At 47.2% G+C, this 514,625-nt stretch overlaps 2 protein-coding genes across 2 annotated transcripts; one reads left to right on the top strand and one right to left on the bottom strand.

Moving 5' to 3' along the window:
* The first annotated feature begins 31,274 nt into the window (after window positions 1-31,274).
* On the top strand, window positions 31,275-387,504 carry Itpr2 (inositol 1,4,5-trisphosphate receptor type 2). Its single transcript, XM_051173394.1, has 57 exons — window positions 31,275-31,474; window positions 54,847-54,917; window positions 94,631-94,746; window positions 95,633-95,719; window positions 98,283-98,441; window positions 103,098-103,196; window positions 103,641-103,724; window positions 103,898-104,044; window positions 104,936-105,031; window positions 115,309-115,353; window positions 121,323-121,474; window positions 126,715-126,814; window positions 127,197-127,357; window positions 128,441-128,582; window positions 131,679-131,840; window positions 137,339-137,511; window positions 139,382-139,501; window positions 139,588-139,773; window positions 140,478-140,729; window positions 142,082-142,226; window positions 144,286-144,436; window positions 159,596-159,789; window positions 162,870-162,999; window positions 171,637-171,694; window positions 174,227-174,392; window positions 175,971-176,144; window positions 186,716-186,805; window positions 186,923-187,048; window positions 187,974-188,096; window positions 189,514-189,714; window positions 191,991-192,242; window positions 193,441-193,566; window positions 206,159-206,287; window positions 206,876-206,996; window positions 221,750-221,940; window positions 225,308-225,450; window positions 226,989-227,097; window positions 268,146-268,254; window positions 268,871-269,058; window positions 270,893-271,076; window positions 272,545-272,801; window positions 275,087-275,287; window positions 277,169-277,279; window positions 278,341-278,436; window positions 281,132-281,254; window positions 303,626-303,733; window positions 307,329-307,521; window positions 309,719-309,844; window positions 315,046-315,221; window positions 323,203-323,367; window positions 325,663-325,858; window positions 327,222-327,314; window positions 331,866-331,996; window positions 333,538-333,703; window positions 346,606-346,766; window positions 383,684-383,845; window positions 384,375-387,504. Exons 1-57 carry the CDS (start codon window positions 31,383-31,385, stop codon window positions 384,459-384,461), a joined length of 8,106 nt encoding a protein of 2,701 aa, XP_051029351.1. The 5' UTR covers window positions 31,275-31,382; the 3' UTR covers window positions 384,462-387,504.
* A 78,556-nt stretch (window positions 387,505-466,060) lies between these two features.
* On the bottom strand, window positions 466,061-493,282 carry Sspn (sarcospan). The gene is made up of 3 exons (XM_051173315.1): window positions 493,078-493,282; window positions 472,897-472,983; window positions 466,061-467,128 (listed from the first exon to the last, which is right to left on the bottom strand). Exons 1-3 carry the CDS (start codon window positions 493,276-493,278, stop codon window positions 466,763-466,765), a joined length of 654 nt encoding a protein of 217 aa, XP_051029272.1. The 5' UTR covers window positions 493,279-493,282; the 3' UTR covers window positions 466,061-466,762.
* Window positions 493,283-514,625: the final 21,343 nt, after the last annotated feature.

Genomic DNA, 514,625 nt, shown 5'->3' with positions numbered 1-514,625 from the left:
TGGCTACATGAGAGTGAATCAGTCTAAAAGATAACCAGCTCACACCTTTGATCCCAGCCCTAGAGAGAATGTAAGGAGCTCAGTGCGCTCAGGAGCAGTCTGAGACTTGGTGAGGAGCAGGGCAGTCTGGAGACGCAGTCTGAGGTTGGGGGATCACCCCTTCCGTCTGAGCATTGGTAGAGGTGAGAGCTCTCTGGAGGCTTGGCCGCTTTACTCCTCTGATCATCAGCTTGAACCCCAATATCTGTCTCTGCGTTTTTGTTGTTTGTGCGACAGCCTGGGAAACAAGGCAGTACCCTCCCCACCCCCACCCCCATAGCCCTGCAGGAGGAGGGGCCTCGTCATTAGAAGCTAATGGGTACCAGTGACATCCACGGATCTCAGTGAGTAACTCCAGAGGGGTTGTAGATTCTTTTGTCCCTAAACAAGGAACTGGACAGAGGGGCAAGCAAAATGAGAGGATGTTTTGGCAATTGTTAGAAATTACATAAAAACAAGTAAATAAGTAAAATGAAAAATACATTAAAACATCAGAAAGGTAATACATTTAAGAAAAGAAAGAAAATGTCAAAGCATTTATCTACAGTTTCCTAACTTGGGTGGAGAGAAACTTGTTTGGCAGGGGGTTAATGGGCTGGCAGGAACTGTTTTGTTTGTATTCAAATAAGCGTGGAAACTGGCTGAGGGCCACACAGGCATAACTGTTGCACACCTCACGACCTTTAGATAATCATGTAACACTGGGTTTGCAAATGAGAATGGGCCCTTGAGTTGCTGACCTCATACACATGTGCATGTACACACACACTCACGTACACACTCACACAACACTGTCTTTCAAACACACATACTCTCTCACACGCACACACACGCACATGCACACACACATACACTCTTACACACGCTTTCTCATACATGCACAAACACTCTCACAGTCTCTCTCTCTCTCTCTCTCACACACACACACACACACACACACACACACACACACACACACCATCTCCTTTCTGATGTGACTTATCCCAAGCCAACTGGACGTGGGTAGAGCCTGGCACCTGGGATTCTTCCTCTTGCAGTTTGCTAACTCTTCTTTCTCAGATTAGTTCGTCTCTCTCTCCCTCCCTCCTCCCTCCCTCCCTCCCTCCCTCCCTCTTCCCTTCCTTTCTTTTTCTCTTCCTCTGTTCTCCCCCAAATCCCACCCTCCTGCTTTTCTCCCCATCCCTCCTTTGCCAAGGGTCAGATCTAAGATGCCCTACAGGCTAAACAAAGGCCTAACCCGAACCACATCCCCGCAGCCCACCCTGAGCCACACCCCCAGCCCTCCCCGAGCCACACCCCCAGCCCTCCCACCCCTTATTTCTGGATCAGGCTTTCCTGTTGTCTTCTTGTCTATTTGACCTCATTGCTTAAAATGTAGCAAGGAGGAGGAGCAACCACTGTTGTCCCCAAATGCTTCAGGTTACAACACTTCGTCAAAGAGATCGGCTTCAGGGTTGCCCTAACCCAGCCTGAGCTTGCTGCTCTCTGCGGTGGACACAGCCTGGGATACACAGGGGCCTCTGTGGGCATGGTGCATGCAGAGGAGCTAGGACAAAAGTACCCTGAGCAGTGATCACCACTGAGCAATACCCGGCCTCATACACTGTTGATCGGTTCTCTGGCTGAAGTCGTTGGGGTGGCATTTGAGAACAACATCTAAATTTTTTTCCATGCTTGTTAAATCCACACTGGGGATTGAACCTATGGCTACATGCATGGTAGGCAAGCACCCTCCCAGTCTAGCATGAAAGCTACACCCCAGTCCCTGTCTTACTTTTCATTTTGAAACAGTCACACTCAGCTACTTAGGCTATCCTGAACTCACTCTGTAGCCCAGACAAGCCTCGAGCTTGTGATTATCCATCCTCCTGCCTCAGCCTTCTGAGACCTATGGGTTTCAGGCCGGCACAGCAGACCTTGCTGGGGACGAACCTGAAGCAGTGATCAGGGACGGGGCCGGAGCATCCATTTGTCTACTCAGCCTGCGTCTTCCCTTCCCCAGGCAGGGCCCCTCTGTGGCAAGGCGATAGCCGAAGCTGACTTGGCTCTGGCATGGTGTCACTCACCGGTGGACCCACCCCAAATAAGATCAGCGTAGACACGCCCTGGGTTCACAATTCCCAGAGTGCTGATGAAACAGTACTCATGCCCAGAGCCTCCTTGGGCCACAATTAGCTTTGGGGGAAGGAGCTTTGAGCAGAAGCAGAGAGAGCCTTCATTCATGTATGTCCATGACGAGAACACCACCTCCCACTTCTGAACGTGTCTCTCCTGATGCTGTCCAGGCCTCATCCAAAGAGTATACTTCCACTGTAAGATGAGACCTCCAAGCTCTGTAAGACGAGACCTCCAAGCTCTGTAAGACGAGACCTCCAAGCTCTGTAAGACGAGACCTCCAAGCTCTATTTTAGTTTCTTTTGGAACTCTTGGGTCAGTTTGATCCGTGAGTTCAGGAGATGGACAGAGGGAATGGACTGGTTTGGTTTGCCCTCTGAACTCTACAAGTGAGGTGTGAAATGTATGCCCACCTATGTCCCAATTCATAGATAAATAAATGCAAAAAATAGTAAGATTTACTTTTATTTTATGTGTATGTGTGGTGGTTGAAAGAAAATGGCCCTCCAAGGGAGTAGCACTGTTTGGAGGAGGTGTGGCCTTGGAGGAGGTGTGGCCTTGGAGGAGGTGTGGCTTTGTTGGAGGGGTGTGGCCTTGGAGGGGGTGTGGCTTTGTTGGAGGAGGTGTGTCACTGTGGAGGAGGGCTTTGAGGTCTCATAAAGTCTCAGACCACTTCTTGATGCCTGTGAGTGAAGGACTCTGAGCTCCAGCACCGCGTCTGCCTGCAGGCTGCCCTGCATCCCGCCAGATGATAATGGACTGAACCTCTGAAGCTGTAATCAAATGTTTTTCCTTTATAAAAGTTGCCATGGTCATGGTGTCTCTTACGGCAATAGAAACGCTAAGACTGTCTGGATGTTTTATTTTGTATATATGTATGTATATGTAATATGTTTGTCCAGATCCCACAGAAGCCAGAAAAGGGCATCAAGTCCCCTGGAATTCCAGTTAAAGAGGGTTGTGAGCCACCAAGCAGGTGAGAATTAAACCCAGGTCCTCTGCAAGAGCAACCGGTGTGTTTAACCACAGAGCCATCTCTCCAGAAGAAACTCTCACACCTCTATTGGATGTACACCAATAAGGAGAACTGACAGTTGATAGATTTTTCAGGTGACCTCACTTAACATCCATGACTGTCTACGAGGGATTGCCAGTGCTTTACAGGTGAATACGAAGGCGCTTAAGACAATAAGGCCACCCTGTGCCCAAAGGGCTCTGGACTGGAAATGCTGGAGTTGGGACCCTCTTCCTCTCATCTCAGAATTTGATTACTGATTGACTGAGTGAGACAGGGTCTGGTGTAGCCAGAAATAAAATCTTCAGATAGGCTGTTTTCATGTCAAAGACATGAAGTTCTAATGGTGGACACTCAGGGCTCGTGACTTACGATGTTAAGCATTGCTTGCTATAATTGGTGTAATTACTCGTCATGCTGAGTACCCTTAAATGTTAACAGCTCCCACAAAGGGCAAGTATGAGGCTGAGGGGAAGAGGGAAGCCCCAGCAAGACAAACCAAGACGAAGGAAGGGAAGCGCCTCAGTTTCCATGTGGTCCAGCGGTAAAAACCAAATAATGTATCAGGCTACCAGATGATGACTGAGGGGCCCAGCAGCCCCAGCTTCCAAGGCTCAGTGAGTGGTCAGCTCTGCCACGCCGTGCACTGGGCCTGGGCAAGGCTCCTTCCCGCTGTGTCTTCATTTCCTCTTCCAAATTCTGTTATCGGGAATAACGTTTATTTGTCACAGATACAGGGCACAACCGCCCGAATGAAACATTTTTTTTTATATATCAGTAGTAGTGTTTAGGCTTTTATTAATAACATTTATTGTAGCCTAGAGTAATCTAGGCACTGAGGCAATGGAGATAGTAGGTTTGGGAGGCCACAGTACCTAGTGAATTCCAGGCTAGCCTGGGCTACACGAGACCTTGACTCAGAAACATAAATAGCACGTCGGTGGTGGCAGACTCAAGTGAATCTCTGTGACCTTGAGGCCAGCCTGGTCTTCAGAGTGAGTTCCAGGACAGCCAGAGCTACACAGAGAAACCCTGTCTTGTAAAACCACAAAGTAAATTACTAATTTAAAAAAATAAATAAAAATAGCCATATGGCCCCAGGGAAATGACTCAGTTGGTACAGTGCTGCTGTATAAGCACGAGGGCCTAGAACCCATGTAGAAACATCAGGCGTTGGTGGCGCAGGGTTGTAATTCCAGTGCCACGGAGGCAGACGCAGGCAGGTCCCTGGGCTTGCTGGCCAGCTGTCCCTAGCTTCATCAGCAAGTTCCAGACTCATGAGAGACATTGTCCCAGAAAACCATAGATGGTGACTAGAGAGTGACATGAGAGGTTGACTCTGGCTCACAAACTTCCCAAATGCACACACATGCACCTACAGATAAACTATAGATACATCCACGAAAAGTGTGTTTGTTCTCTATCTTCCTATGTGTTGCCAGCAGATCTGAAGTCCTTCTCTCTAACTGCGTCTGTACTCCCTGCCTGCCCACCCTCTTATCCCTCACACCCTTCCAGGTGTGATAACTGCTGTCCTGTGTTACGAGCACTCTTTCCCTCCAGCCTGGATCCGCAGCCACCTTGCCCCCAAATGAACACCCAGATGCTATATTAATTATGAAACAGTTGGCCGGTAACTAGGGCTTCTATTGGCTAGCTCTGTCGTAATTATTAACCCATAACTACTAACCTGTGTATTTCCACATGGTCTTGGCTTGCCGGAGAAAGCTGGACCTGCAAACCCTTTGCCTGCTGCATCACGACTGTCCTGGCAGGCTCCCTTGCTCACCTGTCCCAGACTTCTGCTCCACTCCTAGTCCTGACTATCTTACTACCTCATTGGCCATTGGCCCAACAGCGTTTTATTCATCAGCCAATAAGAGAAACGTATAAAAGAAGGACATCCCCATCTACTCTATTTCAATGATATCAGTCTTTAGCACCGTCGTATGAGCACTCAGCTTTTGGCCCTGACTTAGCTCACTTGCTGTTAATAACCCTCCTCTTCTACCTCTGGAGCTCTGGGCCCATAAAGAGGGGTCCACTTCATCTTGCTTCAAGATCAGAGAGTTCAAAACTACCCTTATACCTATAACGCTATAGCTTGGCTGCTACAGGATGCCTTTATTTAAATAACAACAGACTTGGGCTCAGGTGTGTTTACTCTTGACCCTGAAGGTCGGATGGCAGTTATGGCTACCAAATACCTGGAGGATTAAGGGAAGTAAGTCTGTTTGCCTCATACACATGATAATAGAAGTCTCTGCCCTTGTCTCCACTTTTGGTTGGGTACTTAAGAAGGTTTAAGAATAAACTCCGGGCGGTCAGTAAGGACTGGATTTTAGCTGTCCCGATAAGATCCTGTGTCTCCCTCCATCTTTTATCTCCTTTAGCTAGCCTTTCTGAATCCACACTCCACCGTGGGCTGGCTCTGACTGGAAAACAGCTTCCCACATCACTCTGACTGACAGAGTCTCATTTCCTTCATAGCTTGGTATCATTCCATTGTACACATACACCACGACTTCTCTGTGGACAGGCTTTGTGTTGATTCCGTGTCTCTGCCGTTGTGTTCAGGGGGCAATAGACCTGGAAGCACACATTTCCCTGGCATTCTGTTTGTGTCTTCTTCGGATTGCAGGAGCACGTGCGGGTTGTTTCCTCGAGTGTGTTTTGAGGAGATTGCCACTAACAGTGTATGTGAGTTCATCACGCCATCACCAGGAAGAGAAACAGACTTGTCTTGCAACTGATAACATATCCACATTCATGTGTGAGTGGAGGTCTTGGTCAGCTAGAGACGGTGTACAGGATGGTGGTCCATGATTGTAGCTGTGTCTTGCTGCTGAACCTGCAACGGTGGCCACACCCCTTTGGTCGTGGCTTCAGGTGGATGGAAGTGGGAAGAGGGAATCGTAAGGCCGGGTCTTTCTTGTGCAGTCTTTCTCTTGGCTCAGCTGATCTGATTGGAAGGGCAGAGAAATGTTCCCACGGGTCTTTACTCTTATCTGTGTAAGTGTTCCCTAAACACCCGTTTATGATGTATGTTGGGTCTAGTGAAATCATTACACATGATAGCACATCACACACAGAATGGACGCAGCCTCACACAGGAGTCCTTGCCTTTGCTGTGCGGTGGGCATTGAAAGTCTACTCTTCATTTTCTTAGTGATGTTGGCCCAGCGTCAGGAAACTGACTTTATAATCTACAAATGGAGAGACTAAGAGATTTTTCTCACCTTCAAAAAAGTGGTTTCCAACTTAGCGAAAGTGATGTTTCCGTTGATAAGATTTAGAAGAAAATACGGTTAATTCTTTCTTGACCAATGATATCTTTGTCAAATTATCGGTCGTTTTCGATGCTCCATGTTTTTCTGGGTGTCAAAATGCCTCTAAGGGGACAAACTGAAGAAGTTGTTAAGATTACAAATGAATGTCATAGTTGTCATAGTTGTGTTGGATTAAAAATGGAGGAGAGGACCTTTCCTGAACATGTTCTTCTACCTAATATTTTTGTGAGCATATATGTGTGTGTGTGTGTGTGTGTACATATTTACATATTGTTAACATTGTTTTTCTTTAACTGTAGTAGTGTCCAGCCTAGTTCAAGGCTGCCTGGACCTGGACAAGCCATCAGTGTTCCCAGAGAGAGTGAGCCTTGAGAAGCCTCTGGTTGGGGCATGGCTACCGGAAGCAGGTAAGATAGCACACTGACATATCCATGGAGAAGAAGCTGTGTCGGTTAGCTTTACAGAAACTCAGCGCTTAGCCTGGGAAGATGACGTGGGGTAAAAGCGCTTGACACTAAGCCTAATTATCTAAGTTTGATCTCCAGGATCCACACATGGAAAGAGAGAACAGACTCTTGAAAGTTGTCCCCTGGCTTCTACATGTTTGCCAGGACCTGCCTCCCAACACACAATAAATGCATAGTATTTTGAAGACCTTCAGTGAATGGGAATGGTGCTAATATAATGCATTGGTAATGCATGCCTGAATTTTCAGTACTTTGGGAGGCTGAGACATGAGGATCACTGTTTGAGCACCCGCTGGATTATAAAGCAAAAATCCTCTCTCAAAAGTCATAAAGGCCCAAATCACTAAAGCTTGAAACATTTGCTCCATGAAAAATATTACAAGGAGAAATGAAAAGCTGAATAAGAAAGTACCTTAGACACTATCTTGGTGGTGGCTGCTGTCTTCATCATGTGTCTGTGTACTAACCTCTAAAAGCATCTTCAGGAGAAGATGGTGAGAGTGAGTTTACTTTTAATGTAATTTTAAAAGTTAGCACACAGTCCTTGCTGTATCCTTTTAGCGTTAGCAATCATTCTGGGTTTTTTGTTTGTTTTGTTTTGTTTTTGGTGTGTGTGTGTGTGTGTGTGTGTGTGTGTGTTTTGTTTTTGAGACAAGGTTTCTCTGTAGCTTTGGAGCCTGTCCTGGAACTCATTCTATAGACCAGGCTGGCCTGGAACTCACAGAGCTCTGCCTTCCTCTGTCTCTTGAGTGCTAGGATTAAAGGTGTGCCACCATACCCAGTTTTTTGAAATAAGGTTTTCTGTTTAGCCCAGGCTGGCTTTATATTTGCAGTCACATACATACATCCTCCACTGGGATTGTAATCGTGCCTGACTTTTACACACATTTCCTCCTTCCTTCCTTCCTTCTTTCCTTCCTCCCTCCCTCCCTCATTCTGTCCTTCCTTCCTTTCTTAATAGCTTGACAAGTTATTGGTAGGACGTGCAGAGGCAAAGGGCAGACTGTATGTATCATTGGGGTTCAGCTATGATATACATGAACAAGATGTTTGCCAAACTAAATATGAGTAACTTGTTCTGTTTTTGTTCTAACAAATGGTCAGAATTGCAGTGACTTAAAAGGCCACAATGATGTGTCTAACATAAATAATTCTGTTATCAATAAAAACTCGGGAGTCAGATACTGGAATGCAAACCTGATAGATGGAGAAAGCCTCAGAGAAGCCGTGGGCTGACTTTTTCTCTTCTCCTTCCCAGATTTTGGGGGGGAAACCCCTCAAAAATCTTCCTAAGCCTCTCCTTATCTCTTCCTCTACCTCTCCATCTGGACCTTCAAAATCTCTATGGCTAATTCTGGTCTGCCAGTTGTGGACTCCACCCTGAGATTCAAGATTTAACTTTATTGTCCATCCTTTATTGTCAGTGAAAACCAATATCCCACAACACACACATTTATTCTTTTCCACTTTTGGATGTCTAAAGGCTAAATGAAATGCCAGGGCTATGGTAACTTCTGGAAAAATACATTTCAGCTTCTAGAAGCTCCTCCCAGTCCTTGCCCTGGTTCCTGAGCTCTGCTTTTGCTGTCAGATCTGACTGTGGACTGGATGCCTGTTATAAGGAGCTGGCAGAAGGAGGTTACTGCCAAGGGTGAAGCCGTCATTGGTACTAACGACGTGAATGAAAGATTGCTTTGATAGTACCTACTAAATACATCAATTTTACATCAACAGTAAGTATAGTTACCAAAATACACTAGTCCAAACGGTGGTTGCCCGGGTGTCCTCTTAAGATTCCCAAATAGCTGTGTCACGTCTTTGGAGCATCACTTTCCAATGTAATCAGGTGTGTATGCAATCGGATATGTTGTAAGGACCTCGGAGGGAGGAAATACCGCATGGAGCTGGAGATGTTTGCTGCAGAAAACTGTGGGGAGGCAGATGTTAACTTTCTTTCCTCACTAACTCTGAGGAAGGAAGCTCTCTCTATCCACTGCATGGCGCCAGAGCTACTGAATTTGCTGTCACCAGAGACTCTGGCACGTGGAGTTCCTATGGCTTATGTGAGATCACCACAGCCGGAAGGAAGCCACGCCCACCTCCCCTCACACTCTCGCCCCGAGGTTCTAGCCAGGCACCTGAGGAAGCAGGGAGGAGGGACACAGCACAGCAGATAACCTTGGCAACGGCAGGGATGGGCTACCCCTGGCTGGCAGATTTATGGAGGGTTCGTTTCCTCTGTTTGTCTCCTAACTGGCTTGTGTACTTTGGGTCTGCACAGACCTCCTTGCCCTGTGATCACATCCAGGCGGATTTCAGAGAAAGGAAACGGCGTCACTGAAGTGACAATTAGCAGAATTCCTGCTGATTAAGTTTTTTTCCTTATTGTTTCCACCAAAGGCAATAGGTACTCATTTATTTCAGGGCAATAAATCTCATCTTGTCATTTCAAGATATAAAGGTTTACATTTAGTTTATAGTTACACGGTGTATGATTTCTGTAACACCTACACTACGCAGATTCTTTTATTCTCAGTGAAAATGAGCATAGAATCGGATGCTCGTCACCAGTTATTGCCCCCCTCTCCCCCAGCACATTGCCTTTCTGGAGAAAGTGCTTGGTCCATTAGTGTCTGTGTACAAAAGAAGGTTTTCTCCTGTGCTCAGCCCTCCTCAGTCTCCCCGTTACTTTGCATATTTCCTCTATTTAGCCTTTCTCTTCTTCCTCCTTTCTGTGGCCCTGGGGATTAAACTCAGGGCCTCAGTCCACTGCCACTGGCCTGTGCCCCACCCCGTTCTGTATTTTTACTTAGGAGCAGGATCTCACTAAGCTGCCTAGGTGGCCCCAAACGCACCTTGTAGCCCGTGTGGGTCTTGACCTTTTATCCTCAGTCCGCTATGTAATTGCTATCTTCTGTCTGCTCCTCTGTCTCTCCCTCATCTTGGTTTATGGAGATTAAAAAGGGCAGGAGCCTGTGTCCCCTCTTCTCCCCATAGAGCCCCATGGACATGCCTGTGTCTGTATCCAATGTTTCTCTTCAGTTTCAGCGGAAGAGGTAGTCTACTCTGATGGTTGGTCTTTACTGTCAGCTTGCCTAGATTTCCAATCACCGAGGTTAGGAGACTTATCCATGAGTGTTTCCAGGGTTAGTCTAACTGAGGAGTGAAGGCCACCCTGCAAAGTGCAGGTCTGGGGCGGAGGATTGAACAAAAGAGAAATCAAGATGTGTGCCAGCTTCCATCTCTCTCGGCTTGCTGGCTGTGTGATGGGACCAGCTGCCACGTGCTCCCCCGACATAGTGGGCCACATCCCCTCAAGCCCTGAGCCCAAATACATTCGCTGTAAGCTGGTCAGCAACGAGAAGAGTAACTCCATTGTTGGGCGCCAGTCCGTCATTTGTTTTCTGGATACTTTAGCCCTCTCCTGGACCTCGGCAAAACTACTCTTGTGAAACACATCAGCAACATCGAAATGCCTCATTTCAAGTCACTTTTTAGAGCTGAGGTGCGACTCACTGGTAATGTCATCGTGAAACTCGGGGCTCACACTGCCCATCTGCCTCTCTCCCTGCTCCTAGCCAGTGATCACAGTCCTGTGTCCACATGACTGCCATCTCCAGTGTTCACAACACTGCTGCTTCTTACCTACACCACAGTAGTTCACACACCACTATTTTTTTTTCCTCTAAATAGCCAATCACATTTACTTAAGGTTGTCATGTTGGGAAGATGTATTCTGATGTCTCATTCTGAAGTCTGTTTGGGGATGGCCCTGGGAGTCCTCTTCGAGCTGTATCATAAGATCATCATGCCATTTCTGAAATCAGGTGTGGTTTAAACTGGAGACTGTAAGTGGACTTCTTAATTGGTCTAAATAATAAGAACCCAAAGTCAGATACAGAGGAAGATGCTGAGAGATCAGGGAGAAGAAGAAGCAAGCCACAGCCCCTTTAATTCATTGGCTCTGCATATGTGTTGCTCTTATTGGTTGTCGGCCAATGAACAGGCAGGATTTAGCCAGGCAGCAAATCTGAACAGGGACGGAGAAAGGCAGAGTCGGGGAGACACCATGTAGCTACCGGGAAGGTAGCACATTCTCCAGTAAGAAAAGGTCATGTGGAGATACACAGATTAATCATTATAGGTGAATAATTAAAAGAGAGCTAGCCAATAAGAAGCCCGAGCCAATGGCCAAACAATTATAAGATTATAAATAGAAACTAAGTCTCAGAGTGGTTATTTCCCAGTGGCTGCAGGGGCCCGATTGGGTGGAGAAAAACTGATCCAATGGGACCCAGACAAATGGGGAAAATCTCCTTACCACAAGACATGATTTCGAATGTATTGTCTTCAAGAGTTAAGACCCATACTCTGAATTCTGTAGCTCTGAACAGAGAGGGTGACCGGTCAGTGTGGTTCCCCCATTCCCTCCTGTAAGACTGGTCAGGGATGCAGTTGTGGCGGTTTGAGTTTCCTACATGAGTAACAGAGACAGAACAAAGACTGTGGTGATGGGTTCCAGTCTCACTGAAGAAGAAGGGAGACAGGACGTGGGGAAGGCAGACACCTTGCAACACGACGTCAGTCAGTGGGATTATGGGAGTGGAAAGCAGAATTAGAACGCACAAATAGAAAGAGACAGTAGTAGGTGGCAGGCAGAAAGTTTAAGGGAATGCTGGGTCTCAGCACCAAAATGTAATAAGTGTGAGTGTTACAGCTCTGGAGCTGCAAAAGCTGGCCTGATTTATTGTCCTGATTTATCTAGAGCCATAATAGGACAGCTCTGTCCTGAAGAGAAATGTGTCCTGACTTGCCTGGAAGCCCGTCTACCTAGAGTCACTCTGGAGGCTGGAGCTGCAACAGGACAGCTCAGTCCTGGAGGGAAAGGTGTCCCTCCCATCAGGAAGCCAGGCTACCTGAAGCTGGGGTGCAGTGGGGGATGGTCTCCCTGTAGGATATAGCAATCCTGCTCCTGTCCTAGAGACGGCCATTATAGCTGAGCTCTGCTCGGCTCCCTTAGGGGAATGTCCTCCAGAGTTGAAAGCTTCCTCTTCAGCTCCTCTTCGGCTACAGTCTGCTAAAGAAGCTGCTGCAGAAATGTAATCTCCTCTGCCTCCTAGGAAAAGTTGTTACTTTCCTGCTACAGACTTGCTCAGCCTGCTAAGGGAACATCCCAGCAAGATCTTCTATTCTGTGCCATGGGAATGAATATCTTCACCCAAGACTCTTTTGAGAAAGAGATTTATTTGGGAAGGAGGAATCCAGGGGAGTGGCTGCCTCTGCCAGAGTAGAAAGGACAGCGGATAGCTGAACATACAGATGAGCTCCTTGGGGGCGGAGTTTTCCCAGGGAGAGGTTTTTCTGCTCAGAGATTGGTTAGTTCAGTGGGTCAGATCAGGGATCAGGTGTGAGCCCGTTTCTTTGGTTGGCCCCTTTACCCTACACCAAGGAAGCTGTGGGAAGCTGACAGGAGGGGCTGTGCTCAGGGTGAGAGCCAGAAGGAGGAAGGGGGAAATGGCATTGAGTGAGGGGATGGAACACGAGGAATATTCCTTACATACGGGTATTGGAAGTGTCATAACTCGCCAGAAAGTACTGAAAGGGTAGTGGTGAGCCACGAGGCCAAGCCACAGGGATGAGAGGGGTGTACATCAGGGACACATCTGTGACATGGAACAGTCCAGATGTGTGACAGCAACTCAAGCTATAATGTTGGGATGAAATAGACCACTGGGCATGGTGGTGCGCACCTTTGATCCCAGCACTTGGGAGGCAGAAGCAGGTGGATCTATGAGTTCGAGGCCAGCCTGGTCTACGGAGTGAGTTCCAGGACAGCCAGGCTACACAGAGAAACCATGTCTCAAAAACAACAACAAAAACAAACAAACAAACAAAACCCCCCCCCCAAAAAAAAACAAAATAAAAACCAACCAAACAAACAAATAAAAGAAACAATTTTGAGAGCTCACATACTGAGAAAATTCACAAGAGGAAGTGATTGCTTCCTGGAGAGAATCAGGGAGGGCCGCTGGAGAATAAGATACTAGCAGTACATGCTGAGTCAGCAGGGAAGATGCCCCTCCCCCTCTTAGGTCGCTCATACCTTTATTGTCTCGGTTTCTCTTCCTGTTGCTGTAATAAAATATCCTGACTACAACACCATCAGGGGAACGGGTGTACTCTGCTTACAGTTCCCTGTTACAATCCACCACACTGGGGAAATTCTAGCCACAGGTGCCGAAGGGAGCTGATGGTGTCACATGCACGCCAGTGAGCCCTGAGGACTTCCTCCACTCCCGTGCGTCCCAGGGTCCCCGCTCAGGGAAAGGTGCTGCTCGCAATTAATACGAGTCTTCCCACATGAAGTAACACAACCAGGAAGCCCCCCCCCTCACGCATTTCAACCTAAAGCTGGACAACTCCTCACAGGTGTGCTGGATGGTTCTGTCTACCAGGAGCCCAGCTGACAGTCCTAACCACCCGCACTAAGACAGCGGCGCAGAGGAGACGTAGGCCCCTGGACTGTCTAAAACAACTCTGCTTTTCATGAGGTTCCGTCTTCCGTCACGCTGGAAGCAGGTGAGTTGAGTTCGTTCCAGGTAGGAATTGGGTGGGTTACCAGATTTTAATCACTGAGCCGTTTGGGGTGAGATGTTTGCCCATTTAGGTTGCACCTGACGGATGTGGTTTTGTGATCTGGTGGCTTTGAGAGGAAGTGTTTCTCAGTCCCATGTGGGGGCTGTTCTCTGCTCTGTCTTGGTCCTCTGTGGCTTGCCTGCCAGGCTGCTGTTGCCTCCATTGACTCTTCTGGTATGGCTTGACATCTAGTGACTTCTGCAGACTGAGCTGAGCCTGGTGGTTGTCCCCGGCTGACTTGAGAGAGCCTGGCCTGCTCAGGTCCCTTGGACTTTCTCCTCTGTTCTCTGCTTGGTCCCTGGCTTAGCGGGTGATGAGGTCACTGTACCCTTCATTGTGAGTGGAGAAGATCTGCTCATTGGGAACAGTGGTGGCCACCGTGGTCTCCGTCCATGGCTTTCACAGTCTTACCCACGTCACCAGCACTCTGTCCCTGTCTAGACAACAACGGCAAAGATGCACGAGGCACTAGGCGTATGCACTCTTACTCTAGGTCACCCCATTTCCTTTCCACTGTCTCTCAAGCATGGGATTGCTGGAGAGGTTACCTCCTCTACAAACGCTAAAACCGCATCTGGAGGCAAGGCTTCCAGCTTCCCCCAGATCGGCTTCAGTACTCTCTGGAGGCAGGCAGAGACTCCCTCCGGTTGCTTCCCTGGACTCCTGTCCAGCCTCACCCTTACTGTGATCCATGCCAACATGCACAATCCTGCATCCAGGTCATGCAGCAATCTCTCAAACTGAGACTTGCAATCCATGTCGCAGGGGATGGAGAGACGGCTTAGCGGGTCAAATACATACTGCTTGCGGAGGACGCAAATTCAGTTCCCAGCATCCACATCATACGCCTGAGACCAGTTCCAGGGGTTTTATATGACACTACTCCTGAGGAAACAGAACGGATTACTTTAAATAGGACACCAGTTATAGTTCAAGTCAAGGACATCACTAGGTATAACTCAGTGAATCAAGGAGTTCACTAGGGTTCCATATAGGGGTAAGAGTAAGGAATTACAGGAGCAGAAATGACTCCAAGACAACTCCATCACCAAAGTCCATCCCATCGTGGGGGTGACAGCTCACAAAAGCTGGAAACCTGGAGTGCTCTGCACAGCCCGAAGGCAGCTCAGTAGCTGGAGAGTTTTTTTATAGGCAGCTCAGTTTTGGCATGTGGCTCTTCCAGGAAGGCGAACTGGTCTAAGAATATCTCTCAGGAGTTCTTACTGCTCAAACACATTTGGGGAGGAAGGGCTTAGTAAATCTGGTCAGTTTTAGGAACTTCTTGAAGCTTCTGAATTGTTTGCTTTCTAAACTTAATGAATTTCCCTGAAGGATACAATGTTTCACTTTCCTTTAGCACATCCAGTGTCTTAGCAAGTTTTGCACTAAGATGGAAGGTTCCACCTAGGACAACTGGGGGATCTGATACCCTCTTCCAGACTTTGCAGACACATGTACAACCCCACAATAATACACACACACACACACATAAAAAAAAAAAAGCTTTTCAAAAGGAGAGTTGGAGTTGCATTAATTAGTAGATCGTTTCCTTTCTTATTGGTCATCTTAGTCCATTTCTATTGCAATTATAACACTTGAAACTTCGTAAACCTACAGAAAACAAAGGCTGTTAAGGTCAAGGTTCCAGAGGCACAAAGCTAAGGTTGGGTGGCAGCTGCTTCAGGCACAGTGATGCAGATATACTGCAAATTAGGGAATGAAGGAGATCAGGTGTCCGTTACTACTCTTGGAGACAACCAATCCACATCTGTGGGAACTACATAGATCTTTGGAGGGCGAAGTCTCCAAGACCAAAACCTCATGTGGGAGTGCTTCCTTCCTGGGCATGACACTACGAAACAAGTCCACTGGGGACAAACCATGTGCAAACTGCAGTGTTGGTGTTAGGAAGTATGTTATAGCCAGGGATGGCATTTCCAGGCTGGCGACATGGCTCAGCGTGCGAAGGTGATTGTCAGCAAGCCTAGTGACCTGAGTTCAGCCCCTGGATCCCCCGTGGTGTGTGTGTTCGGGTAGTCATTATTGTGAACTCGACACACACTGGTCACTTGGGGAAAAGGAATATCAATGGAGCGATCGCCTCAATCAGGTTGCCTGTAGGTATGTTTGTAAGAACTTATTTTGATTGCTGGCTAATGTAGGGAGGGCCCAGCCCACTGTGGGTGTTACCATTCCTAAGCAGACAGCCTGGCCTATTGGAGGAAGCTAATTAACCGAGCATGAGCAAGTGATGAGAGAGGAAGGGAGGCAGTGGTCTGTGTTCCTGGATGATTTCTGCTTCAGTTCTGGGGCGAGCGCCCCTTTGACTACTCTGCAGGATGGGTTATTGCGCTCTGGAAGTCAGAGCCAAAGAGACCCTTTCCTCCCAAGATGCTTTTCACAACCACAAAGAACAAATTAGGACGTGATGGAAGGTGAGGACAGACTGCCCCAAGCCTGCTAACCTCCACACGTGTGTCATGGCATGAGCCTGCCCCCACATGTAATGCAGGAAACACATAAATAAACACCAGTATTTCTGTGTGTCTACTGTACCACAGTCTTATACCTCAGCCTTGAGACTATGCTAATAACATGTTGTTTAGAGAGAAAAGTTGGTTTCTACAGACTTCAGAGAGGATTTAAACTTTTCTTTGACAAATATGTTATCTCTGTAAATATGTATGAGTAGGAATGCTAAAAGGATACATCAGAATGATGGGAACACATACTCTGTAAGGATGATGGTGTGTTTTTCTGAGGTAAGTCATCATTTTCTATTGCAATATGTTTTTTTGTACATTATCAGAAATTGGGTAGAGTTATTACAAACTGGGTTTATGTAGCCCCTCTTTATTGAGGGGGGATGTGGTCCAAAGTCCCTGAAACTGTGAATACTGCAAAACCCAATGGCAACTGTGTTGTGTTTTCTTACGCATATGCACCCATGGCAAAGTGTACGTTGTAAGCTAGGCAGAGGAGAGATTAATTAACGACAAAATAAGAGCATTTCACAGTGGGCTGCAATAGACGACCCCATTTATCATTTTCAGACACTGATGAACTTTGGTAACTGGCCCTGCCCCAAACAAAATCTCTGCTACAGGAAGATTACTACGCTCAGCAATAGATTGACATCTGATGCAATAGAGAGGCGAGGGTGGGAAGGTTAGGATTTATGAATGAGTCACCTCATTTAGATTGCTCTTTCTTTTTCTATTTGTCAAAAATGGAAAAAAAATTATATTCATCTAGGAGTGGAGATGTTATCCAGGCTGGGAGTGTTCCATTTGCAAAGTCAGTAGGAAAACTGGGTCCAAAACAAAACAGCAAAACAGAAACAGAAAAAGAGATCGCAAAGCTTAAACTCAGGAGTGTGGCTATTTCAGTATGTCATGAGTCATCCAGAAAGAGGCTCCCATTTTTCAACTCATTTGCATTTTGGTAAACATAAAGAGAAGCATATACATGATTATAGGTTCTACTTCCTTTATCTTAGTTGGAAATTATGTATAGAAACAAACACCATATTGTTGCTTTGGTGCAGGCATTCTGCTGAGTGAGCCATTTCTTAAACAGAATTGAGTTTTACAAAGTTCACAATCAGCACTTTCCTTCCTCTGACTCAGTCAGCTTTCCTTCCTTCCTTCCTTCCTTCCTTCCTTCCTCCCTCTCTTCCTTCTTTCCTTCCTTCCTTCTCTCCCTTCCTCCCTCCCTCCTTCCTTCCTTCCTTCCTTCCTTCCTTCCTCTCTTTCTTCCTTCTTTCCTTCCTTCCTTCTCTCCCTTCCTCCCTCCCTCCTTCCTTCCTTCCTTCCTCTCTTCTTATTTGAGACATGGTCTGATGTAGTTGAACTGTTTTCAAACTATATAGATTTTGGCCTTGAACTCATGATCCACCCCCACACACACACACACACAGTGTAATAAATAGTAAGCTTGTTCATATGTGTGTTTTGGGGGGCAGGAATCTTTATATGTACAGCCATGAGGTAGTATAAAAAACATTCAGTTTACACCTTACTTGTGATTGTGGAACTCAGTCCTCATGTGGGCTGCAGTGGCATTGTGTTGCATTAGCCACAATACACACGATAACTTTCCTCAACCTTAATGCTCGATTGTGCATGGCTTCCAAAAATGACTGTTTTTCCTAGGGGTTACTTAGGCCAAGCTCCTTGTAAGCTCATAGAGTTTCATCTCCACTCTTGTGTAAATGTCCTTTAGGGTGCTTGGCACATCCCAAATGTCCAGTAAATATTTGCTGAGTGAGCCCAGTGACCACAAGGCATCTCATTTCTTAAATAAGCAGCTGCGGCTTAGAACATTTAACCACTCCTGATTCCTCACTTTACAAGAGCCATTGGATAGATGACAGCATCTTTAGTTTTGTTTCTAGGTCAGGCATCCATTGGCTACAAATTGATTCAGTTGTGGCTGAAAAAAGAGTAACGTCAGGGAGGCTCTGCATGGCGGTGGTTTTTTTCCTCACACAACAGAGAAATGAGCAAAGATGACTTAATCGGGGGAGGGCCGTTTGGTTCGTTGTTTTCAAGCTTGTAATCCATCTTGGAGGAGAAGGCTTGCCAGAACATAGGGCTATGTTCTTGATGGACCAGAAGTCAGAAAGGAGATAGGAAACGCACCGGTCGATAAACGGCAAGGCTGGCCCCCAGATACCCACTGCTATTGCTAGACCCACACTTCCATTCTGAAACATCAGCTGCTGGGACCTACATGTTCAAACACACGGGATGGGGGGGCATTTCACACCCAAACTGTAACACTTAGTTGGGGGCTTGGGTACAAAGAAAGCTGACACTTCCATTATTTGGAGGGAAGAAACGAGTGGATATTTAAAAGCGGAACATATCTCACGCAGCTGTGACTGACCCAAGCCACACTAGACAGAATCATGAGGGAGGGAGGCACAGTAGGGAGGAATGTGTGGCAAGCAGGGGTGATGGGTAGAGGGTCACATCCCTGAGATATCCTGAAAGACCCCCACTATGCTTATTGCCTGTTTGAGCTGCTCTCGCTAATTGCCAAGGTCAACTTATGAGAAAAGTACAGGAGGGAACCAGGTGCTGCTCTCATCCAACGCCAACCAGATATCTGTGGTCTGCAGCTTGGACCAAAGCAAGGTCAGCAGGGCAGTATCCAGGATGCTGAGATAGTCATAACTGAATTCTTTGTATTCTTTGTGCCCAACCCGAATAACCAACTGTCCTTGGTTAACTACAACTGCTACATTTAGATGAAACAATGAAATCCCTGTAACCATGCTTCTGCTTCTGTAAGCCTGCTTCTTGCCACACCAACCCTATATAAACTGCATATACTTTAACGATGCATGCTCACTCAGTCTCCTGAAAGACTGAAGCGTCTACAGGTACCTGTGTGTAAACAATAAATAACCTCTTGCACTTGCATCCAGTGGTCCGGTCTCGTCTCTTGGGGACAAGGGCCTCCCCCCCCCCCCCCCCCCCGACAGGCTCCAAACTCTTGGGGTCTGCTGGGGTCTTTCAATCCCTTCCTGTTTTTGCCTCAGAATTGATTGATAAGAGTACAGTAAAGGGACAAAACTTAGCTCAACATTGTTAGAAGAAAATACTAATAACTTAAAACCAGATGATTTTGAACAGCGAGAATACCAGGAAACCTTAATGTAGGTTGGTGATATGGTTTCCAAAGAAACCAACATGGTGGGTCTTTGCAGAAATGTGTTTGTCTATATGTGGAGGGGATGGTAAATTCGAATGCTTCTTTTGTTTTTATAAACATGACACTGACACATTTTAGTGAACTTGAAATTCCATTGCATTTGCTTATTTGCATGTTGCATGCCATGGTGTGCATGTGGAGTTCAGAGGACAACTTGTGAGAGTCACTTCTCTCCACCACGTGGGGCCTGGGCATTGAACTCAGGTCACAGGCTTCCTGGCAAGCACGTTCCCCACTGAGCCATCTTACTGGTCCCTCAATAATTCTTTGTGTCTGAAGGAAGAGGAAATTATAGAATGTTGTAGAAATTATAGAACCTTAGGAGGTTGTGTGGTTGATTTGGATTGTCACCTTGACAGGACCTAGGGTCACCAGTGATTCAAAGCTCTGGACGTCTGTGGAGGAGTTTCTACGTCAGGTTAACCAAGATGGAAGACCCATCCTGAATGTAGGCAACACCATTCCACAGACTGGGGTCCCCAGCTGCATAAGGAGGAGAGAGAAAGCTGAGAAGGAGAATTCACTCCACTCTGCTTAATGACCTCCCCCATGCTCCCTGACTTCTCTGCCACCGCACCCTCCAACTCTGAACCCAACCGGACCCTTCCTTCCTCAAATTACATTTGTCAGGTATTTTGTCAGCAACGAGACGCCTAACTGACAGAGAGGAAAGATTTCCATGGAGCAGTAGGGACGGCATGCTTTTCTGGAGAAGCTTGTGCAATCTCCTTCACCCACCCATCCCCTTGGTCCGGTCCTTACCATGTGGTTTTCACAGTGTCTCAGCGGCTCTGCCGCACAAAGGCAGGCTAGGCCCCTCAGTGGTCCAGGAGGACATGAGTGTGTATTCAAAACCTGGTGCCCTATTGTCTCTGGGTACAGACAGCTCTGAGTGGAAGTGACTTCTGAGGCAGGTGTCTTTCCCTTTGGGGAAATGAAAGTCTGGGTGAAGCAGCTGTGAAGACCAGACTTTTTAAGTACAATTTTTCTTTCTCCACCGTTGGACCTTTTATTTCCCAGGAAAAATACTAGGTCTTGAGGCATTCATTGTTGAGAGTAGATGGGTGGATTTGGGAGCATTCGGGAAGCTGAGTCGAAGCCCACAAATTTGCCTATCATCTCTAGACAATTCCTATTTAAAAAGAGGTCAACATTTCATTTGTCAGCATCCTGTCTTTTATTGATAGGATTGTTCAATACAATACCTGCTCTGGTTTGATAAACTGAGATTATAATATGAAGAAAGCCAAATCTCTGCTTAATCTGACACCGTAACTAAGGCCACAACCATGGTTCAGTGGCAGCCCTGTCCTGGAACGTGGGACGTAGAAACAAGCAGGCCCCAAACCCTGATAAGGTTGTCACGAAGGGCTGCATTCCAACCTTACTCAACCTCTGCCAAGATGGGTAGATGCCAGGTCTAACAGGCTTCACGAATTTCCATATATACTTTTCCCATAGAGATGTCCTGAAAGAGGAGATACTGGCTATGCTGGTTGGTTTGTGTGTCAGCTTGACACAGAGTTATCAGAGGAAGGAGCCTTAGCTGTAAGGCATTTTCTCATTTAGTGATCAATGCAGGAGGGCCCAGCCCATGGTGGGTGGTGCCATCCCTGGGCTGGTGGTCCTAAGTTCTGTAAGAAAGCCGGCTGAACAAGCCATGATAAGCAAGCTAGTAAGCAGCTCCCTCCATGTCTCTGCATCAGCTCCTGCCTCTGGGTTCCTGCCCTGTTTGAGTTCCTGTCCTGACTTCCTTCAGTGATGAAGAGCAATGCTGAAGAGTAAGCCAAATAAACCCTTCCTCCCCAACTTGCTCTTTGGTCATGGTGTTTTGTTGCAGCAACAGAAACCCTAGCTGAGACACTGGCCTGGGAGGTGAGTGGCTGAGATGCTGTGGGTACAGGTTCTGCTATGTCTCGCTGTGGAGAACATGAGAGCCTCTCCTCTCCTCCTTTGCCCGTGTTCTTTGTTGAGACAGGTTCTCCATAACTAAGGCTGACCTTGAACTTTCTCTGTAGCTGAGGGTCACCTTGAACTTCTAATCCCCCTGCTTCTACTTCCCAAGTGCTGGGAGTGCAGACGTGCACCATTGCACCCGGTTTTATGCAGCACTGTGGGCTGAACCCAGAGATTGGCACATTGGGCAAGCACTCTACCAACCGAGCCGGCAATTTTTTACAGTATGAATCAGTAGGAAAGGAGCGGTGGAGACAGGAGAGGCCACGCCCAGCCTCTGGCCGTGCTCTGCTCAGCTGCACCTGCTCTCTCCTCTGCCTGCTTCGGTCTCTCTTAGGTCTTGTTTGAAAAAGCCTTTTGCATAATTTCCACTTTGATACATTTTCCCAAGAGCAAATATCATTACCATATGATTCCATTTTTTTTTTTTCATTTAAAATAATGCTCTCTCGGATAAGAAAGCAGAAAAAAAAAAAAAAAAAAAAAAAAAAACCCAAAGATTTGATCTCTTGAGTCTCCTTTTCCATTTGTTGTTTGCACCTATGGCTAGTCTCAGTCTGTGATTCGCCAGCCTCAGCCTCCTGAGTGCTGGGGTTAGAGGTGTGTGTGATTCTGCCTAACTAACCCATCAAAGCAAGTACATAAAGCATCAGAGAAATATCATTTTTCTTTTTTACTTTATTCATTATTTTGTTTTTTTGTTTTTTGAGACAGTGTTTCTCTTTGTAGCTCTGCCTACCTTGGAGCTCACTATGTAGACCAGGCTGGTCTTGAACTCACGGAGATCCACTTGCCTTTCTCGTGAGTGCCGGGATTAAAGGTGTGCACCATCACACCTGGTTGTTATCTTGCCTTTCAATGACACCATATACATAATTTACATTATTCCATCTTCTTTTGAGAATAACTGTGTATATATGTATGTCTGTGTGGGACCACGTGCTCATAAGTGCAGCAGTTGGTAGTGATCATAAGGGGGCCAGGGTACCCTGGAGCTGGAGTTAATTAGGTGGTCGTGGGCTGCCTGGGCACTGGGAATGGGACTTGGGTCTTCAGCAAGTGCAGCGTGCACCCTCACTGCTCAGCAACCCTCCAGCCCTTATTTCACTCCGCAAGAGTCACTGGCTAAGGTCCATGCCACCACTAAGCTGCTGTTGTCCAACACTCACTGTATTAGCAACACTGTGTAACAACGAATACAGTATTTTCTTCGACACATGAGCTTACTTCCTCAGGACACACCTTCACATGCCCATGCGACATTTAAAATGGTTAAGTAACATGTCATGCTGTTTACTTGACTATTGGCCCTGAAGTCTTCCTGTCAGGTGTCACGGTCATAGTGGCATCGGGTCCTCCGCCTGTAAGAGTGGCTGTTCATCGGACTGTCCCATGAGTAGGTTGAGTATGAAGTTCACCAGGCTCAGAGAACAGATGTAAACTGTGGTGAGGTAACCCTTTCATACACTGTGAAGGCGTGTCTTTGCCAAGGTGCCTTCTGATTGGTTTAATAAAGAGCGGAAATGGTCAATAGCTAGGCAGGAGAGGACAGGTGGGATTTCTGGACAGAGAGAGGAGGAGGAGAAGGAATCCATGTGTGCAGATTTCACCAGCAGATCTGGAGCAAGTCAGATGTTCCGTACCGAGTTAAACAGCCATGTGGCACAAGGTAGATTCAAAAGTATGGGTTAGTTAAGCTATAAGAGCTAGTTTGAAACAAGCCTAAGATAAAGGACAAGCTTTCATACTTACTAATGAGTTTCCGCGTCATGATTTGGGGGCTGGAGATCCAAAGGCACTCTGACAAGACATCACACACGGAGACACTCCAGTTTATTCCCTGCAGCACATGGGTTTCAGCTCTGAAGTCTGTCACTCCATGTTAGCTTTCGCCAGCCGGCAAGGAGCTTCTGGACGTCAGGCCAGGGCTCAAATCCTGGAAGAACCAACTGAGTGCAGTGCAGGGACCCCCAGTGGCCTTGGAAATGGGATCATGCTTTGCAGACCTCTCTTGGTATTTTAGAACCTTCACTGGGCAAGCGACACTCTTGGTGGGCACTGACGTCCACGTTACAGAGTTTGTAGGTCTGTCCGACCTCCTCCTGGCACACAGGCACAGCAGTGACGTTTCTCTGGGGTTTTATCTGCTCCATTCTGAGAAAAGACCAGAAGCCTTGGCTTGTGGAAGTTAGTGTTCTCACTTGACATCTGTAGGTGGCTATTTAGCTGCTGTTTTTCAATTTAATTAATTAAATTTGTTGTCACAACAGTCCTTTGTTATGTCTGCCATTTACCTATTAAGAAACTGATTTATTTTGCATTTATTAAAAGGTCAGATGTGCCGGAAAGAAGCCACATGTCAACAATTAGCAAGTGCTTGCCAGTGTTCACAGACGGTCCGCCGTGCGTATGGAAGAGCTGTTGAGGAAGTCTATGGAGATGGTCCTGGCAGGGGCTCAGGCACAAGTGGCATTTTGCTCTGCTGGTGACATCTGACTGGGTTTTCTGTGATGCCCTCTGATGCTTGTCTCATCATCTTAATACCTAATACTTAATACTTGCCTGGCGCCAGGCTCTGCCACATAGAGGCCACTACACATATTTTCTAATCTAGACCACATGCTATAGGCATCATTATCGTGCCCATTCTACAGATAAGGAAACTGAGGTCCCAGGGTTCACTATCTGTATAAACATCGGCAAAGAGTTAATTGGTGAGCTGATATCCTTTTCTTTAATATTTTGATGAATCTTAATTCTAATTTATTCCTTTTCCCTTCCCCCTCCCTCCTCTTCCTTCTCTGCCTTCTCCTGTGCTGCAGCTCGAAACCGATCCTCCTGCATGCTCTGCAAATGCTCTACTGTTGAGCTATCCAGACCCCTGATTGTGAGTCTTTAAAACATTTCAAAAGTAGGTAGCTCGTGTTACTCCTTAGCATACTGCTGCTGATTGGTGTCCTTCCTCACTAGGCCTTGAGGGCTAAATAATTTATATGTATTAGAGAATCAACCACAGAGCTAATCATGCAGATATAAATTAATTACCATGCATTCGTGAAACGGCATCTTTAGTCAATGCTGAGATAAAATCTAGAGCATCATACTTTAGTCAAGCAATTCTATAACTGAGCCACGTACCCAGCCCAAGGAGGGTTAGAGCCTTTCCCTCTCTTCATGGAGGAGGGACCCTGATAGAGCAGTAATGCCAGCAAGCTAATGGAAAGAGCCCGGGTGTGGGTGTTCATTGTCCTAGTCAGGTGACTTGGGGCACCAGCCTGGGAGGGGTCAGTCTGTCTGTCTCCAGGTCCCCTAACATTTGAGCCCCCCCCCCCCCCGGCTGGTAGCCATGGATGCTTTTCCCATTGGCCATGTGGGCAGAGGTCAAAGAGGATTTAAATCTCCTGCCTGGCTCTTGGTCCTTCTGGTTCAATTTCCCATCACAACGGCCATCCATTGCAATGGCCCAGCACTAACATGTGAAGAGTCTGTCCCCAGTGTCTGCGGTGTGAGGTGATACTTTGTTTCTGATCTAACAAATCAAGCTTGCCTGAAGATCAGTGTGCACAGCTAGCCATAGGAGTCAGCCATACTAGCCAGGCAGTGGTGGCACACACCTTTAATCCCAGAGATAATAGCAAATATCCCAAAAGCAAGAGAATTGAATTTATAAACAGCTGGATCTGTCCTCGTATTGTACAGGAAGCACCAATGTCTGGGGTCCCTACATTCTATGCTGATGCAAATAAACCAAGAAAGGCAGGGTACAAATCAGAAAAGTTAAGTACTCTAAGTCCTTATAACTCTGTCCCAAAGTCAGAATTCTATGCGATTCCCATGGTGTTAATGGATTGTGTGGAACTTACAACACAGTTATTGATTCGAAATATGCAGAAAGAGTTGTCTTGTATATTGAAACTGTTAAACTTATACAAGTTAATTCAGAATTGACTATTATTTATTGTTACAAGACATGGTAGGAACAGGAGTCATCCCATATACATAACCACACAGCTCTGTCAGGCCCTCTATCACAAGGTAATGCAGTTATTGACTGGAAATGTGCTGGAGGCCTCAGAGTTTCATAGAAAACATCATGTCGATAGCAAAGGTTTAAAAAAACACGTTTCCACCACCTGGCAACAAGCCAAAAAATTTATAAGGAAATGTCCTATTTGTCCCTTATATAACCAAACTCCACTACCAGCGGGAGGTAACCCAAAGGGTACTCAGAGGAATGGACTCTGGCAGAGGGATGTGTTTCATTTTGTAGAATTTGGAAAATTAAAATATGTACACCACATCATTGATACTTATTCAGGTTTTCAATGGGCAACTTCTTTGAGTTCGGAAAAGTCTGATTTGGTAATCACACATTTGTTAGAAGTTATGGCCATCATGGATATCCTTGCACAAATAAAGACAGACAATACTCCAGCATATGTTTCTAAGAAAAATAAAGTTTTTGCTTATTATAATATAAAGCATATTACAGGTATACCATACAGGCAGTTTTGGAAGGCCAAACTGAACTCTAAAGAATATGTTAAATAAACAGGAAGAGGTGATAAAGACCCCCAGAAAGAGATTGCATAGTGCGTTATTAACTTTGGGTTTTCTCAATGCTAAGGAGAAAGGAATGACAGCTGCAGAGAGACATTGGATGATAGGTAAAAAAAAAAAAAAAAAAAAAAAAAAAAAAAAAACTACGGAATTAAATCAGCCTGTCTACTTTAAAGATGTGTCGGCCTAAGAATGGAAATCAGGACGTATGTTACGTTGGGAAAGGGCTTTGCTTTTGTTTCCACAGGAGAGGAAAAATCTATGGATACCATCAAAATTGATAAAGATTCGATTTGAACAAGACACCTCTTAACCAGAAGAGATGATTGCTCATCATGCAGCATGGCTGTTAGATATAAACTCACCTGTAAAACTAACAAATGCTTTTCCTTTGATCAGATGTAACTTTCCAAAGAAGAACTCCCCCAAAATTAAGGTTGGGGAAGAGTCTTGATTTTGGTTTTTTTTCAGGAGAATGAAAGCATCCAGCTAATAATCCAAAGACTACTAATCAAATGAGACATCTGAAGAAAAAAAAAGGACAAATCATCCAGAGAAAATGCCCTAAGAAAAAGAATTGGCCTATTGGTATATCACATTCACAACAGGATAAAATTTCACAAATCTCCCCAAATGTTTGCTTCTACTGTTATCTACAGACTATAATATAAATGATCCTTTGTGGTCCAATTAAACAGTAAGACTGGCTTTCGAGTTGGAGCATGGCTCTCTCCTTCTGTAAACTCAAGCATGCTTGTTAAAGTAAACTCCAAAATCTCTGCCTCATGTCAGAAGAGCCACCTGGTATGGAACAGAAGTCTGTAATAGAAAGCATAGATAACGGACTATTTTCTCTGAATTTGTCAAATGCAAATGGACTAGGCATTGTTGATGTATTTATCCTCTGTATATATTGTATATAGTTATTGTACTTATTGTTTAAATTTCTTCTTATATCAGTTATAACCTTTTTTTTAATAGTAGACCGAAAAAGGGGAAATATGGTGATTTGTTTATGATCTAATAAAGCTTGTCTGAAGATCAGAGTGCAAAGCTAGCCACAGCCATAGAGGCCAGGCAGTGGTGGCACACACCTTTATTCCCAGCACTCAGGAGACAGAGGCAGATGGATCTCTGTGAGTTCAAGGCCACCCTGGACTACCTGAGAGTGAATCAGTCTAAAAGAGAAACAGCTCATGCCTTTGATCCCAGCACTAGGGAGGTGGAGACAGGAGTGATGTGGCTGGGTAGAGAGAGGATTATAAGGCTGGAGGAGACAGGAACTCAGTGTAGTCTGTGTGTCTGAAGAGGTCAGTGGGGAACATTCTGAGGTTCTGTGGATCGCCCCTTTGGTCTGAGCATTGGTAGAGGTGAGAACTCTCTAGTGGCTGGCTGCTTTGCTTCTCTGATTTTCAGTTTTAACCCCAATATCCCTCTGGTTTTTTATTTTATTTGTGCTACATTGGTGCTTAGTACTGGGTATAATGTGCATGGTTAGCAGGACAGAATACGGAATACAAACATCTGGGCATGCCTCACAGAAGTTTTTAGATGAGGTGATTGAGGAGGGAATGTGGACAGCACATTCTCAGGGCCAGACTCTTGGGCCAGAGCAAGCAAGAGGACTGACATTCATCTCTCTCCGTTTTCTGACTGCAAGTGCCTTGTGGCCAGCCACCTTGTGCTTCTGCTACCACGACTTTCCCGGCCATTGTGGTCTGTTCTCCCACACGTCAGTCTCAGAGGCAACATTGATGGACACAAGCTACACCATCAAATCTACGTCATGTGGGTGCCGGGGATCCGAACTCATTTCCTTATGCTTGCCTAGCAGTCTGTTTACCAGCTGAGCCATAGCCTCAGCTCCTAGCGTGCATCTTAAAGAGACGAAACCAGAAGCCCAAAGGCTGTCCTTGACACTTTATTAAGCAGCAAAATGTGTAGATTTGTTACAGCATTGTTGAAGGGGAATGACTTTTTAATCCTATACTTTATATGTTTCCCATAAATCAGACTGTCCAGTAAGCCAGCTGTATTTCCCAAGTTATGTTCACTGCAAGGGAGAGAAGAGAAGAAAACAATTTATAACATTCAGTGACAGGGGAGAGTTTACAAACCCTCATGAACTCTGTCCAGCTGATCACTGAATCTGGACTCTTTCCCGGAAGTTTGTTTAAATACATTCAATCCCCGAGGATAAATGTCTCAGATAGTACACCCTGATTTATTGCCTCTATAGGTTTTTAGGGGTGGTAACTGTCACTTCTGCTGAAGTCAGTGATTCATGGTCTCAGTGGCACAGGAAACTGATTGTTATTTGGTTAACTTGGTGTTCTCAACATCTGGCCTTCTTTCGGGATAATAATCATAAAATATTTATTAGTTGGGCAGTGGTGGCACATGCCTTTAATCCCATCACTCGGGAGGGAGAGGCAGGTGGATCTCTGTGAGTTTGAGGCCAGTCTGGTATACAGAGCGAGTTCTAGGCCAGCCAGGGCTACACAGAGAAACCCTGTCTGGAAAATCCAAATAAATAAATGAAAATAATAAATAAATAAATAAAGCATAAACCCCACAAAATATTATTTTAGCAATCCATTGTGTATATTGTTTTGCAGTGCTGGGGAAGGAACCCAGGGCCTTGTGCAGGCCTGGCCTGAGCCACAGGCCAGCCCTCAGGACCCCTGAAGGCAGAAACAAGTCAGACGCTGATCACTCTCAGGACATTCCTAGTGCGGTGAGTCAGCCTGGAGTGTCGTGATCGTGGCTCTGTGGTTGAAGCGCTGGCTGTGGTGGCAATGAGGAACTGAGTTCCAGGCCCAGGACCCACGTAAAAGCTGGCGTGATGGCAGGCACATCTAACCCCAATGCTGGGGCTTGGACATGTACTGTCTGGGCAGCTAGCTGCCTGATGCTAAGCTTCAGGCTCAGTGAGAGACCCTGCTTCAAAACAAACAAAGAAATGAAGAAACAAACGCCCCTCAAGCTTCCCACACAACAGCAACTGAATAACAAGGTAGGGAAGTGACTGACGGTGACATCCCCATGCCAAATGCTGGCCTCTGTTGTTGTGAACACATGTCAGTGTATCTGCACACAGCAGTGTAACACACACACACACATACACACAGACACATACACACATACACACATATGCACACACATACACACATAAACACATACACACATACATACACACATGCACACATACACACACATACACATACACACATATGCACACACATACACACATAAACACACATACACACATGCACACACATACACACATACACACATGCACACACATATATACACATACACACATGCACACACACATGCAAACACATATACACACAGGCACACATGCACACACATACACATATACACACAGACACACACACATACATATACAAACACATTCACACATACACACATACACAGGGTACAGAGATTACAAAAGTCAGAAACATCCTTGTAACACATAAACACACACATACACACACACACACATACGGTGCTGAACTAACAAAAGTGGAAGGTGTTGAGAGGTACCTCAGGATGATGGACCCCTGCCCTGGGCCTCTTGGCCCTACTCTGGGTCAAGGCTGTCACTAGGAGCCAGCCTGATGCTTCATCTGTTTGTCAGCATAAATATTCACACACTAATTTGTTCGAGTTGCCCTGACTTTGGGTAGGAAGCCTTTGGAATTTAGGGCAGCACTGTTGAGCACTGGCTTGATGTTAGGGAGGATCATCGAAGAACGCTGCTTGCAAGACCCCTGGATAATGGATGCCTCCATTCCAGGGAGGGCCATTGGCGAGACTTTAGGACTCAGGGGCCATCTTTTGGAGGTTCCCAACACTAATATCATGAACATAGACAGGATGACTCCTAGCACATACCGGGTGCCTCTAACTTACTAAATTCCTGTTTTCTGTGGACAATACAGAAGCCAGGCCTGTGGGCTCAGGTGGTGGTGGTGGGGAGTGAGGGAATGAGTAGCTGACAGCTTCATGCTGAGTCCAGGAGAGGTTGGGTTTGTCCCACGCTGAGACTGTGCCCGGATGTTTCCTGTCTATTCTTTGCTACTTGGCAAGCTTTTAAGCACCTTTCAGCCCCAACCATCTTTGAATTGTAAGGCAAAATGACACCACTAAACTACATTTGGTCAGCTGCAGTTTGGCTTATGCCCTGTCCATCCTCTCTCTGCCTCTGTGCATCCCTCGCTCTATGCGGATTGTTTGGGCAACATTTTTTTATTTATTTTTTCATTGAGTGACTAGTGTCACAACCATCACGGTGTTCGCCTCTTCCGTTGTCTTCCACAGGTTAGGACCAAACACTTCTAAAACCGTGCTGTAAGAGGTCGTCTGACAAGCGACAGAGAGGGCACCCACGACTCCATCTCCCGGGCTACAAGGGCTGTCACCAGCTCCTGGAGATGGAGTCTAAGGTTACCCTCCCTCGGAGTTACAAAGCTCAGTCCTGCTGAGCTCTCTCACTCCCAATGGAGACCCAGCTGTGGCTGCTGGGTCCGTTTACCTAGCCATAAGCTTGAGAAAACCGGGACCCAAGAACACACTCCACAGGAGCGCTCCGTGCCTCCCTTTAGCACCTCAACCCCTTCCTTCCCTCAGTCAACCACGTCCCCACCCAAACAAGAACCGTGTGTGTGTGTGTGTGTGGGGTCTCCAGGTCGCCGCTTCTGCACCACGGACAGGCTCGTGCTCTCAGCCGGACTGTCCCTGCGCGACCCAGGGCCCGCCCCATGCAGAGGGGCTGCTCCTCGCGCTCCTCCCGGCCGGTGTCCCTCAAGGCCGTTTCCACCCGAGCCCTCGGGTTGACAATTCTCCTCTAACCCCCTCCAAGCCCCTTACCTTTCGCAAACCCGGCTGTCGCTGCGCGCTCTGGGTTTTACGCTGGCTGCACCGCACGCCTTCCCAGCCGGGCTGGGCCCCTCCCTAGTCCTGGGGATCGTCTCCCTCCGTTGCTGCTGCGCACCCCGGGGCCGCCCCTCCAAGATCGCCGGAGCCCAGAGCCTCGGTCCCGGGCGGGGTCCCGGGCGCCCCCGCAGCGCCGCCCAGCGTGGTTCCCGAGTCTCAGTCCCGGCAGCTTGAGAGCGGCCCGTCCCACCCGGGAGCTGGCCCCGCCCCGGCCCCGCCCCGGCCCCGCCCCGGCCCGGCCCCGCCCCCGGCCGCCTAGGCTTGATTGGCCGCGCGCCCCCCTCCCGGGCTCCTCCCCGCCCCCTCGGCCCGTGGGCACCGCCACCTGGTCCAGAGAGTCCCCCGAGGGGACCTCGAGGCTCCGCTCGGGCCGGGCGCGCACGGTGGGGACGCGGAGGGAGCGCGGGCCAGGGAGGAGGAGCGAAGGTGTCGGACAGAGCTTGGCCAGGAACAGGAAACCTAGGGCGGCAGGGCAGGGGCGGCGACGGCGGCGCGGGGCCATCGCGGTGTCCCCAGCAGTGGCCTCGCTGCCGCGCGCGCGCCGTGGCCGAGCCGTTCGGACTCCCCGGACCCCAGGGGCCTTGTCTCACCCCTGCGCGCAGCGGAGGCAGCGGGGAGGCCACAGGAGCGTGAGGCAGCATGTCTGACAAAATGTCCAGCTTCCTCTACATTGGGGACATCGTGTCTCTGTACGCGGAGGGCTCAGTCAACGGCTTCATCAGCACCCTGGGGTAAGTAGGACGCGCCCTGGGCAGCGCCAGCCGGTCCGGGTCTCTGTGTCTCCCGCGCGGCGTGTCCGGGGTCTGCGCCAGGGACAGCCCCGGGTCCCCTAGGTCCCCGCGCTCAGGAAGCCGCGAGCGCTTCTCAGCAACTTCGTAATCTCCAGCCCGAGAAGAGGAAGTGGTTCGCACGCCCCAGACAGGCCCCGCGAGGCTGCCTTGCCTGGCGTCTCCTGTCCTGTCTTGTTTTGATTAAAAAGCGTGTTTTCTCTTCGTCTTCCCCGCGGCCCTTTTCAGCGCCCAGCTGGGAAGAGTGGTGGGTGGGTTGAGGTCCCTCCCTGGCTTTGGCCACGAAAGTAGGTGATGTTGCACAGGGCAAATGTGGCATTGTCCGGCTCCAGGAGATCACCAGCCCCTCTTCGCTGAAGTAATTTCCTTTTGGCCTTGCCAAGGGAAGACTCACCCCTTTGGCTTTGCCAAAACTGGCCTCGTGGGCAGCCGAGGTTTCTAGAGCTCGGATCTTCCTTTACCCTTTCCATCCCCTCGGCCCAGTGAAGTGAACGGCAAGGCTCCCGGAGATTCCAGTTAGTGTACGCACTGGGGAAATACGTATTTGTATCCTACAGAAAACCAGCGTGCTACTTACTTAAGTAGGGCCGTTCCTGATTTTTAGACAGTTCCTACATGGCGTCCATGCTGATGCACAGTTAATCGTGCCTTGCGATATATTTTAGTGCACAGGTAGGTTTTGGTTACTTCACGGGCCCTGGCTCTTTCTTTGGACTCTAATCTGGGAGACTGGTGACTGTTAAGTTTTGGAGTCCTGCCTCCTTCCTGGGAGTCACCAGTGGCTACACCGTTCCTGTTCTTTGTGCATGTCCCCACAGGCTTTGGGGAGGAACGTAGATTTGATGGCATAGCTCGTGTCCATCAGTGTTGCTCCTGAGATTGAAGTGTGGGAGAATTTAATGCAAGTGCCCAGCTGGTCCTGAGAGAATTCATACTCCAAGTCCTGTTTGGGTCCAGGGAAGTGCCTTGCCGGTGAATTCTGTCGGACTTGCACTTGAGCCTCGGCAGACCTGGAGGGTTATCTGCCATTTGGTAGCTAAAAGGAGGGGCTCCGGAAACAGCAGGGTTGGGCTTGATTGGATTCCCACCCTTTGACTTGCAAACCCGGGCAGGTTATGAAATGTATGTATCTGGGCTTCCAACTCCTCAGTCTAAAAAAGTGGTTTCTTCACAGGGGTGTGGGGAGCAAGGAGGCAAAGTGCTTAGCATGGCAAGGCTGTAATGAGTACATTCGCAAGTTAATTAGCTGATGCAGTAATTATCACCGCAAAGACTAGGCAAGAGTTCAAGGGTTAGGATGGACTCTGCTTCTGTAGGGTCACTCAGCAGGCTCAGACATGGGTAACGCATGAAGCAAATACTAGGATGGCTGAGGTGGTCAGCTTCCACGGTCCTGGAGCTGTCTGTCTCTAGGTATTGCTGAGACGAGGCTTGAACAACGCAAGAAGCCGAGGGCATTTGTAGCCAAAGCCAGAACTCTACTCCTGCCTTGCCAAGGGTGTGCTACTCTGCTTTCACGTGATTTCAGACAGAAGCATCGGCATGCATGCTCAGTGGTGTCACAGGCGATTGCTGTGCTCGGGGTTTCTTGCTGGTGGGTTTGAAAGTAGAGTTTCTTCAAAAAGTGTCCCCAGACAGCATCACTCTGTTCATGAAATAATAGGGTTGAGATGACTGGCAAGGCGGAGTCCAAGCTGAAGAGTCTTGAACAAGCTGCCCTGGGCAGAGCTTGCTGCTTTGACGGGGTATCTGTCTTTGAAGTCGACTGCTTGGAGGCTCAGGTAGCTCATAGAACTGCAGAGGTCAGACATTAGTGTGATCGCTGACACTCCTGCTCTCCAGTATCAACAGGTTTCCAAAGGGCGGTTACAGAAGTCATTGCTGATGTCCCCTCATAGAATTTTCTGGCTCTTGGTGAGTGATGTTCAAAGGGCACTCCAGGGCAGCCCGGAGACATGAACTTCAGGGGGCTCTTCATGCGTTTAAATTGTATGAAGTAAGGCAGAACATAAAGGCCCTGTGGCATCTTACTTGACAAATACTGACATCCTTATAACTGCGACAGTAATTTCTGTCTGGAAAGCATGCCCTATCTTTCACATTTGGGAAATATCTAATAGTGTTCAACCTGAAAGTATTAATTATCGTATCGATACAAACAACATTGTATGTGAGATAGGCAAGTAATGTAGAAACTTCAAAGATACTTCAGGAAGATGCCTGCCACATCTGATGGGGATTAAGTTCTAAGACAAATCACCTCATTGATTTTTTTTTTATTAATATGTAGTTTCAAAACTAGAGGTTCTTTCTTACAATTTTATTTTTCAAAATTCAGGAGTGAAAATTTCAATGATTGAGAAATAATTACATTTAATTTTGTAGTGGCTTGACTAAGGTCCTGGGATATATGGTCAGATTCCAACTGTTATTTCAAAATACCTAAGATTATCAGTTTACAAGGAGGAGACATTTTTGTCCGCACAGTTTGGGCTGCAGTCTATGGATTCTGTTGCTTTGGAACTATAGTGGTATAGACGGCAGTTGTCTGTGAGCAGGGGGGCAGGGTTGACTCATCCCCCAACCCCGGTATATGTGGTGGGTGTGTGTGTGGGGTGTGTATGTGTATGGTGTGTGTGCTGTATGTGTGATGTGATGTGTGTGTGTATGTGTGGTGTGGTGTGTGTGTGTGGGGGTATGTATGTGTGTGTGTATGTGGTGTGTGTGGGGTGTGTGTGTGTGGTATGGTGGTGTGTGTATGTGTGTGTGGTGTGTGTGTGTGCGCGTGGTGTGTGTGTGGTGTGGTGGGGTGTGTGTGTGTATGTGTGGTGGTGTGTGTGTGTGTGTAGGGTGTGTGTATGTGTGGTGTGGTGGGGTGTGTGTGGGTGTGTGTGTAGGGTGTGTGTGTGTGGTGTGGTGGGGTATGTGTGTGTGTGTGTGTGGTATGTGTGTGTGTTGCACATGTGGAGGTCAGAGGCTCTGCTGGAGATTTTTTCAACGTAGGGCAAACTACAGTCACCTGGCAAGAGGCAATGTCAGTTGAGGAATTGATTGCCTCTGTCTGATTGGTCAGTTGAGGGAATTGATTGCCTCTGTCTGATTGGTCAGTTGAGGAATCGATTGCCTCTGTCTGATTGGTCTGTGGACATGTCTGTAGGGAATTTTCTTGATTAATGATTTATGTGGGAAAGTCCAGTCCACTGTGGGTGGAGTCAACTGCACAGGTGGTCCTGGGGCACCTCAGAAAGCAGGTCAGGCATGCCCGAGAGCGCAGGACAGTAAAGAGTCTTTCTGTCTGAGGCCTCTGCTTTAGCTCCTGCCTCCAGGCTTTTGCCTTGAGCTCTTGTCTTGACTTCCCTCGAGGATGGACAGTAACCTGTGAGCCACATAACCCAAGTAGCTCTTTGATTAGCGTTTTATCACAATATCAGAAAAGCAAGCTAAGACATCGGCCTTCCACCTTGGCCCCCTGCCCAGTAGCGACAGGAGCTAAGGACTACACCCGTACGAAACACGTGGGCCTTTAGGGGACAAACTGAAATGATTATTATTTTGCAGGTTCTTTTTATTGTTTGTTGGTGGCTATGCATGGTTAAATTTTTACAAGCTTTTAAAAATTAGCTCTAAATAATTAGGCTTCATTATGGTATTTTCCAAACAGTTTTGTTTGTTTCTTTCTCTTCTCATTCTTCCCCTCCCTCCCTTGTGCTCTTCCACCCCTTCATGCCACACGTGATCTTTTCATGCATGATTTCAACGTGTGGGGCGTTATTTAGCTTGGGGAACCAGAGGGGTATATGCCTAAGCCAAATAAAATATTTTTAACATCTTTTGTCTTATTATTTTATGTGTATGGGTGCGTTGCCTGTGTGTGTGTGTGTCTGCGTGTCACATGTGTGCAGTGCTTGTGGATTCAGAAGGGGACGTTGGGTCCCTAGAACTGGAGTCACGGACGGCTGTGAGCTGCCATATAGCTGCTGGGAAACAAACCCCAGTCTCCTGCAAGAGCAGGCCTTGTCCCTGGAGCCTCACAAGTGAAATCTCAGCGAGGTGATTGTTGGAGAGTCCCTTCCTTGTCACAGTAATTGCTACAGGTGTTAGGGTTGTGAGGCCGGAGCAGAACGTATGTTACTGATCGTCACTCACAGCCCTTTGCAGCAAACAGAGTAGAGACTTCTCCACGAGTTTCCTGGCTCTTCTGCTCCCTGCGTCTGTTGTCTCAGGCCGGCTGCTAGCTGGCACATGACCTTGGTCATATCAGGTATCTCTTTGCAAGTCGGCCTCAGTGTTCTTGTCTTGGAGAGGCGGGACAGTAGATCCTGTCCTCCCTACTCTCGAAAGTGTGGTACTATCGAGCTCAAGAGACAAACGGAGATTTTGTGAAACGAAAATGTATAGGAAAAAGCTGTATTTCCATACATGCAATTACAAGTTATCTTCAAAGGTTAAGGAGCTGCTGGAGTGAATTAGACCAGAGTTCAAGTTCAGCAACCACGATGGTTACATGTGTTCAGCCAAACTCGTTTGTTCCAGTATAATGTTACAGATTCCAGAGAGTCACTAAAAGTGAGACCTGGATGCCTCTGCTTTCCACTTTACCTCTTCATCTCTCTGGAGTGCTGTGGATACTTCGGAGATGGGGGTTTCTCTGTGTAACAGCCCTGGCTGTCCTGGAACTCACTCTGTAGACCAGGCTGGCCTCTAACTCAGAGATCTGCCTCTTCTGCCTTCTGAGTGGTGGGATTAAAGGCGTGCACCACCAACGCCCACTCCAGCTACATTTCTTAATGTAGACCTGAGATCTGTATTGTATACCCGTGTATTGACTTACGGAAAAACCGCCTCACATCCTAGACGGTGTATATATTTTGAATGAGCTGATTTTTTTTTTTTTAAATGACGTGTCTTAGAGTTACAGTTTTCTCCTTTCTGTTTCTTTTCATTTTCTTAATTAATTAATTAATTTGACAGGAAGGGATTGAGAATATACTGTGTAGTTTCCATTGCAGGTTAGTTAATTGGTTCTCTGGTTTCCTTTCTTTTTCTTTTCCTTTGTAAGCCCTGCTCTCCCCATGTTGATGCCACAGTTCCTAGAAGATACCCATGTTTCTGATGGAATCCATAGTCAGGGGCTTTGAAGGCGTGGGCTGAGTTGCGTGGAGTGGCGGGGTAGTGGTGTAGTGGATTGGTGGGGTGGGGGGGGGTGGGGTAGGGGGGTGGGGTAGGGGGGTGGTGGGAGGGTAGGGGGGTGGGAGTTGGTAGAACCAGCTGCAGGTTGTCCTTTCTTCCTGATTAGGAAGTGAAAAGGTGTGTGTGTGTGTGTGTGTGTGTGTGTGTGTGATTGCGTTTGTATGTGTGCATTTCAGCCATCACTATCCTAATGAGAGCCTGAAGTACATGGCCAGTTATGTACATAGTTGGTAGCCACACATTAAGGGCTTAGAAAACTACCTGATGACCAGCGGTTGGCACTCTGACCTCAGCCAACCCTAGTGGTCTCTTAGGATGACAAACAAACAAACAAACAAAACAAACCAGTTCAACTAACATTTCTATTCACTTGTTTCGTCTTCAGTGGGCATGAGACGGGTCACAGCAGCTCCAATTCTGACGATATTCTACCAAGAGTGGGCTTGAAAATGCAGACGTGTTATTCCAACCAGGGCCCCCTTGCATTTCTGTTTCTTGGTTTAACTTTTCTCTATTGTTGTTTTGCGTGTAATGCTGTAGAGATAGGGTCTCACTGTGCGGTCTCAGGCTGGCCCCTAATCAACAGTGATTCTGCCCACGTGGTAGGCATTGTTCTTTGCTACAAACATGCAGGTAGCCTGGCTTTTCTCAATACACCTTTAAAGTCGAAAACAATGTTTGTCTACTTTACATGTATGTATGAGCACCTATATGTGTGTCTGCGCGCAGTGTGCATGCCTGATGCCAGTGGAGACCAGAACTGGAGTTTCAGATGGGTGTGAGCCGCTATGTGGGCGCTGGGAGCTGAACTTGGGTCCTCTGGAAGAGCGGCCAGTGCTCTAACCACTGGGAAATCTCTGCAGCCCTGGATGCTGTCTCAAACACAGCGGTCCCTTCACGACTCACACGCAGCGTCCAGACTCTTGCTTGCATCAACATCTCAGCGGGTAAACGGCCATGCCTTCTCGCGTGTCCAGCACCTGGTGGAGAGAGACGGGATCAGCGGCTTCTTATCGGGGCCGCATAGTTCACACAGTTGCTTGCTTTGGACTGTTCCTGTGTGAACAACAGACAGAAGACTGCGGGCCTAAACCACACGCGTGTCACCATGGGCAGATGCAAAGACACGACCATGAGTTTATATGACAGGGTTACAGGGCAAACAATAACTGTACCTTTTACTTAGATAATTAATAACTAATACATTTGTTGAGACAGGGTCTGTATAGAATCTAAGGATTCTTTAGCTTCTTATTACTCTTGATGAAAAATATAAATGAAACATTTTCCCCAGTCATAGGCAACACAGCCATGGTTGTTATTTAAGCTTGGATCCTAGTTGCTATTAATGTTTTAAAGTGTAGCACGGAAAATGTTTGTCTGAAGAAGTGCCTTCTTCTCTTTTTGTTTTTATTAGTTTTCTTTTCTTTGGTTTTTCGAGACAGAGTTTCTCTGTATGGCTTTGGAGCCTGTCCTAGAACTCACTCTGTAAACCAGGCTGGCCTCGAACTCACAGAGACCCACCTGCCTCTGCCTCCCGAGTGCTGGTCCTAACGGCATGCGCCACCAACACCCAGCTGCAATCTGCCTGGTTTTCGATGTCTGTTTCTGCGGACATGTGGGTGTGGATCATGGGTTGTGCCAGTAACCAGACTGCTGCTGATGGGACCAGTGTCTACAGCTTCCGTTGGTGACAGCGCTCTGTTGGCGCGAGAGTGAAATAAACCAGGGGTGTTTTAGTTCAGTTTTCCAAGTGGCAGAGTGAGCGCTCTCCAAACTGTAATTAATAAATGGTTAAGAATAGCTGTTACACAGAGCATTACGTAAGCACAGTCTTCAGTCTTAAAATTGAGGGTGAGTTAAGATAACAGGCTGTTGAGAATAAAAAATGTTTAATGATAAAGGTGGAAGCATGCTGTCAGGAACCAAGTTCGTGTGAATGCCCTCATAAAGTGTCCTGTGGATGGGTTGATTGGTTACATTCATGTACTCCTCCATTCCTTGCCATTGAGCCCTTACGACAGGGGTCAGGCTTTCATACCGAAGAGAGGGTGTAAACCCTTATCTAAAAGCTGGCTTCCCTGTGAGAACTTGCACTTTGACATTTGGTGGGGAATCTGTGGGGACGAACACATCCAACACCTTTGCTCTCAGGACTAGAAGCCAACAGGTTCTTCTGTGACTTTTGGATCCTTTTGCTTGAAGTACCAAACAATTTCTGAGACGGAGTGAGGTCTCTAGGAAGCTAAGCGGGGTGTTGCATGAATAGCTGTGCATGAATTTAGTAATGGGCAGGGGACATAGGATATGAAGAGCCCTGTCAAACGCCGTGTGAAGGTTAGAAGCCATGCCTCAGGGGCTTGGAAGACCCCCATTTCTTCATGTCCACAGGGTCTGACCTGGTTGAGGGGGCTTCAAGGAGGAGATGCACTGTGAGCACAGCTTCCCAGGCTTCGAAGCACGGATAGACATCTGTGCTGTTGTCACACTCACGGTCGATGGCATATTCTCGACATCGTCTTGTTTCACTTTTCAAATGTCAGTGAAAATTCGCTATTCCTTTTCATAGCTCTCAAAGTCCCAAAGTGAATATTTTGATGTTGTTGAGGCAAACAAAGATTGAGGAATAACCTGAAAACATTTTTCATGCTTCGCCTTGGTTCAGAGCCCCTGTGACTGTCATGACATCTTCCAGACATTGAAGTGTTTGCTGGGTTTACGGAGATCTATGGCAATGACCCTGGGACCTGGGAGCCTGGTCAGGGAGGAAGGAATGATCTGGGGTTCCGTCAGACCTCAGGTCTCCAACTCCAGGGTTGGATAGCTGTTCTTTCCCCTATAAATTGCCTCCTATGAAATGTCTCTAGCTTCTCTGGAAGCTTTGGAAAGGAGAATTTTCATCTAAAATGATGTTTTTTTTTTTGTTGTTGTTTTTGTTTATTTTTTTTTATTTTTTTATTTTTTAAGGTAGAGTTTCATACTGTATAGTCCAGGCTGTCTGGGAACACAATACATAGTGCAGGCTGGCCTTAAACTTGGAACCATCCTCCTGAGTGCTGGGATTATAGGTATCCACCACCACACCTGACTTAAAGTCCCCCTGCACCTCTCCTTTCTGCTTGATTTTGCTATTTTAAAGGGCGACGAAGGTCGCAGATTCACATGAACATGGGGAGGGGGAGGGAAGTCGACACGGTGTAATCTAAACTCATTATCTAAATTCTTAGAATTCAGACACACGTTACTTACTGAGGTCCTATCTGAAGTAAGATGTTTGCCACTGATAAAATATCACCAGGAAAAAAAAAAAATCTCTCTGTGCTTCTTATCCAAGCACAGAACTTTTTTTAGATACAGTCATTGTTAATCTACAGTGGGACCCCAGAGAAGTCTCGCTGACACCTTGTGGCTGCTTGCACAGGTCACCAAGAGCTTTCTCTGCACAGCATCTCCTGCTGAAAAGGGGGCTGAACCCTGTGCACAGAGTGCACATGCATCCCCAGAGCTCAATACCAAGAGGCCAAAGGACCAAATGATAAACAAGTCTAACAAAAGACTGAAACCTTAAACGATCCTGAAGGGTGTCGGTTGCCTGCATAAACTGGCAGATTGAAGCGTCTCATTCCCAAGGTTTTGGACCGTGAGGTGCCTTCCAGTTCCTGTTCGGTCCATTTGTGAACCTTGCAGTGAGTTGTCTTGATAACCCTGTGTGACAGTTTATAGGAATCCCTTGCTTTCACTGTCTGAGCTTAAAAACCCCGAAGGACCTTGTCTGTCATTCTGCTCTCACTGTGGCTCACTGGATGAAGCTGGAACACTGAATGGCTGGCTCGAGTTAGGCTCTTTGTTGGTAATAAACAGAAGCCATCCCTGGCCAGCTCAGGAGCAGGAAATACCTCCAAGGACATTTAAGAAACTCAAGGCAATTGAAAGGAGGATTCCCAGCAAGCCCTAGAGAGGTGGCTCTGAGCAGGGGGACCTTCTCGCTGAATAGCATCATGAGCCTGCATGGGGTCCAGCAGTTACTGTAGTCATTGTCTATCATGTTTATTTTTCAGGTTATAGACTAGTAGAATTATTTGGATTAGGTAGGAGCCTTTACTTGTGGTGGCTAATCTTGGTCGTCAACTTGACATGCCTGAGAAGATTAGTTAAAGAATTGCCACCATCAGATTGGCTTGTGGGCATGAAAATAGGGGCTTAAAAAAAAAATTAACGGTAGATATAAGAATGCCCAGCCCGCTGTGGGCTAAGCCATCTCTAGGCAGGTGGGCTTGGCCTGTATGTGAATGAAGCTGAACCATGAGCCTGGTTGAGTCCCTGCCCCAACTTCCCTCCATGGTGGGCTGCAACCTGTAAACTCAAGGGAACGCTTCCCTCCCCAGGCTAATTTTGGTTCATGGCATTACAAAAACAGAAAAAGCTGGCTGGAACATTACATGCCCAGAAAGGCAAGTGGCACTGCCCAGATCTGGCTAGCATCAGCGAGCTAAGCTAGGCTCTCTGCTACTTCTGGGGCAGTGTGGCGAGGGCCGTGGCAGCAAAGGAACTTCGCCTGAGTGAAATGCCACAACTTGTAGGCAATGGAAAGCTGTAGTAAACATGCAGGGCCTTTTGAAGTACATTATGACATAGCACGTATACTATATTGTTTAATATCTTGGCTGCCTTAAGTATGTAATCAACTCAGGGGCTGCGCGCACATCCTCAGTGTAGAAAGCCAGGACTTCCGCATGTCAGAAACTGTCCTGTTCGGACACAAGTCTACATCCTCTTTGCCATTCTTGGCAACTTCTGAACTCCTCTCTACCTCTAGGAATTTGCCTATTCCAGGTTCCTCATGGAGGCAGATTATGTAGTAATCCTTTGGTGACTGGCTTATTTTATTTCATAATGTCACTAATGAACCAATGTGTGTCACATTGGGATGTATGTATTTTAAGGCAGCTAAGTGGCTACCAAGACCAACTTCTTCCTGGGGAAAAACCATCTGTGTAATTGTTCATATGAAATCTTCGAGATCCACAGACAGTCTTAGAAGTAGAGGAGCCCTCACAATAACTGGAGCCATCCCATCTTTTAAAAGGCAGCACATGACAAGCTTACATCAAAAAAAAAAAAAAAAAAAAAAAAAAAATCACACGTGTGAACGTTATTTGGTGGTTTGTATGCTGTGGCCGCATTAAATGAAAGTTGATACCTTGCAAGTTCAGGTTTGTCTCTACAGGCTTGCAGAGTGAATTTGTAAGACTGTTTCTTAGCAGAGATTAGCCCTTTGTCTTAGTGGATAATGAGGAATTCTCCCAGGGACAGATTGCTCTAACTCGTCCAGGAAGAATTTCCTGATACCAATCCCAGAGAACAGTTCAGGTGTTAACATGCTTAGAAAACAAAAAAATAGTACGGTGTGTTTCACTTTGTAACCTCCATTTTTAAGATTCAAGAATAATATTTAAATTTAAAGAGATGAATAGCTAGTATTTTTTTTTACTAATTTTTAATATCTTTTGATGTGTTTGGCCCATGTGTAAGAATTTGAAATTCCCTAGCATTGTATTGACTTATGTTCTTGAAGCCTCTTAAGTTCAGTACACACACTAGTTATTACATATATGTAAAAGAGGGATGACAGGAAGAAAATTAGATATGTACAAACTACAAAACAATTTGAAAACTAAAGCAGTATTATTTAGTTGCCTAGTTCTAGCATGCTATAATCCTCTATGAGAGGTGTTTAAAAATGTCTTAATATTAGAAATATAAGTTTAGCTGGGCAGTGGTGGTGCACGCCTTTAATCCCAGCACTTGAGAGGCAGAGGTAGGTGGATCTCTGTGAGTTCCAGACCAGCCTGATCTGTAAGAGCTAGTTCCAGGACAGCCAGGTTTACACAGAGAAATCCTGTCTTGAAAAACCAAACTCCAAAACCAAAAAACAAACAGACAAAAAACCCAACGACAGAAAAGAATGTTGTACGTTGTAAAGACAACTTTAAAACAAAACAAAACAACAACAAAAAAAAAAAAATCAGCTGCCCAGGTCCAGATCCCCAGGTCCCCATCACAAAGCAGTAATCCGAGGTAAGTTAATGATTTAGAGAGTGTTCAAGGTCATGGCTAATATCAGGGACATGACCGCTTAAAAACATTTGTACTGCAGGCTGTTTTTTTTTGTTTTGGCTTTGGCTGTGTTTTCTAAGAGCAGCAAGTGGAGAAAGTCGTGGAAGGGATTAGATTCTCAGGAAGCTGGGCAGTGTCTTAGAGTGACAGACACTCCAAGGCACTCATTTTAATCAAGCCAAGAGTCAAAGCTCTCTCATGAAAATGTCAGTAAGTGTATCCAGTCTAATGAGCAAGGGCTTTTATTTGCCTGCTCCTTCTGTTTACCAGCCAGTCATGCCTAGGACAGCCTCTTCCCTGGTCACATGTGAGCCCTTGTTATCTGTTGGGGAGAAGCGAAGAGCTTGCCTCCAGCTTCGGTGGGGGATCTAGCGATGGGCTCAGGGTCTTTAAAGTTCCATGTGTTGGAAGCGCAGAGAGTTAGTTTTCTGCTCATTAGAGGCTTGTTATCAGCAGCTGTTTAGGTCAAGTGTCCTAGAGGAATTTTGACAGGTGGTAATTTCTTTGGCAGCGAACACCCATAAGGTTGGTTCATAACCACGTTCTGAAGAATGGATCATGTCCTAGGCTTGATCCTCAGCACTGGAAAAAATAAGACAAGAAGAGCTCAGCACCTCTTTGAGATACAGGGTTATAATAGGCATCTTTATTTTCGTTAAAGTATTTGTGTGTGCCCCCCTACACACATGTGTTGGTGTGGAGACCAGAGGTGACCCTCAAGTGTGCTGCTCACCCTGTCTCTGGCACCTAGGACAATTAAATAATACTGCTTTAGTTTTCAAATTGTTTTGTAGTTTGTATATATCCATATTTTCTTCCTGGCTGACTTTGAACTCAGGTCCTGATGCTTGTGTGACAAGAACTTTGCCCACGGAGCTATTTCTCCAGCCGTATTCTAAGAAATTCTAAAGAAATACCAACAGCATCGTGTAATTTGAAACATATGTAACAAAATGCGTGTTAATATCAGACCCATCTGGTTATTCCTACAAATTATTCTTCCACTCCTTTCTTACTAGCAGAGGACTTAGATTTGTGTGTGGGTGGTCAGGATAAAGACCACACCCCCCCCCATCTACTCCCCTTCCCCCTCCCCCCACTCTCCCCCCACCTACCCTCTGCTCCCCTTTCCCTGCACAGCTGGCCATGGCCACAGACTGCAATAGAGAGGAAGAAGATGCCTTTAAGGAAGGTCTAGCGCCTCACTCTGAACGGGTGTTTGCTGCAGGAGCGTGGGAAGAAAGCACCTTGGGCCACAGAGATGAGGCCACTGTAGAAACTAGAAACGTTGCCAAGGTTCCAGGAAAGGAACCTGCTCTCCAGATGGCTTTAAAGTCTGTCTCTCCCTGTACTAACCTAAGAAAAGGTGGCACACGATGGGTGGTCAAGGGCCAGAGTTTTTTCCTAGATCAGCTGTAGACAGGTTTGTAAGCAGGAGAGGGGAACAGTTTCCTTTAGAACAGTCAGGGATTGCTCTAGAACAGTTGGGTTTGGCCCAGTGGCCAAGAAGAAGGCTGAGATATGGGGAGAGGAGGAAATAGTGTGAAATAGTGTGTGTGCATGCATGAGGGTATGATTTTGCATTGAGGCCAAAGGTAGATGTCAGGTGTATTTCCTCAGTGGCTTTCCATCTCTGTTTTTGAGTTGGAGTCTCTCACTGTGTCTGGAGCTTAGTGATTGGCTGATAGACCGGCTGCCCAGTGCATTCCAGGCATCCTCCTGCCTCCACCTGGGATTACTGGCACTTGCTGCCCCCCCCCCCCCGTTTTTTATATGGCTTCCAGATATTTAGACTCAGGTCCTCAAGTTTGCATGGCAAGTACTTTACCTGCTGAGGGGTCTTCCCAGCCCTTGATTCTATTTCTGTGAGTATTGGGTTGTCCTTATTTCTCCTTTTAGATTTAAACAAAAGGGCCGAGTCTACTTTGGTTTGTTTGTAATTATGTTGCCAGATTCGGATAGAACACATCCAAGAAATACATTGTATCACTGCCCTGTAGCTGTAGCATAAGATGGAGACTTCTGCCTTAGACAAGTCTAGTTTCAAATTGTGCCTCTACTTGTTCTCACAGTGTGATCCTCAGATGCTATTTAACCCTGACACCTAGATGTTCTTATCTGTAAAACCGGGTGCTAGTCCTGTCAGGAGGGTCAGTATCTCGTTTTGCTATGAGATCAGCCATGATCAACATGTGTAAAACAGGCCTATAGCACCATGCACCTGAACAATAATAAGTGCACTTGTCTTTTAGTCTTTGTAAGATCACGCGCAGAGTCCCCAGGAACCTCTCTGCAGCTGCTGAACTGAGTTCACTGTCCAGGGGTGCCTGGAAGTAGTACCGTGTCTCGAGCTGGTGTTTACTTAGCTGTTCAAAGTCACGCTGCCTTATCAATTATTTGTTTTGGTTTTGATCTTTTTTCTTCCTTGTGCCGCCAGTGTACATTTTTAAATTGCCCGTGCTTGGGTTTATGTTTCTGTTCTGGTTTGATGCATGTTGTCCTCTGATGTACTGGGAGACACCTGGATGTGTGAGTGTGAATGGTAACTTCACTTGCCATGTGCACACATGCTCACATCCGCACCCCATATTTCCTAGAACTTTCAAGTTTTGTTACGTTTTAACGCTAATGCTTTTTTACTTGCTAATATTTTCTCTCTACCAAAATATGGTAACAAATGGAAACATTTTAAATATTTATCGATTTATCCTTTTATTGTGTGTCTGAGTGTGTGACATAGCACATGTGTAGAAGTCAGAGGACACGTTTGTGGATTCATTTTCCTTTTTCTACCTTTGTGTGGGTTTTAGGCTTGATTTCTGGCAGGCAGGCTTTTACAACAAGAGGTTTTCCTCACCAAACCATCTGGCTTGCCCCTGTTTTGTTTTATTTATTGAGACAAATTGCACTTGTCTGCAGTCAAATCCCCCCTCCCCATCTCTGTGAGCTTTCAGCTTGGCCAAGAATTGAGAATTCTCATCAAACTTCTGCTACTGTTAAGGATGAGCAAAAGCATTTATCTACATGAGATAATAAGATAATTAGCCAGTTTACAAACAGATATATTTACTTAGGAAAAAGTGTGTCAAATTTTTAACTAGCAACAAATCAAATTATAATACTTCTCTTGGAAACACTAATGAATTTCAAGCAAAATCATGGGGGTTTGAGAGGATCTTACTCTTGTCTCTTAGAGCTACCCAATGAGCAAATGTCAGTCAGGCTTTGGCAGTGGCTGGGGAAATGCTTTAAAGGGGCCAGAGGATGTAGCTAGTCTGTGTGTATGCATGAAGGCCTGAGGTTGGTCCCCAGCAAGATGCAAACCAGGAGTGGTGCGTGTTTGTCACTCAGGAGGCTCAGGCAGGAGGATCAGATGGTCAAAGTCACGATTTCACCGAGTCTCAAATAGCCCAGGCTATGTAGGGAGTTTGAGGCTAGTCTGAGCTACTTGAGACCCTGTGAAAACATTTTGTAAAGTCTTGCTCATAAACTTCTCTGTGCGCAGCATTTTCTATCGGCTCAAGTCATTTCCTTCCGGAGCCCCGAAGCAGGAGGGCTGCTGGTAGTCGAGTCCCAGATTAATTGGTGATAGAATTGGGCTTGAAAACTGCCACACTCTCAGGCATGGCAAAGGATGAATATGTCTGAAGACGATAATTTTACTAGTCACATATGATTTGGGTCACAAGAATAAGAAAATCCAAGCCAAAAAGATTTTGTGGCCAGAGTAACAGAAAGTATGCATCCAAACTCAGGGCGGCTGGCCACTGCACCGCAGGTGTTAGCCTCCATCATTCCAGTCAGGTGCTCAGGCTATCATCACCCTGGGGCTGCTGGTAGCTTCCTCCTTCTTCCTGTCCTTCCTCCCAGAAGTGATGAGTGCCTGAAGCCCTAAAATCAGTGCAGACACAGCACAGTCACACAGTGACCTCTGCTGCAGTGGCTTTGGCAGAGGTGACATTTTTAGCCTGACATTGAGGCCAGAGGATGAGCTGCTGGGGCTACAGCCTGGGTGTGGTCAAAGGGAGAGGGAGAGGAGCTCTTCTCCATCCTGCCGTCAGGTGGCTGTGGCGGTCAGGAGGGACCCCAATGTAGAGCCAGCAGTGGGAACACCGCCCCCACTGTGGCCAGAGCCTTAGCCCCCAGCCCCCAGAAGGCTGAGTTCTCTAGATCCTTAGGAAACTTTGCAGCCACCAATTACTACCCAGGTCCTAGAGTTCTCTTTCAGGTCACTGCCCTGGGCTCTGCCCTGGACCTGCTTCCGGGGCCACCTCCTGATGGGAGGGGGAGGGGCTTCTCAGACCCTGGGAAACCCAGGTCCCCTGAGCTCTGCTTCACCTTCAGCCAGGGAGGAAATGTTTTTCAGGGACTCTGCTGCTGAGGGTGCAGAGGATTCCCAGGGGTTTGCTGTGGTCAGTGATGCTGATGCCTCACTGTTGAAGTGGAAAGAGTTCAGAAACTCTTGTGTGTGTGTGTGTGTGTGTGTGTGTGTGTGTGTGTGTGTGAGCGCGCGCACACGAGCGCGCCATGAAGCAGGGACTGGCCACTTTGCCTAGTCTTTCTTCCCTTTCTCTGCAGCTCATCATAGTGGGAAAGCTCTTCCCTGCCTGTCTAAAATCTAAATTCCACCAGTGTGGCAGTGTGCTTCCCATGGCCAGCGACCAGGCAGAAGCCTAAGTGTTGACAGAAACCTTGCTAAATAGTCTAAGTTTTCTTTAGCAGATTTGGAACTTAAAAACAATTAAATTATCTATTTTTTTGAAACTTTCATACAAGAGTGCAATATTTACATAATTTTTACCCTTCCCTCTCCTGACTTCCATGTCCCTCTCAAGGTCATGACCTCTTCTTTTTTTTAATTAGTCTTGGAACTTTGAGACAGTGACCGGAAGCTTCTGCAGGAAACGCCCCTTGTCCCCTCACTTGAGGTTGCATTCCCTGGATTTCTGGGTGTCTAGATTTAGACACAGTGTGATTTTCTTTTTGGTCTTCTCTGACTCCTGGCCTTTGAAGACACAGCTGGACCAATTTCTGTTTTGGTTTAGTATTTATTTATTTTATTTTATTTTTAAAAGCCAGTGAAGTTTAAGGCTGTACTTCCTCTCTTTATTTCCTGCTTTAAATGGGGACATAAAGGAGACTTGAGTGATGCTCCACGCGCTGTGGCTATTTCATTTGAAAATAAAATAGCTATTTAATTTTGTAGCTAGAGCGTGGAGAGATGGTTCAGCGGTTAAGAGCTCAGGCTGTGTTTTTTTTTTTTTTTTTTTTTTTTCCCAGAGAACCTGGGTTCATTTTGCAGCCCCCATGTGGCAGCTTGCAACCACCTGTAATTCCAGTGCAGGTATCCAATGCCTTCTTCTGGCCTTCCGGCACATACGTGCTGCATGTACATGTATGCAGGCAAGCAATCCTACACCTAAAATAAAAATAAGTAAATTTTTGACTTTTACATAGCCAATTATTTCTGCTTTCCGAATAGCAATAAACACAGTATAAAATCAAGGATTTAAGGGCTGAAGAGATGGCTCAGCGGGAGCTGGGCAGTGGTGGCACAGGCATGCCTGTAATCCCAGCGCTCGGGAGGCAGAGGCAGAGGCAGAGGCAGAGGCAGGCAGATGTCTGTGAGTTTGAGGTCAGCCTGGTCTACAAAGTGAGCTCCAGGAGCTCCAGGAAAGCTAGGGCTGTTGCCCCTATCTCAAACAGCTAAAAAGTTAAAAAAAAAAAAAAAAAGTGCTCGTTACTCAATCATCTGTAACTCCAGTCCCAGGGGATCTGATGCCCCCTGTGGCCTCCACAAGACTGAAGGCTCATGGTGCATATTCCAAGCAAAGACACACATCTCACACATCTGCATAAAAACCTACTTAGAAAACTAAAAAGAGAAAATGTGGGGTGGCCAGGTGTAGTGGATCATACTTAGAGCATTAAACTGGGGACATGCTGTGCCACTAACTTAACTCTGAATGGTGCGGTGCTAGGAGAGAAGAAGATACAGGTCTCTCCTAACTGTTCCTGGACTGCTCCACGGGAAACTAGTAAAGGACAGGGGCTTCTGCTGGCAACACAGAGCCCAGAGTGAGCTTCGGCACCATGCCCCCTCACAGGCCTCCTTCAGTCAGAAGCAGAGTGAAGATGTGAAAGCTTCTTATCCTTCATGCTAATCTTGTGCCTCCTGGCAGGAGAGGCCACCAGCTCCCACGGTTGTGGCCTTTCAGTGACAATGTCCTAGTGTGCAATTTACTGACCCCTGGTTGAAGGCTTGCCTGCCTCCTACTGCATGCATTTTCTCATCTAATTTATGATGACGGGTGGCACTGTGACTTAATGCCCACAGGAAGGCTGGAAGTATTGGCTTAGCAGAGAGGTTGACTCTATCATGGATTTGCTTGTCCCCGGTGAGTGAGTGCCTGTGAGACGTGGTGAATGTGGAAGGCTGTCCCTTTTTAAATTAGAATTTTGGTGGGAAATCGTCACGGTGATAAGGCCAATGAACCTTAAAAGCAGCATTTAAATTAAAATCTAAAAATGAATCAATTGAAAGGAAGGGAATTCGAGGGGTCGGGGAGATGGCTCAGTGATAAAGTGCCTACTACGCAGGCATGAGGGCCCTTGTTGGAGCTGGGTGTGGCGAGTGCCTGTAAGCGTAGCATTGGTCTGAGTGGACGAAGCAGATGGAGACAGGAGCATCCTGGGGCTTGATGGCCAGCCAATCTAAGCTAATCAATGAACGTCAGCTTTAGTGAGAGACCCTATCTCAAAAACAAAGTGGAGAGCCATCGGAGGAAGACATGTGATGGGAGATGTCATTCTGTAAATGTGCTTCTCTTATTGGTTAATGAATAAAGTCTTGTTGGCCAGATACGCCAAGCAAGATAGGTGGGACTAGGAGACTAGGAAGAGAGAGGAAGTAGGTAGGAGGAGTTTCAAGATGTAGGACAGGGATAGCAGAATGCCGGCCCCTCTCTCCTCTAAGATAAGACCACGTGGAAATTCATAGATTAATAGAAATGGGTTGATATTTAAGATAGATCTAGCCGATGAGAAACTAGTAACAGGCCAACAGCTTTATATCTGATACAGCATCTCTGTGTGTTATTTGGGGCTGGCGCGGCTCTGGGACCTGGCCGGCAGGAAAACCTGCTCATAACAGACATGTGTTTGGCTTCTACACTTGCAGGTGTAAGCCGTATGCACGTGTAATTCCACCCCACCTTCAGGAAATATGAAAGGCCAGTAAAGTGATAGACACATATATTACAAGATTTAGTTAGTTTTGGAGCACAAATGGTCTCCAGGGAAGCTGCTTTCTGCTCATATCTCCAGTGGGTAGAAGATTATTCTATCTTGGAGAGAATTAGGAAAACCCTTCTGCTGTGGGCTGGTGGTCCTGGGTTCTATAAGAAAGCAGACTGCTGAATAAGCCAAGGGGAGCAAGCCAGTGAGCAGCACCCCTCCATGGCCTCTGCATCAACCCCTGCCTCCAGGATCCTGCTGTGTGTGTGTGTGTGTGTGTGTGTGTGTGTACATGTGTGTTCCTGTCCTGACTTCCTTCAGTGACAATCAGTGATGTGGAAATGTATGGTAAACAAACCCCTTCCTCCCCAGGTGGCTTTGGTCTTGGTGTTTTCATCACAGCAATGGGGACCCTAACTAAGATACTTACCAAATTCGAATGCTGTTATTCCTAGGGAGACAGACTCCTCATAAGGAAGAGTGGAGGTCTGTTGCTTGCGGGTATCGTCGAGTTAACTGTGTAAGGCTGGAAGTAGTTATCCTGTACCGCAGGTTCCTGGAACCTCACTTTCAGGTGGCTGAGGAATCAGTTGGCTCTGAAAGTGAATTTGCCTTTAGAAGCTTAGAAGGAGGAAGCGGTAAGGAAGAGCGTCGGAACCCGCGTTTCCCCGAGGCTGTGTGGAAAAGAAGGCAGCGTGGTGCTTCCTGTTTGCTTTCTTAAGCAGAGGAACCTGCTTGGTGTCAGCATGGGAGGAAAGCACCTTAGAGACGAAAGGGACACGTGTAGCAGAGAGGCTGCTCCCTCCAGGGATAGGACAGGGTTAGGGCTCTCGGGCCCTTCCCTTCACCTTGTCATCCGAAAACTCTTCCTCAGATGCGACATTCTAAAAGTGATGTGTACAACTTCCAAAACAACTTTATCACAGCCAGTCCCGGGCCCCCGGAGTTCTTAACTCGCTCCTTGACGCGCCTTGGCTCTTAAATTGTATTACATTATAACGAGAAGCTGGGGTTGGCAGTGAGCCTGTAATCCCAGCCCTTGGGAAGTGGATGCAGGAGGATCAGGAGTTCAAGGCCAACCTAGCCTGAGCTGCATAAGACCTGTCTCGACTTCCCTCCCCACATAAACAAAAACTAAGACATACGCATGTTTGTATATATTGTGTGGGGTGTGGAGACTTTGAGATAAAGAGAAAGAAAAGCATACGTAAGTCTATCTACAGATGGTCCCAAGCCTTCAGACCACATAAAGTATTCTTTGAGGAAGGCAATGGTGCAGCTCCTCCATCCCTCCGTCTTTACACACCCACGTGTGCTTGCAAGGGTTTCTGCTTTGTCTTCTCCGTACCCTCTCCCGAAGAGCTAATATTATTCATTTGAGAAACTCTTCCATTCACAAAGGGTTAAGGCAGCCAGCCCGCTCTGAGCTGTTAGTTTTATTTCCAGAGGAAAAACCCAATGGAAGTAGCCAGCTCTGCAATGTGCTGTAACAGAATGGTGTTGCGGTACCGTGCCTGAGGAATGGCGGAGGCCCCTCTTTGCCCTTCCCTTCACTGAGGTCAAAAGGTTAAATTTGTGTTAAGGATTGCAAAACTTTAAAAAAAAAAAAAGTCAAGGCCTCTTGACCTCAAGGTATGTTCTCGATCATGACCGTGGCCCCAGAAGCCAGGACAGGGCGTGGCTCATAAGCAGCACTTGAGATAATTTTTGTTTTGTTTTGAGACGGTGTCTAATGTAAGTATGGAAGCTCAGATTGCCGTAGGTTGGCCTCCTTATGCACATTGGCCTTGAACTCCTCATCTTTCTGCCTTCACCTCCTGGGATTAGCGGCCCGTCCCACTAAGCTTGGCTTTAGGGAAGTTTTAGTGGCTTTTGATTCCTCTCATGCCATCGGAGGGGTGTCTTTGGGACGACGACATTTTATTTTCGAGCACCTGTGCTTACATTTAGCTGTTGGAAAATGCTGGAAGCTTGGCGTCTGCATGAGTTAGGTGAGGATGGGGAGTGTCTTGATTCTCAGCTCATCCCTTAGACACACCCTGGCCTTGGGCTGGCTCGGAAGCAGTCACCTGCTTTAGCTTTAACGAGGCAGCTTCCACTCATCCAGCTTTCTGGAAACACACGCAGCTTCTGGAGCCGTAATGACTGTGGGTATCACTCTGCAGCTGCCAGAGGTTTTTCAGGCCAGGGGACTTCTCTTGCCAACTATTTCCTCCAAGAATATCTCCCTTTTATGTCTGCTCAGTCAGGAAGTGATAGCTACGTCTCATGTTCTTGGCCGTTTTGAAGAAGGCAGCGAGCGTGGTTAAGGGAACGGAAGGAGTAGGTGCTTAGCTCCAGACCAGCCACAGCGCTCTGAAGGCTTCATAGGATGGAAAGTGCCCGGTTACTTGACGCCCTGCCCTGTTCTGTCCTGGCATTCTCCCTCCTGGGTGATTCTGCAGACCCCTTAAGTCGTCCCTGGGTAGAATATATGGTTTTCTCAGGGGTGAGTCAGTGTGAATCTTTTTGTCGTTGGTCTCTTGCATTTCCTTTCTTCATGTGGTATCATCAACCACACTTTATCTTCTGCATTTTGTTTTCTTTGCCTTTGTGAGCTGTCGGTCCCTGAACTCCTTCTGCTGTCCCGAGGGACCCACTGTTGTGGGAGACACAAAGTGAGAGGTTCAGAGCAATAAGGTAGCAGCTTACAGAGTGCCACAGCTGGACAGCGGTGTGTCAGGTGTGGTGGGGTCATCTGTTAAGTCTTATAGAGACTTATGCATTGCAATGTTTTATAAGGCAAGTCATTCTAATGTAAGTTACATATGGGGATTGGTGTTCAAAACTTTATAGGTTAGCATACATGCTGGCTGGTTTTATGTTACCTTGACATAAGCTAGATTCATTGGAGAGGAGGGACCTTCAACGGAGGAAATGCTTCCGTAAGATTAGGTTGTGGGCAAGCCTGTAGGGAAATGTCAGCAAGTCATCACAACGGCTTGCTCGCTCTTGACACAATCCAGCATCCCATTGCTAAGAAAGCACCGTCTAAGACCACGCAGGCGTTCTGCGTGCTTGTGTCAGCCATGGCAGCAGCTAGCATGAATGATGTGCATAGATATGTATATACAATCAGTTATGTGGATCATGTCTCTGCATATGCGTGGACTGGCTGATAACCCCCACCATGGGAATCTGACCTCATGGAAGAAAACGTCTGAGGGCTTAAGAAGCAGAATCTTTTGTTAACTAAATACACCAGGAACCAGAGTTTCACGTTGTTTGGGCTTCTATTCAAAGTGAATGGGGTCCATGCATTCGGGAGATTCTGGTTAATTCCAGAACGAAAAAGGATGACAAGGATGTCCGCCACTGGCACACCTCCTTTTGGGAGAGTTACCGTGTGTGAATCTAACTCGCACACCCTCATAGTGTTTGTGGCAGCCAGCCAGAGCCCTTATAGCTCTGCCCTGGCAGGTCAGGTCCTGACTCTGAGTTAGATTTTCCCCCTGTGAGCAGAGAGGGTGTACAGCCTTTCCCTCTCGGAATTGTCCTAGAAACACTCATTAAACATGTTCATAGGCGCAATATGTATTTTTGTAACTCATTAATTTATTATTATTATTATTATTATTATTATTATTATTATTATTCAAGACAGCATTTCTCTGTGTATCCCTGGCTGTCCTGGAACTCACTCTGTAGACCAGGCTGGCCTCAAACTCTCATAGATGCACCTGCCTCTGCCTCCTAAGTGCTGGAATTAAAGGTGTGCGCCATCACACCTAGCTGGCCCCTGACCACTCTTAATAATTTGCTGTGTCCCGTTAAAACATTTCATTTTATGTGTATGTGTAATGTTCCAGAGTGTGCTTGTGTGCATGTGTGCAGGAGCCTGAGTGTTCCAGAAGAAGCATCAGGTTAGCCATAACTGGAGCCGTAGTCACAGTTGTGAGCCACTGTGAGGGTCCTGGGAATCAAACCTGGGTCCTCTTTAAGGGCAGTCAGTGTTTTTAACCACTGGGCCATCTCTCCAGCCCTCTGTCTCTGTGCATATCTAGAAGTGTGTGCACATGCACACGTACTATTAAATTATGTATTCTTTGACACTTTCATACTCAAATGCAATGTATTTATCATATCCAGCCCTAGCTTCCCCCTCACCTGATGTCACCTCTCCACCCTCCTATTACCCACGGAGTCCGTTAGTGCTGCCCACTAATTGTGCAAGAGTGTGGGGCCATCTACTCCAGCGTGGGCAGCCACTAGGGCCACACCTCTGAGGAAGAGTGACTGTCTCCCAGCAGCTGTCACCTGCTAAAGGTCTGCAGTTACGGGTGCGGCCTCGTGAGCCCCTCCCCTCTCCATACTTGGAGGAATAGTGGCTGGCTTGATCTCAGGAGTGTTATTTAAAAAAGAAAAAAAATATATATGTACATACACACACACACACACACACGCACGCACGCACGCACGCACGCACGCACGCACGCACGCAAGCTTGCTGGTTGGTCAGTGCTTATTCCTACAACATCCTAGAGGTCAGGGCATTTCCCTTGATGGGCTTTAGGTAGCTCAGCTGCTGTTGGTGGCTGTCAAGGTCAAAGCTGATCTAACAGGTTTCCCACCACTTAATGTTCCCTGTTCTTCCCACAGCCAGATCATTTCATGAATGTAGGACTCTCAAAGTTTCTGAGTGTTCCTACTGTAAATATTTACCCGATGTCCTTGTGCGGAGCGTGGCTTCTGAGTGTGATGACGCTAACCGTGTAAACATTCTTTCCCTCTAGGCTGGTGGATGACCGCTGTGTGGTACACCCAGAGGCAGGGAACCTTGCCAATCCCCCCAAGAAGTTCAGAGGTAAGGAGGGAATTGCAATAGGGTGACTTAAGAGGGAGCATTGTTCTGTGTCTGAAGGTACGTCATGTTAAAATGGAACCCGGTCATTTCCAGTTCCCCCACACGGTTTTGCTGCTGTTGAACTTTGAGGGATCGATGGTCAATAGTTATCTGAGCTTTGTTTTGCAGTGTCACATCTACACACTGATAAGAAACATTGGCAATTAATCATGAAAGATGACTTTTCAAGCCAGTTAATAAGAGCTAAATGCTACCTATTTAGGATTTCTGTGGTCCTCATATCACAAACGTTACAGTGTTTCACTGGCCGCTTGTTAATTATCTTTACAAAAGTCCCATGTTGCATGAATGTGGCTTTTAGGGTCGCACCTTGATGACGCGTGGTAACTAACGGTTGTCTTAGAGCTTCATTCCAAGTGAGCTCTTAGAAGTAGCTTCATGGTCTCCTTGGCTGAGAAATGAGTTGCAGCATCAGGTCGATTATACCTCGGCTGCTGCAAAAGAATTAATGGGACCTGTAGAACATTCTAGAAAACAGGAAGTAGTAATTGAAAAATTACAACAACATACAAACATTAAAAGCTAGGATCTGTATATAAGAGACATCATGTGATATTGATCTTTCTGAGCTGGAGTGCCTCACTTAATATATGTCTTAATTAGGTTTTCCTTCCTCCCTCCCTCCCTCCCTCCGTTCCTCCCTCTCTTTTCAGGACAGGGTTTCTCTGGGGAACCACCCTGGCTGTCCTGGCACTCACTCTGTAGACCAGGCTGGGCCTTGCATCACCACCTGCCAGGCTTTGGGGGAGGAAAGGATCTATTTTAGCTGACAACTCAATCTGTGCACTCAGTCACTGAAGGAATTCAGGGGTGGGATTCAAAGCAGGAGCTTGTGCAGCAGCCATGGAGGGAGCTGCTTGCTCCCCATGGCTTGCTCAGCCGGCTCTCTCTTATACAATCCAGGCCCACCTGCCCAGGGTTGGCACTGCTCAGTGGGCTGGACCCTCCCACACCAACTGCAGATGAAGGTAATGCTCTGGAGACTTCTTTACCGGCCAGTCTGCTGGAGCATTCCCTCAATTGTTGTTTTCTCTTCCCAGATAACTCTAGTTTGTGTCAAGTTTTCAAAGAATGAAACAAAAACCCTGGAAAACCCAACCAGGAGACTATAACAACAACAACAATAATAATATCTACATCCATCCATTCCCCTACAAGTTTCATGATTTCATTTTGTTTACGACCGAGTGAAATTCCTCTGTGTGTATATGCCACATCTCATCGTCCATTCGACTGTTGATGGGTACCGGGACCGCTCCATTTCCTGGCTGTTGTGAACACAGCGGCAATGAAATGGATGCGCGTGTGTCTCTGCTGTAGACTGTAGGGTCCTCGGACACAAACTCGGGAGTGGACAGCTGCACCACATGGCTGTTTCCCAATCTTTTTGTATGACACTTATTTTGTCATGTGAATTCAGGAGCACACGCGTGTGTGCTGCACCCACGGAGACCAGAAGAGGTGTTAGATCTGTGGTTACAGGTCCCTGATGTGGGTGCTGGGAACTGAACCTATGTCCTTTGCAGGAATGGTAAATGCTCTTAACCATTGAGCCATCTCTCTAGCTTTGTCATTTTATTTTTCCTTAGTTTGTTTGATCATGGCCATTCTGACTTCGGTGAGATAGAATTGCAAAGTTTACATTTGCATTTTCCAGATTGAACGTAAAATTCTTATTTATATAATGATAGTCTGTGTTTCTTCCTTTGGGAACTATTTATTTCATCAGCCCATTTATTGATGGACAGTTTTGTTTAGTTCTCTGCTGTGGTGATATATTATTTATAATTATTTATTAAAGCTTGCATGAGGAGTCAGAAAGCAAAGTCAGCTAGAAGCTATAGAGATCAGGTGGTGGTTATACACACCTTTAATCCCAGCAGCCAGGAGCTAGGAGGTGGTGGTACACACCTTTAATCCTAGGACTCAGGGTTAAGAGGTAGATGGATCTCTGAGTCCAAGGCCGCCCAGATCTACACAAGATTGATTCAGTCCTAAAGAGAAACAGCTTACTCAAAGATGATCTCAGCACCTGGGACCATGCACTTTTAATCCCAGCACTAGAGGGGTATAAAAAAATAGGTGTGTAGTGCCTATTGGGTTTCCTTAACTGCAAAAGCAGAAGGTTTTTATTTTTATTGCTAAGAACTGAACCGGCCGGGACCTCACTCTATCAGAAGAGTGAGGTGCCCGCTTACAATTGCGAAGGAAGCGTTTTTAAAGGGAAAGGGAGGTTTGAGATTGCTAGTCTCAGCCCATAAGCTTTCCAAGGTTACAGAGATTTCACAGAGAACAAAGCTTTTACAAGGCGGGATTGTTTAGTGCACCTGCAAGATTTGGGGGTTTTCTTTCTCTAGGACCAGCGGGCTCAGTGGCCTTGTCCTTAAGATAATGGGGGGGGGGGAGGCAGGGAGAATGTCCTCTCCAGCCCGGGAGTTATCTGTATCTACGGGCAGAAGCACTTGCTCTTTCTGGCTTTCCTTTCTTGCCATGAGACCCGTATCTTTTAGTTATTAATTTTCCCTCACAAGGAGCAGGGTCTTCAGTAGTCAGTATCAGGCATCCAGTCTCCAGCAACACTGAGGATAGGAAGACACTGAGGTCTCAGGATTCTCCAGCCACACTGAGGCTGAGGAGAGGCAGCGGTCTGAGGTTTGGTGGAGCCAGGACCGCCTTTCAGTCGGAGGTAGAGAGAGAGAGAGCTAGTGGCTGGCTGCTCTGCTTCTCTGATACTCAGCCTGAAGTTGGAACTCCAATTTCTGCCTCTGGGTCTTTTACTTTTTGTGCTATAATCTGTGTGATTGTTTCAGCTTATCTTAGTTAGGGTTACTATTGCTGTGAAGAAACACCATGGCCAAAAGCAAGCTGGGGATGATACTAGCTTGTATCAAGTCGACATAAAGCTAGCCGACACGCAGTTGTTTATATATTCTAAACTTTAACTTCCCTGTCTGAGGAGTGGCTGTTTCCGATTGTGCTCCATCCTGACGATGTTGCCTGTGCTGGGTGGAAACTTTAACCTTTCTCGTTCCATTTCTCCGCTCTTACACAGTGCTGTTTGCTGTTCAAAGAGAATAGTCTGCAAGGCAGACAGGGACAAGCCGTGCTTCCAATGGGGAGAGGCACGGACTTCAGGGCTTAGCTGTTTTGTTTGAGGTCTGAGTCATCTGAAGTGAGTCACCTGTCAGGAGCCTCAGAGGGCATCTGCCACTGTCCCATGAGAGCTGGGCTGCATAGCGAGAATAGAATGAACAGTGCCCACTGGTGAGGGGTTGCAAGCATTTCAGCCTTCCCAGGGACAGCTGTTGCTGATGAATTTATGTCACCATACAAATGTATTTAAGTTATGATAAAAAGGCACAATGCATTTCCATGTTTAATGGCGTGTTTGGCTCAATCCCTTCACACCCTACCTTCTTCTGGGTCAGAATTTTCTTTCATTTTATTTTCATTCCTCAGTCATTGAATTTTACCCGTAGAGGACCCTTCCCCCCCCCCCCCCCCCCCCGCCCCCCGACGACAGCCGTTGGATACTGTGGGCTGAGGTATCTATCCGAGCTCTCTCTGGGATCGTGTGAGCAAACTTCCGGAGGGGGGGGTGTTCACAGTCTTTGTGCTGTGAGTTTCAGCGGCCGGATTCTCCCTTCTCAGGGGGATTTCCCCTTTCTGTAGAGCAGGTTGGGTGCAATTGCAGGTTACCCTGGAGAACGTAAAAGGTCGAAGCTAACAGCTCTGTGCCCAAGATGCAGATAGATTCAGATGCCAGGCCCCTGTTACCCAGTAGGCAGGGCTTCAAGCTGTCAGTCAACCTGAGCTTTCCGGTAATTAGACTCTGGCTCACTACCCTGCTGGCTGGCTCTCAGTTCCTGCTTCCACTTTAAAACTAATCTGTGTGTCTCTCCCGTTATCATCAGAGAAGGGTGTCCTGTCCTGCTGGGACCCGGAGATCCCCTTGTGTGGAAGCCCAGCTTTTCTCTGTGATTTATGGACTCTCACCCTGGCAGGCAGAGCCCAGGGCAAAAGCCTCCTAGACTGGCTTGCTTCTGTCCTGGTTTCCCCATCGGCCAGGAGCAAACTCTCAAACGCCACAGTCCAGCCTGGGGCAGCTTGTTGCTGCGGCTGGGCCCATACTCCTCTCCTCTGCAGCCCCTGCAGCCATTGCAGCCTCCCGGAGCGGACTCTCCCGGAGCCCAGCACATCCAGACTGCTTTGCCGTGTTCCTAGAACCGCATTGTTTCTTTCTTAGAAGCTGTGAAGGGACCGTAGCCATCACCACCTTGGTTTCTTCCTCAGCCGGGCACGTGGTATTTCCAAGTTAATCTGAACACTTTCCATTGTTCGGCAATGAAATGTGACTTTAGCTCAATTCCTTCAATTTCTTGAGAAATTAACTTTTTGGAACCGAAGTTCCAAATTGGCTAAAGTTATGATTTTTTTTCTCCAATTGTGCATAATTGTGAAGTTTCCTGTGGATGTGTCATGAGAAGTTTTACCTTTGGAGAGGACGTAGACAAAGTCTACCCACTTCCTTCTAAAGAGCAGGGCATGGGGGAGGGTTTACTAGTAGGAGTGTGGGTGACTTGGAGTACTGCATCAAGCATGATGACTCCTCTGTGTCTGCGTAGATGGGGTCCCCTGCCTTCATTGTTCCCTAGCCTATGTACTCAACCCCTCCCCGAGCCCCTGAGGCCATGCCCCATTAGGGCAGAAGCATGCACCACGAGCTGGCTGCTCGCGCAGGGGTTCAATGGCCCTCCCATCTGCTCCTTCTCTGAAGGAGTGTCTTGCAGTCTGTCAGCCTTGGGTCAGTCAGCCCTACTGGGATGATCTGCAAACAGGCACACGTGTTCAGAAAAGGAAGGTAGCAGTTTGGCTCGGAGGATGACGACATCACAGTTGCCTTGCCAGGAGAGAAAACCAAGTTGCAACCAAACAAATTTCCAGGGGTCCTTAAAGCCTAGTGTCCAGTTAGCTTCAGTAGGAATCACACCAAGCGAACGCTGTGAAAGGCGGCAGGGTGCCTTTGTATTACGTGAGCTAAGATCCTCTGGTAACCAGATTCTTTATTTATTCAGCTTACTTGATTTTGCTTTTTTTTTTTTTTTTTAAAATTTAGGGTCTTGTGTAGAGCAGCGTGTCCTTGAATTTGCTATGTAGCTCAGGATGGCTTTGAACTTTGATACCCCTGCCTCTACCTCCCAAGTGTTGGGATAGATACTTGACACCGTGCCTGGCTTTCTCTGTTTTTTAAAAAACAATCTTGAAACTCTGAGATAAAAGTTCTGTACAGGAGAGAGGTGCAGAGAAGCCTGCTGTGTTCTGCTTCCCCAAATACTTGTGTATAAGCCTCGATTCTCATTGTCGTGGCCGAATGCCCGGGAAGAAACTGACCCGAGGGAGGAAGAGTTGACTTGGGCTCATGGTTTGTTGAGTCAGGGAGGCCGTGATGGAAGAAACAGCTTTGAACCATGACGGTAGGGGTGGGAGGGTGCTTGTTGACACCCGGGCAGGGAAAAAAAGGGAATTGTTGGGCACTGGGGAGGGCTGTCTCTCCTTCTCAGTCTTATTATTCTGGGGTGAGCCACATTTGGGTTGGGTCTCCCTCTGAAGTTTCTCCTCCTCAGTTAGGCCCTCACAGGCATGCCCAGATGTGTGTCTCCTAGGTGGTTCCAAACCCAGCCAGGCCGCCGACAGTGACTGGGAAGTATGCTGGCTTGGGTTTCACGTGCTGTTTGTCCACAGTAAGAAGTTTGCTGTGTGTTGCTAATTACTGAATCCCAGATCTCATTAGAATCGTACTGGTTTTTCTACTCTTCCATTTTTTAGCAAAAGAACTCATGCTGCATTGGGTCACCTGGACTGGTTATTTGATCAGGGTTGCAGTGCTCCAGCCCTTGATACTTCTGGAGATTACAGCCAAACCTCTTAGTGACTCTTTTTGTTTTTTTGGTTTGGCTCTTTGTGCTGTTTTGGTTAGAGTTCACTCAGCTGGGGGTTAAAGGTTGGAGACTTACAGCACAGAGGTTATGTGTGCTTCGGTGTATCACTCCGGTCATAATGTCAACACGATTTGTTACTAGTCTTGTTTTTTGATGTATAATTTCACATTTCTTGTGCTAAATGAAGACATTTACCTTCATTTATGTTATGTTGACTCTACGTTGTTTTCCTTCCTATTTCCCTCTGGTATTTCTCCCTTTTCTGGAAAACCCTCTTGTGGAGTTGCACAAAAGCCTGTGTGTGCCAGTGTAAAGTCCTTATCCGTCGGGAGAAGCAGACTTCCATGAGAGCAAGAGGTTTGCATGTCCTTCTGTGACCGTATGGGGGAGGAAACAAGCCAGGAGCCTGTTCCCAGGAGGGTCAAGAGCAGAAGAGACTGCCCTGGCTGATCAGGTTCTCTGCAATGTTTCCTTTTAGAACTAGAATCTTCCAGCTCTTGAGATTCTGCAATTGTTGACCCATGCCTATTTCATAACCCACCAAGTCTGTCACAGGGTCACTCCTGGCACGCAACAGATGTTTAGAGGTCATATGTCATGGTCCTTCGGGAGCTGGAATTCCAAGGATGAATTTCTGTTCTGTGCAATGAAAAAAAAGCAGGTAGCAAAAAAAAAAAAAAAAAAAAAAAGGCTTGGGTGTGACCAGGGAGAAAGTTAACCTGCTTCCTTTCCTGATGACTACAACGGGCATTTTAAAGGCATGGCCTCACTTTTGCCCCCCGGTTGTGGAGGTTACACACTCAGGCACATGAATGGAGACTTCTTAGTGTATGCATTCATGCTTGTGTGTGTGTGAGGCACGCATGTGTATGTGTGTGTGTTGTGTGTAAGGCATGTGTGCATGTGTGTGCGTGCATGTGTGTGTGGTGTGTGTGTAAGGCATACACGTGCATGAGTGTGTATGTGTGTGCGTGCATGTGTGTGGTGTGTGAGTATGTGTGTATGTAAGGCATGCACGTGCACGAGTGTGTGTGTGAGTGTGTGTGGTGTGTGTGTAAGGCATACACGTGCACGAGTGTGTGTGTGCATGTGTGTGTGCGTGTGTGTGGTGTGAGTGTGTATGTATGTGTGTGCATGTGTGAGTGTGTGTGTGTGTGTGGTGTGTGTGTGTGTATGTATGTGTGTGCATGTGTGAGTGTGTGTGTGTGTGTGTTGTGTGTGTGTATGTATGTGTGTGTGTGCATGTGTGTGTGAGTGTGTGGTGTGTGTATGTGTGTGTGTGCATGTGTGAGTGTGTGCATGTGTGAGTGTGTGAGTGTGTAGGCCTGAAGTCAACATCAAGTGTCTTCTTGTGTCTATCTCCACCATATTTCTTGAGACAGGGTCTCTCTATGAGCCTCAAGCCTCGCTCTTCAGACGCCCAGTTGACCTTTATCCCTGAGGCCAACTGTCCACAGTCATAGATGTACATTGTCACCCCAGCGTTTTACATGGGCACTGGGGATCTGAACTCTGCTCCTCAAGCTCGTGTGGCAGGTACAGAGTCATCTCCTCAGGTCCCAGGTGGTTGACTTTTTATGTAGCTGGACACGCCAGTCTTTTCTAGAACTGTTGTGTTAGAAAAGCCAGTTATGCTTACCACCTCCAGCACACCAACAGTTCCTTTGTGGGGTTCCTTCAGATTTGGCATTCATGTAATTTTTTTTAATTTTTATTTTGAGACAGGGTCTCAGGTTGCCAAGGCTGCTCTCAAACTTGCTGTGTAGCTGGGGCTGGACTTGAACTCTTCTGACCTCCATGGCCTCCGCGGCCTCCAGGCCCCGGGGTGAGGTTGAGGGATTATCAGAGAGTCCAGCATGCTGAGCTCATTGCCATGTCTTTTTCTCTTTGTACACAAAGACAAACTGTTTCAAGTTTGAAATCGGCTAACCTAATTGATTGGGCATTTGAAACTTTCACGAAGCATCCTGAGTCAGGCTCCCCAGGCTCCTTTATCTTGTTGTCAGAGGGTGTTGCCATCCAGATTTGGGGTTCTGAAATATGAGGGCGGTGAGATCATGCAGCCATCTTAAGGTCACTGACCTTTGAAACAGGGCTGGGACCAGAGCCGTGGCTCAAAACCCTCCCAGGCTTTGAACTTTGCTTGCCTGGAAATTCTACCTCTCATTCACAGCCGCCCGAGAGAGTCTGAACCTCTTCCCACATTGCTTGCCTCAAGTGATTTCCTGCAGCTCCTGTCTTCTATGGTCTTGATATGTTTTAATTCTTTTTTATATGTTTATTGTTTTTCTTATTTTATATATTGATCCAAGTTCCCTCTCCCCCTCCATACCATTCCCCCTCCCCATCCAGGAGGGATCATTAAAATCTGTCAAGTCATTTGGAGTAGGGTCTAGGCCCTCCATGGAGAAGTGCTCCCAAAGTCCTTTCGTGCACCAGAGATACATCCTGGTTCCACTGTCCAAGGTCCCTTAGGCTGAGACCCATGTTCAGGGGGCCTGAGTCAGTCCCATGCTGGTTTCCCAGCTATCAGTCTGGGGGGGGGCACGAGCTCCCCCTTGTTCAGGTCAGCTGTCTCTGTGGGTTTCTCCAGCCTGGTCTTGACCCCATTTTCTTATCACTCCTCCCTCTCTGCAACTGGATTCCAGGAGTTCGGCTCAGTGTTTAGCTGTGGGTCTCTGCTTCTGCTTCCATCGGCTACTGGATGAAGGCTCTAGGATGGCATATAAGGTAGTCATCAGTCTCATTATCAGGGAAGGACATTTAAGGTAGCCTCTCCACTGTTGCTCAGATTGTTAGTTGTGGTCGTCCTCTAGACGTTTCTCTAGAGTCATGTTTTAATTCTTTTACGTGCTGCCAACTCCAAGTTCCTCAGGGATTGTTCTGGCCATCATATGGTCTTGTTTGTCTTCTACCGAGGTCCCTGTTGGTTGGTTTGACCCTTAGAATGCACCAAGGACTAAACAAAGTTGAGTTTATTCAGGGAAGAAGTGTAGATGGAAGTTTCTGTCCCATCTGGTCCCCAGGTTCTTTAGTCCCAGGTAAACACACAGAGGCTTATATTAATTACAAACTGTTTGGCTCATGGCTCAGGCTTCTTATTGGCTAGCTCTCTCTTAATTATTAGCCCATTCCTATTAATCTGTGTATCTCCACACATTTCTCGAGGTTTACCGGTGATGCCCAGACCTCTTGCTCCCTTGGCAGCTACATGGCGTCTTGCTGGCGACTGTCCCTCTCTGCTCTTCTTCCCAGAATTCCCCTGGCCTAATACCCCGCCTATCCTTCTGCCTGGCTACAGGCTGACTGTCCATGGCTGGAAACAGCTTTATTCATCAACCAATAAGAGAAACATGTATTCACAGCACACGGGACATCCCCCATCCGAGAAGCCATCTCGGACTACTACATTTGCAGCTCAAGGGATTTTCTCCCTTCGATCGATTTTTCAGTGAACCTGAGCTCTGGTATAATGATTTGCTGCTCAGACTGACAGCTGCCTGGATCTGCATTAGGACCTTCTTCATAGGGTGTTACTTTGACTGTAGATACTGGGCATTTGTGGAAGTCACCCTCATAACTGCCATCTACGGCTGTTCCTCAATCACTAAACTCCCGACTAGGGTAATAATGAGTCTATTTTCCTTAATGAGTTTAGTTTCTTCAGTGAGATTTCGGAGAAGAGCTGAAGGGCGAGGAGAGGTGGATTCCGGCGCCTGTTTGATCCTCCCATTGGAGCTACTTAGGGTTACGGAAATCATGCATTTTCAAATGCTGGAGAGATGGCCCAGCTCCTGCACCCACATGGTTCCTCACAAACATCTGTAACTCCAGTTCTAGGGATCCAATGCCCTTTCCTGACCTTGGCTACCAGGTACATAGGTGGTGCACAGGTGCATGTAGGCAACACACCCACTCAAATAAAATAAAACAGAATAAATAAATTTAAAGCACTCAGTGTTCATTAAAAGGAGAGTCATGTGATTTTAAGTGATAAGGAAAGGGCTGATTTTAGAAGTCTCATGAATTGTTGAAAACCTTGCAGTGAGTTAGTTATGTGTATAAAAAATGAATATTGCATGAACTTTGATTAATTTGTAGATTTACTTGGGAAGTTCCATTACCTCTCTCTGAGTAAGAAGTGAGGGGCTAGTAAGATGGCTCCATGAGTGAAGGTGCTTGTTGACCAGGCTTACAAGCTTATTTTGATCCCCAGGACCCATAACAATCTAGCCATGGCTGGGTGATGGTGGCTCACGCCTTTAATCCCAGCACTCTGGAGTCAGGGGCAGGTGGATCTCTGTGTGTTCAAGGCCAGCCTGATCTACAAAGTGAGTTCAAGGACAGCCGGAGCTACACGGAGAAAGCGAGTCTCAAAAAACAAAATGAATGAAAACAAAACCCTCTGGAGGAGCTGGCTCACTCCTGCAGTCCACCAGGGCGTGGGAGACAAGACAGAATCATCTGGAAGCACGAAGGCCGGCTGCCTGGAGCATACTATCATAAAAATGGGAGATCCTGCCTCAGCAAGGCTGAAGGCAAGAACCAACTCCCAAAAGCTGTCCTCTGACCTCCACATGTGTGCCGTGGAATGCACAACTGCACCGCACAAAGACGTATCATGCACACATATGCAATTGACAATAAGTTAAAAAAAAAAAAAAACTTGTGTTATAAGTTCACATGTCACAGTCTCCCTTCAAATTGCATGTGAAGTTACCGGTCTAAAGTCCTACTGAGTAATGATGGATGTCATGATCTGAGAATTCTAACAGCCAGCACTGCAAGTAGATAAAACTGTGACGGAGAGTCCTGAGGATTTTAGCAGCTAACTCTACAGACAGACCAGATGGAGACGCAGGTTCTGGGGGCTGCTCAGCAGGTTAAGCACACCTGTGGAAGACCTGAATTTGATTCCCAGCACCCACATGGGTGCCTGTAACTCCACCTCCAGGGGATCTGAAGCATTCTTTTGACCTCCCTGGACCACACAAATGTGCATAATTAAAATAAATCTTTTTCATTTTTAAAGATTTATTTTGTATATGTGAGCGTTTGCCTGCATGTGTGTGTATGTTTGTGTGCAGTGCCCGCATAGGCCAGGAGAGAGTGTTGACTCTCTGGGAACTGGAGTTAACAGGCATTTGTGAGTCACTCAAGGAGGGTTCTGGGAATTGATTCTGGATCCTCTGTAGGAGGAGCCAGTGCTCTTAGGTGGCACTGAGATCTCCAGCTTAAAACACATCTTTTAAAAGAAGGTGTTAATGTGGAGATTCTTAGCCTTGAGTGCTTAAAATGGTCACTTAAGTGTGACTTCATGTGATCTACTGTCATTCTGTTTCACCAAGGTGCATGCCATGCTTTAGGATGGGAATTTCATGCTACAGCCATGCAATCAGTTAAGTAATGAGATGGGCTTATGCTAGACTGTCTCGGAGACAGTCAACAGAGATCGTGGACTGTAGTCTACATAGTGTACAACACGAACTCTTTGCTGTACTCCAGACAAGCTGAAGATAAACATAGTTCTCAAGGAGTTTATAATCTAATGAGGGAGATAAGAGGTGTATACCAATAATTATAAGTCAAGGTAGGAAGAGATAAGGGCTAAATAAAGAGCTATGGCGGAGGTATTGAGTGAGAACGGAGATTTGAACTTCCTGCTTTAAGTGCAGCCCATGCTTCTTAATTAGGTTGGATTTTTCTTGGAAGGATTGGACCCGAGGGAGAGACACCTGAGATTTCAGGCCGATGATGCAATTTTCATGAACGTCATTGAGAAACTATTATCACTGCCTAGCTCAGAGGACAGCTCCCGGGAGTGAGTTCTCTGCTTCCTACAGTTACTGTGTAGTGGTGACGATGGGTGTGTATGGCAGCATCTTCATGCCTCCTTGATGCCTCCTTGAACTGCGATGGGTTTGGCAAGCCCGGCCGTACTGGTTAGCGTACCAGAGATGGAGGTACCAGGCTGCCCCCGATGCAGATGTGGTCCGGTGAGACGGGGGATTAAGGAGTTCACCAGACCCAAGATAAAGATAAATAGGTGTTTATTGGAGAGCAACATACACAGATAAGAGTAAACAACCGCCCAGGCATTGCTGCTCCAAAAGATGCAGTCTCTGCCCTTCAGATGGTCCCCGTGACCCACCCTCCCCCCACACACTTCAGTCATGTCAGCACTGAAACCTCGTCCAAAAGGGTGTGGCCGCTGCTACAATTTTTACTGGCAAGGCAAGATGCCACTATGGTCGAGAGCAGGTCATTGTAAGTGAATCAACAATTGATGACGATAGAAAAGGCCTATCAACAAATATTTGTCAAGTCTTTACTATGTGCCAATCGATTGCTTTATATCATTAAATTATTCAATCCTATCTAATGAACCATATTTTAATAAAATTTTATTATCTGTTGTAACAGAAATCCAAATGCTTCCCCTTTCAAAACAAACCCAAAAAACGGTTCCAGTGGTTGTGCAACAGGCTTTTCCTGCAGAGACAACAGCAGGCATGTCTACTCACTCCAGAAAGGGAACCCACAACAGGCAAAAGTAACAATTGCACCAGTGTCCAATATGGTGAACCAGTGGGTTTTTATTGGGGTTACTAACAGGAGTATGAGTGAAAGGTTACTTCCAAGGAGTACGAAAACTCAAAAGTGGCTACATCTCCAGAAAGCCCGTCCTGGTACAGGTGACCATCGAGAGCATTGTTTAATCCCTTTTATAATATTGGGATCACCTTAAAGAATCTTCCAGGCTCTAATTCTCTTCAGGCATCTGGACTTTAGTTTACGTCCTGTTTACTACCGGGGACTCCTGAGACAAATGTTTCAATTTGGAGAGAGTGTTGCAATTTGGACAAACAGGGCATAAGAAACCAATGACTTAAATAGGTCAAAGGTTTATTTGTCTTTCCTTTAATAGTTGCTAGATGACTGAGCTGGGGCAAATTAAATTAAACATTTTGCATAGCCTCTCTAAACTTACCATATTGTAGGCGTCTTTAAAAAGACTTGTTTTGGAGCTGGAGAGATAGCTCAGTGATTAAGGACATAGGATGCTCTCCCGGAGGACCAGGCTAGATTCTCAGCGCCCACAAGCACCTCACGATCATCTGTAACTCCAGTTCCAGGGGAATCCAACTTCTCTTGGCCTCTGAGGATGATAGGCGCTCACATGGTACACAGACATACATGTGAGCAACACACCCATTCCTATAAAATAATAAGATAATTTTAAAAATGTAAAGATTTGTGTTTTTTTGTGAGTGCCGGTGGAAGCAGGAAAAGGGGTTGGAGCTTCTGGAGCTGGGGCTACAGGTGGTTGTGAGCCACTCAGGTGCTAGAAACCGAAACCAGATTTTCTGCAAGAGCAGCAAGCGTTTAACAGCGGAGCCATCTCTCCAACTCCACGACAGTTATATTATGAAATGTTGAATTAGCTCAGTTCTTATATCCTTCTTAGATACATAACACTATGTCCGGGTGTGTGTGTGTGTGTGTGTTACATACCTGTTTATTGTTATCTTAAAACTAAATTATTTTTGAGTACTGTATTTACATTTTTTTCAACCTTCTCTCTTCCTGCTTCAAGGTCTGTCGTGTCCTCACTCACGAATTCACGGTCTCTTTTCCTTTAATATTGTGGCACGCCCTTCTCCCTCATATATTTGCCCACTGAGTGTCACTTGGGATTGCAGGACCTGTCAGAGATTTATCTTAAAGAAAGGGTTTCTCCCTTTCTCAGCAGCCGCGTTAATTGCCTGCAGCTCTCTTTCTGGGAGTGGCCTTGTGGTATTTCCTTGCATTTCAGCTCGGATGGAAAGGTGTCCTGGCAGCCAGGAGACAAGGAGTAACAGCAAATCTCACACAGACAGGGTTTCTCTGTATTGCTTTGGAGGCTGTCCTGGAACTCGCTCTGTAGACCAAGACCAGGCTGGCCTCGAACTCACAGAGATCCTCCTGCCTCTGCCTCCCAGGTGCTGGGATTAAAGGCGTGCGCCACCATACAATGGATTTATCGGGAGGGGAAAAAACCCAGGAGGGTGACTGCTTCTGACCAGGCAAGAAACAGCAGCAAACTGAACAGGATACGGGGCTCATGAAGAATTTCTTGGGAACGGGGTTGGGACTTCTCAGAGTAGAGCTTCCCATGGTGGAGACTGATGGGATTTCGTGTCCAGACATTGGTTTTTTAACTCTGCGGGATAGGGGCAGGGTCCAGCAGTTACAGCCCTTAGAGTGTCCTGTGGGTGGAAACCGGCAGTTAGAGGCCTTGGGGGAGAGGCTTACAGACATTTCATCTGGGGTTATCGTTATGTGGTCTTGATTAGCCAAACATATCGTTGAGAGTTGGGGTGGTGGTGGGAGTCTTCCCTGCTGTGTCTAGAAGGTATTACCCAGCAGCAGGTGTCCTGGTCCAGGGCTCTTGTGATCTTTCTGCCTCTTGCTCTTTTTCCTGGACTTAGGTGTAGCGGCTGCGTTGTAGATGTATCAGTCGGGTTAGGTTTATCACTTCTCTGCAGTTTGAACTGTTGTGGTTTTCTGTGATGGTCTTTGTCTTCTGGAAAAAAAAAAAAGAAGCTTCCTTGATGAGGGGTGAGAGCTACACTTAACTGTGAGTTTAAGGACAAGAATACAGTTAGAAATTACACGGTTATAAGGATTCAGGCATCATGCTGGCCCGCCCCTGTCACCTGGTAGAATGCACTCAGGCAGTGCCCTGGTCAGCCTAGGTTTCCATGGAGTCTGCAGCCAGGTGCAAAGGACCCCTTTAAGAGAAAGACCCCACCCACTTAATCATTTTTCTTCTCTATTCTCCCCCCCCCCCCCCCCATTTCCAGCTCTTCCCCTGGGGCAGACTGGACTTTTCCTGTCTCCTCTCTCTCTCTCTCTCTCTCTCTCTCTCTCTCTCTCTCTCTCTCTCTCACACACACACACACACACACACACACACACACACACACACACATCTCTGTTCTTGGTTGCCCGATACCTGCCCTCCCTCTGCTCCCTTTCCCAATAAACTCCACGTGGGTTTGTTGAGTTCTATGGTCTTGTTTCATGGCCCCCACAGCCGCAGCAAAAACAATTGTGGTAGTGGGTTTCCCTCTAGGGTCTGTGGCCTCTCCAGCCATTGGTAGTGGGCTAGGTTTAGAGTATCAGACGTGAGTTCTCTCTTACCGAACAGGACTAAAGTCAAATTTGACAGGTGTTGGTTACCCCCAAGATAGCAAAGCCACTATTGCACTACCTGGGGAGATCTTACCCGGACAGGTTTGTAGGCTCTGCAGCTAGGTGGGATTATTGGTTCCTTTTCCTCCCTTGGCAGATTGCACAGCACTTTCGATACCATGAGAGCTCGTCCTTGAGGAGGAGGCTTCCGAGTCAGTTGTGTGTGGAAGAGTATGGTGTCTTCAGTAACGGGGTCTTCCCTTTAAATTCTGAGAGGCAACCAGGGCAATGCCAATAGCCCGTGTTGTTTGGGGAGCCTCTTGGACACTCCCCCTCCGGAGAAAGTAGTGGAAATACGCACAGGCTAGGCTGGTGTTCCTATGGTTTGAGGTTGGCGTATCTCAGGTCTCCCCCACCTGAGTATTAAAAGTCCTGTTTTGTGTGTGAAGTATATATGCATGGACTCTTTGAAACTGTATAATCCTTAACTTTTTTTTTTTTCCGAGTTAGTAAGGCATTTTAGGTGAGAGATTGATTTCTGATTTGTGTGTCCCAGACAGAAGTCGACTGCCTTCCTCCTTAGGAGTTGACTCAGTGACCCAGTGGTTTCAAGGTCTCCTCTGATCATGCGCTCTTGTTTATAGTCTGTGGTTTTCATGGTAAATACAGCAATTTCAGAAGAAAGCAAACAGTGCTGGTGGGTGGTGATGTTTGTTTTGCAAACGCTTGGAAGTGGTTTGGAAGCTGTCTTCCAAAGAATAAGGTGTACAATAACCTCACAAAGCCTCTCTCTTCAGCCCCTGAAATCCAGTCTCAGCTGGTTCTCGCCACCGGAGGTGGTTACACTTTTGCTTGCAGAGGCTCAAGAGTAGTTCAAGACTAGAACACTGGAAGAAGATAAGCCGGCTTGGGGAATGTCCATCCTGGAATCACAGATGGGCTGAAAATGACGTCTCAGGGTAGCATTTGGGTCACCGTGTCTAGTGACATGGCCGTGGACAGCTGTCCTGCTTTTTGTTGGTGTCCTTTGTGAAGTCTGGCTTCTGCAAAGAAGCCTCCTGTTAAGCAATTCGAACTCTGATTGTATCTTCACAATTAGATGCCCAGATGTGGGAAAATTTTGGAAGAGAATAGTTGGAGAGAGTTGGTTGTATGGCTAGTTCTGAAGTGTGGTTGTAGACCAAGACTTGGAAAGTCACACACACACACACACACACTCACACTCACACCCAGCTGTTGTGGCTGTCCCAGCTCGGAAACCACAAGGTAAAACAGCATTGGGATGGAGCTGATGTCTTAGTGCAAAACAGTAACAAAAAGGATTTTCATATCTGTTGCTGTTGTATTTTTGTGTATATGGTTGTGTATAATGTGGGCATATGTGTGTTAATTTGTGTGTACTGGCGACTGTGTGGGAGTGTGTACAATGGGTGTCACAGCCAGGGGCAACACTGAGTATCTTTCTCCTTCACCTTATATTTGAAATAATTTAAATTTAATTTTACTTGATATTTATTTGTGTGTTCATGTGTGTGCTCACACGTGAGTGCACCGTGGCACATGTGTGGAGGTCAGAGGACAATTCTGAAGTTGTTTTTCTGGGGATCTAACTCAGGTTATCTGGTTTGAATCTTAGGGCAGCAAGCACCTCTATGGGAACCTGGAGCTTGCTATTCAGCTTGGCTGGCTGGCCACTGAGCCCCACCAATCTCTGCTCCCTCAGCCCTGGGGTTTTAAGTGTGTGCCCTTTGTTCCTAGCTTTCTGTTCTTTTTCTCTCTGTCTATTCTTAAAAAAAAAAAAAAAAGCTGAAAATCTGACCTCAGGTTCTTAATGCTTGTAAGGTAGGTTTTAACTAGTGGAACCATCGCCTAACTCCTAATTCCTATTCCCAATCACAGCTCTGTCCAGTATTATGAAAGTTAAAGATACCACCAACTGATGGTGGCACATGCCTATAATCCCAATAGATCTCTGAGTTCGAGGCTAGCCTGGTCTACAGGGTGAGTTCCAGGACAGCCAGGGCAACCCAGAGAAAACCTGTCTCAAGAAACAAATAAAATAAAGCAAAAGGCTTGTAGGTACTTGAGCCAACAGAGTAAGGTGACGTCCTACTTTTACCCTCACGTGGAGGATGGCCAGCTGCGCCTACCTGGCTTTTCCTAATATCCTTCATGTCTACTCTTTGCCCTTCTCAGTAAGTTTATCAAACAGCCCAGGATCCGAGTAGCCTAGAAATGCTGGCTTTGCTAACCCAGACTTTGGTGCTTAGAAAGAGGTGAAAACATTGGCAAGCAAGAGAACGTACTGCATATGCCCTGTGTGTTTGCTGCCATAGTGTGCTGCAGTCAAGCAGCAAGCTATGGTCTGAACTAGGTGACAGGAAGAGGCGTGAGCTGGCTACCCCTATGCGCCTCTGGGTCTTTTGAGGGGAAGACATGTAATGTCCAACTATATTCATAACGGTTCTAAGACATTATTGGCTTTCTTGGGTCTTATTCTTTCCTGTTCGTACAGTGTCTTCAGGAGCTACGTGCCATTGCTTTGTCTGGTGGTTGAAACTTCAATAACCCTCTTCATGGAGGAGAGGAAGGTGGGGATGTAGGCACCCTTTCCGTGGAATCCGTGATTCTCAGAAGGGTTGATCAGGGACGAAGCCCACACAGCATTCCTTGGTTTAGTTTTAATTCTCATCCTCTCTGACAGAGTTAGATTTTTCTTGGATAATGGCATTTCAGCCAGAGGACTAAAGGCAGTTATAGTCCCCTGGTCCCCTGTTCTGTCCCTGAGGGAATGTGATAGAAGCCTCTTCCTGTGCTTAGGGAGAGAAGGGATGGAGGAGGACTGAGAGACTAAGAAAAGGGGAGGGCTGGGGTCTAGTCTGCTATGCCTGCCTGCTTTGCTCAGCACACCACAGGACCACATCTGGGGGCATCGTTATCTGAGCCCTGACTCGCTTCCCGAAGCGCTGAGCTGGGCTTTAGTTTATCTGTATCACTTATGTGAAACTCCGATAGGTTCTCTCAGTGGATACATTGTTTGCCTTCTTTACTCAGAGTTGGCTTGGCTTCACTGGAAGTGATTGGCAGGAGGTTGCAGGCCTTGCTCTGCCCAGAGTACTCTGTGAGCTTCCTTATGCATCCCCTGTAGTCCCCAGGCCGCCGCTGGCTGCTCTTCAGTCTTCACAGGAATGCTGTCACCTGCTAGCTGTGGGCACCAGCTCACAGTGTCAGCTTGTCTGTGTTCTGTGTTTCCTTTGTCTAAATTTGCCTGTTGTTTGTGAAACCACTTTTAATTTTCCTAGGCAAGATACAGTCTTACAATAGAATCCGGCTTCGGTCTTTAAACCGCAGCTGTGGAGGCAAAGCCAACAGTTACAAATGGCTCTGTGCCTTCCCTTGAAAGGGAGCCTTTCTGTGCACAAATGCCCTGCCTTGCCACCCTGGGCTAATTTACATGGAAAAAGGGAAACACAGGACTCATTTGAATCTGGTGCATAAATTATATCCTTGCCAGACAAATGTGAAGGGATAAACTTCAGCATTTCTCACACAGGACATCCTTACCACAAGTTTGTTAATATAATGGATATGGCCCTGTCACCTCCATCTGGCCAGAAGTGGATTCCTCTCTCTCTCTCTCTCTCTCTCTCTCTCTCTCCCTCTCTCTCTCTCTCTCTCTCTCTCTCTCCCTCCCTCCCTTCCTTTCCTTTCCTTCCTTCCTTTTCTTTTTTTCTATAGCATTTATCGACCGTTTTACTTGTGACTCACTTGGATAGACACTGGGTTAGTTGGAGGTGGGTGGCCCTCCTGTTGTAAATCAGCAGGAGAATCCACACTTGTCTGGACCTTAATCCTGGAGGAGACCTTGTCAGTTTGTATTCTTCACCAAGGCAACATGAACTGCTGTTTGAAAGACTATTTATTTACCCTTTACAATGACGTTCCTATTGATACCAAGTAGAAAATAAGAGCAAATGCATGATTTTCTGCTGTGCTCATGTCTGGGGTCTCTGTTCTGTGCAGCCTCCTCTTCCAACTAAGGAACAATTTGTTTCTTTTCCATGAGGAGCAGCTCCGTGTTGCGTGGGCTGGCTTGACCCTGAGTTCTGCATCTTGGGAGAGAATCTACCTCTAAGTCTCAAGGTTCAGCATTACTCCACACTTTTTTTGGGCCACCCTGCCACTGTTTGGGGTGCACACCCCCTGACTCCACCCTCACAGTGAGCGCCGCAGCCACACACGGTGCTTCCTTACAGTGACATCTTTCAGACACTTGGAGACTTTCCACGAGTGTCTGAGGCCTGGAGAGTTTCACAGGTGTTCTTAGCAAGGACATTTGACTCTGTTGATTTGCATGGTTTTATAGGTCAGGAGAACAGGGACCCATTTTTACAGGTTGCCTCAGGCCTCTTACAGGACAGGAAATGCTAACTTTATTTGAACTTAGGAGAACACAGAACTGTCTTTGCTAGCTCAGGTACCCTGCTCCAGCCGGGACCACTGAGCAAAGCCATGGGTGTGCAGGCTGCTGCAGGTGAAGAGACCTCAGAGAAACTGCTGGGTCTGTAGCTCTGCCCTGCCTGGCGCCTCCTTCCAGGGGCCAGTCTGGGAAGACTTGAGCTGCCCCTCCTCCCTTCCTCCCTCCCCTTTCCCTCTCCTCTCTTTCTCCCTCCCTCCCTCCCCTCCCCTGTCTTCTTCCCTCTCTCTGTCTCTCCCTCCCCTCCCCTCCTTCCTTTCTTCTTCTTCTTTTTTTTTCACTCCGTAGATCAGACTGCTTATAACATCAATTCCTATTAAATTCTTAACATGTACTTGTATGTTCAGCGTCTGGTGAAGGCAGAAAGATTAGAAGTGGGAACAGAGCTGGGAGGAGACAACCTTAGAACAGGGCAGGGTCCCGGCCAAGGAGCAGCTGCAGGACAAGGAGCCTGGAAAGAGGGTCTCTTTTCTTAGAACTCATACTTTAGTGAATATCTCTATCCCTGGGATTACAATGAATAGAAGCAGTTATTCCTAACGCTCTCAGAACTGCGTCTGAGCTTCCAGACCACCTTAGCCAGGAGAGTCTGAGCAGCCAGCCACCCATTCTGGCTTTCATGTGGCCGGTATTACCCAGAGGTTGTTGTCATACGGTCTCTGCCTAGAACGTTACCACAGCACCAGGTGCTTCCGATGAATTTTATCAGATAGGCAGAGAGAGGAGCAACTGGGCTAAGCATACGTGTTCTGGATTCAAAGACTTACGTGACTTAAGAGAATCAGCTAAGCGTTCCCCAAACGGGCACGGTACAGCTGAGATGACCCTGGCTCAAGCTTTGTGGCGGTTTTATTAACTGAGAGGGCTCTTCAAATTAAGATGGGTTAAAATTGTATTTATTTTTTGAGATAGGTCTCCTTATGTGTTTCTGACTGGCCTGGAGCTTTTCTATGAAGACTAAGCAATACTCAAACTCACAGAGATCTGCCTGCCTCTGCCTCCCCAGTGTTGGGATTAAATGTGCACCACCACACCTGCCTTAGGAGATTTTAGATGCCTACTATGAAATTTTAAAATGCTAAAAAAATTTAAATTACGTTTATTTATTTTGTGCATGTGCTTGCACATGCCATGACACGTGTGGATGTCAAGAGGACAGTTTAGAACATTCAGCTCTCTCCGACCGTGTGGGGTCAATAAATTGAACTCAGATCCTCAGGCTTGGAATCCAGTGTCTTCCCCTACTGACCTATCTCTACAGCTCCTAATTGCTTTTCTAAAGGAGTCTGGGTTAACCCACTGGGGATCCTCTGTGTTGCAACAAGCCGTTATTCTACTCCCTCATAAAACCTTGCTTTCCTTCACTGCAAAAGGCCCTGCCTACCCATAGAGTGTGTTATTATTACCACACATGCTTGGATCCTCAGCTAGACACCCTGCTCTGTAATATTGTGAGGGATTCTCCTTGTGCTTCTGATAATGTTATGTCTGGCTTTTTTGGACATTTGAAACGTTTACTATGAGGTGACATTTCAAGGCTGGTTGCCCTGAGTTGATGGAAGTTTACTGTGAAAACACAGAAAGGCAAGGGGAGGAAGCTAGAAGCCAGCTTTGGTCACACTGCCTGGGCCTCATGGCTACAGCACTGTGTGTGAGTACTGAGACCGGTCCTGTGGATGCCATGGCAACCAAACTGTTCCTGCAGAGACGACTCTCCTCCGCTTTGAACTCTGACACAGTCACCTCTCGACCTTTTTGAGTTGATGTCCTATCACAAGAAACTCGAGTGTTAACTTTTCATGGGGGAGGCGTGACCAAATATCTATTCACACCAGATGGTGCGCCAAAGATAGACAAGGAATGATCCCACCCAAGCCCGGCATGGCTAACCGATGAGTTAGTTCAGTAGGCTTGCTACTAGGAGCATGGCTGACCTCCAGACATCTGCACCACCACAGAGTTCCCTTCTAGCATTCGTGATGAGATGATGAGTTCTGCCTGCCTGGCTGCATCTGCATAGACGCTTCTCCCCTGCAGCTACCCTTCTCCCCTGCTCGCACCTCCCAACACCACAGCTGCAGAGACAGAGGTTCCCACAGTGAGGATGCAGCAGGGAGTTCTGGAATCTCAGCCGAGGGTCCTGCTCTGATCCACAAGGGGACATCAGCCACCCACAGTACTGTCTCGTCGCAGGATTCTCGTAGGCCATCACGGCAGCTGTGACTAAGATGGCAAAGGCTGCCATTCTTAGATGATGGTGCGCCTCAGTCGAACTGAACACATTTTAACATACACAAAAGAATTAAGAGTGGAGAAGTAAACATAGTATAATTTTTTTTCTAGAATTTTCGTCCACATTCCCCTAGAATGCACACCTTTTTGAGAGCCTTCTGTCACGGTGTTTGCTGTCATTACGGCTCAGCTGTGTCTGCTGCTTGGATGAAGTCAGCTGGCTGCGTGATCACGGGCAGAGAGCCTCATTTACCTCACTTCTAAAGTGAGGCAATTATGTGTGTTTTGTAGAATTGCTTCGGAGGTTAAACTCATAAAGATGCTTAAAGCTTTAAGGGTAATGGCCGGTCTGTTGGCCATCCCACTTCACGCGTGAGTTGCTTTCTGTTCTCCTCAGCCTCCCTCCTGTTCATTTACGGTGTCCACTCTCTGCTGCTCTGCCCAGGGGCTTGGCTTACTGCTCCGTTTCTGCTGGCTGTCGTCTGAGCTCTGCTGTGTAGACAGAGGATCCGGTTAAGTTTATCGGTGTGACTGTTGGTCCCATTGCCCTGGAATGATCCTGACTTTGACCGTGACCACAGTGTAGCTGGTGTCTCTGTTCTATGTTGTCAAGGATGTAGTTTTGGAAATAAAGGGCTTGATTATCCCTCACAAGACCACCAGGCAGTTGGGCCCATGTGAGAAGGTGGGTTCCTTGTGTGAAGGCTCCATCACTGGCAGTGCATGCTAGGGTGATCCTCTGCAGATGACGTGTTAATGGACACATGACTATAAGAGATGATGGGAAGACAGGGCTGGTGAGCATGGTGAGCATGAGACAGTAGCCATACTTTAGACGAGGCATGGGCAATTGGAGGCCATAGCCAGGGTAACTATCTATCCAGATGCAAGAGTAGAAGTCAAGAATGTTCTGGATGTCGAACTTGGAAATTTAAGTCTCTGACCTGAAGCTCAAATTCATGATGAAGTTTTTCCTGAGTTGAGGAAGTCCTGTCTTGGTCTGGGTAGTGCTGCCACATGAAACCCTACCCAGGGTCCTCAACAGTAGTTAGAGATAGGTCTTGCTCTATACGAGGCTGTGGGACAGCGGTTCTCACTCTTCCTAATGCTGTGACCCTCTAACACAGTTCCTCATGTTGCAGTGACTCCCAATCATAAAATTATCTTCATTGCCACTTTATAACTGTAATGTTGCTACTGTTCTGCGTCATAGTGTGTATATATATATATATATATATATATATATATATATATGAGATAGAAGTTTGCCAAAGGGGTTTCAACCCACAGTTAGAGAACAACTCTGTGCATGTGTGTATTTGTGTGTGTGTGTTGTTCTCTTGATGTTTTATCTAAGACTATTGATTGTTCCTCGTGTTGTGATTTTCTGTTTCCCCTTTTCTTCCCATTGTGCACCAAGTCAATACTGAATAGCAGAGTAGCAGATGTAAAGATCCTGTGTCAGTGTTGGGGAAATTCCATGTGGCTCATGAGTCATGACATCATCCTGAGGCAGATAACTTAAAATCACTATTTTCTTTATGAAGTCCTAGAAGACACAGGCTGTAATTAAAAATAGAGCATTAATGTTGTTGGAGTTTCTTATCCTGCTGGGTCCTGCTGCCACTTAAGCCCCAAATAAGCACACAAAGACTTACTTATATTAATTATAAAACTGTGCTGATGGCTGGGGCTTCTCATTGGCTAGCTATGTCTTAATTATTAACCCATTTCTACTAATCTAAGTATTTCCACATGGTCTTATCTTACCAGAGAATGGTCTGGACCTGTTACTTCTTCCTCCCCTACATGACATCTCCCCTGGTGTCTCTCTGTCTGCCTACATTTCCCAGAATTCTCCTCGTCTCCTTGCCCCGCCTGTCTCCCTGCCTCTACTGGCCAAACAGCATTTTATTCATCAGCCAATAAGAGAAACACGTATACAGAAGGACATCCCTATCACATTAATGCATTTGATGTTTTCCTGAAAATATTTATTATTGTTTGTGCATGATATGTGTGGGGCACATGCATGCCGCTGCATGGCTGTGCGAGTTGGTTCTCTGTAGCTTCTGGAGATCAAATGCAAGCCATCAGGTTGGAGTTGCAAGCTCCTTTACCCACTGTACCACCTCACTGGCTCTGCTCTGCTCTTTTTCTATAAATTAATTTTTAGTTAACACTCAGCATGATGACTTCCAGTTTTATGGGTGAATATCATACTTTGCTTATATCCAGCCCCTCTCATATTTACTTTGACTTTTGAGATGGTCTCCCAGTGTAGCAGGCTGACCTCAAACCGAGGATCCTCCTGCACCAGCCTTCTGAGTGCTGGGGTTATAGGTGTGTGCCACCGTACCTGGCAGGTGTTTGGTTACTTTCTTGACATTAGCCAGATTCTTTTTTTTTTTTTTTTTTTTTTTTTGGTTTTTGGACACAGGGTTTCTCTGTGGCTGTGAAGCCTGTCCTGGAACTAGCTCTTGTAGATCAGGCTGGTCTCGAACTCACAGAGATCTGCCTGCCTCTGCCTCCCGAGTGTTGGGATTAAAGGTGTGTGCCACCAATGCCTGGCCTCATTAGCCAGATTCTTAGCATTGAAAAAAAAAATCCAAACTAATAGATGTTAATTCTAGCATTATTATTATTATTATTATTATTATTATTATTATTATTATTATTATTGAGGTAGCAAGACTTTGATTTCTATTGTGCTGTCCATACCCAAAATGCTCTATAACACAGGGAAAGCAAGAGTTCCAGTCCTCAAGATTCAGGAGCAGATCTGAGGCTGTGCTTGTAGCTCAGTGGTAGAGAGCTTGCCCAACACTCGCAAGGTCCTGGGTTCACTTCCCAGCACTGAAGGAAAAGAATGACAAGCAGGGGAGAGATGCTCTATAATGTCTTAGTGTCCCTTTGCTTGCTAGGAAGGAAACACAGAGATGGGAACTCATTAGTGGAGTTTGAGGATCTGGAATGAAAAGACACCGCATTTGGGTTCTTCAGCAGCGCCTGGCATCTTACGCCGTGGACTGAGCAGCGACTTTCCCCTAGGCTCTCACGGTCCATTTCCAACTCTCATTTGAGCAGTTAAAGTCAATGCTAAGGAGTCGTAGGTTCGCTTTTTGTGGCTTCCTTTTGGATGTCACTTTCATACTGACATTTAATAGAGGCCACAGCTGCTCAGGAGGCCACACCTGCTTTCTGCCAGTGTTTGTTCAGGGATAAAAGGGCAGAAGCCCAGAGGCTCCTGTGTTTTCATCCGGCAGCCTAGTGCAGCGGCCTGCGGTTTCTCATTCTCCACGACATGATCGAGCCTGCTAGTGGAGGCAAAGCTGTTGCTAACCAGTGGGCAGGACAGGCCTCTGTGACCTGGAGAAGATTCACACTGCTGCTGCCTGGGGCGTCTCTCCACTGCAGAGCCATTTTCTGTGAAGAAAGTTACACCCACTGCTGCTGGCATAGCTAAAAGTTAAATGTAATTAGTGTGTGTGTGTGTGTGTGTGTGTGAGAGAGAGAGAGAGAGAGAGAGGGGGGGGCATGCCTCAGCGTTTGTGGGGAAATCAGAGGACAATTTTCAGGAGGTCACACTCAGGTGGCAAGCCCTTTACCCACAAGCCATCTCACTGGCCCAGCTGGCCCAACTTTTAACAATAAACTTGTGATGATCTACAAGTAAGTAATCGCCCGTAGAATCATTTTCCTCTGTATTTCCCAGTTTTGTCTGTTGTATTTTTACCTTTTTTGGAGACCGGTTCTCAAGTAGCCTAGGTTGGCTTTAAACTCACTGTGTAGCTGAGGCTGTCCTTGAACTCTTGACCCTCCTGCCTTTGCCTCCCATGTGCTAGAGTCACAGGAGTGTAACATCAGGCCTAGCCACAGTTTTTCTTTGCGAAGCTCATGACACCCACCTTCAAACGGCAAGGCATTCATCATCACCATCATCCACAGCAAAGCGTGCTTCTCTGGGGGAACCGAGCATTGCTGTTGTTGCATAGAGTGGTGTCCAGTTTGCAGTGCGTCTGTCCTGTGAGGCTCTGCCATCCCTCTTGTGCCCAGGGTTTCCATCTGTGGCCTCTGTCTCTTACACCTCGTTCAAAACTGATAAAACCCCTATAGGTTTTCCCTTTAAACTGTACATAGTGTTTTCTGTCCAGCGATTCTGAGCTCTGATGTGGCTCTGTGACCGATGCTGCCTCCCTTCCGACATAGCCCGGCCTTGACTGTTCTCACTCCACAGTCAGTGGAGTGAGCCCGTTAGAACAGAAGCTGGGGCACACCAGCAGTGTCTCCGTCTCACCATGGGTGACGTCCAGAGTCCCCCTCGGCCCCCATGACCCTGCCTAAGCTGGCTGGGCCTCTGGTGTGCTGCCTGTCTGCCACTACCTGGCCACTCAGGGCCTACCAGCCATGCTGGCTCTCCCTCTGCTGCTGGTCACACGGGAGACAGGGAGACCTCTTCAGGGGCCTCTGTTCAGATATTCCCATCCCTGCCCCTGCATTCTCCCCCTGCTTGGACCCTGCTTACTCTGCTTTATCTTCCTGTGTAGCATCCTTCATGCTGGCTGACAAATGCTCACGACGTACTTGGTGATCAGTGATGGTTTTGAGTCTCTCCTCCCTCCCTCCCTCCCTCCCTCCCTCCCTCCCTCCCTCCCTCCCTCCTTCTCTCCTCCCTCCCTCCCTTTTTTCTTTTTTTTCTTTTTTTGGTTTTATGAGATAGTAGCCTTGCTGTCTTGGAACTCACTAGTTCTGTAGACCAGGCTGGACTTGAACTCAGAGATCCTGCCGGCTGCTCTGATTAAAGGCACGCACCACCATGCCCAGCTAGAGTGTCCATGAACAACCGAAGGAAGATTGAAAGCTAGTCACACATGAATATAGAGTGAAATGTCTCAGTCTTCAGTCCAATTTAAAGGTTTAATCATAAACATGAATTACATTTATCATAATCAGGAAGTAGAGAATATGCTCGTAGTATTTGGTGCTGCAACTAGATTCTACTCACATTTGCCTGCAATAAACGAAAACAATAAAACATGGTGCTATGTATGCAGGCTTGGTCTGGTGGTGTGCACTTGTAACCCAGCACGGAGGAGGTGGGAACAGGGTTCCTGTGAGTTTGAGGCCAGACTGATCTACAGTTTACACACACACACACATGCACGCACGCACACGCACACACAGACACACACAGAGACACATGCACAGACACTCATACACGCACACACACACAGGCATACACACACAGACACACACACCATACACACACACACACACGCACGCACGCACACGCACACACAGACACAGACACACACACAGAGACACATGCACACACACACTCGCACAGACACTCACACACGCACACACACACAGACACACACACCATACACACACACACACACACACACACTACAGTACAATAGAATGATAGTGCTGTGAATCAAAGTTTCTTTTTCTAATGGAAATTCAGTGAGGGCCAGGGAGATGACTCTGGATAAATTGCACAAGGCCCAAAGGGAGAGACCTGAGTTCAGATCCCAGAGCCCGGGTAAAAAGCCAGGCAGTCCACTGTGGGTGGCGCCATTCCCTGGACAGGCGGTCCTGCTCTATAAGGAAACAGCTAAGCATCATTTCCTCATGGTCCCTGGACTGCAACCTGTGGGCTAAAATAAACCCTGTCCCTCCCTAAGTTGCTTTTGGTGACGGTGTTTGTCTCAATCAGAGAAAGGAACTCCGGGTGTTCCAGGCTGTTCTCCAGCTTCAAATTTATTTCATGCAGTGTTTAGGAAAATTTATCTCAGGAAGCTTAGCCAGATTTACCTGCTGCACCCAGGGTGTGTCTTATCAGCCAGTCATCAAATACTTTGGAAAGCTACCATGGACAGGGAGGTTTCTAGATCCTGCCAGGCAGCAGGCAACTACCCCAGCCTTCCCAGCCCGCTTGCCAGGCAACCACAAGCAAAACGGGCAGAGAAAAGCCATGAGGCTTTAAAAGCATGGCTTCTGTCTTAGGAGCATTTATGAGAAGCCGCTGATCCACAGAGAGCAGGCACCCAAGGGCCGGGTACAAATGTGGCCAATAAAATATCGAAAACAAAGAGACAAACAGTAATTTATTTACTATTCTCTCATTTTAAGTGTTTGCTCCCTGGAGTGTTGGTGGGTACCTCGGCACAGTGAGCGCTGCGGCCACTCTCCCATCATGCAGAGTCCCTAGGTGCCTTTGTGGTCCATGCTTGAGCCTGCCCCTCCTTCCCACCCCGTGCCAGTGCCATTCCCCTCAAACAAGCAGAGCAGCACAGCTGGCTGCGTTCTTTGCATCTCTAGCTCAGGAAGACACAGCTGGGAGGCTGCTTGTTTGGGTTCGAGTCCCAGCTGCGACACTTCCTGGCTCTGGGCCAGACTCTGACTTTAAACAGGGCCTCACGATGTGTGACAGGGACAGACAGCAGCGTTGGTATCTGCTAAGGAAATTTCCATGGTTAATCAATCTACCCAGCGCTTAGTCATGCACTATGTAGAAGCTGCTGGGTGTCGGGGGAGGGCAGTCTTGACCATCCCTCCCACCCTCCAGAGCTGTCATTCATTTTAATTCTGATGTGGCTTCAGTCACATTTCTCTAAAGACCAGGAGTATTGACTACCTCAGAGTTCCTTATTACATTTATCGTGTGTGTGTGTGTGTGTGTGTGAGTATGTGAGTGTGTGTGAGTGTGTGAGTGTGTATGTGTGTGCCAGTGTGTGAGTGTGAGTGTGGTGAGTGTGTGAGTGTGTTTGTGTGTGAGTGTGTTTGTGTGTGCGTGTGCATGTGTTTGTGTGTGAGTGTGTGTTTGTGTGTGAATATGAGTGTGGTGAGTGTGTGTGTGTTTGTGTGAGTGTGTGTGTGTTTGTGCTGAAAGGGTGTGTCAATGCACAGCATGTGTTTGAAGCTCAGAAGACAGCTGGTTCTCCCTTTCTACCAAGTGGGCCCAGGGATCTCACCCAAAAACCCAAGTCATCAGGCCTGACAAGTCGTCCCTGAGCAGCTTCCTTTTTGATATTTGTTTGTCTTCTTTTTAATTATTTATAGGTGTGTATGTCTGCGTGTGGGGATGTACATGTGAGTACTGTTGTGAGGCCAGATGTGTTGGATAACATGAAACCGGTGTTACAGATGGTTGTGATGCCAAACCTGGTTATTGCTTCGTCTCTTCTGGATGTTTTAAAAATCCCTTAAACATGTTTTAAACATCTTTTAAAATGCTTCCTGGCTTTCCTTCTTTTGTGAGTGTGGGATGCAGTCTCATGGCACCCTGCTTTAGAAATCCCAGGGCACAAACACAACTGTATTTGTTCATTTGCAAGGCAAGTTGCCTGGACTGATGATAATGAGTATTGACGTATTGACATTGCCCGAACTGTGAGCGTTTTAACCTCACACCAACGCATACTCTGTAGTAGGAAATGCAAGAGGGTCCAGCACTGGCTTCCTGGGTCCCGAGTGACTACAACAGACAGGTGAGTGGTCAGGACTCTGGACGAGGGGTGAGCTCTGTGCTGTTCATGTCAAGCCCCTGACAACTGGGGGGGGGGTGTTTAGACTCTTCCCGACACAGGATTCCTTCTGCTCATTCCTTGACTCAGCATGAGGAATAAGTTTACCTGCCTGTGAGTAATTCACAGATTCCGCTCCACCCCCCACCCCCAGTTGTTGGCCACTTTCCCTGACACTGAACTAAGCTTTGCTTTGATCCTAGATCAATCCCCCCATCCCTGCTGAAAACGGGTAGCTGTTCATTTCTGTGACATGCGTTTATATACCTCTCCACTTCCTACAATGCAACATTTTCTAGCTTTTACTGAAGTTCTCCAGCTACCATGGCTATCGAGCGTGTGCTCTGGTGCCTGCAGCCCCAGGTACAAGCTCCTACAATGGTGTTCCTTTCCCTTCTGTGAGATACCATTTATTCATCAACCAGCCCCAAATGGTGGGCCCAGCTTTTCAGCAACCTCAGTCTATGAGTTATTAGGGCGACTGCATACGTGTAACTCAAACTAGGTCAGCTGAGAAGGAATGGGGGCCATGATTTCCCATCAGGCCTGGGCTGCTGGAATAAATCAGTAATTTCTTAGGCTTGTCCGTGAAGTCTTGGATACACAGGGCTATGTGATCACTATGCCAGCTTTCCGTTGTTACAACAAAATACCCCAGGCTGCAAGCATATAAAGAAGGGGGAGGAGTTATTAACTCCCACTATTTGGGGTCTAAGGATGTGGGGTAAATTGTGCCTGGTTGGGTTGAGCACGCCTTCTGCTACATCATGTGGTCATGAGAGGCTCTAGGGAGACAGGCAGTAGAGGGTGGGGAGGGGTGTTCTTTTGTAGCAATCATTCCCCGAGGACTGAGCAAGGTTCCACAAGAGCTACCTTAATTTCCTTTAGAGGAAGTATTCCCAGTGACCTAATTGCCTCCCACTAAACTCCACCCCCTGAAGGTCTCACCGCCTGTGAGCCTGGCCAAGCTCCCCACACAAGTGCTAGGACCCTAGATAAGCCACCTCCAACCACAGCACAGTCACTCTGATCACCTTGGGTTTGTGTTTTAAGGACTAGTGACTTGTACCCGCCCCCTGACCCCCGTGATGTATCCGAGATCTTGGATTTTGTTTTCTCCCTTTGGTTTTTATGTTTGTGTAGAGCTTGACTGTTGGTGAGAGTACTCGAAAGTCTAGATTTTTGTATGTTAGGAACTTGACAGGCATCATGGGTGGCCTAAAGGGTGCCTCTCCGGGGTCCTCCAACCTTCTTCACCTCCTGGGTGTCAGGCTTTGGAGTTAAGATAAGAACTGAGATTCTCAAATAGTTTCACTGCTTGGCTCTAAAATGTTGCAGAAGGGTGAGGATGGCTGTCTCATGATCGCTCCTTAGGAAGCTGAGTGGCGTTCTGCTTGCAAAAGGGCTCTGACCGTCTGCACATTGCAGACAGTAGGTGCTAAATGCAGACTCAATGCAGACATGCTGATGAGCGAAGGCAGCTGATGGCCACTGCTGTGGGAAGGACAGGCAGATTGAGGGGAGGAGGGGACATTATAGAGGGTTATTTTTATCTTTATGCATATGAGTATGTGCATGTATGTACGTGTACCATGTGTGTACAGTGCCCACAGAGGTCAGAAAAGGGCTTCGAATCTTCTACAACGGGAGGTACAGATGGTTGTGAGCTGTTATACATGTGTAGGGACCTGAACCTAGGTTCTCTGCACGAGCTGCAATCACTCACTCCAGTCCCACTGAACACTTTATTACGACTTCCAGAAGTAAGTGCATTTTGTATTGTAGCCCTGTGCGCGTGCACGTGTGCACACATTACAGTGCACAAGGCATTCCTCAAAAAAGTAAGCGCTACCCCTCCCCTTCCCTATTCTCCCTGCTCCGTTCGGTTCCACTCAGTCAGATCTCTCCTATCCCACCCAGAGGGGCTAGTTAGGGTCGAATGGATTGTTTGATTTTTGCCATAGAAGACACACCACATAAACACACACACACACACCACACATACACACACACAATACCACACACACAAATACATACACACCACGCACACACATACAAACCACACACATACATACACACACATACACATGCACCATACACACATACCATACACACACACCCCCCCCACACCCCCCCCACACATACACACAAACTACACACACACACATACCACACACACCCCACACACATACACACACACACCCCACACACTCCCCACACACACCACACACATGCACACACACACATACATACACACCACACACACACGTATCATGTATGGATATATGTATATAAATTCAGTTTCCGTTCTCCTTTGGCTCTTGAATTTGTTTAATGAAACTTAGAGATGTGCATTTGATTCCTGAAATCAATTCATCCACTATACATTGTGTTTTTTTCCCCTGATAGCAAATGCTGCTTATCCATTGAAATGGCCTGTTGAATGTTAGAATCCAAACCTTAACTAGAATATAAATTATCCATAATGTGTTTAAATTCTGTTTCTCTTCTGATCCAAATAAAGCTTTTTTAAAAAAGTATTTACTCATTAACATTTGAATCAGGAAATTAATCTCAAGAAGAACAAGATTTTGTAACATTCTCATTGATGTATTTACACGTTATTTTGGTACAATACGTTAACAAAATTCCCCTAAAAGCTTTCATCAATTTCTTTTGGTGTTTTATAACTAGTGCACATATGAGTGTATCAATGTGAACATATCGCACAGATTTTATCTGAAAGTTGTTTGTGTCACGTGGCTTTAGTAGGCTGGAGGAGAATCGAGCCATTCCTTGCTGTCTGGCCAGTATTTTTCCACTGTTTGTATTTGCTGGTCACATTAGGGCTCTGTTGTTAATGGAGACAGCAGGCCTGGGTCTTGCTGTGATGACAAATCAAAGTTTAAGTGCACAACTCCAAAGGGTTCTGTTTGGGGACACAAGGTTTGTGGTGGAAGCTGGTTTCAGCCGGTTCTGAGTGACCTCGAGGTGCACGTGTAGAGTTAAGAAAGACATTTAACGTGAGACACTTTGCTTCGACACGAAGAAACACTGCTTTGACTCATAGCTGCGTATCAAGTTAGGTTTGGAGGCTCCTGGTTCAAATTCCAGATCAAGTCCCTTAGCCACTCCCTGGGTCTAAGAACTGCGCCTTCGTTTCTGAAATCCTGACTGGCTTTCAAGCATGCTCCCATGGAAGGGCAGCTGTTGCTCCAGCCCTTGCCTGCCTTGTGTTTGCTTGCTTTCTGTGAGGTAAGCGGTTTCCTCCCTCACACATTTCCACCATGGTTTAGTGTGGCACCGCAGATCCAAAGGCAGCAGGACCTGTACTTACCATTAACTGGAGTGTCTCAGGTACTCTGTCACAGTAACGGAACAGAAAGGCACCTAACACAAGCGCTCATTTGCCAGGGCACTCAGAGGTCCTGTCTGTAGTTGCTCTTGTCCGTGCATGTAACATGTTCTAATCTGGAGAGTCTTATCAGGAAGAACCTTGACAACTCAAGCTCTGAGTTTTGCTCCTTTATCTCAGACAACAGAAGGCTGGATTTTATCTGAGTCCCCTTTGAGGGTTAACACTTTAGCATTGCACAGCCCGGAGCTATGAAGACGGTTTCTTATCCCTCCTGTGGTAGCGTAGCTGGCTCTCCGGTAGAGGAAGGAGATTGCTGCCTTCTTGGGTGCTGGCCCAGGATGTGTTGTGACGAACTTTTTCTATTTCTTAATGCAGTCTGTCCATTCCTCCTGGCCTTTGCAGCCTCCCTAGGCAGGACTGAGGAGAGTTTGCTTTGATATTTTCATAAGAACATACTCTCTGATAACTTCTCAACATCGAGACTCTGATTCAGACAGTGCATTTCAAAATGAGTTCCTTAGACTGAGTAAAAGCCGAGTTACACACACACACACACACACACACAAAGCCGAGTTACACTTCTGTTGCAGACAGTCGCATGACCAGGTTAGACCATCCCATGACCAGGTCAGGACATCCCATGACCAGGTTAGACCATCCCATGACCAGGTGAGACCATCCCATGACCAGGTTAGACCATCCCGTGACCAGGTGAGACCATCCCATGACCATATCAGACCATCCCATGACCAGGTGAGACCATCCTGTGACCAGGTCTGAGATGGGTCGCTGCTGTGGACCGGCCCCTTGTCTTCCTGTCTCCTTCCCAAGGAAGAGCTCTAACATTTCATTTGTCACGGGGAAAAACATCCCCTTCCAAAGAAGAGGACATTCCCAGAACCTTACCTTACACACCCTCCTCCCCATGCATGGAGCAGGGAGTCAAGTCTCTGGCAGCAATGTCCCTTAGTCAGTATGAGGTCATTCTACAAGGCAGCATGGACGGGCTTTAGGTGGATTTAGGTGGATGTCCAACTTGTTGAGAGACAGGCTTGCTGACTTCACTTAAGTCTTAAGACATCACTAAAGATGGGACGTGAGACAGCATGTCTTCCCTTCACCCTTGGCAAGACACACTGAGAGTTACACACTGGCCTTGACTGGAGGGCTGAACGTGGTTTCTGGGAGATGGAAACAGCCTCAGGGGCAAATACTTTAGGAGTATAAAGCAAAGCACTTCAAACTTGAGTAGGTGGCTACAGGAATTGGGGGTGTTGGTTGGTTTCCTGCTGGGTTTGCAGGGCTTCGAGTGTGTGTGAGTGTGTGTGTGTGACTGTGTGTGTGAGTGTGTGTGAGTGTGTGACTGTGTGTGTGAGCGTGTGTGTGTGTGTGACTGTGTGAGTGTGAGTGTGTGTGAGTGTGTGACTGTGTGTGTGAGCGTGTGAGTGTGTGTGAGCGTGTGAGTGTGTGTGTGTGTGTGTGTGTGTTTCAGGGACTTGGTGTCATCCAGTGTGGAGTTTCTGCTACACGGCATTAAGAGGTTTCAAGGGTCATTCCTCCACACACGTTTGGCGTGAGGCTGAAGCTAGTGCCCCCCGGGGGCTTCCCTTCCTTCCAAAGCTCAACTTTGGTTCTCAACCTTCCTAGCGCTGTGATCCTACAGTACAGTTCCTTGTGTTGTGGTGACCCCCCCCCCCATCATGAATTATTTTCATTGCTACCTCATAGCTATAGTTAGGAATCATAATATAGATATCTGATATATGGCATATCTGCTGTGACCCTCCCAAAGGGGTCACAACCCACAGGTTGAAAGCTGCTCTTTCAAGGCGGTTAGAAAAGAGGTCCTGCTGTTGAGCTGTGATCCCTCTGACGCTGCCTGGTGACCACGTCACGCCTTGCTGGGTAACTGACATACCCTAATACGCTGTGCCCCTGCATATTGTTGGCCTCCCCGGTGAAGGATAACCCTGTAAAAGAATTAAACTCAAATCACTTCCTTTTACTTGTGCTTTTCATGATTATTCTGTGATGCAAACTTTTCCTTTTTTAAAAACTTAATTCATTGAGCCTTGAGATGATGAGGAGGTGGCTGTCTGGCTAAAAAGTGGCTCTGAGCTAGCTCTGAATGGAGAGACCCTTTCAAGCTGAGAGAATGAACAGATGCAGGAATTCGGGGAGCTAACGTTGGCTTTTTTTTTTTTTTTTTGAGACAGGGTCTCACACCGTAGCCTAGGCTAGCCTCAGACTCAGTCCTCTCCCTGAGAGCTTGGGTTACAGGTGTGTCAGCCTCAGCTTTCTGGAGAGCTGACTCTAACGGCAGGTTTGGAAAGGTCTGGATAGGTCTGGGTGATGAGTCTGAACTAGCTGAATTCTTTGAACAGGAAGGAGAGGGCCTGTCTGAGGTGCCACCCTTGCTGGGTGTTTGACTTACAAGGCAGCAGGAAGTGTTCCCTCTGCTCGATGCTGCTGCGTTCCGGAGACTTCCAGAATTTTATACGAACACACGCAGGGCCGTCTTCCACTGAAAGGGTGGACATGTTAATTGCACACTCTTGGGGTGTTTGCCGGCTGAACCTAAGATAGCTGCTTTTCTCGGCTGGCCGAGGGATTAGTCACTTCTGCATCTTCATGGGGCTCTGGCTGAGAGAAGGAGGCAACATTAATCATCCGGCCTTACATTAATGACAGGCCTTAACGTTCACAGGGAGATTTCACTTCGATTATCTTCTCGGTCTCAGCACCCCTGTGAATTAGGTGTGGCAGGCATTCGTAACACTTTCGATAGGCAGGTACATTCAGAGTTGGACAAAACATCTGACCCGTCCAAGCTTGGTATATATTCCTGACATGCTCTAAAGCGGTCACACCCGGGCGCTGCTCCCATAACAGCTTTTGCACAGAGGGCGTTTGACCTACGTTCTGTCAGTCCCAACCATCGTGCAGTCCGAATTCTCTGCGTATTTACTGACATAAAATGAGATGTCACCCGAGGGAGAGTCCCAGGCAGCGGTCTTATGCTCCTTCAGAGCCCCCATGGGAAGCTTTAATTCCGCAGCGAACTTCCCGAGGGTGGGGTCTGAGTCATAACACCCAAGGCATAGGCTGGGGATTCCAATAAGCATAGTCGGATGTCTGGTGTTTCCTAACCAATTCAGCCACACACTCAGGCCTCCATGCTGTCTGTAGAGATGTCCTAGCTACCCATGGGCCACAGGGCTCTGCTCTGTGTGAACATCAACTTGTGTTTTTACTGCACCAAGACAATGTAGTTTTGTTACTGGCCTCGTATTTGTCAAAATAATCCACAGCATTAACTCACAGACATCCTTTCATGCTTGCTTGTGAACAACCTTAGCATTTATGCTTCGAAAACTCTGTATAACCCTCTTTGTGATTGCCAGTATGTAGGAAATAATTTCTGAGCCTCGTAGGGTATGCTGCCAAGGACAACATGTCTCAATGGTAGCCTTTGGTCTTTACAGGCATGTGCCAGGTTCTTCTGGGTCACATTGCAGCTGTGATGGTCTTCAGGCCTGGGTTAGCATTTTGAAGGTGTTGCTTTCTGCCTCATATAAATTATTCATTGTCGGGCTTGGGTCATATCTTAGTGGATCTCTAGCTTACTGCATGCCTAGCATATGCAAGGTGGTGAGTTCAATCCTCAGCACTGCCAAGTCAAATGAACAAATGTTTATCTACATTAGTATTTTAAAAATTAACTTATTTAGTTTTGATTTTTTGAGACTTTTTTGAGATTTTTTGTTTTTATTTAGATGTATTTGTGTGTGTGTGTGTGTGTGTGTGTGTGTGTTTGTGCATGAGTGCAGTACCTGTGGAAGCCAATAGAGGGCATCAGATCACTTGGAACTGGAGGTGTAGGTGGTTGGCTGTGAGTTATCCTCTGTGGGTGCTGGGAACGAAGCTCTGGTCCTCTGGAAGAGCAGGAGGTCTTTTTACTACGAAGCCATCTCTTCAGCTTTATGTTTGTATTTTTTTTTAAGTTCTAAATTATGTGTTGCCTTTCTGGGTGTGAAAGTGGAAAACCTGATAGGATTTGTGGGGCAGACAAGATGCCTTAGTGGGTCAGGGGCTCTCTGTGCACCGTGATGACATGTGTTTGACCCCTGGACTTACAACGTGGGAGGAGAGAACCAAACTCTACAAGTTACTCTCTGGCTTCCACGGTCTGTTTTATTTTTAATTTCCTTTTTTTAACTTTTGTATGACCAAGGTTTATTTCAAGTTTGGTTCAGCATGTGTTTTCTTTCTTTTTTTTTATTTAATTTATTTTTTTACATGTTGATCCCAGATCCCAGTTCCCTCTCCCTCCCTCCCTTTATTTCTAATTTCTTAAAAATGTTAGTGACACTCCTTGTCTTAGGGCTCTATTGCTGTGAAGAGACACCATGGCCGTGGCAACTCTTAAAGAAAGCTTTTGATTGGGGCTGGTGTACAGTTCAGAGATGTAGCTTGTTATCCTCATGGTTGGAAGCAAGGTGGCATGCAGGCAGATATGGTAGCTGAGAGGTCTACATCTGGATCCACGGGCAACAGTAAGAGAGAGGGAGGGGGAGAGAGAGAGGGAGAGAGAGAGAGAGGGAGAGAGAGGGAAGAAGAGAGAGAGGGAGAGAGGGAGAGAGAGGGAGGGAGAGAGGGAGGGAGAGAGGGAGGGAGAGGAAGAGACAGGGCCCGGCTGGAGCATTTGAAACCCCAAAGCCCACCCCCTGTGACACACTTTCTCCAACAAGGCCACACCTCCTAATCTCTGCCAAGTAGCCCACTCCCTGATGCCCACACATTAAAATATAACCCTGTGGGGGTATTCCTACTCAAGCCACCACAGCCTTAGTCATTTTGTACCATTACCATTAGAACAGCTGAGAATGTTTTAGTTTATTTATTTAGGTTTTTTTTTTTTTTTTTGAGACAGAGTCTTACTCCATAGCCCAGACTGTCCTGTCCTGGAATTAACTATGTAGACCTTGAACTCACAGAGATCTGCCTGCCTGTGCCTCCCAAGTGCTGGCATTAAAGAAGGTGTGTGCCACCATGACTGCCAGAGTTTTTATCTTATGTGAGCGCTTGGCCTTTATGCATGTGTGTGTGCGCATGCCTGGTTCCCAAGGACGAGGAGGGGGTTGCAGCCCCAGAATTTGAGCCATCGCTGGCTGAGCCACTCTGACACTGAGATGTCTCTGCAGCCCGTCTCTTATTGCTTGGTCATGTGTGGTGTCAGCGTTAACTGACACTCTGACAGGCTCTAGAGGGAGTTGGACCATTGCTCATGTCGCTGGGGAAGTCTATGACTGCGTTGAGTTGGGCAGCAGGGTCCCTGGCTGGGATCCTGGACCATGTGAGTGGAGGCAGGGGGCTGGGCAGCCATCCCTCCCTTCTCCCTGACTGTGGCTGGTGTGGACAGTTGCTAGTAAGTATTTTATCACTGAAACGGGAGGAACATCCAGGGCCCACAGACCTTGGGAGTTGACCTGTGTTTTATGCTGAGATCACCTTGTGTGATACCCCAGCACAAGGAGAACAGCTGGGCCCATTAGGAAGGAATCACTGCTTAGCTCTTCTGCCTTGGAGACATCACTACCATGGTTGCCTATGGTTACGATCTCCAGCCTATAGATTTAGGTATTTGGAAATCAGACTACAGTTTTGGCTTTTGTTTTCTTTTAATTTTTCCTTCCTATTATACTGTCTCTCAGATTTCCACCACGTTCACCCTAGGTATTTGGAGCCTAGGGGACTGGATGGCTGCAATGGCCATGTGGGTATTTCTTGCATCAAATATACTGAACATGGACAAGTAATCATAATGCAAGGGCAGATAAAGCATCCTTGAGGTGAAGTAGCTCAGTCTGGCCTCGAACTCACCATCTAACCATCTCAGCCTCCTGAGTGTTGGGACTAGGGCTGCGGATGACCACATCCAGCTTCACACTGTTCATTTTCTAAGATCAAATACCTCATGACAATTAAGAAATACCTCGGCAAGTCAGGCATGGCTGTACCAGGCTTTCTTTTGGGTCACCAGTCAGCTCCCAAATCATGACATGGGGACTTATTCTTAGTTATGAGTGCTTGGCCCTATCTTAGGTCTTACTTTAATCTCTTTATCTATGTTTTGCCTCTGGGCTTTTTACCTTTCTTTCCTTCTGTATGCCTTACTTTCACTGACTCTTGTGCCTGGCTTCTGACCCCAGGGTGTCCCTCTCTTCCCCCTCCTTCTCTCCTCCTCCTCTTCTCCTTTGGTCTTCTCAAGCCTAGATTTCTCCCGTTCATTCTCTCTGCCTGCCAGCCCTGCCTATGCTTTCTCTGTCTACCTATTGGCTGTTCTGCTCTTTATTAGACCAATCAGATACCTTAGGCAGGCATGGTGAAACAGCTACACATCTTTTCATAATTAAACAAATGCAGCATAAACAAATGTAACACACCTTCACATAGTTACAGTAATATTCTACAGCATAAACAAATGTAACACATCTTTAAACAGTTAAATATTCCACAACGCTTGTTGGCTTGTGCCTGCTGCCCAAATGCTATAAGGTAAAGACAGGAAGGCCAGGGAATCAAGGCCATCTTGTCTACCTGGTAAGATGGAGGTCAGCCTGGGCTACAAGAGACCCTGTCTCAAAAATCCAAAGCTGACTAAAATAAGAATCGCCTTATACAGCCACTTCCTCGTGAATTAATTAGCTAGAATGTTTCATAAAACCCCAATAAAGAAGCATCTATTTTATTGAAATCGAAGTAGGTATTTGAAAAGGATGTTACAGAGTGCATTAAGACTTGTTCAGGGAATGGCTGTGGCATGACCTTTGAATGACTTCCCAAATGCCAGAAGATACTAATGTCTCAAACGAGGCTTACAAAGGGTGTGGAGAAAGTGGCGGGAGCCTTAGTTACATTGTTCCTTTGTTTCCCAGACTGCCTTTTCAAGGTGTGCCCTATGAATCGATACTCTGCCCAGAAGCAATACTGGAAAGCCAAGCAGGCAAAGCAAGGAAACCACTCTGAGGCGGCCCTGCTGAAGAAGCTCCAGGTAAGCGGGCGCCCTCTTCCCCTGAGGCTGCAATAACAAGCAGACCGCCTGGCTTGCTGAGGGCGCCATTGTGTAGAGATTTCAGGCACGGTGCAGAGGTATGTAGTTTTCCGTTGTAGGGCGTACCTACTTATTTCCTGGCATGTGGGCAACACATCCCCACTGTTATTTTTTAAGGTGTGCCGGGCTAATTCTGAACGACTCACCAAACTGAAAAGGCATTAAAAACCCCTGATTGTTAAATTTAATTACATTTTACTCTTTATAGTACTTAGTTTTTCTCTAACAGTCTATGAAGAAAATTATGTGTGTGTGTGTATGCATATGTATATATACACATACATGCACACACACACACACACAAACACACACATATATATATATTTAGGGTTGACTGAGTTTGAATTTGATAGCGCTAAATTTCGTATCATCCTAGGTACTCTCAGAATTGAAAACTATACCTTAAGATTTTAATTTACCTGCTTTTCTAACAGCTGCACATCACATGGTAGAAAAGTTCCTAGTTCCACAGAGCCTTCCACTTAACTGAAATTTGCACTATAGAAACAAATGGCCCAAGACAGGTTTGGCTGTATTCAGCATAGATCGAAAAGTTGTCACACTTGGGGTGGGTTGGAGTGGGGAGATCTGGGGGAGCCTAGTGTAAATGTGCCCCCAAGAACAGAAATCTTCCTTGCTAGCACTAGATGTCTGAGTTTAGTCTACAGAGTAAGTTCCAGGACAGCCGGGGCTACACAGACAAACCCTGTCCCAAATCCGGCTCCCCAGTAACACAGCCAGTCTGATTTATTCTGTTACTAAGAGTTCTTCGTAAGTCATGGTCTCAGGTTGCTTCTGCACTCAATACTTGGTGGCCTCCTTGCAGCACGCCGCTGAGCTGGAACAGAAACAGAATGAATCAGAGAACAGGAAGCTTTTGGGAGAAATCGTGAAATACAGCAATGTTATACAAGTAAGTCTCCATTTTGTCATCAAAGAGGGAAGTATTTTACGGGTCATCCGTCAAACTGCCCGCATGCCAAGCCGTATGAAACATGAGGCTTTCAGTGAACATCACGTATGTACTGAATACATCTTGTGCCAGGCCCAAACAGCGCTGGCCCGCAATCCCCAAACTTAGGCGATCCATGCAGGCATTCGGAAAACTGGTCTCAGGTGGGAAGCTAAGTTACCAAAGGCACAACTGTGCAGGAGGGTTTGCAAGGCCCAGAAGACGGTGGTTTAGTGGATGTTTTCCCTGGGGTGGAGGGGAAAGTTCTCAGATTGTACATGCGACAGGAGTCTTCTTCGGCTTTCGGTCCTCGCCGGCATGCACACCCTCATCTAGCTCAGCTGCATTCCTTTACCCTGCTTCATCTGGATCTTTTAGGCTTTTTTTTTTTTTTTGGTTTTTTGTTTGTTTGCTAGCAAGGGCCCCACCTTGTTCTGAAAATGAATGTAAGACCTTTTCCAAGAAACACAGCACCTCGGTAGATAAAGGCCCAGTCACCAAGGCCAGGTAGCTGGGTTGAAGGGAAAATAATGGGTGGCTGCACGAGGTGAGGTCAAGAGTGAGACTTGCTTAGGAAGTTTGATAAAACCTAGCCCAAGGCATTGCTGCTGCTGACCACACCCCAGGCATTGCTGCTGTCTCTGCTGACCACACCCCAGGCATTGCTGCCCTGCTTGGCCACAGGAAGGGCCCTGCTACAGTCCTGGTCATGGAGGTCTACAGCACAGTGCCCATCTGGAGTCTAGGAGCTCACTCATTCCCAGACTGAGACCAGGAAAGTGTTTCCCTTGAGAGCTCATAAAGGAGACACTGTTTAAAATGATAAGCAACAGCTCACACAGGTCCTTATAGGAACCACCACAACAACGCGCTTTATAAGGCTGCATTAAAGAATGGTGTCTCCTGGTGTGCTGTGATGGGCCAATGGCAATGTGCCAGAGGGCAGGGGAACTGTTTCACACAGGACAGGGTGCAGGGAGTGACTTCCGGCAAGGTGGGTGGTGGGACTGCACGTCCCCTAGGCAACTTCCAGGGATGTCTCCTCAATGAGTTTTGGTGACTCATTTAAGCTCTGTGTCAAACATGTCAGGTACAAATGCTTGTCTTAGTTAGGAGCTGCCCTTTGTGCTTTGAAACATGGACCCTGAGGGTACATACTCAGGCTTGAGGGTGTGTGTGCATGTGTGAGTGTGCATGTGTGTGCACATGTGTATGTATGCATGTGTATGTATGCACGTGTATACGTGTGCATGTATGTATGTGTATGCTTATGTATGTATGTATGTATGTGTGAGTATATATGTGTGTATATGTATGTATGCATGTGTATGCATGTGTATATATACATGTGTGTGAGTGTGTGTATGTGTGCATGTGTGTGTGTGTGCCTGGGTGCATGTGCATGCATGCATGTGTGCGCGCGTGTGTATGTGTATTCATTCCTGTGTTTGTGTATGTATATGTGTGCGTGCATGTGTGTGCGTGTGCATGTGTATGTATGTATGCACATGTGTGTATGCATGTGTGTGCACATGTGTATGTGTGCGCGCGTGTGTGTAAGCCTGAAGTTAGCCTCATCTCAGTTGTTGTTATTAGAGCTTCCCCATGTTGTTTTGGAGACTTGGAGGCAGCTCGGACTTGTGGGCCCAGCTAAACTGGCTGCCAGGGAGCCCAGGGATACATTTCCCCAGCGCTGGGGTTACAAGTGTGTGCCTCCTCACCCTGCTTCTGTTTTGATTTTTTTTTTTAACTTGGGGGATTGAACTCAGGCTCTCAGGCTTGTAAGGCAGCACTCAACCATTTGAGCCAGCTCTCAGACCCATGGCTTTCCATGTCTTCATTCGTATAATGAGAACCAAAAAAGAGGATTCTTTTTTCAATTAAAAATTTTATGGGTACTAAAATGTCCCTTTTTTTTTTGGACTGATTTTGAAAATAGATGGGGAATTTGTCTTTGTAGTTCTACCCATTAAGGTTATATTTTGGGAAGCCTGTCCATGGCATCCATGAAGAAGGGAGAGGCAAGGGCTGGTCCTCCTGTGTGCATCTCAGAAGTGGGAGGTCACAGTCTCCTCGCTGACTCTGTTGAAGCTGCAGAGCGAGAGTTAGTGCTGCCGATGGGCGGGGTGCTCAGTGCATGGAGTAGGCGTATACCTTCTCTCAGGCTTTGATTTTCTTTAGCAGATTCTGCCTGTGTGTCTGTAGGAGTATTGGAGATGGGTGAGATTTCAGGGACCCTCTGGGCCATTTTTTGGAAAGCCTGTTATTCCTCAGTGGATGCTGCAGGTGTCTTCAGTACCCCCTGGTGTATCTTCCTCGTACTGTCACCGTCACCCTTGAAGCAGAACTTGGGGTGGAGACGGCAGGAGACGGGCAGGCAGCGTGGGAAGCTGATGGTTGCTGAGCCTTCTTAAAATAGCTCCCGTGTTTAGTTTCCAGCGTGAGTTGTGGTGTGCGGATTTATGAATACAGCTACCCGAGGAGACCATGGATACAGGCTCTAACACACATCTTTCCTCTGCAGCTGCTGCATATAAAAAGCAACAAGTACCTGACTGTCAACAAGAGGCTGCCCGCGCTACTGGAGAAGAATGCCATGCGTGTGTCCTTGGACGCCGCAGGGAACGAAGGGTCCTGGTTCTACATCCATCCCTTCTGGAAGCTGAGAAGTGAGGGTGATAATGTGCGTGCACACAAGACCCAGAGGGAAGCAAACAACACACAGTGCTCTAGAGGCGCAGAAAGCACAGAGAAGGGAGATACAGTGTTCAGCCCCTTAACTCTAAACCGTTTAAGTTAGCATAGGGAACAATGGGTTGCATTGTGGCAATTTAGTTTTTGCCCGTACGTGTCATTGTACTTTCTGACACATTTGGCGTTAGCGTTATTTTACTAGGTTAAGTGCATTTGTTTACAATATTCGCCATGCTCAGAAATCACGGGACAGAGTTCGGGTTAAGTTAGAGTCATGTCCAGCCAGACCGTGTGAAGCCTTTTCAAAGAGGCAGGTCACTTTCCTGCTGGCAAGGAAGAGGGCCACCACGGCACCCAGCCTTGTGGATGAACAGGGGATCTTTGAGAGCCGAGACAGTGATCCATCCATTCAGTGTCTTCACAGCCAACTTCTTAGAGCGTTGTCACAGTGTGCAGGGTTTGTAGGGCTGTGACATCTACTCGTTGGGGATGATGACTATACAGTGGCTGAACCACTGCTTAGACCAGAGGTTCTCAACCTTCCTAACGCGGTGACCCTTTAACACAGTCCCTCATGTTGTGGTGACCCCAACCGTAAAATTATTTTCGCTGCTGCTTCATAACTGTAATGAATCATACATGAATCATATGGTAAACATCTGTGTTTTCCAATGGGGCGGCCTCAGGTGACCCCTATGGAAAAGTCATTTAAATCACAAAGGGTCGTGACCCACAGGCTGAGAACCACTGGCTTAGATCTCTTCCGTTACTTTGTGGAAGAGAAAATAATGTGAGATGATTTTACAGGGACCTTTGTTTCATTGTACTTATTTATCGAGATAGCGTCTGACTATATTCTTGCCTGACATCGTGGCACTTGTTATTTAGTATAGCATAGGCTGACCTCAAACTTGTATTGGCTCTCCTACCTCAGTACCAGCCCACTGACTGCTGGGATTACAGGTGTGCTTGCCACTCCAGGCTAACAATTTGATATTTTCCTGGTAGCCCTTAGCTCCTGGAAGATGCTCAATAAAGATAGGCTTATAAGCAGAATTCTGTACAAATGCCAGGTGATCAAAACTTGCCACGTGAAGAAGCTAGCGTGGATTCTGACTGACGTGAAAATGTAATTCTCCCGTCAGTTTCCACAGTCAGTGCTTGGGTTGCATCTTTAGTGTGTTTAGAGGTATTTCTTACATTAGAAATGCCTTCTTTTCTATAGAGAATCTCTTTTTCCAGTGAATTTTAAAGTACAAATTCAATTCCACAGGACATGAGCACCATGATGTAACTGGGTTAATAATTTTTCTGGTGATGTCTTCCTTAGGTAAGGGTTAGCTGCATGGCATGCAGGGATGGATTGGGTTCCTTGGGAAACCAGTTCTCCCCTCTGACGTTAATCGGTGTGTGCTGTGAGCATGGTGCATCCTTACTCTGAACGAGTAGTTAATTACACTCAACTCTCAGTCATTCAAGGGCTAAAATGCAGTCTGTGAACTATCCACTTCCCTTGTAATGCTGCCCTGCCCCCAGCTCCCATGTTACCATCTATAGGTGATCCATGAAAACTAAACGTCAACTCAAACAAATCCGAAGTACGCTCAAACTGAAAGAATATGATGCCATGGTGAAATGAGCCTCCGCCTTCGGGTTGCTGAGAATTTCATGGTTCCCTCTGCTTATCCATCCTTTGTCTGGCTCTCACCACTCGCAAGCCACTTGATAGCATCCGGAGAGAGTTGAATGTAACAACTACTTTAGACAATTAGTTTCAGCAGGACATTGGAACAAAAGGAAGCCTTTCACTCAAACCTTGTCTTTGTGGCCGCCCACGGTGCTAAGTTGTCCTTATCTGGATGCGTTCTACAAAGCCCTGTTGCAATATAGTCTTCCCGCTTCTTGCTGAAACCATCACTGTGTTTGTTCACCTCCATATAGCTTTGTGTGTGATGAAGGTTGTCGAGGCAGGCTGGCATGCCCACAGCCTTGTATCAGCTGCACGGGGACTTGTATGCAAGCTCTCATTTTCTTGGCTAGGTATAGGCAGCGCTTTGCAACATCAACCTACTGTAGTTTATTGAAGGCAGTTGCTAATGTTGTCTCCTTGAGTGGTTTAATTGTGACTGGGTTTCTGCACAAGTATCTTAAATGGAGAGGAAATTGCAGTGTTCGGAGGAATTTTAAAATTACAGTTTGCTATTTAGCAGCGAGTGAAGGAGAGACTTAGGTTGTACGTACCCAACAAGAAGTCCTTCAGGCTCAAGTGGAGGATGACGCAGATGGCAGCCTGGGGCACACACTGCTCCTTGTGCTGAGTGCATGAAGGTACACTAGGTAGGGGGTGCATGGTTTGGGGGAAACGAGGCCACAGGTCCCTCCACTCCCTGCTGCATAGAAAGCCCTTGGCTGCTCCCAAGTTACTAGAAAAACCACCGAGGACACCCGTGAGCAGAAAATACCCGTATTTCATTTCCACGTGTCCTCTTCATGTTTGAGCGGTTAAACTCTGTCACTTTCAGTCTTGACATGAGAAGACAAGGGTCCTTTGCCCTGACAGTAGATTTAGAAGCACGAAGAGGTAGACTTGTAGCAGAGGTGGGTACTAGAGTATTGGTGTTTCCTGATTCCCATTGCGAGGCTCCTCTTACTGTCCTGGGTGACACTCAAAGCAAGGACAGCCAGCTGCAGGTGGCGTTATTATCAGTGAAATCCCAGCTTGAGTGTTTCAGTGTGACAGGGCTGCTACATACATCCAACAGAAGTGCTTTGGGGTGGTGAGATGTAAAACCAAAGGGCCTCACCCTCCCGGTGTGCATCCAATAAAACTTCTTAGTGTCTAGCTGCGTGGGCAGTTAAGGCCTGAAGCCTCACTCTTCTGAGAATAATTCCAATATATCTAGTAATGTGAATTCCCCCAGATACAAATCTGGTTTTTTTTTTTTTTTCCTTAGCCCCTCTTAAGTGTTATCTAAAGTAAATGATTTACTTTATTTTCTGTAAATGAGTGTTTGCCGGCATCTGTGTTTGGAAGGTCAGGTGAGGTCTAGAGGCCTGGCCAGCAAACAGCAGGCGCTCGACCCCCAAAGCCAAGGGCGCCATCCTGTGCTTGGCTACGGGACTTGAGGCTTCTTGGGCACAGGTAGATCTCTACATACAGTGTGCAGCAACACGCCCCTCAACAGTAGCCACTTAGGGTCACGTGACACTAAAATGGTTAAGGTACATGGAGATGGTCCCAATTGTTTTCTCATTTACATATCAAAGTAATCTTTAATTGTTCTAACATGTCATTGGTATGAAATATGCAAAGGGAAGGTTTCTGATTTTGCTTCAGAATGGGGAAGTTGGAGAGATGGCTCTATAGTTAAGAGCACTGGCTGCTCTTTCGGAGGTCCTGAGTTTGACATGGTGGCTCACAACCATCAAAAGTAGGATCTGATGCCCTCTTCTGGCATGAAGGTGAACACACAGATAGAAACACACACACACACACACACACACACACACACACACACACACACAAACACACACACGTACATAAAACAAATAAATCTTTCGGAGGTCCTGAGTTTGACATGGTGGCTCACAACCATCAAAAGTAGGATCTGATGCCCTCTTCTGGCATGAAGGTGAACACACAGATAGAAACACACACACACACACACACACACACACACGTATATAAAACAAATAAATCTTAAAAAAGAAAAAAACAATCAAAAAAGAACTTAACCATCACACGTCTCTCCAGTTACTGAAATGAAACTGTTATTGCTATTAAGAAAAGGTAATTTTGCCGGGCGTTGGTGGTACACGCCGTTAGTCCCAGCACTCTTTGGGAGGCGGAGGCAGGTGGATCTCTGTGAGTTTGAGACCAGCCTGGTCTACAAGAGCTACTTCCAGGACAGGCTCCAAAGCTACAGAGAAACCCTGTCTCGAAAAACCAAAAAAGACAAAAAGAATTGAATTAGAATTCAATTCTCAAATTGAATTAGATGTAAAGATATTTGCAAGTATAATAGACATTGCTATTATCGCACAGACGGATATAAAGACAGGCTTATACTTTTTAGTGCTTTCTCCTGGAACCCTGATAATTATTGCTTTGAAAGAGACATGGGCTCCTACACTTCTGGTTTCGGATGTTTTGAGTACAAAGGAACTGAAAGCTCCAGGCCTGACAAAGTTTTACAAGGTCGTGTCCTGCCTTGTACTTCCTGAACCCAGAGGTCAGATGCTTCGTTACTCTGAGATCTGGGATAATTAGTTAAGCATACTCACAGCCTTTCAGTGGGGAGGGAGCAGGGAGGGATGTGTCCTCTGCTACCCTGATGAGATTCTGAAGCTTGGGTAGAAAAGCATCCCAGCAGCCGCCTTCACTGTTTCTACTGCAAAGGCTTTTGGGAAGAAAATCGCCCAATTCTGACCTCTGAGGAGCCCCAGATGATAGGGAGACTAATGGGGAGCAGGGTTCAGCAGGCCCGGAGGATCTGAGTGCAAGCCCGTGTGTTTGAGCACACTTCTCAGGCAGAAGAGTCCAGTCGCAGAGTGTAGAGTGACAGGACCAGGAGCCAGGCTGCTGGTGAGGACTGCCCGGCCTTTCCAGCCTCACAGAGCATCGGGGTGTGTTTCTGATTCCCAGATCGTCGTAGGAGATAAAGTTGTTCTGATGCCTGTGAACGCTGGGCAGCCCCTGCACGCGAGCAATGTGGAGCTCCTGGACAACCCGGGCTGCAAAGAGGTGAGTCCAGGCAGGGAAGGAAGGGAGGGGATGTCGATTTTCTCTGGGGGTACGGAGGAGGAGAGTAGGAAACAGGGATGAAGACAGAAAGGAAAGGGGGGGAGAGTAGGAAGAATAGAGAGGGGAAGGGAGAGGGGTCAGGAGGGAGGAGGAGAAAAAGAGGGGAGGAAGGAGGGAGGGGGAGAAAGGGAGGGAGAGGAGGAAGGAGGGAGGGAGATCATGTTGCTTCGCGATTCTCCCAAGCATCATCCTGCTGGTGTGAGCATCCTTGGGCACCTATCTGTAGGAACTGAACGGTTCTTTGGAGACGTTTTTATTGTGGCCCATACTTCCCTGTCCATAGTTGTCTTTTTTCTTCTTCTTTTCCTGTTTGAAATGGTGATTTTGGGTACAGAATGTAGAGTCTACCGTCTCACGTCTTTTAACATCTGTTCCCGTCAATAGGTGAACGCCGTCAACTGTAACACTAGCTGGAAAATCACTTTATTCATGAAATTCAGTTCCTATCGAGAGGACGTGTTGAAAGGGGTGAGTGAGCCCTCCATACAAACCTACATTCTCATGTGCCAGTAATGTGAAATGTGCTCAGAGCCATTCAAGGAAAGGCGTGGCTCTGCAGCCCAGAAGGGAACAGCCGGGCCCCCAGTTTGCTGGTCCCGGTGACTGTTGGAAGGTTAGCATTTCTTCATCTGTCTCTCCAGGGCGATGTTGTGAGACTGTTTCATGCTGAACAAGAGAAGTTTCTGACCTGTGATGATTATGAGAAAAAACAGCACATTTTCCTTCGGACGACCTTGCGCCAGTCAGCAACTTCAGCTACTAGTTCTAAAGCACTCTGGGAAATAGAGGTGTGTACTTGTTTTCCTTTTTTTTCGGGGGGAGGGTGTTACTAAATATTTAGATAAAAAAGATAAAGGTCATTAGGCTGTTGTTTGCTTTGCTGCTATGGGCAACATTGGCGTCATGTCCATAACATGGAATAATTTTTGTGAACTAACGCATATCTCTTTGTGGCTGTGACCGATTTGAAAGGAATTTGTCACAGAGGAACCCATTATAAAGCAGAACAAATAAGTTCTGCTTATTGAAAAGGGGAAAAATTCCATTGTGAATTCATCAGTGCTGATCAGACTGGAAGATATGCGTCTCTGTGGTAGAGCCTGAGCCACGGCAGGGGGATGCAGAGACAGAACCCATAGCCACCGAAAATAGCAGGTATTTTTCCTTCGAATGCCATTGAAATCAAGATACTCACAGCTAAGAATACTATCCGCCAGGTTGAGACAGGCAGCAGCCACAAGTTTGAAATCAGCCAGTTGGAAGAAACTCCTGGAAGGGGTTTCATGCAGCCCGTGGGTGCCTGGCGTGGTGCTGGTGTTTTGCCCAGATCTTCCCAATGCTGTGCCCAATAATGAGATATATTAGGTAGGATCTCGCTTTATAGTCCAGGTTGGCCTGGAACTCACAGAGCAGCACAGAGTGACCCCCCCCCCCAAATCCTGGGATTTTGTTTGTGAGCCCCTGTCCCCTGGCAGGAAACACGCCTTTTGCCGTAAGACGGTGTTTTCAGGTGTGAGGCGTGGGCCCCCTCCAGTGAGGTATGACACGTCTCTTGCTCACTGATGGGAAGTGTTGTTTTCTTCCCACATCGCGCTCTCAGGGTAGGTGTTAGATGGGTTGCACACACAGAAGGGTACCCTGGCTGCTGGCACTTGGACTGAAACCCTCCCTCCCTTTAGGTGGTTCACCACGATCCATGCCGAGGCGGCGCCGGACAATGGAACAGCCTGTTCAGATTTAAGCATCTTGCAACTGGGAACTACCTAGCTGCAGAGGTAAAACTGCTGGGCAGAATGTCGTCGAGTCCCTGCCTGGAACAACGAACCAGGCAACCCCTCTCAGGGACAACTTCTGTGATGTGATTATGGCCTGTCATGGCTGGGCTGGTGTTTTATTGTTTTATCTCCCCCCACCCCAACCCCTGTTAGGATAAAATACCCTGACAAAGATCTCAGGCGAGGAAGGAGCTATTTTGGCTCATGGCTAAACGGTACATCCACCATGATGAAGTCAGGGTAGCGGAACTTGACCCAGCCAGTTAGACCGCGAGCTACTGCCCTGTGTTTGTATATGTAATCCGTGAATGTTTGCATGTGTTCATATGTGTGTCTGTAGGATGAATGTGCATGTGAGGGACTGTGCACGGAGACTTTTTGCTCAGGATTCCACCCACCATGGATTTTGAGGGTCTCAGGATTGAAGATGAGACAATCACAGTTACAATCCTCTCATACCTTAGCTAAGACATTCTAGTACAAGACTTAGGCTCCTCAGGATAGGGCAGCTGTTGGAATAATCTCTGTTATTTGCCAATTACCTAGAGCCTGGATGTTTAGTATGCGCTTGTGTTTCTTGGTCGATGTTGTTCTTGCTGGTTGCAGTTCTAGTTTTGTGTGTGCTGAAGCCTGAATGCTGTGTTGTTGTAGGGCACCGTGGCCCGCATGAGAGACTGAACCAGGAAGCTGTCAGCTCTGTATATGCACTATACAGCCCTTTTTAAAAAAGCTTTTCTAGGTCTTAGGTACTTTGCTCTGTTTAGCCTGGTCCCTCTTGACTGGTTTCTCTCTGCTTGCTGGGTCCCCACAGCTGCTTATAAATAACCACTCAGAGACATATGTATGTATGTGTGTATGTATGTATGTATAATTGTTTGGCCAATGTCTTAGGTTTATTACTGGCCAATTGTCTCTCTTATAAAATTAACCCATATCTACTAATCTGTGTGCAGGACACCGGTGATGTCCTGGCATCTTGCCTCCTGGTGGCTACATGGCATCTCTTGACTCCACCTTCTCTTTCTACCTGGCGATACTCTGCCCAGAACAGCGTGATTAATCAGCCAGTAAAATCAACACATGTCACCCCATGTCACCAAGGTCACTCACTTTAATGGAGCTAGCTGATTAGGCCAGGCTCGTTGGCCAGAGTATAGCATGATAAATAAAAGACCCAGAGACAGATATTGGGGTCAAAGCTTCTAGCTGGAGTTCAGAGAAACAAAGCAACTAGCCACTAGCTCGCACTTTACCTCAGACTGAAATGTGATCCTGGCTCCATCAAACCTCACACTGCAATCCCAGACTGCTCTGCTCTCAACGTAGCTGGAGACTCCTGAGACTGACCACTGAAGACCCTGCTCTATCTTTTATATCTCTCTAGTGCTGGGGTTAAAGGCGTGAGCTCTGTTTCTCTTTTAGACACATTCAATCTCATGTAGCCCTGGGTGGCCTTGAACTCTGAGAGATCCATCTGCTTTTATCTCCTGAGTCCTGGGATTAAAGGTGTGCGCCACCACTGCCTGACCTCTATAGCTTGAGGCTGACTTTGCTTTCTGAATCCTCAGGCAATCTTTAATAAATCATAAATAATTTATCACCATGATTCCCCTTTTTGTGTACTTAGAAAAAGAAAAACTATTACCATAAAAAACTATATACAATAACTATAATAACTATATACAATGTTTCCAGGCAATAAATACATAAACAATACCTGGTCCATTTGCATTTGACAAATTCAGAGAAAATACTTCCCTATCTATTCTATCTTGATGAGTCCACAGTCTTGTACCTGAAACTATAGATATATGCCCCCACCCAGCTTTTTTTTTTTTTTTTTTTAAACTTCCTTTTCAGACTCAGGCCTGTGTATCTGGAAGACAAGCACTTTAGTGCTGGAATGTTCTCTCTGGCCCTGGCATGGGAACTGGTTTTTTTTTTTTTTTTTTTTTTTTTTTGTTGTTGTTGTTTGTTTTTTGAGACAGGGTTTCTCTGTGGCTTTGGAGGCTGTTCTGGAACTAGCTCTTGTAGACCAGGCTGGCCTCGGACTCACAGAGATCCACCTGCCTCTGCCTCCCGAGTGCTGGGACTAAAAGTGTGCGCCACCACCGCCCATCAGGAATTGCTTTTAAGATGAAAACATTAGCCAAATACTTAAAAATCCAAGCAGCCAACACAGGGGCTGGGAATGTAGCTCAGTGTGGAGCACCAGATTGAGGTGTGGAGCAAACCCTGGCTGTGTCCACAGCAACCAGGCACGGGGGTGGGGGGGTGGGGGGATGGGGGGGTGGTGGAGTGGTGGGGTGGTGGTGGGGTGGGGGGGTGGTGGTGGGGTGGGGGGGTGGTGTTACCTGAAAGAGGCCGCTGGTTAGCTTATGTGTGAGGTCCCACGCCGTGCCCGTTCCCACTCCTGCGGTCACAGACGTGGTTGTTCCCTTTCGAGGTGGTGTAGCTCAGGTGGGGTCAGGCTCATATTTATTGACAGTACAAACGGGAAAGCATTTCATGGACTGGATTATGCTCTTTTCTGTCGCTGTGGTAAAGTACCCTGCAGGACAGGCTGAGGGAGGGAAGGAGTTGCTCACAGCTCCAGAAAGACAGAGTCCATCGTGGCTGGGAGGCCGTGGCTACAGGATCAGGAAGTTGGCTGATCACGTTGCACTGGTATTCAGGAAGCAGAGAGTGAACAGGAAGTACAACAAAAGCTATAAAACTTCAAAGCCCGCCCCCCATGACATACTTCCTTCAGCAAGGCCTGCTGTTCCAAACAGCAGGGCCAGCTGCTGACCAAGGGTTTGAATATATGAGCAGGTAGGGGCGTTTTATATTCTCACCATAACAAGGTCCCTTTCTCTCCTAAAAGCATGTGGACAACGAGGCGTAAAGAATGGTTAGGAATAATCTCGGGGGTGGGGGTGGGGGTGGAGGGAAGGCTCAGTGGTGAAGGGTACCTGTGATCTTCCAGAGGACCAAGTTCAGGTCCCAGAATCCATATCAGCTGCCTCACAACTGTGCCTGTAACTCCAGGCATAGGGGATCTAACACCACACACACACACACACACACACTCACACACACAACACCACACACACACACACACACACACACACACTCACACACAACACACTCATACACACACAACACACACACACACTCACACACACAACACAACACACACACATACACACACACACTCACACACAACACACACACACACACTCACACACACAACACCACACACACACATACACACACACACTCACACACAACACACACACACACTCACACACACAACACCACACACTCACACACAACACACTCATACACACACAACACACACACACACTCACACACAACACAACACACACATACACACACACACTCACACACAACACACACACACAACACACACACACACTCTAAAAATACATTCTTATCTTAGAAATGATTTAAATGTATAGGTAACAGTGTATAAACACCACTCACTTTGCGCTCCTCCGTATCTTTTAATTTGGGTATTTGGGTGTATACACCCATTTCTTTGGGGTGTATACGTCAGGATGGATTTAGACTTCTTCCTGTTCTCTGGCATCTGGGTTTCGATGTGAGGAAGGGTAAAGAAGGGGAGGGTGTGGGGAACTGGTGGGTCCTACAGGTCGGGGGGGGGGGAATTGTGACCTTGGGGTGCCCTCACCTCCTCGCTAGTGGGCTATCATTTCCACAGAACCTACCGCCTGCGGGGTCGTAATTTTGTTTCAGTGACTCAGCCACCTGAAGGCACTTTCCAAGGGCAGTGTTTCCCGTCACTAGTTTCCACAGATCATAGAGCTCAGAGAGTGGAGGGCTATGCCTTGAATGAATGAATGAATGAATGAATGAATGAGCATAGAGACACTGTCCAGGTTACCGTGAGATGAGGGGCTGGGAAGATTTCAGAGCTCCTGTGGTGGCATCACTGGGGACATGTCTGGAGCAGTCGCCTCTCTGTAAACTCCCTTTCCCTACTCAGCAGATGGAGCAGAGTCGGGAACTTAGCTAACCCTCCCAACTGAACAAGTACAGTGTAGGCTCTAGGACAGTGTGGCCAGCGTTGCTGGCTTCGCCCAGGATTCGTCCTCATTGGTGTCTGACCAAAGGAAAGCTGTCTTTGAAATTCATGCCGTCCACGCTGTAAACGCTCTGGCATAACCCCTTGGAGGGACATGCCCAGTGTGCTGTATATACACGGCTGGTGTCAGTTTCGGTAGCTGAAGTGTGTGCATTCAGGTGACCAGATGATAAGTCTATGCCCATCATGAAGACCCAAAGCCTGGATATGCGGGTGGATTAATTACGAGCTGACGGACAGGAAGCAGCCCATTTCTTGCGAAGAACTGAAGACTGCCTCTCCATTCTGCCTCTAGAAAACGGCTTTTAATGCAGATGTTGTTTTGTCTGGATCTGTGAAGGCCCTTTCCTGTCACCTTTAATTCTTCCAGTAGCATCTTTTTTACAGACAAAGGAGAGAAGGAGAATGAAGCAATAACTGTGGACCATGAAGTGGGCCACGAACCGTTTTCTGTTGTCTGTAACTGACGTGTCAGAGAGGATGCATGCACGGACAGGTCTAACATGGAAGGCACGTGGCTTCTTAACCCCGATGTGCACAGCTGGGCTTTGATAATTTCTGTGTCAGCTGTGTTTGAGAGCCTGACATGCTCAGATGACAGCATGCCGGTCTTCTGGGTGTGAAAGGTATCTAGAGATATGACCTAGTCCATTATTGTCACTGTTACTGGATTAAGAAATACTTTCCATCCAGGAAATATCGACAAACAGCTTCTGTGAATCAAGGACAAACCACAGCAACCCTCTAACTACTTTATTTACTTATTTAGTTAGGTGCATGAATGCTGCTGCTTCTGCTGTGTGTGTGTGTGTGTGTGTGCTTGTGTGTGTGTGTGTGTGTGAGAGAGAGAGAGGGGGGGGAGAGAGAGAGAGAGAGAGACTACTGCATAGGTCAGGGTGTGGCCAGGAGGGGCTTCCTGCAGAGTTTTTCAGGGGGCCCACTGAAGTGAGTGCAGGCTGAGTTCTTGCTGCGTGCCCAGTGAGGATTTAAAAATCAGGCAGGGGACTGCCCTCTTTTTGCATGGAAGGAAATTGCCCAGCAGGGGACCTGGGCAACCAGGGTCTTACTCTCTTTCCCAGCTTTGGGAGATATATTTATAATTTGAAACATGGATGTGTTTTAGACAATCCTGGTCAAAATAGATTACATAATCCTTGAGCTGCTTTTGGGTTTACCGTTATTTACAGTGCCAGCTAGGCAAAGAGACTATAATAGTACAAAGAAAAGAATTGTCATGCCTGCAGCCTGCTGTGTGCCAGGTTTTAAGCAGACGCTTAGCCTCTCTCCGGACCTGCGTTCCCTTGTGTGATATCCAGAGGGTCATCTATGTTCTAAGGGTTGTGCTAGAATAAAGAAGACAGGAACATGCTCACAAAAAGTCTGGGAGACTCAAAGGACCTCCCTTCTTGTGTGAGAGAGGGCAGAGGGCAGAGAGCAGGTCCCCAGGAGCACCAATGTCCTGGTAACCAGGTATTGATCTATCTCAGTGTGTGGTTGTTTACGTGTTTGCTCATCTGTCTGCATTGTGTGTATGTCTGTCAGTGTGGGAACTGTGTCTCTGCAGTGTGCACAGGGTCTCTACAGTGTGGACAGGGTCTCTACAGTGTGGACAGGGTTCCTACAGTGTGGACAGGGTCTCTACAGTGTGGGCAGTGACTCTACAGTGTGGGCAGTGACTCTACAGTGTGGATAATGTCTCTACAGCGTGGGCAGCGACTCTACAGTGTGGGCAGGGTCTCACACTGAATTTGCACTCACCAGAGTCTATGTGGCTGACTGGATAGGAGCTATGGCTGCTGCAAATACAGTAGCTTCCTTGCACAGAGAAGGGGATCCGGTCTCTGAGAGGTTACCTTTTACTGACAGTTAAAAAAAAGCAATAAAAACCTTAGGTAAAAAATGTAACACTGTGTTCGGGCTGGATGCTGGTTTTGGACTACTGTCCTGATGTAGTTTGTCAGTGGTGTTGACACTATCTGGAGATGGTTGACCGATGTAATTGGGGAACGGGCTGGCATCTGTGGCTAGACCTCAAGGAGGGCTAATAGAGAGGGCCTTCTTCTCCTCCGCTGACAGAATTATCTGGTCCCAAACACAAAGCGTCTGGAGGCCAAGGAACCTTACTCTACATTAACCTGACAGGAAACAGTCACTTATCGAGCGCCTCTGTGTGGAAGAGCTGCTCTGATGCGGTGTTGGAGGCACAGATGTTAAGGCTCGGCTGCTAGCTGCTAAGTGCTTGCAGTCTGCGGGGGAACTTACACAGCTCATCACCGAGCCGTATATGGGCTCTTACTGTATTGATTGCTTCCAGCATCTACATCTGAGACCTCTGGCTTTAGCAGATGTTTAAATTATCAGCATCTAGGTGCACGGCGTGCTAAAACCAGCAAGCTTAAAGATGGCAACTTTAAAACTAACAGCCGAAAAGTAGCTTTATTTGTGAATGTGAAGTCCAACAGAACTCTCTTAACCAGAATTTAGCAAGGAAATTAAGTTATTTAGAGAATTGTGATGACCCTATGGGCAGAAAACAAGGGAAGCTCAGAGCAGTTAATTATGCAGTCAGCGCGCACAGTTGCAAGCCACTGACGGACAGGGTCTTTGTGAAGGATTTGCTGAATGTAGAAAACATTATGACTTAGGACAGCACTAGGGGATGTAATTGGGTCTCGCTCTGCAAGACCACAGAGTAAGCCAAGGTTTAGAAGGCCCCCGCCCCCCCCCACAGTTTTACATGGTGTGGGTTAGTTTTCAAGAAATATGCAGGTCTATAAAACTGTGGTTGTATTTAACTACAGACCAGGTAATAAAGGCATTTGGACTTCATATGGTTACACAGGCATGTCGCTAGGCTCTCTCTCTCTCTCTCTCTCTTTCAGTAGGTCCCTTTCATGACACATACAGGAGTTAGGTGGCCAAAGTGAGGGGCACACATTTGGATAGCACAGCTGTGCACTCACTGATGTTGTGACTTAGATCTATTATGCCGGTTATGGCAGGGGTCATCTTAGGAACAGGCCACCGTGGGCCTTAGAACCGTCTCCAGCACCACAGCTTCCAACCTGCCTCTCCCTACATTTTCTCACTATGGAGGTTAATCACCAAAGCAATAACTTGATAATTAATTCTTTCCAAAACAAGACAAATCAGAGAATGTAAGATAATTTCATTTGCTAAAGATTCCATGTTGCCTTTGGTTTTGCAAGACAGGGTCTCATTCTGTCTGGGCTGGAACTCACTGTTTCAGAGTCTTCAAGCTTCTGATGTCCTGCCTCCAGCTCCCAGGTGCATGCTGCCTTGCTGGCTTTGGTATCGCCTTTAGAGAAGGCATGGCTCACCTGGGGCTGGGGAGAGGGCTCCCTGGGTAAGCATGAGGCCCCGAGTTTGACCTCTGGAACCTGCCTAAAAAGAGCTAGGTGGCTTGTACTTGTAACACAGATGGAGACAGGATCCTTGGGGTGCTCTGGCCAGTCAGCTTAGACAACTAGGAAAGCTCTAAGCCAGTGAAAAGCACGGTGTCAACAATAACAACAGGCAACCAGTGCCTGAAGAATCACACACACACACACACACACACACACACACACACACACACACACACACACACACACACACACAGGACTAGCGTATTTGTTTGCAGATACACCAAGCTTCCACCAGATGGCACTAAATACTTACTTCCTAATTTCAATGCTCTGGGTACAGTTAATTAAAAACTTAATACTAGCAAAGAGGCAGGCTTGGCTTCTCACACCCGTGTCCCCGCACTCCTAGAGGGGGGCACTGGAGGATCAGAAGCTCACCCCCACTCCCTCCAGCAACTGTATAGTGATTCTCAGGCCAGCAAGAGTTTCAGGAGACACTTTCTGAAACAAAGAAACAAACACCAACCAAAGCAAACAAACCCAAACCCAAATTGGAAGCAAAAGAAAACCAGCCGGGGAAATTCAGTGGGGAGGTGGCTCAGCCCATTAAGGCGCTTGCTTCCAAACTGTGGACCTGTTTGTTGCTCCTGCTTGCTGTTGGGTCTCAGCACCCATGTCGCCAGAGGATCTGGTGCCCTCTTCTGGTCTTTACGAGAACTGCGCTTACGTGCACAAACCCCTGGGTGTGTTTCTCCCTGTTCCCGTCCCCAATTAAAAAAAAAAGAAAGCAAGAATGTGAGCATGTGTCCTGGCTTCTGTGGTTTCATGTGGATGGGAGGCTAAGGGCATCCGCAGGGGGCATTGAGGCTCGACTCTTGGCGCCAACAGGCAGTGGTGTGGTTCTTCCTCTCCACGTTGCGTCCTGTTTAACTGTCTTCAGCAGTCCGTGAAGACCACGTCTTTTGAGATTTCCAGTAATCTGTGTTCTCCTCCTCCCGCCATTCCCATGGCTCTGTGATCTTGCCTGTCTCACTGTCTCATAAATGTAGCAAATACTATTAAAGCTTGGGTTATTTCACCGTAACACAATGATTTTTTTTCCGGGCACAGGGTTAAAACTTGATAGTCAAGCCTATCTTTCTGTCTCAGTTTCTACACTCAGCGGGGACCTTGGCTTACTCTGTGGTCTTGCAGAGTGAGAAACATATAAGATTGATTTTATAGCATCCATGTAAAGGCCTCCTTTGTCTCGAGTGATCTTCCTTTTAGTTTAAAAGCCTCTTGGACCCAGGGTGATCTTCCTTTCAACATAAGAGCCTTTGCAGTGTGGAACCCTTCTGTTTTGTTTGACACCTCTCTGCTCTCTGGACGCAGGAGAGCCAGATGCAGGCCGCATTTACTCAGACTGTGTATTTCATCCCTCAGACATACGCTCTCACCCCGACACAACATGCCTGGGTGAAGTTCCTCCACTGTGAAGTGGGAAATTGTGACGTTAAATGGATGAACTCTCCAAAACATTTCTTAAAACTGTCACGAAGAGACTCTGCAAATAAGTCCCATTTTTTCCTGCCGCTGAAAATTCAGCCCACCTTCAAGGGTTACCTCAGTCCCTGTGAACAGTTCTTGAATAAATTAGCTCATCACAGACCCCTCCCTCCCGCCTCTGACCTGTATTATTCACAAATCACTCATTTCTGCCTCCTAGCTCTGGCCACATCTGCTTCATAGCATGGCTGACATTTACTTCCTAGGTCACAGGGTCAGTGGTCAGGGACAGGACTCTTGGCTGAAATGTCACTCGCCACAAATTTTGCTCCTCAGAGATTGTTCTATCAATTACAAGAGTTCTCTCTCTCCCTTCTGCCAGATTTATAATTCAGTTTTTTTTTTTTTTAACACTATGCTGTATTTTTCTTTGAAGTCTTAAAATATCCAGGAACTTCCCTAGGACATCTTTTTCTCCCTCATTTAGCAATATTCTTTTTCTGTACATCCTTGGCTGGCGACTTTGATAACTACAGCTGTTACTCTAACTGGAGAAGGGACAAGGAGGTAGAATTTGAGGCGTGTGGTGAATGCGTGTGGCTGTGAGTTTATCTCAGTGTTTTTCCTTCTCTGTAGTGACAATACTAACAAGAAACTTGAGAGAGGGGTTATATATATGCATATATGTATGTACATATGTATGTTCCATATGTATATTACTCCACATATGTGTGGAATAATGAACATAGATAATCATAAAGAGTTAAGGGTATTTCAATAAAAATCAAACACAAGTATGAAACCAAGGTTCATGTCAGCATCCATAAAAGCACCACAGATGAAAACTCATCCCTCGCCTGGTATTTAAGCATGATCACCTGTGTGTGGGCATGTGTGTGTGTGTGTGTGTGTATGAGCATGTGTGTCTATGGGCATGTGTGTGTGTGGGCATATGTGTGTGTGTGTGTGTATGAGCATGTGTGTGTGTGGGCATGTATGTGTGGGCATGTGTGTGTGGTCATGTGTGTGTATGAGCATGTGTGTATGTGGGCATTTGTGTGTGTGTATGGAGGCATGTGTGTGTGTGGTTATGTGTATGTGTGGTCTTGGGTATGTATGTGGGGATATGTGTGTGTGGGGGCATGTGTGTATATAAGTAAGTGTGTGTGCGTGTGCATGTGAGTGTGCAGGTGTATGCAGGGATCGAACTCAGGCCATCTGGGCTGCAGCAGGCACCTTTTCCCACTGAGTCATCTCACTGGCCCAGACTCTCTTTATTTATTTAACACTAGCTTTGCTTTGTTTTTCAGCTCAATCCTGACTATCGAGATGCTCAAAATGAGGGAAAGGCTGCGGTGAGTAGATGTTGCTCTCAGAGTGTCCTAAATGTTTCCTATCCTAGTTTATACGAATAAATCAAAGCCTCAGCAACAGGCTTGAAGACTATGGACCACAGGACAGACTCTCTCAATTGAAGGGATGGTCTGAGGAAGAGGAGGGCCTAGGGGATATCAGCGGGCACTAGGGGACACGCCCACCTCTTGAGAAGTACTCAAGTTGTTAAGGTAGGACAGGGAGATTCTCCTTCTTGTATTTAAAATTATTTGGGTTCTGTTTGAGGGGAGAAATTAAAAGTGCAATCCATGTGTGATGTTTCGATATTTTGAAGTGTCCTTGAGGAACGCCTCTGTCTCTCCCGCCCCCCCCCATTGGAATGCTGGGATTAAAGGTGTGCGCCACCACTGCCCAGCGAGTACCACACTCAACACCAATTTTCACAAGCGTTTTTCACGTTGCCCACTCTGCTCACCTCCTCTTTGTAGCAGGGGTGTGGCGGACAGCGGACAGTGGGGTTAGCTTTATTCAACCCAACGTTCGGAAACTAATGTGGAGGTGATGCCGACAGACCTCTGGGTTAGAGGCACACTTGGGTGAGGTGTACAAGGCGGCAGACTCAGGCGCGCAGGAAGGGGCAATGTGTCCCTTTCACACGTGCAGATGCCACCTCATTATTTAAGACTCTGTCCTTGTGGTGCACAGTGTTGGTCAGGCAGGAGGAGGACCTGTCGACGCCATCACCGCTGGTCCGTTAATAGGTCTGACTGGGCTGTCAGTGAAGACCATTTTTGCAATTGCCGTTATATACACAGTTATGACTGTAATTATGGTCATAGTCATAATTTATTAGTCAAATGAGCAAAAACAGACACTAAAGCAAAAGTAAAAAAAAAGCAAACAACTCAGTATCATCCCTCCCCCACCCCGTCTGCCTGTCTGCCGGCCTGTCCATCAGTCTGTCGTCTTTGGAGAAGTGCCTGTTTAGAATGGTTTTGGGTTGTTTATTCTTTTGCTGGGTGCTCACTCCTCATCAGGTGCACGAATTTCCCCCTTCTCTGAGGCGTCTCTGCTCTTAGCTTCATGGTTTGATGTAATCCCACGCATGTATGGCTTTTGTTCCCTGTGCTGTCTAAAACATCCTCACCCAGACAGTATCGTGTTGCATGATTTTTTTTTTTTTTTAACCATCAGGAAAATGAAAATCAAAACCACATTGTAACATCATCTCACCCCAGCTAGAATGACCATTGTCAAAAAGACAACATAACAGACTCTGACAAGCCTGTGGAGAGCGAGGCCTCCTACATAGTTGGTGGGTGGGGAGTCATTATGGATACAGTGTGCTAATTCCTCAAAAATTAAGTGCAGAATTACAGCCCAACCCAGCAGTCCCTCTATTGTGTAACAATCCCCCACAGACGAAGCTAGTGAATTGGCCCTCAGCTTTCATGCCTGACTCCCTGCAGTGTTTTTCCACGCCAGCTGAGACGTGGAACTAGCCTGTGTCCATCCACAGCTGAGTGGGTTACCCGTGTACACCACTGCACCTGCTTTAAGCAGTGTGAGGCGTGGAACCCAAGGCCTTGCACACGATAGCAAACATTCTACCAACTGAGCCTCAGCTCCAGCTCCAAGTGCCTGATTTAATGGTGGCTGGGTTTGTGTGGCTCCCCAGCTTCCTGGTCTGTTTTTGAATGGGTTAGTAGATCCAGCAAGAACATCTGAACTTGGGGGCCGAAGAGACGGCTCAGTGCTTAAGAGCATTGCCTGCTCTTCCAAAGGTCCCGAGTTCAATTCCCAGCAAAAACACTGTATGCATAATAAATAAATCTCCCTTAAAAAGAACTTCTGGGCATGACTCAATCCCATTGGACCCCCTCTTTTCATTTTATTATCAGGGGTTAAGTAACAGTGGCGCTGAGGGGTCAGGCTGCTGGTTAAGATTGACCTCTGACACACACACACAGACAGACACACGCAGACACACAGACACAGACATATATACACACATACACCCACACACAGACACATACACAGACATATACACACACACAGACACACAGACACACACATACACACACACACAGACATATACATACACACAGACACACACACATAGACAGACACACGCAGACACACAGACACAGACATATACACACACATACACCCACACACAGACACACACACAGACATATACACACACACAGACACACACAGACACACACACACACAGACATATACACACAGACACACAGACACATACACACACACACAGACACACAGACACACAGACACATACAGTCACATACAGAGACACAGACACACACACACAGACACACAGACACATACACACAGACACACACACACAGACACACAGACACATACAGAGACACAGACACACACACACAACCCTCTGCACCCACACATGGGGGCATGCACACCCACACATGTACACCTTATTTGAAGCACACCTATATGATAAGTACCCAGTGGACAGGTGACGTCCTGAGACCTGAGCTCCTAAGCTGGGCGCATCAGAGAGAGCTTGCTGGTGCTCCACTAGGTACCTGTTTAAGCTCCGAGGTTCTGAATACATTTTTTATTTTTTTTTAAATGATAAAAGGCAAACTATGCTGCTTCCAAAATCCTCCATAGAGAGCCACAGTCTCTGTCTTTTTCTTTTCTTACAAATCAGTGTGGGTTTATAAACAGAATCCACAGAGCCCATGAGCTTGAACAGAATTGTCTTAATGTTACAAAGGTACAGGATTGCCTTTCCTGTCTGTTGAAGCTACATTCGTGATAATATATGTAACTAGAGCTTTTGGGTGGCTCTGGCAGTCCTGACCAGCCAGGCTTGACATCCTAATACACCTGTTAGAGAGAGGATGGAGGGAGGAGATAGTTTTAGGGTGGCCACAGGGGAAGAGGATGAGGGGCTGGTGAGCTCATCTGTCTTCGGGATCCTCACGCAAGCTCTCGGTCTAACCAGAGTAAGACTGGGCCCCAACTGTGAGTCCTGGTCAAGCCTCTGTCTGGTTACCTCTCTCTCAGACCAGGCTCCACAGGCTGCCCGAAGTTACTATGCCACCATCATTTGACTGACTCCATGGGTTCCCCCAGAGCGATCGTTTCTGCTGAGGGCCCAGCCTCCACCCTTACTGGTGGTCACCCTCGCTGGGGGACAGTGAGCCGGTTGAGGATTTCTCTTCTTGGAATCCAAGGTGACCACAGGCTGAGGACAGTGTCATCTGGAAAAGCATTAATGTAGGGGAGGAAGACAGACACTTGTCGAGCAAGCGCCTAGTGCCTGTGTGCAGGGTCAGTCAGGCTTCTGAGCCAAAGTGAAGAAGGGTACAGAAGCCAGGTCCCATCCTGTCTTTCTCCAGCCTGTGTGGGGTCTGCTTAGAAGAGCACCTTCCAGGCTCCTGGTATGCTCATAACTCATTATCCATATTTAATTACTTAAAAATGCCAACGGGCAGGCTTAATGTTTACTTCCGAACTGTTTATGAAGCAGAGTCTGTTAAATAAATTAGAGCGTGGGAGACTCAGAGCAGGAGGCTCCCGACAGCAAGGCCCTCGTAAAGATATATAGGCACGGTGGAAGCTCCTCCACACACAGTTGTGGAATTGCTTATGTACAGGAATTTTCTTCATATTAAAACTATTTTCCAAGAACCAGTGGGAAGGGATGGAGAAATAACTGTAGCACATTCCATGTGTGCTACGTAGTTACAGCTCTCGAGTGCTATGAATAATTAGCAGTGGCTTGTTTTAATTAACCCTAATCAGTGAGTTTTTAAAAATATCTATTTTGAAAAGAGTCATTGCAGTGCAAGCATCACAGTACAGAGACGAGGAGAGCCGTGTAGGAGGCCACCCCTAGGAATCTAGACCTGAAGTCTTCTTGTAAGTCTACAAAAATCACCTCAAAGGTGGGGTGAACACAGACCACACAAATACTATCAACTTTCAGTTCCCAAGTAGATCTAAATAGCTGTACCAGTTAGCACGTTTTCACCCCAGAGTACGTGCATCCAAGGCTAAATTATAAGTGAAGGGAAGGCTCAGTCAGGAAATTAGGTGACATACTTCTTTTAGGCATGCGGTATCCTTCCAAGAATGCTGGCAACTTCTTTTGTCCTCTACACCAGACACTGTTGGAACCCTGCACCACTGGTCCTCCAGCTGTTGCTGTTGCGAACCCCTCTTCTGCCAATAAAGACTGTCTTCAAAATATGGTTCAGGTCAACTGATGGGAACTTTCTTCCCTGAGCTCAGTTGCGTTTTAATTACAATCTTCCCTATCTGCCCAAACCACTTATGCCCTGTGGTAGCTTGTGTTGCCTGCGTCCAGTGTGTTGGAAACTTGATCCTCGGGGTGGCAGAGGGATTGGGTCCCCTGGGAAGAAGTGGGCATGAGAGACCTCACTCACGGGTTCCTGGGCTGGTCTGGGATCTGTGTAGCTTGTTGCAGAGCCAGGTGGGCTGGGACTCAGTTGCTCTGGCTCATGGTGGTGTTCCCCATATCATGCAGCCCCAGGGCCCTCCACAGCTGCCCCAGACGTGTGCTTAGACCCTGGGCTTCCAGAATCAAGACCCCAGAAGCCACCTGGCTGTGGGGCTTGGGGAGAGCAGCGGGACTGAGGCTTGTGTGGATCTCACTCTCTGGGTGTCCATGAAGTCCTCTGCCTCTTTCTGCTCAGCTGTGAGCTCTGACATCCTGGTCACCTCTTTCACAGGGAGGGGCAGGCTCACCTCCTCTGTCATTCTCTTGGCACCCACAGCGTCATGGAATCCCCAAAGTTCTTCAACAGCTTGTTGCCACTGCAAATGCAACAAAGTTCCTATTCTTCCAGATTCCTCCCTCCCTCTTCTTCCCTCGCCTCTGACATACTCTCCCTCTGCTGCGTTCTTCACCATCTTTAACTTCGGAGCTCTTGTTTTCCAGAAGGAACTCCAGCTAGGAGTGTTTGTTCTTAATTCCAGCGTTTGGCAGGCAGAGGCAGGAGGATTGCTGTGAGTCGGAGGCCAGCCTGGGCTACTTAGGGAGACCCTGACATAAAAAGGAAGAAAATATTTGTAATTACACATAGTGTTCCATTGGTCCTGTACAGGAGGGTCACATGCCTCTGCTACTGGCAGTCAGGGCTGTGAGTTTACCCTTTGGAGCCTCCAGAGAAAGCTGGGCAGCATAGTCCCTGGACAGTCTCCTCATGGACCAGTGAAACGTCATCCTTCAGCTCCCTGCATCCCTCTCTCCTTTCTTTCATCCTTCCCCTTCTATTGTTTGTCGCCTGCCTTCGGCTGTTTACATGGATGACTTATTGATTAGTCCTGGAACATAGGGCTCTCTGTGAGGTAGGGACTGTGGTTTTTGCATTTGAGTGTGACCCTGCATGGCTCTCACATACTCACGCCCACAGGGAGAGTCCCTGGGTCGCGTGTTTTCATGATAATGGCACCAGTTTACATCCCATCCACAGGGTGCAAGGGTTCTCTCCCCTGGGCTGTGTCATGCTGTCCCTTAGCAGTGTGCTGTCCGCCGTGGCTTTGATTTACATTTCCCCTGTGACTGGTGGCGTTGAGCATCCTTTCCTGTACCCATTGGTCGTTTGTATGTCTTCTTGAGTCCATGGAATTTAGAGGGTTTGGGACATTGCTGCTTCTCTGTGTTTGAAGTAAATATAGAGGGCTAAATCACTGTGTTATAAACAGGTATGGAAACCTCTGGAGAAGGGGCCATAACTGTTGGGATTTAAGGACATGCTCAGATTAGGCTACCCCTCCAGGGAGCTCGGGGCATGTGACTGCCCTTAATCATTACAAAGGCGGTGTGGTGTGCCCTGACCTTCTGGGGGATGCAGCATAGACACTCCTATAGCCCAGTGAAAGAATGGCGAACCAGACCTTATCTCCTGATTAACTGGAGCAGCTAACGCCACATCTGAAGGCACCGAATAACCTTGAACCTCTTCAACAGAGGGACGGAGAGCTTCCGGCCTCAAAGAAGAAGCGCCAAGCAGGGGAGAAGATCATGTACACGCTGGTCTCAGTACCACATGGAAATGATATCGCATCCCTTTTCGAACTCGACGCCACAACTCTTCAGAGAGCTGACTGCCTGGTTCCAAGGTAAAAGAGGGATAGAAAAATAAAAGAGAAATAATTAAGTGAAAGGAATCAGGATGAACAGGTGCTCCTTTGAATAGTCTTCCCAACAGGTAGAAATAAAAATGTAACAGTAATAAAATTCTTCAGTAGAAGGGAACACAAGCGAAGACAATGCGTGCAAAGCGTCGTACCTCCCTCAGGTGAACACATTAACACAGCTTAATCAATTTGTAAAATAATTAAAACGTGTGGTACCGAAGAAGTCCTGAAAAAAATATTAATTGCGTGGACTTTGGCCACAGCAATGAAAAATAATCTAATAGCATTTTTAGTGTGAATTTTATCCTTTATCTGTCAGATTTCCTGCCTCGCTCACTCGCTTGTTTGAAGTATTTGTTGACTGTCACTCACGAGCAGACCATGGCCCGGCCATCCAGATGAGAAATGGGGTTGCCAGACCAATAAACACATGAGCGCAGGTCGCTCTCGGGCTTGTGGGTCACAGCCAGGGCCCCAAGTCGGGTCCAGCCACCTGTGCTCATTAAGCCAATTAAAAGAGCCAAATTAAAAACAGAAAGCTGAAAAAGGAGATTTATTCTGTGTGGCCTCACTGGAAAGAGGTATGCAGAGATCTGAGGCTCCCTGACGTGAGTCTGTCTCTCCCGGCTCCTTGCTCACCAATGCAGGCACCGAAGACATGCGCTCTGCTGCTTTGGCCTGGGCCAAGTGTCTGGTGTCTCAGATTCTATCCCGGTGAAGAGACACCATGAGCACAGTAACTCTTTCTTTCTTCTTCTTTTTTTAAATACATTTTTATTTAAATTAAAAAAATCTTATTCTACATACCAATCCCAGTTTCCTCTCCCTCCCATCCTCCCATGCCCCTCACCACCCCCCATCCCACCCCCCATCCACCCCCCCCCCCAGGGAGGGTGAGGTCTCCCATGGGAGATCATCAAAGTCTGTCACATCATTTGGGGCAGGACCTAGGTCTTCTCCAGTGTATCTAGGCTGAGAGAGCATCCCTCCATAGGGAATGGGCTCCCAAAGGGCAGGGATAGATACTGGTTCCCCAGCTGTCACAGCAACTCTTATAACGGAAAGTGATTCACTGGGCCTGGCTTACAGTTTCAGAGGTTTAGTCCATTATCATCATGGCGGGTGGCGTGCAGACAGACGCGGTGCTGGAGAAGGGGCTGGAGAGATCTACATCTTGATCTACAGGCAGCAGGGAGTGAACTGAGTACCACACTGGGCACAGCTTGAGCATATGAGGCCTCGAACCCAGCCTCCACAGTGACACGCCTCCTCCAACAAGGCCACGCCCCCTCCAACGAGGCCACACCCACTCCAACAAGGCCACACCCACTCCTAATAGTGCCACTCTCTGTAGGGTTCATTTTCTTTCAAGCCACAACATGTGGGGACCTTGGTTAATACTCTAACTTAACTCGTTTTAGATCTAAGTCAGCAAAAATGGGTGTCTGTTTTGAATTAAACGAAGGAGAATTTGCTTAAGGAAATGGTGAGAAGGGCTCACCGTCAGGTGCGTACGCCCACCACAAGGTTACTGAGTCTCACTTTGCACAGAGGTGTGTGTTAGCCAACGCTGTTCAGAAGGGTTGAAGTTCTTTCCGCTGTTGTGAGGGATTGTGTGTTAATGTGATCCAGCTGCCATTTACTGTTTAGCTAACAACAAACCTTTAACACTAGTCACCTGCACATCCTCATATGAAATCCTCGAATACTTTCTATGTGCCAAGCCCCATGCCAGGTCCTTCATAGCCACTATCTGGATTTACCCTGGGTAACTCTCAGAGGTCGGGGGTCAGAGGCTGAGTTGGAGCAGATCTTCTCAGACTGGCTGAGGAAGATCTGAGCACAGGTCCTGGCCCTTCTGAGAACGAAGAAGTCAGTCTTACGGTGAGGTGTGGACGCCACATCTTTTAAAAGCATCACCCAGGGGGTTCTAAGATGAAATGCAGCATTTCCTGAACCATGCTGTACAGATGGCCCCCTCTTCAGCTAACCTTTCCCTACCATGCATTCTAGAACTTGATGAGACTATACATAGTTGGGAGGGAGTGGCTTCCTCAGCTGAGGGCCTAATTACCCTCCCTCCCCTCCCCCATGAGGGAACATCAACAGGCCCAGCTCTGGGAGACCTGTCCTGATTATGTTCGGCTTTTATGTTCGGAGGACAACGTTCCACAGTGGTGCCTTAGCCTGGTGATCCCCAAGTCAGCCACAGGGAGATGATACACAGACTGAGTCCTTGGTCCTCAGTGGGGCTGGGAGAGTGATTTTCTAGCAAGCCACAGACGGCACTGTTAGGACCAAGGGCCTCGAGTTCAGCTCCCAATCTTTCCCTCCCAGTGGACACTTAGCAATCTGTGACCAGTCCTGCCTCCCACTCCAGACACCACTTTAACTGGCGTGTGTTGCAACCTAGACTTTGGGTTTATAAGAACTTTGCAGGTGACAGACAGCAGAGTTTGGGAGACAGCGACTTAGAAGGGCATGCTAACTGACCTGTCTGTGCTCACGCTGTGGCCTGTGAAAGTCTGCGCTGAGATACCGTTTCCCAGTGGCAGCCTTGTACTGTACACAACCAGACCATGTCACACACACCTGAGTACCAGCACACATCTGTGACTTGGTCCCTAAGTCCTTGAAGATCATGTCAGTCTGGGTCATCTCTTCAGTTTGCAGCCCAGTAGTGTTGTTGGTTGACTCAAGGGGCTCATCCAGGGTTAAAGCTTCCCTGATCTGAAAATCTCATCTGAAATGACCCACAAAGTGACAGTTTTTGAGAACCAATATGATGCCACAAGTGGAAAATTCTACACCTGACTTTGTGTGATAGATTATGGTTAAAATGCAGGTGTACTTAAAATATTGTATAAAAATCAGCTTTGGCCTAGGAGGCTGAGGTACACATGGAATGTAAATGAATGTCATCCCAAAAGACTTGGCTCTCATCCCAAAAGAACTCATTAAACACCTGCACTGAAATGATTAAAAAATAAAATCTGAAACCTCAGCTGCCCTGGTTCCAAGCTGCCTTTGTTGCTTTTCTATTGCTGCGAAGGGGCACCATGATCAAGGCAGTTTGGAGATTCATGGTTTCAAAGGGTCAGAATTCATGACCATCATGGTAGGGGACGTGGCCACAGGCAGGCATGTTCAGTAGCAATAGCTGAGAACTTATATGTTGAGCAATAACTACTAGACAGAGAGAGAGAGAGAGGGAGAGAGAGAGAGAGGAGACCACCAGCTAGAATGGGGTCGACTTTTGGAACCTCAAAGCTGACCCCCAGTGGCATGCTTCCTCTAACAAGGCTACCAACTGGGAATCCAGCATTCTAACATGCCAGCCCACGGAAGCCATGCAATGTTTAGACCACCACACAAGCATTTTGAAGAAGGGAAACTCACCTGTGTTGAAAAATGTAAGCGCAGAACAGAGGAGCTGGCCACCACACAGTGTGCCGTGGCGCCAGTTTCCAGAGCTTCGGGCGGCAGGGGATACAGCAGCTGTAGACAACCATCCCCTGCTTAGGCCAGTGTGGAGGATGCTGGGAGCTAACACAGGGCCATTTCTGGTTGTTTGGGCAAGGGTCAGGTGCTTGCCGTTCTAGATATTGAAGCTCACTGTGTATTTTATCTACTTTGATGAATGAGCAACACTGGTTTTTTTACTCTTATTATTCCTTGCTCTTTGACATTTTTGGGGGGCTCGCCACCCAGATGAGTCCCACACAGACTTTATCTAACTTATAACTGCCCAGCCTTACTTTGACGTGTGCATTGCCAGTTTCTCTTAACTTAAACGATCCCGTGTGCCCTTTCCCTCTGGGCTTTTATCCTGCGTCTGCACAGCTTACCTTCTTACTCCATGGCTGGCGGTGTGGCTGGGTGGCCGGGTGGCTGTCCCCTGATGTCCTCCTCTCCTTCAAGCTTGCTTCTTCTTTTCATCCTCTCTCCCTGCCTGGCAGCCACTTCTGACCTTTCCCCTGCCCCACTGCTCAGCTCTTCATTAGACCATCAGGTGCTTTCGCCAGGCTAAGAGTCACAGCTTCAGGGTTAAACAAATGCAGCATGAACAAAAGCAACACATCTTTACACCATTAAACAAGCATTGCAGAGCACAAGCAAAAGTCTCACAGCTTAAAACACTATCCCACAACAGAGCAAGAACCTTGACGACGAGTTTCCTGAGGCGTCTGGTGTCCTGTCTTCTCTTTGGTCCTAAAATGTTTACTTTAGGTTGGATGACATATTCACGTCTTAGCTTTAGGCTGAACACTAAGTGACAGGCTCTTTATTTTAACGGCGCTGTGCACTCTTGTTGAAGAAATAATTGGAACACGAGATGAGGTGGAGAAGACGCTGTCTGAGCGGAATGGAGTCCTAGGTGCCCTCTCCAGCATTCTGCCATAGTGTCTACGCAGAGGATTTTTGTTATTCATGACTCAAGGCATGGCCACATGTGTAACTGTTGCTTGCAGGGTGTGAATCCTGTGAGCTCCTGGTTGAAATGCACCTGCATGTAGGTTAGTGGCTGTCTGGGAACAGGATAAATGAGTCACTGCTGACCACACCCCCAGTGGACCAGGGAGGTCTTAGAAGTTGCATTTTGACAAAGTTCTCTGGTGACACTGATGGCCCAGGAAGTGACGCTGTCCACAGCAGTCTGGATTGTAAGACGCTTCTTATCCCAGACAGATCCTGAGGTGGTTACCAGTCTGACATTTATTGTTCATATCACACATGCGTCTGCTGAATATGCCAATACTCAAAGGGTGCTAAGTAAAAATATTATTGTCTCTGTGTGTAGGTCAGAGGACAGATCTGTAGAGTTGATTCTTGCCTTCCATCTTCAGTGGGTTCTGGGGATTGAACTCAGGTCCTCATGGCTGGGTAGCAAGCCCCTTTGTCCTCTGAGCCCTCTTACCAGCCTGCCGTGGGGAGGTCCTCCTGTATATATGTTTTTCTTACTGGTTGATGAATAAAACACCGATTGGCTGATAGCCAGGCAGAAAAGCATAGGCAGGGCTACCAGACCAGGGGAGAGGGAGGCAGAGAGGAGCCACCAGGGAGATGCCATGTAGCTCCCAAAGGACTAACAGTACTCTCCGGTAAGACAAGACCATGTAGAAATACATACATAGATTAATAGTTATGGCTTACTAATCAAGAGAGCTAGCCAAATAAATGTACAAGCGAGCTCTCATGACTTTCCTATCATTTGCTTTCAGGAACTCCTATGTGCGGCTAAGGCATTTGTGCACCAATACCTGGGTAACAAGCACCAGCATCCCCATAGACACCGAGGAAGAGAGGCCCGTCATGCTGAAAGTAAGTGTGCCAGGGCTGGCTCACCATCTGCCAGCTGCCGAGTCCATCTTTCTGGGCACTAGAACAGTTGCAGCTGGGTTGTTCGTGGGAGTGAACATCTGCCAGGTGCTTAGGCCTCTGCCCTGGGTGGCCGCAGCAGGGCCGTGCGTAGGATGGAGGAGAGGTAGGGTGCGGACATCAAAAAGGCACGGGAGGATTCCAGGGGCATCTTCTCTACTTGGAAGTATCTGGGCAGAGGTTTGGCGTGGGAAAGAAACGCTCTTCGGCGGCTCTTCAAGAACAGGGTGGGGGACGGGCATGTCCACACCCACGCAGTGTATCTTACTGCTGAGGACCATGGTCTCCTGAGGCTGCTGTCGTTTAATGGAAACGCACGTTGCAGATTGGAACTTGCCAGACTAAGGAAGACAAAGAAGCTTTTGCCATTGTGTGTGTCCCGCTGTCCGAGGTCCGAGACTTAGACTTTGCCAATGATGCCAACAAAGTTCTGGCAGGCACAGTGAGGAAGCTGGAGAATGGCAGCATCACTCAGAACGAGAGGAGGTGAGCAGACGCCAAACCTGACGTCAGATCCCCGAGAGCCATTCAGTCCGAAATAAACATGCAGAGGCTTATATTAATTATAAACTGTTCGGCTTGCTGCTCAGGCTCATTGTCCGCTAGCTCTTACAACTTAAATTCACCCATAACTCTTATCCATGTTTAGCCACGTGGTTTGGTACCTTTTCTTTTTTAGACTTTCTCTTCTTGCTTCCTCTGGGTCTGCCTTTCCTCTTCCCAGAATTCTCCTAGTCTGGTAGTGTAGCCTATACTTCCTGCCTGGCTACTGGCCAGTTAGTGTTTTATTAAAACAATACTAGTGACAAATCTTTACAGTGAACAATAACATCTGTGTATTAGGAGTAATGCACAGTGACCATCCATCAAGACTTTATGTTCTTGGGCTGGAGAGATAGCTCAGTGGTTAAAAGTATTTGCTGTTCTCCCAAAGGATGGAGGTTCAGTTCCCAGCACCCATATGGCATCTTATAACCATCCGATGCCCTCTCCTGGCCTCCTTGGGCTAAATACCCAAGGGGGGGGGGAAGAGAGAGAGAGAGAATGAGAAATATTAATATTCTACTCATGTCATTAGCTTTTTAAGAGTAACCTAGAGTCACAACACAACTGAACCTTTTGTTTTTCATGTCTAAACACCCACGTCCAGGTGTGGAGTCAACAAGACAAAGTATTTGCATTGAAGCTAAATGTTCGCCGAGCGGCATCAGTGAGATTCAGTCTCACTTTAGCCGGCTGAGGTTACCTGGTGTCAGAGGTTTGCTTTGACAATAATGTCTGGGAGACATGAAATCACACTTGTGCCCTCTTCCACGCCCATTTGCTCTTGAGACTCATGGACTTTTACTTAATAACCATTTGCAATATTTGATTAGAGTTGGGATTGGAGCGGAGGGCAGGAGGAACTGGAACTGGATGGGAAATATTGTCAAAATCAAGTAGCAGTTGCATGAGTCCTTATGCTTTGTTGATTAAGTTTTCTTAAAATTAGTCTAACGCTCTTAGTGTTTCAGTTCTCAGGCCTAGTTTCTAATAGTCCGGAATTGTCACATCTTTTCTCTGTGATAGGTTTGTGACTAAGTTGTTGGAAGACCTCATCTTCTTTGTGGCTGATGTGACTAACAACGGACAGGATGTTCTGGATGTGGTCATCACCAAGCCAAACCGGGAACGGCAGAAACTAATGAGGGAACAAAACATCCTGGCACAGGTGAGTTGCTTCGTGAACCAAATCTGCATATTTTATGTTTTGAGTTACAGTATCAGTTATGCCTTGCTGCATGACAGATGACGCCTAGACACTTACTTCAGTTTTCTGTGAGTTTTGAATGCAAGAGCAGTGTCTGTGGGCAGGTCTTGCTCAGGAGCATTCTCAGAGGGACTGTCAATGTGTTAGACAGGGCCACAGTCATCCCTAGAGTGGACTGAGAGGAGACACAGAGTTTGCTACATAAGTCTGTCTCAAGATAGAGCATTTCCTGTGGTGATGGTTAGTGTTAGCTTCCCGTGGTGATGGTTAGTGTTAGCTTCCCGTGGTGATGGTTAGTGTTAGCTTCCCGTGGTGATGGTTGTGTTAGCTTCCTGTGGTGATGGTTAGTGTTAGCTTCCCGTGGTGATGGTTAGTGTTAGCTTCCTGTGGTGATGGTTAGTGTTAGCTTCCTGTGGTGGTTGTGTTAGCTGCAGCTTGAGGGTTTGAGAGCCTATAAGGGATTGTCCTGATGACACCGGCTGATTTAGGAAGACTCATTGACTACAGGTCAGCCCAGCCCCTGGGTGGAAATCCTAGACTGCAGAAAATGAAGAAAGGTGCTCTCTGCTCTTGGCGGTGGACACGGTGAGAGCAGCTGCTGGGAGCCCCTGCTGAGCTTTCCTCTCGGTGATGAGCTTCAACCTCCAAACCAAGATGTTTCCCTTAAAAGTGAGGGGTTCCAGAGAAGAGAGGGGACACACAGACACAGCCACAGTGTAGGCGAAAGGTCAGTCAACGATACACACCCTGAGCAGAGCCAAGGAAACACACTTTGTCCCTGCAGCCAGAACCAAAGAAATGACCCTGACCCTGAAACCAGTGAAAGAAACACACTTTGTCCTGGAATCAGAGCCAGCGAAAGAAATGCACCCTGGCTAAAATTAGAGCCAAAAGGCTTTTAAAAGGGACCCGTGAAAGAAACACACTTTGTCCTGGAATCAGAGCCAAATCTGACCCTAAACCTGTGCTGAAAACCAACCAATCCCAGAGCAGGCGATCTAGCCATTCTGAGCTCAGAGACTGAAATCTGACCAATCCCCACCCTGGAAATCTCCCTGGAAAAACTCCGCCCCCTAAGGAACCCTGTATAAACCCAGTGTCTGTTCAGCTTGTGGCTGTTTGGCCTGGCCAGCTGTCCTCTGCCACCCTGGCAGAAGCGGCTACTGGATTCATCTCTCCCAGTAAATCTCTTGAAAGAGGTTTGGGTGAGATTGTAACACTCAGTTTTCCTTGGCTCCCGAGTGACAGAATACCTTTCCATCTGAGCAGTAATGCTTACACATAGAGTCTTTAAAACATTACCACAGATTCCATAGCCCCCAGTTCTGTGTGATTGGCTAGAAGCAGAGAGAGAATTCCACAGGGACATGGGTAGCAGAAGTTAGGGACCATTTGAGGCTCACTCAGAGGTACCCACCACACTTCTCCAAAATACCGGTGTGGTCGGAGCATCTTAATAAACACATTTCCAGGTGATTTTGGAACCATCCTACCTGCTTCCGTCGGGAACACTTAGCAGTCCAGTCCAGATATCTGAAGTGCATAAGATACCAGTAAGTTAATCTGTCCATTAATTAAGGGACATTCCTGCAGTTACATCTTCATTTTATTGTTTTATTTGCTACTTAAAACAGTTGGCTTCTGTATTAACCATATATGGACAACTGGAAACCTTTTATCTCATGGTATGAACATAAAATCCAACGTTTGGGGAACATAGAAGCCTTCTTTTCAAAAAGTAATTTTACTTTTAAGAACTTGACACACGGACACTGACGGCTTTTATCACATCTGCCCCTCCCTCTCCCCAACTTCTCTCTCTTCCAAATTCATGGTCTCTCCCTTATTATTGTTACATATGTACATGCATGCGTGTGCATGTGCACACACACCCTCCTGGGTCCCTTTAGCCTCGGGAGGCACACATAGAGGACATTCTCATAGCAGATGCCCTCTTCTTCTGCCACTCACAATCTTTGCGGCTCCTCCATGGCTTTCAGGACTTAGAGGTAGGGGATGTGTGCAGGTGTATTGGTTAGACGGGGGCCACTTGCAGATCTCTGTAATAGTCTCCAGCCGTTGCAAAAAGAAACTCTTTGTCAACGCCTCAAAGAGCCGCAGTGTCCTATTTCACGAACTCCGAGGGACAGCTCCTTTCAGTTTTGCGTTCTTGTTTTGAGGATCATAGTCTGGATCTCATGTTCCTCACAGGGATCTTAGCCTGCTGGCTCCTCTCCAGAAGGCAAGAATTTGGCTCCCTGGGAATGGGGGGAGGGGATGCAGGGGCGAGGGATGAGGGATGAGGGGAGGGGGACTCTCCCTGCTTAACCCTGTGGCTCCTTATTAATACTTCAGTGTCGATGCATTCATTCCCATGGCCACTTACCTGCGTTCTATGAACGGTGGATTGTTGGGACATACTCGCCTCCACACCTGTAACAGTGACCACGCCTTTTGGGCGTGGTTACAGATGCGGACGTGAATATATTGGGTGTCCCCGCACTAAGTCCAGCATCTGTGGATGAACTCTCCGAGAAAGTGTTGTGTGTTTAAAATCGCTGTTATTGGGTGCATATGTGTTTGGAGTTATTTCCTTTTGCCTACAACCAGGTAACAGTGACATTTGGAAAACGTTACCTGTTGTAAGTTTCAGGCAAAAAGTAAACATGTCTTTTATATTATGTTGATTTTGGAAAGTTACAGCAAATGTATAGCAGAATAATGAAAGCATATAGAAAACATATTTTAATTCGTCTGAATATATCCGTGTACCTTGATACAAACACCTTAGTGCTTCCCACCTTAATAAAATATGGTTTCTAAATAAAATTAATCATGCCATTCATGTAGCGGACTTGTTGACTGGGTACTCTTGTAAGCAGTGAGTTTTTGGTTCGACAGTGTTTTAGTTTTTATTCAGGACTAACCACCAATAAGTACCTTTGCACTCACATTTCTACAGTGCTTTCAAGTCCATGTTATTTGCTAAAAATGCAAACAGGTTGCAGAGCATGCCCGTGTGTGCATCAAAACTGAAGGATCTCCTTACTCTCCTAGGTGTTTGGAATCCTTAAGGCTCCTTTCAAGGAGAGGGCTGGAGAAGGCTCGATGCTGAGGCTGGAGGACCTGGGCGACCAGCGCTATGCCCCCTACAAGTACATGCTGCGCCTCTGCTACCGAGTCCTGAGGCATTCGCAGCAGGACTATAGGAAGAACCAGGTGGGTAGGGAGCCCCAGCCCTGGCCTTGGTTGCTGTTAAAGTATAGACCGAGGAGGCAGAAACTGGCCTTTGCAAGGACGGGCTTTATTTATGTGGGCAGCTCAGAGAACCATCTGTGAGGACTGCTGAGCCAGACAGGTGCTCCTTCTTAGGAGTTAGACTTGCAGGCAGGGATGCTACGGATCTGTGCATGGTCCCGGCGGCGGCTGCTGCTGAGCAGGGTACCCTGGCCTGTTCCTGGGAAGTGCATCCTTACCGTGTGTGTGCAGACCTACTAAGATACTATCTTGTAGCAAAGATTCAACATGCACCCTAGATGGGGTGGCGGCAGAGGAATGCGATGCTCCATGCTCAGGCTGGAGAGCTCTGGCGATGGTGGGGGCTGGGAGCGTCTGTAGGAGTGTGTGGAGCAGGCATTTTAGGTAGATAATCAGTTCGGTTACTTTTCTTCCCTGTGACCAAATTCCCTATATGAAGAAACTCGAGGGAGGGCTTGTTAGGATCCACGGTTGTAAGGTGTTCAGAGTGTCATGGAGGGGAAGGCACAGGGCCACCCCTGGCCTCCTGGCAGACAGGAATAGAAAACAAACAGGAAGGTGGGTTCTAAAACCGCAAGGCTTACCCCCAGTCACCCACTTCCTCCAGGAGGCTCTTCCCGAAGGCTCAGCCTCCCACAGCTCCGCCCCCTGCTGGGGACCACGTGTTCTGATGCACCAGGGTAGGATATTGGAAAAGTCGCCTCGGTCATTGGGCAGCCTGAGCTGTGGAGGACAGCGGGTGGCTTGTGTGGGTCTAGGGATGTAGCTCAAAAGCTGTAATCCGCTAGTGAAAGTTATTTCAAGTCTCACTTTGTCTGAAAAATGTGTAGTAGAGTCTGGAGAGAGGTCTGAGCGGTTACGAGCACTGGGTTTTCTTCTAGAGGACCTGGGTTCAGTTCCCAGGGCTTACGAGGCAACTCACGGCCAATGTCGCCTTCTTCTGGTCTCTGTTGGCACTGCAGGAACATGGGTGTACATACAGGCAAAGTGCATACACACAAAATACAGATAATCTTTAAAAATCTGTAATACTTGGCATTGGGTTCAATAATGCAAATGTTTGACATAAAGCTATTTACATTATTGACCACTTGGCACTGTATTCTTCATGTATTTCTTATCTAGTAGAAGGATCTATGTTTCATTGGTGTGGAAAACAGTTTTTGTTTGTTTTTGTTTTTGAGACAGGATTTCTCTGTGTAGTCTCTGGCTGTCCCGAACTCTCTCTTTTTTTTTTTGGCATTGGGAAACAGACTTGCCACCAGGCAGGCACTATAACTTAGCTCCACCTTCAGCTGCCAGGGTACAGTTTTAAGAATGGATCCAGTGTGTAAACCCAGGTTCTGAGTCATCGCTGAGAGCTTGAAAGTATTTTGGCAAGAAAGCAATTTTTTTTTTCCTTCAGGAAGAATGTGTTAAAATATGTGGGCTTTGGAATTCAGCTTTCGAGATTAAGAAAGGTCCAAAAAGAGTATGTAAAACAGATTAGCTAGACAGTAAACAAATATGCCAAGTAACGAGAACATACTGACTTTTTTTGTTTTGTTTTGTTTGTTTTTGAGACAGGGTTTCTCTGTGGCTTTGGAAGCTGTCCTGGAACTAGCTCTTGTAGACCAGGCTGGCCTTGAACTCACAGAGATCTGCCTGCCTCTGCCTCCCAAGTTCTGGAATTAAAGGCGTGTGCCACCACCGCCCGGCTTCACACTGCCAGTTTGAACAGGCCCGTAAACATATCATGTATTTAGATACATGCCGTATAATATATAATATAGCAGGCATCTCTCACACCATCCGGGTGATGAACCTACTTCTTTCTGGCTGAAATGCTGCCACTGGGGCTGTCCTTCCAGTTTCCCCGCATTCCAGTGGGGTGGCAGTGTAGACAGTGGTGTTGGTGTGTCCCCGGGAAAGGACATAGGTTCAGGATGCTGAAGCAGACTTTAGGCATTCGGGGATGTGTCACTGGAGACATCCTGCACAGCCCCTGGCTGGCTGAGCGCAGAGGGGATTCACTCCTCCCCACTTATCTCCCTGAGTCCCCTGGGCCAGTTACTTTTCCTGTAGTTGTGATCAAAGCCTGCAAAGGAGCCACGGAAGGGGGGAGTCTGAGGGCACCATGGCGAGCAAGGCCCAGGGACAGGGACTTTGCGCTGCTTTGCTCACGTCTGGCACCTGGTGTTCAGAGCGCAGGGTGGGGGTCTGCCCTGAAAACACCCATCTTCCCGTCAAGCAGACAGGGAGCATGTGTGCATACATGCACACACACAGTCACGCCTGGGGTGATATTTACACACTCTGGATTCCTTGCAGTGTGTCAGTGTGGGTGACCTCCCCTCCCCTCTCCTCCAAGAGCTAAGTCACTGATCTGACCGAGGGACAAGGACTCCTGGGTGCTAACTGAGGGTCGAGCCCCCTACCCCTCCATTCCTGCAGAATCTCATTGATTCTAAGCCATGGCTGGCTCCTCTTTTTCTGTCCTGTTGAACTGAGTATGTTTTTTATTTTCTCAGACCCCACTATCATTCCCAAAGACCAAGAGCCCATTTCAGAAGAGTCGGTGGGAGAGCTGTAAGGGCTGGAAGCCAGGGTAGGAGCCCTGTGAAATTCCGTCTTCCAGATATGACATGATGTGTACACACAGTACAGGGCTAATCGGGAGGAAGAGGAGGGGTCTGCAGGAGCGAGAGGCAAGTTAGAGAGGGCCATGGGGCGCAGAGAGGATCACACTGTCCTGTGTACACGTGTGAAACTGAAGTAAAAGCTGAGGACGCTTTGCATTAAGCCAGAAGCGGTCTGAGGATGGACCTGTGTGGGTCACCGCGGAGGTCACCCCGGGGCATGCCTGTGAGGGGATGTCCAGGTCTTTAACTGAAGATGGAAGGACCTTGAATGTGGGCAGCACCATCTCATGGGCTAGGCGGGGTCCAGGACTAAATACAATGGAGAAACTGAGCTGAGCGCCGGCACCGCACACCCACCCCACCCACCCCAAACTGAGCGCAACGTGGTCAGTGTTCCTCCCCTGCCCTGGCTTCCCACCCTCAGTGAACTGTGTCCCTTGGACTGTGAGCCACAGTTAGCCGTGGCTAACTGCTCACTACTGTAAGCCGCTTTCTGATGGTCTATGGGACAAGATTTTAAAATGTAGGCAGAACAGTTTTTCGTTTTGCTTTGATAATCTAATTTCCATTGTCTCCCGCCTGCATGTAACATACCAGGAAGGGCTCACGTGTGATTTAGAGCTGACACAGGTAGTTAATGTTGTGTTTGGGTTCTCTAAACAATAATAATAAACCCAGAGTCACCTCTAACTTCATTTAATTATTTACCAACATCTTGGAAGCCATAAACGTGTGTAAATCAATGTACAGCTCTAAAATGATACACTGCAGAGGACTTTCACTTTAGTTAATTGATTACCTACTAGCAAGGCATCATTCTGAAAGGCCACAAAAATGATGCCTATGTTATAATTAGATTTGTGTAACCAATATCATTTTCAAGGACCAGATCTGTTCCGGTAAATTTTGCCCAAGGCAAAAGCCACTTTGTAATCAATACGTTTTCTCATCGTAGACACAGAGGTGCATTCTCAAGGAGAAACCCCCAGGGATAGAAAGAAAGACATTTGGTGGTTGAAGGAGTTGCATTCCTTAGCTCTAAGGGTCTGTACACAGAATGCGAAAGTGAGTGACTGTGGTTTGGGACATAGCAGGCTGGAGAGACGGCTCAGCCGGTCAGAGCACGGCCCTTCTGGAACTGTGGGTTCAGTTCCCAGCACCCACATAGGTGCTCACAACTGCCTCTAACTCCAGTTCCAGGATATCTGACACCCCCTTCTGGCATCTTTGGATACTGCATGCATTCGGTGCACAGACATACATGTGCACACAAATAATAAATATTTAAAAAAAAAAAAGAATAGGAAACAGGCTAAATCCAGTAGTGTTCTCTCTCTCACTGTTAGAATAACATTTCCGCCTTTATCACAACTCACAAGGACTCTATTTTATTTTGTTTTTGAGACAAGGTTTCTCCGGGTAGCTTTGGACCCTGTCGCGGAACAGGCTGGCCTTGAACTCAGAGATCCTCCTGCCTCTGCCTCCCAGGTGCTGGGACTGCAGGTCTGTGCCAACACCAGCAGGCTCTATTTTTTTTTTTAAACAAAGAAATCGTCACCTAACCACGCTGGCTCTCTTTTACACAATTAGAAATTACTTATTTCATATATGTGGTGTTTCTCCCATGCGTGTGTATCGTGCGTGTGTGCGCGTGTGTGTGTGCGCGTGTGTGTGCGTGTGTGTGCATGTGTGTGTGTGTACCGTGTGCGTGTGTGCATGTGTGTGCATGTGTGTGTGTGTGTACCATGTGCATGCATGCGTGTGTGTCTGTGTGTGTGTGTGTGCGCGTGTGTGCGCATGCAGTTTTCTCTGTATCGCAGGACTCTGCCCACCGCTTGGCATGCCTCCCGTGGTGCTCCTGAGATTGCTGCCCTGACGTGTCCCTGTCTTGTCAGCCTCTCTCGCCCGCAGTTGCCTCTTGTCTCCCTTTCACTCATACTCGCGTAGAAGCCCATCCTGCCTCCTTTCCTTCTCATCTGCTCTCTGATTCGCAGCGTGGTCTCCATGGAGGCCTTTCTCGTGGACAGCCACATTCCTAGCCTCCCACAGCACCCAGAACTGCTGAAGCCATCATTAAACAGCTATTGCACGGCTGGGTCTAATTAATAACTCGAGCTACCGTGTGATCCGATTTGATTGCTTCTTATTGATAAGTGTGCTGAGGTTTTTTTTTTTTTTTTTTTTTTTAATATTACTTATCAGAGAAGATCTTGTTGGCCATTCTGAGGAAAACAGACAAACAAACAAACAACCAGAGTCCATGTAGGACATTCAAGCGGCTGCACCCATCTCAGGTCCCAGGGGTGAGGCATCAGGCAGTCACGTACTTTTAAAAAAATGTTATTATTACTTGGAGTTGGTAGTTATAACTTCTGGTGAGAGTAGAGGGCCCCTTGCAGGCTGGTGAAATTCTAAGTTACCATAGTGTAAAACCTACATTTAGATTTGCTTTTCTCACTTACAAGAGTGCCAGTACCCATTTAGAAAATAATGATTAGTAGTGACATAGCTTTTAATTAATTAATTGATTAATTGACTGATTAGTTAGTTGTTAGTTATTTGCAGCTCTGAGGATGGAACCTCACACCTTGCACATGCCAGGTAAGCGATCTCCCACAGCGTTCCATCCCAACCCTCGGTCACAGTTTGAGTTACGTGGCTGTGGATACCTTTCCTTTCCTCCTGAAGTTCTCTTTACTGTGGGCACGGTGTTATTTGCTTGCTTTTCTTCTGACAAGCTTCCACTGGGTTTTCCTGTGGCTCAGGTGATCCTAGCCGCTGACCCCCAGGGATCTGCCTCTTCCAGGCTGCAGGAGCTGATGTCTCCTCCTCTTACAGGAGTACATCGCTAAGAACTTCTGCGTTATGCAGTCCCAGATTGGCTATGATATTTTGGCAGAAGATACGATCACCGCCTTGTTACACAACAACCGCAAACTACTGGAGAAGCACATTACGGCAAAAGAAATAGAGACCTTCGTCAACCTGCTCAGGAGGAACCGGGAGCCGAGGTCTGTTGTGGGGGTTGGACGGGGGGGGGGGGGGCTCCACCCAAGCTCTGCTCTGGCAGGGATGGAAGCGTTCATTTTTTGTTTTTGTTTTTGTCGAGCATCTATTGTAACCCTGAGTCTTGATGGGCAGAGGAAGCGTTTGTCCCCCGATAGCGGTGTGTGTAAAGCAGGTCGGCTGTGCAGGTGGTCAGAGCGGTGTTTCTCCTCGGTGCTGGGGGGCTCGCCCAAGGCTCACACAGGCTAGGAAGGTGATTGGCTGCTGAACTACACCCCAGCCCTAGACTGACTTTTAAATGTCCTCATTTACTTCTGTACGGGTTTCCTTCTGTAATCCCAGCTGCTCGGGAGGCGGAGACAGGAGGGTTGCCAGGCTAGGAATCCGGTTAGGACAGTGAGCTAGGTTCACATAGACTCAGCCAGGTGCCCAGATTGCAGATGTGGGCCACGTGTCCTAGCAGAGCTATGGATGATGACTGACACGTTTCTGGGCCACGGCGCCGTGTTGTGGTGACTGGAGGTTGGGCACTCCTGGTGAGGCACTTCATTTAAATAACATACAGTGCATTCCTGTGAGCTAAGTGTTATGCATGGCTATCTAGATCTTACTACGATTATGTGAACGACTTATTAACTATTTCTGTTGTGGTGCTGGGGTTGAACCTAGGGCCTTAACTTTTGTTTTCCTTTATTTTTCCTCTCACACTTGTAGGCCAAGCTGGCCTGGGACTCACTATGTAGCCCAGGTTGACCTTCCCTTTGAGGCCATCCTCCTGCCTCAGCCTTCCATGTAACCACACATTTGGGGGCTGCCCTCACTTTAGGAAGGAGAAAATAAAAGGCAAGCAACATGCTGCTGAGCACCCCTGGCTAGGAAGGGGTGCTGGGCCCGAGGGGTTGTGTGACCTCTTTTCACTCCATGATGTCTTGAGTGGGAAGGGTGAACACAGAGCAGCCTAGAGCACCCACTGTGCGTTCTCACTGGAGAGTGCTCCCCACCCTGCATATACTCACTGGAGAGTGCTCCCCATCCTGTGTATACTCACTGGAGAGTGCTCCCCACCCTTGTATACTCGCTGGAGAGTGCTCCCCACCCTTGTATACTCACTGGAGAGTGCTCCCCACCCTGCGTATAAACTCACATTGTTTTGCTTTTCGATTGATACTTGGTTTTGTAGACACTTGAGGGAAGATGAATGATTTTCTAAACACGAGTCACTGTGCTAATAGATGAACATCACCTAAAAAATAGAAGCAAACATGCTCATTCTAAACAAGGCTAATTTGCTTTTGATGATGCCGTACATGAATGGCACGCAGGAAAACCCTGCATTGAAACCACGTTAAAACAAGCTTCTTTTATTCAATTCCATATGACACTTTTGTCGTGATGACTTTTATTAAAATGCGTTGTCGGTCTGGTGAGATGGTGTAGTATGCGGAAGCCTTTCCAGTGGACCCTGATGGCCCAAGTTCAGTCCCCAGATCTCTGGTAGAAGAGCTGGGTACACGGCTCACATCTGTGATTCCCACCGGGAGGTGGGAGGTGGAGGCAGGACAGTCAGACAGATGTGTGGGCCAGATGGACACGGTACAGCTGCAGGAGACCTTGCTTCAAGATGCAAGGACAGAATTGACTGCTGAAAGTTGACCTGTCACCTACAGGCATAGCATGGCTGGCCAGAACCCATGCCCGGACATGCACACACTTTAAAAATTAAAAAAACAAAAACAAAAACATTTAAATTGATGAGTGGCTACACTCAAGATGCTTTGTTTGCAAAAGGGAAATTGTTGAAGAATCACTAAAAGATGATCTGTTAAAATACAGAAATAAAATGCCCTTTCTTCATGTTCACTTTCCCCTTCCTAGGTTTCTGGACTATTTGTCTGATCTCTGTGTGTCCAACAGCACTGCTATCCCCGTCACTCAGGAACTCATCTGCAAGTTCATGCTGAGTCCTGGTAACGCGGACATCCTCATTCAGACAAAGTAAGCTGCCCCACGGAGGCGTCTGTAGGAACATCCCTCCATACATGCGTGCTTCTTAATAGACCTCGTGTGTCTTTGGTTTCAAGGCTGGTGTCCATGCAAGTGGAAAACCCCATGGAGAGTTCCATCCTCCCTGATGACATTGAGGATGAGGAAGTGTGGCTTTACTGGATTGACAGCAACAAGGAGCCTCATGGCAAGGCCATCAGGCACCTCGCCCAGGAAGCCAAGGAAGGCACCAAGGCTGACCTAGAAGTTCTGACCTATTACAGGTAGTGGGGACAAGCACGCTCCACGTCGATCATCCACAGGGAGCCGACTCTCTCAGCCCTCCGAGGACTAGAGATCCAGAAGAGGGCATTTGAAAACTCAGACAGAGAGGGGCTGAGATGGTCAGGACCACCTAGATCTCAAAGTGAAAGCTTACATATGTGTTTTCCGCTTGCATTCTCTGATGAGTTTGGCACTTGCCAGTAAGGCGTTTCTTCCTGTTGCCGTGGGGATGTAGGGGTGGACGAGAAGCAACAGGACCTTGACTGTGGACTGAGGGGGAGGAGGGACTGGGGTGGGACAGATGTGGCTGCAGGGCGGGGTGGGGTGGGGGCGGGTGGCTGAGGGTTGAGTTGGGACCTTGTGAGCATTGTGCTCTTTGGGGCTTGAGAGGGGCAGCTGTCTGTAGTTCTGGAAGGTCACCTGTGTTTATTGGCAAAAGCAGGAGAGGAGGTTCCCAGGGGTCAGTACGTTGGGATCAGTAACCCAGCCGGAGGGCTGAAATCCTGGCCGTGAGAGGCGCTGTAGCGGCAGGGACGGTGTTAGACCTGTGCTGCCTGCCCTTTGCTCACCGCCGAAAGAGTTTGGCTCAGTGTTGCAAGCTCATAAGCACATCTGCACGCCGGGCAGCTGGCCATTTGTGCTTTGTTGTTGATGAGGGCCTTGATGGAGGCAGAGGGGTAATGTGAAATGTCTTGTGCTTTAGGTACCAGCTAAACCTCTTCGCCAGGATGTGCTTGGACCGCCAGTATCTGGCCATCAACCAGATTTCGACACAGTTGTCGGTGGACCTGATCCTGCGCTGTGTGTCTGACGAGAGCCTGCCCTTTGACCTCCGAGCTTCTTTCTGCCGGCTCATGCTGCACATGCACGTTGACCGGGACCCCCAGGAGTCTGTGGTGCCCGTTCGCTATGCCCGGCTCTGGACCGAAATCCCCACAAAGATCACGATTCATGAGTATGTTTGCAGACTCTATGCTTTACCTAGAACTACCATTTTTTTAAAAAGTAATTTATTTATTTTATTTTATGTGCATTGGCATTTGGCATTTTGACTGCATGAATGTCAGTGTGGTAGTGTTGGGTCCCTTGGAACTGGAGTTACAGACAGTTGTGAGCTACCATGTGGGTGCTGGGAATTGAACCCGGGTCCCCTGGATGAACAGTCAGTGCTCTTATCCGCTGAGCCACCTCTCCAGCCCCAGTTAGGGTTACTGTTGATGCGATGAAACACCATGACCACAGTAACTTGGGGAGGAAAGGGTTTGTTTGGCTTTTGTTTTCACATCATCTGTACCATTGCAGGACGTCAGGACAGGACAGAAACTCAAGCAGAGCAGGATCCTGGAGGCAGGAGCTGATAAAGAGGCCGTGGAGGCTCGCTCCCCATGGCTAGTTTATAGAACCCAGGGCCTGGGCACCCAGGGTTGGCAGCACCCACAATGGCCTGCCCCTCACTCCATCTGTCACTAATAAAGAAAGCGCCCTACAGTCTTGCCTACGGATGGGTCTTAGGGAGGTATTTATTTTCTCAATCGAGGCTCCCTCCTCTCCAGTGACTCTAGCTTGTGCCAAGTTGACATAAAACTATCCAGTACATTGTATTCATTACTTTTCTCGTAGCTGACGAGCAACAGCTCATGGAGGGAAGGCTGTCTTGTGGTTCGCAGTTTGAGGGGCCAGTCCTCATGGTAGGGAACCCTTGGTGCCAGGACCTGGAGGCGGCGTCACCCTGAATCTTTTCTCAGGGGCAGAGAGCTTTCAGTTCTGGTTCTTCCCTCTTTATCCAGTAAGGGTCTCCATCCCAGGGAACGGTGCTCTCCACACTCAGAGTGGGCCTCCCCCCTTCCGTTAATTGGTTCTGGAAACATCCTCACAGGTGTGCTCAGAGGTGTGTTTTCTAGAAGATTCTAGATCCTGCCAAGTTGACAGTGACGATGGCGGGAAGGGATTTGTGCCTTTCCGTTCACACTGCTCACCCGGGAAGAGTCAGTAAGGTTCCTGAGGGCAAAAATGACAGCTCTCCCGCAGGAAACATGTTCCCGGACATGTGGACTAAACCCTAACTCTCCCAGCTGAGCGTGGAGTGATTGCACACTCCACCTTGCACGGCCCTCTCTGTTTCCAGTGGCCCCGTCAGATGGGATGTGACTCCAAGAGGTCGACTGATGTGCGCAGGGCAGTGCACTCTGGGAGTCAGAACAGAGAGCATCCCCACTGTGCGCAGGGCAGTGCACTCTGGGGGTCAGAACACAGAGCATCCTCACAATGTTTCTCATCCACCTGACTTACTCTTGTGTCTCTGCCCAGGTATGACTCCACCACAGACTCTTCCAGAAACGATATGAAGAGGAAATTTGCCCTCACAATGGAATTTGTTGAAGAATATTTGAAAGAAGTTGTAAACCAGCCATTTCCTTTTGGGGACAAAGAGAAAAATAAACTGACATTTGAGGTATTTGAAAAATTTAAATGTATTTCCCTTGTGCCTGGCATCCACAGTGGTCAGAAGAGGGCATCAGATTCCCGGCAACCAGATGATGGAGAGCCGCGTGGGTGTTGAGAACCGAACCCAGGTCCTCTGGCCCAGCAGCAGGTGCCGTCAGACACGGAGCCGTCCGTCTCTCCAGCCCCGCCCGAGGCCTTTTAAAACAGTCACTCCTGGCACTGCACGATTGAGCGCCCTTGTCAGAGATCAGATGCACTAGCGCCACAGATCCCCTCTCCTCTAACACCTACGGTATCTGGGCAGTTGAACTGTTAGGTTCAGTCAGATACAATTCTGTCTGGATGACAAAAACATAGATTTGGAATTTTAAACTCTAATTCACTAACTTACTTTTGAAACCATACCTGATGCGTAGAAATGCGGTTCACGTGTTGATTAGACCACAGTCAAGTGATGTGTTACTGTTTGAATCAGAAGAGAAAAAAGAAAAAGCTTCAGGTTACATAACAAGCCCCCCCCCCGTACAAATTTGAAAAAAAAAAAAAACCCACCTTTTCTAAGTGAGTTAGTGTGACCTATGTACTCAGTGACTAGTAATGCCTTTCCCCTATTATACTAATGGTCACTAGAATTACAAATAAAAGCCCATTTTATTTTAATTTTTATTATGCCTCGATAATGAAAAAGTGTTCTATCTCAATTGTCGATTTATTATAGCTTCCCTTGTTTTATTTTCCGTTCTTACATGTAAATTTTGTTATACGCGATAAGCAGTGACAGTTTGGGATACGTTATATTTAGGGGTCCTTGTCCCGCCATGTCACACACCACTTTTCAGCCCCAAATAAACACACAAAGACATATGTTAATTCTGAGACTGTTGGCCAATGGCTAGGGCTTCTCACTGGCGAGCTCTGTCTTAATTATTAACCCACTTCTATTAATCTGTGCATTGCCGTGAGGCTGTGGCTCGCCTGGAATCTGGCACGTTACTCCTTCGGCCTCATGGCCTCTCTGCCTCTCTTCCCAGCATTCCCCCGCCTGTCTTCCTGCCTCTATAGGCTAATCAGTGTTTTGTTCGTCAACCAATTAGAGAAGCACATATACAGAAGTCCCCTCCCCCATCTTCTCAAAAGTGACGGGGTGGCCTCACTGACCTGAATTGAAATTTGAAGATAATATAATAGAGAGAGGACTCCGTCACACCATACCTGGCGTATTAGTTACCCACTGTCATGAGACACATCGCCCCCAGTGTGGCAGCCCAAGGGAAACTTCATTTCTGTGAGTCACAGGCCTGGGTACGGTGTGGTGGTGTCTGTTCAGTCACCACTGGAAATGCTTGCCACTTCCGCCTCGCTCTGGTGGGTGTTGGTGGCCCTTCTTCCGTGCTGGCTTGTCCACACAGCTCAGCCGTTTGCCACGTGGCGTCTCTGTGGGCCGAGGGTCCTGGCTTCCCACAGAGTGAGAGCAAGTGAAGGAGAGAGGCGGAGAGTCAGGAGGGGAGAGAGAGGGGGGAGAGGGAGAGGGGGAGGGGGAGAGGGGGAAGCGGAGAGGGGGAGAGCATAAGAGAGCGCGAGGGAGAGCACTTACATGCACTGTCCCATAGTCTAACCTTGGCTAACCTTGGGTATGGCACAGCATTTCTGCTCACACATGACAGCTGACACTGGAGTCACGTCTTGGAGCTGCATCTCACCCTTATTATTTTCTGTAGTACCAAGAAGGCCACAGGCCAGGACAGGGGACATAAAATTCTGGGCCCATTTATGGCTCACATTTATTAAAGTAATTTAACCACTGATTAAGTGGTGTCTTCCTGACTTACATCTAAATAAGTAGTAGATATTGTAACATAAACTCCCTAAATCACCCTGAGGCCTCTCATGAATTGACCATATATTTGGATCAGTCACAATCTGAGCAGTAGCCTTTACAGGGATTTTAAACCCTAGGTGTTAAAGAATTAGGGACTTCGAAATACTGGAACCACTTTAGACATAAAGGTTGCAAATGTTTGTTCCGTTTTTCAATGCTGCTCTGTCCTCTGCTCTTCCTGACAAAGGTGGTCCACCTGGCTCGGAACCTGATATACTTTGGATTCTACAGCTTCAGTGAGCTGCTGCGGCTGACCAGGACGCTGCTGGCTATCCTAGACATCGTCCAGGTCCCCATGTCATCGTACTTTGAAAGATTAAGCAAATTTCAAGATGGAAGTAAGATTTTTTTTTGAGGGATGCGATGATGTTTTTGTTATTAGTTAGGGGTGAGATAAAAAACCGTGTGTGTGTGTGTGTGTGTGTGCGCGTGTGTGTGTAGTACTGTTCACATGTTTATGGGCACACAGGTACTGGTGAGCATGAATGTGTGTGTGTGTGTGTGTGTGTGTGTGTGTGTGTGTGTGTGTGCGCATGTATAGGTCTGGAGTTGACTTCAGTCAAGTATCTGTTTTGATTGCTGCCTACTTTATTAATTGAGGTAGCATTTCCTGAAGAACCCAGAGTGCACACATCCCAGCTACTCTAGGGATTGCCCTGGGGAGCCCCTTGTGTCTGCTTCCAGGAGTGCTGGGGTTACAGGCAGCTACAGTGTCTGCCTGCTTTGACAAGGCTTCTGCCCATCTGAATCATCAGACTTGCAGTAATATCCATATAATAGCCATACATTTTTTTTTTGTAATGGTGATTTGTAATGGAACGTTGTTTCTAGGACTGATAAGGATGTGTGCATGCTGGACATGCCCCTGTGGGGATGTGAGCAAAGGAGGATTGGGTAGATGAGCTGATGTGCAGTATAGTTAGAGTTGAGACCTCAGCTCAGCACATGGAGGGGCAGAGCTCGAGGGATCCTTTGGAGTTGTCACACACGGAGATAAGAGGGCAAATATGTGTTTGTGGCAGTCATCCATTAGCTAATGGCTTCATTGTGGAAGAAGATGCGTGACACAGGGGATGTGATGCCCTGCCCTGCCCTGGAGTGTGACACAGGGGATGTGGATACGCTGCCCTGAAGTGTGACACAGGGGATGTGGATACGCTGCCCTGGAGTGTGACACAGGGGATGTGGATACGCTGCCCTGGAGTGTGACACAGGGGATGTGATGCCCTGCCCTGCCCTGGAGTATGATACAGGGGATGTGGATGCCCTGCCCTGCCCTGGAGTGTGACACAGGGGATGTGGATACGCTGCCCTGGAGTGTGACACAGGGGATGTGATGCCCTGCCCTGCCCTGGAGTGTGACACAGGGGATGTGATGCCCTGCCCTGCCCTGGAGTGTGACACAGGGGATGTGGATGCCCTGCCCTGCCCTGCCTGGGAGTGTGACACAGGGGATGTGGATACACTGCCCTGGAGTGTGACACGGGATGTGGATGCCCTGCCCAGGAGTCATGTTGAGTGAGACACTGAGCTGATGCTGGTGACTGGGGGAAGCAGGGCTGGAGAAGGTCTCTGCACAGAGCTCAGGAATGGCCACTGTAGTACAGGACAGGATGGAAAAGAAAAACCAGATGTCCAAGTTCAGGCACGAAGAGGGACTCTCTGATCAGTAATTTCAAATGGGGGCTTTCCAGAAAAGCTCTAGGGATGAATTGCTGCTACGCTACCAATCTCAATGCCTTTAACACAGCACAAAAGCCATCAGAGCCCTTCACCTTCAGTGCAGCCTGAGTCCTAGCGCAGTAAAGACTTAGTCACTGCAGCAGAAACGCGCAGCGATGATGGTCTGGACGGTTATTCTGACAGCTCCAACGACTAGGACCTCTAGGGAAGATTTTGTGTAGCTTTTACTAGGGATGTGAACACATGCCTCTTTACTGTGGAAAAGGCACTGATGATAGACCAAAGGAATAATTCTATCCAAATCTAGTTTAGTGAACCAGTGAGTTACCGAGTTACTCACAGGGGTATGTGTGACTCAGAAACAACCCCATCATTGAAAAACCTACCCAGCGTGGGCAGCTCGGGCAAGCTCGGTCCCTGGAGCTCCCTTACAATTTCCTGGCAGCCAGGCAGACAGGAGCCTTTTGTCCTCAGCAATTGCTTATTGCATCTATAACCCGGATGAGGGGACTTATGGGTTTTACAAAGTGTCAGAAGCTTCCCGAGCCTGATGTGTTTCATTTATTTCCTTTGCCCTATGAGTTTCCCTCCTATCTCTAGGAGGGAGTGCTCCAGTTTGGGGGAAGCAGCCACACACGGCGAATGTCCCCGTAGAGCACTGGCTTCACAGTCGGCGTGTCACTGAATGCAACCTTCTTGGAGGAAGTGGGTTGTTAGGCGTGAACACTGATGTTTATGACCTGGCTCCACGTCCTGTCCATGGAGATGTGAGAAGTCTCCACATCGTGTTCCTACCCACAGGTCTTCTCCATGACAGGCTGTGCCTCTTCAAACTGTGAGCCAGGAAAAACAAAAAAACAAAAAAACCCTCCCTCTCTTAACGCTCTTAACTTCTCAGGTGTTCTGTAACATTGGAGCAGAAACAGAAGGGGGTTGTGTGGCAATTACCCTCAGAAAGTCGAAATGCAGAGAGAGTCCAGTAGATGAGGACACATAGAGAGACAGGGACCTGAGAGACCCCAGGCGGTGTCTTGGGAGCTTCTGGAATGAGCAAGTCTGGAAGCTTGAGACAGGAGACACACCCTTGAGTCTCGTGTGCAGAGGGAACAAAGCCTGTGTGAGTCTGAGCATCATCACGAGGGGATGACCTGTGTCTGTGCCCCCGCCAGAGCCATTTTAGAGACATGTGCCGTAGACATGTGCCGGGGGAGAGAAGCTTCCATCCCAGGCTCCGGTGCTGTTGACCCATGAAGCTTAAGCCAGACAAATCCCAGCGTGCAGAGGGCAGGTGGCCACTAGGTCACCCTCCAAGCTGAGAGGCCGTTGGTCGCCCACCGATAGCTGTTGGGAGGAGGAGAATCATTTTTCTGTGAGGGTGTGGTCCCTGCTAAGTTATTCATGCTCCAGTGGATGGCCTCACACCCAAGTGTATGGGAGCGGCACAAATTGTACTTAATGAGTTGAAAAAATAAAAAAAGGACATGAAGGCGTGTGTGTGTGTGTGTGTGTGTGTGTGTGTGTGTGTGTGTGTATCCTGGAGGAATTGTGGGAGAGGGAAGAATATGATAAAAAAATTATTATATAAAATTCTCAAAGAACTAAAAAAAACAAGCAAAAAAATCAAACCAACTAAACAACCCCCCCAACAACGACAATAAAAGCAACAAACAAGCCAGTAAAGGGAAAGACTTCTCCTGGAGACGAGGAGCTGGCCACGGTGCCCCGTCTTTTACTGTAAAGGGGACATCTGTTCCTCACACTCATCAATCTAACACGGTTTATTGGCTGTGTTATCAGTCAGGGAAAGAAATGCTCTTTTCAAGCAAGGGCATTGGCTCTTAGCCCGCTCCTTAGCCTCATACTGTCATTCACTGTCTGTGATTTAAAAGCATCGACTGTGGAATTGATCTTTTGGATTGAAGAATTATTTCAGGAGGTTTTTTTTTTTTTTTTGGTCACACATAAAAATGACAAAAAGCATGAACATAATGGCTGACAAATGGGATGTTTGGGGTATTATATTTGCAAGTAGTACATTTATTAAATTATACAATTGGCTTCTTTTCATACCAAAGGAAGTGCAGTGCAAAAATTTTGGTTCTTTCCTTGTCATGTATGTATAATGTGTGCATATGGTGTGTGTGCATGCATGTTTGTGTGTGTGTATGTGTGTGTGTGTGCATGCATATGTTTGCATGTGTGTGTACACATGTATGTGCGTGTGTGTGTATGTGTGTGCACATGTGTGTGTACATGCGTGAGTGTATGTGTGCGTACGTGCATGTGTGGTGTGTGTGGGGGTGTGCACATCTGTGGGTATGAGGAGGTCCAAGGTTGATGTTGGGAACCACCCTCCATTACTCTTCTGTCATATTCCCTGAGGCAGGGGATCTCAATCAAACCCAGAGCTAATCCGTATGGATATGGATGGTCTCACTGTGTGGCTCTGTCTGCCCTCTGAGGTGGAATTTTACATGGCCTCTAAGTGTTTGATCTCAGGTCCCCACAGTTCTGCAGAGAGCGCTGTAGCCACTGAGCTGTCTTTCCCGTCCCAGATTCTACTTTTTGCTGCCGCTAACAACGGGTTACCCTAGCTGTGACTCTCACTGTACCCTGCTCTTCCCCCCCTCATTTCTCTCCTCCTTTTAACAGAATATTTAATATTCGCACGTGCACCTGCTGTGATTAGATCAGACCCACTCCCTCATTTTATTCCTTCCAACCCTTACCTGTCTCCCCAGTTGATCTCTCCCAACTTTATGCGTTTTCTCTCTTATTTTGTTTGATCTTTTAACATTATTTTTTAATTAGATATTTTTTAATTAAACATTTAAAACTACTTCACTCTTCCCTGTCCTTCCAATCCTCTCTCCCTCACTCCCTCTCTCCTCCCCAAACGATGGCTTCTGTTTCTTCGATTATTATTATACCATGTGTAAATGCACACATTTGCGTACAGCCTGCTGAATCTGTCTAGACTGTCTTGGGTTTGTATCATTTCAGAGTTGACTGCTTGGTTGTTGGATAACCAAACAGAGGGCTCATCCCCAAGAGAAGCTAAGTTATTCCTCCCTCAGTGGCCATGAGTTGCCTGTAGTTCTTTGTTTAGGAGTTGGACCCTGTGTGATTTCCTTCTGTGTTAGCATGTCTATTGATATTGTCACTGTTCAAGTCTTGTTTAGGAAGCCATATTGTTGAGGTATCATGGGTGTAGCTTCCTTGTTATTTCTAAGAGACACAATTTCACAGTAGACTTCCTGAGCCCCTGTCTCTTAAAATCTTCCTGCTCCCTTCTTTAAGCCGAGATATATTGTAGATATGTCCATTGTAGATATGTCCATGATCAGTTGATCTTTGCAGTTTGACCGGTTGTGTTTTTCTGTAATGGCTGCTGCTTGCTGCAAAGAGAGGTTTCTAGGGTGTGGGGTGAGACCTACACTTATCTGTGGGTATAAAAAGTTTTAGAATGCAGTTCCAGTAAAATGACAGTGGTAGCGTCTCCTCTAAGATCCATGATGTCACTAGACCTGGGTAGTTGGCTAGGTTTCAGGCACCAGGCATGACTTCACTCCTATTGAGACAGCTGTTGGTTAACTCCAAGATATGAATTCCATTATTGCATCTTTAGACATCGTCTTACTTTTCTATTGCCACGACAAAACATCATGACCACCACAACTTATAAAAAGAAAGCATTTAATTTGGGGGTTTACAGTTCCAGAGGGTTAGAATCGATGACCACCATGGTCAGGGTGCATGTAACAGACAGGCAGGCAAGCCTGGGGCTAGAGCATTAGCTGAGAGCTTATGTGTGATCCACAAACACGAGGCAGAGAGAGCTGACAGGGAATGTTGTGGTCTTTTCAAACCTCAAAGCCTATACCCAGGGACACACCTCCTCCAACAAGGCCACACCTCCTAACACTACAAAACAGTTCCACCAACTGGAGACAAAACACTCAAATACATGAACCTATGGGACCGTTTTCATCCAGACCACCACAGGGTATCTCGCCTTGCTGGTCATTGTGATTTATAGGCATCACAGCTGAGTAGGAATATTGATTGTTTTACTCTTTTTTGCAGCTTGCACAACATCTTCTGGTACTTTGAAAGCTAGGCTCTAGGAGGCCTTTATGTTAGACGCAGCCTGGATCATCTGAATCCATTGTCCAATGTGTGAGGTGTCTTTGTCGATAGAGACGTACCTTCAACCTCTGAGAGGCATACAAGGGTCAAAGCAGTAGCCTGTGGTCAGTACCCTGACCAACCCTGGAATAGAATTCCTCATGCCTGGTGCTGGATTTTTGTTAGTCTGTGGTTCCCTGTGGGGTCATTGCCAGCCCAAGTGGTATAAATCCATTCAATATTTGTATGTATATATGTGCAGATATAAAATAACATGCATCCCTGAGGTGTTATCAAATACCTTGGTGTTATTTGCCCCTCCTCCCCCCCCCACTAGAGCCCCTTTGTGAGTATCCTTCATATCTGCTGCCTGGGTTCAGAGAGGAGGCTAACCCACAGCATCAGAATCTGGCTCCTGAGTGCCTTCACAGCTGTCTCCAGCCCCTGAGCCAGAATCTTTCAGGAAACTGAAAAAACAAATAGACAAATAGCTTCTTTTTTCTTTTCTTCCTTCCTTCCTTCCTTCCTTCCTTCCTTCCTTCCTTCCTTCCATTTCTCTCTCTCTTTCTCTCTTCCTTTTAACATCTGTCATCCTGTTTTTTCATAGCTCCAACTTCTTGGGGGTTTCCACAGTTCACCGACACACGGGCCTCTCCCTACCGGGATACTGGGAACGGCGCTGGAGATGGGAAACCACCATGGAGAATTCCATTCAGTTGGTTTCCTTCTCTGAGATTTCAGGTTGGCAATCGTCCTCATGCCATTCCTGTGGCTGAGATAAAATCCCCTAGAAACAAGCAGAAAGGGTCTAACCTCGCCCACAATTCCATGTCACAGTCTGTCACTGTGGGGAAGTCACAGACTTGGGACAGTGAGACAGCTGGTCATGTGACATCCACCGTGCCGTGGGGGACAGACAAATGCTTGCATACACATTTGCTCAGCTTGCCCTGTTCACGTACCCAGTTCAGGGCGCAGCCAATGAAATGGTACTGCCTAATTTCTGAGCGGTTTTCCCATCTCAGTAAACCCAATGAAGAACAATCTCTACCAGGCGTGCCGTAGGCCAACCTGAGGCGCTTACGAAGTGGTTCTAGGCTTATGTTGGGACTCATTCTCAGTCTCTACCTTACTCAGGGAGGCAGGGTCTCTCAATCAAACAGAGTTCACGACAAGGCCAGTCTCACTAGCCAGCTTGCTAACTAACTGTCAGAGACAAGCTGCCTTGGCTTGTCTGGAGAACAAGACGTGGGCAGCCACAATGCCCGCAAGGATCAGAGTTATCTGGGCTGATATGTAACCCTGTGACCCAACACAGAGCCTGGGAGAGGTCAGGAGGGAGAGTGAGAGGCCCTTTGGACACACAATGGACCAGGAGGAACCCTTGTGCCGGGCATGCTGGGAGAAAAGCCACAGCACCTGGTGGCAAAGAACGGGGCACTCCAGTCCTGTTCTCCCCTCCTCCCTTCCTCCCCTCTCCTCCCTCCCCCTCCCTCCCTCCCTCTCCCCCCTCCCCCTCCCTCCCCTCTCTCCCCCCTCCCCCTCCCTCTCCTCCCTCCCTCCCCTCTGTCCTCCCTCCCTCCCTCTCCTCCCTCCCTCCCCTCTCTCCTCCCTCCCCCTCCCTCTCCTCCCTCCCCCTCCCTCTCCTCCCTCCCTCCCCTCTCTCCTCCCTCCCCCTCCCTCTCCTCCCTCCCTCTCCCCCTCCCCCCCCCTCTCCCCCTCCCCCTCCCTCTCCTCCCTCCCTCCCCTCTCTCCTCCCTCCCCCTCCCTCTCCTCCCTCCCCCTCCCTCTCCTCCCTCCCTCCCCTCTCTCCTCCCTCCCCCTCCCTCTCCTCCCTCCCTCCCCCCCTCCCCCCCTCCCTCTCCTCCCTCCCCCTCCCTCTCCTCCCTCCCTCCCCTCTCTCCTCCCTCCCCCTCCCTCTCCTCCCTCCCTCCCCTCTCTCCTCCCTCCCCCCCTCTCCTCCCTCCCCCTCCCTCTCCTCCCTCCCTCTCCCCCCCCCCCCTCCCTCTCCTCCCTCCCTCCCCCCCCTCCCTCTCCTCCCTCCCTCCCCTCTCTCCTCCCTCCCTCCCCCTTCCATTGAGACAGGTTTTCTCTGCACAGTCCAGGCTGGCTTCAAACTCAGGGTCCTCCTGCCCCAGGGTCTCATGTTCTAGGATCCGCACACTACCTGCTGTGGAATTCCGTTTTCTATTTTCCTCACATTTCCCAAGGAAGTCAGTATAGGACAGTTTGCATCTACTAAGAATTTTTGATTTAGCTTGATGTGACTTCGTTATATTAAAAAGATGAAAACAAACAAGGCATTGTTCTGTTTCCAGTCTCAGAAGCAGTGTCGTTTCTGAATCACAGTGTTGAAGGTTCTGCTGTTTTGAAATGGATGCTCTCCTCCCCTTCTTACAGCCCCTTTGACTCTGGTTGGTACTCTGCTATCCATCAAAGGCACCCTCCTAAATTTCAGTTTCTGCCCCTTTCTGTAGCTCTTGCCATTTCCAGAGAATGACAGCTGCTTATAGTGGTGCGCAAATGCCTTCATCATGTGAGTTTTTCCTTCTTGCTGTTTCTGCAGTATCATTACACAGTCCTCTGCCATCTCCAGTGAGCTGCGTCTGTACCTCAGATAATACGGTCATGCATAGCGTGCTATGTTCGGCAAATACGTATTTATAAGAGTAGGCATGCTATTTAGCCTAGGTATACATCAGGCTGTATCATGTAGGTTTGTGTCGGTATTCTTTGTGATGGTTGTCCTCCATGCTAAGGATCATGCTGTTGTTGATAAGCCTTGATGTCCTTTCCTGTCTTGCGCATCACTAGAACAAATGCTTGTGACATTCCTTTTGTGAGAAGTGTGAATCAGAAAGACAAAACCTTTTAGAGACCCTAACTTACAAACACATATTTTTAATTTAATTAAATTTAATTTAATTAAAATATAATTTAATTAAAAATGTCTCTTTTGCTTGGAAGATTCAGGTTTATTGAGCAAAGAGAACAATAGTGAGTTGAAAAGCTGTGAGAATCAGTTCTGTTTCTGCTGGTCCGGGTCCTCTGGCAGATAGGCCTGTGGAAGGACCCATCCAGCCAGTCCCTTCCGGGGCTGAGCAGGAGTGGAGCGTGTCAAGGACCCAGACCCCTCTCCTATCACCAGAGAGAACCACACAGAGAGAATCCCACTGAGTCAGGAACCTTGTCAAAGCATGGGCTCGTTTTATTGTAGCAGGCAGGTACTTATATAGCATTGGGGCTGGGACATGACCTTAGGATGGGGTGAAGTATTGGGGCCAGTTATGATTCACCATGTCAGCAGTAGCTAGGCAGAGGCAGTTTTAGATTAGGCCTTGCTGAGTCACTCTAGTCAGGCTCAGGAAGTTACACTGAGCTTACTAGGCCTCAGGCTTGAGTCTTTTAAGGCCCAACATGTTTCTAAAGCTGGTTCTGGTTCTAAAGCTGACCTGTATCAGATCTAGTGTACTAACATATACTTATTTGTTTTATACAAATATTTATTTAGTACAGTTCACTTGACTATACATATTGTTTACTGCCCATAAATATACATATATTTGAATATTAAAATATCATTCCAAATATGACTTGTGAAAATTGTTAAATAAGAAGGTAACTTAGTAAAGTCTTTGTCATGCAAGCATGAAGGTCAGAATCCCCAGAATCCATGTGTAGCAGGGTGTAGTGTAATATGAGGTCCGAGGAAGCTGAGGTAGCTGAGTCTCTGGGGCTCACTAGCCATCTAACCCAGACTACTTGATGAAACTCCAGGCCAGTGGGAAACCCTGTCTCAAACCAACTAACCAGCCAGCCAGCCAACCAAATAAACAACCAACTAGCCAGTCAACTAATCAGACAAGCAATCAACTAACCAGCTAGCTAACCGACCAACCAACCAGCTAACTAACAAACCAAATAACTAAACAAACAACCAAACAACTAATCAACCAACCAGTCAAACAAACAACCAACTAACTAACCATCCAGCCAAATAACAACCAACCAACCAGCTAACCAGCCAACCAACCAATTAACCAACTAACCGGCTAATTAGCCAACCAACTATCTAACCAACCAAAAAAACCAGCTAACTATCCAACCACCCAAACAAACAACCACCAACAAAAGTTTGGATAGTACCCTAGAGTGACACCTGAGGTTGACCTGTGGTTTCTACAAGCACATAGATATGTAGACGTGCACACACATGTACCTTCACATCAACAGACACACTCTTACACACATGGGCACCCCTGAACACACACCCACGTGCACATACCACACACACGCACACGCACACACACGCGCACACACACGCTCAAAGGGCGTTATAGCTTTCTAACCACACGGGGAGTGGGAAACAACACGATAAACAAACAGCTCTAAACACCGCCTGGTTTTTTGTTCCTGTGATTCTGTTTGGCCACTCATGTGACATGCTTTTGGTCATTTTTGCTGTACCATGTTAACAGTGCATTTAGATGGCCACTGTTACCTGTGCCCGGCAGTACTTTTAGGAGGAATGACAGGGTGAGGTATACACAAAATTCACATTATGAGACAAAGTTACTCTGTAACATCTTATAGCTCTCTCAGGCAGGGTTTGCTCATAACCACGGTACAGAAATTGTTAATATGTTCAATCATTTTGACTCAGTAGAATTGGAAGATTTACTCAAGGTTTGTCTATGTTTCTGTGAGATGTGTCAGGAGCAAACAACATCCCCAGCTAAATTAGCCAGTACACTGTGGTGAAGCGTTTCTGCAGCCTTGAGTTTACTCCTGTCTCTGAAGCCAGGAGGAGAAGCTGATGCCTCTGGAGATGCTGGAGTGACAGGAGTGGGTCTAGGCACTGCACCACACCACACACACACACACTCACACGCGCACACACACACACTAACACTCACTCACACACATTCATACTCACACACTCACACACATATACACTCAACACTCTCACACACACCCACACACTCACACTCACACACAACACCCACACACTCACACTCACACACAGCACACACACACTCGCACACACACACTCACACACTCACACACATTCTCTCTCTTACACACACACTCTGTCTCTCTCTCTTACATACACACACACACTCACACACACACACTCTCTCTCTTACACACACACTCTCTCTCTCTCTTACACACACACACACACACACACACACACACGATCCCATGTATATACGGAACACATATCTCCTCACACCTGAAAAGTCAAACAAGAAAAAATAAATAAATGGTACCGTATGCGTGCACGAATGACTCGAGAACCCATAGGGCGGTTGCTTTGGAATCGGAGTGGGGAGAACTCTGGGGGATTGACCCTAAAGAGGGAGCAGTCTGGTGGTGGGAATGCTCAGGTCTGGACTGCATATGGCGTGCATGTGCCTGCACTTCTGGGAGAACCCTGCATACCTCCGATCCGATGCTCTAAGTTACCTCCCAATCACAGAACAGTACTGAATCCATGTGTGGGCTCATCTAGCCAGCTGGGAAGAATTAAGATCAGTTTTGCAGATTAAAAACCCTGAGTTTTGGAATAACACTGAAATGTCAGTGTTTGACAATGATGAGACATAGAGCTTGGCCATGTGCACTGCGAAATCCTTCCAGGTCTCTAGTGTAGGGGTGGGAAGTGATTTCCTCCCGAGCCCTCTGTGATACCCAGAGGCGATGGATGGTGAAGCCCTCACTTCTTCCCTGTGGCTGTGTAGAAATCACTCTGACACAAGCAAGCTCATTTCATCTATGTGACCTCCAGGTTACTGTAGTCCCTAAGGGAGTGGGGGCAGAACCATGGAGGAGTGCGGCTTGCTGGCTTGCTCAGATCGTTTTCTGATATAGCCCAGGCCCTCCGGCCTAGGACTGGTGTCACCCACGGTGGGCTGGACCCTCCCACACCAATGGACTTTAAGACAAATGCCACAGGCCAATCTGACCAGGGCAGTCCTTCCCTCGATTGAGACTCCCTCTTTAGGTGACCCTAGATAACATGCGAAGAGGACTTAAGACAAAACACAAGTTATCTGTGGGCAAGTTTCAGTCCTGTTAAGTCTTTACGAGGCAGAGAAATTAACTTTCAGTTTGTGCAGCTTCAGTGTCACACAAATTTCTCACAGCTTTCCACTGTTCTGAAACTGGTGAGAGACACTTGGCGTCTTCCCAATCGATGCTCTGATTTCAGGGTTCTCCCATGGAATTGGGGTTCCCTCTATAAGCACTTTCTCTCTCTCTCCTCTCTCCCTCCCTCCCTCCCTCCTTCCTTCCTCCCCCCTCTCTCTTTCTCTGTGTGTGTGTGTCAGAGAAAGAGAGAGGAGAGAGGAGAGAGAGAGAGAGAGAGAGAGAGAGAGAGAGAGAGAGAGAGAGAGAGGTCTCCATATACCCTGGCTGTCCTGGACTCATTATGTAGACCAGGCTAGGTTTGAACTCACAGAGACCCACCTACCTTTACCTCCCAAGACCTGGTACTAAAGTCATGTGCCACCACACCTGATTGTCTTTATTTTTTAACATAACAATGATGTTTCCCATTTCCTCAAATCTTTCAACATACTATCAGCTCAAATTCTTGATGTGGAGTTAATTATTTGTTAAAAAAATTGAAATTATAGGCTGTTGATTTTTCCAGGGAATTAAAAGAACATGTGTTAACTGCTTAGCTGAAAAGCATTGAGTTTTTTTTTTTTTTGAAGACTGGTCACCTTGGACTTGTCTTCAAAGTCTAGAATTAGAAATTTCCCTGTGGTAAATTTCTGTGGTTTGTGCAGTGGATATGCAGTGTGCCTGTGATCTGTGCAGTGGATGTGGACACACTGTGTGCCTGTGATTTTGTACAGGGTAGGCTGATGTTTTTAAGCTGTAGAAGTTCACAGCATTAGCGTTTCTCACCACAAGTGAAAAATGCAGCGTCTTTTGAGTTGGAGACCTCTGAGGTGGCCGTACATGGAAACTCTGGAGAATTCTGTGGTCCACACGCTGCAGGCATGTGAGGACGTGGGCGGATGGGAATGTACCCTCCTGTCTTCCTGATGACTACATGTGTTACACATTAGGATGCTTTCAGCATCTGGATTTTAATTTGTTGGTGACAGGATCTATATTTGGGGGAAAGAATTGTCTAGGCTAACCTTCTTTACAACAGTCATTTGATTAAGTGGTTACTCTCTAAGCACATCTAAGTGAGATGCAGACACCATGGGTGCCCCGGATTTTTGTGTGAGCCAGGGGTAAGGTTAACAAAGGAGCCTGTTCTTCATTAGTGTGAGAAGCCATCTCAGAGAGACTAGCCCGTAAACTTACTCAGCAGTGGGGTAAAGGGACTGAAGACCATCATTGCCTGTGACCATCAGCATACCTGCAACACCTTGCCAAGTGTGGGCCGTGCAGTGCTTTGGGAACGACGGTTGGGTTGTTTGAGAGACCTGGACAGTGGATCCTCTGCCTTTTGACTATTCTCATGGAAAGCATCTTCAAGCTGCATCCACCTTTACCCAGTCTTGGGAACTCCAGTTATGTAATTTTTTAACACCCGCTTTTTGTGATCCAAGTAGCCATATAACAAAAATTTCCAGGACTTGAAAATGCAAACCCAAGTTCATTTCTGCCTGGAATATGCCCGTCAGAGAAATGGTCAGTGTTCCATGAACTCTAAATCACATCGCTGGGATTTTTACCTTTATTGTCTCAGCCAGTTGCACATTTGTAGAGGGTGGTGAATTCAGAGTGGCCACCATCTTTCCACAATCTGTTTGGGTGGAGCTATTATTGCTCATTGCCGTCCAGCCCATGGACATTCTTTTAAACGTCTTTTAAATCCTTTTAAAGTTGATTATTTGCGTCTTAATCCTGTGAGCATTTCCACAGTTTGCATTCTTCTGTTTAGTTTTGTTTTTGTTTTTTCGAGATAGGGTTTCTCTGTATTGCTTTGGAGCCTGTCCTGGAACTGGCTCTGTAGACCAGGCTGGCCTCGAACATAGAGATCTGCCTGCCTCTGCCTCCTGAGTGCTGGGGTTAAAGGTGCATATGTACCTCATTATTCCTCTTCCTCTCAGCTTACGCCCTCCGAATTTCTGGAACATTTTTTTTTTTGCTAAATGCTGAGGCCTTTCCTTCAGGCATAATTTCATGAACGCCCGAGAAGCCAAAGCCCACTGTTTGCAAAGAGGAGTTGACACTTGTCAAGTCCAGTTGCTTGTTGCGGGAGCTGAGATGTAGGAGACATGATGGGTCCTAAGTCATGAGAGTGACCGGGAGTTCCCTTGGCTGGCCGACTGCAGGTGTGGGTGCAAGTTGTGCTACATAGTGTGAGTGGAGAAAAACCAACAAAAGTCAAACCCAGAGGCAGCCCCTCGCTGGACATGTTTGTGTGAGTCATCTGTTTCTGTAGTGGCCTCAGATAAGGTAATTTTTCCTGGTTCTGAATAATAGATTTCTAGTCAGAGGAGATGAGTGGACACAAGCTTCTTGGAGAATTCGGGCTCCCCACCCCATGAGAAGTTGCTTACCTTTAATCGCACATCTAAACTCTTTTCACGTTATGAAAGCCTCATAGCCCTCGGTCTGAGTATTGAGGGAAGGTGCTCCAATAGGGCATCTGACAATTTGTGCGATCTTGGTACCCAGCCACGACCAATGCCTGCAATATTGGTAATTACTAAAACCATGAGTTTTTGCAAAAGACACCTTATTCTGTGGGCATCAAGACTCCAATCCTTCTCATTAAGGATATGCTTCAAAGGTATTTATTGGACTAAAAGATAAAAAAGGTGGTTTCGCTGTAGGGAAACCACAAAGGAAGTGAAAGCATTGGTGGCCCGCATACGTGTAAACATGCTTCTGACCCTCCACGGGAGGCCTGTTTAGAAAATATCCCTTGGCTGGGTCTGCTACCCATGATGTCTTTAGGGTTCACAGCTGACCTTCAGGGGCTCAAGTGAAGAGGTCTGCTTTAGTGTTTTGATCTCTAAGGCTCTCTTAAAAACAAAACAAAAATCAACTAAAACCTTTGAGACAATCCTTGTGGGCCACACTCAGTAAGGTGTTTACAGAGCAATGGTGGCTCTGTGCAGGGTGACTTCTGTAAGCAACGATGAGAGCCAGCGGCAGTCGGAGAAACCGCAGGGTGGATTCAGGGTCTCTCTGAGCTTCCCAAGAAGGCGTGTGCTCTTTGGATTTTTAAGTCTGCTTTTCCTTTGAAGCAGGCTCCTGTCATGTTGCCCAGGCTGGCCTAGAACTTTCTCCCTGTAGCCATTCTGCTCCAGCCTCTCAGGAAGAGTGATAGGCCGTCCCCTCTCCCTGGTCCCTCTAGATCTTAAACTTTAGGGTTGAAAAAATTTATAAGAGAGATAAGAGAACCATACTGATTTGCTCATAGGTACTCTGTCACGATCTTTGTTCCCCCAGTACAAACTTGCTGTATCTTAGAGATAAGACCATTTCTTTTTGTGGTTTTTTAAACCCTTCACACTGCTACATCCTAGCTTTTATAATAATGGATGCAAACATAAAAAAAAAAAAAAAAAAAACCAAGATGCATCGAGTTACATGTCGGGGTGTGAGGAACGCAGCCAAGCTCTCATGATATGGTTAACAAGCTGTGTGGATGCTGTGGCCACTCGGGTTTTACACGCAGTGACTCTATCCCCTTCTTGTGCCAGGCAACAATGTCATGAGGACCATCCACGGGGTAGGAGAGATGATGACTCAAATGGTGCTTAGCAGAGGCTCCATCTTCCCGGTGAGTGTGCCCGACGCACAGCCCAGCGCCCACCTGAGCAAGCAGGCAAGCCCCGGTGAGCAGGAGGACGTGACGGTGATGGACACCAAGCTGAAGGTCATCGAGATTCTACAGGTGTGTCCTGCAGCTTGACGCTAGCGGTGATGCTGCGTGGTCCCTTGGTTTCACTTAAGTGTTGGTGTGTGTGTGTGTGTGTACACGTGCGTGTGTGTACGTGCGTGTGGGATGCGTGTGTGTGCACGTGCGTGCATGCATGCATGTGGGGTGTGTGTGTGTGCACGTGTGTGCGTGTGTGCACGTGCATGAGTGCGTGCGTGTGGGGTGTGTGTGCACGTGCGTGAGTGCATGCGTGTGCGTGCATGTGTGTGCACGTGCGTGCATGCGTGTGGGGTGTGTGTGTGCACGTGCGTGTGTGCATGTGTGTGTGAGCCTGCAGCACAGGCTCACGTGGAACTTGTGTCAATCCTCCTGCCTCAGCTTCCTGAGTGCTGAGTTTCCAGATGTTAGGCACTGCATCTGGTTTCACTGTGCAAATGTATTATAATGCTATTGGTGTAATGTGATTCTGGAGTGTTATTGGCCTCATTTTAACCTGAAAAGCTATTGCCCCGTTTTATTGTTACTATTTTGAAGTCAAGGACAGAGCTGGCAATGCGTCTCACACCGTTGCTTCTTCGCATACGCATCCTGTCGATTTTTTGTCCCATGAAACACACTAGTGACATCTAGCAATTGCTTTGAGGGTGATAAATTGCTTTCCTGTGTGTTTATTATCAGCTAGTATTGACCCCGATTGAATATTTTCTTCATTTAAGAGAACTTTTTAAAGCAGGCATATCTAATGATGGAATTCTAATCATTTTCTGTTTTCGGTTGCTTGAAACTTATTAGTGAATTCCATGTACTATGATTTCCTGTTGTTATAGGAAACTCAAAAGTTTTATGTCAGACACGTTGGCATACACCTATAAATCCAGCACTCAGGAGGCGGAGGCAGGAAGATTTCTGTGAGTTCAAGGCCAGCCTGAACAAAGGAAGACCCTGCTTAATGCCCCCAAATCATCATTTACCAAACTTGTTAATTGTTGATTCTATTACTATACACAATCACCTGTCTTTGTGTTTCTAAGAGGCTAAGGATTTTTTTTTTCACATTAGCAAAGTTTAACACTTACAGTTTAATGAGCTCAGTTACTTCATGCATCAGACCTTCTGTGATTTCTAGCATGTTTTTGGTGGTGGGGGCGGTAACCCTGGGAAGCTTATGGTACCCTTTGTTGTAACGTTTATCCCAGAGTCAGGGAATGGAGCCTGCAGCTTCCCAGGCCGTCTCGAGAATGTGAACAGAATTTCCCACATCTTTCATCATCATCGTCTAACGTAGGCCAAGCTACCGGAAGTGGGTCAGCAGTCCTGGAAGGCCCCGTGCATTCTCCATTCTAAGTAATTAGATTTATAATCATAAAGCATTTCCCAGTTCCTCCAGGGTTTCCAAAGGCCAGGTCCCAAGAAATGTTGGCAGGGTTTCCTGTCCTGTGTTCATGGCCTTGAAACTTGGTGTAAGGCTTTATCCTGAAGCATGATGGATGACTGCTGAGTCATGCGACTCAACAGTGGCTTCAGCAATGGCGCCTCTCGCAGTGGCGGGAAAGTGGTGCTGTGTGGCTGCAGCCTGGCTCATTTCTGCCTCCTTCCAGCTCCTGAGGAATTTTTCTGAGCCTCTTTTGCTGTCTGACTGTCTGTCCACCCAGGGTCTCCTTTTCACAGTGTGATGCTGTCAGTCTGCTGACTTCTCAGAACATCCATTCCACAGGTCCTCAGTGGCGGAGGCTGCACTGGCTCTCTGCCAGCTCCTCCTCCTGAGGTGGGGGAGGGGCTGCCCTCTTTACCTCATGGGAGAACATGGTCTCAGTGAGTGTGATTTTATTCTTGCCCTCTGACCTGACTTACTGTCTGTGCCTCTACAAGTTTTTACATTTGTTTAATTTTCTAAGACAAGGTTTGTTCTGTATCCCTGACTGGCCCAGAGCTCACTGTGTAACATAGGCTGCTCTTGAACTTAGGGGAATCCTCCTGCCTCAGTCCCCCCAGTGAGCCACCATGCCTGGTCCTTCCCCTGCCTTGTTGTTATCTGCTATTTTTTTTTTAATCTTACACTACCTGCATCTTCATAATAAGACCAGAGGGGCAAAGGTTGTGGAATTATTCTGCGAGTTTTCATCTCCAGCAGATGTAAATGCTTCATTCATGTTTCATATTGAATTCTCTCCTCGGCCTTGGGGAATCTGAGCTTTAAAAATCTCCGTGTGTATTGAGCATCCATCGCCTAGTTCTGTCTCCACCCTCCTGCTTGAGGGGTGAGCCCCAGGCCTGTTATTAGTGTCCGTCTGCTCTGCACCCTGTAAATCCCCGTTCACTGGCGTCTCTTCATTCCCTGTGTACTCACAGGTATAAAGAGACACTTTATACCCCTCAAGCGCCACATTTACAACCTGCCCACCTTAAAATAGTATGCTAAAAAGGATTTGGAACTTCTGTGTGTAAGTGTGCGTGTGTGTGCATGTGTGTGCAAGTGTGTGTACATGTATGTGCGTGTGTGAGTGTGCATGTGTGTGCCTGTGTATGCATGTGTGTGTGCGTGCATGTGCATGTTGCGTGTGTGGGTGTGTATGTGTATACATGTGTAGGTGTGTATGTGCGTGCATGTGCGCGTGTGAGTGTGCATGTGTGTGTGCATGCGTGCGTGTGTGGGTGTGTATGTGTGCATGTGTGGGTGTGTATGTGTATACGTGTGTGCATGTGTGTGCATGTGTGTATGCATGTGTGTGCGTGTGCATGTGTATACATGTGTACGCGTGCATGTGTGTACATGTATGTGCGCGTGTGAGTGTGCGTGTGTGCATAGTATGTTCACATGAATGCATGTGTCTGCAGAAGCCAGAGTGTTGGACCCCTTGGAGCTGGAGTTACAGCTGGTTGTGTGTTATCTGACATGGTGCTGGGGACCAGACTCCAGTCCCTCACCTTTACTTAAGTTCTGGGCATGGAACCCCGGAGCCCAGGATTTCCTGGCAACAGCTTTACCCTCTGAGCCGTTTCCCCAGCCCGTGACCTGTGTCCAAGCGTGGTCTTAGCAGCGAGGCGCCTTTCAGGACCAGCTCATGGGGCTGAGCTTGCCGTGTTGCTCTTTCCAGTTCATCCTGAGCGTCAGGCTGGATTACCGGATCTCGTACATGCTGTCCATATACAAGAAGGAGTTTGGGGAGAACAATGACAATGGGAACGCCTCTGCCAGCGGATCCCCAGACACATTGCTGCCGTCAGGTACCTTCGCGATGGCATTGACCGCTTGCAGTTTACGTTCTTTTTAAATGCATCTTAAACAATACTTTTCATCCCTTGGAAACTTCTTGTATTTATGCAGTTATCCAGCCATCACTATCTCCCTCCAAGTCCCTCCCCCCACCTCACCGCCCTCCACAGTTTATTTCCTTGCTTTCGTTGTTGTTATTGACAGCCCTTGACTCCACTTAGGGCTGCCCATGTGAACTTGGACGTGTGGCTATTCGCTAGGGCACGGCCAACCTACCGATAGCCATGTCTTCAAAGAACAGTGACTCTCTGACCCTCAGCAGCCACCAGTTGCCAATATCCACGTTGGAGTTTTGGCTGGCCTGGTCTTGTGGAGGTGTCCTGGGCTGCTGTGAGTTGATGTGTGTGTGTGCCAGCCACATCATGGCTGACATCGGCGTCTCAAAGCACTCCTCCTCTTACATACTTTCTGCCAAGTCTTCTACAAAGTTCCCTGCGCCTTGGATGGTGGGAGGCTGGAGGTGACCCATCCCCGGCTGAGCACTCGGGGTTATTCATACTGTGTATTTTGGCCAGCTCTCTGCATTAACCATTACCCACGAAAAAAGAAGCTTCTCTGACCAGAGCTGGGGGCAGCGCAGATCTAAGCATGTAAACATAGATGCCTAGAAAGCTTCTTGGCAGCACAGGCATTTTACAACAGCAGCAGGTTCCACACTGGGGCCTCTGCTCTCCCCAGTCATAGGCTTTTGAGTAGACATTAATCCTTGCTGTTGTGCAGGCCTCATGTCCAATCAGAACGTGACTGGTAACGCCAATAGCCACCGTGGCACATCTCGGCATGTCAGTATTGAAATATACGGGGGCCGGCACTAGGTGAGATGGAAGTATTTTCGGCTTTGGGCTCTATGTAAATTAGCCAGCAGAAAGAGAGCTTCCTGCTCTGATAGGCTTGGTTTCTCTGTCTTGAATCCAAAGTCAGTGGTGTCTTCAGCAACTGGCGCTTGCCATTTAGTTTTGGTGGGCAAAAAGAGCAAACAATAATAGTCTGTGTTGTCCTGGGTGTCTGTGATGGATCAGTAACTCACAGGGAGGTAGTCTGTGCCTTGCACTGAGATTTTCATTTAAAATAACCCATGTTTTCTAGAAGCAGCACTGTCTACCCATGCAGGGGACTTCTGTTCAAATTCCATGTGTACATGTGTGTATACTCACATATATGTGTGTACATGTACAGGTGTGAAAAAAGCTTCTTTTTTCGTGGGTAATGGTTATATACACACACATATATATACACGTGTGCTTTTCATGCATGTGTGGTGTGCCTATGTTTATGCATATGTATGTACATATACATATGTGTGTATGTGTGTATGTGGCCCTGGGGGGTGGTGCCACCCACATTCACAGGGACTTCCCACCTCTTGGGCATCATCACAGGCACCCCCAGGTTTCCTTGGTGATTCTAAATTCAGCAGGTTGACAGTGATGGCCACCACAGCCATGGAATCCCTGCGCCCCAGGCCTCTTCAGCCGCAGCGGCAGAGCCGTAGTGTTTTGCACACTCTGTTCTTGCGGTGAAAATCTGAGAGCATTGCTCAAGCCTGGATCAAAGAGCAGCGTGAAGGGCGGCTGAGAGGGCAGCGTTTGTGGGGAAGCCAAGGTCAGCCGGAGAACAAGGAGGAGGAAGAGCCCCGAGGGCTCTTTATCTTAGGAATCCCACCTCACACGTAGACATTAGACTGTCTCTGAGAGTTGGAGCAAGGCTGTACAATTTGAGGCAGTAGGAAGGGATTTGTGAAGACTAAGAAATGTTGGCTCACCTTTTTCCTGGTTAGGCTATAAACTACATCTGAGGATGCAGCCAGTTAGTAAAGCTCTTCTGAGGCCCCCAGCGTGCAGACAGGAAACCCCTGGACAGTGTTAGGAGCCACGTCCTTCTCCAGCCCTCAGGTGGCCAGACGAGAACAGGTCATTGACTGCTAGTCTAGAGAGAATGGGGACAGACCAGTTGCCCCACGACCCACCTCTGCTTTGTGGGCAGCCTTCCCTGCAGACTGGCAGCCGCCCTTCCGCCCAGGCCAGGAGCCACCCCTGCACCACAGCATTTTCCCAGAAGCGCAGAACCCCAAAGGGCTGTTTCCAGGAACGATCGGGCAGAACCAGAAAGTCGTGCTGGCAGCTGCATTGACAGAGACGTAACAGTTATTGGCTCCCAGAAGCTAGACTTCTGGAAACACGAGCTCTGAGTGTCAGTAAAGTACCCAAGCAAAGGTTCTTAAAGGCACCCCAGAAGATCCTCTCTCTGATGGAGCCCCCTCCCCCGCCCTGAAACCTTTCTGAAGAGAATAGGATTTTGTGTCTCCCGTTCTTTTCGTGTTGCAGACGTGAGAAATACACAATCTATCATTTGGGCATGTTGTCTTAGTAAAAGTTTCTTCAAAATGGTGGTGGCAGAGGAAGGTGAGGACTTGTGGTTGGGTAGCACGGGAAGTGACCCTGCCCCGCTCTACGAGGAAAGGAGAAAGGATTTCTTTGGTCTTGAACTTGTTTTTATTGAGCTATACATTTCCCCCGTCCCTTCTCTCCTTCCCTCTCCCCTGTCCCCCATTCTCCCAATTTACTCAGGGGGTTTTGTCTTTTTCCCCTTCCTAGGCGGATCCATGTATGTCTCTCTGAGGGTCCTCTTGGTTACCTAGATTCTCTGGGGTTGTGGACCTTAGGCTGGTTGTCCTTTGCTTTATGTCTAGTATCCACTTATGAGTGAGAATATATTATATTTATCTTTCTGGGTCTGGGATACCTCACTCAGGATTTTTTTTTCTAGTTCCATCCATTTGCCTGCAAATTGCAAGATATTATTATTATTATTATTATTATTATTATTATTATTTATGACTGAGAAGTACTTCATCGTGTAAATGTACCACATTTTCTTTATCCATTCTTCAGTTGAGGGGCATCTAGGTTGCTTCCAGGTCCTGGCTATTACAAATAATGCAGTTATGAATATAATTCAGCAAATATTGTGTATTGTGAGAATGCATTTGTTTGGGTAAATGCCCAAAAGTGGTATTGCTGGGTATTGTGGTAGATTGATCCCCATTTTTCTGAGAAACCACAATACTGATTTCCATGGGGGTTGTAAACGTTTGCACTCCCACCAGCAGTGGAGGAGTGTTCCCCTTTCTATCCTCTCCAGCGTAAGCTGTCACTGGCGTTTTCATCATAGCCCTTCTGACAGGTATAAGATGGTGTCTCAGTGAAGTTTTGATTGCATTTCCCTGATGGCTAAGGATGTCGAGCTTTTTCTTAAGTGTCTTTAAGCCATTTGAAATTGTTTCTGTTGGGAATTCTCTGTTTAGATCTGTACCCCATTTTGAAAATAGATTATTTGGTAGTTTGATGTCTAGTTTCTTGAGTTCTTTGTATAGTTAGGAGATCAGCCCTGTGTCAGATGTGGGGTTGGTGAAGATCTTTTCCCAGTCTGTGGGCTGCCATTTTGTCTTGTTGACTGTGTCCTTTGCCTTACAGAAGCTTCTCAGTTTCAGGAGGCCCCATTTATTTATTGTTGATCTCAGTTTCTGTGCTACTGGTTTTATTTTTAGGAAGTGGTCTCCTGTGCCAATGTGTTCTAGGGTATTTTCCACTTTCTCTTCTTTAAGGTTCAGTGTGGTTGGGTTTATGCTGAGGTCTTCAATCCATTTGAACTTGAGTTGTGTGCATGACAGTAGATATGGATCTATTTGCATTCTTTTCTATGTTTACATCCAGTTATGCCAGCACCATTTGTTGAAGATGTTTTCTTTTCTCCATTATATAATTTTAGCTTCTTTGTCAAAAATCAGCTGTTAATGAGTGTGTGGATTGATATCTGGGTCTTTGATTTGATTCCATTGGTCTACCTGTCTGTTTCTGTGCCAGTACCAAGCTGTTTTCATTACTGTAGCTCTATAGTAGAGTTCGAAGTCAGGGATGGCAATGCCTCTGGATGTTCCTTTATTGTACAGGGTTGTTTTGGGTATCCTTGGTTTTTTGTTTTTCCATATGAAGTTGAGTATTGTTCTTTTGAGGTTTGTGAATAATTGAGCTGGGATTTTGATGGGGATTGCATTGAATCTGTAGATTGCTTTTGGTAAGATTGCCATTTTTTTTTTTTAAAACTACTGTTAATCTTACCTATCGAAGAGCATGGGAAATGTTTCTATTTTCTGATGCCTTCTTACATTTCTTTTTCCAAAGATTTAAAGTTCCTGTCATACAGGTCTTTCACTTGTTTTGTTAGAGTTACAAGATATTTTATGTTATTTGTGGCTATTGGGAAGGGTGATGTTTCCCTGATTTCTCTCTTGGCCCCTTTATCATTTGTATATCATAGAGCTACTGATTTTTTTTTAGTTAATCTTGTATTCTGCCATATTACTGAATGTGTTTATCAGATGTAGGAGTTCCCTGGTAGAATTTTTGGGGTCTCTCATCTATACTATCAAATCGAAAGTTTGACTTCTTTCTTACTAGTTTGCGTCTCTGTGACTTCCTTTTGTTTTCTTACTGCTCTAGCTAGGGCATAGAGTATAATATTGAATAGATATGGAGAGAGTAGACAGCCTTGTCTTGTTTTTGATTTTAGTGGAATCACTGAGTTTTTCTACATTAATTTGATATTAGGCATTGGCTTGCTGTATGATGTTTTTATTATGTTTAGGTATGTTCCTGTTATCCTGGATCTTTCCAAGACATTAACTATGAAGGGGTGTTGGATTTTGTCAAAGGCTTTTTCAACATCTAGTCAGATGATCATATAGTTTATCTTTTTCAGTTTGTTTATATGGTGGATTACATTGATAGATTTTTATATGTTGAACCATCCCTGCTTCCCTGGAATGAAGCCTACTTGATCATGGTGGATGATTTCTCTGATGTGCTCTCGGATTCGATTTGCCAGTATTTTATTGAGTATTTTTGCATCAATGTTCATGAGGGATGTTGGTCTGTAATGCTCCTTCTTAGTTGTGTCTTTGTGTGGTTTAGATATCACCATAATTGTAGTCTTGTCAAAAGAGTTTGGCAATGTTCCTTCTGTTTGTATTGTGTGGAACAATTTGAAGAGTATTGGTACTAGCTCTTCTTTGAAATTCTTTGAAATTTCTTTGAAATTCTGTGCTGAAACCATCTGGTCTTAGTTTTTTGTTTTTGTTTTGTTTTGTGGGGGAGACTTTTGATGACTGTTTCTATTTCCTCAGAGGTTATAGTTCTATTTACATTATTTTGTTTATCTGCTCTTGATTTAATTTTGATATGTGGCACTTATCCAGAAAATTGTCCATTTCTTTAAAATTTTTGAATTTAGTGGAGTAGAGACTTTTGAAGTATGACCAGATGATTCTCTGGATTTCCTCAGTGTCTGTTTTTATGTCCCCATTTTCATTTCTGATTTTGTTAATTTTCATGTTCTTTCTCTGCCTTTTGGTTGGTTTAGATAAAGGTTTGTCTATCTTGTTGATTTTTTTCCAAAGGACCAACTTTTTGTCTCATTAATTTTTTATATTGTTTTCTTTGTTTCTATTTTATTGATTTCATCACTCAAATTGATTATTTCCAGCCATCTACTCTTCCTGGCTGAGTTTGCTTCTTTTTGTTCTAGAGCTTTTAGTTGTTCTGTTAATTCACCAGTGTGGGATTTCTCCAGCTTTTTTATGTAGTGCTATGAACTTTCCTCACTTAATTCTGGGTATGTTGTATAGTCATTTTCTTGATTTTAGGAAGCCTTTATTTTTTTTCTTCTTCTTCTTCTCCTCCTCTTCCTCCTTCTTTTTATATTTCTTCCTTGTCCCATTGGTGATTCAGTTGAGTATTGTTCAATTTCCATGAGTTTGTGTGTTTTCTGCAGTTAGTGTTGCTATTGAGTTTTAACTTTAAACCATAGTGATCTGATAAGAGGCAGGGGGTTATTCCAATTTTTAAATATCTGCTGAGATTTGTTTTGTTACTGAGTATGTGGTCAATATTAGAGAAGGTTCCTTGGGATGCTGAGAAGAGGGTGTATTCTTTTATGTTTGGGTGAAATATTTTATAGATGCCTGTTGTGGGATTATCTTTTGCTTGTGCTCTTGTGGGTATAGCTAATTTCCTTCTAGTACTTTCTGTAGGGCTGGATTTACAGGTATTGTTTAAATCTAGTTTTGTCAAGGAATATTTTGTTTTCTCCATCTATGGTGACTGAAAGCTTTGCTGGGTATAATAGTGTGGGCTGACGTCCATGGTCCCTTAGTGTCTGCATAACATCTGTCCATGACCTTGTGGCTTTCATCGTTTCCATTGAGAAAGTCATGTGTAATTCTAATAGGTCTGCCTATATATTGTAGTTAGCCGTTTTCCTTTGCAGCTCTTAATAGTCTTTCTTTATTCTGTATGTTTAGTGTTTTGAATATTATGTGGCGAGAAGACTTTCTTTTTTTTTTGGCCCAGTGTATTTTGTGTCCTGTAAGCGTCTTGTACTTTCGTAGGCATGCCCTTCTTTAGGTTGGGAAAGTTTTCTTCTATGATTTTGCCGAATGTATTTTCTGTGTCTTCAAGCTGGAATTCTGCTCCTTCTTCTATCCCTATTATTCTTAGGTTGTGTCTTCTCACGGCGTCCCAGATTTCCTGAATATTTTGTGTTAAGAATTTGTTGGATCTAACTATTTCTTTGATGAATCTATTGCCTCTTGTGTATTCAGTGCCCGAGATTCTCTCTTCCATCTCTTGTATTCTGTTGTTTATGCTTGCATCTGAGTTCCTGATCATTTTCCCAGACTTTCCATTCCCAGAATTTCCTCAGTTTGTGTTTTTTTTATAGCCTCTATTTCATTTTTTAAGTCTTGAATTGCTGCCTTTGCTTGTTTGATTGCTTTTTCTTGCTTTTATTTTAGGGATTTGTTGATTTCTTGTTTTTGTCTGTCTTTTCCTCCATATCTTTAAGGGAGTTTTCATTTCCTCTTTAAGGGCATCTATCATCTTTTTAAAGTAATTTTTAAGGTCATTGTCTTCTGCTTCCTCTGTGTTGGGACACTTAGGTCTTGCTGTTGTAGAGCCACTGGTTTCTGGAGATGCTATATTGCTCTTTATGTTATTGAGTGTGTTCTTATCTTGCTGTCTACACATCTCCTCCTCTAATTGGTACGGGTAGAGCCTGTGCTTCAGGGGGTCCCTCTTTCTCCAATTGGTGTAGCTGAGGGCTGTCACTCTGTTGATTGCTCCTCCAGGAGCAGGCAGGGCTGAGTCTGTGATAACAGCTCCTGTAGGTGCAGGTGGCTTTGATGCTCCAGAGGTCACTGATGCTGCTGGGTATCCCGTACACAGAGTGGCACTGGAGGCTGGCTGGGACACAGGTGCTCTTTCCCAGAAGACCTTCTTACTGTTGTTTCTGGCAGCCACCGCTGTCCATGCTTCTGGGCTGCCCAGCTGATGTGCCTCTTTCTGCTCCGTGGTTGGTCTTGGCCTGCCTGGTCCTGCTCACACACCTCCTTCCTCTTCCGGGTTAGTAGGGGGGAAGGAATTTCAAATGTAGAAAGGTCACACTGAAGGAGAGGATGGTGGCTCTTTACATGGATTTTAATTCTTTAAAAATTGCTTTCCCCTTGGGTCTGGAGAGATGGCTCAGCTGTTGAGAGCACTGACTGATCTTGAAGAACCCAGGTTATGTTCCCAACACCTACAGGGCGTCTCACAACAATATGCAACTCTAGTCCCAGGGCGTCTGAGATCCTTTTCTGGCCTCTGTGGACACTGCAGGCAGGTAGTATGGAGACATACATGCAGGGAAGGATCCACACAAATGAAATAAAAATAAAGGAGAAGAAAATTGTTCTTCTATGCTATTACTAGCGCAACTTGTGTATATTTTATGGAGGGACACACATATGTATTTGACATGTCAAATACAAACACACACACTTATGAATGAGCGCATCTTTTTAAAGATGCCTGTTGGTCTTTTAACACATCGGTTATACAGTAATACAAGCACAGATTATGTTAAAGTGTTGAAGAGCAAGGTAGCACATTTGCAGCCTGCATTCAGTACGTCTAAATATGCTCACACACACGCAGGAACTGCAGTTTAGATGTTCAAGTTTGATCCAGTTTTGTTTCTGTTGCTGTGACGAAATACTCCAGTGAAAAGCAGTTTCAGGGAGAAAGGTTTGTTTCAGTCTATATTTCCAGGCCATGGTCCATCATGACAGGGAAGTCACACGACACAGCCTTGGGAGAACGGGCCGTACGTATCATGTCCGCACTCACGATGAGAGAGAAGTCGATGCACACATGCTTGCTCTTGCGCTCAGCTTGACTTCTATCTAATTCAGGACGTATGGTTGGCTGGGTCTCCCCACATCAGTGAACATTAGTAGTCAAGACAGCCCCGCCCACATGCCTACAGGCTAACCCAATGTAGACAATTCCTCACTGGAAATGTCTCCCTAGGTGATTCTCCCTTGTGTCAAGTTGACAAAGCACCATCACGCTAAGTGGAACTATATTGTAACTTTCTGAACTATTAACATCCAGTGTCACAAAAAGTGTTAAAATAAAAAAAAACTGTCTTCAAGTAAGCGAATGTGAACGTGAGTTAAGATGAGATGAAGATTTCCCTGTGTGTCTTCACAGCTATTGTTCCTGATATCGATGAGATTGCAGCCCGGGCAGAAACCATGTTTGCTGGAAGGTACTGTAATGAGTCTTTATCTTACCTTGGATTTTATCTAGTTAGTTATCATTCGTCTTTTTGTACATGTTTAGGTACCCCAGTTGCTGCTAACATAATTTCTGCCAGAGGTGGAGCTTGGAATTTACAGGAAAGAACATGACTCTTGAGACACCTTAGACAATGGGAGAAGAGAGAGCCATGTATTTAACTTTCTCAGAATTCTTGGCTTTTCCTTCCTTAGATGGTGACAGCACACAGATGCCCTTTAGCTCCTCCGATAGAAACACTGTGGTAACTTGTAACGCATTGCATCTCAGAGTCTTAGATGGCTGTGGCAAGGATGTAGTGTCTTTTGATGTTACCCTTAACTTTATGCATGAGAAGCCAGGCATTTCATGGCACTTAGTGTCCTTGATGGAAGAAAATAAGGTGCCGAGGCATGACCTTTGCTGCCACATCCCTGGCATGTATACCAAGTTTATTTTTTCAGAAATTCAATACTAGCGATCAAAATGAAAAAGTAGATCTCAGCTAGAATTACTGAGATTCATTTTTATTACAGACCTTAGGTGACCCAAGGAGATAGAAATGTGCACACTGAACTCTCTACTGCCTCTTTTTTTTCCTAGAAGGGGGAAAAGAATTAAGAATTAACATAACTGTAAGATCCACAGTTTCATGCTAGCCTGGGCTGCATAGTGAGACTCTGTCTATGGGAGGAGGGAGAAAGGAGGTAGGGAGGGAGGAGGGAGGGAGGAGGGAAGGGAGGACAGAGCCCCCAGAAGATACATTGTTTAGTGCACATTTAATATTCCTTTATTTTTCCTATTGCTATGATTTCCTCTTGAAATGTCTTATCATTCTAGGACAGAAAGATAAATCCAGCCTATGATTTTATCTTAAAACACAGACCTGAGCGCCATAATGTCTATGTCCCTTTGGCCAAAGATGGCTCCAGGTGATAGATTGTTGACGATAGACTTGTGTTCTGTTAAATGGCAAGGACTGAGAAATTCCCAGAGCCTTCCGCTTGTTAGGTCACAGTGTGCTAGTGTTTGTGGAGGGGCTTGCGGAAGGCCCCGCGTAGCCAACTGTGTAGCGTGTGGCACATGCACTCACATGCAGAATGTAGTGCTTGAGAGTGATTGCTACTGGCTTATGCATTGAATATATTTTTATACATGTCTGTATGCATGTGAGTTTGTGTGTGTGCTTGTGAGTGTGTGAGACAGTGTATGTATGCATGTGTGTGAGTATGTGTGTGCACATGTATGAGTGTGTGTATGTATGCGTGTAAGTACGTGTGCATGCATGTGTGTGAGTGTGTATGTATGTGTGTATGTAAGCATGTATGTATGTGTGCATGCATATGTGTGAGTATGTGTGAGTATGTATGTGTGAGTGTGTGTATGTATGCGTGTATGTATGTATGTATGTGTATGCATGCGTGTATGTATGTATGTGTGTAAGTATGTGTGCATGCATGTGTGTGTATGTAAGCATGTATGTATGTGTGCATGCATGTGTGTGAGTATGTGTGAGTATGTATATATGTGTGAGTGTGTGTATGTATGCGTGTATGTATGTGTGTGTGTATGTATGTGTGTAAGTACATGTGCATGCATGTGTATGAGTGTGTGATCAGCAGCAGCTCCTGCCCCTTGTCTCCTGACGGCATCACTTCTCCTGTGTTTTATTTAACCTTGTGCTGCTTTGTTCATCATGATCCAAGATGCAATACATTACAATCTGTCACCTATGTATCGATCACCTATTTATATACCTACAAATACCTATCATTTAAAATTCGCCTATGTATCTGCGTATCATCTATGTATGTTCATGTATGTATCTGCGTATCATCTATGTATGTTCATGTATCTACCACCCGTCTCTTTCATCTCTCTCTCCTCCCTACCTGTGTAACCCACACGTCTATCATAACGCAGGTGTGTGATGGGCTCTGGAGGCTTGCATAATGCCCTCTGTCATGCTTGCCCAGTGCACAGCCCACCAGCAGCAGCACATGCCCTAGAGAGATCGTTCACCCCAGTGGAATCTGCTTCATTCCACTGTGCCACCAAGCACACAGACTTGCCCGTGTCTGATCTCTTGGGCTCTGGGCCATCGGTTGACATTATTGATAAATGCTTTCGGAGAAGGTGACTCTTTGAGGGATGAGGAGAGAAGGGGAAGGGCAAAGAGGACAAAGGAGAGCGGGATCCGAACCAGCAATGAACTCTGTATGAAAATGTCATGACGAAAGCCATTCTGTTATATGCGAAGAACAGTGAGTGAAAAATGGTGTAGGGATCACTCAACGCGTGTTTTCCCTGTGCTGTGTTCATTAACTCTTGAGGTTGGCTGAGGGACCCTCTTTGTCTTTGTCCCCTCATCAATTACACACGATTAAGAAGTAACAATGTCTTCCTCTCCACCTCTTATTTTGGGAAAACGGGGGTTTAAGTTTAAAAACGCAGATGTAACATAAATGACTTAAACATAGATGTCACGTGCTGTGTTAACTTAGAATTGCTTTTGGTTTTGTAGAAAGGAGAAGACTCCAGTTCAGCTCGATGACGAAGGAGGCAGGACGTTCTTACGGGTCCTCATCCACTTGATCATGCATGACTACCCTCCGCTGCTGTCGGGAGCCTTGCAGCTGCTATTCAAGCACTTTAGCCAGAGAGCGGAGGTGCTGCAAGCCTTTAAACAGGTGAGCTGGGGCTGGGCCCCTGCTTGCTGAGCACACGCGGACTCTGGGTTTAGTCTTCGGCTCTGTACCCAAGAGGACGAACACCTAAGATGGAGGGCCCAGACTTCCGACGGAGTTTGAACCCCAGCCTGATGGTAGCTGCAGATGAGGCTGTGTTCCTTGGACTCTCTCTCACTCTGGAGCACAGGCTGGCCCAGAATTCAGTTTATTGCTCGGGTTGACCTTGAACTCTTGGCAATCCCCCTGCCTCTGTCCCTGAGTGTTGAAGCTGCAGGCGTGCACTGTAATACCTGGCTTGTGACTCTGTGCTTTGAAAGGCAGATGTGGTCTTGTCTGTGCATAGACAGGACCTGCTTTAGAGTGAGCCTCCCACAGGTGATCTTCAGGCAGGTTCTTTATAAGAATGGCAGACTCTAACATTTAAGAGGTGCTGTGGAACAGTGACCTATTAGAGACTATTTGCCACTGCTTTGACTACAGAGCTTAATGAAGCCATAGCTTCAAAATAAGTATTTTGAGGTTAAAAATTTAGAACTTCCAAAGAAAGGAACTGCAATGGGGGATCCAGTTTATCTTCTGTGGTGGGATCCATCCTGTCCTATGATGGGATCCATCCTCTCCTGTGATGGGATCCATCCTGTCCCCTGTGATGGGATCCATCCTCTCCTGTGATGAGATCCATCCTCTCCTGTGATGGGATCTATCCTATCCTCCATTTAGAAGGTCTTGCCTGTCTTCCATGATGTTCAGATTACACATTAATCTCACAGTAATACCTCACTGATGTTTGGTGTTTAGAAGAGTGTGGACCTGTATTAGGAGCTTTGCAGGAAGATGCTAACAGATATGAAGGAGTTAATGCTAGCCATTTAGTTGCACATGTTTTATATGTGTGTGCCATGTATAAATTATAAAACGTGTGGTGGTCTCAAGCTCCAAAACTGCTGTTTGTACGAGCAAATGTTTATTGTAGCCATTAACATTTTCTTCCATGGGTTTTTATGATTTGACTTTTCAAACAGATCTGTCTAGAAAAACCTCAGAAAAATGAACTTGAACCATGAAATTAGAGTTAGATTATCTTGTAAAAGAATATTTGTTTACTTTTGATTTATTTACATGGGTATTTGCACTCATGTATGTGCACCTTGCGTGTACAGTACCCATGGTGTCCAGCAGAGTTTTCAGGTCTCCAGGAACTGGAGTTGCAGGAGGTTGTACCCACCATGTGGGTTCTGGGAACTGAGTTTGGACTCTTTGTAAAAGCAACAGGTGCTCCTAATCCCTGGGCCATTTCTCCACTTCCCATACTTTATGTCAAATCATTTGTCAGCATTTTGAAAGCTTTTTGAGAGCACACACCTAAGAATTCCTTTTCACATGTGAACATATCGGTTGGAGATCGTGAATGTTTGCAGGAAGGTTTTTCAGCCAACATGCACATAAATATCGGTAAGTGTTCTGTAAATGCTGAACTTCGTCTAGTGAATGTTTAAAGATGGGATTCCATGTGTGCAGGGACCAGGAATACAGCGAGCTGGGAGAGAGTTTTAAGGGGCGACATGCTTCTGTGTTTAGGTGCAGTTACTGGTGTCGAACCAAGATGTCGATAACTACAAGCAAATTAAGGCAGATCTCGACCAGCTTCGGCTGACGGTGGAAAAATCTGAGTTGTGGGTTGAGAAGAGCAGCAGCTACGAGAATGGAGAGATGGGCGAAGGCCAGGCCAAAGGAGGCGAAGAGACAAACGAGGTTTGTTTCCAAGATCGCTTTCAGGGAAAAAATCATTTATTTTTAATTGACGTATATGAGTATCTGTGAGCCACACCTGTAGTACCCATACATGCCAGAGGGGGCACCATACCCCCTGAACTGGGATACAGAGCATTGTGAACCATTGCATAGGTGTTAGGAACCAAACGTGGGTCCTGTGGAAGAGAGGCTGCTGCTCTTACCAATACGAGAAACATATTTACAGAATGACATCTCCCATCGCTGCTTTGTGGCCATGTCCGAGGCTGCGTCGTCTGCCACCATGTGTAGACTCACTCTTTGGAAGCATGGGGTGTAACAGTGTATATGAAGCTCTCAGGCAAGAGTCACATCTGCTGGAATTTTCCTTTTGGCTCCCACAATTCCTGGGAGATGTCTTCCAGTTTCCTCCTGGCATCTAGGGCGCACATGAGCTCATTTAACTGGCACGGGCTGAAATTGATTTAGAGAGGCCAGTGCTGGCTGTAGGCAGTTAAGTGAAGGAAGAAGGCCTGCATTAAATCCCAGAGCAGAGATGATACCACAGAGGCGATCAGTAGTGGGCATGGAAGGGCTGGGACCAGACACCCCAAGATCTACTGCTGCGCATATGTGCCACTCAGAGTAACTTGCTTAGAGTTTTCAAGATTTATTTTTGTCATCTACAACTCGGACAGTACAGTATACTGTAAGGAGTCAGTGAGCCAATCCGTGACAGTGTGTGTGTGTGTATGTATGTGCGCGCGCGTGCGTGCATGCGTGCACATGCGTGTGTATGCTGGTGAGGGGTGTTTGTTTGCTTATCTCCCATCCTCATTACTGTTGATTTTGTACAGCTAATGTCCTTGTTGTTATCTGGATTCCACCAGGGGACTTAGAAGATTATTATTATTACTGTTATTACTATTATTATTTTAGATTTGTCACCTTATTTCTTCCTGTTTAGGAAAAGCTGAGTTTTGTTCAGGCAGGGAATGAGTTCCTTCTTGTCCGTGTCCAGACAATGCTGCTGGACTGTGGAGGTTGCTCAGTGATTAACACTTGCTGAACAAATGTGAGAGCCAGGAGTTTGGATGTCTGTGTAAGAGCTGCAGGGCACAGCAGGTGGCCCGTAATTCCAGCATCAGAAGGCAGAGATGTAGAGTCCCCATAGTAAGCCGACGAAGTAGATTTAGCCGTTGGTTGGACGTCTTTTTGGTTGTGAGACATTCCAGCTGCTTGCTTGCAGATTCTGAGTCTGATGTTTTGATATCCGGTAGATGTAGACTTTAAGTAGAAAGAAGGTGCTTTCCTTCTTGGGGCAACTGTAGTTCTCCAGACTGTTGCCAGGGGGCGCTGCTAGTCTGAGCCCACAGACATCCCCAGCTGCTAGCCTGTCTCAAATCAGGCATCTCAGGTTTAGAGCCTAGAATGTTGACACTTGCTTAGAGCCTGGGTCCTGGGCTGCAAAGCTAACATTGGCATCTGCCTTCTGGATGGTCAGTCCACAGCCCGTAGATTGGAGCCCTCTGGTAATGGCCCTAGCTTAGGCGATGGAGGGGGCAGTTGTCCCAGAGACCAGAAATGTTGTAAATTACCTTGATATCCAGAACCTAGTTTCTTTGTAGGAAGGCTTCTCTGCAGAAGCTCTTGGGTCTCTTCAGGCTTTGAGTGTTTTTTTTTTTTTTTTTTTAATTGTTATTACGAAGGTACATTCTATGTGCAATTCCTCTGAGGTCTCAATTTAATCTCGAGAACTTCTGTTTTGTAACCTCATTAAATACAATCTTTGGGGGACTCTTTAGGAATGGGAATCCTAGCCCAGATCCTGAAGTGGGTTTCTCTTTGTGTACAGGAGCTGGAGGGGTAACCCCTTAGGCCCTGGCCAGGGCAAAAGCCAAGCGGTGTGCGTGTCCTTTGCCTGTCTTGAGGGCTGTTCCGCTGACTCACTACTGTGATACTTGTGATAGTTGATATTTGTGGCTCTGTGGCTTCTGGCCAGAATTTTCATCTTTCTTGGCAGCCAGGCTTGCCCCCGTCCTCCTCCCTCCCTGCTCCACCCTCCATATTAACACTCAGACTCTAGGTTGCCAGCGTGGGCTTTGGCCCCAAGGGGCATCAGTGAATCCTGGACTTCTTACTGCTCTGAAATTTTTTATTAGCTTTCATGGTTTCTGGCTTCCTACTGAAGAGAGGCATCTTAAATACTTTATCTGTCACCTTTGGATGCTGTCTAGAAGGGGCTCATCGTATTCTGCCCGACAGTTGTGAGCAATAGTCAGCCTTTCAGTGTTTTAAACCCCGGTATCTGTAGGTGCTGATGTTGGCTATGGACCACATGGGCCACAGCTGAACTTTTCACCCCCCTTGGCTAGTGTTTGCATTTCTCTGGAGTATCGTCTTCCTATCAAAGTCTCTGTCCAGTGTGCTATGGGCCCCTTTACCCACATGCTCACCCCCTTGGCACACACAGAATTTCTCATTTTCATTCCTAAAGTTTGAGGTCTGGACCCAATCTAACATCCCAGATATGGCTCTTGTTTCTGCAGACGTGAGCACCTATAAAACAGTGTGACAAGATTCACATGCACAGTACAGGCTTGCTTTGTATTCAAGAATAATAGGAACAGGAGTAAGCGATTCGTATTAGAAATGGCTGGGAATTGGGTGAGCCGGAAGAGTTCCAAGGAAGGACCAAGTGGATTCCAGAATGCTTCTGAAGAATCCAGACACTTCAGAAGGACTAGGATTGAGGTGGGGGCATCTGTCAGCCTTTTGCACATGACCAGATGTGAGCCTGTGAATACACAGGGGTAGGAGGGGATGGGGACGGAGGCAAACGTGTGGACGGAGAAGCCCGAGGCACCCGTGTGTAATGGAGTAATTTCAGGAGAAGAAAGAAAACGCTTACGCGGATGAATAGTCCACATTGCGGGTGAACCAGCGGCCAAGGGCAGTGGTAGCATACAGGATGAAATCCATCGCGTGTCAGTGGGAATAGCCTGTGGCAGGCAGCATGAATTCCAGCAGGCCGTGGGCACAACAGTCCTTTGTGTCTGGAGTCAGCACATCAGAGCCATCTGGCCCTCAGCTGCCTAAGTGTTAGCGGGCAAACAGAGTGACTCCTGAGCTTCATGTAGGTAATAAAAATGTCTTCAAAAACTGAAAGTTTCAATTTTTTATTTGTTTATAAGTGATGCTGATTAAAAATATTTACACTCCTATTTTAAAGCCCACAGCTTAGGTTTCTCAGCATGGGCTCTTTAAGGGCCTGGGGGAAAGACGAAACAAAAACAAATAGACCCTTATATTGGCAGATCGCCATGCCTGCCCCAAATAACACACAGACTCTGTATTAGATATGATGCTGTTGGACGGTTACTAGTTTCTTATCAGCTACCTCTGTCTTAATGATTAACCGATTTCTATTAATCTAAGTATTTCCACGGGGTCTCATCTTACCGGGGCCAGCGTCTGGTCTCCCCAGTCTCTCCATGCTGACTCCTCTTTACTACTTCCTCTAATCCTCCTTGTCTCCTAGTCCCACCTATCTTGCTTTCCTATTGGCCAGTATGAGGAACATATTTACAGAATGACATCTCCCATCATCTCCTCTTTTCTGTCTAAATAAAAAGAAGGGTTTTAACCTTAATATAGCAAAATATATCACACAATAGTTACCAAGTAAGAATCACAGTTAACAATATTTAGTCCATTAACATTTAGCAAGATTTGAAGAAAATATTTCATCATCTATCCTATCTTTGTGAGTCTAAAGTCCTATATGTAACTTATCCTAACTAAGGAAAACTATCTGTCTTTAACTCCCTCAAAAACTACAGAAGGATAATATATAAACTCTAGAAATGACAGAGACAACTCATTGCCTGGTCAGTCACCCGAAGTTCTTCTGTAATCTTCCATCTTCAGCCAATAGGCCATAGTGTGTCTGGCAGACTCTTCAGCAAAGCAGGAAATTTTAAACTGTCTTCTTGTAGTGGCAGCTTGTCCGTCATTTTTCTCTGTGTCCTGCAGACTGTCTGGCAGACTCTTCCATGAAGCAGGAACTCTGTAGTAATGTCCATCTTGAATCAGCAGTCACTTTTCTGTGGGTCCTGCATGTCCAGTTTATACAGCATAATGTCAAACAGTCCAGACAAGAGCAGTATCTTGTCCAAATGGCTAGTCTTGCCATATTGGAAGTAAACGTGTTTCTTCGATATCCATCTTCCTTTCTTACATAGATGGTGTTGCCAGGAGCATTTATGTCTCACTGTCAAGAAAAACCCTAAACTATTTTAAATGCCATATTCTGTAGGTCTTTGTGATTTATGTTGAATACATTAAATCTAAAAAGAGTTCATGCTGTTTTTTCAGTCTGGTAAAATACCAGTGCAACTTCTCATCAAAGTCAAGTTTAGCGTCGATGAAAGTGAACTTAGTTAAAAGCGAGAGATTTCAACAGAATTTAAACAAAATGGAATCGGTAGGCATCACCACAGGCAAACTGTGAAATGCCTGTCTTTGTGTCCTTGGGAACACCAAATTATCCTGTTGCTGGAGCTGATGTCCGATGATCACAGAAAAGGGGCCAGGTTCCACATCCAGTGTCTGTCAGCCATGCTCCTGCATACCCCAGCGTTTCCCTTATCCTCCCCAATGTGTCATCTGGGGGAGCGTGGGTACCACTGCCATCCAAAGGTCTATAGGCCGGAGGATGGGCTGGGGGCAGCTTTAGCAAATGGCTAACTCATCACCTTCAAATATGTGTTTTCTGAATTTAGGAGGGAGATTCAGTCAGGGAAGTGCCTCCGTGGGGTAAGCAGGGTTGTCCTTCCTGCTCACATCTCTCTATTAATCTGTGAAGCAGGCCACCGGAGCATCTCCCCGTTCCCGAGAGAAGGAGAAGGCCTCATTAGGGGTATTTTCTTGGTAATTATTTCCACCATGACTTTGTTTCTGTTTTTACATATTTCTTTCTATGCACCTATGTAGTTTCCAGGGTCTCCTTTTATTTTAAAAGTGTGTGTGAGTGTGTGTGAGTGTGCATATGAGAATGTGCGTGCATGTGTGTATATGTGTGATTGTGTATGAGTGTGTATGTGTGTCTGAATGTATACATGTGTGCATGTGTGTATATATGTATGTGAGTGTGTATATGTGTGTGAGTGTATATGTATGCATGTGTATATGTGTATGAGTGTGTGTGTATGAATGTGTAGATATATATGTGTGAGAGTATGTATATATGTGCATGAGTGTGAACATGTGTGTGAGTGTGTGTATGTGTATATGTGTGAGAGTTTTTGTATGTGTATGAGTGTGTATATATGTGTGTATATGATTGGGTATATGTGTCTGAGTGTGTGTATATGTATGAGGGTATATATGTGTCTCATGTGTGTGCATGAGTGTGTATGTCTGTGTGAGAGTGTGTATGTGTGCTGTCTCTGCTCTTCACTGCTGGGGTTACAGGCATGCTGTTGTGCCTGGCTGGCTTCCAGTTTTTTGTAAGAGAATTACCCACTCAGTGACTTATGTCTGATATTTAAGCATCTATCTTGTTCTTTAACTGGGGGCAACATTTCCTTCTTACAGGTTTCCTAGTTAGGTCTTAAGAAGCTGGGAAAATGAGAGGGACAGACACCCAAATAATTCTAGCCCCTTGTCTGGACAACCAGACTTGCGCCCTTGAGCATACTGTTCAGTTCATCCCATTCCCTGTACCACACGTCCACCAAAAGGACAAAATATTTGGAGTATAAGAACAGACAGGAACCACAATGAGTTTGCACAGAAACAAAGGTCTGTGCTTAAGCAAAGAGAGACAGAAGCATGGCTTGTCAGTAAGGGAGGGACAGACTTCTCTGCGTGTTTGACCAGGTATTTAAGGACCCTCGTATGTTGATTTTCCCAAGATTGCAAGGAAGATGTCGCCTGTAGAGCAGTGGTTCTCAACCTGTGGGTCGCAACCCCTTTGGGGTCAAATGACCCTTTCACAGGAGTTGCCTAAGACCACTGAAAACCACAGATCTTTACATTACAATTCATTACAGTAGTAAAATTGTAGTTATGAATAGCAACAAAATAACTTTATGGTTCCGGTGGTGTCACCATCATGCAAAGGTCACACGAAGAACCATATTAAAGAGTTGCAGCTTTAGGAAGGTTGAGAACCACCGATCTAGAAGTTTCCAATTTTAGAATGCAACTTAGGGTTGATGAATCCAGCTACGGTTTTCTGGAAACAGGGTGGCTCTTTATTGTGACACAGGAAATGCAACAACTTGGTGGGATAAATTCAAGGTTCATCTGCTTGAACTGCCTGTGGTGGCAGAAGCCTGCAACCCACCACTCAGGGTTGAGTCAGGGAGATCAGTTCAGGGGCATCTTTGGCTACTTAGGAGGTTTGGGCCAACCTGGGCTATACGAAATCCCATGTAAAACAAACAGAAGTCTATACATCAGACATATTCCTTGTATTTCCTGAAGCCCAAGGAAAAGGAAGCTGCCCAGGGCACACCTTTTGTGTGGGGGATGGAGAGACAGGAAATGCAGGGAAGGAGTTTGGGTCTGGGATGAAGGGAACCCGGAAGCGAGCTGTCTACTAGCAGTGTGGCACACAGCCCCATGAACTGATTGTGGGTCCTGGACCAAGCCCTTAAGTAGCCTTGCTCATCTTTCAGGGAAGCAGAAACTGTCACCCAGGATTCCATAATGGTCCAAATTAATGTTACAAGCAAGGCCAGGTGTATTTATTTGCAGATTTTACTCATTCTGTAATCTGCCAGACATCGTCCTGAGTAGCTGGCATTGTCCTTGAGGGTGGAGACAAAGTACCTCATCGCCTTGCAGGAGTTAGCATTCAGTTGTCTGAAGTGTCTGTGCAGGGGTGGTGATCAGGGGACAGTCATTCCGAGTGCCAACTAAGCTGAAATCGGCTTGACACACTAACAGAACCGGAAAGACAGGCCATTACTGTTTCCCGGATAGTCTGTAGGAATGGTGGGAGGGAAGACGGGCATTTGCCATCAGAATTAGGGGTAAGGCTGGCTGTCCAGTGGTCCTTAAAGAGGAGGCTTTGGATACGGTGGTGAGCAGGAGGCGTTGCCCACTGGACCGCTCTGCTGAGGGTCAGCTCCTGGAAGCAGTGGGGTGGGACAAGGAGCAGGCTCTCAGTGAACCATTTTCTGTCCCTCACAGCTCTACGTGGTGGGATCTGGAAAGTTCTGTTTTTAAAAGCCAGATGCCTGCTGCTTAGATTTTAGATGCTGTATCGCCATTAGTGACTGCTAATTAATTCTGTCTGTGATGAACTGTTTCAAGCAGGACTCACTGTCTCTTCCTGGAAGCCTGTTCCTGCTCTGGTTCTGAGCCCCTAGCTTACAGTATAATCACGTAGTGTTAAATTACTTAACCCCATGAGATCAGCTAGTGTTGAATGCCCACCTAGAACAAGTAAGCTTAGGTTGTGGAGCTGATGGTAAAAACAGCAGGGTACCGTATTAAGCATCATTTGGATTTGTGCTGTAAGCGTGACGCAGTCCCGAACCTGCCCAGGCCTGCTCAGCTCTGGGGTCTTGCATAAGTAGTTTTCCAATATTTTGTCATTAGAATATATTTAGGGTTTTGTGGACTTGATCACTGACCTGGGTTTAATGCTGTGTAGAATATAATGAACACCATCAATTTCTGCTGCTAGGGAGGCAAAATCTTCAAACATCTCTATTTAAAGCCTTTTAAGAATAAAAAACCAAAACCTAACTGCCCTTAGACACTGCATAAGTTTGCATATTTCTGAATCCCAATCCCTGCCTTGGAATTATCCAGATAGTCTGTGGGTTGATGTTTTTTCATTTTCATTGACTTATTTTCAGAAATTAACAAGGATTGTTTATTGAATTCTCCAGTGTTTCCAAAGTAATTATTCTTCATAATTTCTTCACAGAGATGAGCATTTTTCTGTCTCTTCCCTTGGGTTGAACCAAAGAGCATAATTATTGTAACACTGTGCCCGGTGCTACTTTTCATTGGTGCTAGGATTCGAACCCAGGACCACGTACATTCCATTGGCTCTGCCACTGGGCTGTATCCTCAGCCCAAGGCTGCGATTTTAAAAGCAAGACTTTTTATTTTTTACTGAGGTCATTGTCTGCCAGGCTTTGCCGCTCATTTTTCTTCTTTCTTTGATGTTGGCAGACTCAGCGACAAAGCTCTGCCAGCCTTTAGATTGCTCTCAGCATAAGATCCTGACAGTAGTGTATGGTTCATCGGAGCTGTTCTTCCTTGTGAGATGCCTCATGAAAACACAGGCCCCCCGCTTCTGTGATCAGAAGAGGGAGTCTGGCGTTTTGTTTTGTTTGAGACAGTGTAGCAAGTAGCCCAAGCGTGCCTCAGTCTCTGGATTCTAGTGTGCTGAAATTATAGGAGGCCCAGTTTAAAAAAAAAAGAAAAGAAACTTAGTTACGATTTCAGAATTCGCAACATTTGCTTCTCAGGTGAACGCTTTTTGATAGGGCCTGGAACTCTCCGGCTGAGTATCCGACAGAGCTGGTTGCCACTCTATCAGCCCTGCTCACCAGGGTCCCCACAAGGCAAGGCTGGTGCCAGTCTCTTCTTAGACTCCCCTTGTCCCTTCTGTACTTGGAGTTCAGGCTGTCCTGGAGTCATGGTGACAGCTGACGATGGCGCTCCCGTCCACCCTTCTAAACCCTGAAGACTTCCAGTGCCCCTGTCTCCCATCATTGGTGACCCCAGTTCTTCTGAGTCAGAGGCAGAGGCTGAAGAGGTTGAGGGAGGTTTATCGTGGGGCACGGTTGCTTCTTCGGGGGGGGGGGAGGTGTCTGGGACTCAAGTCTGCTGGGGCGAGCAGTAACTCTGAATGACCTCAACCTGCCTGCACTTTTTAGATGAGAGGTTACAGTGGGCTGAGCCTGCTCGTGTCTCAGAAGTAGGGAATGGAGGAGGGGGGATGGATCCCTGAAGCCCATGAGTCTATAGAGGTCGGTTCTTACAGGATGGAGACACAGACAGACACAGGAGAGGCGGTCCGGGTAGTGGTGATAGTGGGGATGATGTTTGCAGGGATTTTCATGCTTAGCAATGGCAGTGGGGGTTCAGACCAGGAGTTTGGGGTCTACCAGTAAAGAAGCAAAGAAGAAATGCCAAGCTGATGAGCGGTGTGGCTTCAGACTGACAGCATCGTTCTGTGGCACAGAGCCTTTCGCCCTCTTCTGTTTGACTAACAGGGAAAGCATTTGCTTTTATTTCTCAGGCTGAGTTAAGTTTTTTAATTGATCCTGGACAAAGGAAACAATGTGGATTGGCCTCATGTAACTCTATTACTTTTTCCTGAGCTTAGATTGCTGTTCCCGCTAAACAAGGGAGCCGGACACCACCAACACTGGGGAGGATAGAGTGTTTTCCACCCAACTTGAACTTGACATTAATCCCCCGTGCAGTTCCTTGCAGTCTGTAGACGGTTCTTACCACTTCCTGTGGAGTATTCTAGATGCTCTTTCTGTGGGACCTCTGACTTCCCTAGCAACACCCACCCTGCCCACCCACACAGCCCTGATGTTCAGATAATAGTGTTCGTCTCGAAGACCTTAGCTTAAGCTTGGGCTCCTCTGGTCACACCATCTGAAGGTGTGGCTGCCCTGTCCCGCCCTGGATGGATACTCCTATTCAGCTCACATCTCTGGTTTCTCATTTCACGCTTCCCTACATGGTTGCGGTTTTCTGGTCATGAGACAGGATCTTTTTATTTCTCTTAGAGGAGCTCACAGTAGGTTAGTGTGGACACATAGTGAGGCTTACAAGTGTTCTATGGGAAAGCGTTGCTAATAGGTACTTTTTATATGGCGATTCCAATAGCTGATATTTAACATGTGTACCTGCCTTGGATTTCCTTCTGAACCTGATTGTATCAGATAGTGGTTATCACAATTACTTACCTTTGGTGTCTCAGAATTGCCCATATGTCTTATGAATGCAGTAATTTAAAAAAATATTTTTAATTTAATTTCTATTTTTCTTTCTTCATTTTCCTGCACATACTTGATCTGCTCCAAGTTTGACTCTTCAGGGTGTCATGGTAACCGGGCACTGCATCCCGGGGTTAAGCTGGCCTTTTCTTCCCTGAGATGTATCTCAATGCTGTGATATGCTTGCTTTTTTGTTCATCATTTCCTTATGGCTTCTCTTTGGTGATAAAATTATCATTGGTATGCCCTTGATTTTGAGTGTTTCCCCTCATATAGAAAATAAACACCTGTGGTATGACTGCAATACACATGTATTTATACTAGCAATGTGCACAAGAGCATTTTATTTTAATTTTCACTCATTAACGCTCAGCAGTGTTACTTATCTGATTATCGAGCAACTTAGTTGTTATGAGGTTAAAACAGTATGTATGTTTCAATCAAGCTGAGAATTTCAATGCACCAAAAAAAAAAAAAAGACATCTAAGCCAGATAACTGTTTTTTTTTTTTGTTTCTTTTTAAATAAAATAACTACAAGTTATATTTTAAAACTAAGAGTGGTAAGTCCACCACAAACGTAAAACACACATCGGTGCTGTTTTCAGGAACCCAACCTCTTGAGTCCGGTGCAGGATGGCGTGAAGACGCCACAAATCGACAGCAACAAGTGTAACAACTACCGGATCGTGAAGGAGGTGAGCAGCCAGGGCCGCGTCCTCCCTGCGTCCTCCCTGCATACTCGCACGCGGGCTGATTTTGTTCCCGTGCGTGTGGCACCGCTGTGTCTAAGGCAGGGCTTCGTCTGGTTACAGATCTTGGTTAGGCTGAGCAAGCTGTGTGTGCAGAGCAAGAAGGGTCGCAACCAACACCAGCGGCTGCTGAAGAACATGGGGGCTCACTCGGTGGTGCTGGACCTCCTGCAGATCCCCTACGAAAAGGTTTGCCCCGAACCGTCTTCCTGCAGTCCTGTCTCACTCAAAGTGTGCCACCAAGTTTAAAGGAGTTTCCTCTCCTTAATCGTTGAAGATGAGCCCCCCTCCCACTGCACCCATTGCCACACACCCTTGAATTCTTTCCTGTGTTTCCTGTGCACAGGGGTGAGCCTTTACGAAGCTCACTTCCGTCTCGCAGACCAGGAAGAAACGTGGCATGTTGCCACCCAATCCGACACAGCCCTCAGGTTTCCTCCACAGTCCCAGCATGTCCTGTGCACAGAAGCACCTGTTAGAAGCTTGCCAGCTCTGGGCTTGGTCATTCTGCCTTCATATCTCTCAGTCTGAGCTCTCTTGCGGATTGACAGTTATTTTGAAGAGTGTTCCATCCCTCACTGCCTCCTGTGCTCAGGTTCCATTCCCTGTCTTCAGTTGGAACATAGGAGGGGTCTAGTTTCTGTGCCGAGCTCCTACTAGCAGGCACATGCAGCTCTGATCCGTTCCAACACCAGGGACGCGTCCACCGTAAGGACCTCCCTCTCCTTTGTAATACACAACGATTCTGCACAGCGGTTCCACTGAATACCCCATCCTGCATCCATTTTTTTTTTTAAATTCACATTTGTGCTAGCACAGGCATGGGTGGAGGATTGGAAAGTCTGCGGGAACGATAAGATTGGCAGTGTAACAAGGACAGGGTGGGAAGAATGAGACAGACAGACAGACAGACAGGAAGAATAGAGAGAAGGAGAGAAAGGTCTCGAACACGGAGCTGAAGGGGCAGGGGATGGTGGGAGGGGTACAGAGATGCAGCGGGTGTGGGGAAAGGGGAGCGTGAACGGAGCCCCGCAGGCGGGCATCCGCGGCGGAGGGATGTGGTTGTGTGTAAATCCGCTGTTCTCGGTGTCATGCGCTGCCCTTTCACCTACAGAACGACGAGAAGATGAATGGGGTGATGGAATTAGCCCACACCTTCCTGCAGAACTTCTGCCGGGGGAACCCGCAGAACCAAGTTCTCCTTCACAAACATCTCAATCTGTTTCTAACTCCTGGAGTAAGTACCGCAGTGACATTTACAGCAGAGCGCACCTAGCATTTACTGCGCTGAAAAAAAAAAAAAAATTGTTGACCTTTGCGCATCATTTTCGCCCCGAGATTCACTCCATAAAATTGAGTGTTTCCATAGAAGAAGCTCTTCAAGTAGTTTGAAAATTTAGACAAATTTTATATGCCAATGGCAGTTTCATTTATGACATAGAATTTATAATGTTAGAATAAGGACTTTAGGAAGAACTGGTCTGTTGATACCACGGTGAAGCTAAGTATGGGAGCTGGGGTATATATAGCTCAGCGATAGACAGCTGGCCTAGCATCTTCAGGAGAACGCAGCACTACAAAACCCAGACCGAAAACAAACACACAAGAGCTAAATACTGAATATTCCAAGGTTGCATTAACTATGGCCTGCTAAAAGCGTGTAGGCAGACTGGGGGTGGGGTGAATAAGAGGGTTCACTGTGGAAGTGGACTCAGATCACCAGTACCCACATAAAAGCCAGGGATGGCCCTGTGTGCCTGTAATGTCAGGGTGAACAGCAGAGACAGGAAGGCTGCAAGAGCCTGCTGGCCAATCAGTGTAATTGGGGAAAGTCCTAAGTTCAGTGGGAGACTCTGCCTCATGGGAATAAGATGGGGGGGGTGACAGAGGAGTACACCAATCCTGTTACGAGCGGTTTTCCTGCCTGCCTGGTCCCAGAGCTGCGCCAGCCCCAAGTAACACACAGAGACGCTGTATTAGATATAAAGCTGTTGGCCTGTTACTAGCGTTTCTTATTGGCTAGCTCTGTCTTAAATATTAACCCATTTCTATTAATCTAAGTATTTCCATGTGGTCTCATCTTACCGGAGAGAGGGGCCTGAGCTCTGCTCTCTCGGTCCTACATTTTGAATCTCCTCCTACCTCTTCCAGAATCCTCCTTGTCTCCTAGTCCCTCCTATCTTCCTTTCCTATTGGCCAACAGTACTTTATTCATTAACCAGTATGAGAAACATATTTACAGAATGACATCTCCCATCACAGTCCTGCTCGGGTCCCTGCATGTACATGCACACAGCACATGTATCCCTCAGCACGTGCGCGCGTGTGCACGCACACACACACACACACACACGTGCACACAGCATACATGCTCATACTATACTCTCACAAAAGGATAAAAAAAATTACTAGCAGATCTCAAGGAAGAGTCAAGTTGCTGGTAATGTGCTTGCTGACCTCCTCTGTCCAGCTGCGTCCCGCGGTGAGGCAGATGCCTTTCAGTTGTTCATGCCTCCACGTTTCACCGAGGACAGGCACTGGCCGCTCATGGTGGCTCCACAGATGACATGGGGCCCCTCGCAGTCAGGGAACATAGGCACTGTAGGACAACCCTGATGGCGTCCCAGTCACAACGGTTCGCTCCCCCTGCTCAGCTCCTTGAAGCGGAAACCATGCGACACATCTTCATGAACAACTACCATCTGTGCAAGGAGATCAGCGAGAGGGTGGTCCAGCACTTTGTACATTGTATCGAGACACACGGCCGCCACGTGGAGTACCTAAGGTTCCTGCAGACAATCGTGAAAGCGGATGGCAAATATGTGAAGAAATGCCAGGACATGGTCATGACGGAGGTAGGTGTCCAGTCTGTCTTCCATGCTAAGCCGTGCCCAGATGTGCGTCACCAGCCAGCTCGGAGCAGGGAGAGACCTCCGAGGCCACTTGGCTCTACTGTGACCAGAGAGGCACTGATAGGGTTTACACTGGTTCAGTGAAGTAACACAGGACCATCTGACCTCATGACCTTATTAAGTTTTTCTTTTTGATCTGTAATGAATTTTGGTCTGTTAAGTAATGGGTAATTTTCAGAGTTGCGATATCGTGTGTGTGTGTGTGTGTGTGTGTGTGTGTGTGTGTGCATATATGTATGTCTGTATGTGTACATGTATGCATGTGTGCACTAGTGAAAGTTTGTTTGTGCACTATGTGCATGTAGGTGCCTGTGGATACCAGCAGAGGGAGTTAGATCCCCTGGAACTGGAGTAACACATATTTATGATGTGGGTGCTGGGACTTGAACCTGGGTCCTCTGCAAGAGCAACAAGTGCTCTTAACCATTCAGCCACCCACCCCTCCAGCTCCTACAATGGGTGAAATCTTATGCAATCACAAGGTTATTCTGAATCAACACAATTTTTCTGTTTAAAAGTTTTAGTGTCGTAACAGAGAAATGGATGGTTCCTGCTGTTTCTGAATCATAGGACAGGTGTTCTCTGCCTCTGTTTGTAATGGTTTTGAGGGACAGCACATGAGTTAATAAGAAGTGATTGGCAGGTCTCTATTAGAGCAGTAGGAATTGGGTGTTTTGAATGAGGTAAGAGCTTAGGAAAATGAGCTAACTCCTTTGGAAGAGGTTGGCGTGGGTTAGCTGCTCACTGGGGACAGGAGGGTGTCCCTTTGGAGAGCTGGTGACCAGATGCGGGTTGGTGGCCTGTGAGGCACAGAAGCTCCACCCACAGCTGCAAGGCAGTTCTTACCTGGGGATGTTCCCGTCGTCGCCATATGCCTCCAGTTAGATAAGTGAGGGATGTCTCTGTGTTGATCTTATTTCTCCCAGACGTCTTAAAAAGTGATCCAGCCTAAGGCCTTGAACTTTTATGTATGAGCTGTGAATAAATAATGAAAGGAGCATTGTGTGGCTAACACAGGCCCTTCCTTTGGTACTTGTCCAAGGAAATGCTTCTGTGTGTAAGGAAATATTTGTCATATTATGCATACTCGTGTTTGGATACGCAAATTCATTCACAACAGGACTGTCAAAGTCAGCCAGGCAGTTAATTGGCTTATTCATTTAAATGTTACTGATTTAAATATAACAACTAAACCGAGATTTACATATCATTCATAACTTGAGTATTTCCTATCAGGGCTAGAAAGTTGGTATCAGTAATAGATAGTAGATGATGGCATGGTAAATAAGATTTGCTGCCTTCCTGAGCTCTAAAAGCATAAAATAAAATGTGAGGGGCACACTCACGTCCTAAGTATCTCCCTGTTTTATTCTCTGATGCTTCCCCATAAAATGAGGAATCTTCCAGATATTTATGAAGTTGTAAGTACTTGAAGCAATGTACACGTTTGCTTACTTACTAATGTGAATGCTTTTTTATGATCCGTTGCATTTTTAGTGTGTATAGAAATGTGTCTACCTGTGGGTGTGTGCGCACGTGAGTGCACTGTCTGAAGAGGCCAGAAGGGGGCGTCGGATCCTCTGGTCCTCCGCAGGAGCAGAGAGTGCTCTTAACTGTCTCTCCAGCCCTTTACACTAAAGCACTCCAGCTTTAGTGAAAACGGACTCAGGACGCCAGACGCTCGCTGTCCTGGTGCTGGGGTTACAGGTCTGCACCCCCGGGCCTGGCTCGGTGCTGTTTGAGTCTTATCCCATCCGTTACTCTCACACCTCCTGCCTGGTTTCGGCAGCAATGGTGGCTGGTCACCTGGCACTTGATTTTGACCTTTCCCTCCTGCCTGAGGAAGCTCTGCTTTTATAGTGTGTGTGCATGTGTGTGTGTGTGTGTGTGCATGCGTGCATGTATGTGTGTGCTTTTGTATATGTATGTGTGCATATGTGTGCACATACGTGTGCATGTGTGCGTGAGTTTTGTATGTATGTATGTGTACATGTATGTGCCTGAGTGTGTGTGCATGTACATGCGTGCATGTGTGTGTGTGTTTTTGTATAGTGTATGTACAGGTGTGTGTGCGTGTGTGTGTGCATGCTTGTGTGTGTGTGTGTGTGTGTGTGTGTGCTTGTTTCTGTTTGTACACAGAGATCTGTGTGCCTTCAGGTAGGTCAGGCTCTTAGAAATGTCGAAATCTGCCATGCAGTGTCTTTTCTTCATTATTTCAGTTGATTAACGGGGGTGAAGACGTGCTGATCTTTTACAACGACAGAGCGTCATTTCCCATCCTCCTTAGCATGATGTGCTCTGAGAGAGCCCGCGGGGATGAGAGCGGCCCCCTGGCCTACCATATCACCCTTGTGGAGTTGCTGGCAGCCTGTACGGAGGGAAAGAATGTCTACACGGAAATCAAGTGCAATTCTCTCTTGCCCCTGGACGACATCGTGCGGGTGGTGACCCATGAGGATTGCATCCCTGAGGTCAGCCCCACAAACGCTTACCACGTGTGCAACACCCCTGCTTTTACGGTTCACCCTGGTGTCAGGCGTCTCCCATGGCGATAGTTGCCATGACATCACATATTTAGTGGAGGGATTAACGGTTTAGCCACGTAATTTTCAAAGTGGAAAAGTGCACAGAGACTTCTAGCTTTAGTTTGCACAGAAGGAAGGCAGTTCCGCTGACTAAGAGCTACAAATGTCTCTTAAGGCCCGCTCACGGTAGTGGGCTTGCAGAGAAAGGTCCACTTGTAGTTTTGAGCGTGACCTTGGTGACTCATTGGTGACGTCAGTCACTGATGAGAGAGCCTAGGCCGGTGGTGGTGCAGCGGCTCACCTTCGACTCCATTGCTCTACCTTGACGCCTAGAATGTGCGTTCTCCCGAGAGCACACCACACCCTCCCTCAACCTCCCTTCTACTTCAGCTTTGATGACTTGGGAAATACCTCGCAGAGCGTGATTACCGGCTGAGGAAACCCGTCTGTTAGTGAGGGTTTCAGGGAACACACAGTGTAACTGTGCGTTGACTTCCGCAGGCACTAACACGTCCAGCGTCCAATTCCCACAGTTTTAAAGTGAAATAGTCGCTGCATCTGCCTAAGAGGATTAATAGAGGATTGAGTTCAATAAGAGGAGTCATGGGGAGGCCCAGGGGCTTCATGCATGGCGGACACTGAGTACATACAGCTGCTGTGGAGACGATGGTGTCTCAGCTCATCTTAGCCGATGACCATCCTCACATACCATTGAGGGTTTCTTCTAGGCTTTAGTGGAGCAGCAGGGAGCCCTACAGGCAGGAAACCTTGCTCTCTGGTTCCTCATGGTTCTGATTCAGAGTCCCGGAATCCCAAGGAGTGATTGACACGATTTGTTTCTGTATACAGCCTTCTCTTGGAGACATTTGAGTTCTTCCCAGTGTTTCAAGGATGCTAGGTTTGCTTTGAGCAAAGCTGCTATTTTCATAGCAGTCTCTGGGCATGGGGGAAAGGAATGCTAGACCACAGGCTTCCCTGGGCCAGGCTGGAGCAAGCTGTTAAAGGGAAGACGGCAGGGAGCCTGCACACGCACAAGACGAACCGTGATCTGCCGCAGGAGCCCACACAGGTGGCATTTCATGTTGTAGAACAGAAGGCGGTGGGTGGAAAACTGAACTTGCCTTTGCGTTTGAAACTTGCACAGGTCAAGATCGCGTACGTGAACTTCGTCAACCACTGTTACGTTGACACGGAAGTGGAGATGAAAGAAATCTACACAAGCAACCACATCTGGAAGTTGTTTGAAAACTTCTTGGTGGATATGGCGAGGGTAAGTTAAGCGCTCTTCATGTGGGGTAAGGTCATCGGTGTCTATTGGTATTCATTTCGATTAAGCAGTAAATATCTGGATGAAAACATGCAGTTAAACCAGCTACATTAGTCTGTTTTATCCACGAAGCTGTGAATGGGTTCCAGGAGATCGTGAGCGGCATTGTTAACGTACACAAAGCACCTACTGTGGCATGTGCAGTGACAGGTGACATGTTTAGTTTCTACCTTTGTAAATGACCACGTTTGTCTGTTACGAACTGGGATTTTAGGAGCCCCGCTACATGGGTTGGAGGAAATATTTGGCAGAGGCCATTTTCCATTTAACCTCTTGCCGTGGAGGCAATTAAAGCTGCAGATGGAGGGTGCCTCAAGTGGTCTAGGGAGGACCGTGAGCAGACTTCGCATGACCCCTGTTACATACAGCCTTCCCTGGCTCTGATAATTTGGCAGAATGTGATTTTTCACAGTTCCCCAGATCACATTCTGCCTTTGCTTTGAGTCTGTTCCTTTCTTTTTCTTTTTTTAATTGGGAGGTGTCATGTGGCACTAGGTGGCATTTTGTAGACACCGTCTGGCGTGCGTGTTTTCTCTGGGGAAATGTATAAGCAACAAGGAAAGGTTGCTGTTTACTTGTTCGTGCTTTCTCCTTTGCGTAACAAGTCAGTATTAACGCCCAGGGGACTTTTACGTTTTACTTCTTTTTCAAACAAGGCTTCATTCCCTACGTAGCCCAGGCTGGGCCTGCAGCAACCCAGGCTAGCCTCAGACTCACAGCAGTCACCCTTCTACAACCCCACAAGTGTTGGGGTTACAGGTTTGGGCCACCACGCCAAACTCTCATTGGAGTTTTAAGAGTGGCAAGGCGTGAACTCTGAGTAAGGATTTTCCTAGGAAAGGCAGTGTGTCCATAGCGCCTCAAGATTTGCACGAGTTGAGGTGAGCTGTGCAATCCCTCGGGCCTTCCTGCTCCCCCTGGTAGCTGAGGCCTCCTCCTCTAAGCGTGTGTCTCTGAGGATGGGGATTCCCCAAATCTTACAAGAATGATTGCCTCTGTGTCTGGCAGTTCGTGGCCTCCTTCCTCTCTTTCTGGAGGAGGAAAGATGAAATTCATACGCAAGCGCTCCCACTGTAAACTCGGGCGGAAAGGTGGATCCTGTTTATCTCGCTTTTGGTGTGACAGAGCGAGTGAGACTTTCACTAGGTTCAAGTGCGTGCATGCTCAGAGCCGTCCTCGTTTACATCGTTTTTCCTGTGACCAGCTAGAAGTCACCACGTCCTTTCGTGACAGCTGGTAGATTCCGCACTTAACTCACACCATTTGCGTTTGCTGCCGCTGACCTGTGGAAAGCGTGGCTCTGACCAGCTGCTCCCGAGTCCTTGAAGCAAAGGGTACTTTCAGGGGCCGTACATACAGGAAGATGTTAAGGGGTTTCCGGGCGGATGCGTATCTTCAGAGTTGTCTGGCAACAGAGATTAGCTCGTGAAAGGCCAAGGTCACATTCTCAGAGGCACCGGCTGTCTCCATAAAGTGAAGTTAATTTTCTTAAAACCAGAGAGAGCTAGCGGCGAGTGCCTGACCCGGCCACCCCTGCACCCACATGTTCTTTCCGCTCACGAATTCAGACGCTGCGCACCTTTCCTCTTACTGAGTTTGCTTAAGTGGGTGATTATGAAGTGTCGCTTATCACATGAAGGCTCCGGGAGGCTTCCTGGAATTCCTGCCTGCCAGCTCGAGTTGACCGCAGAAACCTTTGTTCCCATCAGCTTCTTCTTTGTCCTTCAAAGCAGGGCTTCTCCAGGGTGGACATGAAACCACCTGGCATTTTCCAGAAGAGGAAGCTCGGGGCAGAGGGCCCCTTCCTCCCTCTGCAGGAAGTTTCCATGTTCTAGTAACAAAACAACCCAGCTTTCCGTGCAGATGGCTGAGCCCTGCTCCCCAGAGTCTCAACACTTGGGAGACAAGACATTTTGAAACAAGTCTTACGTGGCACCACGGTTGGTCCTGGGGTACCCTAAGAGCCACTGCAGTAGGATCCGGATGGGATGTCAAAGTAATTAGTCGGACCAGGGTTCAGATCCAAACTCTACCTTTCTCTGACTGCCTTACATATACTGGGAAAGGTTCTGTAACCCGAGTTGTCTTGCAATAAATACATTTCTCCAGTGGCCCTGGGAAGAGCTGGTGATGTAACACACAATAAGCTCTTAGTGAATCCTGCTCTTTGCAAAGGGCTTGGTGGCATTATGTTATTACCAGGATTATCACAAGGCTATGAGAAGCCTTTTGGGCAGTTTCAGGAGCTTCCCCGAGACCTAAGTGGTACTGATGACATAATGACATTGAGAGAGGCAAAAACAGACTGACCATACAGGCAAGAGCCAGACCCTGTGTTCATGCAGCCAGGCGGACATTCTCTGGGCTTGCATGATACTGCACAGACATGAAGCCAGGCATGCATATAACCAGACCTGAAAGATACTAGGTATGTGTGAAGCCAGGTATGCACGAAGCTGGGAATGCATGAAGCCAGGCATGTATGAAGCCAGGCATGCATGAAGCCAGCTACACATGAGATTGGACATGAATTAAGCTGGAAGCTGAATTTGCATGAGGCCAGGTGTCTTAATTAGGGTTTCTATTGCTGTGAAGAGATGCCACGCCACAGCAACACTTATAAAGGAAAACATTTAGTTGGGGCTGGCTTATAGTTCAGAGAGTTAGTCCATTATCTTCGTGGCAGAGAGCATGGGGCGCTTGGGCAGGCGTGTTGCTGGAGAAGGAGCCACAAGTCCTTTGTCCAGATGAGCAGGCAGTAGGAAGAGAGAGTTGGGCCTGGCTTGAGCATTTGAAATCTCACTTCCTGCAGCAAGGCCACACCTCCTAACAGTGGCCCTCCCTATGACCCAGTGGAGGCCATTTTCATTCCAAGCGCGAAGCCAGGCGAGCATGGGTCCAGGCCTGTGTGAAGCCGTGGGCAGACGTGACGTCATATAAACTGCTGCGGAGGAAAGGCATCGGACTCAGGTGTGAACAGCAAACTCATAAAACCCGCGAGCAACTGATTGACGTCGGAGGGGAGGAGGGGGGTGGAGTGGTGCTGGAAGCTGGGTTGAGGGCACCCAACTTGGGAGGGGTAAAAGAGGAGAGAGCATGCAGCTGGGTGTCTAGCCTTAGTTTTCAGCGACTACCTGGACATTTCTAAACCGGTGTCGTTCCTATGTTTGGCATGCTTCGGCTTTTATTTCTGCAGAACTTACAATCTAAGGATTCTTACACTGACTCTGAGTTTTCTCTATTGTCGTTTCTTCCCTGGTTTTACTTGAGCAGCAACATGGGGCAGTCCGGTTGAGCAGAGGGATAACGTACACCGGAAGTCATGAGTTCTCCTTGCAATGCCTGCTTTGGGATTGTAAAGCTGTGAAGCTTAGGGAACTTGTAGGTGGCCCTCATAATTTTGCTCCTGGAGTCCAGATGCATAATTTGCAGCTGAGTCCCCTGCTTGTTACGGCACGGGAAGGAAGGTTTCTGCCTCCACTCCCAGCCCCAGAAGCTTCTCAGAGTTAGCCTTTGTCTCCCAGTGTTTTACCCATGACTTGTACTGGCCCTCTGTGGAGTTTTGTTCTGTTTCCGCAACGCTGGATTCCCTCCAGCCTGCCTGAGCCTACACAATTGTATTTGGGCAGAAATGTGGAGAACAGTTTGTCTGAAAGGACAGGTGAAGTCTGGAAGCCAGCAGCCAGGCCTTGGGGCTCCCGGAAAGCCCTCTGGAGCCACTGCCATTTGTATTTTCCATTTTCCTCTCCACGGGCTTTATCCTTCACGAGGGTCACGCACGCGCCCACAGGAGTGGTCCAGTGAGAGGGCTCAGTGGGTAAAGGTGCTTGCTGCCAAGCCCGATAACCTGAATTTGATCGCTGGAACATGTGTGGTGAAAGGAGAGACCAGACTCCAGCAAGTTGTTTAATAAATTTAAAAATATTTTTAAAAAGACACACAGAAAATCTTTCCCGGAAAGTAGCTTTTAATAAGCTATGTTACATTGTCTCATGTGGTCACCCTTCTGATGTCCCCACAGAGACGGGGCCCACGGAGCTGTAAAACAGCTCGCTGGGGCAGTGGCCAAGCTATTAGACCCAGGAAAAGTTGTTGCTGTCTGTGAGACCATCAATGGCGGCCCACTTTGATCCATGTTCCAGTGCAGCCGAAACCTGTGCTCATGGAGGAGAAATGGCTTTCTTCATCCTGGTAACTGCTTGTTGCTGCAGTCAGGGGACTCAGGCCGTTATCAGGAGGTTCCTGGAAGGGGCAGGCGTGATTGGTGCTAGTCTCAGACTGTAGGTGTGATTGTTTTGAGGACGTTCCCAACTCTGTCATCCCTTTCGAGACCTTACGGCGACCGTGTGTACTCTGAGTGATATTCCGGCCGAACAGAATTAGACCAGGAAACAATTTAGTGTGTGTGTCCACTGAATGCGCCATCGGTCATCGCTTAACAAGACAGATCAGATAGATGGCTTGGGCCACTCGCTCCCTTTCCTGCCGAGCAGACGTTTGGAGGTAGGTAGAACGCATATCTGCTATAAGACATGATTCCACGTGGCCTTTGTTAGATAGGGGCAAGCGGATGTCCGATTGTTTTGTTGGCTTTGTGAATAGCTGACTGCATCATTAATTAATCTTCTTTATGTGGCCCAAGAAGCTAGCATGGCGGGGGCATGTCTTCTGTGCCTTTTGTCGTCTTCGGGGCACCTCCGGCTCAGCTGTAACTTTGCAGACCTAATTTCTGTGCTGAGTTATAGGGGTGAGGCATGTTGCGACAGAGAGCTGTGGGATTGCCCCCGTGACCCGATGGACGGTCGCTCCTCGTCCTACCGTACGCTGTGTGCTTCATTCATGTGAGGTGTCCCTTCTAGTCCTTCCCAGGAGTGTGTATCTGTGCGTGTATGCACGTGTGTGTGTGTGTGTGTGTGTGTGTGAGCACATGCATGTGTAATGGCTGTGTGGAGGGTAGAGGTCGACCTGGGGTGTCATTCTTCAGCGGTACCATCCATCTTAGTTTTAGGGACAGGGTTTCTCTCTGAGTCTGTCACCAGCCAGGGAACAGGCACCTGCCTGTTTCTGCTTCCGGCACTGGAATCTCCTGTGTGTGCCGCTAATACCAAGCTGCTCCCTCTCTCTCTCCTTTTTTTTTTTTTTTTTTTTAAAGTGTATTTTGGGGCTTGAACTTGGGAAGGCAAGCACTTTACTGCCTGAGCTCCTTAAGTCCTGCATTTGTGTCCCAGGGTCACCCTGTCTGTCAGCATCTCTCCCACCTGATTGGCCACTCGACTGATCTCTCTGTATCTTCCCACTTGCAGATACTGAGGGATGGCAGACTCAAACCCAGGCCCTGGTCCCTTTACTGTCTTTGGCATTTGCTTCCTGGGATCCGCAACTCTCAAATTTTTGATCCCAGGTTGACTGACTCCCGGGCCCTTCTCTGATGCCTAGTCTTGAGTCTGGGCGTTTCCCGACGTTTCCATCTAGCAGTCCTGATTTCAAACTCTTTACTCATGGTCTGCCACAAACCCGCTCCTTGAGTTGTGGCATTTCAAAAGATGACAGTTCCAGTGTTCACGCCCTCTGCCCAGGCACACATCCTGGCATCATTTGCAAATATTACTTTGTACCCCCTACATCTGGTCCTTCATCAATGCTGCAGGTTCTAAAATGCCATGAATTGGACCAGTCCTGAACTCCTGGGCCATATGTATCACATTTAGCAGAAGAGGAGGAGGAGGGTGTGTGTGCCAGGGTTGGGTCAGGTCCCTGCTTCCGAGGACTCACTGCCTGTTCTGTGCCTTCCTTCTCCCTGTCTTCCTAGCCTCCGGTCCTCCTTGCAGCTGTCTGTCTGTCTGTCCATTCTGCTTTCCCCAGACATTTTCATTTCGGCGTTTCTGCTTTCTGAGAGGCTTGGCCCAGGACCTGCACGTCAGCCCTTTCTCCTCTGTCAGACCCCGGTTTAGTTATTTTTTGGATTTTGTCTCTATGGGCAATATCTGGCATATGAAGAACTTAGAAGAGAGTTCCTTTTTAGCTCGCAGTGTTGGAGGTTCACCCTTTACAGCTGGGAGGGCTTGTGGAGGAGGCAGCTGTCCACTCTGTGACGGATAAGTCACGGAAGCAGGGAAATAAAAACCAGAGGAGACGAGAGACAGACCCAAGTGACCTATGTCCTCCCGTTGGGTCCTACCTGCGGCCACCACCTACAACTAGAGCTTTGGATGAATATTTCATATTCAGAGTTTAATATTCCTTTCATGCCCACCCCACAACACAACATACCCTCAACCCATCTCTGAGAGTTTCCATGCCATTAATAGTCCCAGTGTTATTCATGAGTCCAAACTCAGAGTTTCCTCCGAGGCCCAGGGAAGACTCTTAGCTGTGAGCCTGTGTGCAATCAACGCTGTACACTTCAACAGTGGAACAGAGCACACACTTCCATTCCATAACATTGGAACAGGGTGAGCAGCAAGGAAGGAGCCGACCACAGCAAGACTGAAGCCTGTAGCTGTGTATCTGGTCCAGGGCATGCGGTAGCCTGCTGTGGATTCCCAGGGTGGGGAGGCCCCACCCATGTGGCTTTGCCGTGTTAGCCCGTGTGCCTGTGACCTGCTCAGTAGATGCTCCAGGTATCGCTGATGCTCTTGGCTCTCGAGAGAGTCTTAGGTTTCATCCTCATGGTTCTACACGCTGGCATTTCAGCGGCCGCCCGCAGAGACCCTCACTCTGTCCACAGTGTTGCCAGCCTTCCCAGGCTTTTCTTTGAAATCTGGGTGGAAGGCTCCGCAGCTCTGTAACATGTATATTCTTCATGTTCACAAAATCGGCACCATATGGCCGTGGTCAGGGCCTGCCACGAGCTTGAGCAATAATAGCCAGGGAATGTGGGTTGTGAGTACAGGGGCCTACTAGCGCCAGGACGTCTGGATGCGTAGAAGCTGGGTGAGCAACATAATGGGTGGCTGGCTTGAGGGAGTCGTCTTGGAAACGTGTTTACACATGTACATCCATGACCTCGTGATGGATGGGTTCTCTGTGATCTCCTGACATCCTTTACGATAGCATTGTCCCCATGCAAAGCATAGAACACTTAAAAAAAAAAAAAAACGGGCTCGTCTGCATTCCTCTCCCTGTTGCTGAGTGAAGTACTCTCACACACACACTCAGCAAACAGTGGATAGGAAGGACACAGCTATAAAGGAAGCCCCAAATCTGATCCTCTGTGACTTTCTTCCTCCATGGAATCTCTGGCTTCTAAAGGTCCCACAACCAAGAACATCACCAGCAGAGGGCCAGGTACCCTGCTCTGTGAGCTGGTGTGGATGTCTGTCTCCCATTCAAAACACACACGGCGGGTTCTCACAAACCTCATTTCTCATGACTCTCACCAAACTACATGCTTTTCAAATCTTTCGGCTGTTTTCGTCCCCACTTTTTGCTGCGAATCAACAGGGTCAGGAATAGCAGCACACGGCTCCATGCTGCTTCACGGTGACAACTAGAGGATTTTGGCTCTTGGTTTGTGGGGGCTTCAGTCCACCATGGTAGGAAGACATGCGGGCAGAGCAACTGTCATCCTGTGCTCAGGAAAACACAGAGGGAAAGCCTGAGCTTGTCTCTCCTCTCCTTCTCTATCCTTCCAGGCTCAGGCCTGGGGCAAGATGCCATCCACACTCCAGGTGGGGTTTCCTTTTAGTGACTTAGAGCAGAAGTGGAGGACATGGTCCACGCCAGAGGAGAGATTTACATGCTGAGAGACAAGGGAGCCAATATTGTAAACAAGGGCCAGCAAGAAAGCAGAGGCAGCTGTGCTGATCAATACCGCAGGGCTGGGGTAGGTAGGCTCAGCTGTGCTGATCTGATCAAAACTGCAGGGCTGGGGTAGCTAGGCTCAGCTGTGCTGATCAATACCGCTGAGCTGGGGTAGCTAGGCTCAGCTTTGCAGTGTGCTGATCTGATCAATACTGCAGGATCAGGGTAGCTAGGCTCAGCTTTGCAGTGTGCTGATCTGATCAATACTGCAGGGCTGGGGTTTGGTGGGTTTAAGTTGCTCATGCATAACAGAACACATGACTGGGATGGTTATATGAAAAATGTCCAGGCCTGTAAACAGTGTGTGTTAGTTGACACAAACCTAGATATATCTATATATCTAGGGACTCTTAATTGAGCAAATGCCTTGAGGAGATCAGCCTGTAGGCACGTGTCTGGGGCATTCTCTTATTAGTGATTGATGTAAGAGGGCCGGGCTCCTGTGGTTAGTGTCACCTGTGTTCAGCCTGGCGGTCCTGCGCTGTATAAGAACGCGGGTTGAGCAAGCCATGGAGAAAGCAGTAAGCAGCTCCCTCCTATGGCCTCTGCATCAGTCCCTGCCTTGAGTTCCGCCTGACTTCTGTTAGTAATGGGCTGTGACCCACAAGGGGACATAAACCCTGCCCTTCCCAATTGGTCATGATTTTTTATCACAGAGATCGAAAGCAAATCGAAGAGCAGTGCAAGGAATATGAAATAAAGTAATTTTAGGTCCCAGTAAATTGACAGAAATAATTATAACTTGCGGGTATAGCAGTTAACTCCAGTGGGAAACACAAGGCACATTCTAGAGGCGTCGGTGGGTCAAAAGGTGTGAGAGGGGCTAGGTGAGCACCCAGGGGGCTAGGTGAGCACGCAGGAGTGAAGAATAAGGCTGATGTGTTAACACCTCATGGCTAAAGGGAGTAGGACTCGAACCCTTGAAGCACAGCTGCAGAGGATGTGGGCCCAGGAGTGCGGGAACCTGTGCAGGAAGATGGGATGCCGGCAGAATCAAGTGGGGCTCTTCTCTCTGGAACTGGCCAGCACCTCCAGTTAGCTGAACCCAACCACACCATGAAGGCAAGAGCTAGCTGCTGTGCACAAGGGCTGTCATGAGTGTCCACAGATAATCCAGCCATTGCATTACACATTTATTCCAGAGGGTCAGCTGACATGCAGTGTGGACAGCTGACAGGCATGCAGTGTGAACAGCTGACAGGCATGCAGTGTGAACAGCTGACAGACATGCAGTGTGGACAGCTGACAGGCATGCAGTGTGGACAGCTGACAGACATGCAGTGTGGACAGCTGACAGACATGCAGTGTGAATCAGCTGACAGACATGCAGTGTGGACAGCTGACAGACATGCAGTGTGGACAGCTGACAGGCATGCAGTGTGGACAGCTGACAGGCATGCAGTGTGGACAGCTGACAGACATGCAGTGTGGACAGCTGACAGGCATGCAGTGTGGACAGCTGACAGGCATGCAGTGTGGACAGCTGACAGACATGCAGTGTGAATCAGCTGACAGACATGCAGTGTGGAGCTCTCTCCACGCCCTCATCTGACAATTTTCACTTTGAAAAACAAGCCACAGGTATGGAAGTGAAATCTGTGCTGTTGTGTAATTTTTTATAATAACCAACATGTGTGAATGAATGAAAGCAAACCACATTAAAAACTAGCAGGAAGGGATTAACTAAAAATTATTTGTAATTTTAAAAATGTGGACCTCAGACTAATTCAAAAAATAGATTCAAGCATGATGCTGCATTGAAATGACTGAAATGATACATGCTTTTCCAGTGAGAGGCCAGGCAGAGACAGCACATGAGAGTACTTTATGGAGAACAATCGTAGGTCAGTAATATATGCAAACAGACTGAAACTTTGAAAACACGTACATAAAAAAAAAATCATTTGATGCGATGTTATTTTGAGCCACTTCCAACCTTTGCTTTTAGTAAAGAGGCAATAACGGTAAATTTTAAAACTGGGTAAAGAAAACACTACTAGTCTTTTTTTTTTTCTGTTTTCTTTTGTTTCCTGATAAGCTTTTCAAGGTTTTAGCAATAAGAGAGTTGTCCTCCACTCTTGGCTGCTCTCAGTAGGACTAGTGCAGGATGTAAAGTGAGGATGTCCTTACTCAGTGTCTTGGAGAGGAATAGGTCCCCGTGGTTTGGCAACACAGACTTTTCATTGCCCAGGTTTTGAGTGGAGCCTTATCTAGGTAACTTCCATTACTCTGCTAACGGTGCTTTGCCACTGCCAGTTCCAAGCAAAACGCAGCAAAATGTACAGTAAGTCTAGCGAGAGGTCCCACACCCCACTGCCTGAGCTGTGCCTGGGCAAAGGTCCCGTGGGCTGATGTGTGCTGGTCTGCCACTTGTTTGACAAATGGGCAGATTTAGCCCATCAGAAACATTCGATGTTCGGAAGAGGCCAAAAGAAGTAAAATCCTAAGCGATGTCTGTCCCGGGGAAATCGGCTTGATATTATTAGTTCTGGGGCCATGTGAGAATTTAATCCTTAGCATGGCCCACAGATAGAGCCTAACCTAAAGTTGAGCAGATGAAAGTAAGAGTCATATACAGGAATGAAGGGGTCACACTTTTAAATTCCGGAGAGTGAAGTTGTTCCCTACCCTCTGGTCCAGGATGTGCATCATCTCTTTGTCTAGCCTCTGCAGGGTACACTGCGCACCTGTTAGTGACATCATAGGCCTCTTGCTATTAGATCAACTGTCAGAGTACTGCAGTGACTGTGTCCAGGCAATCCTTGATTTACTCAATCAGGGATCCAAAACAAGAGTGATGGGAAGCTCATGTATGCCATCAAGGATCTGTGTGGTGCCTTCTTGTCAGGAGATGAGAGAGAGAGAGAGAGAGAGAGAGAGAGAGAGAGAGAGAGGAGAAAGAAGAAAACATTAACTTATATTCATATTGTAATGTAATTTAAAAATTTATGTTATTAATCTATTTCTGTGCCACATTTGTGGATTAAATTTTGTCATAGCTGTGTGTGTGTGTGTGCATGTGTGTATGTATATGTGTATGATGAAAACATGGATATAGGATTTGGTATTTTGCAGTCACGGGTATAACCTCTGTGAATAGGAGATGGATTTCTGTGAACATCTTGTTCATGCAGTAGCTGTTACTTGCTGGGACAATGTCAAAATTCCATAATTAGACATAATTTATTCCCTTTAACTAAATCATACAATTCTCCCCAGTAGCCTGACGATGTTAGTTATACCGAAACCTGTTTTGTTCTGAGAGCGTTACATCAGTGTGTGTCGTTTATGGAGGAAGCCATGGAAAGGGGCTTAGGACTTAAACAAACCCCGCCTTCCTCCGCTGCACACATCTAAGTCTGGTGTTAACGGTCCCGCTCTCCAAGCCAGACGCTCTGAACACATGGCTTGGGAAGTTTTCTCTTCCAGGAATCTGTGTGAAACGTTTTAGAGCGCTACCAGGTTAAACCACACTCACTTGTTCTTTGATGAAGCGCCTTACCGAAAAGTCCGAAATCACGGGAAAATTTGTGTTGCCCAAGGACGTCAGGGACACATCCCTGGCTTCTCACCCTTTGTCCATGTCTGCCTTGGTTTCCAGACTTTTCTCACCCTCCCCCTCCCCCCCGGCTTTTTCCGTCCATATTTCCTGTGTGTTTTCAATCACGACTCTCGGCTTTCGCAATTTGTCAGCCTGACATTTGGAAATACAGCTTGGCAAAAGGGCCCGGCCCGGTTTAGTGGAATGTAACGACCCGGGCAAGGGCAGCAGGGCTGTTTCCGTCCGTCCCCAGCTCCAGCACCGGTCTTACCCTCAGCCTGCCCTGCGGAGGCCCCGTGGATAAGAAAGTGTGGGAAGGAGTTAGATTTATTTCTCCGTTTCCCCCGGAATTGGTTGCTTTTCTTATTGCTGTGATCAAATGCCTGGGAAGGCACTTGGGGGCAGGGCTTACTTCAGTCTGCGGGAGGGGTAGGGGTGACAGCAGATGGGCAGACCTGTGGGGCCTGGGTTCCTCCCCTCACTCCTGGACCAAACAGGAAGCAGAGATCTCAGTGCCTGAGTCACTTCTTACAGGAAGACACTGCTTCACCGACACATCAGACCCACGGCCACAATCTGTACAAGATAGCTGTGAACACACAATTCATGTTGTCAAGTTGATAGCACGGATGTGTAGGGAAAACTTTATAGATGACAGTGTCCTGCCATAGACACATAGAAATGTTGGGCGTACCTTCATGTTATTCAAAATAGCACCACCAGCCCAGATGGACACTAAGTGATTGAACCCATGGGCCCTTAGAGGACATCCCATATGCAAATCTCAACACCTCTCAGACGGCGCCTGTGGCCTCTTCACATGGGCCCAGGTGCTTTAAGGGAAAATGTCACCATGAATTCCTGTCCTCCCTTTGTACTCAGAATGGCTCTTAACTCTTGGCTTCCTCTCAGCCAGTGGAAGTGGCATCAGAATCTGGTTTATGGACCAAGGGAGAGGTCGGCATGCAAAATAAAGAAAACAGCAAGTTAACACAGGGCCTGGAGGAACTGGAAGTCTGAATTGATAGCAGGGCTTGAAGGGGAAGCTGTCACAGACTGATGTCTTTAGTGGGTTGGGTCAGAACTCTGCATCTGACGGAGCTCCACGAAGCCCCGAACTCTCGCACAGCAGCTTTGAGAAGGTTCCACTGCTAACGTATAATGCAGAGACGTGCCTTCCTTCCTCTCCAGGTCTGTAACACCACCACAGACAGGAAACACGCAGACATCTTCCTGGAGAGATGTGTGACGGAGTCAGTCATGAACATCGTGAGCGGCTTCTTCAACTCGCCCTTTTCGGATAACAGCGCCAGCCTCCAGGTAGCCACACCAGTGCCCGGGAAACTGTAGTCTGGCTGGGATGTCCTTTCTGCCACTCGGGATGACCACTGTGTCTTGTATTACTTCACACTATGCCCTTCTGCCCTGACCACATTGATTTTAGCATTAACGTATCCACAATAAAGCAGAGTAGGGGGTTTCATGGTGCCATCTTTATGTGTACAGTACAATGGTGCCATCTTTATGTGTACAGTACATTGTTATATTTCCCCACACCTCGGCACACCCCTTTTCTTTAGGTCCCATTGTTTCTTGTGCGTTTTAGTGTGTCCCTTAGCTTTGTCGATTGTGCCTGTTCTGACTCACTTTGAAACTTAACACTTATGTGTTATTTAATGAGATTGTTGGATCACATCCGCGTCCCTGGGCCCTTCCAGCCTCCCTCCCCACTAGCGGATCTCTCCCCCAACCCAAACCTCTTAGAATCTGGTTGTTTTCCTCTGCCTATGCACGACGAGGTATTTGGTGCTGTCCGATGAGGCGCAGCTCTGCTCGCTCCTCCGGCATGCTGTGACTTAGGGATAGTGGCACAGTGACCTGGAGTGACCACTTCCCTTCTGTTTGCAGACACACCAGCCAGTCTTTATCCAGCTGCTGCAATCTGCCTTCAGAATCTACAACTGTACCTGGCCCAACCCTGCCCAGAAAGCCTCTGTGGAGTCCTGTATCAGGGCGCTGGCTGAAGTGGGTACGTAGCTAAGAGCTATGCAAGCAGCTTTCCAGTCTAGAACCTCACAAAGAAATAAAACCAGGCATTTTGTTGTTGTTGTTGTTGTTGTTGAAGTTGAAGGACAGTCAGTGTTCAGCAACTGATTCTCAACATGGCAGTTTTGGAAGAAAAGTGTATTCATATTTCCAAATTTCAAAGTAGTATTATGCTTCAGAAAATGGCTTAGTAAGATTTTGTAAGAATAGTTTAACTAATTATCTTACTTTTAATTGTGGAATCATTTATTAGTAAGAGCCCAATGTTGTTAATAACTTTTTATGGCATTAGGCATTTTTGAGCTTATTTTTTTAGCATTATAGTTTGTATGAAATCTGTGTCATTCAAAGACCTATTATACACTGAAGGCGTCAACATTATAAATGAATGAAGACAGGAAATTTAAGCTAAGGGAAAGTGAGCAAAAGAAGTCTCATAGAATCTTCCCTCTGTGCAAAGTCATGCCTGTATGTAGTTTGTTTTGTTATATATTTTTATGCATAATAGTGTGTTGGTGTGTATTATGTGTGAATGCATGCAGAGGTCAACCTTAAAGCTATTCTCTATTCCTTGTCTTCAACCTAATTTAGGACAGGGTTTCTTTGTTGTTTCCCCCTGCATGCTGGCCCAGGGCTTTTTTATTCTCTGCCTCCCACCTCACTGCAGCGGTGCTGGGATCCACTCACTGCAGGAGTGCTGATGTAATCACTGCAGGAGTGCTGATGTAATCTCTGCAGCAGTGCTGATGTAATCTCTGCAGCAGTGCTGATGTAATCACTGCAGGAGTGCTGATGTAACCACTGCATCAGTGCTGGTGTAATCACTGCAGGAATGCTGGTGTAATCACTGCAGGAGTGCTGATGTAATCTCTGCAGCAGTGCTGATGTAATCACTGCAGGAGTGCTGATGTAATTGCTGCAGCAGTGCTGGTGTAATCACTGCAGCAGAGCTGGTGTAATCACTGCAGCAGTGCTGGTGTAATCACTGCAGGAGTGCTGATGTAATCACTGCATCAGTGCTGATGTAATCACTGCAGCAGAGCTGATGTAATCACTGCAGGAGTGCTGATGTAATCACTGCAGCAGAGCTGATGTAATCACTGCAGGAGTGCTGGTGTAATCACTGCAGCAGTGCTGATGTAATCACTGCAGGAGTGCTGGTGTAATCACTGCAGGAGTGCTGGTGTAATCACTGCAGCAGTGCTGATGTAATCACTGCAGGAGTGCTGGTGTAAACACTGCAGGAGTGCTGGTGTAATCACTGCAGGAGTGCTGGTGTAATCACTGCAGCAGTGCTGGTGTAATCACTGCAGGAGTGCTGATGTAATCACTGCAGGAGTGCTGGTGTAATCACTGCAGCAGTGCTGATGTAATCACTGCAGGAGTGCTGGTGTAATCACTGCAGGAGTGCTGGTGTAATCACTGCAGGAGTGCTGATGTAATCACTGCAGCAGTGCTGATGTAATCACTGCAGGAGTGCTGGTGTAATCACTGCAGGAGTGGTGATGTAATCACTGCAGCCGTGCTGATGTAATCACTGCAGGAGTGCTGATGTAATCACTGCAGCAGTGCTGATGTAATCACTGCAGGAATGCTGGTGTAATCACTGCAACAGTGGTGATGTAATCACTGCAGGAGTGCTGATGTAATCACTGCAGGAGTGCTGATGTAATCACTGCAGGAGTGCTGGTGTAATCACTGCAGGAGTGCTGGTGTAATCACTGCAGGAGTGCTGATGTAATCTCTGCAGGAGTGCTGATGTAATCACTGCATCAGTGCTGATGTAATCACTGCATCAGTGCTGATGTAATCACTGCAGGAGTGCTGATGTAATCACTGCAGGAGTGCTGATGTAATCACTGCATCAGTGCTGGTGTAATCACTGCAGGAGTGCTGGTGTAATCACTGCAGGAGTGCTGGTGTAATCACTGCAGCAGTGCTGGTGTAATCACTGCAGGAGTGGTGATGTAATCACTGCAGCAGAGCTGATGTAATCACTGCAGGAGTGCTGATGTAATCACTGCAGCAGAGCTGATGTAATCACTGCAGGAGTGCTGGTGTAATCACTGCAGCAGTGCTGGTGTAATCACTGCAGGAGTGCTGGTGTAATCACTGCAGCAGTGCTGGTGTAATCACTGCAGCAGTGCTGGTGTAATCACTGCAGGAGTGGTGATGTAATCACTGCAGCAGAGCTGATGTAATCACTGCAGGAGTGCTGATGTAATCACTGCAGCAGAGCTGATGTAATCACTGCAGGAGTGCTGGTGTAATCACTGCAGGAGTGCTGGTGTAATCACTGCAGGAGTGCTGATGTAATCACTGCAGGAGTGCTGGTGTAATCACTGCAGGAGTGCTGGTGTAATCACTGCAGCAGAGCTGGTGTAATCACTGCAGGAGTGCTGATGTAATCACTGCAGGAGTGCTGATGTAATCACTGCAGCAGTGCTGGTGTAATCACTGCAGGAGTGCTGGTGTAATCACTGCAGCAGAGCTGATGTAATCACTGCAGGAGTGCTGGTGTAATCACTGCAGGAGTGCTGATGTAATCACTGCAGCAGAGCTGATGTAATCACTGCAGCAGAGCTGGTGTAATCACTGCAGGAGTGCTGGTGTAATCACTGCAGCAGTGCTGGTGTAATCACTGCAGGAGTGCTGGGATTACAAATGCACACCCATGCACCTGGCTTTATGTGGGTTATGGTACCGTGCCTGTATGGCAGCGGGCTTGAAGGGCTAGGGTGTCAGGATTGACAACACAGGACTCTTGCTTGATGTTAAGAAGGCTTTTTTCCCCGTTTATTTTACTCCGGGGGGGGGGGCTGGCTTATTTACCCGGCACCAGATGGAGGAGGGGGAAGCAGAGGGGAGCAGTTAGTCATCTCAGGTTCCAAGGACCGGTTAGGGCACTTTCAGGGTTGTGGAAACCAAAGGAGCATTTTGCTTTAGAAAACATGTTTTTTGTTTTCCTGTGGTTACAACTGCCTGCCCTGAGGGCAGCAGGGGGAAGTGAATTCTTAGCTGAGGTCTTAATTCCTACATTATGGAGACTAAAATTCAGGTTCTCAAGCTTATACCAAAAACACTTACACATTGAGCCATCTTCCTAGCCTTCGTGAAGATTAACGATGGATGAAGTGGAGGATAGAGAAGACATGTAGGCTTGGATGGATGGAAAATAATAATAAAAAGGAAAATAGAGAGGATATGACCATTCCTGGTGTTCTATAGTTTCATTGTGATGGTCATGGTCTTCGCCACTGCTAATGTTTATTGAGCATTCACCGTAACCAAGGACAAGCTCTTTTACACTTTAGCCTTTGATAGGTCCTTTGGTTATTTATATTTCACAATTCAGGAAGCAGTTATCTTGGCCAGGCATTTAGTATGTGCCTAATAAGTATGTGATAGACAATGAATGATTCAGCTAATTATGACCATTAAAACATTTTTAATCTTTACCTAATCTGCAGTTTGGCCTAAGAAATTTTTATAGTAACAATACTTGATGAGTACTGCAGTTAATAGTGTAAGACCCGCGGAGGGCGTGGACCCTCACGCCCCGACTCAGGAAAGGCGGCCCCCCCAAATCACTCACGAGAAGCGGTCTTGATGCAGAAGCATGAGGTTTTTTTTTATATTCCAGTGCACTGGGGTCCGCAGCCATACTCCACGTGGGGTACAGGACTGGGAACCCTGGGTACAGGGTTCAGACAGCTTTTATAGGGTTACAACAAAGCCCGCGCATTACAAACCAATCATCTCAATAGCATCCGGTGTGGACCAATCAATTTGAACTATCCAAGCCCGCACTTTGCCCAGGAAGTCTGCTTTCGCTAGGGCTTCTGGGTATGGTGGCACGGCTCATTTCCTGTTCTCATTCACTCACAGGTGCTGTCTGTAAACCCACCCTGTCGTAAACAGTCAAGAATGACCTTTTGCCTACTCACTGTTAGGGGGCAGAGTCTAGGGAAAATTGGGCTAAATTTTTCCATCCTTACAATAGTAATATAGTTTGCCTAGGAAATTACTTTTAAATAAGAATTCTACTTATAAATATGTGGAATAAACTATGAATAAAATCTGTACCCTGCTTGCTTCTTTGGCACAGAGGCCCTTGGGCCTGGGCACCCCTCTGAGGTTCTGCCCTGGATTGCCCAGCACTGAAGTTCCCTTCCCCTCCTCCCTTCCCACCTGGTGTCCTGTAAGTTTCTTCCTCAGTTTGTATGTAAGCGCTCGGGTCCTCTATCCCTCTCACAGTTCTTAAGTTAATGCATAAGTGTCTGGTGTTGTTACTGGTTCAGTAAGTGACATGTTTTCCATGCCGTGTTTATGGTTTCGCTTTGATCTGATGCTCTATCCTGGGTCACTGTTGTGTGGAGACCTTCACCTCTACTCCTGTGCCTGGCTGAACCAGGCCTCTATGACCTCTTCGCTCTCAAGCTCTGACTGTCGTGTGCATCAGCCATTCTGTTCAGGCTCGTAGCTCCTTTCCAGTGCCCTGGGCCATGGCCACTTTCCACACCGCACTCACTGTGCGGGCCCCCCCCCCCCCCGAGGTGTTCAGGACTGAGAGGCTCTGCAAGGGAAGAAACACACAGGGAGGGGGTGATCCCACACATATTGTGTAAAAGATAAAGAAAGACGTAACGGTACTCTAATCTTTATTTTAAAAGATGCACATAGCACAGTGTCCAGAGGGATTTGTGTAAAATACTAACAACTCCTCATGCTAGAGTGATCAGTGAGCCTTTTTATCTGTTCATGCTTTGACATAATTTCTGAATTTTTAATAATATATTGCTTTCCAAGTTATAATAAAATAGTAAAAGTTTTTAAAAATTTTTTTGGACCAAAGTAGGAATTATATCAATCAGTAAAATACATCATCAAAATGAAAAGCAAATAGTGTTAACTTTACAGATTATATTTCTAGATTTTACTTCCCTTCTCTCCTCTCTCCCTTTTCCTCCGGCAGCAAATGCAAATGCAGTGGGAGCCCATACCACTCATAGAGAGTGCATCGCATTAAGAAATGGCAGACAAAGTCTGGCATGGGAACAGGGTACGCCTGTAATCCTAGCCCTGTAGGAGAGCTATGCAGGAGGATTGCAAACAAACTAGGTAGTGAAGGATGAGTGAATGAGAGCTGGAGAACTCCGTGAGTGCCTGCCGTCTCAATTCAAACCTAGAGGTATTCAGGGTGTGGACAGATCAGTTCCCTCGTGGCGAGACAGCAGAGCTGTGGGCTTAAAATAGTCACCCAAAATACACCAGACTACTTTTAAGATTTCATTTTGCCAGAGCCAAAGCTGAATGTTTTTCAGAAAAACTTGGTTCCTTTTTGTTTTTGTGTGTTACAAGATCGAGTGTGGTAAGGAATCTTAAACGATTCTATCAAAATCTGCAGCCGAGGAAATGATGGCAAGTGAACTCTGGCACCGTATCTGTTCTATCTCCACGAGGCTGACCTTCCTTTTCCTCTTCTGTTGACCCCTCTGTCTTACATCCTAAATTCACCGTCTGTGACAGGACACAGCTGTGATCCCATCATTTTCGAGATAGGGACAGGAGGATCAGGAGTTTAAGGCAAGCCTACACTATATAGTACGGGCTACATGAAACCCTATTTCAAACAACAAAATTATTTCTGTTGAAATTTCTTCACAGAAGCCATTTCTTTCCTTCCTCTCCAGGATGGGCTCTCCTTGCTACTCATACTCCCCTTATGGTTTCTATTTTATTCTGGCTGATGCCACCACACGTATAAAGATGGCTCAGCAGTTAGGAGTGTGCTTTGTAGAGGGCCTGGGTACTGTACCCAGCACTCATATCTGGTCACTCTCAATGGCTGGTGACTCCAGCTTCAGGGGATCAGAGTCTTCTTCTGGCCTCCATGGGCATTGCAGTAACATGTACAAACTGAGATACACACACACACACACACACACACACACACACACACACACACACACACGGTCATTAAAAATAAAACAAATCCTAAAAATAAAGATATCCATAGGAGGCTGAGGTCATATAATGTCATACACCATTCTCTCCATCATCACATGATCACACCATCAAATCATCATATCATATATATCATATCATCATGTGTCATATTATAGCATTATCACATATCTTTTGTTTATATCATCGTATCATATCACACCATCATATTGTAGCATGTCATTCAATAATATATAATACCTTCATGATTTCGTATCATATCATCATGCTGTGTCATCACATGGAACTCAATTATATCATGTGTTGTACTATTTCATATTGTTGTGTAATATCACATTATATTGTTATGTACTGTATGTTGTATCATCATCTCATACATCACCTCATCATATTGTATCATATTATATGTCATCACATCATATAATTTCATTTTGTGTCATCGTATCATATCACACCATCACATTGTAGCATGCCATTCAATAATATAAAGTCATATATTCATATTGTATCATGCCATATAATTTAATATCATATTGTTATATATGTCATTTAATTATAGATTATATCATATCATGGCATTATACGGCATACTGTTTTATACTGTCACCATATTATATCATGTATCCCACATCATACAATCATCTGTATCACCTCCTCATATCATATCATTATCATAAATCAAATCTTCCTGTCATACAGTGTCATGTCACATCTTATTATATACCATCACACCTAGTATCATATCATTATATTGTGCCATGCTATCATGTCATTTAATTATATATTTCCATGTCATCATTTTACATTATCATGCCATATCTTCATATATTTTCATATCTGTGCATGCCATATAATCCCTTATTAACATATCATCCTATACTATCATACCATCATCATTATACTATATCACTACATCACATCGTGCCTTATAGTCATAGCGTGTCTTCATCTCATATCATACATCCATATATTATATCACTTCATATTATCATAGTGGGGATGGCCTGGTGACAAGTGTGTCTCTAGCTGTGGCCGCTGGTCACCCTGCACCCACAGCCAGGAGGCAGAGAGAGATGGGCAGCCCGCTTTCTCTTTATTCAGTTGGGGACCCCAGGTACAGGCTGTGCCATCTCGTGCAGGGTGGATCAGTCTTTGGTTAAACATCTCTGGGAACACACCCAACAGCGTCTTCTAGTTTTTGTAAGTCCTGTTAACAATGAGTCGCTAGCCATCACAATAGGTGTGTGTTGACTATGGTGACATCACCTTGGCTCATAACAAAAGGCAACGTGATAACAGATTTGAGCTAAAGGTCAAATTAATCTGTGTGCCATTCTGGGATCTGGCATGTCCTCGTAAACAGAATGACTATTCCTATGACTTGAGCGAAGGTTGGAGCTTCACAGACAGCAAGGACTGTGGAAGGCAGAGGCAGGGTACAGAGTGGACTGGCTCAGAGTTCCTTTCTGTACAACAGGAAAGCAGAGGGACACCCACAGTGTGACCCATTTGCTTGCTGGGGTCTCCCATCTCTCTTGGGAACTGGCCTGTTTCTGAGCCCAGTGAACCCCTCTGGTTAGGTCAGGTTTCCTGAGGCATGGGGCAGTCTGCAAGAGTGACCTCTGTGACGTTCAGCCCAGGTGGTACCCGTGTGTGTGTGAAGCTTTACTGCTCACACACTCCATCATTTCTATTTCTGCTTCCTTCCAAAATGCACAGCAACACTGAAATTTGGCACAACGCAAACATGTGAGACACATAATAGTTAAGAGAATAGAGGATTATATATCTTTGAAATAAGGCAAGATTGGGGGGTGTTATATCTTTATAAAGCATTTGGATGCATTTGTGAATTGGTAAGCACATTTCTCGTGAGGGCAGATGTCCATTAAAGTTTACGTGTGTGAAGCATCTGTTTCTCAAGTGCTCTCTGGTACCCTTAGCTCAACCTGTCCATCATCAAAACACTCCATCGTCTTTCCCTCGTATACACTCAGTGTAAAACACACAAGAAGAAAGCAGCAGCCACACTCATTAAGTCAGTTCTTCCTTCCCTGGGAACAGTTAGTGCTTGCTGAATGTGGAGGATGTCAAGGCCAAGGGGATCTCTAGCCGGACTCGGTTAGATGCTATTCCTCAGTCTACCCATTCCTGAACAACACATGGTAGGAAGGCTTCCAGCAAACGCATCTGCTAACGACTTCCGTATTATTTCACTTAGGAAAGAATTCTGCCCATTTGTCTCATAGTTGGCATGTGACCTGGGGGGATTAACAATGGGTAGTTGGTTGGCCATACTATTGATTTCCCTCATGGAAATCGCATGAAATGCCTTTTACAAATGCTTTGCCTAATGAACAGACTTCAAGCCAGCCATTCTTAAAATGAATGCAGTGTAAAAAACATTAACCCTTTAGAAAGCCTGCATTAAATAAATGTATGTTTTAATCCCCTGGGGGTGTTGTAGTGGGACTTTAAGGAGTTTGAAGCAATGCACCCTTGTGATTATGGTTTTACATCTTCATTGTTAGCCCAGGGGTGGAGTATTCATCTCCTGTGTGCAGAACCCTGGCTTCTGCTGAACCACGCAGGTGAGAGGTCCAGAAAACCAAATGCTGGCTCAAAACAAAATCATCTTCCTGAACTTGCAACAAGTTAAAACATAGCATACTATTTTACAGACATTTTCCACGAATTGTTTAACGACTCCTCGCTATCTGGAAGGTATTATTGTAGCTGAAGTAAACGTTTTCCTGCTCTCAGTGAGTTTCTAGGGTGTTAGAGGTAGAGAGAGCACGTAAAGAAAGCAGAAACACGTGTAAGGCCAAGGGCCTTAATCTCCTAGAAAGCTCTGGAGCCTTTCATGACACCCAGAACACACAGATAGATAATCTGTGATATCTGCAACAATAAAGTTCGGAGAAACCAATGAGCACCCCTGTGGCTCAATGTCCTTTTGTACCTCATCCTATTCGTAAACATCTAATGTTTGCGGTTATCGCTAACATGAAGGAGTAGAGTTAATGCCTGTGAATGGCCCTTCTGTGTTATGAAAACCACTATCCTGTTAACCACCAGCAATGCCAGAGAATGCCTTTCTCCTTAACATCATGTTTGGAGTTTGTCAATCTTAGTAAAAATATTGTTAGTGTTTTAATGTGTTTTTCTCTTCTATGTGTGATGGAGAAAACTACTCCATACAATTGAGCCATTGGCATTTCCTTTCCTGTGAAGAGTCCCTTCCTGTGATTTGAGCTCAACCGTTACACATATTAAGAAATGAGCTCTTTGGCTGTCTGGTAACCAGTTTTCTTAAAATTGCATTGGAATTTTTATTTTATCTTCTAGGGCTTTTTAGTTCTGTGTTAAGTGTTTGCACATGTGTGAGCAGGTGTGTGTAGGTCAGAGGGTAACTTGTCTTTTAGAGAGGTTCTCCGCCAGTCTGGAACTTGCCAAGTAGGTCAGGCAGGCTGGCCAGTGGTCCTGGGGTCCTGCTGTCTCCCAGTGCTGGGGTTATGAGTGTACGCTGCCAAGCTTGACTTGTTCTGGGCGACAGAACTCAGGCATTCATGCTTGTCACGCATTAGGCTTTCCTGGCTGAGCTATTGTCCCAATCCACTTCCTTTTAGGTTAAATTTCATTTTCAGAATAGCTTCTGTGAGTCTGAGGTGCTGCTTAATTCTCAGAGGATGTTCACATTTTGATTTGTCTGCATCTTTTGGGCATTACTGTCAAAATCCTTGCGCTTTCTGGAGTGAGCATGGTGGCCTTAACCTCTGCACTTGGGAGACTGGGGACATCTTATTGTGAGTTCCTCCTGTCCCACAGAGAGGAAGATGAGGAATGGGGAATGGATGGGGGGGGCTTTGAGATACCTAGAACACACTCACAGCTTTCGTGGTGTGGACTCATCTTTGTCTAAGAAGGTGACTAGTCAGGCTTGAGTCTTATGTTTTTGGTTGTGAGCCTAGCCTTTAACGACTGAGCCATCTCTCCAGCCCCCTGAGTCTTATTCTTGAGTGATCATAAGAAGTATAGCTTTGTTCACATAGAGGACGAATGGGCATCCATGTAGTGGAGTTGCGTTCCACACAGGAAGTATGTGTCCATACATTCAACGCTCTCCCTATTTGAAACTCCAGTGGGCTGGGGAAATAGCTCAGTAAGTGAAATACTTGCCAGAGGTCCCGAGTTCAACCTTCAGTGCCATATAAAAAAAGCATTGACCCTGGCACGTGCCCATAATCCCAGTACCAGGGAGGCCGAGATTGGTGTGTCTCTGAGGCTTACTGGCCAGCCAGCCTGGCCTGCTTGCCAAATTCCAGGCTAGTGAGAGAGCCTACCTACAAAAATGAGCTGGAGTCTGAGGAAATAGAGGCAAAGCTGTCTTCTGGCCTCTGCCCATACGTGTGTGTGTGTGTGTGTGCATGCACGCACACTCACACACACATCCTTTCACAGATGAACACACACACACACACACACAATCGTGTACAGATTTCTCACAGGGACTTGGGCCTGCTGGGGAACAGATGCGGCTCCCACCCACATCTCCATCTGGCAGCTCCAGCTGCTCTGGCTCTGATGGGCTGACAGCCAGCCATATTTTTCTAATTAATTCTTACTCTTCCTGCTCTGCTCTCCTCATACCTGTCAGTGTGTATATCTAAGCATTTTCTTCCGTGGCACCTATCACAGAGTTATATGTGTTTTCAGAGGGTTTGGTCTGGCAGACACTATCAGTGACTCCAGCTAATTAAAAATATTCACACAACACACAATATCTAATGAAGTATAATTAGAAACAGATTTTGATTACATCTTAGAGCCCCTGGAAAGACTTGTCATGTCCAGGAAAGTTTTAGGATTTATAATCCTAATTAGGGGGTTAGCCATGTAATAAAAATACCTGTGAGTAAAGGTGGCTCACTTTTGAGAAGTCGTTTTCTCTAGACAGAGGTCTCCCAAAGCAAAGTGCATGGGCAGCGGCCATCTCCTCTCCCACTCATTTGTTAGGGACTTGGATGCCTACTCTCTGGTGACATGCCCTTAACACGGCAGTAGTTCTAACTCAGAGGCAAAAGAGGAACACTTCTTTATAAGAAGTTTAATATGACCCTTATTACACGCTGCAGGCATGGAGAATGGCTGGGCATAGCAGGATCATTAGCTGATTGTTAACTGTGGGGATTTACCCTGCTGTGTATACACCACAGATCCCAGAAGGTTTCTAGCTTGATGGCATTTAATCATGGTTTTGACCTGAAAATGTTGTTTTCATAGTTAATGCTCATGTAAACAAGATAAAACAAATGCTTCCCATGAGCCCTTTAAACAATCTGTGGCAATCTAACTCAGCATTGTCTGTTTGATTTCAAATTAATTGTCTCTATTATTTTGACAGAGCAGAGAACCTAATTCAGGCCACGTTTGTAGAGTCTGTTTATTCTTTAGTTTAATTTGTTGTTGTCATGAGGTACTGGGAAATGAACCAAGAGCTTTGTGCATGCTGGGAATGTGTCCTAGCACAGAGACGTGTCACCAGCCCTTAAAATGTTTGGTAACTGTTGTGTGAACACTTGGCTTGCTTTAACTCAAATACATTTTGCTCAGTTGCAGGGTTAATCTTCTTTTATAGCTTCAAGGTCATGGTTTAACCACAGGCTACAGTTTACATCTCAGCCTGGAAAGTTGTGTATTTTACCTGGAATTCATATGGTGTAGTTTGTGTAAAGATAGGACACGAGGTCAAAAACAGTGGTGTAGATTGGGGAACAGAATAATCTAACACTGTAGGATGCTGGGGTTTCTTCTGCTACCTCTCCGTGTGCCTCTGTAGAAGAGTAAGTAGGACAGCGGCTCACAGGTGGACCCTGGGTGGGCACGTGTTGCTGTGAGCGCACGCACTCACATAGGAGACAAACTCATCGTTGATGTCCCATGGGCATCATCAGGAAAGTATCCCCCTAGTGTTCCCTTGCATGCCACACCATTTAAAAACCATTTTATTATTGTTGTTTTCAATCATGTGTGTCTCCGTGTGTCTTGGTTTGTGCACATGCATGCAGACCACGCAGGCCAGAAGAGGGCAACATGGCTCTGAGACCTGAACTCAGATGCTCTGGAAATATGTACACACGACCACTCAGCCACTTCTCCAGCCCTGTCTGCCGTAACCTTACAACTATCCCTAGACGGTGGCTGCCACCTAACGCATCCGGCTCATGCCGGGGCGGTCAGTGCATGGCGTAAGCAGAGGGGAAGCTGGCTGCAGTGTGTTGTGAGGAAGGAAAGGGAAGAGCTGTAAGGTTGGTTGGGGAGTGGTCCTGAAGCAGCTCCATCCCGAGTTCAGTTGCTCGAATGTTCAAAGCAAATGCTGCCCATGTGGGAAAGAACAGAAGTCTGCGGGGTTTAGCCATGGAGGAAGATTAAGTATCTATAAAAGCATGTGTTGCTCGGCAGTGTGGAGGCTGCCCGTCCCTCAGGAGTCCCGGTGCGGTGTGGCGTGCTTCAACGGGAAATCGATGGGGCAGTAGGAGTCTGTTTTAGGATCTGGGCAGCCAGCGGTGCACTACGTCAGGAGGATTGCTCCCCGCTGCCAGCCTTCCTAAGCCTTCAGCTGGGACTTGTACTTCAGTTGGTACCAGACTCTGTGCTGGCTGCAGAAATTGCTTGTTTTAAAGAAATGTTTAATGGTGTTGTTTGGTGGGGAATTTCCAACAGTCGGGTCTAGTGTTTTCCTCATTCTGTGTAAGGAAGTCTGATCTTGTTTCTCTCCCTCTCTCTCTTCCATTACCCTTCCCCGCTCTCCCTCTCCCCTTCCTTCCTCACTCAGTTTTCTCTTCTTTTCCATCTCTCCCCCCCCCTCTCTCTTGCTCTCCTGCTCACTTCACCTCTGTCTCTCTAGCCTCCCTGTCTCCCTATTCTCTCCCTCCTCTCCTCTTTCTCCTCCCCTCCCCTTCCCTTCCCTCCCCTCTCCCCTCCCTCCCCTCTCCTGCTCTCCCTCCCCTCTCCTCCTCTCCTCATCCCTCCCCTCCAGTCCCCTCCCCTCCTCTCCTCTCCCTGCAGAAATAAGAAAGGTTGACCTGGAATTCTATGAGAAGGGCTGGGCAAATGACAGGGAACTTCCCCTTTGTGTGTATGCATATCTGTGTATGTGTGTGTGTATGTACAAGTGTGTTCATGTGTGTATATGTACAAGTGTGCATTTGTGAGACAGGCAGGGAACAGCAGTGAGTGTTAAGGGGGATTTGCTCGGTGGCTGGAATCTCCATGCATTTCCCCCTCTGCTGGACCTGCCCTGGTGTGGCCCCTCCTCGTACCCTTCATCTTATGGTCTGTCTTCACCATTGACACTCTACAGTTGGACTCCTTCTCCGAGTCTTCACTGTTGACACTCTACAGTTGGACTCCTTCTCCGAGTCTTCACCGTTGACACTCTACAGCTAGAATCTTCTCTAAGTCTTCACCATCCTCACTGTTGACACTCTACAGCTAGAATCTTCTAAGTCTTCACTGTTGACACTCTACAGTTAGAATCTTTTCTTTAAATCTTTACCATTGACACTCAACAGTTAGACTCTTCTCTCTGAGTCTCCACCGTTGACACTCTACAGTTTGAATCTTCTCTGAGTCTTCACCATTGACACTCTACAGTTAAGATCTTCTCTAGGTCTTCACTATTGACACTCTCCAGTTAGAATCTTCTCTGAGTTTTCACTGTTGACACTCTCCAGTTAGAATCTTCTAAGTCTTTACCATTGACACTCTGCGGTTAGAATCTTCTCTAAGTCTTTACCATTGACACTCTACAGTCAGAGACCCTTCTTTCTTGAGAGGATCCTTTATGTTTCTCCAACATTTTCCTCTGGGTGACAACAGCTGCATCAGACATATGAGTTTGCTAGTTAGAGGGAGGAGGAACTTCCTCTCCTATGACTCAGGTGGCTTCTTGAGTAGCTCTGATAACCCCAGTGTAGTTTCCAGTGAAGCCAGGGCCACTGGACAGACCTGTGCCAAGTCCAATCTTTCATGGGCCAATTTTTCCCCAATGGTCTAGTTACTGCTTTACTCGGTCTGGTAGAAATGCTGCAGAACTTCCATTTTCCTCATGACAAGCATCCTGATTGCCCAGAGTTATGGCTACACAAGTCTGTTACGATCCATATGTCCCTGGGTCTTAGGAAAAAAGATGGGCACTATGGACCACCTTCCAAGGAAGGTATATATATATATCCTTTAACTTTTCCACCATTCCTGCTGTCAGATGTTTGATCACATGCAGTTTTATGGGCACACACATACACATGTAAACACACACAATAACCCTCTAATTAAGTTAATAGCTTGGCAGGATTTTGCTGTGTGTTTTCTGTCTGAGTTTTTATTTTCTTTGGCGTCCAGGAAGGTAAAGATCTGTGTGCTTGTTAAGGTGCTTTTCGGTATCGATGTTGAAATGAAGTCCATCTCAAACATGAATCACCAGGAAATCAAATAGGGGTCTTGAAGGTTCAGTGATCACACATTGCTAATTGGTCTGAAGAACTGAAATAGCTTCCGTAGCTTTTAACCTGAAAGTGTGTGAAACGATCGCATGACAGAGTTTGAAGATTTAGGCCTTTCTTTCATTTGCTTTTCTTTCTTTAAAATATTTTTTTCTTCCATGTTTATTAGTGTGTTTGGCCAATGTTTAAACACTTTAACCAAATTGAGAGAGAAATTCTTCACATCTTTTTTTTTTTTTTTTTTTTTTTTCCCTTTTCATTTCAGCCAAAAATCGTGGGATTGCAATCCCAGTCGATTTGGATGGCCAGGTTAACACACTCTTCATGAAGACCCATTCAAGCACGGTGCAGAGGGCGGCCATGGGCTGGAGGCTCTCCGCTCGCTCTGGACCTCGCTTCAAGGAAGCTCTTGGAGGGCCGGCATGGGATTACAGAAACATTATCGAGAAGTTACAGGTACAATGAGAGCATGATGTGCCGTTACTCTTTTCCAGCTTCTGTATTCTTAAAATGTGCCATATAATACAATGTAGTTGGAAATATCCGACTCTTCCTGGGGCGAAGCTTTCTTCTCTAGCTTTCTGTTACCACCTGTTCTTTCGTAGTTTATGAACAGATTGTCCTGAGTTACTTCTTAATGAGTGATGTGACAATGCGTTCTGGTAGTTTCTGAGTGAGTAGTGGCCCCTTGATCGCAAGATATAATTATAATGCCAATAATAAAATCAGTAAAAATAACTTACAATTGATGATACATGTGATAAATTAAGTTTTAATGATGTTGACTCAGTTTATATTCCAGTGTTCACTTACATCCCCTGGGTCAAAATCAGCCAGCCCCTCTCTTCACCAGGCCCTTGCATGGTCCGTTTGCAAGCTTCCATCCATGCCTGTACATTTGGGCCCAGTGAGCAAATGACACGTGGCTTTAATTTTCTGGGGCTGCCATAACAAAACATCATAGGCAGGATTCTTCAAGCAGTAGAAATGTATTCTCTTGTGTCTCAGGAGGCAGGACTCTTGGATCTAGGTATCAGTAGGGGTTGGTTTCCTCTGAGACCGCTGTCCCTGACTGTGGGTGGCTGGCTTCCCATGGGTCTTTCCTCTGTGCAGATGTACACCTGTGTCCCAGTTTCTGTCTCTTGTGTGATCTTGTGTGGGGTAAACAGTGGCTCATACGAACTCACTTCACCCTCAGGCTTTCTTAGCAGGTCTTGTCTCCAGGCAGGTCAGAGGCTGACTGTATTCTGAGAGAGGGCTTGGGAGATGATCAGGTATTGTGGGTGAGCCCCACGAATGTGGCTAGTTTTCTTGTACTGTAGCCCTAAAGAGGTGTGTTTCTCTTCTCTACCGCATGGGGACACTGTGACAGGGACCCTGTATGACCCAAGAAATCGGCATAAATAAAGACTGCTAATTTCTTATTAGAGTTGGATTCCTAACTCCCAAGTTGTGAGAACCAAACTGCCATCTGTAAGCCATTCAGCTCATGGCATTTGTTGTATACCCTGGCAAGATACTGGACTCCATTGTAGGTGTGAAAGGGGCAGGGATTCCCGCAGAGCAGGACCATGCTCCTCTCCTGCTGAGGACCAGAGTCTGACTCAGCACTTAACCTTGGGTGGCTCACATCGCTTGTAACTTCAGCTGCAGGGAGCCAGCCCCTCTGGCCTCCATGGGCAGCTGCACACAGATGTGCCCACACACAGACACACATAGACACACGGTTAAAAATAAAACCTTAAGCAAATAAGGCAGCAACCGTATTGGAGAGAAGTGGATAGACTTTGGGATGTGTTTTCTGGTAGGTGGATGGATGAATTGTGGGGTGACGGGAAGAAGAGTCAAGGATCACTCCTAGTTAGACGTGACTGCCTCATTCACTAAGACAGCGGGAGAGATAAAGGTTGGGGGGAGGGCTTAGAATTGGCGGTCTTTCGGGGAATTCTAAGTTTGAGATGCCTTTTCTAATACATAAGTGGGTCTGCCAGCCAGTTAGCTGGGTGTGTGAGTCTGGAGTGGTGTGGAAAGATGTCCGTGCTGGGAATATCAATCCAGAATGTTCCAGCATGCATAAAGAGCCCACAGAATTGGGTAAGCAGTCTCTGCAGAAGACATAGCTGTAGCACGACCATGAGCAAACGGGGCTTAATGAAGGGTCGGGACATCAGTGGAAAGTTAACAATGGCGTCGCAGAAGCCAAGGGAAGGTGGCCGTGGAGAGTTGTGTCACCGTGTAGAGCAGTTAGATTGGGGTGGAAGAGAGGCCACCCGTGTGACAGGAAGGTGATACTCATGGCTCATGCACGCTCTGTATTAGTGGGGGCTGACATCTGAAGTGTGTGTCAAGGGTTGTTCTTGGAACTTGCTTTAAATCTCCGCAGCAAACCTACATGGCTGCCGGTGTCCTGATGTCAAGTGTGGCAATTCTGATTCACAGAGGGAAGGAGGACTCAACTCCTCAAATCCCTTTGAGTTTTGTTTGTCCACTAGCAGAAGTTAATAGAGAACACATCAGTCTGGTTTCACCAGATGTGGCCATCTCTGACAAGTGTTGCCTCCTTTGTGTAATACAGCATTTTCTTCCTTTTTAACTGTTATCAGATTTCCCCAGGAGGCTGATTGGAGGCCTGGAAAATGAAGCGTTAGGTCTCTCAGGAACCTGGCATTGTGTCTACCCATTTGCTAGCTCTCTGGGCAAGGCCCCTAGAGCTGAATGGATCTTGGCTTTCTACTTAGGACTTACATGTCTGCCTGGTCAGGGCTGCGTAATGTCCTCCTCAGGCAAAGTAGAGTGACCCTGGCCATCATACGCCCTCAGCCTTGATGCTGAATGGGGGAGTTCATCTCCCTGAGAATATTTTGACCTGATTCAGAAATAGCACCTGGATTCTTTTTGAGCAAGGAATGGGATGGAAAGAATCTGTCAGATGTGTGACCAATCAGACCTATCAATAAATATAATTTGAAATAGTATTGAATGTCCCTAAACCCTGTGTGGTATGCAAATATCTTCGGATAACATATCGGTGAATGTTTCCATTGGACTAAATGCTTAGCTTTGGGTGACCAGGGACACACAGGAAATGATGTTTAGTGGTTGCCCATGTGTACCTCTGATCCACTCTTACACATGTATCCTCAGAAGTTTGGCAGTTACCTACCAATCCATTATCTCATGAATTAGTTTAGAAGTATGTATAAGGAGCCGGGCAGCAGTGACACACGCCTTTAATCCCAGCACTTGGGAGGCAGCCGCAGGCAGGAGGATCTCTGTGAGTTCGAAGCCAGCCTGATCTACAGAGCGAGTTCCAGGACAGGCTCCAAAGCAATGCAGAGAAACCCTGTCTTAACTGCCCCTGCCCCCCGAAAGTATGTATAAGGCTGGAGACATAACTGAGTTCTTAAGAGCATACACTCCTCCCCAAGAAAATGTGAGTTTGTGTCCCAGAGCCTATGTCAGGCCATTCACAACCTCCTGAGAGTCCAGCTTCAGGGCATATGGCACCCTCTGGCTTCTGTGGGTACCCACAGTCATGTATATTTACCCCTCCTTCATATGTACATAATTTAAAAAACATTTAAAACTCACACACACACACACACACACACACACACACGAGAGAGAGAGAGACAGACAGACAGACAGACACAGAGACTATGAGTGAATGAAACCAGATAGTGTTGACGTGTAATCTGCAAACGTTCGGTGTTGTGGGAAGCCAGGGTTCGTTCATCTTGCACGAAACTGCCACGTGTCCTCCCTGGGTAATGTGTGCCACATCTTAGAGGCGCTCACGTGTGTCCTCTGTGCCTTGTCTCAGGACGTCGTGGCATCGCTGGAACAGCAGTTCAGCCCCATGATGCAGGCCGAGTTCTCGGTGCTCGTCGACGTGCTCTACAGTCCGGAGCTGCTGTTCCCAGAGGGAAGCGATTCCAGGATAAGGTGTGGCGCCTTTATGTCAAAGTAAGTGGAGCCGTGCTGGTGGACGAGAGAGGGAGCCAGCAGCCCGCAACACCCACTTTCTGGTCCTCTCCAGAAAACTCCATGGACAGATGAGCCACAGAGTGGTGTCCCCTGCCTATGTGTCTCTTATTGGTTGATGGATGAAACACTGTTTGGCCTATAGCCAGTAGAGGCAGGAAGATAGGCGGGGCTAGGAGACGGGGAGAATTCTGGGAAATGTAGGCAGAGGGAGCCCACCAAAACAGTCACCACGTACACCGCAAAGAAGTCTGGACCCTTCTCCAGTAAGGCGTGGCTTAGGGAATAATAAAGAGCGCGAAAGCCCACCTCTCACAGCGAGGGCAGTTTCGGGGACAGTGTGCACACAGGCGGGCACTCCCACGTCAGATCCGCACTCAAGGCTCATTAGTCCAATGCTGCGGCCCCTCCTCACTTATTTATCATTTGCAGACGTGGCTGTCAGCCTCCCACCTCCACGGTCGGTTTGTCTACACTGTCCCTGGCCAGGCTTGTCTTCCTGTCCCCATCCATACTCCCCAACACCTTCGATCTCAAGTGCTGACTCTGTGGACGCCTTCTCTAACCAGCTTTAGGAAGTTCCTGCAATAGAATAAAACTTTTTTTCTACTTATTTAATTTTTTTTTGTCTAGTTTATTGGCTTTTGCCAGCACCCCTGTTTACATCTTAGCAGTTCTCGTCACGTCAGATGGCTGTGCTCAGCCTGTTGCGTGTGGGACTCTGTCCTGAAGCCCCAGAGATTGTTTGGTGAATGGCCACACTTAGAGGGGGTTGGGCTTGGAAATCCAACGCGATTTACTTTGTTCTACGCCACGCTGTCCCTTTAGGGAGATGTGTCTCACAGGGTCAGTGAAGGGTCAGCGTCTTAACAACCCAGTCTATGGGAACTGAGTTACATATCCTAATCATTCCCCTTGTTACTGAGTCTTGGGATGGTTCCACCCGCCGCGGTACTGAATGTCTTCTAGAACCCCACTGTGTGCATCAACACGGTAGGAGAAAGAGCCGCGTCCTCGTCTGAATTACCGCAGTGGTCAAGCTGTCGTGATGCTACACTTGCTCCTTCTAATCACAGCAACTGCTGACATCTACCAAGCGATGTCGTATCACACGTGGCTTACTGAGGGGATGGGGGAAAGCCCACTAAACTGTGCTATCACCTACATCCAGGATGTCATGATTAATGCGGTAACAATGAATAGAAAATGATAAATGGCACGATGGCATATCGCATGCTTTAAACCTTTTTATACTAGCAAAGTGGAGGGAAGGAGGACATTAGTGTTTCCCTGTTTCTCAGAGTACCATAGCCCCCGAAGAACTCGCTGAGCTGATCAGCACTGAGACACATAAATACCCCAGCAGGTCTACAAGCTGAGGCATAGTTTTGAGACCTTTGGCGTTACGTGCCTGATTTACTTTGTGCCCTCAACACCATTCCCCACTCCCACGTAGCATATTGTGTGTATTTTGATGACAAATTGGTGTCCCCTTTTAAGGTTTCACGGTTTGCTTTCAGGCTGATTAACCACACAAAGAAACTAATGGAGAAAGAAGAGAAACTGTGCGTTAAAATCCTGCAGACGTTACGGGAGATGCTGGAGAAGAAGGACTCCTTCGTGGAAGAGGTATTCCTCTAACTCTCAGCACCGAAAACAGGCTTGCTTGCTTGCTTGCTTTCCCCTTTTGCATTTGAAATATGGTAGAAGGTGTAAGTCTGGATTGCAATGGGCCGTTGTACAAGCACTTCTTGATAACCGGGTGTTACTCACGTTAGCCACGTTACTCAGTCTGAGGGACACTCAGACTGAATGTTCATCTTAGCCATAGCATTACAGTCTGTCCTGGATGTACATGTCATCGCCTTTGAGTTCCGACAGACTGTTTGGCTGAAAGACTTTTTGTGGTCCTGGGAATTGAACCCTGGTCCTCTGCGTGTGGTGCTCCAACACCAAGTTCCACACCCCAATCACCAAATGACCTTGTGAGATGATGAGGGATTGGGATGCAGTGTTTAGATTTCACTTAAGGTGCAACAGCTTGTGGAGAGTGTCTGTGCATGTTGGCACGTGTTTTTGAGTCAGAATTATGCTTATGTCATTTTTGATAGTATTGTGCCAAGTATTATAACACTATTGTTCTATATAAGGGGGATAGGTGGTCTTTGTTCTTAGCTGTATTAACAGGTGTATAGTTGATATTCAGAAACATATCAACTTATAGATTGTCAGTCGGTTATTAAAATTGACAGTTTCGGGGGTGCTCATTAAATGGCAGCCAGCAGTGTTCCAATACCCACAGTGAGAGGCTTAAATATTAAATATGAATCTTGGAAAGTTTTCCCCTTCTTTTTGAAGGGTAGCCATCTACTTTTATGCTAAGCATCAAATCAATTTTCTATGGAAGCGCCTTGGTGTATTTGTGGAGCATTTCCAAACCCTGCATCAGAGTGGCTGGTGACATGGCTCTGTTGCTACAGATCCTGCCACCCGGGTATCAGCACCTGAGTTCAGCTCCCAGAACCAATGTGAAAAGCTGGGCGTGGTGGCAATCATTTGTAATCCCAGAGCTGGGGAAGCATAGGGCTTCTCGGGATCCCTGGCCGGGCAACCTGGCCTCCTGGGTGAGTGAGTTCCAGATGGGCCGGTGGAGACCCTGCTCAAAACAGAAATGGCTGGAACCAGAGGTGTGACACCTACGCGTCCTGTTAGAATCAAGTGTTTGCTAACCAAAATGCCCTCTGCTTCGGTTCTACAGTTTACACTACATTTGGACAACAAGTAATTAAGATAAATGGGTCAGTGTAATTGTAACTGATGCCTTTTGACACGAGATTGAAGAAAACCTTACACATTGGAGGATAAGTTATTGGCCTTTTAAAATCTGCAGCCATTCGCCTGCTACCCTTAGTGTGGTGCTGCCCCTTAGCCGATTTCACGAATGCACTGGGTCCCCAAGCAGAGCAATTAGGTCAACATAGTTTTCCTGACAAGCCTTCCAGTGTGACACGACAGGTCAGTACCGAGCGCTCTCAAAGAGAGGAGGGGACATGGGGATGGTAGGTGAGAGCGTTTTAGTGTCTTCCAAGCTGCTGGCTCTGAAATTAATCATCTGTTCTCCCTATGCGCTCCCTCTCCATCGACTACTGCACCCTCCCTCCCTCCCTCCTTTCATCTAGAAAACCCCAGTAGTTTACACACGGGCAAACATGCACGCACATACTTATGCCTACAGTACACATTATAAAAACAAAGCAGTGCAGAGGCTGGAGAGATGGCCCAGTGGTTAGGAGCACCGACTACTCTCCAGACACACACACGGTCACAAACACACGTATAGGCAAAACAAACACGCAATCATGAGAGAGAGGGAAAGAGAGAGAGAGAGAGAGAGAGAGAGAGAGAGAGAGAGAGAGAGAGAGAGAGGGAGGGAGAGAGAGAGAGAGAGAGAGAGAGAGAGTCCCCTAGTTTGGCACTGTGATGAAGCACCAGAAACTGACGTAGAGACCATGGAGACCATGTCTGCTTTCTGCCTTGCTCTCTCTGGCTCATGCAGCTAGCTGTCGCTCTTACACATCCTGGTCTGCTTACCTGTTGATGGTATCTGCTACAGTGGGCAGACCCTTCCACTTTATTAGCAATCAAGAAAACGCCGCAGGGACCACAGGCCAGTCAGGTGGAGGGAATTCTTCACTGAGGGCCATTTTTCCCAGGTGTGTCAAGTGGATAGCCTGGACTAGCCAACACAGCACCCTGGCAAGTAGATAACCCTCTAAGAAAGTATTAAAGGTGTGTGTGTGCATGTGTGCGCGCATGCGTGTGCGCGCGTGTGTGCGCGTGTGTGCGTGCATGCGGGTGTGTATGTGTGTGTGCATGTATGTGCGTGTACATGTGTGCATGTGTGTATGTGCGTGTGTGCGTGTGTGTGCGCGTGCGTGTGCGTGTGCGAGGTAACATTGTCAGAGGGATTAGTGAGCACCTGAGTTCTTATTTACCCTGCGAATTCCCGCATCTCCTAAGAACAGAGTAAGACAGAAGTATGAGTATAGGACTCTTTGCTTTAAGCCAGCTTCTCACTGTTTGAAGCTGCTGACACACTGCCCTGGGAGTCATAGGGGACACTGTGGAAGATTCTAGCATCTCCAGACAGCACTGGCGGCCCCTTGTCCACATACCTGATGCTTAGTGATCCTTGCTTGTGGATGGCGGTGTGAAGAGTGTGTGTGTGAACTCCTGTTGGGGGCCATGCTGGTCAGAGCGATCACTCTGCCACTCACGAGGGCTTTGCACGAGAAACCTGGGTTTTCAGTGGTAGGGCAACGGGCGGGTGTTTCGTAATTGTCTGTTCACCGGCACCTCGGTGTCTAAAAACGGCCAAATTTACCAGCTTACAGATGTGGGGGTGAAAGGCTAACATCAGATCAAGGTAGGGTATATGCCATCTGGAGGCTGATGGCCATGTTCGTTTCCTAGTCCTGTGTGTCTCCTAGAGGCCCTCCGCATGCTTTGGCTCATGGGCCCCATCTTGGTCTTAGGGATTCTGTTGCTGTGGAGACTGACACCATGACCAACCACAGCAACTCTTCCAAAGGGAAGCATTTAATCGGGGCTGGCTGTGATTACAGTTCAGAGATTCGGCCCATTGTCATCAGAGGGAAGCATGGCAGTGTGCAGGCAGACACGGTCCTGGAGAAGGAGCAGAAGCAGGAAGAGAGAGAGAGACACCGGGCCTGGCTTGAGCTTTTGAAACTGCAAAGCCCACGCCCCGTGACACTCCTACTCCTGCAGGGACCTTGTCACTCAGACCCCTGCATGCCCTTCTTCTGTCTTCAAACCAATCTCCCTACGTACTCTGTCCTCTCTCTCAGTTTCCGCCTTCTCCACGAGACCCCCGTGTTCTTCTTGGAAGACCCATGATTACACTGCAACCACCTGAAAAAAATCTGCTATAACCCTTGTTCCATATACTTAATTATATATGTAATATATACCTAACTATATATGTAAAGGGCCATGTTTATAGGTTCTTTAACCAGAGAGATCACAAGACACAGGCATGTTTGTATGGGCTTGGCAATTATCTAGCCTGACTCACAATGTGCATGTGTGCACACACACACACGTGTGTAGCTGGGGAGGGGCGTTGCACACTTTTATTTTGTGTGTTGAAGGGTTTGTAGGTTAAAATCTGATCTGAACGGAGACTTACTTGAGATAGTCAAGGCCAGAAAGAGTCCAGCAGGATGAGAGGATGGGGTGGAGTTGAAGTAACTCTCCACAGTGTCAAGTCAGGAGACAAGATGCTTAGGTTTCTTCTCTCCTTTCTCCCCAGTGCAGGAAGATGGTAATGCTATCTGTGAAGCCAGGTGGAATATTAAAACAGCACATACAGGATGAAGAAAGGGGCTGATAGATAGTAAGCTTTTAATAAATGCTACTTACAATTGCCTTTTAAAAACCAGCATTGAGAAGCAAACTATGGGTAGCATGCCACTTCAGAATGTGCTGTAGTCTGCAATTTCGTGATCTGATTTCTCAGATATGCATAGAAATGAAACCTTATTCTTGATAAAAACTCATCTAAGTGTGGGAGCATCATGCATTTCTTCAGCAAGCTGCTGAAGAAACCCTTGATGATTTCAGTCCAAGTCGAATGGGGCAGGAGGAAGACAGAGCTGAGGGGTTTTGAAGATTGAATTTTTGTAGACGTTCAGTTATGCTCAGACTTCCCTCGGCTCCTCATGTCATGGGCTGAGTTGTTTTCAGCCAGAGCACTATATGTAACAGCTCTAAATGGTTCGATGTGTGAGGCCATTGTCCATCACCCCCTGGGGCAGTGTGGCATTGGACAAACAGCCTAACAACTAACAGATAGCTGTGATCTCTACAGAGGCCCAACTGGGACAGATGGCATTTACACATTGGACCTGGATAGCAGGCAGAAGCTTCTGGATTTGACAGCTTTCTATCTCAGAGTGATTTGGGGGGAAATTCTGTAAGAATTTATGTTTTGGGTCATTTTAAAGAGGCCCCCCCTTTAACTCTCAAATTTGCTGTTACTTGAGTTAATTAATAATAATTGATTGTTTTCTTTGTCAGGGAAAAAAATCCCATAACTAACCTTTCATTTTTGATTGTGACAAGCACCAAAAAGATGTCAGAATAATACTAAACATCTGAGCTCCTACCCCCAGATGCCATGCCTGGCAGTCCCCAACAAAACCCTCCCCGTGAATTTACAACTAACTCTGCTAGTAGGAATATATTTGCCAGGTGGTGGTGGCACACGCCTTTAATCCCAGCACTTGGGAGGCAGAGGCAGGTGGATCTCTGAGTTTGAGGCCAGCCTGGTCTGCAGAGTGAGTTCCAGGACAGCCAGCCAGGGCTCCAAAGGGAAACCTGCCCCCCCCCCAAAAAAAAGAGAAAGCACTTGCAATCAGTCACGTCTGTGCGTGTCCTCGGCCTGCTTTCTAGCAGCGGGAAGATAAAATACATTTCGGAAGAAATGCAGTGGTGCATGCCCATGACTTAAAAACGTTTTCCCTATTTTGCAAAGGTGAACAAATGCCAGGTTTAGTGCAGGTTTGGGTGCACTTCTGCTCTTAGTGTGTGAGCTTACGAGATGAATATAAAGCTGTTTTGCAAATGTTCTAGTATTTTTAACCACAACAGCAGTGACCCCGCAAACCTGAACACCTGCCATGCGTGAACGTGTGTGTAGAGATACACACGCGTGTGCACTGTGCTTGTGTGTTGTGTCTGCAAGTGTGAGAGCGCCCTGCCTTCTTTGGAGCTTGACTTTAGAAACAGAGCGGGCACTGTGCTCCACCTCAGGAGTTTGTGTTTTATTTTCTCATCTGAGCAAAACGACCGCCGAACGGGCTAAAAGCGCCGGCGACTTTTACAGATGTTTTCTTTTCCATCGCTGATCTTGCTGAGCGTGGCCCGATCGCTGTGCTCTTTACGGAAAAGACTCCAAGCTCTTCACACCTTGTCCCTGTTGCTCTCCCCCGTTTCAAAATCCAAGACAGCCACATCCTTCCTTGTCTCGAGTTTCCTTGACGTATATCCGAGTCGTTAGAGACTACAGCTGCATGGTCATAACAGACATCTTGTCTGGACTCACACCGACCACCGTCATCGTCTCTGGGAGGCTGCTGGGATGGTACCCAATTAGAGAAAACTGGGGTTCTCATCAACAGACCGAACTGGGTAACTTCAGAAAGCAAAGTCAAAGCTGGGAAAAAGTCAACTGAAGGGAAAGGACAATATAATAAACAATCAAATTAAGGTAGCGACGAATTATCTCGGTAATCATTTCCACCTAAGTCTGACATGAACGCTTTTCCAGAACATGCTGCGTGGCCCCTTCAGCTACAGTTTGTCCTTCTTTTAAATTAATTAGTTGATTTGATTCAGGGGCTCACTGTGCAGCCCTGGCTGTGCTGGAACTCCTCATGTAGACTAGGCCAGCCTTGAACTCACAGACACCTGCCTGCTTCGGCCTCTGCCTTCCAAGTGCTGGCATTAAAGGCGTGTGCCACTATGGACAGCTTTGCTCCGTTGTTTTATAATCACTGTAGCATTTATGGTGTCATGTTTGCTTGACTTTGGACCTTGTGGTAGGATTCCTTGAGGGTGATCCTTTTAGCGCGTGCGCTGCCATTTTAAAGAAACTAGGGACCTGTTGAAAATGGGCCAGACTTGACACGCTAGCCAGCCGAAGCCCTGCATCTCCCCTGCTGAGCTGCGGTCCCCGAAGTTCTGCCTCCCCCCCTCCACTCCCTACCTGTCTCCACCCACATGCCACACCCTGTTTGAGGGAAGACTACTGATCTTCACCGCTGAGGTTCCAGAGTTTATCGCTTGGCCGTACACACAGCCGTTGCTCAGGGAGGGCCTGGCCACCTATAGATGCCAGTCCTTGCTTGCTCTAGCTGAGAAGTGGATGCTTCAAGCATCACTTGAAACCCTGCTTTCCTTATCTCGGTGCCCCTTCAGCACAGAAGGCGGGGGTGGGAGGGAGGTGGGGGAGGGGGAGGGGGAGGGGAGGAAGCGGGGTCACCCAAAGCGGCCTTTGGGAGGGTGTCACACCCCGGGCACTGTGCCAGGAGCAGCGGGAAGGAGTGAGGGACTGGGGCAAAGGTAGGACCTGGGTCTGAGGAGCAGCAGCCAGGAGCAGGGCTTCCATCCCAGCACGCGTTCCCAGCCTTGGGGAGAGGCCTGGAGAGAATGTGCTAGAGACCCAGTTTGGAAGAGAGAGGGTTCAGCCTGGAGGCTTTGAGCCTAGAGAAAGCCCCCTACAAAATCAGGGTGCTCGGGGCTATAGGACAGAGACACTGAGTGAAGTCAGCTGCAGCCCCGACTGCTGACCCCACACACTGTGGGAACCCTAACAGCAGGGCATGGGGCGGTCGATCTGGTGTCGCCACTGTCCGGAGGAGGAACAGAGCATCTGCAGAGTGGCCCAGGCAGCCCATGTTTCCCAGCAGATTTACTCCGTTTCAGGTGCCAAGCGGACGGCACCAAAGCCTGGTTGTCGCCTTGTTCTCCAGCTGTTACCAATGTCCACATCTGGAGGGGCTGGTCGGCTAGGCCCCATGCTGTCGGAATCCACTCAGCTCTCTGCAGTAGCTTCCAGAGGTCAGGGAGTCCCAATCTTTGTTTTATGACGAAAACAAGAGGCAGGAAGGGAAGTGTGAATACAAACCCCGGTTCCTCTTGTCCCCTCTTCTGTGTTACAGTGTGGAGCCAGGAACTAAATAATGTGGGCCAAGCAAGCAGCGCTTTAAATTTGATTTCATTTTGTCAAGTTGGGGCTGCAGACTCTTCTGCCTGTGTTTTTATTAATTATCATAAGGTTTGGGTCAATCAAAGAGAGGCATAAGGAATGGCCGTTCTGGAAGGCTGGAACCGGCCCAAGATAAAGTGGTCAGCCTCCAAACCTACGAACGGCCAGTCTCCCCACAACACTGAGGTTGTAACCAGTCCATCAGTCTCAGCAGACACAGACTCTTTCCAGGCTTTTGTTCACAGCCAGGCACAGCTTGTCAGGAATTTTCATTCACACCATAATTCATTTAACCATGTAACAATTAAATAACAGGGAAGCGACGTGTCTGAGTTTACACGGCAAAGCGTGGTAAAGCTGGGGTGAGTCCCAGCCTGTGTGACTCCAGGGTCTACAGTCAGAGTGTAGCAAATACCTAAATGGGTCCATTATAATAAAAACTCGGGAGTCAGAGACTGAGATAAAGACATGATGAGCCCAAGGACAGCAGACAGTTGATTGGCTGGCCCTCTCATCAAGGTTTTCCCAAACCATCAGCCCCAGAAATTCCCCCTACCCCCTAGGAAACCCCTTCTTCTGTCTTCCTGTCCTCTCTAGCAGACCTCCTCAGTCATCCAAGAACTCTGTGGATGCCTAATACTTCTCAGCCAGTCGCTGACTCTGTACTGTGATTCAAGGTGGCTTTATTGCCACAGTGGAATGGTGATGTTGAAAGCATACCTAGCATGATTATAAGTTTGATTGTTGCAGTTGACTAACTTCTAACTTGTATTGCTTTATTTTCCTAAATAACTTTCAAGGACTAGAACTCTAAATTTTTAAATGAGCTGCATAGGAACAATACCTTAAACAAGAAATAGAACCATACAGTACAGCATAACAAAAAATAACCTATCCTAAATAAGAGCAGAAACATATATAACAAAAATAACCTTAATTTTGTGTCATTATACAAAAATCCTTACCAATGGGAAGCATTTGAATCTAGTAGTTGCTCTTTTAGTCTGAAAGTAGATTCAGTAATCTATCCTTTTAGCCTGTCATTCCTATCTCCTCCTCCCCTTTTCTTTTCAGATTGAGATCCCTGGAATCTAATTCCCGTTGCTCAGTTTCCTCCCTGACCATGACCAGTAACAGCGGGTGGCCAACAGCTCTAAATGATGACAAACATCTATCAAATGACTAAAGTCACCCCCCCACACACACCTCTTGTCAATGTGGGTGTTGTGGCCCGACTTCCTGTCGTCTGGGGGTGGCAGTGTCTTTAGGGGACCCTGAAAAAAAGATCAAGTTTTGGGAGAGCTAGCTGTTTTCTAGCCTTGGCGTAAGGGGAGGGTGCAAGGCTCATCTGAAGTCCCGACTGAAATAGTCCATGAGGCTGGACCGTCTTAGCTAACTGCTTTGAAGTTGTCCCGAGCTGTGTATAGGACAAAGCTGATCTTTGGGTGGTGTTTGTCATTCCGTTTACAGGTGAAGCCAATCTTTGTAAAACATGAGCGAAGGTTTCTTTTAGGCCTTGTATAATTTTAGTAAAACGACCCAGTCCTCTTTCCTGATCCTTCAACCGTGTCTCAGGCATTCAAAGCCGCTGTAAGATGCAGTACCAAAGTGTAACCATCACATATAGACTATTTTTTTTTTGTAAATCAGCATTTTCTCTCTCTTGGGAAATTTCAAAACCTCTGGCTCTATTTCCCTGTGCCATGATCCTAGCTTCCCCTCTCCATCACGTTTCCCGTTGTAACCGAGGGCCAGCTTCCAACACTGCTGTAGCTAACTATTTCCAGGCTTGTGGAGTAATTCTGTTTCTAGTGGCCCATGAATTTAACATCTGCTTCACGTACCATGAGTGAATACCGTATGAAGCAACTCCCTTAAATCTCTTCAAATCTAACATTTCTACAGCATCCCAGATAGTTTCTGCATAGCCTTGATGGTAACTGTCATCTGGTGGTCATTCTTGTATGGTAACTGCATAAATTAAGGTGGATTTTCTAATAACTTTGGGCTGTTCCTCTTCAGTTTCATAATTCAATGGTGTGGTAGGCTCTGCTCTAAATTCCTCTGTGTCTGAGTATTTTTATTCTTTTCATTAGTAAGCCTAAGACTTGTGTCTTACCAGTAATAAGTCTTTGTGAAGCTTGATACATATCAATCAATAGTCTTTCTAAGGCTTGTCTCTTATCAAATTATCATATCTGCACAGTTTTCAAACCACTTTTTAAGGATAAAATATGAATTACCAACTGATAATAACTATATGTCAATCCCAGCTAAGTTATTTGTTCCCTTATTAATTTTTTTTTCATCTACAAGCCATCCATAGTATCCCTAAATAGTTCCTAACTCCCTGCATTGTGGTGTTTCTGATTCTTAACATGGGAAAGATCCTCCCCCGCAACCCCCGCCGCATCTCTTTTTAAACCTAATTCCCCATTTAAAATCCCAAGTGTCCTAACAGATCTGATGATGCTGACAGCATAGGCAGAAAAGTGTGTGGATAAGGAGCGACGAGACCGCGTCTGTCTGTGTCTCAGGCAGGGCAGGCGCTGTGGGGGCCACTGTCGCGTACGCTTACGTGTTGTGTGGGGTGGGGTGAGCTGTCTGGAGAGCTAAAGTAAGGAGATGGGGAGTCAGGGGGAGAAGTCCGCACAGCTGAGAGGCAGCACAGGACAGCACAGGACAGAACTGTCCTGCCCACTGCTGCAGAGAAAGGCAAGATGCGGCGTGGGAGAAACACCAAGCTGACTGCCCTGTGATTCAAGGTGGCTTTATTGCCACGGAGGAATGGCTTTATGAACAATTCTCCTGCATCGTTACATTCCGTGCCCCAGTGTGTCAGGCCACAGAGCTGTGGGGGCGGTGCACGAAGCTACAGAGGAAGAGTGATTGGGCAGTATAGAAGAAACAAATTTCATTTGTGTTTAATGGTTCTTGAACGTCCACCACGCCCTGTTTCCTTCGGCATCCGAATTGGCGTCGGCATCGGCAACAGTTTGTTTCCTGATCGTTCAGTCTGGTGCCTGAGACTCTCAAGACTTTCTGGGTGCTTCCTCCCTTAAGCAAAAATGGCACCAACACTTTGCGCGTTTGCAGGTTGCCCGCTGGAGTTGTGAGACTTGATCCTTTCACAGTCCTTCTTAGCGTTGGCTTGAGTTGTTAATTACACTTGAAAGTGCGGTCTCCACTGCTTACAGAAGCATAGAGAGGTGTCGTAGGAGCACAGCATGGGGCTTGGCATGAGGAGCCCAGCATACCATGTATGTATCTCATGAGGCCCAGGGACTGATTTGGATTGGAGAGGGCACTTGGGCTGGGGGTACCAACACCAAGGTGTTTTTCTTTAGAGATCTCTACCCAGAGCCTACTTCACACTCTCTTGCCCTGACAGGGTGTAGCCATTAGGCTCCGTTAGTACCTTAGGAAGCCATGTCCTCCTACTTCGCCACTGCAGGATTGATTTTAACCATCCACCATCGGGATGATGTCATCTATTACCAGGGTGTATGTAGCCGTTGATTCCTGAAGACACTGGCTGTGACCTGTGGAGAGTTGGTTGTCTTGCAGGAAGATCCAGACAAGACTTCCACCTCTTAGGCTCATTGTCCTGATTCTGGAAAGACGGTTCTGACACAGGTTCCAGGTTGCTTTTCCCTGTCGGTGGGCGAGCAAAGCTCAACCCCCCTGGGCAGCCATATTTCCCCAATTCTCTGCACCCCTCTCTCAAGCTGCTCTTCTCTCCCTCTGTAACCTGTGCCTTTTCCCTTTCCCCGAGAGGGGCCTCTTCCAAGGCCAGCCCTTCATTGAACAGGCACTTTTCTCTCTCATCCTGTGCCCGGGGCTGCCCGTGCACGAGGTTTCCCACAGTTGCCCCAAGACGGACTCCTCTCCTAGTTTCGAAATTCTTCACAACTTGATTATTTGCGGCGAAGGCCTTGTACTGCACCATCCTGACATCTGTCAACATCTGTCACATCCCTCCACCCATCCCAGACGATCCTCATGCTTATGTAGCGCCACAGGCCTGGGATCCAGCAGCAACAGGAATTTCCATCGCCACCTGCCATCCATACCCTTCGCTTTTAGCCGTGCCCGTGCTAGCCTTCCTGGGACCTAATCAGGATCTCAGGTCCCGGCAACTTCCCACGGCCTTGGCCGCAGAGTTAATGGCCACAGGCTCCACTGCCGAGCATCTGAGGCAGGAGACTCCCCGTCATCGTTCCTAAGGAAATCATGTGGACGGGAGGGAGGGCTTCTCCTTAGGAGTGGAGAATTGTTGACAGAACGTGAGGGAAGAGATGTGAGATGGGCTACAAGAACAAAAGAACACCCGGACAACTTGGGCAGATGGGCCCTTGCAGATTGCATTAGTTGCCTGGGCTTTCTGCTCACTCCCCACCTAGACCTGCACGCCACCTCCCTCCCTGAATGAACAGAAATTTGAAAGTCCTCTTTTAAGATAGCATCTGCTTCCTTGCACACGTGGGCACTGCGTGATCCCTCAGAGTGAAATGGCGGAGAGATCTGAAGGCTGAGAACATATGGCCGCCAGTGTGTTCTTCTCAGAGTCTATGCCTCCACACGAGACATCATCTGCTGGGCATTCTCGTCTTGGATCGTAAGCTGCTGTTTGCCAATTGTTTTCATAAATACTAATCTCCGGGATCTCAACTGACATACAAGTTGTTCTTTTGGATACTTTTCTTATTTTCATGCACTATCTTTAAACAATTGTGCCAAATTACAATGAAAAAGGATTTTTTAAAATAAAAAAAATATTCCTATTTTTAAAATGGGGACTATGGGATGTCTAAAGGGAAAAAATGTGACTATTTTCTTTACATTGGGATTTTCCTTCTTTTTAACCAAATGCATTGGCTATAGAATAATGCTCTCGTGTTTGTTTGTGGAAGTGGGAAATTCCCTTCAGTCTTTGCAAATACCTTGGGAAGGCATTGTGACCTTGATTGATGCAATTGTCCTGTCTTCCTCTAAAAGGTTAAATGAGTCCATCTTAGTCCGGAACTATGAACTGTAGAATTAGATCATGATTTTGGACCATGAGTAGTTCAGATGCTGTGTGTAGAGGTTTGATATCGGAACACAAGTCTGTGTGTTTGAATCAGCATTCTCCAGCAGGGGGTGCTGGTGAGCGAGGTGGCGCCTCATTGATGACTTTGATGACAGAAGTTCAAGGCAGAGGAGCTTTGCGATTTTACAGTCTGGCCCCTTCTCTTGTCTGCGCCACACCTGTGGCTGCGGACACCATGTGCCACCACGCCCTCTGGTCCCCTCCCTCTCGAGTTACTTCTTGTTAGGTCATAGCAGTAAGAAAAGTAACTAATGTACACATTTGATTAATATGGAAGTTCCAACTGAAAGGATAACTCAGTAAGCCCCCAATGTGATTAACACGCCCTCTGCCAGAGGTGTGATTTTACAGTGGTTGACGTGTGGCTCCTCACTCTCTCCGAAGATTTTCATCCACATGCTACTGCTGTGTTTTGGTTCATTTTTACTGTGTGTGGCACTCACACAGTAACTGTGTGTGTGTGTGTGTGTGTGTGTGTGTGTGTGTGTGTGTATGTTTTCTGCAGCATGTAACACTGGTTTGTTTTTCACGTTGCCCGGGATTTTGGTGGACAGGCTATGTCGAGGCACACTAGGAGAATCCATCCGGGGAGTGTTGTCATTAGTCTCAAGCACCCAGACGCAGAAGCAGACTTGTCTGGTTATTAAGTAGCTGTCTTTTATCTCACTCCTTGCTGCGTCCAGGAGAGAAATAACTTACTGTAACTGATCTAATTAGCTGAATACACTTTGCATTCACCAGCAACCCAACCCTAAGAATGCTGACTGCGGGTATTAAATATGGCTCTGACTTGAGTATTGAAAGTGCTTGACCCCAGACTTGGCCCTGGCTTTTGTCTGTCCTCGGCTCTTCTCCAACTGCACCAACAGAACTCCGACTACGACAATAAAAATAGTTCATGACAGAAACTAGCCCCACCCCCAGCTTATTGCTATGGTCACAGGTATTAATGCATGGGACATGCTGCAGAGAAGCTGTGGAAAGACAGGGGTATAAAGTAGAACCGCGAGTATGCAGCTGATGGGCGTGGTAAATCCAAGTGGCTCCTGCACCTAAGGGCGTCAAGGACACGTATAGCCCCAGCGATGTGGGAGCTTCTGCAGAGAGCAATGGTCCATGTGAGGCACGAAGGAAATCTGGTTCAATATGACTTGGTAGCTGTGTTGGTTCAAACTTCTAGAGTCTCGCACAGTGTATTCAGTCATATTTAAGCACAGCCAACTTTTGTTAAAATGTTTCCTGATGTTGATTAACTCAATCCTGTAAGTACAGCAAACTTAAAACATGTTACATTGAAGCTCTTTACAAAGTATGTGTGGTCTCTTTCCTAAAGATGGTTCTATTGACTGAGAAACAATGCTGGAGGGTCCAGGGAGCATAAAGTCTCAGGGGGTCAGGTGTGGCCTGGCCCTTCTGATAACACAGGGGTTCCTAAGCTGCTGTGAAGAGCGTGCGACCTCTCCCGTAAGCATAGGCTCTACTGACTGACAAACAGTGCTCAAGCAAAGGTCTAAGGAGGAAGAGTCTGGGATAAGCATAGCAATCTCAGGGATGTGGGTGTGGTCCTGCCCTACAGATAGCACACACCACCGGGCTGTTAACCGCATCCACTCCCAGCTTTAGAAGGATGGAAATCAGGCATGCATCTCTGCGATGGAGGAGACAACCCTGCCTGTTTAACTCTCCTGGTTCCCTAGTGTTCACCTATGGGCACGAGGACCTTTTACCCTCCACAAAGGGAAAGTCAAGAGATGGCATGTTGCAGGATTGATGGGGAAGATAGTCTTGCATGGACATGGCCACCAGCAGGCTTTTACTGTAGATAATGCTAACAATCATGCTCCCAAATAGGGGCACGGCCCAAGAGTGTGGCTCACACAATCTTAAGTGTTCTGTGGCCTCTGGGTCTTCCTGAGCACTTCAGATGCACAAGTTTCCAGGGAGTCAGGGAGAGGTTAGTTGGTTCTCATGTGAGTGAGAAAACATCTGTTCACTGCATACATACAGCTATTATGAAGGAGCTTTTCACTTCGTGTTGGTCTACACAGCCCAATAACGACATTCAGAGTAAATTTAGACAATGAAGGTTTTGCTTTGTGGCAGAGTGAATACCTGCCATGCACCAGGCCCCAGATCTAGTCCCCAAGTGTCACTCTACATTGGGGCGTGGCTGAGGACAGTGTCAGGAGCGGAGATAATGGGTCTCTGGGGAATCTCCTGTGCCTTCTTGTGCTCCTAGATTTCCACCTTGTCGTCTGTCCTTGATGCATACAACTGGGCCCAGGCCTCAAATGCAGTTCTGTGACCCCCAAAGGGAATGCTGGCACATCTGTTTCTGCTTACATGCATTTGTTAGTGTGTGGGTTTGGCAAGCACATTTCTGTCCCCTTCTCCTGGGACTTGAATCACAGGGGAAGTAGGAGATAATTCCAGTAGATGACAAGACATTGCTGACACATTTATGTGGAGCCAAGGGGTTGACAAGCATTGCCCCAGACTCAAAAGGACAGCATCCTGCAGCATGCCAGAGGAAAGCCCAGAATCCTCCCGTCCCTGTGAGGAGGGCCGTTCTGTTCTCCCAAAAGGAGTGAGAGATTGCGATTGCACTTATGTAGGACAGTCCGGCACCTGCACCCATGAGGGGAGCAGTAAGGCTCCTCCCCAGGGTTAGGGTCCCCAGTTTGTCCCTCTGATCGAGTCCATGCTGAGGTCACTGTCCTCAGAGAAGTGCTGTGTGTCCTGGTTTTGTAGGACACCATCAGTCCTAGCTGCTTTCTTCATAGATATATCTACCGCTAAGCTCCACGTGGTTTCCCGGCCGCGCGTACTGAGTCTGCTTGTTTCTCTCGAGACCGAGGCGCCCCGTGACAGACTGACTCAAACTTTCTCCGAAATGAGTACTTGAAGCTGTTTGTCCCAGGAAGTCCAGGCACGTACCTGAATGGAAAGTGACCTCATTTCTCCTCCCCTGCACGCCGGAGGTCGAGCTATTCCAGAATCTCATTGCTCAGTGGTACCTGGCTTGATAATAGTTTCAGAACTTGACACCTGCGGGCACTGCGCCTCCAACCGAATCCTAAGGCTGTCTGCAGAGCAGGCTGAGGCGGAGAGCAAGGACCCAGAGTGGGTTCACCACTGCATTGGGCAACACAGGACTCCAGCCTGGTCCAGGAATGTCAGGTTCCAGCAGCACTGTTAACTGCGTTGGCCTCAGTTAGAAGCTAGGTCCTAGAACTGGGGTCACACTCATCTAAGAGGTGGGTGAAAATTGTGTCGCATGAATGGCCTGGGACTTAATAGAGAAGGGACATTTAAAAGACTTGTGTTTATTGCCGTATGTACATAGATGTTTTGCCTGTATGTGTGTATGTGCACCACATACATGCAGTGTCTGCAGAGGCCCATCACATCCTGGGAAATGGAGTTACAGAGGGTCCTGAGCCATCATGTGGGTGTGAGGATTGATGCCCAGGACCTCTGCAAGAGCAGCAGCCCGTGCTCTTAACCCCTGAGCCATCTCTCCAGGCCCATGAAAAGGGCCATTTAAGAAGTAATCCAAGAAAAACAACCCAAAAGATCAGTAACGTTGCCTGGTGTGGAGTACACAGGGGCATTTCTGCACTTTGTTCAGGGTATAGTACCTTGTGTGGCATCTCCGTGTGCACTGCGAGGCTGTTTCTGTAGTCTCGGGATGTAAGTGTACAGACTGTGTTCCAGCTGCTTTCTGGAAGGTCTGATAGTCAAAGCTGTGGGAGTAAAATTCGTCTTGCAGGCAGTGAACTTGAACTTACTGGGCTGAGGTATTTGGTGAGAACCTGGCTCCACAAGGCTTGCCCTGCTGGGATGATTTTGATGACAGACACCCAAGTCAGAGCGGTCAGTAGACGAGGATGGTAGCTGCACAGGTCGGTGCTTCTGAGATGTGTGTGAGTCTGGTTTCTGGTGGAGGATGACTTTGTATGCCTGTCACAAAACCCAAGCTAAAAGGTATTAAATGGGAGATTTAGAATGAAGGGCACGGAGCCCTGGGCTTTGGAAACTCTTGGTGCTGCAGAGGTCACAGAGGTCACAGGGACGTGAGACCATTGCTTCCTTGCCGGCCCCTGTCTTCTTGGCTCACCTACTGGTAGCAATGCTTACACTGAGCTCTTTTAAAAATTACTTATTATTATAGCAGTGGTTCTCAGCCTTCCTAACGCTGTGACCCTTTAATACAGCCTCTCATGCTGTGCTGACCCCAACCATGAAGCGATTCCATTGCTAGTTCATGACTCTGAGTTTGCTACTGTTATGAATGATAATATAAATATGTGACACGCAGGACAGCTGATGTGCAACCCCTGTGTAATGGTCGTTTGACGCCCAGGTCCAGAGCCACTGCGGCAGAGGACAGCTATGTGAAAGTTGGGATGTGGAGATTAAACTCAGTTACCAGCCCTGGAATCATTTTTTTTTTTTTTTTTAAAGCACAGATTATTTCTACAAAACAATAGCTTTATTTTTGATATTCTCTTGCATGCATATAACACATTTCGGGGTTTTTTTTTTTGTCTTTTTAACATGTATTTATTTATTTGCTTATTTTGCATCTCGACTGCAGTCCCCTCCCTCCTCTCCGCTCAGACCCCCTCCCCCTCCGCCACCCAACCCCCATCTCCTCCTCTGTCTGTTCAGAAAAGGGCAGGCCTCACCTCCCATGTCATATCAAGTTACTGCAAGACTAAGCACCCCACCTTGTGTTAAGGCTGGCCAAGGTGACCCAGTATGAGGATATAACACATTTCCTGGTTCCACATGCCTGGTTCCACATGGCTGCCTGGACCCCCTCCTCAGATGCTAAAGAGCAGACTATAGAGCTGGGCTGCAATATCATAGCCTGCCAATAGGTGTCATTGTTCCATAGATGATGTTCGGGGTAGCTAAGTAGAGACCTCTAAGTTATGTAAATGTTTTTTATTTCCTCTCATTTACATTTTGAATTCTAACTGTGTAATCATAAACATTCAATCCAGATGAGATCGACGCTGTCTTTACCTAAATCTAGTTACACCAATGTAGTCACATTTTATTCAGAGTTCTAGTCACTGACGTTATTGCATCACTGCTTAATTTTAGCTATTGTAACATTAAATTACCTCCTTTGGTGTGGTTTTGGTATTTAGTGGAGGCATAGGTATGTCTGGGAGTGGTTTTGTGGATACTCCCTGTTTCCCCTCCACATTTACACCATCACAGATTCTGTTTTGGAAAGCAATAGGCATAGATTTGCCTCACACCCAGGGCAGGATCATTGTGTGCCGATAGATTTGTTTTAAATATTTGAGTAAATGAAACAGTAGGAGTTCATTTGGCATTCAGTGTTTTTACACTAGGGACCCGCATTAGTAATGAAATGCCAGAGAAGGCAACGGGGTGGGGGTGGGGAGTGGGGGGGTGGGGAGTGGGGGGGTGGGGAGTGGGGGGTGGGGAGTGGGGGTGGGGAGTGGGGGTGGGGAGTGGGGGTGGGGAGTGGGGGGTGGGGAGTGGGGTTGGGGAGTGGGGGGGTGGGGAGTGGGGGTGGGGAGTGGGGGTGGGGAGTGGGGGTGGGGGTGGGGGGGAAGGTGGTGAGGGTTAGGGAGTTGGGGTAGGTGTGTGGACACATATTTCACATACATGAACGCTTGCTCAGGCTTAACAAACCTAATACCATTACTTGAAGACTAGATATACTTAGCAAATCATGATGGCTCATGTTCTCTCTGAGCCCTGGGAATGAAATCATGCATAGCTGATGTTTGGAATTAGTTGTTCCCTGGGACTCACGTTGGGAGAAGCATTCGTGATTGACAGTTGTTTATACCTGATGCAGCATTTTAAATAAATTATCCCCACATAGCCCAATTTAAAGGTTTGTTTGAAAGGCCAGGGGGAGTGTTGCATAGTGTACATTTGACCCCTGCTTTCTCCGTGGCTTGTGACCTCTGTCCTGACATGATCTGTGTGCCGTGTGATCGGTTTTACTGAACTCTTCCTACCGGTAGGCAGGGAATAGTGCCTGCTTTGTTTGCTGCCATAGAAGTCCCCAAACATGTGACTGCACGTGAGGACCTGGCAGATTAGAGCTGCAGGGTGTGGCTGGAGGAGACAGGGTCGGCTGAGCCACTGATGCTGCGGCTCTGCCAACAACAGCAGGTGGTTATGTAAGGCGTGCGTGCGTGCAGTGTCTGGCACCGGGTTCACCGGAGACATGTCACGTGTGAGCGATGCTGGGGACCACCTGTGAGTCTGCGTGAGATGAGCTTTTGCTGCTCTCTGTACTAGGAAGTAGCCGCTGACCGGCTGCACATAAACCCCTGAAAGAACAGTTGCTGTCTGGCTGTCTTTTATCTGTCTGTTTATCCATCTGTATCCTAATATGTTTCTGAAGAGCAAAAATTAAGCATTATGTAACGTGGATAAGTAATGTAGTGGAAGGAAGCTACCTAGTTCTCATCAGTAGAGGAACTTACCCCACATCACTTAAAAATGATTTTTTTACACTGACTCAGCAATTATTTAAAATAAAATACATAGTATTTGGGCGTTTTTTTGGGAATTTGTGTAGACAGCTGCCAGCATTTTTCCCAATGCCATAATCTATGGAGGACAGTAAGGAAGTTTGCAATTGAAATTAGTAAGAAAGAATTTTAAATTGTGAGTTCAAGCAGACTTTTAATTTTTTTTTCGGACTTTTAATTTTTGAGATTTTTTTTACTTTAATTTTATTTATGCATGTATGTCTGTGTATGCAGGTCCCCGCAAAGGCCAGAAGAGGGCGTGAGAACCCTTAAAAGCAGCAGTGGGTCGTGACCCCTTTGGGGGCCACATGTTCCTTTCACACCGGTCACTTAAGGCCATTAGAAAACACAGATATTGACATTGTGATTTATAACAGCAGCAAAATCACAGTTACGCAGCAATGAAGAAATTTTATGGTTGGGGTCACCACAGCATGAGAAACCATATTAAAGGGTCCCAGCACAAGGAAGGTTGAGGAAGGTTGGGAACCCTGCTCTAGAGCCTTTCTCGACTACACAGCCACCTCTCAGCCCCTCAAATAGCCTTTCAGGGTTGAGCAGATTTTACCTCCTCGGTGAGCTTATGGAATTGGAACCTGTCAGAAATTAACCCTTTGTATGTGGCTGAGTCTCTAGACTGCATCTCCCGGAAGGAGATCTGGGTGGTGCCTGAAGGCATTGGTCAGTGTTGGGGGACTAAAACCTGGCAAAGAGGGTGAGGGCTCCTTCATCTGACCCAGGCCTTAAGGAGAACCAGAAGATAGCCGAACTTGAGCTTGGCTTCCCTGACTGCCTCTGGCTTCCTGCTTGGGGGGCTTCGGCGGCCAGTCCCACGCTTATGTCTGTGAGTAGAAGTCAACGGCCATAAACCGAGGTGCCCAGAGTCCTCTGTTCTGTTACATCAACGGGGATATGCTGTGCAGGTCTGTGATTTTGGGCAGATTCCTCTTAAACGATAGCAAAACCAATGTTGTCTTATTTTTCCCTCTTGCAAAGGTCTTTTGCTTTTCTCTTCTGACCTCGCCATTTGTGGATTTTGTGTGATGTTTTCTAACACACTCAGGTCTGGATCTTCTTCATCAGCTCTTTAGTAGCTGATCTCACCCGTGTGGAACACTTGACACACACACACACACACACACACACACACACACACACACACACGTGTAACTTACTCTCCCTGTCACTGGAATGCATGTTTGTGGGAGGCATGGTTAGTCCATTGAATCAAAGGGAAGCTGGGGCGGGGTCACTCTGCTAAGAGATGACAGGATGTGTAGGTTTTCCCGCCAGCCTGGTTCCAGTACTGTGCCAGCCCCAAATAACACACAGAGATGCTGTGTTAGATATAAAGCTGTTGGCCTGTTACTAGCGTTTCTTATTGGCTTCCTCTGTCTTAAATATTAACCCATTTCTATTAATCTAAATGTTTCCACATGGTCTTATCTTACCGGAGAGAGGGGCCTGAGCTCTGCTCTCTCTGTCCTCCATGTTGAATCTCCTCCCTATTTCTTCCTCTCTCTTCCTCGCCTCCTAAGTCCCGCCTCTCTTGCTTTCCTATTGGCCAGCGGTGCTTTATTCATTAACCAGTATGAGAAGCATATTTACAGAATGACATCTCCCATCACATGTGGGCTGCAAATAGACCCTGTTTCACAGGCTGTGTGAACAGTCCCCCTCCCCCCACCCCATGATTGCATTTTAGGGCAATGCTAATTACTTACACTTAGGATGTAGGTCCCAGAAGGTCTGCTTTTGGTTTAATTTATTTGTTAAATTTGTGTGTGTGTGCACGCGCGTGCGTGTGCATGTGTGGGGACATGTGGAGGCTGGAGATTGATATCAGAGGGCATCCTCAGGGACTCTTTACCTTGCTCCTGAAGCAGGGTGTGGCAGGGAGAGCCAGAGCCCTCCACACGGGGCTGCCCTCCTGGCTTGCTCTGCGCTGCTCCCCATCTGTCTTCTGAGGTGGCAATTGCAGCACATCTGTCACACTTCCTGTTATTTCCACCCTCAGGTTTGTAGGGAAAGCATTTTATCTGCTGTGCCTGGCTAACTCCAGGGGTGCTCTGTAAATAACTCCCTGGGTGGCTCTGATGTGACGCTCACGTCAGCTTCCTGTCTCAGCTTCCTGTCTGATGTTCTCTAATATTCAGAGACAGCACCGCCACACCTTCATTTATGCTGTACATCTGAAGTGCGCGGACACGGTTGACCCTCGTATCTGTGACTTTTACAGACTGGAGACAATTAGAAGGACGATTGCATGTGTCCCGAATAGTTCTTTTTTTCTTATTTTTATTCCACGAAGAGTGTAGTGTCGGGCGGGGAGATGGCTCCGTGCTCCAGATCACATTCTGCTCTTGCAGAGGACCTGAGTTCAGTTTCCAACACCCACACGAAGGCCCACGACTGCCTGTAACTCTGCTTCCAGGGGATCTGACACCTCCTCTGACTTCTTGCATCTTCCTACATGCACACAGTGTACATACATAGATACACTCAGGCACACACATATACACATAAAATAAAATAGATATTCAAAGGGAATTTTGTCTGATGTGATTTTGTGGTACAAGCCACAGTGTTAACCCAGAGACAATTTCAAGTTTCAAGGATTGTATGTGCAGGTTATATGCAAAGACCATACTGTTTGGCCTGTGGCACCCAGTGATGGTGTGTGTGTGTGTGTGTGTGTGTGTGTGTGTGTGTGTGTGTGTGTTTGAGTGTGCATGCATATGCACGTGCGCTCGGGCCATTCATCCCGTATACTTAACCAAACTCTGCATAGTTTATTGTTTGTAGTTTCTTGACAAAAGTTATCTTGTTAGGACAGTCACTGAGTATTCTACAGCTAACGCAGGGGTGCTATTCTTTAACACTGAGAGGACAGAGTGGGAAATGGCTTGTGCTATAAAAAGGCTAGCTAGCCTCCAGGTCTGAAATCGAGACTCAGTATAACTGTGTTAATGAGTGGATTCAGAGTTGGCCTTAATAAGTAGCTGATGGAAGGGTAGCTCGTTATCCTCGGCCTGTGTGGTTTTGCCCTTACATCTTTACACAGCAATAAAGGAGCTGGCTGCTCTGCCTCCTGCAACTGAGTCTGCTTCTTGTTTATTTCTTTTCCTGGCTTTGTTTAAATGATAATATATACCACGGCTGGATGGGGCCTGGGCTCTCAGCCTCTTTCATGTATTCACCCCCCCACACACACACACATTTTGTTTGCGATGATCATCGTGTTTTATGTTTCCATATTTATTCTAAAGGGGAGGGGGACTTTGGAAAAGCAATATTAAGTCTGTGCTTCAGGACCCCTCAGCACCATGGCTGAGGCCTTGTAAGTGTTGTAGAGGGCTCTGAGGACAAGGAATGAATGTGCACTTTTTTCTAAGAATATGTGTTATGAGTGGTTTTCCCACCAGCCTGGTTCCACAGCCACGCCAGCCCCAGATAACACACAGAGACGCTGTATTAGATATAATGCTGTTGGCCAGTTACTGGCATTACTTATTGGCTAGCTCTGTCTTAAATATTAACCCATTTCTATTAATCTAAGTATTTTCATGTGGTCTCATCTTACTGGAGAGAGGGGCTGGCATTCTGCTCACTCGGTCCTCCATCTTAAATCTCCTCCCTACTACTTCCTGTATCCTCCTTGTCTCCTAGTCCCACCTATCTTGCTTTCCTATTGGTCAACAGTGCTTTATTCACTAACCAATAAGAGAAACATATTTACAGAATGACATCTCCCATCAAGAATGGTCACAATGGTGCACTTGTCTGTCACACAACAGCCCAAGATATGGCTGGTAGCTGCTAAGGTTTATATTTTTTAAATTTAAAATTTAATAATTATATCACAAAGTAAGATCAATACTTGCATATCATTATTATTATTGTTGTTGTTGTTTTAACCTACTTATGGAAATCTTCTTATGACTTGTACACAAACAGTGGTAGAGGGTTTCACGGACTGCTTGGTTAGTACTGCTCATATGGCTGTGGATGCTGCTAGGTCATCTGTGAACAACATACTAGCTACCATTGCTTTCCTCTAGCAGCTATCAAACTAGCTGCCAGTAGCTCCTGAGCCTGGGTGGGGCCTCGGTAGCCCCTCCCCCTCCCACAATAGGACCGTCAAGTGTCCTTATCATGTGTTGTGGTGACTTGTGAATGCAAGACCATGTCAGCCAGAAGACAGCCCTCCGCAGAACCTCTCCCATCCTCTGGCTCAGACATTCTTTCCAAGTCTAGTGTCGCCTGGGCCTTGGGTCCTAGCATCCACCTGGAAATCTTCTTATGACTTGTTCACAAACAATGGTGGAGGGCTTCATGGGTTGTTGACACTGGGGTGAGTCAACTCTTCTTTGCAAATGAACTAAATATTTGTCAGCATTGCATAAATGTTGGAGATGCCCAAATTGTCTGCTGAATGACCGTGATGAGGGGCAAATGGAATGAGCCTTAGGGAAATTACTCGGGTGGGGTTTATTTGTATGCTTCTGTCCATAGAAAGGAAGCCGCTAGGGTAAAATCCAATTCTTTCTGGCATTTTCCAAGACCCCATAGCTGTGTTAACAGGACATCCCATCCAAAAAGACCGCGGCCAGCTTCTCCAGAGAGGGATGTATGCTCTTCCTCTGTGAACTGATTCTCTTTGGTTCTAGAGTCCTTCCACATTTTTCAAAGTTACAGCAGCTCCTTACCTCTTTGTCTTTTAAATCTCAGCACCTTATTGAGTTTTCCTACTGTTTTTATTGTCTTTGGTATTTATAGGATAAAAGGGTTTAACTACAAATACTCACAGATTAAGAAAAAAACCCTTTATGTCATTTCTCTCTGCTAATTGTTTTGGACTATACACATAGCACATGCCAAATATTTACAGTGATAGCACACATGTTTTATCATCCCAGCTTCATTGGAGGTGTCTAATATTTCCCACTAAATGTAATGCTGGCTTTTACAACATGGAAAGTATATTTTATTTGGTTAACGAATCCCTCTCTATCTGCCTATCTAGTTCTCATCTGTCTGCCTGCCTGTCTGTCGGTCTGTTTTATATACATATTGCCTGTATATGTTGTAATTAGAATGAGATTAAATCTTGCCAGATGGCTGTGGAGCTTCATTGTGGCCATGTGGCTTTTCTTTTTATAATTATCTCGTGCAATGCGTTGCCCTGAACTCCGAGTTCGGTTAACGTTTCCTAACGCTTCTGATACCGAGTGTCTTTGCAATTCCTGGCACAAACTACAGTGGGTTGTGGAATTGGGTGGCACACACATACATCTGTGTGTGCATATAGTGATGTTTGTAAATGTCTAGATAGTTTTGCTCTTGGTCAGGATTGTGAACCACCTTTTACTTCTTTCATAAGATGAGTGGGGATGGTTTTCTCATTTCCTTCTGACCTGCAACAGTTCCATAGCGCGGAAGCAAGTTCCTTGTACGCTTGTGGAACTTCCTTGTAAAACTCTCTGAGCTTGGGGTTCTGGAGTTATTCGTAGACAGTTATTTCTCCTGTAGAACTAATCCCGTTAGGCCGTTTTCTGTCTTGTTTGATTTGATTTGGGAAAGTTATGTTGTCCTTCAAAACCCACACATTTTATTCAGGCTTGTTGAGGATTAAGTTGGTCAGAGCAGATCTTACAATTACTCTTCATTTCTTTTCCTCTCCTTTTTTCCCCCATGATGTTTTATGTCGAGTCTTTTCTAAAACCAGGCTGTCTGGTGGCCAACGTCTTTCTGCTCTCAAAGAGTGCGTTTCTAGAACGTTACCGTCGCAGTTTATTTTTCCAGCACCCACACCTGCTTGGGCCCTGAGGCTGTGTTTAACCTGCCACGCCCACTGTCATGTCCACTGACCCACACGTTTCCTCTGGAGCCCACAGTCTCGGGCCCTCTGCCTTCCTCCATCTATCACGTTTTTACTCTTCCCTAGAAATTCTAAGATTTAGTTCGGGTTTACTCTGGTTTTCAACTAAGAAACAAAACAACATCAACGGCCGTCATCTTCTTCTCTCCCTTTCATGTTCTCATTTAACTTCTGGAGGAATTAATTGCTCATGTTGCTTTGTTTTTCTGTATCCCTCAGCTTTCTAACTTAGTGATTATTACTTTAATTTCCTAATATTTTACCACCCTTTCCTTAATTACGGTTGTTGTGGGATTTTTGCTTTGCTTTTGTTCCTCTAGGAGGGGTGATGACAGCATCATTTAAAAATTATTTATTTATTTTTATTTTATGTTTTGCCTTCATGTATATCTGTGCACCGTGTGCATGCAGTGCCTGTGGTGGCCAGAAGAGGGCGTCGGATTCCCTGGGACTGGAGTTAGAGACTTCTGTGAACTGCATTGTGGGTGCTGGGGCTTGAACTCTGGTCCTCTAGAAGAGAAGCCAGTGCTTTTAACCACCGAACCATCCCTCCACCTCCATTAATCATAGTTTTACCCAGTAAAATCAAAGAAAACAATTCTAATCATTTAATCAAGCCATATTCTTTTCTATGTATTGTCAATAACCACATTTAAAGAAGTTGTGGCTAAAGATTGCTTTAAAATTAATTTTCCTGTTAGAACATATAGTTGTCATCAGCAGAGAGAAACAGATGAGTTGAAACCCAAGCTCCTTTGGTTGGGCTGTACATAGTGGGTGGCTGCACACAGAGGGTGGCTACACACAGTAGGTGGGCTGTACATAGTGGGTGAGTTGCACACAGTAGGTGAGTTGCACGTAGTAGGCGAGTTGCACGTAGTAGGCGAGTTGCACACAGTAGGTGGGCTGCACACAGTAGGTGGGCTGCACACAGAGGGTGGCTCCTGAGGCTGACAGCTCTCGGATGATAGCTGTTGGTTACATGAGTCACCCAGGATGGCCCAGTGTCCTGTTATTTCCAGACAGCCCTGGAAGAAGCTCGTGCCAGGCAACAGGCCGTCAGACGAAAACATAACAGTTTACTTTCCAATAGTTATCGTTGCTTAGAGCCAGGTCGAGCTTGATTGATGCAGTACAGAAAAAGATCTTCCTGTGTAGATTTATTTCAAGACTAGAAACATGGCTGCCGCAAATATCCCTGTGAATCACTGCCGGGACATCGTCCGAGGGAGCCACTGAGAGTTCCTGGTGTGAGAGACCCTAGTGATACAAACCCTGATGCAAAGTGTCCACCGGTCCGTTTCCCTTTTGCTTTTCTGTCTTGAAAAAACGCCAGCTTTCCATGAGATCGGCTACACTAAGAACCCAAGTGGAACTTCCCTGCTAGCTGGTGAATAACAGTGAACAGGGCAGCGGGGCCCGAGGTGGAGATGCCTCCCTAGCTGTCCTGGTGAGGGGCCCTCACTCCTCCCTCAAGTCCTGTGCTGTCTGGGGCCGCTCTGTACTCCTCATGTGGGCCAGACCCAAGAAACCCCTGCTTTCTTCAGGTTACTGCATTCGAAGGTGGCGGCCCCACCTGGCGGGAAGACCGGAAATGTCCGGTTCACCCTGTCTCCTTTGGCAAGAGGCTGGTTAGCACTTGGCCTTGGCGCCTCTCCTAACAGGAAAGCTGAGAGCCGTTTTCTGTCTGGTTGGTGAAAGGTCTGGTGGTCTTTGCAATACCCATGTTGCCCTGGGTGTGTGTGGGAACCTCCCTCCTCTTCTCCCCAGAGGTTAGGCTAGGAGCATGTGGCAGCATCCTAGAGTCTCTATTCTGACTGACTAGAGTCCTTTCTGGTGCAGAGGGAAGTGACTCTCACAGCCCAGAGTCTGCCCAGAGGCTTAGAGCTAAAGTCCTCTGCCCCAGGAGGTCTGACCTGGGAAACAGGCAGGGGTCAGGGGAGGCAAAGAGGTGACCAGGGATTGATTGTTCCCGGTGTCCCAGCCCCAGCGTCTGAGCCAAGAACTACACCGACCTCATCAGAGATACAAGAACCTGTGCACAGTGCGGCTTTTCAGACGATGCAAGCAAGAAGCCGAGCCCTGGGAACAGCGTTTAAGTATGAACCCTGAAAATGGAAGCCTTCAGAAGGGCTTGGAAACGGGAAAGTTGAACGAGACACGTACACGCTTAGACAGAATGTACCGACTGTCTGCTCCTCGGTCCCAGAGACGCACTGGCAAGCAATTAATTACACCCTCAGAGTTTGTGAGAAAATAGTCATGAACCAAATATTTGGAGAGGGATTGAATACTTTAATTACTCCAGGGGAAAAGTTTAGAGTGTTAGGCTGGAAAGGGGCGTCCGGGAGACATGGCCGCGATGAGGAACAGCTGCTGCTCGGCAGGGCGGTGGCCACCCTGTGATGGTGGTGCCGTTTGGAAGTCCTCTTCCTCTGAGAGGTCGGACGCCCAGGGGAAAAGCACAGCAAGGGAAAGAATGGAGAGGTGAGCCAGCAATGATGCTGAGGGACCAGAGGGGCTCACAGCAGGGAAGGCGGCCGGCCTGGGCTTGGCGTGACGTTTGCTCTGTTAGGTGAGGTGTTCCCCAGGCTGAACTGCTTTTTGTGACCCTTTACCAGGTTCGCCCTCAGCCCTTCACGGGAGCAATCTCTGATTGCCGCCCCCAAAGCTGTCCTCATTTCATACGAAGTGAAAATAAATCTTAAAAAAAAGAAAATAAATCTTAAAAAAAGAAAAGAAAAAAATACTTGGGAAGGAGACAATACAGGGCTCAAGGGATGGCTCAGTCAGTGAAGGGCTTGGCATGTTAGCACAAGGGCCTTAGCTCCCACAATCCGCAGCAAGCACACAAACAAAATGCCAGAGGCGATGGTGCAACCTGTAATCCCAGGCTGGGAGATCAGAGACAGGCCCTGAGTCTTGCTAGTCAGTGGGGCTATCCAAGTCAGCGAGCTCCAGGGTAAGTGACTGAGGACGACACATGATGTCAGCTTCTCCCTCCACGTTGTATGCGTGTGCACTGCACATAGACGAACACAGACATGTATGCGCGCACACACACACACACACACACACACACACGCACACTGAACACAACACAGTTGGTCCTTGCTGCCAAGCAAGTTGTTGGCTTCCTGTGCGAGTCAGATGGACGGTCCCGGTACACAGGCCAGTGTTTCTTTACTTTGATTAAAACTTTAATTCTCATTTTGCTCTTGCTGGTCTCTCTATAATGCCTGGATGGAGGGGTACACAGAACCGCCCTGGCTTCCCATGCCGCTCTCTGCCTTTGCTGTTCTAGGACCTGTCTGGTAGTGGATTGGGGGACATGGATAAAGCTGATGTCATGACTTTTTTCTCCTCTAAATGTCTTTGTTGTAGTTGCTGCTACAGTGTCTTTCTATGTAGCTCAGGCTGGCCTTGAACTCTGAAGCCTAAGCTGGTCTCTAGCTAATGGTGGCTGCCCTGCCTCAGCCTCCTTAGTGCTGGCACGAGCCATCACACAGTCTTCTAAACTCCTTAAGATGTAAATCAACGGGTGTGTGGTCTCCCCAGCACAGAGGTACTGGAAATGTCTCGGTTCTCAGGGAAGCGACATGAGTTCATCTCATGCTTTGTGTGATTCTGAAACTCTTGGCGAAGAGCGCCGTTGCCCGTACGCCACATCTGGAAGACATGTAGTCCTATTTCATGGGAATGAACAGTGGGTAGTGGGCGGAGGAGCCTGGGTGTAATTACAGTGTACGTTTATTTGGAAAGACTAGCATGTTACCTTGCAGTGGGAGGATTAATTAATCGCAGCTGGAATAATTCACTGTAGTTGGTTTCAATAAAAGCTGGATATCTTTAAGCCCTTGAGGTCTGGATTAAACTTATGATGAAAGACATGTTTCCAATGTCCTCCCTTCAAGCCCCAGTCCTAAAAGGACGCACCTGACCTGAGATGGGGCTTTTCTTGCCTTCCCCAAACCTCATCTACTCATCAATGCAAGGAAGTTAGGCTTCAAGAAGATGAGGTTTTTTTTTTTTTTGTTGTTGTTGTTTTTATGCTTAAAAATAAATATTTTGCAAAGCCCAGTTTCCACAAAGTTGTGTGTGATTTTGAGTTTCTCCTCCGGCTGGCTGTGTGAGGTTTCCATGGAAACTGCCTCGCCTGTCTTCAGAGCCATGGACTGTCTTCCCACACAGGTCAGGATGTAAGCAGCGCCAGCTCCCAGATTATTGCGCTTTCACAAGAGGCCGGGTTCCTAATTGGCACATGCGATTCCATATTTAATTAGCAGCGTGAGTCTCACTTTACCAGCAGATGTGATGTGGGCCGTCCTAATGCAGCTGTTGGCCAGATGTACTGCCACAGAGCGGGGGACTCTGTCACACACCACAGTTTAGATGCTTGGCAAAAACTGGGCAGAAGCAGCATTATTTCCCTTAAGTTAAAAAAAAATAATTTTCCTTAACCAAGCTAATGGATTTATTTTCTATTTTTATAACTGCTTTATTGAGATATTCTTATGTCATAAATTTGCCCCTCTAGAATGTACGATTCAGTAGTTAGTTTTTCCCCCTCTCTCCCAGTCTCTGCAAACCCCAGCTCCCGGAAGCCAGTTATCTCCTCTGTACAAATCTTTGTGAATTCTCCTACTCTGGACATTTTTTTCCCCTAAGTTTGTGCCTGTCTTCTTGTTGTTCCTGTGCTGTGCTCAAGGCGTATCCACGGGGAGGCTTGTGCTAGTACTCTGGGCCTTGTATTGAGAAATCACACGCCACCGTATGTTATAGTGCACGCCACTTGCCTACTTGTTGACCAGTGGCCGTTTGGGGTCCTTTCTGCTCCTTGACTGTTAGGAAAGCTGCTCTGCCATGGACATTTCCACACAAGGCTTTTGTGTGGAATTCTTTTATGAGATCAGGTTTCATTAGTAGCTCAGGCTGGCCTCACAGTTCCTTTGCCTCATCCCTCTCTCAAGCACAGGAAGTACAGATGTGAGCCGTACCCTGTGTGACATTTTGTCTATGACCTAACAAAACTTTCGCGAAAATCCCAGTGCAAAGCCAACCACACTAGTCAGCCATAGAGGTCAGACAGTGGTGGCACACACCCTTAATCCCAGGACTCAGGAGACAGGCAGATAGATCTTTGTGGGTTCAATGTCACCCACAAGGGCTACGTGAGGGTGAATCAGTCTCAAAGAGAAACAGAGCTTACACAGCGGCGATCTCAGGTGATCTCAGCACTTGGGATCCCACGCCTTTAATCCCAGCTCCAGAGAGGGCTATGGGGTGCGGGAAGACAGGGGCAGACTGAGTCTGAGGACAGGATCACCCCTTAGCTCTGCTCATTGGGAGAGGTGAGAGTGGCCGGCCGCTTTGCTTCTCTGATCTTCAGGAAAGCTTTATTTGTTGGATCATAAAATGTCACCACATTACCCAGCTCCATGGGGGCACGCTTTCGTTTCTCTTGGTCATGTGCTAAGGAGTGAGGCCCCCGGGTCCAGACATAACTCTGGGTTTAATGTGTGGGAACCGTGACATAGTTTCTCAGCAGAGTTGCTCCATTTTGTATCTGACCGATGAGTATGAGGGTCGTGATTTGTCCACATCCTTGACCGTGTGTTGCATTGTTACCTTTTAAATCTTACCCATCCTAGTGGATATGGATTGACATCCGGGGCTTTTTTTTTTTTTTTTTTTTTTTTTTTTAAGAAATCAATATCTAAAATAAAGAAAAGAAAAGAGAAAAGAAATCAATATCTAGTTCACAAACTAGTTAAATGTTTCGTATTTATCTTTCCGTTACTCTGGAGAGTTGAAGTAAATGAACATATATATATCATATATATATACATATATATATATGATATATATCTATATATATATTTTTTTTCTTTTCTGATTTCAACACAAACCCAACTCAGGTGAGAGATGACATAAAAACTGGATGCTTCTGGGAGTGGGACTATTTGGTAGACACCGTAGCGTAGGAGGAGGAAAGGCTCTAAGAACTGCCTGAATGACAGGTAAAATCTTCAAGCTCCTGTATAATTTCACCGTACATTATCCAAGCGGGCCATAGCAGTGATGTCACAGAGTGCAGAGCACAGTGACCCTGGGCCAAAGGCCTTCAGACAGGGATGTAGCTAGATGGTAGAGTGCCTGCCTGGCACGTGAGAGCCCCTGAGTTCAACCCTAACACCCAGGATTGAGCAAATGACACCCATGTCTCATTCAGTAGAATATATTTTACCAGGTGTAATACCGAAACTCCAGTATCACCAAAAAAGCAAAACAAGGCTTACGGAGTCTGTGACAGACTGCCGGCTTTAATGTGACCTGTAACCACTGAATGTGAAAGTGTTGAGGGAAAGGTGTGTGCCACAGCTAGTGACATTCGGCAGCACAGCCACCCGGGCATACCAGTGTGTTCGATCGATCTTAATCCTTCACTGATTTATTTAATCACCATCCTTTACACATACATGCACTCTGGGCTCGGAGTGGGAGCGCCTGCATATCTACATGTGACATACATCCACACACACTAAACATAGAAAAGGAGGGGACAGGTGTTTGTTGACTTTTTCTTTCCTATTCTAGAAGTTTTAGCTCAGCCTCAACAGACTGAAATTATCCTCGAATTGGCTCATTCACCTCCAGGCACACTTCATCTGAGTTTCTTCTCAGCCTGGGAATAGTCTTCATGTTTCATGCATGAAACTGATTTCACACGCCTCTGGCGACCATGTGTTTGATGCAACTGCAGAGGTTGCAGCACTTGAAGCTGCGGTCCCCAACAGCATGTGTGCATTGATTGCTATTAAAGATAAATAAAGTCTCGGGGCTGGGATGTGGCTTGGTGGTTAAAGCTCTTGCCATGCAACTGTGAGGGTCTGAGTTTGGATCCCAAACCCATGACTGAGCCCGCAGTCCTGCTCCTGGGAGGTAGAATCATGGGATCCTCAGACCAGGCTGGCTAGCCAGACCACAGAAAATGCGAGCACCCACTTTAATGAGAGGCCCTGCCTCACACACAGAATGGAGAGTGAGAGTTATGGGGACATACCCAGTGTCACCTCAGTCTTTCACGCACAAGCACCCCCTCACATACACGTGAGCCCATGTATGTGTGAGCTCGCACACATACTGTATACACATACATGGAAAAGTAACAGAAGGTTTCACCTATTTTAGCACTTTGGACTTTAGCTACTGTTCTAGAAATATCTGTCATGGCGTATGTGTGACCTAGAGTCAAGATGATTTTCAGTACTGTTCGAAACCCCGGAGGTACCCAGCTCAAGTCCTGAACGAGCTCCGTCCTGAGGCAGACAGCCTGCGTGGGCATCGTTCTGTTTGTTTGAGCCGAGACCTCATTTTCTGCAGGGAGTAACTGCATTTGTGTTTTAAGATGTTGATGGGTGTGTAAGAACCCTGACTTTTATTCCTCCTAATCCTTGTCTGTGCTTTTGCTGGGGAGTTTCCCAAAAGTTATGTTTGATACACAGAACACAATTAGGAGCTCACGAGAGTATGGGGCTATTGATAGTCACAGGAAAATGTATGCTCATATGAGCAAACTGATGTAAGAAATTACTAACATTTCAGGCCTGTAGCACTCAGGCTGAGATCAGAGGAGTTTACAGGGGAGGATGGGGCTGGGTGAGTTTACAGGGGAGGATGGGGCTGGGTGAGTTTACAGGGGAGGATGGGGCTGGGTGAGTTTACAGGGGAGGATGGGGCTGGGTGAGTTTACAGGGGAGGATGGGGCTGGGTGAGTTTACAGGGGAGGATGGGGCTGGGTGAGTTTACAGGGGAGGATGGGGCTGGGTGAGTTTACAGGGGAGGATGGGGCTGGGTGAGTTTACAGGGGAGGATGGGGCTGGGTGAGTTTACAGGGGAGGATGGGGCTGGGTGAGTTTACAGGGGAGGATGGGGCTGGGTGAGTTTACAGGGGAGGATGGGGCTGGGTGAGTTTACAGGGGAGGATGGGGCTGGGTGAGTTTACAGGGGAGGATGGGGCTGGGTGAGTTTACAGGGGAGGATGGGGCTGGGTGAGTTTACAGGGGAGGATGGGGCTGGGTGAGTTTACAGGGGAGGATGGGGCTGGGTGAGTTTACAGGGGAGGATGGGGCTGGGTGAGTTTACAGGGGAGGATGGGGCTGGGTGAGTTTACAGGGGAGGATGGGGCTGGGTGAGTTTACAGGGGAGGATGGGGCTGGGTGAGTTTACAGGGGAGGATGGGGCTGGGTGAGTTTACAGGGGAGGATGGGGCTGGGTGAGTATGTGGGCATAAAGATGAGATCAAGACACAGTTAGTACTGCCTCTTATTTGCCGTCCCTTAAAAATATGTAGATGTGTAGAGTCTGTTGTAAGGAGTACGGTTTTTCTGCCCGCCGCCTGGTCTTGATTACAAAAGAACTTTGGGTGGCCAGGCAGTGAGTTGTCTCTGTCATTTCTAGAGTTTATACTATCCTTCTGTGGTCTTTGAGGGACTTGAAGACAGAGAGTTATGGTTACAGTTTTCCTTAGTATTAAAGATAAGTTACTTAGACTTTAGACACACAAAGATATGATAGATGATGGAATATTTTCTTCAAACCTTGCTAAATGTTAATGAACTAAATAGTGTTAACTGTGATTCTTATTTGATAACTGTTATGTGATATATTTTGCTATGTTAAGGTTAAAATCCTTCTTTTTATTTAGACAGAAAAGAGGAGATGATGGGAGATGTCATTCTGTATATGTTTCTCATACTGGTTAATGAATAAAGCTCTGTTGGCCAATAGGAAAGGAAGATAGGAGGGACTAGGAGACAAGGAGGAAATAGGAAGGAGGAAGCAGGAGTCAGGATGGAAAGCCTGGAGAGAATAGAACCGCCAGCCGCCTCTCCCTGGTAAGACCACGTGGAAATACATAGAAATGGGTTAATAATTAAGATAGAGCTAGCCGATAAAAAACTAGCACCTGGAAAACAGCATAATATCAAATACAGAATCTCTGTGCGTTATTTGGGGCTGGCGGCGTGGCAGCAGCACAAGACCAGGCGGCGGGCAGAAAAACCGTACTCCTTACAGTCTGTTTATGGCAGCAACTAGAACCATGCCCATATCTGTGGCCCAGGTACTCTGATGTCCATACCATCCTTGCTTCCCTGGGGAAAAGCTTATTATTATTATTAATATTAATATTATTATTTTAACCATTAAAGTGAGTGTTCAGGAGCTGTCTACTTAGAACTTAATATAGCCAAAGACACAATGCCTTTCACATATACAACCCCCAATCTTTAAATAAAGGTTGAGGTTTGGGTATTGTTATGCACAGTATCTGTAACTGAGTCTCGGGACACCAGGACAGGTCAGTAGAATTCTTGAGTCACGGTGCTAGTATGTGGCTGAACCCAGATCTGAACCTGTTGTGGTGGTTTCCACAGAGTCAGCAATTTCCATCATGTGTGTGACCCTGTAGCTCACGTGGGTCTCGCAAAATGAAGGGACTGGGCTAGACAGTGCGTGTGCGTGAGCTTCCTTTTTTCCTTTGTCAAGCATTTGCATCGATTGACAGGTATTCAACTGTTGCTTCCCTCCTGGATGCAAAGTACGGTTTGTTCTTAGTGTTGGAGTGTGAGTGTAGGCGGAGGTCTGGGGTAGAGGAGTTCTGTAGGTGTGGTCTACAACCAAGATGGGGAGGGTTGAGCATAGACGGCGTAGACGGCGGTGTAGATCAGGGTCCATTGAAGATCAGGGTCCTCAAGTCACTTAACAGGAGAGTTTGTTTGTTTTTGTTTGGTATTTTTGAGACAGGGTTTCTCTGTGTAACAGCCCTGGCTACCGCTATCGTAGAACTCACTCTGTAGACCAGGCTGGCCTTGAACTCACAGAGATTCCCTTGCCTCTGCCTCCCGAGTGTTTTAACTTGATTGACTATGATGTATGGTGGGATTGCCGTCACCATGCATCCCTGGAGAAACTCATTGGAGGGGCTGAGGACAGAGGGTTGCCTACAACTTTGGTTCCATTTCCCAGCAGCAACCAGTAGTTCCATGGCTGTCTACAGGTGTCCCCGAGGTTACAGGCGTCAGGGGCTGTGGGTCTTTGCTACATCAGGGTCACTTTATGAGCTAGTGATTCATGCTGTGTGTACCTAGTAGCTTTTCTTCGATAAGGAAATGATCTTTAAAGTTGCCTGCATGTGTAGACCTGGTGGCACATGATTGCATTCCAGCACACAAGAGGCAGAGACAGGTGGATCAGGAGTTCAAGGTCATGTTTGGCTGCGTAGCAGTTTTGAGGGCAATTTGGGCTACATAGATTCTGATTTAAAAAAAATAATAAACAAGTAAACAGAAAACCCCAAACAGACCAAACAAACAAACAAACCCCTTGCCTGCACAGCTTATATAAGGTCCTCCCAGCTTTTACCTGTTGTCCTAAAGATCAAATGAAAAGTCACCAGACACTGGAATAACAAACAGCAGCAGCAACATGTTCTCAGGGGAGGCCAGCTCCAGTCCTGAGCTCAGGAGTGGAGCAGAGCTGGGTTTAGGACTATCTATGGGGAGAGCATTCGGATTTGATGCTCCCGTAGGTCAGCTGCACAGAGCTTTCATCAATAACCCAAAGGCTATGACTACGGCCTCCTTCACACCTCACTGTTAGCCACACCTCCTCAGCTGCCCCATTGCCTGAGCTTGGGGCATTTGCTGAGCCGGGAGGGGTCGATGGAGTCACTGTAGAGCCAGCACATTCAGATGGTTTAAACACTGAAGTCCTGAAAATGGAACCAGATGGACTGGTGAGAATTATTTTTACCAAAAAGTAGTGAAGCCTCATGTCTCAGCTTTGTATATTTGGGTTTTTCTGGCTTGTTGCTGTTAGGAGCCCTTTTTGTAGACCTTGTCACATGGTAGGTTTGTAATAAATGTCCTTATGATTGATAAATAAGTAAAAAAAAAAAAAAAAAAAAACAAGGAGAGAGTAAAAGGTGTTTGGAGGCGGATTGCCGCGTATGTGAATGCATGTTTCTGTTCTAGTCCTCAGTTACTGACTTACTTGTTTTCTTAGGTATTTTATCTTCAGGCAGTCTCTACATAGCCCAGGCTGTGCTGGAACTCTGGCCATGGAGCTGAGGCTGGCCCTTACCTCTTGTCTTTCTCCTTCCTGTGCACACGTCTTCATTTTCAGTAGAACTGTTCTGGCGCCCTTTGCCTTTCAAGGTGACACTTAGCGGTCCTGGTGTGTCATGGTGCTGATGCGCTGTGGACATGGGCACTGACTCTTGGTGACTGTTGAGTTTCCCTGTCTTTATAAAGCTAAGCAAGAGAGAAGGAGGCCCGGCGAGCACAGTGTCTGGAGACCCTGCAGGTGTGTTGCGGTCTGACCTTTGCCATTTACAAAGTTCATGGTTGAGGCCTGCCCTTATATAGAAAATATATCTCATAATTTCAAATAAAGTGAAAACAATCCTGTCTTGGTTTGAAGTTTTCAGCCATAACAACCATCCCTACTTAAGAATTACTAAAAAGGAAAAAAAGGAAGTTGCCAGATGTTGCAATAAGTGTAAGGCTTTGTGTTGAATGACATTCACAGGCTGCAGGTGGGATGGGCCTGTCTGGGACTAGCGCACGCATGAGCTGGGCCACAGCTCCTCCAGGGAGCTCCCCTCAAGTGGGGACTGGTTATGACAGTGGGCCCGGTATAGCTCCACTAGATTAGAGTCAACACAGAACCGTGGCTCTTCTTTAAGGCCAGACATCCCAAGGAGAGCATCCTTCATCAGACAGTCGCTAAGGCAGAAGGCTTCAGGAACACCCATGACCCCATCCAGGGGTAGCGTTAAATGAGATAGATGGTAGCCTCTGCAGACACATGCGGTTACTGCTTCCAGATCTACCCAAGCTGAGCAGTCGCTAATGTCATCGTTAAGGGGGAACCCCACGTTAAACGTCTTTGCTAGTTGAAGGCTCGGAGTTTGAGGATGCAGACATATGGTGTTTTTTGATTCTTAAAGGCTTGATTAGATTAGATGGGGAAAACATGTTAGTCCGCTTTTTAAGGACTTGGGAACTAACCCTCAAACTGTCAACCTCACAGCTGTTCGTGTCTGAAAGGGCAAACCGTGCTCTGCTTTTCAAAGTGAATGAAAGCCTTTAGACTTTTCTATCATGATTTCTTGTTTTTCTCTGTTCTGTCCACCAAAGCCAGCCGCTCTGGGTTGCTTGATTTCTGATACCTTGGATCCAGCCTAACATATCAAAGGAACTGGGCCATCTTCCGGCGTGTCCACATACGATCTGCAAGCCTCCTCTGGACGTGGACACCACTTTTTTATGGGGATATTTTGTTGTAATTTCAGAAGGTGGTTGCAGTTTTCTTGGCTCCATTAACAGTTCGCACATCTGGAACATCTGGAATGTGTTCCTGTGAAGATGCTGGCTGGAAGCTGTGCCTTGTGGCCCGGATTTGCCTCTGACAGAGAGACAGCCACAGAGGACAGTCCTTGGGAGTGGGCCTACCCCAGAACCTTCTGAGGGAGGCCCACTGAGGGAACTTGCTGTGACTAGGCAGACCCAGCACAGAGGTCATGCATCTCAGCCCCGTGGAATTACTTTTAAAATGGCCTTTTGTGCGTTTAGTCCTGTCTTCACTTTCTGCCGTGGGAGTCGCAGCTTGGAAATAATTTAACAAGCCTGGCGCTAGACTATCTGACAGATTCTACGATTATTTTATTTGACTTAAAGGGATTTAGGGACATGTCTCGCACTGAAACTGCTGACTCCATTCCCCACACAGAGAAAATAAACCACGGATGACCCATGGCAAACTGTGACGCAGCACCTGCCTCTGGGGGACCAGACTTTGATAAACGACACCCGCGTGGTCTTGCCAGTACTATGGTGTACCTGTACTGGAGTCTACCATAATTAAGTAGGGACGACTGTCTTAGCTGAAACTGGCCTTCAAGACGGATTCCCCCCTCCCTACTTTATTTGAAATAATGGAGTGTATTTTCTATAGTGATGTATGTGTTAGTATTCAGGCATCTGTTCCGACCTGCCTTTGGGGTTCTGACAGGATACACCCTCAGCCACTGTCACTAAGAGTACTGCCTGTGCACATTCACCATGTTCCCTTTTACAGGGGCCCTGCCCACCTCCCATCCCCCTCTCTCTCCCTCTCTCTCTCTCCCTCTCTCTCTCTCCCTCTCTGTCTCTCCCTCTCTCTGTCTATTCCTCTCTTTCCTCCCTCCCACTGCTCCTGTCCCAAGAGGCTGGACTCCTCCGCCCCCTTCCCGTTTTTTTCTGATCCTTTTCCCAAAAAGACAAAAACAACCAAACAAAACCCCAAAGCCTCCTCTTGAGCTCTGTCGCCTGGTGCCTTTCTCTCTTGAGCCGCTTTCTAAAAGTTACAACAGTGTGCACATGCTTCGGGCGGACTTTTCCATACCCACTCACAGTGGTTAACAGGGGAAAGCTAGGGTTCTGAGGCAGCAGATAATCATTCCCCTCTTCTCCGTGTCTCAGATAAGCTTCTCACGTCTGTAGGATAGTTTGGTATGGACTCGGGAAATGTACAGCAGTGCAAAGCTGCGCGCTTCTCTGTGCTCGGCTGCGTTAGCACAGCAGGGATGTGCATCATTGGATCTGCTCACTTTGTGAGGCCCTTAGTGCATGCTGGGGACTGTGCCTATGGCAGACGCCCTAGGAAGGAGGGTCAACCGCTGCTTCATTTGGCAGTGGGGGCTGAGGCTCGGGGTGGTGAGGTAGCCTGTGTGAGACCCCCTGGTTAATATAGCACGCAGAGATGTTAGCACCTGGGCACTGTGGCTCCCGAGTCCAGAGGCCTAGGAGGCTGGACCCCTGTCTCCCCATTGTGAGACACTGGTCTTTGTTGGGAAATGCGTCATGGACCTTCTGAGAGCCGTGGACCCGTGAAGCATGGAGGCTTTCTTGGTGACTGGTGCTCGCTGCTGTGTGTTTTAGCTGCCTAAGAGGGTTTTACAGTGTTGGCTTCCAAGTCTCTCTGATGACCTCAGTCCCAGATGTGATTCCCAAGGCTCTTGTGACCTCACCTCCTGCCATCGGGAGCGGCAGGGAAAATCCAAACAAAAAAGAAATGTTCGTCCCTTGTTTTGGAGGATAGTTCCTCAGGAAGACAGAGCTAGTTCGACACAGAGGACCCACGCTTAAAAGAAAGGAGTAGAGGAAGTAACGCTTATTTATATGGCCTCCTCTGGCTAATAACATCCTTAGATTCCTTAGGGGTGTGTGTGTGTGTGTGTGTGTGTGTGTGTGTACACGAGTTCAGGTTTGCTCTGATGCCCTGGAGCCATGAACGATCTGACATGCTTGGGTGCTGGGAATTGAACCCAGGTCCTTCCTTTGCAAGAGCAGCCCGCCTTCTCCGTCCCTCGCTGAGCCACTGGGTGCCGTAGGTTTAATGGAGGACAGCAGAGGTTCATCCGTGGAGAAGTCAGTGTTCCCCCGGCTCCTTCTAAGCCTCATCATTACCTTCATGTACTGAGGCCTTACATGAAAAGGGTTAGCGGGAGAAAACACAAGATGAGAAGCAGTGACTCTGTGCTCCAAGAGTGAAAATCACTCAAAGGTGAGCAGCTGCAGGCACCGGGCGCCCATGAAACTCTGGGCGCCCTAACACTGAGGGCGCCCTGTTGCTCGCCGTGCACGGTCATGGGTGTGTGTGGCTTGCACAGCCTGCCGGGGCTATCCTAAGGCCTCTGGAGCCCCCAGGACACGTAACAGCGAAGGGACCCGCCTCACCGTAAACTCTTGCACACCGTTGGTTACTTTCCTCTTTGATGTGATGAAAATACTCAACAAAAGCAACTCAGGGTCGTGAAAGTCTGTTTTGGCTCACTCTGAGGGTGCAGGCAGGAACGGTGTGGTGCACGCGTGTGAGCTGTCTACTGACATCACATCTATAGGGAAGAAGCAAGGGGAGATGAATGAATGCCTTTTCCTTTTCATTAATTCTAAGACCCCAATCCATGAGATGGTTCTGTTCCCATTAAGGTAGGTCTTCCTTCTCCGGCTAAACTTTCTGCAAACACCCCCAAGGGCACACCTGCAAGTGTGTTGCCATGGTGACTCTAAGTCTAATCAAATTGGCACCCAGGAAGCTTCTACCTCTTCTCTTACAATGGTGCCTGAAGGAGTTAGTTTCCTGGGAGCGTGGAGACAGAGGAGGGAAGACAAGCCTTGTCCTAACGCAAACAGGAAGATGTGGAAAACACATCTTGGTTTGGTTTAAATATGGCTTCTAAGGCACCCAGAAGCTCCCCACGGACAGGTAGGATTCAGAAGCCCGCTGTCAGAGAGCAGCCAGGGTGATGGTGATGCTCTCTCTTACAGTGACTTGCTACAGAGAGGAAAACAGGTTCGAGAGAGAAGGAATGTTCTAGTCCGAGTTTCCTGTGCCAGGGCAAGACAAGAAATCCAAGGAGGCTTAGGCAAGCGAGGTCAGGTTGGAGGAGGCACCGTGGCTTCCAGGCCCGCGTGCAACAGAAGCCACTGCAGACGGGGGGGGGGGGGGGGGGGGGGGAGTCCAACACTGGGACCCAGGGCAAGCCCCTAGGTTCTAGGAGGCAGATGTCTCAGCACCGGGGAGGATCACGTGAGAGTCCGTGTGGCAGGGCATGTATCCGTGGGCAGACACCTGGACGTGGCTGCGGTTTACAGGCACAGGGGTGAAGCTCTTGCTTGTGAACTGTGTCTCTGCAGCCAATCGTGCAAGCTTGGGTTTCTCCCCTGCAACATGGGATACCGCGCTTCGGGTATGCATGCAAGCAAGTAATTATATTTACCTTTTCAAGTGATTTCCAGTTAGCATAGAATATAATGGGTCTCATAAGACATTTTACATGCATGTATTTTCTACCATGTTCACCCCACACACACACACTACTCTCCTCATTTCCTACTGCCCTCTCTCACAGGTCATCCCCATCCCCTAATAACCCCTCATCTATTTCCACGCCACACGTATGTGCACATGTGTGTATGTTTAATAAATGTGCGTATTTGTCTCTAGACTCCCTGTGTGAGAGAAATATGGTGTTCACTCCAGTGTTTGAGCTCAGGTCTCCAGGCTTGGCCGCAAGCTCCTTTTCCCACTGAGCCAGCTCTACGGCTCCCCAGTGAGCGTGTGTTGCATTCAGGGCTGAGGGGACAGCTCCACAGTGCATCCCCTCATGATCACTTATAAAAAGCAGACTGATTTCTTTTACTGGGACCTTTGCAGTTTTCCCTCAGGGGGAAAAAAAAAACTGATTTGGTGTAAAATTATTTTTTTTCATGTTTTTACTTCAGATACTTTTTTTTTTTTTTTTTAACGATGACATCTCTCCTCTTCCAGGGTAGCATACTCCGGAAAATCCTTTTGAACCGCTACTTCAAAGGCGACCATGGCGTTGGTGCCAACGGACCCCTGTCAGGGGCCTATGCCAAGACAGCTCAAGGGGGAGGTACGTGCCCATCCCCCCGTGTTAGGGTTTCACGGCACATCTTCACAGCAGTGCGCTCCTCTCCTCTGTCTTACTTAAGTGACACAAGGTAAAATGTCCACTTAAAACCCCTGAGACGTGTCTGTGTAGTCATGAATCCACAGGGTGAACATTATAGTGGATTTGCCTTCGACTCTGGGTAGTTGGTCACGGTTTCTTCATGCATACACTGAAGACAAAATTTGTGGAGTATTTTTATAAGGATTTATTTATTTTCATCCTGTACATATGTGTGTCTGCACACCACATGTGTGCTCGGTGACCGTTGGAGTGCCCAGAATCAGAGTTACAGATGGTTGGGAGCCACCATTCGGGTGCTGGAATCGAACCCAGGTCCTCTGCAAGCGCAGCCAGTGCTCTAACCACTGAGCCGTCTCGGCAGCTGAGTTACGTGTTGGATGTTTCCTTAAGATTTCCATGTTCGTAGATATTTTATATTTGTAACAAAACTTTGCTGTGGCTCATGTTGTTATGACTTACGAATTTGAATACACTATTTGCTGCTAAAAAAAAACCCAATGTCTGTGTGTTCTGTTTGTTTGTTTGTTTGTTTGTTGTTTTTCTTCCCTGACCACAGGAGGCTTCTCTGGACAGGACTCGGATAAAATGGGGACTTCGATGTCCGATATCCAGTGCCTGCTGGACAAAGAAGGAGCATCCGAACTCGTCATTGACGTCATAGTGAACACCAAGAACGACAGGATTTTTTCCGAAGGCATTTTGCTTGGCATCGCCTTGCTGGAAGGAGGGAACACACAAACGCAGGTCTGTGGCTGGTGGTGTTCGGGTTGTCACTTCTATTTTTTAAAGGAACAGTTTTGTTTCTGAGAATTTCACATAACATATCTCTCCACTCCCCTCTCTCACCCTTCAGTGTCCACTCTGCCCTCCCAACTCCCCCCTAACTTTGTGTCCTCCCCCCCCCCCCGCCATCTCAGTAGCGTTGGGCGACAGTTGGTGCTGCCCTCTGACACTCCTTCCTGTCCATAACTAAGTGTCTTTGGGTAGTTACTATACCGTCTGATTAACGGGTGGAAGATGCCTTGGTCATCGCTTGCCCAACGAAGTTCTGTGGAGCCCTGGTTTGTAGAAAGTATCATTTTCATAAACAAGCTCCACGGAGTGCCACGGCATGTGGGGTATAGAACATGTGGCCGGTCCCTGTGCTTCACAGCTTTCGTCAATACCATGTGCATGCAATGAGAACGCCATACTCATCACAGGGGTTGAAAGACTCCGCGACGGGGTGGGTGTGAATGGAGCCCTGACTGCAAAGCTTTGTCTTCATGGCGCTGTGGCATCACCATGGCTTTCTCACTAACATGTTACAGCCTCGCTTCACCTTCCAGCCACGCTGCATCAAAGAGATTAGAGCTCAAACATCAGCTTAATTTGTGGGTCCATAAAGGTCTGTGGATGCTACATTTATCCTGCAAGCCATCAGAACCAGCTTGACTGTTTCAGTGTAGTTGCCATGGTTACGGTGGGCTTTTTTGTCCTGCTCCTGTGGAGTTGGTAGCTCTCTGATTAGGAGCATCCCCTAACAGATGTGAAGCTGACACTCGAAGGCTGGATAAAACTTACTGTGTATGGCTGCTGCACGCTGCACGTGTAAGGAACAGTGAGGGCCATGAGTGTCTCCTAGAGTTTAGAGTCTTCTCTAGGGTGGGGCCTGGCTCCAGGCCTTCCTTTAGGAAAAGATGTCAGCAGCTGTCAGATCCCCCAAACTGCCTGTTCAGATTTTATCTGGGAATGTGGCTGGTTCCACGTCATCTCTTCTGGAGTGTGTCCCGTCCTCCATCTTCCATAAAGTCACCAGGAAGACAGTGACAACTCAGTTGTCCCCTCTCCAGTAGAGTACATCTTACCACACTTTTGATCTTAAATCCCTTTTGAATTAATAATTATAAATTAGAGTTGATTTTCAGTCAATTTTCCCTAAACTACATGTAAAGCATCATTGCTTATGAAGTAGCTAAACAACTTAAAATCTATTTACCAGTGGGTTCCCATGAGTGAAGTTGTCATGGTAACACATCCTAAATTAAATGTCCTATCAGTTAGATACAAGAAAAATGACTTTGACTCCTAACAGGGAGCCCTTATTTATGCGGGGTCACCATAAGTCAATGGCCATGTTTCACTTTGGATTACAAACTCGTGTGGGTAGGAATCGTGCTGATATTTTTCCTCTTTGTTTTGTTTGTAGCATCAAAATAAGACCCTACATATAGTAGGCTTTCAGTAAATATGTGTTGAATCAATGCACAGATTTATAACACTATCAGACTAAAAGAATCATTTACTTAGGACAACTTACTATACTCATAATTTTAAAAGGACGTGCAGGAGTATATATCAAATAGAATATGAAAGGTTAGAATTTAGTGGAAGGTGCTAAGAAAACACTAGCTGTTGTTATTAATGTAATAACATGTGCTATTAGTACATATTAAGTGGAATGAGACACTGTCCATCTGAGGAGTGAATACAAGGAAGCACACTGTGCTTTTATCTGTTAGGCCTGTGTTTATTCCAGAATAAGCCTCTACTTTTCTTGCCTCGGGGGTTGACATTTCAAACTATGCTCTCTCTGCAGTATTCTTTTTACCAGCAGTTGCATGAACAAAAAAAGTCAGAAAAATTCTTCAAAGTCCTTTATGATCGGATGAAGGCTGCTCAGAAAGAGATCAGATCCACGGTGACGGTCAACACCATAGACTTAGGGGTCAAGAAGAGAGACGATGACGGTGACCTCATGGCCTCGGGCCCACGGTTGAGAGGTGAGGGCTCCCTGAGCACTTGGGAGAAGAAAGCAACGAAGCATTTAAATCTCGAGGAGCTTTGTCATCTTGCTCCTGGGGTTTAATTGTCTGCAGTGTTCCCAGTGTGGACTTCCAACTATAAAGGGTTTTGGTTAAAGGCTTGGCCCTAGAATAGCCCTGCAGGACCACACTAAAATGGAGTATAATTGGCGTGGAAGTAATGGGCAACACGAAGGACATTTGATTTCCTTGTTGTGTTCAGTAAAGAAAACCACCCCACACTTTCTGTGCATGGAAATTAAACTCCGAGGACAGAATTTATAAAAGTGCTTGTGTATGAAATAACCAAATTATAGACAGTTAGATACAAACTGTGGAGATGTTAACATTTTGTAATTGATCGTTTTTTTCCCCATCAGATCTTAGGTGTGTGCACACACGTGTTTCTTGGTACTCTTGTTTTTTTCTGTGTGTGCCGTGTGTGTGTGTGTGGGGGGGGGTACACACAGAGACCAGAAGAGGGTGTTGGATGCCTAAACTGGAGCTATAGGATGCTATGAATAGCCTGACATGGGTACTGGCAACTGAATCCAGTCCTCTGGTCGAGCAGCAAGGGATCTTAACGGCTAAGCTATCTGTCCTGGTTGGTCTTTTTTGTTAACTCGACACATAGCTAGACATAACTGGGAAGAGGAAGTCTTAATTGAGATGATGTCTCCATAAGAATGATCTGTAGGGAATTTTCTTGATTAATGGTTGATGTGGGTGGGCTCAGCCCACTGTGGATGGTGCCTCCCTGGGTTCTGGGTTCTATAACAGAGCAGGCTGAGCAAGCCAGAGTGAGCGAGCTAGTAAGCAGCACCCCCTCCATGACCTCTGCTTCAGCTCCTGCCTCCAGGTTCCTGCATATGTGTATATAGTGTGTGTGTGGGTGTGCATGTATGTATGTATGTATGTATCACAATATGAAATAAACGATTTCCTCCCCGACTTGCTTGTGTGTGTGTGTGTGTGTGTATGTATGCATGCATGCATGTATGTATGTGTGTATGTGTGTATTATGTATGTATGTGTGTATACATGTATGCATGCATGTATGTATCACAGTACATGGGGGGGGGAGCAAGTCCTCCCCGACTTGCTTTTGGTCATGGCGTTTTATCACAGCAATAGAAAAGCAACTAAGACCCCCATCTCTCCAGCCCTTCAGTATGTACACTTGTAAAATCATTTGTACATGTTTTTAGATATTCTTATGTGACTTTGTGATGCAGATTTATATATCAGAAAATTCTGAAATTGGCTAAATATTAGGACCTTCCCTTCTGATCACTGTGTTAACTTTTAGTTTCGGAGGACTTGAGTTGAACCTTTTGTTAGATGATTTTAAAATTCAGCTGTGGGGAAATTTGGATTCCTATTGTGGGGTTTTCATTTCCCTTTGGTTAAAAATGTAGCTCAAATCCAGCCGCCACTTGCTTTCCAGTGAGAGATCCATCACTTCACTTGAAGGAGGGAATAAAAGGGCAGCTAACAGAGGCATCTTCAGCCACCTCCAAGGCGTACTGTGTGTACAGAAGAGAAATGGACCCAGAAATAGACATGATGTGCCCGGGGCCAGAAGCAGGAAGTGCAGAGGAAAAGTCTGCAGAGGAAGTTACCATGAGCCCGGCCATCACCATCATGAGGCCCATCCTCAGGTTCCTGCAGTTACTGTGTGAGAATCACAACAGGGAGCTACAGGTAAGCCCCCCAGTGGGAGAGCTCTGTAGGCTGTGGCTGAGACTCAACCCAGTGAATTCCGGAGAGAACCCTGGAGAAGGAGTAATCAACAAAGGCAGCAGTGCCCTGTTTAAATGAAAAGGAAGGAAAGTAAGTGTAGAGATGTTTTATGCATGAAAAACAAACAAATGCACACATTGTCGTCCTGTGGTCCAGAACTCACATCTTAGTGTCGCTGGACCCCGTCTCTCTCCTCTGTGGTGTTTGCTGAGGACCATCACCTTCGCCTCATCTGCCTTTCATGGTCTTAGACTCGGGTGTTTATATCGTTCCCAATGAATAGTTGTTGAGCACAATATTGAATATATTTTCCGTTTCATTAGAAACAAAGTCATATAAAACATTTTTTTACAATAGTGAAAATTGCTTTGCAAATTAATGTAGCCCACATCCATAATATCTCCACCACTACCATTTCCTCTGTCATATGCGATGGGTGGACGAGGCCTGATCGAGACTTTGCCTCTCTGGCATTATTTGTATGCATTGTCCATGGCCCCATAGCAAAGGCACAGGAAAGGAGTTACGTTGGTTGACCTGACTCAGGGACAAAGAGGACGGTCACCTGAAGAGTTTCCATTTGGCAGACTGCTTCCAAGAAAGGCACATGCCCACCACGCCAGCCAGCTTAGCTACAAACTAGTGTAGCTGGCGAATGCTTTTATTAGCGAATTATAGTGCACTGACTGAGACTCCTGCAGTAGGTCCTGCCTGGGTCCCACCTCGTCTTGTCACTAAGTAATCTGGTTCTAAGAGCGCCTGTGCACACAGAGAGTGGCAGAGTGAGGAGACGTGTCCACTGTTGTCTAGAACACTAGGGTCCGAAAGGCAGGAGATGGTATGTTCAGACGAACCGCTGCCCATGGTGATGAGATGCTCTGGAATGAACGAGGCGTGAGCATGGCTCCTGTGGACCAGCCTGCTGCAGCCTAGGTCAAGCCTGGCAGTGCATGCTGAGTGGTTGCTCACTGTGACCCGCGTGCCCTGACAGTGTGGGTCACAGACTTCAGGGCACATGCTGTCATATCTGACTTGATGTCATTCACAGAAGTCTGGTTCAGGCATCACAGAAGGCTACTTTGATACTAAGAGTCTCGACTGTTTATTTAGTAACTTTGTGTGCTGTGGCATTGCTTATTTCCTGGCGGAGCTTATCCATACATGCGGAAGTACTTCCTAAGATGCCAAACCTACCATGCTGCCAGGGAAAAGGCTTCGGCTTTGGCTGTGACGCTTTCCGTGCTAATGGGCAGTGAGCAGTGGTTCTTTTGTGTGTATTTACACAGATCTAGGATCATTCACGGTAGCGGGACTCTTCACTGAGATGATGTTTCCCATACTGTGGTCTTATGGTCCCTGCACAGTGAAGACACAGGGTTGTCATTTGGAAGTTAGACCCCCCCCCAACACTTTATCTCCCTTTCCCTTTTTACTTTTCACACTTATTTCCACCCTCTGTATGTTTAAAATGCTGGCAACGGACCGAAGGTGCTTTCGCTGGAACCCGAGGGAATCTCTCTTTTAAGAGAGACTTAGTGCATCAGTATTTAAACGTTAATTGATTTTAAAATTAGCTTGGAAAACAGAGAGTTTTTTTTTTCAATTTTTATTTATTTATTTTACATCCCAACTGTGGTTCCCCATCCTCCCTCTTCCCCCAGCCCCTCCCGCAACCTCTGCTCTGCCTCCTCCCCTCTGGAAGGCGGTGAGCTTTACCGCCGTTCTCATCCCTGTCACTATGCTTAGACACAGCCACACCCATTGTGTCCCCTTATTTCTCCCCTGTTTGTTGGGCCCCATCTTTCCCCAAGTTGTCCCACTTTCTTGTAAAGACCAGTTGACTTCCATGCTGGCACGAATATGTTTGAGTAAAACACACATACACACACACACACACAGACAGAGACAGACAGACAGACACAGAGAGAGAGACAGACAGACACACAGAGAGACAGAGACAGACAGACACACAGACACACACACACACAGACAGAGACAGACAGACACACACAGAGAGAGAGACAGAGACAGACAGACAGACACACACACAGACAGAGACAGACAGACAGACACACACAGAGACAGACAGACAGAGACAGACAGAGAGACAGACAGACACACAGAGAGACAGAGACAGACAGACAGACACACAGAGAGACAGAGAGACAGAGACAGAGGGACAGAGAGAGGGGAACTTATTTCTGCTTTGCTCTGTCCTTCAGTAGCACATTCTTTCACCCCTCCAGAACTTCTTGAGGAATCAGAACAATAAGACAAACTACAACCTTGTGTGTGAGACGCTACAGTTTCTGGACTGCATCTGCGGAAGCACTACGGGCGGCCTGGGCCTGCTGGGGCTCTACATCAACGAGAAGAATGTAGCTTTGGTCAACCAGACCCTGGAGAGCTTGACCGAGTACTGCCAGGGCCCGTGCCATGAAAACCAGGTAACCGTGACAGCAGAGCTTCACGTGACGGGAGCCACGACTCAGGGGGGCAGTGTGCCAGGCTGAGCACAGAGCCAGCATGGGGAAGCCTTTCTGAAAATGCTAGGCTGCATTTTACATTCCACCGTGAGAGAAGATTCCCATGAATATGTTTAAGATAAAGATTACTGAAACAAGGGCAAGGTTATATTTCTTCCCGATGTTCAGTTTTTCTCCGTAGGGAATCTCTCCAGATGCGCGGAGTTAACTCTCTATGGCTTTGGATCCACTGCAGTGGGGGGTGGGGAGTCTAATACTCATGTTACACACTTGCGAGCTAGTCTAATACCTGTGTCACACACTCAGTGAACTAATCTGGTATCTGTGTTACAGACCAGGTGATCTAGTCTCATACCTATGTTAGGCATGCGTGTGAGAGGCTGGTACTCATCTCCAGCTCCTAGAATATCTTGCTCTACTTGAAGGACACATTATGGGAGAAGACAGCACATACAAAGGAGTAAAGGGGCATTCTGACGACTGTTTAGCATCTACGAAGCATCTTGGAGCCGCCTTCACAGGCAAGGTCCAGGGGCTGAGTCTCATCGTCAGCCATTTCTGGATGCAAACTTTAAAGCTGTGATTGTCACTAAGCATCGGTGGTTGGTGTAGAAGGGGAATGTGGAAAAAGGTCAGATTTCTATTGCAGATTATACGACTGTCCTCACACATACTGTGTCTGTGTGCACACATATGTCTGAATGCACACTCGATATGCACGCAACCATGGGTTCGTATTATGGATACATGTTGATCATGTATGGTTATTACCTCCTCCTCTGTAATGTGTTTATGACCCTAAAAGCATTTTAAGATCCTTTCCATTAATTTTCAAGATTATATTCTTGTTTCCTGAAACAATGACAGACATTCTTGGCTGCAGATTCAAAATCAATGCAAAGTACACAAATTCAGTTTGGTCTTCTTGATAAAACTCTATGGTAGAAAATACATACATACATACAATCTTTCTGTAGTGTTCTACTTTGTGAGAAGTCTTTCAGTGTTCTCTACTTTGTGGTAACAGTGAAGTTAGGTTTACTGAAACCCCGTAAGTTGTCAGAGTGAAAACGTATAATAAAATAGCAGGTCCTACCTGGAGATTTCCCCATGCTGTGAAAATGCATGGAAGGTCAGTTTGGCAGGTGTTTCCATGAGCAGAGTCCCCAGGACATAATGTCAGTGTTGGACAGAAGTACCTGTCCTCTGCACAAATGCCAGGCCCAGCCGTCTGTTGGCCGGGGCTGCTCTTTCTTATGTTACTCACTAAGGTGTCAGTTTTTCAAGCTACTCGTGTGGGTTAGAAGTCCTCAGACTGTTTCCATAAAAGGAAGCTTGAAAGCCTCACACAGTGTCCTTCACCCTCGGAGTACGCACACTGCTCTCTGGGGTGTTTTTATACTTTGCTCAACCACATTCCCTCCACAAATATGCAAGTCCAAGAACCCCATGAACGTTCCCGACATCCAGGACGCGCGGTCACATCTGGTCTGAGTTTTGTGAAATCCACATACAATCCCATTTTTTTCTTGTCCCCTTAGATTTATCATATCTTAAAGTTCCAGATTTTGTGTTAGTGACTGGGAGAGTTTTAACTTACCCAGTCCTCTTTGAAATTCTGAAGTTCTTTGTGTCAAAGACAGGTGTTTTTCATAATGTGTCAGTATTCTGTCCTCAGTACCAGTCGATTAATAGGCCCCACCAAAAAATACCAAACCAAACAAAAAAACAACAAAAAAACTAATTAAAACGTCCAACAGTGTCTGCACCTGGTATTTAAAAGTTTCAAGTCTTCTGTTACCATTTCTAGTGCATGCCATTTTACAAGATCTCCTTTTCTAGACCTGTATCGCGACTCACGAGTCCAATGGCATCGACATCATCATCGCCTTGATTCTGAATGACATCAACCCTCTTGGCAAATACAGAATGGACTTGGTGTTACAGCTGAAGGTAGTGTGATCCCAGTTCTTTGCTTACGTGTCTCCCTCCCGCTCGGAGTGGATTGTAAGTCCTGAAGTGATTGTACAATTCACCTTCTCAACTCAGGGTCTCCAAGTCATCGATCGTGCAACACACCGTCTCAACCCAGGAACTGGCAAGAGAGGGGCAGCCAGCTCACACGGCACTCCCTGAGCCAGGGAAAGCTCGATTCACCCGCAGGCTGTAGTTACTGTGAGGTTCTGTGGAAGAGATGTTGAGGCCGCCCCTCACCTCTTCTCCTCTGCTTTAACTTCCTGTTTTTCTTTGCAGACAGAAGTGTAAGGGTGTGGAGACACACTGGGTCATAGGTTTTTAATCTGCCCTGGCTTTACAGTTAACTAGCGTAAAGGAATGTTATATTTTAGTTTAATGTCTTTCTTCCAAGTACTGTGTTACATAATCTAGCCACCTCCCAACGCTTGTTCAAATGAAAATAGAATAAGTAGATATAAAACCCATAATAACGTACATAAAACCATACATGCTAAGAAACGACTTGAGGCCGCATTATTGTGTTGAGTGTTCACACTGGCGAGAAGCAAACCCAGAGGCTAAGGAAATAGCTCTGTAAGTACAGGACTCAAGTTTGCTCCCCAGAAACCCTCTGAAAAGGCCAAGTGTGGTGATATGCCCTCCCCACCCTAGCCCTGAAGAGGGTCATCTCTGGGAATCTCCAGCCTGACACCATAGCCCGTAATCAGTGAGCTGCCGGCCACCGAGAGACCCCGTCTCCCAAGGCAAGGTAGATAGATGGCATATGTACGCGATGTCTGAGGCCGTCCTCTGGTCTTCACATGCACAGCGCACACAAACAAAACTCATCGCATGGCTAAACACATGACTCGTTGCACTTATTTTGTATGGACAGTGGAATAAAATGTTTTCTGTTCGTAAGACAAAATACGACGTTTCAGATTTCACCTGGTTGAGAAAACACAAAGGGGCCGGTGACCTCAGTTGACACAAATGCCGGGGATTGCTCGTCTGTGACGTGGACTGTGCATGTGTGCTGACCCTGTCCTTGTCCCCAGAACAACGCCTCCAAGCTTTTGCTGGCCATTATGGAGAGCAGGCGCGACAGTGAGAACGCGGAGAGAATTCTCTTCAACATGAGGCCCAGGGAACTGGTAAGAGCATTTGCCCAGGCTGCCTGCTAGGGGCAGCATCCGTCACTGCTCAAGCACCGTGGCCTGAACTGGGGGACGGTGGTGAAGAACCATGCGACTCAGGCCTAGCGATTCACCAGGTTTTAGTTTAGAATTCACTTTCTGTTTGTATTTATGTGTATGTGTGCCTGTGCGTATGTGTGTCCCCTGTGTTCTGGCGCCCTTAGAGGCCAGAAAAGTGTGTCAGATCCCCTGGAGACGAGGTTACAGGCTGTCGCAAGCACCTGGACATGGGTAGTGGGACTTGACCTGGGGTCCTCTAAGAGCAGGAGGCATGCTTAACCCTGAGCCGTTGCTTCAGCCTGATGTTGCCTGTTTTGTCCACTTTAAGCATTTCTCTTAGCTTAATTTCCACACTCTACTTAACTGTATATAAGTGCCTTTTGCAAAAAATAAAAAATAAAAAAGAAGTGTTAATGATGCACAGATTAAGATACATGGGATGAGGATAAAATATGGGTTATATATTTTATTCTGGGAGAAATCACTTACATGAGAAACCAATGACCCTCAAGTTCCCGCTCCACCCAGGCTGCTCTCTGTGGCCCGGCAGGAAGTAAGAGACGGAGCTGGGATCCGGGACCCCAGACCCAGCCTCCCACAAGTCACATCCCCACCTGTGCCCATGCCCCCAGTGGGCGTGGTCAGTGCGCCAGGTGTGGGCGGGGTGGACATCTCACTACAAATGGTCTTGGCTTTGGTTTAATGATTCCTGGGTAGAGTTACCTATAGTGGGCTCAGCCCTCTAGATGCACAACTGAGGGCTGAACGCATTTTTAAAAAGCACACTGCACCAACACGTGCAGACTCGGCTTGTTTTCTCCTGCCAGTGCAATGATCCACGTGATACTTGCATGGTGTTACATATCGAAAGCAAGCCGGGGACGATTCTGAGCATACAGGAGGGCATAAATGGGTGCCCAGTTTACATGCAGACCACTCCAGCTTATAGCACTTATAGCACCTGAGTACTCCCAGGTCTTGGAATCCAGTTCCCCAGGGACACCCAGGAATGACGGTTTGCAAGGGAGGTCTGAAGACCATGTTTCCCACACCCTGAAGTCCTGCTTGTACATTTCCGAAAGCATGGGTGAATTTTGTGTGTTTTGTGTATCGTTGCTATAAATGAACTATCACAGAACATCTGGCCTCAGGGGAAGAGGAAGACATGATCAGGACTCCATGAATGGGAGTTCAAAACTCCCTCCCTTCTCCCTTCTGGCACACAAGCAATGATGTCATTTGTGTGTGTGTGCTTCAAAAGCAATGGGCTCGAGCCTACTGCTGAGTGCTCCTGCCCGTGGTGACGAAGTCCTGCCTTGTCAGTGATGTCACTGGTGCTGCTGGGAGTCCTAGGGAGGCTGGTACAGCATTCTCTGGGCTCGCTGGTGAAGAATGGGGTCGGGAGGGACAGAGGGAGAGAGGAGACATGCAGCTTAGCTTTTCATTCTTAAAGTCTCGTCTCAACGGGCAGTAGAGTAAGAAGACTAGGGATTGCCTGCCCTCTGGTTAAGGGGGGACACTGTATTTATTTGACAAAGCAGTGTGCACTCATTCAAAAGAATCTCCTGTGCCATTTTAACCCTTTTCTATCATCCGCTCCTGCTCCGAGACCCACCCTCAAACTGAGTTAGGTTCCTGCCCCAGACATCACAGGACCAGTCCACTGCTGACCCTTGAGCAGAGGTATTCTCCATGTCCTTGTGGGTTCTTCCGTGCCCAGCGCTGGGACCCGCACACTGTCCCCCAGCTCCCTGTTGAGTGCTCAGTAAAAAGTGGAATGTTTCTCAGGGTTCCAGATCCTCTTAGACCACGGAGACTTCAGAGTGCTAGTGTTCAAAGTGGGAAACAGGAGTGTTCACCATAAACCGGGAACATTGTCACAATATGATTCCATGTTCACTTAAATAACTGTGGTTTTCAAAAATATTTTAAGAATTATTTTCTGTTAGTATATGTTGTTGGTTTTATTTGTTTTTATGTTTTTTGTTTTGTTTTTATTTTTTTGGCACAGAGTTTCTCTGTGTAGCTTTGTAGACCAGGCTGGCCTCGAAATCACAGAGATCCGCCTGCCTCTGCCTCCCGAGTGCTGGGATTAAAGGCATGAGCCACCGCTGCCTAGCTATATCATTGGTTTTGTCAGCCACAGTGGGCCGGGCCCTCCCACATCAATTCCCAATCAAGAAAATGCTCCATAGGCCAATCTTAGGGAGGCAGTCTCCCGACTGAAACGCCCTCAGATAACTCTAGGCTGTGTGTGGTCAACCATGGAAGCTAAGACATACACCATTCCACGTTTCTTCTCCCCACATCTATCCTATTTTCCCTTTGCCGGTCCTCCCCATCCCCAGCTCAGATACCTGCTGCGTTCATCGCGCATGTATTCCATTACCCCATTCCCCTGCTTTCTCTTCCTCCAGCTTCCTTCTTCTCACAGTGCTGCCTGCCTTCATACCCTGCAGATTGGCACACGCACACATTTAAATCTCGAGTCTGCACATGAGAGGAAAATGCAGTGTTCTTTTATTTAGAGCTTTTATAATTTTTGGCTGTCATGAAGCCTCCCGCTTTTAAGTTACAGTTCACAAGCAATTTGATGTGTTGCTGCCACCGTTCAGACCCTGTTCTCACTACTTATTTATTTATTCATTGCTAGGTGGACGTGATGAAGAATGCCTATAACCAAGGACTGGAATGTGACCACGGGGATGAGGAAGGAGGGGATGACGGTGTTTCTCCAAAGGACGTTGGGCACAACATCTACATTCTGGCCCATCAGGTACCACATTTTTTTTTATCTCCATATATCTTGCTTATCTGGTCATTGTGTCTCATGCCGATTATAATATTTTTACCTTCTGACGACCTTATTTATTCAGCACCCACCTTCCTCGGTTTCAGTTAGAGAAAACAGTAAGTCCTCAGAATGCCCCATTATGCAATTCAGGATCCGCTAGGGAGCCATTAACAAGAAGAGGCTTGGGAGAAAACGTCTATGCCTGGAAGAAGAAAGTGTCTCACACCAGAGCCTCAGGAGAGGGGAGCCAGGCTTCTGAGGAGGCAGGGAGTAAAGAGGTGGGTAGGAGTATTCTGCAACTTAGCCAGGGCTAACCCAGCGGGAGCTCCGGCCTTCAGTCATAAAGTTCCACCTCTCAGTGCTCCCCACTGGATTCCCAGAATCTAAAAGCTGTCGTAAATGTCTTCCCTGGTATTTCTGTTTCACTGCTGGTAGGTACCGATGTTTGATAAATAAGCATTGCTTGGTGAGTTCACTTCCACAGACATGGTCAATTCTGAACTTTCGTCATCTAACACAGATAGGCTGCAAACGAAAAGCTCTAAATGTGCGTGCACAGACTTGATTTTTGTCACCAATGGCCCCGTCATTTTGGGAGGATAAAGTTCAGGCTTTGAAAATATCTCAAGCTTCTCCTGCTTTCCTATTCATCCTGTCTGTCGGTTAAATAAATACTGATTGATGGAAGGTCAGATTCTGAGCAGATCTGGTTTTAAAGGTTGCTCTTTGGACATTTCTTGTGCCCTTCTGCCTTCATATGGCCATCTAATGGGTATAAACTTGAATAATGTTTTCCAAGTCTTCAGGGGAGGAATCCAGTTCTAAAAGCTCCAGCGCGGGATTGTTGCTCTTTTGCGATGTAAGTCAGTATCTTGAGATTTGCAAGATTTTTCGTAGTCTGCCCATTCACAGGGTGGGGGCAGCCGAGTTAGAGCGGTGGAGACAGAAAGGTGTTTTAGGCATCGAGGGACCAAAAACAAAGGCAAGAGGCGAGTGGAAGGGAGCACGTGGCGAAGATTTAGGATGTGGGGAAGTCCCATTTCAGAGAAAGAAACGTCATGTGACAGAGCTGATTCAAGCTAGGGGGGAAATGAGTGGAGAATGAACTTGAATGTGAACAGAAAGAAGTAACTCCCATGGTGTTCTACAGGAACACAGTGACATAGTGTGTGTCTGGGGCAGAGGGTTGCCTCAGAGTCCGACCCCTTGGTGGGGAGAGGCAGAGACGATTGGGGAGGAGGAAGCAGCGGTGGCCTTCTCTAAGAGAGCCACCTGCACAGTCTTCACTGGAAGCTGGTCTTCCCCTGCCGGAGAAGGGTGTCCCTCAGCATGGGTAAGCCTGCGCACGTCAGGCCAGTCTTGTGTGTATGCCATGAGACATGAACCTACAATCAGGCTACACTTGCCCGAGAACCATCACAATTGCAGGTGTTGGATCCAGATCAACCCCTGTGTGCCCTTGAAGTCTAAAGACGCCAGCAGGGCAGTAGACAGCCGGACATGGAAGTCAAGATGCGTGCTAGCTCAGCTCCGGTTCAGTAGGAGTAGAAAATGCAGATTCAAGAGTGAAGGAGGATGCACAGTAAACAGAGGCAAAGCAGGCAAATGACAGCAGGGGATCGAAGACCGTGTAAAGGTCAGGGATGCTGATGGATTTGAGCTGGAGAACAAATCTGTTCTTGGAGAGAAAAAAATGTGTTCAAAGACAAAAGAGCAGAAATTCAAGCCATCAAAGGGTGATCAGGGGTCAAAAACAACTCTTTTGCAGAGAGGAAGTGGGGAGCAGCAGATGTGGAAATGGCTGGGGTCCTGTAGAGGGCTTTTACCAAACTTCCTCCAGACAAGACGTTTGCAGGACAGCAAGGGTATGCTATACAGCTGCGTAAGGGAAGCCGGGCTTCTGGAGGGAGAAGGGCCAGGCTGAGTAAGGGAGGACGTGGGCCCTGAACTGCCGAATGCATTGGCCTTGTGATTCATCTGAGATTAAACAGGGTCCCTCTTAGAATCAGAGATGCTGCAGGAGTGGACTCAGACACACTGACACACAGACTCACAGACCCACAGACACATAGACACACAGACTCACAGACACACAGACATAGACTCACAGACACACAGACACATAGACTTACAGACACACAGACACATAGACTTACAGACACACAGACACATAGACTTACAGACTCACAGACTTACAGACTCACAGACACATAGACTTACAGACTCACAGACTCACAGACTCACAGACACACAGACACACAGACACACAGACTCACAGACTCACAGACACACAGACACACAGACTCACAGACACACAGACTCACAGACACACAGACTCACGGACTCACGGACTCACGGACTCACGGACTCACGGACTCACGGACTCACGGACACACGGACACACGGACACACGAACACACGGACTCACGGACACACAGACACAGACTCACAGACACACAGACACAGACTCACAGACACACAGACTCACAGACACACAGACACACAGACACCCTTCAGTGGCTCTGCTGCTGTGTGTAACTGACGGTACAGCCGCCGTCTTCTTCCCTTTACTGACACATGACGTGGTTTCCTTGTCAGCATGTGTCATTTCCCTCTGGAATTAATTACACCGCTAGTTTTCCTCGAGACGTTGGCAATTTCCCCCCCGCACTGGGCTCTTTTGACTCTTACATGTGTGGGTCCCATGTCCGGCTTTCGGCTGGGATGTCATTTGGTTTCTTGGCCAGCTGTGTTCCCCGGGAACCCACTATGCATATGAAATGAGCACGGAATGGCCAGCTGTCCCTCCGAAGGGTTGGGTAGCTGTGCAGGGTGGTGCCCAGATCCAGGTTCTGCGGTTACCTGAAGTGGAAGTGAGCCACTGAGGCTCATGATGACCTTGCAGATTCGCGTCTGCCTCTGCACAGCCGGTCACTCGATACCCGAGCTGCAGCTTCCTCCTCGCTTTACTACGACCTTCTTCTGCACAGACAGTTTATTTTGGTGCCCTCAGACTTTCGGTTTTTGTTGTTAGTGCTTTTCATGGCAGGGACGAGTTTCTGCTTTTCTGCCATGACATCCCTCTGGGCCCCTCCTGTGGTCAATGTTACAAGAAACAAACAGTGCTTCTTGTAAGTGTCTCGTCTGATCTACATAAAACTATTAATAACACCAGGCAGGGAAATTCTCCGGCTTCGATTCTTGTGCGCTGCGCTGTGAATCTCCTTGCCGCTCAGCAGCATGTCCTGACTCTGCGTCTTTGCCCTGGTCTCTTGCTGTCTCGTAATTTGTTTCGTCCCTGTGCCTTCAGGTTTCTTCTGAGGCAGTTACCACCCACCGTCTAGTACATTTCTGACTCCTCCATTTGTGCTCATCGTGTGGCTAAGCTACATCACCTCTTCAGCTCCGGCAAACAATGCGTCTTGTTGTCTGAGTCTCTTCATTTGACTCTGACCTGAAATAAAGTGGATATGGGAAGGGTGGGGCATCATGGCTCGTACCTTTGCAATCCCCCGTCTCAGGAGGCTGAGCCAGGAGGATTGCTGTGAGTTCCGGGCCAGCCTAGGTGCTAGCGTGAGACCCAATCTGAAAACACAAAATAATAGGACAAATTAAAAGAAATAAATGAAGAAATGTTAGATGCTTTGTGGGCAAGAAGATGCTTTAAATAGTAAATCAGTGGAAAATAATAATGGCCTCTTTAATTCGCTACATGAAAATCTTCTCAAAAAATGCAAGCTTTAAATTTTTTCATGAGCATCTTCCTGAATCAATAAATGGCCTTTGAACATGTAATTTTAATGACTGCATAATTATACATCATTTGAATGCTCTGTAATTTGTTTAATCACTCCTCACTGTTAAGTATTTAGGTTTTTAACATATTTGATATTATAAATTATGCTGTGATTAACACCCTCATACATTAATCTTTGTCCACCATGCTGATGGTTTTCCTAGGGTAAATTTCAAGAAGCTTAATTCCTGGGTCATAGGAACCACTCTATGCCTCTTGATATACATTGCAAAATTACTTTTCACAGAGTGCAATGATTCTTATGCTGTTGAACCCTAAACTTAGTGTCATTGTTAGAAAATTCTTCGCTGCACTGATAGCGTCTGAAGTGTGTCTCTTAGTCCACAGACTCGTGTTGAGACACAAATGGGGATGTCATTTGTAGTCACATCCTAGCAGTGATTCCCAACCTTCCTAACGCTGCAACCCTTCAATAGTTTCTCCTGTAATGGTGACCCCCAACCATCAAATTATGTTCATCGCTACTTCGTAACTGTAACTTTTGCTACAGTTATGAATCGTAATGTGAATATCTGTTTCCTGATGATCCTGGGTGACCCCTGTTAAAGGAGTCATGAACCACAAGTTGAGAATTGCTGTTCCAAGGAGCACCTAAAATGGATCATGTGTCTGCACATTCTTTGATTCTTTGGCCATTTGTATTTCTCCTGTGATTTGCTTGAAGGTGTATTTATCTTTTATCAGCTCTCCTTTGTCCTACAGAATTTTAATTAAGGATCATAACCATTCATCTATCATATTGATTATATCCATTGGCCTGTCACTGTTTTAACATCCTTTCTGTTTATAACCTCATATCTGTTAAGCACACCCTGGGTTCCTTTGAGCACATAATGAGTTCAGCTTTTATATTTAATCATGTAGTTCTCTATCATCACACAAGGATGATAAGATGTTTTTCTGAATCTTTAATTTTTTAAAACTAAGGTTTTACTACACAGCTCTGGCTGGTTTGGGGCTTGTATCAATCTTCCTGCTTCAGGTTTCCAGTTGCTCAAATCATGTGTGTGTGTGTGTGTGTGTGTGTGTGTGCGCGCGCGTGTGTGTGCGCGTGTGCGTATGTGTGTGTGCGCGCGTGTGTGTATGTGTGTGTGTGCGCGTGTGTGTATGTGTGTGCATGTGTGTGTGTGTTCGTGCATGCGTGTGTGTGCCGAGCTGATAGGCTCTGGTTCTAACTCCTCTCAGTCTGATGCTCCTCTTGGGAGAAAGAAGCCCAACCCCTGGTGTTCTGCTCTTTCAAGCAATTCAAAAGAGGCCTGAAGTTTTATTTATTTTTTTTAAATCATGAAATCTAATCTTTAAAAGTTGGAAACCCGTTTTAAAAATGTAAAGGCATGGAGCTGTGTAGATGGAGTAAAGCTGTCTGACTGCAAGGCACCTTGACACCCTCTCCCAATGTAGTAGCAATGACAGATGAGCTTTGGGGCAGTTTGCACGTTGACTAAAACAGTGGAAGAGATACAAACACATGAGGGTTAGTAGACCATGATAGCAGCCATACACGGGTGGGGAACAGCGTGTGGTAAAGCGGGGGACGAGACCGCTAGAAACGGAACCGCGTGGAGGGCTTTATCTGTGGATTTGAAACTGGAGCTGGGTCTACGGTGCCGTCCAGTGGCTTCTGAATGGCACGAGCTCAGTGTGTTACAGGGAGAAAGTAAGACCTGGACAGCTGGTCTACCCCAGCCAGCTACAGACACGTTGGTATTAGCCTCAATCAGTTCAATTGGCATTCATTTATCACAAGGTAGTGGTTATTGGTCTCCTCTTGAGTCAGGCATCATAGTAGTTGCTGAGATGAAATCGAGAAACTCCCAAGGAAGTGAATTGTGGAGGGAGAGGGAGAAACTGCCATGACTAAAGATGCTGTGTTGAAATGGAAGACAAGCAAACAAACAAAAACCCATAAGATGTTTGCACTTGGGAGTCAGGAGCAAGGGAAGAGGATGCTTGAGGCAGGGAGATCTGCTTCAGTGAGAAGGCAGCATGACGTCTGGAGAGTGGCCATTGCTCTCAGGACTCTGAATAAAAATCTCCAGCATGTCCACTTAGACCTTTACGTGACTAAGGCTATAGTAACTGGAACCAAGTAGACACCATTGAAATGTAATAACCAGTCATAGGCACTTGAGAAATGTCATGCACATGGATGAATGGTTGAACAGTAAGGAAGCAACTAGAAATGATATGCTCCCAGGCTTGGGATTTGGTGCTTTATGCATAAAATTAAAATCCAAATACAAACATTTGTTTCTCTACTATCATTGTTATTGTGAAAACTCCTGTCATCCGAGTGTAACACATTAACACCCTTTAATGCTGACAAGATACCTTTTGCCTTTTCTTTCTTATTCCCACACCAGTGTGGCTCCTCACAGTAGTGGATACTCACAGAGAGCTCTGAGGAATAGTTCGTCACAGCACGTGCTCATGGTGCTTTTATGTAGTAGTAACTAAGAATGATCAATGGCGTCTTGCGTTGGGCAGTCTGGGATCTTAGCCACCTGGTACTGATGGTTTGTTTTCATTTTATGGACCACTCTTGGCCAGTCCTTCCCCTTATAAGCCTCCCCTCTTGCCGGGCACTTTTCTCGTTTGTGACAATGGCATCTCCTTTCTCTCGAGCCAATGGCTGTCACCTCCTGCAGCTGACTTTACTACTTACAACCGGCGCCCGCCTCCCCTGCATCCTGGATGAATTGTAAACAATTGCCCCTTTCTGTTTCTGCACTGTTGTATTGGTCATGATCAGCCAAGCCACATTTTTACGTTTGTGGTAGACTGTGACTTGGTGTGAAGGGTTTCACACGGGCTTGTGTGTTTGAACGCTTCATCTCCAGGTAGTGCTACTGCTTGGGGAGGCTGTGGACCTGAGGGAAGTGAGGCCTAGCTAGAGGAAGTGCATCTCTCAGGGGGCGGACTTTGAGATTTTTACAGCCTTCCGTACTTGCTGGGCTGTCGCTGTTTCTTGATCCATCCAGAAGGGAGCAAGCAGCCTCGTGTTCCTGCTGCTGTAGCTGCAAGCTACTCCAGTCACCCTGTGGACTGTGTACTCAAACCGTGAGCCAAAACAAATCCTTCCTTCAGCTGCTGCCTGTCAAGTATTTGATTGGGCATAGCACTGAAGCAGAGTAGTTAATAAACGCTGTGCATACTACTAGAATTACTTCCAGTTAGTTTCTGCATATTGAATTGTTTATGCATACTTGGTTGTGTACTCATATGCAAATATTCATACATATTCAATTGTTTGTGCTTATTTGTTTTGTGCACACTCAGCTGCTCATGCATATTTAATTGCTTATGCATATTCAGCTGTGCATGTTCAATTGTTTATGTGCATTTTCGTGTTTATGCATATTGCCTTGGGTATTTAATTAATAGGAAACTCACAAATACAGGTACTCATGAGTTCTCCCTCCCTCTCTCTCTTTTAAAGAAAATTTCCAAAACAATAAAAGTAAAATGAGGGGGGTGGGAAAGCATGGATATGTTAGATTTAAATCCTTTTCATAAGCAGCAAATACCATTCACTGAGCATCTAAGAGTCTGGGTTATCTAAATTCATAGTTAGCAGGAGCGATAAAAATACACAAAGGAGGAAGTGTGATGAAATGGGACTCTACTTTTGAGCTGGGTGGAAGGACCGTGGAGCCAGGTTCAGGAGGGGCAGTTGTGTTTGGCTTACCAGCCTCCTTTTGTTAGTCACACGTTTCTGTGTCCAAGTTATCAGAGCACTCATCTGAACTCCGGCAGTAGAGCAGCTGTGGCTAAGGGTCTGGCTCCTCTTCTCCCTCTCATCAGCAGCATCCACAGGATGCAGTCTATCTATCACAAGACGATGTGTGCCTGTAACCTCAACAGTTGGGGTGGAGGAAACAGCTCTCTAGAGCCCATTGCCTAGCCAGTCCAGCTGAATTAATGAGCTCCAGACTCTGCAAGAGAACCTGCTCAAATATAATGTGGGGCAGCAGTGGAGTAAGGCCCCCGATGGTGGCCCTTGGCTTCCACATGTGCACACGTATGTGCACACCGTAGGCATGCGTGCCTATACCCTCCATTCATAGAGTCTCTTGGGAGTGCTAGAGATATTAGAGAGTTGTATGCTGTTGTCCCCTCCAAAAGGAAAACGCCAGCACTTGGTAGCATGTTTCAGCCACTTGGATTGTCCCTTGGCACTAATCAAGGCACTCTGGGAAGGGTGGGGGTGGCAGATGGTAGGTGTGACTTTGCTGCCTCTTGCCCCGGGGACACTTTGTTATGCTGACATTTTCTAGATATCCAGTAGTCTTCATTAAGCCACTTTCCTCTTAAAAATTCCATTTCATCGTTGCAATTGCTTGAGCTGTGCTCACTTCAAGGGCTGTGCATGTAAATTATTCTAAACACCCTGAAATCAGAGGAAGTGTGTGCATCACTCAGACTAGCTTAAAGTGTCTCCCTAGGGACAGGAGCAGCTCACCTCTCCCCAGCTTATGCCTTCGGATGCTAATGTGTAGTAATCAGCGTGGCTTCATTTGCTTTATTTGTAGGAGCAGAAAGATGGGTTTGTAATTGGATCCATAACTTCCATCACTAATATCTTTGAAGGGTGTTAACTAACTTACAATTACTTCATCTCTATTATCATCACTTGTGGGAAGTGGAAAACACAGCTGGATTTGTGGATTCACGGAAGCACAAGTGGCCTGGTAATATGTCAGCAGAAATGTTGTGTAGTTACTTCTCCCCTCCCTCAGTCCCCTGCCCAGGCTGCACAGTTTTTCTGACTTCAACTTTCTCATCCATAAAAGCAGTGTCTGCGCCTGCGAGCTTTGTCTGCAGGGACCCACGGGAATACCAACTGAGTCACAATGTCTCTTCTGATGGGCTTCGTTACATTTTAAGTAATGTGTGAGTCTAACTAACCAGCTACTGGATACTTGTGTTTGTGTACACCTCACCCGCTTACAACAGGGATTTGAGGTTAAGTGAGAACTGCCTGAGTGTAACTGAACTCTTAAAATATGAACTCAGAAGCCTTGGGAGGGGAGATGATCTGTGAGTCGTGGCCGATATACTTCCCACTCGCCAGTCTTGGTGTGGAGTTATGAATAACAGAGTTAAAAATGACTCGCTGTACTGTTCATTAGTAAGCACCTTTCACTGGCGTTGGAAGGGAATTGAAAGGAGAGTGTAGTGTACCACCCCGGTGGACAGTGCTTTCCCAGAGAGTGCTGCCGGCCGTACTTGATGCTACCCCACGCATTACCATCTCTTTCAGACCTCTGACACCATCATCACCTCCCAGTTGTAATCAAGAGTAAACAGGCTCTGTTGATAACACGCTTGCTAACAAGTACAAGGAACCAAGGTCAGATCCCACTCTGCACTTGGAAAGCTGTAATCTCAATAGTGCATTTGAATGAGATGCCCCCATAAGTCTTGGCCATTTGACTACTTGGTCTCCAGGTGGTGGCCATTGGGGGATTAGGAGACCCTTGGCTTTGCTGGAGAAAGTATGCCATTGTGGGCAGGCTTTGAGGTTTCAAGAGGCCATCTCAAGTTGCTCTCTCTGTGTCCTGTTTATGGTTCAAGATGTGAATTCCTGCTTCTGCTCTGGCTGCCTGCCTCTGCTCCCTGCACCCCAACCCTCTGGAGCTGTAAGCCCCAAGTAAACCTTCCTTATGTGGCAATAGGAAACTACAGAATATGCTGAGCACTGTAGAGGCAGAAACAGGAGGTCCCCAGAGCCTGCTGGCTGGCTTACCTTGCAGGAGCACTGGGCTCCAGGTTCAGTGGGAGAGCCTGTCTGCAAAACTCTGATGAAAAGCACTGGAGAAAGAGACTTAACGTTGACCTCTCTTCTCCACACATGTGTGCATGCACACAAACACATACATACACATGCACACAAAAAGTGAATATAATTAATCTGGAGGATTGTGTAATACTATGGCCATCGTGAACATAGAAGTGTAAGACAGATTGTTCCATAGATGGACTTTGATAATGGAGGCTATTTGCACTGTATGGGCTTAAGAAAATCTGTTTAAAAGTTGTCCTAAGAGTTGGGTGTGGTGTCAATTTGGGGGGCAGAGGTGGGAAAACAGAGGTTCGAAGCCAGCTTCAGCTGCAAGAGACCCATCAGGTAAAATCATGATTGTCTATCAAGTGGTAAACACTAAACTGGCTTTGATGGTCTGCATATGCGCTAGGCCCTCTGTTCCAGGTGGTGATACGTCCTCAGTAGGCAGAGCCACCGCCTCTCCCTGTGTGAGCTTGCATTTTCGTCTTCTGGTCAGGATGGCTCCCCTGCTTGATGTCACATCGCTTGTTGTTCTCTGGACCTACATTCCCCCTCCTTTAGCCTCTTAAAGCTGAGGTTTGGGGTGTGGGTCACTGTGGCTGGCTCAGGTTTGAGGTCTGTTTCTTGAATGTCACTGGTGACTTGGTGGGCATAGTAACCCCTGGGGTGCTACAGATGACTGGGGAGGGGTATGGGATGATGTAACTACAGCTAGATGGTAAGGTCTAGTTGAGCAATCAAGAAGAGTTTTTATGTCACTTATGTATGAGTGTGTGTGAGTGTGTGTGTGTGTGTGTGTGTGTGTGTGTGTGTGTGCATGAGTCGGGGCACACTTGCAGAGCTGAGGGGACAGTTGCATGAGTGGACTCTCTCCTTGTACCATGAGGGCTCTGGGGACCAAACTCAGACCATCAGGTTTGATGGCAAGTACCTTTGCACCATGCCATTTGTGGACCTCAGAGGCAGATGTTTATTCCGCACAGAAACCATGTGCGGAATAAAGAATGATATCTGCTGGGCTGTGTGTGAGGTCAGTTTCCTAGGACCTTGTGCAGGAGCAGAAGTGGCAATGGGAGATGACTTAGAGGCCGCCTTACGGGCTGGCGAAGGACTATAGGCAGGGAAGGGTGTAAGCGTGTAGCATACTCATCTCAGTGTGCCGTGGCATTACATTTCACTCTTCTCCATGGCGCTCAGGGCTTACTAAGATGGCATACAGTTAATAGAACATGAATGATTTTATAAAACGCTAAGCATAAATAAAAACTGGTGCAGACGTATGCTTCAGAAAATACCCATCAACCCCAAAGCATCGTCAGTTCAAGCCTTTTCATGGTTACCGTTACTTGCATACGAGTTTATGTCTTGGCATTATTTAACCCCTATTTAAAGATAAGTCAATGATGAATGAACCCAAGATCACACTTAATTAGTCAACATATAAGTGAAGGAAAAAACTTTAATGTCAAAGCATCAGGTGATATTCTTTATGCATGTGTATGTGCGCGCGTGCGTGTGCGTGACTGCATACATACAGCAGTATTCTGTATATGTATGTGCATGCATGGATCTGTCTAGAGCAATCTGTATGTATTTGTGTGTAGGTGTGCATGTTTACGCTGTTTGCTGACTGTCTTTTGTGACAGCCAAAGAGGGTTGTATGGGTATTCCAGCCTTATTCATTAGCGATAAGTTTGCTCAACTCAGGTCTTTTGTGTCTGTTGATAAGTTTGAGTTTCAAAATTATTTTAAAAGGCACAGAAAAGTACCAGGCCATTGCAATAGAACACTAGATACTGGATGCTAAACTGTTAAAGAATGCAAACCCTCAGATTAAAAAAAAAAAATCCCCCATTCAAGTCATACCCAAGAGACTGTCTGAAATTATACAGTATGGAAAACTATGGTAAACCTGTGGTTAAAATTTCTGTTATCAGTGAAAGAGGCTTCACTTTAGAGATGTAAAATTGATTATTTCAAGGGACGTATTCCGGTCATCTGTCTGCGATACATACGCACACATGTATGTTTAAGTTTTTGAAAGCTGTGTGAGGCCTGTAGACCATGTGCTGGTTGATGTCACTGTATGGGGCTTCCACAGTGCTGGCTGGTAAATGTTTTAGGCTTATGAGGCCATGCTGTCGGCTGCCCATACTGTACTCTGCAATCCTAGTGGACACGTGAACAAGCCCGTCTGCTCGTGTTTACCAAATGAAACTTCATTTTGTGAAACAGGTGGCGGAACAGATTTTACCCAGGAGGGTTGTTTGCCGAACCCTGCTGTAAATGGCTTTTATAATCTTCATAGGTTCCCATGCCCCGTATTTGAAATAGCCTGCTCATAATGGGCTGGGCCTACATGATGGCTCAGCAAGAAAGCCTCTTGCCCTGCAGCCTGATGACCTGAGTTCAACCCCCAGAACCCACTGATGTTAGGAGAGAACCAGCTCCCACAGGTTGTCGTCTGAACACCGTGCTCTGTGACACGTGTCCCCCCCCCCTAAATAAAGAAGTATAAAGACTGAGAAAAATGGGCCTTCCCCCTCCCACCTTTTCATTTTCTTCATCCTTCAGATCGCATGCGGTCTGATCTTGCCTGAACTTGCTATGTAGTCAACTATGGACTTGAACCTCTTACCTTCTTGCCTTGGGATTGGGATTATAGCTATGTGTCACTATGCCTGGATATACGCACTTATAATTTTAAAGAGTAAAATGTGTGTATGAGTATGTGTCTGTGGGTGCCTGGGTATGGCCCATGGAGACCAGAGGTATCAGATCCCTGGAGCTGAAGTTACAGGCATTTGTGAGTCACCCCACATGGGTGCTAGAAATAAATAGAACTCAGGCCCTCTGTAAGATTATCGTGTGCTCACAACCGCTAAGCCATCTATCTCTCTGTCTCATAGTGTTAATTCTTAATTCACTTTGTCTTTCTTTTTTGTTGTTGTTGTTGATGGTGCTGGGGAATCGAACCTGAGGAGTCAGGCACCAGAGGCAAGTGCTATGCCTGTACCCTTTTCTTTACATGTGATGCCGTAACCCTCACAGATGGAGGCATACACGTGACGTTTTTAGTAGATACGGAAGGAAGACGTTAGAGGTGAGCTTTCTACTGCTGGGGTGAAGCGTGACCATAAACAACTTGTGAAGGGAAAGATTTATTTTGCTCACACATCCACGTCAGTCTTGCCACTGAAGAAGTCAGGGTGGGAACTCCAGGCAGGAACGTGGAGGCAGGAGCTGGAGCAGAGGTCTTGGAGGATGCTGCTCCCGTTTGCTCCTCCTGGCTTGCTCAGCCTGCTTTCTTATACACCCCAGAGCCACCTTCCCATGGGGGCACCACTCACAGAGCCCTCCCCCCAGCAATCACTAAATAAGAAATTGAACAGCGGGCCAATCTGGTGGAGGCGTTTCCTCAACTGAGGGTCCCAGTTTCCAAAACGACTCTCTCTGGTACCAGCTTGATGATGTGAACCTAGCCAGGACAAGGGCCTTATAATTCCATGCTCGTGTGGTTTACATATTCTATGGACAGTGGACTCTGACAGTAAATGAGGAACCGCTAAGTATATAACAGGCACACAGGTGTGTGTGACACGTTGGGCCGAGAAGTTGGATGAGTCCCCTGGGAACCAGGAACGGGACTGAGTCAGAAGAACAGAAGCAGGCAGGGGGTCCAGGCTCTGGACAAACTGAAGGCATCTAGTTCCTTACTTATGCCTGGCGTGAACTTGGGAAATGCTGCAGAGCAAACATGGGGTACTCAGATGGAGTCACCCCAAATTCATCTGCTGAGACTCAGGTTGGGTGGTAGCCCCCAATACCCCTCTTTTCCCCCATACATCCAGGGTATTTTTATTCAACTTGTTCATAAACCACAGTTGTTGTGGTTTTGTTGTTGTTGTTTGTTTTTAGACTCTTCCCTGGATTTCCGCCCATTTCAGCTTCCTTCTCCCAATGCCGGATAGGTCAATCACCTGACCGCACACAGGCTCGGCCCCTTCCTTCCCGCTTTGTACTTTCCTCTTCCTGTGTGTCTCATTTATCAAGATATTTATCTTCTAAAAAAAAAAAAAACCAAACAAATAAGCAAAAAGCTCACAGTGGAAGAAGAGAAGGAAACCTGTCTGCCATTCCTTCCCGTTTACTCCTTGGCCCCATACAGTAGCAAGACCCTGCAGCCCTGGAAATGGTCGGAGGTCAGGGGTCGCGTGGGCGGCTTCAGGCCCAGAGCAGTGCCAGTCTTACCAAGGGTTTTAGCCTCTTGCCCTTGCTGGCTTCTCCTCCAGGACCTGGCGTTTGCGTTTCCTGTAGGCAGAAAGGAAGGGAAACTGACTTGTTCTGAAGTCCCCTAGCCTCTCTCCATTGCTAGCTGAGTTACTAACTGGGAATGAGCTAGAGAGAAAGTGTGGATGCCGTGGGGCTTGGGCAGCTCCTGGGGAAAGAGTTGGCTGTTGGCAGACGTTGTCTGAGCCTGGAGGTGGAAAAAATGAGGAAGAACGGAGCAAAGAGCTTGGTCCCAGCCCGGGGGAGCTTGGGGACCAGTGGGCCACAGGGCGAAGGAATGCCAGAAGAGGCCTTTACGCTTGGGAAGAGAAGCTACGCTTGAGCGCCAAGGCGTACAGACATAGAGCATCCATACCAGCGATACGTATAGAGGGCATTTGAAATGGTATAGATGAGATTTCCTAGAAAAGCAACTGGAACGAAGGGGGTAAGCCAAGACTGAAAACCCCAGAGTGCTTTCCAGCGCTAAAGGCTGGCTAACGGGGGTGGGGAGCAGGAGGAGAAGGGCCCCAGGGAGTGGCTGGGAATGAGAGGTCTGAGACAATGGGGTACAGACTGGGGCCCCGCGAGGCTCAGCAACGGGCCCAGGAGCACCCCGCGAGGAAGTGCACGCCTGGCTTTGGCATGCAGCCTTCCTGTGACAGGCAGGCAGTCCTTGTTCCCAAAGGGGAGCATTGTGAGCAGGGGAGCGGAGGGGGCCACACCCCAAAGGGCACGGGAGCCAGAGGGGCGCTGATTTGAAGCAGTGAGGCCCTGGCATCCTCTGGGGAAACCCACCTTAGGTAGGGGGGAAGGGGGGCTCTCAGATCTAAGCCCCCACCCCACCCCTATCCCTGGGGGTCATGGTGACTAGTGGGCTATGGCTCATCGGGTTTTTCCATCTGCATCTCACAGCAGCTCTTCAGAAAGTGTGTGTGTGTGTGTGTGTGTGTGTGTGTGTGTGTGTGTGTGTGTCGCACCCATGATATTTTGTTTAAAATATCCACGCCAGGATTCCTGGAGTCAGTTCATACCCGTGTTCCCTTAGGCCAGTGGCATCACCTAAAAGCAGAAAGAGTGAAGAGTTAAGTAGTCACACTCAGAGTGTCCCGTGCTCAAGAGCTCGTCTCTGCGCTTGCCAGGACCTGTGTCCGTGAGTCTCTACTCTGTGTGACAATCTGTGCTCTCTCTCATGTATGACACATGCTTGGGACTCGCCGTTGTGCTAATTAAAATGTCAGCGGGCTTGGGAGTCACACTGAGGCCCTTCCACTGGCATGTTTGAGATAAAGCAGGAAGGGGAGAAAGAAACATGGCCCCATTAGAGCGGCACAGGGCTCAGACTCACCTGGGCTCCACGCGCTAAGTGGGTGCAGCGAGAGGACCCAGAATGAGCCGCCGCGGAGGGAATGAAGAAATGTGTCTGAGTGGCTCTCACAGAGTGCTGTTTCTGTGGGCTAGCTTTCCTCCTCCTCAACCCGCGTCTTACGGCTCTGTCCTTGATTCCAGAAGTTGCACTTAGCTTGTTTTCAACCATGGTTAATCGCTCCCACCTGTTTAACACCTAATTTAGGCAGACACATCCCGAGTGTCTCCATGCTTTAGGCTGTGAGGGGCTGGCTTCTCCCTTGGGACCTGACATTTCCCCGTTTCCCGTTCCTATAGGCGGTAGACCTGAGGTACTGAGGAGGAAGGAAATTCAGTCTTGTAATCCTCCTCCGCCTGCCCCCAGCTTACTCTGGGTCCCTCCCTCAGTGAGTGGCATGTCCTATAAGCAAAAGATCAGGAAGATACCCATGTTCTCTTGGACCAACCGGGCCAGCCTCCCATCAGCTCCACCCCCCCAGCAGCCTCTGAACTCTGCCTCTGATTTAGTGCCTTTTCAGTCCACTCTCCCTAAAGAAGTCAAAGTAATCTTAGTAGTGATGCTCCTCACTCAACATGCCCAAAGCTTCTGGCTAACCGAGGTTTGCCCCCTCTGGCCTGGCTTTGGATACCCATTATGGTTGTGCTCGTATTGCTCTTAGTTTTGTTTACTTAATTATTTTTGTTCCTGTTTAACAAGTACTTGGCACCTGCGCCATGTCTCGCTGTCTGTCCATCAGTGATTCTCGGAGCTCTCGGTAGCTCCACTTGCAGAGAAGAGAGCTGGAGTACAGAGGAGCTACAGCTCTTGCCTGTGGTCCTTGACCCTGGGACTTCTCAGCCTGTGGTGCTAACTGGACCCTCGACTCACCTCTGTCCCATTGCTCTACATACTCAGGAGTCTGACCACACCCTTCACAAGGGCTCTGCGGCTTTACATCTGCCTAATCTGTGCTCTTCAGTTGCTTCTGAAGGGAGCCTGCCGGAGGTTTCTGTGGAGCACTCACTGTAGGAATTGCCACTGTTATTTCAAGCCGCTAATTAACACAGCTGGCAGGAGCCGCTTTGTCAAGACTATGAGCAACTGGCTCACGCTCCCCAGAGGAGGGCTGTGGTAGACAGGAGCTGATAGGAGCTGGAGAGGAATCTGCTGTAGACAGGAGCTGGCGAGGAACCCTGGACTCTTTGTGAGCAAGGGAGTTTGCCCAGGGATGCATGGAGCAACAGTAGTTGCATCCTCCAGAAATCCTCTGCGGTGTGTTGTTTGTACCTGTCACAACAAGGCAATCATGGGCCTTAAGAAGATCAAGTGTTGTCATGAAAGGTCTGTGAGGCCAGCGTAGTCACTCACCCAGCACTCGCTCCCCTGCAACAGTCCTTACTTTTCCCAGCCAGGCAGAAGAGGCCTTGTGATAGGTCAAAAGTGCCAGGTCCTTCTAAAGGCAGCGTTTCCACCTCCCAATTCCTTGTCCCAGAGAAAACACAGCAATTGCCAGAAGCATAGAATCAGAGCACCTTTGACAAGAGAAGCATGCATTCATCCTCCCTGGTTTCTTTATCATCTCGAGGAGTTACTGCTTGATTCTAGAAATAGGAATTAAAATGCTTCCTAAAAATTTACATAGGTCATGCCAGTTCATCATTTGCTAAAGAGTGGCCTTTTGGAAAGTTAAACGTGTGGATCATTTTTAAAGCAGAACAGTCAAACAATGAAATAAAAAGTAATTGGGCTATCTTGTCATCTGTCAGCCATCATCCATCAGCAAATATTAAGCGCCGTTGTCTGCTGGGCACACATTTGGATATATGGTAAGGAAAGCCGAGCCTTCACCCTTCTAGACATTCTGGGTGAGGGAGACTAAGGATGGCTTCACATTCCTGTGTCAACATCTGGATGATGGTGAGGAGAGACCCCTGTGGTCTGTGCATTTGTGGTCTTGGGTATTTCCTAAGCGATGTTTGAAGAGTCCATTTGCGTGTGTGTGTGTGTGTGTGTGCGTGTGTGTGTGCGCGTGCGTGTTACACATGCTGTAGATGGAAGTTTCTGTCCCGCAAGGTCCTGCAGTCGTTTAGTCCCGAATAAACACATGGAGGCTCATATTAATTGTAAACTGTTTGGCCGATGACTCAGGCTTCTTTCTGACTAGCTCTCTCTTAATTATTATCCCATAACTATTAATCTGTGCATCTCCATATGACCTTATCTTACCAGAGAACGCCCAGGTGTCCCACCTTCCCAGTAGGTCTCCTCCCATGGCATCTGTCTCGGACAACTCACTGTCTGCCTTCCTCTTTTGAGCCTTCTCCTAGTCTGGTAGCCCGGCCTATACATCCTGCCTGCCTGCATCCTGCCTGTCTATTGGCCAACACAACTTTATTCATCAACTAATAAGAGACACATATATTCACAGCACACAGAAGGGCATTCCCCCATCACATGTGATAATGTGTGTGTTTTGTATATGGGGAAGTGTGTGTGTGTGTGTGTGTGTGTGTGTGTGTGTATCTTGCATATGTGGATAGGTCATGTGTAGGTGCATGTATGTGAGTGTCCGTATTTGTTTTGCTTACTAAGCTATTTCCTGTTATCATTAAAGAGGTTTTCTAAAATTTACTGTGACTTAAGGTAGACTCTAATAGTAGGAATGTAAACCAGCTGACAACCAAGGGCTTTCACCTGTAGTAATTAACTCTGCTCAATTCCTCAACACTTTTGCACATGACCTTGGTCTTAATTTGATCACCACTGTTATGTAAATAACAGATCTCTAAGAGTCATGGTGGATTTATTTAAATATTCTGTATATAAAACAAATGGTTTTTTTTCAAACCCTTGTAAAAAGACTATGGAGTAGCCAGTCCTGGTGGCCCCCAACATTCTTGGAGCCAGAAACAGGAGGATTGCTTCGAGTTCCAGGCCAGCCTGGTTGCATGGTGAGCTCCAGGCAAGCCCTCATTACCCAGTAAGTCCCAGGCCAGCCTAACCTAGGTCCTGTCTGAGTGAGGGAGAGAGACAGTAAAGAGTAATTTGCTAATAGTGGAGGAAGTATTCTGGACCCCTCCCCTATGCCCCTATGGTTAATGGCTAAGGTAAATGTCTCCTTGATTCTTGAGAGAATGAATGAATCACCGAGAGACACAGGCAATTTAAGCAGAAGTTTACTTAGCACAGTTACAGCAAAGGACAATACACTCCACAAAGGGGTGGGAGGGTTGGGAAGGGCTGAGCAGGAGGGCGGCGTGCACGCGCTCCCGTTCCATGGACCCCCCCCATCTTCCTTTTAGTGTATTTCTTCACTTAACCCTCTTGAGAGGACCAGAGGACCTAAAGCCACCACGCAGGTAACTCTGCTGTGAAGTCTGGCTCTTTGATAATGCAAAACTTTTCTTAGTGTACATGTTTGGTGCTTGGGAAAGGGCCCCGGGGTGAATCCGTTTCTGTTATAGGAAGAGCCTGCAGCTTCAAGGATGTTTGACCACAGGGGATTTCTGACCTTCTGGAGAGGGTCACAGGATGCGGCTGCCATTTCCTTGGTTACCTTGGCATTGGCTCCTTGCCTATCCTGTCTCAAATGGACTGATTTCTTATTTCACTGTAAGGAGTGGTGTGTGTGTGTGTGTGCGCGCTCATGCACGCACACGTGTGGTGAGACATCACCCTGAGACATCATACTTTACTTTGGGGCTCTTGTCTTATGGCCTGGAGGTCTGTGTGTCTTTCTGGGTGCCCAGTCCTAGTTTGTCAAACTCTGTTTCTCAGAAATGTCACCCTCATCTGCTTGTTTTGCTGTTGCCAACCTTTCCTTTAACTCTGCTTTCTTCGGGTTCTCAAGAGCTTATTTTGTGTGTAAAAGAAAATACTGATTCTCTAACTTTCTTGTCCAAATATGTTCTAGACAATGTGGGTGCCAGTTTTGGCCTAGACAGCAAGGATGATTGGGAAAGAAAGAGAAACTTTGTAAGAAGTATGTTTTCCTAACAGCCACTGAGTGGTTGGTGAGTTGCGAGGCTTCACCTGCTTCTAGAAGCCTGCCTCTCCTTCCCCTCACTCATCTCCGATGTTCTCGCCTCTCCCTTTCGGCAACTCTGCCCTTTTCTTCTTGAGGGAAGAATTCTTCCCCATGGCTGTCCCTGAACCCTGTTCAACCTCAGAGTATGCTGGGAGCCTACCCCCGGGCCTGGGCTCTGTGGACAAGGATTTGTATTTTACAGAGAAGAGCCTGCTCTTCCCTGGAGCCTGCTCTCTCCGCTGTTTCAGATGGGAATGCTGCTTGGTGCAAACACATCATTCACTTATTGACCTAAACACAAAGACAGTCATGTGACTTCGGGCTCTTCAATCTGGGGAAAGCCAACTCCCTGTCAGTTTTACCAGTTAATAATAGCTGAACTGTAGAAGCCAGGCACTCACCTTTAATCCCCGAAGCCGGAAGCTAGGAGGTGGTGGCACACACCTGTAACCCTGGGACTCAGGATTAAGAGGTAGAGGATCTCTGAGATGAGTTCAAGGCCACCCAGGGATCCACGAGATTGAATCATTCTGAAAGAGTAACGGGTCACACGCCTGTAATCCCACACTAGGGTCTTCAGTATTGAGTATGAGGCATTCATTCTCCAGCCACGCTGAGGAGAGGCAGCAGTCTCAGGCTCGGTGAGAGCTCGTGGAGACAGGACCAGCCCTTTCAGCCTGAGCTAGAGGTGAGAGCTAGTGGCCGACTGCTTTGCTTCTCTGATCCTCAGCTTGAAGTTTGAACACAAACATCAATCTCTGGGCCGTTTATTTTTCATGTTTCCCAGCTTTGCTCTTCCCTGATGTATTTCTGTATTGCTCTGTAGTACTCGGCATCCCTAACCGTCCATCAGTCGTTCTGGACTTCACACTAAGCAGATTTTCAATACTGTGACAAAAGAGCTGATCAGGGCGAACAGCTTACGGGGAGGGAGGGCTGATTTTGATGCGTGGTTTCCGAGTTTTGTGGTCGAGGCGTGGGGGGGGGGAGAGCGTGGTGGCGGAAAGCCGTCCACCTTGTCATCTAAGGAGCAGGAGAGAGGAAAAAAGGCGAGGCCAGGACTTCCATATACTCTTCAAGGGCCCCTCCCCAGTGACCCTAGATACCCCCGTGAGGTCCCCTCACCTGCTCCCCATGGCCTTCAGCTCAGCCGTGGGAGGACTCAAGTTTGAAGCCATAGCGTGCCCTCCCTTCTCCAGGCACTCCCGATTCCAGTTCGTGGGGCCCCGCTGGTTTCAACGCCAGAACTGCCCACTTCCTGCCAGTTGTTGCTCTGCCCAAGTGATCACAGGACTTCCTTTCTAAATCCACTTAGACCTTGAGGAACACCCACAAGTCACAGCAGGTTCCATGACGCTGGATGGTCATAAAAAGCTATATAACTCACATTTTAGTTGAACATAAAATGTAAGTAAAACAAGACATCATGAGCCTGAAAGGCAACTCTAAAATAATAATTTCAAAAATGATGTGTTCTGGAGTCGGTGGGATGAATATTTAATGGATCGAACTGCCACCTCCCAGGGTGTTGACTTGGTTTTATAGGTCTGGATTGTTGCTTGAATTTGTGTTGATTCTTTATGGTCCCATTTATATTAAGACTTCATGGAATACAGGGTGATATGTTTGCAGCCTTGTATCAACAACAACATACTGACCCTGGAACTGAACTGTCTAAGGTCAATACTTACTGCCTTTAACCTGTTTTGGCTATGTGATTGTAGGCAAGCTCCCTGTGCCTCAGTTTCCTCATCTGTAAAATGGAAGTGATGCAAGTGTCTATTCCAGATTTCTGAGCAGGATCTAATGAGACCTTGTACTTAAAAGCCTGGAGGTGGGAGGCAGACTCCTCCTGGAGTAGTGGGCTTGTGTGGCACAGTGATGCCCCCTAGAAGTCCCCGGAGAACTTGGGGCACAAATAGAACATTTGCACTTGAGAGGTTAAGGAGATTGCAAGGTTTCAGGAACTGCTCAAGTCATCTATGGAAAAGATATTTAAAGGGGATGTGTATAATTATCCACAAAGTGAGAGGAATGCCCAACAAATGGCTTCAGTGTTCAAATGAGGAAGATTACTTCCACTGACTGACAGGAAGCAGTTTAGGATGACTTCCGGAAGGGTGGGGAGGTGTTCCGCTGGGGTGCATGAGGACCTGAGCTCAGACACCCAGCACTCGCGATACACTGCAATTTACAAACACCATAGCATGTTGCTGCCGAAATCCTAGTGCTCACTTGGATACGGTGGATACAGCAGATTCCCCGGGGGTTTCGGGCCAGCCAGCCCGGCCAAAATGGTGAGCTCTACACTTGCTGAGAGGCCCTGTCTTCACAAATGAGATGGACAATGATAGAGGTCCGCCTGATGTCGCCCTTTGACCCCCACACACATGCACACATACATACATACATGAAAAGGAAGTCTTTATCATGAGATCGTTGGTTTTTAAATGCCCAGTTTCAAATGCAGTGAAACTGAAGTCTATGACCGTAGAGCCAGTTTTTGAGCCGGTCATGTGCAGAAGAATAGGTTGGTGAGAGCTGCTATTGTAGGGCTGGGATTCCACAGGTGAGAGAGAGCCCTCTGGGTACAGAGCCCCGCTTATGTGCCTACAGCAGGACAGCCTTCGTGTGGTTTCTGCTGCCCACTGCCCTGCTGGTGACAGTAACCTACGTGCACGTGTAGTTTAAAGACGTGTGTCACAGAATTAAATCTTCCTGGATGCCACTGCGACATTTCTTCCCTGTGACACAACCTTACAATTATTGGAGATAAAATTATCCAACCACTCTCAGTGACTGGTTCGGTTTTTCTCAAGGGTTTCTCTGTCCTCTCTGTATTCCTGTAAACCAGGCTGGCCTTGAACTCTCAGAGGCAGAGCCTCCGCCTCCCAAGTGCTGGGATTAAAGGTGTGCATCACCACTGCCCAACTGAACGACTGATCCTTAGGCTTCTCAGAAGTAGAAACGCCTTCCTAGAACGTGACTAATTACTGTCAACCCAGGACTGTGAAAGACACAGGCAGGAATGGACAGGGGAACTTCAAAGTCTTATCCCAAGGAAAAGGAGAGACGTGTTAACCCTTTAATTCTCTTCCCTGCAGTTGGCCCGCCACAATAAACTGTTGCATCAGATGCTCAAGCCTGGCTCTGACCCTGACGATGGGGATGAAGCCTTGAAGTATTACGCCAACCACACTGCACAGATTGAGGTATGTGCTTGCGACTTTTAGGAAGAATGTGTTTGCGTTCCAGCTAAGACTGTTAGAAAGAATGTGTTTGCTTTCTAGCTAAGACCATGATTTTTTTTCAGCACTGTGAAATAATACTTGATGATTTTGGTGGAAAATTCTGTCCCATAAGCTGGTGGTCAAGGGTCACGTGTGGAATCTGAGTTCCTTGCAAAGTCTTTTCTCTCCCCAGAACTAGTCTGAAGTTTTCTGTTCTGCCTGGTCCCACAGCCGTTTATCCCCAGATAAACACAGAGGAGCTTATATTAACTATAAACCATTTCACTAATGGCTCAGGCTTCTTATTGATTTGCTCTGTCTTAATTATTAACCCATTTCTATTAATCTAAGTATTTCCATGTGGTCTTGGCTTACTGGAGAATGCCCAACATCCTATCTTCCCGGTAGCTACATGGTGTCTCTCTGGGGGCTTCTCTCCAGAATTCTCATTGTTTGGTAGCCCCGCCTGAAATTCCTGCCTGGCTACTGGCCAATAGTGTTTTATTCATCAACCAATAAGAGAAACATATTAACAACATACAGAAGGACATCCCCCCCCCCCCCATGACTGAAGTTTTCAAAATGGAAACTAAATTTTTCTCTTATTTGGGTCACAGAAGCAGTCAGGGCAGATCAGATCAGATCAGTGATATTTTAGAGACAACGTAATTACTAGAGAATCTGTCCCTTAAAAACTGTGTGAACTTCTTATATCGAGCTCATGACTTAGCAGAGTATTTGAAGCCAGCCACGGCGGCGTATGTCTTTATTCCCAGCACTTAGGAGACAGAGGCAGGCGGATCTCTGTGAGTTCCAGACCAGAGTAATGTCTGGTGGCAGATCAGGAGGGGTGTGGGGACCCCTCTGGCTGTCACTTTTAGCTGGGGTACCGTTTTGATGCTTCTGGGCAGAACTCACCGGGCAGAAGCGGTTGGAGTGGCGAACACTTGTGGCTCCCGATTCAGGACAGCACACTCACTCCTCCTGGCAGATGGGTGTTAAGTTTTAGCAGGGAGCATCACAAGCACCGTTGCTCCGGGGTGGGCCATTTCTATGCGGTTTTGTTTATCTTTGCCAAGTCTTTGAGCATCGCTAAGCAGTACCATTTCACGGTAAAGGCTGACGTGTTATGTGTGAGCAACAGCAGAGTCACAGCTTGTGTCACATCTGCCTGTCACACTGACCCGTGTGTTAATGAGAACAGTGGCTAGGCGTGGTCAGTGTAATAGCTCTACAGAGTGGGAAGGAGCTTAGGCCTTATCACCATCTGAGAAAGAATCCCCCTTGATCCCTACATCACTGCCAGCTCCTACAAGGAGTCTCACTGTTTCAAAAGAAAGCAGGTCCAATTTTAATCAGTTCTTTGGAAAGATTTCATGCTGCATCTGTGGAGAGCTCACACTAGCTCGTCGTAATTATCCACCATTTCTAGTGTTCGCTCCCCTCACCATGGTAGCTTAGGGATGTGTGTGTGTTGTGTGTTTGCATGTTTTCGCATATGTATGTGGTCACGTTCATTTGCACAGGGGGAGGCCCAAGGTTGATATCAAGAATCATCCCTGCCATTCATCAACTTTATTCACTGAGGCAGCAGAACCCAGAGGCTGCTAATATGGCCCGGCTTGCTAAACAGCTTGCTCTGAGGATGCCCTGGCTCTTTCTTCCATGGCTGGAATTACAGGGCGGCTGCCACACCCAGCCAGCACTTAGTGGGTTTGTGGAGATCTGAGCTCTGGTCCTTATATTTGCATGGCAAGTGCTTTTAACCAGCAAGCCGTCTCCTCAGCCCTTGGCGCTAACGTTTGAAGACCCTCGTGGATCTAAATTCATTCCTTCTGCATTGGGGACCCTCTTCTTCTCCTTCCATTCAGTGCCACAGTATTTCTAGCACCGACTGAGTAAGTGTTTATTAAATAATCTGGGGGAAAATTAACCATATTTGGCTTTCTTCAGTTAATGCATTTCCTTCAGCGGTGTCTCTGGTTTGTCACCGCCCTTTGTAAAATGTGACAGCCAGAATTAAACATGTCATTTTATGCAGGGACTGGATAATTTGGCTTATTAATCAAAGCTTATTTTCTTTAGTAAACCCTAAGAATTAAAAAAAATATATACTCGACACTCTTAAAATTCTTTTCATGTGGTTGCCTACCATACCAAATATATCTAAGTAGTTTGTACAGTTGGTATTCTAATTTTTTTTTAAGTTAGCACATAAAGGGTCTGGAGAGATGGTCCAGTAGTTAAGAGCACTGGCTGCTGTGGCAGAGGCCTGTATTCAGGTCCCAGCACCCATGGGGCAGCTCACAACCATCCATACCTCCAATTCCAGGATCAAAACCAACTTAGAGATTTATCTTTTATTTATTTATTTTGGGTTAAGGTTCCCGAGGGAGAGTCCGTCAGTCCGGGAAGGCCTGGCACTGTGATAGGAGCATTATGCTGGCTGGTCATAATTTATTCCTATGCAGGAGGGTTGGGGAGAGAAAGCAAGATTTTAAACCCTGGAAGCCACCCCCAGTGACACATTTCCCCAGCATGGCTGCACCTCCTCAAGGTTCCATGACCTCCCCAAACTGTGCCACCAACTAGGGACCAAGAGTTCAAATGCATAAACCCGTGAGGGACATTTCTCATTCCAAACACCAAACCGTAGGTAGGACAACACTTTAATACCTCTCTGTATATGGAGAACTCAGGACACACAGTGCTAACTGTGTCATATCACCTGTCTCCCAGAGCCCCTCTTAGGAAGAACAGGGCACAAATGCTTAAGTAGTAGGTTCGAGGTCACCCAGCTGGTTTATCTTTCCCATATTTGGATTCATAAAATTATCATTAATAAACTCATTCTTCTAGTTTCATGTCTGGCCACATGCACAAACAGTCTTGCCAAAACCAACCTGGGGAGCAAAGGATTTATTTGGTTTACATCTACAGGTCACAGTAGAACACTGGGATACGTTACGGTGGGAACCTTAGCTAGACACCTCAGAAGAATGCTGTAGGAATGTTGTGTGCTGGCTCACCTGGGCTTAGGATCAGCATCCCAGGACCACATGCCTGGGGATGGCGCTGGCGTGGTGGGCCTGACCCTCCCATATCAATCAATAATCAAGATGCCCACAGACCAATCAGATCGAGGGGCTTCCTCAACAGAGTCTCCTTACAGGCGACTCTGAGTTGTGTCAAGTTGACAAGTAGAGGTAACTAGGAAACTTATCCTAAAACCAAAAGCTGGGGAAGCAGAGCATCCATTTGTAGATCCACCAGTGAGCCTACTGGCTGCTTCCGGATAATTTGGAACTGGAAGTCACACAGATGGTCCTGGTTAAAACCCAGGGGGTAGAGGTGGGGGCCAACCAAAACCCAAAACCTGGAAGTAAGGACAACAGGAAGAAGCCGGCATCAGGGGCGGAAGGGGAATAATGGGATAGTGGTGATGGTAACCAAAATGCATTACACGCTTGTACTAAACTGTCAAACAGCACGATGTGATAATTAAGAAAAAGGAAGTTGAGGGCGGAGTCCAAGACTGAGGTGTGCAAATGGGTGACAACCAATCCAATTGTTGCAGATTGTGCGGCATGACAGGACTATGGAGCAGATCGTCTTCCCGGTCCCCAATATCTGCGAGTTCCTAACTCGGGAATCCAAGTACCGAGTATTCAACACGACGGAGAGGGATGAGCAGGGAAGCAAGGTGAACGACTTCTTCCAGCAAACAGAGGACCTCTACAACGAGATGAAATGGCAGAAGAAGATCAGAAGTGAGTGTGAAATCAGAGGCATGCTGGCCCGGTTTATTGAAATCATGACTTGAACTTCTTATCAGCTTAATGTTCCTGGTATCACTTGCAGGGTAGGGAGTGTAAGCCCAGCTGTCGCTGGAGCTGAGTGGACTGCCGCTCAGTGGACGTAGAAATCCCAGGTTAATGGGATGGCCTGCAGCTCCTGAGCATGCAAGGCTGCAGCTGTACTGTTGCAGTGCAGGTGTGAAATCCTGCACCGACTCCTTGCCCTCAACACTCAGGCTGGGGAGATGGCCTAGAAGAGCATGTGTTCTTCCTGTAGAGGACCTGGGTTATATCCCCAGCACCTGTATGGCTGCTCATAATTACCCATAACTCCTTTCAGGGGGTCTGACACCCTCTTCTGCCCTCCGGGTCCACAAGACATTCGTATGAGCAAAACAGTCATGCCCAGAAAATTAAACCCTTAATTTGAAAAATCATTTTAAGTTGTTTTTTTAAAATATCAGAAGTTGAAGGGGGATTGAAGACCTCTTGAGGTTAGATCTTCATTGCCTTTGGAGACTTTCCTAGACAGGGGGGCAGGTGTGTTACCCGTAGTCCACCACTCTGTTTTCTAGGCTCTTTACTGAGAGAGATTAGGGGTATGACTGGAACCGGTCAAAGGCTCCTTTGGGTATAAGATGATGTCACACAGGTTTAGTTTTCTACAACACTGTTGCTCTTTAGAATTTTGCCACATAGAACTCAGAAAAAAAAAGATTGGGGCATCTAATATTTATGAAATATTCAAAAATTTTATCTGAGGTATTTGAAAAACATTAATTTTTCTTCATGTAAAATTAATTGAATAGCAAGCGCAAATTAATTCAAAGTTAATTTACTAACAAACTGGGACTCTGTTTTATGACAGATATTTTTTAATAAAGAAATAAACCTTAAAATAATTTCCAGTGGAAAGTGTCTCTTAAATTTTAGAAGCAGGCTATAGAACAAGGGCTTAGGCAGAATCTAAATGATTTTGTGAGCTGGTAGACACCAAGGCGTGATGTCACGGTGGTGTGGACCTCTACAGTTCTTGATCCATTGCCCAGGGAGATATCGTTGTCATCACAGCCTCTGTCACTGAGGAATGTCCTCTCCAAGATGAGGAAAATGAGCTGGACTCGGGAGGAGACAGTTTGTGAGTCAACAGCCCAGACTGGGGCTTGGGCCAGATCCAAAAAGTCCATTTTATTCCCTTTTATATGCCTCACCCCACCGACTCTGATATTTTACCTTTAAGGTTTTAATTCTAATTTTTAATTTTTTATATGCTTATTGTGGGCTTATATGCACATGTGTGTAATGCCTGCAGGAGCCAGAAGAGGGCGTCGTATCCCATGGATCTGGGCTTACAGGCAATTGTTACCTGGTGACAAGTTGAACAATAGATAAGACCCAGAGGAGCAGCTAGGTGCCCAGAGAAGGCTGACAATTTAGCTCCGCCAACGGGCCCCTCCCCGAGCTATGTCAGTTATTTAGAAGTGGAAAGAACTGTGTTTCTAGTGAACACTCTCTAGTAGATCCATTCACTAATTCATTTCTGATGACAGACATTGATTCCCTTTTCTAGAAATTCCCACTTCCTTTCAAACTCATAGCCTCCATCCCTCTGCCGCAGCCTCTCAGACGCCGAGATTTCAGGCCTGAGAAACTGCACTGGCTGGAGTATTACATTTCTCTAGCTCCCATGCATGCTGTACTGTAGCAATGAGACTCAGGTTTTAAAGACTGACTGTAATGAGCATTTCCAGTGAGGGCGCCCCCGCTGGACTGAGTCCGCGGTCCTGGCTTTTGTGACTTTACGTCATAAGGGTAAGATCAGTTTACACATCAGTATCACCAAGGCCTACAGCACATATGTGCATACTCCCTTTAGTAAAGGGTCCCCAGAGCCACTAGCTGCCTTCCCCTTAATCTGCACGGGCCAGATGTAAAGGATTTACTGCACCGTCACCTTCGCCGACGCTCTTGAAGGATAGAAAAGGAACCAGCTAGAAAGTGCCTTTACCATCTAGAGTGTTGCAATGAGCGTCCTGAAGTTAGACCCACTCACGTGCGATGTGCTTCTGTGACAGTTCATGGACACTTGTGCACCCCGTTGTCTTAGGAGGGTTCCCGCTGATGGGGGCGAATACTGGCCTTTCTCATTCTTGTTCTTGTTGCTTTCTAGACAACCCCGCCCTGTTCTGGTTCTCCAGGCACATCTCCCTCTGGGGGAGCATCTCCTTCAACCTGGCTGTGTTCATCAACCTGGCTGTGGCTCTCTTCTACCCATTTGGGGACGATGGTGATGAAGGCAAGTGCTTGTGTTTCTGCAAATAACGACTGCCTGCAAGTTCCCAAGTTACATGCACTAGCTCTCTGCAGCTTTAACATGAAGAAGCTTAGTTCTCATTAAGTATGTTTTTTTTCTGTATTTATTGCAAGTGTAGAGATATTAAGTGGAGGAGGAGACAGAGAACTGACCAGTAGAAGTACTGCTTTATGTAAAGCTCATAACTATTAGAGGACCAACTTCTGACATCTTGCAAAGTATAGAGGAATTCCTTAAAAAATCTTCCCAGTAAATATAATACAGGCTTATTAAGGAAAATTAATAGCAATATGCAAAATGTTAAGGGGGAAGAGTTCCCACTTGGTGAGTAAGGGTCGGCACCAGTGCTGTATGTTGTTTTGGTTTTGGTTATTTGTTTGTTTGAGAGACAGGGTCGCACTGAGTAGCCCAGGTTGGCCTAGAACTCACTATGTAGTGCAGGCCAGCCTTGAACTCAGAAGTCTTCCTGCCTCAGCACCCTGTGATTGGATACAGGCATGAGTCACCACACCCCACTGAGATTGCCGTTGAAATATCCTAGCACCTGTCTCCAGAGTATCAGAGAGTTTTATTTTATATTTTCCCAAAGCATAAATCCTCAGGTCAGAACTAGCCTGATGGTTCTCACAGATGGCCACGGAATTCATCCTTAATTAACCACATTAAATAACTGTCCATCTTATGTTCTCATTCCACACAGATGTACTCAATAGTAAGCTGTGTGTAAGGTCCCATGCTTTACAGTCCACAAGTTACTTGCAAAATGCATAAAACACAGTTTTAGGTGCATGGATGCACCTTCTTGTATGTCAAGGGAGAGCCCAGCGGGCCACTCACGTCTGGGGCAGAGTAAAGGTGTGGTTAAATCGCCTGGCACTGGTTGTAAAGAGTACGGTTTTCCTCCCGCTGCTGGTCTTGTCCCGCCATCTCGCCAGCCCCAATTAACACACCGAGACTCTGTATTTGATATAATTCTGTTGGCCAGTTACTTGTTTCTTATCAGCTAGCTCTGTCTTAAGTATTAACCCATTTCTGTTAATCTAATATTTCCACGTGGTCTCCTTACCAGGGAAATGGGTCAGCGTCTCGTCTCCCCGGTCTCTCCATGCTGACTCCTTACTTACTCCTTCCTCTTTCCTCCTTGTCTCCTAGTCCCTCCTACCTTCCTTTCCTATTGGCCAACAGTACTTTATTCATTAACCAGTATGAGAAACATATTTACATAATGGCATCACCATACTCCTTACAACTGGTGATAATATGCAGAATGAGCATTTGTGCCAAATCTCAGAATATCATACCAGACTTTATTTATGAGTTAGCCTAACGAGTCACATGATGAGAAGAACAGTGTCATATGTTCACTGAAGATGTTGTCAGTTTTAATGCATCCTTAAAAGAAAAGCTGGGGGCGGGTGCTGGAGAAACATCTTAGCAGTTAAGAGCACAATTTGCTGTCTTGTCTGAGCAGAGTTTGGGTCTTAGCACCCACATAGAGTGGTACACAAATGCCTATGACTCCAGCTCCAAGGGATCTAGGGTCCCCTTCTGGCCTCTGTGGGCATCTACACACACACACACACACACACACACACACACACACGCATGCATGCCATGCGTGTGCACATACACAGGACACACATGAAATAGGATAAAATACTGTTAAAAGAACAAAGCCAGGGGCTTAGGAAATGGCTGGGTCAGCAGAGTGATTACCGCACAAGCAGGATCGAGGACCTGACCGTGGATTCCAGAGCCCACATGGAAAGCCAGATACAGCTGCGCCACCTGGGAACGAATAAATATTTAGTAGCTTGCTCGGTATGAGCTCCCTGAGCATATCTTGTCTGCTTGATTTATTGCTGCAAGGCACACTGCGGCAGGCTAGGGCTGCCTTACACCCTGGTAGAGTTTTTGTTTTCATGGACTCCCGGAGAGTCAACACACATGCAGTAGGACATTAAAGGTGCTCTCCCTGTACTGCTCTGGGAGAGCTGTCAAATCAAGGCAGATGGTGGCTGGACGTGCTTTTGCTGAGCAGAGCACGTGTAAGCCAGTTATCAAAGTAAACGTAAGTGAGGCTATCCATTTTGACAATGAGGAGGGTGAGCTCTTTCCTCCCAATCTTTTAAAACTCATTTGAAATTGTATTTATTTAATGTGTGGGAGTTCTGTCTGCATGTATGTCCATGGACCATGTGCATAGTTGGTGCCTGTGGAGGCCAGAAGAGGGTGTTGGATTCCCTAGGACTAGAGTTGCACACAATTGTGAGGCACTATTGGATTCCTGGGAATTGAACCCAGGTGCTCTGGAAGATCAGCAGGTGCCCTTAACTACTGAGCCAGCTCTCTAGTTCCATAACTTTATTCTACTGTTTGTTTAGAAGCCATTGTAGCAACAAAAATGTTGCTATAATAAAATGCCTGACTCTGGGCATTTCATAAGACAAATGTTTATTTAGTCCCTGTTTTGGATACTGGAAGCCCCCATGGGTATCATCATCTGTCCAGTCCAGGTGGGGACCCCCTTTGTTATATCATGATCTTCCGGAGAAGCAGAAAGGGATGTGGCTGTGGGGGATGGACCATGTGAGCAGGGGAGCTACACGTTGCCACATGCTCTCAAGCCAGTGTCTGGTGCCTGTCCTGACAGTGCCAATCCCTTCCAAAGACAGAACTCTAATCTAATTTCCCTGCTGCAGGATCACATCTTAAAAGATTCTGTCACCTTAGTAATATTTCACAAAGACCACAGTTGAAGTCTGGAGCCTTCGGGAAAACAGTCACACCACACCTAAACCACAATAAATAACATGTTATAGAGCTGGGATTGAAGCCTATCCAAATTAGTGTCGTTTGTGGGTTGTTTGAGGGTAGTTAAGAACGTCTGACAAACTACAAGCATCTTTATAATTTTTAGATGCATTGGCCATCGATGAATGCAACATTTATTAAAGGATGTATATGGGTCACCTCAACATTGTGATGCGAATCCAAAGCTTTTCCTGTGAAAGCACTCAAGGTGTTTTGTGTCAGACATCAGTTTTAGGGTAGAAAGACGTGGCTGAAAAAAATAAGCATCTTATGGAGTTTTTGACACAGGATGCTGGGGAGAAATCTGCAGTTTGTCGTTTCCTTCTTCAGGTCCTGGTACCCTTTGGTGGAGCCAACAGCTCAGTGCCTAAAGTCCCTTCTGCAGATGCCACACACGCCACCCTCGAGAGGAGATTCTTTGATTATGCCATGTACATGTGCCATAGAATTGCACTTCTTTTCAAGGGAAAATTTTAAAACCTCCTTTTGTGAGAAATTTCTAAGGAAACTTGTTTTTTTTTTTTTTTTTTAACATAGTTCATTTAAAAACCATTGGAGATTGTTCTTATGCTTATGTGTGCGTTCATGACTGTATGTGTGTATGTGCATGACTTCATGTATGAGTATTTGTGTGTGTGCATGACTGAATGTGTCTATGTGCATGACTGCATTATGTGTATGTGTGTGTGCATGACTACATGTGTCTATGTGCATGACTGCATGTATGTGTATGTGTGTGCATGACTGCTTTGGGTGAGTGTGTATGTGCATGACTATATGTGTGTGTGCATGTGTGTGCATGACTACATGTGTTTATGTGCATGACTGCATGTATAAGTGTGTGTATGTGCATGATAGCATATGTGTATGTGTGTGCATGCACAATATGTTTTTGTGCATAGGTATATGTGTACATAGGTGAATGTATGTGCATGTGTGTGGAAAGCAGAGGTCAGCCTCAGGTGTTATTTTTCATGACATCATTCACCTTGCACTTTGAGACAAGGTCCTCCAGTGGCCTGGAACTCACCTGTTCAGCTAGGCTGGCTGGCCAGCAAGCCCTGGGGGTCTGCCTGTCTCTGCCGCCTCAGCACTGGAATCCAACACATTTGGCTTAATCCCTGGGGCTTTGGAGATCAAATTCGTATTCTTGTGCTCATGAGGCAAGCACTTCCCTGGCCTGGCTGTCTGCCTGGCGCCATATTTCCTGATGATTAAATATTTTGGGAAATTGAGTCAGTCTTCAAGTGTATAGACACATATGTACACTCATGTGTTTTAACACATAAAAATGAATGTACATGTGTTTTAACATGTAAAGCTTTCTCACATGTAGTCATATGTATGTGGGTTTTAACACCCAAAGCATATCTCTATTTTATAAAATGTAAGTGCTCTATAAATTGGGTTCTTTTATTTTTTACATTTACTAGTTACTCCTCTATCTGTCTGTTTACTGTATATGTGCATGTCTCTGTGTGGGGGTCAGAGGGCACCCTGTAGGAGTTGGTCCTCTTCCTCTGAAATGTAGTTTCTGAGGACCAAATCCGAATCATTGGGCTTGGTGGCAAGTACCTTCACCTGCTGAGTCATCTTGCTGGCCTGAACTAGGTTCTTTTGAGGACTCCGTAATGGCAAAACTTGATGCTAATACAACAAGGAAATGATGAGTTGATGAAGTACTATACCTGATTTCCCACAACCACTAATCATCAATTTGACTTGAGGTTTGCAAGTGAAGTGTACTTAACAAAAGCGTTTCACAAATCACGCCCGTATGAAAGTAGAGTTCATGGACTTGATGTGAAGGATGTTGCCTGCACTTGGACCTTCTTGTTGGGGCCTCCAGCTCCTCAAGGACACCGAGACTGACTAGTCAAGAAAGCGTGGCCTTTGCCCTGGGCTTGTCCCCAGCTGCTCTTATAACTCAGAACAGCCTATTTCTATTAGTATTCCTAAGGCCATGTGGCTTTACCTCTCCCCATTCTGTATATCCAACTTGTTCTGCATCACACTGGTGTCCATTTCTCCTCTTCCCAGAGTTCCTCTCTCTCCCTGAAAATTGCACCTGTTTTCTCCTATCTATCCTAGGTCTCCTATCTAGCTAGGTCTCCTAGCTATCATTGGTCATTCAGCTCATTATTGAGCCAATCAGAGACATCCCATAGCGGTGGACTCTCCTGAAATCAATGCACAAGTCTTCTGGGAATGTAGCGAAGAGTAATGCATCCTAAGACGTTTCCTGTGGTAGAAAGTTGACTGGGCTGTGCTGAGATTTGTGCACCATGACTCTGTTTGCACGTAAAAGCACGGAAGCCAAAACTTTGGTGTTTTCTCTCGGTGACAAGTGACCCCTGTGCCTTTTCCAGGCACGCTTTCCCCTCTGTTCTCCGCCCTCCTGTGGATGGCAGTGGTAATCTGCACATCTGTGCTGTTCTTCTTCTCCAAGCCTGTGGGAATCCGGCCGTTTCTTGTGTCCATCATGCTCCGATCAATATACACCATCGGGCTGGGGCCAACACTGATCCTTCTTGGTGCTGCTAATGTAAGTACATTTCTTAACTTTGTATCTTATGGCATTCAGATGCATAGTTAACTACTACATGCTTGTATTTGTATGTGTACACAGTGAATTCTGGTTTGGTAAGAATTTATGTGAACTAGAGTATCATGCTTACACGCTTTAATTTAGAGAGAATGAAACGATAGTAACACATTGATGGATTTAAGTAGCCCTTGCAGCGTGACCCAAGTCTGCTGTCCCTTTCATCAGGTTTAATGTCTCCTCCGTACCTTACCTGCCATTACTGGAAAAAGTGACCCAGCTCCTGTTAACCCCTGAAAGTGGGGTCTGAGTCATCCCAAAAGACTACATTACGTTCCGTAGAATTTAAGAAGTACCTTCTGTCAAATGGCTTTGGTCGGGGCAGAGAAGACTGCTCCTTTTATATGACAAAGTCCTAAAATCTTATAAAAGTCATGTGTGGTATTCTTTTAGTACATTAGAACAAGAAAACGCCTTTTGACATGTTTTAAGTGTAGAATGAACAAACTGGAAGTACCGTGCCAGGAAGCAAGTGAAAGATTTGTAGATGTCATTTAAACAAACAAAAAAGAAAAAAATTAAAACCTTCAGTGGACTCTGTGCCAATTTTATGCAAGGGATATCTGTAAATGGATACGAAGAAAAGGTAAATCATCAAACTGACGAAATAACAAATGGTCAGAAATCACATACATGCCATTGGAGCTACATATCTAATATCTAAAGCACTGCTTGTAGATTTATCGGGTTCCTAACTCAGTGTTCCATAATCTGGTGCCTTATCTGGGATTATCTCCTATACTACCTTATATAGTTATTAAGGTTAGTAATTGATCGTTACATAATTGGAACGTCACAGGGAGTCTATAAATATTTTGGAATAAATGACTAATGAGTGGGTGAATGAATGTGTGGCCAATATGGCTTGAAAATAAATTAGTTAACCAACTTTTAACGGTTAACAAGATGAGACAATATAGTCAACTCTATATTTTCGAAAGTGTTTCTGACCGTGGTTTTATCACAACTCTCAAACGTTGGACAGTATCACACAGCTCCCAGTCGTTAGGATATTCAAAAAACCAAATTCTTAGTTAGTGCATGAAATATCTGTGAGCTGAGGGTTTTGAAAGTTACCAAATGCACCGTTCTCTGGGTTTCTTAGGGGCTGAGCTGTCACATGAATGCATGGATGCAGTCCTTGCTCAACCCCATCTCCATGTTCCTGTGTAATCGGGCCCATGCTCTTCCCCATAAATGGTGCTATGTGATTCATTCCCTTGGTCCCCCCCCCACCTCCATTCCCCTCCATCCCATCCTTGGCATTTGAACATTCAGAGGTGATTTCATGACCCGAGCTCGTATCGTCTTTGCTTTGAAAATAAGCTGACGTTGTCCTATCATCAACCAAGATGATTATAGAATCATGAAGTGTGTAGACATGCCTATACCTCTGTGTTTGCCTCATTTTGTCTCTCTAGAAAACATGTTCAGCATGAAATTGTACTCTTTGAGGAAGTAGACGTTATTCATACACTGATCATTGACCAAATGAGAAAAAAAATCTAAGTTTAAGAACGTGAAGAATAGCCAAGAAGAGTTGTGCCCAAAATAAGAAACGTTTCTGTACTTGTTATATAATATGATGGGCATTTAGACCACCAAGAGGCAGGCAGTGTGCAGCTTGCCATCTAGAATTTATGTGCCATTTTCTGTCTCTTTCTTTCTGTTTCCTTTTCAATCTCTCTGGACCAAGACTGTGTAGACAGAGGTAAGGAAAACATTTTAATGTTTGGGGTGGGCGCGAACCAAAAACATCTGGTGTTCTTTTCCTGCCTCTTGTAGGACACTATAAAGTGATAGCTTCCACGTGTTTTGCTGAAAATCATTTCACCATAAAAAATATTCTCTACCAAAGCCAAGTTTATATTTAACTGCTTCATGAGAAATTATTATGCTTGTAGACATGTCTGTATTACTAATCCCATGAATTTTCCAGTATTCCAGCATAGAACATGTTACTCAAGTAGATACTGCCACCAGTCTGAGGTCATTTGACCAAAGAAAATAATCTATGTTGATTTGACGCAAATTTAATGAAACTACTATAGCTTGACACTACTTCAGATGTTAGTGGAAAAGTTTATATTTGCAATTTAAAGTTATATTTGCTATCAACAGGTTAATAAGATTGCTTTAATGAATTACTATATATTTTCTTCATATAAATTCATTACACAAGTATCTTGGTTTATCTTATGAGACAGGAAGAATAAAACATGAACCCTATACTAATGTACCTTAGTATTAATGATGTATTATTAATAACATAAATTAATATGTTACTTATTTTAATTTGCACATAGGCACTTGCAATGTGTTTATTTGCAATGTGAGGCTGTTGATGCTCAAATAATAGATATGAGAATAGAAACACCAGAAGAAAATGTTAGCCTGACAGTTTAGCCATAACAAGAGGCAGAGTTTGAGACTTCAGATATCAATCAGCCAGTCTCTGATTCCTGTCAGTTGGAGTTAGGTGTGGATAACTGGTCTACCCTCATCTGGCTGCTGAGATCAGTTGAGAATCTTGGTATGGAAGATCCAGAAAAGAGCAGTAATTGCCATATTGATACACTGGTGATAACACCTGCCATTTACCAAGTATCCACTGTGCAGATCATTAAATTAGTCAATCATAAAGTGTTGCCACCATGATGTGTCTGCCTCTTACCTCACACAGTAACTTGTCTCTAGACTCTGCCCTTCATAATGTTAAACAGGTGTGAAAAGTCTCCTTTATAAGAAAGGGAACATCATAGAAGAAATACCTCAGTATTTATCAGTTTCTAGTTCATTATGCTAAAACTGAACTCATTTGTAAAGTTTGAAGCTTGTCTACATTTCAGGTAGATTTTTTTTCTGTCATGGTTGTCTCAGAAAACTCAGTAATTTTGAGTGCTGTGAAATACATCTTACACAGTTTTCTTCTCATGCACAGTGTGGCATCTTTAGCTAATGCTGGTATAAATTAGCATTCCGAATGATACAGAGGCACATTCTATAAACCTGGAACCATAAGGTTTGCTCATATCACTGAACATTTTTGCAAACCTCATTTATACAGATGTGGTATTTCCTGTTTTTAAAGAGTTTTATGATTCATTAATATGGATATTAACTCCTCCTTAATCACTCCATTTATCTGTGTAGCTCAGATTATTTGTAATAAAGAAGAACACAGTAAATTATCAGTAAAGATTTTCCTTCTGACGCTAGGAACTGAACCTGGAGCCTCACACATACTAGGCAAGTGCTCTACCACTGAGCCACACTCCAATCCCCACAGTGAAAGACCAAAGCTTTCAGTCACTGTAGATGGAGAAAACATGATATCCCATAACAAAACCAGATGTAAACAATACATATCCACAAATCCAGCCCTACACAAAGTTTTGGAAGGAAAACTCCAACCCAACAAAGTTAACTACACTCACAAAAACATAGGCAATAGATAATTCCACTTTACCAATAGCTACACACAATACCACCACCACCAACAAATAAAAAACAAACAAGATTTAACAATCAATGGTCATTAATATCCCTCAATATCAATCATTGGTCTTAACCCACCTATAAAAAGAAACAGGCTAACAGAATGGATACAAAGACAGAATCCTCCATCCTTCTGCTGCATACAAGAAACACACCTCAACTTCAAAGACAGATGTTACCTCAGAGTAAAGGGTTGGGAAAAAATTTTCTAGTCAAATGGACCCAAGAAAGAAGCTGGTGTAGCAATCCTAATCTCTAAGAAATTAGACTTAAACTAAAATCTATCAAAAGAAATGAAGAAAGGCATTTCTCATTCATCACAGGAGAAATCCATCAAGATGAAGTCTCAGTTCTGAATATCTATGCCCCAAATACAAAGGCACCCACATTTGTAAAATAAATAAATAAATAAATAAATAAATAAATAAATAAATAAAACATTACTATTACTCAAATCACATATGAAACCTCACACACTTATAGTGGGAGACTTCAACACTCCTCTCTCACCACTAGACAGGACCACTGGACAGAAACTTAACAAAGAAACAAGGGGACTAATAGAACCTTTTAGCACTTTACTTTTCTGAAGACATCTATTTACAGCATTATCTTGGAGTTCTATTGCTGTGAGGAGACATCATGACCATGGCAACTCTTATAAAGGACAGCATTTGATTGGGCCTGGCTCACAGTCTGGAGGTTCAGTCCATTACCATTACTGCAGGAGGCATGGCGGTATGCAGGCAGGCATGGTGCTGGAGAGGCAGCTGAGTGAATGTCACACTAGACCTGGCCTGAGCATTTGAGACCCCAAAGCAAACCCCCATAGTGACACACTTCCTCCAACAAAACCACACCCACACCAACAAGGCCGTTTCTCCACGCCCTGTGAGCCTATGGAAGCTATTTTTATTCAGATCATACACACACACACACACACACACACACACACACACACACACACACACACACACACACCTTCTAATAACGACTGGGAATCTGTGATTCACTTAATGGTGCTAGCCTTCCTCGCGTTATTTTACTGTGAAATGGTAGACTTTGTCCTCCCCACTTTGCACAAGGGAAAAGTAAATAAAGTTTTAGTGTTGAGCCAGGCTATTAACTGTTAGCAAGGCTCAGCTGAATGGGTGGTGTTCTTAGCGGTGTGTGGAGTCTCAGGCCACGCTAATCTGTGGGACAAGTCCTGTGATATAGTCACTAAACACGCAGGTTCAGTTACATGTTCTGATCTGAAACTTCCCTTTTGTAGTATCTCTGTCTTTCAGATAAACACACGGTGTGTTACTTAATACGGTCCCTGGGTACCACTATTTCTGCCTTACAGCAGGAAGGAAAAAAACAAAACAAAACAAAAAGTCAAAGTCTCTCCGGGCTGTGTTGAACGTCATGTGAGGGTGTTCACACTGCCTGTGTTTGTTATATGTTCTGCTGACAGTTTAGATTTCCAGGGTGATGTTTGACGGTGTGTAAATTTTCATTTACATAGTGACCTTAAGATTTTATCCTGCCAGGGTGCAAAGCCACGTACCTGGAGATTATTGAATTAAATCATCTCATGTCTTGCCTTCCAATTCATCAGCAGACAGTCTTTGGTTTTTCTACTTAACAATTTATCCTTGGAAAATAGGCCGTGTTTCCCCACAGTAATAGCATAAGGGTGGGCTGGATGTTCTGCTCAGGGAGAGAGTCCTGAGTAAGACCAAAGGAATAACACTAGCACCAACACTCAGCAGTGGTCAGTTTCTGCGACCATGTAAAGCAGCAAAAAGAGATGTCACAAAAATTATGGAACCAGGAGGCATCTTTAATGGCTTCACTCTGGGGCTGGAGATAAGGCTCAGTGTTAAGAACATTTGCTGGGTTTTTGTTTTGTTTTGTATTATTTGTTTTTTTTTTTTTCTGAAGACCCAGGTCAGTTCCCAGCACCAAAGTCAGACAGCTTGCAACCGTCTTAAAGAGCTCACCTTAAAGGCACCGCGCACACACACGGGTGACGCACACGTTCATATAAATAAATAACAAAGTGAATTCTAAGTAACCATTACCTTCTAGGCACGCATCATAGACGTGAGCAAAGGCCTCTAGAAACAGAGGATGCGTCAAGAACGAACTCAGTGCCCTAGATGACATGACCTCTGCCTTTCACTTTAGCGCGCCACTGAAAGGCCTGCAAAGACGTGACTACCACTTGTAAGCATATATGAAGATGTCACACTACCGTGTGACTTACTTACCAGGGAGCCATGGATGCTCTTCCTTCACCAGACACTAACTCGCAAGCAAACATTAATTTCACCCTTGCTGTGACAAGGAGAGCCCCCAGTAAACCGTTTGGTTTACATGCTGATTTTGAGGAAATAAAATGTGGGACGCTGCTGGCATCTGTGTTGCTGTTTCCAAGCTGGTTCCAGCAGCTCAGCAGAGCAGGGCCCTGTGGCCCTCTCATGCCACCACTCACCGCCCACGGGGATGCTTGCCACGGAATTGACTGGCTGCGGCATGCTCATGAGGCCCACATAGAAGGACTGGCTAAAGGTCGATGGAGTCGTGACGTGAGCAGGGAGAATGTGATCGCAGCTCCTTATTCCTCGCCAACAGTCCCAGCTCTCATGGAGAGTGCTCCACACACACGCGCACACACGCACAGATATACAAATCTCTTCATGCCACAGAAACTAGAGTTTCAGTCCTTTCCTGCCCTTTATTCTTGCATTCAATTGTCCTTGGCATAAACACCGCAAACACAAGGTCGGCTTCCACCTCTGAACTCTGTGAACCCATGGGGGCGCCACTGCACCCGTCAAACTCACTTCCAGATGTCCACAGAGCAACAGTTCTCATCCTGTGGGGCACAGCCCCCTTGGGGATCGACAGACCTTTTCACAGGGGTTGCAATATTCCGTATATCAGATATCTACACTGTGGTTCATAGCGGTAGCAAAATTGTAGCTATGAAGTAGCAGTGAAAGTAGTTTTATGGTTGGGGGGGGGGTCGCCGCAGCACGGGGAGCTGTATTAAAGTGTCGCAACATTGGGAAGGTGGAGAGTCGCTGCCCCCGAGAACACAAGCATTCATACCCAGCTACAGGTCAAGGGTCATGCAATGCCACCTTGGTAAACAAGCAAAGCAAATCTCTTTATTTTTTTCACATTAGCATGACCAAGTCCCTGCTCAGGCAGAAATGTGTCTTGTCTTCTACACTGTGTACTAAAATTTATTGATCGTTTGGAGAATCCAGTTCAGACTGTTGCTCCCCAATGTGTCTGCTTCATAAATAGCTTCCCCGCATGGTTTTATAACTCATCCTAGAAAATCAGGAAATGACACACAAAGCCTATGTCAGTGTCATACAATTTGCCCTTGTGAGGGTTTTTTTAATTCCATGTTTGTATAATCCCTCTCTGTCACACTGGCGAACCTGGGTAGGCAAGTCCAGGTAAGTTGGTAAGTTGTTTTGAACAGGGTTTCTCACCCTTGTTCTGTATGGAGCTTGTGGCCAGACACAGGACCTTTGTTGTTTATTCACTGCTCGGGTTTTGAGCAGTTTCCTTTCACACCTGCTCTTAAACAGTCACTCCGAAGCCTCCATCATACTGAGTGAGAGCATAAGCTGCCGATCAGGGAAATAGGACTCCTGCTTGACGGCTGCTGAAGTTCAAGGGGGCGAAAGGGGCCCGAGATTATTGACTATTGAGCGTATTACTGATTATTGAGAAGATAGACAGCTACTGATTATTGAGAAGATGGACAGGAGGAAAGATTCTGTCCTTAGTGGCTGTGTTGTTGGTCTGATTGGACCTTTATAATATGAAATAATTACCAGTTTTTTAATTTTATCTGTATCGATTCAGACCAGGATGTTGATGGAAAAGAGTTCATATTCTCTTAAGTTTGATAACATGTATATGTGTGTATATGTATGTAACATATGTGTATGTATAATATACATGATCAGCGTTGCAAAGAGCATCCTATTTTCCTAAAGGCATAGATATAAATATAGAGAGTTGTCAGCATCTAAGGAACATTTGAAGAGTCCTTGTAATAATTGCTCTGACCATGTTATGCCATCTGGTCTTCTAAGGGGTCGGTGAGGTGGGAGGTTTTCCGAAACCATCAAGGCTTCCCATGGGAAGAACTAGGTCGTCCAGGAATAAGGAACGGCCAGATTTACACTCATCTGGGTTGGCAACAGAGCTAGGGTCTATCATTCTCTGCCCCTGTAGCTATGAAGGGAGCCGTTTCTGTGTTGTTTACGTGTGATTTGCAGACTGCCTGAAAAACACCCCAGGAGGAGCTGAGAAGGGAAACCACAGGCTTAGGAATTGATATCTTCCGGTGCCTTGATCTGCAGATAACCTTGAAGCTCTAAAATCCCACTCTTTCCTCTCTCTCTAGCTATGTAACAAAATCGTGTTCCTGGTGAGTTTTGTGGGGAATCGAGGCACATTCACCCGCGGTTACCGAGCGGTCATCCTGGACATGGCCTTTCTCTACCATGTGGCATATGTCCTGGTTTGCATGCTCGGCCTCTTTGTCCACGAGTTCTTCTACAGCTTTCTGGTGAGTACAGCCAGAGGGCCAATTGCTGCTAGGCACGCGATGGGGCGTCTTGCGCCCTAGACTTCCAGTTGGTTTCTTTTGGTTTGGTGTATTGCTGTTTCTTTCATTTTACTTTTCTTCTCTTTTAGCAAGGCACACGTTATGCTATTTTTGGAATTTCCTAGGAGAAGTGTGGTTCTTTTCTTTGGGAAGTACATAGGCAATGGAGTTCTATTCCTTGCTGAGAAGTAAGCAACTCCCTTGCCTCTTCTCTTGGCCCAGGGTTCGCATGGCCAGCTTCTTTGGGTTTTCAGCCCAGGGACATTTCCTTAATCCACCGTTAATCCAGCTGCAAAGGGACACATAAGGAAGTATATTGTATTTATAGTGTCAAATGTTACATTGGTCATTACAGTCCCATGTAAGCAAAAACGAGAAGGCACAAAAGCCACCCTAGTAAAAGAGCAAGCTGTTTAAAGTGTAGCCTTTCAGCTCATGCAATCGCCATCGCCGTTAGTTATGATTTAGCTTATGACGTCATCTTTAACTTACAACACCATCGTTAGCTTATATCACCATCATTAGCTTATGTGGCTAAGCTTAGCTATTTATATTTAAATGTATATTTAAACCTTTACACGGTTCTTTTCAGATTCCTTTTTTTTGTTCTGAGATGACTTGCTTCTCTGTGTAGCCCAGGCTGGCCTCTAACTCACAGTCTTCCCCCTCAGCCTCTGAGCTGGGGAGGTGCCTGTGTGTCACTCCGCCCAACCATGCAGCCTTCCTAAAGATGCCCTCTCATTCTTAAATGCCAGCCGTTTTCCTTTCTCCGTTTACACTGCCCTGTAGCCATGGATGGGGAAAAGAGTAGGTGTAAAAATATGCTAAGTTTAAATCTACGAGTGATTTTTGAGTGTGGACATTTGCGTGCCACCCACAGTGTTCCGAGGACCTGCTTGGGTGGCACCCCTCGCCCGCCACCTGGTTTGAGGCAGAGTTTCTCATTTCATCACTATGAATGCCATCTACTCTGTCCTCTGTTGAGTTAAAATAAAATCTCCTTTATGTCAACCTAAGTGGTTAAAAAGTTGAAGAAGCCAGATCATTGACAATCTGGGGGTTGTTTGCATTAATTAATTCATCTTTATTGAAGAATATTGACCTTGTTTCTAACAATAGCTGTAATTCCCAAGAGATAAAAAGCAAGGTAGTGATTTTTTTTTTTTTTTTTTTTTTTAAGAAATTGACTCATCAAATGCTAGTTTCTTAAAGACAGGCTCTGCATAGCAGTGATTGGCAAGGAGTGATTACAGTAGAAATTAATGTGTAACTCTCTGCACACAGCAGACCAGGGAATTTTATTTATTTATTTATTTATTTATTTATTTATATTTATTTATTTGAGACAGGGTTTCTCTGTAGCTTTGGAGCCTGTCCTGGAATTTGCTCTGTAGACCAGACTGGCCTAGAACTCACAATGATCCTCCTGCCTCTGCCTCCTTAGTGCTGGGCTTAAAGGCATGCTCCACCAACACCAGGGAATTTGAAAGGACACACACACCTAACTGATTGTTCTAGGCAAACCAGATTGTAGTTCTTATCCCCAGATAAGAACACAAGCCCCAAGTCTCCAAGTTTTGAAGATAGGATTTGCTTTCAAACATTTCTGGACATTTCTGGAAATGAATATAATTATTTTTCTTTTAAGTACCTCTGTATAATAAAACATGCACTTGATAATTTATAATTTCAGTTTTATGATGTAGCAGTGTGTGAACTGGTTCTCGGCATCAGCTGCAGGGAGCAGACATGGTCTTGGGTTCTTGACTCATGTTTTGATTTCCTACTGTTAAAGACCGAGGACAGTAAGTAATCCTTTAGAAGGAAGGAACTGAACAGTTACCTTGTCTGTTTGTTTGTTTGTGGCTCTGCTTGCAAAAGGATGAGCTGACACAGACTTTCATCCTAATTTATGTATAACTTTACTAAGGAAGAGTGTCTGCATTTCCAAAATACTTTAGATTCAGACATTTTTTAATGGCACCAGGCTCATAAAAATTGTCTTCTGCATTTCGTTCTGAGTTCCTCGATTGAACAATAAATTTAATTAATTTTTCAATTGTCCATAAGCTACGTGTGCCTGATATTATAAAATTTCCAAGTCCAAATGACAGTGTCTTGGCAAGTGCTCTACACAGATGATGTACTCTTTGACGCAGTACTGAAACCTTGTTTCCTTGTGTTCTAGTTTAAGGGTTTGCTTCACTTAAAAATGTTATTTGTTCGAAGGCTACTTTGTAACTGTTATTTCTGTAGCTCTTTGATTTGGTGTACAGAGAAGAGACCCTGCTGAACGTCATCAAAAGCGTCACCCGCAATGGCCGCTCCATCATCCTGACCGCTGTGCTGGCTCTCATCCTGGTCTACCTGTTCTCCATCATCGGCTTCCTTTTCCTGAAGGACGACTTCACCATGGAAGTGGACAGACTGAAAATCAGGACACCAGTCCCAGGTAGCCACCTCCGAGCTCCTTCCGGCAGTCCAGGCTTGTGGTTCACACCTTGCTTGGGGGATTTCAGACACACAGCCATAGGTAAAAGTTTTACTCTCATGCTTTTGAGATGCGGTCTTGTTTACCACCGCTGCGGTTCGAGGGTGAAACATCTGGTCCCTGTGTGTTGGCACTGTTTGAGCTGGTGGAGCCTCTCTGGAGGAAGTGGTGGGCCTTAGCTTGGACAGTCTGGCCTCACTTCCAATGTGGCCTCTGCCTCCTGACCGCTAACAGTGTGACCAGCCGCCTTGGCTGCCGCCATGTCGGGCTGTATCTCTTTGAACCGTTAGCCAAAACAAACTGTTCATCCCTTCCTTCCTCAAGTTGCTGGTTGTTAGGTGTTTGATCCTGGCAAGGATTAAAGTAGCAAGACAACTTCTAAGAGTTGAGAGTTTGAAACACTGTAGCCTGTATGCTGCCAGTGTGTGTTGGGAAATACACAAGAGACATCATCTGCACTCCGTCCTACAGGGTTTCCTAATGCTGACCACACTGCAGGAGGCAGCCGCAGCTTCATTGTGGCAATTCCAAGATCCTTTGTTCCCTCTTCTTCCCATTTCCCCAAAGAACAGCATCCGGCACCTAAGAGCCACCACTCCGCCGTTTTTTTTTTTTTCCCCCTACACGCATCACTTTATATCCAGATGATGTAAAATGATAAGTGGGAACTGGAAAGCGTCAGGTAGTAAGAAGAGTGTTTTGGAAGACGTGCTCAGAGGCTGGGGCTAAAGGACCCACTCCTTGTCATGTGACTGCTGGGGTCCCTGTGTGATGTTTGCCACTGGGCCACTTAGACATCACCTGGCGTTCTCACTGAGAGGACCCCGCATGAGGAGTTAGCCTCCCTGGCACTTTGGACTTCGTCACTTTCTTTTGCGTTCCTACCTCTCTCTCACACACTTTGTTGCTGGGTTGGATTCCGTAGTTAACCTTCCCCCAACCCGGCTTTACTCTATAGAAAGCACAGTTCTCTATTGTACTGTTTTCTAGGTTCCAGTAACTACTGTTTATAGAGACAGGAAATCCTAAAAAGACATGCTTGCTTTCTCCTCAAACCACTGACTTTAAAGCTAAAATATAATTAGTGGAAACATATGCAGTATTCCTTCTTGCCTTTAACAGATAGTTCTTTTCTAACTAATTAATTTATTTTATATTCTGGACCACATTTCCCCCTCCCTCCTCCCCACCCACTACCTCCAGGCTAACCTACCAAAAGGCTTTAGGATCACATATATATTTAAAGTCAGACACCTCTGTGGTTGTGTCCATTTGTCATGTATGTGTGTACCCCTCTACAGTTATCTGCTCTGTGTTCTCCCAGGTAACCACGGGGTTCCTACCATGACCTTACCTTCCATGACGGGGGCCTGTCAGAGGGAGAACTGCTCACCCACAATCCCCTCTTCCGACACAGGTGTGTACTCACAGCCCAGATCTCTACTAGCCCCTCTAGCATGCAATTGGGTATGTTTTTATGTTCATGAGAGTTGATCTTGGCACTTTATAATGTGTTGAAATAGAAAACAGAGAGCAAGGGACCAAAATAACTCAAGCTAGAGAAAGGATTCTGTGTTTGCTACCCTGAGATATCTTGGCTCTCAGGGTGTTTCTGCTTTACCCAAACCTGGCAGATTCATCCTGTGGAATGTGCTGCTCCCAAACAGCAGCCCACACTAAGGGATCTGCTTCTGACTACTTGACTGCCAATAAGGGACGTAGATCAAACTGGCCTTGAACTCACTGAAATCCACCTGCTTCTGGCTCCTGAGTGCTGGGATTAAAGGCATGGGCCACCAATGCCCCCGGTGGATTTGGCCTATTAATTTTGCCGATATGAGTAAGTTCAGTAATTAAAATGCATAGATTTTATTTTCAGGGCCTTATTTTCTCTAACTTTAGCTGCAGTTTGATTGACAAACCTATGAGTTTGATCTTCTGGAGTTCTTTAAATTATGGCTGTGTGTTTAGCCATGTAAGTAGAGAGAAAGCTGAAGTCTGGTGTTTGTTGCGCAACACCAGTCACTTAGACTAAAAATAGCTTTCCCCTGTCTAGGGCTGGGGTGCAGTTCTAACTCGTGAGCTGTGGTGTGCATTTTTGAGGGCCTTGGCTGCTCTCGTGGGACCAGCAGGTGCACACCACAGAAGGCTCAGGCAGGCAGCACCTGTGTAAGAGGCAGGGCATTGCTGGTGGGCACTGTGTTGGCCCTGGGAAGGCTCCTGCAGATTCAGGTCTGGGCATTTTCCCAGAAGCAGGGGATTCACATGACAACTGGCAACTAATTTGACTTGAAAAACACTCCAAAACCTTTGTATTTCATTTGCTTCAAACCTTCTAGAACCTCAGGTGAAAATATCTATATCCTTCCTCCCCCAAAACTGACTTTTCCAGAAAAGCCAAGCCTTGTTAAGACAATACTAAGTCTAATCACGGGTATTTTGTGAGTCAGTGCCATTTGCACATTCAGGAGAATAAAAAGTTCACATGTGTTTAGCATTTAAGAGACCAATTTTAATCTCCTGGTATCCTACTTTAATAGAAAAGGTTGGTAAATAGCAGAATTTAGTGAGATAACACATGCTATGTTTTGGATTACCATTGGATATCAGTGTTTTAAAACATTTTCCTAGGTTAAAAAAGAAATTAAGATCAGCATCTCTATAATAGATGGATTGTCAATTAAGTTTAGACGAGAGGGTTTGAGTTACCATCAGACTTTCAAATGTGTCACAGCTCCAGGCTGCTGTGTCCACAAACAACAAATAATTTAATTACTAAAGCACAACAAGAAAGAGGCATCAATAAATATTTATGTTCAAGCATTGTGTGTTTGTGTGAGTATATGCCAAGCCAGGTAAGGACATTGGATTCTCCCCCCCCCCCGGGGCTAGAGTTATAGGTGTTGTAAGCCACCCCACATGGGTGCTAGGATCTAAACTCTGGTCCTCTGGAAGACCCGCAAGTTCTTCTAACCACTGACTATCTCCAGCCAGTGTCTAATGTTTCTAAAATATATAGACTAACACTCTGCATGAAAGAATGGCTTCAGAGCCTGGGGGATAGGTTTGTTTTTTTAATTCCTTTCCTCAAATAAAACTATTTATCATCATGTATTAAGAAAAAGGTTTTTCTGGTGGTCAGCTGAAGATGGATAGATAAACTCAGATCACTCAAGTGTCAGATTTGTTACTTGTATTAAAACAGCTTTTCATAAGATGTAACAGCTACCGTGTGTGGGTAATTGATAACTTGTATCCACTGAGCCCTAACTATGTTCCTATTGTATCTGAGGGAATGTCTTAGACCTGACTGTGCTGGCCAGGTCTTTCATCTGATACTTATGCAGAGGCCACTTCCTTCAGGACAACTCAGCTGCTTCCTGTTTGCTCATCTGCTGGCGGTTGTCTTGGGGCCCATAAGGTTCCCTAGGCTGTGGCCCTTTTCCTGTGTCTCTTCCCCTCACACTAGCCTGTGTTGTATAAAGATAAGCGCGTCTCACAAGTGACCACAAGGTGGCACTCACCTGCGGGAGGCCTTTGACTTGTTGAGAGTAGACTCATGTCACACAAAGACCCTTCTAATAAAGCTCCTAGAGGCTGCTGTGTGACCCCAGCATGCCTGTGTAGCTAGTATTGAGCAAAGTGACTGGGCCAGTGCTGGGCTGACGAAACTCGGGCTTCCTCCTTCTACCCAAAATGTTATATTCCAAAAACTTAAGTAGCCCTGCGCTGTCACGCCTCTTTGCTTAGCTCTTGTCAATCACACTGCCGTGGACTTCATTAGGACACTGAACGAACTTGGAGCATATTCAATCCCCATCGCCCTTCCTTGGCCCCTCCCCCTCCCCTCCCTTCCACAGCCCTGATAGTATTCCACCCTTTGAACTTTCATGGAGGCCTTCTAAGTTATGCGTGTGAGAGAAAACACACGGTTCCGTTCTTCCTGAGTCTGGCTCCATCCACTTTCCTACAAATATCGTAACTTTGTTCTTGTTTATGAATGAACGAAACGGTTAAGTATACAAAGCACGTGTTCCTTCTCTGTGGGGCCCTTCATCTGTGATGGATACGCAGGCAGGGTGTTTCTGACAGTCAGTGCCTCAGTAGACAGGAGCATGCCGGGTTCTCTGCAATGGGCCGCTGCCTTTGACTCTTTGGAATCTGAACCAGAAACGGGATGGTTGGATCGTGTACTGGCTCAAGTTCTAATTGTTTGAGGGACTTCCATGCTTATTTTCATGCACTGGCTTACATTCCCACATGCCCTCCAGCTGTGTGTAAGCGTCATATTCCTACACACACACACACACACACACACACACACACACACGCACGCACGCACGCGCACACACACGCACACACACACGCACACGCACATGCACACATACACACACTTGTGCTCTCACTAACAGTTGTTGGATTTTTTTGTTTTGTTTTTGAATTTTGATGGTAGCCATCTGATATGGGGCGAGAAGGGAAGGGACGTCAGTGTAGTTGTGATTTGTGTTACTCTTGTGGCTGGTCATGGTGGTGAGCTCTTCTATATGCTTTTATTTCCCGACGGCTGATCACATGGTGTGGTGTATGCGTTTCGTATGCATTTCCCTAACTCCTGAAACAGCCTCATTTCCTGTTACTCCCACGTGCCCACCAAATTGGCAGAGTGGTCTTCCTGGCATCTGCTATGCTACAGCCGGACGGATACCGTTTGTAAATGAGCGTCTCTAGCGCCCCACGAGACTCGTTACTCATTTGCTCTGATTGAAAGTCGGTCTTTTGCAAATGAGCGGTAGCTGTGCTACTGTGACCTCCTCCCTGGAACCCAGAAACCCTCTGCAGCAATCTCGTTCCTTCTTTCCTTCTTTCCTTCATCTGCCACCGCCACGAAGCCGCCCCAGTCCCTCTTGCTCCTTCCTCACCAAATTTCCACATCAGAAACCTGGTTCCGCTCTAAGGGGAGGGACTACACACAGTCTGCCTGTCTGTCTCTGCACGCAGCCTTCCTGCCAGCCGTATTCCGGCGTGCTTTCAAAGGAGCAACCTGGACGCATGTAAAAATATCAGTGTCTCCTTCCTTAGAATATAAAATAAAATCTGTTCAGGAGAGAGAAAACAGCCTTCTCCTGACAGGAGACCCATGACCCTGGACCCTGCAGTGAGATGAGATGCTTGCCTTTCCCACAGCCTGTGGCCGCTTTTACATTCTTGCCTTGACGTGCAGACTGCAGCCCCAGGCCCCCAAGGGCAGTTAACTTAGTAACAAAACAGAGCCTTTGCCTTTCTGCTCATTTACTAATGTGACAGAATCCTGGTTCTCATGCTCAGCTGAGCAACAACCCTTGCTTTAAATGGTTTTATGTTTTCTGTCTGGATCTTTCAGCATGGGGTCAAGTCTCCGGACTTTTCTGACACATTGGATCGTGTACTCTCTTTTCATTCCGAAGCAGGATTTCATCTCTAGCCCCTGGGTTTCCCTCAAAAAAAAAAAAAAGCTCTCAGACTTACTCCAAATAATGACTGAACTGTGGCTAGTGGAAAGCTCCTACTGTGGGCAGCTCTAACATGCCTTGCGTGGTCCTTGGACGCCCCTCCAACCCACAGCATTCTCCCTGTTGTGTGTGAGGCTGCTGAGGTCAGTGACGTGCTCCAGTCCTGATCGCATCCTTGGCCTGAGTGGGCCAGCTTGGGTGGTGCAGAGCTGCGTTGACCACAGTGTCCACTACAGTCAGGTGCATGCGTCTTAACCTTGCCAGGCTTTACCTTTCATGCCCTGTCATTTTCCACCAAGCCAAGCGACGCAAAATCTCCAGCTATTATATGTGTAGCTAGCTCTCTGCACGTGTCAGTCACGCGTGATCACATGTGAAGCAGAGGTCACGTGACTTGAGAAAGTTGTGCTTGGCACTGTAGAAGCAGACTCTTGGGTGTAGGTGACAGTGTGTTTTCAAAACTCTTTGTGTTTCTGCAGCCGATGAGGGGAGTGAGGATGGAATTGAAAGGACATGTGATACCCTGCTCATGTGCATCGTCACGGTGCTGAACCAGGGCCTCAGGAATGGCGGTGGCGTTGGGGATGTGCTGAGACGACCATCGAAAGATGTGAGTGGGAAGGAGACCGTTTGGTTTAAGAAGCACATGGTTATTTCCTTCCCTGCCTCTGCCCCTCCCTCCAAGTCCTCCCTCCCTCTCTCCTCCCCCTCCCTCCCTCAATGGGGGATCAAACCTAACAACGTGACTTATCTCCAGCCCTCTTCTTACTTTTTAAACCTTGAGATTAGAAGTTTCACTACATTACCCAGGCTGGCCCTGAACTCACTCTGTAGCCCAGGCTGGCCCTAAAGTTGCTGTTCTTTTGCCTTTATCTCCCTGAGTAGGCCTCTCTGTGACAGACCCGCAGCACACAGGCCTGGTTTCTTTCTTGCCGCCTCCCTTGCCAGTATTTATGGTACGGTTTTGATTGTCAGGGCTCCGGTATCATTTGCTTTTCAAGAGTACACCGGTGGCTGTAAGAGCAGTTAATTGCACAGTGGAGTCGCACGAGATGGAGGTGAACTAAAAGCCCATGGCTCGAGTCTGCGCTGCACATTGTATCACAGCAGCAAAGTCATGACCACAGACTCCATAGCAGCTCATTGTTAAACAGAGCACAGCAGCTCGGCTGCCTGGCTCTACAGAGCCCCCAGGTGCAAGGATTCACTCTGCTTTTGCTCAGGACGAATGCAAAGTGGGGATGAGCTCTAACGGAATTTCACGCATTAAGGCAGCAAAGCGAGAACATTTCTCAGTAACTGTGAACGTTGGGTCACCAGGCAAGAAGCATGCAGTCCTCTTCTGCGGCTGGCCTGTTAGAAAATGTCCAGTCATCTTGCTAATAAGCTCAGCTTGCATATAAACAGCGGGACCCCATGGTCTCTGGTGTGGGTTTTAACACTGCAGGCCGGACAGGATATGTATACGTGAGCTGTGTACACTTGACCTCGTCGGGACTAGCACAGAACCTACTGCAGAAGTTGAGAAATGTCCAGGTCTCTCTCGGCCAGCCTTGGGGCTGTGTTTGACAACCCTCTGCTTGGAGCCTGGGAGAGAGAGAGAGAGCTGCACAATTGGATTGTTTTTCTCACTGCTGTCACAAAACTAAGAAAGCAAGGACTGGTTTGGTTCACGGTTCTGTGGGATTATTCCATTGTCCTAGGAAAGATGCAACTTCTGTTAGAGCCGGGGTGGCAGAAGGGTCGGGAAGCCAGCTGGCCACGTGGCTCCCACCCTCAGGAAGCAGAGGTCTGGTCTATAAGGCCTCAAGCCCCCTCTTCCCCCCAGCCCCTCGTGATGAAGACCAAGTGTCCAGATGACGTGAGCCCGTGCAGATGTTTTGTGTCCATCACTAGTAAAGCACCAAGGCACCAAGTGTTTTCCTTGGGGAGAAGTATCAGCCCCAGAGAAATGGAAGGATTCTGAGAGCAGGCGTCCTGCACTCCCTCAGCTGGAGGGAGGGTAAGGGCACAGAGAGGTTCACTTCCCTAACCGGGGCTGTGTCCACTCAGAGGACACCTGTTGGGTGTCCGCATCATGCCGACGGTGTGAGCATGACAGCCACGAAGTAAGTGCGTTTCCCATGTGTGCTTTGTGCTCTCCCGTTGCAGGAGCCCTTGTTTGCCGCCCGCGTGGTATATGACCTCCTTTTCTTCTTCATCGTCATCATCATCGTCCTGAACCTGATTTTTGGGGTCATCATTGACACCTTTGCCGACCTCAGAAGCGAGAAGCAGAAGAAAGAAGAAATTCTCAAGACAACGTGCTTCATCTGCGGTAGGAGCCCCCCTTCGCCCCTGGGTTACCAAGAGAGATGGGTAAATTGCCCCCAGGATAACGGATGGGCAAACTGCCTGGCAGGGAGGAGAGATGAGGATGATTTCCCTTTTTCGTGCTTTAGGAAAAATTATTTTAACGTGAAGGCTGGACAAAATTCAGGTTACATAATGCCACACGAGACTGACATCCTCTGCTTCCGTAAATAGATGCAGGAATCACCCCCAAACTCTTCTGCCGTTGTTTCTGCAATTTGTATGGTCCTCTGACTGTAGCGTATGCTGCCAGATGCCAGGAGGTTCCACCAACTGGCAAATGGGCTTTTAATCACAACAGCATATTGAGTGGTATTACAGAGTGACTTTTATTTTGCTGGATTGCAAATCCAAAGGTTCCACTCATTGGCATCACCATTTTAGATTCAGAACCGGGCATTGTCCCACGGTTACAGCTACGCACATATACACACACATGCATATGACAGACCATGCAACCGCTATAGAACATACCCCACACACCCACACTACACACAACGCGCAGCAGGCTGCATACACACACACCGCATGTTCTGCACGTGTGCACACGCGCCCTTTTCTTCTGTCCCATCCTCCCCTCTCAGGCTGAACCAGCTTCCCCTTCGTGATCACCCTCTCTGAAACCCTTCCCTTTTCTCTCTACCCATCAGCCCTCCCTGGCTTCCCTTGCCACCATGGCCCCTACCCTGAACCCCAGACTCACACTCACCCTCCATTCTCCTTGCTTTGGCCTCCACCACAGGGGCGTGGCGTCTAACTTAAACGGGGCTTCAGCAAAGCCTGTCCTCTGCCTGCCCTGGCTTTTCTCATTTGCCGCCTTCCCCTCGGTGGCTCTTCCAAGATGTTTCATCGTTCCTCTAGCTGGACGTGGGCCTGGGAAGAATGTGAAATAGTACACATGGTCTGCGGGAGAATGTCCGTTAGCCATGACCTGTTTGAGCATTCATGATCTGTGCTCAGACAGACAGACAGACACACACACACACACGCAAGCGTGCACGCACAAGCAACTGTGTATCAAGGGCAGTGGCAGACATTTCTGGGTTACTAAAGGTAATAAGAGGATAGACACTTCCGAAGGACACAGTGGGCAGCAGTAACAGCCTGCGTGTGCCTTAGGCATAGGGCGCAGAGATGATGACCAAGGACAGAGGGGATTAATCAGTTGCTGAGTGGATAGAAGCGGAACAGCCAGGACCAGAGGTGGTGTGGAAGCAGCGTCGGCACAGCCTGGGGCCAAACACTGGGGCTGAAGGGGTGAAAGGTCTGTCTGGGCTCTGGTTTGAAGCTCTGGGCCACCATGGCAGGGCAGAGATGGTGGTGATATCGAGCAGCTCTCCACTCTGCAGGGGGAGCATCAGGCTGCTTGTCCACGTGTTGACTGGTCAGGAAACGGACATGAGCTAGGTACCGTACCTCAAGACCTGCTGCACTAGGAGCTGGCCTCCTCCAGCTAAGCCTACTTCCCCAAGTTCTCAGACCCCCAAAAGCACCGCCACCTGGGGGCCAAGCGCTAAAGCCTGTGCCTACGGGGCTTTCCTAACACACGGTAGCAGGGGGCCACGGCGTTGTTGGTGTGAGCCTGAGCGTCTCACCGTGCGTGGAAAAGCACCGGGTCTAGTTATTGTTCTAGAGCATCGCGGTAGTTCTTAAGAGTCCTTCCTTCATCAGGGGGTTGTCCTGGAGACAGAGTAACTAACTAGTTATTACCACAGCCCGATGACAAGTAAGGAAGACCAGATTGTGACAGCCTGTGGTGCAGTGTTAGTGGGTGCAAGGCATTGTCAAGAAAGGTAGGTGATAGAACCTCAAAACCTTTTTAAAACATGGGCCTGTTCTTATTTGTGTGTCTGACTGTTTAGCTTGTATGTGTGTATGAGGCCAGAGTTGTGGACAGTTGTGAGCCACTGTGGAGGTGCTGGGAGCCAGACCCAGGTCCTCTGTAAGACCAGCGAATGCTCTTAACCGTGGAGCTTTGAAACCCTGATGGTTGGGAATGGAGGTGACAGATGGCTGGGTGCATGGGCGATGCCAAGTGGCTGAGTATGGTGGGGTGGGGTACGAACACCCCGGATTTAACTTGGGGAGTACTAGCCTTGAGAGTCGGGTCTCTTCTCTGCAGACAGTGGCAAGCAACCCCCAGCCCACAGACTACAGTGAGATCTGGAGACTGAAGGACAGCTGCCATGTCAGATGTGGCACAAGCGGCGTGTAAGCAGGATGCACGCCGCGAAGAGTCTGGAGAGAGAACAAGGGTGCAAGGGATGCGTGTGCACGCTCTGCACTGCTGGCTCCAGCACGGCGGGCTGTGCCGTTGCCGCTGAGGCCAGCAGGGCAGATGGATGCCGGCCTGTGTCCTCCGTGCCCCTTCTGGCCGCTGGATTCACAGCATTGTGTGGTGGTTTCCTGAGCAGCCCTTTGGTGTTCCACCTGGAGGGTGGCCCAGACAGAAGCAATTCCAGAAAAGGAGTAGACAAGCCAAGCCGTGCAAAGACATGCATGGTTGACCCCAAGAACATAGTGGGAGTCCCTCTCTGGGTGGCTCTGGGCAGATCCAGGTGGAGGATATTCTCCTGAGCGGTGTCGCGGTGCCAAAAATCCCGTGCCTGTGAGCTAAGGTGGTGGTGCATCAGGTCCCGTGCATTATGGCAGACTCCCCGAGTCTTCTGTTTATGAAGGTGGCATGATCGTTGATCGTTGACAAACCATTAGGAAGAGAGCTTCCTTCTGCCACCGGCATGAAGAGAAGCAGCTGCACCAGAGCTGCATTTTCTGTCTTTACAGCTGGCAATATTGCCTCTCTTCTTCTTCCCTCTCTCTCTCCCTCCCTCTCTCTCTCTTCCTCTCTCCCTCCTTTCTCATATTCATGTATACATATATGTATGCACACACACACACACACACACACACACACACGTGTATATAATTTGTGACCGACAGTCAGAGCAAAGAAGACCAATAACATGAGTAGAAGTCCCTTGCCCTTCGACTTTGGCTGGCAGCTTGGGTGGTTTACAGGGCTGGCTGCCCAGTGCAGAGCTCAGATTTGCCGGAAGGAATTGAGGCCAAACAAGAACGCACTGTCCACGTGTAGACTGCATGAGGAAAGTGAGGCTGGGTGACACAACCAGAGACGCCATGCAGTCGCGCAGGAGTGTGGAGAAGAAACGCGTCTGGACACCTGAAGGAATGCTGTCTTCTGTCCTGGGAGAGAACTAGATCCCATGCATATCGCCTCCCAGAGGACAGGCCTCTTTCTGTGTCTTTGGCTCTCAGTGATGTCCCATTCCTTTATACTAGCTCTTTGGAAAAGAGGCTTTGATTTTGCATGGACCACCATTCCCTCACCCCTCATCCCCCATCCCCCATCCCTATCCCCCACCGCCATCGCCATCCCCATCCCCCATCCCCATCCCCCATCCCTCACACCCTCATCCCCCATCCCCATCCCCCATCCTCATCCCCCATCCCTATCCCCCATCCCTCACACCCTCATCCCCCATCCTCATCCCCCATCCCTATCCCCCATCCCTATCCCCCACCCCCATCCCAATCCCCCATCCCCATCCCCCATACCTCACACCCTCACCCCCATCCCCCATCCTCATCCCCCATCCCTATCCCCCACCCCCATCGCCATCCCAACCCCCCATCCCCATCCCCCATCCCTCACACTCTCATCCCCCATCCCTATCCCCCATCCCCATCCCCATCTACCATCCCCATCCCCCACCCCCTCATCCCCCATCGCCCATCCCCCATGCCCATTCCCCATCCCCATGCCCATCCCCCATCCCCATCCCCATGCCCATCCCCCATCCCCATCCCCATGCCCATCCCCCCATCCCCATCCCCACTCCCCACCCCCATCCCCCACCCCCATCCCCTACAGTCTCACCACACTTTTCTCCCATGCCCATTTAACCCCACTTTGCTGAGTGTACATCACCAGCACCATACTTCCAGACTTCCTTTTTCTATTCCATGTTTACTAGACTGAAGCCGGCAGCCTCCTGGCAGCCACATGGACCCAGCCCAAACCCAGTGTCCCGTGTCTTCTCTGCCTTCCTCTGCTCAGCTCCAGACCCTGGCTGGCATGTGGTAGCCACACACACGCATGCAACTCTGCCTTCAGTAGGCAGGGCTGGAAGTTCTCACTCACATCAGTAACTCTGCTCTCTCCCTCCAGCACTCCAGCCACCCTGAGCTGACAGAGCTGCTTCCACAGGTTCCTACTACATCTTGTCACAAATGCTCACAGACACGTGGGCCTCTCGGTGCTGCCAGACTAAGTTTGCTAGTACGAAGGCCCTCAGTAATGTGGTGCTGTCCATTACTGTAAATTTCTAATTTTCCTGGCAATGAGACGCTTTACAATCTAGACCCCCTTCCTCTCTCTTCCCCCTCCCCTCCCCCCTTCCTCCCATAATTTTGTGTATCTCATCCATTTTCTCTCATTTATGTTTCAAATCCCAGTCCAAGTTTGCCCCTCACAGCTCACTTCCTGGACTCTATTCACCCTAGTGAGAGTATGTTCTGATTGAAATACCAAACCCCCGTGAGCCATAGAACTCATCCAGTCTCTGAGGCCCGGCCCCAATACTAGGATTCATGAATGCTTTTTCAGGCTCCCTCAGCAGCATAAACATGAATGGCTGTCATCACACCATGCTCAGGGATATCTGTTTGCCTCTGCCTGATGCTGTGCACCCTCATATTGTAGAGAACATGTAAACCCCCTAGTCAGATAGACATTGCCTTCCACAGTCCCCCACCCTGATGATGTAGCCTTGGCCAAGATTCTTGCCCTGAGCTTTTCTTTACTTCTCGGGAATGAGGAGAGTCTGTGGCCGTGCTTTAAGGCTGTGGTAGCTGTAATCAAGCTCTTGTTTGTAAAATTCTCTACTACTGTGCAAAGGTGAGACTCAGCTCTTAGTGAAGTGAACTGTTCTTCTAGAGAAGTAGACCCACCTACTAACCCTTTTCATGTTTCCATGTTTGACGTGGGGCTCATTATCAGTATGTGTTAACGAATGACAGTAAATCAGCCCCCACATCCACATTGTCTCTACACTCACATGACTTGTCAGACACACAAGGAAGGTAAGGAAGGGCAATGCTGAGTTGATGTGTACTTCATATCAAAACCAATCGCAGGCTGGGGAGATCGTTGTGAGTTTCTGGCCAAGTATCAAGGCCTGAGCTCAGATGCCCACACCCACACGGGCCAGCAGTGTGAGCCTGTGATCCTTAGGAGGCATACTGGTGCTCACTGGCCGCCCACTTAGTACTCAAGCAAAGTGGAGAAGGGATTGAGAAGATGCTTGTCATCTGCCTCTGGCCTCCACGGGCATGTATGTGTACACATGTGCATGTATTCAGGACATGAGTGCACAGACAACACCTAGTCTACTGACTACAGATGGTCCCGAACTTTGCCACAAACTTGGTTCTGTCTCAGTGGCGTGACACCCCGGGTACAGAAGACATATCCAGAGGGTCGGGGTTGATACTATCTCAAAAAAGTCTCTATCGACTTTCCTGGAAGCTTCACGCTTATTCAAAAGACTGAAGGGCTAATTGGTAATTTACATTCAGAGCAAATCTGAACAAAATTTTTGTATTATAATAAATAGAATGTCATGGAGTAGAACAAGTTAGTGTGTATATCTGAAATAGAATTGAAAATTTGAAAAAAAAAAAAGGTAGTTGAGCATTTGCCCACCATATGTAAAGGCCCACACTTAACCCCTTTTACCGAAGGAAAATAGTGTGAACTGGGAACAGAGAGATGTCTCAGGCATGAAGAGCATACACTAAGCATGTAGAAGACCAGACCGGTTCCCAGCATCCATGTGGGTGGCTTCCAACCACCTGTAGCTCAGCTCCAGGACTCTCACGCCCTCTTCTGGCCTTTGTGAGGATCTACACGCATGTGTGCATATACTCCAAAACCGTACAACACACACTCACACACACACACTCACACTCTCACACACACACACACAAGACAAATAGGACTGGATGAAAGGTTAGTTCCCTGGTAAGGAGGAATCCTGCTGTGGTGGATGTTACCAGAAACTCAGGACAGGAAATAAACGTCATTCCTGATTTCTCTTACTCTCTAAGTCTGTGTGATTAGATTTCATGACCTCTCTGGTTTTCACTCTGAAATGTTTCTTCACCGACATTTATTCAGTTCTTCCATCAAGTTCAGCTGAATTCCTGTGGTTGTTTGGGTACTCTGTAGGTGGCGTTCAAAATCTAGGCAGGCAGCAAAGTGGAGGCTAAGAGCTAAGGCTAAGTTGCAGGCACAGGGGATCAGCCATCTGGCGGTGCCAAACGCTGAGCTGAGTCTTGGAGAAGCTTCTGCAAGGGGGAAGAGGCAGCCGGAGGCAGAGTTTTCCTCAGAACGTGGAAGATTTGGAGGGTGAGAGAAGGTCTACACGGAAGTCAGAACAGGAGTCCGGGGTGGCCTCGAGTGGCTGACCTTGGGACACCCTTATGGTTGTCAGAGGTGGACAGGGCGTGCAAAGAAACTACTTTTCAATGAGCTACATTGGCCAAGCCCAGCAGCTAGCCCAGTGGGGTTCTCTAGACGGAAGCTAGATAAGGAAATTGAACTTGGTGACGAAGTCAGTCTTGGAGGTAAGGATTCAGGAACCTCCGGTGTGGTGAAGGCTATCTTTGGAAGTGAGTGCCACACTCCAGAGAGCAAGAACCTGTGAGTTTGAAGATGACATGACCCCCGCCCCCCACACATTCTCCTCCATCGTCCCGGCTCCTTGCCCTCTCCATCAGTCCTTCCTACTGTCCCCCAAGCTCTGCCCCGAGAACTACTTCAAGCATAGTTCTGAACCTGCTGTTTCCACCCAGGAGTCCTCAACACCAAGGGAAAATGCCATCGATTTGAGTTTAAAGCTCTCTGGGTTTTTTAAATGCACATCCCGTTTGCTGTTTTTGAGCACTGCAGTGGAGGGCTGAGCTTCCCCACACCGGGCCACCCACGTTCGTCTCTAGCTTTGCCACGGCGAGTCCTTCGCTCATGTGGACCTTCAGGGTCACCGGTGCCTTTATGCCATGCTGACTGACTCTCCACGTAACTACAGGGGTTAGATTGAATCATTCTGGATCTATTTCTTGGTGCAGATAAACGTCATGTTGGATGGTAGGGTATTTACACAGCTTTGTAGTTGTCAGCAGAAGTAGGTGCTCGGTAAAACCCAGGTGGTGTTTAGAAGCATTTACCTCTCCTTCGCCCGCTGATGTCATCTTCTGAGGGTCTGTAAAACTGTGTGCCTCCCTGAAGACTTTCGTCATTTTGTCCTCTGTGTCCCCTTCACGCTGCTTCACGCACGCTGCTTCAGAGCATTGAGTGCGTTACCTGGTTCCGCTACCATGATCTGGGTTGAGTGATGATGGATCAGTACTTTAATACTCTTATTACTTTGCAAATGGGGGGAGAGGGGCTTGAATTTAATTCTGAGGAATTCTACTTTAATACTCTTCTTTTTAATTAGTAGCTCTATCGTGATGTAACCCACACATCCTTAAAACCAACCCACTTAAGGTCTACAGCACCACACCTTTAACGGATTCAGAATTGGTACAGAACTTTACGATCCATTCCAGGACATATTACTGCCCCTAACATTCACCATCCATCATGTTCTCGGCGGCCTCCCGTCACCCTGCGCCCTGGCTGACCTCTCGTCTGCTCTCTGCCTCTGTACCTTTTCCTTTTTTTTCCAGCTTTGGGGTAGTGGGGGAGCTGTGTTGTGGTGCCCATCCTTGAGCAATTGCTGGGCGTGCATTCCTCGTTCCTGTATGCCTGGGCATGGTCTCCTGAGTCAGGCTGTGACTGTGTGGAGCCTATTTTACAATTCCTTTTCATTCCCCGAGGGCCCAGAATCCCCCCCCCCCACACACACATTGTCATTATGTGCCTTCGACTTTAGTGGAAGTACGTTTTACTACTGAGTACTCTTAACTCATCCAATCTCAGTTTTGATGGGTGTTGACCGAGTGTCAGCCGCAGTTGTAAACTACTGAGGCCATGGTGAAGAGCAGAGGCAGGGATATCTGTTGTTGGGAAAGCATGGTAAGGAATAAGTACCAGGCCAGGCTTGGTAGCACATGCCTGTAACCTGCACAACCAGGAAACAGATGAACTAGGATCATACTACTGAAGCCAGCCTTTTTTCCATGTCAAGTCCCAAGCCAGCCACTGTCTCAACAACACAAAATAAGACAGGGAAGTAGCAAGTGTAGGTGTGTGTGCACATCCCCAGGGGAGCGCATTTCTTCCTCCCGTGCCGGCCTGCAGCAGGCTCTGCCTGGCAGGCATGGCTACCCTGTTACCTCAGGGTTGAGAGCCTGACAGGCATGGCTACCCTGTTACCTCAGGGTTGAGAGCCAGCATCATTTAACAATTTCCACACTGCTATTGTCAGTCTGGTAGGAAGTGGTGCACAGAGGACAGATGGCCCAGAGTGCCAGGCAATGGTAAGGAACTGCCTGTGTGCTGGACACTGCGTCACCGTAGGTCACCTGCCAGTCAGAGTTCTGCAGAAATGTCCATGAATGTGTTACTAAGGACACCACAGTGAATGAGTTCTGTGGCCAGAGGAAATGCCTAGCCAGGGCCCCTAATAGAGGGAAAGAGGCCAGCATGGCTGCCTATGCAGCAGCAGGGGGAGGCGCGGAGGTAAGGTCGGGGCAGCAGAGGAACCAGGCCACTTGGCACAGAAATGTTGTGTGAGACAGGGGTGGCGTCTCCCACATTCAGGGGAGGTTTCCCCCTATCAGTTAGCCCTCTCTGGAAACAGCCTCATGGACACAACCAGACCTATTCCCTAGGCATCACTTAATCCATTGAAAACATTTTAGAGCTAGTGAGATGATTCAGTGACCAAAGTTTCAGGCATGAGACCTTAGTTCGGAACTCAGCATCAACATGAAGAGCCCGGCACAGCCACACACCGGTTTGTTAACCTCAGCCTCATGGAGACAGAGACATGAGCATCTCTGGGTTGCTGGCTGCCAGTTTGTCTCCAGCTTCAATATGAGAACCTGTCTCCGATGAACAGGTCAGAGACAGATGGAGTAGGGCACCCTGCCCGCCCCCAAGTGCTGTCATCCACCATCTATATGGAATTCAGCTGGCACTGGACACTTTAACGTCTATATTTTAACTAATGTTATGCAAGCCACTTTCTGCAGCTGTCGAGAGGGGCTGCTGTGAGGGCCGTAGCCAAGGTGAATGCTCCATATTGTTCAGGCTTTCCAAGAGTCACTTTAGCTTCCCTGCCGAGAGTACAGGACACAGGTAGACACAGGCAGGCCTGGGCAGCTAATGAGATGACCCACGCGCACAGGAAGGCAAAAGCTCAGACCGCAGCATCAGCAGAGGAGGTGTTAACACAGACACAGTGTGGATTGGGAACGGCAGAGAAAAGTCAAGGATGATTCCTGGGATAATGGCTTGGACAGCAACACTGGAGTAAGTAGCCACTAATTAAAGAGAGGAGGCTGTGAAGGGAGGGAATTTGGAGCTCATGCCGGACATGCTGAACTGATCGGTCAAGTAAAGTGAGGTACAATCATGAGATGGCTGTATTCTATATCATTTTCATTAAAAAAAAAATCCAATAACAATTTTAAAAAGTCAACCCATCACCGGGGACAGATATTTTAAAATGGACTTGTTTTGTAAGTGTTTAAAGGTTTTTCCTGTCCGAGTGACCTTTGAAATGTGCACAGGGAAGGAGCAGCCAGGATTGGAATTCAGTTTCCTGGTGTCTTCTCCAATATCGGAATAGCAAAGACGTACTCAGCCCTGTCACCCTGTCTCCATAGCAATAAGACCCGTTTCCCACAGATGTTTCCCGTCCTCTCCGTTCACGCTCTCCATAGCTCCTCATTGCAATAAAAAAAGTCTGACTACTCAACCCACCCCTCCATAATTCCTCAAGAAGGCCTGTTAGCCATACTCCTCCATGGCCCCTAGAGCAGCCCCCGCCTCCGGGTTCCTGCCCTGACTCTCTTCACTGTTGAAGTGTAAGCCAAACCAACCCTTTCCTTCCCAGTCTGCTTTTAGACATGGCGCTTCATGGAAGCAATAGGGTTACCGAAAAGGACAACATTGGTACAGGATGGTAGGGTACTGCTGTGACGGGCCTGACCTTGTGTTTTGGGGAGGATCATGGAAGGACTTTGGAACCTTGGGCTAGAAAAGCCACTGAGTGTTGAGAGCTGGGTGGGCTGGTCTGTGGGAGCTTGGGAGACAAGAATCCTGATGTCACTGTGTATGATGGAAGCCCGGCTTAGGAAGTTCGAAGGCTGTCAGAGCCATTTGTTAGTTTGATTTAAGATGTTGTGGCTCTGGCCAGCTGGGGCTGACTTAGTTGTGATTAACAAGAGACCAGCACCATTGAAGGGAAACCTTTGCTTTGCTCGGACAACGGATGCTGGTTAGGGGGGGGCTGAGGAAATAGCACCCCTGGGGCGGAGCCTTCAGCAAGTGCGTCAGAGAGCACACGGAAGGCTGCACTTGGTAATGCAAGAGTCACCCGGGTGTTACTGATTTGAAGGCACGAGGGGTCATGGAGATCAGCTGAGGCTTGGCAGTGTGAGAGGCCAGAAGTGTGTTGCAGGTGACCCAGCTCACACACTCCTGGTTTATTAAGGACGTTAGCTCCGCCTTTGTACCCCCTCCCAGGGTCCCATTGGCTCAGGCGGCTGACCCTGCTGCATGTCCTTTCCTCATTGGCGGCTCTGGTCAGGTGTCTCTCCACCAGCATCTCTGGGAGTAGAGGCAGGCGTGGCAGCTTGGCTCAGGGAGGAAGTGCCTGATGCGCATGCTCATACGTGCTGGCCTGGGCACTGGGGCCAGAGAGACCGCGGCTTGGGCAGGCTGACCGCAGTTTCTCCTACACCGAGGAGGCCTTTGGTAACGGTGCAGCTTCTGAGGCAGTGGCAGGCCTAGGGTTGAAGTGGCTTGTGGCCATGATGACATCCCAGAGTTTGGAGATGCCCGTGCATGGGATGACCTAGACCAGCAGCGACGGTGGAGTGGACCATGGCTAGCTTAGGGTATGGGCTATGCGTGGCGCACAGTGTGGAGCTGGAGATGACCCGCGCGCCCCGTCAAGGAGCCCAGAAGATAACAGATGAATCCCAGGCATGGGCCGTTGAGTGGTTCACACTATTGGAGCCTGGTTTTGCTTTGATCTGACTGTAAGTGTGCTCTGGCTCTTCCCTCGTGAAGTAAGAATTTATTTACCTTACTTCTTTATTTTATAGGAGCCCACAGTTTAGAGTCATTTGATTTCAAGAGAGACTTCAGGTTTTTTTGTTTGTTTGTTTGTTTTTTGAGGCAGAACTGTTTTTTGAGTCTGAGACTGTGGGACTTTTAAGATTGTAAAATATTTTATAATGTGATGTTTATATTAATGTGTGATCTTGGGGATGAACAAGAAAGGGAAGGTGGTGATTTTACAATGATGTTTTTGTGTTGACAAGGGATCAATTGGGCTGTATAGTTTTATTTCAATTTAACACTAGCTAGAGTCGTCAGAGAGGAGGGAATGTCAATTAAGGAAATGCCTCCATAAGGTGGGGCTGCAGGCAAGTCTGTAAGGCATTTTCTTCATTAGTGACTGATGGAGGAGGACACAGCCCATTGTGGGTGGTGCCATCCTGGGCTGATGATCCTGGGGTCTTGAAGAAACCAGACTGAGCAAGCCATAAGAAACAAGCCAGTAAGCAGCTCCCTCCATGTCCTCTGCATCAGCTCCTGCCTCCAGGTCCCTGCCCTGACTTCCTTCAGTGATGAACTAAGGTGTGGGAATGTGAGCCACACGAACTCTTCTCCCCAGCTTGCTTTTGGTCATGGTGTTTCATCACAGTAGCAGTAACCCTGGCAAGGACACCTGAGAATTGCAGTGGCCATAGCAGCCCCGGCTTCTCTGACTATCACAGACTAGGGTCCCCGAGGAGAGTCCTCACTCTACACAGTGTGCCCAGGGCTGTCTCTGATCAAAGGCTTTGCTGGCTGCAAGTGGCTGAAGGCATGACTCAGCCGTTTTCCTTTAACCCACGGCCTTGAAAGAAAGGAATCTTTCTCTTTCCTGACACAATTAGCCAGCATTCCGTTTGTTTGTTTTTTCTTTCTGAAATCTGTGTGTGTGTCTGTGTCTCTGTCTCTGTGTGTATGCATGTATGTGCACCAGCCTGTGTGAGTACCATAGTACATACATGTGGAGATCAGAGGACAGCTTTGGAGTCATTTCTTGCCTTCCACCTTATTTTGAGGCAGGGTCTTGTGTTTGTGATGCCTGTAAGTTTCCAGGCAATTCTCTGCCCCCCCTCCCCCCTCCCCCACCCCACGCAGTAGGAGTGTTAGGGTTACAGGTGTGCTCTATGGAACTGGACCTCCTGTGAACTCCAGTAATCAAATGCGGATCACCTGGCTTCTGTGGCAAACGCTTTTCCTACTGAGCCCTGTTTCCTTTTCTTGATCATCATTTTCTCTTGCCATTATACTTTTGGCCTGGTTGAATTCTAAAGTTCTGATATGGCTACATTTAGGATCACCTGCAGCTCTGACCTCTGTAATGGAACTGCACATCCCCAAGGGTCGTGGGGAGGAAAATAAACTGTAGTTGGGAATGATCTATAAACCACAGCCTCTTTTATCTAGAGCTTTTCTGTATTGTTGTTTTTAATTATAACCGTATTTTTAAAGTGGCACACGCTTCCAGAGAGCAGGTTTATTGTTGATTTTCAATAATGGTCATTTTTATTACTCGAAGAAGTCCTGATTAACGGAAAAGTTACATGCATAGCGTTTCCTGTGTTTTGCAGGCCTGGAGAGAGACAAGTTTGACAACAAGACGGTGTCCTTCGAGGAACACATTAAGTCAGAGCACAACATGTGGCATTATTTGTACTTCATCGTGCTGGTGAGGGTGAAGGACCCGACAGAGTACACAGGGCCTGAGAGCTACGTGGCTCAGATGATCACGGTGAGTGAGGGCTGCCTCTGCCCGTCCTGATTCTCCAACTGTGAGATCAGAGGCCTGTCTCTCTCCCTGCCCCTCTCTTAGGTGAGGGATGCTCTAGCTCTGTTTTTGTTGTTGTTTGTGTGTGAGCCTTTAAATAGGCTATCGGTCTCTGGAGAATTTCCACATTGTTGACATCATCCTTGTTATCCAATCGAATCTGTGTCTCCAGTGCACAGATAGCATCTTCTCGGGGATCATCTGTGTAGTGAAGTTTCCCACCAATGTCTCTGACCTCGGACCCCTTAACCCTGACCCCAAACCTCCAGTCATCACTGGACCTCTCAGTTCCCAAATCTAGAAGTTTCGTATTGTCACATGCAAACAAGAGTCATGCTTCAAAAGATTCCTTGAATTTCCCAAATCAACAATTCAAAACGTCTTGTGTGGGCATGTGGGTGTTCTAGGGGAGCCTCTTGGGAGAATGACGATTTCTGGCTTTAGAGGACAGCTGGCCCTTCTGTTCAGTCCTAAGAATGGTGTAGGAGAGTGAGGTAAAGAGCGAGGTGAGGGGAGGGAACTAACAAGAGGGGGAAATGAGGGACAAGGAAAGGGGTTAAGGAGACTGGCTCTTGATCGGACCCCGAAGGAGTAAGTCGCCTACTTAGATAAACAAAGACATAATACTGGCCACAGTCTGCTATGCATTCATCCATCCAGCCTTCATCCACCCATCTACCTATCATCCATCCATCCATCCATCCATCTGGGCACTGTCCTATTAAAAGTGTGGGTTGACACAGTGTTGACTTGCTTGCCTGTCGGTAGCTGTGTGTCTCCAGAAGACTGTGCGTAAATAGAGCTTTCATACCTTGGCAAGTCTTTAAGACATTCTCATTTCTGACTTCTGATTATGGCTGCTTGCTCTTCATTCTTCCTTTGAGATGGGAAGAATCTAGTATTTTGTCTGCTCCCCCACATTTACCTTTCTAAATGCAGGGGAAAGGTAAATGAGTCCCCTTAGGAACTCTGCCGTGGCTGTGGTTACACATTCTGGACAGCATCTGTGGGAAACATTTCCCATCTGCTCACCCAAAGGACAGCATCTTAGGAGCAGCAAACAGAACAGAGATGACTGGACAAAGTGTGCAAGGGTTTTAGCCACCCCCCAGCAACTGGGGGACATTTCCCAGTGTCATCTGAGGAGATGTATTGGGGGCTTTGGTGATATTGCTACTTAATTGACAAAGGGCCCACACCAAACCAGAGCTGTATGTAAGAGGAGGTCCCTGTGTATTCAGGAGATGGCTGTATCCTGGTCCCTGGGATCCCTTAGCTACCTGTCCTGTGACCATGGCTTTGAAGGGCCACCCTGATAGTATATCACACCTCTACACTCCTCTGTTCATTCAACCTTTAATGACTACTTCCTAATCTCTGCAGTATTGGTAAAGACAGTTTAATTAATGTTTTTGGTAGCACAATAGTCTATTTTAACAGACACACACATAAATTTATAATTTTATGGAAGACCTTTGTAAGGTATTGCTGACTCTTTGCTGTGCATACAGCCTAGGCAGTTGATATCCGAAATAAATATTAGAAGCAGTTCGGTAGACAGGGGTTGTCCCCAACATGCTAAGGACTATGCTGAAAGTTTGATGTTTACAGCTAAATAAGAAGTTATTGCTTCCTTAGGGAAGCTTACAGCATTTACTGAATGAATAAGTAAAACAAAAAAAGTGAATTAATGAATGAGTAATTTCCTTCTAGCCCTTTCATATCTGGACATAATTTATAGAACTATGCACCAAAATAGCCACTCCGGGAGGGTGAAATTGGAATTTCTCATCAGGGAAGCAGGTTTTCCTTTCTTTAACACCAGAAGGTGGAGACGCAGCTCAGGATGCTGTCGCCCACGCCATCAGACCAGTGCCTTCATTCACTGTGGCCTGCCCCTGCTGTGTGGCCACCAAGCACCCCATTCCACACATCTCAGGAGGAGCCTGGAGAGAATGCATGAGGCTTTCAGTGTAACTCAGCCTCAAGGGTGGATCCTGCCCTGATGCCGTAGGCTGACTGGAGAAAGAGAGTTTGTTAGTTTCCTACTGCCGTGGTAAAATACCCAAAGGGCAGCTTGAGAGAGAGGGGGCGGGGGAAGGGTCTTCCTCAGATAGACCGCTCTGGAAATGTCCTCAGAGGCACACCCAGAGTGTGTCTTCTAAGTCCTGTCAAACTGAACGTGAAAATGTGTGATCGCAAGTGGCATCTTCTTTCGCATGAGACATAAGAAAGCTGATCACTCGCCGCTGTACCCACACAAGGAACCAAAAACCAACCAAACAAAAAAGTACCGTGTTTCCATTTTCCAGTGCTGACTTCTGAGTCAGCAACTTGAAATCGGTCTTGTTTAGCTAAACCGTATTTATGAGCGGTAACCGGCAAGGGCAGGGGATGTTTGGGTTCATGGAAGACATCAAATCGTCTGAGATTGACTTGCAGTTTGCTTTGTCCAGTGCCGTTTCCAACTGCATTTTTGCGTTATTGTTATGTGTTATAATTACAAAATTATATGCTCCGATCCTGTTCTTTCTAATCTGCACTGATTTTGTAAATTGGATCTAATGAATCCAATTTTGTAACTGCTTCATTTTTAACTGAAGCCTGTTTTAAAGATTCTGGGGGCTTTAATAAGACTCTCTTTAGAAATGTTTCTGTGGCAAGACAAAGGGGTCTTTGCGATTCAAAACACATTTAAGTCGGTGCGCACGTTCCGACAGCCACCGCCTTTGCTGCCCACAATGTAAGTGTCCTCAGTTTGGAAGGATCTGCTCTGGTTCCGGCCTGGGGCTGCACTGGCAGTGCAGGAGCTACCCAGTGCAATGTTCTTTTCTACTTAGCATGCGTGTGGAAGGCCCATAAATTGCTACCTTTTAACATGCGTGTTCACCCCTGTATGAACCCCTTCGGCTGTTGTTGGAAAACAGAAATTGAGGATGTAGCGGCGTGGCTACCTCCCACCGTGTGGACCCATCATCACCCCACACTCTGTTCCAGTAGTAGGTGAGGGCAAAGGGATTTGAGCGGCACAGTGTCAAAATGCCTTTGGTGGGTGGAAGTGGGCTGCGGGGGTGGGGGTGGGGGAGGGAGCAGGGAGGAGTGTGCGCAGCTCCAGAGTACTAGCTGAGCGGAGTCCAGGAAACAAGCCCGTGGGAGTGGGGTAGAGGCACACGCTGTACCCCTGCTTGTGAATCGTGCCGTTGATAAAATGCGTATAGAATCAGAACACAGGACAGAAGCCAGGTGAACTGAATTAAAACCCCAGAGACCCCCCCCCCCCCACTGTCCCTGGCTGTCCTAGGGCAGGCATTCGTGGTGGGGACGCCTTTGAGTCGGGCTCGGAGGGAGAGGTGACCTTTGTAGGTCTCGAGATAGTGGGTAATTTGTTGACAGGGTGTTGTTCTGTGTTATCTTTGTATTCCCATGGTCCTGTTCCAAAAGCCAAACGTGTTCTGCACATGAGCAAAGCCCCCTTGAGGAATTGCAGTGTAGTCCAATAAAAACATCACAAGCTAAAGATACCACAGAGACAGATGACCTTGACTGTCTATCAAGGCTGCACAACATCCAAGACAGCACCGCCCCCGTTACACATTGAAGGAGGCCGGAGCTTAGAGATGGCCTGCCCAGTGTAGCACAGGGAACCCAAAGGGCTGCCGTGACCACAGTATACCACACGCAGGAACCACGCAAGCCTTGGTCAGGACCCCTGTATAACCCAGAAGCCCTGCTTCCTCGGAGAGCAAGCCAGCCCAGCTGCCCCTTGTCACCCAGCAGCACTCATGGTCCCCTACAGAGGAGCAGTTGTAAGAATCCAGTCCACAGGGCAGGGAGTAGACCTGGCTGGGAGACAGGAAGTCAGATGACAGTCCTGCGGTGGCCGGCAGGGAAGCTGAGAGGAATTCTAATAGGAAGAGCGAACTGGCTAGGAGCTGGCTGGCGAGGGAGGGCTCCCCAGGCCGACAGGCGCACCGTGCCTGCAGAGGCTGCCTCTGTTAACCTGACAAGGAAGGGTTTTCTGGGGGACACGCCGCACCAGACCCTCCAATGATCTGTTCTACAGAGCCCCGTCTGCCAGGGAGACGTAAAACAAGTCACATGAGTCATTGTTCCCCCGGGGTGGAGTCCCCCCGGGGTGGAGTCCCTCCGGGACCTCCCGCACAGGCTGCTCCCAGCCTTCCCTGGTTCCTTTCACCATAGCCAGCTACACTTCAGCTACCTGGCCTTTCAGGGCTTGTTTCTTTGTTCAGAAAACACTCTGTTCGCCTGGCCACGGCCTTGGCACTTGTAGCCTGGCCCGTTGGTGTTGCCGGCACTGCCTGCCACCCTCCATCCCGTTGCGTCATCCCCCACCCACCCACCACCGCCGCCACCTCCTTTTCTGGGTTTTGAGACCAGGGCTTACTCTGTAGCACAGGCTGTCCCCAAGCTTACAGTCCTCCTGCCCAAGCCCCACGCATGCATGCCAGGGTCATAGGTGCAAGCCTCCATAATGGGCCCCATCCTCTAGCGTTTCTGTTGAAGCCATGAATTACTGCACGCACGGGTTTCCTTATTCTTTACTGTTATGGCACACTCCGCTAGTACATTCACAGGATGGTTTTGTGCTCTGGTGTCTTCCGAGTTAGTGTTTGGTGCACCGTGGCCACTTTGCTGAACAAAACAAACAGGGCAGACAGCCACTGGCGTAGAGAGGGTAGAGCAGTGACTTCTGCACCAGAGACGGTTCACAGACGTGACTGTGAGTGAAGTGGAGCCTCTAAATAAAAATGGGGATTTTGACAGAAGGGACGGCAGGGAATATTGTCCAGGCAGTATATGCACTGGGAGGGAGGGAGGGGGAAGGAGAGAGAGAGGGAGGGAGGATCAGAGGGAGGGAGAATGGGAGAGCTCCAGAGAAAGGTGTCTAAGCTTGCAGGGTTGTACATAATCTTATTCACATAATGCACCTGTCACAGGAAAACTGAGGCTCATTCAAGGCATTGAGCAAATAAGGACTTGAAGTAGAATTCAAACCTCCTCCCAAGGCCAGTGTCTGTGACTTAACTAAGGCCAAACACACACATCAAATGTTAAAGGAAGGGGAGGCTGAAGTCAGAAGACAAGACAGCCTTTGCAGGGGACATCTGATCTCTCCCGTTTCCAGGAATAGGGATTCTTAGTGTCTAATTTACAGTCCTGGAAGTGCCACCAGAAATGCCTTGAAAATGCAGTTTTCTGTGTCTGAAAGATAAATTCACTCAGCAAACACAGGTGAGTGCTTGCTGTGTTCCAGGCACTGGGCTGGCCCCAAGGACTGGGAACAGAGGCCAATGCTTCCATTTTCCTCGAAACTGAGCTGAAAGACAGAAGGGGAGACTGGAAGTCAGTAATAATGCAGTGACAGCCCCACACCAGGCAACACTGCAGAACAGGGTGGAGCCTGCTGCAAAGCACAGGGCCTAGAAAGGGAGGCTGCCTTCAGGTTGGACCTGGGAGCTGGAGGAGACTGATGGGTAGAGCTGGAGGAGCCACAGGTTGTGTCTGGGAAAAGTGATGGTTGAGAGGTCAGGAGCCTAACCGACATGCAATTCCCAGACCACACTGTGGGAGCAGACAACTGATCTTTGCAGTTTGTCCTCTGACCTACACACACACACACACACACACACACTCACACACGCTCATACACACTCACACGTTCACACATACATGCACACATACACGCTTACACACTCACATGCACACACACGTTCACACACACACACAGAAAGACACAGAGAGAGGGACAGAGAGGGACAGAGAGCGAGAGCAGGATCAGGAGAGCCAGTTAGGGGTGGGGTGGGGACAGTGAATGCAATTTTAAGGGAAAGCAAACCCATGACCTATAAGCAATGACAAGATATCTTGGAAATAAAAGAAAAGTCTAGAAGGATTCATTCTCCAGCAGCAAGAGTAAGAGCACGCACTGAGGAAATGGCTCGATAATGAAGAGTTAAAGGGCTCAATGACCATGGGGCGTCTTTTAGTCTTCAGGCCTGTGTAGTTGTGGGTATTGAGCAAGAGACAGGGATAGGGCTGCAGGGCTGGTGGCCGAGGAGACAGGGCCTAAGGAGAAACTGAGGGCATGAGTCTGGGTCCATTCGGGAACTCAGTGGTATGGTTTGTATGCGAGATGTCTGTTAGGCTCATGGATTTGAATGCTTGCTTCCACCACTGGCAAAACTGGAAAGGCTCATACAGTGCTCTAGAGGCCTTGATGGAGAAGGCGGGTCCCTGGCGCCTTGAGGCTCTTAGCCTAGGGTGACTCCCTGTTGTTAGGTGTGAAGACTCCCTGTTCTTAGGTGTGAAGACTCCCTGTGACATGGTGTTGCTGCCATGGCCGCCTCCACCTTGAAGCTGTGAGCTAGAGTAAATCCTTCTTGCCAGACATTTGACCATACTGAGAGAATATAGTGTGTGTACCGTCCACAGAGGTAACTTTTACCACTGTCTGCTGTGTAGTAGATATAACAAAGTTTCCCTAGCCAGAAGAGATGGCTCAGCAGTTAAGAACACACTTGCCCTCGCAGAGGACCCAGGTTCTATTCCCAGCACCCTTGAGGGCTCACAGCGGCCCATAACTGCAGCTTCATGGGATTCAGTGCCCTCTGTGAACATCAGGAACACTTCAGTTAACATATATACACGCAGGCAAGTGCTGACACACATAGAAATAATAAACGAGGAAGAGTCGTTAACTGATGATAGTCATATGTCACTCAAATGTACTTGGTGACTGGAGTCACAGATTTAGACAGGGTTCCCTTGGAGGCTGTGTGGAGTGAGTGAAGATGGACTGCTAGCCCTTCAGAGGCACGCGGCGGTAACAGTGACTTGAACCTGATTATGGTGTATTTGCCCTGCTCAACAAAATGTAGAGAGGAGAAACCTTTCTCTAAGAGTATAACTTCGACGTGGTCTGGCTGGTCAGTAGACACCTTGTGACCCAAGACAATAAGGTTTTCTGTGAAAAATGAAGCTGCAACCCCAGATGGTTTTTTTGTAGGGCATATAGACCCTCCGTCATTTATTTTCAGCTTGCAGAGGGACGTTCACATCTCTCATCACCCCAGCGAAGAGCTTTCTCCCTGCTGGGCCAAAGAAAATCCTCATTTCCCAGTTCTGGTCGTTACTGTAAGATCTTGTTGAATCCTCAGTTTGCTTTCTGGAATAATAATATCCACATTGTTAGGGCGGATACGTTTTACTCAGAAATGCTGGCTTTCTTCCAGTGAGTAGCATATGCCGTGAGTTGTGGGAATGGAAACGGAGTACGGTAAAGCCACAGGACCCTCGCTAATGGCTTGTAATAGGCCAGGCCAGCCCGAGCCCCGTTACCAGCAATTAGTTAAGACAGCAGTAATTCTGCACACACTGCTTGCATTAGATAAGGTTATCTGGCAGGCTCATTTCCTTGGGGTTTGGGAACTAATTATATCTTTTAAAAATCTTGGAAAAATAGATGGCTGATTTTCCAGAAGTGATTCGGCATCTGTATATGAGAGACCAGCCATTCGATATCACGCTGGTGGGCTCCCATACTTTGAGAGGTTTAGAGATGAAGGCGTTGTGAAATAATAGCGTCTTAGATAAGCGGCCTTGGCTTCCTGGCTGAGTGTCCTCACCTCTGAACAATGAGTCTCATGTTTGCTGAGGTCCCGGGGGGGGGGGGGGGGAAGGGGTTACATGCATCAAGGCGCCAGCTGAGGTGAGTGGCTCTCGGACATTGCACATGTGCTTCACCATTCCACTCCTACTGAAAACATCGGTTTAGTTCGAATAGCATGGCTAGACTGAAATACTCCTTTGCATATTTAAAGTGTCCTTGAGCCATTTAATGTCCAAGCACTCACTCTGTTCTGAGGAACGTACTATTCATGCAAGAGGGTGATGCTCAACTTCCCTGTGTTTATTAAGACACAGAACCATGTCTTCAATGGCACGGTCCTTGCAGTAGCCCTTGTCATAGGAATTCAGGGTTAGAGCAGAAGAGAGACCCTAAACCCCGCCAGGGTTTCCAAATGATTTAATGGTGAGCGTGGCCACCAGGGGAAAGTCAGGCCAGAGGGACCTCTCTGTGTTACTGTCTGATCCAAACTCAAATTCTTATAGCACACGAGCCTTTGATAAGCTGAAAGTCAGGAACTCTGTAAATTCCGTATTGCCAGGAACTCTGGGTCCACCTGAGTTTTCAAGGTCTCAGGACAGTTTTTACCAGGGTTGCATAAACCAGTCTGGGGTACCCAGGGAGGACATGGGGACAGCGGTACCTGAAAGGGAGCAGAAGTTTTGATGCTGAGGTTACGCAAGATGGAATTCTGTGTGGCCGACATCTTTACCGTGAGGGTGAAGGAGCCAGCCTTGTTAGTTCTCTCTGTGGTGGGGGCACTGTGGGATGTTTATTCATTGATTTCTCCAGAGAATACCTTCATCGTCTGAAAAAGTTCCAGCACACACGTTTACTTTAGAAATCACACTGTGGCTCCTGGTGTGTCTCTCCTGTAATTTTAGTGTAATTATGAGCTCCAAAGGGAGGCTTCGGGGTGTGTGGTATTGCAACGGGACTATGGGAGTATTGATGAACCCTGAAACATGCCTGGCACAACAAACAAACAAAACTCTAGTTCTTGGAGACCCATTCCCAGAAATAACAAGTCTAGAGGTAGCTAACTATAAAGGAATGGACACCGGGCTTTTCCTCTGGTTGCCTTGCTGTGCCAAGCTGTGCTCTAGAGATCACAGGTCCCGCTGACACTGAGTAGGCCTGTGACCGTGAGAAAAGGTGGATTCCAAGGATGTCGTGGATGGGAATCTAGGTGATTTCCAGGGACTCTGCTGGCTTTCTTCTAAAATTCTGATAGCTCCAATACGTGACATGTGTCTCTACATCTACTTTTGATGTTTATTTTATATGATGAGCATCTGTAGTGGAGAATTTGAAGTGATTGAAGCTTCTTCGATGTGGGGTGGGGTGGGTGTGTCATGTGGGCACCGTTCCATACTGGAGTCCGGAGTCTGGCTGTCTAGTCACACTGGTCTGTGCTGCAACCACAGAAGGACAAACTGAATAGGGACAGACCCTGAGTTCCTCTCAAAGACCTGGAGCCAAGCCTTCTAAGAGAACATCCATCCTAGTGTTCTTCTAGTGGGGTCGGAGAACTGAGGTGTGTCCCAGCTCCTAGAATCTACGCTGCAGGACCCGAGAGCCCCGCCCTCAGCCAAGTGCCCTGTCCACTCTGCATACTTAACTTAGAAGACAAAAACACCACTGTATCGACAGGCATAGTGTGAGGTAGGTAGCTCATTTTATTCAGATAAGTGTTACTCACTTGGGAGAGTTGTGACCGCTCAACTTTGTTTCTAACGTAGGACTCGTTTGTTCCCGGGAACCAAGAGTGAAATTGAAATCTAGACTTGGAAGGGGATCGGTGCAGGAGTGTTGGGCGTGAAGCACAGAATGGCAGGGTGGGTCATACAGCCTGAACCTCCAGAGCCCTGGGAAGGCTCCTTAACCCTGTGTCTCCATTCCTCCATTTGAGAAGAGGAGAAGAATCCCTACCTACATAGTAGGAGAATTAAACACTTTGCTATTTTTCATTATCTGATGTGTAACTCGTGCGACAGTAAAAATTAGTTATGGATACTCAAAAGTCAGAATTGCATTTCATTAGTATTTAGTCAGTGTTCATCTAGTAGCTTTCATGTTTTGCCCAGTGCAAGGGAAACACAAATATTGATGATGGAGTGGTGTCCTTCAGGGATGTTGGGTTTAATAAGAGAATGACATTGGCTGGTAAAACAATAGCAATATCTGGTGAGCTGGTCCCCAAGCCTGCGGGGCAGTGTGTGTCAAGGATGAGCAGGGTGAGGGTTGTACTCTCTTGTGTTTGTTGCATAAACAACAACAACAAAGACAACACCGAAAGCTGCTCCGAGACCCCTGGGGATGTCACTGTCCCAATACCAGCGAGTCACTGTGCTAACCACACTTAAATGGGACTTCAGAGATGAAGAAGGAGAGAGAGAGTGTCCAAATTATTTCACTTGCTCTTACTGTGTTTTCACAAAGTCAGGGTATTAAATGTGTCAGACGACCTTTGGGAGGGCTAGAGTAATAGCTTATTCGGTAAAGTGCCCTGAGTTCGGTCCCCAGAAGCCACACACCACCTCCACCACAATCCAGGCGTGATGTTGTCTGCCAGTAATCCCAGAACTGGAGAGTTAAAAGACAGGAAGATCTCTAGAGCTTGCTATTCAGCCAGCCTCGCTATAACACTGAACCCCTTGCTGGTGAGAGACCCTGCGTCAAAAGACAAGATGGATGGCTCCTGAGGAAAACCAGGTTAACCTCTGGTTCTTCACATATGTGAATACATGTGTACTTATGCATGCGTGGGCACACACACACACACACACACACACACACCCCTATCTACTTTTGAGCTGTATCATAGGGTCAAAACTACAAGTCTAGGCAGATGTGAAAGCCAGAGGTTATAAGAATGTGATGAACCATCACTGAGGAAGAGCAGAGTGGCCTCTTACTAGAAGGTTCTCCTCGCTGAGTGGGTCTCAGGATACTCTTACGATGTCAGCTCAGCACAGGAGTGACTGGTCTGGTCATGGTTAGGTTATCATCCATGACCTGCCTAAAAGGCAAGAGAGGTAGACTGGAAGCCGTTCAGGGTTAGGTCAGCAATGCACCCTGAGCCCCTCTCTTCTCTCGTCCATCTGCTGGAGTGCTTACCTGAGAAGGAAGAGAATTACGTTCCGCACCATGAGTACGGACAGACAGGGCACACTAGGCAGGGGCAGTGTGATGTGGACAGTGATGGAACTATGGCTGGCAGGTGAGTGTGGTTCCTCTGGTGATCTGCGCAGACTGTAGTGTGTTAATCAGCTTTCAGTCACCATGGGGGCTAAAATACCCTGAAACAAATCCATTAAAGGAGAGACGGTTTGCTTGGGGCTTCTGTTTCAGGACTGAGTCCTCCGTAGCTTGGTCCCTCTCACATCGTGCCTGAGTGGATGGCGGGGGCGGGGGGAGCTATGACAAAGTCACTCAGGCCATGGCAGCTGGGAGGGACAGGTTCTGCGCGTCCCCTTCAAGGACGTGCCTGAGTTTACTTCCTTCAGCCACGCCCGGCTTTCACCACCAACTGGACACTGAGCCTTTCTGAGCGTTCCGGACCCAAACCACAAGCCACAGGACAACAGGCACTCCTAGAATAAACAGGGCGCCCTTCATCCTTCTTTCTCCACAGGTGCGCCTCAGTTCTCTGTTGCCAGCCCTCCTCCCTTGTATTCTCCTATCTACATTTCATGAGGTTTCTTTTCTCTGATTTCAAGTTTCAAGCAAACCTGCCTGATGAAATAGAATCCCTTCTTCCTATCGTCATCCGGGTCTCATTCTCCGTGCATGGTGGGTGAGATGTAATAAAAGCTGAGATCAAATCATCTTTGATAAAGAAAACGCAGAGCTTGGGGAGCAACAGGTGAACGGAGAGGAAAGGAATCCATCGGGCTTGGAAATCAGAGTGCAGAGCTCTGCTCTCACACAGCGCCATGCTGAGCCAGCTAGCGGCGGTGGTTAAGATGCCATGGTGAAGTAAGAGCAGCTTCGATTGGCTTAAATAACACTGATGCATTTGTCATATTGTCACATCTTCTAGCTCCCAACAACAGTTTTTGATAGAGAATTTCACGCAGCTTACTTGAGGCCCTTTAAAGGTTAATAGTCCCCATCCAAGAATGGAAGGTATAGTCTACATCCAAGGATGTGTAAGTTGGGTGAATCCATCTCTAGTATATAGTTCATTGCCATCATGCAGTAGGATTCAGTTGATCAAAACTGCTTTATTGGTTGAGAATTTGGGGGAAGTTGAGGTTTTAAATTACCTTCCAAGGCCAAGTTCACACGTCACTGTTTTTGGTTAATCGGAACTCAGGAAAGATTCATTGTGCCCTTCACAAATGGCATCGGGTGACTTTCTGTAGGGCCCAGTAACCATCTGGAGAAAAGGCCCAATGCTAGCTTACAAAACTGCAAAGGTTTCCTCCTGGACTTAGCTGGAAAGTTTTGTCTTTTTGTGGCTGCTGGAGCATCAGCATTGGCTCCTTTTCTAGAAAAATCCCCTGTAGGTTGACGTATTGTAGCTTTTCGGGGGGGGGGGGAGCATACTCTTGTAGGTTAAGTGCACCATTTCATCCTGTGATAGACATACATGTGGAGGGTATAGCTTGGGTGAGTGGGACAGTGATCTCCCCAAACTGACTTTCTGGACCAGGGATGTGAACCAGGGATGTGGATCAGGGTACAGTGCCTGCCTGACATGAGTGAGGCCAGGGTTTGGCACCTGGAACCTGAAAGCAGCTAAGCATGTTTTCCTTCTAGTCTCCTGATCTTAAATCCTAGAACAGCATTGAGAGGAACATGGTGGCTTGTTTGCATGTTAATCCAGAAATAAGAAGGGAGGTTTCATTGTGAAGTTTAAGCACACAGAGGGGTGTGGCTGGGTAACCTCGCTAAAGATAGCCTGCTAAGAAAAGCTCTGAGCAAAGATGAAGGAACAAGCTCTACAAAATAGGGATGAATGTATCAAATTCAAATTGATGAAGGGGACCAATGGCAAATGCTTTGTTGAGGACAGTCACGCTATTACGGAATTGTGGCTAAAACTTACACCTTCATTACTTCTAATTTAGTTGGTTTTCTTATGTCTCAATCCAGTGGATGCAATTAGGCATTATAAATCTAGCATTTTCTGTATCACATGGGAACTGCCTTTTAAGTCTTCAGAGGGAACCAGGTGAGTAGCCCACACTGCTTTGTAAGGTGGTTGGAAATAGGAACATTGTTGCATAGCCACCCACAGCATGTGGGCAGCAAGAGAGGATGTTTATCTGGTAATTACATAAAGAGGATTTCTCTTGCAGTTTTTTTTTTTTCCCAGAGATGTCCTATGAATTGTTTTCATGATCTGGCTTAAAATGCTTTACACTTTCCACGGTAAATATGGCCGTGTTTGAGATTACTGTAAATATGGCAATGAGTGAGGTTACCCATTCACTCCAGGCATGGTTTCCAGGCTGGCATCCCTGTGGGACGCTGCTGCATGCTCAGGGCTGCCCCGTTGTGTGCTCCCTGGCTTGGTGAGCACAGCCACCTCATCTCATGTCTCACGTCAGTAGAAGTGCAGGTAACTGCATTCCTGTGAACCTTGAGAATGGCAGAGCTGCCTTTACCAAGAGCACCCATGACTCTAAGCAGTCGACAGATTTATCTGGTGTGGTTTCCACAGCCAATCATGGGGCAGGCAGGGTGATAGCTCAGCCAATAAAGGGCTTGCTTTGCAAGCAAGAGAACCTGCCTGTGAGTCCCAGAACCTGCATATTAAAAGTCAGGCATGGTGGTGTACTTGTGTGATCCTGGCACTGGGGAAGCAAAAAACAGCAGGTCCCTGTGGCTTGCTGGACAGCCAGCATTCCTGACCCAGTGAGCTCTAGGCCAGTGAGAGACCCTGTCTATAAACAAAACCAAAAACCAAGGTAGATGCCACAGGAGGAATGGTGGCTAAAGTTGATCTCTGGCCAATGCACACACTTACATGCTCTCACCCCCACACACGTGAGCATGCACACATACAAGACACACACATGGGCATGCACACATACAAGACACCTTAATTTGTAGGATAAATGTGTGTTGGACTTTGGGGTTCGGAAAAGACGAGCTATTCCCAGGATGCTCTCTGCCTCCTGCTTTTCAATCAAGATGCGAGCTCTTAGCTGTTCCCGCCACCGTAACTTCCCTATGGCATCACGGACTCTGACCCTCTGAAGCCATAAGCCCAATTAAGTGCATCCTTTTATACATTGTCTTGCTCATAGTGTTTTGGCACAATAACGAAAACTAATAAAAACATATGCACATTTTTATTTTCAGGCACAAAACATTACAAATTTACATGTGTGGCAGTAAACAGGCCTGAGCAGTTTCACATGTTAGCTTAACATGTGTGCACTGAACAAACATCCCCTAACATGATAAGTTTGAGGGCTGTATGCCATAGGGAAAAATTTCAAGTTTCTGAGATGGGTAGATCGATAAGTGTGTGACACACTTGCCACCCAAACAAGAAGAACCCGAGTTCAGATCCCCAGAGCTATGTGAATGCTAAGTGGGCATGGGGACCCAGGTAACCTACCTGCAATTTCAGCCTCAAAAGATAAAGAAGGGAGATCCCCAGAACATGCAAGCTGGGAAGGAGAGCCACACTGGTGAGAGAGAGAGAGAGAGAGAGAGAGAGAGAGAGAGAGAGAGAGAGAGAGAGAGACCCTGCCTCAGAGAATAAGGTGGAGAGCGATAGTGGTAGAAGATCTCCAACATCAGCCTCAGGCCTCCACATGCATGTACACCACACATGTGAGCTTTGCACGTGTCATACAAGAACACACCATACACATGCACCCGTAAAGAGAAGAGAAATTAAAAATGTTTAAGTGAAAAAAAATCACTTTCAGGAAATAAAAGATTTGTCTTATCCAAGATTCAGGACCCAAAGCTTCCTGGCATGGACTGGGATATCCGCTGTTCTCCCACAGAAGCAAAACTACTGTTCTGTCATTCTCTGTATCGGCATCGTTCTGGCTTTCTCTATCTGACATGGAGATGGTTTGGCTGGCTTAGAGACCGTACGCGCACCTTCCCAGAGAGCCCTGACGTAAAGCTGAGGCACGGGCTTGTGTTCACACTTCCAGGGTGCCTCAGTTCACAATTCACGTTCCTCACCGTTGGCCCCAAATAACTGCCGTGAGGACACAGGCTTCCTAAGAACAGAGCACAGTGATGCTCAGGTACCACCCAGGGAGGCTGTCACTCAAGGCAGCAGAAGGTCTCCCTGGAGCAGCACCATGCCGCCACAAGCTCTCCCGGGTGACAAAGTGCAGATACTGTGCCAGCCTTTGCCAGCTCCGATCCTAGACAACGCTATCAGGCACACAGAGTGTAATGGATAGGGATCCCCTAGCCAACTTGGAAGGCAGCGTGCATATATACCAGAATGTCCCTGCTTCGGGGTGGCAGGTGATCCTTTCCAGCTACTGCTCAGGCAGCTATTGTATGTTGTCTTCCCGAGGAGCCAGAAAGTTGCTTAACGAACAGAGGTTGGAAGCTGGGAATTCATCGGCCGTGTGACTTGCATGTTGAGTGGACCAGACAGATAAGTTGACATGATCTCCTGCTTCAGCACAGGTCCCCATTAGCATGTAGACGAGGCCAGGAGGCTGTACATCCTGGCTATGCTGTGTCCATTCTGAGGCCACTGGAAACTGCCCCGGTGTGGTGAAATCTAGTGCATTACTCACTCGTTACCAACCACACGCCGGGCATTGTGTTGGGCGCCTACCTTGGATGCAGCCATCACAAACCACTGGTGTCCTATAGAATAGGCTGTGTGTAGTGTGAGGGGGAGCGTAATAGGAGGTTCTGTTTCAAGTGGTTTTGTGGGTAGGTGGGTTTTGTGCGTGTGACATCACCTATGTGCAGGAGAATGGAAATCCAAGGTCTTCCTAATGTCACTGCTTAATCTGATGGCATGCATCAAAATAATTTGTTTCACTTTCTCCTCTGGCCTTATTAAATGTCACGCACACACATGCAGTTTGTATTGCCAGGCAAATCTCCCTTCCATTGGGCCTGACGAATTTGTTAATCAGAGTCCCGTGATGACTTGTTGGTGGCTTGGTGGTAGAACACTTGCCTTGTGTGCATGAAGTCCCCGGCTTGAGTCCCAACGCGTACAAGAAAAGACACAAGGGAGGAATGGGAGAGAGAAGAGAGGAGGAGGAAAAGGAAGACACTTACAAAATCAGAATAGTCCATATTTTTACCGTGCTACCCTAAGCAGACCTATATGTAGGGATACAATGATTGAGTTACCATTATTCCTGAACAAATCAGTAATTGTGTGCCATTTGTATGATCACAAACCGGGCGTGTAGTTGAGTCATCCAATCCTTCACCAGGACTTTAAACAAAGTGAATTATGAGGCAAAGGGCAGGACAAGGTGAGGTGAACAGAGGTTGTTCTGGAGAGGGGAAATTGCATCGTGGGCGATAAACTCCCTAAGCCCTGACCAAGGAGGAGTCCTGTAGGCCTGGCAGCTGTTACTGAGCTGGTGTCGTCATGATTCCAGCAGACACGAAAGCTTCTAGTCCAACACCACGACTTCCAACATAGTTAAGCAGAGCTTGTTGGTGGCATTGTGTAGGATAAACCAACACGTTAGTTATAAAAAAAAATTTTTTTTGAAAGGAAGAAAAACTGAAAATTAATTAAAAAAATCATTTTATGTATATGGTTGTTTCATCTGCATGTAAAGCTATGCGTCACATGTGTACCGGATGCCCGTGAAGCCAGGAGCGGGTGTCAGATTCCCCCACAACTGGAGTTACAGTTGGTTACCACCCAGCAGATGAGTACCCGGGAACTGAACTCGGCTCCTATGGAAGATCAGCAAATGCTCTTAGGTGCTGAGCGCCATCACTCTAGGCCGGCAAATTATCAAATTTTAAAGTGCTAATTACAGTGTCTTTTTAAAATGCACTGTTGATGGTCGCACAAAGATGGGGTCAATTCCAGCGAAATCTCAGTGGCAGAGTGAAGCAACAGACTCGTCCTTGTGTGCCCAGTGAGGTTCATGGGCGGAAGAAAAACCTGCGCTCCACGGGGCATGGGAAGCCTTGGGTGCTAACACCGAAGAGAGGATCCATTTCCCATTCTGATGATAAAATTTAAATCCTGATAAATCCTATTTTCGAGGCCAGTAAAGAGCCCCATCGGCTCTGCGGTGGGCCTGCACTCACGGTCTGCACACAGAAGCCACAAACGGGGGCCACAGTGCAGGCATCTCCTAGAATCTCATTTCCAAGCCTGATATTATGGCAGAGCCAAATGTGGCTCCAAGGAGGTCTGACCTCCAAGGTGTGACGAGAGCCCAGAACACAGGGCTCAGACTCCTCTAACTTGGTGACTGCAGACAGAAGCCTCTCAGAGGCCCCTCTGGGTAGCCTGAATGGTGCAGGGGGAAGTACAGGCAGACTCCTGACACGTGCCTCCGAGCTCCTTCAGTGCAGAGTCCCAACATGTGACTGGGTCAGGTCTGACTGACTGGGCAGGCAGCCCGCGTTCCTTAGGAAACTGAACCACAGACAACCCATAGAAGAATGGAGACGGAAGTCGAACCCTTCCATCCCATGGTGGCCTTCTCCAGAGGAGATTTTGAAAGTGTAGCAATGAGGAATTTGTTTTCAAAACTGGTAGACGACGTATGTAAGGGACACAGAAGGAAGGGCAGTTTTTTGAGTTCAATACCAAGTTAGCAAGCGGAGGGGTGGGGCAGGGCGGGTGAAGGGAGGGCCCTCTGAGAGCCCCAAGTTGCAAGGGGCGTGGGGAAATCGCTGAGCACATGCCAGGGTGACCCCTTGTTCACATCCCTGAAAATGTGTTAATTTCGGGATGTCTTAATCCCCCGAGGCAGTAACGAGGCACACCTCCCACTCTCTGGGGACTTTGCCCTAACCATATGGTGCCACATGACATACGTAGGCTGCAGGCTTCCCCTCCCACCAGAGCCATGTGAACACAGGCTCCCCCCCCCCCCCCCGCCCCTGCATGAGCCTCTCCCAGCGCATTCGCATTCTTAAGTCCTGGTAGGAGCCATTTATCCACTGTCAGAGACATCAGTCGCTGTCTCCTATTAAACACATGAAAGTGGGAATCACAGTCTGCCTGCCTCTCCTGTCGCCAGCAACTCTCTTAGCTCTGCACACCAGACAGCCCTCCGTCTAGGGACTGCTGGTGGTGGCTCACCTTGGTCAGTGTTAATGCGGGGCAGGCGGTGGCTGGCATGTAGGAAAGGAGAGAAGCAAGGACCGAACAGGCAGCTCATTTGCTCCCCACACCCCGTCAGAAAGAATGAGAGACCAGGACGTGGATACGCACACCGTCTTCCTGTGTGTTTGTGTCTGCTGACGCTTTGATTTTTGAGAAGTACCAGCACCATCAGTTATGTGTAATACAGAAAATTCAGTCCTGACAAGAAAATGGGCAAAGCACACAAGAGTAACTAGCTTAATCCTCAGAGCTCTGGCAGGCTAATGGATTTCAAATTGGCCCTAACTCGTCAGGCACAATGGAGAAGGGATGGGAGGGACCATAGTAAGCCCGAAACCCAACAGCACCCTGTTCCTGTTCCAGATTCAGGAGGAAAACAAACTTGAAAAGATAAACACCCATGGAGGAACCCCTATGCTTTGTGTGATCATGTCTGGGCTGCAGAATCTGCGGCTGTTGGGTCCCATCCTCTGTGGGTCTGGGCAACACAGCCACTTATTAGTTCCTGCCTATGGGTGTCCGACCAGCGACTACAAGTAAAGGACGTTCCGGGCCAACTCCGTGACCTGAACCACCTCTCTCCCAGATGCCCCATCCCTCATGCCTGTGCCGTGCGGGACAACTCACAGCCAGAGGTGGTGAACTGTTTCTCTTTGGGTACAACCACCTCTAGTAAACGCAGCCCCCACAAGTCAGAAGGGGGAAGACATCCAACTCCAGCTGCTCTTTGGGTTCCCAGGCTACCTACATCCTGCAAGGCTGACTGTGAAGTCTGTTGCTTCCCGAAGTCAAGTTTGGCAGTTTGCTGTAACTGCTCAAAGAACTGAAAGCCTACTCTTCTGACTGTGTCATAAAGGATGCAAGCAAGAATGGCCAGCCATGTGTGAGCACCCACGGGTGCCGCCTAAGGAAGCACAGGCATCAACTGTCTCCGCATCTTTACTTCATCCACCAGCATCCAGTTTTACTAGCGCGTTTGTACATAGACCTGGTTGAATCATTGGCCACAGGATTGAGCTCAGTCATATTAGCCCAGAGGTTGGATTGCCTCAAAATCCTGATTCTGGGACAGTGTGTACTTTGTCGTTTCTAGGAAGCCACCTTGAGTCAGCTCACTGGGACAAAGCCAGGTATAGCTCTGGGGCTCCTAAGAGCAAACTCACCTCTGTCACCTGGGAAATTGTAAAGATTTGTGGTTCTCCTCCTGTTGACCAGAAACAAAGACCTATCAGGTTGTTTATTGTGTGACCGTATCTCAGCATCACAGGGGAGACTGGGGTGGGAGGAATACATGGAGAAACTAAAGCAAAATGATGGAGAAATGTGTTTAGGAAGTGGCCATGCCCTGTGGGAACTGTGATGTGTACGTACACACCCTCAGTCCTAAAGATAGGCAGAGAGTTAATGAAGAGGCCATGTGCTGGGCTTCATTAGAAGCCAATAAAATCCTGTCACTCAGGTGGGCTCTGCTCTCTTACCAACACAGAGTACTGTGTCCAACAGCCAATAGAAACAGCATTACAAGACCTTGTCTGACTGGCTCCATCCTGTGTAAGAAGCAAGTTTTACGTGTAGAAGATACTTTGGCTGTGTTTGGATTTTCAAAGTGTCCTATTGGGTAGATGATCTTCCATAAAATCAAAGCAATGGAATGATTCAAAACAACAAAACAAAACAAAAACAAAACCACCAGATAAGTCTGTCAAGTATATGAAACCTGAGTGATCTTAGCTTTAAAATGGAAAGCTTATTTGTTAAATTGTACCACAATTGGGATCACAGAGCCTATGGACTATTAGTGGACACTCCCATTTGGCATGAGTACGGAACTGCTCTGTGGCATAGCACATGGCTGTGATTCCTGTCCACAAAGCCTGATGACTCTTGTGACTAGGAATATTAAAGTCATGTCCAGCTTGAGGTCATTATTCAAAGACAGCTTCCTGCTTCTGGAACGTATACACCACCCCTTTCCTCTGCCTCACCCGTGCTCAGTGAAGCCCAGAGCTTGGCTCCACCTTTTGAAGTCTCTCCTATTATCCTACTTGGGGGTCCTCTTATAACCTCCTGCCTTATGACAGCTGCATGCTGTCACCTGAGGATGCTGGGTTCACTGCGTCCAAACCATGTAGTCTAGCACCCTTGGGTCCATCTGTCACTTCATTCGAACTGTGGCACCTTTCTCTTCGTTCTACGAGGCTCTGCAAATAAATTTTATGATGGCAAATCTAGTTAGAAACACAGAGCCCAGTTAAGGGTGGCAACCAAGAAAATGGTCTCATGAGAGCCCCACTAAGCGCCTGCCACCTTAGAGTGTGGAAGCTGGGGGAGGGGGGTCGGGTGGCTAGTTGCTACTGTCGCGGGTAGTTGCTACTGTTGCGGTTAGCTGCTACTGTTGCAGTTAGTTGTTACTGTTGCGATTAGTTGCTACTGTTGCAGTAGAGTTCATTCAGTGTTGTATCTCCTGAGCCGTATTTGGAAGCTTGGAAGCCCTCTGACCTCCAGCGCTTTTTTCCTCCTCTTCTGCATGTGTCCCTGATCTTCGGCCAGTGAGAACCTGTAGCCACACCCTAGAAAAGTAGCCCGAGAGACTCCATTTCTAATAGTCTCTGTGTTGTTTGTTTAGAAGCCAGACGTTTTGGAGCTCGGGGCTGAATCTAGGGTCTCATGCTTGTCAGGCAGGCACCTGGAAACTGAGCCACTTCCCAACTTTCTGTCTCTTTTGAGAGTCTCACCAAGTTGTCCAGATTGACTGAGATCTCATTCTGTAACTGGGCCAGGCCTTGAATCTGCAATCCTTGTTCCTCAGCTTCTGGAGTAGCCAAGTGCCAGTTTCTCTATCAGACGCGGAGAGCCATTCAGGAAAGGTAGAGGAACAAAAGATTCCCAGAGAAGCAACACTTGGCTCAGCACTCACCCTTCTGTGTGCTCAAGCAAAAAATCTTGACTGGTGCTGCAGGCTGTGGAGTGAGATTGTAGCAAGCCCTGTTCTATGCAGTTGTGTGCATCACATGACTAAATGCCAAGCTCTCGGAAGGCAGGTGGGACCTGTTGTTCTGTCATAGATGGTCAGAACTTCTCTCCCTTTAGCTCACATGCAGGCAATGTTTCATAAATGCTTTTCAAAAAGACAAATTCTAAATGTTTGGTTGGCCCAGGCCTTCTCATTGCTTCTTAGTCTCATTCTGACATGGCAAACAAAACATGCTCTTTATATGGTAGCAAGATTGTGGTCAATTCTGAATCAGGAGGGCTGGGAGCTCTGAGCCCTCCAGGCACATCCAGAAATGGAGTGAGTTCCATGACACCTACCATCATCCACCAGGACACTCCGCCTTCTAGTCTGAGTCCTGTGTTCTCTCTCTCTCTCTCTCTCTCTCTCTCTCTCTCTCTCTCTGTCTCTCTGTCTCTCTCTAGGCTTGAGCTTTGCGATTCAATATTGCTTCTAGTCTTAACTCTGTGCACTTGCTTATTGCCAGACTCAAGACTATTTGAAGCAATTTGAATCTTAAAGCCTTCTCTTGCATTCACAGCTCATGAAATGCAAGGCTGGGCCAGGTGTGGACATGTCTAGAGAGGCTTCTGGTTTCACAGATGAGCAAACTGAGACTTGGAGAGTAAGGAACCCATTTGCCAGATCAAAGCCCAGATGTCCCATCTCTTCGTTGGGGGCCCTTTGTTGCACAACACTAGCTCTGCTTCATAAATGGAAACCTTACTTGAAAATGTCAAATGTGGTCTCTAAGCGACACTAGCAGTGTATGATTGAACGGCTATCAACATTAATGGGTCACACTGACCTACTATTAAAAGGACTCAGAAAGATTTTTTTTGTTTATTCCTGTCTATTGCTCCTCCAGTCTCCTAGACAGACAGACACACTATTATAAAAATTAGCCATAGCATCCCAGAAAAAAAGATCAGTTCATCTATGAGTCTTGCATTTTAGAAACCTCCAGAAGATCTGCAGGTCACTAAGTCATTGTGAGGATCAACCTACAGCCTACCAGTCTGGCAGCTAATGTATGTCCCAGACTTTAGGCTACCTTGTGGTCACATGTCTCCAGTCTAGTGAAATGAGGAAATGATTTCATGTTGACTAACCAGCATCAGCCTGGGAATGTAACAGCCATGTGCATGACCACAGATGTGCTGTGTAAAGTGAAATCACTGGGCAGGTCCAGCACTGGTGAGCAGGATCAGGAAGCTGCCTGGGCTATCAGTAGGCCTGCAGGTCTGGCTTAGGGTCAGGTAAAAAAAAAAAAAAACCTGCCTTTCCCCCTCCCTCCCACAAAGAGAAAAGGAAACTACCTTGCCCAAAAAAAAAAAAAAAAAAAAAATAAAGCAGAGGGAGAGAGACAGACAGAGAGAGAGAGAGAGAGACAGACAGACAGACAGAGAGCGATCTGGCTGCTCTGCCACTAACTGCTTTCAATAGAAAAAAGAAAACCAGCATTTCAGTATCTGTGTTTAGGGTCATTTTCATGGAAACTGCAAGCTGCATTGGTTTTTAAAAGCGTATTTTTCAATTCAATGCTCTTAAAAAATTTTTGTATCAGTACTTTGAGAGTTTTCCTAGACATCACAAGTGAGATACGCAGTCCTCCCCAGGGATGCCCAAGACTGGTCTATCAGGATAATATGGTAGACCAGTTGGCAACTTTTTGGAGGTACCCACACTGAATTCCATGTTGGCTGCTCCTGTCTGCAGTCCTCCAGCAGAGAATAAGTGTCCCCACGCCCAATGTCCATGCCACCATTTGTCAGCATTTGTTGTTTTGACCTTGGCCCTTCTGACTGGGCTTAAATGAAATCTCAGAGTAGTTTTAATTTGCCTTTCCTTGATGGCTGTGAGTATTGAATATTTTTAAAAGTTTCTCGGCTGTTTGTATCCTCGTTTGGTTTTGGGCCCTCCTTTTAAAAATTATGTTTTCTTAATGTTAAATTTTTGAGTTATTTACATATTCTAAATAATTAACAGTCTGTCAGATGTATAGCGGGTAAAGACTTTTTCCCCCCAAAATCTACAGATTTTTGCCTCTTAATTTGAGTAATAGTACCCTTTGCTATATAGAAACGTTAGTTTTGTGGGGTTCCATGTATTAATTGTTGGTATTAAGGCCTTTTACTATTGGGATGCTATTTAAAAGTCTATTTCCTGCTTGCTCCCCTGTCAGATTTAGGGTGTCTGGTCCTGTGTCAAAGTCCTTAAAGCCTTTGGAGTAGAGTTTTTTGTTTTTTTGTTTTTTTGTTTTATTTCTGAATCTATGTGAGTCACTTTCTTTTTCTTTTTTTTCAATTTTTATTTTACATATTGATCCGTTTCTTCTCCCTCCCTGCCTCTTTCCTTCTTTCCCACCCTCTCATGCCCCCCCCCCGCCACCCCCACTCCACAGGTATGGTGATGCCATCCAGGAGGGGTCATCCGAATCTGTCAAGTCATTTGGAGTAGGGACTAGGCCCTCCCTCCTGCCTCTAGGTTAAGGGAGTATCCCTCCGTGGGAAACATGCTCCCAAAGTCCTTTCGTGCACCAGGGATACATCCTAGTTCCAGTGTCCAAGGTCCCTTAGACTGTCCAGGTCTTCTAGCTGAGACCCACATTCAGGAGGTCTGAGTCAGTCCCATGCCGGATTCCCAGCTATCAGTCTGGGGGTCCAATAGTTCCTCCTTGTTCAGGTCAGCTGTCTCTGTGGGTTTCTGTAGCCTGGTCTTGTCCTCCCTCTCTGCATCTGGATTCCAGTTTGGCTCAGTGTTTAGCTGTGGGTGTTTGCTTCTGTTTCCATCAGCTACTAGATGAGGGCTCCATGATGGTGGATAAGTTAGTTGTTGATCTCATTATCAAGGAAGGGCATTTATGGTAGCCTTTCCACTGTTGCTCAGATTGTTAGTTGGGGTCAGTCTTGTAGGTCTCTGGACATTTCTCTAGATTCAGTTTTCTCTTCAATCCTATAATGGTTCCCTCTTTTATGGTCTTTCTCTCTCTCTCTCCCTCCTTCCCTCTCTCTCTCTCCTCTCGTCTATTCCTCCCCTGACTCAATCTTCCTAGTCCCACATGCTTGCTTCTCCTCCCCTCCTCTTTCTCCTAGCCCCTCTCTACTCACTGCCCCCCACTCCTAATATGCTGAGGAGATCTTGTCCCTTTCCCCTTCTGTGAGGGACCTTGAATGAATCTCTTAGGGTCCTTCTTGTATTCTATTTTCTCTGTTGGTGTGAATTATAGGCTGGTGATCCTTTGCTCTATGTCTAAAATCCAAATATGAGTGAGTACATACCATGTTCCTCTTTTTGTGACTGGGTTACTCATTAGGATGGTTTCTTCAAGTACCATCCACTTGCCTGTGAATTTCAAGATTCTATTCCCCCCCCCCCACAGAGTAGTATTCCATTGTGTAAATGTACTACGTCTTCTTTATCCACTCTTCAGTTGAGGGCATCTAGGTTGCTTCCAGGTTCTGACTATTACAAATAATGCTGCTATGAACATGGTTGAACACATGTCTTTGTTGCATGGATTTGGGAGCATTTGGGTATATGCCTAAGAGGGGGATTGCCGGGTCCTGATTCCCATTTTCCTGAGGAACTGCCATACTGATCTCCAAAATGGCTGTACAAGTTTGCACTCCCACCAGCAGCGGAGGAGTGTTCCCCTTTCTCCACATCCTCTACAGCATAAGTTGTCATTTGTGTTCCTAATTTTAGGCATTCTGGCAGGAGTAAGATGGTATCTCAAAGTTGTTTTGATTTGCATTTCCCTGATAGCTAAGGATGTTGAGCACTTAAGTGTCTTTCAGCCTTTTTGATTTTCTCTATTGTGATTTCTCTATTCAGTTCTATACTTCATTTTTTAATAGGATTATTTGGTGTTTTGTTGACTAGTTTCTTGAGTTCTTTGTATATTTTGGAGATCAGCCCTATGTCATTTCAAGGTCAGTGAAGAATTGTGCTGGAATTTTAATGGGGATTGCACTGAATCTCAAGATTGCTTTTGGCAAGATTGCCACTTTTACTTTGTTTATCCTACCTATCCAAGAGCATGGGAGATATTTCCATTTTTCTGGTATCTTCTTTGATTTCTTTCTTTAAAGACTCAAATTTCTTATTATATAGGTCTTTCACTTGTTAGGTAAGCATTACCCCAAAATACTTTATGTTGTTTGTGGCTATTGTAAAGGGTAATGTTTCTCTGATTTCTTTCTCAGCCCCTTTGTCGTCTGTATATAGTAGGGCTACTGACTTTTTTTTTTTTTTTTTTTTTTTTTTTTGAGTTTATGTTGTATCCTGCTCATTAGCTGAAGGTGTTTATCAGCTGTAAGAGCTCCCTGGTAGAGATTTTCAGGTCACTTATGTAAACTATCATATCATCTGCAAATCGTGACAGTTTGACTTCTTCCTTCCCAATTTGTATCCCCTTGATCTCCTTTTGTTGTCTTATTGCTTTAGCTAGAACTTCAAGTACAATATTGAAGAGAGATGGAGAGGGCAGCCTTGTCTTGTTCCTGATTTTAGAGGAATCATCTTAAGCTTCTCTCCATTCAGTTTGATGTTGGCTGTTGGTTTACTGTATATTGCTTTTATTATGCTTAGGTATATTCCTGTTATCTTGGATCTCTCTAAGACCTTTGTCATGAAAGGATGTTGAATTTTGTCAAAGGCTTTTTCAGCATCTAGTGAGATGATCATGTGGTTTTTCTTTTTCAGTTTGTTTATATGGTTGATCACATTGATAGATTTTTGTATGTTGAACCATCCCCGCAACGCATGCCTACTTGGTCATGGTGGATGATTTCTCTGATGTGTTCTTGGATTTGGTTTGCCAGTATTTTATTGCGTATTTTTGCATCAATGTTCATGAGGGATATTGGTCTGTAGTTTTCTTTCTTAGTTGTGTCTTTGTGTGGCTTGGGTACCAAGGTGATTGTGGCCTCATAAAAATAGTTTGGTAATGAACCTGTTTCTATTGTATGGAACAATTTGTGGAGTGTTAGCTCATCCTTGAATTTCTGGTAGAATTTGTCCGTGGGCTTTTTTTTTGGTTGGGAGGCTTTTGATGACTGCTTCTGTTTTATTAGGGGTTATAGGTCTATTGAAGTTGTTTATCTGTTTTTGATTTAATTTTGGTAGGTGATAGTTATCCAGAAATTTGTCCATTTCCTTTGAATTTTCAAATTTTGTGGAGGGAAGTATAACCTGAAAATTGCCTGGATTTCCTCAGTGTATGTTGTTATGTCCCCCTTTTTGTTTTTGATTTTGTTCATTTGCATGTTCTCTCTCTGCTTCTTGGTTAGTTTGGATAAAGGTTTGTCTGTCTTGTTGATTTTCTCGAAAAAACAACTCTTTGTTGCTGGAGTAGAGTTTTTTAAGGGTTTAAATATATGGGTTAAATTTCATTTGTCTGCTATGGCCATCCAGTCTGACCAGTAACATTTGTTGTAGATGCTATCATCTCTCCAGTGTGTATTTATTTGTTTACTTTTGCCAAACACCGGGTGGATGCAGGAATATGGGTTTATATGTGAGACCCCATTTTTATTCATCAGTAAGTGTCATGCTGCTTTTACTGGAGTTTTGATAGAGATTGCATTAAACCTGTGGGTTGCTTTTGGTAGGATGGCCATTTTCACAATCCTACCACTATATAAGCATGGGAGGAGATCTTTCCACTTTCTGGTGCCTTGTTCAATTTCAGTTTTCAGCCTCTTAAATGTGTTTGTTGTACAAATCTTTCACTTCGGTTAGATTTAGTCTGTTTTATTTTTCTTGAGGCTCTTGTGGATGGCATTATTGCCTTTATTTCTTTCTCAGTATGTTTGTTGTTTGTATATATGAAGTTTACTGATTTTTGTTTGTTAATTTGCTGAATTATCTGGATCTTTTACACACAGAATCATATCTACAAATACACTTTGAATTCCTTTCTTATTTGTGTTCACTTACTGTCCTGCTCTAGCTAAGACTTGAAGCACTGTGTTGAACAGGAGTGGGTAGAGGGGACCATGTTTGTCTGTACTGCTGGTTTGGGTGGAAATAGAGTTTTTCCTCTGTTCAGAGTGATGCTGGCTGTGGACTGTTTGTTGCCTTTATTATGTTGAGATTGTCCCCTGCATACCTAGTTTCTCCAGGAATGGATATAGTGAATGGATGGTAGATTTTGTCAAAGACCTTTCTACACCTGGAGAGGTGATTGCATGATTTCTGTTTGAGTGGTGGATTAAGTTCATTGAGCCATCCCTGCATTTCTGAGATGAAGCTGATTTGGTCACGGTGGACAATCTTTCTGATGTACTGTTGAATTAGCTTTGTTTCATGTCTGTGTTCATCAAACACTCTGGCCTTAATGTGGTGTCAGAACAATGTGGTTCATGAAAGGAATTCAGAATGTTTGCCCTTTTCTATTTGGTAGTTTTGTAGGACAGTTTGAGGAGTGTTGGTATTACCTCTTCTTTGAAGTCCTCATAGAATTCAACAATGACTCCCTCTGGCCTGTGCTATTTTAGTTGGGAGACCTTTAATTACTGCTCCTATCTCAATGGGGGATGTGAGTCTATTTAAATCATTTACTTCATCTATATTTAGGTCAGTGATACACACACACACACACACACACACACACACACACACACACACACACACACATACACACACATATATATAGAGAGAAGTTCATCAATTTCCCTTACATTTTCCAGTTTGATAAGATGTTGATTTTTAAAGTATATTTGAACAAGTCTCTGGGTTTCTTCAATGTCTATTGTAGTACCTCCCTTTTCTTCTTTAATTTGGATACTCTCTAACCTTTTGGTTACTTTGACTAAAGGTTTACCAATCTTGTCAATCTCTTCAAATAACTCTTTGTCTCATTTACCCTTTGTTGTATTTATTTTAATTCTATGCCATTAATTTCAGCTGTGGTTTTAAGTCTCTCTTCCAGTCTGTTTCTTTTGTTGTTTATTGTTTTTCTAAGAATAGGAAAATACACCATTAGGTGATCTTCTAGAGATCTCTTCCAAGTTTTTGATGTAAGCACACAATGCTGTAAACTTTCCTCTTATAGTGGCTTTCTTTGTGTCCTATAGATTTTGCTGTGATGTGCTTTCATTTTTATTCAGCTTTAATTTCCTTTTTGATTTCTTTCTTTGCCCAATTTAGATTCAGACATGTGTTGTTTGGCATCCATAACTTTGTATACTTTGTCCTTTCTATTATTGATATGCAGCTTTGTTTAATAATTAGATAAAATTCAGAATGTGATTTCAATTTCCCCATATTGTTTCCTAATATGTGGCTACATTATATTCTTTAATTTGTAGATAGGATGTTCTGTAGATGTCTGTTGGGTCTATTGATTTATGATGTCATTGAACTGGAGTTTCCTTCTTTTGCCAAATGACCTGTATGTCCATGAGTATGGATTTGAAATCACCACCATTATTACTGTGTTGGGGTTGATCTGTGGTTTTAAGTTTAATAGTTTCTCTTTTATGAAGTTTGGTGCTCCAGTCTTAGTTCATATGTGTTTAGGATTGTAATACCCTGTTGGCTTTCTCCTAAATGAGGATAAACTGTGCCTGTGTAGCTCCTCTCATTAGTTTTGACTTGAAGTCTGTTTTGTCAACTATTAGAATCACTATGCTGCTTGACTGTTTATTCCGTTTACTTGGATACTTTCCCCCACCATCTCACCTTGACGTGGTGTCTATAACTGGCCCAGAATCCTGTCTCTTGGCAGCAGCAAAAAGATGGGACCTGTTTTCTGATCCAGTCTGTTAGTCTGTTTCCATTTATTGGGGAATGAAGACCAAATTAATTTTAAGTTAATATTAAGAACTACTATTGAACAGTGTATATTTATGTCATTTCATTGATTTTTATGGTGTCCTCTTTTGATTCAAGGTTATAAAATTGTTTTCGTGCCTTCCTGCACGTGTTTACCCTTTTCTTCACACATGAGTATTCTTTCCAGTATCTTCTATAGAGCTGGATTAGTGGTTGTAACTTAAATCTGACAGTTTTGCTGGGTACAATAGTCTCATACGGGTACCCACTGTCTTTCATAACTTGTAGAGCATGGGTCTAGTCCCTTCTGGATTTCATAGTCTCCATTGAAACATTTACTGTTATTCTAATAGGCCTACCTGTCTTTGTATGAGACTTGATTTTTTTTCTTGTCGTTTTCAATATCCTTTGTCTTGTGCATTTGGTTTTTTGACTATTCTATGATCTGGGGAATTTCTTTTTTGGGTTCCTCTATGCATCTTAGACTTTGATAGGCATCTCATTTCTTAAATTAGGTATTTTCTTTTCCTTCTATACTTAATGTCTTATAGGGTGAGCTCCCGCATATTCTGTTCCTGTAGTTGAGTGACCCAGTTCCTTACTTTGTCTTCAAGAGTTGAAACTCTTTTTCTGCTCTAATCTATTGGGGAAACTTTGCTCTGAATTTTTTGTTTGCATTTATGAATTTTTCCATTTCAACCTTTATTTCATTTGGCTTTTCTTTAGAGATGGTATCTCTTTACTAAATTCTGTTTTCATGCCAACTATATTTTAATAGTCTTTGATTTGGCATTTATTGTCTTTTTGAATTCTTGGATCATTTTTTATTTGAATCCTTATCTTGTGTATCATCATCTAAGTCACTTTTCTCAGAGGACATCACAATAGCAATACAACTTTTTTGTTATTTATGATGGGATCTAGGCATCTAGAATAAGGTCATTGGTAGTGTTTGTTGCAGAAATCTTGTATTGTTGCAGAAATCTTGTATTGAGGGGGTGGCTGAAACTCTGTCCTATTATTCCAGTTTGTCAGATGATTTACCACTGAATGGGGCTAAGGGATCAGTCTTTGGCAATTCAGTGTGGAAGTTCAAGTGAGGCTTCAGAAAGTATACTTGGCTCAGCTGGAGCTCAATGAGATTTCTAAGCCCAGAGCAGACTTTCTGTAAAGTTAGAAAATGCTCAAAGCCAAGTTTTAGGCAACAGGTTACTGGAGTTGGACATTCTAGTCTTGCAGTGTAGCGCCCGCGCTACGATCTGTTCCACGAATAGGGCAAAAGGCCTAGAGATTGAAATAAAGAGTCAGACAGCGGGCCATTCGTTCAATGGCAATGTCCGAATGCCATTTATTGAGTGGATTGACCAGGCTTAAATACTGACTTACAGCACAGTGGAAAATAACAGGATTTTTAGGCTTAGCTCCTCCCCACGAGGTGTGCATTATCAAAACAGGAAGAGTACCAGTAACAGCTCTGGGGCAAGGAGTTCTGGCCAACAGCTTCAGGCTTGCTCGAGGTGCCTCGGGGGTCCATGCAGGGCCCTACAGGTCCCCCTTTATTTTAATATAAACTAATACCTGTCTCAGGTGGCAGAGGACGTCAGCATAATTCCTTACCCGTCATTGGAGAGGTCATCCATGCCTATAACCCTCCTGTCTTAGGTTGAATATTTGCCCCCTTCTGCCTTACCCATCTCTGTTGGATAGTTTGTCAGCCACACATTTTTCTCTTAGTTGGCCTGAGCCTGTCTAATGCTATGGTGAAGTAGCACTAAGTGCAAGGGCTATGAGCCCCAGTGACAGAGAGCTTGCCCAGTCTCTAATTAATCTGCCCACAAGTTGAAGTCCTTGTAAAAGGTCTTCCGCACTGGCAGGTGGGACCCAGGTTCCATTAATGTTAATGACCTGCATGGCTAAAGCATGTATATAATTGAAAAACTGATCATTCCAGGATCCCTGGAGAAAAGTAACTACAACTGATACATTCTTAGCCTTAGCGGGTGTAACACGGATATGTGTGAAAGAGAACATGAAGCCATATGAGCCTCTCACAAAAAAATCCAAATGTTCATGTAAGAGGATAGTTTGCAGATTTAGTTTAAAAATGCCAATTTGTACTAGATAATCAAGTATGTTTTGGGTGGCTAAGGCTTCAGCCAAATCACCTGATAGTTGATCCACTGTGCGTGCAGTATTTACAGACTGGGAGAGGCTATCATAGAAACTGTTGCTTCAGTATCAGAGACAGCACTGGCAGCCATGATCCCGAAATCTCCTTTCCTCTCTGCTGCACAAGTTGGTCATCTGTAGAGGTCTCCGGCATAGGTACCACCTGGGGTATGTGGCCCACAACAGCTGTTACTTCATATGTCCAGCAGCTAACCAATCGGCAGACCTGCTGAGAATAATTGAGACTTCCTCCAAAATTAGTAGCATTAGTTAACAACAAAAAAGAAGGGAACCAGAATACAAGTGCCTGAGATGAAGGTGAAATTCTTATCCTTTGGATCAAAGTGTAAATTTATAGCTGCTTGACCCAAACTATAATTATTGATCAGGAAAAAGGGGCCACACAGGGCTACTCAGACCCACAGGCATCAGAATGGGTGGATCCTTGATGAAGGCCCATCGGACCTTCTCCTTGGCTGCCACAATCATGTGGCGAATCAGATACTCAGGCACCCAAACACGGTCATCTGCCTCTTGTGGAAAGATACAAACTGACCCTTGGGCCCATACTAGAACTGGGTCGGGGCCGCACCATTGTCCAATAGTGACATTCTTCCACATAACTGAGCCACAGTCAGATGGCCAAGGGCGCCAATGCCTGTCGGTCGCAGATTAAACAGCTCCATCAATAGTTAAAACAAGAGAAAGGTGATTGTGAGGAGACCTGGTAAATTCCCCCATTTTTGTTTTATGAAGATAGGCTTTAATTGTGGGGTGTGCTTGGCCTGACCTTGAGGATTATAAAGGATGCCCACCTTATGTGAGATAAAAAAAAAAAATTGCAAAAATAGTTAACCCTGACTAGAATAAGCGGGGCCATTATCAGCTTTTAATTGTCTGGGCATTCCCATATAAGCAATGTCTTGTAAACAATGGCTCTTAGCATCCTTAAGCCTTTCTCTGGTATAGGCAGAGGCCACTCCAAGGTGAGGAACAGGTAAGAACTCTGCACACAGAGGACAAGTCTTTAACTATATTAATAGCTTGGTCTCTAGTAATTTTAAGATGGAGTTTAAGTGACCCTGCATTAAGGTGGAAGGTTGTATGAGCTTTGCAGGCTGCTTCATAACCAGACTCATCATCATAATGGCACTATCTGTTATAGTATTAAAATCCGCAATGGCATTTCCTTCACTCAAATGGCCAGGCAAATCAGACTGTGCTCATAGATGCCCTACAAAAATTGGATGAGCGCCTCCATAGTAGGCTTTGTATGGCTAGTAAGTGTTCCTGTACACAAGAGATCAGAACTATATAGGCAGCAGTTTCTAAGGGGGTCAAACCAGATCGAACCTAATTCATATGTCCCAATAATTTTTGAAAATCATTAAGGGTGGTCAGTCTATCCAGCCTTAAAGTACTCTTTTGAGGGAGGATACCAGACTATAAAATTGATGACCCAGGTATTGATAGGGAAGTTCTTGTTGTACCTTTTCTGGGGCTGTTCTTAAGTCACCTAGTTGAAGATTATGTTGCATTTCCCCAAAACCTTGATTTACTTCCTTAGGATGGATCTGGGCTGGTTAAAAGAATATCATCCATTTAATGTATAATATACAAGGATTGAGATGTCTCCCTAATGGGGACAATGGCCAAAGGTACATAAATTTGACAAATAGTGGGACTATTGGCAATTCCTTGAGGCAACACCACCCATTGATTGATATCTCTTATAGGGCTCTTTAAAATTAATAGAAGGAATGCTAGCAAATCGCTCGCTATCCTGAAGATGCAAGGGAATGGTAAAAAACAAAAAGCAGTCGTTTAGGTCTATAACTAATAAATTACAGCCTTGAGGAATACCTACAGAGGAAGGTGAGCCAGGTTGTGTGGCTCCCATCATTTACAAACAATCATTAACAGCTCGGAGATCTTGTAGGAGTCTCCATTTTCCAGATTTTTTTCTTTATAACAAAGATTGGGGTATTCCATGGGGAAGTGGAAGGAACAATATGTCCTGCCTCTAATTGTTCCTTTACAAGTTGATGTGCAGCCTGTAATTTCTCAATAGGTAAGGGCCATTGCTCCATGCATACTGGGTTATCAGTTTTCCAGATAATAGGAATGGGAACAGGCTGTCCAGCAATAGCCCCTAAGGAAAATTGCCCAACCCAGAGCAATCTCTGGCTCTTTTGATAAATTTTTGGATGCAACAGACTGAGGGTCACCTTGTAGGAATTTACCCAGTCCTCTTCCTTGTACATAACCTTGGTCAGCCAGCATATTTTTACAGGTTCAGTAGTAGGGACTGCTCCCATGGCCTGAAGCACATTTCTTCCCCAAAGATGTGACTTAACACAAAAGGTAGAAAAAGGACTGTATGTCCTTCATCAGCTGACCATTTATGAAGCGGAATGCTACATTCTGGAGACACAGCAGTACCCACTCTTCTGCTAACGGCTATAGAATCATCCATACAGATTCCTTTGGCTCTCAGGCCATGCAGGCTTTGGCCATTTCCCGCAGACCCGCTCGGGAGGCCAGCTGTGGGAGGTGCAGGTTGCCAACCCTTCTCATTAAGACCCTGACTAGTGTCTATTTTTTTACTATATCCCAAGCAATTCAAATAGTACCTTTTGTTAGGATTCACACTTCACATACACTTTTGTGTAGCCACACCATACATACAAGATGGCATTTGTGCTTCAGAAATCCTTTGTTTTAATTGTTCAGATTCTGCTTTCAAAGTATCTTCTCCATCAGTTACAGTAGAACTGTCATCTCCTAGTTGAGGTCCCTCTTGTCCTGATAGCTTTCATGGATTCTAAACCTTGTGCCTCCTCAAAAGTCCTAATCACCTCTGCCATCTTTTCTTTTTACTTTATGGCAATGAATTCTTTAGCTGTCTTGTTTTAATCCTGGTGCCCTGTCTTGTCACTAATTGCCCCTGAGCATTCCCCCAAGAGTCACTGGCACCCATCCTTCAATCCGCCCTCATTCACTTACTTTGCTGCCTGCCTCTGAGGGCAATCTCTTAGGTGATTCTTTCTTTCCCGATCTGGATGGGACCTCCACTTGTAGCGCCCCCGCTAAGCTCTGTTCCACGAATTGGGCAAAGGCCTAGAGATTGAAATAAAGAGACAAGACAGCGGGCCATTCCTTCAGTGGCAATGTCCGAATGCCGAACACTGTATGCTGTTTATTGAGGGGATGGACAGGGCTTAGCTCCTCCCCATGAGGTGTGCGTTATCAAAACAGGAGGAGTACCAGTAACAACTCTGGGGCAAGGAGTTCTGGCCAACAGCTTCTTAAGGCTTGCTCAAGGTGCCTCGGGGGTCCGCGCAGAGCCCTACATTGCAGGACTTGCCTATGTGGCCATGGTGACGCTACTTGGGACAGGGGAAGGCTTAGGGTCATGGGTAGTATAAACCTAGTGCTGCCTAGAGAAGAGGCCAGGTGCAGCAGAGGGGTGGAGTTGGAGGTGAGAGCCTAGACTCCCCGCCTAGAGATGGGGGACAAGGGATCTCAGCATTTCTTAAACATTGGAAAATTGCCTATCCACATATACCCATTTCTGATCGCCCAAAGGGGGTAAAGAGAGAATGGAAGTCAGGGTAGGAAGTGAGAGGCCCCGGCTGGGTGTTGCTTACCATTGTCTCCCAGTGCCTAGCACGGGCCCAGGAGTCACAAGCGGGAATTATGAAAGCAGTGAGTGGACAAAGGGACTAATGCAGACACAGAGTGGAGAATGAGTCCCGTGGCCCAGGCAGCTCCCACAGAGAGAGAGCGGCCATTGTTTCCTCAAAGGCCGGCAGCTGGGTGCCTGCAGGAGCCTTTCTGGAGAGATGGTGTCACAAACACAGCAGTCTGCTGAGGACATCTTCACCTTCCCTCCCTTATTGCTGTGTCTCCTGGGCTCATGGGACCTGTGTCACTGACGCACCCCAACACTTCTGCCCCTGGGGAACTCCCTTTCTTTCAAGTCACATGTGCCCAGTATCCTCTTTTATGCCCACCCTGCCTCAATGTCTCTTCTGACCCTCTTGTGGTTCCTGCTCTACTCTTTACCTGACTAGATTCATCATATAACATACTCATCTTTGAATGTATTATCTCTGTAATAGTCTCAGTGCACCCCTTTCCCTGAAATGGCATACATTGTTCTCAGACACAAAGAACAATGGCGCCATCCGCCTTTATTTTGATGCCCTGAGCTCCCTCTCTGTTCCGTCTCCTCTGGCAGCCACCTGTTTCCTACCCCTGATAGAGAGCTAGTGCATGCTGGGACTCAGACATGAAGAAACAATCACCTTTAGCCTCCAAGCAAAGGGCAGTTTTCCAGCCAAGCTCTCCTGCAACGGTTGGTGTGGATATCACTCTTGTACATTCACCTCAGCTGTTGGCTGGCTCTGACTACCCAAAGGCAACTGAGGGACCCCAATGATTAGCTGGGACTCTGGGATTCACCCTAAGAATCACTGCTGCAGAAAGAGGAAGATTTGGATGTTACTCTCTCCACCGTGGCAGTAAAAAGGTCATTCACATAGCAGTGCAATATCCATCACCCCCAGCTTCAGTGCAAAACTACCTATCAGGGCAAAGCTGAAGATCTGAGTTTGATCCCCTGACCCACACACACACATACACACACACACAGCTTTGATCCCTGAATACCTGACTGTAGATGTGTACAGAGTACTGAATGAACCAGTCCCACTGAAATTCAGAGAAATTGATTACCCTCTCGATTGCTTTTCCTGCCACGGACCAGTAAGGTCAAGATGGGAAAGGCAGTACAAACATCTCCTCACTGCACTTTGGGGAAAGAGAGGGCTCTGATGGCCCTGGGGTTGGGAGCCCCAGTCAGTTTTCTCTGGACTTAGCTGTGAGGGGAGGAGTTGAAAGCAAGAAGGTATTGTATTCAGAAGCAGGCCCGTAGGTGGGGATACACCCCCATGTTCTGTGGTACAAAGACTTCCAGTTCCCAGATCTGACATGGGTAATTAATCTTCTGGAGGTGAGGGACACATTACATGCTAAGTTACACACACTGATTACAGTGAGATGTCCACCCTGCCCACACCTGTTGCACTGACCATGCCCATTGGGGCATGGGGACAGATGCTGGCATGACCTGTGGGGACTAGGTCTGGGGTCCCAGACCCCAGCTCGCTCTTATTTCCTGATTGGAGACAGAGCATCCAGAGGTCATCTGTTTCTGGTGTAAGTGATTTCTCCCTGAATAAACATTATCAGCCTGTCATTCATTCCCAGATTCTTATTTACCATGCTTTACACTGACTCTATGGTGTTCACCACTTAGAGTTTTTTGAGACTCTGGAGGGAAAACACACACACACACACACACACACACACACACACACACACACACACGTGCTGCCCAGAAAATAGCAGAAGTGGCACCAGCTATTGCCATCTGGAGCAGTCACAACAGTGTAACAATGCTTCCAAAGGGAACAGACAGTATGACCCCAGGCCACATCCTTCCCCTCCCACATGGAGCTAGAGGCCACCTAACGGGTACAGAACCTTACTTAGCAGAGAACCTGGGCAGGAACCAGGCATGGGCGGCTGGAACTGAAACCTCCTCCCAACCTCCTACTCAGGGACAGTTCATGCCTGCACTCAGACCCCACCCGCCATCAGGATCTCTGAACACCTACAGGCTGCTTCATCCAGGACCTCCTGGGAACCTGGAAGAAGGCATTGCCGAGGTCCTCCCCAGTCTGTGAGGACCAATCCTACCTCTTCCTACCCCTGGCCACACAAGGGTCTTTGGTGTATATGCTGAGAGATATTGAGGTTTTGTTTGAGACAGTCCTGCTTTGTAGCCCAGGCTGGCCTGAAATTAGCCCATACCAGCCAGTTCCTGCCTCTGCTTCCAGAGTGGTAGGACCCTGGTTTAAATTCCAATAACAATAAATAACCAGAAACATTCTTTGCTGCCTCTGGCTCCTGCCCACACTCACTGCCTGGCCCCTGTATTTCTTTTCCTTTAGGAGAAGAATTTGGACTGGTTTCCTCGGATGCGAGCCATGTCACTTGTCAGCAACGAAGGCGACAGTGAACAAAATGAGATCCGGAACCTGCAGGAGAAACTGGAATCCACCATGGGCCTAGTGAGGCAGCTCTCTGGGCAGTTGGCGGAGCTGAAGGAACAGGTCAGTGCGTGGGGGCTGGAGCCATCTGCCACTGTGAGCGAGGGGACCCAGAGGCTCCAGGGAAAAGGGAACTCCCCAACTGTGCTGTGTCTGGGCTTCTCGACAAGCAGGGACCCCCATCCCCACCTCTCCTGTGCAAAGACAGGGACGGACCCATTCGCTCTTGGTGAAGGATCTCATTTCCCGCCTGGCTTTGGATTTCCAAGTTCCTTGGAAAGGCGGGCATTTGCTAATAGCTGCGGCTCTAAGGTCCTGATCAGCCCATTTATCTATCATATGTCAGACATCCCTAGCAGCCATAAAACATACTATCACCAGGCCCCTTGGTAGCTATTAAATGGTTCCAGCAACAGTGATCTGTTCCCCACAAAAGCATGGTCTTTCTTCTCACTTCTGTTTCTGGTAATTTACTTTTTAAAAGCAAAAGCTCTTGTGGTGAACATATTCTGCGTGGAAGCCCACACTGGGTTCCTGGGGTGGGGGAGGAGGGGTGAAGGAAGCGCAGCTGAACACAGCCCTCTCTCCCCAGATGACTGAACAAAGGAAGAGCAAGCAGAGGCTGGGCTTCCTGGGATCAAACACACCCCATGCGAACCATCACATGCCACCACACTGACACCACGGGGGCACGCCGCCGACCAGCCTGTCATCACATGCCTGCCCCATCGCCGAAGGACGGACGGAGATGGAGGGAGCAAACAGTGGCTATTGTTGAAAAGCTAAAAACAGCCAAGTGCCGAGATGCTGAGCCATTTAGCTCCCAGAACAATCCCTAACTGTGTTTTCATGCTTGAGAAGACTCAGGCTCAAAAACAGCACAGGGCACACAGACTCTCTGAGCAGCAGGAAACAACCAGGCTGAGAGAGGGTGGAGAGCAGCAGACCTCCCCCCTGCTCAATCGCTATGCCCCGGCCTTGTCTCACATTCTCACGGCAGCCTGAGGTCTGGTTGGGTTTTGTTTCTTCAAATTATGGCACACAGGTCAGAGTCAAGAAGCCACACGCTGGTGGCCGAGTCTGACTAAGAAAGAAAAAAGAACTCATTAAGCTTCCGAACATTACGTGTAACTGGACAGCTTCTACATGACATGAAACATGACGGGCTCGGAGCTCTACACACTTGGTGCGTTGGAGTTCACACCCCACACATTGAAAACGTAACTTTCTCCCAGACTCTGTGCACAGCTGCACCAAAGGGAGTTTTCATAGAACTGGCTTAAAGTCACGGGAATGCTCAGATCATGAAAGAGGAAACAGCTTTGAGAGTTGATGCTATTAAATTAAATACTGCTATTAATAAAGGAAACACTCAAAAGGTGGCAGAAAACACTGAGAAACTTCCTCTGGTGGTTTTGCCTTTTGTAAGCATGGAGTGAAAAAGCAAGTTGATTTGTATCTGTGGTGCTTGAGGACCTGAGTGTTTGCTATCCCCGTAGCCATGGGAGGGAAATCTAAGAAATATATTGAATATACAAGAATGTGCAGACTTTCAATGGCAATAGTTCCTTCCCCCAAACAGTTTCCATGTTGAATCTTTTGACCAGAATTTCTCGAGGGAGAGAATAACCTGGGTGGATAGATTATTTTTGGAGACTGTTTGAGGCATAAGCGTGAAAACGGCTGTGTGGCGAAGGGCCAGCAGCCATGACACTACATTCTGAGCCGGGCCCTTCAGATGGACCCTCAGGGTCTCCAGACTCTTCAAACTCTCAGCCACCGAGGGTCACACGGGGTCTGTTACAACAACGTTTAACGCTTTAGGGTGTTTCAAGACAGCTCCAGCTGTTGGCTCCTAATAAGTAAAGTCCTGGGTCTATATAGACTCTGCAGATGGGAAGCCTAGTAGGTCGAGCCTTGGGGTCTAGTGAGGTGCACTAAATTTACCCAAGCGGCACACGCTAAGACCGTACTAAATTATGACATGTCCTTAGACAGGACCATGCATGCCCCACTTAGCCTGACCCTTGCCAGGGATCTGCTGCAGTTACCTTAATTCTTTGCTAAAACTTTATAATGACAAACTCTCTTCTAATGACGTCGACAAACTTAGACTAAGGCAGCCATCTTTAAAAACCCAAGGCCATCAATGCTGTGACAGCCTTCGATAAAAAAAAAAAAAAAAGACTGGTCAATCTTTTTGAAAGGGGTGGGGACTGCTGTGGGGTACGTCTGACCCAACGCCCAAGCCGTGGCGGCAGCTCGCGTATTCCTCCTGTGGGAATAGCCAAGAGAGGTTTTCCCCTGATGAGACTCTCGCTATGTGACTTCTTTTCAGCTGCATTTTTCTTTCCCCTTCTCGATTAAAGATTATAAAACAAAATTTATATTTAAAAAAAAGCAAATGAGACAAAGGGCACTTTTCTAGGACATAGAATTCATAAAGATATTAAAAAAGGAAATTTGATGTCTGGTGAGAGTTTACATTTGTCATGTGTGTTTCTTAACGTAACTGGATTGTTTGAAGTTGAGCATACTCGGTATTCTCTTATGTATATAGCAATATTAAAAATGCAGTCACCTCTGGCTTCTGTGCTAGGTTTTTTTTCAATATTTAGGTTATTAAAATCCATATTGATTAAAAGTCGCAGCTCCCTCTGAATAATACGTTTAATTTACAGAAGGGTTTGCTCCCCTGTGTGTACCATTCTGAGGCTAAAGAGTTCAATGAAAGATACCTTCTAAATTAAAATAATCATTTGGGAGTAGAGATCTTGCACTGTCTAGAGATAATATTGACCAGCGGTGTGCGTGCAAAGACAGTATTTTCTACCCTCTAGAAAGTTAAGTTAGAAAAGGGCTTATTTTCCTCAACCTGCCATTTTCTTTCCCCTGTGACTGCCATTTAATTACAGACTAATGTGGTGTGACTCCATCCCTGGGACTGAGTGTGAATAGGGAGGCCTGGGAGTTGGTGATGAAGACTAAAGATGGGATTTCACTCCCAGCATGCCATCTAGCGGGAACGCAGCAAGAAGAGCTTACCTTCAGGGAGCTTGGGTAGGAAAACAATGCGTAGGATTGATGACTTCACAACTGAGAGACCTTAAGCAAGCAGACAGCCACACTGTGTGGAGGAGTAAGCAGAAGACAGCATACCACTGGCAGCTGTTTTACAGCTTTATCACAATATTCTGTCCTGGAGATCCCTTCCAAACAAGCAAGATGCAGTACAGTTAGCACCAGAGGGGGTGGGCGTCTTAAGCCCACACACAGATGGCTGTGGGAGCCGGGCAAAGAGCTGGCAGAGCTGTGCACATCTGAGGCTCTTCCCCTGAGCAAGGGCGGGTAGCAATGTGCGCCATGCTAAGCTGTCTATTTGACAGCCAATTCCATATTTCAGAAAATGCTGGAGGCTACCCAAGGCCCTTTACTTACTCATCTGCTACCATCTCTGCAGTAAGGGTTTCTATGACTCCCTAAAATCAAACAGACTGAGTGTGTGCGTGCGTGTGTGACAGAGCTCTACAGACAGCTCTCGGTCACCTCTGTGGAGATTTTCCACAGATCTGAGCCGTTTGTGAAATGACTGCCAATACTCACTTTGCCAAATTATTCTCTTTCCTCTAGCCAGAGAGAATGTCTGTCTTATCTTTTAAAGGGGTGATTTTAACATACTGTTGGGGGCAGGATAACTTATTAGTTAATATTAATAAAATGAATTTGCATCTGATGTGTGCCTTATTCATTTCTTGTCATGTTGCTGACACGTTACTGTATCTACACTTTAGGCTCCCAGAAGCACCCTGTGGACTCAGACCCTTTGGTCATCTTGGAATCTCTGGCCTTCTTAGATCAGTGGTTCTCAAACTGTGGGCTGTGACCCCTTTGGGAGTCAATTGACCTTTCCACAGGGGTCTTCTGAGACCATCCCTCAAATCAGATATTTGCATCATGATTTATAACAGCAGCAAAATTACAGTTATGGAATAGCAAGGGAAATGATTTTATAGTTTGGGGGACACCACACCATGAGGAACTGCATTAAAGGGCTGGCCGCAGCCTTAGGAAGGCTGAGAGCCACTGCCCCAGAACAAAACTCAGCCTCCTGCCGACTGAAGTCCACTCGGGTGGTGTGAATCACGTGGAATCTATGAATAGGTTTCTCTGCTGTGTTGTCCAGTTCCTGGAAGCAGTGTGGCAAGCCCTGCTTCCATTTGCTCCAGTCAGAGAAAAGGGGGCTGGGGGAGGGGTGGGGGGTGGGAGATGGGAAGGGAGAGTTCCTCGTCCAGTGAGTGGTACCCACAGTAGGGCTGCATGGAGAGGGACATCCGGCCAAGCTCCAGGCCACAGCCTTTGCCTGCTCAACAGCGTGTTTTGAGGAAGTCTCAGAGGGGCTTGTGTTCAGAAAATAACCCTCAGGCAGAAGCTACATGACAGCCTCTCCTGCTGCCCTCCCCTCCACTGGAGAGGCCACAGCGTGGCAAGATTCTGTGGCAGACAACCATGACCAGAGCAGGCTTTACTGAAACCCTCTGGTGGGCTTTGTTGTTTTGTTTTGCTTTTGGTGGGGGGGGGGCCTGAAACTCACTCAGATCCAGCAGCATCTGCTTCCGGAGGGCTAGAATTAAGGGTGTGCCCCACTGCACCTAACAGGATCTGTCTCCGTGGTCCTCAGGCGAATCCAGCTTAGAAGCCTCACGAGTGAGGATTGCTCTGGTCCAGCACCTTCATCCAGGATTGCTCACTGAACTTATTCACAACAGAGACAGCTACTGAAGCTGATTTCTGCTCTAACACCTGCCGCTGGATTTGTATTATTATTATTATTATATTATTATTATTATTATAATCTTCATTTTGGACAATTGTAGCTCCTTTTTATATGCGAACTTTTTTTTCACTACTTTCAATGTAAGTCAAAGGTTTATGATCTCATCTTCTCTGCTTTATATGCCATAACATTGGTTGAGTGTCAGACTGTAAAATAAGGCCTGGAGATTTTATATATATATATATATATGTATATCAATTATTATTTCACCAGAGAATCAAAATAACTATGGATCTCATGGCCTGAGAGATTTACTGTAGGGGTTGGACATCATAGCTAGTATGAGGAGGAGGGTGACAGCCTTTGGAGCAGGCTGCCATGTCTGCCTCTGACATGGGGTCTGAAGCTGCTGTCAGTCAGTGAGGCTGGCAGATGGCCACAAAGCCTGGGTCTGGAGCAGAGGAGATTCAGGGCAAGCTACATACCAGGGCAAGCTACATACCAGGACGGCAAACTGGGGGGAGTGTAGTTGATAAGAAAATGAAGCTAACACCCTCTCTGTAGAATTGCACATTTTTTCCAGCCCAGGACTAGAGAGAGTTAAAGGAGGTCGTCCACTAAGGGCTGGAGAGCCGAGGGCCAGCATGTGAGCTAAGAGAACAGGGTAAGCCATTCACTGTATCAGCTGCCACCTCCTAAGTGGCCTTCATGCCATCCATTACCCAAACCTCATGAAAATATCTTCTGTAAACATAACATACGCAACCATACAAACAAGAAGATTCTGTCAAGTGTTAGCTAAATTCACATAAATTCACACCATCACTCTGCTGGACTTCATGTCCACTAACAATGGCTGATGCTTAGTCTCAACGAAGGAATGTCTAGATGAGGTTGGCAGGGCATGTCTAAGGGGGTTTCCTTGGTTGCATTTATTGACATGGAAAGGTCTGCTGTGGGTGGAACCATTCCCTAGGCTGTGAGAGCAGAAAGCATGCATGCAATCATTGCTCTGTTCCTGCTTATGGACGTGGTACGACCCACTTCCTCAAGTCCTAACCGCTGTGACTTCCCTGCCATGATGGCTTAGAACCTGGAACTGTGACAGCAAGCACTCCCTCCTCTAAGTAGCTCTGACAATGCAATAATCACAGCAACTGGAAAGGAAGCGAATACAGTAATACCACTCAACTCCCAGCATGCAACTTGGCTAATTCTGACCGAAGGGTTACAGGTGAAATGAACAAGTTATGGCAGCAGAAAGTCCTATACATTCCAGTTCCTGACTACCACGTCAACCAGAGACAAACCAGCCTAAAGGCCATAGGGTTCTAAACAAGAATGGAAATCAGTTTTCATGCACTGAGTGTGGAAATGCAAGGGCTTTTCTCTTTCGTATTTTGTTGTTATTGAAGAAATTATATCATGCTTTAGCTTGTTATGGTTTCAAAACCCAGCCTAGGTAACTGTCTTAGTCATGGTTCTACTGCTGTGAAGAGACACCGTGACCACCACAGCAATTCTCTTAAAGGGAAGCATTGGATTAGGACTGGCTCGCAGCTTCCGATGTTCAGTCCATCATCTGCACGGCGGGAAGTGTGGTGGCAGAGAGGCAGGCAGACACCGTGCTGGGAAAGGAGCCAGGAGTCCTACATCTGGATCCACATGCAGCAGCAACACAGAACACGCAGCAGAAACACAGAGATGGTGTGCCTGGCTCGGGCATTTGAAATCTCTATCACTATACTTCCCTACTCCAACAAGGCCACATCTCCTAGTCCCTGGCAAGTAGTGCTACTTCGCTGATGATCAAGCACTCAAATTGATCAGAGTGAGTTCTTGCCTTCGGTGGCTATGGGATTTGATCTTACAAAAGCACACACTTCCCAGCAGAGTGCACAACACCGATACTCGTCGTGAAACAACTACACCATATTGTCTTTGTTTTCTAGTATTTTACAGATTCCAGCTTAGTAATATTTTAAAAGAAAATAAAAGTTGCAATGTCTTAAATACAGCTAGCATATTCTAAAAGTGAGCCGGCACACCATCATTTATATTTTCATGGGGTCATGGGAGTGCTTATGAATGAACACCATAGCCAAGGTTCCTATTACCTTCAGTGCTGTAGATAACTGTGCGTGAAACTTCTGTCCACACCAAAGAGAAGATTTTCAAGGATGAAATTCTAATTCTGCAAAATTGCATGTAGGTGAGCGGTTTTACTGAAGATGGGGCCAGGGTGAGACACCCGTGGCCGCCTTCTCCTGAACAATGTTGGTTTCATTGTCTGACATGAAGAACCAAACAGCCGCATAGAAGAACCAAACAGCCGCATAGAAGAACCAAACAGCAGAGGGAAGGATGTCGGGCTAACATGATGGATGGGAGGGCAACACTGACTTCAGAAAACAGGCAGAGTAAGTGCCCCACCCTGATGGGCCTCCCAGAAAGGCAAGGGTCGGCTCTGAGAGCTCAGCTGGAGAAATGTGGGGTAGGGGAGTTCACGCACCAATCACACAGGCATTGACATTTTTTTTTTTTTAAATAGCCTCTCCTCCCATGCCTATGTCTTCATTCATTTCAGCATTTATTTAGTATTTGTTAGATCCAGGAACCCTGAGCAAGACAGGGGAGGGGCCAGCTTGTGGGCTGGTGGGCTCCAATAGTGGAAGGAGAGGATGGTCCTGTGGGTGCTCCAAACAAGAGAGCTGCACATCACTAGCTGAGTGGGGGAAACGGGGAGAATCCAGAATGTTTCTTTTTCCTTTTTCCTCAGTGGCCAGCTGTCCGTTAGACAGAGAGGACAATTCTACAGTGGGAAGAAGAGCGAGGAACAGAAGGTCGGTTTACCTGGGAGTAAAAGGGTTCTATCTGCTTTAGAGACGTGGGGGGGGGGGCGTGTTAGTATGGATGTCTGGACTGCACAAAAGTCAGAATTAGAAATAGCTGGTGTAAGCATCAGTAAGGCATGGAGGCCAACCGGAAGAGGCTAACACAGTGAATGAGAGTAAAGCTGGGGAGGTCCAGGACAAACTATAAAGAGAGTCTACAGGAGAAGCCACAAGTGGAAAGCTCCCAAGTCAAGAGCAAGGAGCCTCAGGTGAAGAGGGCTCTGACGTAGTGGCTTGCCAGAATCTTGTATGTCTGCTTCCTGTTTTGAAACACACGGTAACTACAGAGTAAATAGTATATAGCATGCATTAGGAAAGCAGACTGGCATAGCCACACGCAACTAACATCATGGTTAAAACCAAGAACACTATTATTACTGAGCTTTCTAGGGGAGGAACGATGGGCCAAGCTGTGGAGAGCACTGGCTGCTCTTCTAGAGGATTTGGGATCAGTTACACACACCTGTAATTCCACTTCCTGATCACCCGATGCCCTCCCTCTGGCCTTCCCCTACACCAGACACATAAATAGTAGACATATATGCAGGCAAAACACAGAATAAAAGCATCCGGCGCTTTCCAACTGCACCTTGGGTGACACCTGAAATAGTCTCCTTCCAGAACAGATTACCTTAGGAACAGGTTAGACAGCAGAGCTAGAGAAAACTTTGGCTCTCCCTTCAGTTTGTCCTTAATTCTAGAACATGTACTGCACCCATCTGAAAGAGAGGTGGCTGCCGCATCTCAGCAAGGACCCTATTCCAATCCCACCCATTCCAGCGTGAACTTCTTCCTTCCCCCACCCCCTCGGGCTGGCTGTCTTGACCTCTGGGAACCAAGGAAGCAGAGGTGAAGGGAAACAAGACCCATCTTGTCACAATTAGGCAACGACTGGCCATCAGGCAACAGTCCGTAGACCTGATTCGCTTCAGCCATGGTTACCAGTTACACACGCTTGCAGCTATGTTTTCAGATACGCCGCCATAACTCTGAGTTGTGTGAGCTTTAATGGGAAGTTAGTGGCGGCCAGTGCGATGGCTCACCAGGTAAAGTACTTGCCAGGGAGCCTGATGATCTGAGTTCAATACCTGGGGCCAACTGGAGGAAAGGCAAGAAGTAACTGCTGGAAGGAAGGCATTCTCTGACCTCCACTTACACACCACAGCTTGCCTGTGCACACCTTCCCCAACACACACACACACACACACACACACGCACACACACGCACGCATGCACGCACTCTGCTTAAACAGGAAGTTGAGGCCTCTGGTACTTGATAAGACAGTTCTACCTCTTGCCTGGAAGAGCTCCGTGGGTGTAACCACTGGGTACCGGGTATCTCCACACACTGAATAAAAACCTTACAGCTTCACCTGACTCCCAGAACCTCTAGAACAATGTGGAAATGGTACACGACTCTACAGTTTGGCATTCTAGACGCTGAATGTAGGACACCAGGCACATGGCAATGGGAGCACAGAAATGAGGGAAATGGTTTTCCACCAAGACAGCCCTAATCTAGGACAATTGGGCGGTGGCCCTGAATGGAACCTCTTAACAGGAGCAGGGGGTAGTAGTATAAGGAGTCCAATTTCCGACACACTTAGAAGCCAGTCAGTCTTCCCGTGGTGGGTACGCCATCCAGGGATAGAGAGAAGGTTGCAGAAGGCCTTGCCAATGCCTCCGCTGTGCAGTAGACCACAGACTTGAGCTACAGTAAGGGTTACAAATCTAAACTCAGACATCTCAGGTGAGCACACATTACCATCACGAATGTAAACTCACCCACAGGCTCCCGGTTTTTGGGTTTCAAGACACAATGCACAGACACTTCACTTAACAATCTCAACAGACGTTACCATGTGTCCCTTTTCTCTCTCAACTTCAGAGAGTTGAGCTGTCCAGTGTGTGGACACACACCCAGATTCATGTAACTGATAAACACTCCGCATTTACAAGGAGTTGGTGCTGATCATATTTACACCTTGTATGTATAATCTTATCACTGCACTCACTGACAGACCTTGGACCACTTCTGTGTATCAGCCTCAAGGTGGCCACAACCAGGGGGTGATGCTGATTCTGGGAAGGTCTTAAGTCTCTCTGATTGTTCAGACACACCACTGTCTGAACTGCTCCATTAATTGTCATTTCCTCAAGTTAAACAAAAATATTAAGTGGACGATATACGGAGAATGGGAGCCAACTCCAAAACAACCGGGAGGGAGAGGGGGAGAAATAAAGCGCTATTTGGAGAACAGTGATCGTGCTGGGTTATATTGGCTAATGGTCAGTGATGATTGGGGGAAGGGGTTATTTCACCTTCAATATAACAGCTCATCATCAAAAGCAGGGGGGGGGCAGGAGCTCAAGTTGGACAGGAGCCTGGAGGCAGGCATCGTGGAGGATTGCTCAACTTGATGTATTATAGAAGCCAGGACCACCGTCCCAGGGGCAACACCGCCACAATGGGCTGGGCCCTCCTCCACCAACCACTAGCTAAGAAAATGCCCTAGCTTGTGGAGGCACTTCCCAGTCGATGGTCTCTCCTTCCCAAAGACTCTAACTCGTATCAACTTGACATAAAGTGACCTATCGTCAGCCTGACACACAAACTCGGAACTGTTAAGCCACACCCTTACCTTTCGTGTTTATCCCCAAGCTCACACGTTAATAAAGACATCGAAATACAAAAATAAATAAATAAATAAAAATTTACAAACTGAAAAGTCCCACTCTGTCTTTTGGGAAATCTCAAACACCTAAAGAGTCAGTATCTTTTGAAATCAAAAGTCTTTTAAAATATAACATCTTTCAACCCTAGACAGGCTCCTATATGAAAATAAGTTTAATGATTTCTTAATTCAGGGAGGAGCCAGGGCACAAACACAGTCAGATCGAAGCAAAAACAAACTCCGATAGTGTAAATAACGTAACACCCCATGTCTGGGGTTGACTCACAGTTTTCTGGGCTCCTCCAAAGGGCTTGAGTTCCCTGGCTCTGCCCTCTGTAGCGCAGTTTGTTTCCTGGGCTCTGGGGTGAGCTTCCCCCATTTCTGGTGGTCTCCGATGGTCCTGGCATCTCCAAAATGCTGGGATTTCTGCTGCCGCTGGGCTGCACTTGCACCAACAGCCTCTCTCGGGCTCCCTTGATGGTGCCACGCCGGGACCTCACCGTGACCTCTCCAGTCCTGGTTTTCAGCTGCTCCTGAAGCTGCACCTCCCACGGCCTCTCGTGGCCCCTCACGTGTCCGGCTTCAGCTGCTTTTCCCGACCCTTCATTGCCTTCAAAACCAGCACCACCTGGGTGACTCTTACGCTCCCAAATTCAGGTGTCAGCGTGACGTACAAGCTTGGCTGCCCTTTGGAACACACCCTTCTGTGTACTCTCTCCCAGAAAACCCTCCCCAGAAGATTCCGTCTCAGTAAGGCAGGGGTATTCTTAATCACCATTAATTTCTCAGCTCCAGCCAACCAGCATCATTTGTACGAGGGCTTTGCTTCAGTGGGGTCAGTCTCTGGGCAATCACAGCCCATTCTCAGCGCCAGCTGATCAGAACCACAGGATGGAAAACAGCCCGGAGAGAGTCCCTCTGCTACTTCATGGGCCAGGTCTCCCCATGCTCTGGGTTCCTCTCAACATCGTATCGTCCAGACTCTCAGAACAGCCAGTTCGCTGAGCTTTGAACACTCCGTGACTTTTCCAGCCTCACATTGCACAATACTCCCCCAAAACAACACGGTCAGTCCTGTCACAGCGGTACCCCGTCTTTCCCGTCCTAGTTAGGGTTACTATCACTGTGATGAGACACCATGTAGGAAGGGAAGCGTTTCTTGTGCTCACGGTTCCATATAACAACTCAGCACAAAAGCAGTCAGGGCAGGAACTCAGCACAAGGACCCGGAGGCAGGAGCTGATGCAGAGGCCGTCGCAAGGGTACTGCTTACTGGCTTGCTCAACCTGCTTTCTTATAGCACCCAGGACCACCAGACCAGGGATGGCACCACCCACAATGGGCTGGGCCCGCCCCCATCAATCACTAATTAATAAAATGCCTACAGGTTTGCCTGCAGCCCCAATTACGGTGGCATTTTCTCAATTGAAGCTGTTTCTGGCTTGTGGCAACTTGCCGTAAAACCAGCTAGCATGGGCACCAGTTTTGTGCCTCACATCATATTTGGATAGAGGGGAGGAATCATGGGATGGAAACGTCAGAAGCAGTAGTAGAATATTGGAATCTTTTACAAGAACTTTGTAACTTCAAAGAGGTACAGATTTGGGGACAGCTATGAAGCCAGGTGGTGTTATGGCAAGACACGGATTCTGGGGCAGAGAAAATGTACTGGTCAGAGAGAAGTTCACAGAGGACTCGCATCCCAGCGCAACCAGCAGCAGTAGGCATGGCCTCTGTGCACACTAGGCCAGGCCTTCCTGGAAGTACTGTGCAGCCGGGCACACCTTTAATTCCAGCCCTCAGGAAGCAGAAGCTGCTAAATCTGAGTCTGAAGCTGCTTGGTCTACACAGTGATTTTCAGGCCAGCGAGGGTTGCAGCACAAACCTCTCCACCCCCACAAGACTCTTGCCATGCCCTGGCCTCTCCCGTGGTGGGGAGGGCCGCAGGAGAGAGACACCATAGCTTCTATCCTCTGGTCCAAGTGTGAACGTTAACAGTGTGTGCAAATATGAATATTTACAAACCATGTACCAATGAGTGCAAAAAAAAAAAAAAAAAAAAAATTAACGACTGAAGCTTCTTTCTCCCGGAAATTTGTAGCCTGAGGCTCCTGCTTGAAGACACCCACTGCCAGTCAGCCACCCCCCCCCCCACGCTGTGCATAATAAACTCCATCAGAGTACAACCTGCCTGGCCCCAGCTTTCCTGGTCATGTGTCTGTGGTTTCTTCATACCCAGTCGGGTTTTAAGGTACAAGATGATTAGTCCACACACAAAGGTCCTTCTGAGGAGGATACCTTGCCTTGTTCCAGAGCAGGGATGTCCTGCTGAAGAATCAGGGGTGCACTATGCAACACTGATAAGGCAGAATTCTGGACTTTACTGGGGAGGGGGGAGAGTTTTGAACACCACATCAAGATTGTATTCCAGCCACTCTCCTCACGGCTGTAACACGGAAGCAAGGGTCGTCTGCTTGTTCTCACTCTTTGAGGGTGTTGACCTATCATGCGTGGGAAGACTTGGCAGGGAGGCGTGCGTTACGTGCACTTCCCTGCCAGCCTGGTCCCACAGCAGCGTCGGCCCCAAACAATACATGGAAACACTGAATTAATTATAATGCTGTTGGCCAGTGTCTAGAGCTTCTTATTGGATAGCTCTATCTAAATTATTAACCCAGAATTACTAACATATGTATTTCCACATGGTCTTATCTTACCGAGAATGCCAGACTCAGGTGTCCTCTCCTCCCAAGATCACATCGGGACCCTGTCCTATGTTTCCCAGAATCCTCCACCTCTCCTAGTCCTGCCTATCTTGCTGCCCTATTGGCCGACGGTGCTTTATGCATTAACCAATAGGAGAAACTGACTCTGGAACTGTGTCACTCACAGTTGAGTGGGTCTTCCACCCGCCTCAATTCCCACCCAGTCTAGAAACCCTCACAGGTGTGCCCAGGAGTCTGTCTTCCAGGTGACATCGATGCTAGCTATCACAGAACCTACCCTTGGGAGAGATGGTAAGCATCCATTTCCAGGCAGAGAACATTCTGGACTGGGGAGCCTGTGACCTGGGAGGAGTAGTCACATAGAGCCTGTGACCGCAGAGGCAGACTATGTCCTGCCTCAGTATTGTCAACGTCAGATGGTTCTGACATATGCCAGCAGAGGGGCCACACTGAGTCACAGACTAAGCTGTGTGAGCGAGCTCGGCAGGTGGAGAAACAGCCATCACAATGCACCCTGACTTCCCTTAGGGCCAAGATTTCACTGAGCTGCAAGAGTTTGGACTAACAGCGTCACTCACCGTAACTACCCTGGAAACCCTAAAAGTGGGCGCTACAGGACACGCTGCTTTAAAGACAAGGAATCTCCATGAGCCCAGACATTTATGTACCACATGGTTAGTGCATAGCTGAAGACTCAGCCACCGCCTGCTGCTACTGTTTCCTTCACAGAGACTCTGTCCTCTCTATCTGCAGACCTACCAAAGCCAGGGCTGATGGCTCAATAGCATAGACTCTCACTGTGAAGAATAGACAGGATGTCCCACCCTCAACTCCAGAATTCCTAATCCAGTGACAGGAATACTTTCCAGAACAAAGGTCTCTGTGGAAAATCAGAGACACCAGTCAGAGCCCCCGTACTAGTGTTCACATTTAATCCTAGCACCCAGGAGGCAGATGCAGGGGATCTCCCTGAATTCAAGGCTACACAGCATGTTGCAGGCCAGCTAGTGTTCTATAGAGACCCTGTTTCAAAACAAAAGAAGACACTAGCCAGAGAGTTGACACTTGGTGTAAAAGAATTTGGGAGAGTGGGTAGGTTCCCTGAGGGGAAAGGATCAAGCTTGGTGTGGTGACATGGGCCGGTCATCCCCAAAGTGAGGCTGGGACGGGTATTTCAGGACGTCTGAGGACAGTCTGAGTGGTATCGTGAATGCCAGGTCTACCAAGGAGTCACAGCAAGATTGTCTTAAAGAGCAAAACAAATAAACAGAAAAACAGGGCTAGGGATTTCTCTCCACCAGCTTGGCGTGTGAAAGGCCCTGTATTCAATTCAGCACCAAAAGTAAAACTAAAACAACAGCAAAAAGCATGGGGTTGGATGCTTTGGAAAGGTATGTGTAAAAGAGAGATGATTTCCATGCTGTCCAATCTACTTCCCAAACCGCCGACCGAGTCTGCTTCCGGAATCCCTTCTGAGCCGGTGGCCTCGTGGCACACATTTTAAGCCAGCCGTCTACACTGCCAGCACTCCCTGCCACCCCCACCCCACCCCACCCCGTCTTCCTACGACATTTTCATTGAGCTATTAAAGCTGGATGTGTCAGGGACAGTCCGAGCAATCGCACTGGTGGTAAGTTAGTTGATATATTTTAAAATAAAGCAAGGGGACAATGTGGGAGTCAGGGGAATACATTGCTCTGTTTAACAACAAGTGATTTATTGAGCCCCTGTAGGCAGGTCCAAGGGAAGGCTGCACACTCTGTAGGTGGGCAAAGCTGAACTGTTCCCTCAGAAATCTTGCACCTGGGATCCGAAGGGGAACAGAGGCTTATGGGAAGAGTAATTAAATTCTTGATTTGGAATGACCCTAAGGAATGAATTCCATTCCCACGTGCTACAGAGGCGATCGCGTGGTCTTCTTCCGAAGCAGAGGTATTAGCAATTACCCTGCCTTACAGCTTTCTCTCCAACCACAGCTCAGCTTTTCTCCCCAGCATCTCTGTGGGCAGAGTGTGATGTTTCCAAGACAGCAGATAATCTGGCTTTCACACCCCCCCCCCTTAGCTTCTAGCCTGGCTGAGGGACTGAGTGACAGGCGGGTACCAGGCAATGCATCCTGGGTGTGGGTCGATTGCATTCTCAAGTGACAGCTGTGAAGTCACAAACCTCACTCGGTTGGCCCTGTCCACAGATGAGCGAGAATACTCCCAGCATGCACCTGATGCAAACTTGAAGCAGTTACCACAGTCGAGGAAGACCGCCTTCTAGCTCCCTCTCTGACTGTGGACCTGTGGGTCTGTTCCCTAACAAGTTGAGTACTGCATGGGTACTATTGGTACCCAGCCTGCTCCAGATGCCCCCCACCCCCTATCCCAGTCTCCCAAAACTGGAGGTCCATACTGGCCACCACACCCACCCAGCATGCGCATGGGTCCTGTGGCTCCAAACTCCGACCCTCATGCTTGAATGGCGGCCATTGAGCTGCCTCCCTATTCTTTCTGTTTGCACCTTACTATTTGTCTCTCCTTTACATCCACGTACCTGAAAAGCTTGCATTTGTACCTTCATAACTTCAGTCAGACCTTGAGCTCTGTCATCACCACCAAGCCCATGCTACCTCACTGAAACGTAGATCCTGACCCCCGTTAGATTCTACAACAACATTTGACCTACTCAGGCCCTTCATTCTTCTGTCTTTTTTTGATTTTTTTTTCCCCCTTCATTCTTGAATCAACTCTCTTGGCCCATTTCTCTCTCCCACCATTCGCTGTGTCTGTCTCCTTTGCTGGAACATTCCGAAGCCCATCCCCGGAGCCCATCCCGGAGGTCCTCCTTCCCTTTCCATTGTTTTACATTTTATATTATTATGTTTTGTTTTGAACTCCTGAGATGCCACGCCTTAGTTATACACAGAGATCAAGGCGCGCGGCCATAATCGCCAAATCAAAACCCCCAGAACTCCCCTGGACCCCGTTCTATTTTCAAACCTCCACACGCACAGTTCAACGGCTCTCACGTCTGAATCCAGCAATTCCCCATTACTCATGCATTCCACATTTGCAAACTTGCCTGCTCACTACCATGCATTTGTGACCCTAAACCGAGACCCATGACAGTCTCATAATCATCTTCAGACACGCACGGGGCTGCCAGGACATTTGCACCGTTTGGCCTGTGCGTCCGGGCCGTGGTTCTGACGGGCAGCGTCCCGCCTTAATGCTGCCGCTAGCTGTCGTCATGGAAGCCTCCTCCCACGCTGACTCCATTTGTACTTAGCACACTCTCGTGCTGCTGGTTGGTGGCTTCGCTGTCTAAAGCGCTCCCTAGACACTGAACCGACGTGCTGCTTCATGTCCCTAAGCTCAAGAAAATACGTTATCTACCGGGCACACCTCCTTCAGGCATGAGCCGCAGTGGCGATAAATCAACAATGCATACTAAACAAAGTGTCTTTAGACAGAAACACACATGCAGTAAGTGATGGACAATCTGACCGAGAGCCGTGGGGCCTGCCTCCCTCCCCCGTGTATCCGCTAAGTCAGTTTTCTACTGACTTTGTAAGCACCCCAGCAGTGAGGGGCAACTGCAGACCCAGCGCCAACCGCCACGGCCTCCCGCCCCATTCTCCCTCATCCCCGAGAGCAGCTTCGGTCTTCCACTTGTGACCTGGAAGCTGCCATGTGCTGTCTCATCCCACAGCCAATACAGCGGCTGGTCCCCTTGTGGCTCTCCCTCTGAAATCACTCCCTACATCCTCACCGTTGCAAGCCTAGTCTAGCCACAACTGCCTCAGTTACGGCAGTCACATCCCAATCGGTCACCTGCAACTCTCCACGGTCTTGCCAATCCCTAACACACAAGTAAACCCCAGCGCTCAGCACAGGAAGAGCCCCTTGCTACTCCACATCAAACCTCGACTCTCATTCCCTGCCTTTTCCCACCCGGGGTTCCCTTCACAGCAGCCATCACCCAGCACAATCCAACCCTTCTCGGTATTCCCTACAAAGCGTCAAGGTTTTGAGGGCAAGGACTGTTCAAGTCCGTGCAGCCTTCTCTGTACCCCACTAGGGCCCCAGATATGAAGTTGACATTCAAGGAAACTGATGACGGGGTTTGATTTCTCTTGTGTGAACGAGAGCGATCACCTCGATTGCACACTGCAATTTGTTCTCTGAGAGTTAAAATGCTCCAGACTGCCTTCATGCTGACGCGGGGCTCTGGGCCACCGTCAGCATCTGCTGCTCAGTGGAAGCAGGAGGCAGCATCATCCCATCTCTGAGCAGATGGGAAGGTTGAGATCAGCTGTCTCTGACCCTTGGTTCTGGTTAAAGGGATTGTGGATGTCTATGTTCTTCCTTCCTCCCACAAACAACCTGTCCCCTTTCCAGGATGGGCCGTGGGGGAGGGGCATGGCAAGGACTGCTTTCATCTCCCAAGTCTGCTATAGAAAGAGGGTTTTCCCCTGCTGTCGTGGTCTCCTTCCTGTTGCTATGATAAAACACAGCTAAAGCAACTCAGGGAATAGAGGGAGTTGCTTCACCTTAGCCATCACAGTCCAGAGACCTCAGGGCAGGAACTCCAGAAGAACCTGGAGCAGAAACCTTGGAGGAAGACTTCTTGCTGGCTCATTGGCAGTCACCCTTCGCTGGCTTTCTTACGAAGACTAGGACCACCTGCCCAGGGAATGCCTTGGCCCCACTGGGCTGGGCCTGCCTGCAGCAATTAGTGACAAACACTGTCTCACAGACATGCCTGCAGGCCAATCTGATCTAGGCAGTTCCTCTTGAAGATGACTCTAGGCTGGGTCAAGTTGATCGCTAATGTTACCCAGGACGCCTACACAGGACATTCCCCAGTAAGCTTGGCTCATCCTTTGATAGGGCACAGCGGAGTCCAGTGTGGGTATGTGGTTGAGGCTCACACATCATCTCATGGACCAGAGAGGACAGGACAGGCCTGGCACCCAGGGACCAAACTCAAAGGCCCACTCCTAAAGACTCACTTCCTCCCACTCCACTCTATCCTCTCAAGGCTCCAGAGCCTCCCAAAATAGCGCCCCCTGCTGGAGAATCAAACACTCAACCACGTGGAAGACAGGTTCAGACCTTCTCTGGCTCTGCCAGCCGGGTCAGGTGTTGTCTAACAGACTACCCAGATGCCATGGAGTCATCATCGAATGATGGAGAGCCGGCTGCTTTGGCAAGCTTGCTGTCAGCCAGCCAGAACTACAGGAGTCAGGCTGGAGGCCACGTGCATGGAGAATCTAAGAAGCCACCCACAGAGGCATCATTCTTCAGGGTCAGCCTCCTCCTCAAAAGAAATAAAATGTAAAACCCCCACTCCATTCTCATGTGGGACAGCCTCCAGGCCTGGAGTTGCTCAACATTCAGTTCACAGACGTGTCTCTGTGTCCCCGGGCTCTCTGTAGGTGTGCTGCTAGCCGGCCGGCTAGTCCACAGCAGGCGGTCCAAGCAGAAATTGAGAGTGTTACAAAATGGATTTCTATGAGGGGAAACACACACACACACACACACACACACACACACACACACACACACACACACTCACACACACACAGGAAAAGAACTTAGGAACCAAAAATCCAGAGATTAAGCACCTGGTCACCGAGCATTCTGTCTCCTCCCATTTTTCATCTACATGTGTGGGAGAAAATAGTTTTAAAAGAGTTGGATCATTCTAACAATAAATACTTTTTCCTACTTACTGGGCAAAATTCCAGGTCATTAATCTTTCCTTGCCATATTGTTTTCCCTCAAGGCCACACAGCATCTTAAGGTCTATACGTACCACGGTTTGCAGAATCATGGCTACCGGCTTACCACTTAGACCACTTCATTACTGAGGTCACCCCAGGTGAGCATGATTGCATACAAACATGAGTGTGCCACCGACGGCTTTCCAAGGCTAAAGATCATTCAAATGAAACCATGGGATCAAACTGACTTTAAATTTTCCTGCGCTGTACTGAAACCCAAAGAATGTGAAACTGGAGCTTTTCCAAAGACGGCTTAGAGTTGAGACTGCTCTGAGGCCTGTCCTAGGATCCCTCAGCCACTGGTAGAGCTAATCTGTGCCCCCAGAAACTCCAAGGGCAGAGGCCAGCGCCTGCACCCCAGGCCCTTCCGGGCTGTGTTTACTCACGTCTACAGCTGGGGCTAGCTGGAGCATGTGGCCGTCAGGTGGTGTGTGGGGGGTCTTTCAGTCTGCAGTGACTCAGCCAAACCCACTCGCTCCTGGACCTCACTGCGATCACAAGGATGAGGGCACTCTCTTCCCCGAGGCCCAGTATTCCCCTGTAATTAGAAGAGGCTGATTACACTTGAGTGTGTGGATATGGAGGATTTGCGACTCGTGGTTCAACCTTGTGACTTCGTTAACTGTACCACTCCGTGCCCTGCCTTCTTTTTCCCCTGCTGGAACCGTTCGGAGTATGACGTGTGCTCAGACTCAAGCCTGGGTGCTCTGAGAGCTTCCTGGAAGGCAGAGTTTGCAGAGAGACTTTGGGGTGCATACGTCCAGGAGTCCATCTCAAGTTCTAAGACCCAGAGACAGGACTCCTAGCTGTTTTAATTCACGTGACTCATTGTCACTCTTACACACCCAGGGCGGTAAGGTCCAGAATACACTGGGCATTGTAATCAGTTCTGGAGAATGAAGACCGACCACCCCTTGGGGATTCTTATTCACTTCATCCACGATGAGGTGAATTACATGACCTTGGTTCAGCCAATATTCGGGGACTGATATGGAAGCAACGGTAACTAATCCCAGCGAGGCTGCGTTTCCACAGCTCTGTGGTCCTCAGATGCTCTCTGGGTCAAAGGTCTTCACGGACTTTGTGCCTTTATTATGGTTTGGATGTGAAATGCCCTCATAGTGTCTCAACACTACTTGGTCACCAGTTGGTGGCGCTATTTGGGGAGCCTGTGGGCACTTTGAGAAGCGAAGTCTCATTGGAGGAAGAGAGCATGAGTATCAAGCCTTTGAAGGGCAGGCTGGCTGTACCTGCTCTCTATCCCTACTCCACCACAATGTGAGAAGCCACCGCTGCCCTGTGCTCTGTGCTGTGAACCCCACCACACCTCCTGAACAATGACGGACTGGAGCCCGAGGTATTTGTGTGGAATCACGGCTCTCACGGATTACTGGTCGACCTTGCTTCCCATTCTGTATTGGCTCCCTGATCCACCCGGATACGACAAGCAGCTGCACACATTTGCTGCCACCACCACAAAGCACCTCCCACCGCTGTTTGTCTCCTCAAACCCCGAGTCAAAATAAATCCTTTCTCCTTCCGTTGCTTCTTGTCAGGAGTTCCATCAGCGATGAGGACAGTAACACAAACAGCTGTGCTCTGATGCGTAGGCAGCCATTAACCGTGGGAATCTGAGCCCAGTGTCCCCTTCTGGCACAGGGGACTTCACATACTAAGAGGAAGTAGAAGAGCACCCATCTGGCTTCTCAGAACAGAGGTGACTCCCTGGAAGTCTCTCCCTGGAAGAGCACGTTGGGGATATCTCTGTCAGGAATTCACAGATGAACTACAGAGTAAGCCACACTTCTACCTTAGGGGATGGGATGGTACACCTGTGCAAAACACCAGCTACTAAAAGTAGCCTGTGAAAACACACACAAAGTATGAAGAAACTCATTGGAGTTTGGGGGCCAGGAATTCTGCTCAGTGCTTCTGGTTTTAGCTGAAGAATATGAGAGGGATTTGGTTGATGGTGGCTCTGGGACAGGAGGGGGTTGGCATGATGCTTGCCTTCTGTAAGGACCGCAACAGTTTTGCTGGACTCAGAGGAAAGCAAAGATGACAGCCGTTTGTCTTGAGACTAGGCACTGGGAACACTCTGAAGGCCAGGTGAGTGTGGGACTCCCTGAAGGTCACTGGACTTGAGAGCAGGTGAATGCGGGGACACACTGATGGTATGTACAGATAACACTGTCAGACATGCTGAGTGACTCACGGCTCATCCAGGAGAGGACGGAGGAGTCTTCTGAGGATGTGATGAATAAGAGGCACTGGGAAGGAGAAAGGGACAGCCGGACTCACGCGTTCCCGAGGGAGAACTCTGGAGATAAAGGGCAGAGCAAGAAACCAGGCTGTAAATTCATGTATGGAACCGTCCTTGCATTCCAGGGGGAAAACACTCCGTAGCCTTGGTATATGAGGATTCATGTCTATGTTCACTAGGAATATTAGTCTTTGGTCTTCTCTCTTACAGCGTCTTCATGAAGCATGGACATCAGGATAGTGCTGATCTCGCAAAAGGAGTTTGGAAGCGTTCCCTTCCCACCCATTCTTAGGGGAAGATTTCCAGGAGCATTGCTGCCTACTGTTCAAGCGTGTGGTAGAATCCAGCAATGAGGCCACATGGTGCAGGCAGGCTCTCATGTGTTGTGAGGTTTCTGGTGATGGGTTGACTGGTAAGAGCCATGCTGGGCACCTCCAGTTCTTCCTGTGAAGTCTGGGTAGGCTCTGTCTCTAGGAATTCATGCCTTCTGAGTGTTCCAGCTTGCAGGGTCCTGTTCACAGTACTCACTCATTTCTATGGCATCATTGTCTATTTCCTCTCTCATCTTTTCTTAGCTCGCCAGTTATTAATAAACTGGTTTACCATTTATGAAGAATCCATTGGCTGGGCCAGAGAGATGGTTCACAAGTCAGCACTTGCTACTCTCAACAAAGACCTGGGTTTGGTTCCCTGCACCCATGTTAGGAAGTTCCAAATACTGTAACGCTAGCCACAGAGAAGCTCATGTCATTTTCTGGCTTCTGAGAGCAACATACATGTTCATAAAATGATTTTTAATCTTTAAAAAAGTGTAGACTGTTATTTTACGTGTGTGTGTGTGTGTGTGTGCGTGCGCGCATTTGTGTATGCACACCATGTGTGTTGTTGGTGCCCAAGAAGGTCAGAAGAGGGCACCTTATTCCCTAGAACTCAAGTTATGGATGGTTGTGAGTCACCATACAGGTGTTAAGAACTGAAGTCAGGTCGACTCAGTTTCATCTATTTCCTGTTTTCTCTGTGCTTATTTCTGTTTTAATGTTTGCCATTTCTTTCCATCTGCTAACTCTGGGCTTCATTGCCTTTTTTTTAGTTCTGGTCCTCTGAGGTAATTTGATATCTAAGAATCTGCCAAGTGCTTCCCAAAATTGTCATACCATTTTGCTCTTCGACTGGCAAGAGGACCATTTTTCTACAGTCTCACCAAAAGCAAGAATTTCTAGTTCTTTCATTTGTCACAATTCTAACGTGTGGTAGACATTGTTGCGGCTTTAGCTTCCATTTTTTTTCCCCTGGAAAAATGAGGGTGGACAACTTAGTGGCCACACACAGTGCTTCTTTATGAGCAGCGGTGTACATTTTGCTTCTGACTCATGGCTGAGCTTTGATGTTGTTACACACTCAGGAGAGGATGATACATTGAGCTTTGATGTTGTTACACACTCAGGAGAGGATGATGCATTGTGTTTTCAGCTTGTCCTTAGAGTCATCGCTTTTGGTTTTCGTCTTTGAAAAGAAAATGATTTTAATTTCATAAAATTATATATATATATATATACATATATATATATATATATATATATAGTTTTACAGTGAACGGAATTAGCATTTGTGTGCAAGACGGGTCTATTGGTTGTTAAGGCTCTAAATAGCTTTGAGTTTACGACTGTTCACTTTATGAACAGCAAAGAGCAGAGAACAAAGACAAACACAAGTCCTAACTACAAAACAGCTGATTGGTTTGTTTTGTTTTGTCTTTTCAAGATAGGAAATACGTAGGCCAGGCTGGGCTAGGACTCACCATGGTATAGGCCTGGGATGTCTTTAAACTAATAGCAATCCTCTTGCCACAGAGCTACAAGTGTGTGCTACCATACCCAGCTAAAATAGCTTTCCTAAGCTGATGGCTCTGGGTTTGGTGAAGCCTTGGAGTACTCGGTAATAACACCCCAGGGCACAGTACAGTGGGATCCAACCCACATGCTGATTGTGTGCTGTTCTGCACACACCGTCTGGACTTTGGATGTGTGGATATTCTGGAATTCTCTGCTAATGTTTTTTTCTTTACCTGCTGACTCCTTGACTGAATGAAACTGGGCCCTAATCTGCAGCAGGGTGCTTCCCACACATAGCCAGGCTATAGGTTGACAAGGTTTTGAAAGAGTAAATAGTTTTGTTGCTATTACTTGGAAGCATAATTGGATCTGTTTCAAAAGATAGGTCCTTGAATTCATTGATGTTGGGAAAATGAAAAGCATAGAGTTTGCACAGCCTTGCAAATGTACAGGTGGATGAAGACAGACAATGGAGATCTACTGTCACTGACACCCTGAGCCCTTGGTGCTGGCTGCCAGGACTTGAATGGGTTTTCTTTGACTTCCAGAAAATTAATCCCATTTCTGTGGTTGGGTGGGGTGTGCTGTTGTTTGCTTTTTCCTTTTCAAGCCTAGATGCTAACCTAGATGGTTATTGTAATTACTAAAGGATACACACGCAGGCATGTGGCACTCCCAAAGTGTTCTGTAGCTTCTGGGTGGGACTTGACCTCTGGAGCCAGTGTCACCCTGGGGAGCAGGGGTGGATTGTGTGGGCCACATGACCTGAAGGAGGGTGTGAACCAGAGAGATGGAGAGATGCTAATGAACAGGAAGCCGGGTGCCAGCCACAGAGTTGACACCTTCCTCACTTCTGGCCCATGTCTAAAATCATTTCTTGTTTCAACAGAGTTTTCAAGTCATAACAGCCCCCTGGCGTTCTGCTGAACCCTGTAGATAATTCTGAAAACAGTGCGTACTGTCTTCAGTGAGAGAGCCCTGTAGGGACTAGGGGCTTAAGTGATTGATACAGACCCTGACTGTTCCCAGGGGAAATGAGCAGCCTATGTGGTGGCTCATGCCTGCCATACCAACCCTTGGGACCTTGGGAGGGAGACGGAAAAGGATCGCTATGAGTTGTAGGTCAAGCTTGTCTACACACTGCATTCCAGAACAGCCTGGGGTAGAGAGAGACACATCCTCCCCCCACCCTCTCTCCCTCCCTCTCTCTCTCTCTCTCTCTCTCTCTCTGGGTGTGGTGTCTCACATCTGTTATCCCTACACTAGAGAAGTACAGGCAGGAGGATCAGAACTTCAAGGTTCTCCTCAGCTGCTCAGTGAGTTTGGAGACAGCTTGGCTACTTAAGACCCTGAATCAGGAGAGAGAGAGAGACAGACAGACAGACAGCTTACAGAGTGTGTGGACAGCACAGGGGGCTGATGCTGGTGTTGTCACAGAATGAGTTCCCGGCTTCACGGCTCAGCAGTTGGAGAGTGTCAAGTGGGGAGATTAAAGCCCGAGAGAGGGAAGAAACTCAAGGTTTGGGAGTTTGCAAGTCTCAGTGTAGCGCTTGTCCATGGCTATTGCTGTGGCGATAAGAGGGACTCACTGCACTCATGAGTCACTTTTTTTCCAATAGAAAATGGTAAACACGATTCCAAACCCTACACCAGACTCTGATGTCTCCAGCTAGCCTGAATGTTCTTAAACTTAAAACTACTATTACAATATTTTTAATGCATTCTTTCCCGCAGCCTTGGCTTAAGGAACTAGATCCAGAGTCGAGGAAGTAGGAGGGAAAGGATAGATACATATCACATAATTTCAGCAATAATGACTTTGCTGAGCTGAACATTGCTTGTCACGTGACCCCGACTCCCTTGTCTTGGAAAAGCATCCCGCCTGCTTTCCTAGGGCTGACTTACAAGTGAGATGCCCATCTTTACCCCAGCTTCCTTGACCACCAGGCTGCAAACACATTGCAAAATTCAAAGTCTGTGCAGCACAAAAGCACAGCCTGGAAACCCCCCCCCAACACACACACACACATGCACACACACACACACTTCCCCAGGAGGCTATCAAGTAGCAGGGAGCACAAGGCTGTCAGCTCTTCCCAGAGCGATCTCTTGGGCCATGAGGTTTTTAGTGGAATCATGACAAAGGTAATAATGGGTTGGGAATGGGCAGCGTCGTAAGTGATTACACTTTCAAGGGTGATTGGGGGAAGGGGAGTAGAAAGTACGAAGGAAAAGAGACTCAGTAAGGCACAGGCCAAGACGACACCAGGAAATCGCCTACTTGGAGCCCTCTCATTTCTTACGAGCCTTCCAGCTTCCTCACGGGCGGGCACCATCTGCCCGACCACCCTACCCGTGGGACACTCCCTCGTTGCCGGTACAACGGGCATCTGTCCCTTTGAGAACCTGAACTGGATGCAGCTACACAGACAACAACAGAATGGGATGATGCCCTGGCTGAGATTAGCAGGGCCTTCATTTGATGGTCGGCTCTAGGGTCTCAGAGGAGAAACTCAGTCACCTTTGCATCATGGTGAGGAACAAAAGGAGAGGCTGTCTTGGGTTCCCGGGCATCAGAAGGCTTAGGCTACCACGGGAGGGAAGGCCTGTGGACCAGCTCAGCTGTCAAGTCAGGGAACTGGGGAGCAGAGCTAATACACCCCCGTGACTTTCAGTTATAACCCACCTGCCAAAGTTGCCAGGACATCCCCCAAACTACCACAACAGGGGACTAGGTGCCTAAAGCATCCGCTGGTGGGCCATTTCAGATTCGTGCAACAAGCCAGGAAGCAGCTACGCACTCTTTACAGCAAAGCCACGTGGAGGGGAGGGACAGTAGCAGGTGAGGAATCGGGCTGAGGAGCAGAGGAGAAGAGGCTAAGCAGAGCAGACAGGCTGTGAGGCAGGAAAACGCTTCCCGGGAACTCGTAGCAAAGGGGGAAGTACAGACCTAGTGGAGTCTATAATCCCCAACAGCTGTGCAGAGGCAGACCCTCCCGAACTCAGCAGTTTTCCCCTCGTGGGAGACTTTTCCTGGGTTGATGGGTAGAGAAGACACAGATGACAGAGAGGCCACAATTAGTAATGTGGTGAGAAAATTAGAAAGGTAAATTAACAATAAAGTTATGATACTGGAAGCGCACAGACCAAATTATCTGCATCCTAATTATTCAGGGCCCAGGTGTCTCCAGCCAAGACGGTAGGAGGTCTGCTGCGTGGCCTGAGCGGCTAGACATCTTTGACGTCACTCGGATGACCGGGACCAAGAACCTTTCCTTACTTGCAGACGAGACTGTGTGCAAGCAAGGAGCCCTCTGGCTGTGAGACTCACCTTTCCACTGTCTTCCCAGCTGTCTGTCGCCTTCCACAGAGCACACGGATGACCATCAGCAGGAGTTGTTAAAGGTCAGACTGCTGTTGCCTGGAGAGCGATGATTTCCTCCTTGCGCCTCAGTGACCGGATACAGCACATACTCCAACTCAGCACCTTCCACCAGCACACCTACTGGTGAGTGTTTAACCACAAAATCAGCGTCCTCCGCTAGGGGCCGTCTATCTGTCATCTCCCTCTCCAGCCGGCTTCTGCCATCTTCTGAAACACTCCGAGGAGGCACTAAGGCAAGGTGTGATATGGTGTATTCATTACCAAGAAGGCTCCGCTAAGGAAGGATGGAGACTTGAGTTAGACAAAGAAAGCAGATGGGGGCCGGGAAATCAAGAGTGTCAGCAGTGACCCTGCAGCTGCCTGCAGCTCAGGACTCTAGAAGCACTTTCTTCAGCCATGGACTTGGGCATTGCTGTAAGATACAGGCAAGATGACACTCCACATCAAAGGAAGACACTGAAGAAGATGAACTCTGGGGTTGTTAGCTGATCACACTGTCCACAACTGGGCATCCAATCATCTCCTCAAGTGAAATTGGATAGATGCTTCATGAAAAATGATAGAAAGATGAAGAGATAGATGTATGAATAGGTAGATGATAAATAGTAGATAGATAGATGAATAGATGAATGATAGCTAGATAGACTGTAGAGAGATGAATGATGCATACATGCTAGGTAGGTAGAGATATGATAAAGGCATGGTAGATTATAAATAGATGATTGGTAGGTAATAGATGTACAGTGTAGCTGGCTGTCTTGAACCACCAGCCCACAGATCATGACATGGAGATTTATTATTAATTATGAATGCTCAACCTTATCTCATGCTTGTTTCTCGCTAGCTCTTATAACTTAATTTAACCTATTTCTCTTCTTCTACATCTTGCCTCGGGGATTTTTACCTTTCTTTCACTCTGTGTGTTCCACTTTCCTGCTTCCTCTGTGTCTGGCTGGCTAGCAACTGCCTGGCTGGCGACTGTCTGTCTGTCTGGCTGGCTGGCTGGCTGGCCCCAGGTCTTGTCTCTTGCTCCCTTATTCTCTACTCCTGGAAGCCTGGATTCTTCCTCCTACTTATTCTCTCTGCCTGCCAGCCCTGCCTGTCCTTCTACTGCCTAACTATTGACCATTCAGCTGTTTATTAGACCAATCAGGTGCCTTAGGCAGGCGAGGTGCAACAGCAACACATCTTTACATAGTTAAACAAATATTCGATTTCATCTCAATATAGGTTAGAGATAGGTTGGCAAACTGATAGATGGTAGATTGACAGATAATAGCTAGCTAGGTAGCTAGTTAGATGGTAGATGACTGATAGCTACATGATAGATGTATAGATAAATGAGAGATATAATCAATAGATGGTAGATAAGTAGATGATAGACAGATGACAGATGGATAGATATGGATAATAGTTAGGTTGCAGGTAGATAAGATAGACACATGATGTATACATAATAGGTAGACAGACTACAGCTATACACGGATACTAAATGGCTGGCAGACAGATAGGTTATAGATAGATGGTAGATAGATAATAGATAAATATGTGATTTATAGCTGGATGATAAAGAGATTATGACAGATAATAGATAGATATGTCCAGACATATGTATAACTTTGTGCACACATACAGAGAAGGAAAAAAGGGGGGAAGAAAGTAGATTACAGATTAGCCTTAATATTGTGTATGAATCAAGAAGACAAATGAATTTTCCAAAGCCCATGTATCGTGTGGATAGAGTTTTAAGGGATACAGAGTATTTAGAAATGTCATCGAGGAGAAATGTTTGCAGGCGTGTGACAACCTTTACATCACCCTGCTACTGCAGATCAGGGTAAATTTGTAGAAAGCCAATGCCATCAAACTTTGAGTCTTTATCCTGCCATCAAGGGCAGGTTTAGAGAACACAGCAGAGGTAGAGCGGGGTGCGGGGTTGACAGGAGAACAGGAACATGAAGGATGGCAGGGCAGTGGTACTGTGGCTGACCAAGGCCCCCACGCAGCTCCTACGAGCAGCTGCAAAGGGAGGTAATGCGATTTAAGACAGCACGAGGGCAGAAGAACTTGCAGTTCTCGTGCATGTGTAGAAGCCGCAGAGGAAGAGGAAGTAGCCATGGGAGCTACGGTCTTGCCTGAGAGAGGGCCTATAAAGAGACCCAGGGCGTTGTATGGAATGGGAAGCTAGCGCAGAATGACAAGGACGGCTGGAATAAAACAGCAAGGCGAGAGAAGGTAAAGATGACTGCTGTCCAAGGAGGTTTTGGTGACACCGCAGAGACCAGACTTGAACTTGTAGTTCCACAAAAAGCAAGGCACCCGAGGCCATGGCTTGGCCACTAGGATTTTAGACTCCTCTGGGCGAAGATGGAAACTAGACTCTATTCCTAGAGGAGAGACCCTCCACCACAGGTTAGCCAGGTCTGTGTTGTAGTGACAAGCATTGTTTTAAGTTGCTAAAGTGTGTTGAAATTTGCCCCGGCAGATGGAGGGTCGGAACACGCCGTTAAAAACAGACACAGGAACCTACTTCCCCTTTCACTTTCTGCCACAGCGTCTGCTCAGCGAGGAGCATGATTCATTAATAAAATTAGCACCAAAGGCCTGACTCATTCAGAAACTTCAAAACACCACCTCAGCCCATCTTACTACACTTTAGCAGATGATATTTCCCAGGCACAGCCGTCAGAAGGAGCTTCACACATGAGTGATGGCTCCTACAGTGTGCTATGCATACTATAAAAGTATGCATGCCATCTTAGAGATTTGTCAGCTGAGCTCAGTGTCACCTTAGGGCAAGCACTGAACATGGTGGGCACAGACTGGCCCTTCTGGTCACCCAGATCAGCACAATGTCTACAAAAAAAAAAAATGCACCGAGTCAAGGCAGATAGCAGTGTGATTTCTGTCCCCATGACTTCACAGAGACAGAGGTTACTACTAAACATGAGGAAGTTACTGCATGTCCATTAATGGGCAACTTGAGTACAAGAATAATTTCTTATACACTATGTATTTACTCCCTAGCACAGTTTGGTAATAGGCATTCAAATCAGATGTTTGTTGGTGAATTGATGAGTGAGTGAGTGAGTGAGTGAGTGAGTGAATATCTTACTTGGTTTTGTTTGTTTTACAACGGGATCTTACATAGCCCAGACTGGCTCTGAACTGGCTATGTAGTTGAGGCTGGCCTTGAACTCCTGATCCTTTTGCCTCTGCCTTCCAAGTGTTACTATTACATGCATGAGCTACTAATCCCAGGAGTGAATGAGTATCTTAAGCACAATTTTTGTGTACTATAATCACCTTCCCTGGGAGGAATATAATAAAATGGACACAGGTCCAAGTCTCAAGGATGAAGACATCATAGGACAGCATCTCTGCCTCCTTGACCTTAGGTGTAGGCGCTGGCATGTGATGCTAAGACTGGGTAGTTCCCAGAGCTGAGGAGCCAGGATCAAGGAGCATATGATCCCAGGTTCCAGATCTTTGCCTTCCTAGGGTTTTATCCTTTTATGCTTAATTCCTGAGCCTCAAAAGCCTCAAGTGTGTTTCGTAGTCCTGGTCAAGGAGGACTGGAGAGAAGGCTCAGTTGGAAGAGTGCTTTCCATGCAAGCATGAAGACCTGAGTTCAGTCTCAAGGACGCACGTAAAACAACAGATGGACACAGGAGGATCCCCGGGGCTCACTGTTCAGCCAGCCTCACCTATGTGCAGAGTTCAAAGCCAGGGAGAGGCCTGTGTCCAAAATTTAAAGCAAGAATAAAAACAAACCCTTATGCGGATGGTGCCTGAGGAAGAATACATGAAGGTGGCTTTTGACCTCCACACACATGCTCACACATGTGCACCTGCACGTATATGCACATGCTTACACAGGTGTGCGCACACACGTAAAGAATGTCACTGAACCTTAGAAACACCAAACCAACCCAATGATGAGTTCCGGATCTAACTATGAGACAGTCATACGTCAATTATAAAATGAAAGCAATTATAAAATGTAAGGATTTTGCAGCTGACCCGAGAGGAAAGGAGATGGAAAGGGTGAGGGGTTGACGAACAGCAAAGTAAGAAAAAAGATAATTATTTCAGGGCAACATATATGGCCCTTGACCCTGCAACACCCACCTCCCCCTGCTGACGCCTACCAGACCCAAACTTGACTAAAGCATTCCCTCCTCTTGGGTGACAGAGAAAGGGACGGTCCCCTTCGTAGGAGCATGTGTGGGTCCCCTTTGTCAGGGTTGGGGTCCAGTGGTGGGAAAGGCCTGTACTCACTGCCTGGGGCCTGAGTTCCCATTCTGGGCTGTTAGGTATACACAAAGGGGAAATTGGCTTTTGGCACTCGCCTTAGGACCACGAGAAAGCAGATGCTGGGTGACAACTGGGCAAACGTGGCTTTCCAAGGAGCTTTTTCAAGTCCCCATATCTTTGTCGGAGCCTGCCCTGACTCAGGACTTCCTGCTACATGAGATAATAAATTTCCTCATTGCATAAGCCAGCTGGGTGGAGGGTTGGTTTCCAGTAGGATCTCAAGGAGACGGTGACCATCTGCCAAATACGTGGGCAGATAATAATTACTGTGAGAGCTCCACATGGGAAGGGTTCACATCAGGCAAGAGGTGGTCAGGACAGCTCCAGGGACACAAGGGTGAAAATCCACACAGTCATGGAGAGCAGGGAAAAGCATGCTAAGCAAGAGCCAGATACGGGGGTGGGGGGGTGGGGGGGTGTTGGAAAAGCAACAGGGGCAAAGAGAATGCAAAGCTGTGGAGGGAAGGTCGGAGGGCAGAGGACCTGGCATGGGTCACATTAAAACACCTGGGCGGGTCCTACTTAGGCAGTAAGATACCCACCGGAGATGGAGGCTTTGTTGATTTATTGCTCTTAAGGTTACCTTTCTTTAGTTAATGTAACTTAATTATCATTTGTGCGCATACCGCGTGTGGCTGGGTACATATGACCTGTCACACATGTGGAGGCCAGAGGGCGTCAGTTCTGTTATTCCACCCTTGGGCAGGTTCCAGGTGTCAGGGTCAGGTGACCAGGCTTGTGTGGGCCGTGACTTTAGCTACTGAGACATGGCAAGGGTCACACAATAAAGAATTCTGAACAAGGAAATTATCTGTCCCTGTCTCAGTTCTGAGTATTCGAGCCATATCCACTCACCACAAATAAACAATTCTCTCCCAGCCTGATCTCTCTGTCTCTGTCTCTCTGCCTCTCTCATATACACACAGATAAAGACACAAAGAGAAACAGACATACAGGCAAAACCATGGATATATACACAGACACACACACATAGACACACACACAGAGTCACATACACAGACAAACACACACAATAGACACATACAAACACACAGATGCACAGAGACATGGACACAAAATCACACACACACACACACACACACACACATGCACGCACACACGCACACACACGCACACACAGAGCAGGGCAGAGGTCTTGAACATTAGTGGCTACTTGAAATGTATAGCTCTGAACTCTCAAACTCTCACCTCTGACCCTTTACCCCGACCTGCCTGCATTTCCTGCTTGCCTTTCTAGTTTCACATTCAAGACTCTAATCTTGGCTTACATTCTTCCCTTCTACAGGTTCGCTGTCATGCCGTCTGTCACATGATTTGGCCCTTGTTTCATGCGATCAAGCCAGCCCCAGGAGGGCTGTGGGTGAAGTCAGGAAGAACCGTCAGAATCAAAGTTGCAGACAGCCTGATAGGAAGATGAGTAAATAACTAAGCAACTTGACGTTTACTCAGATCCCAGGAAATTGTGGGACCGCGGGCCAAAGAACAAAGGAAATATCAACTACTTCAGCAGAAACTAGAAGTCAGGGGCCTGCCATCGGTGGGAATGTGGGAGACGTGTTTTATACAGATTTGAAGACATAATGACTTTATCTAATGAAGGCGAGAACATCACTGCTCTTCAAATTAAAAATACAGGTCCAAGGACCTAGCTCAGCCAGTAACATCAGTGTTCATGCATGCACGCACACATGCAAGCACACACACCCATACGGGAGTATACAAGTGAACACATGCATAAGCACACATACACATGAACGCACACATGTATGCACTTGTCTTGAAGCGGTTTTCAAAAGCTGGCAACGTGGTATCGCATGCCGTTCAGACAGGGCTACTGACGGTGGAGTTGGGATTTTGACTCAATCCTATGTGGCTTTGAGAGAGTCAATGACTTTGCTTAACCCTTTTCTTCAGTTGCATCGTGGCAGCTTTCAATTGTCCCCTTAACTGGACTGTGAAACATATAAGCCATTTTGAACCTTTCACTGGGTGTCTTCAGAGAGGATCAACTGAGATGGGCACATTTACATCCCATGAACCTGGGTCAGGGAAAAGGTCAGGGAAGAGGACGCTAGCAGAGCCTCAGAATCTATCTCTGTCATCCTTACGGTGGATGCAACCTGACTAGCCACCTCATATTGTCCCACCCACTCTGTGATCTCCTCAAATTATGAGCCTGAATAAGCCCACCCACCCCAGGTTGCTTCTTGTCCATGATCTCAATAAGGGAAGTAGCTAATAAAAACCACCAGGTTAAAATAAAAGTTCTAGTGACTGAATAGAATATATGTAATATAAGTACTCATGCAAGTGAAATTCAGTGCTTAAATGCTGGTTTGGGGCCAGGCTGTAGTTGGGAGAACTCGTAGGGGGCCACTTAGATTGACAATGTGCTTCCAGAAACATATCTGGTTGGCTAACTCCATGTCTTTTTGTCTGCTAGCCTTGTTCTCCGGGACTTCTTTCATTCCAGCATAAACTCTACCTTCTTAGTGAAGCCCTTTTGTCTATTGCCAATGTCATTTTATTTTTCAAAACTTCACAGAATCCACTAATAATGGGTTCAGGTCTCACGAACCACAGAAAATGCAACTCATTTGGGGCAGTTAAGGGAATCAAGCAATTCTCTCACTTCCCACCAATTTCACTCCCACAAAGATTTTCTTCCCACCGAAAGCAGGGACCCCCATCTCCCCGCTCTAACTGACTGATGATTCTGTCGCTAGGGAAAGACAAGAATCTGTCGGTTGCTCTACTTTTAGCCAAATGGGACTCCCTGTGGACGCCCTCCTGGTTGGACAGAGCTTCTAGCTTGCTTGAGATTTAGGTCAGCAAAGAATCCATTCTGCCGTTTGGCCTCTCACGTGCTTCCTAAAACCTGGCAAACATGGGTCTTTGCTGTTCATGTTTCTGCACAGATGAGTAGTTTCTGAGCATGTGAGCATGCTGCATCTTCTCCATGTTTAGTGTTTTTTTGTTTGTTTGTTTCAATCTGCACCACCCAGCCTCCTCCTTCATTTTGCCCCTTTGCTCTTCAGGTCAGGTTCCATCCCTGAAACAATCTTAGACCTGTCTGTCTTCCTCAGCATCATCAGAGTTCTGACTACCCTCTCTTCTGTGCCTACAGTCTGCTGGGGGGGGGGGGGGGTTACAGACGCTTGGTGAGTAGACTTGCAGGCCTCAGAAGGACTCACAGCACTGCCTGTCACCAACAGCTCGTCACTCCAAGAGTTGGTTTTCCACCGTCTCAAGTGAGGTTTTCACACGTCTAGAATGCCCATCCTACTGGGTTCGGATACCCGTGTCCTAACAACCATCCAGAGGTTGCTCCTGGTTTTGGCTACATAGTCACCCTCTTCCATTCCTCTCCAGACAGAATGTTTCTCTCTGGTTGTACTTTTCTTTGCTGGAACCCAGCCCTCCAGCCTCCCAGAGCCCAAAGTCGTAGGACCAGAAGCACGACTGCATGGTCATCAAGGTCACGGTGCATGGGACGGCATGGTCATCAAGGTCACGGTGTTCCCGCCCCTTGCTGCCCAGACCCATTTATCCTGCCTGCCGGGAGCACAGCGTAGCTCAGTGCCCACTGAATGATGGCAGCCATTCCCAAGGAGGCCTCTCTAAGGCAATGCAAGTCTAATGCCCTAAGGCATCCACTGTAGTAGTAATCTTAGCATCAGTGCCTCCTGGAAGTTGAGGATGCTATCAGCTAGGGGTCATCCTTTGGAGGGTGGAGGTCATAGTCACCCCAGTCCCTCTCTGTGTGGCTTGCATCTCTGCTGGACCTGTATCCTACGCAACAGCCTCCTGTCTGTGCTGAGTAGCATCTCTCCTTTAAAACACCACTCCATCACTGACCGGCTAGGGTTTCTCGAGGGCACACTGAGTGACAGTTTAGCCATGTGCCCGCTACATGCAGCATCTCCTTCAGTATTAAGCAGTGGTTCCCTAACTCCTCTAGGATTACCCAAAACGGTACAGTTTGGGTCTGCCTCAAAGTTCCATTCAGTAAATCTGGAGCAAAACCTAAGGATTACACTTCTACGTCTTCAAATGGGGTCATTTGAGTTTCCTGGCCCAATGCATTGTTTTACAAGATCCTAAAACACTTGAACGGGTCAAACACACCATGAACCTTCGCATAGTGGTCAAGGCACTGCAGGGAATAAAGACATACCTTTGGCCAAGCATCACGGTAGCATCCTTTCAGGAGGAAGAGTTCCAGTGTCAGCATCCTATCACACAGCTGACCTTACGGGTTCATATTAGGATCTTGATGTTGATGTCTGTGGATGGTAAGTTGGACATTAATGTAGCTAGAGTTTGTTTTCAGCCCATTAGCCCCAAATAAACACACAGAAACATATTAATTATTAAACTGCTTGGCCGATGGCTCAGGCTTCTTATTGGCTATCTCTCTATTATTAACTCATTTCTATTAATCTAAGTATTTCCATGTGGTGTTATCTTACCAAAGAAGGGTCCAGACCTGCTACTCATTCCTCTGCTACATGGCGTCTCTCCGGTGGCTTCTCTCTCTCTCCTCTCCCCAGAATTCTCCTCATCTGGTCCCTGCCTACACTTCCTGCCTGGCTAGTAGACAATCAGGGTTTTATTTATTAACCGATAAGGGAGTCATATATACAGAAGGACGTCCCCCATCGCATTAAGCCTTGGGAAGATATAAATCACACTTGGTGAGTGGTAACCTGTGCTGGTGAGATCATGAGTAGTCTCTGTCACACTGCATGAATGTTTGTTTTACACACAAACATGTATTGTGCCAGCACTGGTCTGGCCAAACACAAGTATGCTGATGCCATACAGCGAAGGCATTCTGGGTACTTTTGTGGTTCATGCTCTCTGGTAGGTAAGAATACGGGTATAGACATTTTTACACCTCGTGTTCAATTCCGTAAAGCCCTGCATTTCTTACCTAGGAGTCCACTCTTTCTCTTTCCAGGCCCATGACCAAAGAGCCACACCATTTGTCACTGCCCTAAAGCCCAAATATTCCTACAACGTACACCTCCTTCTCTGCATCAAACGGTTGACCAGGGTCAACCTTCACCCACCCCAAAGTTCTGCCCATTGAGACTATCTCATGTTATTCTGGGTTGGCGGTAGGTATTGTGTGTATGTTTGTGTGTATGTGAATGCAGGTGTGTACATGCCACAACATATGTGTAGAGGTGAGCAGACAACCTGGGTGTCTGTCCTCACCTTCCACCTTGTTTGGGAGACAGGGTCTCTTTATCAGCTGCTGTGTACCCTAGGCTAGCTGGCCTCAGCATCTGTTTCTACCTCCCATCCCACCCTAGGAACCCTGAGATAATGGGTACGAGCTGGTGTACTTGGCTTTGCATGGGTTCTGGGGATTCAAACTCTTCCAACCTGGGCCCCCACCCTAAAGCGGGGAGTGTTGTGCATGCTGAGCCATCTCCCGTCCTCACGACGGAATCCTGTTTGTTTGGTTTGGGGTTTGGGTGGGGGTGGGGGTGCCCTCAGAGGTGTGAGGCAGCACCCACTTTTGGCTTCGTTATATATGAGCCAGTTCCATCTTGGTGTCACTCAGCCCTGCTCTTGGTCGCTGTCACTGGATCCTAAGGGACTCTCAAGCAGTCAGAGGCACAGATAGGGGGACAGGGCATAGCCAGACAGCCTTGGTGGCATGAGGGCCTGCGTCACCAGTTCTGTGACTTACTCATGTGCCTCCGGCCTCCTTTAGGCCTTCCGTGTGTTTTGCTGAGTCATTCTGCCACGGCCCTGATCTTAAAAAGCAGCTTCGGTCACTAGCTCACTCTCGCATCTCCCGCTCAGTCAAGGACGACTCAAGGTGCTGGGTTTTGAGTGCTGTGCACCTTGTCCAAACAGAAGGGAAGCCTGTGCCCTGGTACATAGATAGAGCCCTTCCTTGCTCTGGGCCCGTCTTAGAGCTAAAAGCCCCATAACAGCCACTGAATTGGTTATACCAGAGTTCTCCAGTGTGAGTGAAATGTGCTTCCTGAGAAACTACTTGTTAATACTACTTTCACTTTTTTATCTTTATTCCATGGATTAGCACCGGTATGTGAGTGCACACGCATGCACTCCATGTCTGTATGCCCGTGGCGTGTATTATGGGCACACGTGCTGTAGCGCCCACATGAACTTCAGAGGACGACTCTGTGAAGTCGGTGTTTTCCTTTACCTTGGCTCCGGGGAGTGATCTCAGGTCTTTGGGTTTCCGCAGCATGCGCCCTTTCCTGCTGAGCCATCTGTCTCTCTGCCTCACAGACTGTGTGCATCCTTCCCGGGTGGGGCATGCGAAAGGAACAGGTGTGTCTTTTCCCGTGATGTGAACCTTGGTATACTCCAGACCACATAGCTCTGACTCCCTCTCTCAGGGAATGCCTCTCTCAGGGAATGCCGCTGCCCATCCAGGGTGGGTCTCTCCTCCTCCAATAAGGCCCCATGGACCACCGGGAGGCATGCCCGGAGGTACGCCTCCTAAGTGAGTCCAGACCCAGGCAGGCTGACAGTGACGGTGAACCACTGCAGCCTGTTCAAGCAACACTCTGTCGTTAACTGTATGTATGAATCAAGGTGCCATTCCCCAGAAATTCCAGAACTCTCCATGGCCCTCACTCCTGTCATGTCGGGAGACACGACACTTAAAGTAGCACCTGACCTATATAATTAGTGCACGTAGTCATCTGCCTCGTGTGAATGAGAGCCATTCCGGGCCCCAGTCAGCAGAAGAAGAAACTGTTTGCACAGCAACGGCCACACAGCATGTCACTGGGGTCATTTAATATGGCCTGAGAGTCATACTTGCTTAGCATAAGTGCTGTAATCAGAGGCCCCAGGCTGTCTGCTGGCTGTGGCAGGGTGAGTGGCCCACTGACCTCTGTCGGGACATCTGTTTGCCTTTTTGATGATTTGATGAGTTCGATGGGGATTTGCTGGGACGACTGTCCCTGCAGTATACTCAGTACTTTGCTGCTGACACCTCTCTGTCCATCAGCCGGCTCATCAGTGTGCGTGCTTGGGGACCAGGAAAGGTCTCTGAGAAGATCACAGTTAAAGAGGTGTATGGGGTGACAGCTAAGGCACGTGAACAAGATGAGGAGGTTTGTTCCCGAATTTTCCACTTCTCTTCCTGAACTCCCTTGCCATCCCAGTCCTGTGACCACAGTCAGCAGACTGCCCACTAGTGATCCATTTGCATAAACCGCCCCCCCCAAAAAAAAAACTACAGCACAATGCTCTTTCCAGATGCAACTCAAATGCAAGTCATCCCTGCTGAAAGCCCTGCTATGCTGGTTGTTTTTGTTGTTGTTTGCTTTGTTTTTATCAATTCGACACAGGCCTAGATATATCTGGGAAGAGGAAATCTTAACTGAGAAAAATGCCTCTGTGAGGCTGGCCTGTAGGCAAGTCTGTGGGGTGTTTTGGGTATTGATTGATGTGCAAGAACTCGGCTCACTGTAGACAGCACTACCCTTGCAGGTTCTGGCTGGTATACAAAAGCAGGCTGAGCAAACCGCAGGAGCAGCCAGCAAACCACGCCCCTCCCTGGCCTCTGCATCAGTGCCTGCCTCCAGGTTCCTGCCCTGACTTCCCTCAGCCAGAGCTGTGAGCTGAAACCCTCACCCTCACGGTTTCCTACAGATCCAAATTCCCCTCTGGTGTCTCTGGCCAGCCCAACTTGCAGCCGCCTGCTCCTGTCTCAAGAAGCAGGAAGCAGAGAATGGGGCTGGGGAGCAGTGCTGGGCCCCACCAAGGTTAACAGCTTCCAGAAACAGCACAGGCAACTTGGGTACCGAGGCTTCAAACACACGAGTCCAGAACAGCAAATTCTAACAGCTTTCCTGGTTCGCTGGTTTCTTGGGTTTCTTTCTGGGTATCTATCTGCCTGCCACGCCCTTTGGTTATGAGTCAGATGCCCCCTACCCACTGTTTATAGGTGGAAGTATAGCCTTTCATTGAACACATGCTTCTCACGCATGTAAAACGGGGAACATGTGTGGCCACGAAGCCGATATTCCAGCATTGCAGCCAATGGGCCCCAAATCCAAATCCATTCTGTCAACACTGTCTGCCAGGCAGTGGTCCCCAATTCCTTCCGCTTTTATCTCAAATCCAGAGTTGTGGAGGAGCTGAGTGACAAGTCAGCACCCATATTTTATGCACTTTCATCCATGTCCTTAGATCGGCTTTTTTGTTGTTGTTGTTTTTGTTTTACATTTTTCAGATACTATCTGAACATAGCGTCTCCATAAGCTACCTTTAAGACCCGAATTCTGCCCTTTCTGTCTGCTGTTTGCAACAGCCAGATTTCCTATGGGCACGTCTAGGCTTTCTACAACCAGCCCGATAGACCAATACTTTCTTAATTTTCATTTCCATGTACATCAGAGATCTTTCCATCAGATATATAGAAATGTCTCTCATGACGGAGCCCCAGCCTCCCAGCAGGAGCCACACATAATGGAAAATGAGTGAGGAGAACAGAAAGATGGCAGAGGGAGATGAACCTGGCATCTAGGCCATCTAAAACTTCCAATGGCAGGAAAAGAATCATAGTTGGGAGTGGCCATGCTCACCTGTACCGCAGCACTGGGGAAGCAGTTGGGAGGGTCACAGGACTTGAGAAAAGGCTGTGAGCCATCATAAGTTCAAGGCCACCCTGAGCTTCTGGCTGAAACCCTGTCTCAAAACAACAAAAATGTTAAAAAACATACCATTGGATACCAAGAACAAACAAACAAACAAAAACCCCAAAGCAAAAAGCCCAGGGCCTTCAATGGGCAACACTGGGAACTAGATCCCTCTCTCTCTCTTTCCATGCAAAACTCTAGCACTGGAAGAGGCTAAACTCTGAACCCACAGACGAATGCACAGGGAGACAGACATCCCAGCTTTCTGTGTGGCTTGAGCCGCACAGATCCGACACATGGGGTTGCCTGAAATTCAAAACTTTCCCCGAAGAAACGGAAATACACAGGAGTGACAAGCAGCCTGAAGAATGGTATAAAATTCTCTGCTAGCTACAGTCTGACCGGAGGTTAATTGCAGGCACATAAAGAACCCCAAAAGTTACATACACGCCCCAAACCTCCAAAAATTCCCACCAATAAAGACAAGGGAATAAGCAAGCAGCTCTCAGGAGGAGGAAAGACAGGAGACATCTGAAGGGAAACAAGGATCAACATCTTTAGCCAGCAGGAAAATAATAATGACTGGACAAATAAAGGGCATTGGTTGGTCATAAAACGTCACTGTTACATTTTCCACGGTGACTAGAAAGGAGCACCTACCTCATCGTCTGCCTGCAGAAGGGCGTTTGACACTGTGACACCTGTAGATCCACAGAATCTGGTTTTCACCCTAAGAGCAATTTCAAGCTTCAAGCCAGGGAACTTTTAATCCTACTTGTAAAATGCACGGAAAAAAAGAAGAAAAGCAGTAGGCGTGAGCATCTTCATGAAGCCGGTGCAGTCTCCAGGTGAAGTAACACCCTTACTAATCAAAGCCACAGCGGCTGCTTTGCCTGCGTCCACAGCTGATGTCTCCTCCGTGGCCTCTTCACCAGTGACCCTGGAAATGGTCTTAGAAGTGTAGCCAAGTTTTCAGGGCCCAGAAAGAGGAAAGCCATGTAGTCACAACTTTCCCCAGCTGTGCAGGTGTGCTGTCTGCCATGATGGCTGTGGGCGGGGCTCCTTCCACAGGATGCAGAGTCAGTCTGTCAAGACTGCTAGAGCATCCCTCACCGACAGGCAGGCTCCAGAGGACTGGCTTCTTTTGGGCTGTGGAAGGGGTGGCTCTGTGGGTAACAGCTCTTGCTCCTCAAGTATGATGACATGAGTTTGAATGCCCAGTGGCCTTGGAAAAACTTAGATGTGATTGCCATGTGTCTGTCACACTGGTATCTTACAGGTGGTGATCGGTCAATTCTGAGAGCTTGCTGGCCAGTGGCCAGTCAGCATAGCCAAAAAAATGAGCTTCTGGATTAGTGAGAGGCCCTATCTCAAGGTGATAAGATTAAGAGCAAACCCCGCCCTGTTGTGCGCCGACTCCTCATGGTGTGCAGGGCACGTGAACCCACCCACTCGTGTGCACATAGCATACGCACACCACAGAGAAGAAAGCAATGCCTGCTTCTCCATGTCTGCTCATTTACCTCGGAGATAAACATGTGGGGGCGATGGGGAGGGTGGCTACTTTGTATTGGGTGAGCATGCACGTGTGCGTGTGCCTGTGCGTGCTTGTAGAATCAGGAGGACTCCGGTGCAGCCCACCCACCACAGGGATTTTGTTTGCTGGCTCTATTGTTTGAGGTAGGGGCTCCCACTGGCCGGAAGTCACCACTCAGCCCAGGCCAGCTGCAGTATGAGCCCCAGGGAGTCACCGCTTTCTGCCTCCCCATGCTTGGAACTACACGTGTGTGCTATGTGCTGCCACACCCAGCTTTTCCAGAGTGAGTTCTGGGAGGCCAGACTCACAGGGTAAGCACTTTCCCCCTGAGGCCAGCTTGGACTTTTGACCTCGGCTCTTTGTCTTGCTGCCCTGAATCCCAGGACCACTTCTGTGTAGAACAGAGCTCTGCTTCTTCTCCGCACCCACAAAGGTCTGGCTCTTACTTCAGACACCCTCTAATCCAGGTGTCTGGAGCGTCCCTAGAAATCATGTGGCCTTTGCTGCTCCTGCTGGGCAGAGCCTCTGTGGCCTTCCCAGAAAAGACTCTCTCTCTTCTTTGTCCTTACAGGGTTTGGTCGGCCCACTTCTGGGAAGCAGCCCAGGGAGAACCAGCCTTGCTCGCAGTCCCCATCTGGGGTTTGGCAATGGGGAGTCTTTTCTCAAGGGACAGCCTGTACCTGAGCTGATTCAAGGCGGAAAGGGTGGCCTGGTCTTGCCTCTCCAGATCTGTGGTTCGATAGATGGTTATTCCTCAATCCTACCACAGTCTCCTTGGCAGCAGTAGCCCCTGAGACCTGCCGGGAAAATTCCATACTCCAATTTGGCACCTGTTCCTGGTAGAGACAGGCCTGGACTCCCGGGGAAGAATGCAGGCATGATAAGTTAGATATCGAACTGGTTGGGGCAATAGCAGTCCCCCGTACACAAAAGGAGCCTGCAAAGCAGAGAGAAGGAAATGGCTTTTTTTGTTCCTCTGTGAGCAATAAAATCCCTGCCCCTCGGGATGGCCCCCAGCCTGGCAGGATGGTGTGCAGATGATTTCTGGTGGCCTACCTGCCAACCGCAAGGCAAGCTTGAGCGCTGCCAGCCCAGCTGCCACAGAGAATCCCTTCTTTGGGATGAGAGCCGCCGGTCCAAACCCCAGCGACCTGGAACCTATCCATTGCCTACCCTTTGCATGTAGCCACACTGCCAGCTGAATCAGGAGACAGGAGCAATGGCCTGTCTGTGTGGGAAATGTCGGTCCGCTCCCTCAAACCTGAGGTATAAAGAGCCAAGCCCTGTGACCATGCAGGAGCTCGAGTTCCAAAATCTTCACTGTCATGCTTGATTCCCTCAGTTGTTTAGAATGGCAAACAAGCTTCCATCACTAGCAGAGGATATACAGATGAATCTTGGATTTCTGTTTCATCCTGTTCATAGCAAGTGGCCGGTTCTAACCGGTGAAAAAATGAAGGGAAGAACCTACTGAAATAGCACTCCATGACTGTCTCATTTGCTGTGGGAAAATCTCCCGAGGCTGGTGCTGCTCCTCACGCTTCAGAGCATGTGTGTGTCCCATGCTGGGAGCTGGGAAGCTGTTCCAGACTGACTCTGGCTGAAGCAGTGCCCAGCCAAGCGGGGAGGAAAGGGAGACAGGAGGTGCAGACATAAGCTTTGGTAAACCATTGTTGACGTCACGGTTTTGTCCACAACTAGAAGACACATGAGTGAGGAGAGGGAGGGAGGGAAGGAAGGAGGGAGAGAGAGAGAGAGGATGAAAGAATGAAGAAAGAACCCTGTTTCTTCACTGGGAGGAGAATGGAGTAAGGGGTAGACAATCACAGTGCCCTCAAGGCATCCCAGGGGACACTACAGCCACTGTCTTCCTCCAGGCATGCATCAGGTTCCCAGAACAGTTGGTACCTAGTAGCTTTCCAGTGCATGCATCCTGACCGAATCATCTGCAGTGGGGAGAAAGGACAGCCCGGAACACACCGAACAACACTGCAGACAATCTAAGGGGCTATGTTTCTGTGTGATCTAAGAGTCCTCAGGCTACAAGGCAGGGATCTCAAGCCTCACCCAGCTGTGTAAGCAAGGACCCTCGATGCCAGGGGAGAGCTCTAAGGGTCTTACAAATGTGTAGCTCCTTTTAATGAGGGTGGCCACAGAAAAGGTATGAAGTCACCATTACTCCCAGAGAGGCAGAGATGCAGGAGTGCAGTTAGCTTTGTGGCCAGCACCCTTTGATGGTGAGGATGGCTCTAAGAAGCCAACCAGGGAGAGAACAAAGGTCTCAGAGGGTAAAGACAACGGAGAGGGCATGGGTCTAGCATGCCCTCCCCCTGCTAGGCCCAAGCTCACATGGTTCTCATGTGAAAAGCTCAGAGGCTGGAATCTGGCTGTTTGCTGATAGTGGGCTATGTGCCCAGATACCCTGTGACTCACCTGCAGAAGGACTCAACACACTCCCACCTGCTAGCCTGTTCTCCACCCTCAAAGCGAGCTGGTAGCTGGAGATGCCGGGGACCTTCACTTTCTCCCCCTTCCCCACCCCACCGATCAGAAGTGACTCAGCTCCCATCACTAGCTGTCCCACGGGACTTTGACAGCTATGGCCCTGAGAGCAGTCCTATGTTAGCTGACTAGGGCTGCTGGGGGGAAAAAACTTCAAACTGGTGCTTCCCACAGTAGAAATGTGCTTTCTCGCTGCTCTGGAAGCCGATGACGAAGAGCAGGCAATCCACTTTTTCTGAGGACTCTGCTCCTGATGTGCAGAGATCAGCCTTCTCTCAACATCTCCATATGTGCTCCATCTGTGATCATGCCCAGATCCATGGACACCGTCAAAGCCTTCTTTCTGGTCTCATTTGGGCTTAGAGTCCTCTGTCAAGGTCTCCAAAGACTGCCCTGTGGGGGTTTACAGCTTCACACATGAATCTGGACCCAAGGGCACACTGCTCTGTCCACAGCACCCTTGGTCAATTCATTAGCCTATGAATGACACCCGAAGAGTCTGCTTCCGACAGAAGGTGAACTAGGGGCTCCAGGGCCATCGCCCCAACCCTACGGCACAGAGGAGTGGGGGAAGAAGCCCGTGTGCTGTTGTGACTGGGCCGGGATGGCCCAGTCATGGTCAGTAGAAGGGCTTTCTTGTTAGCGTATCTTTGCCATTGTGGGTGCTCTGGGGGCTAACTTCATGTCCTGCTTCTGTTCCTATTTAGGTCCCTCACCACCACAATTTATTTATGGACTCCTGTATCCTTGGAGACACCAGGGACTCCTGGCCGGCACTCATGGTCCCAGAGTGTGCTCTGTACCGTGGAACCATCCAGGACACAGAGATGATCTTAGCACCGATTCATCTGCCTCCCACGGCAGCATCTGCCAGAGGCCCCGAAAAAAATCTCACAGATGAAACAAACCTCTCCATTAGCAATCATATGTACTCAGACTCACAATACTCAGAGGAGAACAGGGATGACTTCTTTGAAACCGAATTGATTACTGAGTCACCAATGAGCTGGGGTGTGGAGAGATTTGTGACTATCCTGAGACACTCACCCAGGAGGATTGAGTTGGAGCATGTGCCCTCCCAGCCTCTGGTCAGTCACTCTTACCACGCTGCTGAAAGGAATCAGCAGTAAGACGTCTGATTTTAAAATAATATTTTTGAAATATTTTAAAGCAATGCGCTTTAAAGAAAACACACATCTATCTGACTTGGGGGGAAAAAATGTCCATCAAATTCCCAGGAGATTTGGGTTCCGCAGAATTAGCTGCTCATGCAGTTGATGACAAAGTAGGCGGTGAAGCATGCATGTGACGATTGGTTGTTGTGGTGCTGTGCTCAGCAGGAGGCCAAATGGAAATCTCAGGGTGAGAAGGCTTCCCAGAGAATCAGAGCCCCTTCCTTCTCCTGGGGTGAGGGGGGCTGGCTATGAAGCCATTCCCTCAGGGGTGGATTTTGCTCAAGAACGAGAAAGCAATCATCATGTTCCATGTTGTAAATTCTGTCGGGAAGACTCAGGGCCCCTTCCTAATTGATCTCCCTCAGCATCTGTAGCATCGGGAGTGGCAAGTGTGGCATTCTCTCATCTCACTCCTGGCAGACATGGCTGAACTGGCTCCTCCCCCTTCCCTATGGACCTGGGACCTCTGACGTGAGCTTTCTCAACAGAGCGGAGGGCAGGGCGTTGGCCTGTGAAGGGACCTCAGGAGCAGCTCAGATTTCCTGGCTCCTTGACTCAGGGGTAATCCCACCCTTCTCTTCAGTTTTCTCTTCATTTTTATCCAGATGAGGTCAAGACGCGGACTTACCCCGGACTCAGCAGGATGCGCTGAGTGGGATAATGGGAAAGGGTCAAGCCGTGCTCCTGGACCACAGACCAGCACATGTCATGTTTAATGTGCATAGCGATCAATGCAAAATTCAGTTCACTGAGTGGCTAAGAATGGAGCAGGTCCTGAGAGTCTGCTTATGGCTTTGCTCCTTTTCAATTTAGCAAAACTACATTTTTGTCAATGTGTAATTACAGTTAACAGTGCTATACCATATAGTTCAAATTAGTCAGAAGAAAGATTTGGTTTGTTTTTAAATGTTCTATTTGAAAGACATTTGGTGTAGCTTTTGGACAATAATCTTGTATTGAATCACCATTCAAAGCATCCCTTAGGGCGGTTGTTTTGTCCCAGACGCAGACATCTGGCTGTTGTCAGTGGTTTGGGGCTTGCAATAGCCCTTAAAGGCTCCTGTATTGTTCAACTGCTCTTTGGCTGTTGTTGCCATGTTGGGGAATTGTGGGACTAGGAATTTCAGAACTACAGGTGAGCCTTGAGGGTCAACGTCTTGGCCCAGCTTCCTATCCTGTCTGTTACCTGGTCAGAGTCCTGGGAGAACCCTTGCTGCAAGCTCCTGCCACCACCACAGATAGCCCCATTCCAGCTGCCCCGCCTTCTCCACCAGGGTGACCTAGATCTTCTGAGACTGTAAGTCAAAGTAAACCAATCTGTAGATGGAAGTTTCTGTCCCGCCTGGTCCTGCAGCCATTCAGTCCCAAATAAACATACAGAGGCTCATGTTAATTACAGACTGTTTGTCCTGTTGCTCAGGCTTATTACTAACAAGCTCTCACAACTTAAATTAGCCCATGATTCTTATCTATGTTTAGCCATGTGGCTTGGTACCTTTTCTCAGTGAGGCATTCTCAACTTGCTTCCTCTGCATCTGGCTGGCAATTGCATCTCTGCCTTCCTCTTCCCAGAATTCTCCTAGTCTGTCCGCCCCACCTACACTTCCTGCCTGGCTACTGGCCAGTCAGTGTTTTATTAAACCAATACGAGTGACAAATCTTTACAGTGTACAAGAGTGTTATCCCACATCACCACACCTTTCTGAGTTTCTTCTATCGGTTATATGGTCACAGTGATAAGAAAGGTCACTAATGCGGCTGTTTGGAGACCTGTCCCTGTGCCAGCTTCTCTTAGAGATGGTGTCTAGGATTATGAAGAAAGGCCGTACGCTCAGAGGCCTCATGGTGGAATGGAAAGATGAGGTCTATGAGTTTGCATGGAATCTTCTGGAACATCCCTAGTCTTTGTTGCGAGGTGTCTGCTCTGGGATGCACATCCACAGGTGACTCCAGTCAGTAGGTTTAGGAGTTAATCTGGTAAACTGATCTCAAAGGTTATTAATGGATGAATGGCGTAGACCCCCTGTGTCCACACAGAAAACCTCAGCATCTCGATACTTGGGATCATGATGGCCCTGCTGTTAGGGTCCCGTCGGCTCATGCCACAGCACTCAATTTTCCTGGGGTGCACCCAGCAGGACTGGCGTCTCACGGAGACTGCAGCCAGTGTGACACCCAGAGCATCAATTTTGGGTCCCATCTCAATCCGAGCAAAACTTGAATCTCGTCAAACTAAAAGAGGGTGGCCAGAAACACCGAATATGTGTGTGTGTGGGGGGGGGGTCTCTGACCCGCAATCTTGAATATTCTGGTTAAACTCAATTACAGAATAAAACTCCAGCAGAGTCAGTCTCCTTTTCTCCCTGATTTAGGCATCCATGTGTTCATATAACCCGCCACACGCACGTGTGAGGCATTTTAAATACGTGACACACTGAGCAAAACTCTAGAGGCAGGCCAGGCTTTTGAGGCAAATGAACTTCTGAAGTTCAAGACCACAGTTTAAAAACACACATTTCCTGTTGCCTTAATTTGCAGAGGAGTATAGCTTAATGTCTTTCTCACTTGCTGCAAGGAGTCCTGCCCTGGGTCCTACTGAAAGCCTCTTGAGTTGCACCAGAAAGAGGCTGGGTCAAGGGCAGAGGCTGCTGGGAGCTCCCATTTAGTTGCAAATCCATCCACTATCAAAAGTGAACTGAGGAGAGCAGCCAAAGCCTCCTAAATGGAAAGGAGTCATTACTGTGCACACGGAACCAAGTACCCAGCTGATGAGTTCTTCCAGCCCCTTTCAGTTTGCTTCTGAGTTTGGAAGGAAGCGGCGGACAGATTGGGTGACTTGCCCAAGGCCACAAAATATGCCACCAGTAGGGTTTGGAAGGACCTATTGACTCATTCCTGGCTCACAGACCTTCCCCTAATGGGCCTACTTTTTTTTTCTCCCTTAACTATAGGGATATTATGGTTGCTATGAAGAAAACAAAGAACAAGGAAGAGGAAAAGGAGGAACAGGAGAGGGGGACATCTATATCACACAGATATTCAAGCCCCATTGTATCCGATGTTTGTCGGATGCTTCCATGCTTCACATGGATGGATGGATGCTGCAGGTTTAACTACTCAGAGAGCGTGGACCAGTCCTGGTGGGAGGGCTGCCGGCTCTGAGTCTCTGCAAAGGAAATGCAGGCTTCACATGGAGAACAACCTTGACTCTAGCCAGCCATGCTCAAGCTCTGCGCATAGAGAACTTTGATTTGTAATCAGTAGTCCCGGTTCTGGAAGGATGGGCCGATGAGGACACTCAAGGACAACTTATTCTTGAGATTCCCAGACCTCCCCAATGGTGACCTCACTCACACACACACACACACACACACACACACACACACACACACACAAAAAAAAAAAAAAAACTGAGATAAGTTTCCTTTCCCACTCTCTCCTGACTCACCAAGGCAATCCTAAACCTCAGACCAGTTCTGGCTAACTCCTAGCTCTTGGGGTTAAAGTGTGTAAATCTTTGCCCTCCGCCAGACAGCAGCTGGATGGACTGAGTCTTGAACAGACAAACAGAAATCATGCTGTCCTCCATGTCCCTGTGCTGTGTGGAATGTCCCATGTAAGCACAGCTTGAGGGATGGCTTGTCTCCGCACAGGTGCCAACCCCTCTGAGGTTAAGTGTCCATGAATAGCCCAGAGCTCCCCATGACTCTGGCCTGACTAACTTGGCAGAGACATGAAGATGAACCCATCTGTCACGGATTTTCCCTCTCTCCCACACCCAGCTAGTTAGTTCCTCCCCCTCCCACAATAAGAGCTGAGGCAAATTGAACAAGGGTGCTCACTTCCATTATGGCAAGGTCAGTGTGGAGCTAGGTCCTAACCACAAGGCAGACACTGCGGGGTAAGTCCCAGGACAGCAGGATGAGTGAATGACCTAGAGTCCTTTCCTATGACCTTCAGATCAGACACTAGAGCCATGGCCTCTGTCACACACACACCCATGCATGTCACATGTGCAATGCTACCTTTGTGTGTACCACCAAAGGTACTTGTCTGATGGTTCAAGCTTTAAAAGTTCCAGCTCTGGTATCACCTGGCAAGAAGCCCTCATCTAGGCAAGTGAAGAGTCTGCAGTCTTCAGGGATGTGGCGGACCAACCCATAAATCATCCCCTTACACTGTGTTCCAGATGTCTGTGGCTCTGGGATTCCTGTCCAAACAGGTCTGATTTCCAAGGCCTGAGACTCTGTCCAGACTCGTTGATGAGTGGTAGTCAAGGGGTTCTCTTTGTGGAGGGGGTGATGGGGCTGGAGGCATGCACAAGCAGGCTGGGGTCACCACACGTGTGTGGGTCAGACCCCCATGTGTATTCTTCCCCGGCCCCCATGCAGGACCGGGTGTGAGAAGCCCCCAACATTCTGCATTTAGGGAACTCACCGGTTCCCTCTAAGTCAGAGCCTGGCTTCTCTTGGGTCCAGTGATCAGCTTCATGCTATCACTGTTTTGTTCATTTTTTTTTTTTTTCTGCTGAACTCTAGAAAAAAAATGCTTTGTTCCCACCTAGAGGTATCAGATCATCTCAGACTACACATGATGGGAACCTGCTCTTAACCCTTTGCCCGAAACGCCACGCCTCTCTCCTGCCTCTCCACTCCCAGCGTCTGGGATCTCCGCCTGCCCGGTGGCTGGAGCTGGAGGACCCGAGAACATCATCACTTCATCACATTTGTTCTGCCACATCAAGCATATCCACAATTTCTTCACTTCTCACCTAAGATGCTTTTGCTCTTGCAGTCCCTTCTCAGCCACCACTGTCCCTTCTGTCCCCACTGCTGACCTACAATCTACTTCCCCACAGCTCGTGGGCATGGCCCCTGCCTCCCTCTCCTACCTCATCCCACAGTGCTCTAGGACTCTGTCTCAGCAGGCGGTCTCCCCCCCCCAGGTTGACCCCCGGCTGCCCCCATATTCCAAGGATACCTGAGGTTTCTCCACTCTCCACTCTTTGCATGGCCAACACGCCTCACCACGAGGTTTCTGATTGGCTGTCAGTGAGGCCCTCATCCGTGCACCGAGTCCATTCTCCTCCCAGCTGCTTCCCTGGTCCCTAAATGAGGCCTCCTGTGCTTGAAATCATTTTAAATGGTACAGCTTGGGAAGTGTCTGTCATTCTGGAATACCCTCTCTAGACACAAGAGCCATATCTATCTGGCCCAGAGTTCTCTCCCCTACACCCGGGACAGAGCAGTCCACACAGTGAGCACAGGGATGGAATCCGTCATGTGTATTAGACTCCAGGGGGAAACTGGTGGATATGACAGACAGCTAAGTAAGAGTGGCATCTCCTGTGTCCCTGGGGGACTCCGGCTCCGTCTTGTTCCCATACTCCTACTGGCGTTTAGCTGTGTCTTCTCTCCTGGCCACGTGTGTTAGTATCCAGAGCCTGTGTGCGCCCTCAGAAGCCCCTGGAAATCTAGTTCTATAGAGAGATTATAAGGCTCTGGCTGGGGCTTGAGCAGAGACATTCTGCTGGGCCCTGGAACCAAGAGAAATTGATTCCCACCTCAAGAAGTGACAGATCCCAGTCCTGTTCAAGGGTTCAGTCCTACCCTCAGAGCCCTGTGAGTTGATTTGGGCACAGATATTACAAGAACCACTCTGTTCCCGGTAGGTTTCGGTCTCTGTTTTCTTGTGTGCTTGGTGGCTTGCTCCTAACTCACAGCCAATCACCGCATGGCCAGATGGTGCGAAAGAGTTACCGGAATTTCATTTTCAAATAAACCACAAGCTTGGATGATCTAATGCTGTTCCACATTAAAAAAAAAAAAAAACCACAAATCTGGACAAATTAGTGTTGTTTCAAGAAAAGAAACGTGTCGAAGCCATCGGCTACTCCTGTCTGAAATGACTGTCCTGAGACCTATGAGCAAGGGCTCCTTCCTGTAGGAGTCCAGCACACAAAAGGCCAGGGAGCCCTCTGCCCTTCCCCACTGGCTCTGCAGAATAATCTGAAGGTGGATCCCTTCTCTGCCCAGCTAAGATGTTTCTGCCAAGTTCACATCTGCACTCTGGGGCCCCAGGGATGTCAGCTCTCCTGTCCATCCTGTCAGCACCACCATCCTTCACAAATGCTGACTGCTGCCCGGTCTCTAACCCACCAACTCCTCCCTGGCAGCTCAGCAGACGTGGACAGTGCAGGAAGAGTAGCTGGCCTCACTCCCCACAGCAGTGACAAGACATCTCAGCCAGTGCCCTCAAGACCAGAGTCCTAGACTACATTGTGTCACAGCTTTGGGACCACAAACAGGTTGTCTGCCTACCAAGAACACGCCTCTCCCAGCCTTCAGATGGAGATGGCGCTGAACCAATGGCATCATCGTAAGGGGAAGCCTGAGCGTGAGTCAACTCCTACCGCACCGTGCCCAGCGCGCAGTGAGCATTCATTCCCTACACATGAGCGTTACGCGGGGTGATGACTGTGACGGTGGTGAGGTCATGTGTGCAGCTGCCGCAAGCTCTTCCTATGGCACACGTCACATCTACCTGGTGCTAACGGGCTCAAGGGCCAGTCTGAGGAGTGTCCTCCACTTCTGTGGCCGGTTGATAGAAATCAGTCACTACAGCAGAAACTAAAAGAGCCACCAGTAAAGAATCCAAGAACAGTCCTGCCTCGCCTCCTTCCTTTCCTCCATCCACCACCAGGGTAAGTGGCTTGAGACGTCTGTGGACTGAGCTGCTTGCTCGTGCCTGTGCCATTGGCGCAGGTGGATATCTGAGACTCACCCAGGAGTTGAGGCTTGGACACCTGGGGGAGGGACTCCAGGATCCACGTGCGCCGATTCACCACACAGAGTTGGCGGCTCTGGTCCTGATGCTCACCGTGTCCTGGTTGCTTTCTGAGCTCGGCACGCTGGGTTTTGTTGAACGTTCACTGTACACTGATAACCATATCGCCTCCCGCTCTCTGAAGGAGAACACTTCTGTTAGCGCTAAAGAAAGGAAGCTGCGCCTTACTGGTCACAGACCTGCTTGCGTGTCCTCACGTACTTTTTACAGACGTCTCTAATAATGTAAATGACGCTAACATTAAATAATGGTGGTGATGGCTGGGCAGTGGTGGTGCAGGCCTTTAATCCAAGCACAGGCAGATGGACCTCTGAGCGCAAGGTCTACAGAGTTGAACTCCAGGCCATAAATAAATAAAATAATGGTTATGGTAGCAAGGCTTAAAAGTACCCCCAACTCTAAATACCTTACGAATTTTACCTCGGTCTTCAGAACTTCGCTGGGAGTGAGAGAGAGGCTCTCGGTGTCTCATGACCCACAAGAAGCTGAGTTGGGATAAGGAGCTGAGCAGGGCCGCCTTGACCTTTGACCTCTGGCCACGCTGCTTCTGGGAAGGCAGGCTCGGCTCTCAGAGGTTTGCACACTGAATTAAACCTTCCCTAGTCCTTCACTGCTTCTCACTGCCTGGACAAAGCGTTTGACAAAGGTAACTTAAGGAGGAAGGATTCCCTGTGGCTCCCAGCTGGGGGACAGAGACCCATGCCCTAGGAGTGTGAGGAGTGTGAGGCGGCTGGCCACGCCCCATCTGCAGTCAGCAAGCAGGGAGCCGGTCTGGGGCGAGGGCCATCACAAGAAATTATTGGCTGACACACATTCATAACTTTTAGTTATGCGTTTACCTGTGTGCCGTAGGGTGTGCCAGCCTCTCCCTGTGCCTGTGGAGGGCAGAGCTGACTTTCCTCCTGCCGTGACCGTTAATGTCATCAGCCGGACAGGCTCACCTGGGAGCCAGACCCCTGGGACTGAATACAGGCCATCAGTCCCATGGGCAAGTGTTTTCACCTGCGTCCGTCTTGCTGGCCCAGAAACTGTGTATCGTGATTGGACTTCTCAGAAACATGAAGGGAGACAATCCGCAGCGTTACCTTTTAGTCCTGCGTGGATTTCACCTCACAATGTGGATACCAGATGTCTCCCAGACCCTTGACAGACTGAACCTTTTGACCTCTTAGTTAGCATTGGTGTGCCCCTCCCCCTGCCCTCAGACACACCTCACCTTTTCAGGCTCTTAATTCTATTTATTCCAAGGGTTTCTTTTCACCCCATCAGCCTTGGACCCTGGCTGAGGACACAGAGCCCTCGGCAAGTCAGACTCAGTGCAAGACGGACGTGGGATTCCTCATCGAGTGTCCAGCCTGGCTCCCCAGCCCAAGGCCTCCTTCAGCAGCCCTTGGGGATCCCTGTGGGGGGGACCTCCCTCTCAGACCCACCCCACAGCGATGTTTCCCTGTCTCCAGCAAGCTCGCCAGCTCTGATTCACTCACCATTTTTATCAGAGGTTCCAATGAAGCAATACAAGAGAGAAATATGCTCTCTGCTCCCTCTGTCTGACCATGACTCACTATTTAGCACACACCAAATGGTTCCCCGCCTCCCAAGGAGGAGGCAGGGAGTGCTTTACATAAGTGGCCTCCACAGCTGCTGCCCATAATTGAAAGCGAAGCTCTTCTGACTACAAGAAGCCTGCTGGGAGCTGGGAGCAGGATGACTTTTTCCTCACCCCGTGATAGCATCTTTATGGGAGAGAGGTCCCCAGTGCCGGGGTGTGGTGTGTGTGTGTGTGTGTGTGTGTGTGTGTGTGTGTGTGTGTGTGTGTGTTGGGGGGGGGGGGCGTGTTCTGCACAGTAGGCCTGACTTCTGAGTAGCTTGTGCTTTCTGCCTTGTAAAAGTGTGGCCCTTCCACAGCAGTCCCTGATTTTATCTCCCAGATGAGCTGGGGCTGAGCTGCAGGAGGCAGGACCTGCTGGGGTTTCTATGCCCAGAGACCCACCCAAGGAGGACCACCCAGGAACACCGTCTCTGGGCAGGCAGTTGCAAGAGCTATGCTTATGTAATGATCCCAGGAGAGGGAACCTGGACAAGAGAGCTCACTTGCAAGGCCCAGGGCAAAGGAGACCGTGTTGATCTGGTTCAGAAGGGACGTGACTAAATGGCTCTTGAAAAAAAAAAAAAAAAAAAAAAAAACCTAGGGGTTCCTGTCTAGACCCCCACAATACAATCCTGTCTTCTCCACTGGCGTCACCAGGGAATTGCTTTTAAGGAGTTATGGGAAGCCAAACAAACTCTGACATCCGTCCATTTCCAGTATCTATTTAATGCAGAGACGGCTGGCTGCAGAGCCCTTGGAAACACATGCCCACAGGGGATATCTGCCTGCTGGGATACCAGGACGAAAGGTTAGGTCACTAGGTCAGGTGACATTTCTGGTTCCCTGGGCCTGTGTCTGCTCCAGCTGAACTGGGTAGCCAGCCAGGGGAGACGATTTCAATAAGAAGCACATTAGACGAGAGCTTGTCAATGTTGGAGTCCCCAAGGAGAATGTTCCAGAAAACATCCCAACATCCAGGAACTGAGTTCCTATCGCTGACTAGCCCATGACTCTCAGAGAGGCCAGTGGGATGGGCATTTTTGTAAGAAAGGGGCGTGGAATGGCACTCCTGGGTTATTCAGGTGTTGCGTGGGCTCCTGGGTTATTCAGATGCTGCGTGGGTTGCAGACACCATGACATTCTAGCTCCAACGCCAGTGCTCTGGGCTCCACGGGTTCTCTTCTTGATTGAAATCTGACCCCGCAGCATCACAGGTTCAGGTTCACTAAAGAGAAAGTGGCGTTAAGATGAGGTCACAAGGCGACCCTCGTGCAATATGACTGGGGTCCTTACAAGAGAAGACATAAACGTGGAAACCACGGAGAGGGAGAGGGTGTGGCTGCCACCTGCAGGCCCCTGCAGAGAGGAGTTGCCAAAGAAGCCCGCTTGCTTCTGGCTCTCAGAACTGCAACCTGCAGAGCCCCGAGGAGTCAGGTGTAGGCCACTGGAGTGTGGCCCTTCATCTGGGCAGCCAGAGAGGACAAGGGCACTTGGTGACGCCTGTTCTTGTGGGCATGAAGCCTAGGCCTCCCACAGTTGTCCTCAGGAGACACACCAGGGGCTTCCCAGAGTGGGGGGAGGGGGGACCGGACAGCAGGGCCTGGGGGAAGTGTGGGTCTCCAGAAGCCCCCCCAGAGGAAACAGTCACAGCGTCCTTCCGTGTTCTTTGATGCCTCCCTTCACTAGACCGTCCACCGCACGTGCCCTCCAATGGAAGAGGCTCTGGTCCAAGCTGCCTTTCAAATGCACACGGTGAAGCACCACAGACCAGCCTCTTAGGACACACCTCACTTTCCTCTGACCTAAGCCCTGTCAAATGAGTCCCAAGAGAAGCTTCTAGCATCACCATTACACCAGATACAAAGATATCAAACAGAAACAGTCATCACGAAAAGAGGCTACCACCATGGATTTAGCCGTGCACCAATATCAAAGAAAGAGTTACGGGTGTGGCAGCACACACCTGCAGTCCCAGCACTTGGGGGGAGGCACAGGCGGGCACGTCTTTCTGAGCTCGAGGCCAGCCTGGTCTGCAGAGTGGGTTCCAGGACAACCAGGGCTGTTACACAGAGAAATCCTGTCTGGAACATTAAAAAAGAAAGAAACAATTAGATTCTAAACCCTAAGGTACCTGCTAAATCCAGCTGCGAGTGCCTCATAAACTTGGAACTTCCGACACAGAACTTCGCTCCCACTCGCTGACTAACGGCATGCCTGGCGTTCTGCCAGGGAACCCGGTTGTAAAGCTGGTAACTCCCTGACTTAAAACAATGTCTGGGCGTTTCTGCTTCCTACGAGCTGAGGGTGAGGGTAGGAAGTTTAGTGAGCCTTTGCTTCTCCCAGTCTGGGTATCTATCTGTGTGTTTCGTTACCGCCATCACCATGACATTTAAAAGCGTGTCGTAAAAACAAGGAGCAGGGGGGCATAAACGGCTATCAGAGTAGCTGCCCATTTGTCTGCTGCCAGGTAGTGTGCTGTGTCCCTGCCTGTGAAAATCCTTTCCCATCTCTCCAGGGCAGGCCCGGTCCTGCTTTCTAGGACTTCACAGCTAGGATGCTAAGCATCCCTTCGAGAAGGAGTTTCCAAGTCTCACTCCCTTCCCATAGCTGCTACCTTATTCATCCCCACGCTAGCCATCCATTTGACCCTCCCCTTCCCCCCGCCCCCATTTACCGAGACAGGAGCAAGTGGCTATTCTTTCTTGGCCCTTGGGAGGCAGGGTGTGTGTGTGTGTGTGTGTGTGTGTGTGTGAGAGAGAGAGAGAGAGTATATGCACATGTGTATGTGTCCATACATGTGTATATGGATGTGTGTATGTGTAAGTGGTGTACATATGTGTGTGTTGCAATGGTGCGTGAGTGTGTATGTGTGCATGACTATGATAGGAGGTTTGGTTTCAGTGGGATGGAAGATGAGCAGCCTAGGGATCAATCATTTGCTTCTGTTCCTGCTTCATGCGGGCTAGTGCTTGAGTTCATTGTTTTAAATATCTACTGGACTTCAGTGTCTGATCTTATTGAAAGAACGGGTTCCCTAAATAAAGAAGTTGACAGCCCTTGTACAGCGTAGCCTGCAAGTTGCACTGGTAACCCCAGTGTAGACTCTGGCATGCCTCGACAAGAAGTCACCAGCCAGGGGTCACAGCACAGGTGACAAGCATGGGCAGGGCCCCACACTTTGGGTGGTTATGAAGGGCATATGGCTCCATGGTTGCACCCTGTAAATTAGGGTATCAGCCACAAAAGGATCCCCAACTACCTGATCAGGTTACTGGTTAACAGTGAGCGGAGGGGTGGGGTCTGAGCGTGACCTGGATCTTTAAAGCCTCCCTCCCACATCCGCCGTAGGTTAAAGCCTGTGGGATGTGGGTTGAATGACGCACCAGGGTCAGGCCTGTTCAAAGCAGCCTTGGCTCTCTTGCTGAGTACTCTGACAAGAGCACGCACTGCCCCGTGGTGCTCTCTGCGTGGCTGTGTGCATTTCCCCATGCTCCCTTATCTGAAATGGAAGCAGAGAAGGCAGGACAGGGGCAGTGCATCAGCTGTGGCGGTACCAGCGGAGGGAGAAGCTGCCCTAGGGTGTCATTAAATCCAGGTTCAAGGGCAGCTGCCACCACACCCACTCACTTCCCAGGGCCAAACCAGTGTGACACAGACCTTGTGGCTACAGGCTTTTGAAACCCAACCCCTGGGGGAGGGCACACGTTTGGGTTCAATTAGTTCCCTTCATCTAATGAGTTTTGAAGCAGGACTACTATACTCAGTCAGACATGTGGTCCTCACTCCTCTGAGACTCGAAAATGTTTTGGTCAAATGAAGATGTACTCCTCATTAGTTGGCCAAGGGTTCCCAAGTGTTAGGCAAACGCTAGAAGAGCAAGACGCGCACCAAACTATATAACTTCTTGCCATGCGGACACTGTCAAGGAGACAAAACCATGGCTGTGTGCCCTACACTACACCACCGTCTCCTCTCCCCTTGGACGCTGTTTGATTCTTCAGGCTGTGTTGGGATGCCATGTCACAACAAGAAGTATATATTTTAGTCTCTACTCTCAGTTCCTGGCCGGGGCTCCTGAAACCCTGAACAATTCCTAAATGATAAAAGCTTAAAGACCTTTGGTTATTCATAATAAATGCCTTTGTGAATTTATGTTAATGGAAAGACTTCTGGAAAGTCCCTAAGGGTGGATATGTGGTTGCCATGGGAATCATGCATGCGGTTGGAGGGTTGGGACATCTAGGGAGTGGGAAGGGGCAGGAGATGGAGTTAATCACCAAGTGATGACATCAGGTCTCCACAAATACCGGAAGAGATCGGGGTGCAGAGCTTCTAGATTCCATACACATGGGGTATCTACGGGGTGGAGTTCCCGGAGAGTTTGGACAGCCCTGACACCTCTCCTACGGTTTTTCTACATAGCTCATCATCTGGCCCTTCAGCTGTACCCTCTAATATAGTTCATAGGCATTCAGTAATCTAGTAAGTCAACTTGGGCTCTGTGACCTGTTCTCACTAGGATTCGGTCCAAGAAGGGGGCGATAAGACCTCTGACTGCTGCCAAGAAGCACAGAGTCACCTAGGGACCTGAACCTGTGCTTGGCACCTGAAGAGGAAGAAGGTCTTAAGGGATGGCAGCTTAATCTGAAGGGTACCAATTCTCACTACTGTCAGAGTGTCAGTGATAGGAAAACAGGCTGGTGAATAATGACAGAGACCTGGAGAATTTCTATAGAAACACACACACACACACACACACACACACACGCATACATAAAAAACACACACAAGCGCATACACCAAAATATATATGTACACAAATACACATACATATATACACACATGCATAAATATACAGAAATATATTCACATATATGCATATGCACACACACACACATGCACACATGCACACACGCACACACACACGCAGGCACCCGCATTTTGATGGCCAGAAATGAAGCATCTGGAGTGATTAATCGGAGCATAGTGGGTAACAGTTTGTTTTTCTAATCAGATAACAAGTAGAAACAAGTCCTCAGGGCCAGTACTTGCCTTTCCCCGGGTCTAAGTGACAACACATAATTAAGAATGATTAAGAGTTATGCCTTTGCAATGCGCCCTGCAAAACCTGTGCATCTCCTGTGACATGTTGCTTCATTTAATGTCACAACCTTCATGAGAAGCACTAGGCCTGCAGAACAGAGAACCATCTCTGGGGACAGGACGCTTTCCCCTCATCACGGTCTACGGAGAGGTAGACTGGCTCTTTTCCCTTTGCCTGGAATTTAAATTCGAAACCAAAGCTGCACCCAGACAATTAAGATATTGAATAATAATTGTCCCGAAAGTCACCTGGTCTGGAGCATCTGCTGCCCTCCAGTGACATGGCAATGTGTGATTCCCCGTCTCCCCCTTTCCTTAACGCCCTGCATCTCTTAACACAGAGCCAGTAAATGTCTGCAAGGGTTAGCTTACTGAATATGCTAGTTGGTAACTGGGAGGTCAGGGTCAAGTCTCATCTTCCCACTGCAGGATCGAGAGGAGACAAGCCCTAGACGAAGCCATGCCGATCCTGCTAACCACACAACCTTCCCACCATGATCCCCGCATCTCCCATCCAGCCCTACCACAGCCCCTTCACACACTTCCAGGGCGGAGTTAAGGGTGCCATAACCCTTGTATTATCATGGCAGGCCCTTGAAAGTCCAGTCCTGCCAAGTCTTATCTTCAGAGTGTTGTCTTTAAGTGGTGAGTAGACGCCATGGGACAGGAGCACTAACTCACCCTTAAGGATTATACCACGACCTTGGGAATCCTACTCTACCACCGTGCTGAAGGTCATCAGATCCCTATATTATTGAACAAGAAAGGCTATGGGATTGTTTTTTTGTCATAATGGTAGAGGAAATGGCAAGTAACTATGTTCTTACTTAACAATCATTCCAGAAGAGATATTGATTAGTCATATATGCCTAAGCAGGACAGGCACAGAAAAGAACATGTATTTACAACTATCAGTCTAGGCCAATCAATCACTGGCTTCCTAGGAATGTATGTCACCCACTGCCCAAACTCCTTGATTCCCACAAAGGGCCTAGCTTATGTTTATTTCTAAGAGAACACAATGAGACTAGTGGTCTGATGAATGGTTAATTATGGTACATGGATTTCACCATATAAAGCCTTTGCAAAGCATTTAAAATTCATTATGCTCAGCTCTTCATTTAACAATGTACTTTCCTTTTTAAAAAACAGAGGGAGTAAAATTTAGATTTCTCTTGGCTCAAGAGAATTACTTTTACCTGGCTCACCTCTTGCTTAACCTGGTCCGGGTAGGTCAAGCAAACCAGTTAGGAAGCATGTGGACACCTCAAGTGTTTACATCTACACAAAAGGTCTTTTCTAGGTCCAAGAAAGACACTGGAGTGGTGGGCTGGCCTGTGCTCTGGATGAAGTTCTAGATGGGCTCACTTCATAACTTCTCTCTCCTCAAAACTCCAACATGCCTTCCTTTAACTTCTGACCTTTGCCATTATTTCAGTAGAAGCAGCAAGAAGAGACCTTCCATGAATGACTCCATCCCTCCCATGAAAGGACTTGCCCACAGCCAGCCCGCCCGCCTCCTCTCCCTGATGGACGGATGTACACTGCTCCCCTGTAAAGCCCAGTCTCTGCTTTAGGACCTGGTGTGTCCTCACTGACCCGGCTCCCATTTCAATGCATGCTTTTGTCTTTTCTTCTTGACAGATTTTATCTGTGTAGGAATATGCTTTTATTTCACTTTTCTACAAAACGCCTTCTCAACCCTGCATTTTCTTCTGAATTCTGTTATATTTCTTGAGATAGGAAATGCCTTGAGACAGGTATTGTGGCTCCTATCTGTACTCCTAGATTTTAAAAGGCTGAGGCGGGAGGTTTGCCAAGAGTTCAAGGCCAGCTTCGGCTATATAGTAAGTTCTAAGTTGCAGGATGAGGCAGTGTCTAGAAACAAAAGAAGAGGGGTGGAGAAGGGAGGAGGAGGGAGGGGGAGGAGGGGGAAGGAGGGAGGGGAAGGGAGGAGGGGGGAAGGGCAGGAGGTGGGAAGAGGGAGGAGGGAGGAGGGAGGAGGAGGGAGGGGGAGGAGGAGGGAGGGGGAGGGGGAGGAGGTGGGAAGAGGGAGGAGGGAGGAGGGGCAGGAGGTGGGAAGAGGGAGGAGGGAGGAGGGGGAGGGGGAGGAGGTGGGAAGAGGGAGGGGGGAGGGGAGGGGGGAGGGGCAGGAGGTGGGAAGAGGGAGGAGGGAGGAGGGGGGAGGGGGAGGAGGTGGGAAGAGGGAGGGGGGAGGAGGGGGGAGGGGCAGGAGGGGGGAAGAGGGAGGAGGGAGGAGGGGGGAGGGGGAGGAGGTGGGAAGAGGGAGGGGGGAGGAGGGGGGAGGGGGAGAAAGAAAAGCCCTCCAGAGAATTTTATTTATTGATTGTCTTCATTGTTTCCTGACTCCTTCTCTGGGTCCCCATTGGACTCAAATTTGCTCTTATTAAGGAAACAGGTCTTTTCGGGGCAGCCAGTAAGCCTCTGGTCACTCTTGACACATCTGCAGCATTTCATGCCAGCCTCACCTCCTCCTCCAAACCCTTCTCAGCTCAGCCCCCCAGATGCCCAGCCCTCGCCATTCCTTTGCCCTCCGTGAGTGTTTGCCCTTGTTTGTTTTCAACTATTGCAAGGTTGGTATGGGCCATTTTCCTTTTGCAGCCATGCTCCCTTAAAGGTCCTGTCCATTTCACGACTTTTGATCCTGCCCCAAACTGTAAAACACCTAAGTCCACACCTCCAGTGTAGACCATGCTCCTTAACCCCAGACTTCCATCACCAGGCGCCTGCTCGGTACCTGCAGGAAGCTGTGTCAGTCAACCCAACCAAAACATCAGTCTTCACGTACCACCCTGAACCCCCCCCCCGACATCTTCCCTCTCTAGGTAAACATCAACTACTCCACCTTTCTGGACTTCCAGGAGGGAAACTGCCCATCTCACAGGGCCGTCGTCGGGAGGAGTGCTTGCCATGAACCTGGAATAACGCCCAGCATGGAATTACTACATTAACTCTTGCTAAATGATTAAAGGAACATCTTTGGCTCTCTTCTGTCTCTCAATCCCCTGTATCTAATCATCAGTTAATCCTTTTGGTGCTCCCTTAGAGACACATCCAGAGCAGGGCTGCTTCTCCTCCTCTGCATTAGTTAACACCTTTTTAAGTCAAGATGCCATCACCTCTTGCCTGGATTGCAGCATAGTCTTCACTGGCCTCTCTTCCTCAACCTCTGCCCCCCCCCCCCCCCCCGGTTGCCAATACCAATCTGGCACCTACACACTGTAACAGCTCGAATTTCACTCCCAGTGTAAAGCTGTCTTCCCCGCCCCCACCTGATCCAGGGGCACTGGTGTCATGGACGTCTTACACCGTCTGCGCAGCCATGTCCTGCCGGTCCAGTCCTTAGTCTTGCTTTAGGACCAAGCATGCTCCGGTCTCTGGTGTTTTCTGTTCTTTCTGCCTGGGTTGCTTTTTCTTGGCTCTCAGCTCCTTCAGACACACAATAATGTTGTCCTGTTAGAGAAGTCGTGGCTGCTAGCCTCCCGTACTGTAACTATTGCCTCCATTCTCTCCTGCTTTTGGGGGAACCCCAAACCCGCGTGGACAAAATATCAGTGGTTATTTGTCTGTGGCTTGTTTGCCCACAGCCGTGAAGTACAGGGCTCATTGTACGTGACACAGCACCTCCAGAGCCTAGAACAGCCGGCACCCAGAAAAGGTAGCGAGTGAACACTGACTGAAGGATTCAGGAGCGAGGCCCCGTTACCTGTAAAGCCCCCATTTCCCACGCGAGGTTGGCTCTTAAGTGTTGACCCAAGGAACTGCTATTAGGGAAAAACTCTGAATCACAGATCTTTTACAGTCAACTTTCAGTGAAAAGGGCGGGGAAAAGTCAGACTCTGTGGATGTAAGATAAAGCTGCCCCCGTCTGACAGAAGCCTTCACAGTCTTCCCATGCCTGTGGCCTGTTTATATCACATATCTGCTGCACACATGCAGGACTGGAGAGTTGCAATGTGAGCAAAGTGCAGGTGGGACAGGAAGCTGCTTTGGGGGAAGAGACTTAGTCACGATGCCATTGAACAGGCTGTAGGATGCACCATCCACAACAGAGCATTATTATTCTTTTGTTTTTAAGTCGATGGAGCAATTCATTAAAAATAGATTGAGCAACTCTAATGAGCAACAACCCAAAGAGCATGACGTGTTCCTGCCATCTTCAGCACTGCCCTGGTGAGACTCCGGCAGCTTAGCCTCTCTCCGTTCTTGTAAGCGCCACACTGAGGAGAGTCTTACACCTGTAAAATCAGTAGCATTAAACCGCTGTGCCGCATTTGGAGAGTTATGTGATCAGCACAAACCGACAGAAGGTTCTCTTCAATTCACCTGGGGAACATGTGTGTTTCTGTGTGTATGTCTGTTGTATATGGTTACAGGTGTACATTGCACATGACTGTGTCAGCCAGAAGCCAACCCTAGGTACTGCCATCAGCACCCTAACTCTAACCCTAATCCTTATGTGTCTGCTTTGTTTACTTGTTCCATTTAACACACACACACACACACACACACACACACACACACACACACACACACACACACAGTTTTACTATGTAGCCCTGGATGGCTTGGAATTCATTATATAGACCAGGCTGGTCTCAAACTCAGGGAGATCCATCTGTCTCTGCCTCTCAAGTTCTGGTACTCAAGACATGCACCACCAACTCTAACCCCCTTGATTTTTGAGACAAAAGTGTGGTGGAACAGAGTAATCGTTTAACTTTGTAAACTTGTGTTGCTTCCGTTTATGTTACCCTTGTTCAACTATGTAAAAGAGAAAAGAGGAACCAGCCAGTCAGCCAGGGCCCAGTCAACCTGGAGCTAGACAGACAGATACAGAGGAAGCAGGAAGGCAGGGCGGACAGCAGGTAGATGACGTAAAGGAGCCTCAGGACAACACATAGATTAGTAGAAAGGGGTTGATTTAAGTTAAAAAAAAATAGCTAGAAACAAGTCTAAAGCTAAGGCCAAGCATTCATAATTAATACTAAGTCTATGTCATGATTCAGGAGCTGGAGATCGGAGAGAGCCTGCTACACACAGGTCTCTCACTAGAGCTTGTGATTTCTGTATGGCATGCAGTTTAAAATCATGAATGGATCTTAGATTTTGTCAAGTGCTTTTCCTTTATCTATTGAGATGATCTTGTTATTTACCCTCATATGTTTATTATGTGTGCGGTTTCACGGCTTCAGCCACCTTCACGTTCTGGGGTATGTCATGATTTGTCTCAGGGCACACTTCATCTTACATGTCCCTAAATTTAACTTGCCAGTGTTGTGGCGGTGATCACTGGGCCTGTGTTCAGGGAGGTTATTAATCTGGAACTTTATTTTCTTGTGATGTTCTTATTCAGCTTTAGTATCAGGATAACACTGACTTCAGAACAGTAAAACATTCATGTCTATACTTTTTGAAAAAATGAAGGTCTAGTGCCTACTTCTTTACATATAGAGAGAATTCGGTGTCTGGACCTGGGCTTCCGTCAAAGAGAAAACATTTAACTTGACATTTTAATTTATAATTTACGTATTTGATTTGTCTATTCAGGAAGTTTATTTCTTCCTAAACGAGCTAGTGATGTCCTAAGTTGTTGGAGTGGGCGTACCACCACCTTTGTTCAGAGTCCTCTGTTGCTTTAAGGTTGGTAGTGATGCCCTCATTCAGGGTTTTCTGAGCTTGTTTGTGCCTTCTGTTTCCCAGGTTCCCGCCTTAGTTTCTGTCCTGACTTTCCTTCAGGGTTGACTCTAAGCTGTAAGATGGCATAAACCCTTTCCTCCCCAAGTTCCATTTAGTCAGCCGTGGTGTTTATCACAGCCATAGAAAGCTGACTAGGATAGTCAATACAGCTACAAGTTTATTCATTTTCTTCATCACTAAAAGTTGCTTTTTTATAATTTCTTTAAATTAGAACTAATATCACTAATTTGAAGCTTTTTTTTTTTGTTTTTAGCATAGGCACTTAAGATCATGAATTTTAGACTAAGGTTCATTGTAGGGTTCTGGTGAAAGTGTGAGAACCTGCATTTGCTCCCCAGGACTGGAAATCATATCTGTAACAAAGTACAGAGTACATGAGTTTCCTTACCTCAGCCATTGCAGATTATTATGTAATATTCTGGCTTCCTTTTATTAATAACATTTTCTGGTTTTCCTTGTGATTTGTTGAGAGTATTTTTAATTTCTCAATATTTGGGAATTTCTCTGATTTCTGGTTCTGGTTCCAACCTAAGATTAATCTTGATCTTAATCTACTAAACCAGCTGAGACTTATCAAGGGGCCCACCTACCGTGGCCTGAAAAGAATATACATTCTGTAGTAGTTGCAGAACCCCCTTCACACCAAGTACATCATGCTGTCAAGTCCTCCATATTCTTGATGCTTCTGTGTACAGTTTCTGTCGTGGTTTGGGGTGGTACTGAAACCTCTGGCTGTAATCCTCCAGTTGCAAAGTTCCTTTCCAGTTCTGGTCTATTTGTTTCACAAACTTTTGAGCTCCTGATGTTAGGTTTTCTTATGATGATGATATCTTTGAGTATACAACCTGCAAACATGCTTTGTAGAATCCCTCCCTCTCCCCTCTCTCTCTCCCTTCTTAAGGGGTATTTACGAATTTTTAAGCTTTTCTTTGCGGTCTCTTTTAGACTTATTTATTTCTCTGGGTCTCTTCCAAGTAGACGTGAAACACACTCAGAATCAGCTTTTTTGTTTGTTTGTTTGTTTTCTTCTTGCTGAACTGTACTATGGGGAGACATAGTTAAGAATTATCTGCAGTCGGAGGGAACTGTTAGGTAGCGGTAACAATTAATAATTAAAGTGGAAAAGCCTCTGTACGGTGCCAAGCATTATAAGCACTTCCATTCTCCCTGTTACTTCACGAGTGCACATTTGGCGTTGAAAGCAATTCCTCGTATTACTCTCGTTTCTGCTGATGTCACTGTCCCCCGCAGGAAGGCGGTATAAAGGACACACACGAGGCAGGTGAGGAAGCAAGAGAACCTGGGTTCCCCGTGACGTGACTGTAAGACGCCGGGGAGCAAGCAGCTGCCCCCTTACTAGTCCCTGCACACTGTCTTCCTGCGTAAGCTCCCAAGTCTGAATGGGACCACTTTTTCTCTGTTGAACGAATTAGAACCAAAGCAAGGAAAGGCCTGCCGTGTAAATCAGGAGAACGAAAAATTAAATAGCAATTACCCTTACTATGCAAAGAAGTATTTCTGATGGAGAGAAAGGGGGTTGCTACGGTGGTGCAGAAAGCGCTTCTGGATGTGAGCCACCTGACTTCAATCTGTGCATTCTTTTATCAGCTAGGCATTCATATTGTGTGCACTTTCTCCTATGAGTTTCACGCTCTGGAAAATAATAATCGACTCAATACTGAAAAGTTAGGACTAGAGAGATGGCTCAGATAAGAGCACTGACTGCTCTTTCATAGGACCCAGGTTTGATTCCCAGCACCCACATGGTGATTCACAGCCATCTGTGACTCTAGTTCTGGGGGGTTTTAACAGCCTCTTCGGGCTTGCATATGCACCAGGCATACACATCATACATACATACATACATACATACATACATACATACATACACACACACACACACACACACACGCAGGCAAAACACTCAGAAAATAGTAACAAATAAAAATCCAGACCCTGAAAGGGTGACCAGCTACAGCTGTTATTACTATTTTTATGGGTGCTGGAAATTGAACCTAAGCTCTCCCACATGCTAAGTTTGGGCTCACGGCTGGACTGCTCCCTCCCCTCACCCCAGCTGCAGACAGTCTTCAGTGACACTCCCTGTCCTACAGCCCACAGCACAGGAAGACACCTGCTCACTCACAGTGTCTCCTACAGGATCATCAGACATTGGCTGTTACCAGCTCTGAAGATGAGGACAGCAGCCTGGGGAGAGTTAATCATTCACCTCTCAACCATTTGCTCATCCATCTTAGCCCCCACAGAGCAACTATGGGGAAGTCAGGCTTAGCATTCAGAGGCGATTCTGCTTCGAAATCCTCTTACTCGGGAGTCTGTCCATGGTTAGAATACAATTAATTTTCCTATGAGAGGAACCTCATACAATTGTCTTATTTTTGTTCAGGTCTTCCCCACCGGTTTTTGGATGTACAGTAGAAAGTGGCCCAATCTGTGGCTACCTCGTCTCTCCTCTTCCATATCAACGCCTCCCTTCATCTCTGTCTTGAGGACATCTGGGCCCACACAGGGAACCCATCGCAAGATGCTGGACTCAACCATACAAAGTCCATTCCGCCATGTCAAGTAACACTTGCGGGATCCAGGAAATAGAACATAGGTGTCTTGGGAGCAGCAAAAGCAGCCCGCCATTCCTCAGCCACACACAAAAAGGAAGTATCTCTGAGGTGAACTGAAATTTTAACAGCTAACCTATTTAAGGCCCTGGTGACTTGGTATAAATGGATGGGGACACCCATGGCCCCAGAATGTTTCACTTGGTTATCTAGTAGCTTCTTCTCCAATTTTTAATATTTGACATTGGTGCTGTTTTCTTTGATATTGATGGTCATCATTTCTTTAATCTACATGAGATAAGGATGCATACTATGATTGACTTTTAAAAGTCTGTTTACAAGCAATTCATGTTTTATGTATTTTTGTATTTGAACAGGCCTGAGTCTACCATGGTTTTATTCAGCCTTTAACTTGGCCTGATTTTGCTTTTTTTGGTCTTTGGAAGGGCTCTATTTTCCCTCTGCACACATTTGTTTTAGAAAGAACTGCCATGGATATCATAGAGTCAAAGAACACAGCTAATCGATAGATGTTCAAACCCCACCCTTACACAAGAATGGTGCTACACAATTTTAGCCATATTAGACACCCAACATTTCACAATGAAAATTATGCTTTGCTTTGTCTTGGGATTTTCTCTTAAAGGGAAGGCAAAATGTTACCTAAGAAAAACATGATTGTAAGCATTTAATGTCAACACCCCATAGCAGTCACTGTGGCTCTGAGTCCTTTCATGGAATGGGTCTTCTGATGGGAGATGCCTTTCTGTAAATACATTTCTTTCATTGGTTAATGAATAAAGCATTAGGAAGGCAAGATAGGTGGGACTAGGGGACAAGGAGGATTCTGGGAGATGTAGTAGAGAGAAGTCAAGATGTAGGGACTTGTGAGAAAAGGTCTGGATCCTCTCTCCAGTAAGTCAAGACCATGTGGAAACACTTAGATTAATAGAAATGGGTTAATAATTAAGACAGAGCTAGCCAATAAGAAATGCTAGAAACAGGCCAACAGCTTTATTCATTAACCAATAAGAAACATATTTACAGGATGACATTTCCCAACAGTCTTCCAGAGTGTCACTGCCCCCCCCCCCAGGACAGAGAGAGACCACTCTAGTTAAATAAACAAACAGGAGGTTCTTGTCTAGCCTTCTGAGAGAGGCCAGTACCTTTTGCAAATGTGGGTAACCATACCAGTGGTGAGTTCCCAGATACTGCATCTTCAAGCCAAGCTGTGCCTTCTCTTACTGAGTGAGTGAGTGTGTGTGCGTGCATGCGTGCATGCGTGTGTATGTGTGTGTGTGTGTGTGTGTGTGTGTTGCATTCAGTGGGAAATCATTCCAGACTTTTCTTTCCTATTATGGACCACTTCTAGCCATGACATGATGACTTAAAGGTCGGCTTTGAAAGGTCAATGTCAAGCATGATGTACACAGTACTGTTCTATTTCAGGTATTAATTTTATTAAAGGGATTCAAAGAAATGCTCATTGTTTTCCAACCCAGCCCTTTCTTTGGTACTTCTGAGAAAGTGTCCATCTCTCTAAATGTCACTTTTGAAGCAATGGTCAGTGTTCTGGTTTGGATTTAAAAAAAAATAATGTCCCCCAGAAGGCTCAGGGGTTGAAGGCCTGGCCCCCGGTGAAATGCTCAGAGGCAGGTTTCGGGGAAGTGATTGGATAATGGGGGCTCTGACAAGTCAGGGGAATAGGCCATGGTGGGAAATAGTAGGAGGGGCCGGATTGGGGGAAGTATGACACCGGGCATGCCTAAAGTCTTATGTCCCCTGCGCCACTCCTCAGGCTCTCAGCAGCCATGAGTGGGCAGCTCCACCTCACTTCAGCAGCCATGAGTGGGCAGCCTCACCTCACTTCTATTCCTTCCTGTGACATTCACCTCACCACAGCCTAACTGCAGCTAAGGAAGAGGCTGGAGAGACCACTCAGTGCAGAAGGGCACAGACTGCTCTTCCAGAGCGCCCAGGTTCGATTCCCTTTGCCCACACGATGGCTCACAACCATCTGCAACTTCCATGGAAGAGGCTCCAGGTCACTCTTATGGCCTCCACGCCCAATGTGGGCAGGTGGCATACAGACACACATGCAGGCAAGACACCCGTATACATAAAAACAACACAATTACATTTTAGAAAGGAGACTGAGAGGTTTCAGGCAGAAACCTCTGAACCAGAACAAAGCTTTTATCCATCAAGTTGTTTGTAACATACGACGACACAATGCAAAAACCAGCAATTATAGAAACCTATTTCCCCAACCTGTACTAGCTATTTTTCTGGCTGCTGTGACAAAACACTCAACACAAGACACTTAAGGAAAGGAGGGTTAATTTGGGGTGGTGACTTAAGGGTATCTTCACGAGTCCTCCAGGGCAGGCAGGGTAGCAGCAGGAGGCGCCAATCACACTGGGCCTGCAGGCAGGAAGGGAAGGGAGATGGGAGCTGGTGCTCATCGCAATTCATGCCCTCCCCCCCCCCCACTTTATTCAGTTTGGAGTGCTCCCTTCTCAGGCTGCATCCTCCCTTCTCAGCTAAACCAGCCCCCAGACGACTTTATAGACACACCCACAGCTGCGTCTCCTAGGCGACTCTAAGATCCAGTCAACTTGATGAAGACGATGAACCACCCCATAACCCAGGCAGAGTACGTCTTCCCTGTGGCTGTGTGTGAGTATTCCTGTGTGCATTGCGTGTGTGCATGGTACACGGTGAAGCGGACTCTGTGCCACCCCACAGCTTACAGTAGGACCAACGGTGCCCAGACTACCGAGCACACGGTCCCATCAGCACAGATCTGTGCATTTTCCCATCTGGCAACACTTGCTCCTCCAACAGAGCACTCGACTTCAGGCACCTCATTGTCTCTCTGCCTTCGTCACCTAACTTCCTGGTGCGTTTGCTGTTCCTTCTACCTGGACCATGATCATCGCAACTGAGCAGCGTAGCCCTGGTTATGTGGTAAAACCAGTGAGGTGAAATCTTTTACATTTTCTTTTTCTCTTACCTGCCTTTTTTTTTTTTTTTTTTTTAATCTTGTAGCCAAGAGATAGGGGTATCCCAAAGAAGCAGAAAACATCCCAAGATCGGCACATGTGGTTATAGTAGAAGAGCTCATGGCAGAACCCCAGGGAAGAGCTTGGAGTGCAAGGACCTCGGTGAGCAGAGGCAGATCTGGGAATGTGGGAGTGTGAGCTGGCAGCTCCCATGCCCAGGCCTCAGTCTCCACGGGCCTGGCACAGGCAGGGCACGGCTTTTTGATCAGCTCTTCTCCAAACATATACTCGGAATGGGGAATGCATGAATAATTGAACGGCCTAGGCACCACTGCTGTGTAATAAAAGTTTGGGGCAGTGTGACTAAGCAAGCTACTGCAGTGATGTGGCACTCACTCCTACGGAGACTCTGCTAAGGACTACATCAGTGAGTCACTCTGGGTGAGGGGTGAGGCAAGGCCAGAGACACAGCTGTGGGCACAGATCCCCAGCCCTGTTTTCCCTGCCTCAGAGGCAGAGGGCTGAAACAGAAACCTCGAGCTGAGCAGGAAGGGAGGTAGGGAATGGCAGGGATAGGGGAGTGTCATCGCAGCCCTGGACTGAATTACTCCCATTACTTCTCAATTTGAGTCGAGGTAAAAGCAGTCAGGCTGTCTCCTTTAGTCCTTTCCTTGCTCGCCTTTCAAAAGATACCTGGAGTCTAGAAATTGATATAATTTAAGTTAATGAAAAGAAATCTCAACAGCTGCATTGGATTTCAAGCCATTCTTTCCCCCTCCTTGGGTCCAGCCTCACCCAGCTCCTGTGGCCTCCTGTCCCGTTGCCAAGGGCCGAGTGTGGAGTGTGGGGACACTCTCAGGCCACAGCCAGCCGCCCAGCTGAGCCCACATGAGTCACATGCTAAGATAAGCCGGAGCCAAGTCCTTTAAAAAAAAGAAGAATTTATTTTTAAGTTTAGCAGGTGAAGATTGCCGCTAGCTGATCCAGAGGCACAGACAATGATGGCCACGGACAGCCTTTGTCCCCTTCTGCTTTCTGAGGGAGCAACACACTCCAGGAAGGCAGAAGGATGTCCGCCGCAGAGCGGTGCGCCCCGTTTTCCCACGGAACCTCTTCACCCCACTGAGAAAGGCTGCCTTGGGAACCCCGAGCTCGTTGGAAGTCTGCATGCCTCAGTGGTTGATTGGGCCAGGCTGTGAGTGAACCCAAGGGTCTGCCTGGCTCAGTCTCCCCCAGCCTGGGATTATGAGCCACATGTCTATGCATGGTTTGTTTAGGCCATGGATTCCGGCACATCAAGTTCAAGTCCTCCCTCATGCTTACCAGGCCTGTACTTTAATTACTGTGTCATCTCTCTATCCCCTGGAATTGCCCCCATACCAGATGTAAGCATGGCTGTCTCAGGTGTGTACGTGGGGTGTAGGTCGAAGAAAAAAAAAGACTCTGGTGTCACACCAGCTCAGAGCTGCCCTTACTCCTCAGTCCCCATCACGTTCTGGGGTGCAATCCCCTCTTCTTACATCTCTGGACCAGATCTTCACATTCAGAGATAGCCAAGATTGGTAAAGGGCCATGATAAGAAACCTGGGTTACACTCTTAGAATGTTCCAGATACTCTGCCCTGCAGGTGACAACAGCAGCCCACTTAAGAGTCACAAGGCATCTATGGTCCCGTTGCAGACCCCTCCTCTGATGAGTGAGGACACCTAGGTAAGGGAGTTGAGGACTTTGGGTGCAAACAGCTAACATCTGGCAGTGAGGGCTGGATCTGGGCAAATGGGCTGACGGAGAGTCTGTGTTTCCAACCACAGTGACGAGAAGCTTGCTATGCGGTCATCACAGTCACTAACGCCATGTGTTAACACCAAGAACACATTCCTGAAGAGCAACAACAACAGAAAAAAGGTTCTCTTCTGCCTCGTGTGAAGGTCCCGGGGCACTCCTGCTGTACTGACCTGACCAGGGTGTAAAAAGGAGAGATGCTGTCTCCAAAATATATGTACTAAAATCCAGTGGCTTCATTACACCCTTCCGGAAGCCCAGCTCTCACAAAGCAGTGTGTGACCCCTTCTGAAATCCTCAGTGTCCTGCTGAGGTATCACACACGTTCCTTCCTGTGACCTCCTGCTACAGTGTGACTGAAGCGTCCCCACAGGTTCATGTCCTGTGGGGAGCGACCGGATCCTGGGGTCTCTGACCTAATTGATGAACCGATGCCTTAATGGGTTCCTAATGTGATGTGTTGTTGTAAGGCGTTGGAAAGGAGGGGGTGGATGGGTGAGGGAGTGCTCTTAGGGACTAGACCCTGCCCTGGCCTTTTCTATACCCACATCCCTGCTTCTCATGCATCACGAGGCAGCCAGCCTCCGCCACACAATCCCGCCATCATGGTGTTTCTGCCTTAGGACCACAACTGACAGAGCCGGCCATGGCCATCTGAAATCGGGGACTAAAACAGGTCTTTCTTTGACGCTGTTGATGAGAGGTGTTGTGCTGTCACAGAAATGAGGAATGAAAGGAAAAGCCTTATCCACCTTCCTCAGTCGGGAGCTGCCGTTGTATTACGGGAGAAACGAGCATGCACCCCAATGTGCAGGTCGCTCAGGGCTCCCATGCTGCAATCATCCTCCATTTCTGGTTCCTTTTGCTTCATTCGAAAGAAAAGCAAAGGGTGGGAGGGGCTGGAGGTTTGGGGGAGTGATGGATGGGGCGGGTGTGTGCCCTCTGACTGCATGGTCCAGCCAGACCCGATGACACTCCTGAAGACAATGGCTTCTTCCCTCTGTGCCTGGATTAATGTCTATTTCTAATTTACCAGCACGCTGTGGATCCACAGCTCATCTGCCTTAGGTCCTCGGGATCCACCAGGTGTAAGTGTACAACACTGTGTGTTTAGGCTTGGACAGACAGGTCTGGCATATTTTGCCCACTGTGTCCCAACCCTCAGGGCCTCCTTGGGCAGTGTGGCCCTGACAAGCAATGCCTTGGAAAAGGTCTAGATGGGAAACTTCAAAGCCCGGGGATGCTGGTTTGCCCGGAAGGGTCCTTAGTAGAGCTTTCACAACGTGCTGACCCTCTGTGGGATCTGGGTCACAACTGCTGTGCAAGGCTCGGGGACAGAGACGAAGCCGAGCGAGAAGGGGACCCTGTCTGTTATGTTAGTTACTCTCCTGTTGCTGAAACAAAGGTGAGGACAGAAGGAACAGTTTACTGTGACTCGTGGTTTGGGAAGGGCAAGGCATGAGGAGCTGGTCCGCACTAACTCGGGAGCCCAGACTGAGACTGCGCAGGATGTGGGCGGGGCTATGAATCGTGAGGCTCCTCCCCCAGTGACATACTTCTTTCAGAGAGGCTCTGTCTCCTACGGTTCCACAGCCTCCCCAGACAGCATCATCAGCTGGGGACCAACTCTTCAAACACCTGAGCCTGTGGGGGGCATTAACAGTCAAACCATAGCATTCTGCTGCAGGAAGAGGCCTGTACGTATCAACGCAAAGGCTTCCCGGACCTGCCAGGGCCCAGAGCAAAGGTGACACACAGTCCTTCCAAGCAGTTACTGCCACTTCACACCCTGAAAGACCCTTCCGGGCATTTACCTAACAGCCTATGCTCGCCCATGCTCGCCTGACATGCCCTCATGCTCCAAGGGCACCAAGCCTCAGGGCTTCCAGATGCCAGGACTCGGAAGCTTCCGTTCACTGCCCCCACCGATTAGAAACCATGTCTGAGGAAGAATACAAGAAAACATCAGTATTGTGCACTATGTTTGAGGGGGCAGAGAGGGGTTGAGACTTGGTTATCCATTTCAGAAGACAGGAACTACTAACTGCACCCATGACAGGCATTTTGCTAGAGAAGCTTCAGGACCTGAGAGGACTTCCCCAGTTTCCTGCCCAGTCTGTGATTCCAACATGTGGACCGTCACCATCGGCCTCATCACCACCACCATCCACTTTGTTAGTCAGGGTTCTCTAAGGGAACGGAAGGAACAGGACACACACACACACACACACACACACACACACACACACACACACACACGAGATGTAGGAGAAACTGCCAGCTGGCCTACCCAAGCCTCAGTTACCCGGCCTGGTACCCAGGCCAGCCTGAATGAGCTTGCTCAGCAGGCACTTCCTCCCTGAGCCAAGCCTACCTCTTCCCAGAGACTGCTGACAAGAGACCCCTGACCCAGGCCGCCAGTGAGGTAAGGACATGCAGCAGGGTCAGCCGCCCGAGCCAATGGGACCTTGGGAGGGGGTACAAAGGCGGATCTCACTTCCTTAATAAGCCAGTCTGCAGCACGCTCTGCTACTCACTGAGTCCAGTGCCCGAGTCCTTGGTGCTGCGTGTTCTCACCCCTCCCCCAAGAGGTGTCGGAGCAGGGTCACCCACAGCATCAGTTTCTTAGAGTGGCTTACATAATATGGCTCAGGTAGTACAGCCATGGCTGCTCACACTAGAGAGGCTAAGAACCCTATAATTGCTCAGTCCACGAGGCTGGATGCCTCAGAAGTCCCAGGCTGGACTTAGGGAAGGTATTCCTGTTTGAGGCCAGCCTGGTCTGCAAAGCTAGTTTTAGGACAGCCAGGGCTACAGAAGGAAATCCTGTTTAAAATTGTGTGTGTGTGTGTGCTATTATTGAGGGATTTGTTGCTTTAAATGTATATTGTTTCATTGACGTAATAGTATTACAATTTCAGTCTTCCTACAGTCCCTTACATTTACAATTCTTGACCCTATTTTCAATATTCCCTAAGTCAAAGTGCTTTTGCAATAAGAAAAGGCTGTGGAACAAAAAAAAAAAAAAAAAAAAGGAAGAAGAAGGAGGAGGAGGAGGCGGGATGGGGGGGGCTGGAAAGAGGGCTCAGCCGTTAAGAGCATTGGCTGCTGTTCCAGAGAACCTGGGTTCAACTCCCACACCCACGTGGTGGCTCACAACTGTCTGTAACTCCAGTTACAGGGGATCTGATGCCCTTTTCTGGGCCCCTGAGGCCCAGAATATGGTACACAGATATAAATGCAAGTAAAACACTCACAAACACAATACAAATTATGTCCATTCCTCAGACATAGACATTCCCCACGTCATTCCCAGTGACGGGTTTTCCATGTTAGACCCCTCCAGTCAGGGACCTCCGCCCTCTCATGGCCAGGCAGCAGTGAGTGAGCAAGGGGTCTCCTAGGGCACCTCCACAGCCGTGTGGAGCTCCGACTTGCCCATTTGGGAATGCAAGGTGTTTCAGATAAAACCAAGCGACTCAACCACCTCTTACGTTAAGTGAACTTCAAGTTTGTTGCTGGAAAAGAAGATGCTAGAAGCAGCAGTTTCTCCAGTATTTTATGGAGTGGGGGTTTCAAATCAGATGTGCTAAAATTTTGCCCTGTAAGATTACGAGTAGCTTTGTGACTCAAAGAATGAGCAGGTCTTCAACAATCTTTGAGAGAGTCGCTCTTTTATCATCCAAATGGGAAGATTCTCTTCGCTCCCATTTTTAAAAGATTTATTTATTTACTTATGTGTTCATGGGGCTGGATGCCCTTGGAGGTGAGTAGAGGGCACCAGACCTCCAGGGTCTACGTGACTTGACTGCTGTGAACCCATCTGGGGACCCTCAACTGCTGAGCCATCTCTCTGGGACCCTAGGTCGCAGTTTCGAAGCTCAGTAAAGAAATATGGCAAGCTGAGGCTCATCTGTCCCCCAGACTCAGCCCATTCCACCCTTCCTGAGAGCTTTGCTGGGGGTTCTGTGTCCCTCACTAACCACAGGATGAAGCCCATTTCATTCCGCCTGAACCTGGCCCCCCAGATAGCTGGTCCCAGATGACCAAGAAGTGAGTGGAGGCCAAATGGACTCTGGGAAGATCACAGGCCTATAGGGAAGAGAGAACAACCGTCTGTCCCGTCCCCCCGGGAGCCCTCTCCCTAGGGCTGCAAAGGCAGCAGAACCACAAGGAAATGCCACCTATGAACAGTGTCACACCCCGTCTGTTCTGGGAAAGCTCCTTGGTAACCACACACAAAGGTCCCTTTAATTTTTAATTGAATCCTAAGAGGTCTTTTTTTTTTTTTCTGGAGGTGCCAGCTTATAATAATTACTAGAATTCCCAACAGGGCTAATCAGAGATTCATAGAAAATCAAGATGTACGAAGGGACCTTACCCAATAGGCTGCAGTCATTTGCCTCTCAAGGCTCTGAAGATCCGGGGCAGAGGTCACAGCTCTCGCCATCCTGAGCTATTAATAGGAGTCTTGAAATCAATCCCTGCCCAGTGAGATAAGAGAAACTGATTATACTGCCTGGGTATCTCTCCTCCGAGGGCCAAGGCGCCGCCCGTTTTCATCAGCTGTTTATCAAAATCAGATTAGTAAAGGAATAATCAGATCAGAATTGTTTACGCCTGCCTCAGACTAGAGTTACAAATGGCTTTCCTGTGCGGCCTGAACTGAATGAACCACCCTGACCGACAGATGAACCTGCCTTTGTATTCCCTGCACCTTGTACTGAACCTGTAATTCCCCAAAGACCACAAGCATTAAGCCTGGCTGTTGATTGCTGTAAGGCAGGTGAGGCCAGTTCCAAGGGACTCAGGAGATGCTGGCGAGAGATTCTATCTCGGTGATAAGTCATAAGTCAGTAATAGGTTGTTCTGAGTGCCCCCAAGTAGAAGACAATGGAGCATTTAGTAGGTTCTGGAGTTACGTAAGATGGCGCTTGCTTTCCAAACAGAGAGCAGGCAGGACAAACCCGCCGAAGGGCTGAGCACAGGAGGCGGTGTGTGGGCTGGTGGTTCCAGGGAGAGGTGGGGGGCGGGCAGGGCTTCCTGGGCTCAGCTACCAGCCCAGACTGACTCTGGGAGAAGCACAGCCAAGTCTCTTGGCTCCAGGCAGAGGCTGGAACGCCAGGGAGACAAAACCACAGGGCTGTGCTCGGGGACCGGGGAAAACATATTTTGGGAATTAAAGGAAAAAAAAAAAAAGATCACTCTGTTAAGTTACAATTTGGGAGTTTTCCCTGCTTTTTGGCTGGCATCCCCTTCTCTGGGCTGATGTGGTTCCAGGCCAGTGTCTGAGGGTGTTCTGTGGAAGATGACAAGAAGCCCCTGGGTCTGAGGAAAGTCAGTCAACCTTGGTGTACTGTCTGCAGTGTCCAGGGAGTCAGACCAGGGGCCAGGAGCTCCTGAGTGAACCCCCCTCCCCCGTCCATCCTCCTTTCACAGTAAAAGCCCTCTGGACCTGACTGAGGAAAAGTCCCTTCCCCTTCTGGAATCTCCTTTCAATGGGTTTGAGCCAAGTGTCACTCAGTTTTAACCAGCAGCCGCTCTAGCTGCAGGCTGGCAGCCTGGCCGAAGCTAATGGGACATAGTCTCAGTGTCCCACCAACCCCGGAGCCCTGTCGCCCTGGTTAGACAGAGTAGGTGGCTACCTCCACGGCTGGGCTTGAAGCGGTTGGCCAGGTCCCCACTCCTGGCATCATGATTCATTTCCCTAGATCAGAACACATTGCCGGCCTTTAGGAAGGACCTATTGCTGGCATTTATGGGGATCTCTGTGCCAGCCACTAACATCTGAGCTCACAAGACTCTGAGAGGAAGGAGAGGCAGATTTGCTGTGGAGTGTGCGCATGTGTATGCGTGCCTGTGCGCCTGTGAGCTGTCCTGTGATCCTCGGAAGACAGCAGAGAGCCCACAGAGATAACCGCCTTGGCCACTTTCCCTGGAGTTATCTGGAACAACTCTGGAACTGTGTGGTAGGTGGAAGGGTTGTTCCGGGTCATTGCTCTTGCTCTAGCCCAAGCCAGGCCGGACAGAACCCAGGTTTCTCTGTGGTTTCCTCATCCAAATATGCTCAACAACGTCACTCCCCCACACTGTTCCCCCTCTGGGCAAACTCGGTGTTTGAAACCCTCAGCTTCCCTGTATTCATTAAAACAAAGGAAGCCTTCTCCCCTCAGAGAACTATTTAACATCTTCATGTCGTTTGGCTACAAAATCCAAACATTACTGAAAGATGACAGCTACCGGAGGGGAAGCTGGCTGAGAAGACATGGCCCCTTTGGTGAGAGAGCGCACAGACTCTGGCCTGAAAGGAAGAACCTAAAATAACCCAGGCACACACTTTCCAATTGGTTTGACCCGTCTCACTAACTTCAAGGCCTGCCTGGGCCACCAGTGGTCTAATAGACTCGTCGTATATAGGAAGATGGAGGAATCGCCTTGCTGGATCTCACAAGAGTACAGTGTTCAATCCTTGAGTCAGCTCTGGCCTGGAACCACACATGATCACACATGAACACACATGATCCAACAGAGGCAACACAAAGTCCTGGAAGGGAGTTCAACAGAGTAAACGAAACATCTCACCTGAGATCATCAGTTCCATGTTTCTGGGTCCAGGACTCCACGGGTTTCTCAATTTCTCGCTCCTTACTCTATGTGATTGTATGCCATAGTCCCTTGGGCTAAGAATGCCTCTCCCCAACACAAACAACTGCCTTTAAGTTCCCAGGGTTCTCGAGGGACCACTACACATGTATAAAGCTTTGCTGCAAAGACAGAATGATGTATTGTTGTCTCAGAACAGTTCAACTTTCACTTTGAAGTTTTAAAAATGCACGGTGATATATGTCTTATATGTCACAATGACTAGCTTGCATCCAAGTTAACTCCTATAGCTAGATGTGGGAAACAGGCCTGTGTCCATGGAAAGTATCATAGGCTACGCAAACCAGCCACAGAATGGAGGAAGTGTGTTTTGAAGTTTCTTGGAAAAGTACTATTTCATTTCATTCCCCCGTGAGGCTCTGAGGTGGTTCCATTTTTCCACAATTGACATATGCAGAAACTAAAACCCAATGGCTTGTCCAATGTCATAGTAGTAAGTGCTGGTCAGGCTTCAACCCTGGGGCCTTGACACGGAGGAATTAAATGCAGCTCAGGGGATGCATGGTACTGAACTCTTGTTCTTTGCATTTTTGAAGCTCCCCTAGGTAAACAAAAAGAGACAGCGCTCAAAGTATGATGGACACAGTATGGTGATTGCCTCAGAGTTGGTAAGAGGAGGTCCTCGGTCCAGATCTGAGCGGAGAAGATCTGAGCGGAGAAGGCCACCACGTGTGGACATTTATTTATAACTGTGGAATGCGAGGGGTGGGTACCCTGTCAGCTTTATTTGACATTGATTGATAGACGTTAGGAGTCAGCATTCCAGACACCTCTGGAAAGATTCCCTGCAGCTTGTATTCCACCTGGGGACCAATTACAACCTTGACCTCTACCCTAATGCAAAGTGTAAAATGTAGATTGCCTAGGACTAGACCAGCATAACCATCAAGCTGCTTCTTGTCTATTCCAAACACAGGGTTTTTTTTTTTTTTAAATAATTATTCTTTTAATGTTTTTCTAAATTATGTTTTTTAAAGTTAGCATAGAAAGTAATATGTTTCATTATGACCTTTAAAAAAAACTCACATTTTGTTCTTATTCACACCCATCTCATCCCTGTCACTCCCTACCCCCTGCCTTCCTTTTCCTGGTCCTCCTTCTGTCCCCAGAGCCTCCCTTCCCTCTCAAGTCACTGCATCCCATCACCCTCCCCTCTGCATCCCGTACCATTAAGATGTCCTTCCTCCATCATGGTCCCCTTTGAAGTTTAGTCACACACACACTCACGCACACACACACACACACACACACACACACACACACACACACACACACTCCAGTCTCCACACACATGAGCAAACAGGCAGTCTTTCTGAACCTGGTTCACGTCACTAAACACAATGCTCTGCGATCTCTAACCCAGGTTTCTGTGACAAACGCGACTCCCAGCAATTTCACATACACCAGTTCACACCTGCCGCATGGTCCCTTTAAGACATACTCAACACCATGCCTTTGTGGATTATGAGAAGTTTATTGATAAAGGAAACACACGAGCCCCCCCCCTTTAAAAACAACCACCTTAAATACATAGGGACACTTCATCTCTTCATTTGATCAAGGCCAGGCAGCACCGAGACACAGACCCACAGTTCTGAAAGGGACAGTACTCGTTTAGTATAAGAAAACTAGAAGATGTGGATTCATTTCAGTGGCTTGACCGCCGAGGCTTTGGCCGTCAGACACACAGAACTGTACTGTTAAAGCACATCGCAGGTTTTCAAACTAGGGTAAAAATCCAGTGGCATATTTATACAAATGTGACCACGCAGCAATAATTCAGAGACAGTCACCAGGACATAGGACACAGGTCATGTTTGTAAACGATGGACGGCTTTCTAAGCCATTTCTGATGGTCGCTGTTCAGTAACTGCTCCTCAGCGGCCCACAATGCCCCCCCCACCCCAGAGAGCTTTTATCCAGTCTCTACTACAATCTCATAAATATATCATATACTGCACACAGAGGGATGAAAAAGAATGTCAGGAGATCACGTTGGACACGGATAGAAAACACACGTAGAATGGAATTTCACTGTGGGGACATTCTGAGAGGCACTCAGAAGAGGACAGCGAAGCCTTCAATCCAAAGGAGACACGTGGGGCCTGCTACTTCACTACAGTTTTCAGGGCGTGGGAGTAGCTATGGTTTAGGCATGGCTCCAAGGTGCTGCCTACACCAATTGGATGGAGCTTGGGAGCCACAGACGGCGGTCACGCGAAGGTGCAGACCTGTTGAGTGGGCTCGGTGACAGTCTGTACACTTGGGCTGCCGTATCCCTGTTCCAAGTACTGCCAAGTCCTGGCCATGTCTCATCTTTGCAAAATCTTGATTCATTTCATCCTCCTGAAGTTGGCTTTGTGGAGGGGAGCTGTGCAAACCTTGCTGTTTCAGGGTTTGGAAGGTACAGACACCACCCTGGCTCCTCGACAGATTGGAAGCGTAACATTTTGCTAAGTGAGAAGCTGCGTGCCGGCTCCTTCTCTGTTGCCTTACTGCGGCTTCAATATTTGCAAAACATAATGTCAAAATACTTCAGATCCAACCCGAAGCCATTTGTTATTCATGCAACACGATTCTTACACATGCCACCACACAGAGAGTTTTAGCAAAGGGATTCTTTCATTTGGTTTTGCTCCCTCTACGCACTTAACAACTTTTCCTCCCTCCTTTGGGGAGTTAAGAAGAATATTATTATATAATAGCAAAATCCCCCGTTCTATGCAGACAAGATATTATAAGCTTAAACCGTGCCTACCCTTGATTGTGTTAGGGAACAAGAAAGGCTAACCTGCAGGCTAAAATTATTCTAACCTTTAAAATGCTCCGTGAGTCGTTTGTAAAGCCTAGAGCAACCTAACTGTGTAGGGATATTAACTTTTTTCCCAGTTGACTTTGCTGGTCAGCGCTATGGGCCTCTAACGGTACCCAGTGCACAGCAATTGGCATGAAAACCTCACTTTGAAAGGACAGCCTGTGACATGCGGGATTCCCAATCATTTCGCTGTTTCTATAGAAAACCATCACCAGTCCATGTGAACTCGGTGGTTCTTTAAGTGTGTGCAGATGAAACTGTGTGTGTGTGGGGGGGCAGAGGTCAGCCACCCACTTTGGTTTACGTTTTGTTTCTGTTTCTTGAGACAAACTCTTTCACCAGGGACCCAGAATTGAATCATTAAATTAAAGCTGACTGGTCCAGGAGTCCCAGTGACCTGCCTGTCTCTGCCTCCTCAGTGCCAGGATTATAGGTATATGTCACTATGCCTGGCCTTTTTTTCTGGGTTCTAAGAGTCAAGTCCTTACTGGGGCTAACTTGGCTACCTGAGCTATTTCCCCAGCCTAGAGTTGGTTATTCCTAACAAGTATCGGAGGTTTCTCAGGTCAGCATCTGGAGGCCTAGTGTTGTTCCCATGCAAAGCTGAGCCAGACCTCTGGAGGAATTTGATCCACTATTCTCTCTGAGGAGGCTTCCTGAGCTGAGCCAGCGGGTGAGAAGGGCAGACTTGAAGTCCGAACGTAAGGAGCTTCACCGGGAAAGTGTCTGCACAAGGCAATGTGGAGAGCAAACTTGGCTGAACTGTGGCCTGGAACCTTCTGCTTTTAAAAAACACAGATTAGCAGAGATGTTCATGGTGGTGTGTTACACAGTGTGGATTTCCTAGGCGAGCACCTTCCTCGATGCCCAGATGCTCTTCTGAGTTCGATAGTAACAGTAACACAGCAAAGGCCATCCTAATGAAGGACCAGTCTTAAGTCTAAACTGATAACAAAACTAAATCAGCCCTCTAAACGTAGACATATTGCCCAAATAATGACATTGAGACATTTGTCTCTAGGTCAACTGTAAAAGTCATCATTAACAGGATTTATAGAAAGTCCAAGTTCATGGAAGGACTCAAGTGGTACCCAATCACCATCAAAGGTACTCTGTTGTCAAGGAAGATACTTTCCAACACTATTGTGCTTAATAGCACAAGTGTTCCCTCTGGCAGATGCTCTTTTTTTGTTTGTTTGTTTTGTTTTGTTTTTCTCTAAGAGAGTTTTAAACCCAAGTATTAGTGTTCCACAAATTCTTTTTTTTTTTTTTTTTTTTTTTTTTTTTGCAGTGGTTGGTTTCCAGGAAAGTGGATCTTCAGACATCTTCCCTTGTGGCTATAATTTTTCTTAACACCAACAGCATTGCCTAAGTACAGCCAGAGCTCATTAAACAGACTTCTGAGCATAATTATAATGAACAATTAGCCGGGAATTAGTCTTAATGATTTGTTTTAGATGATAGACTAGAGGCACAATATAATTATTTTTAAACTTTCTGCACCGTTAAGAATGTAACGCCACCACCTTTCAACTGAGTGAAGTGGACAATCATGCAGCTGCAGCCATTCGCGGAGGGAGGCTGCAGCCTCCTCATGGAGCCCAGTTAAGGCGGCCAGAGGGCTGCACCCCAACCCAGGCTTTTATAATTACCCAGCCTTCTTGGTCTACAAAAAACTAAAAGCAAAACAAACAAACAAAAAACCCAGCTATTTTATCCTTAAAGTCATCTGTACTGTGAAAACTGAAGGCATTCAGCAGAGATTCGTCTTTTGACACCACATGGGTAGTGACAGGTGGTAGAAGGGTCTAGAGTGTAGGAAGCAGCCTTAGATGCCAGTTCTCACGATCACACTGGACCCACAGGAAAGGAGCTCGTGTAGGTAACAGATAAAATAGTGTTAGGAAGGAGCACCAGATCAGGTCGTTCATTACTTGTTTGTTATTCCTTTTCCTTTCGGTGTTTAGCAAACCAATTTGAAACTTGTTTCTCATTTTAAAAAAACTTTAAAAAAAATAAGTTGTTTTTTAAATTATGCACACGTGTGTATGTGTGGGTACCCAATGCTCCTGAACCTGGAAATGCAGGTAGCTGTGATCCCCCCCCAGCTCGGGTCCTGAAACATCTTTAACTCGGTTCTCTGCGAGAGGACTTGTGTTCTGTCTCTCCACCCCTGTCCTCACAAGAATTTTTTTTTTCAAATGTACAATAGAGATCTAAAAACGGTTCTTTTGTTTTCTGAAAACTCTAAAAATATTCACTTAGAGAATGAATAAGGATTTGTTGTCAAAAGTTTGCCTTTAAAAAACTGTGGTTTCCACTTTGGCTCATCAGGGTTCTGTTCCCCTGAGCCGAGCTGTTAGGCCTTTTGTTGTTGGCCATCAGAAGCCATCAGGGAGCGTAGCCCGACACCCACATAAAAGACCTGGTACCTGTGTTTCCACATCACAAAGCAAGCCAGCAAGCACACAAGGCCACAGAGCGGGTTCAGAACCATCTGGATGATTAAGAATAATTTGAAAGTGCCCGTGATGCTGGTGCAGTCAGCCACATCCCTGTAGACAAAGGTCCTGCTGAGAGGCTCTGAGGAAGGCAGTTTGCATAGGCAAGCATCCAGGGAGGTCTCACAGGTAAACTGTGCAAGCAGGGAACAGTGGTGGGCGGCAAATGCCATGGCCAGCATGCAGACCACCAGGCCCAGGGCACTCAGGAGGAAGTACACCACCTGTAAGAGAGGAGAAACGTTTTCCGTTACAGAGAGCGGCAACTCAGACGCTTTCCGTTGCGGAGAACAGCGACGAACGACAGCGAACACTGTCTTACTGAGTCTCTGAGGCAAGGGCCACTCTCTTCTCAAAACATAATGCCAAGACATGGATACACCTCATGCTCATCAGTTGGACGACTGACCGATCTTTGCAACATGGCCTCACGAACTCCAGGCTGACCCTGAACTTGCTCTGTAGCTGCTGAAGACGGGCTTGCTTTCCCAATCCTCCTGCCTCCACTGCCCAAGTGCTAGTATCACAGGTCTTAAGACGTTTGTCGTGCAGCCATTGGCTTTTCCTATGACCTGCAACGACCTGTTAGCCTGACTGGAATGTTCACGTCTAGATTTATCAGGTAATGTAAATGAATCCCAAACAAGCCCTCTCTCTCAGATGACACACGACATTTATTTTTTAACGAGAAAAGCGGGTCATTGAATAGAAAGCGAGATTTTGGAAGTAAAGGACAGGTTTCTATAAATGTGAATAGCGTGTTGGTGCAGATCATTACAAATTGATTAACGAACGATAAAAATTGGTGGAAAACAGATTGAACTTGATGAGGCAGCTATCACACTACAGCCATGATGGCCAAGGCCCCTACACAAAAGACCTCTGGGTGGAGAAGTGAATGACAGCTACAGAAGGCAGGTGACTCTGCCTGCCTGTTAGCTCTGGGGTTGGGGGTGCTGGTTAAGAGACTCTGCTGGGAAGGAATTGGACTCTGCAAGGCGTCTCTGATTTAGTTTACTTACATCTGGACCACTGTGACTGAAAGCTCGTGGGTTCTCACTGACACAGCCACAGTAGAATTCACAGCACAGCACAAGAGATGCTTTTGTGACTGGTTTCACACACGATCCAGCTCTCTTAGCGGTCCACCTGTATGGGGCCCAGATAAAGGCCAGACGTTGGGACTGGTGTCTACAGTTTGTAGGGTAGGGTTTATAGACAAAAGCTACCCCTTACTGGGAGCAGTTCTGGTGTGTGGTTGAGGGCAGCCTTGAACTCCAGATCCTCCTGCCTCCTCCCCTCAAGTACTGGGATTTCAGGCAGGTACCACTGTACCTGGCTAAAACATCTTGCATCTTAGAAACATAACAGGAATAATTTGTATTTGACATGTCTAGTGTTCCTTGGAGGAAAAGAATCAGATAAATGCAGAGTGGCATCATTATAAAATTTAGAAAGGATTTATTTGATCTGTGATATTAAAAGGAGTGCTTTGGTCCCGTCCCCAGAACATTCAGTGACAGTATTTTATGTAGACTTGGAGTGCTTAGACTTTAAAATATGGGTTTATTGTGTACGGCTAATGGCATAGAATACTGAAAATATTGTGGATTATTCTGAAATATTTGGACTTGATGACTGAATTTAAATTCCTGGCATGCAAGCCAGTTTATGTTGGCCCCATGTGATTGCTAGCAGGAGGGACCCAAGTTAAAATGGTCATTTCCCTCTGGGTAGCCATCCGCTTAGTAGAGCATCCCCAAATTGAATTTATGCCACCCCATTTTTAGTTTGGGCCACCAGCAGACAGACCCACAGCTGCTCCTCTGTCTATTGCGTACCCCGCTATGTGCACACATTCACAATCACTCTCAGATGCACACACATCCTTCAACACTGGCTATTCACAACACTGGGGGAGTCCATGCGTTGACAATAAGAAGTCTGTCTGTTTTAAAGAAAACAGGGCTGGCGGGTAAAGGTCCTTGCCACCAAGTCTGATGACCTGAGTTCAATTCCTGGAACCCACATGGTGGAGGGGAAGAGCCAACATCCTGCAAGATGCACCCCAACCTGTACACACACATCATAGTACACACACACACACATCATAGTACACATACGTCATAGCACACACATGTCATTGTATACACACATCATAGCACACACACAGAAAAGAAATAAATAAAATATAAACATTTTTAAGTGATACATTTTAGCTCAAATATTTATTTGCCAAAGACCATTTAACATGCACGGAACAGTGAAGGGCATGAACCAGCAGGCCAGGCCACCTAATTAAGGCTTCACTCCTGAATGCTACCCGGGGGCTCAACTGTTGGACATCTTAACCAGTATCACTTTACCTGCAAATTTGGAATGCTGTATCTAACCTGAGTTCATATTATCACGAAGAGGATCAAGAGCCGGCATCTGGGAAGGGCACAGGACTTAAACCAGCAGAGAGGGGATGCTGCCATTTCCAGAAATCCCCAGGACCAGCTCTACCATCTTCCTGTTTTCTGTCACATGGGAGGAATAACGCGGACTTGGCTTGGAGAAGGTATAAACTGACCCAAACACAGAGGGTGCTTCATTATAATCTAACTTCTTAAATATGCGGAACCCAGCAGCTCCAGGACAGGGGAAGGGAAGCCACACCCCTTAGCAAAGTGACTGGGGCACACAGGAGTCAGGAGAGCGAGCCACTTGCCTCTTAAGTCACAGGCAGACACTCAGGCCTGCTGGTGACATCTGAAACACACTTCCTTTCTGACAGCAACAGGCTTAAAACCCACAATGTAAAACCAGGTGCCTTGTTTTGCCCACATGGCAGGAATAAACTATCAATGAAGGCAGGTGTGTGGAAGTGACCTTGGGATGACAGCAGCCTGTGTGGGTGTCCCTGCAGAACACCCCTGGAGGCCAGCTCTGTGCTTATGTAATCCCCAGGCTGGCTCCTGCCCTGCTGTAATTGGAGCCTGCTGAGGCTTTCCCAGTTGGAGGCTCTGGGAGGGCGTGTCTGTTTAAACTTAATGATCTCCCCTTGGCCTGAATGGTAAGGCTTCTCTCTCTGCTGCTGGTGCAGTGACTGCTACCAAGCAGCCCAAGGAACTGCCAGCAAGCTGTCTGCCAGCAGGTGACCTCCAGGGCTTCAGCAAAGGCAGGAGAGGGCAGGTAGGAGGGTCCACACTCAGTGAGCTGCCAGGTTCCCAGGCAGAGTCCTGGGGAAAGCAGGGGAGCGCTGGTGGTCTAAGGGGAGAAATGTGAGTGTGAGGGTGTGTGAGGGTGTGTGAGGGTGTGAGTGAGTGTGTGTGAGTGTGTGAGTGTGGGTGAGTTGTGTAAGTGAGTGTGTGTATGTGTGTGAGTGAGTGTGTGTGAGTGTGTATGTGTGTGAGTGTGTATGTGTGTGTGAGTGTGTGTGTGAGTGGGTGTGTGGGTGTGTGTGTATGTGTGGGTGAGTGTGTGTGAGTGAGTGAGTGTGAATGTGTGAGTGTGTGTGAGTGAGTGTGTGTGAGTGTGAATGTGTGAGTGTGTATGTGTGTGAGTATGTGAGTGTGGGTGAGTGTGTAAGTGAGTGTGTATGTGTGTGAGTGTGTGAGTGTATGAGTATGTGTGTATGTGTGTGAGTGTGTATGTGTGTGTGAGTGTGTGTGAGTGAGTGTGTGTGTATGTGTGGGTGAGTGTGTGTGTAAGTGAGTGTGTATGTGTGTGAGTGAGTGTGTATGAGTATGTGTGTATGTGTGTGTATGTGTGAGTGTGTGTGTGAGTGTGTATGTGTGTGAGTGTGAGTGTGTGGGTGAGTGTGTGTGTATGTGTGGGTGAGTGTGTGTGAGTGAGTGTGAATGTGTGAGTGTGTGTGAGTGTGTGTGTATTTGAGTGTGTGAGTATGAGTGTGTGTATGTGTGTGTAAGTGTGTGTGTTAGTGTGTGTATGTGTGTATTTGAGTGTGAGTATGATTGTGTATATACTGAGATATTCGCCCCTCCCACACATATCCCACTGACCACACCCATTAGGGGTGGGACAGGTGACCTGGGGGAACCAGATCTGGGGTCAGGAACCCCAGCACTCTCTTGCTCCCTGGACAGGGACATAGAGCATCTGGAGGCATCCTTGGAATTGGAACCTGCTGGTGCTCATCTGTCTCTGTTGTAAGTTACTTCTCTCTAAATAAACATCTATTCAGCCTATTTGTTTTCCCTGATCCTAATTTTTCCACGTTATGTGTATGTTTGTGTGTGTGTGTGTGTGTGTGTGTGTGTGTGTGTTCGTACAGGAAGACTCCATCACCACAGCGTGGTGGCCTGTCCTGTCTATCTAGGTGCCTAGAAGCTTGCCCAGGGCTGGAGGGCTAAAATGCAGCCATGGAGTGACAAGCCCCTCCTGGAGGTTCATCCCCGCCCCCAAAGGCCTTGGGAAGCACAGGGCATGGGCTGTGCCCTGCTGGGCTCTGCATGGAACAGGTTAGGACTGAAGATGACACAGAGAGCTGCTGCTGGCAGCAGCCCCTTGGGAGGAGGAGGGGCGTCTGTGTCACGGTGAAGGAAAGAAAAGGCTCATGTGATCTTCCCAGTGCGGTCTGCAGTCCACGCTGACACCCGCTTTTCCCCTTCTTCTCCTTCCCCGGTGCAGATGCCTGGTGGGGACTCGCTGAAATGAGGTCTCACCTCCCTCCCTTCAGGAATCGTGAGGGGAGTGGGGAAGTCGGGTGCTTTCCTTGACTGGATAAAACCCACTCTGGAATGCTGCTACCTGCTGCATGAATCTCCCGAAACTTGGCAAGCTATTTCTTACTCGCTTTTTGCTTTTTTTTTTTTTTTTTTTTCTTTTCTCTTTTTCTTTCCCTCTCCTCATCACCATGCCTTGTTATTTGATCAAGCTCACCAAAACAACAACAACAACAAAACCCCTGTCATATCAAAACAAGTTAATTCCAGGGCTGGAGAAATGGTCCTGGATGAAGGTTCGGTTCCCAGCACCCACATGCTGGCTCACAACTGTCCTTCAAACTGTGAGCACTTTGCTTTCCATGCCACCGTTTTTAGTATGACATTTTCCCCTCCTCCTCATTCTTGAGACAGGATTCCATGTAGGTTGGCTTGTCTCCAACTCAGTATATGGCTGAGGCTGGCCTTGAACTTTTGAACTTCTGCTCCCCGTTTCTACTTGGTGAGAGGGCAGATTATAGTCAGATGCCACCGTGCTCCGTATTTTTGGTCTAGGGCTCTGTCCACACTAGGCAAGCACTGTTCCCACCCTGCTACATCCCCACATTATATAAACATCCTTTTCTCTTTTTAATCTTTGTGGTTTTTGAATGACATTGTTGACTTACTCTTAAGCTTCATGTTTCCTGATTGTAGCAAAGAACTTGCCTAGAAGAAAAGTCGACTACAGATCACAAGAGAAGCAAACAGAACATTCTCCATCCTTGCCTGTGACACTGGGCGAAAGCACCCAGCCAGACTGCTCAGTTTGTTTTATGCTTCTCACTTCTGAGGGAAGTGTTCGCGTCTCTATTTAAGTGATTAGTATAATCTGGAGATCATATTTATGCAGTGAGGTGCTGTGCACTTAAATAGACAGCAACCAAATGCCCCGTCCACAACAGACAAAAAGTACGAGGGAAAATACACTCAGATTGTTTTATTGTTGAAATATCCCAAGTGATCACAAAATATGGAAGTGGTTCCCCAGAGACGCCCTTCCCCTGGCCAAGTGTTTCCTTAAACTGGTGGCCATTCAGTACTCCTTTTGGGGACATTAAAGGTCCTGCTACATGTGCTCTAGGAATAACCTAACTCATGGAAATTAATTAAAAAGACTACCATTACCACTGTGTCTGGACTGACAACCTCCTAAAGCATGTGTGGACTGCCTAAAAGCGAAGTTTCTGGACCCGTAATACATGTAACACTCGAAAGGCATTCTGTCTTGTGTTCACATTTGTTCCTATGCAATAATCCTGAAACACAGACAAACAACTTACCTTCATAGAAAACTGGACACACGTCTTCTCATCAACCTGGTAGGAGACACAAAGCATGAACAGTCCAAGGTAGGCCACCACGCAGACCTGCCGCGGGGAACACATAGGAAGAACATTAGTGGGACATACATGTCAGGACCCCAGCCACACCAGGCTCTGTGTCCTTCCTTCCCTGGTATCACCTATTTCAGTTCATTCTATTTATGTGGTACGGGTTTTTCTCAACTTGTGAAACACAATTTTCAAGATGTGCTTTCTCTATTTGTAATCAAGTATGTGTTTGTGCTTCCGTGTGTGGGTATATGCACATGAATGCAGTGCCCTCAGAGGCCGGAAGAGGGAGTCAGGTCCCTTGAAGCTGGCACTGTAGACAGTTGCACTGTAGACAGTTGAAAGCCATCCGACATGGGTGTTGGGAACTGGTGGGTCCTCTACAGGAACAGTCTGCACTTTTAACCATGGAACCATCTATCCAGCCCAGTGGAACGTGGTTTGAAAATAGCAAAGGCATTATTTCAATTTAGCTGCTACTTACTAAGTTCCTCTGTGTTCCAGGTACTACAGAAGAAGATCATTTAGAGCATATGCAATAACAGATAAGATTTAATCTATTTGATTAGTGTATGTCCAGTAGAGTCCAAAACAAATTCACACACTAAGGCAGGATATTTTCTGCTACATGCCATTCAGATAATTATAAAAGGTTAAAGAAATTAAATCTAATCAGAAAATATAGAAGGCTTTGCTTAAGATTTGGGCGTTATAATATTGACAGCCGCTAGCTGCGCCTGGAGCTCATCTGAGGGCTTTCTGTGTCTTTCTTCATGTGATCATCACAGACCCCTATGAAGTGGGTGCTGGGAAGTTGGAAGGGAAGCCAGGGACCACCCAGCAAGCCTGGGGCAAACGGCAGGCAGCCAGGCTGAAAGCAGATACAGGGAGCACAGTCTAGCAATGGGACCTTGCAGAGAAGACAGATCTATAGCAGAACTGTAACAAAATGTAGCTTAGAAAAGGCAGGGTGACCTTACAGCACATAGGGGTGATGAGGAGGCGCCTTGGCTCTCAAGCAGGGTAGTGACATGACTTCAGATAGACATGGTAAGGATCCTGAGTAGTTGCTATTGCAGCAATCTGAACAAGATCAGCCACTGGGAAGCTGAATGCGGTGGCCCTGTCATCTCAGAACCCCCGGGAGCTTGGACTACTGTAAGCTCCAAGTGACATTTCTACTGAGGCGCATCACTGGGCTCACGAGTATGCTGGTCTGAAGAGATGTGAACGGAAAACAAAGAGAGACTGGGGGGCGGGGTGGGGTGGCTCTGCAGCACAGGACAGACAGGTGCCAGGCAGGGCAAACAAAGGCTCTGCAGCTCACGTTTCTAAGTCACGGAGCAAGTCCTTTCTGAAAGCACTTGTAAAATTATTCCATCAGCGTGTGTTAGTAATAACCAGCAGACCTCATCATGGCATTTTCATATACACACATCTCAATCACATACGCCCACTGCCCTCGCAGCCCCCTCCCATTCCAAAGACCCCCCCCACCCCATGCATGTTCACGTCTGTAAATGCATGTTTAAACATCCCAACGGGGCACAGTTTGACAAGGCCGTAGTTCACTAGCTATCCTCACACAGAGGACCTGCAGAACTGAAGCAAAGGAACAAGGATCTTGGTTTTGGTTTTGGTTTTCGTCAGCAGCACGTCAGACAGAATGCTCTAACCTCACTCCAGTCACATCCTGAAGCTCATGCCTGGGCTTTCTCCTCCTGATAGCAGGATCAAGATTTCTACCACATAAGTGTCTTAGTCCCGGGAGGCTGCCGGGCTGACATCGCAGTTGCCAAGCTCTCTCCCTCCTTCTCATTATGAGACGCGTACATTCTAATGATGGAGACCGACTGACTGGCCAGCATCTTAAAAACAATCACAGTCTCCCCACAGCCAAAAAGCCCGCTTCATTAGCAGCTACTCTTGTATGACCTTCACTAGGCCTGACCCCCCAGCAAGACGCTGCATGGCATAGAATGCCCAACCACATTCAACAGCCAACGCCATGGCTCGCACAGTCTGCACTGTTCTGACTCTGAGAACTGAGAGACGAGAACCACAGTCTCACTCTGAGACGGACGTGAACAGCATGAAAGCCACAGGAATGTACAGGTGGTGTCAGTGACTTAATGGAGGCTTGGGAAGCAGTTAAAATTACAGGAAATACTGACCCAATCAGAGAGTCTGGGGAAAATGGAAAATGTCCAAGTTACCCACTTTGGACCAAAAGCATCTCAAGTATACTTCTCTGAACTTTGGTACCCTGGGTCATGTTGTTACGGGGTCTGAGCTAGCTCAACATATGTCAATTAGTTAGCCTGTGTAAGCTGAGGGTGTGGTCTTCTCGCCCACAGATTTGCATGAACTAACAATGTCTTTTGCTGTTTATTGGTGGTGTGCACAAGAATGTTGCAGAAAAATCATATTTATTGAATACTTCAAGCTGAAGGCTTTAAGGCCATAGGGAAAGAAACTAGAGCTCTCATGCCAGACTGAAGGGTCTACTTCCTAAGAGGCCAGGATGCGGACATGACCAGAGACAGGGTGTTCTGGTTTCCAGGCAGGGAAGGGGAGGGCGTGCTAATGCAGGGTCCCCTGGAATCTGGGCCAGAGCTCCCGTCTTATACGGTGGGAGGAGACCCGAGAACCGGACGTGAACATTTGTGTGGGGCTTGTAAGAAGTTCCTCATTGGACCAGACATAGGCCTGGTCGGATCAGGAAGAGCCTCACAGCATAAAGCCTGAAGCTCTGAGCATCAGTGCCAAGAAGCAACGGACCCAGGGTCAACAGGCTTGGGGAGGCCGGCCCACCACAGGTGGGTAACTGATTGAAAGGAAAACCTTGAAGTATTTTTTTTAATGGAAAGGAACAAATGACAAAACTCATTTTAACCTATTTTTAGACATAAGCTCCTGCAAGCTCTTTGCTTCTAAACCCCACAATCTTTAGAAAGAGAGTTTTGTCTGTAAGGGGAAAGTCTGCCTCTTGTGATCTGGAGAGCTAAGCAGGGCTGGAATGTTCTCTGAACGTCGAGTCTGTTTCCAGACAGAGGGGTCCCAGGTCTTGCCACACAGTGGCTTCTCGTCTCTGACCTAACAGACTGTAGATGCATCCGTTAAATAATCAGGAGTGGGAACCAGAAGCAAGGCAGGGGGATGCATGCATGCGTACCCTGTTTTCTTCGCTTTGCCCAGGACACGCTGCAAAAATGAGAGTTATTGTCATTCGCCTCCCTCATGACATTCATACTCTGGCTCTGTGACGCCCTCACCACCTCCAACCTATTTGTTTCTTCTTTCTGCATTGTTGACAGAGCTGCTACACAGGGTTTCTGGGGGATACAAACTCTTCCTGCCAAATAACTTTCATGATTTCTCTTCCCTTCTCAGCCCTGTTGACCAAACGTAACACGTCTTTACATAAAATAAAATTCCACAACAGTCGAATGCTTTACATGCATCTCTCCCCCATCCCTGAGACTTCAAAATGTAAAAGGTTATATACATACCAAAGCATGGCATCAGATTAATCACAAAATACAACACTTATAAGGATGTATCATAATAAAGTTCTCAGCGTCAATACTCTAGTATGCTAAGGCCACTAGAAAATGAAATGGAATTATTTGAATATAAGCGCCATGCTAGAATGACAGTTGATTTGCTAGTCTGCGTATCAGCTAAACGGGCAATAGGTGGGTAGTGCATACACATGGAAACAGTGAACAAAGGGAAGACTCACATTTCCCTGTGAAATGAGCAGCCAATGCCAGGCTCCCTTCCAATTATGACCAGTTCCTTTATCCATCTCATAAGGTTATGGCCGTTGGAACAGCTATGTCTCCTTTTGCTAGGCACTATTAGTTAGAGATAAAATGTTTGGGGTCATTCAAATAGAATTTAAGAATAATGGAATTGTGAACAACACCTTTCATAGTTGTTATTATGTTATCACTTTTCATTACGGGCTTAAGCGAAAGCAAAATATTAAGACATAAGAACGTGCCCTTCCCTGTTAGATTACACACAAACACACAAAATGAAAAAACAAAAGCCAGTCAAAACCACAAAACACTAAGTCACGGTTCTTTTAACAATTGAAAACTAATTGCTTGGTTCAGTTGAAAATCAAGTATGAAACTGTACATGTTATTGAGCTCATGGCTGGAGAACATGGGTTTTAGGGCTTGAATTGTAACTCCATTCCTTTACTCGTGAAGTATCTTAGACATGTTTTTCTCCCTCCGACCCTCCACCTAAGACAGGATCTCATGAACTCCAGGCTGGCTTGGAAGTCACTGTGCAGCCTTGAACTCTCCCTCCTGGGTACTAAGGTTGCAGGCATGTGCCGCCATGCCTGGCTTTAACCGATTCTCTGTTCTTGGCTCCGCCATGTACAAAAAAGAAGCAATGATGCTCTGTTGTGATAGTTAATCTGATGACGAATGGACATGTAAAGAAAGCAGCTGGGATAACCCTTCCGAACAGCCGGGGTACACCACTGACTGCTGATATATCATTAGCTAGTGGCTACTAATGCCTCAGTTACTGTGGCTGCCGGAGGCCAAGTCTAAAGTCTAACAAGTGTACAGCTGGCTTAGCCAGCCTAAAAACAGAGACTGCTGGTTATACGTGCTGCGGACACTATGCAGCTGGATAGGACCTTGAACTCCTGACCCTCCTGACTCCGCTTCCTGAGTGGTGGGTTCACGAATGTATACCACACCTGGCTTCTGTTTCACACCCACAAGTGTCCTAGGAGGTCCCTGTTACTAAGGTTTGATGATCAATGTCGCAGAACATGAGGGCTTAACAGCGTACTTTCCCGGAGTGCATTGCCTGCATCCTCGCCGCTGTAGGGCAAGGGGTCTCCCTGGAGGAAGCCTGGCAGCAAAAGGCCTAGATTTGTGGAGCTTCCAGCTCCTGCTCCTCCCCTGGATGGCTGAGTCATGGGTGTAACATTGGGGGTTCGATTCAGCCAGGGAGGCTCGCTTACCTAGTACTCAAAGAGTAATACTGACTAATTTACAAATCGTTTCAAAGACTTTTAAGTAAAATGCCTGGAACACCAGCGGTATTATTTTATTTTTCCATGTCACATGAGCTCAGTCTTCGCCAGTAACTCACTCTGAAATCTGAGCTGAAAATGAATAATGTATGTAAATGAAAGCCCTGTCTTATCTTAGTCTTAATCTCATCTGTTCTTTTTAGCAAATATTCATTGTACTCCTACCATGTACCATGGACTCTTGGAGGCTTGCAGGCCCCGCAGTGAGGGGTTGAGCCCCAAATCCCTGCCTCGGTGGCCTGAGGTGTCCTCCAAAACAAATAAGTAAGGGGCTGTAATATAGCAGTGGCTGGGAGCTACAGACAACACCTCAACAAAGTGACATGAATACGCAATGCATTCTTAAGTAATAGTTTTGCCTGAAAAACAAGAGCTGGAAATTTTCAACAATCCCAACATGCAAGTTTGCACACACACACACACACACACACACACACACACACACACCCGAGAACGTGTGTATACACACCAGTGAATTGAAAGTTGCTTCTTATGTGAGTCTTGCTAGTTCCCTTTCTTCATCAACACAGACCTGCTGCATGTTACCCAAGACCTCACAGCTGCATATATGACATGCATGGACCAAACAAACAGAAAATAAAATGCAACAGTCCACGGTCTCATATTAAGATGGGCCACAAGGCTTAAGATGGAAACTTAGCACTGGATCTGGTAGTTACAACGCATCTAGGACCTCAGAGATGTCTGCCTGCTACACTGCTGAAGGAGTTAACGTAGAGGCATATGGAGAGGGCTTGGTAGAACACTCACAAGGCAGCTGATAAACACCGTCAAGTGGGAAAATGAGTCCATTCATGTGGTGGCCTGGGCTACTACTGTTAGGGCCACCTGTCAGGCAGCTCTCTGGTAATGCTGGCGTGAACAGTTAGCAAACACCTGGCAGATAGAAAACTTCTTTTTCTGCTTCGTTCTGTTTCTGCTGTCGGCCAATTACCAAACGCCCAGGAGATGCCACTCTCTGTAACCACAGCGTACTGTGTATGTTTCTCATCACCCTACCCTAGGATAATTTTATAGAGGCAAGAACTTACAAATGGTGGGGTTAAAACACACACACACAACTGTTGATTGAAAAAAAAATAGTTTCTGGCCATAACAGATCCAAAATTAGTATTATTTTTTAAAACACAATAGTTCTAGCCAAACTTAGTGCACAAGACATTAGCAGAGAGACCAGAAGTGACAGGGGACAAATAGAAAGGCTGAAAAACCTCACTGAGGACTCAGGGTTGAAACACTGGAATTGATGGGGAGCACTAGGGACAGGCATCAAACTCTGGGCTTTAACCATAATCTTAAAAGAAAACAATCCTGGTTTCATAAACCAGATTCAGAATACTGGCTTCTTCTCTACTCTACACAAAGCTACATAGTGACTGAATTATACAGGCAGGAATTGCTGCCAAGGGGGAATCTCATTTACCTGTGACATGACAAAAGGATGCTCAGTGCCTCGTCACTGGCCTTCAGAAACTGCAGTCCTAGAGGACTGCCCGCTCTGCTCCTTGACTTTAAAATGTTTTCACTGGAGCAGGAACTGTCCATGGAAAGGTCTAGCAGAGAAGTCTCTTTGCCTCCCCATGCAGATGCGGTTTGAGTTTTGGACTGCAGCCTGGGTTTTGTTTCTACATCTCCCAGGGAAGTTGGGGGAGATCGCTAATATTTAATTTGTAAAGATGACAAGGTTTCATGAAATGCCCTTTCGTTCCTTATCTGCCTGAAGTACCCAATGCCACTCCTTTCCAAAACTCAGCCATATTAATTTATTCTTGCTATGTCCAAGTATGTCCCCTTCTCAAAAAAAAAAAAAAAAAAAAAAAAAAAAAAACAAGCCACTTGACATTGTATATATTAGCTATTAGCTTACAAAAACTGTAGTAAGTAAAAAGGAAAAGTATTATATTCCTTTATGGAAATTGTGTCTCTGGACGGCTAAGAAAAGCGTAAGTTGATCCAAAAACGATTTCAAAGACATCAAGTTTTACTTCATATAATATAAAGGACTAAGTTACTTGAAAACTCCTTATAAAACACTTTAAAAGACTGGATTAAATGTAGCAAATATCCTTTGTGTTAACTATGAAGAAAATAAAAGGAGTTGACCGGGGTCCTAAAATCATGCGGTACACAGTGCAGGAGGGTGTGGCCATTTCTGAGTGAAAGGAGACAGGTTTTAACAGTTTCATAGGCTCATGACAGGCCTGAGTGTCTCTGCAGGCATCAAGATGGAACCAAGAAACCAGGCCTGTGCCTGAGAAGACTAAAGAACAGTCAACCACCAGCCTGATGTCTTCAGAATTGTTTTGGCTAGCATGGTATCGGTTGGGGCGGGTCTTTTAAACTACCTGCGTGATTCTGGAACCTGTGAATATGGACATGAAAATGACCTTGATTAACACTTGCTTATTTCAATAAATAAATAATGGAGGTGTGGAAAATATAAGGCAAATCTTTTAGTAAAAGAAATATAAAAATCATATCAAGTAATTATGACTAGATCTTGACTTTTAACAAACTGTGAAGAAATATTCACAAATTAATTTATGGATGCTTGAACATTGATTTTTTTTCCTAGTAAGAAATTAATTTATACGTGACATTAGAAATTGATCATATTATGAACTTTACCATTTGACTTAAATAGCAAAATATTTATGGATAAAGTGACATCAAGACAGTCTTGTTACTTTAAAATAACTCTAAGTGGGTATGTAGTGAATTATGAGAATATACTGAACAAACGAGATAAACTATAAGTTGATAATTATTGAAGCTGAGTGATGGGAACATAGATACTCATTGTGACATTTTATCTGTTCTGAATCTTCAAAACAAGCGGGCTAAGAGAAATGGTTAATAAGCATATGAAACCATTGGAATGCTGGGTAAAACCAAACTACCTGAAAAATACACTCAAATAGACCACTCTGAGTTATTACACAATGCTTTCTGAAAGGCAAACCAAATCTAGTAAATATATAAAGAATTAATTTATCAACAAAGACCAGTATTAGCATTTAAGTACATGTGTACACACATTTTAAAAATTAAAGCCATTAGAATTCCCACCAATAAGGCTGGAGTGACAGACAGTAAAGTGTCTAACTTGTCTGTGTGCATGAGGTCCCGAGTTCAAGTCCCCCCAAACCCACAGGAAAAGAGCCAGATGTGGTGGTGCATGCTTGTAATCTCATCAAGACGGTGGGTGTGAAGATGGGTGGTCCCTGGGGCTCATTGGTAGGCCAGCCTAGAATTTGGTGAGCCAATGAGACCCTATTAAAGAAGGAGGAGGAGGAGGAGGGAGGGGGGAGGGGGAAGGATAGAAGGAGGGAAAGGGTAAAAGAAAGAAAGGCTGTAGACAAGGTCTGACATCCCTAGGCTCAGCACACTTGACAGAAAATTACTCAGCAGCACGGCATACAACACGCGGAGCAAGTCGATGTGAACCCATCTCATTTGATCTTTAAAACATCATTAAGGGGCTACTCAAACTGACCATGTTCTTGAAAAATACAAGCTGGCTATAAGGGGACATTAAGCAATTAATGCTAGTATAAAACCACGTGTTTGAGAACCTTTCCGTCCTTTCCACCACGAGGAGGTCAATGTCCCCGAGCGGACCACAGTCTGTCCTGTGTGCCTCTCCACAACCTGGCTAGCCAGACACACAGGGCTTTTTGTGAGGCCTGTGGAGGACAGGGAGAAGGGGAACGAGGCTTCAGGGAGGTCTCGACGTGGAAAAATCTGTGACGCTCTGGATTTGACGGCTGAGTGGGAACTATTTATTGAGGGTTCCAGCACACAATCGCTTTGGTTCACCCCATGTTCATTTCTAAAATCACAGTTGGTCTCAGAACCCTGGGCAGACATCAAAAGCCTTCAGTAAACATCGGGTAAAGGACCTTTTCAGGAGTGTTTGGGCCCTCTCTTTCAGAGTCAGGCTAGTGGAGAGACGGCATGAGAGACCAGGACAAGGCTCTCCTGAGACGGCTCCTGAGGGTAAGCCCCAACTCAGCCTTTCCCACAGAGTAAAGTTTTCCTTTTGTTTGCCTTGACACCTTTACTTGCCCTTCCCTGGGTAACATATCTCCCTTTCTTCCCCGAAGAGTAGGGTGGCTCCACCTTTGCCTTCCTCGGATTCCGCTGGGACCACGGGACACAGCTGAGCCGTAGATAAGGTACAGCCTGGGCCTCGGGGTCTTCCAGGGTCCCCTTCTGACGCCACAGGAAAGCCAGGGTGACATCCTCTGCAGTTATTGTGGTAACCCGGCCTCCAGAGTGGCTAACACATCAGCTGCTCCCAGGTTTTTCTTGTCTCCCGCTATTATCCTCCACTCAAGAGAAGGGGCCTTGATAATAGCTTATCATACAGAGGTTTGTAAGGACAATGTGACAATGACTGCTGAATCAAGCGCCTTCAAAACAACACTGGAGTGAGAGGTCCCTGAGAGAGTTCCATCCAGGGCTCTCACAGCCTCTCTCAGAAGGAGGACAGTCCCAGACGGGGGGCCAGCTGCTCATTTCTACCCTGACAGGCACCAGAGTCCTTCTTCACAGGACCCCAGCGGACCCTTCATTCCTGATGACCACTCATCTACTGGCCTTTCTCCGCCCTCTGGAACAGACAGCGTGGGAGCCCGCCTGTCGGTGGTCCTGAGGAAGGGGCTTTGAAGACATTAGATGGACGGGCATCAACATTATGATCAGAAATCAAAAGAGGGCTGGGGAGGTGGCTATAAGTTCGGCACTTGCCACGCAAACAGAACACACTCGACAAAACCTAGCAAGGCTATGTGTCCCTGATCCCGGAACAGGAAAGTCAAGGAAAGGCTGGTCCCTGCCACTCAGGCCAGCCAGTGCAGCCTATTTGCTGAGCTCCAGACTCAGGGAGAGACCCGGTCGTGTCACAAAATAAAGAGAAGAATTGCGTAAGATACTCTGTGGACCTACACACACACACACACACACACACTCACACACACTCACACACACACTCTCACACACTCTCACACACACACACTCACACACTCACACACTCACACTCTCTCACACATACACTCACACTCTCACACACACTCACACACACACTCACACACTCACACACTCACACTCTCTCTCACACACACACTCACACTCTCACACACACTCACACACACACTCACTCTCTCTCTCTCACACACACACACACACACACACCTCACAGGAAGCATAAGAAGGCTCTTGAATTTCAATGGTGGCTGTGCCTCCTGTTGGGAACTGGTTTTGGAACAAAGCTAGGGCCGACTGCCCCAAATGGCTTTGTGTTTGTCATCTGAAGCTGCCTTCTCAGCCTTCTCTTGGGATGGCTCACACTTATGCAGCACTTAGTAAGGGAAAAGCAATGCCTGGTAGAGACATTCAGGACTGACAAGCAGAATCCCACAAGGTGTCCTTGAACCCATGTCTAAGTGGGTCACACCACCCAGGAGGTTCGCCTGGATGAGAGGCTGCGATATCAGGAGGTCTGGGATGGAGACACGCTTGGAGATTTGTGACACATTCTACAAATCAATCCACTACAAATATTAGTGGAACTTCAATTACTAACACCAAAAAAACTGCAAACAACGGCTGCAAAGTATAAAGACAAGCTGAGGGCTGGCTTCTCTTGAGTTCTAGAACAACAAGGGTCTTAGTTTATTTTCCTTTGCTGTAATACGATTACCCCAACCACAGCAACTTAAAAGAGAGGGTCTATTTTGGTGACAGAAAAGCCACAGCAACAGGAGCTTTAAGAGGGCTGGCTACATGGCATCTGTGGCCAAGAAGCAGAGAGAGACGAACACCAGTATGGACTCAGGTAGCTTTCTCCATGTCATACAGCTCAGGATCCCTTGCCTAGGGGATGGTGCCACCCACGGTGGGCCATTCTTCACACTCAATTAAGGGAAGCAAGATAATCCCCCACTCAGGCATACATAGAGGCCCATCCCCCAGGTGACCCCAGATCCTGTCAACTTGACAGTTAACACCAACCATTACAACAAATATGAACCAATCTCCCCCATGAGAGGGCCAGCTCCTGCAGTTCCTCACACGGTAAACATCTTCCCACAACACTGCCCAGCTAAGCATACCAACTTTGGAAGCCAAGATGTCAGTTAGTGACATTTTAACTTCAAGGTACTCCCTGGGGCAAGGGAAGGGAGGCAAGAACTGACTGAAGCCCCCAACCCCACCCACGTGCTTGTAGGAGCTAAGGCAGCCAGTGAAATCCATCATTACTCTTACAACCGCCTCCACTAACTGGATGTGCTTGATTTTTAATTTAATAGAACTTGACAGTGAAAGCAACCTGTCCCAAAACCTATTACCACCATGTTACCAGGCCAGCATAACTGCAAACTTAGTCATTCTAAGTACATATCCCATCTCTTAGCAAAGCTCCTCCGCATGACATTCAGGCCACTGCAGGATATCACAACTCAGCACTCTGGGGTGCTCAGGCCCAGTGGATATGACACAGTCCCCACACCCAAGGCGCGGGAGCATTGTAGAAGAAGAACTCTTAAGTAAGAAAGGACCAGAAAACCTCTCATGACATATTGAGTCTCCTAGACTTGACAAGGAAGCGTCACCCAGGATACTTCAGCAACATGACTTCCTAATCAAGACTAACAAAAGCAATACCAATACGTATGCTGTGTTTACATATTTATGCACACTGTAGTAGTTTAAAAAAAATTGGCTCCCCCCCCAAAGGGAGTGGCGCTATTAGGAGGTGTGGCCTTTCTGGAGGAAGTGTGTCACAGTAGGGGCGGGCTTCGAAGTCATTTTCTCAAGCTTCTGTCAATGTGACAGTCAGTGAACTTCCTGTTGCCTGATGATGTAGCACTCTGAGGTCCTCATCCAGCACCGCATCTGCCTGCAGGCTGCCATGCTCCCTGCCATGATGATGATGGACTGAACCTCTGAAACTGTAAGCCAGCCGCCTCAATGAAATGTTTTGATTTATAAGAGTCTGTGTGGGTACGGTGTCTCTTCACAGCAGTGAAAACCCAAGCTAAGACAGAAGTCGGTACCAGGGACTGTGGCATTGCTGTGACAGGCCAGACCAGGCTTTTGTTTGGAGTAATGTGGACAGTGGGACTAGAGGAGCAGCTAAACGCATTAAGTGCTGATTAATGGGCCATCCTGGTGGGAACATGGAAGACAGTGCTGCTGAGTGTGATTTGATGAACTGTGGGAGGCTACCTCAAGAACTTTCAGAGGAGAATTTTAGTATGCCTAGAGGTCAATCTTGTGATATTTTGGTGAACAAAATGGATGCCTTTTGCCCTTGCCTGAAGAATCTGCCTGAGGCTAAAGTGAAGAATTTTGGGATCAATTCCAATGGCAGAAGAAATCTCAAAACATGTGGGTTTTGGTGTTAACTCTAATGAAGATTTATAAAGGAAAGGAACAGAAGAAAATCTTAGAGCCAGGTATGGTGGGACACATCTTTAATCCCAGTACGGGGAAAGAGGAGATGGAAGTTTTCTGGGTTCGAGGCCAGGCTGGTCTACAGAGCAAGTGTTGTGTGCTATTTTGATCACATTCTGATGCTCCCAAGAAGGACAATACAATTTGTTTTGAATCAAAGGCCAGAGCTACCTACTAGCTGGCCAAAAGTAATCATAGAGGTTTTGGAGGACTGAGGACAGATAGACGCAGGAAACAGCTGGGCAGGGCTGAGAGAGGTTCTCCGCCCTTTTGGATGGAGGGACAAAAGAGATAGGACATCACTGATCATTTCTCTGCCGTCTCTCTGATCATTCAAGTTCTTACTCGGATATCTGACTCCTGAGTTTTTATTTATAAAGAATAATTAGATAAATGCATCAAACAAATTCAAGGACGCCCAAGCTTAGGCAGTAAAGGTAGAAAACAGAGAGTTAGTGAAGCTGCATCTGAACCAGGGGGCCATGTTGCAGCCCTGGCAAGCAGCAGAATTGGCAGCTTCACCCACATGGCTCTGCTTTAGAATAAGGTTAGAAGAAATTGGTTAAGGAAATTGCCTCTTCACCAAAGGAAAGCCACTGAGGCCATGTGTCATGGATGTCCCTAAATGGAGGCCTAGTAGAGAGGCCATTGTGTGAAGATATGTAGTTGAAGTCTAGAGAACCCAAGATGTTAGAGATGCCAAAGTCATGGGATACCGGCTGAGGGAAGCTGATAACTGGGAGTAGAATCAGCTCAAGAAATTAGTCAACAAAGCTGAACTAAAGAAGATCTCTAATTGTCAGAATTGGAGATCTGACAAGCTTTTCAATGCAGCTTGGAGTTCGCTCAGCTGGTTTTCAGTCTTGCTTTGGTCCAGTATTTCTTCACTGTGCGTACTTCCCTGTGTTCTGGAATGGTAATGTATGTCCTGTGCCATTATGTGCTGGAAGTATGTGATCTGCTTTTTTATTTTGAATTTTACAGGGGGATTACAGTTAGGGGGTTGGCATAAGTTTCATAAGAGACTCTGTATTTGAAACATTTTGACACTTTATGAACTATGGGAACTTTTGAAGTTGGACTGGAGGCCTTTGGGGGTTGGAGAATGGAATGGAGTTTTAAAGAGAATGGCCCCCAAAGGAAATCAGAAGTGGCCTTGCTGGAGGAAGTGTGTCACTGTGGGGGCAGGGAGGTCTCCTGCTCAAGTTCCTCTCAGTGTGAATCAGTCAACTTCCTGTTGTCTCTGAGTCAAGATGGAGCACTCTCCAACACCACGTCTGCCCCACTCTGCCATGATAACATGATAACAATTGGCTTAACCTTTGAAACTGTAAGTGAGCCACCCCAATTAAATGTTTTCTTTATAAGAGTTGGTGTGATCATGGTACCTCTTCATAGCAATAAAAACCTAAGTAGGACACACATAAATGTAATATATACATATATGCATATAAGTGTGTGTGTGTGTGTGTGTGTAACAATTAAAGGAAAAGAGGTCAAGAATTTTAGGGAGGTCATGGCAGGAATTGGAGGAAGGAAAGATGCCATCGGGCTCCACATTCTGCCTGGTTTCTATGATTATCATTTCAGATTGACATATTCTAGGCTCCCAAAATGAACTGCATTTTTTTTTCAGTGAAATGGTACCTAGTTCAAGTCCAGTGGTTAATTTTCATTCTTGTCCTGACATTACACCAAGATTTGCAGGCTGGCGTCTTTGGCACGGCCTGCATGCGTCCTTTGAATGCTGATGCTCTATCTCGGGGCCAATTAGACAGCAATCTTAACAGAAACAGCAAGGATGGCACCGTAGTGGTGGGGTGGGTAAGGGAGCCCGGCATTTCCTCACAGCAAGCTGGAAGTGGACAGCATATTATAAATCTGAATGGCTAGCCGTTCACACCTTTAATCCCAGCACTCAGGAGACAGAGGCAGATGATCTCTGTGAGTTCAAGACCAGCCTGATCTACAAGAGCTAGTTCCAGGACAGGCTCCAAAAACCATAGAGAAACCCTGGCTAGACCTAAAACTATAGATTTACTCTACTGCTTCCTGCACAGGGGACTTTAACACCACCAGTGGTCAACTCTGGCACACCAGCCCCAGGAATCATTTATTCTAACTGGGGAAATGCAAATTAAGTCAAGTGAATTCATCAGTTTGTGGTTGTTATTACTACTTAGTTCTTCTTGAAGATTTATCGTTTTATTTGTGCGTGTATATGTATGCAAATGTATATACAGGTTCCTGAGGAGGCCAGGAAAGGCCATCAGATCCGCTGGATCTGGAGTTACAGGTAATTGTGAACCATAAACTAAACTCTTGTCCCCTAAAAGGTTAGTATGCCATGTAATTTCTCCAGCTTCAAGCCATGTTAAAACATCTTGGAAATCATGAGTTAGTGTTCTGAACATTCCTGGAGCCCTGAGCCACAATACAGCAGTAACAGAACACTATTATCATTTAGAGTCCTCTTAAATGCTATAAATAGAGTTCCTCTGTATTTCCATATCCAGTTCTATTACGTTAAAATGGGCATAAATAAGTTCAGACAGAAACTCTGGATAGCGGCAAGTTTGATAGACACAGACTTCAGTGAGATGTATCACATATTAGGGGTCATATGGCAGCCCAGTGGGTGGGCTTCCAGTTCCCCCCCAAAAAAAGTCTATTACTAAAATTAATCTTACAAAACACCAAAAACTCAGATGATTCACATGGACATCTCGGAGACGTTTCCAGACACTAACCTCTGGGGTCAACTTCTGAGTGGGATACATCCACAAGTAAAGGATTTTAAAAATAAATCAGAATTGGCTCCATGTCCTCCATACTGAAGGAAGCATCTTTAGGTCCTTAGCACTCTCCCAAAGTTTAGCCCCGAACTCTAGGCTAGTGTGAAGCTAGATGCAGAGGGAAAACTTTCCCCACACCATTCTGGGCACATAGCATGATCTTATTTCATCCCAACCTTCCTCTTCTTTCATAGAAGCTATCTTCATATACTCATTAAAATTTTTACATTTGATGTGAGATTTCACATAGCTATCAAGTTACTTTCTTACTACTTATCCATTATATGCGCTCCACAGGGGCTGAATCAGTCCTGTACTTATTTCTTGGTTCTAACAAACCTGGAATAAAAACCATTACCCAGTGGTACCTGAGGTGCTGTATTGGGTTTGGAAACACATATTAAAGTCCCAATGTGAAAAAAATAATAAGTTATCACACAGCGTGTTCCTAAAAATATTCTTCCAGATTTAATTTTTCAAATCTCAAACCTCCTATGTGGAAACTGACAGTACCTGTAGCTTCCTGACTTTGACGAAAGAGTTAAAAAAAAAAAAAAAAAAAAAAAAAAAAAAAAAAAAACAGTGCCAAACCTTGTACTCTCCTGGCCTTTCTTCACAATGATGGTGGAGTTCCTTAGCTACATCAGGCATTCAGCTTCCTCTAGTTCTGACTCCTAAGTAGTAACTACACCTCACGAAGCCCCTTTGCTCGAATCTCTCTCTTAAAACAGCTAGCCGTCTTTCCCTTCCGCTGTGTCAAGTCTTAACCTGATTTGAAACATCAGAACACATCTGCATTTCTAACCCCTCAGAGAAATTTGAAACGGAAATATTGAAATTATAAAGAAATCCTGAAGTTCTGCGTGTGTGCATATGTTTTGAGGCGCCTGAGGGTGTCAGGTGTTGTCTCTAGACTGGCCTGGAAGTTGCAATCCTCCTGCCTCAGTCACCTGAGTGTCTGGATTACTGCCATGGGCCACCATTCCTGGGACAGGGCTTTTAATCATCACACATTCAAACGACAGGTTTCATGACTGATGCCTAATACAGGAAACAGAGTTCCCTTTCTCTTATTAAGCCCTTGCCTTGAACTCTCTCTCTCTCTCTCTCTCTCTCTCTCTCTCTCTCAGGGTCAATACGACACAAATCTCAGAGTTTGGACTCCAGTGGACAGGACATGGGGATGATGGAGGGAGAGGCAAGCAGAGGAAGTTCTCATCAGCCTCATCTACTTGGTGAATACAGACAAGCTGGGTTCCAGATACAAGAACAACACAAACGTATTCAGGAGAGGTGAGAAGCGCGAGCCCGTTCAGGACGGAGATGCCAAAGGAAATGACTCACCACCCGGGAACTCTCTGGGAGGTAAATGGGCTTTGGAACATTGCTGTGAGAGGGGTCCAATCCACCAGCACCTGGAGATGTCCCCCAGCTGCGGGAATGCCACTTTAGACTGTGCAGACACCCCTAACAAATGTTACTGACCAGAGAAAAAGTAAGCCGGGGTTTAAACATACATGAGTCCCGGATTCCTTTGTGGGCATAAGGAGAACTGACAAGGCCTGGGCATGTGGGATGTGGAGGCAGGAAGATCGAGAGTTCAAGGCCAGCTACGTAGAGTTCTACATAAAGTTGGCTACGTCAAGTTCCCACATGAGACCCTGTCTTGAAAACTGGACATGAAATTAAAATCTAGGTCGGCAATCTGGTTAGAACGACAAACAGGGAAAGAGGGTGCCGAGGGCGAGCGCCTCTCTCCTAGGTGGACACTGCCTGTCTCTTGTCTCCATTCACCACTGGTGATTGACAACCTCTGCCATCTGCAAAGGATGCTGAGCCCGAGTGAGTCAGGGTCAGGTAACTAAGCGCAGGGTGCACTCACTCATGGACAGCAACAGTGGAGGAGAGGTAGGAGGCGCAGACCATAACCTCGGTGCTCTCCCACCATCCCACTGAACAGAAACCTCCGCGCATAAACCACCCAGGGGCTCTTTGGTCTCTACACGCAAGGTCACCGAGCAAGTCACGCAGGCGCTGGTCAAGGAGAAGCCACCTGTGTGGGTTCCCCCAGACATCCGGAGTTAGGACAGCAGGACCTGAGAACTGAACCGTAGCCGGTCCTTATGCCAAGAGGCAGCCTGAGTAAGTTAAAGAATGAAGCACACACAGCTGTGGACAGGGCGGGCTCCTCAGCCTGCATTCTGGACGTGGGTGTGGCTCTGCCCAGCCTTGGGTTTGGTTCTGAGCCTCCTGCACATAGGGCAACATCTCAGGGGCCCCTGGGATATTCCAGACTGGAATCACTCCGCACCCTAGACCCTGGGACCCTTTCACACTTTCATCACTCTGCAGAGATTTTCAGACCGCCCTGGGCTAACATCGTGTTGCTGAGACCAACCGCTAAATGGTGGCTTGGCTGGGAAAGGTAAAAGTGTCAAACTGATACCTCCTTCGGGACTCTAACGGAACTGTGAGGCACAGCGATTCCAGGACTCTTCTGCCGCCCTGGAGACGAACCCTGAAAAGCGCCAGCATCAGCGACGGTCATTTATGGGCCTGCACTGTGTCGTGGGCTTCACAGGTATTGATCTGTTGGTTATTCAAGGTGGCCCTAAGGGCTAGGACTTACTACAGTATCAATAAAGAAATGGGGGCCTGGGAGAGGGCTCAGGGTAAAGCGCCTGATGCTCACATGGACCCGAGTTCAGAGCCCAAGTCAAGAGATAGGTGTGGCTGCAAATGTCCCTGACCTCACCACGGTGTGAGCAGAGACACGGAGACCCCTAGCCCAGCTGGTGAGTTTTGGGGTCAGGGTGAGACACTGGCCTCGAAAACCAGTGGTGACTGAGCAAGGCGCCACAATGTTGCCCTCTGACCTCCACAGGTACATGTGCATGTCCTCCCTGACACATAAGTACAAACACACACACACCATCCCCAAGTCCCCAAAACTGAAACCTAGAGGCATTCACTAACTTGCCCACAATTATTCAACAAATAATATTTGAGCAGGGACTCAACACCAGGTGTTTACACACCTGCCCTCCACCGTCTGCCAGTCTGCCTCCCCGCAGCCTGGAAGAATACCCTGAGACCACCCAGGGAGTGTGGTCAGACAAGCATAGGGTCCCTGTGTCTGAGAAGCAGGGACACACTGCCCACAACCCTCATCCTGCTGAAATGAGACATGCCCTGCTCCAGGCAGGCTAGAGACTCCCTCAGGAGATTGGGGACATCTGTGCTAGATGCTCTCTACTGTACCCAGATCCTCTGTTCAGAGAAAACTCAAGCAGGGCGGGCCTCATGCTATGGGTGAACTTCAAATGAGTCCTAGGTTGTAAAGAAGAAACGAGAGAAAAATAGAGTCCCTTGCTGAGGAGAAGATTCTCCACGCCACGCCCGGGAAGCCATTAGCATCTGCGAACCTCCATGGAGCTTTTGGCCCTCGTCAAGATTTCTGCATCATGCCTTGAACATTAAAACGTGGTTTTGTCCCCCTATCTAATTCATTTCTTTGGAAATGGTCTTCTTGAAGCTGGCTCTCAAAACCAGTTTCATCCCTTACTCTTCCTTTCGCCTAACCTTAAAGGACAGATATTTTCACCCCCAGAGTGTGCTGACAGCCATCAGGGTGACTAAAATATCCAGTATGTCTAAGTGAGAAGTTATTTTTAAAAATCATTCGGCTGAGAAAACTCCAATCATGATAATTTCAAGGGAATTCTAGGGACACAAATTAAAAAATGTTTTTAAATTACTCTTTAAAGATTTGTGAGTTCGAATAATCTTAAATTAAAAATATCTGAACCTATGCATATGTATCAGGTGACTCTGAGCTCTGTACCATAGAAAATCAAGTTGCAGGGTTCCTGTGGGGTCAGCAATGGTAGTGATACAACCCCTGAAGCGGCCATTTCTACCTCCTGAGCTTGAGGTGTTGTTTACCTTATCTTAGTGGGCTTCCTCACGTCCAAACGGGTGACAACCCTCACTCTTTCACGCATCAACTGGAACAACCCGTCTGAGGGTTTGGCACTGGCTTTAGATAACATGGCATTAAAATAGCAAACCAGACTATCTGACTCCAGGGATGCTAGCCCCGATGTCTGAATGCTGTCTGAGCCCATGACCTTGGGCGGGTCCAGTCTGACTTCTCTACCTGGAGGACTGACTATCCCCCCGCAGGACAGACACACAGTAGGCATTCAGCAAGCTGCATCTGTTTACCTTAAAGAATTCACAGCTCAAAACACTGTCCATTAGCCCAGTCCCAAGCACATGTCTGAGGCAGCCAGAAAAGCTGCAACCACCCTACCCTGTGTGGATTGAGGCTGTGCTTGTATTCTCGGGCCCCGCCTGAGAAAGCCATTTCTGGAAGCCTATGAGGCACTGTAGCTTAATAAAACCATTGTGTCTCCTCCAAGTTCAGACTCCCTACCCTGCCTTTCCTATGCTGAGCTTCGCTTTGTGCTTATTTGGCTGAAGGGCCTGGGGCCGGGGTAAGGACCGGATGGAGCCACACGGAGAGGGTCTGCAGTTGTCTCTGAGGCTGTCCAGGATGACCACGGGGCCTCTCCAGCCGGAATCCTGCAGCCAGCCTCGCTGGGGGTGGGGGTGGGGGAGCCCAAGTGTGCCCACAGTCAGTCTCCAAGCAGTTAGGGGTGCAGCTGGGGTGGGGGTAGGGGTGGGGGGGAACGCATGCATCTGGGTTAGTTAGTCTCCACGCCGCCACACGGCTTGGCATGCCCGCTGGCGCTTAGGCAGAACAGACTTGATGCTTACAATGATGCCAGCCCAGAACGGAGTGTCTCTGACTAGCAGGGAGGGGCTGATGCTCGCCATGAGGAAACCCAGCACGGTCACCGCGATGCCCAGCGCCAGCTGCAGCAGCGCCAGCAGCAGCGGGAAGCGGCAGCCACAGCAGGTCCGCGCCTCCTCCTCCTCCACGCGCTCCTGCGCCCCGGGACCCGGCTTGCGCCCCATGTTCCTGGCGTGGTGGTGGTGGTGGCGGTAGCTACGCCTGGGCTGGGCTGGGCTGGGCCTGCCTGGTCTGCAGCCCTGGTGAGCAACTGTGGAAAACACTCTCAGGCCAGGAGCAGCCTAGGGGGGCCCGAGGGGGGTCGCCAACTGCCAACGCGTGGGGCCCCAGCGCCCAGGGCCTGTGTGATGGGAATGCCAGCCTGCTGTGTGTGCAAGACGAGGTGTTGAATGCTGAAACCGCTGGATTTTAATGAATAGATCAGATCGTTGAACACGAAAGTGGGCTCGGCTGCACTAACAGCTGTGAAGTCACTGCCAAAAGTTATTCTTTTTTGTTTTCTAAATGTGTAACCCAACTAACAACTAAGGGGGGAAGGGAAGAAGGGAAGGAGAGAGGGAAGGAGGGAGGGAGGGAGAAAGGAGCAGAGGAAAAAAATAAAGAAAATGGGAAAGGAAAAAGAAGAGAAGAAAACAGGAGAGAAAAATAAAACGTTTTTTTTTTTTTTTTTCTCCTCACTGAGGTATTGTTTATTCCCGGTGGGTGAGGTGAGCTGAGTTTGCTCTTCAGGACACACAGTGGAAAGAGAGAACCGATTCTGAGAAGATGAATATCCCTAAGCTGGTACACAGGTGATTCCCACGTCATACACATATGTGCGCGCGCGCGTGCGCGCGCGCGCGCACACACACACACACACAATAATAATAATAATAATAATATAGTAGGAGTATAGTAATTACTATTATTTGACAGTAGAATAAGTGTTTGCAGAGAGATTGGGATAATTGTGGCACCTCTCCCATGCGTTAGTTCTAGAAAGTTCTTTGTCCCCATTTCTACTTTCAGAGAGCCTCTTGCAGCCCAGGCTGGGTCAAACTTGCAGTACACTCACAGATGTCCTTGAATTCTTAATCCCTCTGCCTCCAGTTCCCAAAAGCTGGGATCACAGGTGTGCACCACCACACCCAGCCCCTGAATTGAAAAGTTATTATAACAGTGTCCATGAGCCCTCCCCCATGTAGGCCTTCACTGTGGCTGGTGACCCTAGGGGAGCTCATGAGTCTTGATGGAGATGCACCACAGTTGCACCCAGGCAACAGTTAAGAGCTATTTTTAGCACCTGCAATGAGCTTAGACAGGGCACCGAACAGATGGGCAATCTCAGCTACTCCCATTCTTCACACCTTCACAGGGCAGCATTTGGGACAGACTAGTGTGAAGCCACTAAGAAATAGTCCCATTTTTGGGTGGGAGTCTAGGCTTCCTTTTGTATGGTTACTTTAACATTTGGACGCTTTATTCAAAAGGATATTATGTCTCCGAGACGTTAATAAATAAATGATGCTGATTCCTAGGTTGGTTGGCACGGCCAAGCCTAGCTTCCCGCTATCCCCCTCAGAATTCCAGACTAACCATGGTCTGTGGAGAGCGGGCAGAGGTGCCTATGGGACTCAGCACACTCCTTAAGTTCCCACTCAGGGTGGTCTGATCACTGCCACACTCAACGGAGGCACAGTACAGTATAGGAACGAGTCACACAACATGAAGGTTTCCAGAAGAAACAGACAAGAGCTGGTATTAAAATAGAATATGATTCCTGCTGACGAGGACAGCCCAGCAGAGGGGGAAAACAAAACAAAACAAAACAAAAAACAACAAAACAAAAACCCACTTGGTTTTTCTACATAAATCTAATAAAACTCGAAGTGAGGCAGCAGACTATGGGTAACTAATTATGCATATAGCGTAGCTCCCAGCTGGGCCTGGTGGCACAGGCCCATGTTCCTGGAGGACTCAGGGACAGGAACTGGTGGATGATAAGTTCAAGGCTGGGATTTACGGGAGTACGGAGAACTCTGCAGACATTTCTATTGCTGTGATAAGACGCCATGGCCAAGCGCAACTTGAGGGGAAAACAGTTTATTTCGTCTTACAGCTTCCAGGTCACAGCCTCCCACTAGGGCAGTCAGGGCGGGGACTGAAGCAGAGGCCATGGGAGGATTTGCTCTGGCTTGCTCCTTGTGGCTCGCTCAGCTGACAACTCAGGACACCTGCCCAGGGAGGGGCCACCCTGGTGAGCTGCCCTACCCCACATCAATCACTAATCAAGAAATGCCCCCACAGGCCAGTCTACGAAGGCATTTTCTCAATTGAGGTTCCCTTTGCAGATGACCCTAGCTTGTGTCAAGCTGACAAGAAACTAAACGACACATCCCTAGGGCTGAAGAGATGTCTCAGAAGGTGGAAGCACTGGCTGCTCCTGGAGAGGGCCTGGGTTCAATGCCAGCACTCATACTGGGTATCTCACACCCAATACCTCAGCTCCGGGATTGGGTGCCCTTTCCTGGCATCCCTGGGCACCGCACACATATGGCGCTCATTCATACATGCAGGTATCCGTGCGCACCGCACACATGCAGGAACGGTGCTCACACATACATGCAGACAAAACGCTCGTGCACATAAAAGTACGTAAGTTGCTTCCTGACCGGACACAGCGTGACCAGTGGCCCCACACTCCCCCCTCCATAATCTTTCCACCGCGATGGACTACACCTTCAAACCACACAAACTCTTTTTCCTTGAGGTTGCTTGTCTCCGGTATTGTGCAGCAATAATGAAAAAGAACTAACATGCTAACATTAAACCAGATATTGCCTAATTCAATAGGAGAGAATTCTTATCTCTCAAACATTTTATCACCTAAAGTATTATTCACGGTGTGTTAGAGACATTGCTGTTTTGGGACCTGAGATCTTTCCTATCTCTCCTTATCTCAAGAAACAACCTACGCCATCTTGGCATCATCTTGAGAAGCACTCACAGCCCAAACACCAGAGCCTCAGCTTGACAAACAACAAAATCAGGGGCACCCTGCCCACAGACCTGGCATTAAGGGCTGGGGCAGGGGGTATAAAGACTGCCCTCTTTAGATAGGAAGCCAGCTGCTGCCCACGGGTGGTGCTCTCTCCCATAACTTAAAGCGAGTCAATACAACAGGTGAGAATAAGGTCAATGGGAAATAGACTAATAGAGAAAAAAAAATGGTGTGTGAGGAGGCTGGTGACAGTATTTAAGCATCAAAACCCAACTGTGTCTGAAGCCAGCACCCTTTGGATCATCTCTAGGGAGACCATTATGTACCACTGTCTCCCCACAGCATTTGCAATTTGGGATTTCAGATTCTATTTCATAATCAGCACACTGTTATCTGGGCTGTATTTGTGTCTACAAAAAGCAGCCTGGCTGGCTTACTAAACTGGAACTTCATACCAAATCAAAGCTTGAGTGTTGGGTAGACGCACTCACTTGTGTGTCGCTAGAACAGCCGTTACAAACAAACAAACCCTAGCAAACAAAAAAAAAAAAAATTTTTTTTAATTCTTGAGCAACAGCCACACTATGCCGGGACATGCCTTTCAAAGCAGCTGCCTTGAAGGGACAGGCAGCCTTGTATAGCAACGTTCTACATCCAAGGGGTCAGCCTTTGAGTCTGTTTCCACAAAATCAACCACCCCCTCGCCCACCCCCATGACCTTCTCACAACCCACCCAATGGCAGATTCTGCGGCTCTGGATTTAGTTTAGGAGTTTCTGTCAGGTGATCAATTTTCTGGACAAAGGTGATTACCTCACTGGACAAAGTACAAAAGCAGCTAAACTCTGTTCTTTAGTTACTGTCTCCACTTTCAGTCAAACGCGTTTAGATAACACCTGCCCGTCTCTCTGCCTTGTATAAACTGACTTGCATTTCCAAAAGAAGTTGTGTTTTTCTAGTGTTTTCTCACAGCACTCCCTAGTTTGAGCCATCAGCAAGAAAACACAACTATAGTATTACCTGGTCTTATGAGAGGGCCACATTTGTCAACCAACGCCCTCCAACAGTGAGAAAGTACTCAACCCTGGCCATCGGTAATGATCTTCAAAGGCCTTTGCTGCTATCACTTCTCAGTAGAAGACAACACACGGTTCTGATAGACAAAGGACCTATCAAAGGCAAGGTTCCCACCACGGTGGGAGAGCTGCTACTCAGAGCAGCTTCTTGGACAAGGAAAAGCAAAGCCTCCCCCCAACACTGGTGTGGAGTGTTCTGGAAGGTCGAGCTGAGCATAGTGCTTCAGAAACTGGCAGGCGGCAGGAGGGTTTTATTTTGTTGTTTGAGACAGGAGCTCACTGTGTAGACCAAACTGGGTCTTCGCTCATGATCACCCTACCTTTACCTCTGAGATGCTGGGTTACAGGTGTCTGTCACTATACCATTCTACTTACTGGACACACACACCCCTGACCCCCGGCAGGTCCTCACCCTGTCGCCCAGGCTAGCTTAGAACTCACTATGTAGCGTAGGCTGAGCTGGGACTCATAGAAACCTTCCTGGTTCAACCTCTAATGTGCATGATTACACACAGGCTCGCGTCAGCTGGTTCTCCTGGAAACGTTACTATCTTGTTTCCTGAGGAGCAGGTCAGTAGCTTGCCAGTGTTTCGTTTGCGTTTTGTCTTCGGTTGCTGTGTCCTTGCAAACACCTACTGGTCAGCAGTGCCTGGGTTCTTGGGTGACTGTTGAGTCCCTTCCTGTGCGGGAGATGCTGGAGGAGTCAACTAAAGTGTAAATGTCTAGTTCCTTCCTCTTCCCCAGAGCCTCACAAACCTTTCAAGTTTCTGCACAGCCTAACAGAACATCGCCAGTATCCAGGAATTGTATCCGGGTGTAACTAAAGTTTAAATTGTCAGCTGCATCCGCGTTCACGTGGAGAGGAGGTGCCCTTTCCACTTACCTCCCGAGCTCATACTTGGAGCATGAGCTCTGTGTGTCTTTTTTTAGGACAGAATTTCTGGGAGTCGTGTGGGAGCTGACATGAAAGGCCCATTCCTGACGAGGCTCTGTGAGCATCCTAATGTCTAGAGGCGTCGGGACACGCCGCTCATTGTTTCAAGAGCAGGAATCTCGTTGTGGTGTGCCTGATTGATTGTGCGAACGAATGTTCAGCACCTCCTGCTTGGATTCACGGCTAATGGTCCAGATGCTGAGTCTCCCAGGACCTGTCTGTGGCCTCCCTCCTTCACACCGCCTTGCTTTTTAGCAGTTCACACCTCCAGGAAGAAACTAGAGACAGAAAAGAAACACAAGCTCACCAACTCCCCGCTCTACCTTTTAATCTCCCCGCTCTCTTGTTCCAAACCAGGCTGTAGGGGACTCGGGTGGTCTTGGGGGGAGACCAGAAGGCTACGAAGCACGCAGCCTCTAGGTGGGACACACAGGACCCGCCTCACTGAAAGACAGCAGCAGAAATAAGTACGTTACTAAAATCACACATGCCTGCTAAGACAATCCAGTATTTAGGAGTTTCGGTGCCTGCGCAGTGATCATCAGCGAAGCACACAACATTGCACGTGTCTGTGTGAGCATGGTAGGGCACAGCTGGATGACTGAATTAGCTCCATTGCCTCCTTCAAACTAAGCATGGCTTTTTACAATTGTTTTTAATGACCACCACACTAGCACTATTTCCCAAGGCCCCTTTGCAGGCACTTGAGCCCGAGGCTACTGGCAACATGGCAGGACTTTTTGTTGACCAATGTGTTAGGGAATAACGTCCCCTAAGCACACGTGGAAAACACCGTGTGCTGTAGGTCCCTGCTCCAAATTCAGAAAGAGCCGACTGATCCCTGTGAGGGAGATCCAGCCGTAGGGAGAAACCGATCCCTTTACCCCATCTGGTGTGGTCACTGGCGGCACCTATGATCTGGCTCTCTCCCTGAGCTCCTGTGACAGATGACACAGTTGCTGCTGTACGTCTCACCGGGAAGAGCTGTGAGTTTCTGACGGGCAGACGAATTCAACAGTCCCAGTCAGATCTTTACAGGTCTTGTCTCCTCAGAAGACATTTCATCCCACACCAGACTCAGCGAACACAGCACGGGCCAGGCTTACTGGAGACCGGGGTGGCACATGCCAGCCTGGGGCGGGGGACTGGGGGACATCTCCCAATTCCCTGGGTCCATGCCAAAAAGTCACAGCTACAATGGAGCTGGGCCCGCCTTCATTCTGCTGTTCCCTATACTGACCTGTCCCGCATGGCTGCCCCTAAGCCTTCATTATTCTTCCACAATATCATATGTGTATTTAATGTATTTTGCTCATTTTCTTCCCCATGATGCTCTCTCGTCACATTCCCATTGGGCCTTTCTTCTCTGTACCCTTCTCTTTCCAGCACTGATTTTTTTTTTTGCTGTGTTTCTGTCACCCCGAGTTTAATTAGGGTTGCTTGCGCGAACATGGGTAGCAGGTTGCTTAATGGAACACAGACTACTTAATAGTGGCCTTGCCCATGAAGGACATTCCCCAAATTCTAACCGAGGAGTCCAGAATTTGTTTTTAATTTGTTTTTCTAGTCTCCCCTCCATCCTCACACCTCCCCACTCAAGCTGGATGCCACCCTATATCTGCACAATTATTCCATAACCAATGATCCACAGTCCTTAACATTGCAGATGCACGGCACATGATACAGATAGAGAAAAGAAGAATTGGGTGGGTCGTCTGATGGTTCGACTTCGCTGTCAGCTTGACTATATCTGGGACCTACCCAGGAGACACGCCTCTGGGTGTGCCCATGAGGATGCTTCCGAGAAGATTAAGTGAAGAGGGAAGACACTCCTGAATGTGGGTGACACTTCTACAGGCTAGGCTTCCAGAACCAGCAGCCTCCACTCTCTGCCTCCTGATTGATACAGAGTCTAAGGTTCTTACAGCCCTTTCAGTCTGGGGACCTAGCTCTAGGGTCTAGCTTCTCTGACTCACACTTTCAGGGATTCCTTGGACTCTTATTGAGTACAAACCAGATGGGGTCTCTGGGGGATATCTTAGCTTCTCAGTCCCTCCTCCAGGGTGACCTGGACTGTGGCCACTGGGCAGCATGACTATTCAAAGCTGAGCCTCCTTGATGTAGATGAAGACAGAATTCCCAGTGGCCCAGCGAGACTCTGAGTGCTTGGAACCTCACCTCAACCAAGCACACATCCAGGGCTTGAGTAGCAAGCCACTAAAACTGGAATTCCGGTACCCAGTAACCCCCAGGGGCTCACTGGAAGATGAAGGGACACCAGCAGTGAGATGGCTCATGAAAACAATGTGCGACTTTTCTGGTGTCGATTTCTTTGTATCTTCTCCTTGGGTCCTTACCACGGCTCAACACTGCTCAGCTATACAAAAGGCTGTTTAAATGCCTCGAGTTTGTCATACATGGCACCGCGTTTCATAAAGGAAATAACTTACAACTACGTAACGTGCTTTCTGCAAACCCCCATTCATTAGCACTTCTGTTCTACTGCTATTGGTATCACCTTAAGGTAGAGTCCAGTGAGGACCTTCAAAGGTCACAGTGAGAAACCTGGGCTTTGCTCTCAAGGTAATGACAAACTAGGCAAGTCCCTGAAAAGCCAGTGAAGCATCTGGATTAACACTGCGAAGGTGTCGTGAGTTACAGCGTGAACAGTGGTTCCAGAGGGGAAGGAAGGAGGCAGCAATGTCCACCAGGAGGCCGCCATGGGGACCCAGCAGTGAGCTGGGGTGGAGTAAGCAGAGAATGGAGATGCCATTCTTAAGTAGTAACCAGTTTTGGGTGCTGTTCCCACTACACAGGGCAAGGTGCTTAAGTAGGGACTTAGAGAGCGTCTAAGCCATGAAAACTTTATGGGGGAATGATTGTTGATCCGGACAGCAAAAAACAGAAGAGTGTTGTGATTGTCTTTGTTTTGTGTGTGTGTGTGGTGTGCATGCTTGTATACATGCATGTCCATGTGTGGTGTGTGTGTGTGTGTGTGTGTGTGTGTGTGTGGTGTGCATGCTTGTATACATGCATGTCCATGTGTGGTGTGTGTGTGTGTGTGTGTGTGTGGTGTGCATGCTTGTATACATGCATGTCCGTGTGTGTGTGTGTGTGTGTGTGTGTGTGTGTGGTGTGCATGCTTGTATACATGCATGTCCATGTGCGATGTGTGGTGTGCATGCTTGTATACATGCATGTCCATGTGCGGTATGTGTGTGTGTGTGTCTGCCCATCTGTCCGTCTGTGTCTGTGTAGGGGTGGGGGTCTTTCACTTGAAGCACAGCTCTCCAGTTTGCTAGTCTAGACAGTGTAGTACTCTGGGCGTCCCCTGTGCTGGGCCACAGATGGAATGGCGTGTGCTGCTGGAGTTACTTCAGCCATGCTCATCCGTGTCATGCTCATGGGTGCTGGGATCCGAACTCGTATCTTCATGTTTTCGGGCACTGTATTCACTGAGCCAGCTCCCCAGCCCCGAGGATGGAGTTTTTAATGCTGAACTTCCTGCATGAGTGAGCTCATAAAGGGCCACAAGCAGGTGTCGATTCCAGTTTAGACCGGCCTTATTTCATTTGTCTTAATTTTGTGACTGTGGTGTCACTATACGAAGTTAGTCTTGTAAAAAGTGTAAGACTGCCACCCAGCATCCTCCCGTGCATTTGTGAGTCACGAGAATCTGATGTTCTAGGAACCGTCTAGTGACAATGGCTCTTCTAACATATGCAAACCCACAGACTTACATAACAATAATTCAGATTGGGACAGCTAAGCCAAGCTATATGTGTGGAGAATCGTGGCTAAAATGGAAGACCACAAAACAAAAATAAACAGAGAATTTTTACATGGAGGGAGGGAGGGAGGGGTGGAGGGAGAGAGGGAGGACGGGCAAGCGTACATGCTCAAAGGATTTCCAGATCTGAATTGGTTTTGTCTGAGAAACTAAAAGTAAGTTTTACAATTACAATATAATGTACTTACTAAAATTATTAGTTTTATTTTATAATTTTTAATTTCAAAGATAATCTCTGTGCATTATACATACCCCAACCTCCCATGAGGACTAGCAGTTCAAGCAAACTGTCTCTTTAAATGGACTTATTGAACTATCGTTCTGGCACAAGCTCAGCCTCCTGTCTAGCTGAGCCCCTGGACTTCCTAGTTGTAAAGGTAGCAGTTGTGGTGTAGCAGTGCAGGCTTCAATCCCAGAGCTCAGGGGCAGAGGTGGGCAGAGCTCTATGAATCTGAAGCCACTTTGGTTTACAAAGTGAGTTCCAGGCCACCCAGGGTCACACAGTACACTGCTGCTCCCCAAATTTTAAAAAAAAAATTCAAAAAATAAAGAAATTTTTAAATAAATGAAAAAATAAAATAAAATTTCGCATGAACCATGGGGACATAAATAAGACCAAATGCATACCAAGACTGAAAAGAGAGCTCACAGACTGGGGGAACTTGTTAAAAAAAATCCTAAAATGATAAAGGACCTAGACCAAAATTATACAAAGAATCTCAAATTCAGCAATTTAAAACAAAAAGCAAAAAGATGATCCAATGAAAATAAGCAAATGGTTTGGACAGAAGCTCTGTGAAAGGAAACAGATGGCCACTGAAGGGCTGGGAAATGTTTCCTATCCCACTGTACAGAAACCACAGTGGGAAATCACTCTGCACCAGAACAGCTCACTAACTCCACAAAGACAGAGCAGAGACTGGAGAGAAGGCTTAGCGTGTGAGCAAAGTGCTGCATGGGCATGAAGGCCTGAGTTCAAATCCCCAGCACCCATGTAAAAAGCTGGGTGTGACCAACTGCACCTACAAAGTCAATGTTGGGAGGGGTGGGCTTGCTAGCTGCCACCCTCACTGGGTGAGGGGGCCTGTCAAAAGGCAGTACCATGGATGGATAGCACTACGACACCTGGGCTCTCTGGCCTCCATGCACACTCAGGCACGCACACGCACGCACACACACGCACATGCACACAAGCACGTGCACACACGTACACACGCGCACATACGCCTGGCTGTACATACACACATGCACATGCACATGCACACACGCACGTGCACACACACAGACACGTACATACGTGTACATATGCGCACACGCACACGCACGCACACACACACACAGACACGTACACGCGCACATATGCACACACACATACGCACACCTGACCAAATGGCACACTTTATGGGTGTGTCATTGACTATCAGTCATACTCCCTATAAAGCCATCCACAGAAAGTCACGGGAAGACGTGGTCAGTATTTGCACTTTCAGTGAACTGGAGAAACAATCAATATTTAACCAAGCTGATATTTAGAGATCACCGTGTGTGCAGCAAGGTAGCGATGATGGCCTGGAAGTCTGCGTTCAGCCAGCCTCAGCCAGTGCCTGACATTTCCCACAGCTACCACACCAAGTCTTGCTGGTCTACTTTTGTTTTGTATTTACTGGGCTGTAACCAAGTCATACTTGTTTCCGTGGGGACCGTTTCCCCCCACAATGCTCCGATAGAAACCTGTAAACTTAACCCACAAACGCCAAGCGCTCAGCTACACCACCTCTGTTTCTGAGACGCCCCCCGTCTACCTGCTCTGTGGGATTATTTGAACAGGCCATCCTTTCATCCATCCCGAGAGTACCATTTAGATTAATCGCCCACAGACAGGAGCCACGGGCAGCATGGTAACAGAAGAAATAAAAGCCCAGGGCAATATGTTTTCCTGTCCTGTGACTTTATTTCCAAATTTATTTCTTATATTTGTAATATGAGATTCTAAGACAGAGTACCTTATCCATTGATGTTTGAAATGACTTTCCAAGAGGACACATGCTTCCAGCACAGCAAGCAAGCATATGTTTGCGTGCACCCCAGACCCTATAGAGATGGAATAACTTGGAACAAACTTAGGGGAAATAATAAGGCACCGTTGTACTATGGGTACTATCAGGACGAGAGCATCCTGGCAGGGAAGGGGGCCCTGGGGAGCTCCAAAGAGACTGGAGACCGCTGAGGTCAGAGCCAGGGCTCTAAGGGGAGGCACCCGGCTATGTATCTGCAGTTTTGAGAGGAAGGAGTTTGGAAACGGTTCTGCAAACTGGGGCATCGTTAAAGAGGGGAAGAATTGGGGGGGACAGCGTGAATTCGCTCATCTGAATAATAAAAACTGGGAGTCAGCTCTCAGGGGTGAACGCTGAAGAATCAGAGAGGCAGAGCAGCAGCCACTGGAGCTCTCACTCTACCAGTGCTCAGACCGAAAGGGCGACCCTGCCCTCAGGCCGCATGCTCAGACCGACTGCCCTGCCTTATAGCCCTCTCTGTGCCCAGCCTTATCCCTTCCTGTCTCCACCTCCTTAGTGCTGCAGTTAAAGGCACCTGACCCTAAGTGTGAGCCACCACCACCTGGCTCTGTTTCTCTCTTAGACTGAATCAATCTCGTGTAGCCCACGGTAGCCTTGAACTCACAGAGATCCACCTGCCTCTGTCTCCCGAGTGCTGGGATTAAAGGTGTGTGCCTGGCCTCTATGGCTGACTAGAGTGGCTAGCTTTGCACTCTGATCTTCAGGCAAGCTTTATTTGTTAGATCATAAACAAAGTATCACCACAGGGGGATGAACAAGACCAAAGCACAATGATATTATATAAATATACATACATACACACATATACACATTTACACACATACATGACGTAATGCACACACACACACACACACACACACACACACACACACACATTTTCTGCAAACCCCCATCCCTGCTCCTCCCTCCTCCATTAGAATGTTAGAATGTCTGTTCTACCGGCCTCTCTTCCTATCACCTTAAGGTAGAGTCCAACCTTGAAAAGCCACAGTGAGAAACTTGGGCTTTACTCTTAAGGTAATAAAAAATTATGCAAGTCCTTGAAGAGCCAGTGAGGTGTCTGAGTTCGTAGTGTGAAAACGCCGTGAGCTACGGCATGAACAATCTCATAATGAAACATGTTGCTCTGTTTCTAACTCTAAAAATTATTAAAAATAAAGACACTGACACTTCTTGTCCCAGGGTGAAGCTTTCCTCGTGGATGTTGGAAGTCACCCCATCTACAGCTCTCCCATCCCATCTCTCTGTCTAAGTGGGAGCAAGTGCCTAGGTATCACAGACGTGTACAAAGCCCCGGGGTCACAGCAGCTGCCAATGGGAGCCAGCTAAAATGCGCGTATGATCAGAACATGAAAGGTACCCGGCGGGAAGGGCTAACTGAGGCAGGCAGTGGGGGAGGGGTGGCTGTGGTGTGCCAGGGCTTTCTTTTTAGGCTACCCACCAGCTCCCAAGCCATGGCATGGGGGCGTCTTATCATGAATGCTCCACCTAATGTGGGCTCTTTTCTAGCCTTTTAAACTTAAACCAAACGGTTTCTCTCTATCTGCCTTTTGCCTCGGGGCTTCTTACTTTTCCCCCCTTGTGTACAGATCTCACTTTCGCTGTACTAGTGTCTGGCTGCCTGGCTTCTGACCCCGGATGTGTCCCTGCACTTCCTCTTCTCCCTCCTCCTCTCTTTCCTCTCCCGAGCCCACATTTCTCCTCCTAGTCATGCTGTCTACCAGCCCTGGCTATCCTGCCTCTGCCTAGCTATTGGCCATTCAGCTCTTTATTAGTTAGACCAATCAGGCGCCTTAGGCAGGCAAGGTAAAATAAATGCAACACATCATTACACAATTAAGCACACATCCTTACGTCGTTAAACAAATGCAGCACACACAAACATAACACATCTTTGCCCAGTTAACAATACTCCACAACAAAGCAGACCTCTGTGAGTTCAAGGCCAGTCTGATCTACAGAGAGAGTTCCAGGACAGCCAAGGCTACACAGAGAAACCTTGCCTGGAAAAACAAAGCAAAACAACACCCAGAGGAGTTCGCTGTAATTGCACTGTGGTTAAGAGGATCTAGAGAGCTAACCTGGAGCACTGGACTGAATGCCCATTGCTTACCTTAGTTTCTGCCCGAGTAACTGAGCCCACGTCTTAGCTTCTGCATCTGTAAGGCAGGGGTTAACAATCCGTGCTTCTGGAGTGCCCACGTTGGTGACACTCCACGCTTGGTATTAAAGTAGAACTGTACACCATGTTTAACAGATGACGAGCATTTGTTCTCCTTGTTGATTCTATTACTGAAAGGGCAAAGATGTTTGCTGCCCCCCACCAACTTGGCTTGCAGCTAAGATTGAGGGTGGAATAAAGACTCCCAAGTGGAAAGAGGAATTTTCTCGATAAGTACATATTCAATGAATTCTAAATCGAAACTCGATTGGGTTCTGCATCAAAGCACATTTCCTCCAGATTATTTAGAGTCAGCAAATTATAAGCTACAGGGGGAAATTAGAGCCTAATTAAGGAACAAGAGGTGAAGCCGGTGGCTGAGATGCCTCTGTAGATGTTTCGTAGTGCCTGGATGCTCTGAAAGCAACTCAATCTGCTAATCAACCCACTTGTTTCCATCTCAGTAAATACAAGGGGACTCAGAATAGCACTATGTCCCAAAGTCTGCTTTGAAGTCAGGGAAGGAAGCTGGTTCATTAATGGCTCAGGACAGTTCCTAATTAGGGCAACTGGAATTAATGCATGCATCTGAAGATGAGTTTCTTAGGTCAGCTTAGTACTAGATGGACACAGAGAAAGAGAGAATAAGCTACCCTAGTTCATCCTCACCAAGTTTCTGTCTTAACTGCCCACAATAGGGGCAAACTATGTTCACACTGTAAACAGACGCTGTTACTTAGGCCATGCCACAGGCTCAGTTGGTAAATGCTTGCCTTATGAGCATGAGAACCTGAGTTCAGATGCACAGTACCCACGTATAAAGTTAGGCACAGTGTCAAGTTCCTATAATCCCAGGCCTGGGGAGGCAGAGACAGGAGGATCCTGGACTCACTGGCCAGCCTAGATGACTCAGTGAGCTCCAGAGTCTCTGAGACCCTGCCTTAAAAAGTAAAGTGGAGACAGAGGAAGACCTCAACATTGACCTCTGGCCTCCACACACGTTCATACCCATGCATACCCAACACGCACGCATGCACACACACACACACACAGGTGCGCACATATGCATACACACATGCACACACATACACACATACACACGCGCATGCACGCACCCGCCCCACACATAGGTGCACACACACGCATGCACACACACGCACACACCCACACACACACACACAGGTGCGTGCACACGCATACACATGCACACACACACAGGTGCGCGCACACGCATACACGCATGCACACACACACACACATACACACACACAAGAAGCTGGGGCAGGCACTGTACACCCTGTTGCATCTGCAGAAGTTCATCTCGCCCCTCATTCCCATCGCTTCTCAGAGGTGTCAGCTTTTGCCCAAACACTGAGGCATTCAAAAGTTGTTTCCCCACACATACCCCTCCCTTTATCCCTGGAACCCCTCCAAAGGGCATCTGAGGACTTCTAGGCCTGTGTGTGGAAGACAAAGTTGCATTTTAAGTCTTAATTACTATGCTTAAGAGATCCATGAAACAAAAATGCCTCTGATCTACAAGCCCCTTGCTCAAGAAAAGATAGATCCTGAAACACTGGAGGCTGTCGTTTATAGTGATGGCAAGCCACATGCTTCCTCTCCCCTAAGCAAGTTTGACCTGTCTGCACTGGATATGCTTGATCACATGTGGGCAGGAGGTTCACAGGGAGGAAATATATCAGGATGCTGTGTCCGCCTGATTGGGTGTAGGCTGGAGGTATGTCAGGATGTATGCTTGACCCTGATTGGCCTGATGAGAAATACCTAAGCCACTGCAAAACTTGATTCAGGGCCATTTTCTGCAAACCCAGAAATGGACCAGGCCAGAGCCCAGCCACCTGGCCAGTGTTTAGTTAGAGCTTGCTTCAAATTTGGCTTTAAATTGTGGTAGTGGTCTTATTCTTAACTGTGATTAACACAAAAACGCACCTCGCAGCCCCCCCCCCACCTCGCAGCCATGCACTATGACATCCTGTCACGCCATCTTGGATAGGCATGGAGCTTTGCTAGTTCGGGCAGTCTAGTCCAGGGCCAGCCTCGGCAAGCAGTGCAGCAGCATACCAAACCCCGGGGTCCACACCCCACATCCGAGGGAGCAGTGAGAGCCCCGGTGTCCCCAGGCTCCTCTCAGGAGCCACCCCCACAGCTCAGCTGCTGTTAAGGAAGGCTTGCTCTCTCCTAACTGTGAGTGGGGGGAAGCAACCTCTATGAATTCTCCAACTCGTCCTTGATAGGTTCATGATGAAAATGTTTATAAAATTCTTTCTTACTGGGCAAAACTTGACTCATGTGTTTAAGGTCTTCAAAAGGCCCAAACTGAACTTAGAGGCTAAATACTAAGCTTCCTTAGTCCTCTGCATTCCTTCTGCAACATTCCACAGTCTTCCTCAGGCAAAACAGCGAAGTCGGGAAAATGTTAAATATCTGTGTCAAACTCCCCATGATGGCTGACAGTCATTAGTCTAAATTCAGGCAATTTCAATGGTCAACAATAATTTATGAATTGCCTGAGAGACTGCTGTTTGTGAAAGTTGGTTAGAAAAAGACAGAGATGAAATTTTGCTAGAAAGAATTGATCCCTTGAGAGTCTCGAAGCTAGAGAAATGTCTGCTGCTGCATACTGGAATGCTTTTCAGGCATCTCAGACACTTCCTCTGGATGCCAGAGGGATGCTTGTAGATATTTGCTCTTGGATGACCAGCATCACCTTAAGTATCTGTAAAAGGCCCACAATCTTTTTATCAGCTTACCTTCGTTGTCCATGGTGATGAGTTCAACAGAAATGCTTTCATTTGATTACACCAGGTCCTTGGACCACATCCCCTGTCAACATCCTCCCATTTCTCTCCATCTCCCTCCTTCCGTTCCGTTCTGATAAAAATCTCATTTCTACTTTTATCACACAGACACACGCACACATGCACACACAGAGTCTAGAAGTGACACATAATAAAACTTTGATATTATGTTTCTGAGTCTAACTTGTTTTACTTAAAATGGTGGACTCCAATCCCAACAATGTTCCCCGAAATGCATACTTTCATGCTAAATAACATCATTGCATATATCTACTGTATTAGCTTATTAACACCTAAGCTGACTCCATGACTGAGCTATTATGATAGTTCTTCAATTTCATGGGTATTTCTTTTTTTAAAAAAATGTTTTCTTTCTTTAAAAATAAAAAAATAAAAACACTATAGTATGTTCAAGGCTAGCGTGCAGTACACAGGAAAACCTTGGTTCAAAGAGCAAATCCAGGACATAGGTAGGTCTGCTGACGCCACCCAAGGCTTCTTAAGAGCAGGCACAGCCATTAGGCAGTCCCCAGGAGATGGAAGGCCAGTAGGTCTTCTGGCCTGACCCATCTGTTGCCTAGTGTGGTGGCACACGCTTTTAATCCCAGCACTCAGGAGACAGAGGCAAACAGATCTCTGTGATTGTAAAGTAAACTTGGTGAATTCCAGGACAGATAAGAGTTACACAGAGAAACCCTGTCTCAAAAAGTAAAAAAAATAAAAGTTAAAAAAAAAAACCAAAGTAATATAAAAGCTACATAAAAATGGACAAAATCTGGATACTGTGCGGTATATTGTCTTTGTATCATTTGACTACTGAAGAAACAACAACTGTTAAAGAAAATGTTACTGGATTAATTCAATTTATATATTTTAAAAATGCTTTGACTCCAAAATTTAAGTCTAAGGACAAGTTACTGGGGAAAAGGATTTCTATTTTTGTTTCCACAGAAAATGAAAAGCTGTGGATTCCTTACAGACTAATGTGGTTTGATCAAGCCAGGCCCCCTGAAACAACGTCCCAGGTGATCCAACATTCAAAACAATTGGGACAAGCCAGCCTTGCAGACTACAGCCAGGATTTCTGCAACTTCTTAGGATCCCCATGACAGCGTCCCCATCAACAGGAAGTAGTTTGGAAAGAACAACAGCCAAATTCCCAAATATTGTTTATAAATGTTTGTTTTCATTTAAATGGGGTTGGTTATAAGTGGTTAATGATCACAACCAGTCTTTTTAAAGGTAAAAAGGATTATGGTATAGATATGAATACTTTGCCTTGGAAATGGATTTTCATTTGATACAATTTAAGTTCAATTTTGTGATATGTATATTTCTCCTCTTTTTTAGGTATTGTGTTTATATAGCGCATTTAAAAATGTATAACTTAGTACAGATTATAGATTGTTACCTATAATAGTCAAAACTTATAGTTAAGTTACTTAGGATTTCTAGATATACAGAGATGTATTTGAGATAAATAGGCATTCTTCAAACCTTTCAAAGACCTACAGAATATGGCATTTAAATGGTTTAGGGTTTTTCTTAACCGTGAGGCACAACTGCTCCTGGCAACACCATCAGAAAGAAAGATGGATCTTGAAGAACCTCGTTATGGAGTTTACTTTCAATATGGCAAGATTAGCCATTTAAACAAGATACTGCTCTTGTCTGGACTGTTTGACTACATGCTGTATAAACTGGACATGCAGGACCCACAGAAAAGTGACTGCTGATTCAAGAAGGACATTGCTACAGAGTTCCTGATTCATGGAAGAGTCTGCCAGACAGTCTGCAGGACACAGAGAAAAGTGACTGACAAACTGCCAATATAGGTGGACAGTTTAAAGTTTCCTGCTTTGCTGAAGAGTGTGTCAGATGCACTATGGCCTATAGGTGGAAAATGAAAGATTACAGAACTTTGGGTGACTGACCAGGCAGTGAGTTGTCTCTGTCATTTCTAGAGTTTATATACTATCCTTCTGTGGTCTTTGAAGGAGTTGAAGACAGATAGTTATGGTTATAGTTTTCCTTAGTTAGGATTAAAGATAAGTTACATATAGGACTTTAGACTCACAAAGATAGGATAGATGATGAAATATTTTCTTCAAATCTTACTAAATGTTAATGGACTAAATATTGTTAACTGTGATTTTTATTTGATAACTGTTGTGTGATATATTTTGCTATGTTAAGGTTAAAACCCTTCTTTTTACTTAGACAGAAAAGAGGAGATGATGGGAGATGCCTTTCTGTAAATATGTTTCTCATACTGGTTAATGAATAAAGCACTGTTGGCCAATAGGAAAGCAAGATAGGCGGGACTAGGAGACAAGGAGGAGAGAGGAAGTAGTAAGGAGGAGTCAAGATGGAAGACAGAGAGAGCAGAACGCCGGCGGTCCCTCTCTCCGGTAAGATGAGACCACATGGAAGTACTTAGATTAATAGAAATGGGTTAATAATTAAGACAGAGCTAGCCAATGAGAAACTAATACCTGGCCAACAGCATTACATCAAATACGATGTCTCAATGTGTTACTGGGGGCTGGCGCCACTGTGGGTCCTAGTGTCTCTCCTGTCAATGAAATGCACGTAACAGTGAACTTGTATTCCAAGTGTGAGCGCTTGCAACACCCACCTGTCTGAAACACAGGGCTCTTCTCTCCCGTGTAGCAGAATGAATCCTCACAAGAGCAGCCCCCAGCCCGAGTCTGCTCACACCCACCAGGCCCTCTGGTTTAAGTTCCCTCCCTCTCAGAGTATCTCAAGGGTCAAGAGCCTGATCATGAACACTGATTTGAATGTTTGTAAACATGTCTCTTCATGAAGGCGTCACTTTCCTGTGAGATGACTGTCCCCTGTGCACACTGGTGTTTAGATGTGTTAAATTTTTCCCAAAAACATGTAATAAACCATAATTTTCTTCTGAAAGTGTTTCCATTTTCAAAAGCGCTGCTATCAAAGCAAATTTTCTCTTCAAATGAAAGACAAGATTTTTTTTTTGTATGTAGTGATTATACATAAGACACCTATACACACATATCACCTACACATATACACATATACCTCAAAAATAAAAGACCCAGAGACTGATATTAGGTTTCAAGCTTCAAGCTGAAGATCAGGGAAGCAGAGCAGCCAGGCACTAGCTCTCACCTACAGCTCAGGCTGAAAGGGCCGATCCACAGGCTCTCTCCAAGCTGCTGCCTCTCCTCAGTGTGACTGGAGACTAATCTCCACGTGAGACCCTTTGCTTTTTATGCCTCCCTAATTCAGGGATTAAAGGCATGTGATCCTAAGTGCAAGTGATCCTGTGCCTGCATGTGTCCCCTCTTATCGGCACAGAGATGACAAATGCTCATTGCCACATCTACCTTTTAAATGTGGGTTCTGGGAATCCAGCTCAGATCCTTATACCTGCTGGACAAGAACTTTATCATCATCAGGCTCTCTCCCCAGCTCTGCACGATATTCAGAACCCTGGAGGAGAGGTCATCTGTCTACTTGAAGCTGGACAAGCATCCAGAGGGGCTCTCCAGGATGTCCTCACAGACCCTGACTATTCCTCAGGCAAACACGTTCCAACACGTTCCATCGTCCTCTTCATTGTACCCCAAAACACCTGGCCAGCTGCCACCTTGAACCACAAAGGCAAATTATGATGAAGTCTGCAACCCAGGCTGGTAATAACACAAAGAGCGATGTCCTTTTGTGGATTGTGAAACTGCACGGGGGAAAACACCTTTCTTCTAACGGAGGGTGACTCAGGGAGGGAATACCGCCTCTGAGTTCTATGTGTCCTGCCTCTGGGCTGTCATTGTCACAGATGGATGCTATCAGCCTCTGCTGTATGCATGCCACTACTGTGTGAAGCATGGGGGCAAATAAGTATTAAATTGTACACTAGATGATTAAATGCCTCAAGCCCCAAGGACAAAACCAAAAATAATCAATTTGGACAGGTAGGACAAAGCAGTGGCAGTGAAAACATAAGGTGTTCACTAAGACATCAGCTTCTCCCCAAGACAACAGCTTCTCCCCAAGACAACAGCTTCCCCAAGACATCAGCTTCTCCCCAAGACATCAACTTCCCCCAAGACAACAGCTTCTCCCCAAGACATCAGCTTCCCCCAAGACAACAGCTTCTCCCCAAGACAACAGCTTCTCCCCAATACATCAGCTTCTCCCCAAGACAACAGCTTCTCCCCAAGACATCAGCTTCTCCCCAAGGCATCAGCTTCTCCCCAAGACAACAGCTTCTCCCCAAGACAACAGCTTCTCCCCAGCTTCTCCCTAAGACATCAGCTTCCCCCAAGACATCAGCTTCCCCCAAGACAACAGCTTCCCCCAAGACAACAGCTTCTCCCCAAGATATCAGCTTCTCCCCAAGACATCAGCTTCTCCCCCAAGATATCAGCTTCTCCATTAATCTCAGAAGTCTGGAAAAGGCAGATGAACAGGACACAGACAAGCATGAGGACTTGCTGTGACCATGACCTTGTGACATACTTTCTCCACCTTCTGGTTGGTGGAATTTGAGAGCTTCAAGTTGCTTAAATCATTTTCCAGAGCTTTTCTAAATAATACTTAATTTCAAAAAAAAAAAAAAAAAAAAAAAAAAAAGGCACACCCAGACTGGACCCCAACTGGAAGCCAGAATTTTTTAAATAAAAACATGGCCAAGAAATGTTTTTGAGCCAGGCATGGTAGAACAGACCATTAATCCAAGGGCTCAGGAGACAGAGGCAGAGAGATTGCTGTGAGTTCAAGGCCTGCTTGGTCTACACAGTGAATCCAGAGCAACCGAAGCGTGCACGCGTGCGTGCGTGCGTGTGTGTGTGTGTGTGGTGTATGCATGCGTGTGTTCATACATGTGCACAAATGGAGTGTGCATGTGGAGATGAGAAGTTGGCAATGGGCATTTTCCATCATATACCACTTAATCTAATGAATGGGGCTCTCTTTGTGAACCTAGGTCTCTTCTTAACCCAGAATTCTACTATCTACTATCCAGCATGCCCTGGGGTCCCTGCCTTGAAGCTTGTAGACCTCAGACAGGGTCACAACACCCTCAGGACCCAAACTCCAGTCTTCATGCTTGCACATTGTAGAAGCCAAGCAAGAAATCACATACAGAGAAGGATTACATTTTTCCTGAGGATTTCACGGGATCTCAGGAAAACTCACTGATACTAAGAGCCATCTTGGATAGAATGGTTTACAGAATTCATTTTGCAAAGGAAGGTCTGCGGGGGTCTGCACGTTCACAAATGATGGAGGAGCAGTAAATGTGGGCTGAGTGATATGTGGCAGACTTTCATCAAATGAGCATACTAGCACAAAGGAAACAAGTAAACTTTAAAAACAGCCTTTCTTGAGGGGAGACAGGGTCTCTCTCTCTCTCTCTCTCTCTCTCTCTCTCTCTGTGTGTGTGTGTGTGTGTGTGTGTGTGTGTGTGTGTGTGTGTGTGTAGGTACTGCATATGAATGCAAGTTCCTGCAGATTCCAGAAGAGGATGCCAGATGGGGTGGGGGGCTCCTAACACTGAAGTTGTGGTATATGCACACTAGGTTGTACAGGCTCTCTTCCACTATGTGAAGAGCTTTGAGAAGAGAAAGACATGGTGATGTATCTAGAGAGAACAAGTCAGATACTCTGTGCTTACGTTATTGTAAAG

The sequence above is a fragment of the Phodopus roborovskii genome, unplaced genomic scaffold (assembly GCF_943737965.1).
Source record: "Phodopus roborovskii unplaced genomic scaffold, PHOROB, whole genome shotgun sequence".
Lineage (NCBI taxonomy): Eukaryota > Metazoa > Chordata > Mammalia > Rodentia > Cricetidae > Phodopus > Phodopus roborovskii.
Note: the sequence above shows the minus strand (reverse complement) of the source record. Positions and strands in the feature narration are given on the sequence as shown.

What these genes read in the sequence shown, in the direction of transcription:
- Itpr2 (XM_051173394.1), top strand. Translation starts at nt 31,383, where the DNA reads ATGTCTGACAAAATGTCCAGCTTCCTCTACATTGGGGACATCGTGTCT. An exon ending in AGGACATGGTCATGACGGAG is followed by an intron (nt 189,715 to 191,990) that starts GTAGGTGTCCAG and finishes TCATTATTTCAG; the next exon opens with TTGATTAACGGGGGTGAAGA. An exon ending in TGAGACGACCATCGAAAGAT is followed by an intron (nt 331,997 to 333,537) that starts GTGAGTGGGAAG and finishes CTCCCGTTGCAG; the next exon opens with GAGCCCTTGTTTGCCGCCCG.
- Sspn (XM_051173315.1), bottom strand. Translation starts at nt 493,278, where the DNA reads ATGGGGCGCAAGCCGGGTCCCGGGGCGCAGGAGCGCGTGGAGGAGGAG. An exon ending in CGTTCTGGGCTGGCATCATT is followed by an intron (nt 472,984 to 493,077) that starts GTAAGCATCAAG and finishes TCCCCGCGGCAG; the next exon opens with GTCTGCGTGGTGGCCTACCT. An exon ending in GTGTCCAGTTTTCTATGAAG is followed by an intron (nt 467,129 to 472,896) that starts GTAAGTTGTTTG and finishes CCTCTCTTACAG; the next exon opens with GTGGTGTACTTCCTCCTGAG.